The sequence below is a fragment of the Ovis aries genome, chromosome 10, assembly GCF_016772045.2.
Source record: "Ovis aries strain OAR_USU_Benz2616 breed Rambouillet chromosome 10, ARS-UI_Ramb_v3.0, whole genome shotgun sequence".
NCBI classification, from domain to species: Eukaryota; Metazoa; Chordata; class Mammalia; order Artiodactyla; family Bovidae; genus Ovis; species Ovis aries.
The window spans coordinates 54,422,454-54,999,169 of record NC_056063.1 but is presented as its reverse complement, the minus strand read 5'-3'; the positions used below and the strand labels follow the sequence as shown (position 1 = coordinate 54,999,169).

At 40.0% G+C, this 576,716-nt stretch overlaps 1 long non-coding RNA gene and 3 other non-coding genes across 4 annotated transcripts; all 4 read right to left on the bottom strand.

Annotated features, from left to right (window-relative positions):
* Nucleotides 1-56,197: 56,197 nt before the first annotated feature.
* On the bottom strand, nt 56,198-56,301 carry LOC114116742 (U6 spliceosomal RNA). Its single transcript, XR_003590569.1, has one exon. It is a non-coding gene; the product is annotated as a U6 spliceosomal RNA (small nuclear RNA).
* Nucleotides 56,302-218,249: 161,948 nt separating this feature from the next.
* Nucleotides 218,250-218,353, bottom strand: LOC114116747 (U6 spliceosomal RNA). The gene has a single exon (XR_003590573.1). It is a non-coding gene; the product is annotated as a U6 spliceosomal RNA (small nuclear RNA).
* Nucleotides 218,354-464,347: 245,994 nt separating this feature from the next.
* LOC132657262 (uncharacterized) lies at nt 464,348-476,003 on the bottom strand. Its single transcript, XR_009595143.1, has 2 exons — nt 473,646-476,003; nt 464,348-471,938 (listed from the first exon to the last, which is right to left on the bottom strand). It is a non-coding gene; the product is annotated as an uncharacterized LOC132657262 (long non-coding RNA).
* Nucleotides 476,004-540,502: 64,499 nt separating this feature from the next.
* On the bottom strand, nt 540,503-540,609 carry LOC114116744 (U6 spliceosomal RNA). The gene has a single exon (XR_003590571.1). It is a non-coding gene; the product is annotated as a U6 spliceosomal RNA (small nuclear RNA).
* Between the last annotated feature and the right edge of the window lie 36,107 nt (nt 540,610-576,716).

Here is a 576,716-nt window from a genome sequence, read left to right as displayed (position 1 = left end):
CTTCCCATCATGATTGATCATAGACATGCATGTTGATGTGAAGATTCTGTGAGACTCGAGCAGGTGATAATGAAGCCAGTATGAGGAGATGAGCTGCCCAGAGTACTGTCTGTTGTCTGGGAGAGTGAGAGAAAAACTGTTGTTGGACATTTTTTTTTTAAACCCAACTTAATGTAGTTTATTCTGGCAAATAAAATGACTAGATTGAAAACTTAAATATAAAAAAGGCAAGTCATAGAAGGCCTATAGGTCTCTCTTCACTTGCCTGAAATATTTTATAGTGGTTCAAAGTATCAACATAAATTCTTATAATTAGAATGTAAAATTTTACAACAATAACTAGGTATAAACCGGGTAGTAATAATAGCTAATGTTTAATAAGCTCTTTCTGTACGCTAAGACTTGTTCTAAACCTGTTTAAGCTCTGCGTATTCTCTCACTTAACCCTCATGACAGGGACTTCCCCTGGTGGTCCAGTGGTTAAGAATCTACCTCCTAACACAGGGTTCAATCCCTGGTCAGGGAACTTAGATCCCACATGCCGTGGAACAACTAAACCCATGTGTCACAATTAGAGAAAGCCTGGGCGCCACAATGAAGATGAAGTGCAGCCAAAAACGAAACCCAACATGGCAACCCTAAGAGGAGACATTTATTAATAGGGCCGCATTTCAAACAGTAAGAGAACTAATGGCAGAGAGTTCCGGGAACTTGTCCATGAGGAATTCAATGTTCAGACCCATGTATCTCTGATCTCAGGTTCTGAGTGCCTCCTGATGACTCTCTGAAAAGTGCACAGTGGCTCAGCTGGTACAGAATCTGCCTGCAATGCAGGAGACCCCCGGAGAAGGGATAGGCTTACTCACTCCAGTATTCTTTTTCAGAGGAGCCTGGTAGGCCACAGTCCATGGGGTCACAAAGCGTTGGACGCAACTGAGCAACTAAGCACAGCACAGCACAATTGTTACTTTGATGTTTGAATGTCCTGGATCCTGTGTTTTTTGAACGTAAAGCCCAGCCTTTTCCTCTACTGTGATTACATGCATCAGAATTTCAACCTTGAGATCCTTTCTGCTACTACTTAGTAACTTAATCTTTGAACTAAAAGACATGATACAGATTATTTTGAGGAATTATAACAGACAAAATGAGAACCCCTGATTAATCTATGAATGGAAATCAGGCAAAGCTTAGTCAAAATGTTTTGCTTGCAAACCTTGAGAAGTAATTTAAATGATTAGTTGATTCTACACATACAGGTATGAAAAACAAACACCTCAGATAAGATGAGAAGTCTTTGATGTGCAGATCACTTCATTTATTTAGTGGCTCTGATGTGCAAAAGACAGTACTAAGTGTGATGAAGATTCAGAGATGCATAAACATAGCTCAGGAAGCTCACAACTAAGGATTATGGGACATCAATAATAATAACAATAACAACATAGTATCTCTGAGCATTAAAAATGTGTCCATATACCAAAAAGCATTGAATCTGCACCTAAAAATATGTACTAGGTGCTATGAAATAGCACTATGAAATATGTACATTTCACATACATTTCTTATTTAATCTGCAAATTGTGTGTGTTTAGTCACTAAGTCCTGTCTGACTCTTTTGCAACCCCACGGACTGTAGCCTGCCAGGCTCCTCTGTCCCTGAAATTTCCCAGGCAAGAATACTGGAGGAGGTTGCCATTTCCTTCTTCAGGGATTCTTCCTGACCCAGGGATTGAACCTGTATCTCCTGCATTGGCAGGCAGATTCTTTACCACTAAGCCACAAGGAAGCCTTTTAATCTTCAAGTTAATCTTTTAAAATAGTTGTCCACATTATAAAATGTCTGTAGCTCAATGAGATCAGTTAACTTGTCTGAGGACACACAGTAGGTGGTAAAGCTGGAATTCACATGGAATTTTGTCACACATCAAGGTCTATGCATTTCTTGTCTAATATTTCCAAAAATGTGGCAGTGGTGAAGAATCCACCTACCAATTCAGGAGACACAGGAGATAAGGGTTCGATCCCTGGGTCGAGAAGATCCCTTGGAGTAGGAAATGGCAACCCACTCCAGTGTTCTTGCCTGGAAAATTCCATGGACAGAAAAGCCTGGTGGGCTACAGTCCATGTAGCCTGGGCTCACAGAGTCAGTCTGAGCACACGCGCACTCATGCAAGTTGGATCTACGCTGGTGGCGCAGCAGAGATTTTAATGTGATGTATAAACATCTTGTTTGAAGAGTTGAGGTGTTACAGCTATTTCCTACTTACTAACAATAAGAATATATAATTGTATTTCAAAGTAAATATTCTTAGGGAGATAAAGTTGAATTGATTTAAATGAAAAATACTATTTGAGTGTGTAAAAAATTGTGAAATTGTGAAGCACGTGAGTGTTTCAGTGTTAAAAGCATTGCTGTAGGCCAGTCTGTGATATGGCTACAAGAGGACTGAGAGTCAGGCGACACCATGCTGTCATAACAAACAACCCCTTGATTCAAGAGTGGAAGAAAACAGCTTATTTCTTTATAGTTCACATTGGACATCCAGTGTAGTCACCCAGGGACCTAGAGGTCCGCCAGGTTACATCACAATGGGAATCTGGAGGATTAAGCATGGACCCATCCATGAAAGGTTAAAGAGTTTGGACTTTATCCTGAGGGCAAGAGGGATTAGTGCTTTTAAAGCCTTTTGTTCTATGCATTGCAAGCACAGGCAGTATCATGGCACAAGACATAATACAATATGTTTCCTGGGGACCCATCACTGAGATTTTTGTGATTCAAACCTAATATATGAAAATCCAGGCTTATACTGCAAATAAATATGGGGATTGCTCAAACTCCAAAAGGATTCTTTGCTTAAATAAAGGATTAATTGCAGAGTACTCTTTAAGAGTAAATATTCCTTAGATGGGCTATTTGAAGTGAGTATTTAATTCTAGGCAAGCCTAGCTTTTTAGAAGCTCTTCTGTGATGTAGAGTATTACCTGTTTCACAGTGAAGGTAACAATGTATATATTTAAAATATGTAAATATTGTTTCTATTAACATTGACAGCAGAATGGAGTCCCCACCCCCCCACCCCCACCCCGGTGTGAACGCAACTAAAGCAAGTATAATTTAGAATCCAGGCATTGTAACAAATGCAATTTTGAGAGGCAGGAACTTTAGTGATTATTTGAGCTCCCAAACCGTCCGTTAATGTTTCTGTAATAGCCTTTATTCTGTAGAATCATGCATTTACAAGCCATCACTGTGGACAAATGTTAGTTAATGTCTTTCCAACAGCTGACACAGGCCCTGGCTCTTAGTAGGTACTCAATAAATATTTGCTGAGTGACTAAATAAATAACCTGAATTTTTCAACCCAAATCCTAAAGCAGAAGGCTCTTCCAGTCGATTTCCCCTTTACCGACCATGACTTTCTTTTTAATTCATCCCTCCTTACCTCTCTTTCATTTGCAGGTTTGCTAGAGATAACAGCTAAATCTTTCCTCTAAGTAATCCAAGATAAATAAGAAATAAACTTCAAGCGATCCAAGGCATTCTTAAATTGTTGATTCCTGCGACTAAGTGAGAAAAATGAACGTATCTGTGTAGTCAAGAAATAAATTCCAGGCAACCTTAGCATTGTCTAGTTTTGAAACATTAAGGCCAATTTATCAGCCATTATACTCTGGTTAAGTACTAATCAAGTTTATGTGTCCCCTCCAAGATAAGTAATAGAGAAGAGCTCTGATTGCAGGGGAACACTAAAACCATCTATTACACAGTCTTTAAATGCTTGTGACTTTAATTTCTATGAAGAGCATATGCTTATTGTGTTTAAATGTCAGTTTCACAAAACCCATACATCTCAAGTGGGACAGTCAAGTAATTAGAAAATAACTTGCCAAAAAATTGAGTTCTTCCTTTATTACCTCCCACTTTGCAATTATTTTTTTTGGCCCCGTTTAGAAAAATTTCTGTTACATCTCTTTATGTCCTAAAGTATATGTGTTGGTGCAGCTTCAGCTTCCAAATTTATACCACTTGTGCTGTTGAGAGCTCTGATTCCCAGGCGATCTCCATTCCTTCTATTCAAGCTTAAGCATCATTCGTTATCCTTGAAATTTATGTGACAAGCCAGAATTGTGGCCATGTATGCATTTGCTTCAGAGAGCACAAAACCTACAAAGCTGAGAGAAAGAAAGCAGATGTACTCAGGGCTCAGATTAGCACTTGAGCTTGGTAATAAAGGACCTGCCGGTAATTAAACCACTTCAGAATAATGAAATGATTGTACATATTGTAGAGGGAGGCCCACCATTAGATTGCTCATGATTGCTGCAGGAAAGGAGAACCTAGGCTTCCAAGGAAGGGATGTTGACTTCTAAATGTTTCCTTTTGACACTTTTGAAACAGGACATATTTCAGAGGCATAATCTGTGCATTTTTGTTTAGATGAAATATAATGCTGGGCTGTTAATGTATTGTTACTTTCTCTATGTTTTAGAGCATCCAGTTCTAGAGATCACATTTTTTGGAGTTCTTTGTTAATCAGAGAGGCACTGTGTAAATAAAACAAATTTCCTGGGAGTGGGGACCAGCCATTGTCTACCAGCAGGCAGAGTGTGTCTTCCTCCTCCTGTTATAGTTTCTGTTCAGAAAGCAACACTTAAAGCTATTTAGATGTAGGAAAGTGAATAGGGATGAAGAGACCAATTAACCAATTTTTCTTGGCCTTTCCACACACATAGACACATTCTGTACAACACCCCAGTTTTGATGTATTATTTTAATTAATCCCAGTCTTTTGATTCCTGCAGAAAGAAGGTTAGCAAATGTAACAATGCTCGGGAGTTTCTTTATCGTAAAAGACACATAATTTCAAGCATTTAATAAGGTAGATTTATTCTGGGTAGTTTAGCTTGCACATTCACTCAAACAGCCCTCCCCAAAGACAACATTAAAAATGTGATTAGTTAGCTGCCATCAATAACACAAAATAGGAAAATGCTCTCTGAAGGGACAGCTTTGTGGAGGGCACTGCACAGTGTGTAGTAAAAATATATGGCCTAATAAGTTTACATTTGCAGGCTCATTTGTTAAAACTCTTGAATTTCTAATTTGTGTCGGAAAGATAAATGGATGGAGCCACAGTAAAGTGTGAGATTAATACTGATGGATGGGGATTCAGTTTTTTGCTAGCATCTAAGTTCCACACAACCCAGTAGGCAGTTTATAGGAAAACCAAATGTAAATAAAAGGAAGGACATTATTTACTCCAGTTGAGACCAATTACCAGTTATTTTGTTCCTTTCAACCTTACAGTTAAGGAAATTTCTCTGTAATTTAATTATTATAATTCAGTAATCAAAAGGTCTACAATTTATAATTTGAGGTTTCTAAGATCGGCCTCCAGAAGAAGCTCTGTTTTGTAAGGACTGATTAAGGATTGTCCATCCTGTTGTTTTTTCACAAAATATTTCCCCAGTCAATTGTCCCTAAAAATTGTTCTGGACACAACATGGGAAGGAGATGTGGGTTCTGAGGAAAGCCTGAAAATGGTAGGCTTTTTCACAGCCAATGGTTTGGGAAAAGCAAAATACAATATCTGCAGCAGAAAATAAATGCAATGCCTCTTTTTGTTGTCTTGAACTGCTTCCCTTCCTCTCCCACTCAAGGCCTCAAACAGACTTCCCCCAAACAGGAACCCCCAGCATGGAGCTTCTTAATGCCCCAGGAACATCCTGTCTCGGATGGCCATGGCTATTGGCCATCAGATCAGTAACAGCAACAATGATCAGCGGCAGAGAGGAAGGGAAATCAGTACCCCAAACAGTTTGACAAAAATCACCTGAAGTGCATGCCCAACACATGTTCCTTTGACTGAAGCTAGGCCTTATTTCCATTTTGGAACCATGTTCTACATTCTGTGTCAACATATCACAGGATCTCCTTGGAAGGGTGAAAACCAGCAAGTAAAATTCCCCTGCCTTCCCCTCTTCCGGTCACCCCCTCCCGGTCCCCATCTGTCTCTCCCCCCTCCCTCCACCCTTCCTGTCTGTCTGGGCATCATCACATACCTGAAAGCGGACTCCAGGAGGGACTCTCCAGCCGTCTCTGAGTTCCTCATTGATTCCACTTGTCTCAGCAAGTCCCAAGAGGTGGTGGACACAGAGAAAAGTGCTCTGGCTGTGGAAACAGGACAGTCTGAGAGATGGCTCTGGTTCTACTGCCTGAGAGCTCCGTGATTCAGGCTTAGAGAACCAGCTTGTGGTTCCCAGGGGGAAGGAAGGGATAGCTCAGGAGTTCGGGATGGACATATACACTCTGCTATGTTTAGAATGGGTAGCCACCAAGGACCTACTGTATGTTATGTGCCAGCTTGGATGGGAGGGGAGTCTGGGGGAGAATGGATACATGTACACGTATGGCTGAGTCCCTTCTCCTGAAACTATCATGACACAGTTTAGTAACTGGCTATATCTCAATACAAAAGCTAAAATTAGAAAAAAAAAAAAAGAAAATAAAAATTACATTAAAAGAAAAACAAAAGCTGTGTGATGGGCAAGACCCCTACCTTCTTGTGTGATGGGCAAGACCCCTACCTTCTTGTGTGATGGGCAAGACCCCTACCTTCTTGTGTGATGGGCAAGATGCCAACCTTTTCAGAGTCTCACTTTCCTCATCTCTAGAATGTGGACTGTATTTATCACAAAGGCTATGTATGTTATATAAATCAAACATCTGGCAGTGCTTTAAAAAGTAGTTTAATTCCCTAGCCATCTTTAATTAGGTTGAAAAATAACTTTTAAGATGTCAACAACTATAAGGGGGAATTAAAAAAAGAATCACCACAGGTACCTGCGTGGCCGTGTCTCTAGGTGTTCACGTTCCTCGGGGAACACCTCCAATGACAGGATGCAGAGGGCAGGGCTCACAGGTGCTGGCTGACTCAGAGGGGCTGCACAGAGGGGATTTCAATGGGGTAGGAGCCGGGCCTCTGCTCCCTCCGCGTCTCTACAACAGGAGAAACCCAGGCTGTAACTGGTCTCCAGGCCTGGACTGACCTCTCCTGAGCCTCAGCAGCCATTTTTTAGCCCAGAGCTCTCTGGAGAGATGTCTGAATAAGCCACATCTGTCCATCTGGCACTATGCGGCTCAGCTCTTCAAAGGACCGCCTTTAAGCAGCGCTCCGCTAAGGCTTATTTCAGCGCTGATGGTTCTTGAGTGCTCTGGTGAGACCCGCCCTGGGAATTTGGCCTTGCCCCGTGATCTGCTGCTCCTCTAATCTGCTGAGATAGGAGGAGGAGATGCTCACAAGTCCAGCAGTTAGCATTTGTTGAGCACCTACTATGTTTTGTAAGAAAAGATCTCTTCTCTCAGGGATAGAAGTAAGTGGCTTTCAACTGTGTTTAGTAGGGGACCCAGAGTCAAACATTTGCAGCTGAGGTGGAGTGTGAAGGGATACATCACCAGAAGTTACGTTGTTGAAAGAGCAAAGAATCTGAATGTGCTGAAATATTTTTATTGGGAGACATCATTCCTGGAAAAGGCAGTAGTATGTGACCTGAAGAAGAGAGGCTCCTGAAAGTTTTCTTTGGTGAGTTATTTGTAGAAGACTGAAGCTGAGGAATACTTTAGGAAATTCTGGGGCTAGATTGAATCTGGACTTCAGGTGCCCTTACTTAGGACTAAGTGGAATTAGAGGAGGGAGGGGCTTCCCTAATGGCTCATGGGGTAAACACTCCGCCTGCAATGCAGGAGACGCACAAGGCGGGATCCGATCCCAGGTCCAGGAAGATCCCCTGGAGAAGGAAATGGCAACCCACTCCAGTATTCCTGCCTGGGAAATCCCATGGACAGAGGAGCCTGGTGGGCTATAGCCCAAAAGGTCCCAAAGAGTCGGACACGACTGAGTGACTAAGCACACAAGATGTCTCTAAATATCTCACTGTATCGGCTATATGGCCTTTCTCTCCCTATTGGAGTGAAAAACTCATAAAAGAGATTCATTCTCTCTGTTTATGAGTTCTGGATCTAAGGTCATGAGAGGAATTTGTGCTGGTGAGTGAATCTTCTGATTAACTCTACAATAGATGGAAGAGCCTTTCCAGAGTTTCCTTAGGTGAATTTGTGGTAAAACATGAAGAAGCAGACTGACCTTGAAACTTCTAGCACTATATTCTCTTACTTAAAAATTCTGAGTGGTTCTCTGTGGCCTACAAGACAGAAATCCAAGTTCCTTAGCTCTGAGTATAAGACCCTTTGTCATTTCTTCCTGCAGCTTTGCAGCCTCATCACTTCCATTTTCTAGCAGTGCATCCTGGCCTCAGTTCTCAGGTTCCTGAGAACACTGTTCAGATGCCATTGCCCAGACTGGAATTTTGCTCTCGGCCTCTGCTGGCGCCCTTGTCTGCCCCAACCTCCAAGGCTGCTCTCAAATGCTGTCTCTACTGAAGCCTGAATGAGCACCATCTTTCCCTTAGCTCTTCTCTCACGCTGTGTCTTCTGGTCCTCAGACGTTATCTGGAAATTGTCTGGCTGTTGTTTCTGCACATAAACCAGGAACCCTTTAAAAAGAGGAACACTTGTCCCCAGCATAGTGTAAGAGCAAAGACACAAGGAGTCTGGAGGAGGGCTGTGTTCCCAATTAGTCCTTGGGTTTTGTGACAAGACAGGTAGAGGAAGGTGGTGGCTGGGAGAAGTCACTTGTGTGTTGTGGTTAAAAACGTATACAGATACTCTTTAAAGTGTCTGTTTTTGGGGTAGGCTGGGGAGGTGGAGTGTTGGCTAAGCCAGAAAGTGAAGGCAAATTTAAGTGCTTAGGTTGACTGATGGGCACAGAGGTCTGGGATAATGTTTCCCATCATTGCTCTAAAAGATTTATATGTTTGCAAGGGACTTTCAGATTCATTAATGAGCATCTCTGTGGCCTTTTGCTCTTTAATGTGGTAAAAAAAAAAATACAGCTCTTCAGGTCATAGCTCTCCATCTGTTATAGGAAGGCAGAGACTGTGAATGTTAGTTTGAATAAAGCATACCTCAAATGAATGTCCTTTATCTTGAGGCCACAAACTTTCAAATCTGAAGTTCCATTTGATCAGACCATAAGGAGCTCCAATTCCTATGTCAGTAATCAATAACTCAAATCTCCCCACATCCAGCAACCTGTCAGTCCCATGTTTAATCAGAATTTTAATCAGAATTTTCAGAAGGATTAGTTCTGTAATGAGTTCTTGTGACTTTGCTTTCAATCTTCTTTGCGCAGATGACATCCTTGCCTATGTATATCCACATTTGCCTCTCACTGGGAGGACATATTTGACATTTCAAAGACTACAAAATATGATCTAGAAAATAAACACTGCTGTAGTAATTTTGATGGTTGATCATCTGTTTAATGTAGTGTCGGTTAACGCTGATACTGAAAATTAGGCTGACTTGATTTGTTATCAATTTTCAGTGCTGTTTAGCATCCTGAACAACAACAACAAAAAACAAACCAATATGTCAATATACACATTCCCTAGATCTAATGGCGGGTTTTTTGTTTGTTTGTTTGTTTGTTTGATAGCTAAGAACCTGCTGTATAGAACAGGGAGCTTCACTCAGTACTCATTAATGACTTATATAGGAATAGAATCTAAAAAAGACCTGAATATTCTTTGGAAGGACTGATGCTGAAGCTGAAGCACCAATACTTTGGCCACCTGCTGTGAAGAACTGACTCATTGGAAAAGACCCTGATGCTGGAAACATTGATGGCAGGAGGAGAAGGGGATGACAGAGGATGAAATGGTTGGATGGCATCACGGACTCAGTGGACATGAGTCTGAGCAAGCTCTGGGAGTTGGTGATGGACAGGGAAGTCTGGTGTGCTGCAGTCCATGGGGTCACAAAGAGTTAGACACGACTGAGTGACTGAACGGATATGTATATGTATAACTGGTTCACTTTGTTGTACAGCAGAAACTAACACGTCATTGTAAATCAACAACTCCAATAAAAATTAATTAAAAAAAGAAAAAAATCTAGGGAAGATGAAGGATAAAGATGGAGTTCACTCTTTATGGGAAGAAGTGTCAGGTAGTTGCCAGCATATAAATATAGGTTACTTAGCTTAATTCTAGACCAAAAAGGTATTTTATGTTTTCAGACTTAAGGACATGATATTCCAGAAAATGGACCTATTGTTTCATTCTCTACTTTATTTCGTTGTATTGGTGAGATTCCCTGCATAGAGAAAACCAAGGTCTCTCTTTTAGGCTGTGCTGCTGCTAAGTCGCTTCAGTCGTGTCCGACTCTGTGCGACCCCATAGACGGTAGCCCACTAGGCTCCCCCGTCCCTGGGATTCTCCAGGCAAGAACACTGGAGTGGGTTGCCATTTCCTTCTCCAATGCATGAAAGTGAGAAGTGAAAGTGAAGTCGCTCAGTCATGTCCAACTCTTAGTGACCCCATGGACTGCAGCCCACCATGTTCCTCCGTCCATGGGATTTTCCAGGCAAGAGTACTGGGGTGGGGTGCCATTGCTTTCTCCGCTTTTAGGCTGTACTGATATATAAAAATAACCTCCTATGGAATACTGTAAATAAGGTTTTGGTAAGTTTTGCGCTTTCATCAAAATGTTTAGTTATTTTTTTTAACTGAATGATTTAACGTCCTACAGACTTGGTTTTATAATTGAAGTTGTTATTCTATTTAAGATCCTGATCATGTGGAAAACTGACTCAGAACATAGAAGCTTTAATGATTACCAAACTACCTATTTTGAAAATAAGCATACGAATCTAAGAATCTCAGATGTGATAAGACAACAGCATTAACTGAGCTAGAAAGATTCCTATATTGGAGTAGGTGAATGCAGGGTTTCAGGAGAGATGATGGGGGTAAGGCAAGAATAAGAATTTGTTGGGGGATCAGATGTATCTGATCACTTTAAAAATTGCATTGAGAGGATATTGGTAGGATTTATAAGAGTGAATGAAAATAAGAAAAATTAGCAGGAGAAAAAACAAGCAATCATTAATAACAGGAAAATAACTGTTATTGGAAAAGACATCTAATTAGAGTATGCTGGTGGCACAGTGGTAAAAATCTGCCTGTCAATGCAGGAGACACAAGAGATGAGGGTTCAGTCCCTGGATTGGGAAGATGCCCTGGAGAAGGAAATGGCAACCCACTCCAGTGTTCTTGCCTGGGAAATTTTATGGACAGAGGAGCCAGGTGGGCTCCAGTCCAAGGGGTCCCAACGAGCTGGATGTGACTGACCACAGCACAGCATGTTGCTCAGTAGTAAAAAAAAAATTACGCTGTCAGAATAAAGTAAGCACTAAAGTTTTTAATAAACAATTATGAGATGACTATACTGAAGGAAGATGATATAACTACACTGATGGGAACAGGTGGAAAGAGGGGAGTGAAGAAAACTATATCCTCATTTACTGCAGTAATAGGTCAGCAGATGTTTCTGAAAGAGATGAATCAATTTAAAGTTGATTAAGCCAGTTAAGAAAATAGCACTGTGAGCACATTATCTGGAAATACAGGGGCAAGGATCGTAAGAAACAACACAATGGCCTGAAGGTAGTTGTCTCTGGGGAGCAGCACAGGGGTTGGGAAGAATAGGGTACAGGGCTGTGGTTTTCATCACAAACTTTGATATTTCAGTTTATGTGTATTATTTTGATAAACATAGAAATTAATTTTATTTTCCAACTATTCCACTCCTTTCTTCTCTCCTTTCCTTAAATTCTAAATACCCATAAATTCCTCTTTATTGACACAGGACAGGAAGGCAGTTATCGTATTAGCTACTGAGCGGCATGCAACACACGATTGTTGAGCTGGATTTGGGATCGTCTGCCCTTCCTAGATTTCTGTCACATATGAGACTCTTTAAATTCATCTTTATTTTCTAAAGATGGGATTTGGTAGACACGAAAGTCTCTGTGTGCCAAGTAAGTTTTCCACATGATCAGGATCTGAAATAGAATAATAATTTCAATTCTAAAACTAAGTCTGTATGACATTATTAATAAAACATTCAGTTTTAAAAAGTGGAATTTTAACAAAAGCAATAATGTCATAGAAGCACAGAATTCACCAACCACCTATTTGCAGAGGAGTAACTTGATTATCACGGATCTAGATACCAAAGGGTTGAACAGTTGTCACATGGCTGGGATCTTTCCATTTTTAATCTGATGTCTCTCCTCTATGTATCCTTGGTGACTGTAGCTTCTCTGATTCAATTTACCCAGATCTCAAATGCTTTAATAAACTGTCTCAAGACAGTTAGTTAGTTAGGGTTAGAGAGGACTATTTACTTGGTGCCATGTAGTAGAGATGGGTTATCTGGACATTTCATCCATTGCACCTTTTTTCAGCCCCATGTCTAACATTCACTTGATATGTACTTAATATCACCAATTAGTGAGACTTTCTGGGGCTCTGTGACAGGAAACTGTTTCTTGTTGGAAGATATGCAGGTTACAACTCGTATGAGCCAGATAGAACACCTTCAGAAGTGTTTTATTTTCTATTTTCTTTGTCCCTATGGGTTTATGATTTTCTTTTTATTCTCTATTGTTGGTTTTGTGATTTTCTAAGAGAGTAAAAACGTGATACATATGTTTAAACTGACATATTTAAAAAGAATTTCAAACATTCAGCTTATTTAACTTATCTAGAAGCCCCACTTGTATTCTGTAAGACAATCTATAGGTATCTTCCATATCATCGCAACAATCTTCAAAAGGAGATATGACATTTTTTCTCTGTAAACGAGGAATCCGAAGTTCAGAAGAGATGAGTGCTAGGTTGAACGTCATATTTTGGCTAAGTTGCTCAGATCATGTTTGAACGGCATCATTTTCTGTGGTGCCATGGTGCCACTGCTTTCACGTAAAACAGGTATTAAGCCTTTGTTTCAGCACACCTGTGTCTGCCTACTCACTAGGCTGTGTCCAGCTCCTCGTGACCCTATGGATCATAGCCCTCCAGGCTCCTCTGTCCATGAGATTTTCCAGGCAAGAATCCTAGAGTGGGTTGCCAGTTCCTTCTCCAAGTATATCCATAGGGCCCAACAATTCTCTGATGTTTTAAACTGCTTTTCTGGAGCCCTCATCCAGCTATCCTTCCACCTCTCTCTCCGCTTTCAGAGAAAAGCTGTTTGACTGGTGTCTCTTTGCTTTCTTCACTTTTCTCCTCACATGATCTCTTGAATTTTGTCAAATCACGCTTTTGCACTAAGCACTCCATTGAAACTAATTTCAAGAACTTCGAGACTGCTGGGCGAGTTCATCTAGTTTGCTGGGCGAGTTCAGTGCTCATTTCCTCAGTTTCTCAGAGGAATTTTATGCTTAGGCTTTCTTCCTTCTTCTAGAAACACTGAATCCTCCTGGACTTTTTCTGCTTTCATAAAGTGAAAAAAGTGTAAGTCGCACAATCGTATCTGACTCCTTGTGGCCCCATGGGCTATACAGCTCATGGAATTCTCCAGGCCAGAATACTGGAGTGGGTAACCTTTCCCTTCTCCAGGGAATCTTCCCAACCCAGGGCTCAAACCCAGGTCTCCCGCATCACAGGTGTATTCTTTACCAGCTGAGCTACAAGGAAAGAAGGCTCTCCTTTATAGACTCCCTTCCCAGATCTTTCTCGTCTTCCTGGCCTCTTCATACTGGAATGCTCTAGAACTCAGCCCTTGGACTTCTTTTCTTTTTTGAAATTTTATTTCTTAGATGATACAGCCGTTTCTGAGGCTTTAATACATCTGTATTCTGATAATGCCAATATTTGTTCTCCACTCAAACTCAGACTTGCATATTCAAGAACCTGCTCCATGTTTTTATACAACTGTTTAACAGGCTTCTGAAATTTAATGTGCCCAGGAGAACTCTTTAAAAAAAAATATTAATGTATTTATTTGGCTGTGTTGGGTCTTAGTTGTGGCATGTGGGTTTTGTTGCCCTGCAGCATGTGGGATCTTAGTTTCCTGACTGGGGATGGAACTCGCATCCCCTGCATTGCAAGGTGGATTCTTAACCACTGATCACCAGGCATGTCACCCCCACCAAGAGAATTCTGGATTTTTCCCTTTCACATTCATTCTTTCCCAAGTGTCTGTGATTTCTATAAATGGCTCCTCTTTGTTGTTGTTCAGTTGCTCAGTCATGTCTGATTCTGCGACCCCATGGACTGCAGCACACCAGGCTTCCCTGTCCTTCACTACGTCCTGGAGCTTGCTCAAACTCGTGTCCATCGAGTCAGTGATGCCGTCAAAATATTGTATGGTTCCTCTTACATACAATATTTTTCCATCTACAAACCTTGAAATCATCCTTGGCACCTCTCTTTTTCTTGCACTCCACATCCAATCCATTTTCAAATCCTGTTGCCTCTTTCTTTAAAACGACTTCCACAGATGACAAAAATGGCATGCCCTCCCTCTCATCGCTTTCATCATGAAAACTCTAATTCACATTGTTTTTTTCTCTTGCTTCCTCTAAGACAATAGCATTCTCATGAGTCCTCCCGCTTTCACAGCTACCTTAGTGTAGTTTGCTCTTTTTTCTTTTAACTGGAGTAGTTGCTTTACAATGCTATGTTGGTTTCTGCTGTACAATGAAGTGAATCAGCCATAAGTATACCTATATCCCCTCTCCCTTGGACTTCCCACCCCTATCCAGCTAGATCACCAAGAGCACTGAGCTGAGCGCCCTGTGCTACACAGCAGGTTTCCACTAGCTATCTCTTTTACACATAGCTTCATACAGTAGACAAAATGATATTTTAAGAATGTTAATGAGATAATGCTGTACTTTGCTTAAAAGCATTATGTTTCTATGTTCTATTTTCTTCACAGCAATCACCATCTCACCGCAAGGGGACATTATATAACTACTAATATTTGCTACTTTGATTATTTTCTCTCTTTACCCCCAGAACGTAAGCTCCATGAGGCCACGGATATTGTTGCTCTTGTTTGCCTCTACTATTCAGACTACTGAAATAAATATACCCTAGACTGGGTGGCTTAAATAACAGAAATTGCGTTCTCACTGTTCTGGAGGCTGGGAAGTCCAAGGTCAAGGTGCAGGCAGATTTGGGGTCTGGTGAGACACCTCACTTCCTGGTTTATAGATGGCTGTCTTCTCATTGTGCCCTCACATAGTGGAAGGGGTGAGGGAACTTTGTTGGATCTCTTTTGTAAGAACACTAATCCCATTCAGGAGAGCTCCACTTCCATGATCTAATTACCAACCCCGCCTCCTTATACCACCACACTAGGGATGAGGAGGTTGGAGGGACATAAACATTCAGTCTGTAGTAACCGCCACATCACCAGTGTTTAGAGGAGGGCCTGATACTTAGAAGGTGCTAGGAAACATTTAATAAATGAATGAATCAGTGCGTGATCTTGAAAGCAGCCCACTTCTGGGATCCTGTAACTGTTTTTTCCAGTACCATTGCTTACTTCATCCTCCTGTCTTATCCTAAATAACCACTCTCCCATGGATCTCTAATATATAAAAATTTAATGTTAAGCAATTTGTTCTATTTCCCTATTCAATTTATACAAATATAGTTTAGAATGCTGGATAATGGAAAAGTATATAAGAAACAGATGACTGAATTACTTACAATATAGCTATGGTAGATTTTTCTAGAAAATAACCTTTGTTTATGAGCAGAACTCTGTCGTAGCATTTTTAGGGGGGAATAAATTTGAGTTACTTCATCTTAGATAAAACTTGCTTTGAACGTGAGCTATGGTAAGGATCTAGGTACCTTCCTTGCCTTGCACTGTGTGTGCATTGTGTGACTGTGCGTGTGTACATGTGTTTGAGAAGCTGAGGCAGTTAGCCAGGGGAAGGCACTGTCTTTTCCTGACCTGCATAGCATGTGCTTAATCTAAAATTTCTGATAATTTTCTTATAAAGAAAAATGCTTGGCTACCTAATGCCCTTCATTTAAACCAGAGAACATGATGATTGTTAGAACATTATCAGAGGCAAACACAAAATATTATTCATGACCCAGCTGACTTAGGCACAAAGTGGGCTTGCTACTCCTGTGTGATGCTTTTTCCTCGTTTTCTTGGAAGTGTTTGTGCAGTGAGTTTTTTTTCCCCACATATTTATAACACAACGATGAGTCCTCCACAGACAGGAGTCTATCAGTTTAACTTAAGAGCATATGGCAATTTACATACAAACTGCTTTATGTTTGGAATAATAAAAATGTCAGTACAAACAGGAAATGTTAAACATGGTGATATTTTTATACCAGGTGAATTTATTGTCCCATTTAAAATTAAAGTTATAAAGGAGTGTGATTGATGCTGCAGAGTGTAGTTGCCAAAGAGACTAGGCAACGCTGCTGGAACCATACCTTCTCTCTTAGGCTGAGTGCTGTTTTATTGGTAAATCTTTCGACTGCCGCAATGCTCTCTTTCATCTTATAATCCCATACTAAGCTTACCCAGAAAGCATAAAGAATGTTCTGGTTGTATTGACTTGTGTGTAAACAAGTTTCCTTCGCTGCCTTCCTCATAGGAATGGGAGTGAAATATATGGGTCAGTTCCCCCATTCCGGTTGCTTCCCTCTGTGGAGTTGATTATGGTTTGGTGCTCCTGAGGTCCTGAGAGAGAGAGAAGGAGCTGGTTTTCAGATAATTTTCCCAGGTTATACAAGAGTACAAGGTCCTTAGTGAGCGAAAACGGAAGAGACTTATGCTGGCCTCTTCAAATGGAATAAAATAGACGAAGCCAGAAAGGCTACTCAGAAAGGAGATAGTTCTGAACAGAGGACGTGCCAGACAGACAGTAAATCTTGTATGATTTACTCAAGGCTCGTGTTTTTATTCCCTCTAAATTTTGAAGGAGGTGAAAGATGTGTGTGAACACCTAGGAGTATATATAAAAACAAATGTGTGCATAAAATTTTGTATCTAAACCATCTGAAATAACTCAAGCCTGTCAGTTGGATTCCCTTGAAGAAAGAATTGGTGGAGAGAAATTCTTTAAAGTAGTTACAGGCTCTTTGGGGATCAGAGAATGAATTTTGACTTGAGTTTAGAGACTACATTAATATGAGTGGTACCAAGATCTAGGAAACATATCACAGCCATAAAAAAAAAAAAAAAAGATAAAACCAGGAAAATGGAAATTTTGCATCAACTCAAAACTTGAACAGGGATCAACAGGGAGTCATTCTGCTGAGCTTTTCAAGCACAGAGGTGTCTGCAGCTCTTTCTTGATGAAATGCTGGGGTGGGAGGTAAATCGTGGGCATTTCATGCCTTGGGAGCTGACAGATAGGTGTCTAGTCCTACGGGCACTCATTATAAATAATGTTCTCCGGGACCGGCTTAGTACTTAAGTCTTGGCAATTACTCACATGTATTCCATCCTTCACAGCCCAGCTGTGGGGATTTCAGAGTCTGGACCTCATTGCCAGGAGATTCTTTAGGTTGCATTCGAGGGGTGAATTTCTTCCAGCAGCCTTTACTCTTGTTTATAGCCTTTTTGCCAATGTAAGGCAGAAGAGGTAGGGACAGGCCAACTCAAACCAAAGGTCCTTCCTGGTTATGATGTTTTCTAAAACTGTCTTCCAGAACCTTCTTTAAGGAAGCACAGGAGCATCTCTTGCCTCAGTAGAGTCAAGACAGCTAGTTTTCATCTCCCCAGTTATTATACAAGGTAATGTTGTTATTGTTACCATTTGAAAGAGGAGAAAAGAAAACTAAGAGATGTTGAGTAATTTATCATTGTCGCATACTGTAGTGTGGAGCCAGGAGTTAAGTTGTCCCCAAATGGAAGCATTCATGTCAACATTATGCTCGATAAGTACTTGTGAAATACATTGATAAATAAGTAGGATAATTTCAAGTCTACTATTGGTAACGTGTAAGTAACCTTTTGCTTTTGCTCAGTATTAGAAGCATCTTCAGAACTTATGGAATCATTCATTATCCCCAAGCATATTGCTGATAATAAATCACACTCATTCACATTAAGCCAGCACTTTAAAATTAGAAAGACACTTTACAAATAGAGAAAGTTTTTCCATATCACATATTTAGTTCTTACAAGAATCGTGTGAGGTAAGTAAACATTGTTGTCTCTATTTTATAAAGCGATGGAGGCTCATGACTTGCCAACATCTGTCCACTACCAATGGTTTTTTTTTTTTTAACCAATTAAAAGTGAAGATCTTTTTCTTTAAATTTAATTTTTTAAAAAACTTTTTATTTTATATTGGAGTATAGCCAATTAACAGTGTTAATTAACAATGTAATAGTTAACAATTAACAATGTTATTGTTTTAGGTGGACAGCAAAGGAACTCAACCCTATATTTACAAGTATCCATCCTCCGACGCAGCAGCAGCAGCAGCAGCATCCTCCCCCAAACTCCTCTCCCATCCAGGCTGTCATGTAACAATGAGTGGAGTTCCATGTCCTATGCAAGTAGGACCTTGTTGCTTATCCATTTTAAATGTAGCAGTGTGTACATGTCGATCTTAAACTCCCTAACTATCCCATTCCCCCATCATTCCCCACTTGAAGTCAGGATCTTTTCATTTAAACCTCCTCTTCCTCCTCCTCTCCTTTTGGTCTCCTTGTTTTCCACAGTTCAGTCTAGTCACTCAGTCCTGTCTGAATTTTTCAACCCGTGGACTGCAGCACACCTGGCCTCCCTGTCCATCACCAACTCCTGAAGCTTACTCAAACTCATGTCCATTGAGTCGGTGATGTCATCCAACCATCTCATCCTCTGTTGTCCCCTTCTCCTCCTGCCTTCAATCTTTCCCAGCATCAGGGTCTTTTCAAATGAGTCAATTCTTTGCATAAGGCGGCCAAAGTATTGGAGTTTCAGCTTCAGCATCAGTCTTTCCAATGAATATTCAGGACTGATTTCCTTTAGTATTGACTAGTTGGATCTCCTTGCAGTCCAAGGGACTCTCAAGAGTCTTCTCCAAAACCACAATTCAAAAGCATCAATTCTTCAGTGCTCAGCTTTCTTTGTAGTTCAGCTCTCACATCCATGCATGACTACTGGAAAGACCATAGCTTTGACTAGACGGACCTTTGTTGGCAAAGTAATGTCTCTGCTTTTTAATATGCTGTCTAGATTGATCATAGTTTTTCTTCCAAGGAACAAGCATCTTTTAATTACTGATTTGGAACCAGCCTGTTGTTTCATGTTCAGTTCTAACTGTTGCTTCTTGACCTGCATACAGGTTTCTCAAGAGGCAGGTCAGGTGGTCTGGTATTCCCAACCCTTTCAGAATTTTCCACAGTTTATTGTGATCCACACAGTCAAAGGCTTTGGCATAGTCAATAAAGCAGAAATAGATGTTTTTCTGGAACTCTCTTGCTTTTTACATGATCCAATAGATGTTGGCAATTTGACCTCTGGTTCCTCTGCCTTTTCTAAAACCAGCTTGAACATCTGGAAGTTCATGGTTCACGTACTCTTGAAGCCTGGCTTGGAGAATTTTGGGCATTACTTTACTAATGTGTGAGATGAGTGCAATTGTGTGGTAGTTTGAACATTCTTTGGCATTGCCTTTCTTTGGGATTGGAATGAAAACTGACCTTTTCCAGTCCTGTGGCCACTGCTGAGTTTTCCAAATTTGCTGGGATATTGAGTGCAGTACTTTCACAGCATCATCTTTTAGGATTTGAAATAGCTCCACTGGAATTCCATGACCTGGAATCCACTAGCTTTGTTCATAGTGATACTTTCTAAGGCCTACTGGACTTTGCATTCCAGGATATCTGGCTCTACATGAATGATCACACCATCTTGGTTATCTGAGTTATGAACATCTTTTTTGTATAGTTCTTCTGTGTATTCTTGCCACGTCTTCTTAATACCTTCTGCTTCTGTTAGGTCCATACCATTTCTGTCCTTTACTGAGCCCATCTTTCCATGAAATGTTCCCTTGGTATCTCTAATTTTCTTGAAGAGATTTCTAGTCTTTCCCATTCTATTGTTTTCCTCTATTTCTTTGCACTGATCACTGAGGAAGGCTTTCTTATCTCTCCTTGCTATTTTTTAGAACTCTGCATTCAAATGGGTATACCTTTCCTTTTCTCCTTTGCCTTTCACATCTTTTCTTTTCTCAGCTATTTGTAAGGCGTCCTCAGACAGCCATTTTGCCTTTTTGCATTTCTTTTTCTTGGAGATGGTCTTGATTACTATCTCCTGTATAATGTCATGAACTTCCATCCGCTAGTTCTTCACGCACTCTACCTATCAGATATAATCCCTTGAATCTATTTGTCACTTCCACTGTATAATCATAAGGGATTTGATTTAGGTCATACCTGAATGGTCTAGTAAAATTAAATTTTGGGGGGGGGCTCCAAAATTACTGCAGATGGTGACTGCAGCCATGAAATTCCCACTGTTACAGGTTGCTTAATTCCACATTAGGGATATAGTTGAGAGGCTGTATAAAATGTATTTCATGACTATCCTTTAATACAACATAGCACAACAGGAAAGAATTTTTCCATTGGTGCCTCTTCCCTATTCTTCGTAAAATGACCAGATTATGCCTGCATGTGTGACATCCCCAGGAACTGCAGGGCAGGAAGTGAGCAGCATAAGCTGTGGGGCTGAGGCAAGTTTATTTGTGAAGCTGGTTGGGGAGCACAATGGAATGGTCAGTGCAGCAGTACCTGAAATAAGAGACAGGAAGGGCAGGAGACTCTGAAGTTAAATATAAGCTAGGTTAAAAGCAGACAAAGTGACTAAGAATCAAACAAAAGTAAATGAATTAAATATCCAAAAAAAGGCATTAAAAATGGAACAAATAGAAATAAAAAGATTGTAGCAGTAAGTCCAGCTACACCAATAATACAATAAAGAAAAATAGGTTAAACAGAATAGTTAAAGATGGGGATGATCAGGTTAGGTTAAAATATTTTAGTTTCCATCTAATATATAAAGGCATAGAAAGGGTTAAAGGATAGAAGATAACATACCAAGAAAATGTCAAGTGAAACATGGATAAATTATCAGGCAAAAGAGACTTGAAGACAAAAAGCATTATTAGAAATGTACAGGATCCCTAAATGATGGTAAAATACTGAAATTACGAGGAGGATATAGCAACTCTCAACTTGTATGCCTCTAATAGCATATTTTAAACATATAAGAGAAAAACTGATAGAACCAGAGAAAGGTAAATCCACCAGTAATGGTGAAAAACTTATGACACCTGTCTCACTGTCATATTCAAGATAAAAATATTTAGTGAAAACACAGAAATTTGCACAACACAGTAAATGAATTTAGTCTAACAGAACTCTGCATCACACTCTTAAGGTATCCACACTCTTGTTAAGCACACATAGAACATTTATAAAAACTGATCATGAACTGGATTAAAAACTGTCTCAATAAATTTAAAAAAAAATCAGTATAATACATACTGACCTATAACCTACCTTTCCCAGATCCTCAGAAGTTCTGGAGTTTTCTGGTGAATGCTGGAGCAGCAATAACTTTGTGGGTTAACTCCATGTGGAAAGATTGCTAAGTCCACAAGCAGGTCAACAACCTTGGGATGGTGTGTTGGAAAGGAGGATGAATAGGCTTTGTTGCAAGCTGAATTATGAGGTGACAAACTACTTCCAATGATGTCTTGATAAAAAGACATTTATTTTGCAGAAGATGCAAAGAAACCAGAAGCTGGGCAAGAGCTGGAAACACTTCAGCTTGTCAGCAGCTTCTAGTAAGCATAGTCACAGGAAATTTAGCTGAACCAAGGTGGAAAGATGTTTAGTTTCTTAGAGAGGAATGAAAAATTTTTTGGTGTTGAACTATGTCAGAGGAGGTCAGATTATATGAGTTAATGTGGAACTAACCAACTCTGCAATGGCTGTTTCATGCTGTGTCCACAGTTTAAGGCCATTTCTTCCAGGTGGTATATGCTACAGGTACGGTCACATACAATTTTCATTTTCTGGATAATATCCTCATTTTGGATCGTTCCCTACCTTTCCTTGTTGCCCAATCTATATAGTTGATGGCAGTCCTTTAATTCCAATTTCTTCGCCTTTGAGTTATTAATCTAGGTGAGATGAAATTGGATGGACACATGTGCATGTTACAGACCTCCCTTGATTTTTCTTCCTTTAAGGATGGTTGATCATTCTGGAGGCAGGGAATATATTAAGTGCTAGTTGGGCACTAAACTTTACTACGGACATTACCTATTAAGTATCTCTAAAGGAAATAATAAAATAGCAGCTTTTAGAGCCCATTTGTGACTCATAAAATATGGGTTAAAACCTCCCTTTTTATTACACTTTTACTTCTGTAATTATTACTGTAAATGATGGAACAGTGCAGGGCAATCAAGAAATCAACTCTCTCAACTCCTGCACTTGAAGATAATCTATGAAAGTCTAAAGAACCACCTGATGAATAAGAAATAAACAGATCAAATGGAAAGGAGACGCAAACAAAAATCAAACTCCCAATACAGGAAAGCAATTAAAATAATGCTGAAATAATAGATCTATAGAACCCCTGAGCCCATACAAACCTGTTCATTCCCTGCTTCAACAATCAAGGGAGACCCCATGAGATTTGTCTCCACACCTTAATTTGCCCATTCAGTCAATGGGGCATAATAATTGTACATGATGAATTTAGTGTTTTGGAAGAGGAGCTCATTGAGCTGATGTATATAGATATATTAGCATCAGTTCTGACAGTAAATGGTTAATAAATGTTGATTATTATTAATTAATACCATTAGTATAATTAATAATGATAATTGTCTTCTTATACATGGCCCATTAGATTGTATATGGTATGTGTGATGTGATATTTATGAAGCTATTTCACCAGTAGCTTATTTTTTTCCCACGCTGATATGCTTGAACTAGCACTCACCATTGACTTATAGTCAAAGCCTTTTCTCACTTTCATTAGGTGAGGATAGGAAGGTTATAAATCTAGCTGTTAGTGTTTACAAATGCTACAAATGCTATCTTCAAAGCACTGCTCTTTTGGTAGTAGGAATGGTGGCTCAGAGGTTAAAACCTTTGCCCGCAATGCGGAAGACCTGGGTTTGATCCCTGGGTCTGATCCCTGGGTCAGGAAGATCCCCTGGAGAAGGAAATGGCAACCCACTCCAGTATTCTTGCCTGGAGAATCCCATGGATGGAGGAGCCTGGTGGGCTACAGTCCACGGGGTCGCAAAGAGTCAGACACGACTGAGCAACTTCACTTCACTTCACTTGGTTTGAAGGGTTTATCGTATAATAGAGGACTGAAGCAACTTAGCAGCAGCAGCAGAGGACATAGATACAAACACTGACATACAAGAGAGAGCACCAGGAAAGGGTTGCAAGCATGAGGGAAAATGTTGTACATGGATTAAGATTCAGACTTAAATTAAACCAATGTTCAACTTAATAAGCTACTGGATTTCAGGCACTTTCTCAGAATTCACCATGGTTTGAATCAATCACCCACCCAGTCAGCTCTAAATTGCAACATTGAAAAGAAGTGTCAGATGTTCAGTTGTGTCCGACTCTTTGACTTCATGAACTGTGGCCCGCCAGGCTCCTCTGCTCATGAGCTTTTCCAGACAAGAATACTGGCGTGGGTTGCCATTCCCTTCTCCAGGGGATCTTCCTTACCCAGGGAGTGAACCTGGTCTCCTGCACTGAAGGCAGATTCTCTACTGTCTGAGCCACCAGGGAGGCCAGATTGGAACATTAGTTATTGTGATATGCAGTAATCATTTTAAAACCCCTGTGCAACAGTGTTATTTAAGGTACTACTGTCTGTGTTTGAAACCAGGAGAAAAGATAAAAGGTGTTTTTTTTTTTTTTTTTAATCACGCCCCTATTTCCCAGAGTCAAGAGATCCATGGTCTAGTGAAAAATGACCACAGTGTGTTAGTGGATATACTACTATGTCATGTGATAAATTCTATAATTGAGGAATGAAGCAGTGTTGTGTGTATGGTTTTCCTTGAATTAGCTCTAGTTTGTCACAAAATGAAGTTTGTGAAATATGTGTTTATGCCCCTCAGTGCCCTGGGTGCTTCTGTATCCTTGATTTTCTGTTCTACACATTCCAGGCTCCTACCCAAAATATCATGCCCATGGCACAGGCTGTCTTTTTGTCATCTAATGCACCCCCAAAGAAGAATTTTAATAGTGACATATTGCAGAAACAACTATTTATGTACAGAATGAAGATTGAGTATTCATGATAGAAGTCTCGGATGCCTGCCTGGGGGCTCTGCTCACCCACCATAAAGAGCTGGTATCAGATGGTGAAAAAGAATGGACCTTGTATCCACTGGACAGACCTGAGTTGTAATTCTTGCTCCAGCATATACTGGCAGTCTTGGCAAGTTACTCAGCCTCCTGGAGTCTGTTTCTTTAATATTAAAAGAGGATAGAAATCTATTTCAGAGAGCCATTGTGCAAATCAAATGAGATCATTTGGGTCCTTATTGATCCTTCCAAGGGTTGGCTTTTACTCTGAAGGAGACTGGAAGTGTTGAGACGTTCTCATGGAAAAGAGCACATAATCTGACTTGTATTTAAAACAAATCTCTCAAAAAGGATGGGTAAGGTGGTAAAGCAAATATAATCAAATATTAATGGTGAGCTGAGGTTGTGAATGTAAGTGTTCACTGTAAATTTTTTTTCCTTGCTGTATCTTTGAAATTTTCTATAATAAAATGTTGAGGAGAAAATATTCATTCTGGCTGATGGTCTGAGAAGAGACTGAAGGTGTCAAAGGCAGAGAAGGGGACCAGTTGGAGGCTCCTACAATCACAAGAGACATCATTTTGCCAACAGAGGTCCATATGGTCAAAGTATGGTTTTTCCAGTAATCATATATAGATGTGACAGTTGGACCATAAAGAAGGCTGAGCACTGAAGAATTGATCTTTTTGAATTGTGATGCAGGAGAAGACTCTGAAGAGTCCCTTGGACTTGCAAGGGGATCAGTCCTAAAGGAAGTCAACCCTGAATATTCACTGGAAGGACTGATGTTGAAACTGAAGCTCCAGTACTCTGGCTACCTGATTAGAAGAGTCGACTCATTGGAAAAGACCCTGATGCTGGGCAAGATTGAAGACAAAAGGAGAAGGGATGGTTAGATGGCATCACTGACTCAGTGGACGTGAGTTTGAGCAAGCTCCAGGAGATGGTGAAGGACAGGGAAGCCTGGTATGCTGCAGTCCATGGGGTCACAAAGAGTTGGACATGACTTAGTGACTAAACAGTAACAATCACCAGGGGCAAAGGTGGTAGCTTGGAGAAAATATGGTGGCACCGGGAGTGAAAACAAGGTTTGGAGTCTTGATACAGTTTGAAGGCAAAGAGGTGAGAGATAAGCAGCAGATTGGCTGTAGGGAGTGAGAAAAAGGGGAATCAAAACTGAAGCCAAGTTCTCTGGCCTGAGTGAATAGTCAGGTTTAGTTACCTGGACCAGACAACTGCCAGGCTGCAGGATTCCATGTCTTAATTTCAGATGGGCCCTTACCACTGAACGGATGCATGCGTGTGTGCTAAATCACTTTGGCCATGGACTTCTCTGTTCCACCAGGCTCCCCTGTTCATGGGATCCTCCAGGCAAGAACACTGGAGTGGGTTGCTGTGCCCTCCTCCAGGGGATCTTCCCGATCCAGGAATGGAACCCCAGGTATTTTGTGCCTCCTGCATTGGCAAGAGGATTCTTTACTACTAGCACCACCAGGCAAGCCCTCACAGTACAGCAGGTGATTTTTCCTTTTTGTCCTTCTTTCCCAAGGATGTTTTTGTCTTTCCCAGGCCCAGTCACCCTATGTGCTCTTTTCCAGCCTAAAATACTCATGGTGCTCATTGGTTGCTACCAGGCCCTGGTATTACTGTGGATCAGAAACAGCACTGAACTTGAGGTCAGAAGACCATGAGTGGTACTGTGAGGACTGCGCTAACAAGTGAGAGAGCAGATAACATGAAAAGCTTGTCACACAGTGACTCTTGCTCGAAAGAGCTTTCTTTTCCTCACACACCCCATTGAAACTTGTTGATTTTGTATCTCCTTACAAGGAAGGTCTTTGATTTACCCTTCCTGGATTCCTGGGATTCCTGGAGATCTATCGCAACATTCTCAAGTGTCCAATGCTGACATGGGAGCTGGGGTATATGAATTCCAACCTGCTTCTTCTCATCATGAGCTAAATGACTTTCACAAGTTTCTCCAAATTTCAGTGATTAACTGATATTCTCTAAGGTTCTTCCCTTCTGATATTGTTATTAGAGGTATTATCCACAGAAATCTCCTTTAATTTTCACAGTGACCCTTAGTGTAGATATTCTCTGATTCTGGAGACAATAGTCTCGTCTCTAGGGTCTAATCCATTTTGGATTCTAACTGGAAGATTTTCAGTGCAGTTTTTTGGTCTGAGATCTACTGATGCATTTATTTGGCAGAAATTTAGCCAACTCAGGCCCTGGGCAAGCAGGGAGGGTGGGACTTTTTGGAGCCCCTCAAAACCATGCTCATCCAGCTGTTCTCTGGGACTTCCCAAGAAGAGTCACTCATGGCCAGACTGTGAAGACGCAGCAAAGCATCCTTGGGTAGGACTTAGAAAGCGCTGGCAATGGACTCTGACACAAGAGAAACTGAGATAAAACCAAAAACAGTAAGGTCATTGATCCTTAAGGAATTTTCCTTGGAGCTGGCTGGAACTTCAGTCATGGGAGCCCTGGCTGGAAATGGTACCTCTGAAACAGATGAAGGGTATCTCTTCTGAAAATCTGAAGACATTTTAAAATTATTACAACCTTTTGAAACTGCAGAACTTTCTTGTTGGGATGAAGGGAAAGGGTCCAGATGAGTGCTCATGGCTTATAAGGTATCTAACCAGCCATGTTTTAAGGTATCTTTGCCATGTTTTTCCATGCCACTTTTATACTCTCCTTTTTTAAAAAAAGTTATTTATTTATTTTGGGCTTCCCTGGTGGCTCAGATGGTAAAGAATCTGCCTCCAATGTGGGAGACCCAGGTTCACTCCCTGGGTCGGGAAGATACCCTGGAGAAGGGAATGGCAAATATACCATTTTACAGTATTATATTAGTATTACATTACTGATATAATACTACTATGCTAATAATGTCATTGGTAATTAAGACACCAGAAGCACCAAAGCAAAAGTAAATTCCTCTAAGCAGAGAACAATAAAACATTTAAAAATTAATATTTTTATCTAACTGACTTTTTTCCACAACTGAGTGACATTATTTTTATAGCTTTACTGAGATATAATTGATATACAATAAACCACATGTATTTAAAATGTAGACTTTAACGAGTTTTGATATATGTGTACACCCACAAAGCAATCACCATAGCAAAGATGAATGAGTGTATCTACAGCCCTATAAGTTTCCTTGTGTCTTTTTGTAATCATTCCCTTCTCTCTTCTCCAACCTCCTTCCAATCCCTGGGAAACTCTTGGTCTGCTTTGTGGCACTATAGTTTCATTTGTGTGTTATAGGATATTATGTAAATGGAATAATATGATGTATACTCTTTTTTTGTCTGGCTTCTTTCACCATAAATATTTTGAATTCATCCATATTGTTCTATGTAGCAATAGCTTATTCTTTCTAACTTCTGAGAAAATTCATTTCTTTTTATTGCTGAGTAGTAATCTCTTGTATGGATATAATGGAACTTATTTATCCATTCTTCAGTTGGATGGACATTTTGTTTGTTTCCAGTTTTGGCTAATACAGATGAAGTTGCTGTGAATACTTCTTTATCAGCTATTATGTAGATATAGGCTTTCATTTCTCTTAGATAAATGCCTAAGAAGAGAATTGCTGGATTGTATGGTAGGTTATGTTTAACTTTTAAAACTGTCAAACTATTTTCCAAATTGATTGTACAATTTTATATCCACTCCAAGGGTAGACAGAAGTTCCAGTAACTCATCCTCACCAACACTTGGTATGAAGAGTCTTTTTCAGCCATTTTAATAGCAATGCATTGAGATTTCATTGTGGTTTTAATGTGTATTTCACTAATGGTTAATATTGGTCATCTTTTGATGTGCTTATTTGTCATCTGTATATCTCTTTTGATCATATACCTGTTCAAACTTTTTACCCATTTAAAAAAGTGAGTTGTCTTCTGATTGAATTGCAAGAATTCTTCATATAATCTAGATTCATTTTTTTTCCATATATACACTTGCAAAAGTTTACTCCCAGTCTGAAGTATACCCTTCATTTTTTATAATAATATCTTTTGAAGAACAACATTTTAATTTTGATCACATTCAATTTATTATTTTATCTCATAGCTTGTGATTTCTTTGTGTCCTATTTAGGATCACTAAAATTTTTTCTATGTTTTCTAGAATTTTTGTAATTTTAATTACATTTAGGTCTATGGTTCATTTTGAATTAAGTTTTGTACTGCAAATCATTGCTTAGAAATTTTTAAAAAAACTTAAATAAATGAATCAGAAGACTTAGTATTATTAAGGTGTCAATTCTCCTCCAACAGATCCCAAGAAGTATCCCAGCAGCCTTTTGTGGGTGTTTTGGGTAAAAATCAATAAGCTGATTTCAAGATCTAGATGGAAAGGACCTAGTGTAGTCAAAACAACTTAAAAAAGAACAAATTTGAATGACTTACACTACCTTATATTAAGACATATTGTAAAGCTATAGTAAGTAATCAAGAAAATGGGCAACTTATGTATAGATGAGCAAATACATTAATGGAACAGACTACAGAGTACAGAAATTAACCCCCACACACATGGTCAGTTGATTTTCAACAAATGTGCTAAGGCGATTTAATGGGGGAAAAGATAACATTTTCAACAAATGATGCTGGAACAATTGGACACTTGTATACAGTGAAATGGGCTTCCCTGGTGGCTCAGACGGTAAAGCATCTGCCTGCAGTGCAGGAGACCTGGGTTCGATCCCTGGGTTGGGAAGATCCCCTGGAGAAGGAAATGGCAACCCACTCCAGTTTCTTGCCTGGAAAATTCCATGGACTGAGGATCCTGGTAGCCTACAGTCCATGGGATCACAAAGAATCAGACGCGACTGAGTGACTTCACGTTTACGCTCATGCAGTGAAATGAACTTTGACCTGACAGATGTATTAATGAATCATTATAGGGAAGCTAATAAATTGTCATGGGTTGATAGGCTGTTTCAGATAAAAAATAAGTGATTAGAAATAAATGGTTTAATTTAAAATGTGTAAAAATTTGAATTCTCACCAGCCAACTGAAGAAAAGTCATATAGATGATCATGTAAATTGTAATTGATATTGACAAATACAATTAATCAGCCTCTTGTTTGCCTTCTATACAAATATGGATAAACATTTAATACAATTCCAATATACAGAAAATTAAAACAGCCAAATAAGAGTCATGTTCTCTATCATTCTGTCTACATAGGCAAACCAATTTATCATTAAATAAATTGGTTGTTTATTAAAAGTTTTAAAAGGTTGGATAAAAGGCAAGATGAGGTTGTTTTGAAAATCGCTTGCTGGACCAGTAAAGTAAATTCTTTTGTGTCACTAGGTTTGCCTCTTTTGGGTGCAGATGGAGCTTGTAGTAGCAAACACAAAAGTGAGAAATGAAGGTGAGAGATTTATCAGTTGAGAAAAATTTTATTTGTGATGAATTCTTCCAATACTATTTATATAACTCTCCCGTCTCTGACTGTTATCAGGTGTCTCATAGCAAAATAATAATTTAAAAAAACACTTGTTTTCTTTCTGTAAGTTTTTTCCCATTTAAACCACATGCAGATTTAGAGTCCTTGCTACTTTCCATGCCAGTAGATGGCATTCTTATTCTTGTTTTTATTTTAATAGGGTTAGCTTCATGATACATGTAATGCTCTGGGCTGGGCTTAATTTGGTTCTGGTTCTACAGTCCATGCTCAGGATGAACAATTTCTAATGTACCTGGAAAGGAGAGGAACACACACAAGAGATGAATAAAACCGTGGTGCTTGGAAAACTGAGATGTGCCCCAAACCTTGTGGCTTCTTTATTTTTCACGTTGCTGAGTGGTGTCAGGTCTAGTGATGTGAAGAGTTTTTGGTGAAGGGAAGACTGAACCTTGGCCCTCCAAACTATCCACATCGCTGCAGGGTAACAGATTCTTGTAGGTTAACTCTGCCACTTCTGGGTGGTGGCTCAGGCTCTCAGGCTGTCTCTGTTCCTTGTTCCCCTATGCGCAGCAGCTTCTGGGCATCAGGGAACATTGACCTGTGGTAACAGGATAGGGGCTTGGGTCTGCACGCTGACTGCTTTCCCTGTCCACCTGGTGGCTTGGTCTTGATGACTCTGCTGCTGTGATGAATTTCCTTGGTGCAGTCAGAGTCGCGCCCTGCCCCCAGCTCTGCAGGTGCTGCCATCTGCTGATGTCAGCCATAGCCTCCCTCTGGCCTCAGCTTCAGCCATCTGACCCCAGCTTCAGCCATCTGACCCACAGCCTCTACTTCAGGGTCACTGTACCCTGGGTAGGGGAACCTGTGGTTCACCTTCTGACTTGCTGCTCCAGGCTGTGATACAGTTCCCTCGCTGAAAGCATCTGTGAATACCTGCATCCCTTCTATACCCTCCACATGGAGCAACCGGAATCTCAGGGCTACTCTTTCTGGCCTATGTGCCCCACTGTCATTTCTATTCACTTCTATTCTTCTGTGATTATCATGTTCAGTTGTTGTTCAGTCGCTCAGTTGTGTCTGACTCTTTGAGACCCCATGGACTGCAGCACAGCATCTTTCCCTGTCCTTCACTACCTCCTGGAGTTTGCGCAAACTCATGTCCATTGAGCTGATGATGCCATCCAAACGTCTCATCCTCTGTCACCCCATTCTCCTCCTGCCTGCAATCTTTCCCAGCATCAGGGGCTTGGTTAAGGGCATAGTACAAAGCGGCATCTCCCCAGGGTTCCAGAGGGAAAATAGGTCCAGAGGCCCCTGCCTTTAGCTTAATTTTTCCATCTCTCTAGGATATATTCACCAGGTCTTCAGGAGCCAGTCCATGCTTCTCCTCCCACTTTCTCCCTTCAAAGTTTTGTTTCCAGAAAGCAGACCAAATTTTGCCTATCCCCAGAAAGTGTGATTCTTTCTATTCATGTTTGTTAAAAACTACCCTTAATACTTTTTTCTTACCGTACAGATTATCTTTGCCTTAGATCACTGATCTAGACTCAACACTGTCATATCCAATGCTTCCTTTTTATATAACACATAAATATCTTCTTGACTATAAGTATTAAAACAATGACTTAACTTTATTATAAGGAAAAAATAAGAGGAAAGTAATTTGTTTTAAAAAGATGTTCACCTGTATATATAGAATCATCATGAATTCCATAGCCATGAATACAGACTGTAACAACTGTCCTACTGCAGACTCAAATATTAAGCAGTAAAAATGTTCAAAACCCTTGATAAACTCTGATCATAACAAACCAAGATTTTTCTTGTATTTACTTTGTAGTTACCATCCTAGAAAGTCTCGTGCATTTTAAGCCACAGTACCCCCGCCTCCTGCTAACTAAACGTCAGTAGTGCACCAGTCGCTGGAACCACTAACCACCTCCCCAGTCTCTAAATTTTCCCCTAGTGGGCACTAGCATTCTCAATAAAAGCATTTGGTTTAGGCAGTACCTTTCCTTGTTGGGCTTCCCTTGTGGCTCAGCTGGGAAAGAATCAGCCTGCAATGCAGGAGACTAGGGTTTGATCCTGGGTTGGGAAAGCTTACCCACTCCAGTATGCTGGCCTGGAGAATTTAGGGTCACAAAGAGTTGGACACGACTGAGTGACTTTCACTTTTCTTTCCATGTAATGCTTGTGATCTATCCTGAGTCTGGTCACAGATTTAGCAGTACTCTGCAAGGCGGGCCTTTTGTTCATACACTTTCAGATAATCCTAGCATGTATGCCATGGGACTTCTTGGTACAAGGGCTAGGGGTTTGTGTGTGTATGCGTAAATGCTCGGTCATATCTGATTCTTCGTGACTCCATGGACTGTAGCCCTCCAGGCTCATCTGTTCATGGAATTTTCCAGGCAAGAACACTGAAGCAGGTTGTCATTCCTTCTCCAGGGGATCTTCCCAACCCAGGGATCAAACCCTTGTTTCCTGCATTGGCAGGTGGATTCTTTACCACTGTGCCACCTGGGAAGCCTGTCTTGGTAGGAGCGTCCCCATTATTTTCAGATCTGGAGACTCTCAAGTTTTCCAGACATTTTTTAAGAAGAGCACTGGACTATACTGTCTTCCATTCCTGTCTTTTGCCCATTTATCTATTGAACTGTTTTCTCATGGGTTTGAATCAACTCTTAATACCTTTCCATTATGATTAGAAAGATCAACATCTAAAACACCAAGTGATTCACAAAGAATCTCAGTGTTGGAAACATTAATAGATAGGTCAAGACCAGAGCTCTAATCTTCTGTCTAGAACTTTTCTGTGTCATAAAATTATTGCCTCGCAAATTAATCCATTGGCATTTTATTTGGAAATTAGTGTCCAAATCATTATTAATTTTTATTGTTGTTGATGTAAATCACTTCAGGAGGGCCTGATTGTGCCTGGGTAAAGTGACACATTGAAATTCCAAACCTGCAGACCTATTAGGTGGGGGCCTCACAAAGCTATATTCACCTAATGAGGCTCAGCCTAAGGAAGACTTTCAACTCTTCTCATGGTTGCCCTTTGGGCCCAAGGGGACTTCCTTTGGTTTCTTATTCAATATTTATCCATTCTTGTAGTCAGGCTTTGTTTAATGTAATTATCTGGATTTTTTAAAAATGCAAACTTTTCCATTGCTTATATCTCAAAATGCATCTTAGAATAATTCATCTCACTTGATTACAAAGTGAATCAAACATATAAAGCAAAAAAGGGAAACCGTTTTATCTTCTTTTCTTGATGCAGCAAGTCTTGTCTAAGGGGGAGGAAATTAGCATTTTCTACACAACATTAGGAAAAAATTTCTATGTCAAGTACAAATTTTATGATCCAATTCCCCCAATTTGAGTCCTTCTTATCTACCTAACTGTTATCCTTGCTAAATCAAGAAAAGAGCATTAGAGGTAATGGTTGACTTGTGAATGATACACTCTGTGTGTGTATTAGGGAGAGAATGCATATGGAGCAATTGACTTAACTAGGTGTGCAGCCCTGTGAGCATTTGTGTCTGAGGTCCAAATCAAGCCCTTAACAGGCAAGATTCCTTAATATAAATGAGAAATAGGCTTTATCCTGCCATAATGACCTGCAGCCTCTCAGACATGGCTCTCCACAGACCGATCAGTCCACAAAAAGGTTGGCCAGCTCACTGAAGCCATTATCTTTTATTTATGCAGATCAGATTGTGACAATCCTTGGAATATTTTGTTTTCTCTCTCTCTTTTTTAACCTTCTTGTTATGGTCCTTTCTTTTTGCTTCTATATAGGCAACTTCCCAAACAAGCATTTTCATGACTTTTCAAGTCACTGAATGAAAATATTAGAGTATAATTTCTTTAGCTTGTATTATTCCACAAAGAAAAGAAAACTGTTTTAATTTTGGAGATTACTAGAAAAAGGAAGAGAAAAAAAATTCCTTAATTTTTTAAACTATCCGGGGAAGTATGTGCTATGCCAACATACTCACCAGCACCGAATCCCAATAGTTTGCACTTTCATTATTTAATATGCCCTCTGGAGGTTTGGACGTGGCTCAGAAAAAATTTTAAACAAATTTCTTACATATGACCCTAATTTCAATGGATATGCTTTGAAAAAAAAAAAAAAGCCTTAACTTTCTTCCTTTTACGTTTCCCATTAGTCAATATTAGCCACATATTCATGAATGGGAATTTCAATAGCATACAGATTGTAAAGAAACGTATCAGCGTGACTCTTTTTAATGTCTGTGCTTCCAGTGATCTTTCCCTCTTGGGGAGTGTGTTCAACAGAAGAAGCTGAAAGAAAATGAGAAGTGAATGTTATTATTTTGGGGCCATGCTGCAAGGCTTGTGGGAAATTTCCCAGCTAGGGCTTGAACCTGTACCCTTGGCAGTGAAAACTGCGGAGTCTTAATCACTGGGCCGCCAGGGAATTCCCAAGAATGTTACTTCTGACTGTGTCACTTTGGTCTCTGCTGTGTATTGCTGTTCTTTCTAGCTTTTATCTGAGCCAAGAAATAAGGCAAGAAACCCACTGAGAGATCAGGCAACAACCATTGTAGGGCGGCTTTTCCCATTTGATTTGGGTTGGGGGAGTGGTGGTGCAGAATTCAGCTGATCCTCAGGGTTCTTATTCCTGCATCAAATGCATGAGCATTTTATTAAATGTTAATTATTATATTTCAGTTATATTCTAGATGTTATGGCAGGTACAAGAAAGAATCAAACATGATCCTTGCCTTTATTCAGTCGTTTGATAACGGTGCTAGCCACTGGGAAAACAACAATGAAACAGACCCTGTGATCTTTGGAAGACAGTCTGAATCAGTGATGGTGTTGTTACAGAAGCTGGATCAGTTGTACTGGCTGCCTTCCAAGTAGTACTGGATGTTACGAGAGTATAACACACAGGATGTTAACTTAGAGTGTATGTGTAAAGGTTAGCAAAGCTCTCCCTAACATCATAGAGTTTATGATGAAACCTGAAGCATGGGACCAAGTTACATGTTGAACTTGGTAGGGATGGAGCACGGTCCCAGGGAAATGGGAAGCAGCTTCGTGCAGTTGAGTTGAGTGGTGCATTGGAGGAACTGAAAGAAAGTTCAGAGCTAAGTAAGACTCATTTCCTTTTTCTCATTCAGATCAGCAGTTTTGAGGACTGCTCTTAAGTGGCCAGGAGTGGCTGTCTTCAGTGACTGGAAGCGATGAGGAGCGTTAGGAGCAACTTGTTATGTGCCATTCACATCTCACTGGGAGGAGTGGGCAAGCCCCTTGGAAGTAGAGGACAGCAGAGGGGAAATAGTTCAAAAAGTATGTTGTTTGGCATGGAAGTAATATAAAGAACCAGCAACCCATAAAACATTAATTGATGATAAAAGGAAAACATATCTTTACAACCAAAGAATACCTGAGCTCCTGAGAGGGCGGACCTAGATTGCATTTCAGGCTTCTTGTCAGTCATTATTAACAGCTTGCTGGGAATGCAATTTTAGCTGTTGGTTGAAGTCCGAGTTAAGAAAATGAGATTTGGGGCAGGAATATTTCTTTCAATAATGGGGAAGAGATGGGACTAAATTGTTGAGTCAGGAAGGGAGAATGTGTCAGAAGGCCTGGGCGGTCAGCACCTCTGTGAGGATAAGGGGATAGGAAGATTTAACCATAGCATTTTCTTATCTCGTGAGCATCTGATATGCACCTAAGGGAAGAGGCATCATAATTTCCTAAGTCTGACATTTGTTGTAGTCTGTGGTCATTAGGAAGCTGCTTCCTACTATGAGGATGGAAACGGCAGTATAAATAGAAAGAGGTATGTATGGAATCAGAAGCGAAATGTCACAGGATACTTCTTGAAGGCTATTATCCAAGTGTCCTCGGGAAAAAAAGGACAATATTTTTCTTACAATGGTCATGGAATATTGCCCTAAATTGCATTGCATTCATGAGAAGTTCCTTTTCATTGTATTTAGGTATTTATTTTTCTATTCCTTTTTAAAAATAAACATGAAAAATCAAGAGTGTCTCCTGAAAAACAGTTCCTAAAAAATACCTTTGGTCCCTTTCATTTATGATGGATCAGGGGTTTTATTTAATTTTTGAGATGAAAAAACAATCAGAGAGACCACATTTGCCTGCCTTCACAACAAAAACAACAACAAAAAAAACAGTGGTAAAGTCTACGACGCAAAGTAGAGATCTTGGGACTCAGAAATAAAACTAGACAATAGCAGAAAGAGAGGGGGAAATCTACATTAAAATAACAATAATGAAAAAACTTCCCAAACTCATCTAAGCACTAGTACTTGGATCTCCTTAAACAGAGCTTGTCATTCCAGACTGACATCATCCTTGCCTATTGACATGGACGAACTGATGTCAATTTAAGGTGGATACTTTTCATAGGTATACTAATCACTGAAAATGACCCTCAGGTCTGATATTTCTAAGTTCCAGCTTAAGCCTCCCTTTACAGGGCACACCTTTTGAGAATGCAGCCCTTATTTATTGCCTTCTGGGTAAGGCGAGTTATCTTGTTTACTTGTAAGGAACTATAATGCATCTTTCACATTTAAAGTGCCCTCTGAAGCTTTCTGCTTCGCAACCTCTCTCCTTTCTCTGTTACCTCTAAATTTTTCATACCATCCTGAGCATCTCTCAAAGAATTGCAAATTCTAGCTGGAACATGATTAATTTAGCGTGTGGCCTCCTCCGATGGAGTGCTCTGCCGTCCATCCTCCTTACACAGCCTCCTTCTCCTCATGGCTCTTAGCAGAAAAAGTGAATTAAGGCAGAGGCTGGAGTTGTTCAGATGGGCTGCTTGAAAATGAATTTTTACTGGTGATGCCACAAAGTCAAGAGTCTGGTGTTGCAAAAGCGAAATTACAATATATGGTTGACATTCTTTCAGGTGCAAAGCTCAGTCACCCCTTCTCACTCCCTCAGTTTGCCAAGGGAGTATCTATTATTTTTTATTTAGAGGTGAAAGGGAAAATGCAGGTGTTGTTTCTCCTCCTTAAAAGACTTCCTACCCTTATTTTGTTCATGTTTGTAATGCCATCTTCATTTATTTCATCAGCTAACTCTGCAAGGTCACCTCCCTTTCCTATGGAAAGCAGAAGCACGCTATTTCCATTGTTGCAATTCTTTTAATAGCACTCAACCCAGATGAACCCTGAAGGTCAATGCTGCTGTAATCACAGGTGACTTTGAGCAGTATTCACCAAGGAATTCTTCTCCAGAGCATCTTCTAGACTTGAACCCATTTGGCTCCCTTTTTTTTTTTTTATGAAGAAAGACAGTGGACAATATAAATCTCCTTTCTGGATGGTGAAATCCCATTTGCGTATATTGCTTACAATTTACTTATTTGTTTAAAAATACTCTTGTATCTCTGTGTATATGTGTATTAAGAGATATGATTATCAGGTATCTAATATATTTAGCAAGTGCCTGATGTGTATAGTTAGGGCTCAATCCATTCTCATAATAATGATGATGAGGACAAGGAGGGAGAGGAGAAGTATGGAATGTTGGGTCTTGGACAATATCACCCAAACAACCTGTTGAGAAGACAAAGCTGAGTTTATCTGCATAGCAGTGAGGGAGGCCACTACCTTTTGAGAGTCCTTATAATGAATGGAAATCCGGTTTTAGGCAGCTCTTTGAACCTTGAGGGATCGTGGAGGTTGATGGAGTTGGGGGATAAGTGTATGGGGAATGCGGGAGGGAAATGTACATGGAATTTACATAGAGATCATGATATAATAGTTTAATAGGATTGTAGAAGTCAAGAACTTTGAAGGGTCTTGGAGAGTAAGCTGTCATTGGACTGAAGAGCTTAACATTTTGATTTCACAAAAGTGAGATTTTCATAAAGTTTCTGGCACTAACAATTAAGTTATTTGGAACTTTCTTCTCCTTGGACAAGCTTGTTTAAAACAAAAAGTTATTTATTTTTGGCTGCAATGGGCCTCTGTTGCTGTGACTGGGCTTTCTCTAGCTGCAGGGAGCAGGGGCTTCTCTTTGTCGTGGTGCTCATGCTTCCCTTGTTGTGGACCACAGCTCTGGAGGATGCAGGCTTGGCAGGTGTGGTGCCTGGGTTTAGGTTGCCCCAAGACATGTGGAATCTTCCTAGACCAGGGATTGAACCTGTGAAAAATGCCTCCTGCTATATCAATAAATAAGAAATGTCACAGCCCTCAGTGATTTCTGGCCTCCAAATATGAATGAGGGCTCCCCAAACTGTGATCCAGAGGATGCTTCCAGCCTCGGTGGAAGCTGAGGGGCTGGGAGAATTCAAGAAGCAAGGTAAAACAAGGAAACCGGAGTGGCCCCAGATAGCTGAGGTGCAAAGGAAAGGAATAAATTGAGTGAGCCCAGAGGCGTGAGTCTTCCCTTCCATAGAATGCTGTTCCTTAACTTGACACCTGATCTTTGATGTTCAGACTCCTTTTGTGGCAAACTTGTATAGAGCCTGTATATAGCCTGACTTCCCCTCCTGCCTCCTTGGAGCATTTTTTTCTCAGAGCTACTGAGATGCTGTCTCCCAGGCTTGGAGTCCTAAGCATTCCCACCAAATAAAAGAACTCTGCTTTCAGGCGTATGTTTTTAGTCTGCAAACCTGTGTCCCGTGCATTGGCTGGCAGATTCTTAACCCCCGGACCATGAGGGAAGTCCCTGGGCAAGTAGTAGTGCCCATGAAAACAGTGAAATAGTGAAGTTCTGTTAGTGACTCGTTAAGATGGCCAGTTGTAAAGCCACGTTAGCATCATGATAAGTTTTGCGGCTGCAGGTAGCTTTGATTTTTCATCTTCCTTATCACTTATTCTTCTCTTCTTCCTTATTCTGACATTTTGAAGCTGAAGCCTTTTACCCTCAGGGAGATAGTTGTTTGAGATGTGTGTGTATGCTAAGTGTGTGTGTGTGTGTGTGTGTGTGTGTGTGTGTGTGTGTGTGTGTTGTAGTATAGTGAATATTCTGTGCTGACCTAAAAAGAAAGAAATGGTGCCAGGGTAAGCTTTTGTTCAAGGCCATTTCAAATATTGACTCTTTAGCCTGACCAAAGTGCCAGAGAACCACACGCCCTCCAAAATCTGGCTCCTCTGAGAACATTTCCAGATCTCCTTGTGAGGCGTTAGGGTTCCCTGCTTTCCAGCCTCCTCTCCACTCTCTAAGATCTTCAGCCATTTTTCTGTTTTCGAATACTTTCCTGTTTAATGCCAAGGACTGTACGATGTGTTGAGGTATAATGAGGAATAAAAAGCAGTGCCTACCATCTTTAAGTTCTCATTCCAGTACAAAAAGTAAATGAAATAATTGTCATTTATTTATGTTTTGAGTGTTTCTATGTGCCTAACAGAGCATTGCACCTAGTAGTGTTCCAATAATTCCGTGAGAAAATGATTGAATGAGTACACATTCATGAGTTAAGCGTGAAATGGTGTTTTATCACAGTTTTATTTTCCTGAGAAATTTTGCATATATCCCACTTCTAAGTAAATTGCTTTTTGGTATCATTTACCCATTTTTTGTTACTAGGTTGTTGTCTTTTAAAAAATGTAAAGTAAGGTTTTATTGTATAGTCTGAGCAAAATTTCTTACTGGTTTTATGGATTGTGAATGTCTTTACTCTGTGTCTGGTTTGCATCAGGGTCACATTTTATATACTGTATTGTCTTTTGTGGTCCAGAAGGTTTAATTTAAATGTACGCAAATTTATTAATTTTTTTCCTTCATGATGAGTGCTTTTAAGAGCCTTGCTTAGGAAAATACCCTACTTTAATGTGATAGATACGTTCTCTATTTTCTAACAGTTTTAAAGTTTTGCTTCTTGAATTTTTTTCTTTAATTTACCGGGATTGATTTTTGTGTATGGCACAAGGTAAACATTTGACTTTATTTTAGCTGCCTTGTTCATTCACTGATCAGCTGAATACTTCAGGGAGACCCTCTGCAACTCTCCGAAGATTCTTTCTTTGGACTGCTCACTCCTGTCTTTTCTTTGTCCTCTAATTCTAGCTCTTTGGTGTCTCCGGATTCTCAATTCCATCTCTTTAACTCAGGTTGGTTGCTGGGTTATGCCTGAGTTCCTCCTCTCTGTGCACTCTCAAGCCAGTAAGCTGGGTAGTCATAGGACTCATCTTATTTCTCAGGAATAACTAACTATTCTTTGTTGTCTGACATTGAAAACCTTTTGTTTGATGTATTTTGTCCACTTTTTGTTTGTTTTAGATGGCAGGGTAAATCTGGTCCCTGTTATTCCATCTTGACTGGAAGCAGAAGTCTGGAGAAGGCAGTGAGAATTGAGCTAGTTAAGATCTGAAGCTGGAGACCGTCAACTTGGAAGGGCTAACTTTATGGGTCCACAATCTGGAAGAGAGTTCACAGTGATTCCATACAATTAACAGGGGAAACAGAGGCTTGGAGAAGGGAAGTGACTTTCTAGTGTGATTTGTGTACCAAAGCATGATTACTGTCTGGGAGACCAGGTGATGGTTTGGTTGCATTTTCCCTGAGCTCTGGTATTACATTTGGAAAGACAAGGTGAAAAGGACTTTTCCACCCCCCAGCGGCCCTCAGTGTTCATAGGACCTAGGAGATAAGGCTGTGGTTTGGGCTAGGATAAAATTGGGTGAAGTAAGTAGGAGGAGAAATATTGTATGACCTCCCTTGTATGTGGAATCTAAAAAGAATAAAAAGAAAGATACAAATGAAGTTACAGAACAAATGAACTCACAGACTTAGAGAATGAGCTTATGGTTGCCTGTACACACTGAGATATTTAAAATGGATCACCAACAAGGTCCTACTGTATAGCGCATGGAACTCTGGTTAATATTATGTGGCAGCGCGGATGGGAGGGGAGTTTGGGGGAGAATAGATACGCATATAGGTATGGCTGAGTCCCTTCGCTGTTCATGAGCAACTATCACAACATTGTCAATCGGCTATTTGCTGCTCTGTCCTTAGTTGCTCAGGCATGTCTGACTCTTTGAGATCCCATGAACTATAGCCCACCAGCCTCCTCTGTTCATGGGGATTCTCAGGCAAGAATACCGGAGAGGGTTTCCACGCCCTCCTCTAGGGGATCTTCCTGACCCAGGGATTGAACCCACGTCTCCCACATCACAGACAGATTCTTTACCATCTGAGCCACCAGGGAAGCCCAAGAATACTGGAATGGGTAGCCTATCCCTCCTCCAGGGGATTTTCCCAGCCCAGGAGTCGAACTGAGGTCTCCTGCATGGCAGGTGGATTCTTTATCAGTTGACCTACCAGGGAAGCCCATTAATCAGCTATCAGATCAGTTCAGTTCAGTCGCTCAGTCGTGTCCAACTCTTTGCGACCCCATGAATCACCGCACACCAGGCCTCCCTGTCCATCACCAACTCCTGGAGTTCACTCAGACTCACGTCCATCGAGTCAGTGATGCCATGCAGCCATCTCATCCTCTGTTGTCCCCTTCTCCTCCTGCCCTCAATCCCTCCCTCCATCAGAGTCTTTTCCAATGAGTCAACTCTTTGCATGAGGTGGCCAGAGTACTGGAGTTTCAGCTTTAGCATCATTCCTTCCAAAGAAATTCCAGGGCTGATCTTCAGAATGGACTGGTTGGATCTCCTTGCAGTCCAAGGACCTCTCAAGAGTCTTCTCTAACACCACAGTTCAAAAGCATCAATTCTTTGGTGCTCAGCTTTCTTCACAGTCCAACTGTCACATCCATACATGACTACTGGAAAAATCATAGCCTTGACTAGACGGACCTTATTTGGCAAAGTAATGTCTCTGCTTTTGAATATGCTCTCTAGGTTGGTCATAACTTTTCTTCCAAGGAGTAAGCGTCTTTTAATTTCATGACTGCAATCACCATCTGCAGTGATTTTGGAGCCCCCAAAAATAAAGTCAACCACTGTTTCCACTGTTTCCCCATCTATTTCCCATGAAGTGATGGGACCAGATGCCATGATCTTCGTTTTCTGAATGTTGAGCTTTAAGCCAACTTTTTCACTCTCCTCTTTCACTTTCATCAAGAGGCTTTTGAGTTCCTCTTCACTTTCTGCCATAAGGGTGGTGTCGTCTGCTTATCTGAGGTTATTAATATTTCTCTGGGCAATCTTGATTCCAGCTTGTGTTTCTTCCAGTCCAGCGTTTCTCATGATGTACTCTGCATAGAAGTGAGATAAACAGGGTGACAATATACAGCCTTGACGTACTCCTTTTCCTATTTGGAACCAGTCTGTTGTTCCATGTCCAGTTCTAACTGTTGCTTCCTGACCTGCATACAGATTTCTCAAGAGGCAGGTCAGGTGGTCTGGTATTCCCATCTCTTGAAGAATTTTCCACAGTTTATTGTGATCCACACAGTCAAAGGCTTTGTCATAGTCAATAAAGCAGAAACAGATGTTTTTCTGGAACTCTCTTGCTTTTTCCATGATCCAGCAGATGTTGGCAATTTGATCTCTGGTTCCTCTGCCTTTTCTAAAACCAACTTGAACATCAGGGAGTTCATGGTTCATGTATTGTTGAAGCCTGGCTTGGAGAATTTTGAGCATTACTTTACTAATGTGTGAGATGAGTGCAATTGTGCGGTAGTTTGAGCATTCTTTGGCATTGCTTTTCTTTGGGATTGGAATAAAAACTGACCTTTTGTAGTCCTGTGGCCACTGCTGAGTTTTCCACATTTGCTGGCATATTGAGTGCAGCACTTTCACAGCATCATCTTTCAGGATTTGAAATAGCTCCACTGGAATTCCATCACCTCCACTAGCTTTGTTCATAGTGATGCTTTCTAAGGCCCACTTGACTTCACATTCCAGGATGTCTGGCTCTAGATGAGTGATCACACCATCGTGATTATCTGGGTCGTGAAGATCTTTTTTGTACAGTTCTTCTGTGTATTCTTGCCACCTCTTCTTAATATCTTCTGCTTCTGTTAGGTCCATACCATTTCTGTCCTTTATCGAGCCCATCTTTGCATGAAATGTTCCCTTGGTATCTCTAATTTTCTTGAAGAGATCTCTAGTCTTTCCCATTCTGTTGTTTTCCTCTATTTCTTTGCATTCATCGCTGAAGAAGGCTTTCTTATCTCTTCTTGCTATTCTTTGGAACTCTGCATTCAGATGCTTATATCTTTCCTTTTCTCCTTGGCTTTTCGCTTCTCTTCTTTTCACAGTTATTTGTAATGCCTCCCCAGACAGCCATTTTTCATTTTTGCATTTCTTTTCCATGGGGATGGTCTTGATCCCTGTCTCCTGTACAATGTCACTAACCTCATTCCAGAGTTCATCAGGCACTCTATCTATCAGATCTAGGCCCTTAAATCTATTTCTCACTTCCACTGTACAATCATAAGGGATTTGATTTAGGTCATACCTGAATGGTCTAGCGGTTTTCCCTACTTTCTTCAACTTAAGTCTGAATTTGGTAATAAGGAGTTCATGATCTGAGCCACAGTCTTTTATTTAGGATAATGCTAATATATATTCTTCTTAAAAAAAGTTTTTAGTTCACAAACTATTGCCACATCTGTTACTTGGTTCATTGTACCTCTAAAAGCTAGGTAGGCATTTTCCCTCCCATTTTTCAGACTAGAAAACTGAGACTCAAAAACATTTAGTGCTTTGCTTAAGACTGCTGCTGCTGCTAAGTCGCTTCAGTCATATCCGACTCTGTGTGACCCCATAGATGCTAGCCCACCGGGCTTCCCCATCCCTAGGACTCAAGACTCGGTAGATCATAAGTGGAAGAGGCACCATCTGAACTAAGAACTTGACTTCAAGTGCTTCATCTTGCTAGAACACTACAGCTTCTTCCTACAATTTTCTGTAATTAAAGATGTCAACACCTAGTGATTCTGATTTAATGTTGAATCTTTATTTATCAGCACAATCATACGTAATTTTAAAAGTGAGAACACTGAAGCACATTATGAAGTACAAACACACTAATAACTTCACTAAAAATTTGGCACTTTTGAAGATGTGTACTGTGTATATCTCTGCTGTGGACGTTACTCTGCTGATAAAGAATAGTTTCTTTTTACTTATTTACTTGGTTGTGGTGATGAAGTTGGCCTTGACCCAACAAGGCCTCATATACTTCACCCCACCAACATTGCTGGCACATGGTTCCTGCCCTGCAGCAGCTTATGATCTAACAGGAAGGTCTGGAGAGGCTAATCATCTGCCCCTGCAGCAGCTTATGATCTAACGGGAAGCTCTGGAGAGGCTAATCATCTGCCCCTGCAGCAGCTTATGATCTAACGGGAAGGTCTGGAGAGGTTAATATCATCTGCATCACAGAGCAGAAAGTGGGAAGTGTTGACTGGGAGGTACAGAATGTATGGAGGTATAGGAAAGGGAAACATTTATTTCAATCAGGGAAATCATGAAAGGATTATAGAGAGGAGGTCTCTTGGAGCTGAGTTTTACCTTATGGATAAGATTTCAAGAAGTTTCCATCTGGGGCTGGAGATAGGTGGAGTATTCTAGAAGAGAAATACTTAAAAAAATTATTTATTTGCTTTTAGTTGCACTGGGCCTTCGTTGCTGTGTGCAGGTTTTCTCTAATTGAGGCGAGTGGGAGCCACTCCAGTTGCAGTGTGTGTGTTTCTCATCGTGGTGATTTTTCTTGTTGTGGAGCACAGACATTAGGTACGTGGGCTTCAGTACTTGCAACACACAGGCTAAGTAGTTTTGGCGTTCAGGCTTCAGGGTGCGAAGGCTCCAGTAGTTCTGGCACTTTAGTTACTCCATGGCACATGGAATCTTCCGGGACCTGGGATCGAACCCATGTCCCCTGTGCTGGCAGGCAGATTCTTATCCACTGTACCCCCAGGAAAGTCTGAGGGAAATGCTTTGCAAACACCAGGAAGTGAGTAGGTGGCGGAATAACTGCTAATGATCCGATATCCCTCTGGCAGAGGAGGAGGCTACAGGTGTAAGGCAGGAAACGAACAGCACAGAGAACTGGTGGCAGGTCATGGCCTTTGTGGTGTTGATCGTGCAGACCCAGGAAGATGTATGTCAGGATTCAGAGCAAGCAGAGACACAGCTGAGCTAGGTGTGAGGCAGGCTGCCAGAGAGGTGGTTTACAGAAAGGATGAGAGAGGAAAGATGGTCCTGGGGAAAGGCTAAGGAATGAGGGGGAGGACGGCTCCAGACAGGCAGACAGCTGGGTGAGGTCTATTTCAGATCCCCACTCTGGAAGAAATATGAACAGAAGCAAGACTGGCAGGGACTGCATGTCCAGAAGTGGCAGGAGCAACAGACAGTGGTGGGATTTCTAGATTTGATGATATGAGGATGACGATTTGAGGATGTGAGGATGGTGAGGATGGGGCTGAGTTCGGTGGGATGTGGAACAAAGGGTGAACTGGAGAAAAGATACTTGTTTTGGCTCGAGTTCTCATAGTATTTTAGTTTAGTGGAGAAAGCACAATGGCACTTTTTTTTAATGAAAAAAAAAATTGACAGGTGGGAGCTGTGTGTTTTGTAGACTAGGATTTACAGTGCTCAGTGGTTGCCCACATTTTACTCTGTTTGGCCGAAGCACTCAAAAGAGAACTCTTGCTGGGACATGCGTTCCGATTTTGTGTTTCTGTATTTTACAAGGGAATTGAAATGCACCTCTTCAGAGTGAATTAGGAGTGAGTTTGTACATTTTTCTGCTTAGTGGAACTCAAATAGTTTCCCAGGGAATTCGCTCTCTGTTTTTCCAACACTTTTGCCTTATTCCCCAAATAGATTACCACGTGTCTCTCAGATTTCCCACAGTGTCGTCAGAGCGAGAAAGCGAGGGAGAGAGCAGGCAGAGGGCAAGATAATTTTACACTCGAGACAGAGGAATGTAGGCTCTGAAGTTCCTAAACTCCTAAAGACTCTTGGGTGCGAGATATCTTTTGTGTTCCAACACAAAACCAGCACAGCACACGGAGTAATCCCTGAAGGTATCAGACCATAGACTGCACCTGTAAATTCGCATTGTTCAGCATCTGGGAATGTTTCATATTGTTTCCTCAATGCCCAGTCTCATGTTTGTAACATATTGAAATTAAAGAGAAAGACTTTGTTAATATTCAACAGGACTAACACTGCAGAAATGTAGCTGCAGTTTCTCCTACCTCTTCTTTTAATATTTTTCTCCCATATTTAATCTCCTGGGAGTCCCTCCCTTCTCTTTTCTACCCTTTATTGTAATTGTATTATCCACAACCTTCTCTAAGCAATGACTGGGGAGTTTTCTGACCTAAAGTTAGTATCACCCAGAAGAACTAGGATTAATTTCACTTGGAAGAAGAAGCAGCTTCAGAAATCATATATATTTGAAAGAGGCCTCTTGTGTGTTCTCAGTCATGTCCGACATTTTACGACCCCATGGACTGTAGCCCGCTGGGCTTCTCCGTCCATGGGATTTCCCAGGCAAGAATACTGGAGTGGGTTGCCATTTCCTGCTCCAGGGGATCTTCCCGACCCAGGGATTGAACCTGCGTCTCCTGCATTGGCAGGTGGATTCTTTATCACTGAGCCACAGAGGAAGGCCTCATACTACACTTGGTCTTAGCCAAATGGTCTCCTGTGTAATAGGCTGCAAATTTACACACATTACACCCAGATGTGCCCAGAAAAATGGGGGCTTGGCCAAAAGTTTGTTCAAGTTTTCCCATAACATCTTACTGAATGAAAGCTTAGCAATGAAAGCTAAAAGGCACTCAAGGCTGGTCCTCCCGGGAGCTGGGTCATTTGAGGAGGGTCCCCAAGTCCTGGCCACATGAGGACACATCAGGTCACACAGACTGCAACCTTAAGGGTCGGTGGGACAGCAGCCGTTTGCTGGGCATGGAGCATCACTGTAGAGGCAAGGGCACCTGTGAGTTTAGTGTTATTCTCTGGCTGGCTCTGGACTCTGTGTTTCACTGAGCAAGCTGGAGATGCTTGGGCTTTGAGTCTTTTACTGTTTTTGTAGGAAATATCGGAGCTAGAAACCACAGTTTGGAGAGAAAACTTTTAAAATGCTGGGAGAGGGCAGTGGAAAGGAAGAGGGCTCCCACAGCAATCTTTTTCTGCTAAAGGTCTTATGACCTAGCAAGTTGACAAGCTCTACTCAAAGTGCCTGGGGGATAAGTTCCTTTAAGGATAGTGAAATACAGAGTCATCATGATGGTCATGATCCAGGAAATGCTGAATCATAGGAATCAAAGAAAACAGACCAGATACCTTGGCATTAAGCCAACAGATACAAAACTAAAGTTTATCAGGAGAAGGAAGTGAAATAAAGAATGCAGTTTAAATTGTTTTAATGAGTTGAAATGGCCTTCTGACTACCATTGTTAGTGATTGGGCTTCAGCTTATTTTTTTTTTTTTTTAATTGGAGGAGAACTGCTTTGCAATGCTGTGTTGGTTTCTGCTGTGCATCAATTCGAATGAGTCATAATTATATGTATATCTCCTCCTTATTGAGCTTTCCCTGCCCCTGTCCCATCCCACCCCTCCAGGTCACAAAACACCAGGCTGGGCTCCCTATGTTATATAGCAGCTTTCCGCTAGCTATCTGTTTGACTCATGATGGTGTGTATACCTCAGTGTTACCCTCTTAATCCATCCTACCTGCTCCTCCCCTCACTGCGTCTACTCATCCATTCTCTACATCTGTGTCTGCATTTCTTCCCTGCAAAGAAGTTCATTTTAACTAGTTTTCAAATAACACACATGCTAGAAATAGCGTGTGATTCCTATTTTTCTAAACAAAAGATAACCTTGTTCGCACCAGAGGGAATCTAGCATTTCTGAGAGTGGAAACTTAAATCACAAAACCTGGTGCACTTCCATGTGACAGGGGTCTTTCTGGAAACGAATCCTTCATTGGTTAGTGATGAGATGTGCGAGCTTTTCTACTGGACTGCCTCCCAATTTGCTCGTTGGGAAATGGAAATTGGCACACCTAAATTATGAAGATCCTTTCGCCCTTTCTGAGGACATGGAGCATTTTAACCGGGAGTGGATAAGGAATGACCGCAGGGGTGTAAGCAGCAGAAACATGATGAAATCTGGGTTTCAGAAGATCACTCTGGTGTGACCTTGGACAAGGTTACTCCATTCTCTGGGCTTCACATTGTCATCTGCACCAATAAAGTAAGCCTGGCATGTTTCTTTTGTTATTAAACAAAAAAAAAAAAAAAAAAAAGAAGAAGATCACTCTGGCGCCATTCTGAGGGGGAACGGGCAATGGCACCACCCTGATCAATACTTCTGGGATGATGGCCAGAGGAGGAGACAAATCTCCAGAAAACAGCTTGCATCTGAAACCAAAGGACATCAATCATGACAGGAGAGGCTCCATGAGGTCAAGTCAAACCAAGGTGAGTCTTGAAGACATCAAAGAATAGGAGATGGAAGGAGATGCCAGTTAATTCTTTGCTCATGTAGTTTCTCCAGCGAAAAGGATTTCTTTTTTCTGTCCAGATACGTTCTATATTATGCTGAACTTCTGACTCATTCTAAGATTTGTTTCAAACTGAGTCAGTTTTCTTTGAAATTTAGATGCAACATTGCTATCCTGAGCCTCTCAAGCAAACATCAAGTTGGAAACCTTGGACTGAATTATTAAAAAAGGAGGTAAGTTATTGTTTTTTAGAACTAAAATTGAAAATCTACCAGAAGCCATAAGAGGTAATGGATCCAACTGTGAAACAAACGGCAACAGGATGACAAAAATGTAAACATTTACATACATGTTTCAGTAAATGATGTTTTATCTCCTGGGAAAGTCATCTTGGGTGGAGTGGGGGTAGTGCTCCTGTATCTTGAGAAGTACCAGTCCCTCCCATGGTCTCTCCTGGGTGTGTGTGTGTGCGCGCGTATGCGTGCTGTCACTTCAGTCATGTCCAAGTCTTTACGACCCTACAGATTGTAGCCCTCCAGGCTCCTCTGTCCATGGGAATCTGCAGGCAAGAATACTGGAGTCACTTGTCATGCCCTCCTCCAGGTGGTCTTCCCAGATCAGGAATCAAACCTGTGTCTCTCAAATCTTCTGCGTTGCAGGAGGATTCTTTACCACTGAGCTACAAGGGAAGCCCCCATGGTCTCCTAGTCACATCCATTTTCCTGGTAAACCAAAATCTCATATAGCTGGGGTCACACTTGGTAATCAGCCTGTTAATGTTTTAAGAAACAAGATAAAAAATATTCTTTTTGTGTGTGTGTGGATTTATTTAAAAACTTGTGCAGTCCACACAGTTGAACTCATTAGTGGAGATTTTGCTGTGAGGAGGGTTTATTTAAGCAGCTGTATTCTGTTTTGGGGAACTTCTGGGGTAGGTGCTAGTGGTAAAGAACTCACCTGCCAATGCAGGAGACATAAGAGATATTGGTTCGATCCCTGGGTTAGGATGATCCTCTGGAGGAGGGCATGGCAATCCACTCCAGTATTCTTGCATGGAGAATTCCATGGACAGAGGAGCCTTGCAGGCTGCAGTCCAAGGGTTTGCAAAGAGTTGGACATGACTGAAGTGACTTAGCACGCTTGCATTGTTATATTTTGTGACTTGCCACTAGGAATACATCTGCACCCCCAGACTGCCGGCAGGTTTTGCTCTGGACTCTGGGGCTTGCTGTGTCCCTGTGCTATCTGGTGTCAGCTGCAGCAGGCAGTGGAGGAGGTGTCTTCTCTGCAGCCTGCTGAGGTCAGGGTCTCGGCGAGCTCAGGTTCCCGTCTTACCTGCCCAGTCAGGAGGACTTTATTGGTATTGTTCGTGTCTGTTTCCCACATCAGAATTTAGAGTCAGGATAACAGCTACAAAGCAGTCACGTCTTTCAGCATTCGTCCTAGCGCATTTGGAGGGACTTACAACCCCCAGCAGATTTCCTTCCCACCACCCTGCGAGTCCTCAGGCAGTGTCTCGTGTTCTGTAGTGTTCCTCACAAACGTGTCCAGCATCTTCCTTCTCTCCTGATCCTTCTTGCTCTGATAGTGTTTGTGTTTCTGAGGAAATGATGCACGGCTACTCTACCCCCTGGCCTCCAGCCATGCTGCCTCTGAGCCTGGCGCCCACCGAGAGAGGCCTGCACATAAGACGCCTTCCGTGTGTGTTAGTTGCTCAGTCATGTCTGACTCTTGCGACCCCATGGACTGGAGCCCATCAGGCTCTTCTGTCCTAGGAATTCTCCAGGCAAGAATACTGAAATTGGTAGCCATTCCCTTCTCCATGGGATCTTCCAGACCCAGGGATCGAACCGGGTCTACTACATTGCAGGCAGATTCTTTATCACTAAGCCACCAGGGAAGCCCAAGATGCCTCCTGAGTCCCCGTCATTCTGGCAGCTACTGAGGAGATGGTCTCGACAGAGGACCCCTCCCCTGCTGCAAGTGTTGGTCTCCACACTGTAACTGCTTTTCTCTGAGTGAGGTCCTGCCTTTGGACAGGACATTCACATTTTTGTCTTTTATTTTTTTTTTAAATGTTATTTATGTGCTTTATTTTTATTTATTTATCTGGAGTATAGTTGATTTTGAATGCTGTGTGTTTCAGGTATACAGCATAGTGACTCTCTTATACATACACATATATTCATCCTTTTTTCAGATTCTTTTCCCACATAGGTTATTATAGAATATTGAGTAGAGTCCTCTGTGCTATACAGTAGATCCTTGTTGGTTATCCAGTTTATGTATAGCAGTGTGTGTGTGTTTATCCCAAGCTTCTGATTTGTCCCTCACCCCACCAAGTTTCCCCTTTGATAACCATAGGTTTGTTTTCAAAATCTGAGATTCACACTTTTATAGCCACCTGCTTGCTGAGGATTTAGGCTGCAGTCATTGAGGCGTCCATGACAGTATTTGCTCCCTGCCTCTGGGTGCTGCTGGACTCTGGTCTCCAGTCTATTACCTGAGGTGAATGTGATGTGTGAGAGTGTGTGTGTGTGTGTGTGTGTGTGTGTGTGTGTGTGTGTGTGTGTGTGTGTGTGTGGTGTGTGGTGTGGGTATCCTTGTTTTTATAAGAAGCTCAGAGGGACAGGTGCTAGGGACCTGTCACTTAGCCCTGGGCAGTGAGAGGGTCAGTCAGTTCAGTTCAGTCCCTCAGTCGTGTCCGACTCTTTGCGACCCCATGAATTGCAGCATGCCAGGCCTCCCTGTCCATCACCAACTCCCGGAGTTCACTCAAACTCATGTTCATCGAGTCGGTGATGCCATCCAGCCATCTCATCCTCGGTCGTCCCCTTCTCCTCCTGCCCCCAATCCCTCCCAGCATCACCGTCTTTTCCAATGAGTCAACTCTTCGCATGAGGTGGCCAAAGTACTGGAGTTTCAGCTTTAGCATCATTCCTTCCAAAGAAATCCCAAGGTTGATCTCCGTCAGAATGGACTGATTGGATCTCCTTGCAGTCCAAGGGACTCTCAAGAGTCTTCTCCAACACCACAGTTCAAAAGCATCAATCCTTCGGTGCTCAGCCTTCTTCACAGTCCAACTCTCACATCCACACATGACCACTGGAAAAACCATAGCCTTGACTAGACTGACCTTTGTTGGCAAAGTAATGTCTCTGCTTTTGAATATGCTCTCTAGGTTGGTCATAACTTTTCTTCCAAGGAGTAAGCATCTTTTAATTTCATGACTGCAGTCACCATCTGCAGTGATTTTGGAACCCCCCAAAATAAAGTCTGACACTGTTTCACTGTTTCCCATCTATTTCCCATGAGGTGATGGGACCGGATGCCATGATCTTCGTTTTCTGAATGTTGAGCTTTAAGCCAACTTTTTCACTCTCCTCTTTCACTTTCATCAAGAGACTTTTTAGTTCCTCTTTACTTTCTGCCATAAGGGTGGTGTCATCCGCATATCTAAGGTTATTGATATTTCTCCCGGCAATCTTGATTCCAGCTTGTGTTTCATCCAGTCCAGCGTTTCTCATGATGTACTCTGCATATAAGTTAAATAAGCAGGGTGACAATATACAGCCTTGAAGTACTCCTTTTCCTATTTGGAACCAGTCTGTTGTTCCATGTCCAGTTCTAACTGTTGCTTCCTGACCTGCATACAGATTTCTCAAGAGGCAGGTCAGGTGGTCTGGTATTCCCATCTCTTGAAGAATTTTCCACAGTTTATTGTGATCCACACAGTCAAAGGCTTTGTCATAGTCAATAAAGCAGAAATAGATGTTTTCTGGAACTCTCTTGCCTTTTCGATGATCCAGCGGATGTTGGCAATTTGATCTCTGGTTCTTCTGCCTTTTCTAAAACCAGCTTGAACATCAGGAAGTTCACAGTTCACATATTGTTGAAGCCTGGCTTGGAGAATTTTGAGCATTACTTTACTAATGTGTGAGATGAGTGCAATTGTGTGGTAGTTTGAGCATTCTTTGGCATTGCCTTTCTTTGGGATTGGAATGAAAATTGACATTTTCCAGTCCTGTGGCCACTGCTGAGTTTTCCAAATTTGCTGGCATATTGAGTGCAGCACTTTCACAGCATCATCTTTCAGGATTTGAAATAGCTCCACTGGAATTCCATCACCTCCACTAGCTTTGTTCATAGTGATGCTTTCTAAGGCCCACTTGACTTCACATTCCAAGATGTCTGGCTCTAGATGAGTGATCACACCATCATGATTATCTGGGTCGTGAAGATCTTTTTTGTACAGTTCTTCTGTGTATTCTTTCCACCTCTTCTTAATATCTTCTGCTTCTGTTAGGTCCATACCATTTCTGTCCTTTATTGATCCCATCTTTGCATGAAATGTTCCCTTGGTATCTGTAATTTTCTTGAAGAGATCTCTAGTCTTTCCCATTCTGTTGTTTTCCTCTATTTCTTTGCATTCATTGCTGAAGAAGGCTTTCTTATCTCTTCTTGCTGTTTTTTGGAACTCTGCATTCAGATGCTTATATCTTTCCTTTAGAAAACAACAAAATCTATATTTTCCTTCCTGTCCTTTTGGATGTTTGTTATAAGCAGTGGTTACTTTTACAATAAGAGAAAGACCCACTCAAGAAAAAGAGACTGAATGTTTAGGTCCTCCCCAAATTCATATGCTGAAACCGATTTCCTAATGTAATGATATTTGGAGATGGGGCCTTTGGGAGGTGATTAAGTGAGGGTGAGGTGCCCTCATGAATGGGACTGGTGACTTAGCATGCATGCACGCTCTTATAAAAGAGACCCCAGGGAGGTCTCTCATCTCTTCAAGTATGTAAGGGCACAGTGAGATGACGTGATCTGTAAACCAGGAAGAGGGTCTCAAGAGACAGCAAACGTGTTGGCACCTTGATCTTGCACTTCCCAGCCATCACAACTGCGAGAAGTAAGTTCCTGTTGTTGATGAGCTACCCTGTCTGTGCCATTATGTGACAAAAGCCTGAACAGAATGAGGCGTATTATGGTCCCACAGGAAGGAGCTTATTTCTGTGGGTGGGTTAGTGTGGGTGATCTGATGGGGTGGGGCCACAGAGGGCAGACCTCTGGGGCGAATGAGGGATGTAGGGGAGAGACTGAGGGTCAGCACAGCACATCTGTGGAGGAAGGCCAGAATCTCTGCAATCTCCATCAGCCATCTTTCTGGAAGAGATTCAAGCTGGGCCCTGTAACCTATTCTGTTCTCTTGACAAAGACTCTTGAGTGGTGCTCTATATACTCCAACTTTTTTGGAACCAAGTACTGGTTTCATGGAAGGTAGTTTTTCCATGAACCAGGGACGGAGATGAGTTTGGGATGATTCTCATAAGGAGCACACAACTTAGACCCCTCACACGTGCAATTCACAGTAGGGTTTGAGCTCCTATAAGAATCTAATACCACTGCTGATCTGACAGGAGGCAGAGCTCAGGCATTAATGAGACTGATGGGGAGCAGCTGTAAATACAGATGAAGCTTTGCTTGCTTGCCCACTGTTCTTGTCCTGCTGTGTGGCCTAGTTCCTAATCAGCCCCTGATCAATACTGGTCTGTGGCCCAGGGGATGTGGGCCCTTGCTATACACCATTAACCCTATTAATGGAGAGGGAATTGAGGGTTCCCAGCACCCAGTCCCCTGTAATCACTGTGTTCCCATGTGGAAACTTCATTCTTGGTCTGTACCCAGGACTCTTCCCACCACTGCCTCTGCCGACTTAATTAAATGTCTTATGTTATTTCTGCCCATGGCTTTATGTTCCATTAGATTTTAAATTCCTTTGAGGGTACAGTCTATATCTTATACAGTTTCTCTCCCTTCTCCAGAATTTAGGGCTGTAATGTAGACATAGTAGATGCTCAGTAAATGTTTAATTAAAACAAGTATATAAGAGTGAGGAAGCATTGCATTAGGTCATTATTGTGTGAGAAATTCTTGGTTACTTCCTGCTACATTTGTCATCTGTCAAATCATAATCTCTCATTATGTTGTCAGCATTGCTATGAGGCTTGAGGAAAATCATCCATGCTAAGGTCATACCACATTGTTAGTGCTTAATAAGTGGTAGCTAATTTGATTTAGACAAATCTAACAATTGTTGTTGTTTTTGAAGCCAAAATGCGTGAAAAAGTTTGGGATTTTGCTTCTTTCATCAATTTGAGCAAAATAACTGCAAAGGGAACTTAATATGAATAAATGGGCTTTTCAGTCTGCTCTGTTTCCATGAAAGTCTCATAACACAACAGTTAGCTTATATATAGTTGAACTTACCTGAGTTTGGTGAACCTGAATGTAACCTGAAGATCATTTGTCCTGTTGGCTGAGAGGGATGTGTCTTGGGCAGAAGAGACTGATAATTTTACTAAACTACAAGTCTTAGGAGGGATGGGTCAACTCAGCTTTTATTCCTCTCTGAATCCTTAGCCTATAGGAAATTGCCTGCCCTGGAAAGAGTCTGAAAATAATTGATTAAAAAACTAATGAATGGTTCAGGGTCAAAATCCCTTGATAGTGCTAAATTATAAAAAATATATTATATATATCACTTATGTTAGAAAGAAAAAAGTATGTGACTGTGATTCTGAGATTTGGATATCCATATCAAGGTGTTTATTTTCCTTTTTTTGGAAATTTTTTCTTTATTGAGAAACTTAAGACTTGGGTACATCAAGTAAAACCAATTTCTGGGAGAAAAAAACCACAACCCCACAGCAGAAAAAAAAAATTGAAGACTGTCTGGGCCATATCAGAACCATATCAGAATTTTAACTGAAAAATTCTAGGTGCTTCATAATTGACCTTTTGATATAAAATGACTTATTAAATTTGCAATTTGTGATTCTTGGTGTTGAGGTCTGCAGGAAAAATAGGAAGTCTTCAAACTCTGAGCTAATTTCCAGAAAGGTTTATTTGGCCTTTGTATCAGTTAGTCCTTGTCTAAGAGGTTACAATCTACTTCTGTTTTATTGACTACGCCAAAGTATGGCTCATAAGAAACTGTGCAAAATTCTTAAAGAGATGGGAATACCAGTCCACTTGACCTGCCTCTAGAGAAATCTGTATGCAGATCAGGAAGCAACAGTTAGGATTGTACATGGAACAACAGACTAGTTCCAAACAAGGAAAGGAATACATCAGGGCTGTATATTGTCACCTGGCTTATTTAACTTATATACCAAGTACATCATGAGAACGCTGGGTTGGATGAAGCACAAGCTGGAATCAAGATTGCCGGGAGAAATATCAATAACCTCAGATATGCAGATGACACCACACTTATGGCAGAAAGTGAAGAGGAACTAAAGAGCTTCTTGATGAAAGTGAAAGAGGAGAGTGAAAAAGTTGGCTTAAAGCTCAACATTCAGAAAACGAAGATCATGGCATCCGGTCCCATCACTTCCTGGGAAATAGATGGGGAAATAGTGGAAACAGTGGCTGACTTTATTTTGGGGGGCTCCAAAATCACTGCAGATGGTGACTGCAGCCATGAAATTAAAAGACGCTTATTCCTTGGAAGGAAATTTATGACCAACCTAGACAGCGTATTAAAGAGCAGACATTACTTTACCAACAAAGGTCCATCTAGTCAAAGATATGGTTTTTCCAGTAGTCATGTGTGGATGTGAGAGTTGGACAATAAAGAAAGCTGAGCACTGAAGAACTAATGCTTTTGAACGGTGGTGTTGGAGAAGACTCTTGAGAGTCCCTTGGACTACAAGGAGATCCAACCAGGCCATCCTAAAGAAAATCAGTCCTGAATATTCATTGGAAGGACTGATGTCGAACCTGAAACTCCAATACTTTGGTCACCTGATGTGAAAAGCTGACTCACTGGAAAAGACCTTAATGCTGGGAAAGACTGAAGGCAGGAGGAGAAGGGGACGACAGAGGATGAGACGGTTGGATGACATCAGTTACTCTTGAGTAAACTCTGGGAGTTGGTGATGGACAGGGAAACCTGGCATGCTGCAGTCCATGGGGTCTCAAAGAGTCAGACACAACTGAACAACTGAACTGAACTGAAGAGGTAGCAGCAGCAACAGTATCCACCTTCTGGGCAGCTTCTTTCTTGGCATGATGAGCCTGTAGGACCACCACAACTTCATCCACCTTGAAAAATATGGAATGCTTCACGTATTTGCATGTCATCCTTGCACAGGGGCCATGCTAATCTTCTCTGTATGGTTCCAATTCTAGTATATTTCCTACCAAAGTGAGCACTCATGGTGCTTATTCTCTTTTTTTAATTTTAAAAGTATTTATTTATTTATTTGGCTGTGTTAGGTCCTTGTTGAAGCACACAGCATTCGCACTGCTGCTGACGTTACTCTCATCAGGCTGGGTCCTCCATTGTGGCAAATGGACTCTCCAGTTGTGGCCTGCAGACTGAGTTGCTGCACAGAGGCTTGGTTGCTCTTGGTGGGATCTTAGTTCCCTGTGCAAGAATTGAACCATGTGACCTCCAACACAAGGTGGATTCTTAAACACTGGACCCCCAGGGAAGTCTTAAAATGTTTATTTCTGACCAAAAATGGTAAAATCAAAGTAATTCAGCTATATGTTATGGGATATCCAACTAAATTGGGTTAAGTAGAAGCAATCTAAGATAATCTCAGTTAAGGGGCAGTGATTTGAATGTCTGGGTCAAGATGCTTTTTGTGAATCCCAGATGGTAGGAAAGCCAAGACGCTGAACAAGTAGGTTGCTAATTTACGAAAGTATACTTACATGGGGCTTTCCTGGTGGCTCAGACTGTAAAGAATCTGCCTGCAGTGCAGGAGACCCAGGTTTGATCCCTGGGTCCGGAAGATCCCCTGAAGAAGGGAATGGATGTATCCTTACATAGGTCCTTTGAATAGATGTGTGCAAAAAGGCTGATTTGGAGTTTCTGTGTTTTGGGAATGTGAGAGGAGCAGCCCAGGGCTCCTTAAAATAAATGTAATGGTTTTGCTGCCTTGCACCTTGTTTCATTTGCTCTGTCACGCAGCACAGCCTTGTTATAGACCAGCTTATCGGAGGACATGTTCCATAAGGTTTCTATTTCAAATGTAAACTAACCAAGAGTACTCCCCACTGCAACCCCCAAACTACCAGGATTCATTAGCTCCTGAAGAGGCAATCTACTTGAAAATGTTTTCTCCAATTCAAGCATTCACTAACCTCTTTACAAGTCATAAAGTCACTTTACAACATGATCTCATTTAATTTTCACAATAAGTCTGAATGGCGGTGGGGACTACTGTCCGTCTGTTTTATGAATAAGATAAGGTATAGAGTTCAAATACTTGGGTCATTTAGTCCTGTCCTACCAGACAGTGAAATGCGGTGCTTTGAGCGTCTTGCTGGCTGTTGAATAGTCGTTGAGATGGAGGCGGAAAAGGGAGGGGTGGGCAGATGGCTGATAAACAGATGAAGTTGTGAAGCATGAGTGACATGAAGGCTGGGAGCCGGGCTTTCCACTTTGATTAACCTCTGTGCGCAGTCGCACTCGCCCCGCGATTGAGGACTCCATCAATACCATCTTGAAAGTGGAAGTAGCGTAGACTCCAGGACACTGCCTCAAAAGAAAGATCTAGAGGGGGAGGATTAAACTGCTATTTAATTGTTGGGGACACGTCCACAATGTAACGAATGCCCTTAGAGAAGCAATTTGGAGAAGAGTGAGTTGGAAACCTTGGGGGAAAGTCAAAATCTTTAGCCATAAAACACCTGAACAAGACATAATTATTAGCCCCGAGCTTTATTTTAATGATGTACTATGTCTTAAATATAATACCGACAACTTGCTGAAAGATGCCAGCTGCTCAGAAGGAAAAGGAACGAGACAAAAGGAAAAGGAGGGTCATTTGTAATGAGTCTGGATCTTCATACAACCTGTCAGTTTGGTCGTGTGAAGCTCCTGCGCCCTCAAGGGACTGACAGAATGTGCCTGCATAGGCCACGGGACATCTGTCGACAATCCTCTGGGCTGTGAATGGTCCCCACTTTGATTCTTTTCCCTGTGTGTGTCCAAGCATTTTCAGCAGGTTGTGTGAGAGAGTCTCAGGGAGAGTCAGAGGTTTATCCCTGGAGTTGGGTGGTTGATCAAGCATTTTCCTTGGCATTTGGAGACCTGGGTTCAAATTCTGACACCAAGTTTGACAAATAACTTTGCTTTTTGACGTTGTAGTTCCCTATTTGCAAAATGGGATTGAATTTAGACACTTTAGAGAATTAAGATAAGGACTGAGGAAATTGCTGTGTGTGATAATGCTTCGAAAGTAAGTAGCAGAAGTTTTTGTAAACAAAAGGTGATTATCTCAGTTCCTCCTAAGGAGATGAAATCTCTTTTATTATCAACTTCATGTTTGTTTGAACAACCAGTCTTTTTCATTTTATTAATAATCTTATTCTTTACATTACAAAAATGTATTCTCCAGCCTAAATTCCTCCAGGTAATCACTTTTGTGACCTGGCTGAATGGACAGATAATTTCATTTAGAGAAGGGAATAGCTTAGTGATCTTCTTTGGTACTTTTCACTTAAAATTAATATAAAAATTTCAGTCTTTTGGAAGAGGACCAAGTGAGCAATACCCCCAAGGCATTTAAATGTTAACTCAGTATTAGTACCTCCAGGAAGCTATTTACAAACCCTCAAGTTGGGTTCACATATCCATTCATTTGCTCCATAGCCAGGTTCTCACTCACTCTTCTCTTCTCCCACGATGACCACACACATCTCCATCGTAGTTCTTGCTGTTTCATAATACAATTAAGTTTTTATAGGTTTTATCTCCTCCACTAGGATAAGAACACCTTAAAGATAAAACTTTGGGGACTTTGTTGGTGGTCTAGTGGTTAAGGATCTGCTCATTAATGCAGGGGACTTGGGTTTGAACCCTGCTTGGGGAACTAAGATCCCATGTGCCTCTGGGCAACTTAAGCCTGTGTGCCACAGCAAGAGAAACTCCTTGTGCCACAACAAAGACCCAGCACAGCCCAAAAAAGAGATAAAACTTTGACCTATTTGTCTTTATACCTGTAGGGCTTGACATAGTGCCTGCTTATTATTATATTCACATCAGTGAGGGTGCTGTTGGAAGCAAATAACAAATGACCTAACTAAAAATGACTTAAACACTGAGGATTTTCTGTATGTATTCATGTTGTAAGAAGATCAAAAGGAGGGTATTTCCAGGGCTGGCTGATTCATTAGTTTCATGGTATTAATATATCCAAGATTCAAGTTCTTTGCATATTTCTGCTCTTTCACACCAGATACACAACACCCTGCAGAAGAAAAGCGTTTCATTCTTTTATTCTTTTCTGTGTATTTTTTTTTTGTTTGTTAAAAATTGTGACTCCCACAATATATCCTTCTTACCTATTATATACAGAGCAGTTTGTATCTTTAAAATCTCATCCCTAATTTGTCCCAAGCTCTTCCCCCTCCCTTTGGATAACTACTCGTTTATTTTCTATATCTGCGAGTGTGCTTCTGTCTTGCATATATATTCATTTGTATTACTTTTTAGATTATACATACGTGGACAGAGGAGCCTGGTGGGCTACAGTGCATTAGGTCACAAAGAGTCGGACATGACTGAGCACACACACACACATCACATTATATCGTATTTGTCTTTCTCTGTCTTATTTCAGAAAACATAACATTCTCTAGGTCTATCCATGTTGCTGCCATTGGCTCTATTTCATTCTTTTTAATGTCTAAGTAATATTCCATTGTGTGTGAAATATACACACCATATCTTATTTATCTGTTTTGTTTTTTTGTCAACATTTGGATTGGTTTCATGTCTTGGCTGTTGTAAATAGTGCTGTTATGAACTTTGGAGTGCATTTAATTTCTTGAATTAATTTTTTCCCAGATATATATACCTAGGAGTGAAATTACTGGATCATATGGTAGGTCAATTTTCAGTTTTTTGAGAAACTTCCATACTGTTTTCCACAGTGGCTATACCAATTTACAGTCCCATCAACAGTGTACAGATCTTTTTTATTCAGTAAATAAACATTATACAGCATTGAAGCCCTCATCTCTCTTTAGACTATGGCTTAAAGATCTAAATGTAAGACCAGAAACTATAAAATGCCTAGAGGAAAACACAGGCAAAACACTTTCTGACATAAATCACAGCAGGATCCTCTATGACTCACCTCCCAGAGTAATGGAAATAAAAGCAAAAATAAACAAATGGGACTTAATTAAACTTAAAAGCTTTTGCACAATGAAGGAAACTATAAGCAAGATGAAAAGACAGCCTTCAGAATGGGAGGAAATAATAGCAAACGAAGCAACTGACAAAGAATTAATCTCAAAAATATACAAGCAGCTCATGCAGCTCAATTCCAGAAAAATAAATGACCCAATCAAAAACTGGACCAAAGGACTAAACAGACATTTCTCCAAAGAAGACATACAGATGGCTAACAAACACATGAAAAGATGCTCAACATCACTCATTATCAGAGAAATGCAAATCCAAACCACAGTGAGGTACCATCTCATGCTGGTCAGAATGGCTGCTATCAAAAAGTCTACAAAGAATAAATGCTGGAGAGGGTGTGGAGAAAAGGGAATCCTCTTACACTGCTGGTGGAAATGCAAACTAGTACAGCCACTATGAGAACAGTGTGGAGATTCCTTAAAAAACTGGAAATAGAACTGCCATATGACCCAGCAGTCCCCCTGCTGGGCATACACACCGAGGAAACCAGAATTGAAAGAGACACGTGTACCCCAATGTTCATCGCAGCACTGTTTATAATAGCCAGGACATGGAAGCAACCTAGATGTCCATCAGCAGATGAATGGATAAGAAAGCTGTGGTACATATACACAATGGAATATTACTCAGCTATTAAAAAGAATGCATTTGAATCAGTTCTAATGAGGTGGATGAAACTGGAGCCTATTATACAGAGTGAAGTAAGTCAGAAAGAAAAACACCAATACAGTATATTAATGTATATATATGGAATTTAGAAAGATGGTAGTAATGACCCTATATGCGAGATAGCGAAAGAGACACAGATATAAAGAACAGGCTTTTGGACTCTATGGGAAAAGGTGAGGGTGGGAGGATTTGAGAGAATAGCATTGAAACATGTATATTACCATATGTGAAATCGCCAGTCCAGGTTCGATGCATGAGACAAGGCGCTTAGGGCCGGTGCCCTGGGACGACCCTGAGGGATGGGGAGGGAGGTGGGAGGGAGGTTCAGGATGGGGAACACACGTACACCCATGGCTGACTCATGTGACTGTATGGCAAAAACCACTACAGTATTGTAAAGTAATTAGCTTCCAATTAAAATAAATTAATTAATTTAAAAAAATGAAAAAAAAGAATAATCACTTTCCTGAAGTTGAAATGTTTGAATGTGTGTGCAAGGCTGTTGCAGCACTGTTTTTCTTTATCTAAAATATTTATTTATAATTGGAGGGTGATTACAGTTGTGTTGATTTCTGCCATACATCAACATGAATCAGCCTTAGGTACCTATATGTCCCTTCTCTCATGAATCTCCCTCCCACCTGCTACCCTGCAGCACTGTTTTTAACAGCCATAATTTTGCAAATTATTTACATATCTAGAAACAAATATATGGATAAATAAGTTATTATGTGATGGAATGTTATTGAAATAAATGATATACATTAATACTTACATGTATATTAACAGGGATTAATCTTAAAAATATAATATTGAATAAAGTAAGTAAGTAAAGTCACTCAGTCATATCCGATTCTTTGCGAGCCCATCGACTGTAGCCTATCAGGCTCCTCCATCCATGGGATTTTCCAGGCAAGAGTGCTGGAGGGATTGCCATTTCCTTCTCCAATATTGAATAAAAGCAACACAAAATGATTAAGTACAGCATGGCATCATGAATGCAAAGTTCAAAACACATAAAATAATACTATCTATAAGACTTTGATGCTGGGAAGGATTGGGGGCAGGAGGAGAAGGGGACGACAGAGGATGAGATGGCTGGATGGCATCACTGACTCAATGGACGTGAGTCTGAGTGAACTCCGGGAGTTGGTGATGGACAGGGAGGCCTGGCGTGCTGCAATTCATGGGGTCGCAAAGAGTCGGACAGGACTGAGCGACTGAACTGAACTGAACTGAACTGATAGTGCTATCTGGGCTACTCTGGTGGGTCAGATGGTAAAGAATCTGCCTACAGTGTGGATCCCCCACAGGAGGGCATGGCAATCCACCCCAGTATTCTTGCCTGGAGAATCCCCATGGACAGAGGAGCCTGGAGTGCTACAGCCCATGGGGTTGCAAAGAATTGGACACGACTGAGTGACTGCGCACAGCACAGCACACATATGTAAAAAATGGAGGAGAGTGATACATTTCAACTTCAGCAAAGTGGTTACTCTAGAGAGAGAAGGGGGTTTTGACTCTGTATAATATTTATTGTAATTTTTTTTTCATTTAGGTATGGTTGGTGTACAATATTATATAAGTTTCAGATATAAAACATAGTCACAATTTTTAAAGTTTGTATTCCATTTATAATTATTATAAAATATTGGCTGTGTTCTCTGTGCTATACCATGTATCCTTGCAGCTCATTTACTTTATATACAGTAGTTTGTACTTCTTAATCCTCTCTCGCCTTCCCTTTCCCCACTGGCGACCACTTGTTCATCACAATTGACTCTTGTGATGGATTTTACTACCCATCTAGAGGAGAAGAAACAGACAGGCATAGCAGAGAGAAGACAAACATTTTGAGAGTGTTCTGCATGCTCCAAGCATCAGAGTCTTTTCCTGGGATAAAAGCAACACAAAATGATTAAGTACAGCATGGCATCATGAATGCAAAGTTCAAAACACATAAAATAATACTATCTATAAGACTCTGATGCTGGGAGGGATTGGGAGCAGGAGGAGAAGGGGACGACCGAGGATGAGATGGCTGGATGGCATCACGGACTCGATGGACGTGAATCTGAGTGAACTCCGGGAGATGGTGATGGACAGGGAGGCCTGGAGTGCTGCGATTCATGGGGTTGCAGAGTCGGACACGACTGAGCGACTGAACTGAACTGAACTGCATGCTCCCAGAAACCACTGGCATATTTTACAGAGAGAATGGAAAGTGTGGTGAATCTGATAGATTAGTTAATTAGAGGTTGGTTAAAACAGCTTCTATATTTTCTGAGTATAACTATAAATAAAGGCTGTGAGCTTTTAACAACTGAAGCAATCCAACACATACTTTCTCTGAAGTACAAGGAGGCTTGTGTGACTTTCCAGACATAAATGATTTTAAACAACTCTCCACTTAATACCGTTCAACAGAGTAGAAATGTTCATAATCGCTTAGAGAAAGAGATAATGTTTTATGTGTCACTGGAGGAAAGTATAAAACAAATATTTTACAATTTTTCTCTAGCCATTTATTGTTTTGATTTGACTCAAATCACCTTTTCTTGTTATTGTAATCGACTTCCTAATGCGTCTTCTCATACATAGAACTTTATATGCATGAATAATACAAGTTGATGTAGCAGTATATTTTCTTTGTTTTCACATTACACATACAGCACAAATCCTAATAAAACTAGACTGGAACATATTACAGATTCATTTGGTTAGTATCCAGGTACCAAGTGAGTGAATAAATACATACATTTTAAATTACAAATGTGCCACCCATTACTTAAAATGCCACCTCTTCTACTTTATTTCGAATTTTGCGCTTATCATGTTTTATTAACACTTTGAAGCTGTAAACATGACTAGAGTGACAGCGATATCACAAAGTTGAGGTTAGAGGTTTGTTATATGTTGAAACAGGAGAGTCCTGAGAGTCACTGTAGAGAAAGTTATTCTCAGGGGCAGTGATTGAAAATACTGCTATGTCAGACACGCTCCTAGCTATCCTTTGTGGAGGGTGTGTGATGATGGTCTAGCCCTGTGCATCTCAAAGAGTGGTTAGCAGGCAATGGCACTGAGTTCAAATTCAGTCCTTGCAAAAATACCAAGCCCTGAGGTCATCAAACACCTACTAAATCTACTTCTCTGGAGGTAGAGCCAAAGAACGTGTGTTTACTCTTATTGACTCTTTTTTTTTTTAATTTTAAAATCTTTAATTCTTACATGCGTTCCCAAACATGAACCCCCCTCCCACCTCCCTCCCCATAACATCTCTCTGGGTCATCCCCATGCACCAGCCCCAAGCATGCTGTATCCTGAGTCTTATTGACTCTTTTTTAAAAAAATATTTATTTATTTTTGGATGCATTGGATCTTAGTTAACACACATGGGTTGCATCACTCAGGCTCAGCAGTTGTCTCCAGGCGTGTGGGATCTTAGTACCCTGACCAGGGATCAAACTTGCGTCCCCTGCATTGGAAGGAAGATTCTTAACCGCTGGACCACCAGGGGCGTCCCATCTCCTATTGACTCTTATAAACAATAACTTCGAGATTTTCTTAGTTCTGCTTCCTTAAAAGCAGAGCCTTCAATAGGGTGGTTGTAGTCATGGCACCTGATTTACTGAGACAGGGTTTTTCAGAAAAATCTGTGAGGTTGAGAGCGAAGCAGGATGGGCAAAGAGAAAAGGGCTGAGCAGGGGTGTGGTCTCGGGTAAAATCTAGCCTTGGTTTGATCCATGGAGGTAGACTATGAAGTTGCCCACTTGAGCCAAGCGAGGCAGAATTTAGTACTCTGCTTTCAAGTGGTTGTAAGTTATGGGCTGTATCAGGGTGGAGAGTGGTGGAGGTGGGGCAGGCCTTCGCTGATGACTGAGCTCCTAGGAGCAGAGGGCACTTTTCCTGCCAAGAGCATAGCTGTGAACCCTTCGGCAGCTGACACAGCCACCTGGACATGAGTGCCCGGGTCTGAGTAAGAGAATTTGGGGGGGCATCAAATAGCATTCTTCACAGTCTACCCCTTGCATTGCTCATGTCCACTGTCTTCTCACATTAAATTCTTTCTTATAATATGAACCCGATAATCATAGTTCTTGGGGAAACTTAAGAGGAGGATTGGTGGGATAAACCATAGCTCCTGCTACCGTAGTTGGTACCATGGTCCTAACTGGTGCTCATCATCCCCCTCCTCTATCACCCATTTCTGAGCCTCCTGACCCCCAGCTCTGACTAGTCTAGGTGTCTTGCCTTTGGAGGCAGTGCAGCTGTTATCTCTGAGGAGTTGAAGTCTCTGGTTACTGTGTCTTTCTGAAACTGGGGTTGCTGTATTTGCCACAAATGGCATGAATGTACCAGGAGACATCCTAGCAGAGGTACCAGACATATTCAGGTATGTCATTACTAGGTGTGAGCTGCTGTGTGCTCAGTCGCTTCAGTCATATCTGATTGTTTGTGACCCCATGGACTGTAGCCTGCCAGACTCCTCTATCCATGAGATTCTCTAGGCAAGGATACTAGAGTGGGTTGCCATGCCCTTCTCCACGGGATCTTCCGGACCCTGGGATCGAATCCCAGGCCTCCTGTGTCTTCTGCATCTCAGGCAAATTCTTTACCACTGAGCCACCTGGTAAGACCCTTATTATTAGGCGGTAGTTCTAATTCCTCATAAGGATCAGGGCTGATTTTCCTGGATGTTAGATTAGGATAGCTCCTTTTTGTACCTGTTGGACTAATGGCATAAGTAACCCAATGTGACTTGTAGGATCTACTACTTTCAATTTAGATGGAGTTAGTTTTACTGTGTCTCGGTAGGAATGTTTGCTATATTGCAATCAGGATACCTAGATTCAGAGATGGATGGGAATGGGAAGTTCGTTCCTTAAGTGAGTCACTGGAAATGTTGGTGGGCGAGGGTACTCCTGTGTTTCTACTGCTAGATACCTGAACCTACATTTTCTATTTACTGGGGACCCAACACCACACGATGGACCTTGCTTTAAGAAATTTGTCAAACTGTCCAGGTTAGCACCTATCAGTACAAGGATGCTTGCAACTTAAGTGAAAAGTGAAAGTGAAGTCGCTCAGTCGTGTCTGACTCCTAGCGACCCCATGGAGTGCAGCCTACCAAGCTCCTCCGTCCTTGGGATTTTCCAGGCAAGAGTACTGAAGTGGGTTGCCATTGCCTTCTCTGTCAGAATGCTAATTAAGCTTATTCAAGATGGTGTCTTGGCTACATCTTTAAGAGGCTGTTTCATCTCTCTCTCTGGATCGGAGCTTTTTGATAGTACAGAAAATGATAGGACTCTGTGCTCCTTATATATATGCCTGCTGCCACACTTTATTGGCCATAAAGTGGGTCCCTTTGATCTGGAGTGATTTTATGCAGAATTCTGAGTGTAAATCACACATTCTATGAACTCTTGGTTAATGGAACAGGCAGAAAACCTGTGGAAAAAAGGCAAACCCATACTGTGTGTGTGTGGTCAGGAGACATCTTTCTCCTTGCCAGGATGGGAGAGGTCTGATGCAAGCAATTTGCTATTAACTAACTGGTTGGTCTCTTGGAGACAGTGTGTGTTGTTCCAGTAAAGGGATCTAGGCTACTATAAAGACCCACTGGCCTTCCTTTCAGGCTACAGTTTAAGCCAGATTTGACATAAAGGATCAAATCTGATCATACTTACAGATTTATTGATGACATACAGGCTGTTTAATTAAAGCTAAAATATGTTCAAACTAGTTAAATTCATACACTTACATTCAGTTTAGTTTGCTTGAGTAAACCCATATCAGATTTATTATTAGGTTACGTTAGTTTAATCAACACAGATACTTGTTAGATGATAGACAGTTAATGGAGAGAGAAACTGGTCAAACCAGTTGGGATGTGTAGAATTGATGTTTGAAAAATGTAGCTGCGATTGACAATGAAAGAACTCAGAAACAGGAATTACAAACAAATAAAGCTCAATGAGGTTTCCTTTTTGAGTTTGAAAATTGTGCTTTATAAAATATGTTTCTTTAGAAAGTTTTGGACCTATAATCTTGAATAGAAAGAAACACTAACTTAATTTTTTAAATTAGCAGATTACTTATAAATTCTGAAAAATAAAATCATAGACTTACAAAATCACAGAGTTGGGAAGGTTAGGTTCCCATAAAGGTTGTTCTTTTCAGTAAAGGAGTTTCTTTATTGCAGGCTGATGGTCAAATAGCTTCAACTAATTATGTGATAGGACATCTAGTACTTCCCAAGAGAGTCTACTTAATTTTTTTTAAACATTATGTTTTTACAGTTATAAGGATAATACATTTTTATAATAGGAAAAAACAAACTCAAAAATAGTAAGTAAAAAGTCACTTTAAATTCCCTATTAAAAAAATGCTGCTGTTAGCATTTTGCTGTTTTTTTCCTTTCAGTATTTTTGTATAATTTAATCATCCCTCAAAGTAGTTGTAACTGTTATGTATACAACTATATGTCTTGCTATTTTTTAAAAAGTTTATTGAAGTATAGTTGCTTTACAATGTTGTGTTAGTTTTTGATCTAGAGCAAAGTGAATCAGCTATATGTATACATATATTCCCTCTTTTTTATTTTTGAAAGAGCCACTATGGAGAACAGTACAGAGGTTCCTTACCCTGTATGCGAGACAGCAAGAGAGACACAGATGTATAGAACGGACTTTTGGACTCAGAGGGAGAGGGAGAGGGTGGGATGATTTGGGAGAATGGCACTGAAACATGTATACTATCATGTAAGGAACGAATCGCCAGTCTATGTTCGATGCAGGATACTGGATGCTTGGGGCTGGTGCACGGGGATGATCCAGAGAGATGATATGGGGTGGGAGGTGGGAAGGGGGTTCAGGATTGGGAACTCATGTACACCTGTGGCGGATTCATGTCAATGTATGGCAAAACCAATACAGTATTGTAAAGTAAAATAAAGTAAAAACAAAAATTAAAAAAAAATAAAACTAATGACTATTAGGTTCTCCAAGATATAAGTTCACCATGAATTCCTAAACTTAATGGCATTGAAACATGTATAATATCATATATGAAATGAGTCACCAGTCCAGGTTTGATGCATGATACTGGATGCTTGGGGCTGGTGCACTGATAGGACCCAGAGGGATGGTACGGGGAGGGAGGAGGGAGCGGGGTTCAGAATGGGGAACACGTGTATACCTGTGGTGGATTCATGTTGATGTATGGCAAAACCAATACAATATTGTAAAGTAATTAACCTCCAATTAAAATAAATAAACCAGTCCATCCTAAAGGAGATCAGCCCTGGGTGTTCATTGGTTTACCATAGGTGCAATTTAAATAAGAATTCTAAAGGTTACTTGTTTGTGTTACAGTAAACAATGTAGAATCTTAGCACCTCAGACTGTTTGGGGGTACTGTAAACTCCAGTTATTAGCTTTTAGTACATTAAACTAAATTTGACTGAAGAGATGCATGTGATATTTAAAGAAGGCAGTCTTAGGAAACATGCTTTTCTTAATCTTAAGCCAAGTTAGGCTACCAGAAAGCTAATATATAGGTTATACTGTTGTTCCTACTAAATTTCTTTAATACATTTTACTTTTATTTAATACATGAACTTTGAGATTTATTACAAATAAAAGCAATCTGAAAAAGAACACTTCTGCAATTCTAAACAGACAACAACTGAACTCTTTCTGTTTTGTAGTTATTGAGGACTTTTGCCTATTACTTTACTCAGAGTATTCTGTGGAAGTCTACTTGTAAACATTATTTCAAGATTTAGTGCCCAGAGATACATTATGACTTTGAAGAAATTGATGTTTCATCTTTAAGATAATGAACATGAAATGTCTTATCATATCTCTTTTCTGTCATATTTTAGTGGATACTCAGAGCCAAATTTGTACATTGATTTGTAATAATGATATTATTTTCATGGCTCTCTCTAATCCTGACTATAGTGAAGAGATGTCCTTTTCATTATAGGGTACTGGAATGCAAAAGTAGGAAGTTAAGAAACATCTGGAGTAACAGGCAAATTTGGCCTTGGAGTGCGGAATGAAGCAGGGCAAAGGCTAATAGAGTTTTGCCAAGAGAACGCACTTGTTATAGGAAACACTATCTTCCAACAACACAAGAGAAGACTCTACACATGGACATCACCAGATGGTCAACACTGAAATCAAATTGATTATATTCTTTGCAGCCAAAGATGGAGAAGCTCTATACAGTCAACAAAAACAAGACCAGGAGCTGACTGTGGCTCAGATCATGAACTCCTGATTGCCAAATTCAGACTTAAATTGAAGAAAGTAGGGAAAACCACTAGACCATTCAGGTATGACCTAAATCATATCCCTTACAATTGTACAGTAGAAATGAAAAATAGATTTAAGGGACTGGATCTGATAGACAGTGCCTGATGAACTATGGATGGAGGTTCATGACATTGTACAGGAAACAGGGATCAAGATCATCCCCAAGAAAAAGAAATTCAAAAAAGCAAAATGCTGTTTGAGGAGGTCTTATGATTAGCTGTGAAAAGAAGAGAAGTGAAAAGCAAAGGAGAAGAGGAAAGATATACCATTTGAATGCAGAGTTCCAAAGAATAACAAGGAGAGATAAGAAAGCCTTCCTCAGTGATCAATGCAAAGAAATAGAGGAAAAAAATAGAATGAGAAAGACTAGAGATCTCTTGAAGAAAATTAGAGATACCAAGGGAAGATTTCATGCAAAGATGGGCTCAATAAAGGACAGAAATGGTATGTACCTAACAGAAACAGAAGGTATTAAGAAGAGGTGGAAAGAATACACAGAAGAACTGTACAAAAAAGATCTTCATGACCCAGATAATCATGATGGTGTGATCACTCACCTAAAGCCAGACATCCTGGAAAGTGAAGTCAAGTGGGCCTTAGGAAGCATCACTATGAACAAAGCTGGTGTTGGTGATGTAATCCCAGTTGAGCTATTTCAAACCCTGAAAGATGATGCTGTGAAAGTGCTGCACTCAATATGCCAGCAAATTTGGAAAACTCAGCAGTGGCCACAGGACTGGAAAAGGTCAGTTTTCATTCCAATCCCAAAGAAAAGCAATGCTGAAGAATACTCAAACTACTGCACAATTGCACTCATCTCACACACTAGCAAAGTAATGCTCAAAATTTTCCAAGCCAGGCTTCAGCAATACATGAACTGTGAACTTCCAGATGTTCAAGCTGGTTTTAGAAAAGGCAGAGGAACTGGAGATCAAATTGCAAACATCTGTTGGATCATGGAAAAGCAAGAGAGTTCCAGAAAACATCTATTTCTGCTTTATTGACTATGCCAAAACCTTTGACTGTGTGGATCACAACAAACTGTGGAAAATTCTGAGAGAGATGGGAATACCAGACAACTTGACCTGCCCTAGAGAAATCTGTATGCAGATCAGGAAGCAACAGTTATGACTGGACATGGAATAGACTGGTTCCAAATAGGAAAAGGAGTACGTCAAGGCTGTATATTGTCACCCTGCTTATTTAACTTCTATGCAGAGTACATCATGAGAAATACTGGGCTGGATGAAGCACAAGCTGGAATCAAGATTGCCAGGAGAAATATCAATCACCTCAGATATGCAGATGACATCGCCCTTATGGCAGAAAGTGAAGAAGAACTAAAGAGCCTCTTGATGAAAGTGAAAGAGGAGAGTGAAAAAGTTGGCTTAAAGCTCAACATTCAGAAAATGAAGATCATGGCATCTGGTCCCATCACTTCATGGGAAATAGATGGGGAAACAGGGTCAGACTTTATTTTTTTGTCTCCAAAATCACTGCAGATGGTGACTGCAGCCATGAAATTAAAAGACGCTTACTCCTTGGAAGGAAAGTTATGACCAACCTAGACAGCTTATTAAAAAGCAGAGATATTACTTTGCCAACAAAGGTCCATCTAGTCAAGGCTATGGTTTTTCCAGTAGTCATGTATGGATGTGAGAGTTGGACTGTGAAGAAGGCTGAGTGATGAAGAATTGATGTTTTTGAACTGTGGTGTTGGAGAAGACTCTTGAGAGTCCCTTGGACTGCAAGGAGATCCAACCAGTCCATCCTAAAGGAAATCAGTCCTGAATATTCATTGGAAGGACTGACGTTGAAGCTGAAACTCCAATACTTTGGCCACCTGATGTGAAGAACTGACTCATTTGAAAAGACCCTGATGGTGGGAAAGGTTGAAGGCAGGAGGAGAAGGGGACAACAGAGGATGAGATGGTTGGATGGCATCACCTACTCAATGAACATGAGTTTGGGTAAACTCCAGGAGTTGATGATGGACAGGGTTGGAGAAGGAAATGGCAACCCACACCAGTGTTCTTGCCTGGAGAATCCCAGGGACGGGGGAGCCTGGTGGGCTGCCGTCAATGGGGTCGCACAAAGTCGGACACGACTGAAGCAACTTAGCAGCAGCAGCAGCAGCAGCAGCAGGGATGGATGGAGTCGCAGAGTCGGACATGACTGAGCAACTGAACTGAACAGAACTGCTGACTGCTTATTTTCTTCCATTTTATTACATTTGTCTAAATAACTTCTGTTGTGCTTCTGCTGCTGCTTCTCAGTCACTTCAGTCATGTCTGACTCTTTGAGACCTCATTGTAAACCACCACAAATCATGGTTATTATTATAATCCATTCTTGTTTCAGGATAAACTAATTCTATTGATGATCTGTAGATTATCATAGTATAGGTCTCACCCTAATAGCTTAATTTTTACCCACTTCACATGAAGAATAATTTAGTTATTTTGGTATCCTATTTTCAATCTGTTTCTTAAATTCTGTTTGAATACAGAACTAAAATCAATGACATAAATAGAAAACATGGAAAACATTTACATTCTCTGCCCATATAAATAATTTTATTCCATTCCTTCTTTTCTATTTCTTCATTTCTTTTCTTTCTAATGATTTTTAGGTAAACTTCGAAATTACATTTTCTACTGTTCCTTTTTCTTTGTATTTTTTGTCCAAAATTAATGTGTCTGGTCTCTTATACTTAGTTCAAGAGTAATTATTTTTCAGTTTGATGTGATGATTCATTTTATTGGGAACTGAGTCAAATTTCTCAGGCAGTGTATTTTGGGGTGATTTAGTGAAAATCATGAACTTCCAATGTAAAATTCAATAGTTCATTTATTTCTCTTGTGGAATAGCATGAACATAGCCTTTGGGTTTTGCAGTTAAATGTTCCTTTAGGAAGGGATTCTAGAGTTGGGGTTTCATTGTAACGTCAATTAGATTGAGAAGTATTATACAAGCTAAGATTGTTTGCACAACTCCCTGCGACAAAAGCAAGCATTATTTTGAAACTCTCTTCTTTTGGTTTGTTCAGCAGACTTTCCACAGGAAGGTGGAACTCACATTCCTTTTCCTATTCCCTGAGTGAGGATGTGAGACTGGATTTAGGGTAGGAATTCCTGAATGAGAGGTAGAGATTTTCCTGAAAAAAGATGGTAAAATCTGGATTACTTGCAAAAAATGCCTGGAAAAGTAATTTTCCATGTTGAAGACTCTTCCAACTCTTTAGTGACCCCATGAGCTATAGCCTGCCAGGCTCCTGTGTCCATGGGATTTCCCAGGCAAGAATACCGGAGAGGATTGCTGTTTCCTTCTTCAGGGGATCTTCCCGACCCAGGGATTGAACCCACATCTCCTGCATTGGCAGTTGAATTCTTTACCATCTGAGTCATCTGGGAAGTCCATGGGAACTCCAAATTTAAACTAAGGCTCCAGTAACCTTGAATTTTAAAGTTGTATTAATGTAGCTGCATATGATACATATATCCACACCAAACTATAGACTCTTAAGAAAGCTTCACAAAGAAGACAATGGAGCCCATTTGGTTTCTCAACCTGACGGTTGCTTGATTTCCCTTCATCCTGCTGATCCCATAGGCAGCTAAGGGAGAGAGAAACACTTAGGAACTAAAGTAGGAGACTTGAGCCAGTTTGAAGCCAGCTCTGAAACTCCTTATTCTTCTGACTTTGGGTTATCATTCAAACTTTCAGAAGCTCACTTTCCTGACCTGTCACATGGAGACAAAAACTCTCCTAGCATAGGTTAGCTGGGAAGATTAAATGATGAAAAGATTAAATGTTAATATGTGCACAAGTTTTTGTAAACTATAGTGTGTGCTAGTCATGCAAAGAATATTAATAATTATTATATATTGGCATTAATTTATATAATATCAAGGCTTTTGATATAATTTAGGAGATATTCTGATAAAAGTATATTCTGATAAAATTTGGGAGAGCAACCCACCAGATTTATGCCTTTCAAAGGTATCCTGTATGCCTAGAGTGGTAAATAAGTAATGAGGATAATATATAAATCCAGGAATTAAGTATTTATGTATAATACTTTACAACTTTATTTGGTGAAGCATCTTTCATGCCAACTATATCCCCAAACAGATTACATTCAATAAAGACTTACAGTGATATGCAATAAATACTAGCAGTGAGCGACAGACATTGAGATAAACAGGCAGGGGAAAAGTGCTTTTCAGCTAAATTCTTAAATGAAATGAAGAATTTAGGGGTGAAGAGACCCAGGAGAGATGTCACAATAGGGAGAAACTATTGGAAGTAGTTTTCACACTCAATTTTCTTACTGAGAGGCCTGAGGCCCAAAGTATCAAGGCCTGGAACCTCTGCCAGTGAGGACTGGCAGCACGTCCTCACTGCAGGAAAAGACAAGGACATGAAGTCCAAGGCAGGTGAGTTCCAACTTTGTGGGAATTATGAGGCAGGGAAAGCTTTGTTTTGATTTATGAGGCACAGGGAAGGAGTTTGTATTGGTGTTCTGTTCCCTGTATTCCACCCAAGAAGTGCATCTATGAAGTTCATCACTGAAAATCAGCTGGAAATCTGATCTGCAGTCTAGAGTGAGCATTTTCAAGTTAGCTCAGAACATACCCTTTTCTGAATCCTTCCATAAGTTTTGCCTTTGGTTTGCAGTTTTGACACAGAAAAATGATTTTTTAATATGTTAATCTGCCTTTTTGGTAGGCTGTGGATAACATGAGCTCTTTAACACTGCTGTGGGGTGTGTGTGTGTGTGTGTGTGTGTGAACGTGTTTTAAGGAAGCAATGGTGACATATAGAAAAAAGAAAGAAAAGAGGAAAATGTTACTGATAAGGTCTAATTTAAGACTAATTTTATTCTACTCTCACTTTTTTTACTCTCAGTTTTTTCACCTACAAAAGGAGGATATTGATATCTATTTACTAGGGTTGTGTGAAGATAAATAAGATGATGGCAAACCTTTGGTACTGCAATTTTTAAAGCTCTCAGTAAACATTAGTCCCCATCTTCATTAGCTTGAATGTGCTATTAACATCTTTCTCATTTTAGAGAGCTATTATTTAGAAATTTTGACATTTGTAAAATACTTGCTATTAGAAACAGAACCACACTACAGAAAATTCTTAGGATATGCAATTAAAACTCTTATATTTTGCATATAATGCATTTTAAAACACCCTCAATCTCTAAGTTAGTACTCAAATGAATATAATTGTGTACAGACTATGAAGAGGGGGAAGGTAAGAGTTGGGGAAGATAAGAGTGGGGAAACGTAAGAAGGTTTAAAGTTTAAGAAAACATTGCTTGTATGTGAAATTTGATTTCAGAAATGGCAACCCACTCCAGTACTCTTGCCTGGAGAATCCCATGGAGGGAGGAGCCTGGTAGGCTACAGTCCATGAGGTCGCGAAGAGTTGGACATGACTTCACTTTCACTTTCTTTCACTTTCAAAGAGTGTGTAAGTAAGAGTTACTGTATTTTTTATTCACAAAGTGTTTATGGTGTTGGAAGACAGGGGATTTCAGGGGATTTCAGGTAAGGTTGTGATTGTTTGGTTTGGTTTAATTTGGTTTAAAGACCAGCTAATGCCTTCCAATGAAAGACAGGTTTGCACTTTGCAAACCTATCTCAAACTCTACTACGTCACTTTATATAAAGAGAAGTAGATATAGTTCAATATCTACAGGATACCTTTGACTTGCTGGGTAGATACTGACGGCTTTAAGGAGGGTCATGAAAGTGTCTTTTGTGATGCTAAAATGGCCTCAGAATGAGCCATTTATTTTGGAAGGGCATATATAGAGCTAAAAAAAAAAAAAAAAGCTTAACCTGGAAGTATTGATAGGAATAGAGAGACAGTACATAGTGAATGAAGAGATTAGTGGCTGAGTAGCTACAATCACAAATTGGTTTCACAGCAGCTCCTGATATGACCAATGAAAAGATAAAGAATGAAAGTTCAGTTCAGTCATTCAGTTGTGTCCTACTCTTTGCGACCCCATGAATCGCAGCACGCCAGGCCTCCCTGTCCATCACCAACTCCCGGAGTTCACTCAGACTCACGTCCATCAAGCCAGTGATGCCATCCAGCCATCTCATCCTCTGTCATCCCCTTCTTCTCCTGCCCCCAATCCCTCCCAGCATCAGGGTCTTTTCCAATGAGTCAACTCTTCACATGAGGTGGCCAAAGTACTGGAGTTTCAGCTTTAGCATCATTCCTTCCAAAGAAATCCCAGGGTTGATCTCCTTCAGAATAGACTGGTTGGATCTCCTTGCAGTCCAAGGGACTCTCAAGAGTCTTCTCCAACACCACAGTTAAAAAGCATCAATTCTTCAGTGCTTAGCCTTCTTCACAGTCCAGCTCTCACATCCATACATGACTACTGGTAAAACCATAGCCTTGACTAGACGGACCTTAGTCGGCAAAGTAATGTCTGTCTCTGCTTTTTAATATGCTCTCTAGGTTGGTCATAACTTTTCTTCCAAGGAGTAAGCGTCTTTTAATTTCATGGCTGTAGTCACCATCTGCAGTGATTTTGGAGCCAAAAAAAATAAAGTCTGACACTGTTTCCACTGTTTCCCCATCTATTTCCCATGAAGTGATGGGACCAGATGCCATGATCTTCGTTTTCTGAATGTTGAGCTTTAAGCCAACTTTTTCACTCTCCTCTTTCACTTTCATCAAGAGGCTTTTTAGCTCCTCTTCACTTTCTGCCATAAGGGTGGTGTCATCTGCATATCTGAGGTTATTGATATTTCTCCCGGGAATCTTGATTCCCGCTTGTGTTTCTTCCAGTCCAGTGTTTCTCATGATGTACTCTGTATATAAGTTAAATAAGCAGGGTGACAATATACAGCCTTGACGTACCCCTTTTCCTATTTGGAACTAGTCTGTTGTTCCATGTCCAGTTCTAACTGTTGCTTCCTGGCCTGCATACAGATTTCTCAAGAGGCAGGTCAGGTGGTCTGGTATTCCCATCTCTCTCAGAATTTTCCACAGTTTATTGTGATCCACACAGTCAAAGGCTTTGTCATAGTCAATAAAGCAGAAATAGATGTTTTTCCAGAACTCTCTTGCTTTTTCGATGATCCAGCGGATATTGGCAATTTGATCTCTGGTTCCTCTGCCTTTTCTAAAACCAGCTTGAACAACAGGAAGTTCACGGTTCACGTATTGCTGAAGCCTGGCTTGGAGAATTCAAGTCAGCCAAACAGCCATGAAGGGTCCACTCCTTGAGGGCATGGCTGCTGTCTAGTTGCACAGCATGTATTCTCGGTGCCTAGAATGTGGTAGGTACATGCTGCTGCTGCTGCTGCTTCTGCTAAGTCGCTTCAGTTGTGTCCCTGTGCGACCCCACAGACGGCAGCCCACCAGGCTCCCCTATCCCTGGGATTCTCCAGGCAAGAACACTGGAGTGGGGTGCCATTTCCTCCTCCAATGCATGAAAGTGAAAAGTGAAAGTGAAGTCTCTCAGTCGTGCCCGACTCTTAGTGACCCCATGGACTGCAGCCCACCAGGCTCCTCCGCCCATGGGATTTTCCAGGGAAGAGTACTGGAGTGGGTTGCCTTTGCCTTCTAGGTTCTCACTATTCCATAGTGAAAAAAATGAATATATATATAAATAAATAACATATATTCAGGAGGGAGTGACTTGACTTTTTTTTTTTTTTTTAAGGAAGATTCTAGATTATTTGGCTCCCATGGCAGAGGTTATCTTCTATAAAATTTCTTCTATTTTCCAGTTGTCTTCTAAGTAGGTACTTCTATCCCTGGTGTTCTTTATGGGCTAGCAAGTGTAGGAGAAATGCCTCTAGGGACAGAAAGATCTGAAGCTGTTACATTAAAAAGGTTTCCCAGGCAGACAAGATATGCCTGGAGTCTGCTCCTGGTTACAACTTTAATCATTTCACACCAGCTGACTGTGGAAATTTATCTGAACGATGAAGGAAATACTTTAATCAGGACTTCATCATGTTACTTTCACAACTTTGGAGTTCCGAATTAAAACTAAGAGCATGGAAGATTATCTGTGACTTCGGTCTCCCCAGTTCTGATAATCCCATGAGAAGGTGCCTTGCTCCATGGAATGGAAGACAGGGGATTTCAGGCAAGGAGTCAGGAATGGGAGAGATTTGGGTGTGTGTGTGTGGGGAGTTCAGGTTCCAGAAAATTCAGTTCTAATAGCTGTTGAGAGTTTGAACTAGCAGGGGTCATGAGATTGATGGCAATTAGTGAATAGAATGGCACCATATGTTGGGAGCCCAGGAAATCAAACTGACTTCAGAAGTCTGTGGTCTCAGAAACAGAAGGAAACTAAAGCTACAATAGTCATGAAGTCAATCAAGGTGAGGAGGAAAGGTGATGAAGAGAGATAAGGGATTGGATTGGATTAGAATGACTGAAAGAATGAGAGCTCCTCTAAGAAAATAAGCCTTGTCTAATTCCTCTTATACAGGAATTATTAGAGGTAAAGACCCTGCTCCTCTTGCCAGGTGTGGGAACTTGTTCCCCAGCACTGCAAGTGCACACAAGTTGGAGAGGGATGCTCCCTGCAGGACCATGTGTTCAGCCGGGTTGTGCAGAGGAGAGTGAGAAGTCCAGGAATGTTCTTTTGTTTTCTTGTGAGCAGATCATCGCATTTCTCAGCTTAGAGGGGCCACTGAGAGAGGGTGACTTGGATAGGTATTTCTCTGAAAGGGAGGACAACTCCGGAATATGCTCTAGGAGAATTTTATTTCTTGAAAATAAACACAAAGACCCTTCAATGGGAGTCTTCTACTTTATTGATACTATGTGTTAAACTGTACTCAGTGCTCTGTTAAGGAAGGAATTCCACAAAAGAGGGGATATATGTATATATGTAGAGCTGATTCACTTTGCTATACGGCAGAAACTAATACCACACTGTAAAGAAACTATACCCCAGTAAAAATAAAAAAATAAATAATTAAAAGAAGAGAAACTCACATGATTCTTCCAGTCAATAGGCATCAAATATACGCAGGACAGGTATTCTGAGTGAGATGACCAAAAGGGAAAATATTAGTCACTCAGTCATGTCCGACTCTCTGTGACCCCATGGACTGTAGCCCACCAGGTTCTTCTGTATGTGGAATTTTCCAGGCAAGAATGCTGGAGTGGGTAGCCATTCCCTTCTCCACGGGATCTTCCCAACCCAGGGATCAAACCTGGGTTTGACCCTGCCTACACTGCAGGCAGATTCTTTTCCATCTGAGCCTCCAGGGAAGCCCATCCTAAATAAGATACTTGTGAGGAGTTGACAAAAGTCATCAGCAGATTTAATGATCTGGTCCCAGGAGCCTAAATGAGGGTAGTGGCTCTCAGCTCCCTGGAGGAGCACTGCCGATGTTCTTCTGTGGTTACACTGGCCACCCCAAAGAACCTAATGGGGAAGCTGCTTCTCTGGTGATGTCTGTCGTGCCTGATCTATAACCTCCATCATTGCTTTTTTTTAAAAAAGCTCTTATGATAGCACAGCACATTTGAGTATGCTTAAAGTATTCAAGTGGTGCTACTGGCTATAATTAAGTTCTTTCAGCCTTTCCATTACAAATTCTTTCCAGGGTTTACTATCTCAGAGACTTCTAATCCCATTGGACCAAACTCAGTACAGAAGTTGTCAGCAAGAATGCAAATTTTTCTGCTCACCCCTAAATATTTCCTATTAAACAAATGTGTTTTTTTTCTTTCTTATTGCAACATAGGTATAAGGTTTCAGGCACTTTTGAAGGGCCACAGGAAAAAAGTAACCTAAGCATAAAATCAGAAAGAAATACATAAGAATGCAGAATTTGTCTAGTTTGAGGGTGGGTGGGGAAATATCAAACATTTCCAGTATCAAAGAACTTTTTGCCTTGTGATTTTAAAATCAAACTCAAGATTTAGCTGTGAAATAAACTAAAAGCATACTGGCTGTGATTTTGGACTTTTGATTTTTTTGTAAAGAGAAATGTTTCTTTAGTCTGTGAAAGTTTAAAATGATTGGTTGATTCCAATATGTTCATCTGATGTGGTCCATAATTGAAGTGCTTCTTTTCCTTTCTTCTCTGTCTTGAAGCCAATTGAATAAAAATCATATGTGACATTTTTGGCATATAGCAAAGTTATTAATGTAAAATAATTATAATATTTTATTGTGATAAAAAGTATATGAAATTTACCATCTTAAGCATTTATAAATGTACAGTTCAGTAGTGTTAAGTATATTTACACTCTTGTACAACTAATCTCCAGAACTTTTCATCTTGTAAAACCAGAGTTTTATACGCATTAAGCACCTTTCCATCTCCCCTTCTCCTCACCCTCTGGCAACCACCATTCTACTTTCTGTTTCTATGAATTTGACTATTCACAGATACCTCATATAAATGGACTCATACAATGTTTGTCTTGTGGCAGACTGTGACTGGCATATTTCAATTAGCATAATGACCTCAAGATCATGCATGTTCTAGCATGGGTCAGAATTTTTTTTGTAAGGTTGCGTGATATAAAAGTTATAAAAAGTTGACTTTTGAATGTTGATTCAGTTTTGTATTTATTCTTTTTTCTAAAATCAATCCAAAGATCTGATTTCTTAAATAAAAGACTTTGCTATGTCTTCAAAGTCTTTCATGTGGTAATTTAGTTGCTAAGTCATGTCTGACTCTTTTGTGACCCCATGGACTGTAGCCCTCCAGGCTCCTCTGTCGATGGGATGTCCCAGGAAAGAATACTGGAGTGGGTTGCCATTTCCTCCTCCAGGGGATCTTCCTGACCCAGGAATTGAACCTGTGTCTCCTGCGTTGCAGGTGGATTCTTTACCAACTGAGCCACCAGGGAAGCCTACAATTTTTTCATACTTATTAAAATTCCTCTTTGGGGATTTTTAACTCATTAGCTTGAAGCTACAGGTATTATTATTATTATTTTTTTTTGGCTGAGCTGTGTCTTGGTTGCTGCAGGGGCTTTCTCCAGTTGCAGTGAGCAGGGACTACTCTCTAATTGTGGTGTGCGGGCTTTTCATTGCAGTGGCTTCTCTTGTTGTGGAACATGGGCTCTAGGATGCATGAGCTCAGTAGCTGCGCATGCATGCATGCTTGCATGTTCAGTTGCTCAGTCATGTCTAACTCTTTGCGACCCTCTGTGGACCATAACCCACCAGGCTCCTCTGTCTATGGGATTCTCCAGCCAAGAATACTGGAGTGGGTAGCCATTCCCTTCTCTAGGGGTTCTTGCTGATTCAGGGACTGCATCCACGTCTCCTGTGTCCCCTGCATTGGCAGGCAAATTCTTTATCATTGAGCCACTTTGAGGAACTGCTTAGGTGGCGCTATTGGTAAAGAACTCACCTGCCAATCCTGCAGACATAAGAGACACAAGTTCAGGCCCTTGGTCAGCAAGATTCCCTGGAGAAGGGAATAGATACCCACTCCACTATTCTTGCCTGGAGAATCCAGTTGCTAGAGGAGCCATGGCGGACTACGGTCCATAGGGTCAAAAAGAGTCGGACATGACTGGTGACTTAATGCACGCACACATACACCTCGGGAGAGTCAGTAGTTTTTCAGTCACGTTTCCCAGGGAGTGAAAGATGGACCTTTTTAGGTCCCAGGCTGCATCTGTCTGCTCCCGGGTCTGGGTGGTCCTAAACATCTGCCATGTTGTCCTTGTGCAGCTACCAGCGCAGCTGCATGTTCTGCGTTCCGTCTCCACGGGGAATTGTTCTCTCTGTTAGAGTATTCTAACCCCTCTAACACTTCTAAATGTGGCTGTCATGCTCTCATCTGCCTCTGAAGTTATTTCTATTGAGTTCTTCAACTTTTCTATCTTTTTGCTTTCTTCTGCCTCCTAGAGTTTCTCAGATACTTGGTTTCTCAAGAACAGGTTAGTTTTACAAGACATGTGAGTCACCTTCTTTTACTCATTGAGTTTTGAATATCTGGTACAATTCTATTCAACTCCTTTTTGTTGTTGTTCAGTCACTAAGTCGTGTCTGGCTCTTTGTGACTCCATGGACTGCAGCATGCCAGGCTTCCCTGTCCTTCACTATCTCCTGGAGTTTGCTCAAACTCATGTCCACGGAGTTGGTGATGCCATCCAACAATCTCATCCTCCTTTGCCCCATTCAATTTCTTAAATATTTATTAGAAAATTTTGAGCAACAGATTGAGAATGCAAAAATGACCAGACATGCCTGTATCCTTGAGGAGATCTTAAGCTAAGGGGGAAGACAAATATGTAGACAATCCAAGACAGTGTAGACGATAGGGGGGAAAGAGCACAGTGGCTACTGTGAGGGACATGGATGAGGAAGAAACTTGCCATACATGTGGAAATTGGATCAGATCTTAACAACAGGGCAACATTTAAAAATCAGTCCTGAGAGGGAGGGAAAGATGGCGGAGGAATAGGACGGGAAGATCACGTTCTCCCTCACAAATTCCTCAAAAGAACATTTCAATGCCGAGCAAACTCCACAAAACAACTTCTGTAGGCTGGCAGAGGACATCAGGCAACCAGAAAAGCAGACCATTGTCTTCAAAAACAGGTAGGAAAAAATATAAAAGACGAAAAAGGAGACAAAGGAGGTGGGGAGGGAGCTCCGTCCCGGGAAGGGAAGCCCGTCCCGGGAAGGGAATTTTAAGAAGAGAGGTTTCCAAACACCAGGAAACACTCTCCCTGCCGAGTCTGTGGCGAGCCTTGGAAACACAGAGGGCAACATAACAGGAAGGAAAAATGGATAAATAATTAAAACCAAGAGATTACAAGCCCACCAGTAACTCCCCCAGCGGAAAAGCAGCACAGACGCCTGCATCCGCCATTGGGAAGTGGGGGCAGGGCAGGGACGCGCGGGAGGCGCGGGCTGCAGAGCTTTGTAAGAATCTGGCAGGAACGCCCCACGCGCAACCAGAACGATCTAACTTGGGCTAGCAAACCAGACTGTGGGATAGCTACCACGCGAAAAGCTCGAACATAAGACACCGCCAGGACTGAGCACAGAACAAAGGACGGAGCGGAAAAAGCCGGCTGCAGACCATTCCCCTCCGGGGACAGGCAGCCAGAGCCGTAAGGACTGGAAAGGGGCAATTGCAGACCCGGAGAGACTTTACTTACCTAACTGCAAGCAGGCTCCTTTGCTAAGACTTCTGGGGGTGCTGGACAGTCACAGTCTGCCTCACGGGGTGCACCAGCGGTCCACCCAGAGAGCTGAGCGGCAGCGGCGGAAAAGGTGACAAGCCCCGGCGATCGCGTTCGCCAAACTCCTGAGCTACTCGGACCTGGGAAGGGCACAAAGCGCAGTCCCAGCCGCATTTGTGCCTCTGAGGGCTGCCTGAGGGCCGAACCTGAGCGGCTTGGACCAGGGAAGTGCACGCAGCCTAGGGCCGGCCCCAGACGGTTCCTGGCTGAGCATCGTAGAGCCGGAGCGGTTTGTGCGCCACGAGAAAGGACAGGTCAAGCGGGGCAGAAATACTGTGTGCACACAACAGTGCTATTTGTTTGCAGCATCCCCCCTCCCCACAGCGCGACTGAACTAGTGAGCCTAAAAACCAGCAAACAGAAGAAGTTAAACAGAGGGAACCACCTTGGAAGTGAGCCCACACGGCCCATAACATCAGAGAAGAGCCAGATATATTTTTAATTTTTAAATATTTTTAAAATCATTCTTTTTGTTTGTTTGTTTGTTTTTTTTTTTTGCTTTTTGCTTTTTTTTTCATTTTTTCCGAGCTTTTTTTAAATTGTTAAGTCTTCTATTTCTCCTCTAATTTTTATTTCTATAACCTAGTATTACTATTAAGGCAAACACCATATATACTCTTTGGATGGTTGTTGGTGTTTTGTTTTGTTTTGTTTTTTTGTTTGTTTGTTTTTTAATAATTCTTTTTTTCTCTCTCTCTTTCTTCCTTTTTCCCTCTGCTTTTCTTTAATATTGTATCTTTGAAAATCCAACCTCTACTCCAGATTTTTAATCTTTGCTCTTAGGTTTTTGTTGTCAATTTTGTACATTTAAAAACCCAAACTTCACTACCCAAGTTTACCTGAGAGCGAGATTACTGGCTTGACCACTCTCTCCTCCTCTGGACTCTCCTTTTTCTCCACCAGGTGGCCTCTGTCTCTTTTCTCCCCCATCTCTTCTCTATCCAACTCTGTGAATCTCTGTGTGTTCCAGACGGTAGAGAACACCTAAGGAACTGGTTACTGGCAGGATTTGTCTCTCTCCTACTCATTCCTCTCTCTTATCCTCCTGGTCACCTCTGTCTACTTCCTCCCTCTCCTCTTCCCCGTATAACTCTGTAAATACCTCTGAGCGGTCCAGACTATAGAGCGCACATAAGGAAGTGACTACTGGCTAGCTTGCTCTCTCCTCTCTTGATCTCACCGCATCTCATTCCAGTTACCTCTAACTACCCCCTCCATCTTCTCTTCTCCTTGTAACTCAGTGAACCTCTCTGAGTGTCCCTCAATGTGGAGAAACTTTTCATCTTTAACCTAGATGTTTTATCATCAGTGCTGTATAGATGGAGAAGTCTAGAGGCTACTGTAAAAATAAAACTGAAAACCAGAAGCAGGAAGCTTAAACCCAAAGCCTGAAAACATTAGAGAACTCTTGAATTCAGGGAACATTAAGCAATAGGAGCTCATCAAATGCCTTCATACCTACACCGAAACCAAGCTCCACCCAAGGGCCAACAAGTTCCAAAACAAGACATACCACCCAAATTCTCCAGCAACACAGGAACACTCCCCTGAGCCTCAATATACAGGCAGCTCAAAATTATCCCAAAACCTTTGATGTCTCATAACCCATTACGGGTCACTCCACTGCACTCCAGAGAGAAGAAACCCAGCTCCACCCACCAAAACTCCAACACAAGCCTCCCTAACCAGGAAACCTTGACAAGCCACTGATAGAACCCCACCCAAAGTGAGGAAGCTCCATAATAAAGAGAACTCCACAAATTATCAGAATATAAAAAGGCCACCCCAAACGCAGCAATATAACCAAGATGAAGAGACAGAGGAATACTCAGCAGGTAAAGGAACAGGAGAGTTGCTCACCAAACCAAACAAAAGAGGAAGAAGTAGGGAATCTACCGGAGAAGGAATTCCGAATATTGATAGTGAAAATGATCCAAAATCTTGAAATCAAAATGGAAACACAGATAAATAGCCTAGAGACAAGGATTGAGAAGATGCAAGAAAGGTTTAACAAGGACCTAGAAGAAATAAAAAGAGTCAAAATAAAATGAATAACACAATAAATGAGATCAGAAACACTCTGGAGGCAACAAATAGTAGAATAACGGAGGCAGAAGATAGGATTAGTGAAATAGAAGATAGAATGGTAGAAATAAATGAATCAGAGAGGAAACAAGAAAAACGAATTAAAAGAAACGAGGACAATCTCAGAGACCTCCAGGACAATATGAAACGCTCCAACATTCGAATTATAGGAGTCCCAGAAGAAGAAGACAGAAAGAAAGATCATGAGAAAATCCTTGAGGAGATAATAGTTGAAAACTTCCCCAAAATGAGGAAGGAAATAATCACCCAAGTCCAAGAAACACAGAGAGTCCCAAATAGGATAAACCCAAGGCGAAACACCCCAAGACACATATTAATCAAATTAACAAAGATCAAACACAAAGAACAAATATTAAAAGCAGCAAGGGAAAAACAACAACTAACTCACAAGGGGATTCCCATAAGGATAACAGCTGATCTGTCAATAGAAACTCTTCAGGCCAGGAGGGAATGGCAAGACATACTTAAAGTGATGAAAGACAATAACCTACAGCCCAGATTACTGTACCCAGCAAGGATCTCATTCAAATACGAAGGAGAAATCAAAAGCTTTACAGACAAGCAAAAGCTGAGAGAATTCAGCACCACCAAACCAGCTCTCCAACAAATTCTAAAGGATATCCTCTAGACAGGAAACACGAAATGGGTGTATAAACCCGAACCCAAAACAATAAAGTAAATGGCAACGGGATCATACTTATCAATAATTACCTTAAACGTAAAGGGGTTGAATGCCCCAACCAAAAGACAAAGACTGGCAGAATGGATACAAAAACAAGACCCGTCTATATGCTGCTTTACAAGAGACCCACCTCAAAACAAGGGACACATACAGACTGAAAGTGAAGGGCTGGAAAAAGATATACCACGCGAATAGAGACCAAAAGAAAGCAGGAGTGGCAATACTCATATCCGATAAAATAGACTTTAAAACAAAGGCTGTGAAAAGAGACAAAGAAGGCCACTACATAATGATCAAAGGAACAATCCAAGAAGAAGATATAACAATTATAAATATATATGCACCCAATATAGGAGCACCACAATATGTAAGACAAATGCTAACAAGTATGAAAGGGGAAATCAACAATAACACAATAATAGTGGGAGACTTTAATACCCCACTCACACCTATGGACAGATCAACTAAACAGAAAATTAACAAAGAAACGCAAACTTTAAATGATACATTAGATCAGTTAGACCTAATTGATATCTATAGGACATTTCACCCCAAAACAACGAATTTCACCTTTTTTTCAAGTGCTCATGGAACCTTCTCCAGGATAGATCACATCCTGGGCCATAAATCTAAACTTGATAAATTCAAAAAATCGAAATCATTCCAAGCATCTTTTCTGACCACAATGCATTAAGATTAGATCTCAATTACAGGAGAAAAACTATTAAAAATTCCAGCATATGGAGGTTGAACAACACACTTCTGAATAACCAACAAATCACAGAAGAAATCAAAAAAGAAATCAAAATATGCATAGAAACTAATGAAAATGAAAACACAACAACCCAAAACCTGTGGGACACTATAAAAGCAGTGCTAAGAGGAAAGTTCATAGCAATACAGGCATACCTCAAGAAACAAGAAAAAGTCAAATAAATAACCTAACTCTACAACTAAAGCAACTAGAAAAGGAAGAGTTGGAGAACCCCAGAGTGAGTAGAAGGAAAGAAATCTTAAAAATTAGGGCAGAAATAAATGCAAAAGAAACAAAAGAGACCATAGCAAAAATCAACAAAGCCAAAAGCTGGTTCTTTGAAAGGATAAATAAAATTGACAAACCATTAGCCAGACTCATCAAGAAGCAAAGAGAGAAAAATCAAATCAATAAAATTAGAAATGAAAATGGAGAGATCACAACAGACAACACAGAAATACAAAGGATCATAAGAGACTACTATCAGCAGTTGTATGCCAATAAAATGGACAACGTGGAAGAAATGGACAAATTCTTAGAAAAGTACAATTTTCCAAAACTGAACCAGGAAGAAATCGAAAATCTTAACAGACCCATCACAAGCACGGAAATTGATACTGTAATCAGAAATCTTCCAGCAAACAAAAGCCCAGGTCCAGATGGCTTCACAGCTGAATTCTACCAAAAATTTCGAGAAGAGCTAACACCTATCCTAGTCAAACTCTTCCAGAAAATTGCAGAGGAAGGTAAACTTCCAAACTCATTCTATGAGGCCACCATCACCCTAATACCAAAACCTGACAAAGATGTCACAAAAAAAGAAAACTACAGGCCAATATCTCTGATGAACATAGATGCAAAAATCCTCAACAAAATTCTAGCAATCAGAATCCAACAACACATTAAAAAGATCATACACCATGACCAAGTGGGCTTTATCCCAGGGATGCAAGGATTCTTCAATATCCGCAAATCAATCAATGTAATTCACCACATTAACAAATTGAAAAATAAAAACCATATGATTATCTCAATAGATGCAGAGAAGGCCTCTGACAAAATTCAACATCCGTTTATGATAAAAACTCTCCAGAAAGCAGGAATAGAAGGAACATACCTCAACATAATAAAAGCTATCTATGACAAACCCACAGCAAACATTATCCTCAATGGTGAAAAATTGAAAGCATTTCCCCTAAAATCAGGAACAAGACAAGGGTGTCCACTTTCACCGCTACTATTCAACATAGTTCTGGAAGTTTTGGCCACAGCAATCAGAGCAGAAAAAGAAATAAAAGGAATCCAAAATGGAAAAGAAGAAGTAAAACTCTCACTGTTTGCAGATGACATGATCCTCTACATGGAAAACCCTAAAGACTCCACCAGAAAATTACTAGACCTCATCAATGAATATAGTAAAGTTGCAGGATATAAAATCAACACACAGAAATCCCTTGCATTCCTATACACGAATAATGAGAAAGTAGAAAAAGAAATTAAGGAAACAATTCCATTCACCATTGCAACGAAAAGAATAAAATACTTAGGAATATATCTACCTAAAGAAACTAAAGACCTATATATGGAAAACTATAAAACACTGATGAAAGAAATCAAGGAGGACACTAATAGATGGAGAAATATACCATGTTCATGGATTGGAAGAATCAATATAGTGAAAATGAGTATACTACCCAAAGCAATTTACAAATTCAATGCAATCCCTATCAAGCTACCAGCCACATTTTTCACAGAACTAGAACAAATAATTTCAAGATTTGTATGGAAATACAAAAACCTCGAATAGCCAAAGCAATCTTGAGAAAGAAGAATGGAACTGGAGGAATCAACTTGCCTGACTTCAGGCTCTACTACAAAGCCACAGTCATCAAGACAGTATGGTACTGGCACAAAGACAGACATATAGATCAATGGAACAAAATAGAAAGCCCAGAGATAAATCCACACACATACGGACACCTTATCTTTGACAAAGGAGGCAAGAATATACAATGGAGTAAAGACAATCTCTTTAACAAGTGGTGCTGGGAAAACTGGTCAACCACTTGTAAAAGAATGAAACTAGATCACTTTCTAACACCGCACACAAAAATAAACTCAAAATGGATTAAAGATCTAAATGTAAGATCAGAAACTATAAAACTCCTAGAGGAGAACATAGGCAAAACACTCTCAGACATAAATCACAGCAGGATCCTCTATGACCCACCTCCCAGAATTCTGGAAATAAAAGCAAAAATAAACAAATGGGATCTAATTAAAATTAAAAGCTTCTGCACAACAAAGGAAAATATAAGCAAGGTGAAAAGACAGCCTTCTGAATGGGAGAAAATAATAGCAAATGAAGCAACTGACAAACAACTAATCTCAAAAATATACAAGCAACTTCATGCAGCTCAACTCCAGAAAAATAAACGACCCAATCAAAAAATGGGCCAAAGAACTAAATAGACATTTCTCCAAAGAAGACATACGGATGGCTAACAAACACATGAAAAGATGCTCAACATCACTCATTATTAGAGAAATGCAAATCAAAACCACAATGAGGTACCACTTCACACCAGTCAGAATGGCTGCGATCCAAAAATCTGCAAGCAATAAATGCTGGAGAGGGTGTGGAGAAAAGGGAACCCTCCTACACTGTTGGTGGGAATGCAAACTAGTACAGCCACTATGGAGAACAGTGTGGAGATTCCTTAAAAATTGCAAATAGAACTACCTTATGACCCAGCAATCCCACTGCTGGGCATACACACCGAGGAAACCAGAATGGAAAGAGACACATGTATCCCAATGTTCATCGCAGCACTGTTTATAATAGCCAGGACATGGAACAACCTAGATGTCCATCAGCAGATGAATGGATAAGAAAGCTGTGGTACATATACACAATGGAGTATTACTCAGCCGTTAAAAAGAATTCATTTGAATCAGTTCTGTTGAGATGGATGAAACTGGAGCCGATTATACAGAGTGAAGTAAGCCAGAAAGAAAAACACCAATACAGTATACTAACACATATATATGGAATTTAGGAAGATGGCAATGACGACCCTGTATGCAAGACAGGGAAAGAGACACAGATGTGTATAACGGACTTTTGGACTCAGAGGGAGAGGGAGAGGGTGGGATGATTTGGGAGAATGACATTCTAACATGTATACTATCATGTGAATTGAATCGCCAGTCTATGTCTGACGCAGGATGCAGCATGCTTGGGGCTGGTGCATGGGGATGACCCAGAAAGATGTCATGGGGAGGGAGGTGGGAGGGGGGTTCATGTTTGAGAATGCATGTAAGAATTAAAGATTTTAAAATTAAAAAAAAAATTTAAGCAAAAAAAAAAAAATAAAATCAGTCCTACAAAATGACTACAAATTGGCTAGAAATTGGCTAGTGTCTCTCCTTCCCAATTATTTGCTTTATACAGTAAAAATACTTCTGGAAGTGACTAGTCCCCAGATTTTTTCCCACCACGAAGACAATATTGGATAAAATCAGTAACACTTCTCAAGTGCATTTGTTATTTCCCATTGTCCTGTTGTCACTGCATATTCTATAAGGATATCAGGTTTATTTGGAGGGGGGGTCTGCTGGGTCTGTTACGTTAAAGAATCCCAAAGGATACAAAGGGATGGATTCTGACTAGTCACGGAATATACTGTAAATTGTTATCAGTTATTTACATGTAGGTGTGAACGTGGCAAATGGAAGCAGGTTTGAGAAGAACAGGAAGAGAGAGGCAAGAGGGTAGGAGGAGCTTGGGAAAGATATGCTGGTGATTCATCGGTGAAAAAGGAGGGGGGAAACTCAAGGGTGGGGACCTTGAACAAACTACAGATATTATTCTTTCTAGAAGTAGCCCTGTGTATGCAAGAACGGCTTCTGAATTACATTTTATTTGAACATCGGAAGTATAAATGATCTCCAAGGTGGCATCAATAAGTAGCAGCTCTTCCTCACTTGAGTTCCAAGCAAATTGAGACATAAAACAGAGAGTAAACATGGGATAAGCAAGAAACGCCCTCTGCTACTGGTAGAGTTCAGAGCTTCGAGCTTGTTACTCTAGTGAATTTTTTGGTCTTGAAACCAGAACTAGGCAGACTTGCTGTCCACACCCAATCTGGGCAGCACTAGACTGGTGTAGGCTATTCCATAAGGATTAGTCTCCACACTCTTCCCCTCATTCACCAAGCACAATGACACTCTTCCTCTTCCAGGCTGGAATGAGGAAGAGGGCAGGAAAAAGCTAGAAAGAGGTTTGCAGTAGGGAAACCTAAGAAATAAGCAAGAGAAAAGGTTCCCCCTGCTTCCAAAAAGTTGCTCTGTATGGAGGGCATTACTGACTCAATGGACGTGAGTTTGAGCAAACTCCGGGAGATGGTGAAAGACGGAAGCCTGGCATGCTGCAGTCCACGGGGTCACAAAGAGTCTGACACGACTTAACGACTGAACAACAATGGATAGTGTTGCCTTTCAGTTTTTTTTAATCTTCAACTTCTGTTTTGTCCTTTGTTTTGGGGCATTGAGGCTTTCTCATATTTTCGGCAGAGATATTCAGTGTGACTAGCCTCCATCTCTGTTTGATTATTCTCGTCTTTGTTCTTCCAGTTTACAAGTTTTTGATTCTGCTTTGTTTTTGCTTACAGATGGACCCAACTTCCTGAAGCAGAATGCAGAAGAGAGTAGGAGCCAGGTGCTCTGAGTCCTTAATGCTATTGCCATCCTCTGGTTTGGCCCCTTCTGGCCTCTTTGATATTCAGAGTAGGTAGATTCTGTCAGGTACAATGTTGACGGGCTTGCATCTCAGTATAATGAATGTGGAAGCCTTGGCCTGTTTGCCTGGTCTCCCCACTGCAGTGTGGTGAATTACTATGAGCTATTTGAATTAGCCTTTATATGTATTTTAGGGAGCTACTTCTCTATAGCATTGCCTCTGTGAGGCTTATGGGAGCTGCAGGGACTTAAAAATGAAGCAAATGGCTCTCCAAGGAAATCTCTCTAAGAGTGAGAACTATTCGAGTCTGTGAATGCTTGGAGTTTCTCACTGTGTAATGAGATCAGTGTAGGATGGAAACATATGAAACAACACTTTGTTCCCATGTGTAAAATCAACTTGGTGACAGCTAGGTATGCTGAGAGTCAAGTTCCATAACCTGGATTGATTCTAAAGAATCAATCAGTTTAGAAATCATCAATTGTCACAATGCTATGAATATGTAAAAGTAGCAAGAGAGGGGATTCTAATATCAATGAGAACCAGCACCATCAATGCTAATTTGCTTCCAGTTTTGTTCTTGACACGGCAAAGTGGCTGAAGAGAGCTTTTACTGTTGTAACTGTCTTTCAAATAAAAGGTAGTTTCAACATCATGTAAAAAAGTGGTTTTGGCATAGATAGGATATATTTGCAAAGCACACGGAGTAGTGCCTGACATGTCGCAAGCATGGCATGAGGATTTTGTTCAACAAAAAGTATCAGAGTAAACTCACCACATTTGCCAAAATTCAAAAATGAGGATAAAAACTCTGGGCTTTGTTGATCATTTTACAGTTCAGGTCATCTTCCCTGTGTTTCACATCTTTTGGGATTGGCAGGGTGACTTCTGGAACTACTAGGTTAAAGGTTCTTCTACAATAGCAATTAAACATAATTCACAAATAGCCTCTTCAGAGTCTCCTAAACTCAGAAATCATTGTAAATGTAAAGATACTATAGAGAAGACTAATGAGAGCTTATATATTAATTAATGAAAGCTTACGGTAGAGTAACTGAAGGTATAAAGTGATTTAATTATGGACACAAAAAAATGACATGGCTATTTTGAAGGAGCATCAGCCTTTACAGTGCTCAAGGTATTTGCCAAATTCAGGAATGCAAGAAAACATTATGTATTAACACCCTATGATATATGTCTTCATAGAGATTGCTTGCACCTCTTTAGTTTCTTGGACTAGTTGAACACCAAAGGCCTTAGAACCCAGAGACTTGGCTAATTTTCCCATGTTTATACTATAAATAGTTTCTACTTTGTGAGGGGCTCCATGTTAGTATTCTCATAAACACAGAGCGGTATGAGAAGAGTGGAGATAGTTTCTAATCTATTGCATTTCATGGAGATTTTGAATTTAGTTGATTCGTACAATGATGAAAATTTCCTTGGAAAACATTTTCACTTAGCATGTCTAATCAGTTTTTTATCTCTTCCTGAGCATCCTGAAACTTAAGGAGAGTGTTTTTGTTTTCCATAAACTTCTATGATACTAGGAACCATTTATTTTTTATTTAAACTAAATTTTACAGTTTATTTCATCTTCATGAACACAGGCATTACAGGAAGGGTAAACGAGGCACAATCTTTTCTCCCTCATTTAATCAGATGAAGTTTTTGGCATTTTTGTGATATACAGGTTTACTTACTACATTGACTTGGGTTGAGAGTTAGCAATGGCAAATTTTTGCAATTTAGTATCTTCCTCCATTCCAAAGATCTTAATTCCTGAACTACATCATGAGTTCTGAAATGCTACTCTTGAAGTGTTCACATCTTAAACCGAGATCTGACACTGCTTGTTAAGACAGGGAACTGTTAATAGCTGCCTTCCTCTTGGCTAACCCACTCCGCTAGCAACCTTAACAGTTACTCTATATAAAAATAAAACTGTATTCCCAAGCATTGACTGACATTGTTGCGCTGGGAACTCTTTCCAGAGCTTTAGCTCCCTGAGAGAAAAGAGAGGTCCTAACCATTGATTTCCATGAACAGTAACAGTTTTGTAATATTCTTCGCAGCACAACTCAAGCGGTCAGGCAACCTTGATCAGCTCGACAAATTCATAAGTATTTACATACAAGGTATATTTGAAATTGATCCCGGGCCATAATTCCCAATAATCCCATTATTTAGCACACTAAATTTCTGTGAGAAGCCAAAGCCAGAAACCGTCTCAAAGCAGAGTTGATCATCTTTTACAAGTAAGAGAAAAACATCGAGGGCGGAAACTTTCTCCCCCTAAACTCAGCAAATTTCTATCTTCACAGCTGTAACTGACATACTCCAGAGTGTCAAACTTCCTGATGTCCATTTTCAGGGTGACTGTCCATGTCAAGAAGAGCTTCCAGGCTTCCGCTGGCCACGGCACTTGGACTTCAGTCCATCAGTGGGAACTCCCTTCCTCTTTACTGCTTTCCGAGCACGCTGCGGGTAGCGCTTGAAGAAGTTGGTGTGTTGCGTAGGAGACGTCCCTGTCGAGGAACTCCGCGGGAAACTAGCGATCAAACCTGCGGCTGTAGACGCTTTGTGTGAATGTGACTTCCAGCACGCAGTTTCTGGCGGCGGCGCCACCGGATGGCGACATTCTTAGGCACGTGGCTTCATGGGCGGACACACTACGCATTACGGAAGCAAGAAGCAGTGGGAAGCATTTAAAGATGCATATACGTGAAAAGAGAAAAGATGGAAGAACGGAGAAGCACTGCCCGTTGAGTTCGAAAGTGTTCTGCCGACTAAGGACAGGTTTGATGTAAGAGCACATTTTAGAAGCTCAAATTGATTTCGGGAATGCCTAGGGGAATATAAATGTTTAGAGCACTTACTCAGAATGACCTAGAAAGTCTTCTTTTTGTATGCTTTATCAAAATTCATTTTTTTTAAAAAAAATCTAAGATAGGTTGTGTCCTTGTCCTAGGCAAGTCTGAAGTTGGTTTTCAGGCCCTCGAGATGATAGAACTTAGTCCTCCTCACCTCCATAGCACCTAGTGTCTTCTGGTAGTTCTATGCTTGACACTTGTGTCCACCCAAAGAAAGGAGGGGAAGGCAGCTCCAGAATTTGGATTGTTTTGTTTGTGCTGTGTTGTTCTACATGTATTGGCTCATTAATTCTCACATGAGGCCTTTGAAAAATGTTTTATTATTTTCTTTTTGCCTGTGGAGGAACAGAAATTCAGCAAAAGGAAACGCATTGCTCATTGTGGTTCAGTCAGTGATGGTGATGATCAGAGTCAACACACATGCTTGATGCTGGACACCACTCCTTCCATACCACTCATCAAGTGGTTCACCGTTAGTTTGGATTTTGCCTGGTGCTCTGTCATGCTTCTTCTTTTTTTTTTTTAGTTTATTGAAGCATAGCTGACCTATAATATTATGTTAATTGCAGGTGTATAGAATAGTGATTTGTTCATATATTTACATATTTTCATTTGAGATTCCTCTCCATTAAGGTCATCACAGGATACTGAATAGAGTTCCCAGTGCTATACAGTAAATGCTGTTTGTTTATATGTTTTATGCATGATAGTGTGCATCTGTCAACCCCATATTCCTGATTTATCCCTCCCCTCATTTCTTCTTGATAACTATGAGTCTGTATTCTATGTCTGTAAATCTGATTCTGTCTTATAAATAAGTTCATTTGTATTATTTTTTAAATTCCACATATAAGTGAAATCATATGATATTTGTCTTTCTCTGTCTGACTTATTTCATTTAGTATGATAATCTCTAGGTCTATCTGTGTTGCTGCAAATGGCATTATTCTATTTTTATGGCCGAGTATATTCCATCGTATATATGTAGCACATCTTCTTTATTCATGTTGATGGATACCTAGGTTGTTCACATCTTGGCTATTGTAAATGGTTCTGCTATGAACATTAGGGTGTATGTATTGAATTTTTGAAATAGAGCCTTCTTATTTGGGGGACATATGCCCAGGAGTGGGACTGCTGAATCATATGGTAACTCTATTTTTAATTTCTTAAGGAACCTCTGTACTGTTCTCCACCTGTTCACATTGCCAGCAACAGGTTATGAAGATTCCTTTTCTCCACACCCTCTCCAGCATTTATTATTTGTAGACTTTTTGATGATGGCCATTCTGACTCGCTGTCCTGCTTCTGATAGTTATAAGTCCTGACTCATCTTCCTCAGTGCATCTGTTTCTGTTGGTTCTTCTGATAAATAAAATCATGCTATGATATTGGTGGCCACAAGTGTCTTTTAACAAAGGCCTATGTCTTCATTCTAAAGAGAACCAGTGGTAGAAATATGAAGCTTGTCATCACTCTTAACATTGCCAGTACAGTGCTTTGAAATTCAAGTTATATTTTCTTTATAAAATCTAAGGTTTATAGCACACTGTGGAGTTCTATGTATGTAGCAGACTTGCAAATTGTGCTGTGCTGATGAATAAATGAGTTGAAGGGCAGCATTCAGTCTCAACAGAAGGGCAGTTTTAGTGAATTTCCACTTGTGACATCCTTATTTTTACTCTTCTTGGGTAGCAATGCTATCTGTACAAATCTAAGTTCTAAGTCAAATAGAATATGGTAGTTTTAAGAAATCCAATATGATGAGTGTGTTCAGAGTTTTTCAAACTTTGAACAGTTTATAAAGTCAGATGTTCCAATTGTGAATAAATTTTTTTTTGTCCCTTAGAATTCATTTTGAGATTTGAATGAAGATTGAAGTGTAAGGTGGTGGCTGAATTCAAACTGTGTTAAATTGCCTGCCTGTTTATTGTTTGTGACTAGAGGTAAAGCTAGGTGCTAGTGAAATAAGATATTGATGAAAATGGCACTAAAAATGTGTTAAAGCAACATATTTTGAAATGTATGTAGAGCTCTTTGAAATGAAATAATGTTTTTAAGAGAATTCTTAAAGATGTTAGTACATCTTTTTAGTGACAGAAAATTACTGTGACAATGAAAATTCCTAACCTCACCCAAAAACATAGATCAACTATAGAGTTTGTTAATTTTTCAATTTAAGAATAATTTAATAATAATAGTATAGGAGATACATGCTAGAAGAACTGAATTTTTTAGGTAAATCTCTTTAACATTGGCATGACCTAATAAAGATGCATGAGGCTATTATAAGATTTACACAATGCTAAATATTTTTAGATTGATTTCAGTGTCAGAGACTGGAGAACATTCCTTTAGAAGTCTCAGGAGAACCATTTTAGCATATTTTTTATAAAGACCCCCTATGCACACAATATACAGCCTCACATGTAATATCATTTGAACATTTAATCTAGTTACCTTTTAACCTTCATGAAATGTTAGAAATAGATTTCAAACTTAATAAAGGAAGCAAAGTGGATATATTTGTGTGTGTGTATATTTTAATATAATGTTGATCGTAAGAGTCTTTCCTTAGAATAACCAGCGCTATAAAGACAAAAAGAAGAGAAATATGATAGACATAAATGGATACATATCTACTTATTTTAAAGTATTTAAGGGTCTATTTCAGAAGAAAATACTATTTTAATGATAGCTTGTATACAGTGTTTTATATTTATGAAATGTGGATGGAGGAGTGATACAGAATGGACAGCTAGATGGAGCTGGCTTTCCGTAAGTCACAAGCTTTTCCATTGATAGAAAAGCAAACTTTGATAGTTCAGCACAGATTCTATTCTGAAGAAAAAAATAGAGAACACTAAAGTGTTCTCTTTGGTGTATTAGTAACGACAATAAATGAAGAGTCCTGTTAAAAGCAAAAACAACAAATTATCACTTAATTGAGTATAACCATGCAAAGATCGCCAAGAACCTTGCTCTCCTTCAAGAACTATCTTGTTATAAACATCCAAAAGCACAACCGACCCTAAATATACACCAACCCTAAATCTTAATTGTATATATGCCTTACTTCTAGGTAACCATATTAAGCTGGTGAAATAGTTTGATTAGAACATCTAAAGATATGTACAGCATACAATCTCCTTTACTAAAGACATTTATTTCCAATTGCTTTCTATTTCATTATAGCAGCTCCAAATTTCTTTTAATACATAATAATGGAGATTTTTTTTTTTTCTGAGTTAAGTTAGAACTCAAACTGTGTCATTTAGATTTGGAGAGCAAATGTGTGGCACTACTTTGCTTTGCTAAAGACCAAATGCTGGTAAATTCCCTACCTTCTCTCCCTTGCCCTGAAAAATTTCAGTTACATTGGGTTTTAGATTCTTGGAATTTTTGTAGCACAAATGACAGCGTTTTTCATGATTTTCTACGGAGACCACACGTCACTTAACATCATCTTGTATTCTTTAGAAGAGGATCTCAAAGCCATCTTAGCATTTTCTAGGGAAAAACTCCCAACGGCATCCTCCCCTTGAGAGAGGGAAAAATGTATTATCCTGGATTTATTCGCATAGTTTTCACACATTTTTTTAGGGGTAGTGTAGCGAAAAAAATCCAGAATCAAGACAAGAGAAGTTCACTGGATTTACACGTCCAGTTAAACATAGTGACTTTTTTGAGCCTTCTTGTTTCCGGGTTTTGGATACTGTCTCTCAGTTCTGGTCAGTGGATGGTCTGTGAATGGCTGGGAGTTCACCTAGATCCTCTCAGGAATGCACATAGTCACTATTAGTGACATAATAATACTAACACAATGCTTGCCTTTCTCATTGGGCTGCCATTTGCACTGACAGTGCAAAAGCAATGATGGGTAAAAGTGACAGTGCTTTTGCAGGGCTAAAGGCAGGGCAACCAGTTATAACAGAGTCTTTGTGTTCTTTACTGTCACGCACTCACAGGGTGTATTTGATGGAGCAGTACCAATTCCTAATGTTATTAAATCTCAGCCCAAGTATGTCTCTTTAATGTTCTGTTGTTACTTCATGGGAAGTACCTATAAGCTCACTGCTGCTGCAAACCAACATACTATGCATATCTCAAGAAGAAGAACTGGTGTGATGCCATGCCTTGAGGGCTCAACTATCACCTTTTTTCATGAAACACAGTTTATACTTGAATAAATGACAGATAAACCATGGTTATTCAAACTTGATTATTTGGTAGATATTTCTTAAAAATAAGCAAAACGAACCTGTCCCTTTAAAGAAAAGACTTGAGAGTTTTTGTCTCCAGTGAGCAAGTTAAAGCTTCCAACCAAACTTAAAATTTTGGAAAAATTAAATATCCCACCATGGACTTACCTCTTTAGTACATAAAGACTTATCTGATAAGATTGGTGGAATATTAACAAATGTAAATTTTTGATACTGTAAAATGGAATGCATGAGGTATGATTCATGAGTTTACAAAAACATACAAGAGTAAAAGATTCATTGAAAAGGGCATGGCAACCCACTCCAGTATTCTTGCTTGGAGAATCCTGTGGACAGAGAAGCCTGGTGGGCTATATGGTCACAAAAAGTCCAGACATAACTGAAGCGACTTAGGATACATGCCAAAGAATCATTGAAAGATGACATAGATTAGTGTATTTCAGTGTAACAGAATAACAATCAGAGTTATAAAGTCATTCATATGATATTGGTTTCTACGTTACAGCTAGCTTTTAAGAAAATAATACTTGTTGAGTTTTGGTGTAGGGTTGAAGAAGGATATCCTCAACTACCTGAAAAAGGCTTTTAAAATACTTTTCTTTTTTCTAACTACTTAACTGTCTGAGGCCAGATTTTCTTCATATCTTTCAACTAAAAAATCTATTGAAACAAATTAAACGTAGAAGTAAGGTCATCCATTAAATTAGACAAAAGAGTTAAGTAAAAATGTAGAACAATGGTATTACGATTACTGTTTTTTGCTTTTGAAAGTATAGGATTTATTTTTCAGCAGGTAATAGATGTAATCTGTTATGTTAAGATAGGTGAATAAATACTTTTTTCCCCCTCAGTTTTAATTTCTTTAAAGGTAAATATAATCCATGTAAAGATTCTTGGAGGTATCAGTAGTTTCTAAGAGTGGAGAGGAGTCCTGAGATGAAAAAGTCTGAGTATTGCTGTCCCATCTTCTAAATGGAGAGATCCTAATCTCCAGCCCAGGGCACCCACATATGACACTGTGATGTGCTGTCCCAATCTCCCTCCCCTTCATGGGAAGACTTACCGACCCAGTTGCTTGGGAGTGCTGCCACCAACAGCCTTGAGTCATCGTCAGCTTAGATCATCTCAGTTGCAGAGAGCTGCCTCAGCCAAGGCCATGTCCCTTCCCAGGGTGGTCCACATCTACTGACTGATGGATGCATGTGTATAGGGCCATGGCCGTCTTGGTCCAACTCAGAACAACTCTGATGGTCATTCTAGTACCAGGGCTCCCTATGGGATCAGATGAGATGTCAAATGGCCTGCATCAGTGCTTAATGTCTCCCTTCTCTGCTGTTTCCTTCCCTACTGTGTTAATTCCAAGGTCCTTCCTTAATATTGATACATATCCTGTTCAACACACCGTGTCTCAGAACCTGCTTCTCCGAAAAACCACCTGAAACAGCGTGGGAGCTTGGTAATAGGTTAAAAGTTAATTCTCCTTCCAGCTTTGAATAATCAGGGTGCTTGAAGAACCACTGCACACAGAGTCTAAGCTCCTTATTGACAAGCCACATAAATCCATAGGCCTGTAAAAGGCTCTATGTGGTCTGGAAGGTCCCATAATGCATATTATGAGGTCTCAGACAGGCTAGTTCTAGATTCTGTGGGGCTAGTTCAGCAGTGAGAAAAGGAAAGCAAGTTTTTGCTTCTGGAAAGCAAAGGTAGAAACTACTGATAATCCTTCTACTTGTATGCATCTTCCAAATTTTAAGTGCATGATAAGAACACAAGAGAAGAATAGGAACGGGTTGGGTCAAGAGGCTAAGTGTGAGAAAACCAGACCTATCTATTCATTTAACCCGTTTTCACATTTAATATATACTGGCAGCCAAAGCTGAGTCAGCTTATTGGTGATCTGGATCAACCATTAATATTGTCTGAAGTGACTAGATGGCCCCCAATCTTTCTCTCAGGACTCACTATCTGGCCTAGAAAACAGAGTTTGAGAGTCTTTCTTTATTGGATCAGAAGAATTTCAAGCTTTAAAATTCTCAATAATGAAGAAGCTTAGTTGTCTTTTCTGCAGCCCCATCTGCATGATGCCATTGATCACAACAGAATATTTATTTTCAATTTGATAAGGTTAGCTTTTGTGCTCTGGTTATCAAAATTTGATTCATAGGTCCTGGATATATAAAGGATACCTGAATTGAAAATGAAGTCAAGCTTTACACTATGACGTTTGAAAATGGCCCATCTATATACTGGTGGGCTAAATATCAATATTTATTGATTTATTCCACACTCATTCAGCACCTACTTTTGTGCCAAGAAGCACTCTGAGTTCTGGAGAATACATAGATGAATAGGACAATATTTCTAACTTATAAGCCTCTTAAGACATGCTGAAAAATAAACTGACAGTGTGTTAAAATTGTTAAGGGTTTATTTGGACAAAACCCCAAATTGAGGGCTTCCCTTGTGGCTCAGCTGGTAAAGAATCTGCCTGCAATGCAGGAGAACTGGGTTCAATCCTTGGGTTTGGAAGATTCCCTGAAGAAGGGAAAGGCTACTCACTCCAGGATTCTGGCCTGGAGAATTCCATGATCTATACAGTCCATGGGGTCACAAAGAGCAGGACACGACTGAGCGACTTTCACTTTCACTTTTCAACCCAGAAGTAGTTAGGTGAACCCTAGCAATAGGAGCAGGAAGCAAGACTTTTTGTGGAAGCAAAACAAGGAAATTATTTGATTGGCTAAAGGATTACTTTGTTTGAGAAAGTCTAGTTGACTGTTTATGATTGGTTGTCCTTAGATTTTGATTTCTTAACCTTGAGACATTACAGGCCTACGTTTTGGTTTGCTTACACAGATAGCTAAGACATTAGAACCACCTCAGTCTAAGGACCTCATTATTTAATTAACAGACAGATGATACTGTCTGGATCTTACTCAGTCCATTTGCCTGTGCAGTCATAACCCATATGAAGTAGAACAGGAAATAGTGAAATAATTTGAAAGTGTTGAAAGAAGCTTTTCAACTAAGGTAGCAAAGCAGTGAATGTTAAATTGTGTGTTTTGCGAACTGAAGACACTATTCTAGGTGCTGGGGAGTCAATGGTGAGCAAACTATTTTGTCTTTCTTTGCATATTTTATGAGAGAAAGGGAAAAGCTAGAACAAGGGAAAATATACATGTCTCTAAAAATCAGTAGATAAAAATTAAGAAAATAGAATAGTTGAATAACAATCACCTTGCTTGATTTGTTATATATCCAAAACATGAGAGCATATACATTCTTTTCAAAATATAAAGCATTACAAAAATTGATATATTAAGTAACAGATAAAAACACAAAAAACCCCAAAGCTGAAATGCTACTCATCACAATACTTGTTCATAATGCAAATAATACTAGAAATAAACAAGAAAAAGATAGTTTTAAGAAGCCCTAAACATTCCTAAATAGGGAAGCAAAACTTCCTGTTGGTGTTGGTTATAAATGATCTAGAAATAAACAGTAGCAAGTGAACTATGTATTGAATCTGCAGAATACAGCCAAAACTGTACTTGGGAAGTTTTATAGACATGAATGCATTTACTAGAGTTTGAAATAGATTGATTAAAAGTTTGAAAATAAATAAGTAAGACTTTCAACTCAAGATGTTGGAAAAAAGAAATCAAAGTGTAGGAGAAAAAAATTTAAAAAGTAATGCATTTATTATATAAAATTAAGCCAAACGTAATAAAAAGGGTAAGTAATCACTAAGCTATAAAGGGTAAATAATCACTAAGCTATTAAAACATTTGGGGAATTTTATCAATAAATAAAAGGAGAGAGTATATAATATCAGAGATTAAAATTTTTAACATAATCTGGAGATTTTAAAGTTTTGAGAGAATTCAGTGTGCAATGTTATATCAATAAATATAAAAAACTTACAAAATTAATGGGTATTATTATTCCATATTAAGAATGGCTTAGAGAGAGAGAAGAAATTATAAGTAGACTAACAAAGATAGAAGAAAATATCCAGGGCAGTTTAATGGGTGAGGTCTATCAGTCCTTTAAGAAAAAGAAAACTCCAGCATTAAAGAAACTGTTTCATAAAAAATTAAAGATAAAACATTTCCACTTTATTCTACAAAAATTCTTTATTCTTTATTCTACAAGAATTTTGGTGTCAAAATTAAATATGCATAGCTCCTGAAAGAAAAGTGTACAAGTTAACTTACAAACATAGATACCAAAATTTTAAATTAAAAAATGCCAAATTAAATTCAGAATGTATATCACCAAATAGGATTTATTCTAGGAATGCAAGTATTAGTCACTGTCAGAACTCTGTTACTGTGATCAATCACAATAATACTTTTATTTATTAACACATGTGTTTGTGCAAGAAATATTTCCAAAGTGCCTACAATGAGGAAGGCACCATCCTAGGTAGTGGGGTAAAAGTGTGAACAAGTCAGACAAGATCTCATAGATTTTGTATGAGATGAAAGATTTTAAAAATCCACATAATCATCTTAATAGATGACCAAATAAACCTCAAAGATGTGATACAATTCAATATTCATTCATGAGAAATGCTTTTAGCAAGGGAAGAACAGTGTTGGTGCATAGACAGGAATGGAGAGAGCAAGCATCATTCTTACCTGGGAAACATTCACAGCATTCACTTTAAAATGAGGAAAGAATGTCTATTCCCACAGTTTTTTTTTTTTTTTTTTGTAAATTAAAGTTTAATTAACTTACTATATTGTGTGGTAGTTTGAGCAGTCTTTGCCATTGCCTTTCTTTGGGATTGGAATGAAAACTGACCTTTTCCAGTCCTGTGGCCACTGCTGATTTTCCAAATTTCTTGGCATAAAGAGTGCAGCAATTTCACAGCATCATCTTTTAGGATTTGAAATAGCTCAATTGGAATTCCATCACCTCCAGTAGCTTTGTTCGTAGTGATGCTTCCTAAAGCCCACTTGACTTCACATTCCAGGATGTCTGACTCCAGGTGAGTGATCACACCATTGTGACCTGCCTTTTGAGAAATCTGTATATAGCTCAGGAAGCAACAGTTAGAACTGGACATGGAACAACAGACTGGTTCCAAATAGGAAAAGGAGTACGTCAAGGCTGTATATTGTCACCCTGTTTATTTAACTTATATGCAGAGTACATCATAAGAAACACTGGGCTGGATGAAGCACAAGCTGGAATCAAGATTGCTGGGAGAAATATCCATAACCTCAGATATGAAGATGATACCACCCTTATGGCAGAAAGTGAAGAGGAACTAAAAAGCCTCTTGATGAAAGTGAAAGAGAAGAGTGAAAAAGTTGGCTTAAAGCTCAACATTCAGAAAACAGATCATGGCATCTGGTCCCATCACTTCATGGCCAATAGGTGGGAAAACAGTGGAAACAGTGGTTGACTTTATTATTTTGGGCTCCAATATCACTGCAGATGGTGACTGCAGCCATGAAATTAAAAGACATTTACTCCTCGGAAGGAAAGTTATGACCAAACTAGACAGCATATTAAAAAGCAGAGACATTACTTTGCCAACAAAGGTCCATCTAGTCAAGGCTATGGTTTTTCCAGTAGTCATGTATGAATGTAAGAATTGGACTATAAAGAAAGCTGAGCACTGAAGAATTGATGCTTTTGAACTGTGGTGTTGGAGAAGACTCTTGAAAGTCCCTTGGACTACAAGGAGATTCAACCAGTCCATCCTAAAGGAGATCAGTCCTGGGTGTTTATTGGAAGGACTGATGTTGAAGCTGAAACTCCAATACTTTGGCCACCTGATGCCAAGAGCTGACTCTTTGGAGAAGACCCTGATGCTGGGAAAGATTGAAGGTGGGATGAGAAAGGGAAGACAGAGGATGAGGTGATTGGATGGCATCACCGATTCAATGGACATGAGTTTGAGTAAACTCCAGGAGTTGGTGATGGACAGGAAGGCCTGGTGTGCTGCAGTCCATGAGGTCTCAGAGAGTTGGACACGACTGAGTGACTGAACTGAACTTACTGTATTAGTTTCAGGTATACAGCATGTTGTTGAGTCACTCTGTTGTGTCTGACTTTTTGCAACCCCATGGACTGCAGCATGCCAGGCTTCCCTGTCCTTTACCATCTCCTGGAGCTTGCCCAAACTCATGTCCATTGAGTTGGTGATGCCATTCAACCATCTCATCCTCTGTCGTCCCCTTCTCCTCCTGCCTTCTGTCTTTCCCAGTATCAGGGTCTTTTTTAGCTCTTTGCATCAGGTGGCCAAAGTACTGGAGTTTCAGCTTCAGCATCAGTCCTTCCAGTGAATATTCAGGACTGATTTCCTAGGCTTGACTGATTTGTTTTCCTTGCAGTCTGAGGGACTCTCAAGAGTCTTCTCCAACACCACAGTTTGAAAGCATCAATTCTTGGGTGCTCAGCCTTCTTTATGGTCCATCTCTCACATCTATACATGACTGCTGGAAAAAACATAATGACTCAATATTTTTGTACAGTACTATACAAAGTTGTTATAATATTATTGACTATATTCCTTGTACTGTACATTATATCCCAGTGACATTTTTTAAATAATTGGTAGTATGTACCTCTTAGTCCCCTTCACCTATATTGTTCATGCCCCCCAACTCCTTGCCTCTGACAACTACTAATTTTCCGTATACATGGATCTATTCCTGTTTTGTTCTGTTTGTTCATTGTTTTTGATTTTTAGGTTCTACATGTAAGTTAAATATATGGTATTTGTCCTTCTCTGAATGACTTATTTTATAGCATAATACCCTCTAGATCCATGCATGTTGCTGCAAATGGCGAGGTTTCACTCTTTTTTTATGGCTGAGTAATATTCCATTGTGTGTGTGTGTGTGTGTCTATGTGTGTGTGTGTGTGTGTGTGTGTGTGTGTGTGTGTGTATGAATACACCACATCTTCCTTTTCCATTCATCTATCAATGGACACTTAGGCAGGTTCTGTATCTTGGCTACTGTAAATAATGCTACAGCAGCATATTGGGGCACATATATCTTTTCGAATTAGTGTTTTCATTTTCTTTGGATAAATACCCAGAAGTGAAATTGCTGGATAGTATGGTAGTTTTATTTTTAATTTTTTGAGGCACTTCCATACTGTTTTCCATGGTGGCTGTACCACCATTTGCATTCCCACCAAAAGTGCACGAGGGTTCCCTTTTCTCCATATCCTTGCCAACGCTTACTTCTTGATGATAGCTGACCAGTGTGAAATGGTATCTCATTGTGGTTTTGGTTTACATTTTCCTAAAAATTAATGATGTTGGGCACCTTTTTTCACATGCCTATTGAGTGTCTGTATATACTCTTTAGGTCTATTAATATGTCCTATTAATGTCCATTCAGGTCCACTGCCCATTTTTTTTAACAGGTTTGTTTTTTTGACAGTGAGTTGTATGATTTCTTTATATATTTTGGATATCAATCCTTAATTGGATATGTCATTTGCAAACCTTCTCCCATTTAGTAAATTTCCTTATTGTTATGTTTATGGTTCTCTTGGTTGTGCAAAAGCTTTTTAGTTTGAAATATTCCCATTCGTTTCTTTTTGCTTTTGTTGCCCTCACTTGAGGAGACAGATTCAAAAACGATTGCTTAAAAACAGTGTCAAAAAGTGTACTGCCTGTGTTTCTTTTTAGGTGTTTTATGGTTTCAGGTTTTATATTTAGCTCTGAAGTGACTCTCTCATAGATGATATATGAGCTCAATAGCTCAGTTGTGTCTGACTCTTTGGGACCCTATGAACTGTAGCCTGTCAGACTCCTCTGTCCATGGAATTCTTCAGGCAAGAATGCTGGAGTGGATTGTCATTTCCTTCTTCAGGGGATCTTCCTGACACAGGGATTGAAGCCAGGTCTCCTGCATTGCAGGCAGATTCTTTACCATCTGAGCCACCAGTGAAGCTCAGAACCTGGCCCTAGTAATTAAATCCAACAGCAGTCATCTTGTAGACTATTTATAAGTCGTGTCTTTTTCTAGTTTCCTCTAAAAACCAAAACAAACCAGATTATCCCCCTCTTTTGTGTACTTGCTTGGTTTTGATCAAGCCTCCTATCCTCAGTTGCTTACATTTCTTTCCCATGGGAGAAAGTCTTATTCTCAGAGGTCATTCCCTTGGCAGTCTGGCTTTTTCAGTGCTTCCAGTTGAGCTTGAGGAAGTACTATTCAGAAATACCCTCAAAATGTAAAATGTTGGCTTTAAGAGCTGAGTCAGGGAAATCTGAAGATTAGAGCTGTACAAGACACACCTTATAGGGAGTTGGCACCTGGAAATTCTTGACGGTATATGTCCATGTTGAAAATTTACATGTGTGAACCAAGGCAACATGTCACATCTAGACATGCTAAATTTTAAGTCTGTGTCCTTTACTTGTGGTTTTGACTTTGGAGTTATTTCTTCTTTTGAGTGCATAGGTTTTGTATTCATTGGGGAGAGAAAAATCATGCTTGTAGGGAACTCTGTTGATTAACTAATGATTTTAAAAGTTCCATTGAAAGTTTAAAACACTGTTGAGAAATAAGAAATTGTCAGGAATCAACAAAAATAGAATATTTTAGAGTCATGTATATTTTCAAATGCATTCATTAAGATGGAAGAAATGAAGACAAGTGGCATGGTTGCAATATGACAGGTATATTCACAATGCTTTATTTTGTCATTTGTTGATAAAATATTAATAACTGTATTGAGCACAGTTCCATCAAAAATCTTTAAAATGTGACTTCTCTAACTATGTGAAAAGCTATTTACATCTTAGCCAGTAAAAGAACCAGAGGCTTGCTTAGTGTGGAGTTTTTGAAACTGTTATTTTGTTGATTGATATCTGAAGACAGACTTTGTGTGTGTTATGAAACTGGCTCAGCAGTCTGCAGAACTGGAATTTCCCAATTAGTTACCAAATTAAATTTCCTAATTAAATACCAAATACCAGCATTCTTGCTTGGAGAATCCCTTGGACATGTCACATGGCTAGACATACTGTATAATCCAAAGTTACTGTACTGCACACTTTGTAAGAGTCTTGCATGGTAATTAATTTAAAGGACTTAGTAGGAGCATTTATGAAACTAGGCTTATTCTTTTAAGTTGAAATTTGCCCAAAGTAAATGCGAAAGTTTTTGGCAAGTTGACGTTCAAGAAGAGACACAAAGATAAAACTAAAAGATGATATTCATGTATTACAAAATTCAGTTTATATTTTAAAATCATATTTGAGACAGAGAAGAAATACATAATAAAAAATTGACTTTTATTGGGAGAAAAAAACCCAGGCAATCATTTGAAATCATAAAAGTCTTTTTGATTCAGATAGCACATAATTTAGAAATGACTTAGTGGTGAAAAAGGAGCTTCTTGCTTGTTTGGCTTGCCCCTAGGTGGTGATAAAAGCGTTGCAAAGTAAAAAAGACAAGGCTGAAAGACAGATGTAAGCAGGATACTCAGATCTTTCAGGAGATTCTGGTTTAGATTCTTAGGGATAAATTGACTCAAGTTATCTGCTCCTCTTCATACTGTTGCTTATATGAACAAAGATAGTGCTTTTTAAGAGCCTTCTGTCTCGGTGTTTTCCTGCCTGCTCCTCTCCTGCCTTCTGTCGCCCCTGAAATTTAGCACAATTACAGACTGGGGCACCTGTTTCCGGAACTATCATCACTCACTCACCAAACTTCAGTTTTGATAGAAGTCTGTAGGAATATTAAAGACTGCTTAGACTAGGCTATATTCAAATTTGTTAAATGAGCGATGTGCATATTCACTCCTGTGCTTACAGACATAGAAAGGAGCCTGCTGAATAATTACATATCTTGGTTATCACATTACAAGTTACACCAGAGCTTCATATTCCTTTCAAGACATTTCATTCAGCTAGAAATCCTATGAGAACTGAGGAAACTGATATTTGATACAAATTTTCCCCAAATTTTCAAAACAAATTTTCCCCAAATGGAATACTATTTCCTTTTTTAACAAATAAAAATCTCTCAGGGAAAACAACTATATTATTTATTCTTGTTGTTTTAAAATTCCAGATGAATTTCCATCTTGTATTTTCAACATAGCATGTTGGTCAAGATTTTTCTCTGTTAGTGATAAGCCTGACATATCATTTATGAGATTAACAAAATTTAGGTGCTTGATCCCCTGAAATCTAACCTAAAGAAATTTAATATCCATTTTGGATAAAGAGACAAAATTGCAAGTCCTTTTCAATCTGAAAAGAAATAATCCAACACTTTAAAGAACTACTTCACCAACATTCTGAAAATGAAAATATTTGTTTGATGTCTGGGCTTCCCAGGTGGCTCAGTGAAGAATCCGCTTGCCAATGCAGGAGATGTAACAGACACAGGTTCGATCCCTGGGTCAGGAGGATCCCCTGGAGAAGGAAACGGCAACCCACTCTAGTATTCTTGCCTGGGAAATCCCATGGACAGGGGAGCCTGGTGGGCTACAGTCCATGGGGTCACAAAGAATCAGACATGACTTACTGACTAAACAATAACAAAATTTGATGTCTATTTTTAAAAAGAAAACACAGGCAACAAAACATTGAATCTATATTTGCTATTCTGATATTGTTCTAAGATAAAGGGATTATTGAAGGGTAAAGGAGTTGTAGTGTTTATTTGTTAAAATGAAAAGCTAAAGCAGAGCTGCTATCCATAGGCATGTAGGCTGTACACTGTACAATGCCAGGGAGTACCGTTTCTATGGACTACAATGTAAATGGAACTCTCTGGGTTTGGATGGCACCTTGAGCTGATATTCTAGACAGAATGACCAATAAAATGCTTTGTTTGCCCTAGAAAAGGTTGTAGAGATATTTTCTATTAAGCAGATACAAATTTGTTAGGTGAGTAGCCCAGTATCTTGAAATTAGCAATTCTGTTTCACAAGGAGAAAATTTACCATTATCATTTTCACTTCCACAAATACTAATTGAGCATGTAGTGTGTGCCTGGCATTGTGAGAAGAAGTAATTTACATTTTAAATATTTAATCCTCAATAATATTATGAGGAAATTGAGGTTAGAGAGGTAAGTAACTCATTCAAGGTAGTACAGCTGGTAAGCTGCAGAAATTGGAACTTACCTAGGTTTCCCTGACTTAGAAGCAGGAGCTTGTAATATATAAATATCGTGATACCATCATGGTATGTAAAATGGTTCCCACTGACTGGCCTGTGCTGAAGTTTGTACTGTGGCCAGTAAACCCCTGAACTTGTTACTTTGTCTGAAACTTGAATAGTTTTATTTGGGAATGTTATAAAGATATCCCACTTTAAAAACTTCCTGATAAATACAAAAAAAATTCTTGTCCCTTGATGTCAGAACATGATTTTCAGGCAGTAGATGACTTTTCAGTGGTACATTTTTGAGAATTCTTCCTCCTTTTCCTTATTTATTTATTCCTCTCAGTTTCAAACTATGGGAAGGATTTCTGAATGTTGATTAAAATAGGAATTTTTGAAAGGTAATTGGGATCTCATGGAATTGCTATGAAGAACGAAGAGCCAGACTCAGAGAATGCTCAAGAAAAAAAAGAGATGTCAAGGAGCCAGAATCATAACCAAAATTAAGCCCTGCAAACAATCGAGGGCAGACCCCACAGAAAATAGTAATTTTTATCAAGTGACATTTAGATGGTGATGCCTGTGATGTGACTAGAATGAAGCATGTGCGGCACTTGTCTTGGGCTCAAAATTTAAGAGGATCGTCAACTCAGTAATCAAGGCAAATAATATTTAAATGAAATATGTAAAAAATCAAAATCAATGCAGGGTTTCCTTGGAGGCTCAGTGGTAAAGAATCTGCCTGCCAGTGCAGGAGACACAAGTCTGATCACACAAGACACACGGAGCACACGTGTGCTCTGATTCACATGCCTCCGAGCAACTAAGCCTGTGCGCCACAACTTTTGAGGCTGTGCTCCAGAGCCCAGGAGCCACGACTACTGAGACCACACGCTGCAACTAATGAAGCCCACCTGCCCTAGAGCCCATGCGCTGCAGCAGAGAAGCCACAGCAATGAGAAGCCTGCGCAACACAGCTAGAGAGTAGCCCCGGCTCGGTGCAACTGGAGGAAAGCCTGTGCAGCAATGGAGACCCAGAACAGCCAAAAATAAATAAATGAACTAATAAAATCAGTGCAATAATTCATGATGAGCAAAATATTAAAATTTTAAATGAAGGGATGTTGATAAAAAAGTGACTTTGTACTTTCAGTAAGAGATGTCATATTCTTTGTAGTAGAGGTGCCATTCAGTTCAGTGTCAGAAAAAGCAGTATCACAATGAACATATTATTTTCAACCCCTAGAACTGCAAAACATGACCTCTAGCAAATCATTTTATATCAGCACTTCAGTGTGAAATAATACATGGCACATTCCATTCCCTTTATAGTTTAGTCATTTGAGTTAAAATCATTTACTGCAAATCACTGTTTTACTCATAAAGGAGAGTATCTACTTCCTTAAAGAAGTAAATAAGAGCAAAAAAATGATTTTGAAATAAATTTGGTTTTTAGCTTGCTATCAAAATATAGTCCCTGCTTAATGTGGTGACATTTGGTCCTGATTGGTGCAGTTCAAGAAATGGCTTATATTTAGATTGCTTTAATGACATGCTGCTCATTTCATTTGATATTGAACACTTTCTTGTACAAAGTAGATGCTCAATATTGTAAAATGTTTGTTGAATGACTATAAAGCAGAGAAAAATGCAAATAATATGGTTTTTATTTATGTGACATTTATACAATACTGAAAGAAATTTTATTTCTGACAATTATGCTTACAAAAGTACAGAGACAAAATACAAACTAATATATAGCATCATAGTGATATTTTACACTTTCAGAAAAATGCCAGAGACTTTAAGTGATTTGTATTTTCCCTATACATATTATAGATCCCTGCTGCTGCTGCTGCTAAGTCACTTCAGTCGTGTCTGACTCTGTGAGACCCCATAGACGGCAGCCCACCAGGCTCCCCCGTCCCTGGGATTCTCTAGGCAAGAACACTGGGGTGGGTTTCCATAACTTAATTTAACTTGTATTGTAGCATAAGATTATAAGTTATTTATATCGATATTGCCTGTGCATGCCAACAAAACAACATCTTAACAATAGGATTACAAATACAAACTACATGTACTGACTTTTTTGATGAAATTTATCATTACCTTTGGGATTGTTTATTAAACTGTAACACTTGGAATTTGTATGTATCTTTTATGGAAGGAATTGAAAACCCTTTGCAAATGTTGAATATCTTTTTGGATACAAGTGACCAATGACACTTTAGTGATTGATCTCCATAGTAGTAGGTTTAGTTGGGTGTTATTCTGGCATTTGTTATAGTTCCTTGTAGATGGTTCTTCAGTATCATTATCAGTTATATGTCACCAAACCTAATAGCTAGCAGCTAGTCAGTTTTTTAAAAGAAAACCCCCAGATATTCTACACGATGGCTACCATCTAAATTAACTATATGATTTCCCTATAAAATATATTCAGTAGAGAAGATTAAAAAAGATTGATACTTATGAACAGTTTGAATTCCACTGATAGTATTTTATTCTTCAATGACCTATGTTAAAGGAAGAGAGCATCACTCAAATACATTTGAAAGAAAGCTGAATTTATTATAATTATTAGTTTCTATGCAAGAGGGAGCAATTTTTTGTAGAATATAGTCTCTCTGAACAGAGTCAGAGCAAAGAGTGATCTTGTACTGAGTTTTGAGCAAGTGTGGAGTTTAGGTATTGCTGACATTCAGGAGTCCTGACAGGAATCTATAACTGAAAGATTTGGGTGAGTTTAAAACTGTTCTGTGGTTGTGAAAGTCATGTCTGACTCTTTGCAACCCCATGGACTGTAGCCTGCCAGGCTCCTCCGTCCATGGGATTCGCCAGGCAGAAATACTGGAATGGGTTGCTATTTCTTCCTCCAGGGGATCTTCCTGACTCAGGGATCGAACTCAGGTATCCTGCAGTGCAAGTGGATTCTTTACTGTCGGAACCACCAGGGGAACCCAGTAATTCAAGAAGGATATACTAATTCAAGGTTCTAGCTATGTGTAAAATAGATCATTAGGGAGGACTTGTTGTGTAGCACAGAGAGCTCAGCTTGGTGCTCTGTGATGACCTCGAGGGGTGGAATATGAGGCGTGGAGGGAGGTCCAGGATGGTGGAGATAAATGTATACATGTAGCTGAATGACTTTGTTGTATGACAGAAACTAACACAACACTGTAAAGCAGCTATGTGAAAATGTCAGTTGCTCAGTCATGTCTGACTCTCTTGCAACTCCATGGACTGTAACCTGCCAGGCTCCTCTGTCCATGGGATTTCCCAGGCAAGAATACTGGAGTGCATAGCCTATCCCTTCTCCAGGGGATCTTCCCAACTCAGGGATCAAAGCTGGGCCTCCTGCATTGCAGGTGGATTCTTTACCTTCTGAGCTACCGTGGCAGCCCAGTTCTGTGGTTAGTAATTTATTCCTTGAAGAAGGCCAAAGAACAGCTAGTCGTGTGTACCTTCTTTGAATTTGGAAAAGAGTAACTTTTAATTCTCACTCCATGCTCAATTTAAGATAAAAACACTCTACTGTCATATTTATCTAATTATTTGAGAGAGAGTTGAGAGTGTTTTGGTAAAAGAGTGTTGTGCAACAAAAGTTAAGGCATGCAGTGACCGATGGCACAGAGCATTAGTGTGCCTGTTAAGATCTTTGGGCGCAGGTAACCGAAACCAACGCTAGGTATTTTCGGAGGAAATGGGGAGAATTGATCAGAAGGATATCAGGGAAAACAGAATCAATGGGAGATTAGAAGACTGTGCTTAAAAACTGGGCAGAAACCAAGGCCGTTTCGGTCATGTCAGGAGGCTGAATGTGAAAGGCACAGGAATTTTGGCTAGCAGACTCAATCTGTCTAGGATGAGATCACTTCCAAGGCCACCGCTGCTGTGGGAGAATGAGGACGTTCATGTTTTCATCTGTTTAATCAGCAGGTGTTCATTGAGAACCTACTACATGCCAGCTTCTGTTTCTAGGTTCTAGAAATGCAGGTGCCACTGCTCCCTCGAAGTTTACACTCTGAGGAGGGAGACACTGAGGAGGAAGATGCACTCAATAAAGAAGGAAATGTATGTCACAGGACAATAGGTGCAGTGGGGAAAATGCATTCGATCACTAAGTGAAAAAGGGTTATGAAATATCAGGAGTTGGAGACACTGAGTTGCCATCTGATGTAGGATAGTCCAGGTGCCTCCTACAGTCTGTGTGACAATTTTTTTTTTGTTGTTGTTTTTGCAGAGAACTGAAGAAAAAAAGTAGAATGTCATGTGGATGTATGGAGGAAGAATGTTCCATATTGAAAAATAACAGATGTATGACACAAATGTGAGGAATTGGAAGAGTGTGGGGAGACAAGCTCAGCGATCATTAAGAGTGGGGTAGAGGTTAGAAGGACTGGGTTAGAGGGACTTTGAAATGCATTCTCAAGACCCTAGTGCTTATTTGTTTTTCTCTAGCTTTACTAAGATATAATTGACATATAACATTATATAAGTTTAAAGTGTATAACATTTTGATTTGAGATAGTAAAGCATCTCAGACAGTAAAGCGTCTGTCTACAATGTGGGAGACCCGGGTTCAATCCCTGGGTTGGGAAGATCCCCTGGAGAAGGAAATGGCAATCCACTCCAGCACTATTACCTGGAAAATCCCATGGACAGAGGAGCCTGGTAGGCTACAGTCCATGGGGTCGCAAAGAGTCAGACACGACTGAGCGACAGGGCTATATAAATACACATATATATAGTGAAGTAATTACCACAATAAGGTTAGTTATTAGCCATCACCTCACATAGTTACTTTTTTTCTTGTGATGAGGATTTTTAAGATCTATTCTCTTAGCAGCTTTAAAACATACAAGAGAGTACTGTTAAATATGGTCACTATGCTATGTGTTACGTCCCCAGAATTTATTTGTCTTATAACTGGAAGTTTGTTCATCTTCTATCGCAGATTGGGGAATGATATTCCACCACGCCTGTGTAATTGGAATGATAGGGAATTCTCTAAATCTAGAAAGAGGAGTTAGATACTGTGTGGACAGAAACACTAACACATGTCTACTAGAGTCAGCAACTACAAAGGTGTTTGAGCTTGCCATGGGTCCTAGAAATATATGTTTTGTGTAGCCACAGATTCTTCTCATCCTTGTATATAAGCCTCTTTCCAGGGTGGCTTTGCGTTTTTCTTATCAAAAGGAGGTTTTTTATTCTCTGCTCCTTGAATCTGAGCATATAAGATTTCTTTATTAGGTGCTGTTGTTCAGTTGCTCAGTCATATCCGACTCTGCAGCCCCATGGACTGCAGCACATCAGGCTTCCCTGTCCTGCACTGTCTCCCAGAGTTTGCTCAGACTCATATCCATTGAGTCAGTGATGCAATCCAACTATCTCATCCTCTGTTGCCCCCTTCTTTTCCTGCCCTCAGTCTTTCCCAGCATCATGGTCTTTTCCAGTGAGTTGGCTCTTCGCATCAGGTGGCCCAAGTATTGGAGCTTCAGCTTCAGCATCAGTCCTTCCCATGAATATTCAGGGTTGATTTACTTTAGGATTGACTGGTTTGATCTCCTTGCAGTCCAAAGACTCTCAAGAGTTCAAAAGCATCAGTTCTTCAGGGCTCAGCCTTCTTTATGGTTCAACTCTCATATTCATATATGATTACTGGAAAAACCATAGGTTTGACTGTATGGACCTTTGTTGGCCAAGTGACATCTCTGCTTTTGAATATGCTGTCTAGGTTTGTCATATCTTTTCTTCCAAGGAGCAAGCATCTTTTAATTTCATGGCTACAGTCACTGTCTGTGTATTAGATGGGACATTAATAAATCACAACAAGTGGGTTGGAAAGTTCTTGTACATTGGGCTTCCATTGTTGCTGCTTTGGGGATCCTGGAAGCAACAGTTATGGGAATAAGCTCAAACTAGCCTGCTGGAAAGTAAGAGACACATAGCCCAGTTAACCAACCCATCACTCCAGTGACAGCAAGTCAAGTGACAGACATGGGGAAAGGCCCTTCTAAGTCATTTAACCCCCAATCACTTGCCAGATGAATCCAGATACATGAGAGAGCTCAGTTAGAGATCAGTGGAACTGACTGAACCAACCCACAAAATTACACACTAAATAAAATGATTGTTGTTTTACGCCACAATGTTTGGGCATGGCTTTTTATATAGGAAAAGCTAACTGATTATCTGTAGATTTCATGAAATTTCAATCAAGATTCCAACAAGTTATTTTATGGACATTGGCGAACTGTTCTAAAGTTTATACGATGGGGCAAAAGATCTAGAACAGCCAACACAATATTGAAGGAGGAAATCAAAGCCAGAGGATTGATAACATCCAAATTCTAAGCTTGGAGAAATGGTTGTGTAAATTATTAATGGAAACAAGATTCTCTTTTTCCAGAGTAAAGAATGTGATAACAGGTCTTGGTTGAGAAAATGGAGGAAAAGCATGTTACTTGATTTGCAAACATATCTGTGTCTGATCCAAAAATGGAAGACCCATAGACTTGATTGGAGGGAGGCTGCAGTCCATGGGATCATGAAGAGTCGGACATGACTGAGTGGCTTCACTTTCACTTTTCACTTTCATGCATTGGAGCAGGAAATGGCAGCCCACTCCAGTGTTCTTGCCTGGAGAATCCCAGGGACAGGGGAGCCTGGTGGGCTGCTGTCTATGGGGTTGCACAGAGTCGGACATGACTGAAGTGACTTAGCAGCAGCAATGCCTCATCTTTAAGGAAGAAGAGAATAAAATATGCAAGGCTTTGGGATAGCAAAATAAACCAAACTTTGGATTTTTACCCATCAACAGTGTTGGACAGGCCATTAGGCGGAGGTTCTGTGGCCAGAGTTTCAATTCCCTTCTTTCCTCCTCTCTCCTTTCTTAGGAAAAATTCCCAGAATAAATAGATCACATGCTCCCAGAAGTGACTGATAATATCCCTGGGCTGTTTTCCTTCTGAGAAATTCACCAATCTGATGGTTGAACACATTGACAATCATATTATAACAGCTTCCCTGGTGGCTTAGATGGTAAAGAATCTGCCTGCAATGCGAGAGACCTGGGTTTATTCCCTGGATTGGGAAGATCCCCTGGATAAGGGAATGGCTATGCACTCCAGTATTCTTGCCTGGCGAATTCCATAGAGAGTGGAATACTACATTATAAACTATAGTATAATAGAGTTAGAAAACAATTTAATGTAACTTTATAATAAAAAATAGATCCTACATGATTTTTAAAAAATTAAATAATTTATTTGTGGGAATTCTTTTTGAAGACTAGGAAAAATGGTATTGTAAGAGATTGCTTCCAGAAATTCTGGAGTGCTTACTCTCAAAGAGTCAAAAGATCAAAGGGCACAGGACTGTTCAAATAACTCAAAGATTATTCCAGAGCTTGTCTTGGAAAATTGAAGCATAAGTTCCTTTGCTGGTGAGTTTGATAGAGGAAAGACATTATCTTATGATGTCACCTTCAAAAGAGTGTTCAAATTTTTTTCATATTTGAGTGAAATTTTTTCATATTTATGAAATTAAAGTGGTCAGTATTTTATATTCCTTTTTCCAGCTTTATTGAAGTATAATTGGCAAATAAAATCATAGCTTGATTGTGGGACTCCTTTCATAATGTTTGAGTATTTTAAATCATGATTTAATTATGACAAATCAATTAGGTCATGTGACTACAAAATATTGTTATTATGTGTATACATTATATGTGTATATTTTATGTAACATGTAATATATCATATGAATGTGCTTTCCAGTCCAAATTTTTCTCTGTTATCCATTTACTGTGTACATTAACTTCTCTATGGGAGATAATTCTTCTTTATGGAGTCTAGATATGGACTGCCACCTACTCAAGCTATTTAAGATTTATCCAAAGACAGTTTCCACTTGTTTTCGAGAAGCAAAGACAGAAGCTGTGTATAATGCTCTAGCAACAGAGATGGCTACACAGCTCAGAGGTGTTTTGGGCTAATATTCTGCCTAATGCAATCTTCCTGTTATCAGCCCATCATCAGCTCATCATCCTTTCAATAATGTAATATAAGTGGCTAAACCCCTTAGAGCTGATTGTATCACAAAGGGATTACCCCAGTCCCATTCTGGGAATTAAGCCTACAGACAAAGGGCAGACAGCTGGGCCGCCTGCATCAATTTGACATCAGTTATTTGCTACGTACATTAGTATAATCTGCTGCCACAGGACAGAAGCATTAACATTCTACCTGTAGTCTCAAGACTCTGTTTTTAAAACATTAAACCCTTCAGTGGGTTTAAAAACTCAATAATATAGTTAAATTCACAGCAACTGAGGATGTAGAAGGGAAACCCAATGAAGCTGGAAAGGCTCTGGATCCTGTAAGGCAAGTGTTTGTGAGTTGGAAAATTACAGACACTGAATTGAACCTTGGCACAGAAAGAAAATGTCATCTATAATCACTCAACAGTGATGCCTTTTCCCCACTCAGCTTCATAAGAACTTTTTCCTTCCTGTTAATTACCTTGCCATTTAGAAAACTTGATTCCTATGTGAAATTGGAATTGCTGTAAGCAATGTCACTTTTTACCGGTTGTCTTATTTATAACCAATTGAGCAAAAATGTATGTATTAAAGGGTTCCTGCTTTGGAAACATAATACCCAAGATTTTCAGATATAATCCAACCTTATTATCTTGTTAGAATTTACTAGTTGTAAGTAATTTACACACTTCATGCTAATGTCAGAGCAGAGTTTTAAGATATTTTTGTTACCGCCCCGGGTGAGAATTTGAACTCCTGAAACGCTGTCATTTCTGTGCCTTTCTGAGATGCTGCATATTCACCCTTTCATCATTGTCACTAAGGGAGTCTTAGTGCTCACTGTAAAACTCCTTTGTCAAATGAGATTACATATTAAAAGGGACTACATTTGAAATAGCTTTCCCAAATAACACAATTTGATGAAGCCTCTGATGTGCCTGGCAGCTAAACAGGAATCTTATTTCAATTGAACTCTACTTAAGACCTCGAATCAGGATGTTACACAGCTTGCTTTTAACACAATCAGTCAAATTACCCTATCCCTAAAGGCCCAGGATCTAAGAGATATTGGATGAGGGTTAAACTAAATCATGTTAAGAGTAACGGTCTTTAATGAAAACAGAAAATTGGACTTACAGTTCTAGAATGAATTTAGATAATCTAGAGGAAACGTTTCTTTAGATATGTTAGGCAGTTCACATTCTTTATGTCATTTGATTAACAAAGCAATAAATATTGAGGAATAAATAAAGTGCATCAAACTTGTTCTTACACTGAGGATCTTTAGAGAACGAGGTACCCCTAAGGTTAATTTAAGCCCCACGTTGAAAAAAGGGCACTGAACATTCATTCAGACTTTTTTCACAATTTTATCAGCACGGGTAATGACTGTGAAAATGAATCTTTTCTTAAACTGGTTAAAAATACTGAATTTGATTCAGAATTACGGTTTAAAAGACATTCTAGGAAAGAGATACATATGTGTGTCTCAGTGACAACACACTGATACCAGTAATACCAAGCGTGATGTGTACCTTATTTCCCAGAATTCCTTCACTGTGTCTGGTTTATAAGGGATAGTTCTCAATTAGTTGTGCCGTTTTCTCCTGCTTGGTAAGCATTTTTGGTCAAACAAGGAATGGCAGAGTTCCACAATTAGATCAAAAGATCAATCCTAATGTACCATTTTCTCCTCACCCTCCTGCTGTAATAAAGTGGCTGCAGCTCTCCAGGGGACAACTCAAAATCCTAGGACTGATATTTCTAAATTAGCTGACTCTCTGACCTTGCTGGTAATTGCGTTAGTTTATCAATGTTCAACACAATTTATTACTCTCCAATATGTACCAAAGTGTTTATCTCTCAACACTAACAATATTAAAAAACCTAAACTATCTATTGCAGCACAAAGAGGCATCCTTTCATTTGGGAAAAACATAAATAAGTAGGAAACATCACATGATCCGCCTTAGCCCAGAAGAGTTGTGTCTCTTGCAAGGGACAGGGCAGCTGTCACCTCTGACATGACAACATCATGTTTATAATAGCCGGAAGAAGAGAAATCAAGCTTTATTTCCATTTGTGTGTGTGTGTGTGTGTGTATGGGTGTGTGTGAGAGAGATATAGGAATGAAATGGTGCTTTCCGCATTACTAAAGCAATGTCTTCATTCTAAGAAAAATAACATTGATAAAGCCTTATCAAAGCATTTAAAGGCAATGGGAGTACAGATGACATCTCACTTTGACTTTAAGTCTGGTACATTTTGGTGGGGAAAAGCATTAAGTTTACGGGTCTTATTTGGGAATGAGGGAAATGAACAGCATACTTTCATTTGCATCATCTTAATCATTTTATTTTACATTATTTAAATCTTGTGTTTGATTAGGATAGTGAGCAAGCTATGACAAAGCTCAGTGTATATTACATTAACAAAAAGTAATGTTTCATTGAAGTTTTGTAAAAGAAATGCTATCTGGTTTTAACATATACCATCACCAGGGAAATGTGGCATGACCTGGCTGTGAGTGATGTTAATAACCTGCTGAAGAAGGAGGTGGTGAAGATCTTGCTGCTCAACTTTAAATAATGAGCTGCCTTTTATCTATTCTACTTCTAGGGAGAACAAGACTTTTCTCTACTGTTTCTTCACAGAAGGGACAGAAGTTGGGAAGTATTCAGTCACATCCATCCACTTACCCACCAACTATTTCCATTAAGTTGAATCCCTATGTTCTTTCCTCACTCATAAGAAATAAGTTTCAAAGGCAGCTTGTACTGGAAGAAACTGATCTGAAGGTTTGCAAAGCACTTGGTATCTTCTCTAGATCTTGGAGGCTTTAAATTATAGCTCATATTATTATTAGTATTACTATTATCACTATTATTGTTTTTAGTCAATAAAGAATCTGCCTGCAATGCAGGAGACACAAGAGATGCAGGTTCTATCCCTGGGTCAGGAAGATCCCCTGGAGAGGGAAATGGCTACCCACTCCAGTATTCTTGCCTGGGAAATGCCATGCACAAAGGAACCTGGAGGCCTACAGTCCATGGGATCACAAAGAGTTTTATACAACTTAGTGACTAAACTACCATCATTATTGTTATTATTATTATTACTATTATAGTTACTTTACTTTATTAATAACTGTTAATTATTATAGGGATGTATATTGTCACCCTGTTATTTAACTTATATGCAGAATACATCATGTGAAACGTGAGGCTGGATGATTCACAAACTGGAATTAAGACAACTGGGATTAATACCAACAACCTCAGATATTCGGAAGATACCCATTCTAATGGCCAAAAGCGAAGAGGAACTAAAGAGCCTTTTGATGGAGGTGAAAGAGGAGAGTGAGAAAGCTGGCTTGAAACTCAACATTCAGAAAACGAAGATCATGGCATCCCATTGTGTGTGCGTAGTTCAGTCAGTTCAGTCATGTCCAACTCTTTGCCCCCAGTGGACTGCAACCCAGCAGGCCTCTCAGTCCATGGGATTCTCCAGGCAAGAATACAGGAGTGGGTTGCCATGGCTTCTTTCAGGGGATCTGCCTGACTCGGGGACTGAACCCATGTCTCCTGCACCTCCATTGCAGGTAGACTCCTTTCTGGTGAGCCACTGGGGAAGACCCCAGTCCCATTACTTCATGGCAAATAGAAGGGAAAAATTGGAGGCACTGGCAGATTTTATTTTCTTGGGCTCCAGAATCATTGTGGATGGGGACTGCAACTGTGAATGAGACCAAAGAGGTGACCTCGATGTCATGAAAAATTATGGATTTTGAAACTAAATAAACTCAAACTTCTAAAAATAAAATAAAATAAAACATGCTTGCTCCTTGGGAGAAAAGTTATGACAAACCTAAACAGCATATTCAAAAGCAGAGACATCACTTTGCCTACAAAGGTCTAAAGCTATGGTTTTTCCAATAGTCATGTATGGATTTGAGAGCTGGACCATAAAGAAGGCTGAGCACTGAAGAACTGATGCTTTTGAATTGTGGTGCTGGAGAAGACTCTTGGGACTCCCTTGGATTTTCAGGCAAGGAGATCAAACCAGTCAATCCCAAAGGAAATCAACCCTGAATATTCATTGAAAGGACTGATGCTGAAGCTGAAGCTCCAAGCACCAATACTTTGGCCACATGATGCAAAGAGCCAACTCACTGGAAAAGATCTTGATGCTGGGAAAGACTGAGGGCAGGAGGAGAAGGGTATGACAGAGGATGAGATGATTGGATGGCATCATCGACTCAATGCATTGACCTGAGTTTGAGCAAACTCTGAGAGATAGTGAAGGACAGGGATGTCTGGCATGTTACACAGTCCATGAGGTTACAAAGAGTCAGACCCCACTTAGCGACTAAACAACAGCAACAATAACTGTTAGGCCAATGTTCTTTCAAAAGTAGGTTTGTGTATATGTACCAGAGCTTTCTTATCCATTCATCTGCTGATGGACATCTAGGTTGTTTCCATGTCCTGGCTATTATAAACAGTGCTGCGATGAACATATACACAATGGAGTATTACTCAGCAGTTAAAAAGAATTCATTTGAATCAGTTCTGATGAGATGGATGAAACTGGAGCCGATTATACAGAGTGAAGTAAGCCAGAAAGAAAAACACCAATACAGTATACTAACACATATATATGGAATTTAGGAAGATAGCAATGACGACCCTGTATGCAAGACAGGGAAAGAGACACAGATGTGTATAACGGACTTTTGGACTCAGAGGGAGAGGGAGAGGGTGGGATGATTTGAGAGAATGACATTCTAACATGTATACTATCATGTGAATTGAATCGCCAGTCTATGTCTGACGCAGGATGCAGCATGCTTGGGGGCTGGTGCATGGGGATGACCCAGAAAGATGTTATGGGGAGGGAGGTGGGAGGGGGGTTCATGTTTGGGAATGCATGTAAGAATTAAAGATTTTAAAATTTAAAAAATAAAAAACTAAAATTAAAAAAAAAAACAGAAAAAAAAATAAACTAGTTCAGTATATTCTTTAAAAAAAAAAAACAACAAAAAAACAAAAGTAGGTTTGTTTTAATGTCTTTTGTTCACCAACTCATTTCTGTGTGGAGAATACAATTTCTTTGGTAAGGGAATTGTTTGCTCTGCCTCCTCTCTGCAATTTACTCTAGAGTTTTCCATAGCACTTTAAAATCCATATTTGGAAATTTTATTGTTTTAATTACATGCCAAAGCCATAGAAACTTTTTTAGTTTTTAAAATTCTTCCATTTCTCCGACATCCCTTTAGTGTTTGAGTGCTATTTATGCTATATTAACACTGCCAACCTGAATCAATGAAGCCCCAAAGTGGGTCTGATGTGTGCATTACTCAAACCAAACTACACACACAGTCTACTATATTTTAGATTTGAACTAAACACTCACTGAACTTCTGTATGAAGCCAGATCCTGTTCTGTCCATTTCATGTGTATATTGCATCCTTTCTAATCACTTGAAAAATGTAATAACAATTTGAGTCCACTTTAATATAATTTTACTCATATGCTTTGACTAGCCTCATACATGTTATTTTCATTCAGGTCAAAATAAAAAGTTATCATTTTGAGCAATAAAATCTCTGTATTTTATCAAAATAGCAGTATTTAAAATGTAAAAGAACTCTTCGGGGAAAAAGGTGATGAACACTTTTTGTCTGTGTGCCATTTGCTCCCAGTACTTTAAATGTTACCCACTTTCCCCGAAATACTAACCGAACATTTATTTTGTGTCAGGCACTGCGCTTAGAGGACGTGAATGTGAATAATATAATACTCCATGCATTTGAGGGGATATGGTGACGTGAGCCAGCCTGACTTACACAAGGCTCTATTTGGCACGGAGGTGACAAGGACAGCGTCATAGGAAGACACAGGAGACTTGCCCATCCATCTTTGTTTGGGAAGGCTGTGCAGACAAAGGACGTAACGTTAACCTGCAAGTTCTACAGATCCTTAGACTCTGTCCCCTCTCCGTCTCTTTCCTTCTCCACCTCTCTCCCTTTCTTCCTTTCCATTTCACTTTGCTAGATTTTTTAGTTGCAAAAGCATTACCTGATTTTTGTAACACACCGAATAATGCAGATATAGAAATATACATTATGGAATATAGAAAGCAAAGATTAATAAAATCTTCATTACATATTCCAAATAACAATTCTCTGAGATAATTATGAGAGTGAAAGTCGTGTCAGACTCTTTGCAACGCCATGGATTATAGTCCATGAGGCTCCTCTGTCTGTGGGATTCTCCAGTCAAGAATACTAGAGTGGGTTGCCATTCCCTTCTTCAGGGGATCTTCCCCACTCAGAGATCGAACCTGGGTCTCCCGCATTGCAGGCGGATTCTTAACCATCTGAGCCTTATCATCTGTATTTTTGTTTTCAAAAAATGGGGTCATACTGTACAGATTATTTGGTAACTTGCTATTTAAAACATTTTATTATCAATTGTATTTTTTACTCTTTATTAAGCAATTTTTTTACTTTGTCCTTTTATCATTTTTTTTTTTACTTACGATATTGGTCTTGCGTGTACAGCATAGTGATTCAGTATTTTTACAAATTATACCCCATTAAAAGTTACCACAAAATAATGGCTACATTTCCCTATGATATACAATATATCCTTTTTGCTGATCTATTTTATATATAGTAGGGTGTATTTCTTAATTCCATACCCCTCTCTTGCCCCTTCCTACTTCCCTCTCCCCACTGGTACCCACTAGTTTGTTTTCTGTTAATACATGTGAGTTTTTTGTTTTGATGTAAACATTCATTGCTATTGTTTTTTAATTCCACATATAAGTGATATACAGTATTTGTCTTTCTCTGACTTATTTCACTAAGCATACTGTTGTCTAGGTCCATACTCAGTGTCCAGTGGCAGAATTTCATCCTTTTTCTGGCCGAGGAGTATTCCATTATATATGGGCTTCCCTGCTGGCTCAGTCAGTAAGAATCTGCCCACAGTGCAGGAGACCTGAGTTCAATCCCTGGGTTGGGAAGATGCCCTGGAGGAGGGCATGGCAGCCTACTCCAGTATTCTTGCCTGGAGAATCCCCATGGACAGGAGAGCCTGGCAGGCTGCACTCTTAGGGGTCACCAAGAGTCGGACATGACTGAGCGACTAACACACACACAAGTATGTGTGTGTATATATAGCATGCTTGATGGGCATTTGGGTTGCTTTCATGTCTTGGCAATAGTGCTGCCATGAGCATTGGGGTGCATGTATCATTTTGCATTAGCGTCTTCATCTTTTCTGGATATACGGCCAGGAGTGGAATTGCTGGGTCATATAGTAGTTCTAGTTTCAGTGTTTTAAGGGAACTCCATACTATTTTTCATAGTGCCTGTATAAATCTATATGGGCTTCCCTGGTGCGGAATATACCAATTTACATTCCCACCAGCAGTGTACAAGGGTTCTGTTTCCTCCACATCCTTGCCAACATTTGTTATTTGTGGTGTTTTTGATGATAGCCATTCTGGCAGGTGTGAGGCAGTATCCCGTGGTTTTGGTTTGCATTTCTCTAATAATTAGTGGTGCTGAGCATCTTTTCATTGGCCTATTGGCTGTTTATATGTCTTCTTTGGAAAAATGTCTGTTCACATCTTCTGCCCATTTTGTGATTGGGGTATTTGTTGCTTTGATATCAATTTGTATGAGCTGTTTATGTATTTTAGATACCAAGCCCTTGCCAGTCATGTCATTTGCAAAAATTTTCTGCCTTTCCATAGGTTGTCTTTTCACTTTGTTGATGGTTTCCTTTGCTATATAAAAGCCTTTAGTTTTAATTAGGTCCCACTTTCTGTTAATACATGTGAGTTTTTTTGTTTTGATGTAAACATTCATTGCTATTGTTTTTATTCATTGCTATTCATTTTTGTTTTTATTTTTTTCTGCCTTAGGAGAAAGATCCAAAAATGTGTTGTTATGATTTATATCGAAGCGTGTTCTACCTATGTTCTCTTGTGGGAATTTTATGGTTTCAAGCCGGATATTTAGATTTTTTAATCCATTTGGAGTTTATTTTTGTATATGGTGTGAGGAAATGTTATTTCACTTACTGAAGAGACTGTCTTTTCCCCATTGTATATTCTTGCCTCCTTTGTTGTAAATTAGTTGACCGTAGGTGTATGGATTCATTCCTGGGCTCTCTGTTCTGTTCTGTTGATCATTGTGTCTGTTTTTATGCCAGTTTAATGCTGTTTTGATTACTGTTGCTCTGTAGTATAGTCTGAAGTCTGTGAAGGTGGTACCTCCAGCCTTATTCTTTTTCCTTTAGATTGTTTTGGCAATTCAGGGTCTTTTATAGTGCCATGTGAATTTAAGGGTTATTCTAGTTCTGTGAAAAATGCCACAATTGTTTTGTTAGGGATTGTATTTAATCTCTAGATTGCTTTGGGTAGTATTAATATTACCATGTTAACAACATCAATTCTTCCAATGAAAGAACTTGGGATATCATCCATTTCTTTGTATCATTTTCAGTTTCCTTCATCAATATTTTATAGTTTTCAGAGTATAGGTCTTTCACTTCCTTGGTTAAGTTTATTCCCAGGTCTTTTATTCTTTTGGATGCAATTTTCAATAGGATTTTAAAAATTTTCTTAGAAAAATTTGTGGTAGTTCATTATTAGTGTATAGAAAGCAACAGGTTTCTGCAAACTAATTTTGTTTTCTGCAACTTTGCTTGTGGAGACTTTAGAGTTTTCTATATGAAGTATTATGTATCTGAAAATAGTGACAGTTTTACTTCTTTCCTTCCAATTTGGATGTCATTAATTTCTTTTTCTTGTCTGACTACTGTGACTAGGACCTTCAATACTATATCAAATAAAAGTGGTGAGAGTGGGCATCCTTGTTTTATTCCTGAATCTGGAGGAAAGACTTTCAGCTTTTTACCCTCAAGTATGATGTGGACATGGGTTTGGGTGGACTCTGGGAGTTGATGGTGGACAGGGAGGCCTGGCGTCCTGCGGTTCATGGGGTCGCAAAGAGTCGGGCACGACTGAGTGACTAAATTGAACCGAATTGAATTGATGTTAGTTATGGTTTGTCATAAATGGCCTTTATTATGTTGAGATATATTCCTCCTATACCCGCTTTGATGAGGCTTTTTATCATGAATGTGTATTGAATTTTGTCAGATGCTTGTTCTCTATCTATTGAGATGATCATCTGAATTTTGTCCTTCCTTTTGTTTGTGTGCTGTATCACATTGACTGATTTGAGAATACTGAAGTATCCTTGTGTCCCTGGAATAAATCCAACTTTATCTTGGGTTTTCTGTTGGTAACAATGGAAGCTGACTGGTTTAGGTAGTCAGGAATTTGCTGACCTATATGTGGGCAGCTCACAGAATTAGTAGACAGTCTTGAGAAACAAGATTTGGGACTAATTTTTCAGGAGCAGCACAAAACAATGTTGAAGAACTAACCTGAGGAGAACATTCACTACTGTGGTGTGGCCTCTGATGCCCTCTCAGCCACTCTTGGTGCCAGCAAAATCAGTTAAGGCTTGTAGAGCCTGTTCCCTCATGCAGTTTAGTTCCAAAATCCCTAAGATTCATGGATGTAATTGGCTGAGTACAGGTAAGATGGCTATAGTCCATCTGCAAGGAATGCTGGGAAAGTGGATTTTCTGAATTTCAGTGTATGAAAGTGGGTTAAAATTGCTAACATGATAATCTATTAAAATATTAAGGAAGAATATTCAAGAGTTTATATTTATCACAAATGATAGATGTCCACTGCACCTTTTATCTAAGTTTCAGATATTTTTCTCTAGTGTACATTTTGGCTTTGCTTATATCTCTTGTCATGTAATCACAAAAAGATACGTATAAGCAAATTATGTTTCCCTTTGTGGCTTCTAGGTTTTGTTTTTTTTTTTTCGCTTCATAAGTTTTTTACTGAGACTTCCCTGGTGGTAAACTTGTTAAGACTCTGTGCTTCCAAAGCATAGACTTCAGGTTTGACTCCTTGGCAGGGAACTAAGATCCCACATGCCACACAGTGTGACCAAATTAATAAAATATTCTCTGCCATGCCAAGTTTACACGAATATTTAAAAATTGTTTTTTTAGTATTGTTTTTATATTTAGATCTTTAATTCATATGAAATTTGTGCATGAAATAAATTAGACTCTAAGTTTGTGGGGGTTTTTTTCAGATTAGTATCAACACCAAAAAACCTTTTTTCCTCCCATTGAATGGAAATTCCAATGTATTTTGTAATACATCACATTCTTATACAAATGGATATATTTCTTGGCTTTTCTTCTTTCTTCTACTTTTCTGTTTTCTTCTTATACAAGTCTCAACTGTTTTGATTATAAAAGTTTTAAATACTTTTAATAGTTTTAATAGTATGCTTTATTTTAATGGTTTTATGGTAAAGATTTTATTGCTATCTCAAAATTGTATTTTTTATATGAAATTTAAAATAATTTTGCCCAGTACTAAGAAAAAAATGGAATTTTGATTGCATTGCATTTGGTAAGGGTTGGCCACATTATGAGACCAAGTCTTCCTAAAACATGGTCTGTCTCTCTATTTTATTCTTTTCTTCATCCTTTTAAATGTTTATTTATTATTTAATTGGCTGTGTTGGGTCTCAGATGTGGCAACAAAGATCCTTGATCCATGTTGCAGCCTGTGAACTCTTAAGTTATGGCATGAGGGATCTAGTTCCCTGGTCAGGGATCAAACCCAGGCCCCCTGCATTGAAAGTACCAAGTCCTAGCCACTGGATCACCTGGGATGTCCCTTTTCTTCATCTTTTAATGAGGCTTTTTGTCTTTATTCATATAGGTCATGTGTCTTTCTTGTTAAATTAATTCCTAGGTGAGTTATAAGTTTTATGATTCTTATGAATGGAACACTCTACCATTTCAAATAATAAGTGGTTACTAGTAATATAGACAAAAGCAATTGTTTTTTGTGTATTTATTCTGCACCAAGACATCTTCCCAAATTTTCTTATTGCAGCTTGATACTAGAATTTCATGGGTCAAGTAAAGAAATCTTTGTTGTTCTTTTTCTAATATTTAGACCAATTATTTAATATTTTTATTTTACTGAGTAAGTAGATACCTGAAAGCTTACTGAACTAGTACAAAATGGAAAATACAATAAAAGTTTGACATGACACAGATACATATTCTAAATAAAATGCTACTATATGGGTCCATAAGAAATAGGAGAAGTGGGGTTTCATCCAGGAATGCATGAATGATTCAACACAAAAGCAACATTAAAAAATTAAATGAGATAACTTATTATATTTATAGATGTTAGTCACTTTAAAAAAATCAGCAATTATTTCATAAAGAATATTAACTATAAAAGAAGTAGAAGGAAATTACTCATGTTATGCAAACTATTATCAAAAATAGCTACAGACATTATAATAGCTATATGCTTAAATAATTTTTACTAAAATAACAATAAGACAGAGATGATACTCTTCATTTAATTTTAGGATGTGGTTTGTCTAGGAAAGAAAATTGCTCTTCAGTAACATGGTATTTTAGAAAGTATCTTCCTTCACATAATTCTTAGTCTTAAAAAAAACTTACCTATTTCTTACATGTGGTTATTTTTCATCGTCTATTTTGGACCCTTTCCTGCTCTTCACATATTCTCTGGGTAGCTTCAAACCCTCTCTTGGGTTTAATTATCATCTTCTTTGCTGATGACCTTCAAACAGCTCTTTCTCCTATGTTTCAGATTCTTATATGTGCCTGCCTACTAGATGTTCTACCTGGAGATCCCAAAGAGAACTTCACTGAAATACGACCAGAATGAATCCACCATTCCTAAGATGTACCCTAGGGTTCTCTTCGTTCAGTATTACCTGTCTCAAGGAACGATGCTAATCTCCTTGCTCAAACCAGAAATAGGGATTTATCCTTGCCTCCTCTACTCTCTGTCCCCACCCCACCTCTAACCCCCAAGTTCTAAAATATTCCTCAAAGCACTCGATCACTCCCCATCTCCACTGACCCTGTTCTAGTTTTGGAGAACATTAACAAGCAAGAACTCCCTATTAGTAATGAGCCACAGTTTTGAAAATGCAGATCCAGTGACTTCAAAATCATTTTTATTCTGAACCCGCAACCCTCAAAATCATTTTATCCTCAACAGAGAACTCTGTTCTCTGGCCATAATGAATTTCTTTTGGTTACTTGAACACACCGTGCTTTCTTGATTTTGTGTCTTTGCATACTGAACTGCCTAAATAGAACACTCTGGTTTGTTAACTAGCTTACTGCTCTTTGTCCTTCAGGTCTCTGCTTAACAAAAGCAACACCAGCAATAAAGTCAAGGAAAACAGTGATAATGACAGCTGACAGTGTCTGCTTACCATGCGCCAGGCACTATGATAAATGCTTCAAAATCATCTTCCCATTTTGTCTTCTCTGCAACCCTATGAAGTGAGAGTTTTTATCCCGTTTTCATACATGAAGAATCTGAGGCTTAGAGACTTTTAAGTATTTGTCCCACATCATGGAGCCTGTATGTGGAGGAGTTGGGGTTTTAACCTAGATCTCTCGCTCTCCCTCTGGAGTTTCTTCTTTAGGTATCCTCTGCACCAGGAAGCATTCCTCCGCAAGTGTCCTTTCTTGTTTATATTCACCTGCACATCACACTCTCTCTGTCCTTGTCCATTTAGGCTGCTTACAGTACAGTGATATAGGCTGTATGTTCATCAGCGGCACACATTTATTCCTCATAGTTTTGGAGGCTGGAATGTCCAAAATTGCATTTTGTTGTCTGTGAGGGCCTCCTTCCTGGTTCACAGATGGTTATCTTTTCACTGTGTTACATGGTGGAGGGTGCACTGGACCTCTGGTCTCTTTGACATGTATGCTCAGACTTATCTGACTCTTTGTGACCCATGGACTATAGTCCACCAGGTTCCTTTGTCCCTGGAATTTTCCAGGCAAGAAAACTGGGGTGGGTTGCCATTTCTTTCTCCAGGGGATCTTCCCAACCCAGGGGTAAAACCCATGTCTCTTGTGTCTCCTGCATTGGCAGGCATGTTCCTTACCGCTGTGCCACCTATAAGGGCACTAATCCTGTTCATGAAGGCTCCTTCTTCCTGACCTAACCACCCCCACCCCCAAAGCCCCATATCTTAATACTGGTGCTTTAGAGGTTGGGATTTGAAAATATGAATTTTGGGAGGCAGGAACATTCAAGCCATACACACTCTTCTAACACACTCGCTGCTGTGCTGTGCTTAGTGCTTAGTCATGTCTGACTCTTTGGGACCACATGGACTGCAGCCCGCCAGGCACCTCTGTCCATGAGATTCTCCAGGCAAGAATACTGGAGTGGGTTGCCATGCCCTCCTCCAGGGGATCTTCTCAACCCAGGGATAAAACTGACATCTCCTGTATTGCAGGCTCATTCTTTACTGACTGAGCCAGTAGGGACTCTGCAGTATAGCCACTTATGCCATTCTTTCCATTCCATTCTCTCACTGCATTCTTTCCATTTTCTCACTAGTCTCAACTAGTTTGTAACCACTGTAAAATCAGGGATGGTTTGTCCTTGTATTCCTTGCACCGTGCGTGGTTCCCAGCACATAATAGGTACTTAATACCTATTTACTATATAACCCAGATGTCACTGGGGCTTCATAGTCCTTTTGCCATCCGTGGCCTTTGGTGGTCTGGCATTCTTCCTGCATGTATGTGTGCATGCGTGCATGCATGCATGTTGAGTTGCTTCAGTCATGTCCAACTCTTTGGGACCCCATGGACTGTAGCCAGCCAGCCCCCTCTGTCCATGGGGATTCTTCAGGGGAAAATCCTGGAGTGGGTTGCCATTCCCTTCTCCAGGGATATTCCAGACTGAGGATGGGACCCAAGTCTCTTGTGCCTCCTGCATTGGCAGGCAGGTTCTTTACCACTAGCGCCACCTGGGAAGCCCATTCTTCCTGCAGTCCCTTCTAATTCTCACCATTATTTACTCATTGGTCCCTTCTCTTTCTGCTTCTGCATACTATCCTCTCATCTTGGTTAACCCTGTGTCCCAACTTTTCCTATTTTCTCTCAAAAATCCTACTCAGTTATGATTTCATGAGTTTGCTAAAGTCTTAAGGACCTTAGGGAAGGATCATGTTACTCACAGCCTCCCATCTTCCTTCTTCCTGGTTTTCTTCTTACTCTCTGCTGCCTTGGATCCTTAACCCATGACTCTCCCAGCTATGTTAACATCCAGGGAGGTATGACTTCCTGAAATTGTGGTAATAATGTGTTGCCAACCCATTACAGTTGAATGAATGAATGAAGGTGTAAATGAGTGAATAAATGTAGGCTGAAGTTTTGGGCCTAGACCTACCTACCCCGGATGATTTTTAAACCATCCCAAAAAAGTTTCTTAAAGGCTGAATCATTGAATATAGTGATAATACCACATCTGGCAAAAATATTTATGTTTTCAAGGGAAGTTCTATTTAGTTATCCTTTAGATATAGTATTATGAGAAATAATTGTCTTTTTAAAGTGTGTGTTCATCTGTTTTGGGCTCTGAGACTCTGGGGGATGTGTCCTATACTTCTTTGTGTCTGCCACATAATGTAGCAAATTGCCTTGTTGCAGACTAGCACTCACTTAATGTTGAGTTGATTGATTAAATAATTATTCCACCTATAAACACTTCTGTAGTGCATTACCTGAGGAGTGTCTATTTCAATATGACGATGGCTATGACCTTCGTGTAGTTCATTAGCAAATGAAAAGTATGCTCATTTCCATGGAAGGAAATGAGAATCGAAAAAATGTGGTTCTATTTGTAGTGCCATTACTGTCTTAATGTTTGATTAAGAACAAATTCTTAACCTTTTAATGCTACCAGTTACCTATGACTCTGATCTCAAGGGCTACTGCAGTACCAAAGTCCTGGGGACGATAGGATAATAGCTCTGACCTATTTGAAGGGATAAAAATAGGCCACAAATGAGGGAACTCACTGACCAGAATTAGTCAGCAGTGGAGGAGAGGTGGTGTCTTTAGAAACAAACAAACAGGCAAATGAGCAAACAAGCAGTTTCACAATCCCATTTTGTAATCATAACAATCCCTTGTGCGAGTCTCACCATTTTGCTGATAAGATGTTGAGGCTGAGAAATTTTAAGTAGTTTGAGCCGAGCCATATGACTAGTAAGAGACAGCTATTGCCAGTCCTCTGCCACTCTCTCCCTCCACTGTTCTCTCTCTGCCCCCACCCTCCTCCTCAACCCATGATAGTCACTGTCTCTCTCTCAATTTTAATATGTTTGTGGTTGGATGCCTAAAGTCATGACATCTCAGTTCATCAGGAAAAGCCAAACAGATTTACCCTGAACTGAAGTGGCTGCTGAAAACGAATAAGCTATTAATAAAATCTTTGAGGATTACTTGTCAATGTGCATTTACTGAGCTCCTTTCCTTTCTTTTAAATTTATTTTTTATTGAAGGATAATTGCTTTACAGAATTTTGTTGTTTTCTGTCAAACCTCAACATGAATTAGCCATAGGTATACATATATCCCCTCCTTTTTGAACCTCCCTCCCATTTCCCTTCCCATCCCACCCTTCTAGGTTGATATAGAGCCCCTGTTTGAGTTTCCTAAGCCAGACATCATATTCCCATTGGCTATCTATTTTACATATGGTAATGTAAGTTTCCATGTTACTCTTTCCATACATCTCACCCTCTCCTCCCCTCTCCCCATGTCTGTAAGTCTATTCTCTATGTCTGTTTCTCCATTCCTATAAATTCTTCAGAACCATTTTCTAGATTCCATATATGTGCATTAGAATATGGTATTTATCTTTCTCTTTCTGACTCACTTCACTCTGTATAATAGGCTCTAGGTTCATCCACCTCGTTAGAACTGACTCAAATGTGTTCCTTTTTATGGCTGAGCATATACCATTGTGTATATGCGCCACAACTTCCTTATCCATTCATCTGTCGATGGGCATCTGGGTTGCTTCCATGTTCTAGCTATTGTAAATAGTGCTGCAATGAACAATGAGATACATGTGTCCTTTTCAACCTTGGTTTCCTCAGGGTATATGCCTAAGAGTGGGATTGCTGGGTCATATGATGGTTTTATTCCTCGATTTTTAAGGAATCTCCATACCGTCTTCCACAGTGGCTGTATCAATTTACATTCCCACCAGTGGTGCAAGAGCGTTCCCTTTTCTCCACACCTTCTCCAGCATTTATTGTTTGTAGACTTTTTGATGATGGCCATTGCGATATCTCATTATTTTGATTTGCATTTCTCTAATAATGAGCGATGTTGAGCATCTTTTCATATGTTTATTAGCCATCTGTATGTCTTCTTTGGAGAAATGTATGTTTAGGTCTTTTTCTCAGTTTTTTTTAAAATTTAAATTTATTTATTTTAATTGGAGGCTAATTACTTTATACTGTTGTATTGGTTTTGCTATACATCCACATGAATCCCCCATGGGTGTACACGTGTTCCCAATCCTGAACCTCCCTCCCACCTCCCTCCCCATACCATCCCTCTGGGTCATCCCAGTGCACCAGCTCCAAGCATCTTGTATCCTGCATTGAATCTAGACTGGCGATTTGTTTCTTATACGATATTATACATGTTTCAATGCCATTCTCCCAAATCATCCCACCCTCTCCCGCTCCCACAGAGTCTGAAAGACTGTTCTATACATCTGTGTCTCTTTTACTGTCTCGCATACAGGGTTATTGTTACCATCTTTCTAAATTCCATATATATGTGTTAGTATACTGTATTGGTGTTTTTCTTTCTGGCTTACTTCACTCTGTATAAGACGGCTCCAGTTTCATCCACCTCATTAGAACTGATTCAAATGTATTCTTTTTAATGACTGAGTAATACTCCATTGTGCATATGTACCACAGCTTTCTTATCCATTCATCTGCTGATGGACATCTAGGTTGCTTCCATGTCCTGGCTATTATAAACAATGCTGCGATGAACATTGGGGTACACGTGTCTCTTTCAATTCTGGTTTCCTCAGTGTGTATGCTCAGCAGTGGGATTGCTGGGTCATAAGGTAGTTCTATTTCCAGTTTTTAAAGGAGTCTCCGCACTGTACTCCATAGTGGCTGTACTAGTTTGCATTCCCACCAACAGTGTAAGAGGATTCCCTTTTCTCCACACCCTCTCCAGCATTTATTGCTTGTAGACTTTTGGATTGCAGCCATTCTGACTGGCGTTAAATGGTACCTCATTGTGACTTTGATTTGCATTTCTCTGATAATGAGTGATGTTGAGCATCTTTTCATGTGTTTGTTAGCCATCTTGTTCTCCTGTGTTGAGTTGTATGAGCTGCTTGTATATTTTGGAAATTAATCCTTTGTCAGTTTTGTTTGTTTGTGTGTTTTTTTTTTTACTGCTTAGAAAAATAGAAAATTGAAATTATTTTCTCCCATTCTGAGGGTTGTCTTTTCACCTTGCTTATAGTTTCCTTTGCTGTCCAAAAGCTTTTAAGTTTAATCAGGTCCCACTTGTTTACTTTTGTTTTTATTTCCGTTACTCTAGGAGGTGGGTTATAGAGGATCTTGCTTTGATTTATGTCACTGAGTTCCTTTTCTGTGGCAGGCACCTTGCTATGTCCTGCTGCTGCTGCTGCTGCTAAGTCACTTCAGTCATGTCCGACTCTGTGCGATCCCATAGACGGCAGCCCACCAGGCTCCCCCATCCCTGGGATTCTCCAGGCAAGAATACTAGAGTGGGTTGCCATTTTCTTCTCCAATGCATGAAAGTGAAAAGTCAAAGTGAAGTCACTCAGTTGTGTCTGACTGTTAGTGACCTCATGAACTGCAGCCTACCAGGCTCCTCCATCCATGGGATTTTCCAGGCAAGAGTACTGGAGTAGGGTGCCATTGCCTTCTCTGTGCTATGTCCTAGGGTTGTGCAAAGAGAGAATTCTGAGTCTTGAAGGGTGAGAACTTTCCCAGATGGACATGGGCAGGTAAGATGTTCCAGGTGGAGGGAAATTCAGGCACAATTGCAGAGAAGCAGGCAGCTCTGCATTTAGCAACTCTGAGTGTTTCAGCCTCGCTGGAGGGCCACACACCAGTGCAGAAGTGAAAGCAAAAGGGAGTGGAAATATGAGCCAAAAAAGAACCAAGGACAAGCTTGAGCTGGGGAACTGGGCTTTGCCTGTAGGCAATGGGGAGCCAGCAAAGAACTTTTAAGTGGGAGACTCTTAGGACCAAATTTACATTTTAGAAACAATGGATTGACTTTGAGGAGGAAACTATTAGGTAGTGGAAATGGCAGAAAAATTGGGGTGTAGGAAGCTATTGCTGGGAATGGAAGCTGAAAGCCACTTTTCCTTGGGCAGGTAAGTGGGAATGTTATTGTATTAGTCTTACTCAGTGATTGATTTGGGTAGTAGACACAGGAAAGGTGGTATATTTTGATATCTTAAAAACTGCTACTGAGCAGTAATTCCAGTTGTTCTTTCTTTGAAATTAAAGCTTACCCAAGTGATTTTTATGGCCTTCTTTGTACTAAAGGCTGTGATGTTTCTTTTTGCTAATGTCTTTTCCTTTTTTGCTACCATTGACTGTTTAAATCCTTTTCTGCCCATTTACCATTTGTATCATAACCCTCCTGTGTTTGCTCCTAATGTGTTATAATTCTTCATAATCTGGTCTTTGCCTGATCCCGATTCTCTCTAATATTTCTTCCCTCTCCCTTGAGGAAAGTATATCCATTTTTGGTTTCAAATGCTCATCACCTTTTGTAAATATTGAAGCAGCGATTCAATTTAATTTAAAAAATAATGTTTTTCTATTTCTTCTTCTGTCAATAAATTACCTTTGTCATCTTTTAAAGCTGTATTGTCTCATAATTTTCTTCTGTGCTCTTGTTGTTCCATTTTGTTGTTCCCCAGAGGATGTAAGAATATATATTGATATAATGAACAATGCAGAAATGAAAAAAAAAACCAAGAAGAATTTAGGGTCATATTCATACTCTATAGTGTTTACTAGTGATCTATTTCAAAATAAAACATATATTTCAGTCCTGATGAATCAAATATTTAAGAAACATTCTTTAAGTGGAGAAATATACATGGAAAAAATCACTAGTGACCCTGAGAGGCCTCTTTGGAAGAGTCTAGCCATGGATGATTTAACTTTGATTTCAGTCCTGCTGCTTCTACCAAGGGTTATCATAGTGCTCATTGCTCATGAGGGTTCTGGGAGTATCAGCGGGGGTCAGAGAGCAAAAAACATAAGATATAATATTAGATAAAATATTAGTAGTCCTGGAAATATTCACAAAGTCATATATTATGTTAGTGCTACTGTATTCCATGTAGGAATATAAAAATGGGAATTGCAAAAGCCACTTTCTTTTTTATTATAGAAATTAAAGGTCTAATTTACAATTATAAATTAATGTAAATAGCCATTCATTCCATTTTATTAGTTCAGGTGCTTGGTGTATGAACATATACATATCACAGGATTTTTACTGAGTCTGCGTTAGTGATTATATATACCATATACATATATATGTGTATGTATTATATATAGCGTGAGATTTCAAAAATTTACAGAATTGCAAAGATGCTCTGAGCAACCCTCCCTTAAAGTTTATATTAAACTATGTTTGTAAAAGTTAATTAATAGATACTTCTGCTTCCTTCTTCCTCTCTACTAATCACATGATGGTGTGTGATGATTCTGGTGCTTATGATAATGATGGCAACAGTTACCAGTTCTTTATACCTAAAAAGCATGTTGGCACTTTCTGTCATGTATACAGTGGGCCAGTTAACCTTCCATCCCTGCAATTCAGGCATTATTTTCATTTTACAGACGAAGGAAAAGAGGCGCAGGAAACTAGAGGAATTTGCCCAAAGTCACCTAAGTGTATCAAGTGTGTTGTCCACACAACACTGACCATTCAAGGACACTGAGTATAAAGAGAGGTAGAGGATGACCCCATTTAACTCTTTGTAAGCTTGTTTTCCAATGCTTTGGCCACCTGATACAAACAGCCAACTCTTCAGAAAAGACCCTGATGCTGGGAAAGATTGAAGGCAGAAGAGGGTGACAGAGGATGAGATGGATGGCATCACCAATGCTATGGACATGAACTTGGGCAAACTCCAGGAGATACTGAGGGACAGGGAAGCCTGACATGCTGCAGTCCATGAGGTCACAAAGAGTCAGACATGACTTAGCGACTGAACAACAACGGCAAGCTTGTTTTCACTGGGCGTGTTTACAAAGAATCCTGATGACAACTCTCCATAATTTCTTTTTGTCTTAAATGATATGTTATATAGGTTTGTGTGTTATGTGACCCAAAGGGTCACACTTCATATATTTCTGTCTTGGCAAAATGTGGCAGTTCTTTATCATCTCCCTTGAGCGAACTTGAGAATTTGTGCCTATACTGGCGAAGGTAAAGAATTAAGTCTCTATTGATTTGGAAAACTTGATCAACCTGAATTGTTGCTTAGATTATTTTCTTTCCTTGTTTTACTCTTTTCTGACCTCTAAAAAATTGACAAATGTAATATATATGCAAAAAAGTACAAATAGTATGTACATGTAATTTAGAATAATTAGAAGAGAAATATCCATATACTCACAAACTCAGCTTACCAAATAGAACAATACCAGTATCTTGATCTTCACATCTTTCTCCCTCCCTCTCATTGTGAACCATTATCCTGAATTGTATCCTTAATACTCCTTTGCTTTTTTTCATGATTTTATCACACTTGTAGGTATTTCTATACATTTAGTGTACTGTTTTACTTTGAACTCAGGCTTTTGAAATTTATTCATTTTAACGCTCGTAGTTGTGCGTGCATGCTAAGTCCCTTCAGTCGTGTCTGACTCTGCGACCCCATGGACTGTAGCCCACCAGCCACCTCCGTCCATGAGATTCTCCAGGCAGTTTTTCATTTTCACTGATTAGTATTTTATTAATACTATGTGAGGTATCAGTATTCCACAATCAACCCATTCTATTATCAATGGATATTGGATTTTTCACACATTTTTGCTGCTCCATATGTGGTTGCTATGAATATTTTTTGTACATGTCTTCTGATGCACATATTTAAGGATTTCTTCTGAATATTGTCGAAGAATGAAATTGATAGGTCATACTATACATATATTTTCTTATTTAGTAGGTCAGGCTGAAATATTTTCTGAAGTTGTTGTACTAATTTTCATTCTATTTTTTATATGACTATTGTCTGTGTTTTCTCTTCTGGTAAAATGCTTATTCTTGTCTTCCTCATTTTTCTAATATGTGAAAGTCCTTTCTTTATTATTCCTTTTGCATGAATTAAAAAGATGTATCTGGATGTTAATCCTTTGTCAATTGTATGGTTGTCTCTCAGTTTTTGGCTCGATAAGTAAGAAATTCCTATTCCAAGTCCCTCTCCTTCCTTCCTGCTTCTTTTCTCCAGAATAATCAGGAACCTTGGGTAATGAAATGAGAAAGAAGAAGCAGGGAGAGACAGAAAAAGATGACCATACTCCTTATTTGCCAGAACGTTCTTTTTGAATAGGCCCCAAAATGAAGAAGATATAACTTGAAATAAAGATGGAAGTTTCAGCAATGACATGGAACCAAATTTAAATTGCAGAGCTGAGAGTACCCTTGGTGACTTAGGGTCAGAGTGGAACTTTGAATTACCCAAGAGTGACAAGCCTGGTTATGAAAAACTGCCCAAGGTTTTACCCAGAAGAGGGGGAAGTCTTTCTCTATAGCATACATTTTAAAGGACTAGTGGGAGACAACATTAGGTTGCATTATGATTGCATTTCACAAGTCCTGACTGTTTAGTATACACATATTTGCCGAGAACCTGTCTAGTATTGGACCAGGCCATAGGTATAGAAGGGAGCAAGGTAAGCACTGCTTCCACTTTGGGGGAGCCTGCCATCCCGCATAGATCAGAAAACCTCTGGGAAGGAGAGGGCTTTCCTGGTGGCTCAGTGGTAAAGAATCTGCCTGCCAATGCAGGAGACATGGGTTCAACCCTGACCCTGGAAGACTCCCACATGCCTTGGAGCAACTAAGCCCGTGCGCCCCAGCTACCAAAGCCCATGTTCTCTAGAGCCCATGCTCTAGGGAAGCCACACAATGAGAAACCCGTGCACTGCAGCTAGAGAGTAGCCTCCGGTCCCTGCAACCAGAGAAAAGCCTGAGCAGCAACGAAGACCCAGCACAACCAATAATGAATGAATTAATAAAATTATTTTAAAAAAGAAAATTTTAGGGAAGGAGAAAGTGACTTTTGAATGTCTCCTTGAGTCCGCAGAACTTTGGCAATGCTACTTATGGGAAATAAAGCTTCAGTGTCTAGCCACCTTAGTCTAAATTTGTATTAGGGTAAAACTTAGAAAGAAGGCTAAGGTGGGAAGAAGGCTAAAGGGTCTTCTCTCCCTCCCATATCTGCATGTTATGCATCTCCACGTGAGAAGGAAATTAGCCAATGGAATGTGAATGTACTCATTGTCACATAATGATTCAGTTAGTTTTAGCTGTTTATCACAAGTTAATAAGTTGAAAATCTCAGTGGAACTGTGGCAATAGAACATAATTGTACCTAATCACTTTCTCAGAAACTAATCATGTTAAATGTCAATGAGCATAGCCCTTTCTACAAATAGTCATGTTTTAATTTCAAAAGTAACAGTACTAATAGAATTAAATGAGAAACCAATAATAGTCTGCTGCTGATAGATTACTATCAAGGTAAACTGACTTGGTAGTGGCTATAGGGGAAAAAACATTTACAAATATCCTAAGATAATAAAAATACTAAAAGGTAAAATAAAAATTTTGTAGCTTCAATGTCATTGAAACAGGTATAACTAAGCATGTACACTTGAAACTCCTTGGAAGTAAGTTAAATCAGAATATTATACTGATGTTTTGGACAGGATACTAAGTTACATTAATTGCTACATTCTGAAGTACTTTGGCCAGCTCATGTGAAGAGTTGACTCATTGGAAAAGACTTTGATGCTGGGAGGGATTGGGGGCAGGAGGAGAAGGGGACAACAGAGGATGAGATGGCTGGATGGCATCACTGACTCAATGGACGTGAGTCTGAGTGAACTCCGGGAGTTGGTGATGGACAGGGAGGCCTGGCGTGCTGCAGTTCATGGGGTCACAAAGAGTTGGACACGACTGAGTGACTGAAATGAACTGAACTGAACTGAACTGAAGGATATGTTGGGCCATATGTAGTGTTTACCAGGGAGTTATGAAAAAATTGGTTAGAAGACTTTGAACTACTTCATCCACTGAGTGTATAAAATTATTGAGAGTACAGATGGAGAGAGCTATTTGTAAATTTTTTTGTTTTTTTCTGGAGAGCGTTTTCTGTGACTCCTATCTTCTACAGGGGGAATGTGGATACCAGGTGTTTCCTGCACCCAAGCTTGAGGAGAGTGGCCTCATCAGTATGCTTACTGTGTAACTCATGTTATTAAGTATGTATGTATTCTGACTTGAAAAGTGAAAGTTAGTCACTCAGTCATATTCGACTCTTTGTAACCCTATGGACTGTATGTAACCCACCAAACTCCTCTGTCCATGGGATTCTCCGGCAAGAATACTGAGTGGGTTGCCATTCCCTTCTCCAGGGGATCTTCCCAACCCAGGGACTGAACCCAGTCTCTTGCACTGAAGGCAGATTCTTCACTGTCTGAGCCACCAGCGAAGTTCATTCTGACATACTGCCTTGGAAATCCAGATGGCAAGAGTGGTGGACTGTTGAATTATTTTGGCAGCAAAGTGAATGAGTATGGCTGCTAGGTAGGGACTGACCTGCATCCCAGAATTAATCAGAATATAGGGTATATGAATGTTTCCTTTGGGCCAAATGAGAGGGTCATGCAGGATTGGCCTAGCATCATTTTAAATTTTACTCAGTAAAATACAGAATGAAAAACAACTTGGGAATTGCTTTAAAATGTTCTCAGGTAAAAAAGGGAGATTGAAAAATGCTGAAAATTATAGGAGCTGCATGTTTGGTACATGAGCTTCCATTGTATCGTTCTCTCTATTATGGGGATGCTTGCAAGCATCCATAATAGACAGCTCAGAAAATTCTGTTTCAAGGAGCCCCCTAGGGAAAGACAATGGGATTCCAACAGAAAGTCCGGTTTGTACCCCCAGAAAAATTGAGGGTTTAGAGAGCTCTGTGGCTAGAGGAGTCAAATGCATTGTCTTTGTCAAGAGAACGTCAAGAGTGGTACCCAATGCCTGGGGACCTCAGTAGAATATGTGAAGGAGGAACATTTCTCTGGCCTGGATATTGAGAAGCCATCATTGACAGTACCAATAAAAAAACTATCCGGTCCCCACTCATTTGCCCTTTTTGTCTTTCAAAAACAGGTCTGGCAAGTGGAGGAGAAGATAAACGTGAGGAAGAGAGAGGAAACATGGAAGAAAGGAAAGGAGAGAGAGAAGATAAGGAAGTGAGTTGGGGGTTGGGGAGAGAAGTTTCACACCCCATTTGTAGGTGGGGCAGGCAGCTTGTGTGCAATCAATTCACCCAAAAAGCAATGCAAACACCAGATGGGGAAAGAGAATAGGAAGACCTTGCTTCTTCTACCATGTCAAGGGCCTGCATGCTACAAGGCTTTCTTGGGAAGGGGAAAAGATTTTTAATTCTTAAATCAAGAGCATAGTTTTTGATTAATACATGAAACTGAACAATTTAAATCACTAAATTTAAATTTGGTTTGTGAATTAGAGTATCTACAGGACTTTGTAACACCTCGGGGTGGCTTACAAAGTCATGGCTCTTTCCTGAGTTTTCCTCCAAAGGCAGGAGAAGAGTTACCTGTATTGAGTCCACTGAGAAATTTTGAAGAGATAGATTGAAGAAAAAGAGAAACCAAGAGACTTTTGGTTTGCATCGCAAGCATTCTGCTTATTCAGTCTGTTTTACACATTACTATCTCATTTTGACCCCATATCAACCATCTGGGTTATCAGGGGAAGTATTATTCACTGCATTTTACCAGTAAAAAAATTAACTTGCAAAGAAGATGACTGATATTCCTGGGATCATCGTGTTAATAATTGTTTGAAACAAAGCTAGAACTTGAGTCTTTAACTACTTTTCTGGTCCAGGGTTTTTGCACAGTGTTTCCTAATGTCCTGGAGACTCAGAGAAACCAAGAGATATGCTAAAAGGGTTAAGGAGTCTTCTGGGGGTAATGCAAACACTGGGGCCAACTTGTGGGTTCACCCTCTCCCTAGAACCTGGCCCCTCTGGGTCCCAGGGCTTCGTCATTTCCTCGGTGATCTTGGAGACTGAGAGTTGACTCACGTCTAAAGAAGGCTGCTGGTGCCAACCGGTCCAGGCCTTTGTTTACTGGAATTAAACATCGGAGAAGGTTCTTGGAGGTTGTGATTTTCTCCTGACAGCCCAGCGTTGATCAACCAACCAATCAACCCCAGTCAATTATTCAGTTGCTCATCGAGCATTAATTGAACACCTACTCTGCCGAGCTTTAAAATATGCTTGTTCCTTGACATCCATACTTCTGGAGAGTGTACCTGTACAGTTAATTGCCCATCTAGTGCATCCATTAGATCCTTAAGGTGGAGATGCGGGCATTAGCCAGTTCATAGATAGATAATAATTGGATAAATTAATGAGCATCGAAATGTACCAGCACTGTGCTTGGCACTGGATATGATCTGGGGGAAAAAAGAAAAGAAATAAGAAAGAGAAAAAAATGCAGAGAAAATGGGATATACAGTCTAGGAGGAGAAACAGACATTAATAAAAGACTTACACAAGAAGAGCTGAATGTTAGCTGTGATAAGTGTGAAGAAGAGGTGCATCGTGTTATGAGAATCTAGCATGTGCAAGGACTTGATCTCTGGTTGGCAGAGGCAGGGCAAGCTGAAGGAGTTTAACGTTTCATCAGCACAGATTAGCTCAGTGCCTTCAGTTGGGGTCAGGGAAGAGGAAAGGGAGATAATTTTTAAAGACTTCCCCTCCTGAAGTGTTGTCTTTCTTCCCTGAGAAAAATAGACTATGAATACAAATAAAATTAAAATTGAATTAATTTCCATGGGGAGAGCATCTTACTTTCATTGATCTAGGACACATGAAAATCTGAACTTAGTACTTTTGTAACTTCCGTGCTTTTAATTTCTGTGAAATAAGCTCTTTGTTATGCTCTAGGCTTTGAGAGAGGAGGAATTAAGTCTTGGACTTAATTTCTTTTTAATGAACATGGTGACAAAAAATAAGTTGACAGAACTCAGCAGTAATCTCTCCTTCCTGAGGCAGAGGACAGGTGGCAAAGAGGGCAGCAGGTATGAGTCACCCACAACAACTTTGGGGTTGGCAGACTGTTGCGAAGAAGATGAAGCACAAAAGACCCAGGGTCTCAACAGGGCTATTGGTGACCCAGGGGAAATCTTCCTGGTCTCTGGGATGTTCACCCTCTCTCTCTTTATTATTTATTCCCATGCTTAGCACAGTGCATGGCACAAAAGCGGTGGTTTATTCGCTAAGTCGTGTCTGATTCCTGCGATCCCATAGACTGTAGCCTGCCAGGCTCTATCCATGGGATTCTCCAGGCAAGAATACTGGAATGGGTTGCCATTTCCTTCTCCAGGGGATCTTCCTGACCCAGGGACTGAACCCAGATCTCCTGCATTGCAGGCAGTCTTCTTCATTGCGGGCAGATTCTTTACTGACTGAACCACCTGGGAACTTGTTCTCAAAACCTGTTAACTGAATAGAAAATGGCACCCCAAACTATTTTTAAACATCTTGAAACCAAGAACTTATATGAAGTAAAGGTTATCAAAAGAAAGCAAGGACCTTGGAAAGAATGGAGGAAAACCAAGCTTGCCAAACAGGAGCGCTGGCACAGTGCTTGTAATTCACTTGACATCCACATCAACCCTCAGCTTCCTATTTGCTGCCTATTGTCAAACACTGATTCTTGGGTTAATGTGCAGGTGAATCAGTGAGTCTCTACCCTTCTTTCTCAGGAGTATTCATGAAGGACAGTTTTCAGAGAGCTGGGAAACCTGGTTCAATCATTGGAGTGGGGAGAGCAGGCTGATTAATCAGGATGGACACTGCCAGGTTATTGATCTTGGAAGGGGTTCTCGAGGGCTGCTGCCCAGGAGACACAACAATAGCCAACTACCCCTGCACTCCACATGGTGAAATAGAGTGGGGAGGCAGAGGGGAGGGCCTGGGTGCAGTCTGTCTACCTTTCGGTCCTAGAAGAAGGAGTGATGTCTCAGCTCCACCGTTTTCTTTAAGACTTCTACACATATTCACTGTAACTCTAATTACTAGTTACTATCTCACGGCGGCAACAGTCAATGAAGAGTCCTGTGTGCACTGAGCCATCATCCTGACATCAGATCAATGACTTGCTACACTCTTGGGAATATTAGTAACTACACTGCAACCTCATATAAAGTGCTTTAATCAAATCAGAAAAATACACTCCAATAAATCAAAAGATGAATTTCAGGAATAATAATGTAACAATCTGAAAGGAAAGGAAAAGAACTGTTGCTTACTGAGAAGTTTGCAATAAATTTCAGAATCTATCAATTTTCTTGCTCTCAAGATAATTTTGATGCCTAGAACAGTGCCTGGCAAACTTTGGTGTTCAATAGCTATTTGTTGAATGAATGAATGAATCTTCAGGCTCTGCTAATATTCACTTTGTGACTTTGTACAAATTAATAATTATACTTACTTCCCTGAAGTAATAATGGCCTCAGAAATGAATCCCTCGGTTTTGAACCTGACTTTGGGCTCTATGTGGCTTGCTCTTGAGGGTTGAATGGGATAGGTGTTGTTCTTCAGGGTACTTGTTTTTTGTGTTCATTTGTTCTTATTTTTGTTTGGTGTGTATGTGTGTTAGTCACTCAATCATGTCTGACTCTTTGCAACCCCATGGACTATAGCCCAGCTGTCCATGGGATTCTCCAGGCAAGAATACTGGAGTGGGTTGCTATTTCCTTCTCCAGGGGATCTTTGTAACCCAGGGATAGAACCCAGGTCTCCTGCATTTGCAGGCAGATTCTTTACCACCTGAGCCACCAGGGAAGCCCTCTGTGCTCCATATCCATTGCTAATTGCAGGTAAGTCTCTGGTTCTTGAATGATCCAGGTGGAATGAATTGCTGCTAAAGCAAAATTATATTATTCTGAATTGTGATAGGACCCAGAGTCAACAAAATATGCATTCATAAGGTCAGACATACAATCCAAAATTAAACACAAAAAAGCCTGTTGCTTAGTCCCTCAGTCCTGTCCAACTCTTTGCGACCCCCTGGACTATAGCCTGCCGGCCTCCTGTGGCCATGGTATTTTTCAGACCAGCATACTGGAGTGGGCTGCCATTTCTTTCTATAAGTTGACTTTAATTCTTGTTAAATACAACTCTATTCAGACTGCACATTTTACACCGAAGCAGCTCCATATCACAATTAGAGAAAGGAGAATGCCATCTGCAAATTTTTCATTTTTCTAGCCCATAAAACACAGCAGATGCTGGCCTCCAGGGTCAGAACAAAACCAGCTGCACAATTCTGTAAACACCTAGGAAAATGTAGTCAATTCTCAAGAAAAAGGACACTCAACAGAGTGGACAATCAAGAAAAAGCCAATCCCAAGGTGATTCAGATGTTGACGATACACAAAGACTTCAAAGTAGTTATTATATCTGTGACCCATGAAGTAAAGAAAACATAGATTTCAAAAAGAAAGTATAAAAAAGAACCAAGTCAGAGTTTTAGAACTGAAAATTTAATATCTGAAATAAATATCTCTCGGAGTGGGTTCTATAAAAGAATGCTGAAGACAAAGGCAAGACTGAAGATTGATCAGTAGAAATTACCCAATTTGAAAAAAAGAGGGCAAAGTAGATTGAAAAACAACGAGAACTGAAATTCAGGTGCCTGGGGGACGATATAAAGAGGTCTGACATGTGAAAAGGAGTCCTTGAAGGAGAGGACAAAAATTGAGACCAAAAAAAAAAAAAAAAAAGTGAAGAAATAATAGCCAAATCCAAATTGGGTGAAAGGCAAAGATGTACAAAATCAAGCTGAGTGGAGTTTAAACAGAATGAACTCAAAGAAAAGCATGCTTAGACATGTTATAAGAGAACTGTTGAAAATCAAAGTTTTAATAGTGGTGAGAGAAAATGGCATCCTGCATGCACTGGACCATGATTTGAATTTTCATGGATTCCTCATCAGAATCTGTGAAGGCCAGAAGACAATGGAATAACTTCTTTAGATTGCTAAAAGAAAAAAAAATGCTGTTAATCCAAAATTCTAAATTCTGTAAAATATCTTGAAGAATTTTAAAGTGAAATAAAACATTTTTGGAAGAAAAAATCTTGAAAAAAGATTACCTGCTCTATAAGAAATGCTAAATAATATTGTTCAGACTGAAGGAAAGTGAGGGTAGCTAGATTTTTAAGATTTTTAGGAGTGATAGAAGATCAACAGGGAGGCACCTAGCTGCATAATTATAAAGGACTATTCTTTTTCCTCATAAATTCTTTAAAATATAATGGCTGTATTATTAAATAAAGTAAAGATTATAATGTGTTGCATAGGTGTATGTATGTGTAATACATATGACAAATATTAACATACACTTCAGTTGGGGGGTGAAAAAAGACTATTATTTTAAGTTAATTTTTTTCTATTTTACAGGAACTTGTAAATGATAGGTTAGATACATATATTATAATCCCTAAAGTAACCCCTAAATATAATACAAAGGTGTATTGCAAGAAGGCTAATGGATAAATTAAAATGGAATAATAAAAAAAGTTTTCAAATAACCAAAAAGAAGGCATCAAAGAGAAACACAGATATAAAACACAAAGGGATAAAGAGAAAACAAATAAGATGTTAGACCTAAATCCAAGCATATCAATTGAAAGAAAGTTTGAAAGTGAAAGTCACTCAGTTGTGTCTGACTCTTTGTGACCCCATGGACTGTAGCCTGCCAGACTCCTCTATCCATGGAATTCTCCAGGCCAGAATACTGGAGTGGGTAGCTGTTCCCTCCTCCAGAGGATCTTCCCAACCCAGGGATCAAACCCAGGTCTCCTGCATTGCTGGCAGATTCTTTACTGTCTGAGCCACCCGGGTATTAAATGTTAATGTCTGAGACACTAAAATTAATAGGCAGAGATAAAAGTAGCTAAAAGCAAGACCCTACTTCATACTACCTAGGAGATATATATATTAAATATGAAGACAGGTTGAAAATAAGTTTGGGGACAATGAAGTGAAGTATTAGTCGTTCAGTCATGTCTGATTCTTTGTGACCCCATAGACTGTAGCTCATCAGTAGCTCCTCTGTCCATGGAATTCTCCAGGCAAGAAAACTGGAGTCGGTTGCCCTTTTCTTCTCCAAGGGATCTTCCTGACCCAGACATTGAACCCAGGTCTCCTCCATTATAGGCAGATTCTTTACCGTCTGAGCCACCAGGGAAGAAATATATACCATGAAAACAGTAAGCATATTAAGACTAAAGTGGCTTTTTAAAACTTCAGATTAAATAGACTTTAAGACTCAGAGTGGGGCCTCCCTGGTGGTCCAGTGGTTAAGAATCCACCTTGCAATTCAGGAGATACTGTTTCGACCCCTGGTCCAGGAGGACCCCACTTGGCACAGGGAAGCTAAGCCCGTGTGCTGTAACTATTGAGCCAGTCCTCCAGAGTCTGTGAGCTGCAAATACTGAGCATGCCTGCAAGTGCCCACGCTCCACAACAAGAAAAGCCATGGCAATGAGAAGCCTGTACACCATAACCAGAGAATAGTCCCTATTCGCAGCAACTAGAGAAAGCTCACACATAGTGAGGAAGACCCACCAGAGCCAAAACATAACTAAACATATATATATATGTATAAAGTATTAAAGAAAAGACTCAGTGTTGCTAGAGAGATATAATGATAAGCAAGTCATCATAACAATTATACGTGTGTGTGAAAGTGTTAGTTGCTCAGTTGTGTCTGACTCTTTGTAATACCATGGACTGTAGCCCACCAGGGTCCTCTCTCCATGGGATTCTCAAGGCAAAAATACTGGAGTGGGTTGCCATTCCCTTCTCCAGGGGATATTCCCGACCCAGGGAGCAAACTCGGTGTATGCATCTAATAATAGGGCTTCAGATAAACTCTCCAGATCACTGGGGTACCTTGAGGATGGCAATGCCAAGCGATGAGGACACATGTGGCCCCTAAGTCACAGTGGGTCAGGCATAAAGTTAGGAGGACTAAGATTCTCTCACCCTTGGCTAAGTAGCCTTTGAAGGAATTTTATCCATGACATTGTTAGTGTCTGGGCAGTAATCTCTTCTAGGAGATCATCTTTTCTTCCCAGTAGGAGAACAAATGAAAACAAGTTAAAAATAGTCAACTTTACATTTTAAAATTTTCAGGTATTTCCCTGTGATGACTACAGAAGCAATGAAGACTTTTCTTTAGGGAAATTCAAATCAAAGATAAATAAATGAAAACCTTAGCTTTTATTTGACCTCCTCTGCCTTGCTTTATAAATTAACCAGCCTCCTCTTTAGGACAACATCCAATACGTAGTGGCATAGAAATAGGTAACATAACCTTTTGCAAATGGAAAACAATTTCCAGGTTTTAGGGACTGAATTGTGTTCCCTGAGATTCCTATGTTGATATCCAATCCATCTCAGAGTGTGAGTCTTAGGGACAGGGTCTTTCAAGAGGTAATCAAGTTAAAGGTGAAGTTCCAGGGTGGGCTTTTATCTAGTATGCATCCCATTTTTATAAGAAGGGGAAATTGAGATGCAGATACACGCAGAGAAGACCATGGGAAGACACAGGGAGAAGACAGCCATCGATCTTTGAAACAAGGAGAGACCTCAGAAGAGACCGGCCATCCTGACATTTTGATCTTGGACTTGTAGGCTTCAGAACTGTGAGCAAACACGTTTCTGTTGTTTAGGCCATCCAGTCTGTGGTACTTTATGATGCGCCATGGCAAACATAGCTTACGTGACTGTCAGGCAAGCAGCAGGAGTAAAGTGGAATCCTTCTGGAACTAAGGAACACCGAAACCGCCTTTAATAGAAAACATTCCTGTTCTGTGAAGGTGGTCACTCATACCCCAGGATTTTATTGTTAGTATTTGTGAAATTTTTCAATATTGCATAAGCATATATACAGGCGTTTCTTGTGTAATGAGAATAATGGAAGTAATAATAAATGTCAGAGTGGATGTAATTATGGCTGAAAGGATGACTTTATTACCCAGGAAAGGATACTGTTGGCCAGAACCAATTCATTAGACTGCTCTGGCGGTCTGTTATTATTATCATTTCTAGTCTTTCCTAGATTTCATTCTTTCAGATAAAAACATGCATATCAGCATTGGAGTTTGATTGCCTTATGGGCATAAAGCTTTGCATATTTACTGCCCATGAATCATATCAGTATGTGAAATCCAGAGAAGATTCAATTTTTCCTGCTAGATGCACCTCTAGCCGTTTAATTAAAATATGTATTATTAATAAAACTATATTTAAGTCATATTTTTTACAGATATGACTGAAACATTAAGTGCAAATTGTTTCATACTTCCACAGTAATTTGCTTTTAACGTTATGTGCCTTAATCAAGGTAGCTCGCGAGCTGAAGGTTTGTGGCATTGAGGACTTCTGAAGAGCGAAGTTGCAGAAAGCAAGTGGAACCTGGTGATTAATGAAAGGACATATTTACTTTTCAGAAAGACTTTGTGGTTTTATTGCAGAAGGGATCTGTACTGCACAGTAAAAGGTCTTAAAAGAAATAGCAGAAAAGAATATTCGTCCCTATTTCAGTGCGTAGCCATGGCATTTGACATTTGCATGCTGGCTTTTTTCGTGTGTCTGAACCAGCGCTGTATCTCAGCCTGGCCGTCTACCTTTAGATGTCACAGTTGTTCTTCCACTTAACCGCTCCAGCTTCAGCTCTGCACTTTCACAGTTCTTCCACTTTCCAGAAACCTTGTATAATCAGTAAGACTGATTAGAAGCACTGTAGCTCACTTAGAGAATTCTTAGCAAGAGATTGATTCAAAAACATTTTATTTAAAATAGGTGATGAGGGTGATGGCTGGCTGACTCTATTAGATGCTGTGTAGCTTTTCTGTAAAATGTACCCGCGGTTTATGGAATTGGTTCTTCCAGATGACAGATTTTCCAGACTCTCACTTTTGATCCAAGTGGTGATGGTAGGCAGTAGGGCGGAGAAAACAGAAAGGAAGAAAATGAATATGTAATGATTGCTCTGTGCCAGACTCCACGCTAACCCATTCGCCAGTTATGTCATTCAGTCCTCATGTAAAGCTTCAAGAAAGAAATGCTTGTCTCGTGGGTTTCACATGAGGAATAAGGCTTTGAGAAGTGACTGGCTCAGCTTCACCGCTGGAAAATGACTGAGTGCAAACCTTTGACTCTTTCACTCCAAAGCTCAGGGGAGACCACTGTATGCTCTTTTGCTTGTTGGGCCTCTGCGAACATGCCTTTGTTATGTCCACCGGCCGCTGGTTATATAAACATTCCCCACCCCTCCCCCACCCACAGATCCTTCAAAAACTCAGCTTAGTTTCTTTCCTTATGATTTGCTCCTGTAATTCTTCTGTAATCCTTCCCTTTACCTCATTGGTTTCTCTCTCCACCATGCGTCAACATTCTAAGCTACATCTAGGTAGAGTGATGATTAACTATCTTGACGTCTTCTATAAATGTAGAATCTTACATCCATTGTGCTATCATCTTTACCATTTTCAACTGCATTTCATTATAATAGTACTTTTCTAAGTGGACGGATTGCTAAAATTGAATATATAAGAGTAACTTGTCTGTGGCTCCAGAGCCTGTAATTACAGAGTTCACATTAATGAAGCCCTCTCCTTTACTTGAAAACTAGTTTGTGTGTGTGTGCATGGTCAGTCGTGTCTAACTCTTTGTGAACCCATGGACTGTAGCCCACTAGGTTCTTCTGTCCATGGTATTCTTCAGGCAAAAATACTGGAGTGGGTAGCTATTTTTTCCTCCAGAGGATCATCCCAATGCAGGGATCAAACCCTTGTCTCCTGTGTCTCCTGCACTGCAGAAGTTATTAGCTCAGATAAAAAAGAAACATTTTTATGTTTCCTTTCCTTGAGATATAAGTGTATATGAACATATGTGGTATGATTCTGACTCCACAATATCTGCTTAGATTCCACTGGATCAGAAAGTCCTCCTTGGTAAAGACAATCTCTTTAACAAGTGGTGCTGGGAAAACTGGTCAACCACTTGTAAAAGAATGAAACTAGAACACTTTCTAACACCATACACAAAAATAAACTCAAAATGGATTAAAGATCTAAATGTAAGACCAGAAACTATAAAACTCCTAGAGGAGAACATAGGCAAAACACTCTCAGACATAAATCACAGCAGGATCCTCTATGATCCACCTCCCAGAATACTGGAAATAAAAGCAAAAATAAACAAATGGGATCTAATTAAAATTAAAAGCTTCTGCACAACAAAGGAAAATATAAGCAAAGTGAAAAGACAGCCTTCTGAATGGGAGAAAATAATAGCAAATGAAGCAACTGACAAACAACTAATCTCAAAAATATACAAGCAACTTATGCAGCTCAATTCCAGAAAAATAAACGACCCAATCAAAAAATGGGCCACAGAACTAAATAGACATTTCTCCAAAGAAGACATATGGATGGCTAAAAAACACATGAAAAGATGCTCAACATCACTCATTATTAGAGAAATGCAAATCAAAACCACAATGAGGTACCACTTCACACCAGTCAGAATGTCTGCGATCCAAAAATCTGCAAGCAATAAATGCTGGAGAGGGTGTGGAGAAAAGGGAACCCTCTTACACTGTTGGTGGGAATGCAAACTAGTACAGCCACTTTGGAGAACAGTGTGGAGATTCCTTAAAAAGTTGCAAATAGAACTACCTTATGACCCAGCAATCCCACTGCTGGGCATACACACCGAGGAAACCAGAATTGAATGAGACACATGTACCCCAATGTTCATCGCAGCACTGTTTATAATAGCCAGGACATGGAACAACCTAGATGTCCATCAGCAGATGAATGGATAAGAAAGCTGTGGTACATATACACGATGGAGTATTACTCAGCCGTTAGAAAGAATACATTTGAATCAGTTCTGATGAGATGGATGAAACTGGAGCCGATTATACAGAGTGAAGTAAGCCAGAAAGAAAAACACCAATACAGTATACTAACACATATATATGGAATTTAGAAAGATGGCAATGACGACCCTGTATGCAAGACAGCAAAAAAGACACAGATGTGTATAATGGACTTTTGGACTCAGAGGGAGAGGGAGAGGGTGGGATGATTTGGGAGAATGGCATTGTAACATGTATACTATCATGTAAGAATCGAATCGCCAGTCTATGTCCGACGCAGGATATAGCATGCTTGGGGCTGGTGCATGGTGATGACCCAGAGAGATGTTATGGGGAGGGAGGTGGGAGGGGGGTTCATGTTTGGGAATGCATGTACACCCGTGGTGGATTCATGTCAATGTACGGCAAAACCAATACAGTATTGTAAAGTAAAATAAAGTAAAAATAAAAATTGAAAAAAAAAAAAAAAAGAAAGTCCTCCTTGAAGAAGAAATAAGAGCTTGAAGCTGACTTAAACCATAGATAAACACTAAAACACTAAAATGTGTTTAGTATGGCATGTTATTGTTGTTTAGTCACTAAGTCATGTCCAGCTCTTTTGTGACCCCATGGACTGTAGCCCAACAGGCTCCTCTGTCCATGGGATTTCCCAGGCAAGAATACTGGAGTGAATTGCCATTTCCTTCTCCAGGGGATCTTCCTGACACTGGGATTGAACACACATCTCCTGCACTGGCAGGCCGTTTCTTTATCACTGAGCCATCTGGGAAGGCCTTAGTATGGTATAGAAACCTTTACTAACATAATGTTCATGTTATAAGGATATGTAAATACACCTTTTTGCCTTCAGTTTTCCCCATTCCTTCACACTAACTATAGAGGCTCAACTGAACATTCTGTTGCCACTAGAAAAATAGATACTTCTTTCCTTCCCTTAACTAGTAGGAGTGTAGACCTTTGTTTAAAATAATAATGGTCACCATGCTTGGAAACCAAGGGAAGCCAAGCAAAATCAGGTCTACATTTTCAATAACTGCAAAAGAAATTGCAGGCAAACAGAAAGTCTCCCATGCCCATCAAAAACCTAAATCCCAAGAAGTAAGTGGTGAATTCCTGGGTCTGGTTTGGCAGAGTGCTGGTGAGTTTCTGTACACTGTATAATTTTTTATTTTGCTTTTCACCAAGCATCCCTTGGAGAGTACTCCACTGGCTTCCCAGAGGAGCTGCTGCTTCCTGACTTCTCAGGGCTCTTGGCGTGGAAATTAACCGAACTCCAAAAGCCCTTGCGTGCTCTGGAAAACAAACAAAACACACTCCAAGGGACTTATTATTTGCAACACTCAAATTCCAACACATGCTCATGCATACACTCATGCTCACGCACATGCAAGACGCACAGATGTACATACTTCAAAGTAGGAAAACTTATTTTAAAAATTTTGCTAGCTGGACACCCAAAGCAGCGTATTCTCTCTCAAATCAACCTAACACATAAATAGTATAAAATACCTAAAATAAATACAATTAACTGAACACCCAATTTGCACAAATACCAGTCTTGAGAAAAGAAAAGTCTGAGAAGAAATAGGCTAGGGAAAGCCAGCGTCTCTGGCAGGAATGGGTAATGGAAAGCCCTTTGTGAAGAAGCAGCTGTTAAAACACACGCTATACCATATGGGCCATTTGAGTGAAAACATTGCTGGGTTAGGTGATATTTTTTCCCACTGGGCCCCATTCATTTTCAGAATTGGGAAGTCGCAGGAGCACCTCAGACTTCCCTGGTGGCCCCGAGGAGCCTGGCCGGCTACAGTTCATGGAGTCAAAAAGAAAAGAGTTGGACACAACTTAGCAACTAAACAGCAACAACAGAGGCATGTGCAAACTAGATAGCTTGTGAGAAGCTGCTGTATATCACAGGGAGCCCAGCCTGGCACTCTGTGATGACCTAGAGAGGTGGCATGAGGGGAGGAGAGCGAGGCTCAAGAGGGAGGTGGTATATGTCTTCTTATGGCTGATTTGTGTTGCTGTACAGCAGAAACCAACACAATACCATTAAGCAATTTCCCTCCAATTAAGAAATAAAGTGTATGGCCAAACCAATACAGTATTGTAAAGTAAAATAAAAATAAATAAATAAATAAAAACTCAATATTCAAAAAAACAACAAAAAAAGAAGAAATAAAGAAACAAATAATGAAGAAAAAGTTCAAACTAACAGACACATATATAAAGCTCATTAGTGGACACATATTTGTTAAGGCATACATGGAGCATTTTTCATGATTGACTATATTCTACTCAATAATATGTGGTGACCTAAATGGGAAGGAAATTAAAAAAAGAGGGGATATATATATATGCTTGTGTGCATGCTAAGTCACTTCAGTCAGTCTAACTCTAGAACACTATGACTATAGCCCACCAGGCTTCTCTGTCCATGGGATTCCCCAGGCAAGAATACTGGAGTGGGTTGCTGTGCCCTCCGCCAGGCGATCTTCCTGACCAAGGGACTGAACCCGTGTCTCTTGCATCTCCTGCTTTGGCAGGTGGGTTCTTTACCACTGAGTCACCTGAGAAGCTCATGGTAGTGTATATACATTGATGCTACTTTCTCCGTTCAGCTCACTCTTAGTTAATTCACTTTGCTGGGCAGTAGAAACTAACACAACATCGGAAAGCAACTATACTCCAAAAAAAGTTTTTTAAACAGAGTGAATTCAATACCCCCCAAACACATAAATATATTTTAAAATGAATCCTCAGTAAGCTATAGACTTGGGTGAAAATGATATGCCAGTACGTTTGTCAGTTGTAAGGAATGGACCTCTCTGGTGGGGGATGTTGATAGTGGGAGAGGCTATGTTTATGTCGGCACAAGGGCTATGCGAGAAATCTCTGTACCTGCCACTCAATTTTGCTGCAAACCTAAAACTCTTCTGAAAAGGAATCCATATCACATAGATGATATTCTATGACAGCAATGTCAATAGTGGTATCAATAACAAAACATAGTTTAAATAAAAATAATCTGTAGAGTAAAAAAGGCATTTAAAGAATTCATTGCTTACATGAAAAAATGTAAATTGGAAGCTGCTTAGAACTGAATATTCCAGGTAAGTATATTTGGCTTCCACAAGTGGTAGAAACCACCAAGAAGGCCCAGCACGTGCATGTGCGTGCTCAGTCACTCAGTCGTGCCCGACTCTTAGCAACCCTATGGCCTGTATCCTGCCAGCCTCCTCTATCCATGGGATTCTCCAAGCGAGAATACTGGAATGGGTTGCCATTCCCCTCTCCAGGGGAAGAAGGTGCACTAGAGGTGCTTATAAGTAAAATCTTTTGCAAATTTATGTTGCAGAGTCTGAAACGTACTTTCCATGACAAGAATTGTAAAATAAATTGTCTAGCTAGGAATTTTTTTGAATCAGCATAATGTCCAAGGAAAGGAGAACAGTCAAATCAAGACAAAAATTCTGGCAAAACCTCTCAGGTATTTGTAGTCAAATGTAATCTTACCTTTTAAATAAAGCCTGCTTCAAATGAATGGTGGTTCTTCAAAGAAAATGTGGTTACATTCATCCCCTACTCCCATTTCACTTCTGTTCAGTTCCGTTCAGTTCAGTCGCTCAGTCGTGTCCGACTCTTTGCGACCCCATGAATCGCAGCACGCCAGGCCTCCCTGTCCATCACCAACTCCCGGAGTTCACTCAGACTCACATCCATCGAGTCAGTGATGCTATCCAGCCATCTCATCCTCTGTTGTCCCCTTCTCCTCCTGTCTCCAATCCCTCCCAGCATCAGAGTCTTTTCCAATGAGTCAACTCTTCGCATGAGGTGGCCAAAGTATTGGAGTTGCAGCTTTAGCATCATTCCTTCCAAAGAAATCCAGGGCTGATCTCCTCCAGAATGGACTGGTTGGATCTCCTTACAGTCCAAGGGACTCTCAGGAGTCTTCTCCAACACCACATTTCAAAAGCATCAATTCTTCGTTAAACAAGTATTTAATAAGGGTTTTTGATGCACAAGATAACAAAATAGGTAATTGGGGAATACAAGTAAGTCAGGGCGGTGTCCCCAAAGCGCCTTTAGAATACTGAGAGACAAGCTCAAAAAAATTATCCACTGAATAAAATGTGATGAGTGCACAGAGGTTTTCCTTGTGTATTAAGAGACCACAGAGGATGGACTCTTGTCCCAATCTGGAGTTCAAGAATTACTTTTGAAAGAAAGGGTCATCCATGTTTTCCAAGGCATCAAATTACTTTTTCCCCTGGACTGCAAGGAGATCAAACCAGTCAATACTAAAGGAAATCAACCCTGAATATTCATTGGAAGGACTGATGTTGAAGCTGAAGCTCCAATACTTCCACCACCTGATGAAAAGAGCTGACTAATTGGGAAAGACCCTGATGATGAGAAAGATTGAGGGCAAAGGAGAAGCGGGTAGCAGAGGACAAGATGTTTAGATCACGTCACCAACCCAACAGACTTGAATTTAAGCAAATTCTGGGAGATAGTGAAGGAGAAGGGAGCCTGGCATGGTGTACAGTCCATGAGGTTGTAAAGTTGGACATGACTTAGCGATTAAACAAAGACATGCACGAACTAACCTTCACAATTTAAGCAAAATGTGCTAAAGAATTTAAATGTCTCTGTATTTCTCTGAAATATCCAAAACAGGCTCCCAGGTCATTCATCAGCTTCTCAATTGCACTGCCCAAGGCAATTCAGAAAAGAAAAAGGGAAAAAACAACAACAAACAACAGTTACTTATTAGTAGCCCTAAGCAGATGTTGGGACTGAACTGGGGCCGCTCTTCCAAGACCCTTGTAAGTCGAGCTTTTGGAAACAGCCGCCCAGGGCAAGTAAGTACCAGCATATGACAGCACAATATAAAACTTTTTTTTTTTTTTCAAATCTAAAAATGAACACCCCAACCATCAGACTAGAAAGTATTCGGATGCAGGTTACCATTGTAATGTGTTTGCTGCTTGCTCTCTCAGTTGATAGCACTATACTGGTAACTGAGGGAGAAAACAGAGGTTGATCAGGAAGAACATAGTCCAGCCTCTTAGAATTGATTGTCACCTGGCAAATAGAACATGACTAGGTCATTTGAAATATTTTATTCAGTCCAACAGAGGATGAGATAGTTGGATGGCATCACCGACTCGATGGACATGAGTTTGAGCAAACTCCAGGAGTTGGTGATGGACAGGGAAGCCTGGCGTGCTGCAGTCCATGGGGTCACAAAGAGTTGGACATGACCGAGTAACTGATCATGGCATCTGGTCCCATCACTTCATGGCAGAGAGATGGAGAAACAGAGGAAACAGTGTTGGACTTTATTTTTTTGGTCTCCAAAAACACTGCAGATGGTGATTGCAGCCATGAAATTAAAAGATGCTTACTCCTTGGAAGGAAAGTTATGACTAACCTGGACAGCATATTAAAATGCAGAGACATTACTTTGTCAACAAAGGTCCGTCTAGTCAAGGCTATGGTTTATCCAGTGGTCATGTATGGATGTGAGAATTGGACTATAAAGAAAGGTGAGAGCAGAAGAATTGATGCTTTTGAACTGCGGTGTTGGAGAAGACTTCCTGGGTTGGGAAGATCCGCTGGAAAAGGGATAGGCTACCTACTCCAATATTCTTGGGCTTCCCTTGTGGTTCAGCTGGTAAAGAATTTGGCTTCAATGCAGGAGACCTGGGTTCGATCCCTGGGTTGGGAAGATCCCCTGGAAAAGGCGAAGGCTATCAACTTCAGTATTCTGGCCTGGAGAATTCCATGGACTGTATAGTTCATGGGGTCACAAACAGTTGGACACAACTGAGTGACTTTCATTTTCACTTTTACTTGAATATTCACCACGTGCCAGGCATGGAATTACCATTGTGAACAAATGGTCACAATCTTGAGTCTTGGCATGTATTAGGATCACTGGCTTAAAAAAGCTGGAAAACAATTTTGTATGATTTGTGTAGGTAAACAGTGCCAAGAATGATAGATATCAATTATAAAACAAAACAAATATTAAAATATAATGTATTCCTTCCTTCTGCCTGGACAGAATATAATGTAACAGCAAATTTCTCTCAATTAAGCCTTTTGTACCTCCTAAAATAGTATAATACTCTTTGTCTCCAAGTTAATTTCAGGAGGTTAGTTATTCTAAGTGAACAAAAGCAAGTAATCTAAGCAAATATTCACAGCAAGGTAAACTGTTGATTAAAAAACAAAACAAAAAATTGGATCATAAATAAATCACTGGAAACTTATTTCTTTCCTTAATATATTTTAAAGAAAATATGTTTGCATAATCTATTTCATTTTCTTTAAAAAAAAAAAAAAACAAAACTGTTTAATTCCAGTGCTGGCATCAAGGCAGATTGAGATAACAGGCTTTTTTCCCTTTAGCTAAAACAACACATAGCTGAAATAATTTTGACAGGCTAGATTAAAGATACTAAAAATTAAGTCTGAAAACATAGCCAAGCTGAAACAAAAAGGAAAAAAAGCTAAGTCTTCCAGATACAGGAATGAAGAGCTCAAAGTCAAGGAGGCATTTACATTAAAAGCTCAGCTACCCAAGGTACATTTTTAAGACAGGTATGATCCTAGTAGTTGGAAACTGGTTTTATGCCAGTGTGGGGACAAGCAAAGTGATCTTAGCTGAGTTGAAGAACTTTCATGAAGCCAGGAGCCTTGAAAACCTACCCAGTTGTGAAGAAGACTAGAAAAACTCTACCTACTTATTGGTAGATAGTAGGGAAGATTGTTATATGCCCTAATTTCTAAGAAGGAAAAAGAAATGTTCATAAAAATGGACATTGACAGTAAAAATGACAATTTCTACCTTTGGACCTGCAGAGATGTGGAGGGTTAAATTTTTGTTACCCCTATGCTGTGAGAATCCCAAGCTGAAAACTTAAAACCCCTAGGATTCTGATAAAAATTGTTCAATTATCACATTAAAAAATATATTTTACCCAAAGCACATGGAACTTCCCATGGAAACAAACAAAGTTCTTTCTCAAATATGGGGTCAAGATAAAAAAACCAAAGAAGCCATCACGAAGGATCATTAGCAGATGTAGCAAGAGAGAACCTGTACCACACACACAAAAAAACCAACTCGAAGAAAAAAAACTAAAAGTACTTCTAAAATAATAAAAAACAAAGAGAAACCATGATGAAATAAGATTAAAAAATTAACTAAAAACAGACAGACTTGAGTAATAACAAAACAGAATTTCTAGAAACAAATCTTAAAAGCTATCAGAGGACCAGAAAAAAAAAAAAGTACTCATTAAAAAAAGAGGCAAGAACAAATTATACTGATAGGAGCCAAAAGGCATTGAAATAATATCTTCTTATGGTTGGTGAAAATGACTATCAAACTAGAATTCAGTGAACAAGAAAATTATAATTTCAAGTGAACAAAAATAAAATATGCTAAGACAAAGCAATAGGGAAAATCTTAATATCTGTAGATAATCCATTACTAGACATAAACCAAAAAAACAGAAGATATATTTCCAGTGAAGAGAAATTAAACTCGGAAGAAAGGAATGATAAGCAAGGAAAATTATGTGCAAAAGAATCATAAAAATGTAGATAAAAAATACTCTTTTAAAATTCAATAATCTTATTAATAATAACAATCAAGTATGTTGAATTATAAACAAGGTGAAAGTAAAATATTGAACAGCAATAACAAAATATATCAGTTTATTCTAAGAAACTTTGTGTTCTAGGAGGAGAGAGATATTGTTTCTTAATATTATTAAATCAACTATGAATGGTAAAAATATAAGAGTAATTACCAAAAAAGATAGTCATTGCATACATAACTTCCAAATTAAGAAAGGGAGATAAGTGAAAATTTTTAAAAACTTAATAAATTAAAAATAGGAGAAAAAGGAAACAATGAAAGACATGATAAATATAAAATAATGCATTATAAATTAGTCCTATGCCAAAATCAGTATTCACACTAAGTCTAAATGGATTAAGCTTCTTTGTTACAAAAGAGTGATACTCAGACTAGAATTAAATCAAAATTCATGTCTATTTATCAAAAATTCATAATTTAAAAACAAATTCAAAATCCATGTCTGTTTACCAAAAAATGCTATAATGCAGTGAAACAAATGTAATTGAATATAAATAAAATATGTATACATATAAAATAAAACTAACCAAAATAAAGCTGGTCAGGTATTATTACTGTAAAACAAAGTAAATATTAAGGAAAAGCCTATTTTATGGTTAAAGGGGTACATTTTTGAAAGATAAAAGAAAAATTCCTCAGACAGACATAGCAATCCTGGATATTTATGCATTCAACAGTTAAGTCTTCAAAATACATAAAGCCAAAATTTTCTGATTATGGGGAGAAATGAATAAATCTACAATCAAATTGGGCTTTCTTAAAAACACATTTCTCCCCAAAATATGTACATCTGGCATTCAAGAAACAAACAACCTATTTGCTGGGAAGGAACGGAGATGCATGGGACAAATGGAGAAAGTAGCATCAACATATACGCACTGCCATGGATTTCCCAGGTGACGGTGGTAAAGAATCCGCCTGCCAGTGCAGGAGATGCAAGAGGCATGGGTTCAAGATCTCCGGGAGGAGGAAATGGTATCCCAGTCCAGTATTCTTGCCTGGGAAAATGCCTAACACTTTCACTGCTTTTCAATTCAGGAGAGCACACCAGCCGCTCAGGAGCATTTTATGCCTCTGTTTGCCTCATGTCTGCTGACGTCCCACTGCCCAAAACAAGAAACATGGTCAGGCCTAAGATCAACAAAAGGAGGCATGGACACCTCCTATGAAAATGACTGGGAGGGAGAGAATTTTTTAAACAATAATCCAGTTTACCTTGTGAGGTAAAAAACTCAAACTGTACCAAAGCCTGATTCTCTAAAGTACTGTTTCTGTTTAATGGGTCCCTACTACTGTAGACATCCATTCACAATAAGAGGAAGTGTGAAACTCTCTTTACATGTACACCCATGGTGGATTCATGTCAATGTATGGCAAAATCTCTACCATATTGTAAAATAATTAGCCTCCAATTAAAATAAATAATCAGTGTAGGATGTTTTAAAAAAAAATAAAATAAAAATATTGGAGAAAAGAAAAAAAATCTATGCCATCTTCTTTTATTAAGTATGGCTACTTTGTTTTGAGAGCCTACCTTGTGCAAATGACTTTTATGTACTGTCCAATTCAGTCATTATAACATCTCCTCAAAGTGACTATTTTATTCATCTTCACTTTTCAAATGCCAAAACTGTCTCCAAATACTCAAGTACCTGTGTGTGTGCTAAGTCGCTTCAGTCATGTCCGACTCTTTGCGACCCTATTGAATGTAGCCTCCCAGGTTCCTTTGTCCACAGGGATTCTCCAGGCAAGCATATGGAGTGGGTTGCTGTGCCCTCCTCCAGGAGATCTTTCCACCCCAGGGATTGAATCCCTGTCTCTTATATCTGCATTGGCAGGCGGTTCTTTACCACTAGGGCCACCTGGGAAGCCCCCACTTAAATCCCTACCTGGCTTTAAGTTAAACAGCTAGCAGCTGGTAGAGTTGGCATTCAAATCCACTTCTTCCTGAACCCAAAATCCTCACTTCTGTATGCCCCCAGCTGTATATCTGATCCACTCTTAAAGTCTGTACCATGTTTTCACCAATAATATTCTGAGGCTGCTTCTGAGGCATGAGTTTTGAACTCTGAATAAAATAACTGAGATGAAGATAAGATTTATTTTTTAGGAGGCTGTGTGTTCTTAACTACCAAAAGAGGAATTTTTAAAACATAAGTATCTCTGAGTCATTGTTGGCTAGTATTGGGTCAACTACTAACCTTTTCTATAGCTTTTCCAAAGTAATGATAGCTTATGTGAATGGTGTTGGATTCTTGATCTCGGAAGAAGATTTAGCTTCGGGACCAGGGACCAGGCTTGATCCCTCAAGAGCTTTTGTGTAGCATAGTTTTATTTTATTATTTTTTTAAATTTATTTTTTAATTGAAGGATAATTGCTTTACAGAACTTCATTGTTTTCTGTCAAACCTCAACATGAATCAGCCATAGGTATTCTGACATAGACATCAGAAGGGAGATGGAGAGTGCCCCCCTCACTAGTCTAAGCAAGGGAGTTATATATTTTTTTAATTGGCTATTACAATAAATCAAAAGAATGTCTCAAGGTTGTAAAGATCTTACTAGCCCCACTCCCATAATTTACATTTTAAGATAACAGGATTAGCCAGAAAGTCTTCAGGAAGGAGAAACTGTTCTCAAGCAGGATACATTATTGTTATATAATCCTTACTCAGTTCAGTTCAGTTCTGTCGATTTCTTGTGAACCCATGAACCACAGTACACTAGGCTTCCCTGTCCATGACCAACTTCCAGAGTTCACCCAAAGCCCTATCCATTGAGTGGGTGATGCCATCCTACTATCTCATCCTCTGTCATCCCCTTCTCCTCCTGCCCTCAATCTTTCCCAGCATCAGGGTCTTTTCAAATGAATCAGCTCCTTGCATCAGGTGGCCAACATACTAGAGTTTCAGCTTCAACATCAGTCCTTCCAATGAACACCTAGGACTGATCTCCTTTAGAATGAACTGGTTGGACCTCCTTGCAGTCCAAGGGACTCTCAAGAGTCTTCTCCAATACCACAGTTCAAAAGCATCAATTCTTCAGCGCTCAGCTTTCTTTACAGTCCAACTCTCACATCCATACATGACCACTGGAAAACCATAGCCTTAACGAGACAGACCTTTGTTGGCAAAGTAATGTCTCTGCTTTTGAATATGCTGTCTAGGTTGGTCATAACTTTTCTTCTCAGGAGTAAGTGTCTTTTAATTTCATGGCTGCAATCACCATCTGCAGTGATTTTGGAGCCCCCCAAAATAAAGTCTGACACTGTTTCCCCATCTATTTGCCATGGAGTGATGGGACTGGATGCCATGATCTTCGTTTTCTGAATGTTGAGTTTTAAGCAACTTTTTCACTCTCCTCTTTCACTTTCATCAAGAGGCTCTTAAGTTCTTCACTTTCTGCATAAGGGTGGTGTCATCTGCATATCTGAGGTTATTGATATTTCTCCCGGCAATCTTGATTCCAGCTTGTGCTTCCTCCAGCCCAGAGTTTCTCGTGATGTACTCTGCAAATAAGTTAAATAAGCAGGGTGACAATATACAGCCTTGAAGTACTCCTTTTCCTATTTGGAACCAGTCTGTTGTTCCATGTCCAGTTCTAACTGTTGCTTCCTGACCTGCATACAGGTTTCTCAAGAGGCAGGTCAGGTGGTCTGGTATTCCCATCTCTTTCAGAATTTTCCACAGTTTATTGTGATCCACATAGTCAAAGGCTTTGGCATAGTAAGGAATGTCCTTTCTTCCTCCTTGAGAATTCCAGACCCCTATCTCCTCCTTGAGAGCCCCAGACCCCTTTCTCCTCCTTGGAGACCTCGGACTTTTTATCAACCTGCCTAGGAATTGACTCTCTCAGTAATGTCACTTTGTTGCTGCTGTTACTTTTACTTTCTTTTAACAATAGTGTCATTAAATACTTGCAAGTGTTGGATATGACTTAGTGACAAAACCACCACCACCACTGAGTATTTGTACTTCTGATTATACTTTTTCCTAGAAAACTGGCTTACATTTTTCAAATATAATATGTTTTTGTTCCAGATGTTCCAGAACCTCAGGCCTTTGTGTATTTTCAAGTCTCAAAAATACATGTACAGTGTTTAAAAAGTAATTTTCTCAGCATGAAGTATAACCTATATAATCTATGTTTTCAATATTTTTTGTTGTTGTTGAAAAATGTCCTCCGTAAACAAATGTTGTCTAACAGTCTTACAACTCCAGGAAAAAAATAAATAAGTGAAAATATTGCCAGTTTACCATTGGGGAGATATATATATATACACACATATATATGTATGTATATAGTTTTTTCAAGATGGTGGAGGTATTAACAAGTTAATTGTTGATGGTTGCCTTGATGATGAAATGTGAGCAGAGAGATGTGAATTGGTGACTGATAGAAGCGTGAGTATAGAGTGGTAATTCTAGCTGTTTTGCCTCTGCTGTCAATTTTGCCTCCAATTGTCCTTAAAATCTTCATAAGTCTTGTCACCCTCCCAGCCGCAGCAGTAAACTATAAATTCACAGCCTTTCCCATGATGTTGTAACCTATCTTGTTGCTTATTTTGAACTTGCCACTCCTTCCTAGCATTAAATTTGATAAAGCAGTACTTCACTTTGATAGTTTATCTCTTCTTTTTCTTCCAGAAAAAAGGAACTAGACTGCTGGACAGAGAGATTCTACTGTGGTTTTTTAAAGAGCTGTGTGAAATGGGATGTTGTAGTGTCAGACTTGAGGGGTTTATTGGTTTCAAGGAGGCCTGTGAGAACATTCTCAGCAAGACGATGTCTCTGTAGGGCCACCGAGTCTCACTGAAAGATAGCCATCCTTCTTCTTACTTGCTAACAGAATTCCAGTGGCATTTGTGTAGCAGTGTTGATAACCTCAGGCTTTTGTCCTGCTCACCTCCCTGCTCTGTGAGCTTGAGATGCTTGGAACAGAAGTAACTCTCTTTCTATGACAAGTGCCAAATCCATGACTTCATTGAGCTCCTGAGCCAGTTTTGTGGTCACTTACCTCCAGACTAATTGTTATAATTAAGCGTCTTTTATTACTTTAGCCTGTATTAATTGGGCTTTCTGATATTTGTGTCTATTTCTGACAAATGCGTCTTTAAATACATTATACATGGAGAGTCTTAATTCCATCCTTGAAGTCCACGTGTACTTTTGGGCATCCTGAATGCATCACTTCTCCTTTGATGTAAATTCACTTTCTCATTTGTCTGTGAATTGGTGTAGGCTTTACAAAAAAACTGACAAGCAATTCTGACTCCTCTATTTACCTGGTACTGGGTAGAATGAAATGTACTCTCTTTGGACCATAGTTTTGTGATCATATTAAGAGTGCATTGAGGACCTTATTTGGCTCAGAATAAACTGAAAAAAAAAATTAAATCTCAGTTGAAGATGAATATTCCCCTCAAATCCCTCTACTATTAATTTATATTTTAAGTATAAAAATTGCTGAGATAGAGAACATGCCAGAGTCACAATATCCAGTCATGTTGTGGTGTGGGGAGGATGCAGTCAATACTAGTTTGTCTTTGAGGCAGTCAGCCCGGTCATTTCAATCTATATGGACCAAATTTCTCCCCCTAAGCAACCTGATTTATGCAGATGAGCAATTGCGTTTGTCTGGCAACTATCTCCTTCAATTGGCTCAAATTGCCAGTGACCAGGTCAGGTTGTGCTGCACATGACTGGACTTGAGAACAATGGGAACCAGAGTGATCTTTGTATAACCTGAGCTAGACTTAGAACCGGCGTGTTCCCTGTGCCTGTATCACTAATATTGAAAACTTTCATGGGGTTCAGTGTTATGTCTTAGCTTATTTGTGTCACTCTATGCCTCACGTTCTATGACATGTCATGTTGCATGACAGTTACCAAGTGGTGACTTAGTCCTCCCTTCTCCAGGCAAGTTATCATACTTATGCTCTCCTTACCTGCATCTAGCAAAGGGTATTCAGGTAGAAGTTATAGCATCTTCCTTAAAAATCTCATCACATTTTCCACATCTTGCATAATTGAATGAACCTGAAATTTGAAATAGTATTTGTTTTCAAGTTGCTCCAGTCAATCAGGTTTAAAAACTGTGCAACTTCGCATGGGTGCTGTTATTTGAAGGCTTGTAAAATTGATTATCAAATCTCTAAGTGATTGCCTACCCTACCAATATAGTCATGAAATGACTCTACAACCAAAGCTTTTAGCAGCTGCTTGTTTATGAAAGAACAAATATCAGAGGTTTAGTGCCAAAGTGATTTTGCTCAGATCCCAAACAGGAAACTATTCTTTTCATCAAATGAGGTGTTAAATCCCTTCCTGTTTCTGTATGAAGAAATCTTGCCAGTGACTGGGAAAACACAGGCTGGGCTGCATGCTCGGCTAATCAACTTTGGGTTAGCGAGATAGGCAGCTAACTATGGTATTATAGAGCTGTAAACTGGGTAAAGCTGATGCCAGCATTTTGTAAAGTGTATTGTAGAAACTTGAAACCTATTGAAGAGACAAAATCCTTTCTTGAAATCTAATTGATATGTATTAAGTATTTAGTGACAGTCCTTTAATAAGCACATTAACAAAGCCTAAGAACTTTCTGTAGTTAGTAATATGAAGGCCAAAAACAGACAGCTCAGTGTTGACCCATGAAAGGCAAGAAGCAGTTGGTACCCATAGAAGAGCGTCCACATGAGACTAACACTGGCCAAGAGTCATCAGCTATTCTTTGTGAGGAGGAGCAGGAAACTGGCATCAGACCCCATCCTTTGTGCTTCATATTTTGTATATATACATCAGAAGTGAGGAGGATTGTTGTCAGAGAGGATGGGTTCACTTTGTAGGAATGAAATTATCATAACAGAGGGTATGTTCCATCATCTCATCATCTTCATGGAATACCAAGTAAAAAGACCCCCGAGGTATGGTTCAGAGGGTTACTTGGGTTGTCTAGTACTGACTTAGTGGAGAATGGAATACTAAGTTTTCAATGGCACCCCACTCCAGTACTCTTGCCTGGAAAATCCCATGGATGGAGGAGCCTGGTAGGCTGCAGTCCATGGGGTCGCTAAGAGGCAGACACGACTGAGCAACTTCACTTTCACTTTTCACTTTCTGGCATTGGAGAAGGAAGTGGCAACCCACTCCAGTGTTCCTGCCTGGAGAATCCCAGGGACAGGGGAGCCGGGTGGGCTGCCATCTATGGGGTTGCACAGAGTCGGACACGACTGAAGCGACTTAGCAGCAGCAGAGAAATCTTAAGACTTTAAGTCTATTTCTATTAGCCTAACTACATCTCTAGCTGTCAGCAACAATGTAATTGCATACAGCAGCATATTCCCTGTCTTGTATCTCTCTCTTAAACCTTATCTGTTGATTAGTGTGCCCAGAGTCGGACACATGTGCAAAGGGTCTTACATGACTGAGCGACTGAACTGAACTGAATGTGCCATTCCTTTTATCATTAATTCTTTCAACCAACACTTTTTGAGGACCTATGAAGGGTCTGGTATTTAGTTATATGTTGTATGTCTAAAGGACCCCATGGTCCAGTGTAGAAGAGAAAAATCCACAAATATGCCATAGGATCGCATATGCTGATCAGTGTGTGAGCAGAGTCAGAGAAGCTACTCAAGGTAACAGCATTTCAACTTTGCACTGAGGGACAGGGAGTTCTTAGGGAGAGCAAGGAGGAGAAAGGGCATTGAGGAAGGGGAAACGGTATTGATGACATAGCCTGGGCGCTGGCTGAGCTGTGGCTGCCTGTGGAGGGTGTATGGTTGGAAAGGTAGGTTAGAGCAGTCTTATGATATTTGCCTTGTAGGTGACATTATGGGGTTTGGACTTTTATCTTACAGGTTATGTAGAGTCCCCGAAGACATCTGAACCGGGAAGAGGGATATATTTATTTGCGTTTAAGAAAACTACCTCTGATGGCCGTGTGCAGAATCGGAGCTGTAGCAAGCAGACAAGTTAGGATGGTTTTAGACTCACCCAGCAAGACAGAGGCTTAAAGTAAAACAATGGGAGTAAAACTCTCCTAGCTTCCATTATCCACCATATGATACATCCTGAGCATGGCTCAGCATGAACAGTAGACATACGGCGCATTGGCAGCAGGTAATACATACTGAGCATTGCTCTCTCCTCCACTGGACCAGGATTGCTTTACATGCCAGAATTGTATTTTATCCATCTTTTTATGGTCAGTAACATATGATCCATTTTTTTGAATTAGGCTCAAGTTCAAATTTTACCTATAGAGATGTTATAGAACTTAAAACACATAGTTACAAAACTTAGTAAATATGTGGTCTCAACTAAGTCGTTTTACTTTCTCATTTGTGAAATGGGGATAATACTTTTGTAGAATGCAGATAGGAATGTAAAACACAGGGGATATAACTGGATTTTATCACAGAAGATGATGATTGTTCCCAGAGACTCCATTTGTTTAGGAAAATGCAATATGCATAGACACAATTCTAATATGGTTCTAAATCTGGAAACTCCATGAGCAACATGGTGCTTAGAGGAAAGCCGCAGGCCTTTACATGTACTTTGCTATTCACTAGAGCATGCTTATAACTCAGCTGGTAAAGAATCCGCCTGCAATGCAGGTGACCCTGATTCGATTCCTGGGTTGGGAAGATCTGCTGGAGAAGGGATAGGCTACCCATTCCAGTATTCTTGGGCATCCCTGGTGGCTCAGCTGGTAAAGAATCTGCCTGCAATGCGGGAGACCTGGATTTGATCCCTGGCTTGGGAAGATCCCCTGGAGAAGGGAAAGGCTACATACCCCCAGTGTTCTGGCCTGGAGAATTCCATGGGCTACAGTCCATGGGCTCGCAAAGAGTCGCTCAGGGGAGTTGGACACAACTGAGCGACTTTGACTTTCAGAGCACCCTTGTGTTCAGTGTTTTCTCCACAGAAAAGGACTTTTCCCTGTCTCCTCCTGCCCAAATGCGGCCTGTCTCTCATTTCCAAATGCGAATGTCACCACCACTTCATCCAGCTAAAGGGATCTGTTCCTCCTCGGAGCCTCTTGGCACTTAGCAGCTCTTTCCTGTGGTGCTTCTGTCTTTCAATCTTATACTAAAGAGACACTTAAGTGCCAGTCTTGTCTATCCCACAGCTCTGTGACCTTAAGTAGTTTTCCGAGTCCTGTTTCCTCTTTTCTTGGTGCCTAAAGTCATATCATTTCAATTGTAGACACGGATTAAACAAGTATGAATGGATGCAAGAATAAATCATCTTTTTTTTTTTTTTTGAGTTGAAAGGTGCAAGAGGGGAAGACCAGGCAGTGCAGGCAGTGGGCCCTGGAATGGATAAGATTTGGGTAAGGAGAGATAGAGAGGCCATTTCAGAACCAGATGGTAAAGCAGTCTCCATCATGTGGGGCCATGCATGGAGGAGGGAACTTGCTAGGTGTGTCTATGGAGCGATGCATGATGAGGAGCAAGGATCTTGTAGCTAAAAGAAGGAGGACAGCATGTTATATTAGTTGGGAAAGATAGGGGTCAGATTACAGGATTATGGAATGGAGACTGAAAGGCTGGATTCTGTAGCTGGGATCAAATCTCACACATGTGTACAGGATAAACAAGGGGTGGAGTGGAGAAAAAAAATGGAAGCCAGTCTCTTGGGACGTTGTTTCTTTATTAAGTAAAGAGGGCTGAATCACAGTGGTGTGGTGGAAATAAAAACAAAAGAAAACATGCCAATGATCGTGCGACATTTAGTAGGAACCGGCATTATATGATTGCTGTGGTGGTGATAAAACAATGGAGAAATAGAAGTCAGGATGGTAGTACCGCCAAAAGAAATAGGAAATTAACCAGTAGACACCTATTTGGTGGAAGGTGATCTCTGATTCCAAGATTGATTTTAAAGTCATTTAGGTAGAAATTTTAAAAATGTGATGGTAATCTTGGGAGAGAAGTCAATGCTTGAGTTGTAGCTTTGAAAATCTTTTATATTGGCATCATGGTTAGATTGCAGACAACCAGATAATTCTCAATATTCATGCACTGAGTTCTCATGGCGACTGTGTCTGGGAGTGGGTCATGTAAGGTGGTAAAGCTAAGTAGCAACTAAAGCGTTTGTATTGATCCCTGGATCTCGTGCGACTCTTTTGTGTGTCTTTAGGCCCTCTATGCTGGGAGTGCCAAACTGGACTTACCCATTTTTCAAAATACAACTGGAATAAGAAGATGAATTGAGCTGCATAAATTGCTTGTATATTTTCACACCAAGGAAACCAGAATTGAAAGAGACACATGTACCCCAATGTTCATTGTAGCACTGTTTATAATAGCCAGGACATGGAAACAACCTAGATGTCCATCAGCAGATGAATGGATAAGAAAGCGGTGGTACATATACACAATGGAGTATTACTCAGCCATTAAAAAGAATACATTTGAACCAGTTCTAATGAGGTGGATGAAACTGGAGCTGATTATACAGAGTGAAGTAAGCCAGAAAGAAAAACACCAATACAGTATACTAACACACATATATGGAATTTAGAAAGATGGTAACAATAACCCTGTATGCGAGACAACAAAAGAGACACAGATGTATAGAACGGACTTTTGGACTCTGAGGGAGAGGGAGAGGGTGGGATGATTTGGGAGAATGGCATGAAACATGTATACTATCATGTAAGAAACGAATCGCCAGTCTATGTTTGATGCAGGATACAGGATGCTTGGGGCTGGTGCACGGGGATGATCCAGAGAGATGATATGGGGTGGGAGGTGGGAGGGGGGTTCAGGATTGGGAACTCATGTACACCCTTGGCAGATTCATGTTAATGTATGGCAAAACCAATACAGTATTGTAAAGTAAAATAAAGTAAAAATAAAAATAAATAAATAAATAAAAATGGAAAAAAAAAGAAGATGAGAAAATAAATTTTACCACTTTATAGATGGAACTAACAAGGCTGCTCAGCGTCAGAAATTATCCTGATCTCCCTCGAGCCTCAGCTTCCAGAATTCAATTTTACCAAAATTGAGGAAGTTGTATTACTTTGGGTGTATTAAGCATTTATAATGCAGCTTTCATTTTAAGCACAAATTCCCTTTTGCTGTTTTGGTTAAGAAAATACTCCTTAGGCACAAGCTTAAAGTGAAGTTCTCTTAACAAGCAGTTGCTTCACTAGAAATTTGCCCAAGTGATCCCCTACTCTTGTATTTAATAGATATTTCCCACTGTTATAAATTGTGCCTTTGGTGCATACAACTATTGATGGTGATTTTAATATTGTAGTTATAAACTAAATACATGAAATAATGTCTGTTAGCAAAAATGTGGGAACAAATGCTTGAATTTTGAACAAAACTTCTTTTATTAGCAATTGAGGGGAGACAGTGATTTTAGCTTCTTAATACTGGGAAAATCCATTAAGAAGAAAAATAAAATATCAAATCCATGCTTTGCCAATTAAATTATATCATTATGTCATATTCTTGTTTCTATATTTTAAACAAAATTCAGAAATTTCCACCTGATCCTATGCAAATCCTTTTTGTATTATGTAGTCCCATATATTTATTTTTGCTTTTGTTGCTCTTACCTAAGAAGACACCCCCAAAAATATTGCAAAGGCTGATGTCAATGAGCATACCAAGTTTTCTTTTAGGAGTTTTAAGGTTTCAGGTCTTACATTTAAGGAAACCATCAACAAAATGAAAAGCCAGCTTACTGAATGAGAGAAGATATTTGCAAATGGTATATCTGATGAGGGATTAAGATCCAAAACATATAAAAACTAACATAATTCAATATGAAAAACAAAACAAAATCTGGGACTTCCCTGGTGGTCCAGTGGTTAGGCGTTCACTCTGCAGTGCAGGGGACATGGGTTCAATCCCTGGTCGGGGATCTAAGATCCTATGTGCCATGGATCCACCAAGACTGTGAGCCGAAATGAAAACTAGAGAGTTTGCAAACTAGAGAGTTTGCATGCCGAAATGAAATATCTGCATGATACAATGAAGATCTCACGTGCTGCAACTAAGATCTGAATGAAAATAAAAGACAAAACACAAAATCTGATTGAAAAATGGGCAGAGCACCCGAGTAGACAGTTTTCCAAGATGGCCAACAAACATATGAAAAGATTCTCAACATCATTAGTCATCAGGGAAGTCCAAATCAAAACCACAATGAGATATCCCTGCATACCTTGTCAGAACGGCCAGCACCAAAAAGATAACAAGTATTGGCTAGGATGTGCCCCACTGGTGGGAATATGAATTGGTGCAGCCACTATGGAAAAGAGTATGGATGCTCTTCAGAAAGTTGAAAATAGAACTACCATATGGTCCAGCAATTCCACTTCTGGGTTTTTTATCTGAAGATGAGAGCACTAGCTGGAAAAGATATACAAACCCCTATGTTCATTGCAGCATTATTTACAATGGCCAAGACAATGGAAGCAACCAAGGGTTCATGCATGGATGAGTGGATAAAGATGTGATATATATAAAGCATCTACCTACAATGCAGGAGACCTGGGTTCAATCCCTGGGTCGGGAAGATCCCCTGGAGAAGGGAATGGCAACCCACTCCAGTACTCTTGCCTGGAAAATCCCATGGACTGAGAAGCCTGGTAGGCTACAGTTCATGGGGTCGCAAAGAGTCGGACACGACTGAGCAACTTCACTTCATATACACACACACACAATGGAATATTACTCAGCCATAAGAAGAATGAAATATTGTCATTAGCAACAACATGGATGTAACTAGAGAGTATTATGGGGCTATCCATGTGGTGCTAGTCTCCTGCCAATTTAGGAGACATAAGAGATGTGGGTTCAGTTCCTGAGGTGGGAAAATCCCCTGGATGAGGGGATGGGAACCCATTCCAGTATTCTTGCTTGGAGAATCCCATGGACAGAGGAGCCTGGTGGGCTACAGTCTGTTGGATGGCAAAGGGTCGGATACAACTGAAGCGACTTAGCAGCAGCATTATGCCAAGTGAAATAAGTCAGACAGAACAAGACAGATGCTGCACAATCTCACTTATGTGTGAGAAATAAATAAATGAATAAACAAAACAGGCACAAATTTGTAGATACAGAGAACAAACTGGTGGCCACCAGAAGAGAGGCGGGAGGGCAACATTGCTGAAGAGGATGAAGGGGTATGCACTTCCAGTTATAAATACATCATGAGGATATAACACAGAGCAAAGGGAATGTAGTCAATAATACTGTAATAACTTTATATGGTGACAGGTATTTACTAGTCTTATCACGATGATCAATTCATAACGTGTATAAATGTCAGATCACTATTTGGTACACCCGAAGCTAATATGATAGTGAGCGTCAACTATACTGCAATTAAAGAAAAGGAAAAAAATCCATCTAAAGTTTTTCTGTAAGGAATGTCCCAAAAGATAAGAATAAATAATTTTCTGGTATTACAAAAACATAAAACTCACACTTATCTTCTTTTCTTGTGGGGAGGTTTTTGTTTGCTTGCTTATTTTCTGCTTTTTTAAAATTTGCATATTTATTTGAGATAGCCAGGCTAATTTCAGAGACTAAATTTAATTGATGTTTTCTTTCTCCCTTCCTTCTTCCTTCTCTCCCTCTTTCCCTTTCTTGCTTCTTTCTCTTCTTTATTCTCTTTTATCTCTCTGTCTCTCTCTTTGTATTTCTTTCTCTTTTAAAGACTTGGGACTGTTTGGGGGTGTCCATGTGAGAAAAGACAAGGAGAGGAGAGAAGGAGAGGAAAAGATTTTAATTTGAGAAACTTGGTTCTTGCTCTTTTAACCAATGAAGAAGGTAACTATGGGCACATTTATGAACACCAGATTGCATATTTTGGTAAAATAGACGTGTATGAGAAGCAGACAGTATTTTCTTCGCCGTTTTAGCGTTTTAATAAAAATCTTGGTAAAAAAAACCATCTCCCTGGGAATCAACTGACCTGGGGCTAGTTCTCTTTCTCTGATTTTGTGTTGCTTTCTCTGAAAAATGAAAGGATTTGATTCGGTGATCTACAGCCTTTTTCTTTTTCAGAGATTCTACGAAGCTGCGGTTTCAGGAGAGTCGGATCTCTTCAAAATGTTTCCTTTTCCATTAAAGCAACGGCTGAGAGCCACTTGTAATACAGAGGGAAGATCCTGGACATTTTCAGGTAAGGCAAATTTTGGGGTCTATTTTGAGAAATCTGTACAGACAAAGCAGTTTGACCCATGCCATTGTTAAGCTTTACTAACTTTTGCAGGTGGGAGTGGGCAATTACTTGCTAACAAGATCCTTCTAGGTTTATTTGGTTATGTCTCATGGTGTTTGCAAACATAGATTTTAAACAACATATGAATGTTTAGAACCTAGGTTTACATCTGGTAAGGAACTCTCAGAATTAACAAGCTTCTCTCCTTATCAGAGAATTGGTAAGCTGTCTTTCCTCTGTGTTTGCTGTTCTCAAAGATGCAGTTACTGGAATTCTGAAATGGGTCAAGCTGCTTTTAACCTAGCTGCTGTTATTCAATTTTATCAATTCTTCATTTTCTATTAGCAGAAATCTGTTTCATGACTTCAATATATAAAAGGTAGAAAGATCACAAAGCAGCCTTGAAGCAGATAAATATTGACTGACTCCAACATGCATGCTTGCTGAGACTCAGAATAACTTGGATTTTTGCTCTGGGACCAGGCCAGTAAAATGTTGAGGTTCTTCATGCCTAAATTGCTCAGTTTATCTTACTTGTTTCCATTTTTGTTTGTTTGTTTAGAAAACATCTGCTTTCTATTAGATTGTTTTATCCCCTTAACCTTTATAAATGACAATGAAGTCCATCTAGCCTGTCAATAGCATGTCATTTGTTTGTTGCTACAGCTGAGCCTGACCTTTATTGATTTTATTGGAGTAATTTGCTGGAAATGATTTTTTAATGTTAGATTTATTACCGAGGCACTTCATTGTCAGATAATTGAAGTAAATTGTAATTTTTTCCAAACCAAATGAAAGAAGTACGGGAAAGGGATATAGTATTTTCAAGGGTTATTTCCTTTTAGGATAGAGACATACCTTATATACGATGTCATACAACTTTGCAAATTTGCACACATAGATTGTTTCTGAGTGGTGCATATTTTCTCTCCTTTTTTTGGACTTTTCCATAAGGATAGCTGAGGTAGCAATAGGAGTTGGTAATGAATTAGCATTCAAAAATGCCAATTAGAATAGATATCTACATAAATCTATGTAGTGACTATAACCCACCCCTTACATAAAGGGCCTTGCTATTTTAATTGCAGGTCCAGTTATGAATACACTGATGCTATGCAGTTAATCTTACACAAATACTGTTCTATCTCCCAGTGTTGATGTTAACAAGGTTTTTTCTTTTTTTTCTTTTTTTAAAAAATCATACTGTGCTTTCATCTCTCCAAAAACTTTGTTCAGATAATCATGAACACTTCAATTCCTAAAAGGAGGTATTTTCCCTGGTATTTAGTTTTTTAATCCCATTGCTGTTAGAGATGGCTGTGTAATTGCTGTTATCAATGAATGCATGAAAGAGATCCTAAGTTTTGTATTTTGAAAGTGTTTGTGGATATATGACTCTTCCTTTAAATGCTATTGTGTCCCAAAATTAGCAAGGCCAGGCCAGCAAATTCTTGCCAGCAAAGTTGATATTCCTGTTTTCCTGGCAGTGAATTCTGGCTTGAAATAAAGGAAATAGACTTTCAAACTTGACTTTAAATATAAGCAAATGAACCTGCTGTGTTCACGCTCTAAATAACGATGCCTTGTTACCTAGGAGGACTTCCAGTATATTGGAACTAGTTAAGGTAAAGTGGAAGAGAACTTGAGCTTTACTCTTCCGTGAACATATGCCTTTATTTTTTTTTTCCCCTCATGGGAGCAGAATCAAAGCAAGTCATCTCGTAACCAAAGGCAAAGAAAAAACTAGAATGAAATTCTCTGGAAATCTGTTCTAGTGGCAGTAGTTTCTCCACTTCTTCAAGACTGTCCTGAAGCAAAAGAAAAGAAATAGAATTTTAAGGCTGTTAACATGTTTTGTATAGATAAAAGATTTCTGGAAATGATACCCCTCTTGTCTGTTGATAAACTGAAATCATGACAATATGAGTGCACGAGTGGATATTGATGATGTAATAGTTTCCACTTATGTTACCAATGACTTCCTGTCCGGGCACATATTTTATTAAAGTTTAGCATCACGTTTAGGCATCAAGTTAAGCAGATAGATGATTACCTCACCAAGTTTTAAAAATTCAGACTTGCTGTGTCTTGAAAAGCTGTTCCACACAGGGTTGGGAATAATTGTTCCAAAGAATGTTTGCAAAATGAAGTTCAACAGAGGTAGAATCTGGTTTCAAAAAGGAAGTCTGTTGTGATCATCTCAGAGTAAGAGTAAGCAGGCGACAAATGGTGTCCTTCTCAACAGACTGGACTCTAAGGTCCAATTTTCAGTAAAAATTACCGGGAAAAAGCTGCAGGGACTTGAGGGAGAAACTTCTTGCTTTTAGATTGTCATGCTTCTCTCCTGTCTCTGTTCCTGTCACTATTATTGATATAAAGGATCCATCAACATATTTTTATGGGTGATTAAGAAAGGCTGACCTTTCCTTTGCAGGTACAAATAGGTACTTCTTCAGAGGCTGTAACTGAATGACAAGATAATTCTACCCATTTAATATTGAAGTGATGTTGATAGTATCATTCTTCTAGTGTTGGAAACAGGACAGTGAAGGGGCCCTTTATGCCTCCGCCTGTTCTGCCCTGGATGATGGATTTTCATTCTGACTAATCGCTGTCACATTAACCTGCACTATTTCATCCTTCAGAGCTGTCAAGATAATGACGATAATCCAAGTGGCTCATTGTAGGTAAAGGAAATTATATGAGCAAAGTAATATCATAAAACAGTGTTTAAATATTTTAATTTCATTTGTCAGGGCTGCCCCAACACTTCATTACACATATAACCATCTCTCATCAGTGGAATTAGTGCATTATTCATTACTGTTAATTATTTTCACATAATGGCTGCCCTGATATATTTAACCTCCACATTATATCTCAGATAATGGGTCTGTAAAATTGAATTGTGTGAAGAGTGGAGTTCTAAAGCTCATTTGCAGAACATCAAAGAACAAAGAAGAGGAAAAGAATTCTAAATGGGACATTTTGCCCAGCTGGGGCCAAACATTTGTTTCTGTCTGATTTGCATACAGAAAATAGGTGCTGTAGAAGTGGCTTAATACTGTACTGTCTGCTCTTATTATACAACCAATTAGGATTTGTTAATATCAAACCCATCGGAAACAATTTGAGAATTATAGCATGGAAAAATGAAACGGTTAAGAGAGTACTCTTATACAATATAGAGAGAATGAAATTTCCATTTGGGAACAATATGTAAGGGGCAGAGAGAAAGAGACAGAGGAGGGATGCTGGTGAGGTTCCGATTAATTATATACTTTAATGAATTACTTTAATAGTAGACACTAAGCTTTTTAAAGCAGTAAAAGCAAAGAATAACCATAAAAATCAATTTAGATTTTCGTCATTCATTTCTGTTATAGCCAATACAAAATTTTCCACTTATATTTATGATAATAGTTTCTCAGTAACTCTAAGTTTCAATGTTAGAACAAACAAGGCATTAATCTAGAGTCACCAGCACCCTATGAAGGGAAGCTGAATTTCATAACAACTTAATTCTTCATGATTGTGCTTTGCTATTGTTTGATTGAACATTTGACAAGAGTAATGATCTGAGTAGCAATGTCAAACACATCTGGACGCAAGTGTATTATGTTTATACCTTTTCTTTAAAAAAATATTTTTTAATTTAAATTTTATTTTTTTATTTTACAATACTGTATTGGTTTTGCCATACATTAACATGAATCCACCACAGGTGTACATGAGTTCCCAACCCTGAACCCCCCTCCCACCACCCTCCGCATATCATCTGTCTGGGTCATCCCAGTGCACCAGCCCCAAGTATCCTGTTCAATATGGTTGTTGCTATTCAGTTGCTCAGTCGTGTCCGACTCTTTGCAACCCCATGGACTGCAGCACTTCAGGCTTCCCTGTCCTTCAGTATAGTAAACTGGACAAAAAAAAAAAAAAAACAAAAAACTGAAATCAGTAGATTCTGAATTAGAATCTCCTGATGATGGAGCTTAGACACATGCGTGTTTTAAAAGTGTTGCAGGCAATTCCAACGGATTTCTTGTGATCAGATCCTGAGCTCTAAGAGGTGAGAGGACATGTGGCTCATGGCAGGCTCAAAGCCTCTTTTTTTTATTTTTTATTTTTAAATGGCTCACTTTTTTTTTTTAATTGGAGGATGATTGCTTTACAATGTTGTGTTGGTTTCTGCTGCACAACAACTTGGACCAGCTGTAAGTACACATGTATCCCCTCCCTATTGAGCCTCCCTCCCCTCCACCATCTCACCTGTCTATAGGTCATCACAGAGCATGAGCTGAGCTTCCGGTGCTATACAGCAGCTTCCCACTAGCTATCTATTTTACATATGGTAGTGTATATGTGTCAAAGTGACTCTGTCATGTCTGAATTTGGACAGTAGCCTCTGCCTTGGGTGAGCTCAAGATGACAGCAACTAAATCTTCTCGGCTTTCTTCACTGTTATCACAGGGCACAATGGAGAGAGTCACTTAGTAACTGCTTGTTAAATTTACTTTGCCTTGCTCAGATTTTCATTGTTATAATTATACTGAAATTAATTTCTTCAAACCCATCAATCTTTCTTCCTTTGAATTTTTCTTAAGTCAAGTCCCATGAGTGGGATTCATGGTTTTGATAGCATCTGGTATATTGTGACAAGTAGATTTCTAAGATTTGCACCAATTAATAATGTCATAACAATGTATAAATGTAACAATTTGATTGCAATGTTGGCAGAACTGGTTATTAATATTAAAACACTGTGTTTGTTAACCTAGAAAATAGCATCTCACGTTTTAACATCTTTTATTTTCCCCCTACTGTCCAGGTTGAAAACTTGCCATTTTGATTTACATTTCTTTTTCTTTGTGAGTCATTTCTTAGTTATCTAAGTCCTTTGATCACTTATTTATTGATTTCTTAGTATTTTTCTTATCAAGTTGAATGATCTTTTTATATAATAAATGTATTATATATTTGTCTGTCTTATTGACTGCTCTTTTTTTTTTTTTACTGTCTGTTGTTTGCATTTTTCTTTTAGGTTTTTAAAAAAACTTGTATCAAAGTTTTTTTTTCTTATGGAGTCAAATGAGTTGATATTTTTCTAGCATTTTTTCCCCTTGTGCGTTAAAGGCTTCAAACATTATCTCAATTACAACTTTTTCAAAAATCAAGTTCTGAAAAGTTTGAAAATATAGTGGAGACACTCTAACCACAGAGTTGGGAATAAAATCATGATACTTTACAAATCAGTCTTGTTTTTTTAATGTATCAGACAAACACCCTTCCTGAATACCCATCATGAGAATACACCCTGTTGGTGGGAAATAAACAGACAAGTTTTCCCTGCCATTGTCTTTCCTCTTATTCTCATTCCATATGTTTCTTGTGGCTGAGTTGTCCTGGGGCATCAATCCATCATGTCTTTACATGCAAAATGAGGTCTGGAGTTTTGCATTGGACTTTCAAGACCTTTTCTCCCCTCTGTCAGTTTCATTCTACATCCATAACCCCATGTCTGATTATTTACTTAACATTTATTGAGCTTCTACTTTGTGCCAGCAAGGTGTTGCAAATAAGCAAAAGCATTCTTTGATTCTAAGAACCTCACAGTGTGATCAGCTTTCTCTTCCTGGAGTATTCTCTATATTCTCCTGCTTCTAGAGCCTGTTTAATGTGCTCATTCTATTTGGATATTCTTAGACCTTGGATATTCCTTCAAAGCACTAACTATTCTTTAAGGTTCCCTTTGAAATTTTGCTTTTTAAAATAAGCTTTCTCTATTTACTACATCCCTGTTGGAATGAATCACTCTGTTCCAAACATCCCCAGAGAATGATGTTTTTTAAAAATCTCTACTCTGGTATTTGATCTTTATGTGTTTCATGATAGAGTTATTATTGTATGCCTCTGTTTGCTAGATTATGACATTTATAACAATAGTGTTTGGATATTACTCAACTTTGTATATTTCACTACACATGGCAAGGCCTGTGCCCATGTGGATATTAAGTAAATATTTGCAGTTTTTTTCCTGTTTGTTCATAGAAAGCTCAAAGTCCCAGATTACAGTCAGCTTCTCCAGTGTAGAATCACAATTTAGCATGACTTTGGAATTCTCAAATTTGTATATTCGTTGCAAGACTGTAGAAAGTATAGCTTCCAGACAGCTCAGATTTAGTATCCAATAGGTGTTCAATAGGAGAGGGCAATGGCAACCCACTCCAGTGCTCTTGCTTGGAGAATCCCATGGATGGAGGAGCCTGGTGGGCTGCAGTCCATGGGGTCGCTAAGAGTCAGGCACGACCAAGCGACTTCACTTTCACTTTTCACTTTCATGCATTGGAGAAGGAAATGGCAACCCACTCCAGTGTTCCTGCCTGGAGAATCCCAGGGATGGGGGAGCCCAGTGGGCTGCCATCTATGGGGTCACACAGAGTCGGACACGACTGAAACAACTTAGCAGCAGCAGCAGGTGCTCAATAAGTGTTCCTGATTAGCAAGCTGAAAGAGCATTAAATCCATGCAGAGGAACTGCAAAAATATTATTAACTTTGTCTTTCATATAATTCTGTATTTTTGCTTTAAATTAAATTAAATTTTTTAAATTAAAAAATGGCATAAAGCATCATTTGACTTGTCAACTGAAGCATCATGTCAGTTCTGGGACTGAAAATTTTACATTAGTTCCCCGCAAAGTGTTAATTTACATTATCTCCTGTTTTCATCATTTGCTAAAAAGGTTCATTTCACAGCTGCCAAGTGGCAAAGTGTTTCTGGCTCTTTCTGTTAAGTATTAATAAAGCATCCCATAATACAGGTCCCCTTCACCTGGCTCATCTGGGACTTGTTTGGAAGAGATCCATTTATTTCTCTTAAAGTTTGTTACATCCTTCCATTTCCGTAGCAAATCCCAGGGCACCACCATGGCCCAGAAAGGTTGGTGTTCCGTTGTTTAGAGACTTAAGAAAGATTACTCTCTGCTGTCAGTGTCAGGATGTGTCAAAAGCAGGGTCCCTCTTTTATTTTTACTTGGCGGCTCTAAGAATGAAGACAATCTGATGTTTCTAATGAAAGTGACTTTTTTAAACAAGTCATCTCCCACAGCTTGCTTGACAAAATACCAAGGCCAATTCTAGGGAAAATCGGGAAGCTGAAAAAGCTTGTTTTTCCTTCTTGCCCACATTGCTTTCTGAACTGTTTTGCCTTCTTGGGATGCATCACTGATTGTGTAACTGGCCTCTTCCTCCCCTCTGTGTCCTTCCTCCCAGGTCTGCCCTCTCTGACTTTTACCCTAGCATCACCTTTTCTTTGACCTCCACTTTCCTCAGCTCCTGCTATCTTCACAGGAAGGAAGGAAAATAACTAATGTTTCCTCTTCTCTTCCCTGGTACTGCTGAACACCTAAGGTGTATTATGTCATCAGTCTGTCGTCAAAGTAACTCCTTAAAGTGGCTGTTATTATTACCATCCTTTTACAGGTGAAGTAAGCGAGTCTTGGTGAATTTAAAATATTTGCCCACGGTCACACGACAAGCATAGTAGATGGTAATTTCCACAGGTGGCTGCAACAAGAGCTCTTAACCTGCATATTCTTTGACGATGTGACCTTATGACTCTTCCCATTAAGGGGTCAAGTCCTGTGTCTCTTGCCTTTGAATCTGGGTGGATTTATGACTACATTACTAAATAGAGTGTGGCTGATGTGACATGACTTGGCTTCGGCACCTAGAACATGAAAGGCAGTGTAACTTTGGCCTTGATCTTTGGACCACTTGTACTGGGAGCCCTGAGCTGCCATGTGTGAAGTCTGATTACCCTGAGGCTGCCATATTGTCAAGAAGCCAAGTTACACAGAGAGGTCACATGCAGCTGCTCTGCCTGGCAACCCTAGCTTTCAGTCATTTTATCTCTAGTACCAAACTTGTGAATGAAACCATCTAAGACTCCCCCTGCCCCCACCTCCGACCCTGCCCGCTGCAGACCAACTAGCTCATCAGCCAGCTGAGCATCTCTGAGAGATCTTAGGCAGTGCTACAAGGAACAACAACAGAAAAAAATCACCAAGACGAGCACTTTCCCAAATCCCTAACCCACAGAACCTGAATAAAATGAAATAGTTGTTGTTCATTGAGTTTGGAGGTGATTTGCTATATAACAAAAGTAACTGAAACAGCTAGATAGTGGTGGAACCAGAATGTGAACTGCCTAGTTTGTCTCCAGAACTCCTGCACCTTAAGCCCCGCCCTCTAATGGTGAACAAACCCCCAATAATTTCTGACTTATTTTCTACTAGTATTTGCATGTAATAGGATCTTTTACAGAAAAAGCTGAACTTCTTATGATGAAATTTCTGGCACCACTGGAAGTGTTGACTGGGTTCCTCAAATCAAATCAAAGTAATCATTACTGTTTTACACAGGAGAAACATTAGCTTTTGTTGCTGAATACATAATATAATTTACCTTTTACTTGTTTATTAGAAAATAAGTTTCTTGACTTTCAAGGGGAGTGTAACACATCTATAGAAAAAATGCAGAAAAAATTGCACAATCATATGGTTCAATGTATTGTCATCAAGTGAGCTCTCCACACAGCCATCACCCAGAGCAAGAAATACAATTCCGTCACCCTTGAATCACCTCATAATCCCTTTTCTCTTTTTCCTCCTCAGAGGTAACTACTACCCTGACTTCTTAAATGTTTTAGCTTTAGTTTTGGGTGCTTTTGAACTATACGTAAATAGAATCGTACAAAAGATATTGCTTTGAGTTTAGCCTCTTTCATTCAACATTATATTTGTGAAACTGATTCTTGTTGGGGAAGGCAGTGTAGCTCACTTATTGTTAATGTATCTGTTAATAGTACTCCATGCAATGACTATTTCATAATCCAGCCTTTGTGTATCCAGCCTTTATGACACTTAGGTTACAGAAGAGATCATATTTTTTTTAAAGTATTTTTTTCTTTTTTTTCTCTTTCTCATTGTATTTTACTTTTTATTTTAAAATTAAGATATAATTGACATATAACATTATATTAGTTTCAGGTATATAACATAGTGATTCAATACATACGCGTATTACAAAATGGTCATCACAATAAGTCTAGCTAACATCATCACCACAAGTATTAATAGCAACAATTTTTGTTTCTTGTGATGAGAAATTTTAAGACCTTCTCTCTTAACAATTTTCAAATATACAATACAGTATTGTTAACTGAACATATTCAAAAGCAGAGATATTACTTTGCCAACAAAGGTCCATCTAGTCAAGGCTATGGTTTTTCCAGTGGTCATGTATGGATGTGAGAGTTGGACTGTGAAGAAAGCTGAGTGCCAAAGAATTGATGCTTTTGAACTGTGGTGTTGGAGACGACTCTTGAGAGTCCCTTGGACTGCAAGGAGATCCAATCAGTCCATTCTAAAGGAGATCAGTCCTGGGTGTTCTTTGGAAGGAATGATGATAAAGCTGAAACGCCAGTACTTTGGCCACCTCATGTGAAGAGTTGACTCATTGGAAAAGACCCTGATGCTGGGAGGGATTGGGGGCAGGAGGAGAAGGGATGACAGAGGATGAGATGGCTGGATGGCATCACCGACTCGATGGATGTGAGTCTGAGTGAACTCTGGGAGTTGGTGATGGACAAGGAGGCCTGGTGTGCTGCAATTTATGGGGTCGCAAAGAGTCAGACACGACTGAGTGACTGAACTGAACTGAAACTGATTGTTAACTGTTGGAGAAGGAAATGGCAACCCACTCCAGTATCTTTGCCTGGAAAATCTCATGGACAGAGAAGCCTGGTGGGCTGCAGTCCGTGGAGTCGCAAAGAGTCTGGCACGACTGAGTGACTAACACTATTGTTAACTGTAGGTCTTCCCTGAGAAGTTACAAATACTGAAGGGAACATAACATATGGGGAATGACCACCAAATGAAGTATAATGCCATCCACTTAGAAATGGTAACCCACTGTAGTATCCTTGCCTGGAAAATCCCATGGATGGAGGAGCCTGACAGGCTACATACCATGGGGTCGCAAAGAGTCTGATACAACTGAGCAACTTTACTTTTGCCTCCATAGGCAAATGAGAATAAAGGTATAGGAGCATAGGCAAAGTCTTCACACACTGAGGGGACCTGTTAGAACTCGGGTGGACTTAGACTGGAAGAGGTTGAGATTTCATCTGATAGGTGTGTGGGGGTAGGAAGCGTGGAGAGTGGGAAGGATGGGGGCTTGCATCCCTAGGGCCAACTGGGTAGTCCTAGTCCGGCATCCAAGGGTGGATGTGCAGCCTTGGGGAAAGTAGAAGATGGAGTTGGGTGGGCCAGAGGGAGATAGTCTTCAGTGAAGTCCTCGTGATGGTTGGTACTGTGGTCAGGCAGTGCTGTGGTTCTGCGTGATGAGCAGTCCAGTGTAAGACCCAGACTAGGAACTCTGGGCCAAGACAACGACCGCCAACTCCCAAACCAGGGGCAGGAGGGCCTGGGAATGGGGCAAAGGATTCCAGAGTCCTCATCAAAGTGGCTGCCTGGAACTCTAGGCTAGGAGTATAAAGCCAACATGGCAAGAGAAGAGGAACTAGGAGGCCCGGAGAGGAAGCTGATGGCCAAACTTTCCCCCAGCTCTGTCAACGTCCTTCTTGATTGGTTGGTGCTCAGGTTTTGTAGCCTGCTAATAGTTTGATCATCACTTTTTTGGCTTCAAGCAGGGAAGATGTGTAGGTACAATGACAACTTTTGCTGACCCAAAATGTTATCAATGAGATCTCAAATTGGAGAAAATTAAAAAGAGAGAGAGATTCTTTTTTTTAAAAAATGGATTTTTAAAAGTCTTTCTATTGAATCTGTTACAATGTTGCCTCTGGTTTATGTTTTGGGTTTGCAGTCGCAGGAATGTAGGCTCTTAGCTCCCTGAACAGGGATCGAGCCTGCAGCTCCTGCACTGGAAGGCAAATTTTAAACCACTGGACCACCAGGCAAGTGCCTAAAAAATGATTCTTGCTTTTCCTTGCTTTTGACTTTTACCTTTTTTGTAAATTGCATTTGAATGAGAAATGGCAGAGGAACAAAACCTACCTGGGAATCAGGACGCATGGGTGTGTTTTTTAATTCTGCTGTATGTGTGAGACGATTTTCAGACAAACAAGGAATAGCTCTGGATCATATTGGCTCTTTCTCAATGAGTTATCAGGATGCGAATGTTCGATTGAACTGCTGATGCTGAGTCACCCCTTCAGTCTCGCAGCCTGAGGACGACCTGGGGCCCCATCTCCTGGGGATTACAATTGATCACTCCAGCTACTGGTCTCTTCACAAACATCAGAATTCACATTAGCCAAATAATGTGGATTTAAAGATATCTCATGGGAGATTTGATTCCATTAAGAGTTGTTAAGGCATTGCAGTTCAATAGGATGAGCCGAAGAGCTGGATAAGACTATGAATGTAATTGCCTCGTTGCCATTAACTCGCTGTGCCCACACTGTTTACTGTCCAGTCTTTCCCCACTCTTCAAATGCAGAAGGAAACACTTTGACTTCCTCACCAGGATATTCTAGAACATAAAATATGTATTAGATATTTTGTCCAAGAGAAATACAATGCAATACACATCTCAAGTTGAATGCTACATTTTCATAAGAAATACTTGATCTGTATTTCGAGTTCCAAAAATTAGATTGAAAAAGTTCATCCAAATTGTAATAAATACATTTTAAAGTTTTCCACTCACTGAAATGAGTATCCATTTTTAATAAATTTAAATGTAATGCAGAAATAAACAAAGCCCCAAATTCAGTTCTTTAGGAATATTTACCACATTTCAGGTGCTTGGTGGTCACATGTGGCTGGGGATTCAGGTCTAGACCACTGGTATCAATACTGTGTATATGCTGGTACAGAAATCCACAGGAGCGAAAAACTTCAGCCATGCAAATATATAAAACATGCTATGTTTTTAGATTATTTTCTCCCATATAGCTTAGTATTTATCTCCTAACTAACAAAATCTTTTCTAATACTAGGTAGACTCTTTCTAATACACTTTACACATTCTCTTGACTTCTTTTTCTAAATTAATTGTTTATTAATATTTATTTGGCTGTGCCAGGTGTTAGTTGCAGCACTCGGGATCTTTAGTTGTGGCATGCAAACTCTTAGCTGTGGCGTGTGGGATCTAGTTCCCTGACAAGGGATCAAACCTGGGCCCCCTGCACTTGGAGCTCAGAATCTCAGCCACTGGACCACCAGGGAAGTCCCTTCTTAACTGAAGAACACTGAACATGATCAAAATGTTACTTGCTGAGCTAAGGCCACAGTTACAAACGTCAGTTATGGTGCTGTGCTGTGATTAGTTGCTCAGTCATGTCCAACTCTTTGTGACCCCATGGACTATAGCCCGCCAGGCTCCTCTGTCTATGGGGATTCTCCAGGCAAGAATACTGGAGTGGGTTGCCATGCCCTCCTCCAGGGGTTCTTCCTAATCCAGGGATCAAACCCAGGTCTCCCACACTGCAGGCAGATTCTTTACCATCTGAGCCAGGGAAGTCCAATAATACTGGAGTGAGTATCCTATCCCTTCTCCAGGGGATCTTCCCAACCCAGGAATCAACGGGGGTCTCCTGCATTGCAGGTGGCTTCTTTACCAGCTGAGCTACCAGTTATGGTATTGTGTTTTGATTCAGCACTGCCAGGGTTGGTAATCTACTGTTGGAGGCCAAATGTGGCCCTCTATCTCCTCTTTAAATAATACCTCACTGGAACGTGGCCATGACCATTCATCTGTGTGTCGTCTCTGCCTCCTTTTGTGCCACCGTGGCAGTGTGGAGCAGCTGTGATAGACTCTGGACAACCTGCCAACCCTCATACATTTACTCTCTGGTGTTTATGGAAAAAGTTTGTCAATCCATGCAGGAGACTATACCAACTCACCCAGACTAGAAACTGAGTGGTTTCTCATGTCTGCTTCTTATCACTCTCCTTACTCCACTGTTAGTGAGAAGCTTTCTCTTCATTGCCCTCAGGGTTACTACATATAGCGATTGACTTATTGATTGAAACTACTATGGGTTTGGAAATGAGTCATAACAAAATGTGTTAGGTGGTTTTTATACCAGAAGCAAACTGACCATGATAGATTCAGCTTTGAGTTTTGTGGCATCTACAAAACTATGGCTATGAAGGAATTTAATCTTTATTTCTAAGCTCTAGACATGTCGGCCTCTGCTCAGTCCTTTTACCTTGTCATCCACGGGCCCTCTACCCCAGTGTGTTCTAAAAAAGTCAGTCGCTGATTGTGGACACACTCACTTGCATATTCATGACCTCTGGCATCTATTATGATTTTCCATCTTAGAACACTCTACTCCTGCTGTGTGGTCTCGATGATGCTACTCTATCGTTTTCACCTCTGAAGACCTTCCCAACCTTTCACTCCCTGCAACTGTCAGAGCCCAGTGATACCAGGACCCTGTAGTGCTACCCTGCTCAGGACTGCCCAAACATTCATGGTTATTTCAGAAGTGATTGTTTTTATGCTGTCTTGTCATTATCTTTACACACATCGACCTGCCAAAAAAAGTATGAGGTCCTAAAAGGCAGGACTTCCTCAACATGTTTCCTGACACACAGCAGAGAATCAATATCCTTACTGAACTGGCTGAGTAACTACACATAAGAGTCTATCCTTTTTTTATATGTACAAATAAATCACAAATTATGGAATAATTGTTCAGTTCAGTTCAGTTCATTCGCTCAGTCGTGTCCAACTCTTTGCAACCCCATGAATCGCAGCACGCCAGGCCTGCCTGTCCATCACAAACTCCTGCAGTTCGCTCAGACTCATGTCCATCGAGTCAGTGATGCCATCCAGCCATCTCATCCTCTGTTGTCCCCTTCCCCTTCTGCCCTCAATCCCTCCCAGCATTAGATTATTTTCCAATGAGTCAGGTCTTCGCATGAGGTGGCCACAGTACTGGAGTTTCAACTTTAGCATCATTCCCTCCAAAGAAATCCCAGGGCTGATCTCCTTCAGAATGGACTGGTTGGATCTCCTTGCAGTCCAAGGGACTCTCAAGAGTCTTCTCCAACACCACAGTTCAAACACATCAATTCTTTGGCGCTCAGCCTTCTTCACAGTCCAACTCTCACATCCATACATGACCACAGGAAAAACCATAGCCTTGACTACATGGACCTTAGTCGGCAAAGTAATGTCTCTGCTTTTAGAATATGCTATCTAGGTTGATCATAGCTTTCCTTCCAAGGAGTAAGCGTCTTTTAATTTCATGGCTGCAGTGATTTTGGAGCCCCCCAAAATAAAGTCTGACACTGTTTCCACTGTTTCCCCATCTATTTCCCGTGAAGTGATGGCACCAGATGCCATGATCTTCGTTTTCTAAATGTTGAGCTTTAAGCCAACTTTTTCACTCTCCTCTTTCAGTTTCATCAAGAGGCTTTTTAGTTCCTCTTCACTTTCTGCCATAAGGGTGGTGTCATCTCCATATCTGAGGTGATTGATATTTCTCCCAGCAATCTTGATTCCAGCTTGTGTTCCTTCCAGTCCAGCATTTCTCATGATGTACTCTGCATATAAGTTAAATAAGCAGGGTGACAATATACAGCCTTGACGTACTCCTTTTCCTATTTGGAACCAGTCTGTTGTTCCATGTCCAGTTCTAACTGCTGCTTCCTGACCTGCATACAGGTTTCTCAAGAGACAGGTCAGGTGGTCTGGTATTCCCATCTCTCTCAGAATTTTCCACAGTTTATTGTGATCCACACAGCCAAAGGCTTTGGCATAGTCAATAAAGCAGAAATAGATATTTTTCTGGAACTCTCTTGCTTTTTCCATGATCCAGCGGATGTTGGCAATTTGATCCCTGGTTCCTCTGCCTTTTCTAAAACCAGCTTGAACTTCAGGGAGTTCACAGTTCACGTATTGCTGAAGCCTGGCTTGGAGAATTTTGAACATTACTTTACTAGCATGTGAGATGAGCGCAATTGTGCGATAGTTTGAGCATTCTTTGCCATTGCCTTTCTTTGGGATTGGAATGAAAACTGACCTTTTCCAGTCCTGTGGCCACTGCTGAGTTTTCCACATTTGCTGGTATATTGAGTGTAGCACTTTCACAGCATCATCTTTCAGGATTTGAAATAGCTCAACTGGAATTCCATCACCTCCACTAGCTTTGTTCATAGTGATGCTTTCTAAGGCCCACGTGACTTCACGTTCCAGGATGTCTGGCTCTAGGTGAGTGATCACACCATCATGATTATCCGGGTTGTGAAGATCTTTTTTGTACAGTTCTTCCATGTATTCTTGCCTCCGCTTCTTAATATCTTCTGCTTCTGTTAAGTCCATACCATTTCTGTCCTTTATTGAGCCCATCTTTGAATGAAATGTTCCCTTGGTATCGCTAATTTTCTTGAAGAGATCTCTAGTCTTTCCCATTCTGTTCTTTTCCTCTATTTCTTTGCACTGATCGCTGAAGAAGGCTTTCTTATCTCTTCTTGCTGTTCTTTGGAATTTTGCATTCAGATGCTTATATCTTTCCTTTTCTCCTTTGCTTTTCACCTCTCTTCTTTTCACAGCTATTTGTAAGGCCTCCTGAGACAGCCATTTTGCTTTTTTGCATTTCTTTTCCATGGGATGGTCTTGATCCCTGTCTCCTGTACAATGTTACAAACCTCATTCCATAGTTCATCAGGCACTCTATCTATCAGATCTAGGCCCTTAAATCTATTTCTCACTTCCACTGTATAATCATAAGGGATTTGATTTAGGTCCTACGTGAATGGGCTAGTGGTTTTCCTTATTTTCTTCAATTTAAGTCTGAATTTGGTAATAAGGAGTTCATGATCTGAGCCACAGTCAGCTCCTGGTCGTGTTTCTGTTGACTGTATAGAGCTTCTCCATCTTTTGCTGCAGAGAATATAATCAATCTGATTTCGGTGTTGACCATCTGGTGATGTCCATGTGTAGAGTCTTCTCTTGTGTTATTGGAAGAGGGTGTTTGCTATGACCAGTGCATTTTCTTGGCAAAACTCTGTTAGTCTTTGCCCTGCTTCATTCCGCATTCCAAGGTCAAATTTTCCTGTTATTCCAGGTGTTTCTTGACTTCTTACTTTTGCATTCCAGTCCCCTATAATGAAAAGGATATCTTTTTTAGGTGTTAGTTCTAACAGGTTTTGTAGGTCTTCATAGCACTGTTCAACTTCATCTTCTTCAGCATTGCTGGCTGGGGCATAGACTTGGATTACCGTGATATTGAATGGTTTGCCTTGGAGACGAACAGAGATCATTCTCTCATTTTTGAGATTGCATCCAAGTACTGTGTTTTGGACTCTGTTGTTGACCATGATGGCTACTCCATTAAGATATCTTCCAATTTATGGACCTGTTTAATATAATCCAGTAAGCTATCAGATTAAGCATAACCTATAACAACTTGGTGGAGAAGCAGGACGTGCGCTCATCTTCTCCTGCAAGAACTCCAAAATTACAACTTGCTGCTGAACAACCATTGACAGGGGAATGTTGGATCCCACCAAAAAAGATACCTCATGTCCAGGAGCAAAGGAGAATCCCCAGAAAGATGGTAGGAGGGGTGAAATCGCATTTAGAATCAAACCCCATACCCACCAGAGATACTTGGAAGGCTCAACCAAACCCTGTGCACACCAGAAACCAGAGGCTCCACAGAGACTGAGCCAGAACTATGCATGAATGTCCTCTGCAGAGGTACAGGTCAGCAGTGGCCTGCTGCAGGGGCAGGGGCTCTGGGTGCAGCAAACCGGGGTATGGCATAAGCCCTCTTGGAGGAGGTTGCCATTAACCCCACCATAGAGCTGCCAGAACTTACACAGGACTGGGGAAACATATTCTTCGAGGGCACAAACAAAACCTTGTGCACCCCAGGACCCAGGAGAAAGGAGAAGTAAGACCACAAGAGACGGACCCAGACTTGCTTGTGAGTGTCCAGTAGTTTCTGGTGGAAGTGTGGTTGGTGGTGGCTTGCTGCAGGGTCAGGGCCTCAAAGGACCTTTAGAAGGAGGTCACCATTATCTTCATTACTACTACTAAGTCACTTCAGTCGTGTCCGACTCTGTGCGACCCCAGAGACAGCAACCCACCAGGCTCCCCCGTCCCTGGGATTCTCCAGGCAAGAACACTGGAGTGGGTTGCCATTTCCTTCTCCAGTTTTCCTTTAAAATTGGAGGAAGTTACAGTTCAGTACACACAGGCAAAGTCGTATCCAACTCTTTGTGACCCCATGGACCGAAGCCCACCAGGCTCCTCTGTCCATGGAATTCTCTAGGCAAGAATACTGGAGTAGGTTGCCATTCCCTTCATTATCTTCATTACCTCCACCATAGTTTGGCCTCAGGTCAAACAACAGGGAGGGAATACAGCTCTGCCCATCAACAGAAAATTGGATTAAAGATTTACTGAGCATGGCCCCATCCATCAGAACAAGATCCAGTTTTCCCCTCAGTCAGTCTCTTCTCCATCAGAGGGCAGACAGCCTGAAAACCACAATCACAGAAAACTAACCAAACTGATCACATGGACCACAGCCTTATCTAAATCAGTGAAACTACGAGTCATGCTATGTAGGGCCACCCAAGACAGATGGGTCATGGTGGAGAGTTCTGACAAAATGTGATCCACTGGAGAAGGGAATAGCAAGCCACTTCAGTGTTCTTGCCTTGAGAACCCCATGAGCAGTATGAAAAGGCAAAAGATAGGACACTGAAAGATGAACTCCTCAGGTCAGTAGGTGCTCCAATACGCTACTGGAGATCAGTGGAGAAATAATTCCAAAAAGAAGGAAGAGACGGAGCCAAAGCAAAAACAACACCCAGCTGTGGATGTGACTGGTGATGGAAGTTAAGTCTGATGCTGTAAAGAGCAATATTGCAAAGGTACCTGGAATGTTAGGTCCACGAATCAAGATAAATTAGAAATGGTCAAACAGGAGATGGCAAGAGTGAACATCAACATTTTAGGAATCAGTGAACTAAAATGGACTGGAATGGGTGAATTTAACTCAGTTGACCATTATATCAACTACTGTGGGCAAGAATCCATTAGAAGAAATGGAGTAGCCATCATAGTCAACAAGAGTCCACAAAACAATACTTGGATGCAGTCTCAAAAAAGACAAAATGACCTCTGTTCATTTCCAAGGCAAACCATTCAGTATCACAGTAATCCAAGTCTATGCCCTGACCAGTATGCTGAAGAAGCTGAAGTTGAATGGTTCTATGAAGACCTCCAGGACCTTCTAGAACTAACACCCCCCAAAATATGTCCTTTTCATTATAGGAGACTGGAATGCAAAAGTAGAAAGTCAAGAGATACCTGGAGTAACAGGAAAATTTGGCCTTGGATTACAAAAAGAAGCAGGGCAAAGCTAACAGAGTTTTGCCAAGAGAACGCACTGGTCATAGCCAACACCCTCTTCCAACAACACAAGAGAAGACTCTACACATGGACATCACCATATGGCCAACACCAAAATCAGATTGATTATATTTTTTGCAGCCAAAGATGGAGAAACTCTATACAGTCAGCAAAAACAAGACCAGGAGCTGACTGTGGCTCAGATCATGAACTTCTTACTGCTAAATTCAGACTTAAATTGAAGAAAGTAGGGAAAACTACTAGACCATTCAAGTAGGACCTAAATCAAATCCCTTACAATAATACAGTGGAAGTGACAAATAGATTTAAGGGATTAGATCTGATAGAGTGCCTGAAGAACTATGGATGGAGGTTCCTGACATTGTACAGGAGATACTGATCAAGAGCATCCCCAGGAAAAAGAAATGCAAAGAGGCAAAATGGTTGTCCGAAGAGGCCTTACAAATAGCTGAGAAAAGAAAAGAAGCTAAAAAGGCAAAGGAGAAAAGGAAAGATATACCCATCTGAATGCAGAGTTCCAAAGAATAGCAAGGAGAGATAAGAAAGGTTTCCTCAGTGATCAATGCAAAGAAATAGAGGAAAACAAGAGAATGGAAAAGACTAGAGATCTCTTCAAGAAAATTAGAGATACTAAGGGAACATTTCATGCAAAGATGGGCTCAACTAAGGACAGAAATTGTATGGACCTAAGAGAAGCAGAAGATATTAAGAAGAGGTGGCAAGAATATACAGAACTATACAAAAAAGATGTGTGATTGCGCACCTAGAGCCAGACACCATGGAATGTGAAGTCAAGTGGACCTTAGGAAACATCACTACAAACAAAGCTAGTGGAGGTGATGGAATTCCAGTTGAGCTGTTTCAAACCCTAAAAGATGATGCTATGAGAGTGCTACATTCAATATACCAGCAAATGTGGACAACTCAGCAGTGGCCACAGGACTGGAAAAGGTCAGTTTTCATTCCAATCCCAAAGAAAGGCAATGCCAAAAAATGTTCAAACTAATGCACAATTGCACTCATCTCACATGCTAGTAAAGTAATGCTGAAAATTCTCCAAGCCAGGCTTCAACAGTTTGTGAACTGTGAACTTCCAGATGTTGAAGCTGGATTTAGAAAAGGCAGTGGAACCAGAGATCAAATTTCCAACATCTGTTGGATCACCAAAAAAGCACAAGAGTTACAGAAAAAATCTACTTCTGCTTTATTGACTACACTAAAGCCTTTGATTGTGTGGATCACAACAAATTGCGGAAAATTCTTCAAGAGATGGGAATATCAGACCACCTGACCTGCCTCCTGAGAAATCTGTATGCAGGTCAAGAAGCAACAGTTAGAACTGAACATAGAACAACAGACTGATTCCAAATTGGGAAAGGAGTACATCAAGGCTGTATATTGTCACCCTGCTTATTTAACTTATATGCCCAGTACATCATGAGAAACTCTGGGCTGGAGGAAGCACAAGCTGGAATCCAAATTGCTGGGAGAAATATCAATAACCTCAGATATGCAGATGACACCACCCTCATGACAGAAAGCGAAGAAGAACTAAAGAGCCTCTTGATGAAAGTGAAAGAGGAGAATGAAAAATTTGCTTAAAACTCAACATTCAGAAAACTAAGATCATGGTATCTGGTCCCATCACTTCATGGGAAATGGATGGGGAAACAATGGAAATAGTGAGAGACTTTATTTTCTCGGGCTCCAAAGTCACTGCAGATGATGACTGCAGCCATGAAATTAAAAGATACTTGCTCCTTGGAAGAAAAGCTATGATGAGCCTAGACAGCATATTAAAAATCAGAGACATTACTTTTCCAACAAATGTCCATCTAGTCAAAGCTATGATTTTTCCAGTATGATGTATGGATGTGAGAGTTGGGCTATAAAGAAAGCTGAGTGCTGAAGAATTGATGCTTTTGAACTGTGGTGTTGGAGAAGACTCTTGGACTGCAAGTAGGTCCAACCAGTCCATCCTAAAGGAGATCAGTCCTGAATATTCATTGGAAGGACTGATGCTGAAGCTGAAACTCCAATACTTTGGCAACCTGATGCGAAGAATTGACTCACTCGAAGACTCTGATGCTGGGAAAGATTGAACGTGGGAGGAGAAGTGGACTTCAGAGGTTGGATGGCATCATGGATGTGATGGACACGTGTTTGAGCAAGCTCTGGGAGTTGGTGATGGGCAGGGAGGCCTGGCGTGCTGCAGCCAATGGTGTCACAAAGAGCTGGACATGACTGAGCGACTGAACTGAATAGCATGTTAGTGCAAAACTATCACACTTTCTCCTCCACTGTGAAAAGTGAAAGTGAAGTGAAAGTTGCTCAGTTGCTTCCTGTCTTGGAATTCTCCAAGCAAGAATATTGGGGTGGGTAGCCATTCCCTTCCTGAAGGGATCATCCCAACCCAGTGATCAAATCTGGGTTTCCCACATTGCAGGCAGTTTCTTCATCATCTGAGCCACGAGGGAAGCCCCTCTCCTTCACTATAACAGGTCAGATAGTAATTTGGTAAAGAGATCTGTAACTTAGGAATGTTTTATTCTTTTGGTTGTGTAATGTGTATTAACTTGCATCAACTTTTGAGAATGAAGTATGGCATAGTTAAATGAGGTCCCATTTCCATCACTACTGAAATTAAATGGTTTGGGGTCCCCACTTCCCAGTGCAGACACTCAGAACATTTCCACATTTCCCGTGTCTCCCAGTTTCCTCCTTCAGCCTTGGGCCCGCATGTGCAGATTTCTGACAACCACTGACCCTCTCCCATCATCTCTCTCCCCCTTTCCTTCCTCTTCCCCTTCCCCCATCATCTTACCTCTGCCCCTCCCAGACTCTCAGAACAAGCACAAAGACACTCAGTTTTCACTAAGGAAGAGAACATTTCTCTGAAGGAAACATAACTTGCAGAGCTTCAAAGCTGTCTACATTGGAGACAACTTTATATTACCAGCCAGACCAGTTTAGCTCTTTAAAATTTTTGCTTATTGATTGTTTTGGCTGCATTGGGTCTTGGTTGAGGCACGCCTGGATTGAGAAGTCTTTTGCTGCTCTTCATTGCTCAGACATCTCTCTAGTTGTGGTGCACGAGCTCCAGAGCATGTGGGCTTCACTAGTTGTGGTGCTTGGGCTTAGTTGCCCCGCAGCACGTGGGATCTTAGTTCCCCGACCAGGGATCGAACCCATGTCTCCTGCACTGGACAGCAGATTCTTAACCACTGGACCACCAGGGAAATCCCCAGTTTAGCTTTGTAGTCACTAGTCTCCAACACCTCTATTTCAGAAGAGTGTCTTTGCTTTGCTTTACTTTGAAAGCTGAAAGGACTATTTGGATGATTTTTTTTCCCCAGAATTCAAGGAATAGTCTGTCCCCATGGCACCCCAATACTCTTGCCTGGAAAGAGTACCTCCAGTACTCTTGCCTGGAAAATCCCATGGATGGAGGAGCCTGGTAGGCTGCAGTCCATGCTAAGGGTCGGACACGACTAAGCGACTTCACTTTCACTGTTCACTTTCATGCATTGGAGAAGGAAATGGCAACCCACTCCAGTGTTCTTGCCTAGAGAATCCCAGGGATGGGGGAGCCTGGTGGGCTGCTGTCTATGGGGTTGCACAGAGTCAGACACGAATGAAGTGAGTTAGCAAAACAGTATGTAAAGAGTATTAAATATTGCTTTTAAATGACAATTTCCCAGCTACCTTAAAGTTGTAAACATCTTTAGGGCTCAGTTTTTACAATGGCAGCTCAATTCTGCATGGGAAAGAGCCAAATACTGTGTAACATGTACATTCCCAGGAGTCTGCCTTCTGGTGGATTGTGAAATTCCCTAGACTATTAGCAGGAGGCATTAGTGGAGGGATATAAACTAATCTCTCCATAAATTTGTCAAAAAATTCACATTGAATTAAGCTTCTAATAAATACATTTATTTCTTGCAATGGAGAAGAAATTCTATCCTCATAGGACAATGAAACTTCAAGGTCCTGAGAAGACGTGTGTTACAATAACCAGTTGAAATCAAGGAGTTGGCAGAGAGGTTCATTCTCAAGGACCAGAGAACCCAGTGTCTTCTCTTTGGAAAAGCAGCCTCTGAGTGGCCCTTAGGATACGCTCCAAAGATGTAGTTTTCTCCTCCCTCTATCTCTACATATGGTTGAGGATCAAAGTCAGTGCTTTGAGGAAGTTTGTGATCTGAATACCACCATTTTCTGGTGATAAATAATTCCTTATTTAGATCAAAAACATAATAGAACAAAAAGGTTAGGACTGCTGAGCTCTAATCTGACACAAAGGAAAACCTCATTCTTCAAATTGTAGCTCACCAGTCTTTTAGAGGAAGCTTGAAAGATTTTGTTTGCAAAAAGCTGTTGAGGGGTATAAGGTCATCTCTAGCTACAAAGCTCCTTAGGGTTTTCAAAGTACTTAACCATTCCCTGAAAGCGCCCTTTCCCTGGGAGTGTTCAAAGCCTCCCTAGAAGATTTTTCAATATTTCCTCTTCTCCAGTCAAACTAGGCTCATTGTTTAGAAGAAATGGATTAGGTGAGTGTCTTTGAACTGCATTTTGAAAGGACTGTGAAGTCAAGTGGCCTTAAACAGACACAGACAAGTAATTCATAGTGAAAGGAGGGTTTAAAATGTTGGTTGTCATGATGGGGGGAAATATGGTTGAAGTGGAGGTGTATCATGTCAGTTAAAAAGCAAACACGTCTTCTTAACAGAGCTGGATTTCAAGGGTTTTATTCTTCATTTTCCACATACAGCTTAACTCCTGGCCACAGGCCACCCCTGCCTTTTTGAAGTGTTGCTATTTAATTCACGGTTGCTCTAACATTCTAACAGCTACATGGACAGAGTAGAAATTTAAAGCAATATCAGGATTCGGTGGGCTTCCCAAGTGGCGCAGTGGTAAAGAACCTGTCTGCCAATGCAGGAGACGCAAGAGACAGCAGGCTTGATCTCTGGGTTGGGAAGATCCCCTAGAGTGGGAAATGGCAACCCGCTCCAGTATTCTTGCCTGGAGAATCCCATGGACAGAGGAGCCTGGTCTGCTACAGTCCATGGGGTTGCAGAAAGTCGAACATGACTGATATGCACATACCACACAAATTTAGGCAGGCCAAAAGATCAACAACTATCAAATATCTAACTAGTAAATTTTTATCAAGCACAAACTATGTACAAAGAAATAGTGTATTTTGTGGCCTCATCTTGCTAGCTCAAAGTCTAATTCTATACTTTCCAAAGTTTGGTAAAAGAAAGATGAGTCTTTCTATAATTAGAGGCAAATTGGACAAATTTTTCACAAACTAGTTTTCACTGGGTTGTCAGACCAGGGATCAATTGTTTATCCTGTACCTCTAGAAGGCCAGAGTAATGCCTTTTCTATGAAATGAGATAATTCAGGAAAATTTTGTCCTCTAGTGGACAAAGACTGTCATTTGACATTTCAGTAAGCAGTGAATGTTGTTCACCTTTGAGCCATCAACTACTGAGGGAGTTCAGGATGGAGAAGAATAGGATGCTGGCCTTACGTAGTTAAGACGCACATCAAAGGAATGGTTTCAAGCCTCAAATCCTGTATCTTCCCATATACAGAAAAGCCCTAAAAGCATTTACTTGCGATGTCTGATTTCAAGATTAGCAGTAATCTTTTGATGTTCAACTACATTTCTTTGTGTTTTTTGTTTGTTTGTTTTATTTTTCCAGCAGAAATTACTGTGTATCCGGCTCCTCCCTTAACTCTTTGGATCAGTTCCTCAGAGCTGTCCGAGAGGATGTTTCCCAGGTTATTGTCCTCAGTAATGTCCCTAATAAAAAATGATTCTCAACTTTCAGCTTGTGCATTTTTTTTCCAGTGAACATTTTTTTTTCCAGTTTATTGTTGCTCAAATTAGTGCTGTCGTATAAAATTTAAAGCCCTAAGTATTAGAAGTTAAAGGAAAATATAAAATTGACAAAGCTAGACTTTCAGTGAATCTCTATCTGTAATTTTAGCATTTGCAGAAAAGAAAAAACCTCTTTTACGTTTTCAAGAAGCTCATAGTTTAATAAATACCCACCTATTCTCAACTTTTGCTGTCCTATTGAGGAGATCTTACTCCATGTATATAAATCATGAATGAGGCATATACTCATACTCATATATATACACACACATATATACACTTATTTGTTCTTAGCAGCTGATGTGGAGATGAACAGAGCAGGGGAGATCATGGTTTATTTGTAGACTTATCAAGCAAGAGATCATTTATTCTATCATTTTGTTGAGAAACCTAAAGTCTGAATTGCGTAAGAGCAGTTAGTTATCTGGAGGCCGAACTAAAAGCAGACCCAAATATCCTGACCCTCAGGTAAGTTTTAGTTTTCTCTGCCACTTCTCATTCAAACCCAATTCACACCAAAGATGAAGGTCAGATGCAAAAAAAAAGCAAACATAATGGGTGTATACAAAAAGCTGAAAGCTGCCTCTTAATCTGTTTGTCCATTTTTTACTCAAATATCCTTGACAGCTGTACTTTCACATGTTGGACTCAAATGCTTTCTCTGAAGTCTTTACTGTGTTGGAACCAAGTGGGTGTGAACTGGAGCTCAGGGTGGGCATTAACCTGGGTGCCAAGTTTTAACTAAAATGGAAATACCTTACTTGATCAAGCAGACTTTTTAGGGTACTAAGTACTCTACTCTGCAATGAATATCTGTTTGGTCAGTCCCAACGTGCGACCTAATTACTTTTGATTGATGTTGGTTGAGATTATTGAATATATTTACTGAACTCCCAGAATGAGCACATCATAACATACTATGCCAGAACTGCTAGCAAGAAGGGATTGGGAGATTGGTTTTAAGATACAATCATTATCCTTAGGAGTTTACAAGATATAAACATATGATTTATCTGGGAGACTCAGTGAATGAAAAATATCCCTGGTATACAGAGAACTCCTAAATAGTAAATGCAAAAACTGGATTAAGACTCTGAGTTTCCACTGCAAAGGGTATTGGTTTGATTCCTGGTCAAGGCAGTTCCACATGCCTTGCTGTGCAGCCAAAAAAAAGAAAAGAGTAGAAACTATGAAAATCAATTCTCACAAGGAGAAATGCAAATAGACAATGAGGAGACTTAACTCCACTAGCTATGGAGTTAAGAGAAATGTACAACCAAACTGTGAGAAAACATTTTTTCTCTAATCCTATTCTTAACCCTTGGTAGATATGACAAAAGTTGATAATATCCAGTGCTGTCAAGAGTGTGAGGGAACACAAAAATATATTAATGGTGGGACAATGACTAAATATTTTGAAAATGTAAACTGGAAGTATCTTTAACAATTTAATTTTGCAAAGTAATCTTTAATTCTGTGGTCCTACTCTGGGAATCTATGAAGAAATAAAATAAACGACCCAATCAAAAAATGGGCCAAAGAACTAAATAGACATTTCTCCAAAGAAGACATACGGATGGCTAACAAACACATGAAAAGATGCTCAACTTCACTCATTATTAGAGAAATGCAAATCAAAACCACAGTGAGGTACCACTTCACACCAGTCAGAATGGCTGCGATCCAAAAATCTGCAAGCAATAATTGCTGGAGAGGGTGTGGAGAAAAGGGAACCCTCCTACACTGTTGGTGGGAATGCAAACTAGTACAGCCACTTTGGAGAACAGTGTGGAGATTCCTTAAAAAGTTGCAAATAGAACTACCTTATGACCCAGCAATCCCACTGCTGGGCATACACACCGAGGAAACCAGAATTGAAAGAGACACATGTACCCCAATGTTCATCGCAGCACTGTTTATAATAGCCAGGACATGGAAGCAACCTAGATGTCCATCAGCAGATGAATGGATAAGAAAGCTGTGGCACATATACACAATGGAGTATTACTCAGCCGTTAAAAAGAATTCATTTGAATCAGTTCTGATGAGATGGATGAAACTGGAGCCGATTATACAGAGTGAAGTAAGCCAGAAAGAAAAACACCAATACAGTATACTAACACATATATATGGAATTTAGGAAGAGGGCAATGACGACCCTGTATGCAAGACAGGCAAAGAGACACAGATGTGTATAACGGACTTTTAGACTCAGAGGGAGAGGGAGAGGGTGGGATGATTTGGGAGAATGACATTCTAACATGTATACTATCATGTGAATTGAATCGCCAGTCTATGTCTGACGCAGGATGCAGCATGCTTGGGGCTGGTGCATGGGGATGACCCAGAAAGATGTTATGGGGAGGGGGGTGGGAGGGGGGTTCATGTTTGGGAATGCATGTAAGAATTAAAGATTTTAAAATTTAAAAAATAAAAACTAAAAAAAAGAAAAAAAAAGCATATGTACATGATACTACGGATACATTTATTTATTGTAATATTAGTTATCATGTTAGAATAAAGGGCAGCAGGGGACATGACTGACTAAATGGTGGTACAACCACACAATAAAATTTTATGCAACTATTAGAAAGAATGAATTGAATCTATATGTGGTTGTGTAAAAAAATATTACAGAATGAAGTATATAATAAATAGAAAAATACCCTCATATTTTAGAGTATGTGTTTATATGTTTTGTAGGAACATTGGAACAGGTGTGGACATGACATGATGGAGGAAGAAAGAATGACACTTGCTGTCAGTCTTTGCTAGAGGGCAAAAATGACTTGATATTGACTCATTGAGCAACCGCTGAAGCTTTTAAATGTGAATAAGGCTGAGGGAGGCCCTGGGGAAAATACAGATATATGAGATGTAGTTACTGACCTCCAAATACATTTGAATCTAGTTAGGATGAAAATGGACACATATAAAACAACATGAAAGCAGAAGAGTTCGTAATTATGTGCTAGGTTATATAGTATGGGCTCCAGATGCAGTGGTAATTCAGAGGAAAGGTTGATCCAGGAGAATGGAGGTGGGGGGAGCGGCGGAGGGGAGCTTATGGTGAAAAGGGATTCAGGTTGCGTCTAGAGACAGACCACTGCTTGCATTCTTTTTGTTTCTCTACTTTTCCTCTGCCTTTATTCATCTTGGTAAAGAACTTGCTGGCCAGTGCAGGAAACATAAGAAACACAGGTTTGATCCTTGGATCAGGAAAATCCCCTGGAGGAGGGTATGGCAACCCACTCCAGTATTCTTGCCTGGAGAATCTCCACAGACAGAGGAGCCTGGCAGGCTACAGTCCATAGGATCACAAAGGGTTGGACATGACTGATATGACTTAGCATGCAAAATTATCATTATTCATCTTAGACTTTCACTGGTATCTATCTGAGCTCCTTATTTGCCCTTGACTTCATCATTGTTAATAATACTAGCTTCGGATTTTGAGCTCTGAGTAAATTGAATGCCAGGTTATTTTCAAGGCTGCCTTCGAATATTTTTTCCAGTCTCAGTCCCTTGGAATAAACATTAGATGGACTTTATTCAAACTACCCAAATTCATCCAGTCTCCATCTTTACTGATATAAGTTAACATGACAAGTACAATAACATTCAGTTATCAAGGCTCATCTCCAATTGGAAATCCAGGTTAGGACCCCAAAGACTTGTTTAATTCCTGCCTCCTACACTGCTAAAATCAGGGAGGGTGAACCATACTAGTTGAGTTTCGCCATTCTACACTGAATTCATTATGATTATACAGACCCAGCCTCAATTAAGTAATTTTTTCTGCAGTGGGAGGGGGTCATTTTGTGAGTGAATTTGAATGTCTGCATAGACCAGCATTATTGTTAATCACATCCGCACTTACATGTATTTATATGCATACTCACAAGTACAAAGATGCAGTTTCAAACTTAATTAAAAATAGAAAGCAACCCAAAGTGCGCAAGTATTTCCCCTGACTTCAGCATGATCTACCACTTTGACAAAATTTCATAAATCTCCCGCAATTGAAAATTCCACCGCACAGAACCATTTTATGCAGCAATATAGGTACTTAAAATATTCAACAACTTTCATCATGTTTTGCCTCTTGGTACATGGGATTTTTATGTATTTAATAGTTACATATGCTATATATTTTAAACAGTATTTTTTACTAATGTTCCCCCACAGTACATTTTTCTGAAACTCCAACATCTGTGTTTTGTTCTTGCCACACATGATGATAATCTTAAATCGAGTGCATCCAACCACAGAGGGTAGATTAGTTGATGATTGTTTTTTTCTTTTTTTTTAAGGTGACTGGAACCAGTGAGGTCGGCGTCAAAAGTTACTCAGTCCTGATGGCAGAAATGCCTCCCCGCCCTCTCTCTGCAGAGCAATTCTGATCTGGCATCTGAGAGGCTCCTGCTGCTGCCAGGCCTGTAGCGGGTACACAGAAATCTAGAGAGGAACCATGGGGAATGTTCGTTTGTTATTTATTTATAAACTCACAGGGCCGCATCATGTAAAATTAAGACCTTTAATGCGCTCCTGCCTCAGTTGCTTGAAGGACGGGCTTTCACCAGCCAAGACCACCCACCGGCTTCCAGGCAGGGAGGCTGTGCGCATTGGCTTTGGGCTACGAGCTTTGCAGAGTCTACCTGCTAAAGTCTTCCCTGTGCTCTGACGGTCAGCAAAGGTCTGTCCCATCAGAGAGAATGTTCTGGAAGAGGAGTCTGAGGCTTTTGTGGCTGAAGAGACAGACTGACTACTTTGGAGCATAAATTCCTTTCTGTATCTAGTTAATGAAGAGATTTACTCCAACATTCATTTATTATAAATTGAGGAAGGGGGTGGCTTCTCCCACGAGCCAGCATCCAGAGGGTCCCTTTCCTGTAAGAGTTCATAAATAATCAATGGTGATGATGAAAAGGTTTTGTAAGCATTATCTTTTCCTGTCACAAAAATTCCCTCATGCTTCTGAGAGAAGACCAATAAAGTTTGCAGACAAAGATTCGGGAACCAAAATGGCCTTATGAATACAGAGTGGATAGAACTGTTTGGGGACTTTGGAGAAAGAGCTCACCTACCATCTGCCTACCTCACTGTTCCCACTTCAGCTACAATTTCAGTCTAATGCAAATGATGTCTGGTGGGGGGCACACCTTAAGTCATTCAACATGCAGTAACACAAGTGGTAGGTACACAGTCTCCTAAGAGGTCATGGTCTAATGGAAGAGGGAAGCAAGTGACAGAAAATGAAAAGCCAACTTAAAGTATTACAATAAGTTGAGGTGGGCGCTGAGTGCTAGGGAAATTCAGCGGAAGGAGGAATTAATACTGCCTGAAGAAACTGGGAAAGCATTCATACAAGATATGACATTTGAGCTTGAAGAATGGATAGGCATTTTCCAAGATGAGAAGAGAAAACAATTCGAGGTAATTTTTTAGGGACTAGCATGGACCCAGGTATAATAGCGACTTGCATTTGAAGGCCTGCCAGATGCCATTGCTGTGTGTAGTGCTTTGCACACCAGGCGGCTCGTGTTAGACATGCTGTCCAGCCCCCTTCCTATAAAAGAGACGCATGATCACTGTTGTTTATGTGGGAAAACAGAGGAGGCCCTGAGAGGTTAAACAACTCTCGAGGTTAAACACCTTTCCAAATTTGTGATTCAAACAGGTTTATTTGCTCCCAAACCCATGCCCTTTCTTTGACCTTGCAGTGTTCTCTGCTGCCGTTTTACACAGCTGCGAGGGAATATGATTTGGTGAGGGGGAAGAGTGAAATCTAAGATGACTGTCAGGTGAGAGGGAGGGGGCTAAGAGAGGTCAGGTTGTGGCTGGGTTGTGATGACCCTTAATGCTGCAGAAAATTTGAGCTTAATCCTGTAGGCTGGTGAAAAGCCGGTTATTGAAGGTTTGTGTGTGTGTGTGTGTGTGTGTGTGTGTGTGTGTGTGTGTGTATTGACCATGTGGCCAGTGAACTGCAGAGGAAGGTGGTGGTGGTGGGTTGAGGGGGAAGGGAGTCCAGTCCATCTCTGACATATGCATCCTCAGTCGCTTCAGTTGTGTCCGATTCTTGGCGACCCTATGGACTGTAGCCCACCAGGCTTCTCTGTCCATGGGATTTTCCAGGCAAGAATATTGGAGTGGGGTGCCATGCCTTTCTCCAGGGAAGCTTCCCCACCCAGGGAGCAAACCCATGTCTCCTTTGTCTCCTGCATTGCAGATGGATTCTTTACCACTGAGCCACCAGGGAAACCCATCTATGACATATAACATAGGCCTAAATGTAGGCATTCCATTAAGAGCGGTGGAAAGAGTTGACTGACTCAGTACATAAGTATATTTAGACTTTGGAGGTACACAGACTTGTAGCTTATCAGCTACAAGGCCTTTTAGGCAAATTATTTGACTTTCCTTCATGTCACAATGCAGGCTTCAGTCTCCTCATATAGAAAAAGGGGATAATTAAATCTTCTGCATCCAAATGTTGTGAAGATTAAATAAAGTAATAATCCAGGTGATGCATTTGCCCAGAGCCTGGCTCATTGCACATTCCTAATTACAGATGAGTGTTACTCTATGAATGCACTGAAGAGCTACTTTATCAGACTATGCATGAGTTACCTGTGAAAGCCCTGAATCAGTGGGGCTTCGAACACTCTGATGTGTGCAGTGGGGTGGCAGGTAGAATGGAGAAGTCTATAGAGTGTTTTCCCAGAGTGAGAACTGGGCCTGGGATCTGTGCAGTGATGCCCAGAGTGGGATGGGAAAGAGGAAATCAAAAGAAACCCGAGGGCAAGTAGTCCTTCCCTAAGGGCACTTGAGATGAACTCAGTGCCCAGGTGAATATTTATGTTGCAATACTGTTACATTTATTTTAATGGTAATAATAAAATCTACCTTTTTTTCCTCCATTCACTATGATGGTGACTCCATCTATATATGTATGAATCCTGCAGCCACAAAATTAAAAGATGCTTGCTCCTGGGAAGAAAAGCTATGAGCATCCTAGACAGAGAATTAAAAAGCAGAGACGTCACTTTGCTGACAAAGGTCCATATAGTCAAAGCTGTGGTTTTTCCAGTAGTCATGTACACAGATGTGAGAGACAAACCATAAAGAAGGCTGAACACCGAATAATTGATGCTTTCGAACTGGTGCTGGAAAAGACTCTTGAGAGTCCCTTGGGCAGCAAGGATATGAAATCAGTCAATCCTAAAGGAAATCAACCCTGAATATTCATTAGAAGGAGTGATGCCAAAGTTGAAGCTCCAGTACTTTGGCCACCTGATGCAGAGTCAAGTCATTGGAAAAGACCCTGATGCTGGGAAAGATTGAAAGCAAGAAGAGAAGGGGGTGACAGAGGATGAGGTGATTGGATGCCATCACTGACTCAATGGACATGAGTTTGAGCAAACTCAGGGAGATAGTGAAGGACAGGAAGGCTGGCAGGTTGCAGTTCATGAGGTCACAAACAGTTGGACACGACTTAGTGACTGGACAACAACTATAAAGTGGATCTATTTAAAGATAAATACTAAGTGAATAAGAATGCAAGTACTATGTGGACACAGAAGAAATTGCGGCTATGGACTGAAGTTGGGGACACGTGGCTTGTAATGGACATGGCCTTCTCCAGGGCAGGGACCTGTTTGTTTCACCAAACCATATGCCCTGCTGGTGCCTTGGGAGAACTCGTATTGAGTTTTAGCATCAAGCCTGGTGTACTCTTGTCATCTCTGAGATCATCTCTTGCTCTTTGTATCCTGAAATAGGGGAATTTCTGCTAACAGTGTGAATTCTAAACTCTTGGAGTGCTTAGTATGTACTTGCTGACTTTACATTGAATTCATGAAGGAGGCAGGTGAAGCTCTGAATGATATTCAGCAAGGAGTATGAGAAATGATTAGTAGCACAGGTTTCTTTTTATTTTATCTTATTTATGTGTGTGTGTGTGTGTTCACCTAATTTTTTTAATTGGAACATAATTACAAAATTGTGTTAGTTTCGGCTATACAACAAAGTGAATCAGTTATATGTATACATATACGTATCCCCTCCATCTTCAGCCTCCCTCCCACTAATTTCCACCCTTCTTGGTTATCACAGAGCACTGAGCTGAGCTCCCTGTGCTCTACAGCAGCTTCCTACCAGCTATCTATTGGCTGGTGTATACAAGCTAATCCTAATCTTCCAATTCCTCCCACCCTCCCCTTCCCCACTGGGGAGCACAGGTTTAGAGTCGCACCAACCTGAGTTCAAGTCCCTGGCCCACCTGTGAATAGTCACCTAACTAGGATGATTCACTTAACCACTCTGAGTCTCAGGTTCCTCCTGCATAAAGTAGCGATCTGATAATAATAGTACTGAAGTCATAGGGCTGTTTTAAACACTATACAAAACAAATGATGCAAAGTGCTTTAGAAAGGGCTTGTCAGAAATATTTAATACATATTCATTAGCATATGAATATCATGCTAGTTATGATCACTGGTAGGTAGTGGGTGTTGTAGATCCAGTGCAGAGTTTCATGTCTGTTCTGGGGAGAGGGCATGGTTTACGCTGGCACTAAACACTTGCTGAATAAACGGATGAATGAATAAGCCTTGGAAGAAGTGGAGTGAGCTAAATTTGCACAATTTGAAGACATTTTGGCATATATGCTTTAAAAAGCGTTACAGTCAAGATGGGCTTCCCTTGTGACTCACACGGTAAAGAATCTGCCTGCAATGCAGGAGACCCAGGTTCAGTACCTGGATCAGGAAGATTGGAGGAGGAAATGGCAACCAACTCCAGCATTTTTGCCTGGGAAATCCCACGGACAGAGGAGCCGGATGGGCTACTCTTGCAAAGAGTCGGACACCACTGAATGGCTACACTTTCATTGTCATGTTCAAGATGGCTTGTGTTCATCAAGGCAAAATTCAATGGGCACTCTCCTTTTAAAGGGTGATAGGTTTTCCACACACACATCAGCCAACATCACTTTTGCCTTTTACATCGCTGGAGATATCTCAGGTGAAATCAGGACAGGTGAGTATGCTCATAAGAAAAAAATCACTTGGGGCACTACAGGACTTGATAATTAAAGCTCACATGATACTATAATTCCAGAGTCTGAGAGGCTGAATTATTGGACTCACTGAAGAAATGCAATAATGTCCTCTAAATATCTTGCCTCAAGAATCACACTGCTCATAGAATTTGAAGTGCTTTTTGACCAAGACGACCTGAGGTTCTGCTCAGCTTGACTAACCTTTAGACAGGCTTCTTGGCACTAGGTCCCTGACCTCCCTTTTCTTGTAGCATTTACTTTAGAAAACTTGTAAATTCTCTTTTCCTTGGAGACATACATCTTCTACAACCCAGAAAAGCCTTTATCAAGGACTTAAGATCTATCCCTTGGAAATGTAATCACTGAGGGAGCTAGCCACCCCTATCTTCAGTCTCTGTGAGAAGGTGGATGCCTAACTTCAGTAAGGGCCAATTAGCAAATGCAGATGGCTTAATCATTGACCAGCCTTCCTCCTAAAGGTCCTCCAGTACTTTTCTTTTAAATAGTTATGTGTTTATTTATTTGTCTGTGCCGGGCCCTGGTTGCAGCATGTGGAATCTAGCTCCCTGACCGGGGTTCAAGCCCAAGCACCCTGCGCTGGGAGTGCAGTCTTATCCACTGGACCACTAGGGAAGTTGCTCCTCCAGGACCTTTCTATTAGTCCAGTTCAGGGTTCAAAACCTCTTCCCATGTTTTATTTCAGTGGAGTTGAGTTCAGTTTTTCTCCTATTGTAAGAGTCTTGAATAAAGTCATCCTTGCCATTTATAACAAGGGTGGTACAACTTTTTATTATAATTTCATGAATTAAACAGGGGAGGTGAAGACTCACCCTGTGAATTTACTGGCTGGCATTCAAGTTGGCATGATACCGACCACAATCAATCAGGTAGATCTAATAATGCCCTAAGTTTTCTAATGCTGGAGTTCATGGTGTATTATGAACAGAGTGTGGATTGCTTGGTCTTACGCCACCCTGAATATAATGGGGACAGACTTTGGGGTGAAGCCCTGGCACTGGGAGTGCAGCTGACACAGAATTAATGCTGCTCAACTTGTCCAATGAGGGCTCAACTAATGCGCTGATTTTTAAAAAGCACACTGCTCTGAAAGAGTTAAATTGAAATCTGGATCGTCTGACGTGAAACTAAAGGCAGGAAGTTTTGGGTGTCTTTGCCCAGTTGAGATCAGGGAATTTTGGAAAGCAGTTAGATAATGAATTTTACTAATTTGTTTTATCATATTATTCAGTTCCAACTGCCTGCTGAAATAAGTTTCTTACTGAGTTACAGTTGGCATAAAACCTTATATTAGTTTTGGGAGAATATCATATTATTCTGGATCCAGGCCGGAGGCAAGAAGGGGGAGGGATGGATTCTTTGTTGACCATAGGCACCCTGAGAGCACATAGAAAGTGTACTTAGAGGGCATAGCCTGGGACCAGGCAGTATGGCATGTACCTGATAAAGAGAACCATCCCACCAGGATAGTGCGATCTACCTTCCGGCCTAGATGTTTACTTGGCTGGCCTCTGAGCCAGTGCTGATCAGCACACCCCACGTGGGCCATGCCCATTGACCTGAATTCTGTTGGTAGAATGGAATTCAGCGGCCAGGCACAGTCTTTCCTTTGCTCTTTTTGTTCCTTTCTTGTCATCCTCAGCAGTCCCACTTCTGTAACACATACCTCTGTCTTCTTTTCCCTTAGACTCTGGTGATCTTTAGTTGTCACATTGAAAAACAGCTGCTCTGTGCGGTATCGGTTGGCCATCCCTGCAGAGAAAGAATGCACCAGTTTTAGGCCCCATGGTCAGTTCTCTCCTTTTATGGACGGGCAGGCTTGGTTGCAGTTCTGCAGGTCTAGTTGAAATGCTTCACGCCCTGGGCATGGTGAGAAGGGGAATTCTTTCTGACAGCTGGAAAGCAGGGCTTGAGCTGGCGCTTACAGTGTTTCAACATTTTGTGGCGCTTTCTCAGTTCAGATCAAATGATGGTTGTTAGGTGTCTTCAACTTGATGGCTAGATGGTTAAAAGAAAAAGGAATGAGTCAGCACTTTCATAAAATAAAATTTCACCAGTGAATGCTGATTTTTTTTTTTTTTTTTAAACTATGATGGTTACTCTTAGTTCAAAGTGCTATTTTGGAGCAAACTCTGCCTATACTGATGAAGCTGCAATTGAGGAATGCATAACTGTGCATGTTTCTATTAGAGGTAGATGGTAATTCCATGAGTAGAGCTGTTGAGAATTAGAAGTCTGATGGGCTGTCAGCTGTCTCAGTCAGCAACCTATGCTCAAGTGGAAAAAAGTTACAGTCTTTGGTTATAATGTGATCAGTGCCCACTTCTTCAGCCTAATTGGTCAGTGCTCCCCTCTTTGAATCCACCTTCTTCTCTGTTTAATCTAAGCAAACACCATCTGCCCTGGGGTCCCTCCTATATGGTCCCAGAGGACCCTGTGAATGAGTCTATATTAGCATTGAGAACACCATATTGCAATTATACATGTACTCCCCTGTCTTTAAGGTGAGGTAAAGATTGTGGACTTTTAACTCTCTTGAGAGCAGGGGTTTGCATCTTATTTATCTTTACATCCTCAGAAACTAGCACCATCCCTGTTTCAAGCTTAGCCCTGGGTGAATCCATTTTTTAAGGATTAATGGATATGATTATTTTTAGTTCAACAACAGATTTGCATAAAGGCTTTAATAATATTTTGGACATCTAATGAACAAGTATTCAAAATTAAAATATTTTATCATAACTTTTTAAAAGCACAATATTTTTGTAAAATAGAGAAAAGAAAAATAATCACCCATGTTCCCAGTTTTCTTCTTTGAACGTTATTCTAAACTCTTTACCAGAAGTGTTTTAGGATAGTTGATCAAATTTGCTTTCCCACTGGGACTGGAAATGCTTTAAATATAGAATAGATTTGGAAAGTAGTGTTATGTTTGCCATTCTTAGTCTTCCCATTAGACACATGATTGCTCCCACCAGTTATGTCAAGTCTTTATTTTTCTTCTAAGATGTTTGGGAGTTTTCTTCACTGAGTTTACTCTAAGGTTATTATATTGTTTTTCAGAGTTTTGAGTTCTGATTAAAAATATCATAGCAATGGCAAGAATGTGGGGGAAAAGGAAACCCTTGCACACTGCTGGTAGGAATGTAAAAGGGTGGAAAACAGCACAGAGGTTCCTCAAAGAATTAAAAGTGAACCACCGTGTAATCCAGAAATCTTATTTCTGGGTATTTACTCAAAAGAATTGAAATCTGGGTCTTGAAGAGACATCTGCACTTGCATGTTCATCACAGCATTAGTCATTAACAGACAAGCTGTGGAAGCAACTTAAATGTCCATTGACAGAAGAATGAGTAAAGAAAATATGGTAGACACCTATAATAGGATGTTATTCAACCTTAAAGAAGAATGAAATCCTGCCAGGCACAAAAACATGAGTGAGCCGAAAGGACGTTGTGCCAAGTGAAATAAGCCAGTCACAGAAGGACAAATACTGTGTGATTCTGCTTATATGTGAAATCTAAAATGGTCAAACCCATAGAAACAGAGAGTGGAATAGTGGTTGCCAGGGTTTGGGGGGAGAGGGAGACAGGGAGCTGCAGTTCGAGGGGTACGCACCTTCAGGTACGAAAAATGAATGAGTTCTAGGGGTCTATTATACAACAGTCGTGTCTGTAGTTAACGATGGAATATTGTAAACTTATTAATTTGTAGAGGGGATAGATCTCACGGTAGGTGTTCTTACCACAAAACAAATCAGAAAGTCAAGTTCAGGAGGATTCCTAGAATATATTCAGTACTTGTCTTATCCTGAATAGCTCTACATAGCTTCCTAGCATACAAGTGAGGCAATGACATAGCAGAATTTCTAAGTTCAGTGTCCTTATCTGTAAAACAAACATACAAATGAACAAGCAGGATACTAGGACAATACTAAAAAAAGAAAAAAGAAACAAAATCATGGCCTTAAATGTTCAGCGCTTTGGTCCTGCCAATCTAGCTATTAAAGTACAAAGCCTTTCACTGTTCCCTCACCTCCTCAGTCTCGTCTCCTTATGGAAGTGACAGGACTCCAGAGGAGAGTGGGAAAGCTGTTAGAATTCACATAGTTGAACTCCTGTTCTTTCATCCCTGTAGGAGGAAATGCAACCCACTCAAGTATTCTTACCTGGACAATCCCACAGACAGAGGAGCCTGGCAGGCTACAGTCCATGGGGTCGCAAAGAGTTGGATACAACTGAGCAACTAACTCTTTCATTACCGCTCTGTTCAATATAGGTTGGAGACCAGTAGCAGCACATGAGACTCTTTTATCCTTCTCCTGGCTTGTCCTAAAGAGGAAGAGAAGGGTCGACAAGTTGGAGGGTCTCACTGTAGAAGGAAGCACTGACCTCTCTTATTTACATCACTGGAAAACAATAATGGATGGAGAAGGAGCAGAAAATTTGTGTCTCCATTTTGATAGTTACTCTATTTTTATTTCCTCTAAAACTTTCTACTGTGTATAGATCTGATTTTTTTAAAGGAAGGATTCACTCCACTAAACAGATTCCATTTCTCAGGTAGGTGCAGGCATTGCTGTTAAATCTTAATTTTCTGAAAAGATCTTAAGGAGTTATAATTTAATTTAGGCATGCTTTTCTGATGAAACTGCTTAACCTAGCCTAAATGTCCAATCTCAGAACCATGAGCAAATAAATAGCTATAGTTTTAAGTCACTTGGATTTGTGGTAGTTTCTTATCCAGCAATAGCTAACCGATACACTGTATTTTCAGTAAATTCCATAATCAATGAAAAGAAGAAAAAGACAGGACATGGAAACGTAGTCATTTAATAAATGTTTGTTGAATAAATAATTGCCTGAGTGAACAAATGAGTGAATAAATGCAAGAAACAGAGTCATATTTTTTTCTTAGTCAATTTCAGGTTTAACAAAGCTCATTTTGGTACCTGGAATGTTGATTTTCTTCTCCACTGCTGTGTCACCCAATACATATCTCTCTAATAACAGCAGTTACACTGAGTTGTAGACATTCATGTGTGCGTTTCATTAGATTATGTGCAATTTGAGACCCTGGACAGTTTACTCATTAACTCCGTATCCTTAATTCACATATGCTCAATGCACCCAAAATGTTGATTCTTTAGGATTTTAAAATTGTATATGAAGTTCTGACTTCTGAAAACTTCACGACAGCCCTATCAGTATCAGTGGTTCTAAACCATGGCTGAAAATTAAAATAATTTGAAAGGTTTAAAAAAAACTTTAGTGTCCAGCTTTAGGCCAACTCAGCCTCTCTAGGAGGTAGGACTAGGCAATGCTGATGTGCAGCCCATGTGAGAACCTGAGTTCAAATGTCCTCAAATCTTATCAGTATTAGCACTGGGAAATGACCCTCTCCAGCAATGAGAATCTATTAAGAAACAATTTGAAATCACTAAGTATTCTAATTTTCAGAGTTAAAATATGAGTAATAACTGAAGTGCTAAATATTATGTTATGATGTGAAGGCATGAATTTGTGTAAAGGATACAGGGCAACTCATAAAATCTTATTATTGGTTATTTGGCATGGAATTATCCATCTTTTAATTTTTCCTTTATTTTTTAAGATTAAAACTATAAAATACTTATTGCAATTTAAAATTTTTCAGACAAACACCAATTTAAGTTTTCCATTTTATTTTCAGTCAAGTGTTTTAAGATATTTTAATGTTTACTCTTTAGTGTTGATTTTGAACATTTAAAATTGGCTCATTTTGAAAAGTTTTCGTTCAACAATAGCTCATTTAGAACAGATCCCTCAAGATTGCCTCTCACATGAATATTTATACCCTAAGATCTCAATTTGACAACATTAAGCTTTGTATTCTTATTTCTTAAACAACCAAAACATACTTATAGATTGATTTTAATGCCCTTTCTTTTCTCCATTTGAATACACTATGATTAAAAGTTCACAGCCTTGGTTACATTACATAATTTGAGAAATAATCAACAATGTCCCTGGTGATTAAATATTCAAGTTTGCAATTATTTTGTAACTTTTGTTCTGCTCTTCACTCACTCTAAAAATTATCATAAAATTTTGAAAGATGTCCTCAGTGTAGAATATGTCCATAAAATATTAAATATTCAATTTTCCTCTATCATGGCTTGAAAAATTCATAATTACATGATGATCCACATAATAACTCATTCTGAAAAGTCATATATGGCACTCCCTCTGTGACTGAGTTAATAATTTACTGCTGTGTGGGATTTTCACTCTGCACTGTTAGTCTTGGGAACATTTATTAAGCAAATGTTCATTTGCAAAGATCAGGATGTGAATGAAGAGGGTAAGAATTTAATGAGGAGTGACAGACAGGTGAACTGATTCCATATAGAACTTTAGTACAAGGGAAAGCAAAGAGCTTTATCTTTCATTGCCTCGATAGACACCTGAAATGAAATATAGGAGACAGAGGGCAGGAGAAAAAAAATGATGCTCTCCTGCAGGGGCCAACAGGGGGATAAATCAAGGGGAGCGAGGAATACAATTCAGGCCATTTGCAAAGATGCCATGGGATGTGATGTTCTGAGCTTCTATAGAAGAGGGGATGCTGACTTTTTATTTTAAAAGCACCAAATGCTGCCAAAGAGAATATTTTACATCTTCTCTCTCTCTCTCTCTCTCTCTCTTTTTTTTTTGGTATTCCAAATTTTTATTGACAATAGCTTGAGTGACCAAAGTATGCAACTGAATGATAAGTAGACAGAAAGAAGCTTCCCCCAGACTGGTTATTTTAGGGCTTAGGATTGCTTGCAGAGACTTTTTGGGGAAACCATGTTACTTAAATAAAGGTCTAAAATTTTTATATGACACCTAGGAATACACCTTAGAAATGAATAATCCATATTTTTTATGTGGGCCAGTTCTGTAGAGATATAAGCAATGTGAATAATTTGATTCATTAAATAATTGTATCTCTTGGAACTGCGACTTCACGTTTCCATGTTGTCTCGGGCAGATTTTGGGTTATTCACAACAGTGATGCGTTACCAGGAAGAGTCACCAGATGGAACCAAGAAGAAAAATGGCCTGGCTACCTTATTATTACTTTTATTTCTGATGATACACACCATGGTTTGAGAGAAAGGGTGAAGAATGCATACAGAGATAAATTTTCTGCCATCTTAAATTCTATTTTGGGCTTCCCTTGTGGTTCAGTTGGTAAAGAATCCACCTGCAATGCAGGAGACCTGGGTTTGGTCCCTGGGTTGGGAAGATCCCCTGGAGGAGGGAAAGGCTACCCACTCTAGTATTCTGGCCTAGAGAATTCCATGGACTGTATAGGTCTGTTTGGGATATGGTGAGGGCTAAGTAAATACATAAATGGAAAAGTTAAAATGAACTGACAACAAAAAATAAGAGCACACATGGATTTGAAATTTGTTGAAGATTTATCTGAAGTCATGCTTTGGTTTCTCGTATTGTCATGCTTTGGTTTTTTCATCTATAATGATAAGTTATGAAAACTTGAGGCAACCACCGAGGAGGATGTAAAGAGAGAATCAAGTTTTGTAGATTGGAGGAGATAGATTTAATTTGGTTTGTCTCCCCTTCAAAGTAGAGGTTACATTTGCCATCTTTGACAGTGTTGTACTTTGCCTCAGTCCTGTGTTCCTAAAAAATAATGGAGGTGAAGGTATATACCGGTATATAAAGACCCTGGTTCAAATCCTGGTTTGCCTTTGGTTGACTATGTGGCCTTAGACATTTCATAACAACTCTGATGGTTTCCTCACATGGGAAAATGTGTATCGTAGATTAGGGAATCTTTTCAGAGCTCCTACAACTTTAAAATTCCATGGATAGAGAATGATGCTAGTGTTTCCTTATAGATTGATAGAGACAATTCTAAAATCCTTTTTTTCCCACCTCATTTATTTTGGGGGGAACATGTATTGATAGCCCTTTAGGTTTAATGTTTTGCCTTAAATTTTTTATCCAGATGAAGAGGCTATGGATTCTTGAATTTCAGCATTTATTCTGAGAGCAAGCCAGATATAGTTGTGCTGAAAAGCATTCTTTGAACTTCAGTTTTATTACCTGGAGATGTTTGGCACTTTGACCAATAATAAATACCAGAGAATTCCTTCATGTGCAATTCCCGAGGGCTGTATTAAAAAAAAACAAAACTGTTTTCTATTGAAGAATAGCCAATTAACAATGTGTGATAATCTCTGGTGGACAACAAAGGGACTTGGCTGTATAGATACATGTATCCATTTTCCCCTAAACTCTCCTCCCATCTAGGCTGCCACATAGCATCGAGCAGAGTTCCTTGTGTTATACAATAAGACCTTGCTGATTATCTATTTGAAATATAGCCATGTTAGGGAGTTTGGGATTGTAGGGCTTTAGATTTAGATAAGGGCCTGGGTGAAATGCCAAGATGTCTTGCTTTCAAATTTCCAGCCACTTGGAAGAAATGTGTCTTCAGTGTTCTCTTCATGGAGATGCAAGTAGAAGCTGTTGTTAACTTGTGTTCAGTGAGGAATCACTAGAATTTTTTTTAAGATATAAAGAAATGCTTGGGTTCTGGTTTTAACATAGGCCTAGCTGTTAAAACCAGGTTCCTCCCATTTTATAAATAGAGAATAAGAACTTTTGCAGTAGCATATTTTACAGGTATTTTGAATGAGACAGAGAGTCTGGGTTCCGTTTTGCATGCCCTAGTAGAATGATATATATGACTGCTACAGTCTATGTATACTTACGTAAGAGAAAAGTATTTAATAATATTTATTTAAGAATCAAAATGCATCTAGTCTTTTCTCTCTAATCTCCTGGATTTATCCTCATTTTTGTTCTCAGCCCTCACTTTCAAAACGTAAATTTTAGCTTGTCCTTGCTGAAGCTCACGCTGCATTTCTTGGTCAATTTACTCTTGTTTGCTACAACAAAGTCACCATCCCAAGAAAAGCTTAATTTTCATGTCAGATAGGGACCAGAAAAGGATTTATAACCAAGTTATTTAAATCCTAATAAGTCAATTTCCTCATCAAAAATATTAGCTACCAAGGTCTAAATGAGGTCACTTTCAAATGCCAGGCAAAAATACAGTACTCAATGATCTATCGTAAGTAATTCCTCTAACTATAAATTTTAAGATCAACTAATGCAGAATTTTAATCAGAGCACTGAAGAACCTCAAGCTGATTGTATCTCCACTTAACAATAATGATTAAAACGTTAACAACAAAAACAGTGAGTGTTGGAGAAAATTCTTTCTAGACATCAAATGCAATGGGTTCCTGATTAATATGCATTCTTGTATGGTAACACCCAAAGCATGCATATGTGAATACAGATACCCCTACATTTATATCATTAAAAGTTGCCAACAAAGTATAAGATTTTTGTAACTGCAATGAAAATATTTTGTAGGATATGTAAACTGGAGGCTCCACTGAGTTGCTCTAAAATTATTTGGTTAAAGGGTAAATACACCTTGTACATCATAATGAAAGTCTTATAGGTAGGGGTAGAGATTAACACTTCGGGCTGTCTACAGAATATTAATAAAATTCAATATATTTTCTAAAAGGTATAATTTATATTTTGTGGAAATGAGACCCTTTTCTAATAAAATTCTTCTGTCCTTCATTCTGTTCATATAATTCTGCTATAAATCATCCTGTAGGAATATTTTCCCCCTAAATATTCATCTCAGGGAGAACCTATTTAAATAAGCCCTCTTAGCAAGATCTTTCAGAATTAAAATTACACCATGAGCGATACTTCATCCAATATGTTTCCTCCTATAAAATTTTCTTATGCCTCAAATAATATTTTTGTTGAATTACATTATGTTCACATGGTCGATCTGAGGTGACTTTGATAGGAAAGAAACACTGTGGTAAAAAAACAACAAATTATTTCCGCCTTTTTAATTGCACCTTCTCTGAGTCCGTGCCTTGGCAGCTCCTTTCTGCTCCCCCATCTACATATATAGTGAGAAAAACCTAAGGGCACTATTCTCAGCTTCACCACAAAGAAAGAGTAAGAAGGAAGAAAAATGGCTGCTGGATATACTAGGTTTCCTTCGTCTCTGGTAAACTAGAACATTACGCACTTTCATAGTCATTCAAAGCTAATTTTACCCCTACTGTCTGCTAGTCATTACACTAAAATATTTTATTTAGTTCTGATAGGAGTACAGTAAGTAACTGGATTTCTTAGGATGTGAGGTAAAATATGGAGAGGAGATAGACGTGTCAGGCATACCCACATACACACACACACAGAGGCATGTGCACACACACATACATTAATGTCAGAACCTACGCAAGGTCTCATACTGGGGGTTGCCCCTTGAAAATATTACAGGAAGTTTCTGTGAATCAGACAGACTGACTCCTCTGGGCTTTGAGGAGCTTTTGATGGGGGTAATTAGCAAATCTCCTGCTTTTGTACATCATTAAGTGCTTGACAAATGAATATTCACGTTTTATTTCATCTAATTTCCATAAGGAAACTGAGGTTTAGTCAGGTGAAGTGACTCCGTAAGATTACACAAGTCTTGGAGATGTTTTCTTTTTCATTTGTTTGCTTATTTATTTAACTATCGTTGATTTACCAAAAAATACCCAATGCTTCATGAATTTGCATGTCTTCCTTGAGCAGGGGCCATGATAATCTCTGTATTGTTTCAATTTTAGTATACAGGCTGCTGAAGCAAGCACCTTAGTATTGTTTTCTGATGCAGAGGCCAGGACTCCACCAGTGTGTTGCTATCAACTCACCTGTTCATCCTCCTGGGCCTTCTGGGAGCCCTCAGCATCAAGCGAGAGTTGAATCAGGGGCTCAGATTAAACGTGTACCTTTGTTGTGAGATCCACGTGAGAAGCAGTGGTGCATACAGGCTCCACAGTCCTTGCAAACACTGGAGATTTGATAAGCCCTCTGTGTGTGACATGGAGCATCACAGCCTGTAGAATAATTGTGTCTGGGAGCAGAAATCACTACCCTTATCCTCTGTGACTTCCAAAACCATCTGGTTTCCTGCTGCTGCTAAGTCACTTCAGTTGTGTCTGACTCTGTGCGACCCCATAGACGGCAGCCCACCAGGCTCCCCCGTCCCTGGGATTCTCCAGGCAAGAACACTGGAGTGGGTTGCCATTTCCTTCTCTAGTGCAGAGCAAACTAGAGAGCAGCTGCTGGCCTTCAGTACAGTTCACAGACATTTACAACATGCACATGTTAATTAGAAAATACAGTATTTGTGTGTGTGTGTGTTAGTTGCTCAGTCATGTCCAACTCTTTGCAACCCCATGGACTGTAGCCTGCTAGGCTCCTTGGTCCATGGGATTCTCCATGCAAGAATACTGGAGTGAGTTGCCATTCCCTTCTCCAGGGCATCTTCATGACCCAAGGATCAAACCCGTGTCTCCTGCATCTCCTGCACTGGCAGGCAGATTCGTTACCACTTTGCCACCTGGACATCTCTATTACTGTTCAGTAATCGTAATTACAGCTATTATTATCCTCCCCACTTAATAGGTAAGCAGATTTAAGCACAGAGAGGTTAATTACTTGCTCAAAATCACATAAATCCAGTAGAACCAAAATCTGAACCCAGCCAGAACTTAGGCTAGGCTCTGCTGCCCCTTTGGATATTAGGAGCTGTACTAAGTGATGAAGAGACCAAAATCAACAAGGGTCCTTCCTGAAAAAATCCAGAGCCTGTATGGGAGATAGGGCTTCCCCAGTGGGTCAGATGGAAAGAATCTGCCTGCAATGAAGGAGACTCAGCTTCCATCCCTGGGTTGGGAAGATCCCCTGGAGAAGGGAATGGTAACCCACTTCAGTATTTTTGCCTGGAGAATCTCATGGACAGAGGAACCTGATGGGCTACAGTCCATCGGGTCACAAACAGTCAGACCCAACTGAGCACAGCATGGCACAGGCAGGTTTAGCAGGTCCAATCATAGTGTCAGGTAAAGGAGTATAGACTAGGAAAGGATGTAGCGGAAGACAGTGACCTCAGGAGACAGTGGGAAGAAGGAGAGAGAAGGTGGGTGAGAGAGATGGGAGGTGTCGACCTGTTTTCCCTTCCTGGGTTGGTTTGGGTGGCAGTGGTGTGCAGTGAGGAGGTGGCGGGCACTGGGCTTACCCAGCTGTCAGTGATAGGGGAGGCAGTCAGGGGGGAGGCCCACACTCCACTCCCCTGTTTGGAATTCTGATTGGAGTCTGCTCCACCCAGAGCCTCGTGAGGAGAAGGAAGGTGAGGTGTGATCGGACAGAACAAGGTCTTCCTGGTGCTCTTGAGGTTTTCTCAGTTCCACGCTGTAAAAGCTGAGCTGATGCACAGTCGACCAGTCCTGGGGTCAGCGCTGCAGGTGACTCATGAGCCAGGGAACTGGATAGTGGACATGATGGAGATTCAGGATTTTCCCAGGAGCCAGAAGAATAAAGCACATGTGCAGGACGCCCAGCTGCCTGATGGAGTCAGCATACAGCAGAAATATGAAGTGCCAGCCAGGGCACACCCAGGACTCACGTGTCTGCTAGTGTCAGCCTCTGCCCCCCACACCCCTCAAGTTGAAGGCACAGACCCCTTGCTCTTTATAGAGGAGAGAAGCTGGGTAAGCACTAGTGTATCTGAGCATCTGAACAGACCGAGACACAGTGTGAGTTAACCTTGCCACCCTCCCACACCATCTGCAGCATGGAGAGAGCTTTGGGCAGTCAGGGTCTTCATAAACATGCTTTCTTCTTCTCTGAGGTCTTGGTTCCTCTAGCATGACATGTGAGATAAAAGCACATTTACAACAATCTGCTAGCAAAAGAAGGAGAAAAAAGTTTAATAAACCTGTATCATGAATACTCTCTTCAATAAGAATATTTTGTTTGTTCGTATCTGTAAGGAAAGAAGACTTACTACTAATGCAGCATTTTAACTTAGCTAAAAGAAGTGATTGGGCCAAGGAAGTGCTTACTAGGAAGTATTTTCTGAGATAAGGTCTAATTCTTTAATTGCCATTAATTTGTACCCAATTAAAAGGAGGCACTAAAAACTATAGTGAGTATAAATGAAGGAAATCAAGCTGGTGAAGAATCTGGAAACCCTGGGGAGTTTCCCCTACTGAAGATAAGGCAGTGGTGAAAAAACGACTGGCTGCAGATATATAAAGGGTTCTGTTGATAAAATCAGGTAATCAACATAAATTTGCTTTATATGCTCTATACTGCTTTGGAGATGTTAGCTTTTTCTACCTTATTTTATTTGCTGTAGTTCCAGGTGACAGAAGCAGACCCGATGGGTCAGATGGTTAAAGAAGCAGATTGTACCTCTGTATATAAAATCGTAAAGCGTCTGATAGTGGAATGTGCTGCCTTAAACATGGAAACTGACAGTGTTTTGGGACAGGATGAATTTGTCTTTAAGGTCACTTTCAGGCTCTAAGTCTCTGCTATTCTATGAAATGATTTCTTAACCCATAGACTTCATCTCTGGGTCTTTCTTCCTTAAAATTGAAGTGGAGAAATAACTTTCTCCAGGACAAGTGTCTGGAGCTCCACTAAGTCAGTTCAGTCATGTCCAACTCTTTGTGATCCCATGGACTGTAGCCTTCCAGGCCCCTCTGTCCATGGGATTCTCCAGGGAAGAATACTGGAGTAGGTTGCCATTTCCTTCTCCAAAGGATCTTACCAACCCGGGAATGGAACTGGGTCTCCTGCAGGCAGGTTCGTTACCATCTGAGCCATGGGGAAAGCCCCAGGTGTCTGGTAAGTGGTGGATTTTTGCACCTATGAGGATAAGTGAACACAGTAGCTTGTTGTTCAGAATGTGGGCCTTGAGTCAGAAGCTGTAGCACTGTCTGGGAGCAGGTTAGAGAAGAAGAACCCTGGCCCACCCCAGAGAGTCCGAGACTGAGTCTGCAAGAAGGGGGGAGGAGCTCAGAGTTAGACACTGGGGGGCCTCCTGGAAGCAAAGTCCCAGAGTGTGGGAGTGCTCAGACCTGGGAGAGACTCCAGAGCTCTGGGAACCACAGCAGCTTCAGCTCAGAATCCTGCCTGCCCTTCCATCAGGGCAAGTAACCCAAACCTCAGAGTGAACCCAGGGGGCTTATTTTGGGTTAAAATCAGTGGTGCCCATTGTCAGGACAAATACAAATCAAATATAAGAGGCTTAATTCCTCCTGATGAAAGTAAGGGAAGAGATTTCCCTCCCCTCCTTTTTCTCAGAGCATTTACTTTGCATGCCCAGTCTGCTGCTGGTCACTACTGCGGCTCAGGCTCTAAGTCGTGTCTGACTCTTTGCAACTCCACGGACTGTAGCCCATCGGGTTCTTCTATCTGTGAGATTTTCTCAGCAAAAATACTGGAGTGGATTGCCGTTTCCTTCTCCAGCATTTGTTTTAGAAAACATATAATTACAAGTACTTCCTCATCTCTTTGAAATATATAAGAATCTTTTAGAAAATGAGATAGGCCTTTTTTCAGCTTTCTGACCTGGGAATGTCTTTCTCAAGGACCTGGGAGGCATCTCTTTAAACATCAAGACAGACAGGGCCCCCATCTCCCAGTCTCTGTAGGTGGACAAGAACCTGATTTTGGTAGGTGTCTTGTTCCAAATTGCAAAGCTACTCCCTGTCACAAAGAGATGAGTAGTGTGTTTTCACTCTGGAAAAAGCGAAATTAGCCAACATGAACGGTAACCCCAACTATCAGGTGAAGTCAGGATAGACTGCTGATGACAAATGGTGCCGTTGAGTGCTCTGACTTGAGGACTAGCTCCTGTTGACCTTGAGAATACGTATTCAGTGGCTTGAGTCTTCTGAAGATTCTTTTCTGTCTTTACATCTCTTAGTGGATTGCCTCTGATTCACTTTGATTTCTGGTTTAATGCTTATTCAATGATAAACCTGTTTTCTTTCTCTACTATTTTTGTGGAGAGGTTTTCTGTATCAGAAGACTTTGTTTTTAAAACATATTTCCCCAACACCATATTGTTATGCTGATAGATTAAGTACCTTACCTATCCATCCTGTCCTTCCACAGGGCCCTCCCTTCCCTTCTCCCTCCCTCCCTCCATCACTCCTCAGCTGTCATTTATCTTTTCTTTACCTTTCTATTTTTTTTCCCCAAATTGGTATGTAAACCCATTCTCCAGTGAAATTATTCTGCGTAGATGGATTGGAATGTTTATGAAAGGACATATGTCATAGATATTCTGACAAAAGGTGACAGTATGTAACCAACAATTAAAACACTGATTTAATCCAAAGAGTGTTTTCTTTGCAGTGAGGAAATTTAGAACTGGGGCCTCTGGTGTTGAGAATTTGGAACAAAGGAAGTTTCCTTCTTAAAGGAAGATGTTTATTTGAGGATATTGGTAAATATAAAAAAAAAATGAACTTCTCATTCTGAGAGGTATAAGGTTGGAAATTATAAAATGCCTATAGTTAGTATAGTATAGTATGTGTTTGTGTGTGTGTGTGTGTGTGTGTGTATTAGTTACTCAATTGTGTCCAACTCTTTGCCAACCTATGAACTCTTCTGTTCATGAGATTTTCCAGGCAAGAATACTGGAGTGGGTTGCCATTCCCTTCTCCAATAGCATAGTATAGTATGATGTTATATTTATTATATTGCAATCAGTTCATCTGTATTTGTGTGTATCTATATCTGTCTATCTATCTATCTATCTATCTATCATCAGAAGCCATTTCATTTGTTCTTTGGGAATGAGAAAAATATTTATTTGAATATGGTGATGAAGTCCATGTACTGGCAGACAGAGGTGATGCAGATTATTGCCATTGTTCATTTCCAAGGCACCATTCTTTGGTTATAAAAGCTACCCAAAGAGCATATTAGTGAAACAGTTTATTTAAAAGTACTCATTAAACAAAAATATAGAACCTCTGAAATGATTTAAGCGAGTGATATGATTATGTTTCTATTGATATGGAGGAGTTGATGAGTGCCCGAACTCTTCAGTGGCGAGCAAGTTCCTGGGAGGCCCCACTCGGCTTGACTAGGGAAGCATCCTCATGTCCCTGACCTTCCTAATAAACTATAGCAGCAGCGTTCCTGGTGAAGTCTCCTTTGTCAATAACAGCAAATACTTAACCTTTTGAAGCCAAAATGCACATCTGAAGTAAACATTAAAATATCTCTTAATTCTCTCAGAAAGCTTAGACTCTGAAATTATTTGCACAAGACTGACTTAATTTCTGAACCTTACCTTTTTCTCCCCAGAGGTTTTGACCTTATCCATGCCAGAGAGCCACAAAGCAATGTCTGTCATATGAATGAATACAAATAAAATCTCACATTTTACATAACCACAACTATCATTCCATACAGCATAGGACTATCTTAGGTCTACTGAAGAATTCTATTTTTACCACAAATTCAAAGCTATCTCGTGTTACTTTTCTTAATTAAGCTGGGCTGAGCTCACAATTCAAAAGGCTTCTTTTTTTTTTTCCCTGCGTAAATTAAACTCCCTGTGCAATGCAGTGACCAAAACAAATAATCTATGACCTACAAACAAGACACTTGCGTTCCCTGAAGAATTACGCTCTTGTTTCCTCTAGGTTATACATCTTTGAACCTCTCTTTGCTGTAACGACCTTCTGGTGCTCATTAGCAAGCTGATTACCATTAACACAGCTATAATGCAGCAATTTTCTTGGTGTATGTCTAGGAGAAATGCTCATCTGAATGCAGTCAGGGGACAAAATTAACTGCATAAATCTACAGCACAAACTGGATCTCGTCCAACTTTACACGCATCGTCTTTCCTCTCCTAGTTGTGACATCATGGTCCAGATTCCCACTGACGGCTTAATAAGTATCTCAGGGTTTCATATTTAATTTCCTTTCATCTCTGTATATTACATTTCCAAGCTCAATTTCAAGAGTGCCTGACCACCTTATTACCATGTCTGGTAATATATATTTACCTTTAATCTTTTAGCTATGTCCCCTAATGGCTCTTTTATGAGATTCTTATCTACTTTATTTTTATCTTTTCTTTCACATTTATATCTTTTAAAAAATGTTGGATGATAGAGTAGGATTTCAGGACACATACACATAGACACATCTATGGAGCTAGGAACAAGACTGAGATACATCAGTATTTTAGGAGGGAGGCATAAATATTACTGTCTTGCAAGACAGAATTATATGAATAGTCATGAAAGGAAGTGAAGTTTTAATGAAGAGAATAAGGGATGTGTAAGACCTGGATTTGCAGCCATCCGGTGCTTCCTTGACAACGCTGGTCTCCAAGCATGTACTGGTGAAGAGGAAAAGTTAAAATTTTCATAACCTCCTGCTCTTCTGCCTCTGTAACTCTGTAACTTTGATTCTTGCAAAGTCTGGATCACGTAGGTCATGTAGTCTCAGAAAGTGGGGACTTACAATACTAGGAACTGGAGCTTATCTCACTCATCTTTGTACTGCTCTTTGCAATTGTCCAGCCCCTGCAAAGCTGCTTCATCATGCCTGTCCGTGTAAAGATCAGGCATCCCCCTCCCCATCTTGACCACTGTTCCCGTGCAGGCAAAACCCCTTAGTTTAAACCAGCCTATTAGCAGCTAGTGTTGCCCACTATAGTAGGTCTATAAAAACTCTGTAACCCCTTTGTTCGGGGCGCAGAGCTTAGGTGTTAACTCCTCTAGGCCCGCCGGCGTAATAAACCTGAGTTCTCCAAGTCTCTGAGCGTGGTGCTTGGCTTCTTGATTACTGGTTTCGCAATACTGATGATTGCTGACTCTCAGCTTGTAGGTTATGAGCTGACAGGAAAGTTCCTGGGACTCTCTGAAATTCTTATTCTGGATTGTTCTTTGAGGGTGGTACTTAATATTATGGCCAATGAACAAACGACGTTGGGGAGATTATGAAATTTGGTTTTCATAATGCTTACATACCAGAATAATAAGAAATGTGTTGGCATCAAAATCACTGTTAAAATAAAACAAGATTTGATGTGATTACAGAGTAAACCACAGTATGAATAATTACTCTAAAAACAGAAGAAAAAGTTATGTATTTTATAATCAAGAATGGACTAAAATTCAAATTTATATTCTTTAAAAACAAGCTGTGTCCAGTTTTATTTTCAAAGCATGAAATAAATTCTCTGTGCTTTCTCAATTTAAGAAAGCAGACCAAGATGCAATAATCTCAAAAGGTTAATATAGCTTCCCAGATTTCCTGACTGATTCCCAAGGAGAAACTTACCTCCTTAAGCAAAACAGCTCAACAAACACCAGTGGTAGTCTTTACACTGCCCAGAACACACTGGTACTTTCTCTGCAACCAAGAGAGTGGTACATATTTGCTGTGTGGCAATCAGAAATGGTTTGCCCTGAACAAAAAATTTGTAAACTGGTGTGTGTCTAGATTGCGAAAGTTCAGCTGTAAATGCGTATCTTTTTATCTATAATCATTTAACTCTACATTCATTCATTCCACGCCCAGCATCCATCTATGAAATTTTACTTTGCTATATTCCAGTTACTCTGCTAAATACTGGCTTTCCTGGTGGCTCAGTTGGTAAAGAATCCGCCTGTAATGCAAAAGATGCAAGTGATGCAGGTTTGATCCCTGAGTTGGGAAGATTCCCTGGAGGAGGGCATGACAACCCACTCCAGTATTCTTGCCTGGAAAATTCCCATGGACAGAGGAGTCTGGTGGGCTGCAGTCCATGGGGTTGCAAAGAGTCAGACAAGACTGAGTGACTAAGCACAGCACAGATGCTAAATTCTGGAGTTATGACGGCATATAGCAGTCCATGTTGAGAGGCAGCATAGTATTACACAAGCTTCCTTGGTGGCTCAGATGGTAAAGAATCTGCCTGCAGTGCAGGAGACCCGGGTTTGATCCTTGGCTCAGGAATATCCCCTGGAGAAGGGAACGACTGTCCACTTCAATTTTCTTGCCTGGAGAATTCCATGGACCGGGGAACCTAGCGGTCTATAGTCCATGGGTCACAAAGAGTCAAACACAACTGAGTGACTAACACACTGTCATAATATCATAGAGAAAAATATAAGGCAGGATTTAAATGCTGGCTCTGGTATTCAACAGCAGCCTTAGTCTGCGTGGACTGCAGTGATAAAATACTATAGATTGGGTGGCTTAAACAGAAAGGTATTTTCTCACAGCTTTGGAGGCTAGAAGTCTGAGTTCAGAGACTAGAGCCCTAGCATGGTCAGGGTCTGGTGAGAACTCTCTTACTGGCTTGCAGACAGCCACCTTCTTACTGTGCACACAAAGAGGAGAGAGAAAGTACTCTTTCTGGTGTCTCTCCTTACAAGGGCACCAATTCCATCATGAGGACCCCACCCACATGGCCTCATCTAAAACGAATTATCTCCCAAAGTCCACATCTTCAAATACTATACCACACAGTGTGGTGGTTGGGGTAAGGCTTCAACATATGAATTTGGGTGGGGAAGACACAATCCAGCCGTAGCAGCAGCTGTGCTATTTTGAGAGTCTACTTCCTCCATTGTGAAGTGTAATACTCCATGCCTTTTGAATGATTTGATAATACCATTAGATAGTATAGGTGCTTCCCTAGTAGCTCAGAAGGTAAAGCGTCTGCCTGCAATGCAGGAGACCTGGGTTCGATCCCTGGGTTGGGAAGATCCCCTGGAGAAGGAAATGGCAACCCACTCCAGTACTCTTGCCTGGAGAATCCCATGGGTGGAGGAGCCTGGTGAGCTACAGTCCACGGGGTCACTGCTCCTTTCCTGGTAAAATTTCCCAGTATGGGAATAGATGAGTGAGTGGGGCAAGGAGACAATGGCAAGCTACTGTCAGATCACCTTCTGACTCACTCTGTAACAGCAGGTGAAAAAAGTGCTGTAGCCACTCATAGAAAGGAGTTTCTGTCCTCTGGAAATAATGAGGGACACAGTAGAGGGACATGGAGCAAGCAGTGCCTAAAAGAGAGATTGTTTGGATAAGGTTTTCGAGATGGAGTAAAATATTCTAGGCTAAGAAGTTAGGAAAGACCTTTCAGACTGAACAAAGATGATGGATCCATGGCCAGGCATGGCTTTGGTGGGGAATCTGGTGTGACATGACTATGAACACACATCTCAGGAGCTGAACACTCATTAAGGTAGCTTTCTTTTTCCTTTGAAAGGTCTTCTATCCTTTCATTCTCTCATCTTATTAGCATATCATCTATGGGTAAGGAAAATTTATGCCCTAGTTCACAGAGCACAAATTGGGAAGATTTCAGAACTCTGGGTTTTGGAGTTTCGGATATAAATGGCTTCACAGGGACTTCCAAATACAAGGAGATACCTGGAGAAAATCTCAGCCTCCTGTGGAGTCTGATAAACCCTCTGAGCAGCTGCTAGTTTATGTCCTTGAAAGGATGTCTGTTAAGGAGACAGTCCCAAACGCTGAAGGTTTCCTTTTCCAGATTGAAAAAAAAAACCTTTTATATCACAGATAGAGATCAAAGTAAGACAGCCTCTCACATTTGCACTTAGAGTATCAGATTTTCCTTCTTAAAATAAAACAAAACAGAAACTTTTTTTATTATAACGGTAGCACAAGTTCACTTTAAAAACTACAAGTTACAGACAAACAAAGGAGAAAATAAGCCCTCTGTATGCTTATTACCTGAAGAAAATGTTTAAATTCTCAGAGATCGTACATTCTTTTATACTTGTTGTATGCAGATAATATTTTACCTCTTTATACAATTTATAATTTGCTTTTTCAAGTCAAGTTTTATTAGAAATAAGATGCTTCTCCAATCTAATGGTTACTTAGTATTTAACTGCAAGGTTGTGCTGTAATTTGTGTTAATAAATTTCATATTTTTATTTACTTAGCTTATTTTTGGAACTTCTGTTATGCTGTTATAGTTTCAAATTTTGCAAAAGTTAATATTTGTTAAGATAAAGTTCTAGAAGTGAAATATTTCAAGTTAAGGGTACATAGACTTTCAAGGCAGTTGATAAGTATTATAAGTTGCTGGCCACAAAGAATGTACGGATATAAAATTTTACCAGACTTTTATGAAACTATGTCCTCTATGTTTTTGCTAAAGCTTGACACTATCATTTCTTAATTGCCTATTTGATATCTCTTTTCAAAAATTTAAATTTATTTATTTTTATTGAAGGCTAATTAGTTTACAATATTGTATTGATTTTGCCATACATCAACATGAATCCGCTACGGGTGTATATGTGTTCCCCATCCCGAACCCCCCTCCCACCTTCCTCACCATACCATCCCTCTGAGTCATCCCAGTTCACCAGCCCCAAACATCCTGTATCCTGCATCAAACCTGGACTGGCAATTAGTTTCTTATATGATATTATACATGTTTCAATGCCATTCTCCCAAATCATCTCACCTCTCCCTCTCCCACAGAGTCCAAAAGACTGTTCTATACATCTGTGTCTCTTCTGCTGTCTTGCATACAGGGTTATCATTACTATCTTTCTAAATTCCATATATATGCGTTAGTATACTGTATTGGTGTTTTTCTTTCTGGCTTACTTCACTCTGTATAATAGGCTCCAGTTTCATCCACCTCATTAGAACTGATTCAAATGTGTTCTTTTAAATGGCTGAGGAATGTGTTCAAGCTGGTTTTAGAAAAGGCAGAGGAACCAGGGATCAAATTGCCAACATCCGCTGGATCATCTAAAAAGCAAGAGAGTTCCAGAAAAATATCTATTTCTGCTTTATTGACTATGCCAAAGCCTTTGATTGTGTGGATCACAATAAATTGTGGAAAATTCTGGAAGAGATGGGAATACCAGACCACCTGACCTGCCTTTTGAGAAACCTGTACGCAGGCCAGGAAGCAACAGTTAGAACTGGACATGGAACAACAGACTGGTTCCAAATAGGAAAAGGAGTACGTCAAGACTGTATATTGTCACCCTGCTTATTTCACTTATATGCAGAGTACATCATGAGAAATGCTGGACTGGAAGAAACACAAGCTGGAATCAAGACTGCCAGGAGAAATATCAATAACCTCAGATATGCAGATGACACCACCCTTATGGCAGAAAGTGAAGAGGAACTCAAAAGCCTCTTGATGAAAGAGAAAGAGGAGAGTGAAAAAGTTGGCTTAAAGCTCAACATTCAGAAAACGAAGATCATGGCATCTGGTCCCATCACTTCATGGGAAATAGATGGGGAAACAGTGGAAACAGTGTCAGACTTTATTTTTTGGGGCTCCAAAATCACTGCAGATGGTGATTGCAGCCATGAAATTAAAAGACAATTACTCCTTGGAAGAAAAGTATGACCAGCCTAGATAGCATATTCAAAAGCAGAGACATTACTTTGCTGACTAAGGTCCGTCTAGTCAAGGCTATGTTTTTTCCAGTAGTCATGTATGGATGTGAGAGTTGGACTGTGAAGAAGGCTGAGCACCAAAGAACTGATGCTTTTGAACTGTGGTGTTGGAGAAGACTCTTGAGAGTCCCTTGGTCTGCAAGGAGATCCAACCAGTCCATTCTGAAGGAGATCAGCCCTGGGATTTCTTTGGAGGGAATGATGCTGAAGCTTAAACTCCAGTACTTTGGCCACCTCATGCAAAGAGTTGACTCATTGGAAAAGACTCCTGATGCTGGGAGGGATTGAGGGCAGGAGGGGAAGGGGACAACAGAGGATGAGATGGCTGGATGGCATCACTGACTCAATGGACATGAGTCTGAGTGAACTCCAGGAGTTGGTGATGGACAGGGAGGCTGTGCTGTGATTCATGGGGTCACAAAGAGCCGGACACGACTGAGTGACTGAACTAAACTGAACTGAATACTCCATTGTGTATATGTACCACAGCTTTCTTATCCATTCATCTGCTGATGGACATCTAGGTTGCTTCCATGTCCTGGCTATTATAAACAGTGCTGCGATGAACATTGGGGTACACGTGTCTCTTTCAATTCTGGTTTGCTCGGTGTGTATGCCCAGCAGTGAGATTGCTGGGTCATAAGGCAGTTCTATTTCCAGTTGTTTAAGGAATCTCCACACTGTTCCCCATAGTGGCTGTACTAGTTTGCATTCCCACCAACAGTGTAAGAGGGTTCCCTTATCTCCACACCCTCTCCAGCATTTATTGCTTGTAGACTTTTGGATCACAGCCATTCTGACTGGCGTGAAATGGTACCTCATTGTGGTTTTGATTTGCATTTCTGTGATAATGAGTGAGGTTGAGCATCTTTTCATGTGTTTGTGAGCCATCTGTGTGTCTTCTTTGGAGAAATGTCTATTTAGTTCTTTGGCCCATGTTTTTGATTGGGTGATATCTTTTTTAAGAGTAAGCTTTAATAAGGTGGAAATATGTGAGCTTTAGAAGAGGGAGAATTGGGAAGAATGGAAGTCCAGATACAAAGGCCTGCTTGAGAGTCCATGGATGCACCTGATCTGTAATATGTTTGCCCTGGGGTAACTCTGAGTTGCAAGGTGTGTATTCCGCACTTTTTTCCAAGAAGCCATGACATCATGCTTATTAGAGATCTCTCTCTCGCACACAAACACACACACAAACTTTGAAAACTTTCTCTGTTTTTCTACAAATATGCCCTTTCTGTCTCACTGGAGTTGCCTCCTCCCTTGCAACAATTAAGGGCAAGTCCCAGAGGTCAGGCTTCGGCAACTTTATGGGGGTGTCCATATCCTCTCCAAGACCCCAATAATATGGAGTCACAGAGATACCGCCTTTGCAAGCACAATTTTCTCTCGGATTTTAGAGATATTAGGTTACTATTTATATGATGACACACAGATATTGAAATTTTCACAAGGTAAATTATTGAAGTGATCATGGAAATAAAACCAGCAAAAGGGCTATTTTTTAAAAAGTAATGTTTTCAGGGAATGTCACTTATTCACTTGTAGTTCACCAAATCATAAACCTGAAGCTGAAAATAAAGAAAGGGATCCTGCCTTAAGGGTGCCTTAAGTTGTAAACAATAGATGTGTATGGATATGAGGAATGTATGTGGGGAAAGGATGGGTTACAGTGTAGCATAAGATAGTTAGAGGGCTGGTTGTGAGTCAGAGTTGTTTTCCTTGTTTAGTTGCTAAGTCTTGTCTGACTCTTTTGTGACCCCATGGACTGTAGCCCACCAGGCTCCTCTGTCCACGGGATTTCCCGGGCAAGAATCCTGGAGTGGGCTGCCATTTCCTTCTCCAGGGGATCTTCCTAACCCTGAAACTGAACCCAAATCTCATGCATTGGCAGATGGATTCTTTATCACTGAGCCACCTGGGAAGCCCTGTGAGTCAGACAGCTGAGCTCAAATCCACTTCTATTACTTCCTAGCTGTGTAACTTTGGCAACAGACTTCTTATAGCTCTTAACTTATCTATAAGATAGAGATAGCAAAAGTCTTCTCAATGGGTGTGTGATTAAATGACCTATCTGTGAAGTACTTAACAAAGTGTCTAGCTCACTATAAGTGGTCAAAAATAGTAGATATAATTGTAAGCTACATTCTATTAACTATTCCTTTATAGTTTAACATTTATAAAATGTTCACAAAGGATACAAACAAGATACAGAGTAGATACACAAAACTGCTACATTCTTCTACAGAAGAAAAGATGTAAGTAGTAGTGAAAGATGACAGTGTAGTAGGTCATTATCCTGCTACTTTACTTGGTTAGGGCAGAATGCAATAGAGAACAGACATTTTTTTTTTTTTTAAGAACAAGTCTTAGTTTCTGTAAGATTTTTTGGACTGAAATAAAAGATAGCTGATTTTTTTCCCCCAGTGAACAGGTAATTCAGTGATATCAGGTAAACAGTAAATTTACAAATAGGTTCTTGATACCAAGATCCATTGGTATCTTGGGAAAGTGAGAATTCTGGCCAAATGACAAATCAGATCTTAGAAAAGAAATCTAGATACAGAGATTATTTAACAGACTGGAAACAATTGCTGAACAATTCAGTGATAGCTGTCTCTGAGTCAAGGTTACTGAAGATGGTATAATGAATGGAGGATGCAAAAGTGTCTTCAGATACATAGGCACTCAAGAGATATCATTTCTAATTAATATAAGTACATTAGGTTTCATTTTATTATTATGTCTTTAATATAATATTCTAATACTTTGGTATAAAAAGAGTAGAGTATTATGTATGTACCAATTAGCTTGGGCTTACCTGGTGGTTCAGACAGTAAAGAATCAGCCTGCAATGCAGAAGACCTGAGTTCAATCCCTGGGTTGGGAAGATAACCTTGAGAAGGAAATGGCAACCCACTCCAGTATTCTTGCCTGGAAAATCCCATGGACAGAGGAGCCTGGCAGGCTACAGTCCATGGGGTCACAAAGAGTTGGACATGAAAGAACGACTAACACACACAGACACACACTAATTAGTTTAGTGTTTAATTTTAGGAAGATTCAGCAGTTTTCACCAAGAATCCATTGTCAATAGATGGTATGCTAACATTTTATCAGATGAGCCACACTCCATAAATGGCTACCCCAGACTGTGCATAAAACTATCCGTACACCCACTGACACTTTGGGTGATGTTAATCAACCTAGAGACACTACTTTGCCAACAAAGGTCTTTCCAGTCAAGGCTATGGTTTTTCCAGTAGTCATGTATGGATGTGAGAGTTGGACTATAAAGAAAGCTGAGAGCTGAAGAATTGATGCTTTTGAACTATGGTGTTGGAGAAGACTCTTGAGAGTCCCTTGGACTGCAAGGAGATCCAACCAGTCCATCCTAAAGATCAGTCCTGGGTGTTCATTGGAGGGACTGATGTTGAAGCTGAAACTCCAATACTTTGGCCACTGATGTGAAGAGCTGACTCATTTGAAAAAACCCTGACGCTGGGAAAGATTGAGGGCAGGAGGAGAAGGGGTCGACAGAGGATGAGATGGTTGGATGGCATCACTGACTCAATGGACATGAGTTTGAGTAAACTCTGGGAGTTGGCAATGGACAGGGAGGCCTGGTGTGCTGCAGTTCATGGGGTCGCAAAGAGTTTGACATAACTGAGTAACTGAACTGAACTGAATCGACCTAGACAATGTCAAAAATAAGCTGCTGCTGGTTAAATTCATGGCTTGTTCTTGACTATGTTTAATGCACTCTCAGTATAAAGTATGAAAAACATGTGAGAAGACTGAAATATTCCCAGGATATCCCTTCCACACTTTTGTTCCTCTTTCATGAATGTGGATTAAGAAGCCAGTTTGGGATTGATATGTACACTCTGCTGTATTTAAAATGGATAACCATCAAGGACCTACTGTGCAGAACAGGGAACTCTGCTCAATGTTGGGTAGCAGCTTGAATGAGAGTGGAGTTGCTGGGAGAATGGATATAGGTATATGAATGGCTGAGTCTCGTTGCTGTCCACCTGAAACTATCACAACTTTGTCAATCAGCTATACTCCAATACAAAATAAAGGGTTTTTAATAATAATAATAAAATAATCCACCAATGTCTGTAGCCAGGGCCGTTAGGCCCAGAGCATGGAACCCCAAATGGCCCCAAGCTCAGCCACTGATTCAGGAGGACGACTGCTTACGTGATACCAACTGTAAGAATAATAGAAATTTGCTTCTAGTATTCCATCACATCTCATAATTGTCCAAAGGTACACTGAGTTCACAGAACAGAGTGTATGAAGTACATTGGGGCTTACTTGCTAACAAATACTTACTTAGTAAATGTCTAGCTGGGTGTCAAAACTGGGCTTGGAGTGGTCTTCACGGACAAAGTTTTGCTTGCAGGATTGACAGTGGAATCTTCTCACTTGGGGTTTCTTCAGGGGCGGCTGACTACCAGAGAGTGCCTGAGAGCTAGGCATGACCCAACCCGCTTGCGTGAAATTCACAATGCTCTTGTCTGCTATATACTATGGCCTGTTTATTATTATCATTCCTACTAGTGACTTTTGGAAGAAACCCTCTTTGTTCAAGGGCTTCCCTGGTGGCTCATATGGTAAACAGTCTGCCTGTATTGTCCAGGTTCAATCCCTGGGCTGGGAAGATCACCTGGAGAAGAAAATGGCAACCCACTCCAGAATTCTTGTCTGGAAAATCCCCTGAACAGAGGAGCCTGGCAGGCTACAGTCCACGGGGTCGCAAAGAGTTGAACACAGCTGAGTGACACTTCATTTCACTTCACTCCTTGTTCAGGAATGTTGGGAGCAGATTCTGCAGATCATTCTCCGGTTCCCAATTGTTGTTTAATCGCTAAGTCATGTCCAACTCCTTTGTGATCCCATGGAGTCCGCCAGGCTCCTCCATCCATGGGATTTCCCAAGTAAGAGTACTGGAGTGGGTTGCAATTTCCTTTTCCAGGGGATCTTCCTGACCCAGGGATCAAACCCCCATCTCCTGTACTGATCCATCCCCAGGGGGATTCTCTACCACTGAGCCACCTGGGAAGAAGTGGTATTATATTTACATATACTTTTTACTGTAGATACTGCATTTGCTGTCTTTCCTCAGAGTGTACTAGACTGCGATGTTTGGTTATGGAGTCTGGCATGTGTGCTCAGCCATGTCCAACTCATGCAACTCTATGAACTGTGTAGCCTGACAGCCTCCTCTGTCTTTGGAATTTCCCAGGCAAAAATACCAGAGTGGGTTGCTCTTTCCTCCTCTAGGGGATCTTGCCGATTCAAAATCCATGTCTCCTACATCTCTGCATTGGCAGGCAGATTCTTTACCACTGAGCCACCTGGAAAGTCCTGTTTGGTTATGATGGAGGTGGAATAACTTGCCTTTAATTTTCCCTAAAGGAAGTATCAGTAGAGGAGGAGAAATGGCTTGCCCTCTATGGCCAAAGGACAGAGACGTGAGCAGAGTGTTGGACACAGTGAGAATTTGCGGGAAACAAGAGGAAAGCTTTTCTCAATTAATAGTAATTTTATGGCAACTGTTTATTGAGGGCTTACCATGTATAAGGCAATGTGAAACTTTCAGCACAGATTCTGAAATAGTTATTTTAAATCTCTACGAGATGGTTATTATTTTCCTCAGTTTACAGAAGAGAAAACTGATGCTCAGAGATGTTAATCTGCTCATTAGTGGTGGTGACAGAAACCAAACCTAGGTCTCTCAGAGTTTGGAACCTGTAGCCTTGTCAGAAACAGTCCTTCAAGGTCTCCAGACTTTCTTTTTTTATCTATTCAAGAACAGAGGTTTCGACTTACTTTTGAGACAATGCTATACTTTCACACATACATTATTATTTATTTTATTTTATTTTATTTTATTTTTTTTAGTTTTTATTTTTTAAATTTTAAAATCTTTAATTCTTACATGCATTCCCAAACATGAACCCCCCTCCCACCTCCCTCCCCATAACATCTTTCTGGGTCATCCCCATGCACCAGCCCCAAGCATGCTGCATCCTGCGTCAGACATAGACTGGTGATTCAATTCACATGATAGTATACATGTTAGAATGTCATTCTCCCAAATCATCCCACCCTCTCCCTCTGAGTCTAAAAGTCCGTTATACACATCTGTGTCTCTTTCCCTGTCTTGCATACAGGGTCGTCATTGCCATCTTCCTAAATTCCATATATATGTGTTAGTATACTGTATTGGTGTTTTTCTTTCTGGCTTACTTCACTCTGTATAATCGGCTCCAGTTTCATCCATCTCATCAGAACTGATTCAAATGAATTCTTTTTAACCGCTGAGTAATACTCCATTGTGTATATGTACCACAGCTTTCTTATCCATTCATCTGCTGATGGACATCTAGGTTGTTTCCATGTCCTGGCTATTATAAACAGTGCTGCGATGAACATTGGGGTACATGTGTCTCTTTCAATTCTGGTTTCCTCGGTGTGTATGCCCAGCAGTGGGATTGCTGGGTCATAAGGTAGTTCTATTTGCAATTTTTTAAGGAATCTCCACACTGTTCTCCATAGTGGCTGTACTAGTTTGCATTCCCACCAACAGTGTAGGAGGGTTCCCTTTTCTCCACACCCTCTCCAGCAATTATTGCTTGCAGATTTTTGGATCGCAGCCATTCTGACTGGTGTGAAGTGGTACCTCATTGTGGTTTTGATTTGCATTTCTCTAATAATGAGTGAAGTTGAGCATCTTTTCATGTGTTTGTTAGCCATCCGTATTATTTATTTTATATTCTTTCAGTTATTGGATTACTTCTTGTGCTAATAGTCGTAAAGATTCTCTGCCTGGGAAAGGAAGGGAAGCAAATGTCTCATCTTCCCTGTGACCCTCATTGTCACACCTCAGCACAATTTTGAGTATTTTGGATGAGCTCCTGCTTGCAGACATGTCGAAGGCAAATTATTTACTGATAGATCATTGTATCCTCTCAGAAGCAGATGAAAATATTTCCTCCTCTTCCATTTTTTAAAAAACAAAAATAGAAAATCATGCTTATGAGGGGAATATTAGAAAACAACAAGCAAAAGGAAAAGTATCAATCACCACTGTTAAAGGTGGTTAGAGGACACCACTGTTAAATTTTGGGGATGTATCTCTTTCAGATTTTTTTCCCCAGTGCATATACAGTAGCAAAACTGAATTGCATTATGGATGAAATTTTATAACCTGTCTCTTATTAACAGCATATTATAAACATCTTTCTGTGACTAAATGGAAACATGTGAAACATACAGTCTTTATTTTTTATTTCACTTTGCTGAACTTTGTTTAAAGTTTAAAAAGCAATGAGTAAGTTGCACAAGTGCTGACTGATTGTAACATCATGGACTCTGGCACATGTACAGATGAACAAGGGCTGGGTTCAGGTAGATTGTTCATTATTTAATTTTATTGGAGTATAGTTAATTTACAACGTTGTGTGGGTTTCATGTTTACAGCAAAGTGATTCACTTATACATATACATTGAAATGTATCATCCTAATTTAAGAATTGTAATTGATTTCAGCATTATATTTGCCCCGTTCCCCCAGGAACTCTTAAAATCTTTTCACTATAACTGTGTTGGGGAGAATATGTGTGACATTGTCACTAGAGAGAGGAAAAAAGTTGTTTATCAAATGTTTCTTACTATTCTCTCCTAGTACTGTTTTGACGGGAACTATAGTGTTTTCAACAAAAGTACTGACAAACTTGAAAATCAGCTTCTCCTTGATCATCACAGATGGCATCGATGAAGACATTTGATGCTGCTGTTGTGTAAATTTTGTTACATTTTGTTCTGGGAATGGGGTCAATATGGTCATAGATCGAAACCCGGGCACTTGGGCAGCAGTGAGATCAATGCTGTTCTACATTTCTTTCATCAATAGGCTCTGGAGAACCACACTCAGACCCCCCTCGGAATTCATATTTCGGTAGACATTTCTCCAAAAAGTGGATATTAACTCTTTCCTATCTGATAGAAAAAACCAGCAGCACATTCCTACTTTAAGAATCAGAGATTTATAAACTACCAACCAAAGTTTTTCACGATTTATTTTGCTAGATCTCTAGGATATTCTACACCTTGTCCCCTCTTGGTGCACTTAAAGGTTATAACTGTTAATCTTAAGAAATTAATATACAAACATAGGTATCTCTACAGTATAGTTTTTTTTTTTAAGTCTCAGTTCTTTATGGATGATGCTTCAATTTGGAGATAGCAAATCTTGCAAGTGAAAAAATAAAACTAGAAACGATTCTCAAATCAAGCAAGAATACCAAAAAGAATTCAAAGTTTTTATCCCCTGACTTAAGAGGAGAGATAAGGCATTTTGTTGATCCTGCCTTTGCTGGTGTTCAGTCTCTCAGGCCCTCCTTGGTTTTCTGCACCAAGAGCCACTAGAGGGGAAAAAGAAGTTGAAATATACTAATATGTCAAAGTGTTGTGGGAAGGGGAATCTCAGTATTTCCCACATGGGTGTGTTTTGATTTCATTTCGATTTGCTTATTTTCTCTTACCAGGAAATTCAGAGGCTGAACCTGCAAGTGCAGAAGATCTTGACTGAAATGAAAAATAACTGTGTCCATGGCTGTGGTTTAAAGTCATCTAGTACCGAGCATACAGGCCATCAGGGTCAAGGACAGTTTCCTTTTTTTAAATTAATTTTATTGGAGTACAGTTGGTTTACAATGCTGTGTTAGTTTCTGCTGAATTGCAAAGTGAATCTGCTACATGTGTACATATATCCCCTCTTTTATGAATTTCCTTCCCATTTAGGTCACCACAGAGCAGTGAGCAGAGTTCCCTGAGTTACACAGTAGGTTCTCATTAGTTATCTATTTTATACATAGTATCAATAGTGTGTATATGTCAATCCCTATCTCCAAATTCACCCCACCCCCTTTTTCCCATCTTGGTATCTATACTTTGTTCTCGTCTGTGTCTTTATTTCTGTTTTGCAAATAAGATCATCAGACTTTATTTTGGGGGGGCTCCAAAATCACTGCAGATGGTGACTACAGCCATGAAATTAAAAGATGCTTACTCCTTGGAAGGAAAGTTATAACAAAACTAGAGAGCATATTGAAAAGCAGAGACGTTACTTTGCAAACAAAGGTCTGTCTAGTCAAGGTTATGGTTTTTCCAGTGGTCATGTATGGATGTGAGAGTTAGACTGTGAAGAAAGCTGAGTGCCGAAGAATTGATGCTTTTGGACTGTGGTGTTGGAGAAGACTCTTGAGAAGCCCTTGGACTGCAAGGAGATCCAACCAGTCCATTCTGAAGGAGATTAACCCTGGGATTTCTTTGGAAGGAATGATGCTAAAGCTGAAACTCCAGTACTTTGGCCACCTCATGCGAAGACCTGACTCATTGGAAAAGACTCTGATGCTGGAAGGGATTGGGGGCAGAAGGAAAAGGGACGACAGAGGATGAGATGGCTGGATGGCATCACTGACTCAATGGATGTGAGTCTGAGTGAACTCCGGGAGTTGGTGATGGACAGGGAGGCCTGGCGTGCTGCAATTCGTCGGGTCGCAAAGAGTCGGACACGACTGAGTGACTGAACTGGACTGACTGATACCATTTTTTCCCTAGATTCCACGTGTGTGTATTAATATATGATATTTGCTTTTCTCTTTCTAATTTACTTCATTTTGAATGACAGTTTCTTTATCTGTTTCTTTTTAATCCCCAGTTTATTACAGACTGGTAATTTGGTAGAATCTAAAATCATGTTCTTAGTCATCACACATGCATGTTAAGTCACTTCAGTCAGGTCTGATTCTTTGCAACCCAATGGACTGTAGCCCACCAGGCCCCTCTGTCCATGGGATTCTCCAGGCAAGAATACTGGAGTAGGTTGCCATTCCCTTCTCCAGAGGATCTTCCTGACCCAGGAATCGAACCAGGTCTCCTGCATTGTGGGCAGATTCTTTACCATCTGACTTATCAGGGCATGCCAATGGTTGTCATAGAAATGCCAAATTGCTATAAAAACTTTATACACTTACTCTCAGTTTCTGTATCAGTAAGTGGCACCCCACTCCAGTACTCTTGCCTGGAAAGTCCCATGGACGGAGGAGCCTGGTGGGCTGCAGTCCATGAGGTTGTGAAGAGTTGGACATGACTGAGCAACTTCACTTTCACTTTTCACTTTCATGCATTGGAGAAGGAAATGTCAACCCACTCCAGTGTTCTTGTTTGGAGAATCCCAGGGACGGGGGAGCCTGGTCGGCTGCCGTCTCTGGGATCACACAGAGTCGGACACGACTGAAGCGACTTAGCAGCAGCAGCAGCAACAATTAGAGGAGTGAGCTAACGGTCTAGTGAACTAAAAGTTGAGGTACTAATCTCTATTTGGATGCTCAAAATTTCAAATGACCCAGTGAGATCATCTAACTTTTTTAGGAATCTGTGTTTTCAAGTTTTAAGTTTCTCAGGATTGTTTTAGGATTATATGAGATATTACATTCTAAACAGCTTTAATTAAAAATGCTTTGAACTCTGTGCATAACCTGATGGGAGAATTTGCTACAGCTCCTTTGATAATCAAGAACAACTTCAGTGTATCTGCTCTCAACAGTTTCTGTGGAAATTTATTTCCTGACTGAGCTGCTGGAGAGAAACTTAAATAACACAAAACTAGGAATACACACACGCCACACACATACACACTTGTATGAGCAAGTAGTACAGCCTTCATGGATATGTGTAACCTTCGGAGACAATTGTGCAGGAAACCTGAATGGATCTAAAATATATGAGATTGTGTCTTCTTTTATATTCTTATAGTTTCTTTTTTAGTTTATTTTTAGTGTAAGTGAAAGTGTTAGTCTCTCAGTCATGTCTGACTCTTGCAACCCTATGGACAGTAGACTTCCAGGCTCCTCTGCCCATGGAATTCTCCAGGCAAGGATACTGGAGTGGATAGCCATTCCCTTCTCTAGGGGATCTTCCCAACCCAGGGATCAAACTCGGGTCTCCCACATTGCAGGCGGATTCTTTACCATCTGAGATACCAGTTGGAGGATAATTGCTTTACAATGTTGTATTGGTTTTTGCCTTACAACAACATGGATTGGCCATAAGTATACATACGTCCCCTACTTCTTGAAACTCCTTGCCCCCCACCCTCCATCTTGTAAGCTTTTTAAAGCAAGGTGAATTTCTACAGAGCAAGTGCCTTGAGGGATCCCAATTATGCTTACTTTAGGTAGGTATCTATTTTTTTCCCACTTACTCTGAGGTAAGGACCAATGAAAAGGAGAGCTATGGCTCAGATGAAACGGGTTTATTACAGTTTGCAGTGAAAAACATTTTATCAAAGTTGGAAGAAGCTCTAAAGCATCTGAAAACTTTTTGAACCCGTCTCCAAGATAGGATTATAAATGCCTGAAACGTTTATAGATATGTTGCTCCTGGGATGTTCAACGTCTGTATGCCATCCCATATCCTCTTCCCAACTTTCATGGCCCTCCATAAACAGGCAGGAAGTTTGCCTAAGCTGAGTCAGAAGAAAATAGGTGAGCAGAACCCATCCAAAGGCATCAGCAGCCAAACAGATGTGGTAAGAATGATGTTTCTGAAGTTACAAGGCACCTGGCTACTGCCTCCCAGATTCAGCAAAATGGTACCTAGAGAGTTCCTCTGGAAATGAGTCAAATGATCCATGATGGGAGAAGCTGATTTACTCATCTAAATTTAGGCAGGAAGCATTGAAACTCCCCCCACTCATCAAGGTTTATGCAAGGCCATTATAATATTTCTACATTATCTCTCCCTTTATTAATTCATCCAAGCAGTCTATTTGCTTTTTGGCCCAGTATAGCCTACTGAGCAGACATCTTAATTGAGCTGTTCATAACGATGCCTAGATCTTTCTCGTGAAAAGTGCCAGCTCATTCAGAGCCCATCAGACCCATTAGTGTGCAGGAACTTTGAATGGCCTTTTCCAATATGCATTACTTTGCAGTGAACTACTTGGGAATGGGTTGGCCATGCATAACCCAATCAATTTCTCTTTTTAGTTTCTTCGGGAATACCACAGAATCATCCAGGGTTTCAGTGAACCATAAAACTAATGCTATGATCTCAGTGTTAAAATGATTGGCCAAATTTAATTTCTTCTTTCTTTCAAGACTCACATTTTCAAAGTTCCTTTGACTACGAAAATCCTAAAGGCTTTTATTTCAAGCCAAAGCCTCTTTCCTTTCAAAAATACTTACCTGAAAAAAGTCTCAGGAGACGTCTATCAAGCCCTCAAAGCAGTCAAATTAAAATATATGACTAACTTACTAATACCTTGTAGAGGAAATATATTTTAATATTCAACCAAGATAATGGGTTCTACATGGAAATCACATATAATTTTGCCTGCATTTGAATCTAGCATTGTTCTGATTTTGTTTATAGTCTATGACTTGAAAATTATTGAATGAGTTGTTTAAAGAACTTGAGGTTAATACTCTCTCAATAAGAGAATTGAAGACTGGAAGCAACTTTTAGTGTCCCGTCTGCCAAGAGATAGCCTTAATTTAAGTTTTTCTAAGGAGATGGACACCTAACATTGAAGAAGGAGAATTATATTCTGTGTTGACTCTTTGTACTTTACCTGTACCTTTACAAATATGAAGTAAAAATCAATCATAATATTTGGTTCTCTGGAGTATGAAGTGTTTAGATTAGGTATAAGGCTAACTTACTAATTAAATCTGTTACTATTTCAACTTTGACTTGAGGATATTTCAATGATACATTGAAAATACTTCAGAAGTCTTCAGAATCACAGTGTGGTTATCACAGGGAAAAATGCTTGCTCCATGTGGAAACATGAGATTTGGCTGCAGCCCTGTGGACTATTACTTCCCTGACTCACCCATCCTATATCCCAGTGCTATCCATACTTGGGCTCGTATGCTTTGCCTCATTTTCATCAAGTTATATTTAATAAAGAAACTAAATATGATCATGTGATGCCATTGATATATTCATTATGATTGACTTAGGACCTCAGTATAGTGTCAGTAGTGAGTAGTAATAATATTCATCATTATCCCTAATGATACAAAACAACAAATATATTTCTAGTTTGAGAGTAACATTTTCCTGGTAGTAGATCGAAGTCACTGGACATTGTCTGATTCTTCATCTCCGGAGACTTAAAAATAATTTAGACTTGAAAGTGCCAAAAGGAAACAATTGATATTGCATGAACCAATGCATATATCTGCCAGGAGTCCAAATGTAACTTTACAAAATTCAGAGAGCCCTTTGTAATCACTGGAGGATTGCGATTGCCAAGGATGATCCAGTGAGAAGCTATTTATTGGCAGCAGTTTCTCTTGGAAGATAGAAGCTGAACATCATGCTCAATTGGCTGTTTAATAAATGATTTTGATGATAATGATGTCGGTTTTACATGCTGCATGTCATCATTTTCAAAGTCCACTTTCTTACACAATTTGCCTACTCACATCCTTCTGATGTTATCAATTAGTTCCAGAACCCTGGATCCTCTCAAACTCCCTGGAGAAAGATTGGCACCCACTGGTGACCCATGTTGTTCCCAGAGAACTAGCAACAAAAAAGATTTGCAGTGACCTTTCAATGATTTGATTATTTAAATAAACATCTATGCTATGATTTACATAATATTGATGCACTGAGAACTCGAACTTGAACAACTACAGGTGAAAAGAAAATGTGATATTTTCCTGTGATGACATTTTGTTATACTCTTTCCCAACTTAAAATCCTGGAATTGAAAAATGGAGTAGGACCTCAGAATCCATCATTTCAACCATGAATGCAGATAGATACTCAATACTTCTTCTATGACAAACCAGAAATACGGACTCTTTTTATGTTTCATGTTCTTAGCCGTCAAGTCATCTGAGAACAACAATGATTATTTAATGTAGTTTGTTGGTGAAACTTGTAAAATGCAGGTTATTCATACATTTTTTTCATACATTCTTTTCATTGGAAAAAAGGCATCAACACAGAGAAACAGCCATTGCAATAGAAAACTAAACTTCTGATGCCTGTGAAAGAGACATAGTTGTCTAATCCCTTTCTTTTTCACTCCAAGGATCTTAGTTACTATGTTTAGAATATCTGAGTAGCCTCTGGAGTGTGCCATCATTTTTTCTAGCTCAGTAAAGATGTCTATGAAACAAACCACAGCAACTTGTATTTTGTACTCAGAGCAGAAATAAAGTAGTGAGCATACACCAATAAAATCAGAATTGTGAAAAGTAAAAATAGGGAATAAACAGAGTATATTTGATGTAGTTCTAAAATAAAAAGAAATCAGCAATTAAGAGAATGTCATAAGGAAAAGAATCAAGTTGGAGAAGTCATATTTTAATGTTACAATATAGTTAGGATTTGTTTATTAAGAAAGAAGACAAAACTGATCAGATAAGTGTAAGAGGGTAATATTTAAATACCTTCCAATGTGTGTGTATACACATTTATTTGAATATTTTCTTTTTTTTAAACAAGTTTTACTGATTTGTGTGTTTTTTTTTTAAATTTTTGCTGCACCCTGAGGTGTGTGGGATCTTAGTTCCCCGACTGAAGATTGGACTTGTACCCCTGTGTTGGAAGGTGGAGTCTTAACCTTTCAGATAGGAGAAGTCCCTATCTGAATATTTTCAATCAACTTGATTGAGGTATAATTTACCTGTAAGAAACACATGTTGTGCACAAAACTGAAAGAATTCTAAAAATTCATGTCCCTAAGTCAGCTCCACACAATTCAGATACAAGACTTTTTTTTTTTTTTTTTTTTACCTTAGGACCCTTTCTTTGGTTTGAGAAAAGGAGCAGTAAACTCTTCAAAGCAAGTTTTGTAAGTTTTATCAGGGCTCCTAGTTGAGCAAGGAACATTAGGCTCAAGTGCTTGGGTGTTAGAGTTTGAGGCCAAAGTTTTGACTTTCCAAACAAAAGACTTGGTGCTTGATGAACTTTTTGTAGGACTCTCTCCTTCTCTTTGTCTTGCTAAGAATTTCCCTTAGACTGTGGAGATAGAGATGAGTTGGAAAAGGCCCCAAAGATTAAGCCTGGGCGTTCCCCTATTGTAGAGTGCTGCTGCTGCTAAGCTGCTTCAGTCGTGTCCGACTCTGTGCGACCCCATAGATGGCAGCCCACCAGGCTCCTCTGTCCCTGGGATTCTCCAGGCAAGAATACTGGAGTGGGTTGCCATTTCCTTCTCCAATGCAGGAAACACAACAGTGAAAGTGAAGTCACTCAGTTGTGCAGGACCCTTAGCGACCCCATGGATTGCAGCCCACCAGGCTCCTCCATCCATGGGATTTTCCAGGCAAGAGTACTGGAGTAGATTGCCATTACCTTCTCCGATCATAGATTACTAGGGTACTAGAAATAACCAGGGGTGTTTTTCAGCACATGGGGCCAGTTTCTCAAATCTCCAGCAGCCACCCCCTCAGCTTCTCATGTCCAGAAGGAGTGCCAGGGAGTGGACCCGAGGGCCTGGGAGAGCAGACACGGTGCACTGGCCATGAATTGAAGGCTGATAGGACCTCAGGCATCAGCATTGGCCACTGGAACAAGGGTGACATCAGCCTAAAATGGAGAGCTCTCTCCTACCTTCTCTCTTTGCAGCCTAGAGGTGAGATAAGATCCCCACTACTCAAGGGAACCCTGGGGAGAATGCAGATGGGGAAATCATGAAAAGTCCAGAAACACCAATATGACTGAAAGCCTGACAGAAATTGAGCTCTCTGTCACCTGGTGGAATAGGGTTCAAAGCAGAGATTAGAGTGAGTTTTTGAAAAAGAAAGTTACATTCTCTTTTTGTGTCTTTCTAAATGCTGATTATTTTGTACCTACTTATAAGCTGAATAAATAAGTGCTATATCATATTAGGAACTAAAATTAGTAATGAGTGGGTATTCCTCAAGGATATTGAATAAGAGCATTCATATGGCACTTGAGAGCTAACAAGCGATTTTCTGTACTTACTCTCATTTCATCCAGTCAGTAATCTGCAAGGTAAGCCAGCCAAAGATCCTTCCTCCACCTGAAAATATAGACAGCTATGAAACACCATTTGTGAGTAGTCAGTGATTATATTCATTGAAGAAATCAGTGGAACACAGCTATTTTTCCTACTTGACATCCCATTTTTCCCTGGAGTGCATTTTCCAGAGGCTGTGGGATATGGGGCAGGGTATGAAAGGATCATCAAGGGTAGGAATGACCCTTGGCATGACCAAGGAGTGGCCACGCCCATACAGAAGTAGGCACAGAAGGTGAAAGGATAAGTTCTTGCAAATCTATGTTAGCGTTGCATAAAGGAAGGAGAGCTTGTTAGCAACATCCTAACACTGTGGAGGATAATTTAGTCGGTGGGGAGAAGGTGAAAAGTTCCATGTGATCCACTCAGTGGCTTGCAGAGGTTATCGGTAGCCCAGGCTGGTGGTGACAAGGCCTTGGAGACATGAAACAGTTCAGAGACTGACCTTTGCAAAGGATCAGGTGAGGCATCCTTGAGCCTGGTCCACAGCTGGGTAAGCCCAGTCATATAGACCTGGCCAAGGCACCTGTCCTCCCAGGAGCACGTGCTTGCATAGCCTGCCTGGTTGCTACTGAGACCACTCACAGCATATGCTCAGGCCTGGGTTGGGATGTACAGATTCATTCTAGCAGTTTGGGGAGGAGAATATAACTTCATCTCTATTGCGATTGGAGGCCTGGAGGGAAATCAAGGCAGAAATCCAGTCTGTGCTCCAGGCCCCAGGAGATGAGGGGAGGGGGGAGAGCTAACAGAGACAAGGTTTAGTGGCTTCCCTGCCAGTGGGCTGAGGTTGACCTTCTGACCCCATCAGGATGGCTGTGGAACTCAAGGAACCCTAGAGCACAGTCAGAGGCCATTGGCAGTGCCAGTGAAAGAGTCTAGAGAAGATAAGGATTGAAAATGAAGACACCGACACAGCTAGGATTTGATCTAGACTATCAAGAGACCCAGTCTATGGAGTATGCTAGGCATCCATTTGACGCGCTGCTGACATATGAGACCTGGTTAGAAAATAAGGCCTTGATCAGTAAGTCATTCATCAAAAAAAAAAAAAAAAGAAAAAGCTGAAATAATTTTAACCAGACAGCCAAACGATTTGTTTTATTGAAGTACAGTTGATTTGCAATACAGACAGCTAAAGGATTTTGATAGTAATTTGTAATTTTAATGTGGTTTAGGCAAAGGAAACTTTTTCTAGATAAACGGAAATGTCAAAGCTAGACTCAAGAATTTCATGAGCAGAAATATTATTTCTGATTACTTCTATCATATATAGAAGAGCATGGTCTGTTTGACTATTCATCTGACCAGCCTGGTCTTTAGAGAACTAGCCAGACTGGTTTCGTGATTTTGGTATCTCCTCTAAGTCCTTAGATCCTGCAGCCGGTTTTAACGGGACTCTAACAGGGGCATTTAGGAGCAACTGTTTTTGCTTTTGTTTTCTTTTTTATTTGGGGAGCTTTCATTCTCCATGTGCTCAGGACAAAAGAGCATCAATTTTGAAAGAACAGGAATAAGCTCCTATCACATATAACACCTGCAGCCTCTAGTAATGTCGCTATACGATTTTAGTAGCGCCCAACATGCCAGATGATGAATCTTTCATTTTATTTATTCCACTTTTTAGAGCATTTTGAACCAACGTTTCTTTACAAGTGCCTTGTTTTTTCCCATGCAGAAGAAATAATACAGACAATAAGAATGAGCACGTCTGGGATGTGTTTGAGGTGCTTTGCGGAGATTATCTTATTTTGTCTTCACAGCAAGCCTAGGGGCAGGTACTGTTATTACCCCCATTTTCCTGGAACCTAGAGAAGCATGTATCCATGGAATCTTAGATCTGAAAGACAAAGATGTTAATAAACATGGAGCCCTGTTTTCCAAAAGCTCTCGTGGAACACCAGTATCTCACAGGTGTAAGAAAGAATGAGACACCCGTGTCTTATGTGAATAGACACTGAAGCCCAGATCAGTTAAGGCAGCTACACGAGGACACAGTCTGTTATATGACAGACCTGGAATAAATGTAAGTCGTTTCACATTCATTTATCTTTTTGCTGTACCATACCACCTCTTATAATTAAGAAAGAAAAGTAGTCCTCCTTAGAAATACAAATATAAAAAATAAATGAGGTCTAGTACAACCACCAGGATTTAGTAAATGAAATTCTATAGAAGCTGCAATATATGTGCATGTACATATGTATGTGTGTGTAGCTATATATGTGCATATATTTGCATACATGCACATATATATTTTTCACATATGCTGGCTTTAACAAAACATAAGCAACAGAAGTAATAAGTACATTGAGATCTCAAATCCTTGGAAGCTTGCCAGACTTTCTGATGACCAAATGTGTGTCAATGGTTTGCAGCCACTTTGATCTTAGCTCCTACACAGGATCCGAAGAAGGTACCTATTAAAATTTCATAGGTCATAATTAATGATCCTGCTCATAAAATTGCTTCTAATATCTCTGGCTCAAGATAGACAGCTTACCTGCAGGGAGAATTTTCTTTGCAGCAACACATGGAAGATCATAAATTGGCCTGGTTCAGTAATTTAGTGAGTCTTGGAGAGTGAAAACCTCCCTCTTTCTAAGTCGGTGATTTCGCAATAAGTTTATGGCTTCAAGAAATTGAGAGCTTGTTATATACCTATTTTCTACATCTGCTACCATAGCTGGAGGTTTTGAAAATGCAAGGAAACTTGCTTTCCACCTTCTGTGGCTGTCTTCCAATGTCCCCATCTTCTTGTGTACCATCTTCTTGTACTTCCGCAGCTTTAGAGGGGGACGTGAACCCGGGGAAAATCTGCTTCTTCAGCGCTTCCACTGCATGTCCCTCCAGGGTGAGCAACCAGGACCAACTGCATATTTGTTGCACCATTCAGGCTCTTCCTTTCACCTACTATGTCCTCTTCCTGCTCTATTTCTCCCTCTCTTTCCCTTCCCCTACATCTATTTTTTTTTCTATTTTAAATGTATTTATTATTAATTGGAGAACAATTGCTTGACAATATTCTGCTGGCTTCTGCTATACACAACATGAATCAGCCATAGGAATATATGTCCCCTCCCTCTTGAAACTTACTCTCACCTCCCATCCCATGCCACCCCTCTAGGCTGTCAGAGAGGAATGGTTTGAGCTCCCTGAGTCACACAGCAAATTCCCACTGGCTCTCTATCTTACATATGGCAGTGTATACGTTTCCATGCTACTCTCTCCGTTCGTCCCACCTTTCCTTCCCGCACTGTGCCCACAAGTCTGTTCTATATGTCTGCATCTCCACTGCTGCCCTACAAATAGTTTCATCAGTACTGTCTTTCTAGATTTCATATATGTGCATTAATATATGATATTCATTTTTCTCTTTCTGACTTACTTCACTCAGTGTAATAGGCTCATTAGAAATGGCTCAAATGCATTCCTTTTTTATGGCTGAGCAGTACTCCATTGTATATATGTACCACAGCTTCTTTACCCATTCATCTGTTGATGGACATCTATGTTATTTTCGTGTCCTAGATATTGTGATTAGTGCTGCAATGAACATGGGGGTGCTGTGTCTTTTTCAGTTGTGGTTTTCTTAGGGCATATGCCTAGTAGTGGGGTTGCTGAATCCTATGGTAGTTTTATTCTTAGTTTTTAAGGAATCTCCATACTGTTTTCCATAGTGGCTGTATCAGTTTATGTTCCCACCAACAGGGCAAGAGGGTTCTCGTTTCTCTGCACCCCCCTCCAGCATTTATTGTTTGTAGATTTTTCTGATGATGGTCATTCTGACCAGTGTGAGGTGATAGTTCATGGTAGTTTTGATTTGCATTTCTCTAATAATGAGTGATGATGAACATCTTTTCTTGTGTTTACTAGCCATCTGAATGTCTTCCTTGGAGAATGGTCTGTTTAGGTCTTCTTCCCACTTTTTGATTGGGTTGCTTGTTTTTGTAGTATTGAGCTGCATGAGCAGCTCTTGGAGATTAATTCTTTGTCAGTTGTTTCATTTGCTATTATTTTCTCCCGTTCTGAGGGTTGTCTCAAAAAACCCCTACCATCTTCCAATAATAGTTTCTTATTGCCAGTGTACAATTGAGCCAGGAAAAGCATTTCATCCCCACTCTGGCTTCCTTCAACCTCTTAAAGTGTTCTTTTTGGTCTCCCTGCCTCTGCCACAGGAGATGACGTACATGGATGAGACATTGGTTTGACTGCACTTCTCAAATGCCTGTCAACTTAATATCTGCTCTTGGAATGTATAAAGGTAAATCTATTGGGGTATTAAAGAGTTGGACATGACTGAGTGACTAAGCATAACACAGTCACATCTTAAATTTAAAAATAAGATCCATAAGCCCATTCAGCATTTCTGATTATTTGCACTGATTCTCTTCCATTCAGTTCAGTTCAGTCGCTCAGTCGTGTCCAACTCTTTGCGACCCCATGAATCGCAGCATGCCAGGCCTCCCTGTCCATCACCAACTCCCGAAGTTCACTCAGACTCACGTCCATTGAGTCAGTGATGCCATCCAGCCATCACATCCTCTGTCGTCCCCTTCTCCTCCTGCCCCCAATCCCTCCCAGCATCAGAGTCTTTTCCAATGAGTCAACTCTTCGCATGAGGAGGCCAAAGTACTGGAGTTTCAGCTTTAGCATCATTCCCTCCAAAGAAATCCCAGGGCTGATCTTCAGAATGGACTGGTTGGATCTCCTTGCAGTCCAAGGGACTCTCAAGAGTCTTCTCCAACACCACAGTTCAAAAGTATCAATTCTTCAGTGCTCAGCCTTCTTCACAGTCCAACTCTCACATCCATACATGACCACTGGAAAAACCATAGCCTTGACTAGATGGACCTTAGTCGGCAAAGTAATATCTCTGCTTTTGAATATGATTGTTAATTAAACTTAACATTTTATCTGAAATAGTTTTACATCCTCCATAGACTTTTTGATGGTGAAGCAGTGAGTCATTAGTTGGTGGAGAAGGGACCCATTTAATTTACTATAAAAATAGATCCAAGGGACACACCATACCCAAAATGTTGACTTAGTTTCCCAGATCTTGTGGAAATAGGCTAAGGGGGGGAAAGGGAAATGTGTTAAAAGCAAGGGTGAAGATATAATTTGCTCTTGGTTATTAACTAGTGTTGTCAATAGCGTATTTTTCCTTTGCCCTGGGCTAGCTAGAAATGGTAAACTTATCTCCAATCCAATCAACTGGCACCTGCCATTCATGGAGTGAATAATATGGTGCTTAAAACTTGATAGGACAACCCATCTTGTATAGGCCTGAACCATCACCACTTGGAAATTACATCTCAAGAAACCAGAATCAAATATGACACATCGACCTAAAGTAGAGAAGGGTCAATAGCCCATTAACGGTTCCCCAGAGGATCTGTGTTGTAAGTGACCTTCCCTTGCTGCTGCCACTCTTCCCCAACTACATCAAAGCTGCTTGGGGAAGAGGCAAACTAATCACTTGCATATGCTAAATTTGCTGCAGGCCATTGTGTGATAAATTGCCCAATTTCACTAAGCAAGGTAGCTTGGAAAAAGAAAGAAAATTCAGTCTCACTGAATATAAAGTCTTTGTGTGATTGGATCTTCAGCTGTAACACAGGACTAAAAATATCTATATTTTCTAGCAACCTCTCCAACTTGATGGTGCGTGGAAGATGTGACCGTTCTGATTTCTTCATATTTTCAGGAAATAGCAGTCAGATGAGTCTCCCTGGTTAGGAGGACTTGATTTATTATTATTTTTTTTAATGATATGGCATCTCATTGATTTGAAGTGGCATTTTAATAAATTGTTTCTTTGGAGAAACTGAAGCATAGATGAGAACTCTAAGTCTAAAGTCAATTTGAAGTCCTGTGACCACGTACTATGACTTGGTCAACTGGTCAACCTGACAACCTCTGGAACATATTTCGTTGGCTTTAAAAATATGAGCAATAATCTGGGTTACTGTAGTTTGGGTATTGGAAGTTGTGATATAATAAATTTTACTTCTTGATATACAGGTTAAGGGTACTGCTTGATCTAAGGGTAGTCAAGGAAAATTCTAGTGGTATTTTGGCTTATAAAACATATTAATGCTGAACTTTGCTTGCTCACTTTGCCCCACAATTTCTAGGCAGTAGCGTTTGGGATTTCAATCTTTCTATTGGCCAATTTAGAATATACACGGGATGTTAGGTGGGGTTAGAATATGGAATAAACATATCTCTTGTCTCCTCTGATCTTGGCCATTGTTTATTATATTGTGTGTGTGTGTGTGTGTGTGTGTGTGTGTGTGTGTGTGCAGTCGCTCAGTTGTGTTGAACTCTTTGCAAGCCCCTGGACTGTAGCCTGCCAAGCTTCTCTATCCATGGGATTTTTCAGGCAAGAATGTGCTTGCATGCTAAGTCACTTCAGTTGTGTCCAACCTGGGACCCTATGGAGTGTAGTCTGCCAGTCTCCTCTGTCCACAGGGTTCTCCAGGCCAGAATACTGGAATGAGTTGCCATTCCCTTCTATGGAGTGGATTGCCATGTCCTACCCCAGGGAATCTTCCTAATCTAGGGATCAAGCCTGCCTCTCTTGGTCTACTGCACTGGCAAGTGGATTCTTTACTATTGTGCCATCTGGGAAGCCTGTTGTTATATATATGTATTCCATCTCATATATTAATTTCTTTCATTTCTGGAGTACCTAGGCCAGCCTTCATTAAAGATCATGCCTCCCCAAAACAGCATGCAAATAAGGTCTACTACAGAAAGGAGTCTGAAGTGACTGAGAAACTCTGGATTAAATACAGTGAAATGGGTACTTTCATAAAGTATTTCTCAGAGCTTCAATTTACTAATGTGCATTCTGGCTAACCAGGAGTGACAGTGTGCAGCATTTACCGATTATTTGTCCAAATATTTCGTTTGGTAGATGGAGATTTTATGAAAGTGTTATTTTGTGGGGGGGCATACTTGGCCAAACAGTTATTTTGTTTGATTCCAAATGAATGGAGTCCTTTAAACTGATCTACAGTGCCTCACCTATTGAACTTGCTCTTCAAATATAAATATAATTGGGATGGCTGCTGCTGCTGCTGCTAAGTCGCTTCAGTCGTGTCCGACTCTGTGCAACCCCATAGACGGCAGCCCACCAGGCTCCCCTGTCCCTGGGATTCTCCAGACAAGAATACTGGAGTGGGTTGCCATGTCCTTCTCCAATGCATGAAAGTGAAAAGTGAAAGCAAAGATGCTCAGTCGTGTCCGACTCTTAGTGACCCCATGGACTGCAGCCCACCAGGCTCCTCCATCCATGGGATATTGCAGGCAAGAGTACTGGAGTGGGGTGCCATTGCCTTCTCCAACTGGGATGGCAGTGATATGCAAAATAGAAACTTCAATGTAAACTACCATCAAGAAAGATTCGTTTAAAAATCCCAGACAGGTGCACTGAATGATGTGTAATTAAGAGACATCCCACAGCTGTGAAACTAGGAGAATCATGAAAGTCTTGAAATGTCATTTTTTTTTTTGGTAACAAAGCAGCTCCCGGGAATTGTGAGTGAACACGGAGGGGAAACTCACCGGGTAAGAAGTGCAATCATGGAGGCATCCTGTTGAGATGGCAATTGACCTTGCAGGAGAGCATATGTAACCCTACAAAGACCCCTTCTTCCTGCACATGCTCAACAAGACTACCGTTTCCTCCAGGACCAGATATATCCATGGCCAATCAGAATTCTCAATATTGTTTATTTGGGAGTAGGAAAAATGCATGTGTGTGTTAGTATTAGTCTCTCAGTCGTGTCTGACTCTTTGCAACTCCTTGGACTGTAGCCAGTCAGGCTCCTCTGTCCATGGAAATCCCCAGGCAAGAATACTGAAGTGGGTAGCCATTCCCTTCTCCAGGGGATCTTCTCAACCCAGGATTTGAACCTGGGTCTCCCTCATTGCAAGCAGATTCTTTACTGTCTGGGCCAGCAGGGAAGCCCCAGGAAAAGTGCATAAAAACTGTGGCTCCTTATTATTTGTAGGTTAACATGAATAATTTGGAAAGCAGCATAGTTAAAATTCTCAATCAAGAAATAGAACCTCTTTTGTCATTTATTTATTATTTTACTTTTGAATCTCTTTTAACAATTGTAAGCTGTCTCATATTTTTGTCTTGTATATTTATCTTTTCTCTTCTGTATTTTCTGTTTTTCACCTTCCCTTGATCTCCCTATCCCTGTTTCTAACCCCCAACGTGAGCATTGATGGATTTGCCACTAAATCCCCAATCTCTTCACATTAACAGGAACGCAAATAAATCTCAACCAGAAAAAAAAAAAAAGTATAAAGTTTTGAAATGCAAGCTGACTCAAAGAAGAAGAGACAAATTTGTAACATTTTCTGCTTTTTCAGGGAATAAAGACCCTATATTCTAGGACTCACATGCATTTACCTGAAGAAAAAGTCTCAATGATTAGTTATCTGAAAATCAAGCTAATACATATTTGCAACTGAAAACGTAGATAAAACAATATCTGCAAACTTCTTTTCTTTCTCAAGAAGAAATTTCATTTCTTTCTCAAATTAAGTAAAATTCCATTAAAAACATTATCATATCAAGGAGTAAGTCATACTTCAAATTTGTGTTTACTTGCATTTAAGCAGATCTGTCTATATTTCTGAATTTTATAACTAAATAAAATTGTTGTGTTGTTTTATTGTTGCTTATCTAGTTGAATATAAACATGTATTCTCCAAACTTTTTGTTTGCTATTTAACACAATGATGAATAAGTCCTTAAGTAGCAATGAGTCTTGTGAGAATGAGTAAATACTATTTTCTCTGTTTTACAGGTCAAGGAATAGAACTTTTAGATCTTTTTTGCTCAAAATTCAGGATTATATCTATCAATATATACAGCCACTTCAAAATATCTAATGCTTTTAAAGCCAGAAGCATTTTGTGTGTTCATCATTTCTCACCAAATATAAGAACTGCCATAGAAATGCCTAGCTTTTATAATTTCATAACAGAATTAAATAAGCTCAAGACTAAGCAGAAAATAAGAATACTGAAGCTAGAAAAAGAAAAATGAATATAGCTTAGCTGGTTTCTGCTGACAAGCCAATTTGTAGTCTTCTCTTTCGGCTGGAGTGAGCCTACAAAGCTCTGTGTTTGCAGCCAGTGCACTGGAATCTTTAGCTTTGATCACTGGGCTGTTGTAGGGCTGACCACATCCACTCAGTCTCTCCTTTCCTCTGAAATCCTCAGGGGGCTCACGGGCTGTCATGACAAATGCACTGTAAGCCAGAGCTTCTTCACCACCTTGTCATTCCAGGGCAGAGCGGATAAAGCCAAGTTGTGAGGACGCTTGCTCAAGGTTACAGAAACGGAATTAGCCTCCAGGTTCTTGACATCTAGACTTACCATCTTGTTCTGGGCTCTCCCATACTATTGCCTCTTAAAACTCTGCAAAATTCAACAATGTTTGCTGTCCCTATTCAAAATAACTCACCAAACATTCATTTTTTTTAATTAAAAAGTTTTTACATTAATTTTTACTGGAGGATAGTTGCTTCACAATGTTGCGGTAGTTTCTACTGTGCAGCAAAATGAATCAGCCATACATATACATTGGAGAAGGAAGTGGCAACCCACTCCTGTATTCTTGCCTGGAGAATTCCATGGACAGATGAGACTGGGAGGCTACAGTCCATGGGGTCACAAAGAGTCAGATACAACTGAATAACTAACACAATACATATGCATACTCCTCCCCCCACCAATTTTGGACTTCCTCCTATTCAAGTCACCACAGAGCATTAAGTAGATTTCCCTGTGCTACACAGTAGGTTTTCATTGGTTACCTATTTTACCTACTGTCCTTAAACAGTTAGTAAAGATTCCAACATCCTAGTCTTTCTGGGGAAACCACCTTAGATTTCCGTAATTACCAAGTAAATTCTAGATGCCTGGATTAAGCTTGTGAAATCATTAAAAAAAAAAAAAAGCTAGTCAAGAATAAAGAACTCTTACTGAAAGAAAGAACCTTTTAGGTAAAATTGGAATATTCATTAATAAGTTGGCAATTTTATTAGATGTCTTTTTTGATGTCATTCTGCTAATTCTCTGGGTCTAGAGCTCCTTTGGAAAGAAACAGGCAAGTTTTTTTTTTTTTTTTTAGTTAGGGTATAGTTACTTCACAGTGTTGAACATGGAAGTGAATCAGCTTTGTATACATACATATATGCCCTCCCTCTTGGATCTCCCACCTACCCCCATCCTGTCCCTCTAGGTCATCGCGGAGCACTGAGCTAAGCTCCCTGAGCTACACAGCAGGTTGCCACCAGCTATCTGTTGTACATAGGGCAGTGCACATACTGATCCCAACCTCCCAATTCTTTCCACCACCCCTCCACCACCACCATGTCCACACATCCATTCTTTACATCTGCATCTCTATTCCTAAAAATAGGTTCATCTGTACTATTTTTCCAGATTCTGCATATATGTGTTAATATACAACATTTGTTTTTCTCTTTCTGACTTACTTCACTCTGTATGACAGACTCTAGGGCCCTCCACGTCTCTACAAATGACCCAATTAGATCCAATATCTGAGTAGTTTCTAGTGTCTTTGCACTTAGACAGTTTTGTTATTATTATTATTATTATCATCACTGTTATAAAGGATGACAACTTATTTTAATACAATTGCTTCCTATCATTCAGTGAAGAAATTTTAGAGTCATGATATTTTTGAGCAGACAAGGAAGGTGAGGCCTGATGAACTCAAGTGATTTATCTTCAGAGTCAAAACTGAGTCCTCGACGGGGCTGGGATGAGCCCTAGGTCCTTACTCACATGAAGTATTTATACTTTTTAAAGATTTTAAATAAAATTTTTTTATTCTCTCCACAATATTCATTAGTTCTAATCATATTATGGTCCCAATGTAGCTATTTTAAACTGAAATTAAAAGGCAGCCTAGCTTTGGAGGGTAAGAGTTATTGAAAGAGGTGTCTAGAGAGCCATTTAAAATTTTCAAGTAAGAAAAAAGTGATAGTATGTGTGAGAAAGAGCTGTTTTCCTTTTAAAAATTAAGAAATCAAATATAGAAATAGTCTAATCTGCATTAACGATCTGCAATCTATGAAACAATTTTTAACCATTTTAAAGTGAAAGGCTGGTGATTATGTGGGAGAATAGATGGTGATAATAACCAAAAATTTTTAAAAACTGTAGGTGTTCAAGGTAACAGTATGCAAAAATGAGATTGGCTAGGTTTCTGGCCTGAGAACTGTCATAGGAGAACCTAAGCCATCATTCTGAGCTCTTGGAAGAACGGACATTACTATTTCCATTTATCCATACACTTGAAGGGCTGGCCTTTGTCTTCCTGAATCCCAATGCCTTGTGCCCATTGTGTAGGATGTAGTTAGAGCCCCAGAGATGAGCACCGGTCCTTCTTAACCTCCCTCCCAGGTTGAGTAGGGCCAAGGATGGCTCAGGAAATGGGAAAGCTGGATGTACACAGTGAAGCATCTGCTGAACCACCACTCTGCTAGGTGAGTTCAAAAGGAGAATCCATCTTTTGTGTTACAAAGGACTGGGAGTTCTTTTCTCCTAAGTTGTGCCACAAAAGTATGGTGGGCATTGGCTGCTGAACTTTCATTTGCCTTCCATGCTATACCCAGTCTCTCGTACAGAAACAATATTGCTCCTGGAGTAGGAGGGGCTGAAATGGAGGGTGGAAGGATGGAAGATGGAGATGGGAAGGTGAGATGTGCCTGAACACTCCTGTGAGTAGAACAAATCCCAGATCATATACACAGGGAAGGCAGTGTCCATCAAATGATGCTGCTGAAAAGACAGAAAAACAGATAGGAAGTGTGTAATTGAAGATCCAGTACTTTGGCCACCTCATGCGAAGAGTTGACTCATTGGAAAAGACTCTGATGCTGGGAAGGATTGGGGGCAGGAGGAGAAGGGGATGACAGAGGATGAGATGGCTGGATGGCATCACAGACTCGATGAACATGAGTCTGAGTGAACTCTGGGAGATGGTGATGGACAGGGAGGCCTGAATCGGACACGACTGTTCGACTGAACTGAACTGAACTGAAATTGCCCTGGAAAAAATGCTTAGAATTACAGACTTGGTTGGAAAAAGAATCTACATTCTCTCTTTCCCAGTTCTAGATCCCATGTCATCATTGGGGAATAAACACCTTGTGGCAATCCACATGTAAAGCCCAGCCAGAAACTAGTTGATTTAAACATGCTCAGTGCTACTTTCAAATAAGCCGTGAATAAGGAATTCCCTTCCTCTTGCTGGAATCAGGACACATAAGTGCAATGGAAAGTATGCTCGATTGTGCTATGATAAATACTATGTTTCTTAATCATTTTGATATCCCAACTGTAACCCCAAGTCTCTTAAGATAAATAGTTAATGGCCATTATGTGTGAATGTCATACTTTAAGGGAGCTCTGAGGCATGGGTTTGGCTTAATCTGACAGGTCAATACTATGGAAAGAATTTCAACTTTCAACCTTATTTTTAAAGATAAAAATGGATTTTGGGGAAAGTCTGCAGAGAATTGGTTCTAGCAATGCCATTATGTGTTATACATATTAGAGAAGGGGGCATGGCATGTACTCAGAGAGTTTTAGAGGAAATCAGAATGCTACAAATGATGCCTTTTCTTGAATCCTGAAAAATTCCACTTTGATTTAGTACCAGTGGAACTGTTAGTAGAAACTTCTTTGCGTGTTGTGTATAAACAGCACAGCCCGGCCTGTATCAACTTTATACTCCAATAAACAAGACAATAATGACAAATTATCAAAGCAGGCCTCAGATGTGACCCTCAATTGGGAGAGCAGCAATTTAATGAAGACAAAAGCTAGGTGAAAGCTGCTAATATCATTTACTGATAAACAGATTTTCTCGAGAGGCTCCTAGCTGAATCCCCTAAGGTCCCATAAACCTGCATAATTCCATTTAAAATATTGCGCAATTCACTAAATTAGTCTTTGAACATCCTTACTATCCAATTACGAAGCCCCAGCATGGACAGAATAATGAAATTTTTCAAACTGTGGAATGCATGTGGTCTTAACAAACTTATGACAAACACCAAAATTAGCTTTCAATTTTGAGGCCAATGTAGCTCCCTTTAATACCTCAAGTCAGAGAGGCAACAATAAAACACTATTGCAGGGCTAAGCAGAACAGAAGAAAAATAAATCTTGACTTACTCAGAATTCTGAACACGGTCTACCTTCAGGAGAAAAAAAATCATAAGAAGTTGAATGATGTTTTGCATTTGCAAGCTATTTGGTCGCTTAAAATCTAGTAAAAGCTTTACTGAATAAAGGGTACAAAATACCTCCTGGACAGTTGTATCTTCTAGGCAGGCAGAAAAAAAGCGAGAGTTTGAGGAAGTGAAATTTATTTCTGTTCAAGCATTGCAAGCTGCATTATTAAAGTCATTTGTCATGGTTTGAATATTTCTGCCTGATTCACCATTAAATTGGCCTTCTAATTACCAACTTTGTCATGAAAAGTGGTCTGGCTGTTTCATTCACCAGAAAACTTCAATTCTTTAATCATCACTTGCCTTCATAGGAGAATAAAGAAAAGAAAAAGGAAAACAACAAGCCATATATTTTTATCCCCAGATCTTAAAATACATCTCAACACAGTAATACTTAAATGATCTCAAAGCCCTACATTTTTAAAATGCTGATAAGTACTTAGAAAATGAGTTATCATTTCACCTTTATAAAGAAACTTGCCAACATTCACCTATTATTTGGTTACATACCTCAGTCTTGCAGTGGACCATACAACCTCACGTCATAGTTTCCGAATCAACAAGCACTAACCATAATCAAAACATGCCAGGTGAGTTATTTCTCTTTCCCATATATTCTAGCTTCTTGGCTGGTGTATGTAACTCTATCTACAGAAAAAGATGTGAAAATCCATAGCTTCTCCAAGCAGCCTAGTGAAGACATTGCCAAATTGCCTACAGCTTGCTTGCTCATACTTTCAGATGGACAAGGATGGGCAGTTGTGGCTAACAATGACACAGATTCGGTAGCTTTCTTTCTATATTCATTTCTGTTGGATGATGGAACAGCAGGCACTCATATATATATATATATATATATTTGGTGACACTGTGAGGCATGTGGTATCTTAGCTCCCCAATCAGGGATTGAACCCACCCCCCAACACACACACATTCCCCCACATTAGAAGTGCACAGTCTTAACCACTGGACTGACAGTTAAGTCCAAGCACTCATATTTTAAACTACAGAGTATAGCTATCTCAGCGTTTGAGAGAAACAAGACTAACCTATTGACTTTGTTATAAGAAAACCAACAAAGGCTTAGTTAAACAACCATATTTGGGAAGCTTCCATATAACAAAATAGTGACTGGCAAACATGTTTTGATCCAAAGCATGCCAAACTGTGAGCTGTTTTACCTTTTACAGATGAGGAAACTAAAGCATAGAGGGGTTTTGTCAGTTTCCAGAAGGTCACATAGCCAAGAAAAGCCAGTCAGACCTTCTGGAGCCCATGAATGTAACCATCTCTCCGAGTGAGAGAGATGCCTAATATGGGTGTGTGCATCAAAACCATCTTTAAAATGTGTACACAGTTTTCCAAATGACATTTTCATTCTTTAAGCTCCAAATAAAGAATTCCATGTTTCAATGGCTACAAAGACAATTGACACTAAATCTGAAGAACTTGAAATTACATCTTTAGGGTTCATATTATGAGATTTGTGATTTCATGATTAATAGATGTCTTCTTTTATGAAAGCAATCTTTGGGCACACTTTCATCTTATTATTTTATTTTTTAAAAATACATTTTCTTTAATGGCAGAAATTAGCCTGCTTTGAGACATTTATTTTAAAAAAAAGAGAGAGAGAGAGATAATGCACTCCCATCAGAATTAAAGTATCCTTCAGTTCAGTTCAGTTCAGTCTGTTAGTTGTGTCCGCCTAAGAGACCCCAGGGACTGTAGTATATCCATCACCAACTCCCAGAGCTTGCTCAGACTTGTGTCTGTCAAGTCAGTGATGTCATCCAACCATCTTATCCTCTGTCGTCCCCTTCTCCCACCTCAATCTTTCCCAGCATCAGGGTGTTTTCAAATGAGTCGGTTCTTCGCATCAGGTGGCCAAAGCATTGGAGTTTCAGCTTCAGCATCTGTCCTTCCAATGAATCTTCACAGTTGATTTCCTTAAGACTGACTGGTTTGATCTCCTTGCAGTTCAAGGGACTCTCAAGAGCCTTCTCCACCACCACAGTTCAAAAGCATCAATTCCTTGGTGCTAGGCTTTCTTTACAGTCCAACTCTGACATCCATACATGACCACTGGAAAAACCATAGCCTTGACTAGAAGGACCTTTGTTGTCTCTGCTTTTGAATATGCTGTCTAGGTTGCTCATAACTTTCCTTTCAAGGAGCAGGTGTCTTGGCTGCAGTCACCGTCTGCAGTGATTTTGGAGCCCCCCAAAATAACGTCAGCCACTGTTTCCACCGTTTCCCCATCTATTTGCCATGAAGTGATGGGACCAGATGCCATGATCTTCATTTTCTGATTGTTGAGCTTTAAGCCAACTTTTTCACTCTTTGCCCCCGCTCATTGCAACTGGAGAAAAACTGGAGAGCAGTAATGAAGACCCAGCGCAGCCAAAAAATAAACTAAAAGATAACTAGAACATCTTTGAGAATAAAAGGAGTGTTCCTAATAAGTATTGAAACAATAATAGCTAAAACAGTAGGTTCCTAAAAAATAGATGATGGTAGGTAACATTTTTAGAATCCTGGTATGTCTAGATATGTATTTATTCTACTCCCAAACCCAACTGAGAATAGTGAGAATATAAAAATTTTTGGTTTAAAGTCATTTCATCTTAAGAGTTTGAAAGAAATTTTTCCACTTCTTCTAGTATCCTCTGTTGTTTTTGAGAAAATCTGTTGCCATTGTGATTTTACTCTTTATATATGTGATCTGTTGCTTGTCTTTTGAGTTTTTCTAAATCTCTTTCTTGGTTTTCTTTCCTTCCTTTCTTTCTTGAAAGAGTAAAGATTTTGTGTTTATCCTTGGTGTTGTAAAAATTCGTGATGATGTGTCTTGGTTTGGTCTTTTTATTTTTTTTTCATTTACTGGTATTGGACTGACTACTTAGAGTATGCTTACAACCAGGAGACAAATGTCTTCAGTTCTGAATGCTTTTCTTGTATTACTTTATGGATTCTTTCTTTTTTTTTTTCCCTCCCTTCTTCCTGTTCTTTCTGGACTTTTTATTAAGAAAATATTTTATCTTCTCAACTTCATTTTTATTCATCTACTTTCCATTTCTTTATCTTTTTGACATATTTTCTGGGAAATTTCCTTGTCTTTATCTGTCACTTTCTACTAAATTGTCATTTTGGCAATCTTATTCTTACTTTATAGTAGCTCTTTCTTGTTTTGGTTTTTCTTTTTCACAGCATTCTGCTCCTGTTTTATGAACACAGAATCTTTTCTTGACTCTTAAAGGATGTAATTATCTTTATTATTGTTATTTAAGTAAGTCCTTGTTGTGTATCTGCTTTATATATAATGGTTTGTATCTGTTAATACCATACTCCTAATTTATCCCTCCTCCCCTATCATTTGGGGAATCATTTTGTGTTCTATGTCTATGAGTCTGCCTCTGTTTGAAAAATAGGTTCATTTGTATTTTTTCAGATTCCATATATAATTGATATAATATTTGTTTTTCTGTGGTGATATTTGTATTTTTAAAGGTTTCTTCTGTACTCTGCCTTGTGTGCCTGCTCTGAATTTGTTTGTGTGATTATTTTTCCATTCTTTTTCTGATTGCTGGCTTCTTCAAATACCTGGTGATCCCTTGCTGCTGTTAATGCTTGTGAATGAGGCACTAAAAAGAAAACCAGAGGCACCATATGTGTAGATGGAACTTTTCCACCGAGGGACTTTATCGCAGGCTCATCAGAAAGCAAGGTGACCTTTTCATTAGAAGCTTTCTAAAAGTTGGTTCATTGGAAAAGACTTTGGTGCTGGGAGGGATTGGGGGCAGGAGGAGAAGGGGACGACAGAGGATGAGATGGCTGGATGGCATCACTGACTCGATGGACATGAGTCTGAGTGAACCCCGGGAGTTGGTGATGGATAGGGAGGCCTGGTGTGCTGTGATTCATGGGGTTGCAAAGAGCTGGACACACCTGAGCGACTGAACTGAACTGAACTGAAAAGTTGGTTCAGTTTCCCCAGAGAGGTTGCTTTCAAATTTCCTGCTTTCTAATTGGTGGTGAGATCTCTTTAACAAAGCTGTTTTCTTTTAATCAAATCAGTGTTATCAGCTCCAGGTCATGACCCCGATGAGATTCAGTTTGTACCTGAATCTGGGAAGTTTCTGCTCAGTGTGTTCCGTAAAATAAAACTCGTGTCTTCCTGGGAGCTTCAGTGACTGTCTTTTTGGCTTTGCACTGTCACATATGTGATGTCTCCAAGAGAAGAAAATCTCAGGTTTTATGGGACAAACCAGCTCACCTGTGTTGCTGCTCCCTCTCTGCCAGCATTTATGTTCTAACTTCCCCTACTTTGTTAAATCCATTACTACCCTTCCATCTGCTTTCTATATTTCAAAAATGTGATGAAAACTCTCCACATTTTTACAACTTCAGTCTCTGTGGAACCCACATAGCTCTAAAAATCAGCTCCTGGTCTGATGACTACATTCAAGTGATAATGAGATGGATGGATATCTGCCAATGTCCAAATTTAGCAATTGTTTCAGAGGCTACTGAAAATCTAGAGATCAGGCAAAAATCCAGATCAGAGATCTGAAGCCAAAGAATATTCTAACTTCACAAGATTCCCTGCTGAAGTATCAAAGCAGGCAGCCTCCAGCCAATAAGGGGTGAATCAGAAAAGGAATTGGAAAAGAAGTGGTGAGTTTGCAGAGAGAAAAAAAAAAAAATTTCTTTAAGTAAAACAGACCTGCAGTGTTAGCAGTTGACATTAAAAAAAATTTAAATGATGAGCCTGTGGCTTTAATATTACTGCTCTATCCAGCCCTCTGAATCTTTTTATCATACCTAAAGAATTGTTCATTCATCTTTCAGGAATACATTAGAGCAAGAGAGTTTTCCCATAGGCAAAAGCATTATACATATTTGCAAATGTCTTACATAATGATGTGAATGCTATGCATAGGGATGTTTTGAAGAAAGGTAGAAACAATGCAGCAATTTCCATTCTGTTTCATTAGCTATCATACGCTCAAGTAAAGGGAGCTTCCCTTGTTGTTTATGCTGTTTTCTAATGTTAAGAGGCTAGCATTTTGAATTCATGGTACTGCCTGTAAATAGGAAAGCTGATTGTTATGTGATGGAAAAGCTTTATTTCTTCATACAGATGTTTCATCTTACAGTTCCAGTCATTATTTCTAATAACTTATATTTAAATGGTTCATTATTCAGGAGATAAGACCAATTTTTTATTGGGATCCAAAAGTATTTTCAATATATCACAGGGAAGAAAACTATAAATCTCAGTTGTAGGTACAAAATAAATTGTCTTTTAATTTAGCTTGTTATGGTCAACTCAGGTTAAAAATTTTATTTTTGTAGTAGAGCCTTCATGACTTATGTTAGGACTCAGTTGTCAATGTAAAAAAATAAAAATAGAAGTCCCAACAGTTTGGTGTCTGCTTTACATCCACATAAGAATTTCCCTTTCATTATACCCCAGATTCTGGCAGCTTATTATAGCCATTGTTAAATTTGTGCTCTGCTTTTACAAATGACACTTGTACGGGTCTCTTGGGCCTGCTGAGAGAAGCCAGGCCCCTCTCTTTTCCTCGTGTCAATTCTTTTGTGAACCTTTGTAATTAGCCACTTAACAAATTGAGGGAAATGAACCTTCAGCTGCAAAGTATATCCTGGAGTCAAGTCAACCATATGACAGGCAAAACCGATACATGAAAATCTCCTTAACTCAATTGTTGAGTTGCCTCAAGGGTTAAGAGGCATTCTACCAGCAACAGCCTAAAAGAAAAGCCTTAGAAGTGATGTTTTTGATGGTTCGTTATCCAAATGCCTGTTAGCTTTTCCAAGAAACATCTTGCATTAGAAGAAGCACACATTTTGTTATGGGTACTTATTTTTACAAATCTTTTGTTTTGCAGAAGAAAAATGTCAAAAATTGACTTTTTTGGACAGAAACAAGATCCTCAGGCTTCAAACTTACCCATTAAATGTTTAAGAAAGAAAAAATAAATAAATAAAGAGAGGATGGAAGGGGAAAAGGAAGGAAGATGAAAGAGAAAGGAAAAAGCTTTTGGGCTGCAGTATTTAGGTACAGAAAAATGACATCGTATATATTAAGATATTCATGAATTTGTTTTCAGAATCTATAATAGGGACCCTAAGAGCAGGGTGCTATCATTACAAACTCTTCCCTTTTTATTACTAATTAGACTTCTAAATGTGAGGGTAAATGTACCTCAGAGAGTATGTATTAAAAAGTTGCATATGCATAAGCGATCATTTCAAATTCATCTTCCAACAAAAACTTCAACTTTGATATTTTCTCATGTTCCCACTTATACCACATTAACATAGTCTTTTATATTTAATTTCTAAATTCCATTGTGATCTTTCTATCAAGGTATTTACTTTGGGGAACTGTCTAATATCTTAATCCCCGGTTCAATAGCCAACAGTCAAATATTATCAATTTAATGTATCTTATTAACCTCAGCAATTCTTTTTCAAGTTTAATGTATATTGCCTCTCATGTATACCATGAAATTGATATAGTTCAGTGACATATCCAAATCAAAAATGTAGATGATACCTTTTACACAGAACTGGGGAGATATAAATGAAGTTTATATTCTATGAGAGTATAGAGTATTTTAATATTAGAAGATAAAAAATTTTAAGATGCTGTAACATAGTAAGATACCAAAATCCTTTATGTCTTGAAGGTAATAAAATGAAGCACAGTAGCATCTCTATAGTTGTCAGTGAGATAAAATGAGACAGGTTTCACTTTATACAAGCTTAAAGTTTTATTGTAATTAAAAATTTTACTTTTGTTATAATACAGATCCCCAATATCTTAAAGGCTTACAGCAGCAAGCCATTGGTTTCACTGACTATTAAATCTGCTGCATAGAATACCAAACTGGATAGGTGACATTGCTTTGTTAAGGCTGCATCTCTGCAAGATCTGTGAATTCATCCATACTTACCTACCTTTTTTTTAGCTTCTATTGAGGTTTGGGGCTTCTGTTTAGACTTCCCTGGTGGCTCAGATGGTAGAGAATCTGCCTGCAATGCAGGAGACCTGGGGTCAGTCCTTGGGTTGGGAAGATCCCCTGGAGAAGGGAATGGCAACCCACTCCAGTATCCTGGCCTAGAGAATTCCATGGAAGAGTCGGACATGACTGAGCGATTTTCACTTTCACTTTTCAACACATAACAACAATATTCCCGTATATATGCATATATATATATATATATATATATATATATATATACACTACATTTTTTCTTTTCATCTGTTGATGGCATTTAGGTGTTTATTGTAAATGATGCAGCAATGAACATGCAAGTCAGTAGCAAAAATCAAATAACCTGATTTAAAAAAGGGAGAAAGGACCTGAAGAGGCATTTCTCAAAAGAGGACATAAATGTCTAACAGGCATGGAAAAGGTGCTCAATATCACAAATCAAAGAAATGCAAAAACATCACAATGAAATGTCAATTAGCACCTGCTAACATGCTTGTTATCAAGATGAGATAACAAATATTGGTGAGAGTGTGAAGAAAAGGGACCCCTTGTGGACTGTTGGTGGGAATGTAAATTGGTACAGCTTTGTGGCAAACAGTATAGAGATTCCTCAAAAAGTTAAAAATAGAACCACCATATTTTATTATCCATCGAGCCCACTTCTGGGCATGTACCTGAAGAAAATAAAATTGGGATCCCAAAGAGATTCCTGACTCCGATGCAAATCCTTATTGTATGACTGACAGTGTGCCAGGCACTGTTCTAGGCAGTTAACATAAATGAATTGGAACTTGCCTGGTGGACCAGTGGTTAAGTGGACAGTTACATGGACTTCTCTAGGGGTTCAATGGCCATGGGACTGAGAAGCTCACAGCTGCTACTAGAGAGAATAGACCCCGCTTGTCACACTAGAGAAAGCCCACATGCAGCAGCAAAGACCTAACACAGCCTCAACCCACAAAAAGATACTTAATATAATCATCATTGCAACCCTATGGGAGAGATACTCTTTCATCTTCATTCTACAGATGAGAAAACTGAGACCAGTGAGGATAAGTTCACATGGGCAGAAAGTGGGCAAAACTGAGCTGTGAAACTAGCTGCCTAGCCTAAGTCTGTGAGTTTGATCCCCAGCCATGGTGATTTGTTTCCCTGGCCTGTTGCCCAAATTGACTTGTTTTTCAGTATCACATAACTAGTTCAAGAAATCTCTCCAGCAGTTCTCCTTGGTTGTTGTTGTTCAGTAACTAAATCATGTCTGACTCTACAGTCCCACAGACTGTAGAACACCAGGTTCCCCTGTCCCTTATTATATCATGGAGTTTGCTCAAACTTATGTGCATTGAGTCAATGATACCACTGAACCATCTCATCCTTTGTCACTCCCTTCTCCTCCTTCCCTGAATCTTTTCCAGCATCAGTGTCTTTTCCAGTGAGTCAGCTCTTGGTATCAGGTAGCCAAAGTAATGAAGCTTCAGCTTCAGCATCTGTCCTTCCAACGAATATTCACGGTTGATTTCCTTTAGGATTGACTGATTTGATCTCCTTGTAGTCCAAGGGGCTCTCAAGAGTCTTCTCCAATACCACAATTCGAAAACATCAATTCTTCGGCACTCAGCCATCTTTATGGGCCAACTTTCTCATCCACACATGACTACTGGAAAAGCTATAGTTTTGACTATATACACCTTTGTTGGCAAAGTGATGTCTGCTTTTTAAAACACTGTCTAGGTTAAAGATATGTTAACTTGTCAGTAGCCTTCTTTCCTAAATCGCTGCTTAATTTAGAGACCTGTTAACTAAAAGCTGGTCAGGTAGCGTTAAAGGGACCATATAATTTATTGCATTGGGTGGGACACTTTAAGGAAAGGAACTAGGTGGTATTAGCAATCACACACTCGACAACGGGCAAAACTGGGACTGTGTCAAGCAAATCTGGGCATTTAGTCTTCCTAGCAAAATATCTCAAAGCCTGGAAGTTCAGCATTCTTATGGTGTGGACAGAAGAACAGCTGACAATTCGAGCCAGTTCTCCGGATGCCCTTGCAAAATGGCAGCCAATAATATATCCAGATGGAGACACTCTAGCTACCCTTGAGAATAGTCTTAGCTTTTATCCAGATTGCTGATTGAATGAATGAATGAATAGGTGATGGTGGGGGCTGCTGTGGGATCACAGATTGTGTCTTCCCAGCCCTTCCTGATTTACAGAATAGGTTGTAAAATGTTGTAACTGAAAGTCAAGTTGCCTATAAAATATAGAAAATCTACACTCTTTATTCCTGTTTGGCCTATTAGGGTAGATTAATTCTGGTGGTATGGCTGCTAAGACACCTATAATTTGATGATAATGTTCCTCATTTTCAAAATGTTGTTCCAACTTTGATGGCTGGAGTTAGAAATAGTGCAATTCCATAAACATGTGTCTGCCTATGTACTGAGGTGTTTCCACTTCAGAACTTTTTTGTTTGTTCTTTCCTGCACCGGATGCCCTGGCCCTGCTCCATCCATCTAAGACCAGCCTTTTCTTGGCAGTCAGACTCAAGGTTAGCTTCTTTTGTGATGGTTTTCTTCACTACCACCCTCCGGGGTGAACTCTCACCCACCAAAAGCCTATGTGTATCATCGTAAAAGATACAGTGAGTTCTCGAAGTGGTGGACGCACATTTATTCACATAATAAATTAAATAAGAAAGATTTTTACAAAGCAGATGATCTTTTGTGTCCCTGTTACTGAAAAAAATATGTATGTGATGACATGTGTATGTGTTACAGAATTAATTCTCAGGCTTGTTTTTACTGTAACATGCTTTCCTGGTGTCTCAGATGGTTAAGGATCCCCGTGCAATGTAGGAGACCCAGGTTTAATCCCTGAGCTGTGAAGATTCCCCTGGAGAAGGGCATGGCAACCCACTCCAGTATTCTTGCCTGGAAAATCCCAGGGACAGAGGAGCCTGGCGGACTATAGTCCACAGGGTTGCAAAGAGTTGGATATGACTAAGTGACTAAGCACCATTAAGTAGCAAAATTTAGGGGGAGAAAAATTTTAGTTTTCATCTATTTCTAACTATTAAAAGCTATGTGTATCTACCCCAAAGAACCCAGCACATGTGAATGCCCAAATAGACTGAGATCAATAATAAGACTTATAATAAAAGGTGTAGGACTTAAGTGTTATAATTTTCTTATTAATATAACATGCAATTGCTTGGTTTATATATAAAAACTGGATTTATAGAGTTTATTTCAAAGAGTGACTGGATATGTGGATACATAATACATATTTACAACATTTATTTTATAAAAAATAATTATAATTGTGCACAGTATTCAAGGTAGCTAATCAAAACGAGGGACGAGCGACAATAGGTGATATAAGGGTTCGGGAAAATGACCACTATGAATTTTGAAGTTCTTTCACAGTATTAACTCAATTCCTAATGACAAAACATTTTCTAAATACTCACTTTAATGTTACCAGGATGTTATTTTATATAGGGGATAGTGCACTAAGGGCCTTCCCAGATGGTGCCAGTGGTAAAGAACCTGCCTGCCAATGCAGAAGAGGTTCAATCCATGGGTTGGGAAGATTCCCTGGAGGAGGGCATGGCAACCCACTTTAGTATTTTTGCCTGGAGAATCCCATGGACAGAGAAGCCTGGCAGCTACAGTCCATGGGATCGTAAAGAGTCCGACATGACTGAGCGACTTAGCATGCATGCATAGTTCTCTAAATACAGCCCAAATGCTCTAAAAGTTACAGCATCCCATGTGAGTACAACATGTTCCAGAATTCAAGTGAAGATGGCCTGTTGGGTTTCTTCTTCAGTTTTCCAGCTCTACCAAGGAAGAAAGAATAAAGAGTAAACTCAGGCACAAAGATCCTTGTTATTTTCACAAAGGCCACTCAAGGACGTTTCCTGAGTCCTTGCTCTGTTTTCTTCTTCAGTATGCTACATGATGAATTTATATTTTTTCAATGTGGGTGAAGTACACCGACCTAATTATGACCAACTTAGCATATTGAAAAGCAGAGATTACTTTGCCAACAAAGGTCCGTCTAGTCAAGGCTATGGTTTTTCCAGTAGTCATGTATGGATGTGAGAGTTGGACTATACAGGAAGCTGAGTGCTGAAGAACTGATGCTTTTGAACTGTGGTGTTGGCAAAGACTCCTGTGAGTCCCTTAGACTACAAGGACATCCAACCAGTCCATCCTAAAGGAGATCAGTCCTGAGTGTTCATTGGAAGGACTGATGTTGAAGCTAAAACTCCAATACTTTGGCCACCTGATGCGAAGAGCTGACTCATTGGAAAAGACCCTGATGTTGGGAAAGATTGAAGGTGGGAGGAGAAGGGGATGACAGAGAATGAGATGGTTGGATGGCATCACTGACTTGATAGACATGAGTTTGAGCAAGCTCTGGGAGTTGGTGATGGACAGGAAAGCCTGGTGTGTTGCAGTCTATGGGGCCACAAAAGAGTCGGACACAACTGAGCAACTGAACTGAACTGAACTGAACTGAAGTACACCAAGGACACTAGCAGAAGAATGAAGGTGAAAGTGAACGTCACTCAGTCGTGTCTGACTCTTTGTGACCCTATGGATTATACAGTCCATGAGAATTCTCCGGGCCAGAATACTGGAGTGGGTAGCCATTCCCTTCTTCAGGGGATCTTTCCAACCCAGGGATCAAATCCAGTTCTCCTGCATCTCAGGCAGATTCTCTACCAGCTGAACTACCAGGGAAGCAGAAGAATGAACCTCCACATTTTTTCTTCTTCTTATTCATGTCTGGTAACGTCCCTGATTGGCAAAAGCAGAACTTAAAACAGTATGATGATGGTAGATGTTGTTACAGGCCTTCTGGTTTCATCTCCACACTTTTCACATAGTTCAGTTCAGTTCAGTTGCTCAGTCTTGTCCAACTCTTTGTGACCCCATGGACTATAGCACGCCAGGCCTCCCTGTCCATCACCAACTCCCAGAGTTTACTCAGACTTATGCCCATTGAGTTGGTGATGTCATCCATCCAACCATCTCATCCTCTGTCATTCCCTTCTCCTCCTGCCTTCAATCTTTCCAGCATCAGGGTCTTTTCCAGCGAATTAGCTCTTCTCATCAGGTGGCCAAAGTATTGGAGTTTCAGCTTCAGCATCAATCCTTCCAGTGAATATTCAGGACTGATTGACTGGTTGGATCTTCTTGCTGTCCAAGGAACTCTCAGGAGTCTTCTCCAACATGACAGTTCAAAAGCATCAATTCTTTGGCGCTCAGCTTTCTTTATAGTCCAACTCTCACATCCATACATGACTACTAGAAAAACCATAGCCTTGACTAGACAGACCTTTATTGGCAAAGTAATGTCTTTGCTTTTTAATATGCTGTCTAGTTTGGTCATAACTTATATTCGTGGGTGCTGTTAACAGAGAATTCATACTCAAAATGAAGATAATTTGGTAGGGCAAGAGTGAAAAGAATTCTCTAATTTCTGAATAATGCTGCAAGGGGCAGCAAGAAATTTTGTGGCGTCTGGACACAAAGTAATGTTTCCCTTATTGAGTTGGTTAATTGAAAATGTGGGTGTACAGGAAAATGGAGTTAATGCAAATGAGCCGTATATCCGAAGTATCACAGGTTCATGGGAAAACAGGATGCAGGGACGTATTATATATTTTAAAAACATGCTGCCTTTATAGCAATTTTATCAATTCTTTTGTCAATTTCACATATCTTGCTTCCCAGTGACAACTTGAAATTTTAAACATATTGTTCTTACTTACATGATCATGATGAAGAGAAACAAATTAGTCATATGACGCTATGTAGCAGGTGGTATTGACCTATTCTAAAATGCATTATCGGACCAATTTTAAAACAGAAGAATCAAAGTAATTGATTGGTGGCTGTGGGAATGCTGCTTCCATCAATATTTAAGTATATTTTGAACTCTGTATGCAGTTAAGCGAACCTAGTTGAAGTTCAGATAAGCACAATTTTTGATGCAGCAAAAACAAAGAAAATATTCCAAAGGGCAAATTTTTAAGCTGCATCACTCCAAAACTGCATTCAAATAAAGAATGTTAGCATAAAATAGCATTTCTTCATCATTTGTAAAGTACGTTATTCTCACTTTGAGGAAAATGTATTTTAGAAAACTCTCCAACATGAGTTTTGAGGAATAATAAAATATCTAAGATTAATTGCCAAAATGCTAAGCATGTAAAATTTGGAGTTATAATTTGGCAGTCTCTACTAGAATAACTCTTGTATTGTAGGTTTTATCTAAAATACGTTGAATAGATGCATTGTTTCTACTGCTTTTTCAATTACCATATTCCTGACATATTGTTGTTTGCTTAGTTGCTAAACTGTGTCTCTTTTTTGACCTCATGGACTGTAGGCCCCCAGGCTCCTTTGTCCATGGGATTTCCCATGCAAGAATATTGGAATGGGTTGCCATTTCCTTCTCCAGACATATTATGGTATCTATAACTTAATTTCTTTATGATCCTTAAATTACCTTTGTTTAAAGATGATTAAGCAAATTCCTCTTGATTTTGTTTCATTATTTCATTCGGGAAAACCAAGACACACCTGCTTGCATGTGTCAAGCTTTTCATCTACTCAGACACAAAACAGTCATGAGGCAGATGGACAAATGAAATCAAGTTTCAAATGAATTGCATTTAACATGTAAGAAAGTTCTCCTTTCCCTGAAAATTCACCGATTACTGTCATGGAGGCCTTGCTTCTCAGTTGTCCCCTATCTTGTTTTCACGGTTGAGAGAAGCACATCTTTCTTAAGCAGATTTGGGAGCCCACTGAGCACTCAGCCATACAATTGACACATGAGTCGATCTGCTGATATCTTGAAGCTCAGCCCATACTAATGGAAGGCATTCAAACAATTCTTCTCCACCCTTCACTTAACAAGCATAATAATAAATGAGTATTTAAAGTATCAGCAAATATATTAACTGGAAATGAGTAGGTTTCATTTGTAACCAGTGCCTACAGGTTAATTAATAAGAAGGAGCTTTGGTGTTGAGACCAGGCTCCCTGATGCTGCCTGGGCAGGTGCCATGAAGAGCCAGTGAGTTCTGCAGGGTAATTACCAGGTACCAGCGTGCTCTTTGGTTGCTTAAAAAAGTGCTGCCTACCATTTGCCTAAACCTGTAAACCATCATCTGTGATCCACAGCAGCCATTAAGTGAGAAATATCTCCTCATCGGATACTTGGGCAAACAAAAGAGACCTCATGGTATTTAAGGAGCCAGATGGATATATTTGAATGTCAACTTTAAAGATCACTTTTTCAATAATGGAGCATTAGACAGGAACATTTGGTACTAAGTGAAAGAGGAAACACAGAGGTATTTAAATAAAAATGAAATTAGGCATATGTAATAGTTGAAGCAGCATATCCTTCAACAACTTTTGGTTCTAAAACCTTCGAGTGGTTAGCAGCCTTAATAGAATATAGAAACTTAACTTGTCCCCTTGGATACGATTGAGTCACCTTTGTCCTGTTAATTCTAACCATCCATATGCATTGGCGAAGGGGGGATGAAGAAGATAGTGGAAATTCCCTCACAGTGGGAGGGTGAGATTCTAGCAAATAGGCAACATTTTCTTTAGGGCATGAGTTACTAATTAGTTCTACAAAAAAAATAGCTAATTACTGAAAATGATATATCAGCACACAAAAAAAGTAATCTTAGACCTAGAGATAACCTTCTATCACAAACTAATTGATCTAGAAGTTTTAAAAATGTACCACTTAAAATGCCTCTGTAAGCATAGTAATAGTTCCAGGAGCAATAAACCTTCTAAAGGCACCACTGAGTTAGTTCAATTAATTGTCTGATTGGAAGAATCTCCAAAACTTTGAGGAAGCTCTTGTTTTTATAGTTAAGGATCTTCTGGGCATTTAGTTGCCTACATTCAACAATGTTGTCTAACTGCTTTGCATAATTGGTAGAGCTAAAAGGCTATTCTACTACATTAAAAAACAGAATTATAAATGTATGAGTTTCCCCCAGTCAGAAGGTACTGATTTTTTTTTCCTGATGCCAAAATAACAGCATTTACAAATGTTTTCATGAACTGTGAGAAGCTAGTGCTGACTGTGTTCTAATGTGGGATTAGGTCAACAGCTCTCTTGAAAGAACGAAAACCAACCCAGGGCCAAACAGGCAGACAGGCCTAATTAAGCACCCCAGAGGAAAGAAGCGCTCAGAGAACTTCGAGGGACTTGACCCCTGCTTTGTACTTCACCAGGTTTCTCTATACCTTTGCCACTTTCCCCTGGATTTATTATTTTTTAATGAATTATTTAAACCTGGCCATTTCACATCTACGATTAGTTTTCAAAGAGAAGACAACAGGAGAAAATAATCACAAGTTACCCAGCTTGAGAACGGCTCCAATTTTGGGGCAGGACGTCAAAGGCCTGGCCTTGCATCAGAGCCTGCCTTTGGTGGTGGCTTCCCAAACCGCCTTTTGTTTTAAGTCCCTTAGATTCAGTCCACATGTCAATCGAAACCTCTATTTCCAACAGGGAGGACATGCAAATATCAGAGAGTCAATTTTCTAGGTTATCTGCCCTGTGTTCCTTTTATGCACACAGATGGGAATTAATGATCATAATTTTAATTGTAGGAAAAAATAACCTGTGAAAAATGGGATATATTATTTATTATCATTAAGGAGTAAGGATCTATTGAAAAATGGACCTACTAGTACCACTGTGCTGTGCTAAGTCACTTCAGTTGTGTCCAACTTTTTTCGACACTATGGACCATAACCCGCCAGACTCCTCTGTCCATGGGATTCTCCAAGCAAGGATACTGGAGTGGGTTGCCATCCCCTCCTCCAGGGCATCTTCCTGACTCAGGGATCAGACCTGCGTCTCTTATGTTTCCAGCTTTGGCAGGCAAGTTCTTCACCACTAACCCCACCTGGGAAGCCCACTAACCACTTGCAAAAAGTGATGTGCTTAATCGTTTTATCCTAATCATGCTTCCCCCTTCAGCACACAGAACCCCTTTAGGAGGGCAAGCCCTCCAAAAATCTCAGTATCCTGACTGCTTATTTCTTATTACAGAACTATTCAGCTCGAATAGCCATCAAGAGACCATCAGATTCATCTTTCTACCCTCAGGTAGGACCACACTCTGCTAGAACTCATAATGTGTGTGTGCTAAATTGGTTCAGTCGTGTCCGACTCTTTGCGACTCTATGGACCGTAGCCTGCCAGGCTCCTCTGTCCATGGGATTCTCCAGGCAAGAATACTGGAGTGGGTTGCCATGCCCTCCCCAGGGAATCTTCCTGACCCAAGGATGAACATGAGTCTCTTTTCCTCCTGCATTGGCAGGCAGGTTCTTTACCAATAGGAATATCTGGGAAGCCCGGGAACTCATGATACTGTAATATAATACCCTAGAAAGTGTTTTATCCACCACACTGAAAACTTTTCCAGGGTACAAGCTGAAGCCCAACCATTAATTTTTCTCAGAGCTTGGCATGTAAAGATCTCTAAAAATATCTGTATATGAAATAACTAAAACCCCAACCATGCGAAATATATCTTTTTTAAGGAAATATTTGAGGGAGAAGGACTTTAAAATTCACTCACAAGTCCTTTCTGCCCATTTTGATATTTCACAAGACTCCCTCTGGAATATTCGTTCCAGTGAATCAAACAGCAATTTTCACTTCATTGTTATCAGCCCAGTGGAAGAAATATCTTGAAAACTTTCTAAAATGCATGTGGACTCAATAGTTCTACTTATATTGAAAATTGGGAAAAATTCATTGATCTCTTGTGTGGGTTAAGACATGACTAGAAAGAGATGTATTTGTATAACATTGGAACTATAAAAGATTATAAATTGGCATTTATTAAAGAGCTTCCCTGGTAGCTCAGCTGGTAAAGAATCCATCTGCAATGCAGAAGACCCCGGTTCCATTCTTGGGTTGGGAAGGTCCCCTGGAGGAGGACACAGCAATCCATCCTAGTATTCTTGCCTGAAGAATCCCCATGGACAGAGAGAGGAGCCTGGTGGGCTGCAGTCCATAGGGTCACAAAGTCGGGCATGAGTGAGTGACTAAGCACGCACACACACAAAGAGCTACCATTTGCCAGGTACTCAATAAAAGACCGTTACTGTTATTGTCAGACTGTTACTTTGACAATATTACAAAATAAATTTTGCCATCTCCAACTGACAGGCATGGAGGTTGAAACTCAGGGAGGCTAGATGACTTTCCCAAGGTCACACAACAAGGAGGGGGAGGAGCAGAGGAGCCAGGTACCAAGGCTGCACCGGATGCCGATTATCTGACTATGCCCCGGCCGCCACTTGCAGCCAGTTTCTTCTCTGTGATTAAATAAAGTCTGAATTAAGGTTAGACTTTTCTTTTCTAATATAGAGGCTAGAATCTACAAGTGGTTATGACAACAGCTACTTTAACTACAGTGAGAAGCAGGGCAGCGGGCCCAAATCAACTGTCCCTCTTTCATCCATAATTTAGTTGTTCGGTTGCTAAGTCATGTCTGACTCTTTTCGACCTCATGGGCTGCAGCATGCCACGTTTCCTTGTTTTTCACCATCTCCCATGATTCAGTGGAGTCCCCATAATACTATACTGGGGCCACATAAGCATAGAATTGAGATGATCGAAATGCCAGGATATTTTGAGTTCTTCATAAGGAGGATGAAACAGGACTCTTTCCTCAGTGCCTCCAGAGTGAACCTGTGACCCTTGGCAAGAGACAGGGTCCTACCACCAGCATCTGCCACCCAAGAGCCAGTGTGTGAGGCCCTGTCACTACTGACCAACTTTTTCCTGGTGATGACAAGTCTGTAGTCACTTCTCTGCTCATTAGTCCTTACACATGAGGATGTGACAGAAAAAGGAGAAAAATCCAGTTGGCTCAGTTTAAATTTTTCCCTATTTGCTAGTGAAGCAAAATGAAAATGGTGTTTCTAAACCTGGACTTGAAAACCAATGGTTTATCTGACAAGTTCATGGAATAGTAATAGTAACCATTACTGTTATTTAAGGCTTTGACAATCTCAGGTTGAAATCTGATGTGTTCGCAAAAGCTCTGTGAAAGCCATCACTAGAATACCTGAACTTTTTGAAGTGAAATTTCAGGAAGACCAGGGGTTTCTGGTTAGTGTACGTGGACTAAAGAGAAAGGAACAGTCCATGAACTGTGAGAGTAGCAAGAAGTCAGGCTGCGGTGGGGTCAGTGGGCTCCTGTCTCGGCAGCCTGTCGCCTCAGTGGCCTCTGAAGCAGCCAGCTGGAGGATGAACTGCTCTTTCCTACTCTGGGGTCCATGACTGCACAAGCTTTTAGTAGTTGAGGGCTTCCCAGGTGGTGCTAGTGGTAACCCTCCTGCCTGCCAGTGCAGGAGATGAAAGAGACTTGGGTTCAATCCCTGGGTCGGGAAGATCCCCTGGAGGAGGGCAGGCAGCTCACTCCAGTATTCTTGCCTGGAGAATCCCATGGACAGAGGAGCCTAGCGGGCTACAATCCATAGGGTCGCAAAGAGTCAGACACGACTGAAGGGACTTAGCACAAACTTGCATAGGAGTTGGACTCTGTCAGACCCAAATCTCTTAGGTCACCATCTTTATGGACAAAAAGGGAAAAAGAGATGAGAATAAAATATGATAAGGGCAGGACTGGATGGCACTCCAAATCCTCCAGTGGCTTCATATTCATCTCAGAGGGAAAGTCGAGGTTTTATGCAACCTCCCTTCCCTGCTCATGTTCCTCTCTAAGCCCAGACCCTGCTCCTCTCCCCAGTCATGTGCTCTTCCAGAGGCTTTGTCCCATTGTTGTGCCCAAAACGTGCCCCATACATTCACATCGTAGGGTTTAACACTGGTTGTTTCTGCTGCTGGGATGTTTTTTCCATTAATATCTGAATGACCCACGCTCTCCTCTCCTTCCAGTCTTTGTTCAACTTTGCTTCACACCTAGTAGGCACTGAATGAACATTTATTGAATAAGTAAATGAATAAATGGTTGGATTGATAAACGTCATTTATTCACTGAATGAAGGTTAGTATGAGCTACTATGCTAAGCACATTAGAAATACAAAGTTGATTTAGACCTGCAGGGAGCACTTATATAATAGTGACTTCAAGCTGCATAAACATACCATTTTGAGGAAGAAGTGACAGCTTCCCAAGAGATGTGCAGCATGATGGGGTTTTTATAAGGTCTTATTCAAGAACAGATTCTTCAAAATGAAGTTATGAGAATTAAAAGGGTTAAGATTATGCACAATGAGGGGAAATTAGCAAAGATCTCAGGGAGCAGGCGGTATTTGAGTTGAGGCATGGGGAAGACTGGATTTGTCCATGTTGAGCTGGAGCCAATGTGAAAATGAGGGGGATTTTATCAGGTGGAGAAAGTAGCAAGAATGAAATCATTCAAGGATCTAATGACTAGTGAGCAAGCTATTTGTTTTTGCTGAAGCATAAAGACTATAAATGGTAAATTGATTTATAATTAGAGAAAGCTTTAAATGGTAAAGGCAGGTATAGTCTTAAGCTGAATAGTCTGGGCTGTCGTGCATAGGGTGGTCCTGAGTCGGGGAGTTCAGACACAAATGAGGAAACTTTTGCCAGTGGTCCAGAAAGGAAGGCAGGTAATGGGGCTGAAAGGTAGTGAAAAGTAGTAACAGTGGAAATGCAAAGAATCAGTGAACAAAGATTATGGAAATCAATTTTAAAAGGAAACTAATTATGGAATGTATGGGAGGTAAGATAAGAAAAGAGAAGATACTAACTTACATGTTCTACTTACTAACTCCTTCCCATCATAATTTAGGAACTAACCTGGTGGCTCAGCAGTAAAGAATCTGCTTACAATGCAGGAGACCCAGGAGACATTGTAAATTCATTCCCTGAATCAGGAAGATCCCCCGGAGAAGGGAATGGCAACCCACTCCAGTATTCTTACCTGGAGAATCCCATGGACCGAGGAGCCTGGTGGGCTACAGTCCATAGCATCACAGAGTCTGACACGACTGAAATGACTGAGCAGGCACACATGTAGGGGTATTTTTAGATGTTGAAATGAACTAAGTAAATTAAATTATAATGGCATGTGTGCTAAGTTGTGTCTGACCCTTCATGACCCTATGGACTGTAGCCCGCCAGGCTCCTCTGTCACTGGGATTTTTCAGGCAAGAATACTGAAGTGGCTTGCTATACCCTCCTCCAAGGGATCTCCCTAACCCAGGGATCAAACCTGCAACTCCTGCATTGCAGGCAGATTCTTTACTGCTGAGTCACCAGGGAAGCCCAAATACCACCACACCTCAAAGCAAGTCACTTGTTCATTCTGCCACTCCGTAAAGCAAATAAGTGAGACAAACACTTGTGGAATGAATTTGGCTTGATTCTGAGCTGTGATTTCAAGGAACAGCAATCTGAGCAGGAGGTAAGAGGGGCCAGAAGGTGTCTCCATCTAGGCTGATTCATGTATGGAGGAAGATCCCATAAGGAGGGGCAACTGTGAGAGCCTAAGAGCGAACAGAAGAAGGTAAAGTGGCCCTGATGTGGCATTTTTAAATCTGCATTTTACACACAAGGAAATTGAGCCTTAACATCCTTAAGTTGCATGAACTTGTGTAGCTGGAAAGTAGCTGCTTAAGGATCTAATTCAAATTTTGATTCCAAATCCTATGGGTGTATCTACTAGAGAAATCTGTCATTTTTCTAATTCAGTTCAGTTCAATTCAGTCGCCCAGTCGTGTGAGTCATGCGGCCCCATGGACTGCAGCACACCAGGTCTCCCTGTCCATCACCAACTCTCAGAGCTTGCTCAAACTCATGTCCATCAAGTCAGTGATGCCATCCAACCACCTCATCCTCTGTCATCCGCTTCTCCTGCCTTCAGTCTTTCCTAGTATCAGGGAAATTCTAATTACCAACTGAATGTAAAAGGACATACTATGTTCTTTGGGAAAATCTAAACAACCATGATTCATTTTTTAATTTACTTTAATTATTTAATTATTATTATTTTTTTTTTACTGTGCCACACAACTCATCGGATCTTAGTACCTCAACCAGGGATCAAACCCATGCCCCCTTCAGGGGAAGTGCAGAGTCTTAACCACTGGACCACCAGGGAAATCAAGTATTTCCCCCTTGCTGACCTTTACAGTAAAAATATACTTTAAAAAAGAATGGTAATATGTGAATTTATACAGTGAAAATTATATTCTGTATGAGATAGCTTTCAAACACCATTAAATAAAATACTACATTACTTAGAACTAGAGGCTATTAACCTAATTAGTGTATTAAGCATGAAATATAAATGATTATACTATATGGCAAAAAAATTGAAAATAATGGCTAGCTACATTTCAGAATTACACAAATGATACAATTATTTTATCTTATATATGTTAAGATGACAGGAATATTGCTTAATAAATGGATTAAAAAGATGAGTTTTAGGGAATCCTATCATTTCAATATTACCTTGCTAGAACTGGGCATTAAGCTTTGAGTATAGTTTAAGCTGGCTACTTTGGGGCTGGCTATGGAGAGATGAAGTTTGCCTGACATTTCTCCGTGGTTTATTTCAAGTATTTCCTCTGTCTGCTAACTTAGCATAGACAATAGGCTCAGGAATTCCAGGGAGAGGTTAAGAGGAGTGTGGATAAATATAAAGCATACCAATGATTGCTTACAGTTGTCTTTAGTGAAAAAAAGTGAACATGTTTGTCACTCAGTCATGTCCGACTCCTTGCGACCCCATGGAATATAGTCCATCAGGCTCCTCGGTCCATGAAATTCTTCAGGCGAGAATATTGAAGAGGACAGCCCTTCCCTTCTCCAGGGAAGCTTCCTGACCCAGGGATCTAACTCATGAATAGGTGTTATGAATAGGTCTCCTGCATTGCAGGTAGATTCTTTATCGTCTGAACCACTAGTGAAGAAATGAGGCTCAAATTTAAGTATCAAAAACAAAAAGAAAAAAGCCATGGAGCCCACAAAAAGGAGAGCAGAAACCATACTTTTTTTCTGGGGGTGGAGGAATCATGTGCAACTGTCCTAAGACAGTCATGGAATGAGGAAATGGTCACTAAACAAAAGAATAAATTACACAGGGGATTCTTCTAAGAGACAAATCTAAACACGACCCCAGGGACTCCCCACCACCAAGTGGTAGAATTCAAATTCTATAGCAGAGTAGTGGGGTCCACCCCAGCCCGGCCCATGTGCAGTTCAGTTCAGTTCAGTTCAGTTGCTCAGTCATGTCCAACTCTTTGAGACCCCATGAATCGCAGCAATCCAGGCCTCCCTGTCCATCACCAACTCCTGGAGTTCACTCAGATTCACATCCATTGAGTCAGTGATGCCATCCAGCCATCTCATCCTCTGTCATCCCCTTCTCCTCCTGCCCCCAATCCCTCCCAGCATCAGAGTCTTTTCAAATGAGTCAGCTCTTCGCATCAGGTGGCCGAAGTATTGGAGTTTCAGCTTTAACATCAGTCCTACCAAAGAGCACCTAGGACTGATCTCCTTTAGGATGGACTGGTTGGATCTCCTTGCAGTCCAAGGGACTCTCAAGAGTCTTCTGTAACACCACAGTTCAAAAGCATCAATTCTTCAGCTCTCAGCTTTCTCTATAGTCCAACTCTCACATTCATACATGACCACTGGAAAAACCACAGCCTTGGGTAGATGGACCTTTGTTGGCAAAGTAATGTCTCTGCTTTTGAATATGCTGTCTAGGTTGATCATAACTTTCCTTCCAAGGAGTAAGTGTCTTTTAATTTCATGGCTGCAGTAACCATCTGCTGTGATTTTGGAGCCCCCCAAAATAAAGTCAGCCACTGTTTCCACTGTTTCCCCATCTATTTCCCATGAAGTGATGGGACCAGATGCCATAATTTTAGTTTTCTGAATGTTGAGCTTTAAGCCAACTTTTTCACTCTCCTCTTTCACCTTCATCAAGAGGTTATTCTTCACTTTTCTGCCATAAGAGTGGTGTCATCTGCATATCTGAGGTGATTGATATTTCTCCCAGCAATCTTGGTTCCAGCTTGTGCTTCATCCAGCCCAATGTTTCTCATGATGTACTCTGCATAGAAGTTAAATAAGCGGTGTGACAATATACAGCCTTGACATACTCCTTTTCCTATTTGGAACCAGTCTGTTGTTCCATGTCCAGTTCTAACTGTTGCTTTCTGACCTGCATACAGGTTTCTCAAGAGGCAGGCCAGGTGGTCTGTTATGCGCATCTCTTTCAGAATTTTCCACAGTTTATTGTGATCCACACAGTCAAAGGCTTTGGCATAGTCAATAAAGCAGAAATAGATGTTTTTTCTGGAACTCTCTTGCTTTTCCCATGATCCAGTGGATGTTGGCAATTTGATCTGTGGTTCCTCTGCCTTTTCTAAAACCAGCTTGAACATCAGGAAGTTCACGGTTCACGTATTGCTGAAGCCTGGCTTGGATAATTTTGAGCATTACTTTACCAGCGTGTAAGATGAGTGCAATTGTGCGGTAGTTTGAGCATTCTTTGGCATTGCCTTTCTTTGGGATTGGAATGAAAACTGACCTTTTGCAGTCTTGTGGCCACTGCTGAGTTTTCCAAATTTGCTGGCATATTGAGTGCAGCACTTTCACAGCATCATCTTCAGGATTTGAATTAGGTCAACTGGAATTCCATCACCTCCACTAGCTTTGTTCATAGTAATGCTTCCTAAGGCCCACTTAACTTCACATTCCAGGATGTGAAGGATGTCACATTCCAGGTCCAATTGCATGCTTTACCATTAACCCTGTGTCCCATGGTAACAGGTCCTTGGAGACCCCTTAGCTGCACCTGCTTTGCCTCAAGCTCTTCAGTCCCTCATCAATACCCCGTCTTGAAATCATCCATGTTATCTTTTTCCCCCTGTTTCCCCTGCTACTATTGCTGTACTTATGAATAGACTCAACTAGAAGTCTCTGTGTATCTTAGACTGGGAGCTGAGTCTAACTCTGAATATCCATCACTCACATGGTCTGGCTGCAGATGAAGCCCTGTAAAAGTTCTCTGAATGAAAGAAGGAGTGTGAGGAGAAGGGATACATGTATATGTATGGCTGAGTCCCTTTGCTATTCACCTGAAATCACCACATTGTTAATTGGCTATACTCCAGTAAAATACAAAGTTTAAAGAAAGGAAAAAAGGAACAAGGAACAAAGTAAGGAAAGAAGTGGAGAGAAACTGTGAAGCTCAACTAGAAAAGGGAACTGTATTGCAGCTGAGTGTGCACAGTAGCTACTCTGGAAAGATACGGCTTCTAAAGTCCCTCTTCAACATCTGGAACTGAGTTTACATGAGACTAAACAACTTGGGTTTTGATGAAAAAAATTACCTGTTATTTGGCACTATGTGAAAGAAATGACCATTTTATTAATTTTGTACTAATTTGTAATTTTTCTTTTGAAAATGTCAGACCTGCAGAAAGGTTGCAGAAATAGTACAGCAAATTCACATTCACACAATCCTCTAAATATCAGCATTTACCACTTTATTTTTCTGAGTAATTTAAAAGCAAACTACAGGGATTAAACCTACTTTATCTCTAAATACTTAGTTGTGTTTCCTAAAAAGAAGAAATTATTTTATGTAACTCTATACATGGGCTTCCCTGGTTGCTCAGTGGTAAAGAATCTGCCGGCTTATGCCAGAGATGCGGGTTCAGTTCTTGGGTCAGGAAGATCCCCTGGAGAAGGAAATCGCAACCCACTTGAGTATTCTTGCCTAGGAAATCCCATGGACAGAGGAAACTGGTGGGCCACAGTCCATGGGGTCATAAAAGAGTCTGACACGACTGAGCAACTAAACAACAACCTCAACAAACTTCTGTACAATAAACAAAATCAAGAGTCTAACGCTGAGACAGTGCTATTATCTAATCTATAGACCTTCATTTAGATTTTGCCGATTGACTTAGCATCTTTTACAAGAAAGAAAATCCGGAGTCACGTGTTTCTTTCAAGTCATTGTGTCTCTAGTCGTCTTTAATCTGGAACAGTCTTTGAGTCTTTTGGAGTCTTTTTTTTTTTTTTTTTGTATTTCAGGACTTTTAAGAGCACAAGCCAATTTTATTATAGGATGTCTCTCATTGTGGGTTGGCCTGATGCTTCACACAAATTTAGAATTAGGTTTTACACTTTTGGCAGGAATGTTAGAGAAGGGAGGCTGAAGTTTTCTCAGCACTTCACATCAGACAGCACAGATTAGATTCATGCATTTGCTGATGATGTTAACTTTAATCATTTTGCTATGGGAAGCTTCACATATTTCTCCACTATCAGGTTCCCATTTTAGCCTCTTTAATGAGTAACTATTCTGTAGAGAAATACTAGGAAATTCTATAAATAATCCTCCTCAAACTTCCACCCCCAACTTCCAGTGTCCATTAAGGATGCTTCTCTGAATTGATTTTGATGATGATGATGATGATGGTTGCCAAAAGGTGATTTTCTAACTTCATGCTTTTTTCACCTTCATAAGCTGCCTTTCTATTGTAAGGGAAAGCTTTTCCTTCTCATCAACTTATTTATGTATTCATATTAACATAAACTCAATGTTTGTGTTAGTTTGAACTCATGGAGTTTTACCCTACTCAGCAGGACACAAACTTTTATTCTTATTATTTATTTTGATTCCCAAATGGTCCCAGATTTGGCTGGTAGAAAACCCTCGAGCTGGCTCCTGAGTCTCCCTGGTTTTTTAATGTTTTTCAGTGGCTCTATTTGCCTTTGTATTTGATCTCACTGTTTGCGTATGTGTATGTGTGTGTGTAGTACTCTTTCACCACTTATCACTGAAGGTTTTATTCTTCATAATTAAATTTTATATAGAACAAATCCCAATACCAATTTATGACCATAATTTAACACAGTAACAGCAGTGAATGTAGTTTTTCAAAGTAAACCTGCATTTCCTTTTTTTCCTAACTGCTCCTTTCTTGATCATTTAATTTGTAGATGCAGAAATGTCTCAACTGATAAAAAATATATATAATATGTATGTATATATCAGTTCAGTTGCTCAGTCATGTCCGACTCTTTGCGACCCCATTGGCTGCAGCACGCCAGGCTTCCCTGTCCATCACCAACTCCTGGAGCTTACTCAAACTCATGTCCATCACATGGGTGAGATATATATATATGGGTTCTGTCAACATAGGCAAGGTGAAATAGCAAGTTGAAGAAATCACCTGGGTCATTATAGCAAAATGCCACTTCTTTCCGTTAATGAAAGAGTTATTAACTTTCTGCTTTGTTCTTGGGGCTTAGAGTGTATGTGTGGGTGCAGGGCGGTGAGCCCAAGACAGAAAGGGGTGAGAGGTAGTGTGGCATAGGGCTGCCTACCCCCGAAATCTTCACAGTCTACAATGATAACATGTAAAAAACAGTTACTCAATAGGGCTTACTCTGCCTATAACAATATATTTGTCTCTATGAAAATACAGAGGCCAATATATTTATTTGCATTTATGAATGACATAGGATTTCAAGGTTTCTACAGCTGATTTTTTTTTTTTTTTTTGATGTTTGATGTCTGTAGTTTCTTTCGGAGACAAAGCATTGCAAGAGACTGCCATGCTTTCCTGCTTTCCCCAGACTTAGGCTGGGAAAGGCGACGCACAGACATTAAAATCTGGGTTCAACACTCAAGTTGTGTAAACACAGCGGCTGGTGGGCCTGTGGTTTCTAGGACAACTGGCTTGTTCTGACAGTAGTACCCCTCACTCCAGCCCTTCCTTTCCTAAAGATGGGTGACCCCCATGTCTCTACTGACCAGGCCTGTAAGGCTAATTTTAAGACAAGCAACACCTCAAGCAACGTATATGGAAGAAATAATACTTATCTTTTATGAATACCTTTTCAAACACTAGAACTTCTTGTGTAAACTCTAGCAGATACAGGTGTAAAAATGGGTGGTCATGGGTCCTCAGAGGGCCATGGATCCTCCAGCAAGGGTGTCCTGTCTTTGCTGAGCTAACCTCTCCAGCCAAGACTGCCAAGGACACATCCCACAATTGACCCAAGCGAGTCTACAGAGGAAATTCAACAGAGTGCAATTCCCCAAATTATTATCTGGACATAATTGTGTGTTAACAGTTGTCCTATAGTTAGCTTCCATGATGATGTGGGCTGGATTTTTTTTTTTCCCATTGGAGTATAGCTGCTTTTCACTGCCATGGCGGTTCCTGCTGTACAGCAAAGTGAGTCAGACATATATATGTATACACATATATCCCCTCTTTTGTTTTTTTTTTTTTAAATTTTCTTCCCCTTTAAGGTCGCCATAGAACATTGAGTAGAGCTCCTTGTGCTTTATAAACAGTTCACGTTAGTTGTCTATTTTATACATAGTAATGTATATATATTGGGCCTTCCCTTGTAGCTCAGTTGGTAAAGAATCTGCCTGCAATGCAGGAGACCCGGGTTTGATCCCTGGGTTGGGAAGATCCCCTGGAGAAGGAAATGGCAACCCACTCCAGTATTCTTGCCGGGAAAATCTCATGGACAGAGGAGCCTGGTGTGTATATGGGCTTGCCTGGTAGCTCAGACAGTAAAGAATCTGCCTGCAATACAGGGGACCCAGGTCCCATCTCTGGGTCAGGAGGATCCCCTGGAGAAGGAAATAGCAACCCACTCCAACATTCTTGCCTGAAGAAGCTCATGGAGAGGAGCCTGGCAGTCTACAGGGTTTCAAAGAGTCAGACACGACTGAGTGGCTAGGCGTACAGCACAGCCTATATGTCAAGCCCAGGCTGGCAGTTCGTCCCTTCCACCTTCCCCCTTGGTATCCATGCGTTTGTCCTCTACCTCCATGTCACTATTGCTGCTTTGTAAATAAGATCATCCTTAACATTTTTTCTAGAATGCACATATTTGTGTTAGCAAACCATATTTGTTTTTCTCCTTCTGCCTTAATCACTCTGTGAAATGTCGTTTTGCAGTTTTGCAGCCATGATCGTATATCCCTCCATCCTCTTTCCCTGACTAGCTTGGATTGCTGGAGCTCTATTTCTGCGACTCTAAGAAGTTCAGAAAGTGGCAACCCGAGAAAAGCCGGGCAACTGAATCCACCTGCTCTCTCAATTGCAGTGTTTGCCTGCGCGCCCGCCTGGCAGACCTGCCTGGCAGATCATATACGATTACAGTTGATCAAGCTTGAAAGCACACTCAGATTTTCAAGCGGAGCAGTCACTGGATTACTTTTCTGTATCGTGTTCTCACCCCAATTCCGTCCCCAGGGGAGGTAGTGCACAGCAACAGTAACCTATCTGCCGTTTCCCTTCAATATTAAGTTTTGCTTAAAACAGAAACGCTCCTGTCTGTACAGTAGGAATGCCTGTCATACACATGGCAACCAGAAGGTGGCGCGATCTTAACATTGACAGAGGGCTGTCAGCTCCACGGTTGAATTCAAGCAGATTTATTCGTGAAGATAATTGTTTCTTGCGCTCTGGACATTCATTTATAGGCTTATGTCTGCCCGCAGTGCATACCCATAAACCCCGTCTTATGCCTGGAAACACAACTCTTTGTTTCCATTTTCTTTTTATCCCCCTCCCCTTTTAAAATTAATATTGTTTTGCTTTATGCTTTAGAGGACTTGAATATTGCTCTGTGCTAATCTTCCTGTTAGAAGAATTTAGGTATTGAAAGCTAAATGGAGCCTCATGCTTTGAATCTTGCTTTTGTCTTATTTGTAACCAATTTGCTACATATGAAGAAAATCTAAATTTTATCTTCATTCATTAAAAGAGTTTCTTTTGAACGGTAATTAACTCTTTGGTGAAAATTAGCAAAATGAATTACTCACCTGGAATGGGGTGCATGTATAGAATTTTAAAAAGCATTCTAAATTTCAGATGCATCAAACATTGCATTGCATAGAATCTGCAACCTCAGATTCTATTTTAAGGAAGGGACATACCAGTGAAATTGATTAGTATTTCTGTTTCATTAAGAGAAAAGAGACAAGCCTTAGTTTTTTTATGAAACTGGTTTCATTACAATGCATCAGAGGCCTTAAGAGTAAAAACAAACAACATTTAGACAAGTTTTATAGCAATAATGAATGCTGGCAAGTGGGCACCATTTCAGTACTCAAAGAAGTACCCTTCTCGAGTTACTCTTCATTTGGGAATAAAACAAGTGTGATTTTCTTGGTGAGCATTGCTGTGTTTATGACTTCTTTCTTTGTTATTTAAAGCGAGAGTCCAGATTGAAAGTGACCTCTTGATCTTCAATATTCTTCTGGACAGCTCTCTTTACTTATGACCCCCCTGTGCTCCCCACAGTCAGGAATTTCTGCCTAAGCTCTTCCTTTAACTTGGCCTTCGAGGCATTCCCCCCTTCTGCCCCCACCATCTGGCAGGCTCCGTGTCCCTGCCCCTTTTCCCCCCTTTCTTCCCAACACGCCTGTCAGAGCACTTCTGGGGGGAGTGGCTGTCTCTGGCTGGTACGTTTAGTCAACCCTTACATGCTGGGCAGTAACTAAAATTAATTGAGCTGAACTGCCATTTGGTTTTGTAGAGTCCAGATAGCAACAGAGAAAGGAGATATATATATATATATATATATATATATATATATATATATGTATTTTTATATGTATAATATTATATTAGTGTGTAGGTATACACTGACACTCTTCCCTGGTGGCTCCGTGGTAAAGTATCTGCCTGTTTATGTAGGAGATGTAGGTTCTATCCCTGAGTCAGGAAGATTCCCTAGAGAAGCAAATGGCAACCCATTCCAGTATTCTTGCCTGGGAAATCCCATGGACAGAGGAACCTGTGAACTACTACATGCTATTATGTAATAACAGCATGAATCCTGGAGCAATGGCTAATTCTGGTAGGCATCTCATCCAACCAAGACCACCTCAAAAAAAAAAAAAGACAATAAACCAGATTCTTCCTTTTAAATTCATTTGTATTGGAGTATAATTGATTACAATGTCATGTCAGTTTCTTTTTACAGGAAAGTGGATCAGTTGTACATATACATACATCCATTCTTTTTTAGATTCGAATCTCATACAGATCATTGTGTGCTTAGCCAGTCGTGTCTGATTCTTTGCAGCCCCATAGACTGCAGCCCACCAGGCTCCTCTGTCCATGGAGATTCTCCAGGCAAGAATACTGGAGTGGGTTGCCATGCTCTCTTCCAAGGGATCTTCCCAACCCAGGGATCAAACCCAGGTCTCCCACATTGCAGGCAGACTCTTTACCGTCTGAGCCAGCAGGGAAGCCCATATAGCTCATTACAGAGTATTAAGTAGAGTTCCCTGTATTATACAGTAGAGTCTTATTAGTTATCTATTTTATATATATAGCAGTGTGTTTTTGTCAGTGCCAGTCTCCCAGTGTATTCCTCCCCTTCTTTCTCCTCTGCATTTGTTTTCTACCTCTGTGACTCTATTTCTGCTTTGTATATAAGTTCACTGATACTCGTTTCCTAAGAAAATGGAGAAAATAAGCATCACTGAAGTCAAGCGGGTGAAGTCTATAACTATAGCAGATTCTTCCTTGTTAGATATTTTTAAAGCCTATTTTATAAGTATAAACAGGTCACACCTCAGAAAGCCCCAAAGCTTTGTCTCATAAGTCCTGACCTCCACCTGCCATGCATTAGCAGCAATAATAGCATTTGCTGTTTCTCCCAGTTCTATTTCTACTCCTGCCATAAAGAGAAATAGAAGCTTAACCTCATACTGGCTCCCTGACATTTTCATCGTCGCCTCAAGGCTCTGGAATACCCCAGCATATGCCCACTCTGGCAGAGATTGGAGACTGGCAATCTCAGGGAGGCCATATGGCCAGGAGCCGGGCTGCTGCTCTGGGTTGTGATGGGCCTCGGGTGCCCCCAGGCTTAGATCAGGTCTTCCTCTCGAGGGTCACCCTAAGAAGCCCTCTGAGGGTGAAAGTCCAGCCCATGGAGGGCTGAGAATAGTTACTTCAACCTGGACACATTTCAAGAATCTATGTTAATCGAGCTGAATTGTCATTCCGTTCCTGTGGCTCATGAATTATAGCCCTTTTCTGCTCTAGGATAACTGGTGATGACTATTTACATCTCTCTTTTTAAAAAAATTGGAATATAATTGCTTTACAATGTTGTGTTAGCTTTGTACAACGAAGTGAATCAGCTAAATGAATATATGTATATATATATATATATATACACACACATATATATATTCCCTTCGTCTTGGACCTCCCTCCCTCCCATCCTTCATCCCATCCCTCTAGGTCATCACAGAGCACCTAGCTGAGCTCCCTGCGCTATGCAGAGCTTCCCACTGGCTATCTATTTTAGTAGATGATGCAGGTGGTGCTAGTGGTAAGAACCTGCCTGCCAATGCAGGAGATATAAGAGTTGCAGGTTCGATCCCTGGGTTGGGAAGTTCCCCTGGAGAAGGAAATGGCAACCCACTCCAGTATGCTTGCCTAGAGAATCCCATGGACGGAGGAGCCTGGAGGGCTACAGCTCATAGAGTCACAAAGAGTCGGACACGATTGAAGCAATCGAGCACGCACGCATTCATGCACTTATATGTGTCACACAGTAGTGAATACACGTCAATCCCGATCTCCCAGTTTGTCCCACCCTCTCTTTCCCTCCCATGTCTACATGTCCACTCTGTATATCTGTGTCTCTATTCCTGCCCTGGTGATGGACAGGGAGGCCTGGCGTGCTGCGATTCATGGGGTCGCAAAGAGTCAGATACGACTGAGCAACTGAACTGAACTGAACTGATTCCTGCCCTGCAAATAGGTTTATCTGTACCATTTTTTAAGATTCCACGTATGCGTGCTAACATAAGATACCTATACAATGGAATATTATTCAGTTATGAAAAGGAATGAAATTGGGTCATTTGGAAAGATGTGGATGGACCTAGAGTCTGCCACACAGAATGAAGTAAGTCAGAAAGATTATTTTCTTCCATAGGAGGAAAGGCAGAGACAGCTGCCACTCTTCCCTGACATAGCCTGGGGATCTTGAGGACTCGAGTTTTCCTCCTCCTCCCCAACTGTATAATCCCAACAGATGCATACCCTCTCCCAGATGAAGGATCAAGTTTCAGGTTTCTTTTCTGGGCATACAGCAGGTGCGCAATAATTTTAAAGGGATCAAATAATAAATTCTCAGGTTTTTGAAGTTAAATATGGAGGTGGAATTTCATCCTGAAACTTCCCTTCTGGTCCCTCTCCTCTCTTCTCCACATCATACAGGTCCTGCCTTTCCATTTATCTCCAGTGTCTACATCAGAAGTGACTTGTCTCCAGTTTGGGAGGTTGCGGTGGAAAATTGTACCATAGGTCACACAAAGGTCACCTAAGTCCTCATATTGTTTCCTTAATAAACATGATGATTCAAGTCAACTCATTTTAAACTTCAAAATTACAGAATATGGCTAATTATGTAGATGTAAAATGAAGATGGCAAACCAGATCTAGATAGAAAAATTCAGAGTGAAATGAAAACTAGAAAAAACGTGACACTCAGAAGACAAGAAAGAGGTAGAGAGCATGAATGGTGATAACTCTGTGCTAAAGAACAATGTGATTTCTAGGCCAGTGAGTTTTTTAATACTTACAGTTTACTCATTTGATTTTTCTGCCTTTTTTTATTTTTATTTTTTACCAATTTTATCGACATATGGCTTCCCTGGTGGCTAAGTCAGTAAAGAGTCTGCCTGCAATGTGGGAGACCTGGGTTCAATCCCTGCATCAAGAAGATCCCCTGGAGAAGGAAATGGAAATCCACTTCAGCATTCTTGCCTGGAGAATCCTATGAGCAGAGGAGCCTGATGGCTACAGCCCACAAAGAGTGGGACACGACTGAGTGACTAACACTTTCACTTTCATTGACATATTGCCCTGGATTCATTTTAGGCATGCAACATGATAATTTGATATATTGAAAAATGATCATAACAACAAAATATTTGTTTATCCCCATCACCACCAGTGATTTTTTCTCACTTTAAAAAAAAATTGAAGTATAGCTGATTTACAATATTATTTGTTTCAGATGTAGAGAATAGTGATTCTGTATTTTTATAGATTAAACAGCTTAGTGATTCAGCATTTTTATAGATTTGCTGTTCAGTCACTCTGTTATGTCCGACTCTTTGCAACCCCTTAGACTGCAGCACACCAGGCTTCCCTGTCCTTTACTATCTCCTGGAGTTTGCTCAAACTCATGTCCATTGAGTTGGTGATTCCATCCAGCCATCTCATCCTCTGTCACCCTCTTCTCCTCCTGCCTTCAATCTTTCCAAGCGTCAGGGTCTTTTCTAATGAGTCAGCTCTTCGCATCATGTGGCCAAAGTAGATTACACTCCATTAAAAATGTTACAAGATAATGGCCATAATTCCCTGTGCTATAGAAGACAAGGAAGTTCCACCCTATATACAAACAAGTTCCATTCCAATAATATGTTCATAAGCCCAACAAAGTTAGCCTAGGTACCCTAACACAATTGTCTGTACAGTACTGTACTGTAATAGGATTATAATACTTTGTACACAAATAATATGTAAAAGACAAATATAAAAAATAAAGAAAATATTTTTAATCTTACAGTACTATACCTTGGAAAGTAGAGCAGTACAGTGTAAGAGCTGGCACACAGAGGCTGCCATTGCATGAACAGGCAAGAAGAGTTACTAACTGGAGGAAAGCGAGGATGTGGGAGATGGCAGAGCTGAAGGATGGTCAGCAATAGGAGATGGAGGGCAATCTCAAATTTCACTCATGGCTGGTGCTGATGGAACTCATCTGCACATCTTTGAAAATTCACAACTTGATGGCTTGTATGTAGGGGAATTACTATATATCCTTGTTGCTTATATGCATACTAGTTTGTATCTCTTAGTCGCTTGCCTCTAACTTGCCCCTAGCCCACTCTTTTTCCACTGGTAACCAGTAGTTTGTTTGTTTTTTTTTTTAAACGTTGGCTGCACTTTATTTTTTGCTTATTTTTTTAAATTGAAGTATTGTTGATTTACAATGTGTTAATTTCAAGTGTATAGAAATTTTTTTTGAAAGGGCTACTTTTCAGTCTGTGCTGCTGCTGCTGCTGCTGCTAAGTCACTTCAGTTGTGTCCAACTCTGTGCGACCCCATGGACAGCAGCCCACCACGCTCCTCTGTCCGTGGAATTCTCTAGGCAAGAGTGCTGGAGTGGGTTGCCATTTCCTTCTCCATCTGAAAACTGATAGGGAGATTATAAGAAATGATAGGTGAAAATATTTTGGATCTGAAAGTAGCATACTGTAAACTCTTATAAATATTTGGTACATAGAATTATCTAGGCAAGAATACTGAAATGGTTTGCCATTTCCTTCTGCAGGGGATCTGCCTAACCCAGGGATGGAACCTGGGTCTCCTCGTTGCAGGCAGATTCTTTACCATCTGAGCTACTAGGGAAGCCTCTCATAAAGGTTAGCTGTTTTTTGTTTTTTTCCCTTGTGGACAAATCAAGATTTAAAGATGTCATAGTGTCACAAATTAATTTTTAATACCAAATTTAATTTTTACATTTAACACAATCACAACAGAGATCCCAGTAGTACTTGGAGTAGAAATAAATTCATAAAACTATTGAATGAACCTAAAAGAATTTTAAAAAATGAGAAACATTTCCAAAAAGATGAATGATTCAACTAATGTATTTGTTCTAAAGCAAGACTTCATGACAGCAATAAAGATGAATGACAGAGAAATCAACTAGTCGCATTCGCCATCATTCAACAGACCTAGATAGCTTCTTTCACAATAAAGAAGCTTCAAGTACCAAATCTCATTTAAAAATAACTGTTTGGAAATGTCTTGGTGGCCTTTCCGGCCACCATATACCAGGCACTACATGAAATGTCATTTCCCCCTGCAACACTGTCAGAGAGTAAAGCAGTGGGAGCTCAGCTTGGTGCTCTATGGTGACCTGGATGGGTAGAATGGAAGGGACGTCCAAGAAGGAGGCACTATATGTATACACAGAGCTGATTCGCTTCATTGTACAGCAGAAACTAACACAACATTGTGAAGCAATTATACTCCAATAAAAAATATTACGAGGAAAAGAGAAATGCGGCCTCTGGCTTTGCAGGGGAGCAGACATCTTCCCTGCCTTGATAGCTCTCCCTCCAGTGGGAGAGCCTGACTCCCCAGCAGGTGTTCCTTTCGATGGTGAAATCATTTTAGTCAACTCTCACCTGGCACTGCGAACCATAATAAATATGAAGTGGATTGGAAAATTAAATGTAAAACTTGTAATCAAAATATGCTTGAATAAAGTACAGGTGACTCTTTATCTCTTGGGCTTCCCAAGGGGTGCTGGTGGTAGAGAATCTGCTTGCCAGTGCAGGAGACTTAAGACATGCGGGTTTGATCCCTGGGTTGGGAAGATCGCCTGGAGAAGGGAACGTCCACCCACTCCATCATTCCAGCCTGGAGGATCCCCATGGACAGAGGAGCCTTGTGGGCTACAGTCTATAGAGTCATAAAGAGTTGGACACTACTGAAAGGACTTAGCACACATTTAACTTGGGTTTATAAAGAGCTTTTAAAAAAAAGTTCACTTCCTGCCCCCACCATTTTTATTGAACTATTATTGTTATATAACTTGTGTAGATTTAAGGTGCATAAGGTGATGATTTGATATCTATATATATTGCAGAATGATTACTACACTAAGGTTTATTAACACCTCTATCCTCTCATATAATTACCATTTTTATAAAGGACTTTTAAGTATAAAAGGAAAGGAAAATTGATGGGCTATGATAAATTAAAAAATTAACTTATGTATGTGAAAATATCATAAAAAATAAAAAGGCCACTGTCAAATTGGGAGAAATATTCACAGCAAACAGGCATAGGCTCAATATCTTAAGTATCTCAAATGTAGAAAGAATATTTGAGATTAGAAAAAACCCTCAATGTGCCAATAGAAAAGTGAGCAATGGATATTAACAATGAAGGATCCTTAAAAATTAAAATTAATACATTGGGCAATATATATAGGCAAATGTTCAGCTGCACCAATAATCAAATAAGTACAAACTAAAACAACGTTTCAACTACCTAGTTATTAAAGAGTTTTAAATTTCATGAAGTAGGTGAGATAGCCATATGTTCTGATAACCAGCAGGCAAAGATGCAACAGAAAAGGACTTTCTTAATGTGACTTGGCAACATACATCATCATTTTTTTAAACAAGTGGATTTTTGAGCAAGTGGATCATCTTGAGAAATCTATTCCAAGCAGTGAGTTAAATTTTAAGGCAAAAGTGAGTGCAAATTGCTGTCCAGTCCAACTCTTTGTGACCCCATGGACTGCAGCCTGCCAGTCTCCTGTCCATGGAATTCTCCAAGCAAGAATACTGAAGCGAGTAGCCATTCCCTTCTGCAGGAGATCTCCCCAATCCAGGGATTGAATCTGGTTCTTCTGCACTGCAGGCAGATTCTTGACCATCTGAGCCAACAGGGAAGCCCCAAATTTTAAGGTGAAGATTTTCTTATAAAGTGAAAAATAAGATATGACTTCAACGTACATAGGGAAAAAGCTGCATATTTTTTTATACCTCCATAGGAGGAGAACTATATTTCCACTGAAAGTATTCTTAAATAATTTGGGGAAATGATCAGAAGATGAAGTAAAGTGACTATAGCAGGACAAAGTTATCTGACAAGACTCCAATTGTGAAATATAATTATAGAAAAAAGAAGATTGGATGATTTTGATTTTTTATACTTTCTTTTCTGAAAAGTTTACAAAAAACATATCTTCATACCCTAAAGAGGCATTAACGTTTTTTATGCACTTACTTTTTCTACTTCTAACAACTCTCCAATATGAAAGATGTGTAGAGATAAAAAGTAAAGATGAATACAATTAAAATATAGGTATGATCAAGAAATTTCTAGAGGTCATTAGCATGAAGACAGAAATACATTTAGTTATGAAGTGTGGGAGGGAAGTGAGAAGAGCTAGGAAAGGAAAAAAATCAAGGTGAAGAAACAAACTAAGATACCAATACTTTGACATGAGTAATACTCTTGGGTCACACCCCCAAATTCGCTGAGCCCCTAGGCTTCAGAAAGCATCTGGATTGAAAAGCGACTTGTCATTTAAATCCGCACACCTTAAAACTGGAAGCTGAACTCTGAGTAGATTTTTCCTGAGCCAGCAGAATGAACCGGATGCTCTGGTTTGAAGCAGTCATTACCAAAGCAATACTACCCTGGGGGCGAGATAGAGTCAGTCCTCTTCCTGGGCCAGAGGTCCCCACCTGTGTCGACATTAATTCCTCATCGCTGGTCTGACAATCAGAGGACTGCTCTGTCCTGAAACCTGAAAACTGTCCCTGCGGAGCCCGTCATTCCGGTGCTGTTCTGATGGTTTATGGGCTGCCTATGCCAGTCTTGACACTCTGTGGTCAGCTGGAGACCAGGAACGTGGTGGTCACTCCAGAGATGGAGGCCGCTGTCTGCTAGAGCGGTTGCTTTAATGTTGCAATATGGGCTCTTTGTCACCAATCTGACGTGTCACTTTTTTTTTAAAGATAGAGTTAGAAACCTGGATTTTAAAAATGATAAATCTCTCTCCTCTTAAAATTGAGAATTAATTGAAAATATTTAAGATTTGTGCTGGGCAACTCTTTGTGGGCCAAGCAGACCATGTTTGCTGGTGTCATCCAGCCCCACGGCTGCAATTTGAGGCTTCTGTTCTACGGCATCAGTTCAGGTCAGTTCAGTTCAGTTCAGTCGCTCACTCGTGTCCGACTCTTTGCGACCCCATGAATCGCAGCACGCCAGGCCTCCCTGTCCATCACCAACTCCCGGAGTTCATTCAAACTCAGCATCAGGTAGGACTAAATAGTCTTCATCCTAAAAAACAATGTGCCAGACTCTGAGAGGGAGCATCTTTACAACTCTGTAGAGATGAATAAAACAATTTCTCTGCCTTAAGGAAGTTTCATGTCTAGCATAGGAGACAGATCCTTAAGAAGGGAAGTCATAAGACGATCCTGTGGTGCTGATACAGAGAAGAGAAGCAAGTGCTGCCTGACGCAGAGGTGATTTTGTCCCAGAGAAATCAAAAAGGGCTCAGTGGAGGAGGTGGCACTAGATCTGGGTCTGCGCTGTGGTCCCCAAACCGAAGGGACCACACTAGGAGAGTGTGGTTTACTCCTGGAGGGAAAGAAGTCATCCAAGCTGAAACAAAATGAAGCCTTTTGTGATCAATGACAGATTTCTTAGAGAAGGAAAATATTTCCTTCCTGGATAAGTGAAAGCAGGAAAATGGTGGACAAAAGAAGTCGATGATGTTTAGGAGAGAGAAAATAATAATAGAAGAACCTGAAAAGAAAATGTGAAAGGATGAGAAGCCGCATGAAACAGAATGGTGACCTGAGAGAAATTCAGTAGTAGACGGGAGCTCGTATTGATTTCCAGTGACGCCTGAAAATTCTGGCATTGTCTGGACACTTGATTCCTTGTGGAAGAAGGGTGGGCAGTTTGGGAAATGATGGGTGACTCAGGCTCAACTGTTTATTTCTTCTCATGGGGAGGAATCGGAGATCAAAATATTAATACCGAGAGCTTTCCCCCAGGATGTTGACAATAATTAGTGGTGCACTGCAGACTATAAATGCTTCATAAGTTGGTTGTAACATTATCCTGTTTTCCATGTTGAGCTATTTGGGGGACAAACTTTTCACTTAATGTCCTAATTAAGTAACCCCAATCAGATATTTGTGGCATTTATCCTTTGGTTGCTCTAGCAGTGCTCCAGAAGGCATATTACCCTTGACTGGCTCACCCTGTGCATTGCACACTCAGTACACAGAAAAGAAGACGTATATGGATAGATGTGGTTACTCTGTTCTTACATACAATTAGCTCATAATTATCCTTCAAGGCAAATACGATTACCCTTTTCATTCCACGCATAATTCTTAGGTTGAATATTGCCAAGTTGGGACTTGAGTTCCATTTCAAGGCTTCCCTTGGTGCTAATTTTAACCTGAATTCATCTGGATAAAAACATCTATGAGACAAGATAGGGGCATGCAGTATGATTTTCCCTGAACACTAACTCCTCCAGAAGAGAAAAATGCTAGTCCCCAGGTATGCTATCCTGGTCAAGATGGGCTAGGTTATGTCGCAGTAACAAATTATCCTAAAACCCCAGATGCTTAATGTAACAAAAGTTTATTTCTTATTCATATTTCATGTGCCAAAGGCTCCATTCACTCAGATTTCCCTGATCACAGCAGCAAGAGGAAGGGGATGTGGTGACTTCGAGTCTGTCTCTTAAAGCTTCTGTCCAGAGGTCACCCAATCACTGCTATTGCATGAGCTAAAGCAAGTCATGCTGCCCTAACTTCAAAATTGGCAGGGAATTGCAACCCTACCATACACCTAGAAGGAGAGAAACAAAGGAATATTTATGAACTGCTCTAATGATTGTCCTTGGCGTAAACTCTGGCGGGAGAAGTTTCCTCTTTAAGTTATTGTAAAGTGTAAGCTAGTAGATACTAGGAAATGAGATGGGTCATTTCATCCATGCCCCAAGTCATCATCACTCAAGAGATGGGACTTAGGGGTACAAAAATGAGCAGTTTATCCTTTTTTTCTTGAGAAGTTTACAAACCAGTGGCAGGGAGAGAGAGAATGATAAGCATAAGTAACCACAGTATTTTCTCATAATTACTGGGATGGAGAGAAGCACAGTGGGATCATGGGAAAGGGAAAGGATTTACAAGATGCATAGAGGATACAGGACTTCCCTGGTAGCTCAACTGGTAAAGAATCTGCCTGCAATGCAGAAGACCCCGGTTTGATTCCTGGATTGGGAAGTTCCCCCTGGAGAAGGGATAGGCTACCTACTCCATTACTCTTGGGCTTCCCTGATGGCTCAGACAGTAAAAAATCCTCCTGCAATGCAGGAGACCTGGGTTTGATCCCTGGGTTGGGAAGATCCCCTGGAGGAGGGCATGGCAACCAACTCCAGTATTCTTGCCTGGAGAATCCTATGGACAGAGGAGTCTGGCAGGCTACAGTCCATGGAGTCTCAAAGAGTCAGACACAACTGAGCGACTAAGCAAAGCACACAGCATAGAGGATACAAATGAGAGCAGTTGCTGATCAGTGAGTTATTGAGCATGAAGGAGACAAACTTTGGATGATTTCCAGGTTTCTGATTTGTTAACTGGATATACATTGATCAAGAAAAGAATCACGGGGATAAGAATGACTTAGGGCAGTAGTAAGGAGAATGCATGAATTTTGCTTGATCCAAGTTGTTCTTAAGTACTGAAGAGATTCAAGCAGAGATGTTCAGCAATTATTTAAACTTAGAGTTCTGAGCCAGAGAGAGCTGTTTGCATTTAGTGATTATTGTTGTTTACTTGCTAAATCGTGTCCAACTCTTTGTGACCTTATGGACTTTAGCCTGCCAAGCTCCTCTTTCCATGGGATTTCCCAGGCAAGAGTACTTGAGTAGGTTGCCATTTCCTTCTCCAGGAGATCTTCCTGACCCAGGGGTCGAACCCATGTCTCCTGTATTGGCAGGCAGGTTTTTTTTTTTTTTTTTTAACCACTGAACCACCTGGGAAGCCCGCTAAGCAGCTGCTTATTGAGCAATTGCTTATTGAGCAACTATTCTCTGATGTACTTTGCAGGAAGTTATGGATACAAAAGTCTGTAAAACATAATCCCTGCCACTGAAGAGTTGCAGCTAGAGCAAGCAAAAGACACGTGAACAGCTAATTGCCTTGCAAATGGCCCCTGTTAAAAGAGATGTGCGAAGTGCTCTGGGAGAACAACAGACCATCTAACTCAAGTTTAGAAGGGTGATGGTGTTATTCAAGGAAGTCTTCTTGGAAGTGATGCTTAAACTGAGTGTCCAGAGTTGGATAGACACTCTTTGGGTATAGTGAAGTGCAGCACTCTAGAGTTTAGGAGCTTGGTGGGCACAGTCTATGGGGTTGCAAAGAATCGGATATGATATGACTGAGTGACTGAGCATGTATACAGTTTATGTGGTCATAATTTCTGGATTCAGATCCTGGATCTCTTCTTTCTTGTGCAAGTCACTGAAACCTCTCTATTCCTTGGTTTTCCATCTCTAAAATGAAGATAGTAATAGTTCTACAATACCTATATGAAAGTATTTCTGAGGATTAAATGCAATAATGGTATGTATCAAGAGCAAGGTATAGCCCCAGACATATAGCAAGTGCTCAGTAAAAATGATTATTATGTTTATTATTTGCAGAGATAGGATGGCAGAAGGATATTAAGACAACAGATATATCAAAACAGATGTTTATGAAATCATAACAGCTGGGTTATTTTGATAGCTCTAAGCAGTTTACTATTGCTAGAGCTTAAAGTGTGAAGCAGGAAATAGCAAGAAAGAAACCTGGGGAGGCCTTCATAGCGGAGATAACACAGCCTTGGGAATTATTAGACAGAGAGTCATGGCTATTTAGGGATATTAAGAAAAGGAGATCATGATATTTCTGTGGTTAAGAACTTTTCCTAGCAGCTGTTTGGAACTGTAGGAAAAAAGAATAGAAGTTGAAACACTCAAGGGGTAGATTGTAATTTTGGTCCATCAGGAAAGGATTAAGCCTGAATTAGTCAGTAACTGTGGGGAGAGAGCAGAGAGAAGAGACTAGAAAATACTTAGGTGGTAAAACCAGCAAATTCTGTGATTAGATATGGCCAGGATGAAGGAGAAGGATGTTTCTCTCAGATTTCTTCCTTGGGTACCAGGAAGATGTTAGTGCCACCAACTGTGCTACAACACAGGAGAAATACCTGATTTGGCAGAGGATGCTGTAATTATGAAGCTTGAATGTGAAATCTCTCAATTTGAGCTTGGGAGACATTTAGAACTGCAGATAAATAATGTGTGTGTCGACAGTATGTATCCTCCCAGTAAAATTAGGAGAGCAGGTGGTCTTTAGGAGCATGTGTCAACAGGAAAGGCCAGTGGACTGAAGATAAAACTGGTGAATCCTGACAATTAAAAGATGGGAAAAGGAAGAGGAATTCATACAGGAAAACTAAAGCAATGGTAAGAAATGGCAAAGAGATTTTTTTTAAAAAGTAGGAAAGTCTGTTTATACAGGAACTGAGGGAATAGCTCCTTATTTAATCAACCAATAAATACATTAAGCATCCATTCTGCCCAGCACTAGAGCTAATAGAGGCATATTCAGAAAAAAAAAAGTATGAATAAAATGAACTGACAATTGTCCATTACATTTAGTCATGAACAGTTTTATTGATGACCTAGATAGGAGCAACTTCTGTGAAGTGTGGAAAGCAAAAGGGCTGAACTATAGTGCAAAGAATGAAGGACAGGTGAAGAGGAAGAAATGATCAAGCAGATAAGGTGTATATAAACGTTCAGATGAAAATACGTAGTGAACAGAGAAGAATGCCAAGAGCAGAAGCATGGGACAAGTGAACAAAGAGAAGACGATGCAGAGGACAGAGAGGGATTTAACAGATTTAGATTAAAAATGTGAAAGGGGTTGCATAGTGGAAGGCAGAGGGAGAGAATTCTTAAAATTAAGGAATAATAATTCATTTCAGATAGTATAACTTTTCTTTCTTTCTTTTTTTATTTTTTTTTTACAATTTCTGTTTCTCTTCCAAGAACTTTTATCTTTCCGTTAATTTCAAGTGTGTTTTTCCTTATCTCACGGAACTTACGTATAATAGCTGCTTTAAAATCTTTATCTGATAGTTGTTTACACCTGGGTCATCCCGGTTGTCAATCATTCATTCCCTTTGGAATTAGTCATATTTTCCTAGTTCTTGGTAATTTGAATAATTTTTGACTGTATCCTAGAAATTTTTAGTTTTATGCTGTTTAGGGTCTAGATTCTGGTTAAATCCTCGAGAGAATGTTGATTTTTGTCTGTTACTTTTACCAGGCACACAACCCATAGTTTTCAGATGGGAATTTCTGCCTTGTATTCCAGGGATGAAGGTTCCAATGCCAGCTCAATTGTCAAAACTTTGATATTCTACTTTGGGTCTGTTGTGAGCATGTGCTACTCAGCGGTAAGCCTGAGACCTGAGTGATAGTGTAAAATAAAGGTCAGTGCTCAAAGATTTTGTGAGATGTTGTGCTCCTTTGGGTCTAACTTAACTACAGCTCATGAGTAATCCTGAAAGCTATATTCATTCAGTCAGAAAATTAGGGAACCCCTTCTCCAAATTGCTCCTCCCCAGGACTCCTCTCACATTCTCTTGTTGCAAGCGATTCCTTTCAGAAGCCTCTTGCCAAAAGGATGGAGTGTATCTTGGAGTTTCGCCTGCACCTGCTGCCTCTGCATAATTCGCATGACTGTGGCCACCAGACAAACTGAAGAGAAAAGAATTAATAATAATAATTAAATACATTTTTAAAATAGAGAAAGAAAATAGGACTTCCATAGTCTCCTGATTGCAGGGCCTGTGTATGCATGTGTGTGTGCTCACAAAGTGTCTGACTCTTTGCGACCCCACGGACTGTGGCCCGCCAGGCTCCTCTGTCCATGGGATTCTCCAGGCAAGAATACTGGAGTGGGTTGCCAGTTCCTCCTGCAGGGGATCTTCTCAAACCAGGGATGGAACCTGCATCTCCTGCATTGGCAGGCAAGTTCCTTATCACTGGGTCACTGGGAAGCCTTGAGTACAGGGGCTCCTTTGCCCAGTTCCTAAAGCCAAAGGACACAGCCCATTAGTTTAAGCCTACAGTGCCACCCACACCATGGACTCCACTGGGAACCCATCCTTGACAAGCCATGAGAGGAAAAACGACAAAAGGCAATTTCCCCCATATTTCTCAGTTCACAGAAGTTTATATTCCAGTCTTCTGGCCAGAAAGACAGAATTCATCTCAGAGTATTAAATGTCCATGGCATTGCCATATCAGTATGTTTGACTCCCCTCAGCAATCTACCTGCTTTTCGTTTATTTTTCAGAGTCCTCAGACATCTATTCTATATTTTGAACAGTGACTGTAGCTCATAGTCACTATGGAGAAAGAACTGTAGTGGGCTTACTGCCTCCCAGCTGCACCAGAAGTTCCCAGAAGTAAATGAAATACCAAGAGAAAACTGGGCAAAATTTAAAGTCTGAACATTGTTTTGTCTAGTTCTTTGAAAGTTATTGGAAGCTTACATAAATGCAATGGAGTGGGGGCCAGAAACAGGATTGCGGTGCAGTGAGGAGTGAATGGGAGTGGAGAAGAAGGGACTGACATAAATGACCAAGACTGGCTGTGAAGGGACTCCCTGGTGGTCCAGGGGGTAAGACTCTGTGCTCCCAGTGGAGGGGGCCTGGCTTTCATCCTTGGTCAGGGAACTAGATCTCACATGCTGCAACTAAGGATCTCAGGTACAGTAACTAAGACCTGGTGTGGCCAAATTAATTAATTTTTTAAAAAGAGATTGTTTGTGGAAGATGAGAACAAGAGCAATAAGGGAGGTGGATAAAGACAGCAACACCATTCAAGAAGAGAGGATAGAGTAAATGTCCAAAGAAAAAGTCAGCTGATAGGTTTGGTGGTAGTAAAATGAGGTAGTTCTGTTTGATTTTCTATTTCCTCCTGAGATACAATATGTGAAGTTATCAGCTGAGAATCAGAAGAGGGAGGAGTTGTTGAAGGTCCAAGAGGAGAGACATGCAATAATCATTTTAGTAACAAAGAGGCTTAACTTTTCAGTGAAATTGTAGGCTTGAGGGGTAGCAAAGAGGGCCCTCTATCTTTTGTGGTGTTAACCTGAAAAATCAAATTCATCCGTTCTACCAACTTCACACTTTCTTGCCTTCTGGTTCTATAGTGGCTTTGACCTCCAACCCACATCTATTTGGCCCCAGTCTATACCCTCTGGTTATCCATGTCTGAGTCCTACCTGAGAGAATGAGGCAGGCTTTTTGGAGACAATCTGAGGATGAGAGGCAGTAGGGATCAGATCAAGCCACAGAAAGGTTACCTTCAAGGTTATTCAGAGAATCACAGCATCATAGAAGAGAGAAGAAAGCAGTAGGTAATGAGAAGATTTCAGTTTCCAGACTAGAAGGAAATTAATCAGCCACCAAACTGAAGGTGCTTAAATGATGACGTAAATGGATGAAAAGTTAAAAGACTCTAATATATCAATCCAGGAGTTTAAAGTGAGGAGTGAAGCAGGATGAATCAGGAGGTACAAAATCTAAACCAATGGAACATAATGACTGTAATTAACACAGATGGAAAAAGAAAAAAGAAAAATGATGGGGATCTAGATGGTCTTTATTTAGTGAGGATGAAAACTTCCAAATAACAGATAGACCCACCAACTCAGAACTGCTTTGCCTCTAAAATAAAGTCATAATGTTCTACTCTCTGGCTATAATTTTTTACTGTTATTGTTAGGGGAAGCACACTGATTGAAACCGCCCACCCTGGCCAGGCACCATAGTAACCATTTGCATGAGTAGTTTTATGACAGGAGATCCTGATAAGGGATACGGAACTAATAAGCCACCCAACTGGAAGAGTTCGGGAAATGTCTAAAGGAGACACCGCGTGTCCATCCACTTCCCAGAATCCCTCTCACTCGCATCCATCTTGGCTGAATGATGCGTGCGCCACCAGGAAAGACTCTGAATTAGAATGATTGGCCAAAGACCACCCGGAAACTAATCCCATCACCATAAAACCCGAGACTGTGAGCCACATGGCAGAGCAGTTCTCCTGGGTTCCCTTACCCTACTGCTCTCCACCCGGGTGCCCTTTCCCAATAAAATCTCTTGCTTTGTCAACACATGTGTCTCCTCAGATAATTTATTTCTGAGTGTTAGACAAGAGCCCAGTTTTGGGCCCTGGAAGGGGTCCCCCTTCCTGCAACATTATCATACCTGCCATTCATCTTCATCAGTTGTTTCAATTCCACTGTTTAATCCCACATGGTTCTCAATGGATAGGCCCATTCTCACAGCTCTCATTTAGTCCTCATCTGTAAACACTAGCCTTTCATTTCAGCCTCTCTTCCTTGGCACTCACAAATCTCAGACACCATTTCCTTCTTTCCATCTGTCTTGACAGCCAACCTCCTTCCACATTTAGATCAGGCCAGTGCTTTGACCTCTCCCCTCTGACTCAAGCTAATGAGAGTGGTTGAAATGCCTTCACAATAAACCTCTGATTGGGCTGTTCTTGTGTCTTCCACCCTCACACTTGGTTCAGAGCATCATCTCTTCTGTCCACTGCACCAGCTTTCAGACCAGCCCCTTCCTTATACTTCGTTTTGTTTTTTTTTTTGGGGGGGGGGGGTGGTGGAGCTTCCCTGGTGGCTCAGAGGGTAAAGCGTCTGCCTCCAATGCGGGAGACCTGGGTTCGATCCCTGGGTCAGGAAGATCCCCTGGAGAAGGAAATGGCACCCCACTCCAGTATTCTTGCCTGGAGAATCCCATGGATGGAGAAGCCTGGTAGGCTACAGTCCATGGGGTCGCAAAGAGTCGGGCATGACTGAGTGACTTAAAGATTTTTTATTTTTGATATAGACCATTTTTAAAGTCTTTACTGAATTGGTTACAATAATTGCTTCTGTTTTACGTTTTGCTTTTCAGGCCATGAGGCATATGGGATCTTAGTTCCTGGACCAGGGATCAAACTCACACCCCCTGCACTGGAAGATGAAGTCTTAACACTGGACTCTGACGCAAGTCCCTGACTTGGACTCTTGACCATCACTAACATCTCATGCAGTCAACACAGCAGTCAGAGTGACCCATATAAAACAAAGCAGTCTACCTGCCTTTCCTGCTATACCCCTTCCAAGCCTTGCCATTTCCATTAGAACTCTGACCTACTTAATTTTACCCCCATGATCTGACCTTCCCCAACCTTTCCGCAGTCAATTCCCTCCTCCCCTACTCCTCATCCACACTGGCCCTCATGCCATTTCTTGCAAATGATAGGCTCATTCCTACCCCAGGCCTCCTGCATTTGCTGTTTCATCTGCTCAAGTCTCCATGCATTGTCTTCATCTTACACAGGTCAAGTTCAAAGTCTCTCTCTTTGACCCTCTGTGTAAAATCGCCCTCCCTCCTTCATTACCATCATTGCCTTCACCCAGCTTTGTTTTATCATAGTAATTATCCCACTAGGGAAACACATGCTGGACCACAGCTCCTCAAAGGCAAGACCTTAACCCTATTTTGTTTGGCTACTAGATCTATAATACAAAACAGCTTCTACCATCAATAGATATTTGGCAAGTGCTGATCTGATTTGCTGAATTATAGGCATGAACATTAGAATCCTGTGGGACAGTGCTGAGAGTCAACGAGGGAATGAGGCCAGTATCACATGATGAGCTGAATGGAGGGGAACTTCACCATGAGTGGAGGAAGACCGAACTGTGATGCGCTCAGAGTTGTTGCCGCATTAAATTTTTTATAAGAAATCTGTATTCAAACACGCTGTATATATAATTGTGGAGTTGGAGGACAGTGTGGTCCACTGACAGGGTTTGAAGGTATCATCCATGTCACCCTCAGTTTCACCAGGAGAATGTTGTTCTATGAAAAGACAAGCAGGTAGCTTAAGCAGAAGTAGTTAGGTATATTTTTCACTTTCTGAGGTCCACGTATGGAATGGTTCCTGGGCATGTGGAATCAGTGATCAGGGAAACCTGTAAATATATAGCTAAGGCAACAAACTTCCCAAAGTGTTTGCTCTGTGCAGCAGTCATCCTTTTAACCAACTCCACATATCCCAAGAAGACATCTCCAAAGTTTATCATGCTTTTTCTGTCTTTCAGAGGGGAAACCAGGAATTTAATTGATATAAGACAGATGTTGGAAATTGGAGGGTAACTAGAAAATGTAGAAGAATCAATTAAGACAAGTGGCCTTGGAGTCTACATTTACAAAATGTCCAGGTTTAACTAGATGATTTTAAAGGACACTTCAAGCTCTCTAGTGACTGTCACTAATGTTATTAATAAAAAGATTATTGACAGTGTTAGATCTGGAGACCCGCAGATAAACTATACACAGCCTTGAGTATGAGCCTGGGGTTCTGAGTGTGACTCCCAACTAGCAGCATCAGGGCAAATTCTCAGGCCCCCTGCAGATCAAATGCAGAAACTCTAAGGATGCAGCCTAGCCTTCCAGGTGTCTGCCCATTTGGATATATGCCGATATGTAAGAGTATTGATATGAGTAAGCCTTAACAAAGTATAATACTAAAAAGATACAGAGGAGAGGACTTCTGTGATGGTCCAGTGGTTAAGAATCTGGCTGCCAGTTCAGTGGATACAGTTCGATTCCTGGTCTGGGAAGATGCCGCATGGCATGAGGCAACTAGACCAGTGCACCACAACTATTGAGCCCACCTGCCTACTGCCTGTGCTCTGCAGTAAGAGAAGCCACAGCAGTGAAAAGCTCAAGCACTGCAATTAGAGAGTCGTCCCTGCTTTCCGTGCAGCAACGGAAATCCAGCTCAGCCAAAAATAAATATTAAATAAATGGAAGTTAGATCAAAATAATAAAGAGGAGGAAGGATTGTCTGTGACATTTGGACCTTGTCTCATGAACAAGAATTCAGACGAAGTTGGGACGATCTTCCCAGGTGGGGAAACAGGTCAGGGAGGTGGGAAAGACCAGACTGAACCCGAGACTCACATGCTGGGTGGACTTGAGTAGCAGCTGGCATCCTTAGTCATCCTTCGTTCTACTGACTCCAAGATGCTGGTGGCGAAGGGGACTGAGTCATGGGGGAGATGGAGGAATGAAAAATAGGACGTGTAATTTGGCAGACTCTGGAGCAAACCATGCTTAGAGATGAATTGTATTTGGCAGGTGCAGTATCACAAAAATAAGCTTGCCGCTAAGTCACTTCAGTCGTGTCCGACTCTGTGCGACCCCATAGACGGCAGCCCACCAGGCTCCCCCATCCCTGGGATTCTCCAGGCAAGAACACTGGAGTGGGTTGCCATTTCCTTCTCCAGTGCAGGAAAGTGAAGTCGTTGAATTGTGTCCAACTCTTCGTGACTCCATGGACTGCAGCCCAGCAGGCTCCTCCGTCCATGGGATTTTCCAAGCAAGAGTACTAGAGTGGGGTGCCATTGCCTTCTCGGAAAATAAGCTTGAGCCAACATTTAATGATGAGTGATTTGAACTTTAAAGAAAAATCCTTATTTGGGGCATTTCTTAAAGAAAGGGACACTTTCATCACATGGCATCCACGTTTCTACAACAGCAACAGTTTGCTGCTGCTGGCAGCTGCTGCTGCTTTCCATCTGGTCACATCTTCCCCAGTTTTTCATAGGCCTCACCACTCCCTTTCACATCCCCAGTAATCATTACCCTTGGACTGTTCTTCATAAAGAAACTGTTTTTATGTTTCAATCGAAGATGGAACAATGCAAGAAAGGCCAGGAAGGCTGCCTCTTTCAAAAACAAGTTGAGAAGAACATATGTTATGGGGGAGAAAGAGAGTATTTGTAGAGATCTGGTAATTACTACAAAGAAGCTTATACACAAAATTTAAGGGAGAGGAATAAATTAGGAGTTTGGGATTAACAGAGACACTACTATGTATAAAATAGATAAATAAGAAATGACTATATAGCACAGGGAACTGTATTCAATACCTGGTAGTAACCTAAAATGAAAAAGGTTCCAAAAAAGAATAGATATGTGTATATATGTAACTGCACCATTTTGCTATACATTTGAAACTAATATGACATTGTAAATCTACTATACTCCAAGAAAAAATAAAATGTAATAGGAGTAAAAAGGAAAAAGGGATAAACTTTGTCTTGGTAAGACAACAATAAGACCTGTTTCTTCAGGAACAGAGAAGGGTGTTAAAGAGTGAGTAGGAGTTTTCCAGGTGATAATTAACCCCTTTGACAATCAGTGTTCAATCAAATGTGGGGTCTGAGGCAATTTATGACTTTGGAAGTATGTGCCTTTTTTGTAATTAAAATAAATTGATAATCTCTCATCACAGGGCCACACATCCTATGGCCTGGTTGTTCAAGGCTATGTTTTAATTACCTTAGCCTGAGGCCCTCCCTGAGCCCAGGGGTACCTGGAAGTCCTTTTTAATAAGGAGTTAATGCTCAAGGCTCCATGCAGAGCCATAGCCACGCTCATCTGAAAATGAGGAGTGGAGATACATTCCATAAATCAAAAGCCTGAGGAAAAAATAGTTAACCCAATGTGTTCTGAGCTTCTCCATGCTTCCTTGAGGGGGTTCATTATGAGTGAATACTCTGCTAGGTCACTGAAATATTTAAAGGCGGGAAGGAAAAAGCATCAGAATCCAACCTTGTGTGCGTGTGTCTGTGCGTTTTTCAAACCAGTGCATTCCTGACAAAGGCTAAGGCAAGGCAGCTTTCCTTTAGCATCCTTGCTGGTCACCTACACCGAGGCAGAGGTAGTGGATGCTCATGCTGTTAGCAAATGCAGTGTGTTTGCTTAGTCACGCAGGCGTGTCCAACTCTTGTGACCCCAGGGACTGTAGTCCACCAGGCTCCTCTGTCCATGGGATTTTCCAGGCAAGAATCACTGGAGAAGGTTGCCATTTCCTACTCCAGGAGATCTCCCTGACCCAGGGATCCAAGCCGTCTCTCTTGCTTCGGCAAGGGAATTCTTTACCACTGTGCATGGAGCATGGTGAGACCCCTTCCCCTTTCTAGCAATGGTTTGTTGTCCTGGGATGGGGGTGGCCAGTTCAGATCCAGGTGGAGACCAATTTCTCATGGAAGTGCCCAGTGATGGGTCCTGATACCCAGTGCTGAGAGCGCAGCACAGGTGAGTTCGTGTACAGCTGCTGGAGAAGCCCCCATGCCAGGGACACATGCCCAGTGCCACTCAGCCTGGTCTGATTGTATGTTTGACATCGAGTGCTTTGCAGCCAGACAGGGAGTGTGTAACGGCATCCCCTCCTAGCTGGAGGCCTGGAAAGAGGATGCAAGTGTGATTACTGCTGACAGCTAATGGAGCATCACCGTGAGAGCCAGGAGTGGAGACGCTGCTTTTGGATGTCAGCTCCTTTGGTTCCCATCCCAGAAAATTTCTCACAGGGCACTGATTGATCTTTCAAACAAAATGACTACATCCGCCAAGTTGTTTTTGCTTCTTTCATTTTAGTTCCTCATCCCTAAACCACAAAGAGAGATGGCAATTTGGAGGTGAAATATTTGTAGGACCACAAAAAAGAGTAGAGTGAGCAGCCAGAGGTCTTTGCCATCACCCTGTAATCTGTAGAGAATGGTAATTGGCTGGGGCAGGAGTAGGAAAAAAAATGAAACCTTTCCCTTGCCATTTGCATGGATATGAATACACATTGGGGCTTCCCTGGTGGTTCAGGGGTAAAGAATTCACTTGCAATGCAGGAGACATGGTTCAATCCCTGGGTCAAGAAGATCTCCTGGAGGAGGAAATGGCAACCCACTCCAGTATTCTTGCCTGGGATATTCCACAGAGAGAGGGGCCTCGCAGGCTACAGTCCATGGGGTCGCAAAAGAACCGGACTCAACTCAGCAACTAAATAACAATAAGAATCATAAGAATAGTAGCTAACATTTATTGAATGCTTGATGTTTGGTAGATATTGTGCTAAATAATATATAGATGAATTTGTTGAATTTTCAGATCACTCTTATTGAGTAAGTGATATTCGTATTCTCATTCTACAGATGAGAAAACCAAGGCTTGGAGAAAATTTAAATGTGCCAGAGGTCAAACAGATTTAAATCCATATATGACTTGAGATCTTTTTCCACTGTGCCCTGCTGCCTTTAGGTGCCACTTTGAGATACAACTTTTAATGATGTGGGTGGGGGAAATCGTCTTTGAAGTCCTCTTCAAACTGTAATCAACTTTGGTTTCGTTGTCTAAAAATCTCAATTTCAGCGACAGTGAAAGAGCTACCAGTTCTTGTGGCCTTTGTGAATCCAACACACTGTGCTGGGCACTTATATCTCTTAGAATCCTTGAAGGATAGATAGCCTATCCCCACCTCAGAGGAGAAAAGTGAGGCTCTGGGACATTGTATACATTACCTGATCTCACAGAGGTAATTAGAAGTGAAGAGGGCATTTTCCTCGAGGTCTCTCAGACCCTCAAATCCAAGGTGTTTGCTCTTGTCACATTATTTTCCCTGACTTTCAAATATACAGTACCACAAGTACCAAAACCCAACAGAAACAAGGCAAAACTCAACACCTTCTTAACTTTTGTAAAAAATAAAAATAAAAATAGCACCAAACATGGGAATGATGGAGGGTCCTTAAAAGTTACTATATGAATCAGCAATCCCACTCGTAGGCACATATCCAGAGAAAACTCTAATTTGAAAAGATACACGCATCCCAATGTTCATAGCAGCACTATTAACAATAGCCAGACCTGTAAACAACTTAAATGTCCAGCAACAGGTAAATGGATTAAGGAGACATGGTACATATATACAATGGAATATTCGCCATGAAAAAGAAACACACTGCTACCATTTGGGGCAACATGAATGGATCTAGAGGATATTATACTTTGTGAAATAAGTCAGACAGAGAAAGACAAATATCATATGATACCACTTATATGCAGAATCTAAAAAATATTACAAATAACCTCTATACAAAATACAAACAGACTCACAGACATAGAAAACAAACTTATGGTACCAAAAGGGAGAAGAGGGGTAGAGATAAATTAGGAGTATGTGTTTAACAGATACAAAAGATTTTACATAAAATAGATAAACAACAAAGATTTACTGTGCAGCTTGGGGAACTACATTCAATATCCTATAATAACCTACAATGGAAAAGAATTTGAAAAGATTATAGCATATATAATATACATATAATATATACATTTTATCATATATGTGTATATAATTCATACACATATAATATATGAGGTGGCGCTAGTGGTAAAGAACCTCCCAATGCAGGAGATGCAAGAGATTCAGATTTGATCCCTGGGTGGGGAGTTTCTCCTGGAGAAGGAAGTGGCAACCCACTCCAATATTCTTGCCTGGAAAATTCCGTAGGCAGAGGAGCCTGGTGGGCTACAGTTCATGGGGTCGCAAAGAGTCCACAGGACTGAGGACTGAGCACAGCACAGTACATTATATGTGTATATATATATATATATATATATATATATATATATATAACTAAAAAAAACACCAAATAAAACTAAGGGCCCGCCCATTAAAGAGATCCAGCAACTATTTTTAAGCAATTAGTCTTGCAAAGTTACTCGGAGTACCTGAGAAGTCGTAAAATCCAAAAACAATCCAAGAAAGTAATTTTGTGTATATAAGGTACCCCCCTCCCTCTCCCTCCCTCTCTCTCTGACAGCCAGCTTGGTTTGTTTATTTATTGTCCGCTCCCTAGACACCTTCCACGGCCGCCCCGCACTGACTCAGCGGAGCTGGCCCTTCACTTGGGCCCTGTTCCGGCAGCTGCTGCAGCTCTGCGCTGCCTCCCGTGCGCTGCCAGCTGTCTCTGCCTGCATCGCCCCACAGTAATGTGAACAACTGGAGGCGATAATGTGTCTCCCCATTTGCCTAACAATACCAACATGGACAATAACTCAGAAGACTGAAGATTTGTGCTGTAATTTAATAAACCCCATGCACATTTCTACAATTGAGTATCACATCTGTGCAATGGATCCTAGTAGTGTAATATTCTTTTATAAGGGACCATTAACCAATCTTAAGTTTATAGGTTTCCTTAAATCTTTTTCATCAGCTGTTAAACTACAGTAAAGAGAAAATTGCCTCTTATGAGACAAGGGATAGTAAAATACAAAGACTGTGATTAAACGTCAATCAATTAAGGATTATAATACAATAAAATGCTGACTGATGATTAAAATGAGCACATTCTCAGAGAATTGTTTAAACAATGTTAAGAATTATTTTTAAAAGTCAGTCAAATAAACTTCAATTGGATCATATTACAGATGAGTTCTTACTCCAAAAGGAAATTAAAAAAAAAACTCCATAAAAATTATTCCTCAGGTACAAAGATCCCAAAATTGGCAGTGAATTTCTATGCTAAAGGGTATTTTTTTTTTTTTTTTTTAGCTTCTCGTTTTACTATTCCCCAGTCTCCGGAATTTTAAATTCTTTTCTGAACAGAATAAGTAATGACATTTTTGTTTCAGCTAGTTTTCCACCAGTGTGTGCAGCTGGGCAACAGTTTATGGAAATTGGTTGTGTAGTAAAACCACCGAACAAACAAACAACATTGCAATTGAGGTAACAAAACACTGACTGGAACCGGGGGCTCCAGAAAGGAGCTCTGGGACTGTTTGTGAAATTTCGCAATCTAAGCCTTCCGGAAATGACCCCTTACGGAATTCCTTCCTCTGAAGGTCAGAGCACACTTCCGTCCCGGAAGAGCTTGCCTGCTGCAGAAGGCTTACAAGTAATCCAAAGTGATCTACTTTATTCCTGTCTACCATCCACCACACATTTTAGCCATCAGCTTTTCCACTTGGGTTGGAGTTATGCTGGAAGACCCAGGCTAATGACATCATGTTTGGCAGCCTCACATACCAAAGAAGACTAACAGGTTTCTTCCTCTTTGCTCTGGCTGCCATATTTCTTGTCCTCCAAGAATATGACTGGCAAGGAGCCATGTTTTCTGTGTTGAACTGCTCCTTCCGCAGACCCACTCTTCCACATCGCCCTCCCAAAGCAATTTTCCTGCTACATTGCTTGTACCTGGTCCCATGGAGCTCTGAGGGCATTCGGACTTCTGCCAGTTTGCAGGGAGCATTTTGAAGCTTGTTGCAACATCTGGCTTATATGAGCCTTGAAGGAAAAGCCTGCATACGTGTGGCAGTGCATTTGAGGCACCAAAGCAGCTGGCAAAGTAAGCAGAGACCAAAAGATGTGGAGTAACTCACAGCTTTGCTAGAAACTGTGAAGGAGAAGTCTTGTGCGGCAGACGGAAGCATAATTAATGGATAAACCCCAGTGCAGCCTGGCTTCTGCCCTTAACAGTCTATGGAAACTACTCTAGTGAAGGTCACCAATGACCTTCTAATTACCCAATTCGATGACTGCATTTTGGTCAATGCTTTCCAGGCGATTCTGTTGGGCTTGGCAGGAGACTTGAGTGATGGGCAGAAAAGCACATGCTCACTAAGTAACAAAGCTGGAGTTTGAAATAGGTGGGTTTAACCCCAAACTCAAGATCTTCCCATGGAATCCTGGTTGCCTCTCAACATTTCACACATCTTATAAAGAAAGGGTGAATGGGAAAAAATGATGGATTGACTATAACCTCTTGTTTTTTCTGCTTTGTAGAAGAGACCTGACATGACAGCAAGGGTATTTTGCAAAGGTAGAGAGCCACAGAGACAGAGAATGAGAGAGATGGCAGAAGAGGATAAGAGATTTCAAGACACTTTTGAGAGATGGGAAGAGGCAAATAAAGTGCATGCATAGATTAGAATAAAAAAATTTTTAAAAACCCATGTTAGTAGCTAAGAGAGATAAAAACGCTTATATACTGCAAGAATAGAAAAGAAGCAAATTAAGTTGCCTAGCAGAACAGGCCTTGAGGACACCAAGTCATGAAGGAATTGGAGGTGAGACTTGGGTGAAAAACTCAATATTGGCTGATAGCCCATAGACAGAGGCTTTCCTTTCAAGGAATAAGCATCTTTTAATGGAGGAAAGGAGAAAGCTATGGCATCCCACTCCAGTACTCTTGCCTGGAAAATACCATGGATGGAAAAGCCTGGTAGGCTACAGTCCATGGGGTCGCAAAGTGTCAGACACGAGCTATAACAAACCTAAACAGCATATTAAGAAGCAGGGACATTACTTTACTGGCAAAGGTCCATATTATAGTTAAAGCTATGGTTTTTCCAGTAGTCAGTATGGCTGTGAGAGTTGGACCATAAGAAAGGCTGGGTGCTGAAGAATTGTTGTTTTTGAATTGTGGTGCTGGAGAAGCCTCTTGAGAATCCCTTGGACAGTATGGAGATCAAATCAGTCAATCCTAAAGGAAGTCAACCCTGACTATTAATCAGAAAAATTGATGCTGATGCTGAAGCTCCAGTACTTTGGCTACCTGATGTGAAGAGCCAATTCATCGGAAAAGACCCTGAATCTGGGAAAGACTGAGAGCAAGAGAAGAAGGAGGTGACAGAGGATGAGCTGACTGGATGGCATCACAGACTTAGTGAACATGTAGCAAACTCAGGGAGATGGTGGAGGACAGGGAGCCTGGCAGGCTGAAGTCCTTGTGGCCCCAAAGAGCTTGACGTGACTTAGTGACTGAATAGATAAGAGTTACTGCCTTGGATGCCCACCTCTTCCCTCCACTATCCACCCCCCCCCCCAAAAAAAAAAGAAAAACAAAACAGAAAATTGAATTACTGAAAAAATCTAACCAGAAAAACTTTAGACTTGGGGCAGAGAGATGGGTAGATTGAAGCTGCTGCTGCTGCTGCTAAGTCGCTTCAGCCATGTCCGACTCTATGCGACCCCATAGACAGCAGCCTACCAGGCTCCCCCATCCCTGGGATTCTCCAGGCAAGAACACTGGAGTGGGTTGCCATTTCCTTCTCCAATGCATGAAAGTGAAAGGTGAAAGTGAAGTCACTCAGTCGTGTCCGACTCTTAGCGACCCCATGGACTGCAACCCACCAGGCTCCTCCGTCCATGGGATTTTCCAGGCAAGAGTGCTAGAGTGGGTTGCCATTGCCTTCTCCAGATTGAAGCTGGGAGCCATTAAAAAAAAGAAAAAGCAGAGTGAGTAGAAATCTGCACAATCAATAGTGGAATTCCCAGCCTCTTCTCCCTGTTCTCTAGTCTTGTTCCAGAACCCCTGTAGCCAGTCAAATCTTTCCCCATTGCCTCCTGTTCCAAAATTTTTCAGACTCCTGGAGAGCCTGAAATGCCACAAAGACAGTGCTCCCAGATACTGACGTATGGGAATGCTCTACATGGAGAAGTTCAGGCACAGCGTAGTCACTACACAGTGATGTGAATAAGACTCACCCAGGGCAGCAGAGCTTCTGGTGAACTCTGTAGTGCTGCTTATGGATTATGACCCTAGTTACTGGGCAAAAAAGTACAAACACAAAATAATACATAAATAGGGCAAGGAAGTCTTGACAATGCACATCAAAATAAGGAGAAGAGTTCAGTTAAAGTTCTCACAGAGGTAAGAACATATTGTACTTATGAAATAAAACTCTCAGATAACAAGAAAGAGCTCTTGGAAATTAAAAATCAAATAGCCATAAAAAATGCCCCAGATGAATTAGAAGATAAATGCAAGAAGTTCACTTAGAGTGTATAAAAAAGGCAATATATGGAAAACACGAGAAAATAGTTAAGAAAATTACAAGGTTAATAATGAACAAGTTACATGTAGGAGGTCCAGAATAAGCAAAAGCAAAAACATGAAGAGAAATTATCAAACAAATAATAAAGGAAAATTTTCATCAGAACTGTTCAACAGTTCCTAAATTTAAAGAATCCACTAATTGTTCTTGCATTATTTTTGTTGTACAGTCGCAAACAATTGTGTCTGATTCTTTGCAGCCCCGTGGATTATAGACTGCCAGGCTCCTCATTCAGTGGGATTCTCTGGGCAAGTATACTGGAGTGGGTTGCCATTTCTTTCTCCAGGAGGAAAATTTTTTCTTTAACTTTTAAAGGAAAATTTTCCATCACCAAAATTTAAAAAGAAAACTATATACATTATTTTTATAAAACTAATGAAAAATTTTATATAACTAATGACCGGGGTTCATGACCTTGTACAGGAGGCGGTGATCAGGACCATTCCCCAAAAAAAGAAATGCAAAAAGGCCTTACAAATAGCTGAGAAAAGAAGAGATGCTAAAGGCAAAGGAGGAAAGGAAAAATATACCCATTTGAATGCAGAGTTCCAAAGAATAGCAAGGAGAGATAAGAAAGCCGTCTTCAGTGATCAATGCAAAGAAATAGAAGAAAACAATAGAATGGGAAAGACTAGAAATCTCCTCAAGAAAATTAGAGATACCAAGGGAGTATTTCATGCAGAGATGGGCTCAATAAAGAACAGAAATGGTATGGACCTGACAGAAGCAGAGGGTATTAAGAAGAGGTGACAAAAAAACACAGAAGAACTGTACAGAAGGGATCTTCATGACCCAGATACCCACGATGGTATGATCAGTCACCTAGAGCCAGACATCTTGGATTGTTAAATTAAGTGGGCCTTAGGAAGCACCACTATGAACAAAGCTAGTGGAGGTGATGGAATCTCACTTGAGCTATTTCAAATCCTAAAAGATGATGCTGTGAAAGTGCTGCACTCAGTATGACAGCAAATTTGGAAAAGTCAGCAGTGGCCACAGGACTGGAAAAGGTCAGTTTTCATTCCAATCCCAAAGAAAGGCAATGCCAAAGAATGTTCAAACTACCACACAATTGCACTCATCTCACTTGATAGCAAAGTAATGCTCAAAATTCTCCAAGCCAGGCTTCAACAATAGGTGAACTGTGAACCTCCAGATGCTCAAGCTGGATTTAAAAAGGGCAGAAGAACCAGAGATCAAATTGCCAACATCCGTTGGATCATCGAAAAAGCAAGAGAGTTCCAGAAAACCATCTACTTCTGCTTTATTGAATACACTAAAGCCTTTGACTGTGTGGATCACAATAAACTGTGTAAAATTCTTAAATAGATGCAAATACCAGACCACCTTATCTGCCTCCTGAGAAATCAGTATGCAAGTCAAGAAGCAACAGTTAGAACCAAACATGGAACAACAGACTGGTTCTAAATTGGGAAATTAATACTTCAAGGCTGTATATTGTCACCCTGCTTATTTAACTTATATGCAGAGTACATCATGCAAAATGCTGGGCTGGATGAAACATAAGCTGGAATCAAGATTGCTGGGAGAAATATCAATAACCTCAGATATGGAGATGACACCACCCTTATGGAAGAAAGTGAAGAAGAGCTAAAGAGCCTCTTGATGAAAGTGAAAGAGGAGAGTGAAAAATCTGGGTTAAAACTCAACATTCAGAAAACTAAGATCACGGCATCAGGTTCCATCACTTCATGGCAAAAGATGGGGAAACAATGGAAACAGTGACAGACTTTCTTTCTTGGGATCCAGAATCACTGCAGGTGGTGACTGCAGCCATGAAATTATAAGACGCTTGCTTCTTGGAAGAAAAGCTATGACCAACCTAGGCAGCATATTAAGAAGCAGAGACATTACTTGGCCAACGAAGGTCCATCTAGTCAAAGCTATGGTTTTTCCAGTAATCATGTATGGAAGTGAGAGTTGGACTATGAAGAAAGCTGAGTGCTGAAGAATTGACGCTTCTGAACTGTGGTGTTGGCAAAGACTCCTGTGAGTCCTGTGGACAACAAGGAGATCCAACCAGTCCATCCTAAAGGAGATCAGTCCTGAGTGTTCATTGGAAGGACTGATGTTGAAGCTGAAACGCCAATGCTTTGGCCACCTGACTCATTGGAAAAGACCCTGATGCTGAGAAGGATTGAAGTTTGGAGAAGGGGATGACAGAGAATGAGATAGTTGGATGGCATCACTGACTTGACAGACATGAGTTTGAGCAAGCTCTGGGAGTTGGTGATGGACAGGGCAGCCTGCTGTGTTGCAGTCCATGGGGTCACAAAAGCATTGGACACAACAGTCAATCCTAAAGGAAATCAGTCCTTTAAATATTCAATGGATATTGGATATTCCAAATATTCATTGAAAGGACTGAAGCTGAACCTGAACCTCCAATACTTTGGTCAACTGATGCAAAGAACTGACTCATTGGTAAAGACCCTGATGTTGGGCAAAATTGAAGGCAGGAGAAGAAGCAGATGACAGAAGATGAGATGGTTGGATGGCATCACTGACTCAATGGACATGAATTTGAGCCAGCTCTGGGAGTTGATGATGGACGAGGAAGCCTGGCGTGCTGCAGTCCATGCAGTCTCAATGAGTCAGACACGACTGAGCAACTGAAATGAACTGAACTAAATGAAAAAGTGAAGTTTTAAAATTTGGAAAAATCCCAGTGATCCTAAGGTGATTTTGTTCTGTCCTTGCCCGCTGGGCATGCCCTTGCCTTCTCTGGTTGGCAATGTCTAAGCTTTGGGAGTAAATGCATCAGTTATCAGCCACTGGAAATTTGGCCCCTTTGATAGTTATTTTGCAATATTCAGTGATCAGCTGTATGTGTGTGCACCCCAGTGTACATATATAGAGTTTAGTGACCCATCAGTTTTAAGGACCAAGGAGAAAAAGGAGGTTTAGGTGATACCAGGATTTCTAGTTTAAGGACTGGGCTTTGACTATTTTTCAATTGGTGTGTTATTCAGTATGAATACAGGTGGTGCTAATGGTAAAGAATTCACCTGTCAATGCAGGAAACATGATGAGATGCAGGTTCGATCCCTGAGTAGGGAAGATACCCTAGAGGAGCGCATGGCAACCTGCTCCAGTATTCTTGCCTGGAAAATTCCACGGACAGAGGAGCCTGGTGGGTTACAGTCCAAGGGGGTTGCAAAAAGTCAGACAGAACTGAGCACACACACACACAGTAGGATCACTCACATCAGTAGTATTTCTTTAGTTTAATTATTTCAGAACAGAGGCAAATGAGTGAGGCGTGTTGTCTTTAAACCTTTCATTTTGAAATGCAACACACAGAGAAAAGAGCATTGATGTAAAGTGTGTCTTAATGAGTTATTACAAAGTGAATCTCGGAGTAATCATAATCAAAGTCAGGAAATACAACACTGCCAGCCATGCTATGAGTCCTCTGCATTCACCCTACTAATCACAACTCCTGCCTTCTTTCTATTTGTGACCACTAGCCTGATTTTATGGGAAGTTTCTTCTTGCTTTTCTTTAGTTTTAGTACTGAGGTATGAATTAAATTTCACTAAATTCAGGCTTAATTTGGAGTTGACTCCAACTGGAGTCTCTAGTTAGCTAAACGAGTCAGGGTGAGGTCTGGAAGGTATGAGGAGGGAATTGAAGGACGTCTGCATCTCAACAGACCTTAAGGTCTGTCCATCAGCATTTCCCAACCTCAAAACCATTGATATTCTGAGCTGGATAATTCTTCATTGTAGGGAGCCATCCTATGCATTGTAGGTTAGTTAGCAACTCCCCTGGTCTCCACCCACTAGACACAATATAGTACCCCTCTTCCAGTTGGAACAACCAAAAATGTCTGGATATTTTTGGATATTGCCAAATGACTCCTAGGAGGTGGGCAAAATCATCCTTAGCTGACAACCACTGCTTTGGACGAATTTAAGGACTATCTTTGTTCAAAGGGGCACTTGATCCAAAAAAGTCAACTTTGGCTCTTTTAGGCTTTCTACTAGTCAGTTTTAATCAAATGGTGGAGAAGTCAGGCTGAAAGTTCTAAACTCCACAGTTCAACCAGAATCTGTAACTCTGTCCAGGGTGAGTCAGGTTCAGTGGCCTAAAGGTCAGCTCCTAGGGACCCGGGTGGCAAGCCTCTCAGGAAGGGACATTTCCACTCAAGTCACAGAGGACCTGGCAGCTTTCTCAAGGAGTCAGTGAATGAGACACGGTCGACTGACTTCTTTCCCCACCTCCCCCTTTTCGTATTTTGAACCTTTAAAAACTGCCAGCCAATGAAAGTGTCATATTGGTAGCAAAGCACCTCAATGTCAAATGTAATACACATACATATACATATTTATAAGCACATACTATGTAAACTATGATAAAACACATGTTATTTAAAGTGACATGTAAATATTAGAGGTTAGAATCTAAAACCAGATTGATCAAGAGTTCCAAATCTGGTGTTTACCTATTGCTCCACTTTTTGCAAATTCCTTAATCTCTATGGGCTTCACTTTCCTCATTCACACCATGAAACTCACCAAGCACACCTCTAGGTATGGTTTTTGGATCTAGTGAGATGAGAAATGCAAAAATGTATCACAAACATAAAGCACAATGAAATTTAGTATACACTATTATTTCCTAAAGCTTCACAGAGGAAGGGAGCCTCAAGGCTTGCAGATAATTATTAATACCACACTGTAGAGTCTCTCTCAGTTATTTGTTTTTGTTGGACATATTAGTCGACACAGAATAAGAACTGATTTCTGTGCTTTCAGTTCAATTCAGTTCAGTTCAGTTTAGTCGCTCATTCGTGTCTGACTCTTTGGACCCCATGGACTGTAGCATGCCAGGCTTCCCTGTCCATCACCAACTGCTGGAGCTTGCTCAAACTCATGTCCATTGATTCAGTGATGCCATCCAACCATCTCACCCTCCGTCATCCCCTTCTCCCACCATCAATCTTTCCCAGCATCAGGCTCTTTTCAAATGAGTCAGTGCTTTGCATCAGGTGGCCAAAGTACTGGAGCTACAGCTTAAGCATCAGTCCTTCCAATGAATATTCAGAACTGATTTCCTTTAGGATGGACTGGTTGGATTTCCTTGCAGTCCAAGGGACTCTCAAGAGTCTCCTCCAACACCACAGTTCAAGAGCATCAATTCTTTGGTGCTCAGCTTTCTTTATAGTCCAGCTCTCACATCGATACATGATTACTGGAAAAACCATAGCTTTGATGAGATAGACAACTGTTGGCAAAGTAATGTCTCTGGTTTTTAATATGCTGTTTAGGTTGGTCGTAACTTTTCTTTCAAGGAGCTAGCGTCTTTTAATTTCATGGCTGCAGTCACCATGTGCAGTGATTTTGGAGCCCAAGAAAGAAAGTCTGTCACTGTTTCCATTGTTTTCCCATCTATTTGCCGTGAAGTGGTGAGACCAGATGCCATGATCTTAGTTTTCTGAATGTTGAGTTCTAAGCCAACTTTTTCACTCTCCTCTTTCACTTTTATCAAAAGGCTCTTTAGTTCTTCGCTTTCTTCCATAAGGGTAGTGTCATCTGCGTGTCTGAGGTTATTGATATTTTCTCCTAGCAATCTTAATTCCAGCTTGTGTTTCATTCAGCCCAGCATTTCTCATGATGTACTTTGCATATACACTAAATAAGCAGGGTGACAATATATAGCCTTGACGTACTAATTTCCCAATTTGGGACCAGTCTGTTCCATGTTTGGTTCTAACTGTTGCTTCTTAACCTGCATACAGATTTCTCAGGAGGCAGATGAGGTAGTCTGATATTCCCATCTATTTAAGAATTTTCCACAGTTTGTTGTGATCCACACAGTCAAAGGCTTTAGTGTAGTCAATAAAGCAGATGTTTTTTTGGAACTCTCTTTTTTGATGATCCAACAGATGTTGGCAATTTGATCTTTGGTTCCTCTGCCCTTTCTAAATCCAGCTTGAACATCTGGAAGTTCACGGTTCATGTACTGTTGAAGCCTGGCTTGGAGAATTTTGAGCATTACTTTGCTAGCGTGTGAGATGAGTGCAATTGTGCAGTAGTTTGAACATTCTTTAGGGATCCTGAGCTTGAGATCTGAGACAGAATTGAAGGAACAAGAATTTAATGTAGGAGTAAATAGTTCACATCTGATGCTGTTGGTGCCACTACACTCAGCTAAGGTGTCAGAGGTTCTTCCTGATTTGGGGAATCTTGTTACAGCCACTGATTTTACCTTTTATGTAAAAGTGGAATTTTAACAACTGTATATATTGCATATTCTAAATGTCTTGGTGAGACAGTGCTGTTCATCCCTTGTTGCAAACTCACATTTGCTTTGCCCCTGTAATGGAGCATCACACACAAAGGATTACCTGATGATGTTACAGGTTTAGAGAAAGAAGTTCTGAAGGAATGTGAGGGTTCCTGGTGTAGAGATGAGCACCAGAGTGTCTCTTTCTTCATTTTTAGCATTTGGCCCTATATGCTGACAACCTAACATTTTTTTTTTTTTGGAAAGCCAGAAATTGTGTATACAACATACAGCAGCTCTTTATTATGGTAGGAGCCAGTCTATTTCTGGTTTGCCTGTATTTCTAGGGAATAGCATTTTAGGGATTTCAGCTGAAAGCCTGGGGTGTTTAACAGGGATCCTCCACCTTGACAGGCCTAGAAACCGAATTTATATCTCCCCCGCATTGTGAAACTGTCAAAGGTCTGCTCAGATTTTGACTGTCTTACTGGAACTTGATTCTTGAGTTCCAAGCCTTTCAACCACTGCAACGTAAGAACTGGCAAATACGTTGAGGTAAAAAGGAGCACGGGATGTTTGAGCTCAATTCTTTGAAGTTCCTTTGTTCCAAGACCCAAACCCCTTGATTCTGACTGCCTTCGCAGCCCTGAACTACAGTGTTTGTCTAGTTCCCATAAGGCTGCCGAATGCTCGAAGGCACTGCTTTTCACTCTGCCTTCTGAACTCATGCTGCAAATCAGCAAATGTCTCAAGGTAAAAAAATCAGAAAATACTGTCCTGTTATGGACTGTATGGGCTTCCCAGGTGACTCAGTGGTAAAGAAGCTGCCTGCCAAGCATGGAGACTTGGGTTCGATCCCTGGGTCGGGAAGTTCCCCTGGAGAAGAAAATGGCAACCCACTTCAGTATTCTTGCCTGGGAAATACCATGGACAGTGGAGCATGACTAGCTACAGTCCAATGGGTCACAAGGAGTCAGACAGGACTTAGTGACTAAACAACATCAACATGGACTGTACCTTCTCTAAATTCATTTGTTGAAGCTCTGACTTCCAATGTGACTGTATTTAGAGATAGGACTTTTAGGAAGTAATTAACATTAAATGAGGTCATAAAGATGGTCTCCGAATCTGAAAGGATTTGTGGCTTTATAAAATCTCCCTGCCTCTCTCCCCACCACCGTGTGAAGACTCAGGGAGAAAGGGGTCATCTGCAAGCCAAGAGGTGAGTCTTACTTGGAACAAGTCAGCCAACAGATTGGTTTTGGTCTCCCCAGCCTCCGGAACTGTGAGAACTGAATTTCTGTGGTTGAAGACACTCAATCTCTGGTACTTTGTCACAGCAGCCAGAGCAGACTAAGAGATGCTCTTTCATTTCATTTTCCTTCTCTCTGAGGTCTTGATCCCTAAAGTCCTGGCTGCCTTGGTTGTCCTCTGATGCCTTCAATTGTTTTGTTTTTTACCTGGTTTTAAAATACTTGTTATAGTAGGAATTTTGAATTCATAACTATTCTATTAAAGGAAGAAGCAAAAATCTCAGAAAGTCTCATTAAAATATCTCATTCCAAGAAAAAGGAAGAGTAAATATAAAGACTCTGGAGCAAAAACCTGCTCAGGAAATAGAATATAGTTGTAATTATATGAGATATTTAGGGCACAACTTAATTCAGATGCTGTCACCTCAAGGTCTTTATGTTATTTACATCTGCAAAGATTCCTATTCCAAATATGATCACATTCTGAGATTCTATGTAGACATCATTTGGGGGGACTCTATTCAGCCCAATATTGAATATTCTAAGAAATACGTACTATTGACACTACTTCTTCTATTAATAAATGATACAAGGCACTACAAGATCTTGTTTGCTTAATACTATCACCTCCAGATAGAATTACACTCTTCATAGAGTTACATTCTTGAGATAAGCCATTGTCTACAAGGGTACTCTTTTACAAATCGTATAAACTACCGGGGATTTTGTTACTCACATTTGCACTGAAAGTTTATTTTGAAAGCAAAATTCTATGAAGGCTGTATGTTCCAGAGAGTAAGGGCTGGGTTTACTTTCATTGACTTTGCTGTGGGCACAGTGGAAGCTTTATTCAATAATACTGTTCCAATCTATAAAATAGACTCAAGCATCCGATGGATTGGTGTGGATAGAGTTTGCCTCAGTTTAAGTTCCCATCTTTCAGAATGTGAGGAAAGTTAGATAATCCATATTCTGACCTACAGGCTCTGCTTAACTTTCATGGCTGCCTATCCCTAGAGACATGCCATTTTCTTTGGGCTGAAAGATCTGCAAAATGTCTGGGCCAAAGTGACCAGAATTGCCCTCATTTACAAACGGCCTCAGAGAGCAGATTAAGGACCAGCTCCCAATCCCATGGACAGAGGAGCCTGGTAGGCTGCAGTCCATGGGGTCGCTAGGAGTCGGACACGACTGAGTGACTTCACTTTCACTTTTCACTTTCATGCACTGGAGAAGGAAATGGCAACCCATTCCAGTGTTCTTGCCTGGAGAATCCCAAGGACGGGGGAGGCCGCTGGGCTGCCGTCGCTGGGTTTGCACAGAGTTGGACATGACTGAAGCGACTTAGCAGCAGCAGCAGCAGCCCCTCCCTTGCTGCCTTTTCATCTGACTCTTGTGGTCATTTCTGCTGATGTCAGCTCCACTCTCCCCAGCGATCACCGTCGTTTTCCAACAGAGATGGATGGCTGAGCAGACTGCCGGAGCGGCTATCCATCACATATGCCTATGGATGATCAAGGCCATGTCTGTGACTCTAAATTCGGCATCAATTAAGTGTGGGTTGCATCCAGCCACATAGCCCTCTTGTGCCACCCACAGAGCATCAGGGAATCTGAAAGGTTTTTCTACTTATTTCAGAAAGCTTCTAACTGCTCACCCACTGAGACTGAAATACGGGAGTGAAGATGAAATGAAAAGCTAAAAGGAGATGAAAAAAAACTGAGTAAAAATTTTCAGGAACCTAAGCGCTGAAATCTGGTGGGTCTTCAAGCTTGCCAATTTTGTGAAAAGCAGTTTAGTGCATGTGCCAAGGCTTAGTACACAAACAGTAATGCCTTCATGGGTCAAAGCGTCTAGGTGTGCTAAAGTGGTCATATATCTAAGAGTGAAAGAGATGGACCTCTGCTCACAGAGATATAGAAACGTGTGTTTTGATGACTCTCCCAGGCTGAAAATCAAATTGAGCTGATAGCTTAATAAACATGACAAGAGTCTGGATCCTCTTCTAGAGCTTTTATTGTTATTATTATCTTTTGCTACAGTCATTGCTTCAGCACTTGTTAAGCAGGCTCCATTACTGGATTTACTGGTGAACTACAAAAAGATACTATAAATACAATGTACAACCCTGGGGTTAAGAACTATTTCAGGACAATGGTTCAGATTTCTAGCCTGAGGTGCTTTAGACCTATTTAACTACAGAAAAAGAAACAGTGGTAAGCAAACAGATTAAACTTCACTTGTGAAAAATGTGACTATCTTCTAGGTGGGTCAGAAAATTCTTGAAGACATACACAAATCATCTTGCTTTCCAGAGCTTTCCTTCTCTTCTTTCAAGATGGTCATTCAACAAATATTAATTAAGCACCTAGTGTTTGCTAACAGGTAAAAGACACTGCATCCAAGGAGTGTACAGTCCATCTAAAGACACCAAACTCATAATCCTTCTTTTCTTTTCCTTTTGAAATATATATACTGATTTATGCTTTCTTCCCATTCTCTAAGCTGAGAATTTTCTTTTAGAGTAGCAAATAGACAAAACAATCTGAACTAGGGTTACAGATAACACCCCTAAAGGCTTCTTACATCATTTGCTGTTGTAGAAGCAGTGTATGGGTGACTTCTAGAGACAATGTCATGGTTTGTATTAAAGGACTATCTTGGCAGAGATTTTGAACTACCAAAAAGAGACGGGAGGACCAAGCAAGTCAGGGAGACACTTTTAAGAGGCTCATACCCTTGCTATATTGTTGCAATCTGGTGCTGGTTTGCAAGGTAACTATTTTTTATCTGATTGTATATATGTATATAAATATTATATGTCATATATTCAATATATTGTATATATTGAACTAGTCAAAGTTATGTCTGCTTTAGAGTTCTTTGTATTTCCTGAGACTTATTACAGAAGTTGAAATGCTATGAAGAAAACCAACAGGATTATGTTATGAGCATGGCTAGAATCATTTTTCATTCAATAATGCTGTTCTGATTGGAAATCCATAGTCTGCTGTTAGCCCTGAAATTTTCCTTCCAAACAGTGGACAAACCAAATGATTTTTTTTTTTTTCATTTAGAATTACTTTTCTCTGGAGCCTCTTATCCTAAAAACGTTCTGAATTTAGCACTTTATCTCTATCACAGTGTATCGTGCCTACAAGAATGTTGCAAAGTATAAAGGCTTAGAGTAGACAAGTGACTTCTTCCATTCCACAGCAATTCCTGAAGTTGAAGTCGCTGCCACGGCTCATGCTTTGCACACTTGCTTTACCTTCCATGAGGGCGAAGGTTTGGGGAGCTCCTCAAGATTTTTACCATCTCAATATCAGCTCAACACTGATCAGCTCAATGCATCCTAAAATGAGGTAAAATAAAATTATTTGTATTGTCTCTGTTGCACTTATAGGACTGAGAATTAGAAGGAACCCAGCTGAAAGGTGAGTTGGGGCTGAAATTCAGCTCACATTTTGCTCACCAAGCTGCCATCACACTGAATTCACTCAGAGGAAGAGGTACTCATTTTAATTTGCACAAACACACTAGTTAGGTTGCTAGCTACCCTGTGCATGGCAGGGTCCACGCAAACTGGGATCAAGGGCCCAAGCCAGTTGTTATCTGTTTTTTCTTGACATTCTCCTGCTTTCCCAAGTACACAACTTTTCCTTGCCATTTGTAGGAACATGTGTGCGTGTGCACTAAGTCGCTTCAGTCATGTCTGATTCTTTGTGACACCGTGGACTATAGCCCTCCAGGCTCCTTTGTCCATGGGATTCTCATGGCAAGAATACTAGAGTGGATTTCTATGCCCTCCTCCAGGAAATCTTCCTGACCCAGGGATCGAACCCACATCTGTTATGTCTTCTGCATTAGCAGGCAGCTTCTCTACCACTGTCACCACCTGAGAAGCCCCATTTGTAGGAACAGGCCTCAAAAATGCATGACATCTCAATATAAGTAGCTTGGAGGAATATTAGAAGAATCTTTAATGTTGCCCTTACAATCAAAAATATTTGGATGACCTATACTTGTTATTTGTCACATGGCATGACTTTTCCATATACATTCACCTTCTAAGTTTGGGGAAATAGTGCAGTCTGGTTAACACTAGGTTAGATACTATTAGGAATGAAAGAAAAAAAAAGCATCATGGGCATGAGAGTTTATTTGCACTGCATAGATGTGTCTGTATGTGCGTGTTTGTACAAATTTAGCAGTTTTTGTTCTTGCTTTTGGGCTTCCCTTTTAGCTCAGACTGTAAAGCATCTGCCTGCAATGCAGGAGACACAGGTTCTTTCATTTGGATCATTAGAGTATCTCATATCACTTTCATTTGTTGCATAATAAATTGTTTGTTCTTCAAGACCCAACTCAAATGTCGCCTCCTCTGGGTAGCCTTGCACCCCACCAGGTGGTGTCCTACATGCTCCCATAGAGCCGCGTACATTTATTGCATTCCTTACCACCAGCAGTTTGTATTGGCCTGTCCTGTGGGACCAGCCTGACCACGAATGAGTTCTTTAAAGAAAAGAATTGCATCTAATGCATTTCTGTAGCTCCAGAGTCAGTGTAGAATCTTGTCCATTTTAATTATTCAGAAAATCCTGACATAATTTCTGCAGTGTGATCATTCATCTTTGATGGTTATGACTTCTTTGAAAATTCTATAGATGCTCTCCCCAGGAAAAAAAGTGCCCATCTGCTTCACATGTAAATTTTGCATACATTTTTAGTTGTTCTTGGGCCCTGTGATCCTGTTCTTGGCCCTTCCATGATCCTGAGTCATATCTGACTCTCTGTGACCCAATGCACTTGTAGCCCTCCAGGGATCTCTGTCCATGGGATTCTCCAGGCAAGAACACTGGGGTGGCTTGCCATGCCTTTCTCCAGGTGATCTTCCCAATTCAGGGATCAAATCCATATCTGTTATGCCTCCTCCATTGGCAGAGGTATTCTTTATCACTAGTGCCACCTGGGAAGTCCAAATATTACTGCAGCAGTGTACAAAAGATGCCAGCTTCAGGAAAGTGGTTTCAGATTCCTCACTTAAGGACCAAAAATTTCCCCTCAAATATCCAGCAATCAATATGAGTGGTAACATTTTTCTTATCCCCAAACAGTACATTTGAAAAAAGTTTTCTATTATCACTATCATTTCATAGCATCTTACTGCTCCCAAAGACTATAATTCTGGAATAAAGAAAAATCCTTTTATAACATATAATTTTGTGAGAATAAATTTCTTCTCACTTCTTTATGAATGTCTAAAACTTCTCATACTCTGGCACCCAGCATTTAGTATTTGAATCACTTGTTTTAGGGAGTCATTGAAGGCTTCCTAGAAGCACTGTGCAAAGTGAGTCTTTAGGTATAAATGGGGGACTAGAAGGTGGGGAGAATCAGAGGGAGAGACTTACTCCAGGTAGATGAAATAATAGTTGAATGCCTCAGAGGTTAAATATATAAAATGTGTGTATATAAGGTAGTAATGGAGGTGAGATCAAGTTAGCAGGAAAATCCTCAAGGAAAAGGTGAAGTGGGCAAGAGTTGAAAATTCTTAGCACAGGGACCTTGCAGAGGAGAGGCATTACAAGTGGGTAGGATACAGAAGCAGCAACTGCTGCAGGCTGGTGCAGAGAGGCAAGCTGTAAGATGTTTGGGGTCCCCACTGACTTCCCCTGAAGTCGTGTGTTAAGAGCAAATTAGCCAGCAAGAGGCCCCTACTGCCAGCTTAGGAGAAGACTATGTAGGGGTGAAAGGCAATGAAAAATGGGTGAGGCTCTGTGCAGGAAGAAGGTCAACTGGAAGGCTGGCTGGGGAGTGGCATTTATACCAGAAACTGATGCAAGGATAGGCCAGAGTTAAGGCAAGAGCACAGAAAGCTGTCCAGTCATAAAAGAAGTTGTAAAAGTCATAATAAAAACTATGAAGAGGGCTTTGTGTGCTGAGTGGAAATGGAAACAAGAGTGTCAAGATGAATGCAGGATACAAGGAAGAAACAGAAGAAGTTGAGCTAGATCCACATACATAAAATCTACAGTTAATATTATCTTACTGAAAAAAAAATATGGAGATAGTCTCTCCTATTATCTATATGCCATTATTTTCTTTAATCAGTATATTAAGCTAATCAAACCTTAGTAAATTCACATTTCACTTTCAAAATATTTCTTGAAATTATATTAATGCTATTGGATAGTATTTACTGACTGATTTTTAAGTTTCAGCTTTGAAAGAGTTTATAAGTAGGTAGATCAACTACTCAGATACTCTAGCTAATTTAAAGTAGCTTAAAATATTATGTAATTCAAATTACTTCTTTAAGATACACTGCTGGTATATGTTCCTCATCCAACCCAAAGCTGTTGCTACCAAATAATGCTCTAGCGAAAAAAAAAAAAACAAAAAAAAAAAACTTTAAATGAAAGCCACTGTTAGTATTTCTGGGGATGTTTCCATTGAGAGAATATTGTACGTCATGAACAGCCCACTATCAAATGCTTTCTACTTAAGGCATGTGAATATTTAAAAGCTGTCTTCACCTGGAACCACCATTTCCTACCTGCCTTTTCTTCCACACAAGATCATCCTTTTAAATCTGTAGCAAATACTTTTTAGATGCATTTCTTATTATAGCATTACCACAGCCAGCACAAACATCTTCTTTCTTCTTTTTCCAGCCATGTGTATACATAATGGAGTTTCTTATTAAATATACATGCAACCCTTCGTTGCATATAAATGTACCTCATCAAAGAATAAGGGAGACCCTGCCACTCTGCTATTGATTGGTCATGAAGCCAGGGCAATATCTGAATGGTGTTCTTGGGCTTTCTCTTGAAAAAACAACAAACCCAAACTGAATGAGGCCTGTAACTTTAGCCACCATCACAAGGAAATCTAATGTGGTTCCCTTCTTACATATTTATTAGGCTGCTTTATTACCTACTTTTGAGACCACAAAATGCAGAAACTGCTTTCCTACTTCCTAAAGAGAATTTACAAAGTCACAGCTTTTGTCTTTATGGGACAATATTCTTGTCTTTGAGAAATAGGCCAGGCTGAAGAAAACCACAAGACTGGGTGACGGAGGGGGTGTGTGTTAAAACACATCAGTAGTGACATGCTTTCTGGTGATTCAAGTACATATGAGAGGCAACACCAGGTGCTGCCATAGATGGTAGCCTTGGAAAAAGCAAAGCACTGGTTTGGTAGTCCAGTGGTTAAGACTCTGTGCTCCCAATGCAAAGGGTCCAGGTTCGATCCCTGGTCAAGGAACTAGATCCCACATGCCACAACTAAAGATCCTTCATGTCTCAAGAAGACCAAAGAGCTCTAGTATGCAACACAGATTCAGGGAAGCCAAACAGATAAAATAAATATTTTTTAAAAAGCAAAGCAGAACAATATTTCTCATAGCCAACAATTTCACTTTAACTTTAGACTCAAATAACTTGAAATTCACAAGAATGCTATGCAGAGGAGAAGGGGGAAAAATCAGAAGGAAGTCCTTAATTCATACTAAGAAACAATAAAATAAGGACTTAGACCAATAGCAGGTTGTTTGGCTGAGGGTGCTGTCTTCCTCAGAAAGTGCTTCTCCTGGCTGGCTTGGGAGAGCTAAATTACCTTGTTGGAAAACACACTTGGATGGGTGACTTGCCCCAGGTCCACACACACTAGGTGAAACGTATCTATTGACTTACAAGCTGGATGCATGTGTCAAAACGCAATCTGGTATTTTCGTAATAATAGCTAGCAGTCTTGGCCATAAATTATTTATGGAGAGTATTCAGTGCAAACAGGTTAGAGCACACATCGGCTTCAGCTTGACTGCCCTGGTTTTAGATCACGCAGACACTGAACTCCTCGGAGATCTGCTCTTATCATGGCAAACCCTTAAAAGGGGGCCCACTCTGCTGTCGGTTCAGCAACTTACAGCCAACAGGCCACTTGCTAAGGCTCTACCTCAAGGTTCAGTGAGTAAACGTGGTCCTTCTGCCCCCTCGCTCACACCCGCCTGGCCCCAGCGATGTAAGGTAATATCAGACATGAAGGCAGATCGATCGCCAGAGCGGAGGCATGGCCGTGCTCTACTATCTTTGTGCAGAAACATGGAAGAATGTGCACAGAAAAGGCCACTGGTGATCTTAACGCGAGCTGACATTTCACTAATGCTGTGCTTCTGCGGCTGGAAAGAGCTGGCTGTCCTGGCAAGCCCTCAGTTTAAATTTAAATAAGCGTGGTGTCCTATTGCAATAGGGGACATGGATTTCCCCTTCCGCCCCGGACTAGGACTATTTCAGCCACTAGGACTATTTCAGCCGTGGCCATTTCCATTTCTTCTCCGTGATCAATGTAGGCAGGCAGACTTCTCTGCAGTATCACATAGATGGCCAGAAAGAGTACAGCATCTTTCACTTTTTAAGAATGAAAACCACAAGGAAAAGCAAACTCTCTGTTAATAGTTCAGGAAGGCTATGGAGAAGGGAATGGCAACCCACTCCAGTATGCTTGCCTGCAGAATCCCATGGACAGAGGAGTCTGTTGGGCTGTGGTTCATAGGGTGGCAAAGAGTCAGACACGATCCAGCGACTAACACACACGCTCTGCATCCCCATCAATCGGGCAGTTAATGAGATGTGGACCTCAGATATTTAAGGCCAGGTATCCGTACATTTCACTTTATCTTCTTTATCCTTTAAGATGAAGAGATGTTACAGACGTTCCACTGCTTCATATGGAAGAACTACTTTGTCATAAGAGATTCCAGCTTTTATTTGTTAGCTTAGAACAGAAAGAGGGTAAGCTATCTATTCATCACTTTACAGGTGAAAGAAAAGAAATGCTAGCACAACTGTTGGAGTAAAACTTGGAAACATAATAGGCACTTCAAAGTGGGAAATGTAGAAAATAAGACCTGTGGGTGCTACAGTCAGCTTTCCTTACGACTGGATAGCAAGTTTATCTCCTAAATGTTTTTACAGAGTGTTAGAGAGCAGATGATAACATCTCCATAGCTCAAAAGGCACAGTACCAGGAAACAGGAGCCCTGCTTCAACTACATAAAAGCCATTCATTGACCATTCATTCAACTCTGAGTGCCAGTCTTTTTTTTGTTTGTTTTGCTTTTTTAAAGGGGGAAACCAAAATCTTCTTTGGGCATCATTTTGTTGTAGGGACAAAATGTCATGATATAAGGAAAGATTACGGTAGTAGGTTGAATGGTGGCCTCCAAAAGATTGCAACTTGTGAATACAAGCTTAGTTTGAAAAAAAACTGAAGTGTATATTTCAACTTTGTACCTAAGGGACGTGAAATGAAGAGATGATCCTGGATTATCTGAGGGGTCTCTAAATCCAATGATAATTTTCCTAAGAGAGACAAAGACCCAGATACAGAAGAGAAGGCCATGTGAAGAGGGAGACAGACAGTGAAGTCATGAGGCCACAAGGCAAGGAAGCCAACCAGAAGCTGGAAGAAGTCAAGAAGATTCTTCCCTGGGGCATTAGGGGGAGTGTGGCCCTCCCAGCACTTTGATCTTGGACTCTGCAAGAGAATATGTTTTTTGTTATTTTGTTCAGGCCCACTACTAATTTTGTGGTAGTTTGTCACAGCAGTCAGAGGAAAATTTGTTTAGAGTGGGAACTAGGAGAGTGAGGTGAGAGGGGCTTTCATTTATGGCACAAAAGTTCCAGTGGCACCCCCGAACTCAGTATTCAATATAAATACTACTTTAAGGCACCCTTAAAACAAAAGCAAAGTCAATGGCAAAAAAATCCATGATGAGGAAAATACTGAAATTTCTAGATGCTAAAAGATTTGTCTTTGATACTGAAGAAGTATCTCATTAATATAATAATAATAATTTTTTATAAAAGATGAGGTGAGGCATCAGTTTTCTGTTAGAGCATCTCACTAAGTGTCAGTCAGAGACTTCCCTGGTGGTCCAGTTGTTAAAAGTCTGCACTTCCTTTGCAGGGGATGCAGGTTCGATTCCTGGTCAAGGATCTAAGATCCCACATTCCCTGCAGCCTGGCCACAAAAACAAACAGACAAAAAGAAGTGTCAGTGATTAAGCCAGCTTTCAGTTGAATTATGTTTTAGAAGCTGATAGTTTCAAAGCCCTAAGAAATGAAAAAAACAGGATGCTCAGGATGAAATACAGGGTTAATCTCAAAAAAAATCATCATGTATCAAACTCGTGTCTAGTCTTGGCTGCACAGTAGAATCACCTGGGAAGATTTACAAAATGCAAGTGCCCTGCTGCACCCTGGACAAATGATATCAGAACTTCAGGTGATGAGACCCAGACATCAGATCTGTGGTCCCCTAGGAGATTTCCATGGCGACCAAGGCTGAGAACCAATGCTATGAAGAAGGTGGGTAGAGGTGGAGATCTCTGAGGTCTGGAAAGCTGCTCTGTGAGCCTCATCCTGGCAGGGTGTTTCAGTGACAAATGGTAAAGAGTGATTCTGAACCATGTCTGAAGTTATACACCAATCAGGGCTTAATTTTCTTTTCCCAGGTTTAGGTTCCTCAGAGAGTGTTTGTATGAGCTCAGCTGAGTCCAGCTCACGTGATCCCATGGACTGTAGCCTTCCAAGCTCCTCCATTCATAGGATTCTCCAGGTAAGAATACTGGAGTGGGTTGCCATTTCCTTCTCCAGACGATCTTCCTGACTCAGGGATCGAACCCATGTCTTTGCATCTCCTGCACTGGCAGGATTATTTACCACTTGGGCCCCTGGGAAGCCCCTCTGGAGAGTAGTTGATGGTAATTCACAGGGGATGATGACAATGACTCTGATGAGGCTTGTAGTGTTTTGTAGAGTTTGTAAAGTGCAAAACTATCTCCCTGTCGATCCCCAGTGTCGTCTGTCAACATAGCTCTGTGTTTCTAGAATGCATTTCTCCAATGCTTCCTCACTGAAATAGGATGAATGGTTACCCCCCCACCATCAACCCCAATCAATAAAAGAAGATATATTCACTTGGAGGCCTATTTGAAAAAGCAGTCTTTGCAGATGTAATTAAGTGAAGGATCTCGAGATGAGGAAATCATTCTAGGTTATCCAGATGATATTTCAATCCAATGACAAGTGACACAGACATAGAAGAAAAGGCCATGCAGGCCCTGCAAAGAGGGAGGGAGAAACTGGAGTTTTGTGACCACAAGGCAAGGAAGCCAACAGCCCCCAGAAGCTACCAAAAACAAGAAAGAGTTCTCCCCTAGAGATTGTGGAACAAGCATGGTCCAGTCAGCAGCTCGATTTTGGACTTCTGGCCTCCAGATTTGTCAGAGAACACATTTCTGGGGTTTAAAAACCATTTTTATTGAAATATAGTTTATTTACAATGTATGTTAGTTTCAGGTGTACAATAAAGTGAAATATAGTCTTCCCAGGTGGCTCTCATGGTAAAGAATTCACCTGCTATTGCAGGAGATGTAAGAGACATAAGTCCGATCCCTGAGTTGGGAAGATCCCCCGGAGGAGGCCATGGCAATGCACTTCAGTATTCTTGCCTAGAGAATCCCATGGACAGAGGAGCCTGGTGGGTTACAACCCATAGGATCGCAAAGAGTTGGACAGGAATGAGGTGACTTAGCGCACACACATATCTATATATCTGTATATCTGTGTATATATATTGTTTTTTTTAGATTCTTTTCCATTATCAGCTCAGTTCAGTCACTCAGTCGTGTCCGACTCTTTGCGACTCCATGAATCGCAGCATGCCAGGCCTCCCTGTCCATCACCAACACCCGGAGTTCACTCAGACTCACGTCCATCGAGTCAGTGATGCCATCCAGCCATCTCATCCTCTGTCACCCCCTTCTCCTCCTGCCCCCAATTCCTCCCAGCATCAGAGTCGTTTCCGATGAGTCAACACTTTGCATAAGGTGGCTTTAGCATCATTCCTTCCAAAGAAATCCCAGGGCTGATCTCCTTCAGAATGGACTGGTTGGATCTCCTTGCAGTCCAAGGGACTCTCAAGAGTCTTCTCCAACACCACAGTTCAAAAGCATCCATTCTTCGGTGCTCAGCCTTCTTCACAGTCCAACTCTCACATCCATACATGACCACAGGAAAAACCATAGCCTTGACCATTCAGACCTTAGTCAGCAAAGTAATGTCTCTGCTTTTGAATATACTGTCTAGGTTGGTCATAAATCTTCTTCCAAGGAGTAAGCGTCTTTTAATTTCATGGCTGCAGTCACCATCTGCAGTGATTTTGGAGCCCCCAAAAATAAAGTCTGACACTGTTTCCACTGTTTCCCCATCTATTTCCCATGAAGTGATGGGACCAGATGCCATGATCTTCGTTTTCTGAATGTTGAGCTTTAGGCCAACTTTTTCACTCTCGACTTTCACTTTCATCAAGGGGCTTTTTAGTTCCTGTTCACTTTCTGCCATAAGGGTGGTGTCATCTGCATATCTGAGGTGATGTTTCTTCCAATCCAGTGTTTTCCATTATAGGTATCTATAATACTTTATATATATCTATTTTCCCTTTATAGATTATTATGAAATGTTGAGTATACTTCCATGTGCTATACAGTAGGTCCTTGGTGATTATCTGTTTTATACAGCAGTGTGTATATTTTAATCCCAAATTCCTAATTTATTCCTCCCACCCTTTCCCCTCGGTAACTATAATTTTTATTTTATGTCTGTGAGTTTATTTCTGATTTGTAAATAAGTTTATTTGTATCAATTTTTAGATTCCACTTATAAGTGATATCCTATATTTGTCTTTCTCTGTCTGACTTATTTCGCTTAATATGATAATCTCTGAATACCTCCATGTTGCTATAACATGAAATTATTCCATTCTTTTTTTTGACCAGCTACTATTCCATTGTGTATATGTACCACATCTGCTGTTTTAAGCCACCAAGTTTGAGCCACTTGCTATCCTTAGGATAGAATTCAAACTTTCTATTACTAAGAAGTGCCTGTGACCTGGCCCCCAGCTGTCTTTACACTTGGAGCATTGGCCAGGGCCTTCCATAGCGGTTCTGAGCCATCTTGCTTCTCACCCCTCCTGGCTTTGTGCTTACACCAGTGTGGCCACCCACCCCAGGCTGCAGCTCTTTGGAATGGATCTTTTCTACTGCCATTTGTCTGGTAGGCTCCTCATGGCCCCCAGTGTCCCTCCCCATGCCCTGCCAAGGCCTCAAAGCCTTCAGATGCTTTTATCCTCTCCCATCAGTTCTCAAGTTGCCTTTGTTTATTGTACCTTTTTATTATAGAACATGCCATATATTACTGGAATCATCTGTCATCCAAATACTTTCTGCATGCAACTCTAAATTCTTTGAGAGAAGGGAGAGTCCCATACGGCTGGATTTTCCTAGTGCCTAACACAGCATCTGACTTCTCATAGAGGCTTACCACTGGCTAAACTAACTAGCTTATCAATAATGTCTTTTGAACATGCATTCTTTCATCTAATATTTTAAACATTAAGTAAAATCCAGGCTACTATTATCATATTTTAACAAAAGAAAAAAATGAGGTATAAAGAGGTGAATAGAAGTGTTAGAATTCAATTCTAGAAACTTGATTTCAAGTTTATCTCTCTATTTAAACATATTTATTTAACCAAATATATATTTGACCATATATAGACAGGTAGATTTAACAAGATATATTTCACCATGAGGCATGAGGTGTGCATGCTCAATCGTGTCCGACATTGTGACCCCATGGACTATAGCCTATCAGGCTCCTCTGTCCGTGGGATTTCCCAGGCAGGAATACTGAAGTGTGTTGCTATTTTCTCCTCCAGGGCTTCTTCCTGACTCAGACATTGAACCCAAGTCTCTGGCGTTTCCTGCATTGGCAGGCAGGTTCTTTACCTCTGAGTCACCTGGGAAGCTCATATTTAGCAATATATGTATATTATATGCTATATAAGTCTCTTTGTAATACCAATTGCCTCATTGCTTTCTGCTCGGCATTATGATTATTTATGTGTAAGTCATAACTCTGGTAAGTTCATTGAGGATAGGACTCAGGTTTTGTGTAAGTCATAACTCTGGTAAATTCATTGAGGATAGGACTCAGGTTTATTTAATGTTTTTGCCATACAGTATCTTCTAAATAGCAATCATTCAAATATTTGTTGAATGGATTAATGATCATTGTAATGACTATATTTTAAAAATTTCTACCATATTTCTATAAAATTATCCTATGAGGCTACATAGTGTCACCATACTAAAAGCTATAAATATGGAGCTCCCAGTCTCTTTTGTGTCTCTATTCTGCCCTGTTTCTGGAGACTGGGGGCTTGTTAATTGAACTGCTGTTTCACACCGACTGTTTCTCTGTTGGTCTGGTGATTTAGCGGGGCTTATTCTTTTCACTGATTTTTCAGAGAGTGAATAACAAATAGAATCTCACTTTGGGGCAAGCTTAGAGAAAGCCGGTAGAGAGGCTGCCATGGACATTCTCGTGGAGAGGGTTCATTTTGACCCTTTATTTCTGATACCCCCTGAGGTAAGGAACACGCCAATGAATAGTTGAAACTTGCAGTTACTCTCAATTACAAAAGAAAGTATTATCCAAATTCTAATTATAGTCACTAACGGAAGGATGGAGGTGGAGTCCAGAGTCCAGGAAGTGAAAATCAGATGGGAATTGTAGGGAGGTGAAGCCAGGTCAGGAGAAAGCAGGCAGTGGTTCTGAGTCAAAAGGAGATAGGAGTAAAAGGAAGGGTAGAGTGGGAGGGACTGGCGGGAGTCAGGAAAGAGAGAGAAAGAGGAGTCAGGGAAAGGTGGAGGGGGGATTACCCAGGAGACTTTTGTGCGTAGGAGAGCTTTGCACCTACCCCATCTCATACCAGCTTAGTCAGGAACAGTAAATATTTATCAAAGGTGCGATAATTTGATAATCTTCTGTTCGTAGTTCATAGACAAGTTGTAAGGATTAATTCCCCTGTGAAAATCTTAAGACAAAACAACTCTGAAGAGTAGCAAACAAATCACATTTTAAATGCTTTGAAAATAGATCGTAAATAATGGTGGTTCAGTGAGTGACGCAGCTTTGTTTATCGGCTAGTAGTCCTTGGTGGTCCAAGTCCAAGTCTATCTAGTGCCACATGGGCAATAGGCTAGTGATGTGTTCTAGGTGACACACTGAAGTAAGTCAAACTGTGACTTGCTAAATGAACTTTTTCATTTTCGACCAACTAGGCTTATTTTTCATGCAAGTGTCATTTCCTTAAATAAGTCTACCCATCCATAAAAAGGGTTGTATCCTAAGTAATAGGCTGAAATTTGTTGAAAGTGTATAAAACATTTCCTCATGGTTACAATACTATGGTGGGTCCATAAGTCCCCAAGTCATTTCCTCCCAAACTCCTTTTAAACCTGGACATACTAGAATATAGGACGATAGTACTAGGCTTGTAGCAATGTAACCACTTGTGCATGTAGTCACCCCTCACCCCAACATTTATTGTATTTTATGAACCCAGCATTGGCTAGTTTCTGGAGTTCCCCACGCCCAGGGTTCCTATCCTACCATGTACCAGTGGCAGGTTTAGGCATCCATCTGGGCTCAGACTACATCTCCCCCATAGGACTTGGGGACAAATGAAAAGGACACAAGCATGGTGCTTGTGTTGCTTGCTATACCATAAGAAACAGAGCCCTTTGACTCTGACCTAGAACTCTTGTGATCTGCCATCATCCTTGAAAGAGTAATAGGCTAAGTTGTTAGCTTTTAATTAGGATAAAATCAAACCCTATGCTCAACAGTTGGCACAGAGCAAACAATAAGTAAATATAAATTGTAGGTGGGAGACACTGTCAGTGGGAGGTGTGGAGACCTGTGAAGACAGAGTGGGTAACCGAGGGATGGGCTTGAAAAATGTGTCGGGGGTTATTCTTGAAGTGACTGCTGGTTCTTCTCCTCTCTTTTCCCCCACTTGCTTTCCTCATTATCCATCATCAATACCAGTCATTTTTGCGCCAGAATGTCCTAAAATTGCCCACTGATGATCAGATCAGCAGTCAATTGAATTGCTTTTCCTCAGCTCACTTCCCTCTGAAAGGAAAGCACAACCATTTGGAGAGTGGGAATAATGAAAGGATTTTTGCCACATCTAACCAAGGAATAGGATAGTAAAATTTTACCTAGGCTATAGTATCTTTTTTGCATTGGTTTTAAAAACTTTACCAATAAAGACAAAGTTCCGCCCAAAGGCTAATGAAGGATCTTGGGGAATGTAGAGTAGTGAAACAATATTAATCTACATTTTAAAAAGTCCACCAAGGCTCATGGCATCCTGGACATTACCCAAGTGAGATTTCTGGAGTAAAGAGCTGTACTGAAAGGAAGAAGGGTCCTGAGAAAGTGAAATGAGGGCTGAGGCCAGTGCAGGCTTATAATGCTGCCTCCCCCAGGCAACAGGAGGAAGAAAGCACAGGCTCTCTCATCTTCCCCCTCCTGTGTGCACCCCCTTTCTTTATTCCCTGCCACTGCATTTTCATAAGGCCCATGAGGATAAAATTGGTACCAAAGCACAGCAGACTGGGGAGAAGGTCAACAGAGGCGGCCAGGGTACGTGGTAATCAGACAGCAAGCAGCAAGGAGGTCACCATCGCATCAATGACCTCTGAAATCTACAGGTATCCAGGTAACCTGCATCTTAAATAAATGTCCAAAGAGATAAAGTTTGAGGAGTGGGTGCCAATGAATCAAGCATTCTTGTCGTCAGACACTTGGAATGGATGCCCATATCTTTTCCAATGTCTATTCTCAGAGAATAACCTAGGTTTAAATGTTTAGACTTGTTACTGAGACCATCACTTAACTGAACAGAAAGAGCAGTGCTCTGGGGTCAGAGAACCTGAGGGGTTTTGTTGCCTCTGTCACCTCTTCATCCAATGACCCTAGGCAAAATGCTTAGCCCAAGCTGGAGTTTCGTCTTCTCTAAAAGGAAAGCAAACACAGTCTAAGTCACACGGTCCCAAGAGCATGAGTCAAGAGAATAGATGCAAAGTTCTCGGATGCTATAAATTGTCAAGCACTATATCATGACAAAAAAACCAATATGAAAAAAAATTCATTTTCAGAGTTAAATTTTATAGTTCTCATAACTGTAAGAACATGATCCTATGCTAATCATCCTAAAATCAAGCCATTTGAAATTTTAATATATTAGTAGTCTGAATGACAGAAGCCAGACCACATGATTACATGTACTTACACACACATGTTTAACTACCATCAACATGAATATGTTGAGATTATACTAGTGTTTATAATAGAACACAGAGCATGAGTTGACACCACAGTTTGTCTCACAAAAATGATCTTGAAACAAAAAGCATCAGTGTTTCCCAGAACTGACTTCCCTGAACTACCACCCCTTTGAAACTACCTTATCAGGGACTGACTATCAATACTTGGCATACATGAATAGTTACAGATGCAAGCCAAAGAAATGCCTTTCCTCTAGCAAACCACTCTGCCAGAGGTAAGGTGAGTGTGCTTCTGTGCACCTGTGCCTGTCTGTGCATCCCATGTACGGTCATATTTTAATGGCATATACTCTGGCAACCTGAAATATTTCACATAGTAATTTACATCAGACTAAAAGAAGTCTACTGTGGCTAATAACTTGGTAGGAACTATATTTACTTCTTGAAACAGGATTGCCAGAAAAAAAAAACGTAGGATGTTTTGGTTAAACTAGAATTTTAGATCAGCAAAAAATTAATAAAAGGCAATATTTGGGACATACTTATACTAAAATACTCTTTATTGATGCTCTGTCTGAAGTTTGAATTTAGCCAGCATCCTGTGTTTTGATTTACTAAGTCTGACAGCTCTACTTGAAGTGGCAAAATGCTCCCTGACCTTTTATCCCCATGATGTCACCATACTCAGTTGACTTCACGAGGTAAACAGCTCTGTCCCTTTGGCCCCTGTGGGACGCTGTGAAGGGGGAGATTATATATCTTGTCATCAGATCAATTGTGCCTGCAGTGATATTAAAAATCACGTCTGCCTTAAATTGCTTAGAATTCGTCAACTCCATTCCTCTCTTCTGTTGAAAAGGCTTGGAAGTAAACATATAGGTGCTTTGGAACAAACAAAACACAGCTTTCTTTCTGCAAGAGAGTAAACAGAAACTCTTAGAAGCTCCAGGTTCTAATTCTATCCTGATGAGTAATTGTAGTAATGATTACTTTTTACATGCTCTCGTTTTGACATTTCCTTGATTATTTTTCAAAACCAAAAGCTACAGAAGCAATTGGAATCTAATTATTTCCATGTAGATTAATGTTCTCAAGCCTCTGTCTCAGACAGGTCATGAGATGGTGGTCTCAGAATAGCATCTTATCATTTATATCATTTTTTTAAAAATAGGGAATGGGTACTATTTTGCATAATTAACAATCCTAATTAAAAACTGGACAAAGATTATCTGTTGAGATAGTGCCTTGACAAATCCCTTAGGGCAGGCTCAGATTCTATGGTCTTCCGATTAGAATACAAATCTGGGAATATCCACTTTGATTAACTCTATTACAGTGTGTTGATTTCAGGCCTGGTAGTCATTTTCATGAAGGTCTAGTGGAGAGGAGGAGGAGTATTTGATAGTCTGGTAAACATGCGCCGCGATTTATGATTCCATATAATAAGTTCATATTCCAAATCACTGTTATAAATCTGAAGGATCCCCAGGTTCCTTACCATGTATGTCAGTCTAACATCCATGAGGATCACATGGAAATCTGCAACTCACACAGCCATCACGTCTGAGAATTTTCATGAGAGACGCATTATCAGTTTTTTTTTTAAATAAAAAGCAAATTAAAGTAATGGATTCAGCTTTTACTTAGTCACCATCCTAAAGCGGTGCGACAAGACAGACCCTCTAGTACACCACTGGGAGAAAAATCAACTTTCTCTTTTTGACAGTTCTTTCCATGAAAATGGTCCAAGTCTTTGGCAATGGTAATGTAATTACACCAACTGAAATGTGAGTAGATGAAAGAAGTGCATATTCTCCCCATGGCTATAATCTTTCACCTATTTTACTGCAAATCATCCTTAATGATAAGATATTTTAATTTTTTTATATAGGGTTATTTTCATGGCTTGCCGAATAGCTGACAAATTGAAGGTAAAGAGGATGCTCCATCTCATAAGTTTTTTTTTTTTTTTTTAAGAAATATTAACCTCCAGAAAGGATTTCTGGAGAAGGAAATGACAACCCACTCCAGTATTCTTGCCTGGAGAATCCCAGGGACAGAGGAGCCTGGGGGGCTGCTGTCTATGGGGTCGCACAGAGTGGGACACGACTGAAGTGACTTAGCAGCAGCAGCAGCAGAAAGGGTTTCAGGAGCTTATGATGGCAAAAAATCTGCGTGCAGTGCAGGAGATGCAGGAGACTTGGGTTTGATCCCTGGGTGAGAAAGAGAAGCGATCTTTCGGAGAAGAGAATGGCAACCCTCTCAAGTAGTCTTCCCTGGTGAAGCCTATGGACAGAAGAACGTGGAGGGCTAAAGTTCGTGGGGTTGCAAAGAGTTGGACACGGCTGAGAGACTAAATTTTTTTTTTTTTAATAATACAATTATAGGCCTAAAAACTAAGTGAAGACACAACAACCAGGGATTAAGTAAAGTGGTGTGTTTGGAGGAAAGAAAAGCTGTGAGAGTCATCAGGGCAATGAAAAGGAAGCTGATGGTTGTGGAAAACGAAAAGTGTGCTGAGCTAAAGTCTCACCTGCTAGCAACTACAAGAGAGAAGAAAGCAAACAATTGTAGGTTCTCATTGCCAAGCAGTCAAAAGTACTCTGGTTTTTCAGGAGAGTCAGTTTGCTTTGCTTGTATGCCCGCTTTTGTACTGTGCTGTGATGCTGTGAAGGTTGACCCCCTGATGAAAGTGAGAAAGTGCTGTAATGTTATGGATGGTGTCCTTGTATGCAGACTTGACAGGGGCCTGGTATTTATGAACAGCTTTCAACCCTGGGTCGGAACTAGGAGACCTCAGAGGCCAGGTCTCTAAGTCTCATCTCTCCCTGAATCTCTCCAAGGCAGTGTTCTCCAAGGCACATTGACCACATCCCACATTTGTAACTAATTAATTAGTATTTGGTTGCATGCGGTCTTCAATTCCTGTTTTCTCTAGTTGCGACGAGCAGGGGCTACTCTCTTGTTGTGGCACATGGGCTTCTCATTGTGGAGGCTTCTCTTGTTGGGGAGCACAGGCTTTAGGATGGACAGGCTTCAGTAGTTGCTGCATATAGGCTCAGCAGTTGTGGAGCACGGGCTTAATTGCCCTGGGGCATGCGGAGTTTTCCTGCACCTTCTGCATTAACAGGCAGATCTTAACCACGGGATCACCAGGGAAGTCCCACGATCCATATTTATGAAGACATTACTTCCCTTAAACATGTGTCACTTGAATATTTTCTATTCTATTCTATATTAATGTATTTTTTTTTTTTACAATTTTAGCCCAAACTCACTAAGCTGACTTTTTGAGCTACCAGTGAATGGATGGAGACCCATAGTTTAAGCAACATTGCACTCGTAGGCAAAACATGTTCCTAAAATACAGAAAAATGAAAAATGTTATGTGTTTTGTATTCATATAAATATATGTAAGAGTGGATATGTTTTAAATCTGTATACATCCACAAATATATGTATCATAGCAAAATGTATACCTGAAATTTTATAGACGTGATAATAACTTGTTTAAACTCATAAGAAACATTGAAGAAGGTTTAAACATACCGTTTTAATCATACAGCTGAGTGTAATCCATATTCAGTATTAAAATGATAGTATGTGTTTTTACTCATTTCATAGATTTCAGTTTGTTTTTTACTGCAAAAAGATTTTAACTAATCGAAATAATTGAGCTAGCCAACACTTTCAAATTCTTATTTTGGATGTGAGAGTTGGACTATAAAGAAAGCTGAGCACCAAAGAATTGATGCTTTTGAACTGTGATGTTGGAGAAGACTCTTGAGATTTCCTTGGACGGCAAGGAGATCCAACCAGTCCATCCTAAAGGAAATCAGTCCTGAATATTCATTGGGAGGACTGATGTTGAAGCTGAAACTCCAATACTTTGGCCACCTGATGAGAAGAGCTGACTCACTGGAAAAGACCCTGATGCTGGGAAGATTGAAGGCAGGAGATGAAGGGGACAAGAGAGGATGAGATGGTTAGATGGTATCACCGACTCAATGGACATGAGTTTGAGTAAACTCCAGGAGTTGGTGATGGAGAGGGAGGCCTAGCCTGCTGCAGTCCATGGGATCCCAAAGGGTTGGACACAACTGAACTGAACTGAACTAAAAATTTCTCTTACAGCTTACTCTGATAAGCTTTCCTCAGTTCCAGGGCAAACTTGAGACGCTGTGAAGCATCAAAGTGAGTTACTTATAAGGGTCTACATCTAAAGTTAATACATCATTTTATTCAGATATGATTAGACACAGCATGTGAACATTAGCTTGAAAATTTTACTCTTCCTGTATTTTTCCAAATAACAAGTGTATAGCACAGGGTGTTCAGCTTGGAGCTCTGTGATTATCTAGAGGGGTGGGATGGGGGAGGAATCTTAAGAGGGAGGAGATATATGTATACATATAGCTGATTCACTTCATTATACAGCAAAAGCTAGCACAACAGTATAAAGCAATTGTACTCCAATGAAAAAAATTTTTAAATAAAATCATTTAGTTAGATTTCCCTTCTTGTGCCAAGACGTACTGAGTTGTTTCAGTTGCGTTCAACCCTTCACGATTCCATGGGCTGTAGCCTGCCAGGCTCCTCTGTCCATGGGATTCTCTCAGCAAGAATACCAGAGTGGGTTGCCATGCCCTCCTCCAGGGGATCTTCCTGACCTGGGGATCAAACTCGGGTCTCTTACATTTCCTGCACTGGCAGCTGTGTTCTTTACTACTAGAGAATTACCTGGGAATTCCCTTCTTACTTGCATACTATTCACTGATTTCACTTTTCTTGCTCTCTCTCACCATGAAAGAATAGTACTTCTCATAGGTAAGGTTGTTAGCCTTATTTTCCCTTCAAATCATGTTAGCTTGTTAGCTTTGCCCTCTGTTTCCAAATCTACCACAACTACTCACTAGGCATGCTCAAAGGGAGATCAGGAGGGCACACTAGGAAAGGTGTCCAAAAGCACTACTGCTTGAACTGAGATCGTAAGAGATCAGCTTGCTAGAGAGACAGGGAAGGGCATCCTTGAAAGACTGAAGCTTATTACAAGGAGGTCAAAGTCCTTGGAAACAGCTAGAGCAAAGAGTTCAGGGTGAAGAGCAATGGAAAGTCATGCTTCAAATGAAGGCAAAACTTGGATCAGAAATTCATTATTTATTACTTAGGCAGGAGAGAGACTCCAAATGTTTCCAAGCAGAGGAGTGACATGATTAAACTTTCATTTTAGAAAGATTGTTTTGACAAAATGAACAGATTGAAGAAGGCCAAGATGTGAAGCTGAGGCTTCACTTACGAGGCCATGGGAATAACCCAAAAGAGAAATGGTAACATGTGGATGAAGACATGGGTGGAACTGAAGGAAAGGATATTGGCTCAATAAGACAAAGTGAAAAGTGAAAGTCACTTAGTGGTGTTTGACTCTTTGCGACCCCATGGACTATACAGTCCATGGAATTCTCCAGGCCAGAATACTGGAGTGGGTAGCCGTTCCCTTCTCCAGGGGAGCTTCCCAACCCAGGGATCCCGCCCAGGTCTCCCGCATTGCAGGTGGTTCTTTACCAGCTGAGCCACGAGGGAAGCCCAATAGGACAAAATAGAGACCAAATGTCTGGGCCTCCTGGAGACTGTAGAGTGTATCGGTGGATAGTGTTTGGGAGTAGGGTGAAGGCAGAGAAGGAGTCCGATTTCTGGCTTCTGGTCTGAGCCCCTGTAAAAAAGGTGGTGCTTGTAACACAAGGATCAAGCTGTGAAGGAAAGATGATGACTTCAGCTGAACAGTGTTAACGCTGGGATGTCTTTTGCCCTTTCCCATTGAGATGTTCAACCAAAGGGCTAACTTTCACAAAACACTTGCTATGTGCCAGATACCATACCTAACATTTTACTCACATCATTTTAATGCAAAGACTCTTATAGGGACTTCCCTGGTAGTCCAGTGGCTAAGGACTTTCCTGGTGGCTCAGATGGTAAAGATTCCACCTGCAATTCGAGAGAACTGGGTTTGATCCTTGGGTTGGGACGATCCCCTGGAGGAGGGCATGGCAACCCACTCCAATATTCTTGCCTGGAGCATCTCCATGCACAAAGGAGCCTGGGAGGCTATCGTCTATAGGGTCACAAAGAGTTGGACAGGATTGAGTGACTAAGCACACACTCCAAGGGTTAAGAATCTGCCTTGAAATGCAGGGGATGCAGGTTCCATCCCTGATCAGGTGATTAAGATCCCACTTGCTACAGAGAAACTAAGCCCGAGCGCCCAAATACTGAACCCATGTGTCACAACTAAAGATCCCAAGTGTCACAGCTAAGACCTGATGCAGTCAAATAAATAAGTAAATAAATGAATAAATATTTTCATAAAAAGACTCATAAGAGTGTCTGAGTAGCATGGAGACATATATACCACCATAGGTAAAATAGATAGCTGGTGGGAATTTGCTGTATAACTCAGGGAACTCAAACCAAGGCTCCGTAACAACTAGAGGGGTGGGATAGGGAGGGAGGTGGGAGGGAGATTCAAGAGGAAAGGGACATAGGTCCACCTATGGCTGATTCATGCTGATGTGTGGCAGAAACCAACACGATTATCCTTTGATTAAAAACAAATACATTTTAGAAAAGAAATATAAATAGAAAAAAAAACACATTTTAGAAAAGAAATATAAATAGAAAAAGAAAAGGCTCATAAGAATGACTATTATTATCAGCCTCATTTTACATATAAGAAGACTGAGGCTCAGAGAGTGAACTGTTTTGCCTGAGGTCAGACAACTGACAGATGACTGAGCAGGGACTCAACTTCAAATCTGTCTGACTCTGTACCAGGATCTTAATCTCTGTGCTATACAGGACTGGTGAAATAGAAACTCAGAATCAGGGAAACACCCATGGTAGTTAGCACTGTAGATGCGAGTGATGCTACCTAATTAGAGTATGTGCAGTAGAAAGCAGAGGCCCAGGGAAAACCCCCCCAGGAGGCACTAAGTGGAAAAGAACCTGCCTGCCAACACAGGAGATTCAAGAGATGCAAGTTCTATCCCTGGATCAAGAAGATCCCCTGGAGGAGGGCATGGCAACCCACTCCAGTATTCTTGCCTGGAGAATCCTTTGGACAGAGGAGCCTGGTGGGCTACAATCCATAGCATCACAAAGAGTCAGACATGACTGAAATGACTGAGCCTGCACACAGGGAAAAGCCCCAAGAAACAGCAGCACTTGATGTGCAGACTACAAATAAGTGCTCTCCATTTGTCCACAGATAGAGTTTGTTGGGCTAGTACAGCATTTAAAAAATCTTGGATTTGAGTGTCTTCTGCAAGGGACAGGAAGCACTCTCCACTCCCTAGAGTTTACTCTACCCCCTCCCCATTAATTACCTGTACATCCTTCACATCTGAGCACTTTCTGATGGGCCCCTGGAAGACTAGAGCTGCAAGCGCTAAGGAGTATGAAGGAAGAGAAACCACATAGGAAAAGTGTGCTCAGTCGTGTCTGACTCTCTGTGACCCCATGGACTGCAGCCTTCCAGGCTCCTCTGTCCATGGAATTCTCCAGGCAAGAATACTAGAGTGGGTAGTCATTCCCTTCCTCAGAGGATCTTCCTATCCCAGGGATCGAACTCAGGTCTCCCACATTGTAGGTAGACTCATTACCATCTGAGCTACCAGGGAAGCCCCTATGAAGGAGAGGACAAATCAATAAATGGAAGGTGAAAAAGGAAGTTCTAGGAAAATGTGGCTTCATGAAAATCAAAGGAGAGAATTTCAGGAAAAAGGGGACAGCCAACTGCATGAAGATCATAGCTGGTCAAGTAAGATGAGAGAATAGTGTCTGCTGAATTCGACAGTCTGGTTGTCACTTATCATCTCAGGAAAAGGCAGTGGAGTGGGTGGATGGGCCACAAAGTTAAATTACCGTAGAGGGAAGAGGGAAAGGGAGGGGAGAGGTGGGACTAGGAGGTTTAACTTCCTCATTAGGAAAGCATGTGCAGCTTTAAAGGAAAGGAAATAGACAGGTAAGTAGCCAATGGGAGATGCACCGTCACGGTGGCAGCTACTGCTCTTAGGATGGAAAATAGTTAAGTATGGTTTAATGCTGAGGAAAACTAGCTACAGAGATGATCTCCTGGGATTATGGGAAAGAGGAGATGATGAGTTCAACAGTGATGTTTTGAACTGATACTACACATCATGCATTGTCTGAAGACCTTAAGGGACACAGAAATGAAATACAAAGCAAGGTCCCTGTTCTCATGGCGATTACATCGTGTAGAGAAAAGAGACCCTATGGACAAGGAGAATAGACATCATAAACAGCGTAATGTTAACTAATGATATGTTAGAGACTGGAGGGTCTCCTTTCTGTAATTTTTCTTGTTGTAGAATGGCTTTATATTGGGCATTCAGAAAAATCCTTTCTAAGAACTGACATTTGAGCTGAAATTTGAATGAGAACAGGAGCTAGCCAAGGATGCTTTGGGGAAAAGCATTCTAAATCTTCCTTTCTTTCTTTTTAACATGTTATTTATTTATTTGGCCATGCCAGGTCTTAATTGCAGCCTGTGGAACCTTTTAGTTGCAGAGTGTGAGATTTGTTCCCTGATCAGGGATCGAACCCAGGATATGAGCTTTGTGTGATTGGGAAATAGAAAGAAGTCACAATGATTCAGAAACTACACAGTGGTTGAAGATGAGGTCAGAGAGATGAACATGGGGTTAGATGAATGGAACCTCGAAGTCTGCAGTAAGGAGTTTAGGTTTTATTTAAGGTGTGGCCTTTATACCAGAGCCCTAAGGCAGGGAGATGCTATCACCTCCTAGGATGCAAGAGGGGTGGATCCCAGCATGGAGTAAAGGAAAAAACCTTGAGCAGACATCCTGTCAGCAAGTCCACTGAGACGGGAGAAGCAGGAAAGAATAGGAAGAGATGGAGATGTTTGTAGGTAGTACAGGAAGAAGCTGAAAGCATTAATACTTAAGGACTTCAATTTTCTCAGTGATGCTGGAAGCAAAATGATCTGCTAAGGGTGAATGGAGAGATTCTGGAATACAAGGTTGTATTCATCTAATATAGCTGTCATAATAAAATACCATCAACTGGGTGGTTTAAACAACTGAAATTTATTTTCTCACAGATCTGGGGACTGGGAGTTCATGATCAAGGTGCCAGCCAGTTTGATTTCTGGCAAGAGTCCTCAACTTGCAGATGGCCAGCCACCTGCTTGCTGTGTCCCCCTGAGATTGAGGGGTGGGGGTGGGGGACTCTTGTGTCTCTTCCTCTTCTTATCATGGTGCCAGCTCTATGGGATTAGACCCAGCCTTATGACCTCATTTAACCTTTGTCACTCTTTACAGTCCCAAATACTGTCTTACTGGGGATTAGGGCTTTGAGGTATGAATTTTGAGGAGAACACAAATATTCATTCCATAATGGGATCTGGGAAGAAGAGGAAGACTTTGGGGGTGTTGAAGAAATGGGAAAGGGAATTGCTTGAGAATATATAAACTACTTTTCATTCTTTTTTTTTTTTTTTCTGTATTAAGGCTAAATTACTGCACTCCCTCCAAGATTCTAAACTTTAGGTGACAAGAGAATATTTGGGCAACATTATCTTTAATGTATGATCTCCTGTGGACTCAGAAAGTAGAAGTTCTCTACTCAGCAGTACATAAGGCAGGTTGGCATGACAGCCTAGAGCTGAATTGGAACTAAGGCTCCGCCTTGTATAAAAAGAGGACAGAAAGCAGAGAGAACCTGGGAGAAGACCCATGCGCCGGAACTACGGCAGCTTGGACATTGTACTAGTGAAAAGGAGGGAGAAAGGAGACCCCCTCTGTGAGTGGTAGCCAAGAAAGGACTTAGCAATGTACAGAAAAGCCTCAGGAATTGTATTAGTTTCTTTTGATGTAAACAACCAAACCTATAATGCTCATTAATGCTACATGGAGCAATTTGCTTTTGTGGAAAGTAGAGAGAGCCGTGAGTCTTGTTTCAAAATCAGTGCCTGGAAGAAACCAGAGCTCTATGTTGAAGACCTTCAAAGGTGAATGACCAAAAACACCAGATAACACAGAAACTAACAAGGGGGCAAATTTTAAACATTATTTTTGTAGTGCCCAACATATTTCATTTTGACCTACCCTCTTTTGAAGATGCCCTCTTGTTTGTAGTAACAGATACAGATAATTTTAAAGCACTTACATTTCACATACATCTTCCTGCCTCCACCTTTCCCTGTGGCTTGAGTTGCAGCCTTACTGGGTCTGACTCTGTCTGGTAACACTCGTTGTTCACATGCCAACCACTCCTTATTGCCAACAGACTTGACACCTAAGCATGCTTTTTCTGAAGTCAAAGTCAGAACAACTCTGGACTCTTCTAGTTTGCTCCTTGACTCCTTCAGAGTAATATTAGTTCACACAGATTCTTTACAGTTCCCTGGCACTTATAAAAGCTGTCCTGATTGCTTATTCTTTATTTTTTAAAAATTTTGAAATTAATTTATCTTAATTGGATGTTAATTACTTTACAATATTGTGATGGTTTTTGCCATAATCAGCATTAATCAGCCACAGGTATACATGTGCCGCCCCAAGCCTGAACCCCCTTCCCAACTCCCTCCACACCCTATATCCCTCTGGGTTGTCCCAGAGCACTGGCTTTGGTTGCCCTGCTTAATGCATCGAACTTGCACTAGTCATCTATTTTACATATGATAATGTACATGTTTCAATGCTATTCTCTCAAATCATCCCACCCTCACCATCTCCCACTGAGTCCAAAAGCCTGTTCTTTACGTCTGTGTCTCATTTGCTGCCCTGCATGTAGGATCATCGGTACCGTCTTTCTAAATTCCATATATATGTGTTAATATACAGTATTTGTCTTTCTCTTTCTGACTTACTTCACTCTGTATAATAGGTGCCAGGTTCATCCACCTCATTAGAGCTGACTCAGATGCATTCCTTTTTAGAGCTGAGTAATATTCCATTGTGTATATGTACCACAACTTCCTTATCCATTTGTCTACCGATGGACAGGTTGTTTCCATGTCCTAGCTATTGTGAATAGTGCTGCAATGAATATTGGGCTATATGTGTCTCTTTCAGTTCTGGTTTCCTTGGGGTATATGTCCAGCTGTGGGATTGCTGGGTCATAAGGCAGTTCTATTCCAAGTTTTTAAGGAATCTCCACACTGTTATCCATAGTGGCTGTACCAGTTTGCATTCCTACCAATGGTGTAAGAGGATTCCCTTTTCTCCACACCCTCTCCAGCATTTATTGTCTGTAGACTTTTTGATGATGGCAATTCTGACAGTTGTGAGCTGATACCTCCTTGTGGTTTTGATTTGCATTTCTCTAATAATGAGTGATGTTGAGCATCTTTTCATGTGTTTATTAGCCATCTGTATGTCTTCTTTGAAGAAATGCCTGTCTGGTCTTTTGCCCACTTTTTGATTGGGTTGTTCGTTTTTCTGATATTGAGCTGCATTAGCTGCTTGTATATTCTGGAGATGAATTCTTTTGTCAGTTGTTTCATTTTTATTTTCTCCATTCTGAGTGCTGTCTTTTCACCTTGCTTATAGTTTCCTTCATTGTGCAAAAGCTTTTAAGTTTGATTAGGTTCCATTTATTTATTTTTGTTTTTATTTTCATTATTCTGGGAGGTGGGTCATAGAGGATCTTGCTGTGTGATTTTTTTGTCCCTAGGTGGTCCTTATATGTAGGATTTCTCAACAACTAGACTGAGAAAGGGCTGCCCTGCACTTCCTATTTATTTCTTGCATCTCTATTTTGGTGTCATGGTATCAGAGTGGCCCATTAATCAAGGCTACTGGAGTTGATGAGCATATGAATAAATAATAATTAATGACCATTTTGACTCACCCAGGTGTTTATCTGTCAGCAGCATTATTGAGATGTCTAAGCTATCTTCATTTTATAGACATATTTACTGATGGAGGAAGTTATTGGTAGAGGTGAGCAACGTGGCTGCTCTGTTTTCAAGGTTCTCCTGAAGTGCTGGTGCAGCTCGAGGCTCTGTGTGGGTTTCCACTGCAAATGATTACAGACGTGGCATGTGGAGAGTGAACTGGGAGGCAAAATATATGCAGGAAAAGTGGAAATCACCAAGGAAAACGACTGAAGGGGAAATCAATATGAGGTGAGAGGTCAACAAGCCTCCTGCTGTTAGTCTGTCAAAATGTATTTAATGGGTTCATTGGATATTTTTCACATTTAAGAAACTGACATGAGAAAGGGTTAGCCTGTAATAACTTTTTATCTCTCACTTACAAAATCGCTATTTTTTTTTCTTTTGAGAATTTTACCTCTGATTTCAGTATTACACTCATGCCCAGGGGGTTGAGGCTTCAACAGAACTATAATGACAAGCCTTCAAAACAGATAATTATTTTCTAAGTAGTTAATGCTATAATTATAGCCACTTTAATTTATCAAAGTGTAATTTTAAATGTAGTCATTAAAATTAAGTAAGGATCAAATATGGAACTTGTTATATCCAAGGGTCTAGTTTCTGGGCTTGATTTCAAAGTCTTTATTAAAAGGATGCTTTATTTATTCTCTTTTCCATTATCTGTACAATTAGATTAATCTTCAGTTCTCCCCTCTTCAAGTAAGAGAAACAGATACAAAAAATTTAACCCATATTGAACATTAATTTTGAAGAACTTAAAAAGTCTCTCCACGTAAAATCACATTTGTAGTATCTTTTTAAAATTTCTGTACTCATTTGATGACTGTTCTTACTTATATAACACTCTTCATTTTTTAGAAACTTCAGCAATCATCTTATTAGAGGCTCAGATTTTTGCATTTTTCTAACGTCTTTAACTAAATTACCTTTAATTCATTCGATGGTCCCTGAGCTATACAGAGAAATTAAGCATTAAACATTAACATCTGAAAAATTCAGCATGGCAGACGTATATCTGTTAACTGTTTTTTCCCTTTTCTAAGATGATGAAATTGACTTTCAAGATTTACATTTCCTTCAGCTTTCCATTTGAGCATCTGATACCAAATTGGCAAGCTCAGCCCGATTCATGGCTTTCAGTGAAGATCTCTCCATAATTTTGGTGAAGAATGCTGTAAAAGCAAAGTATAGCCTAGGGATTTTTTTTTAATTGTCAAGGTTTGCAAAGATCTGGAACCTTTATTTGCCATGGGAAATATGAGTGAAGCTCAAAGATATGTATAGAAGAGAATTTTTTTTTTTAAAAAACTGAAAGCATTTTGCCATGACACACTGAGGTTTAAAATTTCCAAGAGTTTATATAAATCAGTATTTCAGAGGTCAAAAGTATATTTTTAAACTTTTAATTTTCTGAATATTAAAATTGCTTGGAGAAATATTAACAACCACAGATATGCAGATGATACCATTCTAATGGCAGACAGAAAGTGAAGAACTAAAGAGCTTCATGAAGAGGGTGAAAGATGAGAGCGAAAGAAAAATCTAGCTTAAAACTCAGCATTCAAAAAACTAAGATAATGACATCTGGTCCCATCACTTCATGGCAAATAGATGGGGAGAAAATGGAAACAGTGACATATTTTATTTTCTTAGGCTCCAAAATCACTACAGATGGTGACTGCAGCCACAAAATTAAAAGACACTTCCTCCTTAGAAGAAGAGCTATGACAAACCTAGACAGTGTATTAAAAGCAGAAACATCACTTTGCTGACAAAGGTCTGTATGTTCAAAGCTATGGTCTTTCCTGTAGTCATGTATGGATGTGAGAGTTGGACCACAAAGAACACTGAGTACTGAAGAATTGAATTATGGTTTTTGAATTATGTTTTTGAATTATGGTGCTGGAAAAGACTCTTGAGAGTCCCTTGGACTGCAAGGAGATCAAATCAGTCAATCCTAAAGGAAATGAGTATTCATTGGAAGGACTGATGCTGAAGCTGAAGTTCCAATAGTTGGGCCACCTGTAGTGAAGAGCCAACTCATTGGAAAAGACCCTGATTCTGGGAAAGATTGAGGGCAGAAGGAGAAGTGGGCAACAGAGGATGAGATGGTTGGAGAATATCACTGACTTAATGCACTGGAGCTTGAGCAAGCTCTGGGAGATGGTGAGGGTCCGGACACATTGCTGTGCTGCTGTCCATGGGGTCTCAGAGTCCGACACAACTTAGTGACTGAGCAACAAGAAACCGTTAGTTAATTTTATTAAATATTTACTCTACACAAGGCATTTTGCTAGACATTGGTGAACCAAGATGGAAAGAACATAGTCACTCCCATTTAGGTAGCAAGGAAGCATTGAAGTGAAGTTAAAGTCGCTCAGTCATGACTGACTCTTTGCGACCCCATGGGCTATACAGTCCATGGAATTCTCCAGGCCAGAATACTGGGGTGGGTAGCCTTTCCCTTCTCCAGGGGCTCTTCCCAACCCAGGTCTCCCACATTGCAGGCAGATTCTTTACCAGCCACAAGGGAGGCCAAGGAAGCATTGGTGTAAACTAAAGTTATGTGACGAGTGCTATGTGCTAGTTTTTAGCTGTGTAATGGATTGCCTTGAGCTTAACGACTTAAAACAACATACATTTACTTTTTCACAGTTTCTGTGGGTCAGAGTCCGGACACAGCCTAATGGGATCCTTTACTCAGAGACTCACCAGGCTGCAATGAAACTGTCAGCTGGGGCTGCAGGTTCGTCTGAGGTGCAAGTCCTCTTGCAAACTCACATGGTTCTTGGCAGAATTCATTTCCTTGCAGCTACAGAGCTCATGGCAACTTGCTTCTTTGAGAGCAGTATATGGAAATCTCTGAGCTCAGGAGAGCCCTAAACCCTCTTTTAAAGAGTTTACCTGATTAAGTCAGGCTCACCTAAAGTTGTCCCTTTGATTAACTCGAAGTCGCTTGGTTAGGGATCTCTCTTTACATCAGCAAAGTCCCTTCACCTCACTACCTAATATCAGAGCAAGGTTATCCCATCATATTCACAGGTCCTGCTGAAACTCACAGGGAGAGCTTCATGCAAGGGTGTGGGTCACTAGATCTCATCTTACAATCTTAGCCACCGCATGCTGAAGCAGACATATTTAAGAAAGCATGTAGACTTTCCTGGTGGTCCAGTGGTTAAGATTTTGCCTTCCAGTGCAGGGATATGAGTTTGACCACTGGTCAGGGAGTTAAGATCCTTGATGTCTCGCAGCCAAAAACCCAAAATAGGAGCAACATTGTAACAGATGCAATAAAGATTTTTAAAAATAGTATAGAAAAAAGAAAGCAGTGACAAGTGGCTAGAGTCTAGTAATAGAGAAGCAGGGCAAAGAAAGTGTCCTGGGCACTGGTTAACTGGAACATGCCAGACTCCCTGATGCATGACAGTGCTACTTGGAGAGAAAATTCATTTCAGACTTTACATAAACAAAGAGCCCCACAGCTGTGTGAGAAATGGGATGCACCTAGAAGATCACAAGGGTACCCTATGCATGTAAATTCAAACACTGTGGTCATCAGCCTCAGCAAAGGGAAGATTTGGACAATGGAGCTCTCAAGTGGGAAACAATCCATACGTGAAGAATAGATCTTATTCTTTTTAAGTCACTGGCAGTCCTAGCTTGGATTTGTGTGGCAACAGATTATTTTGGAAAGTAAGGAAGCAACTGAAGCAGGGAAAGAGAGAACAGTGAATCCAAAATCTGTTTTGAGTCAGTTTCCTGTTTGAGGTCTTAGAAAACCTATGAAATAGAAATCAGATTTTTTTTTTCCTTTGGGGAATGAAGGAGGGAAGCATTGCTGTATTGGTTTTTAGCACTTGTTGGTCAGTGATGACCTGGGGGTCTGAATGCCAAATGGGTGGTATTTGAGAAGGCTCAGGGTAGACTAAAAGGAGTGAAGGCTGTGACCTGAGGTGAAGTATTTTCAAGTTGTACAAGTAAAAGACTAGTCAAAATTTGTGCAAGGTTGATGTCTGAAGGGCTGGGGATACAATGTGGGGAGGAGGTGATTTAAAAGAGTATGCAGTGGGGGAGTGATACATTGATCCCTTGAAAATATCATCTAAACTATGGACTTACTGTCCAGAAATTTGCAAGCATGGGGGCATACACACTCAAACTGTACACACTTTGGATCATTCTTCTACCCCTAAAGCCCAAATGTGTACCCCAGAATAAAGACTTCTGGGTAATATGCTAATTATAAAGAAAATACTTTTGACAATATTGTGTTCTTGTGGGAAACAAAAGATATACCTTCTTTAAATAATTGTTCCTTTCCCTGCTCTCTTTTAAAATATACTTCTATTCTTAAAAAATTCAGTTTAACACCGATTAATCCCCTCTTTAGCAGGAAGAATAGGTATATTCTGAGTCCCTTCTGGGTCTCTAGTGATAGAATAAGGGGATAGGGAAGGTCCAGTTCAGTTCAGTTCAGTAGCTCAGTCATGCCTGACTCTTTGCGAGGCCATGAACTTCAGCACGCCAGGCCTCCCTGTCCATCACCAACTCCTGGAGCCTACCCAAACTCATGTTCACTGAGTCGGTGATGCCATCCAACCATCTCATCCTCTGTCATCCCCTTGTCCTCCTGCCCTCAGTCTTTCTCAGCATCAGGGTCTTTTCAAATGAGTCAGCTCTTCACATCAGGTGGCCAAAGTATTGGAGTTTCAGCTTCAGCATCAGTCCTTCCAATGAATATTCAGGACTGATCTCCTTTAGGATGAACTGGCTGGATCTCCTTGCAGTCCAAGGGACTCTCAAGAGTCTTCTCCAACACCACAGTTCAAAAGCATCAATTCTTCAGTGCTCAGCTTTCTTTATAGTCCAACTCTCACATCCATACCTGACTACTGGAAAAAGCATAGCCTTGACTAGATGGACCTTTGTTGGCAAAGTAATGTCTCTGCTTTTTCATATGCTATCTAAGTTGGTCATAACTTTCCTTCCAAGGAGTAAGCATCTTTTAATTTCATGGCTGCAGTCACCATCTGCAGTGATTTTGGAGCCTGAGAAAATAAAGTCAGCCACTGTTTCCACTGTTTCCCCATCTATTTGTCATGAAGTGATGGGACATGATGCCATAATCTTAGTTTTCTGAATGTTGAGCTTTAAGCCAACTTTTTCACTCTCCTCTTTCACCTTCATCAAGAGGCTCTTTAGTTCTTCACTTTCTGCCATAAGGGTGTTGTCATCTGCATATCTGAGGTTATTGATATTTCTCCCGGCAATCTTGATTCCAGCTTGTGCTTCATCCAGCCCAACGTTTCTCATGATGTACTCTGCATAGAAGTTAAATAAGCATGGTGACAATATACAGCCTTGACATACTCCTTTTCCTATTTGGAACCAGTCTGTTGTTCCATGTCCAGTTCTAACTGTTGCTTCCTGACCTGCATACAGGTTTCTCAAGAGGTAGGTCAAGCGGTCTGGTATTCCCATCTCTTTCACAATTTTCCAGTTTCTTGTGATCCACACAGTCAAAGGCTTTGTCATAGTCAATAAAGCAGAAATAGATATTTTTCTGGAACTCTCTTCCTTTTTCAATGATCCAGCGGATATTGGCAATTTGATCTCTGGTTCCTCTGCCTTTTCTAAAACCAGCTTGAACATCTGAAGTTCATGGTTAACGTATTGCTAAAACCTGGTTTGAATTTTGAGCATTGCTTTGCTAGTGTGTGAGATGAGTGCAATTGTGTGGGTAGTTTGAGCATTCTTTGGCATGGCCTTTCTTTGGGATTGGAATGAAAAATGACCTTTTCCAGTCCTGTGGCCACAGCTGAGTTTTCCAAATTTGCTGACATATTTGAATTGCATAAATTAACAAAGACCTAATATCTGAGACTGAATATTATGTTTTGAGGAAGTTTTCTATGATATAAGCCTTTTATCTCTTTGCACCAAGGCATAACAAGGACAAAGATAATTTAGTTTCCAACTCTGATTTTGCTAATAATAATTTCTATAGACACAGGGACCTGTAAGATGATATTTACATGTTTAATCATTGTACATCAGTTTTATTCTATAATAGAGCCATCATCTGTGCTTTTATACAAACCAGCCCCCTCTGTCAGACTAGGAGGGAAAATGTGAAAATCTATCAGTGCAACCTCACAAAATTAAAAAGTCAAACAAAGCATTTTCCTTCTTAAAAACCATGTTACTTTCTAGGTATTATACAGGATGAATTGACATCCTTAGGTGAAACAAAGATATTGTAGATGTTGGACATGATGAGAGAAAGACACTCAACTGTCTCACAAGGCAAATGAAACTTGACCAACTGCTATGAACTAAATGCTTGTATCTCTCCAGCAAATTCACAGTTGAAGCCTAATAGCCAGTGTGATTGTTTTTGATGGTGGGCTTTAGGTAAAACTTAGGTTTAGATGAAGTCGCAAGAGTGGAGCCCCCATGATGGGTTCCACCATATGACAACAAGCTGACCATCTGCAAACCAGGAAGAGGACTCCTACTAGACATCAAATCTGCTGACACCCTGATTTCCACTTCTCAGTCTTCAGAACTGTGGGAAATAAGTATCTGCTATTTAAGCCACTCAGTCCACAGTATTTTGTTATATCAACCTAAACTGACTAAGGTACCAACTTTAGTTTATAGCAGGAAACATATTAAGGACTATTTTTATCAAGTACTTACTGAATATTGAACACCCTACTAAGTACTATGCATATTTTAATTCCAAACCTCCTTATAGTCATTAGTATTTTTACTTTAAACCTATTGTGTCAGTTTTTAAGATGTGTTTCTTGTAGACATGTATATATTAAACGTTATTTATATTTGCATACTTCCCTCATTTCATGCAAAGACGGGCTCAATAAAGGACAGAAATGGTATGGACCTAACAGAAGCAGAAGATATTAGGAAAAGGTGGCAAGAATACACAGAAGAACTGTACAGAAAGATCTTCACAACCCAGATAATCATGATGGTGTGATCACTCACCTAGAGCCAGACATCCTGGAATGTGAAGTTAAGTGGGCCTTAGAAAGCATCACTATGAACAAAGCTAATGGAGGTGATGGAATTCCAGTTGAGCTATTTCAAATCCTAAAAGATGATGCTGTGAAAGTGCTGCACTCAATATGCCAGCAAATTTGGAAAACTGAGCAGTGGCCACAGGACTGGAAAAGGTCAGTTTTCATTCCAATTCCAAAGAAAGGTAATGCCAAATAATGCTCAAACTACCACACAATTGCACTCATCTCACGCACTAGTAAAGTAATGCTCAAAATTCTCCACGCCAGGCTTTAGCAGTACGTGAACCGTGAACTTCCAGATGTTCAAGCTGGTTTTAGAAAAGGCAGAGGAACCAGAGATCAAATTGCCAACATCCACTGGATCATCGAAAAAGCAAGAGAGTTCCAGAAAAACATCTATTTCTGCTTTATTGACTATGCCAAAGCCTTTGACAGTGTGGATCACAATAAACTGTGGAAAATTGTGAAAGAGATGGGAATACCAGACCACTTGACCTGCCTCTTGAGGAACCTGTATGCAGGTCAGGAAGCAACAGTTAGAACTGGACATGGAACAACAGACTGGTTCCAAATAGGAAAAGGAGTATGTCAAGGCTGTATATTGTCACCCAGCTTATTTGACGTCTATGCAGAGTACATCATGAGAAACGTTGGGCTGGAAGAAGCACAAGCTGAAATCAAGATTGCCAGGAGAAATATCAGTGACCTCAAATACGTAGATGACACCACCCTTATGGCAGAAAGTGAAGAAGAACTAAAGAGCCTCTTGATGAAGGTGAAAGAGGAGAGTGAAAAAGTTGGCTTAAAGCTCAACATTCAGAAAACTAAGATCATGGCATCATGTCCCATCACTTCATGGCAAATGGATGGGGAAACAGTGGAAACAGTGTCAGCCTTTATTTTTTGGGCTCCAAAATCACTGCAGATGGTGATTGTAGCCATGAAATTAAAAGATGCTTACTCCTTGGAAGGAAAGTTATGACCAACCTAGATAGCATATTAAAAAGCAGAAACATTACTTTGCCAACAAAAGTCCATCTAGTCAAGACTATGGTTTTTGCAGTGGTCATGTATGGATGTGAAAGTTGGACTGTGAAGAAAGCTGAGCACTGAAGAATTGATGCCTTTGAACTGTAGTGTTGGAGAAGACTCTTGAGAGTCCCTTGGACTGCAAGGAGATCCAACCAGTCCATTCTAAAAGAGATCAGTCCTGGGTGTTCTTTGGAAGGAATGATGTTAAAGCTGAAACTCCAGTACTTTGGCCACCTCATGCGAAGAGTTGACTCGTTGGAAAATACTCTGATGCTGGGAGGGATTGGGGGCAGGAGGAGAAGGGGACGACAGAGGATGAGATGGCTGTATGGCATCACTTACTCGATGGATGTGAGTTGAGTGAACTCCAGGAGCTGGTGATGGACAGGGAGGCCTGGCATGTTGCACTTCATGGGGTCACAAAGAGTCGGACACGACTGAGCGACTGAAGTGAACTGAACTTCCCTCATAGCTTAGTTGGTAAAGAGTCTGTCTGCAATGTAGGAAACCCAGGTTTGATTCCTGGGTTGGGAAGATCCCCTGGAGAAGGAAATGGCAACCCACTCCAGTATTCTTGCCTGGAGAACCCCATGGACAGAGGAGCCTAGCGGGCTACAGTCTATGGGGTCACAAGAGTAGGACACAACTTTGTGACTAAACCACGACTAGGCTTGATAAAGGCTTGAAAAGATTTTACTTTTAATGTAATGATTGATGTGATTACGCTTAAATTATCATTTTGCTGTCCATTGTCTTATTTGGTCCCTCTGTTCTTTTCTTCTTTCTATTTTTCAACCTTTTTCTGATTAAGAGAATTTTTATGATTCCACTTTATTAATTTTCTTGGCTTATTACCTGTAACTGTTTTATTATTTTAGTGGTTATATTATGGTTCACTGTATACAACTTTAACAAATCACAGTATACATTCAGGTGGTTTTATATAATTTCATGTATGATGTAATAAGCTTACAAGAGTACACTTTAATTTCTCCTCCCCAAACCTCAGTACTCTTGTCACACATTTTACATATATTTACATTATAAACTCCATACTAACCTGTTATTTTTTTGTTTGTGTAATCAATTACCTTTTAGACTGATTTAAATGATATTGAAAAGGTACATTTTTACACATGTGAAAATCATTTCCAGTGTTTTTCTTTGCTTTGTATACGTTCATCTTTCTCTCTCATATCATTTTTCTTCTATCTGAAGCACTTTAATATTTCTCATAGGTTTATTGGTAATTAATTCTTACAGCCTTTTTATATACAAAAGATCTTCACTTCACCTTTATTTTTGAAAGATATTTTTACTGAGCATTGCATTGTTGGCAAGCTCAGGGTCATAGTGGTAGCCACAGTTTGCAGTATAAAAGACATACATGGAACAGATTTTTCTACAATAAACCTTTGTGCTTCATTTTTTCTACTATTCTCTTCCTCATTTTATTGTGTTTTATTCTAATGTTTCTTATAGTATGAATGAAAAGGAAGACTATTTTTAAAGGCAGAGTATATTTCAGTTCAGTTCAGCTCAGTCGCTCAGTCGTGTCCGACCTTTTGCAACCACATGAACTGCAGCACGCCAGGCCTCCCTGTCCATCACCAACTCCTGGAGCCTACCCAAACTCACGTCCATTGAGTTGGTGATGCCATCCAACCATCTCATCCTCTGTCGTCCCCTTCTCCTCCCGCCCTCAATCTTTCCCAGCATCAGGGTCTTTTCCAATGAGTCAGCTCTTCGCATGATATGGCCAAAGTATTGGAGTTTCAGCTTCAACATCAGTCCTTCCAATTAACACTCAGGACTGATCTCCTTTAGGATGGACTGGTTGGATCTCCTTGCAGTCCAAGGGACTCTCAAGAGTCTTCTCCAACAACACAGTTCAAAAGCATCAGTTCTTCGGTGCTCAGCCTTCTTCACAGTCCAACTCTCACATCCATACATGACTACTGGAAAAACCATAGCCTTGGCTAGATGGAGAGTATATTTAGTCTTTTCCAAATAATTTCTTAGATTAAAAGTTTCCATCAACTTTCAAAATGTATATATGAAGATAGTATAGTATTGACATAATGATAGACATATAAATCAATGAAACAGAATTGAGAGTTGAGAAATAAGCTCATATGGTCAATTGATATTAAACAGAGGTACTTAGACAACTCAGTGGGGATAAAAACAGTTTTTTCAATAAATAGTACTGAGACAACAGCATGTCCAAATTTAAAAAGATGACCTTTGCCCTTATCTCCATATAGAAAAATATTCTGTATACACCAGATAGAAAAATTAACTAAAAATCGATCTGAAATTGAAATGCAAGAACTGAAATTATACATATTTTATAATAAAACATAATAAAAATGAGACTTCGGATTAGACAAAAACTTCTTAGATATGATACCAAAAGCATGATAAATTAAGGAAAAAATTGCTAAATTAGACATTATCAAAATCATCATCAAAATAAAAAGCTGGTACTTCAAAAGTAAGGAAGTTTTGCTGTTTTTTATCTGAGCTTTTAAGAAAAACCTCAGATAAAATTTTTTTCAAATCACATAACTGATAAAGGACTTGTATAAAGAATATATAATTAATGTTTATAATTCAATAATTATACAAATAACCCAAGAAATAAATGGACAAAAGACTTCAGTAGACATTTCATTGAAGAAGACACAAGAATGACTAATAAATGCATGAAAAGAAGTTCAATGACATCGTTAGTCATTAGAGAGTTGCTAGGCAAAAACATGATGATACATCATTACACCCATTAAAAAGCCTACAGTCAATAAGAAAGATGATAATTATTGGCAAGGGTGTGAAAAAATGGAAACCTTCTTAAATTACTGATGAAAATATAAAATAGTGCAGCTAATTTGAAAGCAGTTGGGCCATTTCTCAAAGTGTTAAACCTATAGTTACAATATGACCCAGTAATTCCATTCCTAGGCATATGTCCACCCAAAGAGAAGTCAAAATAGGTGACCAAAAGGAATCATACACAAATATTCATAGCAGCGTTATTCATAATAGCCCCAAAGTGGGAAGAACCCAAATAGCCACAAAAATAGAGAAACAAAATGTGGCACATCCATACAATGAATATTATCAAGCAATAAAATGGAATAAGCTTTTGGTATACGCTATTACATGCTGCTGCTGCTGCTGCTGCTAAGTCGCTTCAGTCGTGTCCGACTCTGTGCGACCCCATAGACGGCAGCCCACCAGGCTCGTTCATCCCTGGGATTCTCTAGGCAAGAATACTGGAGTGGGCTGCCATTTCCTTCTCCAATGCATGCATGCGTGCTCAGTCGCTTCAGTCATGTCCAACTCTGTATGACCCTATGGACAGCAGCCCACCAGGCTCCTCTGTCCACAGGATTCTCTAGGCAAGAATACTGGAATGGGTTGCCATTTCCTTCTCCACTATCACATGAAAGAACCTCAAAAACATTAGACTAATTGCCAGAAGCCAGACATAAAAAGCCATATATTGTATGATTCCATTTTTATGACATGTACAGAAAAATTAAATATCTGGAGACAGAAAGTGAGTTAGTGGTTATCCAGGGCTGAAGACAGCCATAGGGATGAACCATCAATGGATAGAGGGGACCTTATTGGGGTGATAAAAAGTTTCAAAAATGGGTTATAGTGATGGCTTCACAGTTCAGTAAATTTACTAGAAATCATTGAATTATAAACAAAGTAAGTGGATTTTATGTGTAAATGATAAATTCAGAAGAGTTAATTAGACTTCAACATGTATCATTAAGGAGAGACACTTCAGTTGGGAACACTTGGCACCTGCAGATCCACAACAGACAAACCAGGAGGATGGCACCCTCCCAGAGTAGACCTGAGTGCCAGGTCTATTCCTGATACAGGAGCAGTTTGGACAGTCCAGCAATGTTGGTTTAGTGGGGTTCTGTTATTTTTGAACCACCATGTTTCTGAAGCATCATATGACATCTGTATAAACAAACTCCTCTAAACCAGTCAGATGAATATACGAGTCAGGGTCCCCCCATGGCCAAGAATGGATAATCAATACGTCAGACCACATTTATCTCAAGTGAGTAAAATCAGAGTGACTTGAAAGTAATGAATGATTATACTTGAGTACTAGAGCTTGTCTGCTTGAGGTTATTTTGATGATGCTTCAAATATTTATGGAAACAGGGAATCTTTCTTTTCTTAGCTTAAATTTGAGTAACAACATTTTTGGTAGCATCCCAAGGAATTCCGTGCCATCAGGCTGTTCTTGATTCTTTGTAAGGACAATGGGCAAGTACAGACTTTTGGTGAGGTCAAAAATAAAATGTATGAGACAGTCTAGGAACATATCAAAATAAAACATTCTATAATTTTCCTTCAAAAAATAAAACACCTTATTCATGTGATAATTTGTTCTCTGCACTATATTCACCCAGCATCTGATTGTTATTGCTGTTGTAAAAAACAAAAAACAAAAAACAAAAAACAGGACTTAAAATATTATAATGGGGCTTCCCAGGTGGTGCATCTCCAATACAGGAGAAATAGGAGACACAGGTTCAATCCCTGAGTAGGAAAGATACCCTGGAGAAGGAAACGGCAACCTTGAATTTATGCCTTGCTTATAGTCTTAGAGGACTATATTATGAGCTCTAAGAAAAGGAACTGGGTCATATTCATCTTTGTATCCCAAGTACTTGACTAAAGATTTGAACATAGTAAATGCTCAGCATATATTTGGTAAGTGGTAACTAAATACTTTGCCAGCACAGGTCCGTCTAGTCAAGGCTATGGTTTTTCCAGTGGTCATGTATAGATGTGAGAGTTGGACTATAAAGAAAGCTGAGCACCAAAGAATTGATGCTTTCGAACTGTGGTGTTGGAGAAGACTCTTGAGAGTCCCTTGGACTGCAAGGAGATCCAACCAGTCCATCCTAAAAGTGTTCATTGGAAGGACTGATGTTGAAGCTGAAACTCCAATACTTTGGCCACCTGATGAGAAAAGCTGACTCATTTGAAAAGACCCTGATGCTGGGAAAGATTGAGGGCAGGAGGAGAAGGGGACGACAGAAGATGAGATGGTTGGATGGCATCACCGACTAGATGGACATGGGTTTGTGTGGACTCCAGGAGTTGGTGATGGACAGGGAGGCCTGGCATGCTGTGTTTCATGGGGTCACAAAGTGTTGGACACGACTGAGCGACTGAACTGAACTAAGTGACTTAGTCCTCTTCCTTGATCAATTCTCTGCCATAATAATGAACAGCATTTATTTCTTCATTCACTCATTCATTTAACAATATTTGCCAAGCACCTACTCTCAGTTCCCCAATCCTTCCTTCTCCCCACCACCTACTCTCAGCCCTCAACAGCCCCTAATCTGTTTCCTGGCTCTACAGACTGGCCTAGTCTGAACTTTCATGTTAATGGAATCACATAAAATATCTTTTGTGTCTGATTCTTCTCATCTAGCACAGTGTTTTTGAGGGTCATTCATGTTGTAGCATGTATAAGCACGCCATTTCTTATCATTGCCAAATAGTATTTGATGGATAGATTTACTAATTTTGATTTATTTATTCATCAGCTGATGGACATTTGGGTTGTTTACACTTTGTGGCTGTAATGAATAAGGCTGCTATGAATATTTGTGTGCAAATTCTGTGTAAACATACCCTTTCACTTTCCTTGAATAGGTACCTAAAATGGAGTTGCTGGGCCATATGGTTACTCTAGGTTTAACATTTTGAGAAATCATCCAATTGTTTTCCAAATAAATGTTCTATTTAACATTCTCAGGAGTAATGTATGAGGGTTCTAATTTCTCTATCCCTGTGCCAACACTTGTTATTGTCTATTTTTTTTTAATTTAAACACTTTTTAAAGGAAGATTAATTTAATGATGAAAACAATGCATTTCAAGTACATACATTTTGAATATATATAGAATTAGATACAAACAGATCTTAATTTTGCCAAATAAATATATCACCTTTTAATGTTGTGGGGCATATTTTTGTAATTTTTTCTTAAAAAGCGTTTCAAAAATCCTGATTGTGATAACACTGAATCTCCAGCTTTTATCAAAGGTAAATTTAAAGAAGGAACTGTATGATCAAAAAAAGAGATATAGCAAACATTACTTACTACTTATGCAAGAAGATGTTAATTGTTTCATTATATTATCTCATTTGGGCTTCCCTGGTGGCTCAGACAGTAAAGAATCTGCCTGCAGTGCAGAAGACCTGGGATCAATCTCTGGGTAGGGAAGATCTCCTGGAGAAGGGAATGGCTACCCACTATAGTATTCTTGCCTGGAAATCACATGGACAGAGGAGCCTGATGGGCTACAGTCCATGGTGTTGGAAAGAGTTGGACACAATTAAATGACTATCAACAACAACAAAAACTGATTGTATAAATGAGACTTAGAGTAAAGAAAACCATAGAATATTTGATGGTCTCTACAGAGACCACCCTGATTGGAACTGAGGAATGAAGATAGAACTATAACTTATTGTGATTGACTTTTGTAACTGCAATGTTTAACACAAATTGAATTGTCAACTGAACTGATAAGTTTTAAAAGGTCATCATATTCATCAGTGATCATGTTTTATTTTATCTTTGTTCTGTTTATTCTTTAATATATCTCTCAAGTAGTTTCCTTGGACACTATTCTAGATCATTTCAATTTTTGAACAAGATCCCCATCAAGTGATTGATCACTCTAAAATAGTGAAAACAAGCAAAGAAACAGAAAAACAGATTGTTCCTGCCTTATTTGTAAGGCTGGGTCTCCAGTGTGGATCACATTGATAATATCCTGATTCACATTGCAAAATCATATCTACTTTTTCGGTTTAATTGGGATCATATTTAAATCTCTTTAAGTACCTCTCCCTTCCAAATGCTTCTTCCCAGATGTACTGCATTATTAATGGAATGGAATTAAATATAGAGGTTTTAAAATGAACCTGCTTCCAAATATATTGGACTTCATCTTCCCACTTGGACAGTCTTTCTTTCAGGATATTGCTGTTTTTCACAAGTCCTTTTGCCCCTCTTCTTTATCTTCTCTTTTGTTCATGTTATCTACCCAATTACTACCTCTTACAACTTAATTGGTACTCTTGTTTATGTTGCTTCTAGTATTTCCAGTTAAGACCTAAGATGTGTCTAATACTAATCTTTCTAGTGTTCCTGGACGACTCCTTCTAAATGGATAAACTGCTATATATTATGATCACAGATTCTCTCTGTCCTTTTTCTTTTCTTTTTTCTGAGCAAGGCACAGAAAAGTCACATTCCAAACCACTGTCATTATTCATTTCCCAGCTATTCTGAATTAATTTCCCCACCAATACAATCTATCAAATTGTTTACTCTAATTAGGAGCTTTTCCTTTGTGTGTTGATGAACCTCAGAGGGAAGGGGACCCTGGTACCATAGGCACTCCAGGTGTTTGTGCATGGGAATGGAACATAGTAAAGGAGAAAGAAGAAATAAAATCTGATGGCAGATGAAAAACTCTAATACACAAATCAGCATGAGCTTACTCATTAGCTAAAATGATTTGTTCTAGGAACAAACTTAGCAGGTCAGCCAAGTAGTTTGTTCAACAAGAGTCTCTGGAATGAATTTTAAGGAAAACAAAATCACGGGGTATTGTCTTTAAACTACCATGTTCTGGGATTTGTCATCGTCATTATAAAAAAAAAAAAACTGTCAAAGACACAGAATTCCTTACAGACTCTGTCTTTTGCCCTCTAGGATTTAAAATCTAAGAATCCTTTTAGAACAATCATCACTTTTTCTTTCTTCACTCAGATGTCTATCCCTTCTTCTTTTAATCTTGAGCACAGTACTGCACATTGAAATACAGTAAGCCTCACTGTGACAGTAATCTGTGTTACCTGGGTCATTTTTCCTGATTTATCTTCTCACGGGTCAAAAATATTGAGTAGCAAAAACTGCATAGCTCCCAAAGGATTCATGTTTCACTTTCAACAATATCTGAAAGGGGTCTCTAACTTGAGAAACTGACCAAGGAAGATGTTGAGAAGACACTGAATCCCCATTCTGTAAGTGCAAACTATATGGAAACCAGTGAAAAATAGCTAAGGTGTATCTTGGGCTTGCTACATGTAGGCACCCTGCTAATTGAGCTTTATATGATATCTTTAATCCTCACAACAGTCCTATAGGTTAAGTATTATTATCCCTGTCTAACAGTGGGTAAGGAAAACTGAGTCTTAGAAAACAAGTAATGAACCCAAGGTTGGAAGGCTGGTGCTGCTGGACCTAGTGGGTAAAGATGGGGGGGGGGGCGTGCCAAACGCCCTACAGTGCATAAGACAGGCTCCACAACAAAGAATTTTTCATCCCAAACTGGCAATAATGCTGAAGTTGAGACCTGTTCTTAGACCCCGAATTTTAGTTAACCTTAGAAAGGATGAGGAACGTGATAATAGCAGTGTCGCTAGTAAACTTTTAGTCATTACACAGAAACAGGATAATTCAGATTCAGCTTGCCCCGATGTTTTCTTCAGACTGCTCCAGTGTGTTCTGTGAGGTCTGTTTCTTGTTTCTGGATGCATATTACTGGATTTTGGTTTCTCTCAGGCAGTTGCTCAATGTGCAAGCTTTGAAAGTAAAGCCTTTTATCACGGATTCCTGTGACAGGCTTGACTTTCTTGCAGCGTGTTCTGCAAAATACTGCAGAGCTCTCTCTACCCTGAGTTTATCAAGCCTAGGATCTTTCTAGTGGCTATTTTCTTTCTTTTTTTTTTTTTTTAACTGGAGGATAATTGCTTTACAATATTGTTTTGGTTTCTGCCATACATCAACGTGAATTAGCCACAAGTATACATATATCCCCTCCCTCCTGAAACCCTCTGCTATCTCTCCCTGTCCCATCCCTCTAGGTAGTCAAAGAGCACTGGGTTGAGCTCCCTGTGTCACATAACAAATCCCCACTTGCTATCTCTTTCACATATCTTGATATATACGTTTCCATGCTGTTCTCTCAATTCACCCCACCTCTCCTTCCCCCCACTGTGTCCACAGTTCTGTTCTCTATGTCTGCATCTCCATTGCTGCTCTGCAAATAGGTTCAACAGTACCATCTTTCTAGATTCCACATGCATGTGTTAATACACAATATTTGTCTTTCTCTTTCTGACTTACTTCAGTCTGTATAATAGGCTCTAGGTTCATCTACCTTATTAGGACTGACTCAAATGCATTCTTCTTTATAGCTAAGTAATATTCCATAATATGGAAATTACTTTAAAGGCTAGGAATAGAACTATCACATGACCCAACAATCCGACTACTGGGCATATACCCTGAGCCAACCACAGTTGAAAGAGGCTCAAATACCCCAACTTTCGTTGCAACACTTTCTACAATAGCTAGGATACAGTGGCTATTTTCTGTTTGCTTGTTCTGAGCCATTGGGTGGTGGGTAGCTGTAAAATCACTTGGAGAGAATATTTTCCCAGCATAGTATCTATACTTAAAACCTATCTTGCATTTGGGCAATGCTGTCTTACAAACAGCCTCCAGATGAACAACCCGGGACAACACTGTGAAATCTTATGTCAGTTTCATTTGGGCCAGCCTTATATGCCATCAGTAATATGATCCTTCCCCCATGACATACCTCTTAATAGAGCTGTTCATAGATAACAAATCAGTGTTGCAGACTTGGAAGATTATTTCAATATGACTTAGAAAAGGCATGACAGTGTGATCTGAGTCACTATACATCTTTCTATACTTTGTCTACTGGAGTGGAAACTCCTTGAGAGTCGGAACTGAAGTTTTTGGAGGTCATGTGCAGACTTGAATGTAGTAGAGCTCTAGGAGCATTTAATAATAATACTATTTCCATCAGACAATTATCAGATATTCCTTTCCGATTATTTTTATAACAGTCTGGGGCATTTAGATAAAAGAAATATGATGACAGCTTGGAGGGGATTCAGAATGAAGCAATAAAAATGAGTGAATGGTTAGGGGCAAGAGGGAATCAGTTACGTGCTGGCTAAACAAGAATGGAAGAAAGAAAGGCTAATGAAAAATGAAAGACAAGTGTGTCTAGCAGCAAACTGCTTAGCTGTTGATAGGTTATTGAATAGACAGCTACTACCCCTGGAGCCATATATATTGGGATTAACTGAGCTTTCTTTTGCCCTCTCTACAGTTGAATTCCCTTGCCCCAATTCTAACTTAATTGCTCCGCAAAGAATCGTTCACTGAACTTGGTAAGAGTCAAGGCATTACCCAAGATTTTGTGAGGATACACTTCCTTACTGTTTTTGAAAGACTTGACATCACTCCAAAGCTAGTGAAAATAATTTTTTCCTAATAAGAATTTCAGTTCTCTCACTCATTCCCATGGAATCTTGAAGGGATTGTGGACCATGTGATATAAACATGGAGAATGTGGTCAAGAAGAGAAGAGATACCGTGTCAGTAACTATCTTGGAGAATAGATAGGTAAGACTTGGAGATATGAATTCTGCCCTATTGGCCAAGGATCTGCATCTCTGTGTTGATCTGAGCACATCAAAAATACTGCGGAATTCTGAGCTCCATATTATAAGAGGGGTATTGACATCAAAGAAGGAGAACTCGAGTAAAAAGAATTTGGAGATGCAAATAAAGGAAATGTGGATGATTAGCCAAAGAAAAACTGATGGAAAAATTATAACCACCTTGAATGTCTTTGTCAGAAGAACAGTCAGACAAAATGGAACTTTGGTCTTTCATAGAATAAAGAACAGTGGTCAATAGGCAGGAGTTTCAACAAGATGAATTTCTGATTAACATAAGAGAGAAACGACCAATAACAGGCAGTACCATAATGGGAAGACAGATTGTAGAGAGTGATGGTCATTTGAAGGATCAAGCTGAAACTGAATGATTATCTGTTAGATTCATAAATGAGATATATGTATAGGTAGAGAGGGACTAAAATATCGTTAATTTTTTATTTTTAATTGGAGTAAAATTGCTTTACAATGTTATGTTAGTTTCTGCTATACAACAACATGAATCAGCCATAAGTATAAATATATCCCCTCTCTCTTGAGCTTTCCCCCTGCCCCAAACCCCTCTAGGTCAACACAGAGCTCTGAGCTGAGCTCCCTATACTAACAGCAATTTCCCACTAGCTATCTATTTTTATACATGGTATATATGTCAATGCTACTTTCTCAGTTCATCCCATCTCTCCTTAACCTGCTGTGTCCACAATTCTATTCTCTACATCTGCATCAATATTCCTGTCTTGCAAATAGGATCATTTGTACCATTTTTCTAGTCCATAAATATACGTTAATATATGATAGTTAATTCTTTTCTAATGATAAGGTCTTTTAATTGCATTGAGCAGATTTATTTTGCAATTAAACCAAAATAAATGATTGATAGACATTCATTTGTTGCCTACACACATTTATCCATGTTTTGCTCCTACGGAAATGCATTAGGATTAGTTATATATGGGGAGCCATAAGGGGACATAAATCCTCAATTTTTATTCTAAAATACATATTAAATCTCACCACCACACCCATATATACAACTTTTATCTCCACTGTCTCTCTTTTAATTCTGCTTTCATCAATTCTCCCCTGGATTCTTGCAATAGCATCTGAATTACTGTTTTCTCCATATTCTCTCCCTTTCAACCCATCTTCCCCAATAATACCAAACAAATTCAGGGATATAGTGAAGGACAGAGAAGCCTGGCATGCTGCAGTTCATGGGGTTGCAGAGAGTTGGACATGACTTGGTGACTGAACAACAGCAACAACAACTGGTATGACAGATTTGGCCCAGTGGACCCCTCCATTAATACATGCTGATGGCTTCTATCTGCCTATAGAACACAGCTTCTGAACACTGGAGGTCCCTGCTCCGGAACCCTGCCCCTCACACCTGCTTATCTATTGCTGTCCTTCCACTGGAAATGTTTCCTCCAGCAGTCACCTGGATCAACTGTAATCTCTGCAGAGGAAATGCTACCCTACATTTTTCAGACTTTGTAAATAATGTTTCAACAGTTTTGAATGCCCTTCTCCAACTCTGTCCACTTTGCCCAACTTTATTTTGTAGTCATCAAACAACGATCTTTTAAAAAACAGGCTCCCTATATAATTACTCTGTTTCATCTCTCCAACCATTTATTCTCAAGACTACCAAACTAAGATGGAAAAGAAGAAATAAACACAGTTATTTAGTTGAACTGTCTTCTATACAACCTATTTCTTGATAAGTTCTCTTTAATTTCCTGCATTCTTGAGTATAAAGTCTAGCACCTATTTTTATCATTGTGTTTTGAACATTTTATTAAAATGTGCTGTTCTTCATGGTAATTATCAGATTTTTTTCATACTTAAGAACTGTGGTAATATAGTATTCTTTCTTATGAAAAACAATTACCAACTCATAAATATTAATCTTATTTTCCTTTTGCCATGTATTATACTTCCAAAAGCCCTGATCAAATGCAGAGTATGCCTTCTGATGTCAGCCTAGTGAAAATGCCTCTGCCTCTAAAATACTAAAAACAGGCTATTTTGCATATACAAAATGGACAGCACACAATTTTATTTACAGTGTGTCCAGTTACACAGCATTCATCATCCTTGATACGTAATTTGTATAATATATTTCACTGGTGGTATGTGCATGCTCAGTTGTGTCCGATTCTTTGCAAGCCCATGGACTGTAACCCACCAGGTACCTTTGTTAATGGAATTTTCCAAGCAAGAAGATCAGAGTAGGTTGCAATTTCTTATTCCAGGGAATCTTCCTGATGCAGAGATTGAACCCGTGTCTCCTGCGTTGACAGGCAGATTCTTTACCACTGTGCCACCTGGAAAGCCCTTGTACATTTCAGTTCAGTTCAGTTCAGTCACTCAGTCGTGTCCGACTCTTTGCGACTTCATGAATCACAGCACACCAGGCCTCCCTGTTCATCACCATCTCCCGGAGTTCACTCAGACTCATGTCCATCGAGTCCGTGATGCCATCCAGCCATCTCACCCTGGGTCGTCCCCTTCTCCTCCTGCCCCCAATCCCTCCCAGCATCAGAGTCTTTTCCAATGAGTCAACTCTTCTCATGAGGTGGCCAAAGTACTGGAGTTTCATCTAGCATCATTCCTTCCAAAGAAGTCCCAGGGTACATTTCAAGTATATTTTAAATACAAACCTTTGCATAGTGCACATTTAAAAATGGATCTGGCATCCTTTATGTAAAACCACATACAGGTGTCATACTTTTTGGTAACCTACCATAAAAGAAATTCCATAAAGATGAATTTAGTCTGATAACTGGAACCCCCAATAGTACATAATCATAATCCAAGCTTTAATGCAATACTATTTAGGAATTGAGTTGGCACCAGGGAGACTAAGTCCTCAGTCAATATTTGAAAATTAGAGCTGCTGTGTGAAATGAAGTGCTAACCTGGAGAGCTGCCAGATGCTGAAAGCCCACATGCAGGAGCCATAGCTGAGAAAATAAAAGTTTCCAAACGAAGCCAATCAGAGCATCCGGAGGAAAGCTTGTCTCGTTATCATATCATAGAAAGGCTTCGTGTCTGAACGCAGTCCTTTTCTTGCTGTCTTTCCCTGTCTGTCCATATATTCTTTAGCCCAGAGTTCCTGTTTCCCTGAGTGAATTTATGATTTATGTGAGCAGCTCTTTGGAGCCAAGGAAAAAAAGAAAGACAGGATTAATTTTTAGACAGTAGTGGCCGGGGACTTGGTTTTTCTCTGTTAAGTGTCACATCATTGTACAAGATGCAGAAACAAAACAAACTCAAAGTGTAAAAACCAAGTCTGTTTTAGAATCGGTAGAGCCTGAGGCTAACGATGTGACCAAAGCTAAAGATTCAGATGAAAATATTGAACACACTTTCCAGAGGAAGCATATGGGTGTCGCGCATGTGCGCTTTCTCTCCCCTCCAGTACAAAGCCTTCATCTCCTTTTCCTCTTAAGTACCTTTGTACTTAAACACTGAAGTACCACAGATCGTACGTCTTCTTGGGGAAGAGATCAGAGATGAGACACTGATATTGCCTCAGTCTCAGTTCAGCAAGGAAAACAGAGCCCGTGCGTGGTAATTCAGTAGTGAAAGTGAAGTCGCTCAGTTGCGTCCAACTCTTCACAACCCCATGGACTGTACCTGCCAGTTTCCTCCATCCATGGGATTTTCCAGGCAAAATTACAGGAGTGGGTTGCCACTTCCTTCTCCTGGGATTAGAGACAGAAATGAGGAACCAAACAGCGAAACAGGGAACTTTAAGACAACTCAGAGATCAACAGCAGCAAAATGCAGCTACAACCCCAAAGGCTGAAAGATATGGGGACGAGATTTTAGACAGTGACCTTTGCAGTGGAAATTTAAAATGAGACTTCTCTGAAGCAGGGACCACGGAAGGAGATGCTTTTTGGCAGGAAATGACTACCTGGGGAGACAGTCCCTGTCAGGTGCTAGACAGGGCTTAGGAAGGGCTGAAATGGGGCAGGAAAGAAGTTTCGCTTCTCTTACCCTCCATTCTCCTTCCAGTGCCTCCCACCGGCCAAACTTGGCTGGAAGCCAAGGGCAAGGAATCCTGGGAAAGGTATTTCTGGGGTTCAGTCCCCTAAAATGCAGAACAGAACTGCAAAGGTAGGGAAACAGAGCTGAGAACAAACTGGCAAATCACTGCCAAAGTTGAAAACCCAATCAGAATAAATTCTTATAAATGGGTAGGATGGCAATAATTTGATTTATAGTTTTCTTTCCCTAACACTGTCTTTTGATGTAGAAATTTTAATCTCATAGAGAAAGACTAAGACACAGGGATAAGCAATACAGAGTTAATCTGCCTCCTGTGACAATCTTCTGGCCACGATGAGTTCCTGAACTTCTAAATCAGCCTACCAGGCAAGTTTTGAATAAAATTCACAATGCGCTATATGAGATGGAGGGGATGGTGAGGAGGGAATGGGAGATTCTGTGGGGGAGTCAGTCAACATAAGCTCAAAAATGAAATGTCAAATTATGCAAGACTTCACAAAATGAAGTGTTCCATTCTACTGTCTAGACCAAGGGCTTAAAGAACAAACAAACAAAAAAAAGAAATACCCAGAAAAGAAGAAAGCAAGACCTCATACAGGAGAAGGTTTCTGAGCTGTGTTAAAGAAGCACATTCAATTAATATAAGAGGAGAATAAAATGCTAGATATTCTAGGTAAACTTTAAAAAGTAAAGGCAGGAATGAAGCTGGTCTTTTTTTGAGTCAATGTGGTAGTCATCCTGAATAGAAAAGAGTATACGAACTTGGAAGCCTGGCAGGTAAAGGTAACTGATTATTTGCATGGAGTTAGAAGGCAATGGCAATCCACTCCAGTACTCTTGCTTGGAAAATCCCAAGGCAGAGGAGCCTGGCAGGCTGCAGTCCATGGGGTCGCTAAGAGTAGGACATGACTGAGCGACTTCACTTTCACTCTTCACTTTCAACATTGGAGAAGGTAATGGCAACCCACTCCAGTGCTCTTGCCTGGAGAATCCCAGGGACAGGGGAGCCTGGTGGGCAGCCATCTATAGGGTCACACAGAGTCGGACACGACTGAAGCGGCTTAACAGCAACAGCAGTAGAGGATTAGTAGAAAGACTAAAACATCATATAAGTTAGCAGCTTCTTTTTTTATGGTTTTGCTTCCCCTAAACACAAACATCAGTAACCATGGCTATGATTCAGAGATGGGGAGGCAAGTGGTATTACTACCACATTTCCCCCCACCCTTCTCCCCCGCATAGAGAATCATGGATCTAAGACATCTTCCTGTACAATCAACTTCATTTTTTTCCAAGTATGTGTCATACTGACCTTAAGAAGCTTTAAAATAGATAACCAACTACAACCTACTGTATAGCATAGGGAACTCTGTTCAATATTCTGTAATAACATAACTGGGGAAATAATTTGAAAAAGAATAAATACATGTATATATAAAACTGAATCACTCTGTTGTACACCTGAAACCAAAACAACATTGTTAATCAATTATGGTCCAATATAAAATAAAAATTAAGAACAAGAGATGCTTTGCAGAATTGATGGATGAGTAGATAAAGCGTTTATAGTAAAGTAATCATTTTTTTAACTTTATGTTTGAAATTTTTCATGATAAAATTTGGGCTAACACAAGCACAGGAGAGAAATAATCTGTTCCTTCCTTGGAAGAATATCAGTTAGGAAATTCTTCCTATAGTCTCCATCAGTTCAGTTGAGTTCAGTTCAGTCTCTCAGTCGTGTCCAACTCTTTGCGACCCCATGAATCGCAGCACACCAGGCCTCCCTGTCCATCACCAACTCCCAGAGTTCACTCAGACTCACGTCCATTGAGTCAATGATGCCATCCAGCCATCTCATCCTCTGATGTCCCCTTCTCCTCCTGCCCCCAATCCCTCCCAGCATCAGAGTCTTTTCCAATGAGTCAACTCTTCCCATGAGGTGGCCAAAGGCTGGAGTTTCAGCTTTAGTGTCATTCCCTCCAAAGAAATCCCAGGGCTTATCTCCTTCAGAATGGACTGGTTGGATCTCCTTGCAGTCCAGGGGACTTTCAAGAGTCTTCTCTAACACCACAGTTCAAACGCATCAATTCTTTGATGCTCAGCTTTCTTCACAATCCAATTCTCACATCCATACATGACCACAGGAAAAACCATAGCCTTGACTAGACAGACCTTTGTTGGAAAGTAATGTCTCTGCTCTTGAATATGCTCTCTAGGTTGGTCATAACTTTCCTTCCAAGGAGTAAGCATCTTTTTAATTTCATGGCTGCAGTCACCATCTGCAGTGATTTTGGATCCCAGAAAAATAGTCGGACACTGTTTCCACTGGTTCCCCATCTATTTCCCATGAAGTGATGGGACCAGATGCCATGATCTTCGTTTTCTGAATGTTGAGTTTTAAGCCAACTTTTTCACTCTCCTCTTTCACTTTCATCAAGAGGCTTTTTAGTTCCTCTTCACTATGTGTCATCTGCATATCTGAGGTTATTGATATTTCTCCCAGCAATCTTGATTCCAGCTTGTGCTTCTTCCAGCCCAGCATTTCTCATGATGTACTCTGCATATAAGTTAAATAAGCAGGGTGACAATATACAGCCTTGACGTACTCCTTTTCCTATTTGGAACCAGTCTGTTGTTCCATGTCCAGTTCTTACTATTGCTTCCTGACCTGCATACAGATTTCTCAAGAGGCAGCCTCCTTCAGTCAGTCAGTTCAGTCACCTCCTTATGGCACTTTAAATGTGTTCCTCTTTCCCTTCGCCATTCATGAACCCTACGGTGACTTCTCCTATCTTATTCGACTATATCTGTACATATCTGTGTGGGTCTTGCCTCCGTAGTTAGTGAACAGTTTTTGTAATTTGAAGAACAGGGGTGGCTTTACTTATATTTCCTTTCTCAGTGGTTAGCAATACTCTCTACTTTTTCTTTAATGTCTTAGGAGACCCCAAATTATTAAATTGCTGCTATAGACAAAGAATGTGTAACTCATCAGATATGTACATTAAAATTTTTTTCCTTACTAATCAATATATTTGATAATAATTAAAATGAAATTTTAGCTTCTGTGGAGTACATTTTTTCACTATTTTTTATTCCTGTATATATTTACTATATGGTAATAGCAGTAGACAGAGTTTGCCTGTTTCCATTAAATATTTCAACTTATCCTGTGAACATGTGTTTCATTTTTAGGATGGAATGCATTCTTTTTACTATAGTACAAGAACAGGTGCAGTAAGTCTGGAGTGAAAATGGTATCTTTTATGAATAGGTAATAATATCCAAGGGCTTCCCAGGTGGCTCAGTGGTAAAGAATCCGCCTGCCAATGTAGGAGCGGGAAGAGACTTGGGTTTGATCCCTGGTCTTAGGAAGATCCCCTGGAGGAGGAAATAGCTAACCCCCTCCAGTATACTTGCCTGAAAAATTCCACAGACAGAGGAGCCTGAAATACTACAGTCCATAGGATCACAAAGAATCAGACATGACCAAGCAATTGAGCACAATAATACCAAAGACAGATTTATTACCAAACAACATCCAGATTTAAAAGTTATATAAACAAAATATCCAGTTTCTACCAATGTGAAGAAGGCTGAGCGCCGAAGAATTGATGCTTTTGAACTGTGGTGTTGGAGAAGACTCTTGAGAGTCCCTTGGACTGCAAGGAGATCCAACCAGTCCATTCTGAAGGAGATAAGCCCTGGGATTTCTTTGGAAGGAATGATGCTAAAGCTGAAACTCCAGCACTTTGGCCTCCTCATGAGAAGAGTTGACTCACTGGAAAAGACTCTGATGCTGGGAGGGATTGGGGGAAGGAGGAAAAGGGGACGACAGAGGATGAGATGGCTGGGTGGCATCACTGACCCGATGGATGCGAGTCTGAGTGAACTCCGGGAGTTGGTGATGGACAGGGAGGCCTGGCGTGCTGCGATTCATGGGGTCGCAAAGAGTCGGACACGACTGAGCGACTGAACTGAACTGAACTGAATCAATGTCCTACTATCTAGAATCATGCAGATTTAACTCTACATCAAATTTGGCAATTCCATGGACTGATTTAAAATAGATTCTAATTACCTAAGCAAAACATTCAAAGTCAGTTATTCAGCTAGACAGAAAGGAAGGCAAATACTCATTTGAGAAGTCTGACCTCACAATCAACCACCAAACAGAAGTACACATTTTCACACTTATAATTTAGAATATATTGAAAAGGGTGAGGAAAGTTAGACATCATTTAGCTCCATTCAAATTTCTAGGTTTCTTACAAATGCTCTGAGTTGATCAACAGGAGAGACTGAACAGGTTATCTGTGTATCCACAGTGCCTGTTATATGATAAAATGGGCAAATTCAGTCAGTTTGCAAAATAATTTTCCTGAACTCCAAGCTCTGAGATATTATTCTTTTTCTTCCCACTCAAGCCAACTATGATAGGCAGAATAAAGATCTCCCAAGGTCTACAATTCCCTGGTGGCTCAGCCATAAAGAATCCACCTGTAATGCAGTAGATGTGGGTATGATCCCTGGAACAGGAAGATCTCCTGGAGAAAGAAATGGCAACCTTCTCCAGTATTCTTGCCTGGGAATCCCATGGACAGAGGAGCCTGACTGGCTACAGTCAATGGGGTCACAAAAAGTTGGACATGACTGAGTGACTAAACAGAAAACAAAGATGTCTACAGCCTAATTTCCAGAAACTGGAAATTTGCTGTCTTACATGGCAAAAGGGACTTTGCAGTGTGATTAAGTTAAGGAATTTGAGATGGAGAGATTATTCTGGATGATCCAGGTGAACTCAATCTATCACAATGGCTTTATAAAAGCAAAAAGTTTAGAGTCAGAGGAGGAGATGTGATGAGGGAAGTAGAGATCAGAGATAAACACATTTGAAGGTGCAACACTGTTGGCCTTGAAGATGGAGGAAGGGGCTGTGAGCCAAGGAATGTGGGCAACCTCTAGAATATGGAGCAGACAAGGAAACACACTGTACCTTAGAACATCTAGGAAGATGCACCCTACCAACAACTAACCTTTAGGATCTCTGACTTCTAGAACTGAAGATAAGATGTGTGTCTTAAGTTTGTGGTGGCTTTTACAGCATCAACAGGAAATTAACACACCAACCATCTTGAATGTAAATGACACTTTCTGCATCTGCCCTATCATCACAGTCACTCTCATTCCATCTCCACCTGCGTTCCTGGCTCTTGTGTTCTTAGCACTGTCTTTACTGGTAACCGATAATGTTGATGTTGCCAAACCCAGTGATCACTTTTTGGCCCTTTTCTTACTTGACTTTTGAGAAGCATTTGGCAAGAAACTTCTCCTCACCTGGGTTTTCTACTAATTGGACTCTGGTTTGCAGTGAGATTACTTCCCTCATTTTCCTTCTATTAATAGCAATGAGATACATTAGGCAGCTTCTCACATGGCTCCCAGTGATCCCCACCTCTTTGTATTAACATCACGTGATATACCCTCTCCTTGAGTGTGTGCTGAACCTAGTGACTTGTTTTTGATGAGCAGACATGTCCAAAGTGATGGGATGTTAGTTCAAAAAGCAGTTAAAGAAGACAGTAACTTCCATCTTGCTATAATCTCTTGTCTTCTTGCTCAGTTGCTCTTATGCAGCCAGCTGCCATGAGAGGCACTCTATAGAGAGGCCCATTTGCCAAGGAGTTGATGGAGCCCTTTGGTCAACAGAGAGGAACTGAGGATCACAGTGCAACACTGTGGAGGAACTGAATCCTGCCGGCAAGCAGAAGTGACTTTGGAATTAGATCCTCCATCACTTGAGCCTTCAAATGAAATCACAGCCCTGAATATACCCGAGTTGCTGCCTTGTGAGAAAACTTAAGACAGGTGCACCCAGCTAAGCTGCAATCAGATTCTTAACCCACACAAACTGTGAGATAGTAAATGTTTGCCGTTTTAAGTCATTCATTTTGGGGGTGATTTGTTATACAGCAGTAGATGACTAATACAGGTAGGTCATAAAGAGGATATACCTAGACATGAAGAAGGCAAGACTCTTGATTGTGTAACCAGACCTCAGAGTTAAAAACTAAACTATGACGCCCCTTAACATGAAAAGTGGTGTATCTTAAGAGTCTCAGATCAGAGTACAGTTTAGGGGTCAGAACGTGACTCAGGGCTTAATCCACCACTAATTTACTAAGTCTTCTCATTGCCCCCTTCAGTGGCCAAAATCTGTGGACTTCTACCATCATGCTCAGCTGGTTGAGATTCAGTTCTGCTTTTACAGCTCCTTTGGTTTCCAGGTAACCACCTCACCACCTCTTCTTTTTCACAGCTTCTGCTCGCACATGATGTTGGGTGCCTGACAGAACCTGCAGCGTGCTCTCTCTCTATGTTTATCAACTCCAACACCTCTTACTAGTCCTCTAGGGTGACCATATGAAGACTGGTTTAAACAGCAGGTTTATTGTCTCACTGATCTAAAGGCTAAAAGTCTGAGATCAAGGTATCCACAGAGTTAGTTCCTTGTGAGCGCTGTGAGACAGAATCCATTCCACACCTCTCCCCTAACCTTCTGGTTGTTTTCTTGCAATCTTTCATGTTCCTGGCCTTCTAGAAGCATAATCTTGATGTCTGCCTTCATCTTAACATAGGGTCTGCATCTAAATTTCCCTATCTTATAAGGCCACCCATCATATGGGATGGGGGCCTCCTCTAGGATGACCTCATCATAACTAATTATATTGGCAATAACTCGATTTCCAAGTACGGTCACATTCTGAGGGAGTTAGAACTTCAATGTATGAATTTGTGGGGAAGCACAAAATTCAACCCATAACAACGCCCGTGGCCACCTCTCTCGATATAACCCCTGATTCCTGGAAAAGGGAGTCCTACCAGTCATTCAGTCATTTCTGACCCATTTGAGTAAGGTTCTCACAGCAGGACTTTCTTTCAGAATCTAGGCTGGTCGGGGGGAAAATACGTGGCCCAGAACATGCCCTTCTATGTATCTGGTGTTAACCACCTTGGGTATTTCCTTGGCAGTGAGCTGTGAGAGACAGTCACTTTGAAAGGACCTTCAGGATAAACAGTTGGGAAGTCCTAAGTCTCAGTCTCCCATTAAAGTGTCTGGCATTATTATTTCCCAGTTTACTCCCACCCCTCTGGTACTCAGTATTAAGTGATTTAAACTTTAGTTGCCTAGGCCTTTGTTCTCAGGTCTAAACTCTTTTTTTTTTTCTGAATATTTTGCCTTTGGTGACTTTATCCAAACCCATGGCTTCAGCTGTCACTGTAGACTTCCCAATCTATTCCCACAACCTAAGCAGGAAGCCAGTGGGTTGAGGACATTATTCAACTTCTTGTCTGGCTTCTCTGTCTGGGTGTCGCACAAGTACACTCAACAGGCCTAAGCCTGAATTTGCCAGCTCATGTCCCAAAAAATATGCCTCTCTGGCACTCACCTTATTTTGGTATTCTTAGCCCCTCAAGAGAGAATACTGGCAGTGCCTTCTTTTCATCAGGCACCCTGACATATTTAACCAGCTACCGAAGTCTGTGACTGCTTCTCCCTAAATACTTCTCATATTTTTTCCCTCATCACCATTCCCACTGTTGACACCTAAGTTCTGGGCGTCCTCACTTCCTTTTTGTTGATATTAAGTCTCAGTGCAGCTCTTAGAACATTATTTTTTAAAGTACAAAAGTTATCTCATTATTTCCCTGTATAAAATCATTTCATAATACTTGACAGATTAGGGTTAAATTTGAAGCATTAAAAAGTACCCAATTTCTAGGACTCTGCCTACTTCTCGAGCCCTTCATCTCCTGACTGCACGCTAGGAATATTCCCTGCAAGACATTAATAAATAGACCATATCAAAAGAATTTTGTGATCAAACGTGATCTAGTCTTGTCCATCCTCAACACCCCAACCATGAATTTGATTCAGACTTATATTTGCACTTACATTAGCATTTTTTTACATCCCTACCAAATCTTGTAGGTCATATTGTCAGAGTCCTTCTACATTGCACTATAATAATCAATTTACTTGATTGTCTATGTATTAGAAAATAAATACCTTGAAGGTAGAATTTATTTTGCTTTATGACCTCAGAGCCTAGTGATGTGCTCAATAATTTATTGTTAAGTGAATGTATAAATATGTTAGATGCTGTAGTGAACACACTTTCCCAAGAATCACATTGAAGTAAACATTATTTTATAAATAACAGTGGAAACAGTGGCTGACTTTATTTTGGGAGGCTCCAAAATCACTGCAGATGGTGACTGCAGCTATGAAATTAAAAGACGCCTACTCCTTGGAAGAAAGTTATGACCAACCTAGATAGCATATTGAAAAGCAGAGACATTACTTTGCCAACAAAGGTCAGTCTAGTCAAGGCTATGGTTTTTCCAGTGGTCATGTATGGATGTGAGAGTTGGACTATAAAGAAAGCTGAGCACCAAAGAATTGATGCTTTTGAACTGTGGTGTTGGAGAAGACTCTTGAGAGTCCCTTGGACTGCAAGGAGATCCAACCAGTCCATCCTAAAGGAGATCAGTCCTGAGTATTCATTGGAAGGACTGATGTTGAAGCTGAAACTCCAGTATTTTGGCCACCTGATGTGAAGAGCTGACTCATTTGAAAAGACCCTGATGCTGGGAAGGATTGAAGGCTAGAGGAGAAGGGGACGACAGAGGATGAGATGGCTGGATGGCATCACTGACTCGATGGACATGAGTTTGAGTAAATTCCGGGAGTTGGTGATGGACAGGGAGGCCTGGCATGCTGCAGTCCATGGGGTCACAAAGAGTCGGACACGACTGAGCAACTGAACTGAGCAGATCTGTTACTCATAAATTGCAAGGGTCTGAGGTAGGGAGAGATATATCTTGATGGAGCTGAGGTCTGCAGATGAATTGAAGACACTAGTCAATATGCAAACCTGGTAAGAAATGATGGTTCCCAAGTCTATCCCTATGAAAGTCATTTTTTTCTTCCTCCTACCATATGAGACTTTGCTTTCATTTTAAAAAAGTAGCTTTTACAATTTCACACAATAATTTTTTCAAGTCTAGTCATTTGGTGAGAAAACCCTACAGCTTGAGAAAGACTTGGTGGAAGAGCTTGTAAAGCTTGTTAACAATGGGAAAGACTGCTTTGTAAGACAATGAATTCCTCATCACTCAAGAGGCTCAGACAGAAGCTGATGACCCACTTAAGGGGTATGTTTTAGAAGGTGTTTCCACACTGGATGGAAGGAGAACTAATATTGCATAATGTCAATTCCAAACATGAATTCTACTATTCGATCATTTTTTGTCTAATAGTTATCAATGAGAGAAAACAGCTTGGATATAATCATTTTACTCTTTAAAGGCTATATTTGTCAGGCTTCATATCACATGGTACAGCATATACCTATAATTTCCTTTTATCTGTATATTAAATTTCTCAAAATTTTTTGACTTTTTTCTTCCACCTTTGACCCTCTTTACTGATTAATTTTAGTTCTTTTTACAATGTGTTTATGTAAGTGCATGCACTGGAGAGAGGGAGAGAGACAGAATCGTTCTTGTCTCTATGGAGTTGAATAGCAAGAGAGATTTATTTTTATTCCTCTCAAACACTTGGTCAAAAGGGTTATATTTGCAGCAGATTAGGAGGGTTAACAAGGGACTTGAATTTTGAAGTGCCATTCATCTTGAAGTAGCAAACGCCCCATCTCCTATAAATGGAATGTCATGCTATTTTTAGATGAGGCTTTTGCCAAGAGGATCCAGGACACGTGAACAATGTTCCATCTGATTAGCGACCTTACTTAAATATGTGAATGGCTGTGGTTCCTTAACATTATTTGCAATAAGTCTGTGGAAAGCCTATTTCCTTAGTGAGGGTACATTATTTAGATCATAAATTTAAAAGACAGAAGGGGAAAGCCATTTGAATAATGCAGTTTTTTGTTTACTAATAACAGAACACAGAAGTTTGAGATGAGAGTTCTACTGGACTTGAGTTAGGTAGGGCATCAAGGTATATTTTCAACCCAAGATCTCTTAAAGGATTCTCACTGACGTCTGTGTTGCAACATCTCCTAAATCCAGATCTGCTCATCCTGAAGTCAGTGAGTCCAAAGGCCAGCCATTTAAGCAGATCACCCCCAACACCAAAAAACCTAGGATTAAAAAGGAGACACAGAATATTATGTAAGAACAAAATAAGCATTTGCTATTTTGTTAGACCACTTGACTCAAGAAACCCATGTTATGGAAAACCACCCCTAAGCAGTCGGTGATTGGGATGCATATGGGAATGAACGAGGGGAATCCATGAGCAAATAGCCTTGTATGCCTATAACTCTCTGTCATCATGGAAGAAGGTTCTGGAAGGTTTGTCTGCTAAACTATAAAAGTTGCACTTGGGGCTAAAAAAAAAAATGTGCCATTGGGTTTTCTTATCTAGATTCTCGTTTTCTAAAAAGCTTTTTTGTGAGGGGACCATACAATAAACAGTATCATTTTAATGATAAGTTTTAAAAACTAGAAAAATTTCAAATCAAATTCCATTTCTTCCTTGGATTCCTACTTTTATTCTCCCAAACTCTCTGATGCTAGGGCTTAAATACAGCTCCTAAATTTAAGCAGAGGACTAATTCATACAAATTACTACAGTAAGGCATGTACTAGAGGGTTTTTCTTTGAATGGACAATGCTCTCCTCTCCAGAGTGAAGTCCCATGATATCCTTCAGGAAGAAGGAAAATAACCTATTCTTTATCCTACACAAAACTTACAGTCAGCTGGGGCTTATTAAATTTAAATGGCAAGCAAAGTGATCTCATGGAGAACAGCCACATATCTAGGTCCACCAGTTCTATCAGAGGATACAAAAGGAATTAGAGAACCCTGAAGTCACCCACTATTGGCTAGTCCTCCTAACAGCCAACTGCAGGATTGCTAAAAGGATGCTCAGTGACTATCTGCATCAGTATCATCTGCGGTATCACAGATTTCTTAGGCTACCCCAATCATGCTGAGTCGTTTTTCTAGGTGTGAGGGCCAAGAATCTGCGTAGGTAGCAAATTACTTGCATAGTCCTTATTCTAAAAAATTTTGGAAAGCACTACCATGGTGGCCAGTCTTCAACTAGATCCCTCTTCCGTTATAGGGACTGAAACACAAATAAATGAGTGGTTGAATAGGAGTCCAAGTTCCCTAAAACTTTTAAATTTTCTTGAAATTTAGATGTGTGTGTGTGTGTGTGTGCTTAGCCATGTCCAACTCTTTGCAGCTCCATGTAGCCTGCCAGGCTCCTCTCTCCATGGAATTTTCCAGGCAAGAATACTGGAGTGGGTTGCCATTTCCTCCTCCAGGGGATCTTTCTGACCCAGGGATCGAGCCCACATCAAAATAGTACTCTGCTTTTAATAGACTCTCCTAACTGGCCTCTGTACAGATCACCTGGTGATCTTCCAGTTCCAGCACCCATCTTCTCACATTGGAAACCATAGGGCTACTATGGACAATTACAACTCCTCAGACCCAACCAGCTACTTAGAATCTAAATATTTCTTTGTGGCTACTTCCTTTTCCACACAGCAATGGACTTTGTTACACGTTTTATGAGCATGATATAGAGGCAGGGTTTAGCCCTTTTGTTCAATGAGTGCACCCTCTGCAATTTAGGACCCCAGATCTACTGAAATCAGGAAATAGCCAGACAGGTTATTCCCAAGAGGAATGTTCATATCTGTTTTCAAATATTAGGCATTAACCTAAGCTTCCTCCCTTGGGAATCATTTCAAAGAGAAAGTGTATTTGAAATCCTTTGAGGTTCCCTTATATCTAATCAACATATCATACAAAAGCAAATTCCATTTCATAGGCTGCAATCACAAGAAAAGGGTGGCTAGAACTCAATTAATTAACTCATGAGACGTGTCTCTTTAAAAAAAGAAATGAAGCCAATTGCTATCGCGGAAATCCCAGAAACCATGATAAACAGTGTTACAAAATATTTCCTGTGCTGCTTTGCTTTGGAATTTCAGCACTCTCCCTTGCTTTCATTCAAGTGAATCAAACACAAAGAAAGGATAATGCAGATCATTAACCTCAGGAGAACACTGGCCTGGGATATGATGTCATCTCTGTCATGAAGATCTCTGATTGAGAAAAGTAACTGGACAGGGCAGCATGGTACCATGTGCAACCCGTCCAAAGTGGTTGTTCTCCTGATGTCCCTTCTCTTGGTCACGCTGGAGGCTTTTGTGACACAAGCAGCAGCTACTGTGGGGTAATTATGCTGTCGTTATATAAAATGGACTAATGCCAGCCCAGCACATTGCCTGAAAGGACTGGTTGTGTTCCTTGTTAAATGTTTTTGTCAAGCTGACCATGCCCTTTATTTATCTCTAACACAACATGCTTATTCTGCCCCACGCTACTGTATTCACCCTGCAAATTTATGAGGCTCTATTAATCTTCTGCCCTGCTGACTATCTATGTTGCAAAGTGTCAGCAGACTTTTGTACCTTGCTAATGTACAAAGGGCTTCCTATGAGTAATATCAGCATTTTGCCTTTTAATTGCACATATAATTTTTAGGTCTTACAGCTAATAAGGGAATTGAGACCACAGTTCATCACTGTCTAGAATGGTACTCCAGGGGTGTGGGGACTGTGGAAGCTGAGGGAAGAATATAGCTGTTCTGATTCCAAGCAAAGAGTTTCTCTCATTATAATGGTACCATCCCCACTATGCTGTTAAGAGTCTGACACTTTTGCCATTATGCACCCTACTTTTCTGGGGCTTTATAACTCCTCAATACAAATGTATTCTTCTTTGAACATTTTTTGCGTTAGATCTTAGTTCATGAGGTTTTTTGTTTTTTTTTGTTGTTGTTGTTTTGTTTTGTTTTTTTGAGGGGGCTTCCCTGTGTTTCAGATGGTAAAGAATCTACCTGCAATGAAGGAGACATAGGTTTGATCCCTAGGTCAGGAAGATCCCCTGAAGAAGGAAATGGCTACTCACTCCAGGATTCTTGCCTGGAGAATTCTATGGACAGAGGAGCCTGACAAGCTACACAGTTCATGGGGTTACAAAGGGTCAAACACGACTGAGTGTCTTTAACAGTTTCACATTTTGACGCATGAGTATTTTTATCATCCTGCATATCAATTCCCATAGAAATTAGTTGTGTGATATTTAAAACTGAAGAAACCAACATGATCACTTGGGCAAACTCCTGAATTTCTAAGAGTTTCAAACGGGTGCACTTTTGCTAGTCCTTCAGCTGACCTTTTCTGATGGGATTTTTTTTTTTTAATGCAGACTTAGTTTTAAGTACTTTCAAGGAAAAAAAATGTTAAAATAAATGGGGGATTAGTGTTTGCAATGTGGGCATTTTGCTTTTGCATTAATAGCCTTTCACAAACATTTTTACTATGCCTGAAAAATGTGCATTATTGATGAGTGTACTTCTTACTGTGCAAAAGCCATTAGGAAAGAAATGAAAGGTCTGTGGCAGGAAGTGGAGGCACAGAGAGGGCCTGGGTGGATGGCGTTTTCATTTAGCAGTTAGGGAGCACCCATAGCTGTCTTCCTTAAACCGGACCATTTCATTTTCACTGCACACATCTTTGGGCACGTGGGAAAGAGAGGCTTGTGAAAGTGTAATAAAACAGTATTGGAAAGGAAATTGGTGAATGTATCAGATACAGGAAATCAGATCCTAAAATTAGAGGAAGAGGCAATTTGGGGAGATCAGAGGTCCAGGTTCCTGTCTTGATTGTTTATGATTAGGGACATTTCCCTGGGCTCCAGCTGCTATAAATGTGACTCAGAAAGTTGCAATGTGGGTTAGAAGCAGAAAGAAGTCCTCTGCTGGTCCCAGGGGTACCATGTAAGGAGCCAAAGTATGGAGATTAACAGAAGGTCTCCACGATTTATGGGGAAATCTGAAGCTCTTTTACTAGAATGGAATCCAGAGGGAAAAAACTAACTTGAATGATGACCAGGTGTCATCCACCTCTCATTTAATTCTTTGATTACCTTTGATTATAGACATTATCTTAAGGTTACAGATGAGAATGTTGGGATTGAAAAAAACTTAGAGAACTTTTCCTAGGTATGGCGTTCAAATCTAGACTTTCTGAACCTATGTATAATCATCTTGTATCATGGAGCCAAAGAGCCCCAAAGAAGAGACTGGTATACAATTTAGGATTTATCTCTCAAGTCATGCTTTAAAACATGTTGTTCCAGGGACTTCCCTGGCAGTCCAGTGGTTAAGACTTCACCTTCCAGTGCAAGGAGTGCAGATTCAATCCCTGGTTGGGGAGTGAAGATCCTACAGGCATCAGGGTTAAGAAACGGAAACATAAAATGGAAGCTCAGTTGTCACAAATTAATAAAAACTCTAAAAATGGTCTACATCAAAAAAAAAGAACATATTGCTTCTATAGTCACTCTCCATCTTCACTTTTGCCTTGTTATTTATTCATCTAGTCATTCATTAAAAAATATTAATGAAGTATTAACTGTACACCAGATGTCAATATGTGATGTTTCTGTATCATTTATATACAAGATGCTCCTGCTGTGGTTGCTTCCCACATGTACAATGGGGCCCAGGAGGCTGATGGGCGGGCAGCAGTGCCGCCCCCATGAAAGGGCAGAGCCGAGATGTTAGGCTGCCCCGTGAGCAATAAGACCTTCTAAGTGGTTTTTGTCTCCCTGCGTCACATGCTGTTTTTCTAAAGCGTTTTTCTTAAATAAAGATCTGTGACTGTTTTGCCTAACTTTCAATAAAACAAACAACAGCAAGTAAAAAAACCCCAAACTACTGCTAACCCTATCCAGCAACTTTGTAACTAACAGAGCTTTGTTATTCAGGTTAGTAGAAATTTACATAGATTGTTATCTTAAATGAAAATCAGTTTGATCCAAAGAATAAGATCTTTGTAGCCAAAAAGTTCCCTTGAGGTTACAGTAAAAATGAAGGATAGCTTCAGAGTTTTGTTTTGTTTTTTTTTAATAGTTTAAAATCTGTGCTTATCCTAGAACAACTCTTTCAGCTGTCAGTTTCATAAAATAATACCATCCGTTCATATTGATTAAGAAGACACATAACAACAAAGGTCCACAAACTGTTTACAAGCACTGGAAATAAAACTGGGCATTTTTGGAGCACATCAGCTACTAGAAGCCTTCTTGCTTTATACAGGGAGAATTCTCTTGGGACTAAGACAAAAAGTTGGATCTATAGAAGGGTCATAGATTCGAAATCATAGACAAAGTGGGTTTCGTGGGAAAGCACCTTTGAGGAAGGCGACATAAACTTGCATTGATTTAGTTATTCCATAACATTTATTAGAAAACTAATAATATTCAAGTTGTGAATTTTTTTCCCCTGTCACTGAGATCAGTGTCCACCTTAAAATACTTTCAGAAAAGACTGTGATGTTCTAATTGCTGAGTGCACTGACTTATTAAAGAGCTATTTCCAATCTTCAAGTTAAATTAAGATTGTGTGACTGTGTTCATGTATCAGACAAAGCAAGGGCTCTGGCCTATATTCTGATACCATGACCTATTAGCTGTATGAAGGCTAAGTTACTTAACCTATGTCTGCCTTAATTTCCCCATCAAAAAATGGGGATCAATTTGAATGACCTCAGCCAGTTGTCATGAAGATTAAATTATATTATATAAAGAAAATACATAAAGCCATTTTAGGCACCAAGTGCTAAATAATGATTTTAAAACTATTCCAAATTCTCATTTTTCAGTTTTGTTGCTATTTCCATGAACATCTCTTAAGCCCACTGAATTGAGAAGTCATTTTTCATTTTTCTATTCAGAAAACATTTTTACAAAATAATTGACAGCCCAACAATAAAAATTCTTAATATATTTTCAAATGTGTTTATGTGTGTGTGTGTGTGTGAGTGTGTGCACTCAGTTATGTCTGACTCTTTACGGCCCCATGGACCATAAAGGACCAGAGCAGACCACCAGTTTCCTCTGCCCAGGGAATTTTCTAGGCAAGAATACTGGCATGGGGTGCCATTTCCTACTCTAGAGGTTCTTCCTGACCCAGGGATCGAACCTATGTCTCTTGTGTCTCATGATCGGCAGGTGGATTCTTTACCACTAGTGCCACCTGGAAAGCCCCCTTTACATTATGTCATAGGGTTAATTGAGTCATACAAGAAGGTGGATGACCCAATTAGCTTTCTTCAATTTAAGTTTGAATTTTACAATAAGGACTTCATGATCTGAGCCGCAGTCATCACCCAGTCTTATTTTTGCTGACTGTATAGAGCTTCTCCATCTTTGGTTGCAAAGAATATAATCAATCTGATTTCGGTATTGACTATCTGGTGATGTCCATGTGTAGAGTCTTTTCTTGTGTTGTTGGAAGAAGGTGTTTGCTATGACCAGTACCAAAGAATATTCAACTACCACACAATTGCACTCATCTCACACGCCAACAAAGTAATGCTCAAAATTCTCCAAGCCAGGCTCCAACAGTATATGAACCATGAACTTCCATATGTTAAAGCTGGATTTAGAAAAGGCAGAGGAACCAGAGATCAAAATGCCAATATCCACTGAATTATTGAAAAAGCAAGAGAGCTCCAGAAAAACATCTACTTCTGCTTTACTGACTATACCAAAGCCCTTGAGAGTGTGGATCACAACAAACTGTGGAAAATTATTCAAGAGATGGGAATACCAGACCACCTTACCTGCCTCCTGAGAAATCTGTATGCAGGTCAAGAAGCAACAGTTAGAACTGGACATGGAACTACAGACTGGTTCCAAATCAGGAAAGGAGTACATCAAGGCTGTATATTATCACCTTGCTTATTTAATGTATATGCATTTCACATCGTGTAAAATGCTGAGCTGGGTGAAGAACAAGCTGGAATCAAGATTGCTGGGAGAAATATCAATCACCTCAGATATGCAGATGACACCACCCTTATGGCAGAAAGTGAAAAAGAACTAAAGAGCCTCTTGATGAAAGTGAAAGAGGAGAGTGAAAAAGTTGGCTTAAAGCTCAACATTCAGAAAACTAATATCATGGCATCTGGTCCCATCACTTCATGGCAAATAGATGAGGAAACAATGGACACAGTAACAGACTTTATTTTGCGGAGAAGGCGATGGCACCCCCACTCCAGTACTCTTGCCTGGAAAATCCCATGGACAGAGGAGCCTGGTAGGCTGCGGTCCATGGGGTCGCGAAGAGTCGGATACGACTGAGCGACTTCCCTTTCACTTTTCACTTTCATGCACTGGAGAAGGAAATGGCAATCCACTCCAGTGTTCCTGCCTAGAGAATCCCAGGGACGGGGGAACCTGGTGGGCTGCTATCTATGGGGTCACACAGAGTCGGACACGACTGAAGTGAGTTAGCAGTAGCAAAAGCACATAGATGGTGATTGCAGCCATGAAATTAAAAGATGCTTACTCCTTGGAAGAAAGCTATGACCAACCTAGATAGCGTATTAAAAAGCAGAGACATTATTTGCCAACAAAGGTCCATCTAATCGAAGCTATGTTTTTCCCAGTAGTCATGTCTGGGTGTGAGAGTTGGACCGTACAGAAAGCTGAGCACCAAAGAATTGATCCTTTTGAACTGTGGTGTTGCAGAAGACTCCTGAGAGTCCCCTGGACAGCAAGGAGATCCATTCAGTCCATCCTAAAGGAGATCAATCCTGAATATTCATTGGAAGGACTGATGCTGAAGCTGAAACTCCAATACTTTGGTGAAGAATTGACTCATTTGAAAAGACCCTGATGCTGGGAAAGATTGAGGGCAGGAGGAGAAGGGGATGAGAGAGGATGAGATGGTTGGATGGCATCACCAACTCAATGGACATGGGTTTGGGTGGACTCTGGGAGTTGGTGATGGACAGGGAGGCCTGGCATGCTGTGGTTCACAGGGTTGTAAAGAGTTGGACACGACTGAGCGACTGAACTGAACTGAACTGATAGAGCTAATCTCACTAATTGCCCAGTAAGTCTATGGGAGAAGCTAGAGAGTATTTTTTTATTTAATTGTAACTGAGGATGTGTATCCTGTTGGAAATGATGAGAAGAGATTTGGCTACTGGGGTAGACAGTCTCTAAGATGATCCCCAATGATCACTGCCTTCTGCTCCTCAAGCTCTCATGTAATCCCTTCCTCTGAGTATGAGCTGGGCTGACCGACTCCCTTCTACAATAGAAGTGATGGGAACTCATTTCTGAAGTTAGGGAATAGACCATGGCTTGTCTTCCTCAATTTCTGTCAGTCTCTCAGATCACTCATTCAAGAGGAGGCCAGCTTCTGCATCATGCGGCAGCTTCATGAAAGGTTCAGAGTGAGAGACCAAGGCTTGCTGAGGACTACAGGAGTGAGTTTGGAAGAGGATCTTCCTGCCCAGTGAAACCTTCAGAGGGGACAGCAGACCCTGCTCTGAGCTTGACTGGACCTCCTGAGACATTGAAACCGGAGGCAGCCAGCTGATGGCATTTGGAATTATGACTCATGGAACAGTGACATAAATGTTTCAAGCTGCTGAGTTTGGGGATAATTTGTTACATAACAATAGATAACTCATGCCAATATCATTGACTCAAAAGCCAGAAATTTCCGGTCTCAGCAGGGAGTTTGGAAGACTATGGCTTGTGAGCTAAATTCATTACATATCCTTCTTTTTCTCCCCCTCTTATTGAGATACAATTAACATTCTTTTTTGTGCAGGCCCCAAGCTAAGAATTTTTTGTCACAGTTTTTTTTTCATCTGAACACAATAGGTTTTAAAGGAAAATCTACCCACTATGATAGGGCACCTAGGGCATGGTGACCATTCTCTGGGAAGCCACAATCATTACACTTAACAGTGTCCAGGAAAGACTGAATGTGGCAGTCCAGACCAAGGCTAACAGTGTCATTTTCCATATCTGCATCTTCAAACAGACTGACTCTCATGCCATGAAATATCTTCCTCTTTGTTCCCATAGGTAACTCTTTCTCATGTTCTTAAACTATGCATCACAGCACTTTCTACAGTTAGGCCTGCTGCCCTTCCAGATCTGATGGAAATGTCATTATTGTGTTCTGGACATGGACCACGATGTTGAAAAAACAGCACTCACTGCACTGATTAATTCTCCTTTTGTGGTTTTGCAAATTTAAAAGGTTATAAGAAAAAAGAAAACCAAATAAAAGCTAGTATGTTCTGGATGCTTATATTTGGAAAGCAAGTCCTAACATATTAACTCTCTGTCCCTTTACAGAAAGTTTGGTTACCCTGAAGATAAACCATTGCACTTCCCACAGCATGATCAGCCCTTCTAAAGTCACCTGGAAAAAACTGCAGACTGTAGAGCAGAGTTGCTCAACACTCCAGATGGCCGACCCTTAAATGAGCTGTCTTCTTTAGTCTATGCCAACTGTTCTGTGTATTCCTCTACACAGGGGTAAAATAACAATTATCAGCCATCTCTAATTACAGAAAGTTATCCAGATAGAGAATACTTGAAGAAAGAACAAAAGCACCTTATATGACTATGCACATATTTAATTTTATCTTTAAGAGTATATTTAAATTAATGTACTTAAAAGTCTAGGATTTGAATAGGTTGTATGTGTCAAAGAACCCATGTAACTGATGCATATTAATTCAGTGTTCTAGATGCCAGGAATCCCTCAGGATTTAGAGCATGAGGACAGTCAGACAGTCACTCCGTCCATGGCGGCCGCAGAAGCAAAGCAAGCTCTGGACAAGTGCTACTCAAAGGGTGGTTCACGAACCAGTGCTGGTCGTTTCTAATCTGTTTATGGTAGGAAAGAACAAAAATGGGAGAGAAAGCATTTACAAACTTGTATAGCAACTGACTGTCTTGAATATAAGCACTAAAAAGATTAAATGTTCTCTATTTTATATCTTTGGGTTTTTTCCTTTCTAATTTTTCTTATAATATTTGTTACCATATTTTAGCCAAGTATCTACAAGGGGTTGGGATTTTTAAAACAACAATCCTTCAACAAAGGGAGATTGAGAATGGTTTACATGGTCATTAAAAACCTTCAAATTCTGGAATTAAGTCAAGATTTTGATGATAAGACCTATTTCTATCAATACTACCAAAATTTTGGTCAACCATAGCAATGAGCCAGAGCCCACAAACTGAAAGAAATACCTGTATACTATAGGTATATACTGACCAAAGATTTGTCATAGGTACTCTGGATGATCATGTACCAGTCCCACAAACAGTTGGAATGCCTGCCTCTTCTTTCTAAATGCCCTCCCCTCTCAATATCTGGTTTAATAGGTAAGCAAGATATGCTAAAGACAAGCACTTCTATCCTCTACTCCATTAAACAGAAGAGTTCTAAGGAAAGGGATCATAATTAGTCGATGGAGATTTTGAACATTTGCAGCACTCATTACAAGGATGACACACCCTGGACACCATCACTGGGTCTGACTTCCATGACAGACATGGCTACCAATCCACACGTTCTTTCCTGCTGAGCCAAATGCAGCTTTAGGAACCTTCTTACCAGAGCATTCCAGGAAGCCACTACGAATCAGTCAGGGTCATCCCATGAGTCAAACCCTCTGTGCCATGTGCAGAAAAATGTGAAGAGCAAGGGTATCACAAGCAAGAGTATCCAAGCCTGGTTCTGACAGCCAGCCCATTTATCTCTAGAGCTACATGCATGTGTCATCTACAACACATGAGGTTGGACTAAATCAGGGATTCTCACACTGGAATTCAGTATAATCTTTAAAAAATTCTGATGCCTATCCTCAAACTATTGGTTGGGTTATTTTTTAGGTTTCCTATACCACCTTAGGCACTGGTAATTTTAAAAGCTGCTTCAGTGATTCTAATTCACAGGCAGGCTTGCAAACCATTGGATGAGAGGATCTCTTTGGTCCTTCCAACTCTAATATCCAAGACTCTTATGATCATTTGAAGTAATAATACAGTCAGTCACACAGACTTAGAGTCTACCAGTTAAATTGGATTGGTTAGCACTTGGTTTCATTTCACTGGTTTCATTCTAATCCCAAAGAAAGGCAATGCCAAAGAATGCTCAAATTGCCGCACAATTGCACTCATCTCACATGCTAGTAAAGTAATGCTCAAAATTCTCCAAGCCAGGCTTCAACAATATGTGAACCGTGAACTTCCTGATGTTCAAGCTGGTTTTAGAAAAGGCAGAGGAACCAGAGATCAAATTGCCAACATCCACTGGATCATGGAAAAAGCAAGAGAGTTCCAGAAAAACATCTATTTCTGCTTTATTGCCTATGCCAAAGTCTTTGACTGTGTGGATCACAATAAACTGTGGAAAATTCTGAGAGAGATGGGAATACCAGACCACCTGACCTGCCTCTTGAGAAATCTGTATGCAGGTCAGGAAGCAACAGTTAGAACTGGACATGGAACAACAGACTGGTTCCAAATAGGAAAAGGAGTATGTCAAGGCTGTATATTGTCACCCTGCTTATTTGACATCTACGCAGAGTACATCATGAGAAACGCTGGACTGGAAGAAACACAACCTGGAATCAAGATTGCCGGGAGAAATATAAATAACCTCAGATATGCAGATGACACCACCCTTATGGCAGAAACTGAAGAGGAACTAAAAAGCCTCTTGATGAAAGTGAAAGTTGAGAGTGAAAAAGTTGGCTTAAAGCACAACATTCAGAAAACAAAGATCATGGCATCCAGTCCCATCACTTCATCGGAAACAGATGGGGAAACAGTGGAAACAGTGTCAGACTTTATTTTGGGGGGCTCCAAAATCACTGCAGATGGTGACTGCAGCCATGAAATTAAAAGACGCCTACTCCTTGGAAGAATTCAAAAGCAGAGACATTAGTTTGCCGACTAAGGTCTGTCTAGTCAAGGCTATGGTTTTTCCTGTGGTCATGTATGGATGTGAGAGTTAGTCTGTGAAGAAGGCTGAGCACTGAAGAATTGATGGTTTTGAACTGTGGTGTTGGAGAAGACTCTTGAGAGTCCCTTGGACTGCAAGGAGATCCAACCAGTCCATTCTGAAGGAGATCAGCCCTGGGATTTCTTTGGAAGGAATGATGCTAAAGCTGAAGCTCCAATACTTTGGCCGCCTCATGAGAAGAGTTGACTCATTGGAAAAGACTCTGATGCTGGGAGGGATTGGGGGCAGGAGGAGAAGGGGACGACAGAGGATGAGATGGCTGGATGGCATCACTGACTCGATGGACATGAGTCTGAGTGAACTCCGGGAGCTGGTGATGGACAGGGAGGCCTGGCGTGCTGCGATTCATGGGGTTGCAAAGAGTCGGACACGACTGAGCGACTGAACTGACTAACTGAACTGAGGACTTGAAAAGCTGATGTAATCCCTTGGGTGGTTTATAACTAGAGAGCATAAAAGGCATAGGGATTTTGAATTATGAGGTAATAATTCTATCTTAGGCACGTGTGATCATAAGCACTCAAGCGTCACTCTTGTGGGTTTTATGACTCCTTAGGATACCTCGTAGGAATTATTACAGCCCCATAAATCACTATTGCCTATTATTCCAGGTAGTCATAATTTAAAATAATAGTAACTGTTAATAATAATATGCATTGTAATGATCCAACTTCTTTTTTTGAGGAGCTGGATGCATTTTATAAATCTTAACTCATTAATTTTAATATTTCTGTGAAAAGGGCAAAAGTCCATAATCATCATCCCATTTCATAGGTGAAAAAACTAAGTCAGCTAGTAAACTTGTATCACACAGGTTTCAATTCAATCCAGAATCTATAGATTGTACTCTCATAATGCTAAGCACCTACAGGTTTAAACATCCTCTCAAAATTTCCATAAAGTGTCACCCTATTTTACTTATTCATCTATACCTATTATTTCTCAGATGCTGAAGATACAGAGATGAGTTAATGTTCTAGTATGAGGATGAGAGACACAGTAATAAATACTCACTGTAAAAGTGATAGTTGCTTTAATAGAACCATGACTGCACTGAGATGAAGTGGACTGACTTTAACACTGGGAAAGGGGCAGTGCAGATTTTCCAGAGAAAGTGTCTAGAGTCTGGCTTTTGAAGAACACCTTTGAGTTCAGCTGCTGTGAGATGATAGGGAAATGTGTTGCAAGCAGAGGCATTTTCTTGAAATATGAGGCATGATGCTGATGTCTGCTGTGTGTGAGTGGAGATGGGAGAAGATAAAGCTGGAAAATTAAGCTAGAAACAAATCTTGAGGTTCTTTAGACATCCTAAGGATTGTGATCTTTTTCCTGCAATTTGTATTCATGGTTTGCATTTATATATATACATCCTCCTTTTAGTATGAATTTTTTTTTTTTGTCAGCTAATGCTTACAGGAAAAGCATTTTTTTTTTAATGTTCTCTTTGGGGTATATCTTAAAATCATGGGAAAATAATAGAAGTTTGCCATGGATTTCTTTATTTTTGCAAGCAAGTCTCTCAAGGTATTTCACACATCACTTGCCAACTTCCTGAACTGGGAGATGAAGGAGTCAGTGTAGAATTTTAGAACTGAAAGAGATCCTACAGGTCAACTTCAGAAGCTTTCCAACCACCCTCCACTAAACAAAACCTCTGCTTTCGACACCCCGTCTGATGGTACCGTGTAGCTTCTACACAGTGTGTTTCGTGGGATGCTCAGCTGTCAGAGGCTCCATTAAAAAGAAGAGATTCATTAATGTCAGTTCTGTCATTATAGAGCTTTTAAGCTTTGAGCAAATAGGTACCTTGATTTTTGTTGTCTCTATATGTCAAGTCCAATAGCTTAAACATGTAAAATTATGCCCATACTTTAAATAACCTAATAATTTTGCTTTCACAATTAATGATATAGATATAAAAATCAAAGTGAGGTCTTTTCCCATTGTGGAACTAACTAGTTCCACAAAGTGACTTATCTAAAAATATACGGCAAGAAAAGGCAGAATCAGATCTAGAATTTAGGCCTATTCATTCCCCTATTGATTTCCCCCAGGTAAACTACTGCACAACAATAACAATAGTAGATAAATACTCAAATGGGCTTTGGAAAGCCTAATATAGAACCTGACAAGAAATAAAGTGATTCATCCACCTCTCCAGGTATCTATTTCAATGGTTCCATTAGTAACAGAATTTATCTTCTGGATGCATAATTGATAAAAAAAATAAAAATAGATCTTTAATCTAAGTCTCTAAAATACATACTGCAGTAGAGCAATCATTTCTGCAAAACTCAGGGGTGTGATTTCATTATGCCACGTTTTTAAATCCCCTTAAAGCTCATCGACAAGGCTTTCAGCTAAGTTCAGCCTGAGATGTTGGTCTCTGCGTGGGATGACGAATTCCCTCTTCTGTAAGTAAGGGTCTCCTTCATTTCTAAAAATGATCCTATCAGGGTAAATATTTCTTTTCCTTTTAAAGCAAATGACTTAAAACTCCAAATCTAAGAATGATTGTGAGGCAAGACTTGGGCTGATGAAAAAGTCATCCAAGAGTTTAGATGGGGAAATGGAGGAAAGGACTTCAGGGTGACACGATTTGCTTTCTTCTGAAGATAGAAGCTTACCTTTGGGGTGCCATGCTTCATGCTCTGGTTCCCCCAGAGCTCCTTCTTCCTTACTAAAGCAGTCACCTCTAGGAGGTCTAGGGAACATTGAAGAATGCAACTTTCTGGGTATCCCACCAGGACTATGCTATTCGGTATGGTAGCCACTACATTGGACAACTGAATTGTGGCTAATCTGAAGTGAAAGGTGCTGTCAATGCAACCTGTGAAAGATTTCAAAGCACTCGCTGTGAAAAAAAGATTGTTAAATACTCATAGTTTTTATATTGCCTACATGTTGAAATGATATTTTGGATATATTAAGTGATTATTAAAGTAAAAAAAAGATAGGTGTTTAATCAGTATAGAGTTGCAGATAGTTTACAATTGGTGAAAGCCTGCATGGATAGCAATAATTTTTTTTACAGGCCAGCAAAAGAAATGCAACTCTGTTTAATTCAGTTCAGTGAGTATTAAGTAAGTGTCCACAGTGCACTTGGCAATATTTTAGTTGCTGGGAATGCAAACATGAGAAATGCACTGTCTCCATCTTCAAGGGATTGAAAAAGTCACACAGCAATGATTCAAAATGAAATGGTTTCTGTTTCGCGCTTGACTTACATTGCCAGTATTCAGCATGGATCACATCAGATGAACGCAAATATAATATAGGTCTGTTGGACTCAAGTCAACAAGCATGTTTTGGGTCTTGGGCACTTTGTACAAGGTCAAGGAGCATGTGATCAATAAGACATTGTACCTGCCCTGAGACTGTGATCCAGCTCCTCATACAAGTGGCAGGACATTTGCAGCAACATGGATGGGCTTGGAAGGCATTATGCTAAGTGGAATGAGTCAGATGGATAAAGACAAACACCGTATGATATCACTTATATGTGGAATCTAAAAAAATACAACAAACCAGTGAATACAACAACAAAAAAGGAAATTCACAGATATAGAGAACAAACTAATGGATAAGGAAGCAGGGGAGGACAAGTTAGGGGTAAGGGATTAAGAGCTACAAACTATTATGTATAAAATAAGCTACAAAGATATATTGTGCAACACAGGGAGCATAGCTAATATTTTATAATAACTATAAATGGATATCATCTTTAAAATTGTGAGTCACTATATTATATATCTATAATTTCAATATTGTAATATCAGCTATACTTCAATAAAAAGGAATGTTTATAGGAATATAGAAATATCTAGTATTCAATAAGGTAACATTAGATTTGGCATCCAATCAAGGATTATCAAGCATGCAAAAAGATAGGAAAACATGACATCCTCAAAAAAAAATGTGTTAGAAGGAAAAAGAAGGAAAGAGTGTGTGACATTCTGTCAAAGGAAGAATCATGTGTAAGTCCTACTAAGTCCATTTTATTAATAAGAAGCATCTATATGTTTCCAGCATCTAAGTTTGTGACCTCAGTTCATCAAAATCGCATGGGCTTGAGCGTAGGGGAGCTGTATATTATGTCCTGTGATCATTTCACCTTCAGAAATAGGCCCAGCATTTCTTTTTTACTTTTTGGAGTGTATTTTATTTGAAGATTTTGTTGTTCAGTTGCTAAGTCATGTCCAACTCTTTCAGGAACTGCAGCATGCCAGGCATCTCTGCCCTTCACATGTTCAAACTCATGTCCATTGGGTTGGTGACGTCAGTTTGAAGATAACTGCCATCTAATAATTCAAACTGCTCTCTTCATGGACTTTGTCTCTTAAATTTTAGAAAAGGACAATAGCCCTACAGTAAAACAAAATTATGTGCCAGAGATAAATGCCTGAGGTTCTAGGTCCTCCGTATTTTAACGAAGATCATTTCCTGTAACCTGTTTCCCTCAGGTGGGAAACAAATATTGGCAAAAGAGCTTTGACATTAGGAAGAGGTGACTGCTCAGATCACATGAGACCAAAAGGTGACCCAGAATTAAGAGTATCTGACCCTTTCTTCTTCTGCGTCCTTATTCTACCATATCCTGACCTTCTATAGGTCAGGATGTGCCCACTATAGCATTTGATTTTTGACCATTCTTAGAGACTCCTGAATGCAGGGACATTGTTTTATCACTGAAGATCTAGAAAAGGGCACTGGATCTCGCACATATACTGATCTGAGCAGACGTCTGTTGAACAAAAGTCTGGAGAACATCAGCATGTCTGAGGAGGTGGGAGAGAAAGACCAACGGATCATATTGTGTGGTTTTTTTTAACATCAATTTCCAGAATGCCCATATCTCTTGCTATTCTACACAATACACTACCAATAATACTGGAGGAAGTTAAAGACAGTAGAAGGGAGACAAAAGTCATCATGCAATTCTTAAAAATGCATAGAAAAAGGACTGGAAGGAATTGTGCCAACATTCAAATCTTTATATATATACATATGCAGTAAGATTATGGGTGATGGTTTGTCTACATTTAAATATTTTTTTCTACAGTCCCACTTTTCTAATTTCAGCATGTCTTAGCTTTGTAATAACTTTGTGAGCTGCAAAATTCACTGTGTATGTCTCTTTTTCTTTTGGCCACTGAAGAGATTAAAGGCAATTTGTGGAAACTATAGTAATTACATAGGTGATTGTTTTGTGGAGTTGCTTGCAATGGCATGTCAGTAAGTTAAATGAAATGGAAACATGTTGAATATACAGTAAGTCTTTCTGCAAAAAAAATAGTGCCAATTCACTGTATTTGTATTTACAATTATTATAGTATTGATGAAACTAGTAAGAAACAATAATTTTATATTTCTTTCCTAGAGTCTAGATTAACCTTTTCCCCTTCTGCAAAGGATTACATAAAAGGAAACTCTAATTTAAATACAAAATGAATCACATTTGCAAGTAAAACCACAAAAACTCCTGGGGCTTGTATTTCTTTAATGTTGAAAATATTTGTTAAAAGTTATACTTCCTGTTGTTTTATATTTAATGAATATGACTTTGCCTTCAGACTCTGTTTTCTTACACACTCTCCAGAAACAGTTCATGGAGTATCATAAGCAAATCTATTTTTAAATGCTTTGAACATATTAATAATAATTAGTGTTTTGCATACGCTTTTTGTATATCATGTTCAACCTCTGAAATTAACTGTGAAATGCTATGTTCCTCAGTATCTGATCAGGCTTTTCTTTCACTAAACAAGTAAGCTAAAATATAATAAAATCACCAAGGTTTTCAAAATTATTCAAGGGAAGTGGTTTTATTTAAAGGATTTGCTGTCTCAGTTTGCAGTTGCACAAACTTAGGAATTATTTTTGTCAGGAGATTCCCTGAGTGCTAGAGAAAAGGGCACATTAGGAACTGTGGAGGAAACACAACTTAACGTGGAATGGATATTGCTTGCAAGCTTAAATTCTAATTGAGAAAAACAAGACATGAAAACACATACATTGAAAGTATGAGAGAAGGTGATAAAGACCACAAGCAAAACACACAGTGCTTTGGAAATAAGAGAAGAGGAGAAGAGATTAAGTGTCATATGAGCTAGAACTGGAGGAGCTGAATGAAGATATGTAGAGATGAGTACGACAAGCATTATCGCTTTGAGCTCTTATCTTCCATATTCAGCTGTAACTATTGGTTTACATGACTATCTCTATTTCACTAGACAATGAACTCTAAAGCCAGAACCACATCTCAGCCCCTTCACATATCCTCAGTTCCTAAGTCAGTGACCAGAATATAGCACTGACATGCATTTTTGAACATTGACTAGAATGAGAAAAAGAACAGTGGTAAATCCTGGGAGCTTTGGGGATGAGTAAAGGCAGTATGCCAAGGGTGACGAGTTCAGTTTGCTGGACAATAGCAGTATGAAGAGGAGGGAGAGACCAGCTGGGTAATTTGAGTTGGAGACAGCTCCTGGCAGGTCTGCAGTGCCAGGTTTGCACATCTTCCTATATGTCCCTGGGGACCTGTGGATATAGGGAAGGACATTGTCAATGCTATATGTAAGAGTTGGCAGAAAGCGAGGAAGCCATTATCAACTGTCATCTTAGTCAATTTGGGCTTTCATAACAAAATACCAGAGAATGGGTGGCTTAAACAGCAAACAGTTATTTCTCGTGGTTCTGGAGTTTGAGGAGCTCAAGGATCAGTTTGGTCAGCAAACCTTGGTGTCTGGTGGGGGCTCACTTCCCAGTTCATAGAAGACTTTGACAGAAAGGGCAAGAGAATTTGGGGGGGGGGGCCTCTTTTATAAGGGCACTAATCCATTTCTTAAGGTCTCTGCCCGCTATCTAGTCGCCTGCCTAAAGCACAATGTGGGGTCAACAGCTTCAATTGCATCTGACTCTTTGTGAGCCCATGGACTGTATAGCCTGCCAGCCTCCTCTGTCCATGGGATTATCCTGGCAAGAATACTGCAGTGGGTTGCCAGTTCCTCCTCCAGGGGATCTTCCTGACTCAGGGATTGAACCTGCATCTCCTGCAGCTCCTGCATTGGCTGGATTCTTTACCACTGAGTCACCTGGGAAGCCTCCACCTCCAAATATCATCACCTTGGTGGTTAGGATTTCAACCTAAGTTGTTCAGGGACACAAACATTCAGAATATAATCCCTGACCAGAGATAATACTGATCTGTGATAAAGTAGAGGTAGTATTACAGAAAGGGAAAGCGAGGGTGGGGATGGAAGAGATCTCATGTGTAGAACCAATAGGACATGGCAACTGAGTGAGTGTAGGGTTCACAAAAGGAAGTGGAGTGAATGTAACTGAGGTTTTCTACCACAGCAGCTGAGATAATGTTCCCACTTTCAAGAAGAAACAGACGTGTGTGAGAGGACTGATGTCTCTATTTTAACTGTGTTGGGTTTTAACTCTATTTCAACTGATGCCCAGCTTCACAAAGCCAGTGAATGGTTCAACATGAGCTCATATTCAGATCTTCCACCTTCAACTGAGTGCCACTCTGGGACATAATGGTCTCCTTATTCTGAAATCCATGAACGATTGGCTTCAGCTTGAGACTCTGCAACTGAAATAAATTACACCTACACTGTGAAATAAGTAATTCATTGATATGGACTGAATTCTATCTCCCTAAAACCCATTTGCTGAAGCCCTTTCCCCTAATGTGACTGTATTTAAAGAAAGTGCTTTTCAGTTCAGTTCAGTTCAGTCGCTCAGTCGTGTCCGACTCTTTGCAACCCCATGAATCGCAGCACGCCAGGCCTCCCTGTCCATCAGCTCCCGGAGTTCACCCAAACTCACGTCCATTGAGTCGGTGATTCCATCCAGCCATCTCATCCTCTGTTGTCCCCTTCTCCTCCGGCCCCCAGTCCCTTCCAGCATCAGTCTTTTCCAATGAGTCAACACTTTGCATGAGGTGGCCAAAGTATTGAAGTTTCAGCTTTAGCATCAGTCCTTCCAATGAACACCCAGGACTGATCTCTTTTAGAAAGGGCTTTTAGGGGGTGATAAAGTTCAGTGGGGCTTCCCAGGTGGTGCTTGTGGTAAAGAACCCGCCTACCAATCCAGACAGACATAAGAGATATGGGTACAATGCCTGGGTTGGGAAGATCCCCTGGAGGAGAGTACAGCAACCCACTCCAGTATTCTTGCTGGGAGAATCCCATGGACAGAGGAGCCTGGCAGGCTATGGCCCACAAGGTCACAAAGTGTCGGACATGACTCAAGCAGCTTTACACACACACATGCAAGGTTGAATGAGGTTTTAAACATGGATTCCTAATCCGATAGAACTGGTGGTCTTACAAGAAGAGAAAGAGAGTGTCTCATTTTTATTCCACATACATGCACTGGGGAAAGGCCATGTGAAGACACAATGAGAAGGCTGCCATCTGCAAATAAGGAAGAGAGCCCTCACCAGACTGACCATGCTGCCACCCTGACCTTAACCTATACCATCCAGAACTCTGAGAAAGTAAATTTCTGGTATGTAAGCCACCCAGTCTATGGTATTTTATTATAGCATCCTTAAACGACTAAGATGTACATGTTTATAAATCAGGCAATAAAAAGTTCAACAATCTTTGAGATGAATGATCACTCCAACACAAACTCTACTTTTTCTTTTCAATAGCAAGTTTACTTTTCATGTGAGTTTGTGTTTTTAATCTAAATAATCTAAATGCTCTCAACTCTTCCCTAGTCAATAGACTGTATGATCCTTTGGGAAGAGCCTGCATTTTGTCCACCATGGTGACTGGCATAGGAAAGGCACTCAGCTATTTCTTTCTGAGTGAATAAGTATTATTCTTTTCCCTGCCTGAGTGGTAGAACACCACTAAATCTTAACCTGAGCAGAGGTTTGCCTTCCTCAGAAATCCAAATGACACCAACCTAGGGATATATAATGTGTGGTTTTTTTCCCAAACACATTATATCCATTCTCACTTTCTACATTCAACAGACAACACTAAATAAGCAGTACAGGAATGGTTTTATACCACTAACAAATGGAATAGTAGCTTCGTTTTACAGAATCCTTTTGACCCATTCAGAGAAAAAAAAAAAATTGAGAACATGTAGATTTCCCAAATGGAGAAAATTATTAAGGTATTTAGCAGAGCAAATGAAAATATTTACCTTTTATTTCTATGTATCAAAGGATAAGTGAGGTAAGCTGTAAATGATTTTATATGATGCTAGAACACAAAACTAACACTTCTTTAGTGTTTAACAGCACAATTTTACTCTATTTGGTTTTAATTTATAAGAGGATATGGTAGAGCCTGGGCTTCCCTGGTGGCTCAGCAGTAAAGAATCTGTCTGCTATGCAGGAGATGTGGGTTCGATCCCTGTGTTAGAAAGATCCTCTAGAGGAGGAAATTGTAACCCACTTCAATATTCTTGCCAGAAAACCCCATGGACAGAGGAGCCTCATGGGGTGCAGTCCTTGGGGTCTCAAAGAGTTAGACAGGACTGAGTGACTGAACACTCCCTCACTCATGACTCACCCCACAATCCTGGCATGTTACAATCATTATCCACTGTATGTCACCTAATTACTTCAGTCTCACTGTTGCAACCCAGTGGTTAATCTCCATCTTATTGGCTTGACTTCTGCTCATCTCACCTTTCTCTTCAGACCTGCCCTGGTGAACAAAACAAGGCAATTTCAGCTTTCTTCATATCGGTTAGAGGCAATTAGCATGGTCAGGAAACTTCCAAAATAATCTTGAAATGTAAGACAGTGTGTAAAAGTGCATGACAACTGAAATGTACTAAGACTAAAACGGCTCAAATTTTGAAGCTGATTTTTGCAAGGAAAGATGAGGGAGAAAGCAGTTTACCTTGACTCCTCAGAATATCCAACCTGATTGTCACCATAAAGCCTGTCTGCTCTGCCATTTGTGAGTGTTTATCTAGGATCTGTCTCTGGGAGGGGTACTCATATGGCAGATCAGTGGCACGACTGTGTTGGGAACTAACGGGCCATTACTGACTCGTTGTCTATTCATTTCAGATTGTTTCTATGGAGGATTTATAGAAACAATACCAAGGTAGCACCAAGGTGGCCATCAATGCTGTTTACAGACAATTTAGAGGAATAAACCTGCAGTTAAGCCCAGGCCGGCTCCCCCTGTGGTCCTGGGGCCTAGTGTTCTAATCCTATTGTGACGTGATTGTTTCCCCATAAACTGCTCCACAGAGGCTTATAATTGGCGTACAGGTTCAAATTAGATTGCTGTGTGTTTACGAAAGCAGGGGTCACTTCCCATCAGCACCTCTCATTAAGAAGCAGGCAATGAAGTTCTCCATTACAGGAAATCTAACCTATACATTTTCTTTTATTATAAAGAAAATACCCAGAGTCTATACTCACAGACCCATGCACACATATATTCTCCATCTTGCCTTTCATCACCATGAGGAGGTGGAGGAGGGTAATGTGAAAATGCAAAACACTTTTCTGAGAACAGCAATTAAATATTCACCAGCAATGTATCATGGAACAGCGGCTTCAGGAGCTAAAAAGGGGAGACAGGAGAGGAATGGATGAAAAGTCCAACAATTAGTCCTGCTGTCTTCTAATAATATCGTGAGATGATGGTGACCACGAAGCCAAGAAGGCCTACTGTCCCTGTGTTTTCAACTCTAGGTATGGGTGATCTCAAGTAAGGTCTCAGGAGAAAATACCTTCCTCGTAAATTCCTTAGCTTCTTTTAAAAATAACCAAAGAAGTCTTCAAACCACTGACAGCAAAATATATTTATTAAAGGATAGTATACACACAAGGCTTCCCTGATAGCTCAGTTGGTAAAGAATCTGCCTGCAGTGCAGGAGACCCTGGTTCAATTCCTAGGTGGGGAAGATCCACTGGAGAAGAGATAGGCTACCTACTGAGCTTTCCTTGTGGCTCAGCTGGTAAAGAATCCTCTCACAATGCAGGAGACCTGGGTTCGATTTCTGGGTTGGGAAGATCTCCAGAGAAGTGAAAGGCTACCCGCTCCAGTGTTCTGGTCTGGGGAATATCATGGACTGTACAGTCCATGGTGTTTCAAAGAGTTGGAAATGACTGAGTAACTTTCACCTTCACTTTCAATCTGCACATGGAGCAAGTTTGCTGTTTGCATAGTTGAAACCTGGGGTAAGGTTGCTGTCTGTATAGTTCAAATCTGGGCTACACAACACTCTAGTAAAAAGAATAATAAACATTGCTGATGCTATAAGTGAATAAATACTTCTCAAGTCTTTGCTTCAGTCTTTCTATGACCCATGGAGGGAAGAAAAAAATATATTTAAAGGAGGCCAATAGGAGGAGGAAATTATGTAAACCAAAAAGTTGTAATGTTAGAAAATGAAGAAGCAAAACAGCAAAAAATAAATTATGACTGTGAATGGAAAAGGAATGTCAGCGACCGCAGGAGAACTGATAAGTAAAAAAAACACAATTTAGGTCCATTAAAAACTAAGAGGGACTCCCCTGATGGTCCAGTGGTTAAGAATCTGCCTTGCAATGCAAGGGGATGTGGGTTCAATCCCTGATCGGAGTAGTAAGACCCCCCACATGTCATGGAGTGACTAAGCCCACCCACTGCAACTAAACTGATAGATACTTCAACATCCCTCTCCCAACCTTCCAAATTCCTCAGTTGGGCCTTCAGGAGATGCCTTAGGATGACCTTCAGGGCTGTTCTAGAAGCCTTTTTCTCTGCATAGCAGCCTGTGAATTCTCTGCCCCTTCTGTGCTTGTGTATATCAAGCAGGCATAATTTCCATTGGTGAAAGCTTGCCATCTTTGGGATCTATAATGTAAAGTCTACTGGGATATGAAAACTTCCTACAGGTTCAGAAGTACAACCTAACACCATCATCCAGGGACACATTACAAGGTCTTGCCCTCAAAGGCTGCAGCCACCAACCAAAAAGCTATCTTTATGCAATTTCTTTTCCCATCATTTCAGTAAGTCTTCTAGTGACATTGTATTCTTTCCAAAACACACCATCACACTAGGTGAACCATCTGTGATGTCATCTAACATGAAGCAGGACACACTAGCTGGTGTATTCTTGATGGGGCCAATCTAGCGTCCTCGTATGCTATTGCTATAGGCTCTGAATTTCTGGGAAGCATTCTCCCCTACCCCACTCAAGTACCAGCTGCTTCCTTGCTAGTATTTTTTCCACTATAATTTCAGAGACAGACCTAAAAGACATGCTTCTTTGCTTGACAGTGAGCTTAGGGCAGTTGCCAACAAGAAGACTGTACCCTAGAAATCCCAAAGATGATGATCATAAGACATGTCCTTCCCATCCTTTGTTCCTAAGACAAAAGTGGGAAAAGGCGTAAATAAGATGTGTGACCTTGAGACTATTAACCTCATCATCCAGCAACTTGAGGGGAGGGTGTTCTAGGAAATCTCTAGATCCCTTCTCTGATAATTCTATCTCTGGTGCTCTGAGGGGTTCCTCTCCCCCAGTTCCTTCCTCCATGTTTCATTGGCTTGGTTGTTGTTCAGTGGCTCAGTCATGTCCAGCTGTTTGTAACCCCATGGACTGCAGCATGCCAGGCTTCCCTGTCCTTCACTATCTCCCGGAATTTGCTCAAAATCATGTCCATTGAGTCAGTGATGCCATCATTGGCTTGGAACCATCCCCAAGTAAAACTTGACTTGTCCTGCCTGGCTTCTGCCACAGTTTTTTCCAAGGTGAAGCCTTAAGAGTAAGTGCTTTAAGAGCCCCCTCTGAGTCTCTTTTACAAGCAAAAGAGAATGAACACTCTATATGCTGTCTGAAACCCTAGCACATCAGTGGTTTGAGCGGATTCCTTTCACCACCAGAAAGCTCTGTTACGTAATGTAACTATTAGGCCAGGCAGAACTTCATCGGATGATAAATGACAGGTCACGGCAAGTTCACTGCCAAGAACAGAAGTTGCACATCAGTTCTATCAAGAGCACACACATAGCAAAGGACACAGGAGCCATCAATAACCATGTCTGAGCCCGATAATTACTATTATGTGAGTAACAGTTATCAGCACCCTCTCTCTTTCTGCTGATTTAGTAAAGGACAACTAATAACTATGAGGGGTCAAATTTACAAACCCAATGACACTCTTTCCCAGATAATACTGTTTCTAATGAGCTAATAAATGCTTTGTGTGTGTGTGGTTGCAGATGTGCGCTTAATCCAAGAATATTAACCTTTCCAGGTGGCAGGCGCATCTCCAACCACCAGAGTTTCTTTCCTTTCTACTAAATCACTGCCCTACCATAAACTTTCTTTGAAACCTTGCGAGACAGCAGAAAAGAGTTAAAGAATTCCCCTTCTGGCTGCACTTTGAATCGTCTTAAAACCTAATTCAAAGTATTGTCCTTCTTTTATAGACACAAGTCTATAAATTCATTCTCCGGATAGAAGTTTTGAAACAAAACATGGGGACTTCTGAGACATGAAGGGCTCCTTAGTAATTAAGATAAAATAAGGATTCCCACATTGGTGTGCTGAAACAGATCTGTGCAACAGCTCGATACTTCACTAGGCTAAAGCCCATCTGGGCCATCGAGTTGAAAACTGCTGTATTATTATTCTTTGATGTCTACAGCTTAGTAGCACAAAGCTGGTCTCTGAGCACTTATTCCCTATAAAGAAACTCCAAATGTTTGGCCTTTGGGCTGTAAATATTGTGTCACCATTGATTTTTAACATATAAAGTGTATTTTCCTGAATGTCAAGTATTTTCAAAGTGCAGGGCCTCCCAAGAGCACAAAGTAGAAGGAATTAAAGACGGTTTAAGAGCTAAAGCTACAAGCGAGTGGGGAAGAAAGGCAAAGGGAGGAAGAAATAAAAGGGAGAAATGAATGAGACCCATATGCCAAGAACTGTGTTCTCTCTCATGGGGGAGTTTCAAATGTTACATGAAAATTTATCTCGTTGTCAGTGAAGGCATGTTAATATAAACGTTATCAGGTCCATTTCTTCATAAGCATGATTGTGCAAACACTACCAGCAGCATAGACAGAAATCTCCGTAAGGACTTTATCTCCTTCTTTTCAATCTCTTTACTCTTCATAGTAAAGAAATGCAAACAGTATTTGTTCAATGAAGAAATTCTACCAAATCGTCTATTTCCTGAAAAGTGAGCTTATATTTCAAATACCGTTAGAACTTCAAATTATTAATAGAAAATAAAACTATTAGAAAATAATTCTGAGCAGTTATGAGGACATTGAAAGGTCTGTCAAGTACACACTACTATATTTTAAATGGGTAACCAACAAGGACCTCCTGTATAGCGCAGGGAACACTGCTCAATGTTATGTGGCAGCCTGGATGGGAGGGGAGTTTGGGGGTTAGAAGGGATACATATGCGTGGATGACTGAGTCCATTTGCTGTCCACCTGAAACTATCACGCTAACATTGTTAATCAGCTAGACTCCAATATAAATGAACAAGTTTAATACAAAAATAAGAGAGAGGAAATGTAAAAAAAAAAAAAGTCTGTCAAATTTCATGGGGTTTTTTTTTTTTTGGCATGATGTTGAAGACAGTCTGATTTAAAGCAAATAGGGTGACATTTTGTTTAAGTGAAGGGAAATGTCCTGAGCTGTATTCCAGACCCACAGCAGATCACCTTGCTCTTTCTTTATCAGCCTCCTGAGCCAAGTAATAATAGGTCCATCAAGTTCAGACTCTGACCTCCTAGATGCAAGCTGAGAAGACCCTTGGGATTCAGAGGAGCTGGGGGAGATATTCTCTTTCCCTCAGTCAATCAGACAGATGCAACCAAAGTTAGGACAAATCTCTTTATACAAAGCCTTCCCGATTTGCAATTTCCATGTGCAAAGCTAAAAGAAATAAAGGTTTTGTCACTTATCTTAAAAATAAATATCACTGGACAAATCTTCAGATCCCTCATTGCTTTATAAAACTTGATATAATATACATCAATATATAATGCAAGTAATGGCTCAATTTCAAAAGAGCTTAAATACAGACTTGTAGGTTAAAAGCCCAAAGAAATAAAATTGCAAAACTATAGCACTGCCAGAACAGTCTGGAAGAGAATCTAAGAAAACAGATTTTTAGCAAGCAAATATGTCAACTCACTGATATTAAAAGAGTACCTGCTAAAACTGTTCTCAACAACTTCATTCAAATTACTCATCTTTTTGTTATAAAGCTGCGATGGCTTTCTTGGGAATTCTAGGGTGACTGTTTGTGATTCTGATAATCCGTTTCTCTCATGGCCCCCTCTGACCCCATCTTCTATCTCCTGTAACTGCTCTGGACCATCACTAATTAGCTGGGAAAATGCCTTGATATCTATCCTATAGCTATTATCTAGCAAGAAATATTTGTGCCACTTGAGCACGCTCTATCTATACTTAATACACCAATCATGCATGTTCTCTAAGGATGTTTCTACAACTGCTCATAAAAAGTAAGTTGACTATTTTAAATTCCATATAAAATGTCAAGAAATTCATTCTGACTATGTTCAGTGCAAATCAGGCAGTACTAATTGAGCTCCCCTCATACGCTCGGCTAAATGCCTAGGCAAGTCACAAAAGGAAAAGCGAAATGAAATTAACCTTTGCCAAGGAATAGGGAACCTCAGTTCCATCTCTAATACAAAGTTACTGCATAGTCTTTGACCCATCATCTCTTGGCCCTGTTTTTAAAATTAAAATGACTAGCCTCCTTGAACTACAAGTTCTCTCTGGTATTTCAAATAATCCCTGTGCCTTTCTGAGCCTTTGAGTCTGTGTGTTTCTTATATGCTCTAAGTGTGTAAGGTGGTGTATGAGGTAGGGACTGAAAGAAATGAAGGCTAAAGCTGAGGGATTAAAATTGTATATGTCTGTTGTTTGAAAACAAAAGAAATCTGAGGTCAAACAAAGGACATTGTTTATGTTTATGGGACTATAAGTATAATACTTGTAAGAAAGTGGGGCTATTTGCTTTTAGATCTATTTTATTCAAGAAACTATTTGAATAAGTAGTCTAAAATTCTGATAACAACAGATTAAATCCAAAATTATGTTAAAATATTGATAATGCAAGGGCCATTTTTAAAAAACTAGGACATTTAAGGTATTTATTCTTACTTGCAATAAGAAATTTTTTTCTCCTTAATTGGGGATAAAACAAAGTCATAAACCAAAATTCTATGTGAAGTGCATCTGTAAAGAATGATAGACCATTGAACAATTCCCAAAGAATTTTAATTGGAGTTACTGTGAGCACACCAGCTTCCAACTATTGCTCAAAATCATTAAGTGTTATAGATGGCAGTGTTAATTGTGAAAATAATCACAGGCTGAGGTTAGCAATGAAATCATAAGTGATATCATGTTGTTATAATTTTATTTCTTCATTAATTATTCGTCCAAAGCAATCATCACTAAAATCCACACATACTCCAGGGTGGGCATCTTAAAATTCAATTCTCTTTGAGGAATCTATAGTTATTCAGATCAACCATTTTGAGACATAGCATATTGCCTTTTTCATTCCACTTTTTTTGATCACATTTGATTATCTGGTAATATACTCAGTGCTCAGTTTGGGAATAACATATTCCTCTCACTTCATTACACGAGATAAAAGTAAACACATTTTGTTTGCCTATACCATCTTAATTCCATGGCTAAATTAAAAGCTAATATTCACTGAATTGTTCACTCAATCCCTAACTTTGTGCCAGGCATTGTTTGGGGAACCATGGCTATATCCCTAACCAAAACAAAACAAAACAAAATGTCTTGCCTTCTGGCAACTTACATTCTGGTGTTGAGAAGGCAGATAATAAACATAATAAACACACACAAAAAATGACAAGTGCTATTCAGAAAGTGGCAGTATGTATGTTGGTCTCTTTTCTCTTATATGATGGTTCGGTTGAGGTCATGAATAATACATCTTGTTTCCACAAAGCATTCAGATACTGACATAATTAGACTCATTTCTGAGGTCTTCCTATAGTTCATGCATCAAACGCAGGCCCTTCAGGCAGCTGCTCTAGGGTCTATAGGCATGGGATGTTAAAGAGAGGAGCGTAGTCATGCTAACACTGCCCTCCCTCCCTTACAGATGGAGGGTGACAGCGATTGCCCAAGGCATTCTAATTACAAAGTATTTAGTAGTCGGGATCTAGCACACACCTGCCAGAAACTTGAGAGGAGGGAGGCCGCCTCAGGATTTTTATCCTACACAGGAACCCAGCTGGAAGCCAAGTTCTAAAGATGCTGGTAGCGGCATTAAAACCACATGCCTTCGGAGTTCAGGTGGGAGTCCAGGCATTCTCCCCTTACAAGGGCAGGTACAAACACATCAGTCACAGTCTCTCATTCCACAAGAACCAGCCTTGGTCTTTGAAGCCAAGACTGTGCTTCTGCCACTACTTGGAATTAGAAACATGATTTTACAAAGCCCAGTGACTACGCTTCCTACCTGGACATATATCCGAAGGGTTTCCAAACAAGGCATGTGAGTGTTTTCCAGAAAAGATAACATTTGACTGAGGCTAATGCACCAGGCTTCCCTGGTGAATCAGACAGTAAAGAATCTGCTTGCAGGGCTGGATATCCAGATTCAATCCCTGGGTCAGGAAGATCCCCTGGAGAAGGGTTAGGCTACCCACTGCAGTATTCTTGGGCTTCCCTGGTGGCTCAGATGGTAAAGAATCTGCCTGCAATGCAAGAGACCTGGGTTGGATCCCTGACTTGGGAAGATCCCCTGGAGGAGGGCATGGCAACCAACTCCAGTATTCTTGCCTGGAGAATTCCATGGACAGAGAAGACTGGTGGGGTACAGTCCATGGGGTTGCAGAGAGTTGGACGCAACTGGGTGACTAAGAGTGCTTCCACACACACACCCATGCATACCTATACACCACTATCAAATTACTGCCAATAGATGGTGTTGAAAGTTAAGCAGCAGGCAGATGTTCAAACGGCTCAACAAATATAGAAGTGAACACATTAAATCATAAGTCTTAGAGTGCAACTTCAAATTTTGTAGACTTGGAGGAACTCATTATTGAAGCGAAAATTTAATAAACATTTTTCTGAGAAGATAAAAAATAAATCAACTGTCTAGTGTTGCTTTTTTTTTTTTTTGCCGATCAATGTATCTGCTCACTTCCTTTTTCTCACTATTGTCTTATATAAAAGTCTTAGAAAACAGAAAGAAATCCATAAAATGAGGCTGTTTCCCAGACAGTCAGAAGTAAACTTAGGGAGAAAAAAGCCAAATCCACTTGCTTATTGTATATACCTGCTGTGACAATCTGATAATAATAGGAGGTATAAATAATTAACTGCTACCTCAATGCCACTTTGTAGGTAGAAATCAGGAATCTCATTTTGCCCATAATTGAGTTAACGAAGCAGAACCAAACAAAACCTAAAATTCATTTTGTTTCCCTACAATTTAGGGAATGCAAACACCCAAATGGCTCCCACTGAAATCTTACTTTATTCACTGAACTTACACCCATTGTCTTTATACATGTGCTGTGCTTAGTTGCTCAGTCGTGTCTGACTCTTGCGACCCCATGGACTGAAGCCCGCCAGGATCCTCTCTCCATGGGCATTCTCTAGGCAAAAATACTGAAGTGGGTTGCCATGCCCTTCTCCAGGGGATCTTCCCAACCCAGGGATCGAACCCAGGTCTCCCACATTGCAGGCAGATTCTTTCCCAACTGAGCCACCAGGGAAGCCCTTGTTTGTCATAGTCACCTGTAAAATATCACTTTGGAACTATTTTGGATTAAAAAGTGAGGGACCAAGGAGGACCTGAAATATTCTCAAGCCTGAGTCTCTACCTGCAGAAATGGCTCCTCAAGCACCCTAGACAAGTTTGTATTTATCCCATTTTAAAGATGTTCACTGAAGGAGATTCTAAACTTTCCTCTCTATGAAACTCAATTCAGCATTAAACAGTTTCTTGATGTGGAAAATACATATTTCATTGTACTCAATACCTGTTGCTGTACTTTTCAATCCGTTTCCTCTGTCAGCCTTTCCCAGAGACAGCATAGGAGCTACCATCACATTCCTATGTACATCAATTCCTATGTAAAACCTACTATCAGGCTGTGGCCAGGCCCCTCTTTTCTTTCCCATCACAAATGTTCTAGTTCCCTTATGGCCTCCAGGAGGGAAAGGATGGGAGGAAGAGGGAGTTTGGGATTGACATGTACACACTACTATATTTTAAATAGATAATCAACAGGGATACATATGTGCTAAGTCACTTCAGTTGTGTCCAACTCTTTTCAACCCCATGGATTGTAGCCCACCAGGCTCCTCTGTCCATGGGACTTTTCAAGCAAGAATATTGGAGTAGGTTGCCATTTCCTTCTCCAGGGGATCTTCCTCACCAAGGGATGAAACCCACATCTCTTAGGTCTCCTATTTGGCAGGTGAGTTTTTTACCACTAGCTCCACCTCTCTCTCTCTTTATATATATGCTGCTAAGTCACATCAGTCGTGTCCGACTCTGTGTGACCCCATAGATGGCACCCAACAGGCTCCTCTGTCCCTGGGATTTTCCAGGCAAGAACACTAGAGTAGGTTGCCATTTCCTTCTCCAATGCATGAAAGTGAAAAGTGAAAGTGAAGTCGCTCAGTCATGTCCGACTCTTAGTGACCCCATGAACTGCAGCCCACCAGGCTCCTCCATCCATGGGATTCTCCAGGCAAGAGTACTGGAGTGGGTTGCCATCGCCTTCTCATATATATATATATATATACATATATAACAAAGATCTTTGGACAGCAAGGAGATCCAACCAGTCAATCCTAAAGGAAATCAAGCCTGAATATTCATTGGAAGGACTGATGCTGCAGCTGAAGCTCCAATACTTTGGCCACCTGATGAGAAGAGCTGACTCACTGGAAAAGACCCTGATACTGGGGAAGATTGAGGGCAGAAGGAGAAGGGGGTGACAGAGGATGAGACGGTTGGATGGCATCATCATCCCAATGGACATAAGTTTGAGCAAACTTCAGGAGATAATGAAGGACAAGGAAGCCTGGTGTGCTGCAGTCCATGAGGTTGCAAGGAATCAGACATGACTGAGCGACTGAATAACAAATAACAAATATATGTGTATGTGTACGGTGGTGGTGGTGGTTTAGTTACTAAGTCATGTCTGACTCTTTGCGACCCTATGGGCCATCACCCACCAGGCTCCTCTGTCCATGGGATTCTCCAGGCAAGAATACTGGAGTGGGTTACCATTTCCTTCTTCAGGGGATCTTCCTGACCCAGGGATCAAACTCTCAAACTCAGGTCTCCTGCATTGGAGGCAGATTCTTTACTGACTGAGCCACCAGGGAAGCCCATATATATATATATACAATGTATATGTGTGTGTGTGTCTGTGTGTCTGTGTGTGTGTGTGTGTGTGTGTGTGTGTGCACAGCACAGGGAACTCTGTTCAGTGTCATGTGACAGCTTGACTGAGAGGGGAATTTGGAGAAGAATGGATACATGTATAGCTGAATCCCTTTGTTGTCCACCTGAAACTATCAAAACATTCTTCAGTTCAGTTCAGTTCAGTCGCTCAGTCGTGTCCAACTCTTTGTGACCCCATGAATCACAGCATGCCAGGCCTCCCTGTCCACCACCAACTCCTGGAGTTCACTCAGACTCACGTCCATCGAGTCCGTGATGCCATCCAGCCATCTCATCCTCTGTCGTCCCCTTCTCCTCCTGCCCCCAATCCCTCCCAGCATCAGAGTCTTTTCCAATGAGTCAACTCTTCGCATGAGGTGGCCAAAGTACTGGTGTTTCAGTGTTAGTATCATTCCTTCCAAAGAAATCCCAGGGCTGATCTCCTTCAGAATGGACTGGTTGGATCTCCTTGCAGTCCAAGGGACTCTCAAGAGTCTTCTCCAACACCACAGTTCAAAAGCATCAATTCTTTCGTGTTCAGCCTTCTTCATAAAACATTGTTAAATGGCTATATTCCAATATAAAATAAGCCATCAAAAAATTACCAACACTCCCCCCAAATATTCTAGTTCTATTAACCTCACAGCCCTATTTTCTAGTCCTAAAAATCCTTATCAGTCATAAACCACTCTAGACTCAGAGCAGTAGTGTCTCCATCCCTTCAAGCTTGTTTCACCCAGAAATCTTGCTTCTAATTTCCTAGATGTTAAGAATTATAATGTTTACAATTCAGTTCAGAAGCAGATAACTCCCAGTAAAAAGGATCCCTTTTGGTAATTTTTGGATTTTTCTGCACATGACCTATAAAACCATCTCTGGTACCATGGACAGTGCCCTAGATTGGCTGGACTCATTAAAGAGAAGGTCAAATCTCACATTTTTGTCAGAGAACATACTGACTTCAGATTTTAGTGTGAGGATCAGTAGGGAAGCTCGTTGAGAGTTCAGATTCACCTCACTATGGCATCCCCCATCCCTCAAATTCTGAAATAGGAAATCTGAGCCATAACCCAGAAATCTGCTTTTTACCAAGCCGCTCCCCATAGTATCCAATCCCCTTCTGATGATTCTAAAGCACATCCACTGGAAATTACACTTGAGAAAGAGTTTCCTCTCTCTGCCCATTATCCTTTTTGTCTAGACTGACCAGAAGCAGGAATCAATCTGAATTCATAAAGTATAGACAAGGAAACTTCCATGGATAAACTGAGGAAATATGAATGAAACCGAGTCAGCATGCATAGCCTCCTCATTTTCTTCACATTTCTTTGTGTGCTCATTCATTCATTCATGTATTCACTGTGTCAGTTAAGAGGTTTAGTGGTCAACGAGCCAGAGTTCCAGGGTGGACATGGGTTCTGACCCCCATTGTGTGAGGACCTTTGATAACAAATGAGTGGTACAATAGTAAATAGCACTGTATGGGAATTCTCGAGGAGAGGACAGAGTGCTAGAAAGTGCTGGAAGGGGCTAGTTTATGCCATGACCTTGCACAAATGAATGACCTCCAGGTTACAATACTGTACAAATATGGGATATGGATACTGAATTTGCAGTAAGAAAAGGTCAGCCTGGGAAAAAGTCACAGAACCAGCAGAGGAAAGGAGCCCACTCTGCTGGTGGCTGGGCTCCCCTGGTGGCTCAAATGGTAAAAAATCCACCTGTCAATGCAGGAGACGCAGGTTCCATCCCTGGGTCAAGAAGATCCCCTGGAAGAGGAAATGGTCTGGATAATCCAATTTTCTTGCCTGGATAATCCTGTGGACAGAGAAGCCTGAGGGGCTGCAGTCCACAGGGTCGCAAAGAGTCAGACACGGTCGAACAACTGAGCATGCAGGTATGCTGCTGGTAGCTGGAATCACTGCCGGAGGGGCAAGGTTCACGCACACGGGCACTCATGTGCGTGCGCTTCTGTTCTGTATGGCTATGGGCCAGGTGCTGCCTTCTCATCTTTGGGCTAAAGCAGTTCGTCCAGCCTGGTGCATAGCTACAGGCCTCACTTTTTTTCCTCCTGAATCAACATGATCTATGCTAGACTTTGGTTAAAAAGCAAAAGCTAAGTAGAATGGTTGAAGGATTGTTTTTTTCAGATTTGGGGGATCTTATCAGCCATAAGCTGAAGTCCAGATTTTCTATTTATATCAAGTACATGATACATAAAAAAATTCTTTTTATGTGTTAGAATTGAAAGAATGCGGCTTCCCATTAGATTAAAAACAATATATGACTATACAACATCATATTGTACTGTAACTTTGATTTAAAATAACAAAACAAAAAATCCATCAAAAAACAAGGAACTTCCCTGGTGGCCCAGGGGTTAGGATTCTGTGCTTCCACTGTAGGGGGCGTGGGTTTGATCCCTGGTCAGGAACTAAGATCCCTCAAGCCTGCGTGGTGTGGCCAAAAGTAAATAAGCAAATAAAATAAAATGGAAAAAAACACCAAAGAATTTATAGAGATTGCCTGTTATTTAACTGTGCATCTTTGTGAAAGAAGTAGGATTAAGCCCATTTTGTTGCTGAGAAAAATGAAAATGTAAGGTAATTAAAATAAATTACAACTAATCTGGGTGGTGGAGTAAACTCAGATGCTACAAAGTATAGATACTGAACCTTCTTCAATGGACAGTGAACTTGGTAAACCAGTCAGCTATCAGAGAGGTCACATGATATGAGAATCATACTTGCATCAAATAAAAATGCTATATAAAATCTAGTACATAATTGCCTCCAATGATAATCTCTTCCTTATAGGGTGAGATAGAAGTTAGGGCCCGAACAGAAAATCCCATTTGGAAGAAAGAGGAACAGCTTCTGGGCAGGCAGTCAGCAGCATCCATTAAGGATGACCAAAAATAATCTAGATTTTAGTCGTAATGCAAAAACGTGCCCAGAGAAGAATTTTTAATGACATGAATTTTGTTATTTATGGTACCTAACTGGAATGTTTAATTACTAAAAATAATCCTTTCTTCATCATTTCTGTTGTATTTTCAGTTACTTCCACTTTCAATGGTCCTTTTTCCTCATTAAATTTTGAACCCTTTGTTGTGTGAAGCAGAGGACCCCCCATGGCACCCATTCCATTACTTTACATCCAGCAGGGACCAAACCATTTGACTGGTTGCTAAATTCCAGCCAACTGGTTGCCTTACTTCTTGACCTTTTGGCAAAGAGCACAGCATCAGTTTAGTCGTTGTGACATCTTCTATCCAGGGACTCGTCCCTCTCCTGGCAGGAAGACAAACCCTACAGACTCATTACTAAGCATGTGGTTTTTAATTAATAATGCTTATGGTTAACATGGAGCAATTTTTATCTAATATAAGGTATTATGTAGACTGAAAAAATATTAGTTCAGAAATCATCTGAAGACACACTTGTCTTTATTGTATAAAAGAAACAAGTCTACCTTCGATGGTTAAAAAACACTCAGAGTCATGAAATTAAGGTTTCCTCTGGTGCTCTGAGCAAATTTTCTCCCCATGATATAAGACAATCTTATCCTGAAGTATTGAAAAAACCAATGAAGCTTGTTGTTAAATAAGATAAATACGCAAATGAGCCAGGTCACCACTGACAATGTTATTTTATAATAACTGTAGTTTCAGAACTCTAAATAAGTGTAATACAAGTATGCAATTGCACTTTTTTTTTTCCCCTGATGGATAGAGTTATAGGAAAGTGACAGTTGCTTAATTGTCTGTTATTGACCTCATGTTCTTAGACTGATTCAGAGAACAAAGGCCCATGTATATTTTTTGCTGACTCAAATGAAATTTCCATTAAAATTAAGGATTTGTGTATGCTCTAATGAGTGAAGCAGTTTTTATTCTCCACCTGGTTTGTCTATTTTATTATTAATCTTTAAGAATCTCATGAAGTAGCCTGGCTCCATCATGCAACTCAATTCTTAAAAAATAAAAATGAATAAGGTAGAAACTGTAATGTCATCTGTGTTAGAACATATCTTTTGCAAAATCGTAATGCAAAGAATAAGTAAGAATCAATAATCCCCTAATTATCCCTGTGCTGTGCTGTGCTTAGTCGCTCAGTCATGTTTGACTCTTGCAACCCCGTGGACTGTAGCCTGCCAGGCTCCTCTGTGCATGGGATTCTCCAGGCAAGAATACTGGAGTGGGTTGCCATTCCCTTCTCCAGGGGATCTTCCCCATCCAGGGATCAAAACCAGGTCTTCTGCATTGCAGGTGGATTCTTTACCAGCTGAACTACCAGGGAAGCCCTAAGTATTCCTAGAGGATGTTTTCAAATTTCCAGATCATTTCCTAAGTATTATTCCACAGTGTTTAGAATAAATATTGAGTAGCTGTACCCTTAAAAGTATATTTTAAAAGTTTAATTTTTTAATCATGCCATACTTATATAGTTACTGTAAAGGCATCCACATTTCAATGGGTTAAAGAATAGCCTTTGTGGTCTATATTAATCCTCCAATAGGTGCAGAGATAGTACAAATAATTGAAATTGGAAAGTAAATCCCAATTTAACAGATATTGAAAACTTGGCAAATGGGAATTTTTAATCAGACTTGAAGAACTATTTTTAACACTGATAAAACTAACAGTCATTCTAAGAGCACTTACTTGCTTTACATGAATTATTTCATTTATTTTCTCATATCAACCCTGCAAGTATTATAGTTATCGCCTCTTTATAGATGAGCAGATAGGCTCAGAGAGGCTCTGCTGCTCACTTGTAATTTCCCCTGATCTTTGTATTCCACATGGTCTGGTGTTCTGAACTAAAGGATGTCACAATCCAAGAACAGTTATTATGTGATGGGTAAGAACTTCTGAAGTAGAGGCAAGCACAATATTCTACAGTTCAATACTGTTGAAACTGAGACAAGGAGGAGGAGAGCAACTGGGCAGCATATGGGTTTTAGCTCATATTACTTGACATGGGCTGAATAACCTGAGATTCAGTGGGACTCTGCGGCAACTCCCCTGATCTGGCATGCCATAGTTGCTGCTTTCCATAAGGAGAAGAGGTATTTGATGAAAATAAAAACTTGAAGCATGGGCTGCAAATCTTCACATGCATGAGAGATGAAAATGTAAAATATAATTGTGAGGATGAAACTCATGAGAACACTAGGAAAATAATAATATTGAGGTATGAAATAACTTTTGAACTCTAAGGTAAACTATTACCTTAGAAATAGAACTGTAAAGAAAGAAAGCAATAACTTTACTAATGTAAGAATTTAAAGGGGGAGTGGGAGTTAAAAGAAAAAAAATATGAACAAAGTTTAAAAGAAATAAATGAGCAGGGAAACATATTAAGCAACAAGTATGTCAGACAAATGGTTAATATCCTTAATACAGAAAGAGCTCTTGTAAACCATCAGAAAAAAAAAAAAAAGCCCAATCCCCAAATACACACAAAGAGCAAAAGACATAAATAGGCTAAAAAAAAAGTCAGTGCAAATTGTCAAAAAATATAGTTTTTGGAATGCTTACTCCACTAATACTAGTCAAATAAATGCAAAATCTAATTAGAATATTTTATTGTCTCTATCAATTTTATAATAAAAAAATAATAAAAGAAATTTTAAAAGCTCATTCTCCCTTTTTCACTTGGAGATAGAATTAAGCTCTGTTTTTATAAAGTATTTAAAGCTTCAGCAGGCATAATGTTGAGTCAGAAACTTTACACTAAAGCACTTTGAAAATAAAATACATGTATTATTATAAATAAAGTACCCACATCTAAAATTATCTCCATGAGACTTCTCCAAAGTGATGTATCTAGTTATCAGCTATTTCAGCTATTTCAATCTCTTAGAAAATTTCATTGATCTTCCATATGAATGTCTTTTAACAGACATCATTCTTAAAACATATGGTGCCTTTGGAACAACCAAAGTGAACATTGGCTGGAAACTTCTTATTCCATCTGATACTTGTTATCTTTCAGGGTGCCCGAGGTCTGGGTATACTCAAAGGTATGGCATCTGTTTGTGGTTTTGACTTAATGTCATTTTCTCCTCTTCAATCTGAATATTTGCAAACATATTTAACACATCTCTATGCAAAGACTGAATCTACTACAAAACCAAGTATAAGTACATTGTGTTTTATTTAATTCCTGAAGACCCCATAGGGAAAAGTGTCATAGGAAAGACCTCAATTTAAATACTGGCTCTACCACTCACAAAGCTTTGTGATCTGGATTAAGGTATCTAAAGTTTGTTTTTTTAATGTGCAAATTGGAATTACAGTTCTTTCTTGTATAGGTCGGAAAAAGCTTATAGTGTGTTTGGCACATGCCAGGCACTCACAAAAGAGTAGCCATTATTAGTGAAGCAGGTGGAATATGAAAATTATTATTTATATGACTGCAGTGGATTGAATCATGAACCCTAAAAGAAAGGACCAAGTCCTAATTTCTGAAAATTGTGAATGTGAACTTATTGGGAGGTAGAGTTTTTTCAGAGTTTTTGTAGATGTAATCAAGTTAGGGTGAGGTTATACTGGAATATTTATAACCTCATCCTAACTTGATTACATCTGGAATGGGGCTTCCCTGGAGACTCAGACAGTAAAAAATCTGCCTGTAATGCAGGAGACCTGGATTTGATCCCTGGGTAGGGAAGATCTCCTGGAAAAGGGAGTGGCAACCCACTCCAGTAGTCTTGCCTGGAGAATTCCATGAACAGAGGAGCCTGGTGGGCTACAGTCCATGGGGTCGCAAAAAGTTGAACATGACTGAGCAGCTAATATTTTCATTTTCAATATATTGGAATAGGGTGGACCCTGAATCCGATGCCTGGTGTTCACATAAGTACAGGTGAGGACATAAAGACACAGAAACACACAGAGGTCATGTGAAGGCACGTGTAGAGACTGCAGTGATGCAGCTATAAGACAAGAAATGCCAAGGATTCACAGAAGCTACTAGAAGCTAGCAGGTAGTAGTAGAAGCTGCAAAGAATTCTTGGTTAGAACCGTCAGAAGGAACATAGCTCTGCTGACACTTTGATTTTGGATGTGTAACCTCCAAACTGTGAAAAGATACATTTCTATTGTGTTAATCACTTTGTTATAGCAGCACCAAGAAACCAATACAATAATTTAGCCCACATTCTCACTCAAGCATCTGTAATAGCTCTTAGGAATATAGAATATGATATCAATTAATGGATTAGCCCTCTTAGAAATTCCCTTTGAAGATTATCCAGTACACTGGCATGGATGGGCTGGTACACTGGGATGAGGCTAGTGGCAATAAAATTTTTTTTTTTTTTTAAGAAATCAAAAGAACTTTTACCCTTGACATCAAAATAATTCAAATAGCTTTTAAAGATTTGGGTATTGAATTTATGCCTTCATTGAGCTCTACTGTATACCTTTGTGTATATAACTGTATACACTATTGCTACTTCTTGAAAATCACAGAAAGAATGATCACTTCTGACAAAAGCCATATTCTAAGAAGTGATCCTCTTTTTAAAATGAAGACAACTGAAAGAGAAAAAATTATAATTAAGGAAAGTCAGCCCCATAAATGACGAATGATTCTGACTGACTGAAGGATATTAGCAAAAGGAAAGGAAATAGGAAATCTACAACACAGATATCACTTTAATTGACCTCAAAGGTTTTGTTTTTTATTTAATAGAGCAAAAATGGAATATTTCATCCTTTTACTCAAGCAATTAAGTTTATGCAGCTCCATCTTATTCTGGCATGGTTTTTTCTCCCCTACTAAAAGCCAAAATGGAAGCACTTCAAATATTTTATAATGGATTTTGGCAACTGGTCTCTTGGTTTTTTAAAAGAATCCTTTAAGGATAAATCTCCCCAAAGAAGATAATCTTTGAGTCCCAGACCTATTAAGTGTTCTGCTGAGTTTAAGTAGCAACAGTTTTGGACTTTAGGAAAATGTTAATACCAGCACTAAAATTTATTCTGTTAATTGCTCTAATAATCAATAAGTAATTTTCATTCTAAACTAGGTTCTTTATGTGACTTAAATAAACCAACTGAAGATCATTTACATCTGAATAACAATTCCTAATAATGTCACATCATTAAATTCCACCCGGGTTCTCAATAATGTTGGTTAGTGACCAATAAAAGGACTTATTACCTTGGTCAGGTCCTCAGGGCTTAGAGTGAACCAGTGGGTGAAGGATTTTCTCATTGCACCGTGATTCGGTAAACCTTTCCTCTCCTGGGACATTTACCACGATTTAGTTGCAGGATGGCTTTTTTCCCCTCCTCTCTCTCTTCCTCTCTCTCATATCTTCTTGCCCTCTCTCCCTCTCTTCCTTCCTTCTGTATTTGCTTTTAAACAGAATTGTTTTCAACCTAATTCAGGCAAAAGATTTATAAAGGGAAGAATTTTTCACAACCTACTTCTCCTTGCATGTGATTAATAGAATGAGCAAAATATTTTAAGAAAATCTCTGCACATTGAATTTATACTTTAAGAAAAATAAAGAGAGTAGATATTTGGGTATTTTCTATGCATACATTAATATACATATCCCATTTGGACATTATTTTTAAGACAAATATTTTGTGCCTATGTTTCTAGGTTAGTTATTTAATTTGACCAAATTAATAGTCTCTAGCTTTTTTTATGCTGTTCTATATATAGCTGCAATGCTGTAGAATCAACCATGTATCAGTAAAAAGTGTTTTCAAGACTAAAATGTGTATAATTAAAATGGTGAAAATCATTACTATTTTCAAATACATTATAACAATGCTTTTGTGATATTAACACACTTGTTACCAATACTGAAATTTTCATGTTAATTAAATAACCCCTAACCACTGGGTACATTTCAGATATGTACACTTTGTAATTACCTCCATTATTGAAATAGCTGGCTTGATTCATCCTTGCCACAGTAACATAGTAGCTTCTGTTATTTTTGTCTTCAGAAAAACATAGGTCCCAGAGAGGGAATATAAAACTATTACAGTAAATTAAATATTAAAGCTAACTTATTTTTGCATAAGAGTGCTGTCAAATAATGGTGATAACTGTTGCTAAAACAGAAACTATTTTTTGGCTTTTTTTTTTTTTTGAAGCACAAATTAAAATCCAATTTTCAGTTCTTTTGGTAAATTGCATGTATTTAGTGTGTATAGTTTTACCAATGGTAGTAGCTTAAAGGGAGCTATTACAGTCTTAGTTTAGCGATTAAGAAATACAACGTTTGTTGAAGGACTAGGCCTTTTAGTCTAGGATGGATTAGCACTTGATCCTTCCTTAAGCATTTTTATACAGGAGTGCATTATCCTTGGAGCCACCCTGGGCTCCATGCCTCATTAGCTTGGGTGTTAGATAAATCAAAGGCAGCCTCAGAGACAAAGATAAGCAAACTGCAGGCCAGCAAGATGATGATGTATGGATCCAGGAGGCTAATAGGAAAGTATTGACAGGAAAATGGTGTGCTTATCCTGCAATCACCGCATATTGCAATGAGAGCTCCCCAAAGCAGATGGGATACACTTCAGGGAATGCGCAGCTACAAGATTGTTAGGCAGAAATGGATCCTTGTGTTTTAAATTCTAACAAGAACTTAGTTTCTTTTTAGTAGCAATTCAAATACATTAGAACGTGTTAAGGCACAGACCACAGCAAACTCTAAAAAAAGAGAACTCCATTTCAGAAGAGCGGGTGTTGGAATTATTTTCATTTCAGATTTTTTCTTACCAGTTATCCTTTATGCAGCAAAGAATAAACACTTACTCATGTTTTCCATGATTATATCTGCTATGCGTCTGCATGTTCAGTTGCTCAGTCGTGTCTGACTGTTTCCCATCCCATGGATTATAACCCACCAGGCTCCTCTGTCCATGGGATTTTCCAGGCAAGAATACTGGAGTCTGTTGCCATTTCCTCCTCCAGGGGCTCTTCCTGGCCGGGGATTGAACCCACGTCTCCTAAGTATCCTGCATTACAGGTGGATTCTTTATCACTGAACCATCGAGGAAGCCTGTATCTGCTGTTATCAGTTGTTAATACACTATGAAGCTTACTTCTTGATATTTCTGCAGGATTCAAAATGCACACTGTCTAAGCAAATCTTAACATGGGGAAATATGTATATTTATTTGATGAGTTCTGCAGACTGAGCAACTTCACTTTCACTTTTCACTTTCATCCATTGGAGTAGGAAATGGCAACCCATTCCAGTATTCTTGCCTGGAGAATCCCAGGGACAGGGGAGCCTGGCGGGCTGCCATCTATGGGGTCACACAGAGTTGGACACAACTGAAGCGACTTAGCAGCAGCAGCAGTAGCAGTAGTTAAATAACATTTCCAGATTCTCTATAGCTAATATCTTTAAATTAGACTTTCAAGATTATGCACAAAGTTTTATGCTTAGGGTTTTCTACTTATGGGATCCCCCTTTTGAAATTCATGCATGTTGTATATTTTTAATTCAGCCATTTGTAAAATTTAAGAATTTAGTGCAATAAGTACTAATATGATGATGACTGAATCCAAGAGACTCATGCATTCACAAAAGCAATTCATGGACACTCATCTGACCTGAGCCCATCCGGGTATTGCTGTGGGTTGAAGATTAACTAAGACTGACTTTCCAAATCATGATGTACACATTCAGTCTCCTTCTTTCCTGGCTCAAAACAGAACTCCCTGATTTACTCTAAATGATGGAACACTTAACAGTCCTGAAATAGGAGCAGCTGAGTTCTTTGCTAAGACTCTTCCATTTTTTAGGACCATGGAAACCAAATGTATTTATCCAGATGATGACCAACCATTAGGAGAGTCCTGTAACCCCACAAAAACCTAGGTTATTTTTGCATGGACTTCACACTAATTCACTGAACCACAGTTCTAACAGGAACAGTCTGCTCTCTACTCAGGTCACTACATTACAGCGATGGGTGAGGATTCAATTGCTGTCAGGAAGTGAGGCAGAAACACCCAGATAGGCTGAGAAAAGAAATCCCAGGAAAGTCCTGCAAACTAGAGTCCATAACTTATGGTAATTGATGTGTTAATCTTGAAGTTATTAAAATGCCCTACATCATTATCTAAAAACCTCAGATTTTCCCATATTTAAGGTACTATATACCATACACCATATAGCATACACTGTTATTATTGGCATAGGTAGCATATCTTAATTCATGATAGAAACTTTCATTGAAATTTTTGAATCCTTTGTTCAAAGACAGGTAGAAGCAAGTGAAGATTTTGTAGTCTAATTGCATTTAAGGAAAATGAGCAAAGAATCAATGAAACTCCATTACCAAATCCAAGTTTTACAGATGAAAAGAAAAAAAATGAGGCTTCTGCTACTCCCCCAAATAAAACCACTTGCTAAAGGTCAAACAATTTGCAACTGGCAAAGCAGACTGTCTGACAACTATTAATAGTTAGATGTCCTTAACATGCTGCATCTCTCATCAGTATAGAGTTTGGGGGTGCAGAGGTGGAGATTACTACAGTTACTAAAAACAGCAAAAGAAGTTAACAGAGAGAACTGAATTACCCCTGGCTTTCCCAGGTCACTAGATATCTCAAACACAATCTAATAATCTCAAAGAAAAGGGAATGCAGGCAACTGTTTGGTCCAAGTGATGGGTTGGTCAGAAGTTCACTGCCCCTGTCCCTCAAGCTGGACACCCTTAGAGCTCTTGGTGTGAAGGCGAGAAACTTTGTCTTTCCTATTTTTCCCAACTTGAACTAGAGCTCTACTTATGATGCCCCTTATTACTTCATTCCATCTTCTCTCTCCTTTTCCTCCAAGAATTTCTGACTTGCTCCCTTTTAAAAAATAAGCATTAGAACAATTATTTTGCCTTGTGGGAAGACTATAAAAATCTTTCTAAATAAAAATAATTATAAATAAATCACCTTATCTGGTAATTCAGTGCAATACAATTGCTGTAAAACTACCAAAGAAAACATCAATTGGTTTGACTTCCTCTAAATCATCATTCCTGAAAGTTGTGAATATCTTAAGCTCAGAGTAATAGGTCACATATTTTCAATGTGTGCTCTTAACATTTTGCTGTTCTGGGCTAGAAGTATTCTTTCCTTCTCTTTCCTATGGAACTTCAGAAGAGAAAACGGTCTATCAGACCATCAGAACTCACTGCAGACATCTGGTCAGGTTCTTCTTGCTTTTTAATGGAGATCTCTTTGATAAATCAATTCAATAGTAATTTTAAGAATGATATCTAAAGGCATTGCACAGAAGGATTTTAAAATCATAGCTAATGATGCCATCTGTTATACCTCTGAAGTTACCCAAATGTCATTTTTAAAATTATAACCAGAAAGGAATGAAGAGTTCACATCAAGCCAGCAGTGCTGTTTCTCAGAAAGAAGTCCCTTGCCCACTGACATCAGCTCCTTTGAAGGCTGCAAGGAAATCAGACATCCAAATAGATTCAGCTTCACCAAGTAACACTGGAAGGAATGAAAACAGACAACACGGGACGGGCTGTCTCATCAGGCCTCACGCCTCCAGTTGCCAGTGATGGAAACTGCTGTTTATTTCACTCTCTGAAGCCCAGTGCTGCAAACTGGCGGAGGTACCTTCTTCATGACTTTCTGCCTTTGTTCTAGAGTCAGAGCTGCTTTTGCTGCATCTCCCTGTAGCCCGAGGACCTCCGTGATTAATGCCCACGCTCCCTGCCCCTGGCCCGAGGCTACTCCCTCGCAGGTCCAGGGCATCATCGCTGTCTCTGTGCCTTTAACTGCCTCCCCTGCAGCCCCCCACTCCGCTGCCAGCAGCTGGGCCACCCCGTGGCCAGCTGGCCTGCTTCCTGTACCCTGGGACTGAGCTGGGTGCGTTCATTACTCATCGGTGACAATAGCCCATCGAGTAAGATGTAGAACTCAATTCCAGCAGAAAGTCCTATAATGTCAGAGTCAGGAGGTTATCGCTGAGGGACCTGCACCTTGCTCCTCACCTCTCTTATCGAGAGCTTTACAGCCTCTGCTGGGGCCAGCATCTTGTAAAGCTGAGGGCGGCAGATTTGGCCTCAGATTAGCATACATCTTCCTAAGTGGTACTACATTTAATTAAAAAGTAAACCCTGGTTAATTTCTTTTTCTTCATTACTGTAGTATAGGAAAAAGAAAGGGAGATGCAAGATGTACCTTCTAAAATGTGAGTTGACCCTAGAGAGGAAATAAAGCCGATCAGAACACTGGGACCCTGCTGCTTCTAGCCCTCTCCCCTCCTGGAGAGGTAAATGACTCATTAGTGCTGGAGAATTCTCACCTTGCAACCCAGAAAACTTGTCCCAAACCAAAGGACACCAGACAGCCCCTGATCGTTGTCAAACCCCATCTCCCTCTGCTGGGGCCTTTCAGATTTTTCTGACGGGCAGCATGTTTGAACTACTGTCCAAAGTGTTAAAATGTGACTCAAAACTGGAGTGTTTGCCACCTCTGGGAAATTCTGATTTTATGAAAATTAGAAAACTCCCTGGTGGCTCAAGTGGTAAAGAATCTGACTGTAATAGAGGAGACCCACTTCAATTCCTGGGTCAGGAAGATTCCCTGGAAAAGGGAAGGCCAACCCACTCCAGCATTCTTGCCTGGAGAATTCTATGAACAGAAGAGCCTGGAGGGCTACATGTAGTCCATGGGGTCAGAAAGAGTCTGACATGACCGAGCGACTTAACACTTTACTTTCACTTTCAGAAAACTTAAAAGCCCTTATGCAAAAGAGGTGAGATCAGGCTAGAAAGGGATGTCCCTGAAATATGTCTTTTTATCATTTAATCATCTTCCAGAACCACTGGCATCATATTACTAGGGGAAAGCACAAGTGTTAGACTCACTTCAATTTCATTACATTAAACAGATATTCATCAAATTGTAATAATTAACCAGATATGAGAAAAGATTCATTATACTTGATAAGAAAATTCAGGTCATGACCACAATATCACTGAAAACCAATCATGCAATTAAATACTGTAAACTGTTTAAAGCACTTTGCCACTGATTTCAGAAGGCTTACCCATGGAAAGGTCATACTGCAAAACCAAATCTAAAATATTGGGAGAATAGGGGAAAAAAAGATAACTGAGGAGATTTTCATTTGGAATGGTTAAGATAAAGTAAAATCAAACAAAAGAATATAAACTAAGGATATTATTTCATGTGAGGATAATGATAATTATGCTTAACATTTCTAAACATTTTGTCATCATATCATCAGCCTGAAATTTTACCAGAGCTTTTCACCTTAATTTTTTATCAAGTTGCCTTTCTTCTGCACAACAGTCTTCCACAGCTTTGCCATTTTCTAGTCCTCACTTCATACTGCTTCACAATTTTCCAACTTCTACTACCATCTCCACCTATGTCAAGGCTGGGCCATTTTCCTTCAGAAATAGCTTAAAATAGAATGGAAGTCGCTGACCATCCTTCCTTACAGGGCTCTCTCTACTACAAGAGCATTTCAGAAAACACAGACATTTGCTCAGAACGCAAACCATTGCCTAAATGAGCATTCCCACAATTCCACAGAACTCAATTCCTTAATTTATTTATAATTGTTACTTTTTTATAAAGTGGCGTTGCTATTTCAGTAAAATATTTGGGCATCTGAGTTTAAAAATCTCGAAGTCTTCTCAGAATCTGTAAAATATCACTCTGCATTGCAATAGTTCAAGACGCAAAACATAATTTATTCTTTAAATATATTGGACTGTGGGATCTTTTTCAGGTAGCATCTGTGAGGGACAGTTTCCCATAGAAACACCTGGAGAAGACCCCTGGGCCTTCCCTTGTTCTGAGTGGCACAGGAGGGGACTTGCTGTATCATAACATCTCATTGAGGGTCTTGATGTAGTGCAAATGAATAAAAAATGAAAAAATTCAGTACAGTTCTTGGACCCTAACAGATGTTATTTGCTTTTTATTACTATAAACTCACCTTCTTGGGCCTTCCCCAGCAGCCCAGTGGTTAGGACTCCATACTTCCACTGCTGGGGATCCCTGGTTGCAGAACTAAGATCCCACATGCCTTGCAAAGCAGCCAGAAATAAATAAATAAAACAATTCTTTATATACATCTATATTAGATACAGATACATGTCACCTTCTCGCCAATGCCTTTTTGCAATAGCCCCAGGCAGTGTTACCTCCCACAGGCTTTCTTAGTGCTCAGCTCATATGTCTATCAGGCAGTTATTAATTGGTTTATCATATTCACTGTACATAAATGTCTTCCCACTTGCTTCTGAGAAGAGGGCCCATGTCCCAGCCATTCTTCCATCTCTACTTCCTAGCACCGTACTGGGCACCTACCTGACTGGCATTACCAGATGTTTGCTAAGGGAATGAATTAGCCAGAGACTAAAATTTTATTTGTCTTTGCATACTAAAATACATAGGATCTTTGCTGGTGGCTCAGTGGTAAAGAATCCGCCTGCAAAGCAGGAGGAGACACAGGTCCAATCCGTTGGTCGGGAAGATCCCCCAGAGGAGGGCATGGCAACTCACTCCAGCATCATTGCCTAGAGAATCCCATGCACACAGGAGCCTGGCAGGATACAGCCCACAGATTCACAAAGAGTTGGACACGACTGAAGTGACTGAGCACACAGTTCAGTTCAGTTCAGTTCAGTCGCTCAGTCGTGTCCGACTCTTTGCGACCCCATGAATCGCAGCACACCAGGCCTCCCTGTCCATCACCAACTCCCGGAGTTCACTCAGACTCCTGTCCATCGAGTCAGTGATGCCATCCAGCCATCTCATCCTCGGTCATCCCCTTCTTCTCCTGCCCTCAATCCCTCCCAGCATCAGAGTCTTTTCCAATGAGTCAGCTCTTTGCTGACTCATTGAGATGGCCAAAGTACTGGAGTTTCAGCTTTAGCATCATTCCTTCCAAAGAAATCCCAGGGTTGATCTCCTTCAGAATGGACTGGTTGGATCTCCTTGCAGTCCAAGGGACTCTCAAGAGTCTCCTCCAACACCACAGTTCAAAAGCATCACTTCTTCGGCACTCAGCCTTCTTCACAGTCCAATGCTCACATCCATACATGACTACTGGAAAAACCATAGCCTTGACTAGATGGACCTTAGTCGGCAAAGTAATATCTCTGCTTTTGAATATGCTATCTAGGTTGCTCATAACTTTTCTTCCAAGGAGTAAGCATCTTTTAATTTCATGGCTGCAGTCACCATCTGCAGTGATTTTGGAGCCCAGAAAAATAAAGTCTGACACTGTTTCCAATGTTTCCCCATCTATTTCCCATGAAGTGATGGGACTGGATGCCACAAGTAAGCCCTAAATACAGAATGCTTCTAAATATAGCACAGGGTCAAGACCCATTCTCTACCACCTCAGAGAAATCAAGGGCAACTCAATCATGTTATAACAAAGAGAATTTCAACAGCTACACCAACCAGGTGTGAAGGTTAATCTGGGCCAGAGGCTGTGGTTTTACCTATATTATCTTTTTATATTATCTTTCTGATCTTCATAACAACCCCCAGGTAGATGTTGTTAATCTCCACTAGATAAAGGAGAAAACCGAGGCTGGAGGTGCTCAATTCTGTGCCCAGTCCTTCAGGGAGTATACGGTGGAGCAGGAATTTGATTCAAGCTGGCTTGAGTCCAAAGTCATGTTAGCCGCCCTGCTTTACTGTCGAGGAAACTAAATACTTAGGAGAGCACAGGCCTCTGTGATTCTTTCCTCCTTGTTCAGATGGGTTTTCACTAGCTGAAAAAAAAAATAAAAATATACATTTCCTTGATCTTACATATCATCCTGCAAGAGACAGTGGACCATGGCGGAAAGTCCCCAGATCTTAGTAGCAGTTGCCTTTTCTCCAAGTCTCAGTTTTCTTGTCCTGTCTGTGCTCAGTTCCTCAGCAGTCTTGTTCCACTCTTTGCAACCTCATTGACTGTAGGCCATCAGGCTCCTCTGTCCATGGGATTCTCCAGGCAAGAATACTGCAGCAGGTTGCCATTCCAGGGAATCTTCCCAGCCCAGGAATTGAACGCTAGTCTCCTGCATCTCCTGCATTACAAGTGGACTCTTTACCATTGAACCACCAGGGCAGCCTGCATGGATATTACAATGTTTAATTGTTTTATTAGCATAATGTGAAAATCAAATGCGATACCTAGTAGACTCTCAAAAGATGATGTGATTATGATGCATTTTTCTCCTTCCATACATTGAAGGCAAGGCAGAAGAAGCTGCTGCTTTCTGATTTCTACTCCCACTCAAGCTCTGATCCCTTCAACATCTTCTGACATGTCTACCTTAATTCATTCTATCCAATTCAATTCTATCACTGACCTTCTAGTTGTCAAATCCAATGCTCTTTTCTCAATTCTTGTTTCCCATGCTTTCTGTCATATTTACAACTCTTTTCAAGATGTTCTCACTCAAGAAGTCATCCCTACTTGTTTTATAAAATTTAAAATTTATAAGGAAAATATAAACAAGCAACTAAATCATCCATGTGCTCATTATTAAAAAAAAAGCCATTAATATTTTGGTGTATTTTTCAATTTTTCTAATTATACACATAATACATATTTTTAAATTTGGGATAATACTATATAAAAAGGTTGAATCCATGTATATTTGCTTAGCACCATAAGGTACATATCAACTCACATGTTTAAATTTTATTTTAAACCAAGATTTTTAACATCCAAGGCATGTACCTTAATTTATTTGACTTCTGATATTTTTCAGAGTATAAGTATTGTGATAAAGACACCTATGAATCTTACTGACTATTTTGCCATGGAATATAGTTCTTAAAGAAATATTAAGTAGAGGCTAGGAGTATATGGGACATCTCTGTACCTTCTTCTCAATTTTACAGTCAACCTAAAGCTGAAATCAATCAATAAACAAAATATCTTTTAAAATACATACCTTAACATTGGAGAAGGAGGAGAGGGCCAAGCATAGCTTTGAAGCTTGAAATGTCTACATAAGGTGTCCTCCTAGAGCAAGGTCTCAGGGTGCATATATTTCAGAAAAGTACCAGGAAGGAGACCAGGAAAAGCATCACTGTAAAAAATATTGTTCCAGTGGATAGGTCCTATTGCGGACCAGAAATCCAGCTCTAGCTCTAATACTCTAGACAACTCACAGAGGATGCTGCATTGCTAAATGTCACCTGCCAATCAGCCGGATGAGTGAGAAAACAACTATGGGGAGGAAAATGATCATTACACCGGTGACGCCTTGAATCTTTGCAAAAATCATTTACCTCCCCCTTGAAGACACTTCTCTGCTCTTTCCTGGAACACTCATAAGCCCCAAGGGATACCTAGGCCATCCACGTGGTCAGGAGAGAGCCGAACTCTCAGGTATACCCATGGAGACCAAACGGCACGCTAGAGCTTCAGATAATAGTAATATCTTATTACATGGAGAGCTTACCAGGCCTTCATGACACTGTCAGCAAGGAATTGGAGTACTGCTGAAGGCCCAAGCTGTCAGGCAGAGAAATTCATGTGAAGACAGTACAACAGCCAGCCCTTCCTTGTTGAGTCTGTATCCAGGTTAATGACTTTACTCAGGTCTATTAATAGTTCATCTTTTCACACTCTGAGGAGGGGTTTTCCTTCCTCTCCCACCTCAGAATCAGAATCATGTGGGGCAGTATTCAGGGAGCTAAATCAGGATGAGCATCTCTATATAGGTGTTTTAACTCAATTCTACATCAGAAGTTAGATAGTGTAAAATGTGGACAAAGGTGATAATTTATATCCTCATTTAAGAATAAACATCAGAGGCCAAAGTTCTAAAAGTTGCTACAACTTATAGTGGCATAGAGACCCATCCAGGAGGTTTCAAAATTAAATAGATCTGAGCAAAATCCGGAGATTGATTCTTGAGCTCTGATAAAAATGTTACACTATTAATAGAAACATAATTTACTATTCCACTGGAGTTGTTAAGCTGCTAGGAGGTAACCAGTGGAGGCCATGTGGCCCACCCCATGAAGAAAATGTTTCTCAGGGATGTAGAAAGAGATCAACCTAATAGGATGTGTGTCGCCTGGATCCAGCTGTGCCTGAAGTCAGAACTATTCCTAGATTTCTCAATCAAGAGAATTAATATATCCCCTTTGAGGAGTTATATCATTAAATTAGGTTATATGAAGTTAATGAAGTTAATTAATTTCTTCAAATTAATAAAGAAATATAAAGATTACTTAAACAGGACATACATAAAAATTATTTTCTTTCTGTATTCTTCCCAAAATGTCTACAAAATTCCAACAGATGAAAAGTAGAACTTGTTTAAAGAGAGATTAAAGCATTTGCTTATTTTTGTTTCTTCTCTAATTGGAAGTCAGTATAGCAGAGTAGGGGCCTCCCCACTCTGGTGGCCCAGTGGTAAAGAATCTGCCTACAATGCAGGAGACATAGGTTCAATCTCTGGGTCAGGAAGATCCCCTGGAGGAGGGCGCAGCAACCCACTCCAGTATTCCTGCCTGGAGAATCCCATGGACAGAGGAGCCTGACAGGCCACAGTCCATAAAGTTGCAAAGAATCGGACATGACTAAGTGACTTAGCATGCGCCACGTGGCATAGCAGAGTAGATATGGGAAACTTCTAAATTCATCTCAACTGGGTCGAAGTCTTGGTGGCACCAGCTAGGTGACCACACTGTACACATTATGGAAGTTCTCTATGCTTCAGGTACCTCATGGATAAAGTAGAGAAAAGTACCTGCCATGTGAGGTTATTGTGGTAAAGATTTGATGCCTGTGACGCATTAGCAGCTGGCACACTAAAGCACTGTATTAACCTTACTTACCATTATTATTAAGGACTAACAAGGTGGAGTACTATCAGATTGTGGAATTTTTATTCTGCATAAGAGTATTTCAAGTAAGTCTGGGAGTGGTGATCATTATGTCTGTGTGCCAAGTTGTATCAGACTTTCGTGACTCCATGGACTGTGGCCTCCTGGCTCCTCTGTCCATGGGATTTTCCAGGCAAGAATGCTGGACTGGATTGCCATTTCCTCCTCCAGCAGATTTCCTGACCCAGGGATCAAACTTGCATCACCTGCTTTAGCAGGCGGGTTCCTGGGAAGTCAGTGATCACTATGCCAGGCTCTTAAACATGTAATTGTTAAATGACACTAACATTGGTCTCCAGAAACACTGGGTAGGCCACTTATATAAACAACTGGATGAATAATATAAAAATAAGTCATTTGAGTTATACTGTTTCCAATTACCTTGGTATGCCATTTGCAAATATGACAATGTACATACTCATTGCTCAAGACAAGTCAAATATAAATATAGTAATTTAAGTCTTAATCATGTCCTATCAAACACTCATGATCCTTCTTATTAGAGCTATACCTTTAAACTTTATGGGTCACTTATCCTCTCCACTGTGTGAACCATTTTTCAAAATTCTAACCAACAAATAAGTAAAAATATAAATCATTCTAATCTTCTAATCTTAATATTGTGCTATAAATTGGGTTTGTCTTTGCAGTTTGTTCCTCAGCCACATTTACTTAAGCTTTTGATAAATTTGAAAGAAAAAATCTGTCTCAGAACCATGATCTTCAGTTCAGTTCAGTTCAGTCACTCAGTCATGTCCAACTCTTTGCGACCCCATGAATTGCAGCACGCCAGGCCTCCCTGTCCATCACCAACTCCCAGAGTTCACTCAGACTCGCGTCCATCGAGTCAGTGATGCCATCCAGCCATCTCATCCTCAGTCGTCCCCAACTTCTCCTGCCCTCAATGCCTCGCAGCATCAGAGTCTTTTCCAATGAGTCAACTTTTTGCATGAGGTGGCCAAAGTACTGGAGTTTCAGCTTTAGCATCATTCCTTCCAAAAGAAATCCCAGGGCTGATCTCCTTCAGAATGGACTGGTTGGATCTCCTTGCAGTCCAAGAGTCTTCTCCAACACCACAGTTAAAAAGCATCAATTCTTCGGTGCTCAGCCTTCTTCACAGTCCAACTCTCACATCCATACATGACTGCTGGAAAAACCATAGCCTTGACTAGACGGACCTTAGTCGGCAAAGTAATATCTCTGCTTTTGAATATGCTATCTAGTTTGGTCATAACTTTTCTTACAAGGAGTAGTTCAGTTCAGTTCAGTTCAGTCGCTCAGTCATGTCTGACTCTTTGTGACCCCATGAACCGCAGCACACCAGGCCTCCCTGTCCATCACCATCTCCTGGAGTTCACTCAGACTCACGTTCATTGAGTCCGTGATGCCATCACGTTCATCGAGTCCGTGATGCCATCTCATCCTCGGTCGTCCCCTTCTCCTCCTGCCCCCAATCCCTCCCAGCATCAGAGTCTTTTCCAATGAGTCAACTCTTCGCGTGAGGTGGCCAAAGTACTGGAGTTTCAGCTTTAGCATCATTCCTTCCAAAGAAATCCCAGGGCTGATCTCCTTCAGAATGGACTGGTTGGATCTCCTTGCAGTCCAAGGGACTCTCAAGAGTCTTCTCCAACACCACAGTTCAAAAGCATCAATTCTTCAGCGCTCAGCCTTCCTCACAGTCCAACTCTCACATCCATACATGACTGCTGGAAAAACCATAGCCTTCACTAGATGGACCTTAGTCGGCAGAGTACTGGCTCTGCTTTTAAATATACTATCAAGGTTGGTCATAACTTTTCTTCCAAGGAGTAAGTGTCTTTTAATTTCATGGTTTCAATCACCATCTGCAGTGATTTTGGAGCCCCCCAAAATAAAGTCTGACACTGTTTCCACTGTTTCTCCATCTATTTCTCATGGAGTGATAGGACCGGATGCCATGATCTTCATTTTCTGAATGTTGAGCTTTAAGCCAACTTTTTCACTCTCCTTTACTTTTTTTTTAGTTCCTCTTCACTTTCTGCCATAAGGGTGATGTCATCTGCATATATGAGGTTATTGATATTTCTCCTGGCAATCTTGATTCCAGCTTGTGTTTCTTCCAGTCCAGCGTTTCTCATGATGTACTCTGCATATAAGTTAAATAAGCAGGGTGACAATATACAGCCTTGGCGGACTCCTTTTCCTATTTGGACCCAGTCTGTTGTTCCACGTCCAGTTCTAACTGTTGCTTCCTGGCCTGCATACAGATTTCTCAAGAGGCAGGTTAGGTGGTCTGGTATTCCCATCTCTTTCAGAATTTTCCACAGTTTATTGTGATCCACACAGTCAAAGGCTTTGGCATAGTTAGGCAGAAGTAAAATAGAAAGCTATTTTCAGAGACCTTACAGTATCTATCATTAATATAGACACAAAAGTCCTCAAGAAAATGCAGTCAAATCAAGTTCAAAAATGTATGAAAAAAACAGTATTTACCGTGTTCAATTGGAATTTATTCCAGTCATATAAAGCTAGTTTAACCCTCAAAAATCAATTAATTTAATCCACTCCCATCAACAGGTTAAATAAGAAAAAAACATATAATCATTTCAAAGGATGCAGAAAAAGCAAAGGGATGCAAAAAAAAAAAAAAACCACACCTCAGCAAACTGTACATAAAGGACAACTTCCTCAACTTGACAAAGAATATTTACAGAAAACTTACAGGTAATGTCTTATTAAAAGGTAGGAAATGAAATGCTTTCCTTCTAAGATCAGGAACAAGCAAAGTTATCCCCACTCATCACTGCTTTTTAACATCATACTGGAAGTTCTAGCAAATGTTGTTAATAGAAGGAACTTTTTCCTTATAAAAATAAGAAAAGATGTTAGATGTATAGGTTGGGAAGGAAGAAATAAAACCACTTTTGTTCACAGATAGCTTGATTATCTATGTAGAAAATCCCCAAAACTTTAAAAGAACAACTCCTGAAACTAACTCTTAGAGCGAGATTGCAAGATATAAGGCTAATATACAAATTCAATTGCTTCCCTAGCAGCAGTGAACAATGGAATTTTGAAATTAACAACAACACTATTTACATCAGCACAAAGCAAATTAAACAACTGGTTATAAATCTAACAAAGTATCCGTAAGAGCTATATAAAGAAAACTACAAATTCTGATGAACAAAATCAAAGAAGTTCATGATAAATGGAAATACAGTTTATGTTCATGGATGGGAAAACAATATTGTTAAGATGTCAGTTCTTCTAAACTTGACCTATATATTCAATGCAATCAAAACCCAAATTCCAGAAAGTTACATTGTGGATATTCACAAACTGATTCTAAAGTGCATACAAAGAGGTGAAAGATCCAGAGAGACAATAGAGCATTAAAACCGAAGAACAAAGTCAAGGACTGATACTGCCCTACCATAATACTATTAGGAATTAACAAAGGGTGATATTGGTGAGAGGGGCTTCACAAGGTGGCTCAGTGGTAAAGAATCCTCCTGCCAATGCAGGAGACGCAAGAGACATGGCTTTGATCCCTGAATGGGGAAGATCCTCTGGAGCAGGAAATGGCAACCCACTCCAGGATTCTTGCCTGGAAAATCCCATGGCCAGAGGAGTCTGGCAGGCTACAGTCAATAAGGGTTACAAAGACTCAGACATCACTGAGCAACTGAGCACACACAATATCGGTGAGAGGACAGACAAGTCAATGAAACAGAAGACAGAACTAAGAAATAGATTCACACAGATTTATTCGGACAACTGATCCTTAATAAAAGAGAAAAGCAAATTAAAGGAGAAATGGTGGTATTTTCAACAAATGATGCTGAACATCCAAATGCAAAAAAAATGAAAAACTGACCTTATACCTTTCACAAAAATTAACTCAAAATTGATCACAGACCTAAATATAAGATGCAAAATAATAAAACTTCCAGAAGATAGTATAGGAGAAAATTTAGTTGACCTTGAATTTGGTAAGAAGTTTTTAGATACAATGCCAAAACAATCCATGAAAGAGAAGTATTACTGTTAGACTTCATTAAAATTAAAAACTCCTGCTCTGCAAAAGACACTGCTAAGAGAATGAAAGAAAAAGATACAGACTGGGAAGCAATGCTTGCAAAAAACCTATCTGATAAAAGGCTTGTATCCAAAACACACAGAGTTCTAAAGAAAGCAATCCAATGTAAAAGTGGGTACAAGATCTGAATCGACATTTCCTCAAAGAAAATACATAGATAACAGGTAAGCATATGAAAAGATGATTAGCATCATTCCATCATTACAAAGCTGCAAATTAAAACAAGATACCTCTACATACTTATTAGAATGACTAAAATCCAAAACAGGAACAAAACCAAATGCTAGAGAAAACCTGGAGCATGAGGAACTCTTATTCACTGCTGGTGGGAATATGACATGATACAGCCACTTTGAAAAACAGTTTGGGTTTCTCTTTTTGTGTTTGCAAAGCTAAACATATTCTTATCTATGATTCAGCAATTGCACATCTAGTTATTAAGCGAAGTGAGATGAAACCTTTGTCCACACAAAATTTGCACAAGAAAGTTTAATAGCATCTCTATTTACAGCTATAAAAATTGGAAGCAAACAATATGGTCTTCAAGAGACAAATGGATAAACAATTGCAGTACATCTCTACAGTGGAATAGTACTCTGAAAAAGAAATAAGAAATACCGTATCAAGCCCCCCAAAAGAAGGAAACAATGCATATTTCTAAGTGAAAGAAACCAATCAGAAAAGGCTGCATACTGTATGATTCCTATTATATGAACAAGGGCAAAACTATGAAGACAGTAAAAAGATAGCGGTGCCAGGAGGTGAGGGGAGGCAAGGAAGAGAAAGGGATGCAGGCATAGGTGGAGCTCATTAGGGCCCTGAAGCATGCTATCTGATACTGTAATGGTGGTTACATAATATTATGCATTTGGCAAAACTTATAGAATGATACTAAACTAAGAATAACTCTAATGTAAACTCTAATGTAAACTATGGACTTTAGTTGATATTGCTGTACCTATATCAGCTCATCAATTGTAACAAATGTACCATACCAGTGCATATGTGTGTGCTCAATCAGTCATGTCCCAATCTTTGCGTCCCCATGGACCATAGCCTGCCAGGCTCCTCTGTCCATGGGATTTCCCAGGCAAGAATACTGGAGTGGGTTGGCATTTCCTCTTTCAGGGGAACTCCCCAACCCAAGGACTGAACCTGCATCTCCTGCATCTCCTGAATTAGCAGGTAGATACTTTACTGCTGAGCCTCCTGGGAAGCCCAATCATACCAAAGCAAGATGTTAACAGGAGAAAAAGTGAGGGTAGGCTGCAGACCATGTATAGCAACTCTCTGTACCTTCTGTTTGATTTTTCTATAAATCTAAATCTTCTAGAAAAATAAAGTTTATTAACAAAAACATCTATTTAACTCCTAAAAATCTTTTATCACATTTCAATTAAACAAATGAATAAAGCAGAAAGTCTACTGACTGAATTTATTTTATAAGAGTATAAAATTGGTAGATATTCCACAGAGAGAACATCAAGCAAAATCCAATGCTAATTGGGCAGATTAACCCCTCTGCCTGCTCCCTCGCATGCGCGTGCACACACACACACACACACACACACACACACACACGAGTCCATATGGTCAAACTAAGGCTCAGGGAAGTCAATTTGGAAAAGCAGCTTCCACAAAAGGAGATTAGAGATTCTTTTAGTAACCTATTCTAGTAAAATGCAAAGTGAAAAGTCATTGTGTTTTTATTAATATGTTTGCTAGACAATTGATGTCCCTAATGCAACTGAGCCTATGCTCTTTATAAATCATTTGCAGTTGCCTTTAAATTTTAGCTATACTGTTCAATCCAAAAACTAACGAAAACAAATAGGGCCAGCTCTAAAGAGAAGCAGAGATTCTGGGAATGCGGGACTGGAAGAACACTATTGATTGATGTTCTATTGGTCAGAGGGCTCTACTCAGCAGTCATCAATGGTTAAATGTCAGCCTTGGGGGCATATTGAATGGTGGTCCTCAAGGGGTCAGTCCTGCACCTGGTGCTGTTTAACGTGACTCTAATGATGTGTTGCTTAAGCCAGTTGCTTAGATTGTGTTGCTTAAGCAGGTCCAAATTTTAGTAACAATAATTCATGATCTATCAGACAGATCATGGAGAAATAGATAGATGTGAAAACTGTGGAAGTGCAGGGAATTTATTTTAGAAAACAAATACCCTGTATGTACCTTAGAATAGCCCTGCATTGAAATTTCCATTCAGGTCTTGCCTTCATTACTCTGGCTGCCAGACTGTGCCTAAGAGAGCCTGAGCAGGGTTTTGACTTCCTTCAGTGAAACCACCTGAGACACTCCTCCCTGAATTGGGCCCCAGTGAAGAGGTTGGAATGGTCTGGGCCTGCAAAAGATCTTGACATGTAAACTGGCAAAATTCTTAGCTTCCATATTACTGTTAGCTGTCAGTACTGAAGTATTACTTGCTCAGTCACATCTGACTCTTTGCAACCCCATGGACTGTAGCCCATGAAACTCCTCTGTCTGTGGGATTCTCCAGGCAAGAATACTGGAGTGGATAGCCTATCCCTTCTCCAGGGAATCTTCCCGACCCAGAGATTAAACCCAGGTCTCCTGCATTGCAGGCAGATTCCTTACTGTCTGAGCCACTAAGGAAGCCCAGCACAGGGAAGTTGGGAAGTTAGTACTGGAGGCTGCAAGTATCTCAAGCAGATCAGCTGGGATAAAAATTTTCATTACTTTCAGAATTATTTGATGATCAAAAGCAAACATCTTATAGATTATAATACATTAATTAGCTTCATAAATATATACTTATTGCTTAAAATATAAATTGTCTACAATTATAATTTTATTTTTTGTTTTACTATACTTACTAGTGACATAATAATAAGTAGCACAGGAATTCTGAAAATAAGAAAAAATAATCATTATGAATTAAAATGACCAAAGAAGGTTCCATTCTGGACCTGAGCTTTAGAAAAAAGGATGCGTTCATATACAAAAAGAGAGGGGAATTTTCTATTAAAGAAACTAACAAAACAGATACGCTAAACAGGACTTCTCAAACTTGGCACTCCTGCTATTTGGACTGGGTGATTCTTTGTCGTAGTAGCGGGGATGTGCATCATAGAATGTTTAACAGCATCAGTGCTTCGGCTCAAGAAATGCAGTAATGCTCCCCTCAGTTTTTGTAACCACAGATGTCTTGCAAATGCTTCTGGGCAATTTCTTCCCCCTACTGAGAACCACTGCTATAAAAAAAAAAAAAAAGAAGAAGAAGAAGAAGAAGCATTAGATATCCAAAAGCTCACTTTCTAAATAAAGAAGTTAAACTATAGCAAGTTCAAGTAACTTGGCTGGGTAGATTCAGGACTAGAACCTGGGTCTTTTGGCTCCTAGTTCCAGCTCTTTCGTAACTTCATTCTGCCACTCAGAATTCTGGGCTTCCCTGGTGGCTCAGTAGTTAAGAATCTGCCTGCCAATGCAGGAGATGCTAGTTCAATCCCTGGGTCAGGAAAATGTCCTGGAGGAGGGCATGGCAACCCAACCCAGTATTCTTGCCTGGGAAATCCCATGGATAAAGGAGGTGGTGGGCTGTAGTCTATGGGATCACAAAGTGTCAAACACGACTGAGCATGCATGCGTGAGTTCTGGACACCTGGACAGACTCCAGAGAGCACGCTTGGATAATCCATTTCCAACAACACATGGGTCATCTCCAAATATCCTGTGGGTGCTTGCTGTGTCCCCAGAACTCTTCAGGAGCTGGAAACTGATGTTCTGAAGCTCTTTGGACAGAGATTCCTTACCGCTTGAAGGGTAAGGACAGGATGGTGGAAAGGAAAATAGAAAGTTTGTGTAGGCAGTGAATCCCCAAAGTGGAAGGTAAATTTAATTCACTGATGTAATTTCAGGAAATCCACAGTAGATCAATGAATGCTGCATGGAGAAGCAGGCATGATCACCTCACAAATAAGGTAATAAAAGCCTCAGTTTGTTATGTCATCATAAACATAACAAATAGAGTTTTCATAAATTAATCTGACCCAAGCCTCCAAAAAGGCTGAGTGATCACTGAAAGCCCAGAGATGAAAATAAAAATTGATAAACTGAATTCTGTAAACAATTTTTAAGAGATTTGTGCTTCAGAAAGTAAAAAGACACAAAAAGAAGAAAGAAGGAAAAAATAACCCATGGAATGGGAAAAGATGTTGCAAATCATACATCTGATAGAGGACTTGTATTGGGTTATGTATAAAAACATTTCTATGTGCCCAATCGATCACTTGTTTCTGACTCTTTACAACCCTATGGACTGGAGCCCGCCAGGCTACTCTGTCCATTGAATTCTTCAGGCAAATATACTGGAGTGGGTTGTCATTTCCTCCTTCAGAGAATCTTTCCAACCCAGGGATCAAACTTGCATCTCTGGCATCTCCTACATTGACAGGTGGATTCTTTACCACTGAGTCACCTGGGAAGCCTCATAAAACACTGAGAACTCAATAAGAAAAAGATAAATAATTTAAAAATAAGCAAAGGATGTGAATAAACATTTATCTATAGAAAATGTACAAATGGTTAATAATACAACAAAAAGATTTTCAACATCATTATTCATTAGGGAAATGCAAGTCAAAACCATAATAATGCCACCTCACCACTAAAATGACTAAATCAAAAAAGAGAGACAATAACAAGTGTTGATGAGGATGCAGAGAATCTTGGGCCTTATACGTTCCTGGAGGCTATGTAAGCTGAAGCTGAAGCTCCATTACTTTTGGCCACATGATACAAAGAGCCAACTCATTGGAAAAGAACCTGATGCTGGGAAAGATGGAAGGCAGAAGGAGAAGGGGATGACAGAGGATGAGATGGTGGGATGGCATCACTAACTCAATGGACACAAGTTTGAGAAAGCTCCAGGAGATGGTGAAGGTCAGAGAAGCCTGGCGTGCTGGAGTCCATGGGGTCGCAAAGAGATGGACATGCCTGAGTCACTGAACAGCTACGACAATGTAAACTGGAGCATGTTGGTACTTTCTTATAAGGCTAAACACAAATATATCAGGCCACCCAGCAATCCTACTACTAGGAATCTACCAAAAATATATGAAAACATATCCACACAAAAACTTGTACACTAATGTTCACAGCAGTATTATTCACATGAGCCAAAAAGTGGAAGTAACTCAAATGTCCATCAGCTGGTGAAAGGATAACCAAAATGAAGTTCATACGTGCAATGGAAGACTTCTGACAATAAAAAAGAAGTACCGACACATGTTACTATGTGGATGAACTTCAAAACCGTTCTAAGCAAAGGGCCAGATAAGAAAAAACACACATTGTATAACCCATCTATATAAAATGTCCAAATTCGGAAATATAAAAAGAGTAGTTTAGTCATTGTCTAGACCTGAGACTGGAAATGGGGAACAGCTGTAATTAGATAGAAGATTTCTCTGGACTTTCCAGGAGGTCCAGTGGTTAAGGCTCCACCTTTCCAATGCAGGGAGAATGAGTATGGGAACCAAGATTCCACATGCAGGGTGGTGCAGCCAGAAAAAGAAAGAAAGAAAAAAAAAAAAAAGATTTCTTTTTAGGTTAATAGAAATACTCTAAAATTATGGTGTGGTGATTGTGGTACAACTCTAAACAAAAATTCATTGAACTGGACCCTTGAACTGGTGAGTTTATGGTATACAAATTATGTCTGAATAAAACTGTTTAAAAAATTTATGATGAAGGAAGAAGCAAGTCACAACTGGAAGAAGAGAATTGCAACATATGTCTCACACGATGTGCACCCCATACCCTCAAAAGTGGGTAAAATCTCAATCTTTGAGTTTAAAAGGAATAATGAGTAAAAGAAGTAGCATGACGTTCCCAAGAGAACATCTCTCTGTGTGTATAATTAATGTGACCAACAGATATTAGGTGCGTTTATAGTACCTAAATCTCATGACAGGTAGAAAGCTAGAAGGTTTTGCTATGCAGCCTTTATTACAGTAAGTATAATTACAGAACAATTTATACTCCATATCAGTTAGTTTCTAATAGCAGTGCCTCCCAGAGAAACAACAACAACAACAAAAAGAGTGGCTAAAGTTCCAATAGCAGAACATTGAGCCAAAAGACTGAGTAAGGGGGGAAAAAAAAGCATGATTTCAAAGTGGCTAGAGAAGGTCGGCAAACAGAAGTGATATCATGGCAATTTCTTTGCAAATGTAGAGTATAAAAGATAAGGGGAACCTAATACGCTGCTGTGGGTAGATAATGGCAGACGGAAAGAAGGTCATCAATTTGTTCAGTCTCATGTGAGCCTTGATTGTTGGTGACGCATTCAAGAGCTTCTTAACTAGGACTATAACTTATCTTTCCAGTTTTCAACATCCTCTAGAAGTATCAACCCACCCTGCGTGTGCCCTGGAAACTGCCTGCTTCACTTTTGTTTTCTCCATGCATCCTGTACTTTCACGCCTCAGCTCGTCACCACTTTCCTTCCCCAGTCCTTACCTATTGAAATCGTACTTCATTTTCAAAGTCAAGTTTAAAAGCTCCCTTCTACCAAGCAGCTTTCTTTAGGTCCTCTTTTTGGAAATAAGTTTCTCTTCTATATTCCCACAGCACTTTGTGTATTTCCCCTATCTTTTACGTTACAGCTCTCTGTACAACAATCTGATCTTCCTTCGACATTGTAATTTCCTTCAGGTAAGCAGCTGTGCTTGCTCTCTTTATATTCCTACCTAGGATATGTATGCCTGGAAAAGGCTAAACTCTCAACACAGTCTGAATGAAATTTCCAAAGTAGGGAGTGAAGAAGATTTTGCTTGGAAACAACTAGTGAAATACGCCAAATCCTCACCCCATATGAGTCAGTTTCTAATAACAGTATCCAAGTATATCAAATTATCAAATTAGAAGTGTTAAAAGGTTAACTATCTCTACATATTTACTATAATTAGCAAGAGGCAATGGTGCCTGAAGGCTTCCCTGGTGGCTCAGTGGTAAAGAATCTGCCTACAAAGCAGGAGACACAGGTTTGATCTCTGGGTTGGGAATATCCCCCGGGGAAGGGAATGGCAACCCACTCCAGAATGTCTGCCTGGAAAATCCCATGGACAGAGAAGCCTGGTGGGCAATAATCCATGGGGTTGCAAAAGAGTCGGACACAATTTAGTGACTAAACAACAACAACAGTAGTGCCCAAATAAAGTAAAAGATGAGATTTTAAACACAATAATAGCAAAAACCATAAGTATCTCTTTTAAAGTCATTATATAAATCTGTTTAAATTCTAACATTAAGAAGGTTTTAACTACGTAACAAAATAAATAAGTGGGGGGCTTAGGCTGTATATTGTCACCCTGCTTATTTAACTTCTATACAGAGTACATCATGAGAAATGCTGGACTGGAAGAAACACAAGCTGGAATCAAGACTGCTGGGAGAAATATCAATAACCTCAGATATGCAGATGACACCACCCTTATGGCAGAAAGTGAAGAGGAACTAAAAAGCCTCCTGATGAAAGTGAAAGAGGAGAGTGAAAAAGTTGGCTTAAAGCTCAACATTCAGAAAACGAAGATCATGGCATCTGGTCCCATCACTTCATGGGAAATAGATGGGCAAACAGTGGAAACAGTGTCAGACTTTATTTTGGGGGGCTCCAAAATCACTGCAGATGGTGACTGCAGCCATGAAATTAAAAGACACTTACTCCTTGGAAAAAAATTATGACCAACCTAGAGAGCATATTTAAAAGCAGAGACATTACTTTGCTGACTAAGGTCCGTCTAGTCAAGGCTATGGTTTTTCCAGTAGTCATGTATGGATGTGAGAGTTGGACTTTGAGGAAGGCTGAGCACTGAAGAATTGATGGTTTTGAACTGTGGTGTTGGAGAAGACTCTTGAGAGTCCCTTGGACTGCAAGGAGATCCAACCAGTCCATTCTGAAGGAGATCAGCCCTGGGATTTCTTTGGAAGGAATGATGCTAAAGCTGAAGCTCCAGTACTCTGGCCGCCTCATGGGAAGAGTTGACTCATTGGAAAAGACTCTGAGGCTAGGAGGGATTGGGGGCAGGAGGAGAAGGGGACGACAGAGGATGAGATGGCTGGATGGCATCACGGACTTGATGGACATGAGTCTGAGTGAACTCCGGGAGTTGGTGAAGGACAGGGAGGCCTGGTGTGCTGCGATTTATGGGGTCACAAAGAGTCGGATGTGACTGAGCGACTGAAATGAACTGAACTGAAAGAAGTATTGAGGATAGAAAACAATATAAAACTATATAATTATTCCATAGCAGCACTTAGCAGTACAGATAGAAGAAAGTTTTATAATAACAGAAAGGAAACAAAATAGAAGATCTTACCCACTGTAATAAGATTCTTCAGGGATACACATTTACTTATTCTATCAGTCTCTTAAGCAAGCAAGCAAATAAAATATATTTAGTATACTATATGCCAGAAACTGATGCTATGGGTTGAGGAAGCAAAAAAACAAAAACAAAAACAAAAAAAACCTATTCATAAAAAAAGACAGATATATTAAAATGTGAGTGAATTAAAACTTAGGTATCTTTTACATTCTAATGGGTACAGTAGAAGCGCAAATGAGTTCCTATAGTCAGTTCTACCCTTGCAGTTAGAGAATGGTTCAGATCATACTTTGTAGAGGAGGGAACTCTTGAGTTGAGTCTGGAAAATGTTGAAGGTGAAGTAGGTTGCCATGGTAAGTGTATGAGAAAGAGAAAAAGGTAAAGGCTTTCTTCTAGAAAAATTTCAGAGCAAAAGCACAAAATTGGGGAACCATCAGTATATCCTGGTAACTACCAATATCTGAATCCAGGGTACAAAGAGAAATGCAGAAAGAAGGTAGCTGGAGAGTTTTGCTAAATTAAATTGTTTGTACTTTGTGCAATGGACCCTTTGAAGAGTTTTAAACTGGCCATAACACAGTTATATTTGCATTTCAGAGGAAGCACGTTCACGAGAAGGAGGAAGATGAATTAAAGGGAAACAAGACTAGAAGAAGGGATATAATTAGGAGTCTAACAGTTCTCTAGTCTAGAGATGAAGGAGGCATGGCATGCATAGTGAGGGTGAAGAGAGGTGACAAATTAGAGATATATTTAGGAAGCTGATCCAACAGGACATTGTGATTAATGGGAAATGGAGAAGAGACAATGAGGAGTGAGGGTTTGGGTTATGCAACTGGGGCAGGTCATTTTGCGTTGTAGGAAAAATGGAAGAAGCAGTAGTTAATGGAAAGATGATGAATTTTATTTCAGACATCTTGGGTTCAAAGAAAAAGTGAGACATCTAAATGTCAGTTTCCAGTAGGCAGTTGGATAAATGCGTCTGGAAACGAGAGAGACTTAGGGCTCAAATTAGATATTTAAGACTCAATTCCTTATATTTGTTCATTTTGTCCATGGTAGAGGGTGAGATTGTTAAGGCCAGTGTATAGAGTCTAAAGAGAACTAACATTTGGAAGGAACTTCACGAAACACTAAGCCTCAGACAGCATTCAACCACGAAGGGGAAGAGACTACTACTTCAAAGGAAAGGCTTTTGCAAGGCTATGCCTGCTGTGATATTTTACTCACCTTGGCCTCTGCCAGAATTCTACTCCTCACTAATCTAAGTCAAGTAGAATACTTCCTAACCCTTCTTTATCAACATTTTAACAAGAGCTGCCATGAAAAAGTCTCTTCTTGGGAGTCTTTAGGAGCAGATTATGAGAGCTTTATTTCTCCTTAAAGTAAGAAAAATTCTTTGAAAAATGCCCTGGCACAAGAGGAAAAAAAAAAAAAAAAAGTGCAAACTCTTCTACTTCCATCAGAAAAATTAAAAGAATACTCATGCCTTCCCTCCTCCCAGTCACAATTCTTAAAATATTGCATGCTGCTTAATTTAGCTAAATTATTAAACAACGTTAATGAAGAGTCTACTTTTTTCAATTAACATACTGATATATGGGTATGTGTCACTACAGAGTTAAGCAGATAAGAAACCCTAGAAACTGGTAATCCATCCCATTTAAGCCCTAGAATCACATTATTGATAATTAAGAGTTTGGAGGTGGTTAAAGTATGGAAAATTTCCCAGCCCATCACTCCTGTTCAACAAAATACTGAAAGATCTAGCCAGAGTAATTAGGCAAGGAAAAGAAATAACATGCACCCATTACAGAAAGAAGGAAGGAAAATTGTCTCTGTTTGTAGATAATATTATCTTACATGCAGAAAACCCTAAAGATTCCACCAAAACCTCCTAGAACTAATAGATGAATTTAGTAAAGTTGAAGGATACAAAATTAACATACAAAAATCAGTTTCATTTCTATATCCAACAACAAACTTCCTTAAAAAAGAAATAAAATAATCCCATTTACAGTAGCATCAAAAACAATTAAAAAAGAAAACTTAGGAATGAATTTAACCAAGTAGGTGAAAGATCTGAACACTGAAATTTATGACATTGATAAAAGAAACTGAATAAAGCAAAATAAGTGGAAAGATATCCATGTTCCTAGATTGGAAGAATTGTGATTGTTATAATGTCCATACTATTCAAAGTCATCTATAGATTTCATGAAATTCACACCAAAATTTCAATGGCATTTTTTATAGAAAAAGTAAAAATAAGTCTAAAATTCATATGAAACTACCAAAGACCCCAAACATCCAAAGCAGTCCTAAGAAAAAAGAACAGAGTTGAAGGCATCACACATCCTAATTTCAAACTATACTACAAACCTATGATCAATGCAAAGAAATAGAGGAAAACAACAGAATGGGAAAGACTAGAGATCTCTTCAAGAAAATTAGAGATACCAAGGGAACATTTCATGCAAAGATGGGCTCGATAAAGGACATAAATGGTATGGACCTAACAGAAGCAGAAGATATTAAGAAGAGGTGGCAAGAATACATGGAAGAACTGTACAAAAAGATCTTCATGACCCAGATAGTCATGATGATGTGATCACTAATCTAGAGCCAGACATCTTGGAATGTGAAGTCAAGTGGGCCTTAGAAAGCATCACTACGAACAAAGCTAGTGGAGGTGATGGAATTCCAGTTGAGCTGTTTCAAATCCTAAAAGATGATGCTGTGAAAGTGCTGCACTCAATATGCCAACAAATTTGGAAAACTCAGCAGTGGCCACAGGACTGGAAAAGGTCAGTTTTCATTCCAATCCCAAAGAAAGGCAATGCCAAAGAATGCTCAAACTACTGCACAATTGCACTCATCTCACATGCTAGTAAAGTAATGCTCAAAATTCTCCAAGCCAGGCTTCAGCAATACGTGAACCGTGAACTCCCTGAAGTTCAAGCTGGTTTTAGAAAAGGCAGAGGAACCAGAGATCAAATTGCCAACATCCAATGGATCATGGAAAAAGCAAGAGAGCTTCAGAAAAACATCTATTTCTGCTTTATTAACTATGCCTAAGCCTTTGACTGTGTGGATCACAATAAACTGTGGAAAATGCTGAAAGAGATGGGAATACCAGACCACCTGACCTGCCTCTTGAGAAATCTGTATGCAGGTCAAGAAGCAATAGTTAGAACTGGACATGGAACAACAGACTGGTTCCAAATAGGAAAAGGAGTGTGTCAAGGCTGTATATTGCCACCCTGCTTATTTGACATCTATGCAGAGTACATCATGAGAAACGCTGGACTGGAAGGAACACAAGCTGGAATCAAGATTGCCTGGAGAAATATCAATCACCTCAGATATGCAGATGACACCACCCTTATGGCAGAAAGTGAAGAGGAACTAAAAAGCCTCTTGATGAAAGTGAAAGAGGAAGGCGAAAATGTTGGCTTAAAGCTCAACATTCAGAAAATGAAGATCATGGCATCCGGTCCCATCACTTCATGGGAAATAGATGGGCAAACAGTGGAAACAGTGTCAGACTTTATTTTGGGGGGCTCCAAAATCACTGCAGATGGTGATTGCAGCCATGAAATTAAAAGACGCTAACTCCTTGGAAGAAAAGTTATGACCAACCTAGATAGTATATTCAAAAGCAGAGACATTACTTTGCCGACTAAGGTCCGTCTAGTCAAAGCTATGGTTTTTCCTGTGGTCATGTATGGATGTGAGAGTCGGACTGTGAAGAAAGCTGAGTGCCGAAGAATTGATGCTTTTGAACTGTAGTGTTGGAGCAGACTCTTGAGAGTCCCCTGGACTGCAAGGAGATCCAACCAGTCCATTCTGAAGGAGATCAGCCCTGGGATTTCTTTGGAGGGAATGATGCTAAAGCTGAAACTCCAGTACTTTGGCCACCTCATGCAAAGAGTTGATTCACTGGAAAAGACTCTGATACTGGGAGGGATTGGGGGCAGAAGGAGAAGGGGACGACAGAGGATGAGATGGCTGGATGGCATCACAGACTCGATGAACATGAGTCTGAGTGAACTCCAGGAGTTGGTGATGGACAGGGAGGCCTGGCGTGCTGCGATTCACGGGGTCGCAAAGAGTCGGACACGACCGTGCAACTGAACTGAACTGAACTGATAGTAATCAAACATAAAATTGACATAAAAACAGACATAGACCGTTGGAACATAATCATACATATACCCAGACATATATAGTCAATAAATATGTGACAAGGGACTCAATATTTGTCAATATTTGACAAGAATATCCAATGGGAAAAGAATAATCTCTTCAACAAGTGATGTTGGGAAAATCATATTTACATGCAAGAGAGTGAAACTGTGGACCTCTATCTTAAACCACTTAGAAAAATGAACTCAAAATGGATTAAAGAATAAAATTCATGGCCTGAACCTGTAAAATACTAGAAGAAAATATATGGAAAAATTTCCTTGACATTGTTCTGGGCAATAATTTTTGGATATAACATGAAAATCACAAGCAGTAAAACAAAAAGTAACCAAGAAGGGCTACATTGAACTACAAAGCTTCTTCACAGCAAAGGAAACCACCAACAAAATGAAATGCAACCTATAAAATGGTAAAAAAAATTCGCAAACAACATATCTGATAAGCTATTAATATCCAAAATACACAAGAAATTCATATAACTCAATAGCTAAAAACAAATAATCTAGTTAAAACTGGACAGAGGGCCTGAATAGACTTCTCTTTCAAAGAAGACATACAAATGGTCAACAGGTACATGCAAAGATGCTTACCATCACTAATCATGGAAATACAAATAAAAATCACCATGAGATATCATCTTCCATCTGTTGGAATGGCTATCATCAAAAAGATAAAAGATAGCAATTATTGGCAAGGATGTAGAGAAAAAAGGAACCCTTGTACACCATTGGTGGGAATGTAAATTCCTACAGCCATTATGAAAAACAATAGGAAGGAACCTCAAAAATTTAAAAATAGAATTACCATATCATCCAGCAATCCCACTTCTGAACATTATATCTGAAAGAAATGAAATCACTATCCTGGAGGAATATGAGCACGCCATGTTCATTGCAAGCATTACTCACAATTGCCAAAATAGACATGGAAACCACCCAACTGTCAACAAATTTGTAACAACACCGATGGACCTTAAAGGGCATTATGCTAAATGAAATGTCAGACAAAGACCAATAACTATATATTTTCACTCATATAGGAATCTTGAAAGGATAATTCATAGAAACAGAAAGTGTAATGATGGTTGCCAGGGCTGGTAGGCAGGGGAAAAAGAGAGGCAATGGTCAAAGATCATTGAAGTGGGAACTAAATGAAGATAAATTTAGCACAATATCTGCCACATAATAAAACACTATTAAATATTAACCATTATTTACCAATAATAGCTACTAAGTAGCTTATTTTATAATAATGTATTATAAGATATAATAATATACTATGAAAGTGAAAGTGAAGTCATTCAGTTGTGTCCAGCTCTTTGCGACCCCATGGACTGTAGCTTACAAGGCTTCTCCGTCCATGGGATCTACCCAGGCAAGAGTACTGGAGTGGGTTGCCATTTCCTTCTCCATGGGATCTTCCTGACCCTGGCATCAAACCCAGATCTCCCACATTGCAGGCAGACACTTTACCCTCTGAGCCACCAGGGAAGCCATAATTAGCTAAGACAAGTTCTAGGGATCTAATGTACAGCATGTGACTAAAGTTAACAACACTTTATTACACACTTGCAAGTTGCTAAGAGAATAGATAAAATATTCTCATTACAAAAAAATATGAGAGATGCTTTAACTAACATCATGGGGTAGTCATTTCATGATATATATGTGCATCAAGTCATTGCATTGTACACCTGACACTTAATAAGTCAAGTATATCTCAATAAATCTGGGAGGGGGAAGGAGATTCCTTGGGTCATTCCTTCTGAACTACCATGGCCATTGGAATACAGTAAAACATAAAGACTGCCACAATCAAATCATCAAATCAGTGGGGGAAAAGGGAACCCTCTTAACACTGTTGGTGGAAATGCAAACTAGTACAGCCACTATGGAGAACAGTGTGGAGATCCCCTAAAAAACTGGAAATAGAACTCCCATATGACCCAGCAATCCCACTCCTGGGCATACACACCGAGGAAACGAGGATTAAAAGAGACACGTGTATCCCAATGTTCATCGCAGCACTGTTTACAATAGCTAGGACATGGAAGCAACCTAGATGTCCATTGGCAGATGAATGGATAAGCAAGCTGTGGTACATATACACAATGGAATATTACTCAGCCATTAAAAAGAACGCATTTGAAACAGTTCTAATGAGGTGGGTGAAACTGGAGCCTATCATACAGAGTGAAGTAAGTCAGAAAGAAAAATACCAATACAGTATATTAATGCGTATATATGGAATTTAGAAAGATCGTAATGATGACCCTATATGTGAGACAGCAAAAGAGACACAAATGTAAAGAACAGACTTTTGGACTCTGTGGGGGAAGGCAAGGGTGGGATGATTTGAGAGAACAGCATTGAAACATGAATATTACCATATGTGAAAGAGATCACCAGTCCAGGTTTGACACATGAGACAAGGTGCTCAGGGCTGGTGCACTGGGATGACCTTGAGGGATGGGATGGGGAGGGAGGCGGGAGGAGGGGGTCAGGATGGGGGACACATGTACACCCATGGCTGATTCATGTCAATGTATGACAAAAACCACTACAATATTGTAAAGTAATTAGCCTCTAATTAAAATAAATAAATTTTTTAAAAATCAGTGGGAGAAATAGAAATTTAAAGTTTATCTGCAGGACTGAATAAACCAGATCAAGATCTGAGGTCAAAGCAAAGACAATCCAAGATTGATGCATACATAGGGTTTGGTATACTGTTCTTTCCACTTTTGTTTGCTTAGAATTTTCTTAAAGAAAATGTTAAAGATAGAGAAAAGTCCAGGTCAAAAACACAAGAGATGAAGATCAACTTGCCTAGTCAATCTGGTCAAGGAAAGAGAGGCAAAATGATTGACGGAGGCAGAATCGAGAGATAAGAATGTCAGTTCTGGAGACAAGCTCCTGGGTTTGAACGCTAGCTGCACATGCTCTTGGAAGGTTTACTTGACCTCTCTGCCCCTCAGTTTTCTTACCTGCAAAATGGTAATAATAATTTCCATCGCCCTGAAGTGAGAATTAAATGAGGTGAATTTAGCACAGTATCTGGCACATAACAAAACATTATGAAGCAGCTATTATTGTATTACATAATATTAGTTATTAATAATAGCTAACAAATAGCTGAATTTATAATAATCACATAGTATAATTAAAGTAATAATATTTGTTAATTATACAGAATTAATATTCTAGTCCAACTGAAATAAGGTGAAACCAGAAAGGAAGACCATAGAGGAGAGTGTGATCAAGAATGTATGTCCATATCATGTTTCATCTGTCCATCAATCTGCTATTAACTTACTTCATCTTCATTATTTACTATTTGGACACAACTTTGATATCTTTTACTCCCATCTGACCTTAGATCTCAGATTAACCCCAATAGGTCTAATCCAACTACTTCCTCTCAGGATCTACCTAAATTCAGCTAATGTCTTAATGACAAGCCCTGGTGACTTTACTGTACCTCCACCTTGTTAAAAGGCAGCTGGGTGCATTTTGATCAACAGGGAATCCCTAGGACCCCAAAGCCACAGGAGATCAGTAGAAATGTATCACATCTCCCAGTATCAGTAGAGATGCTGATAGGATTGGGTGAGACCATCTCAAATAATTATAGCTCTTAGAAGCCAGACACCAGCCAGGTCTCTGTAATTCAGCTTCATTCCCAGAGCTTAGCACAGTGCCTCCTTTCAGTAGACGCGTAACAAGTCAGTTGAACAAGTGACTAAATGAATGAATGAATGAATTTGCACTGAGACTCCACAGTAAAGGAGTAGGAATCTGGCTTCCCCAGCATTTTCATCCTGAATGGCTTTGAAATTCCAAGTGTGATTTTATTGCAGAAGAGTTCAGTGAAAATCCATTGGTGGACTAGTGACTGCACAGGTGGGAGGAAGGTGTGGAGGAGGGTGGGCCTTACCTGAAAGGTCCTCTCTGGAGATCCTGGAGGGGTGCTGTCACTGCTTCTGGGTGGCCAAGTAGCGTGGCCAGGGTTTGATCAACATTTCAGCTTCTGTTCTCGCCGACTTTTGTGCCTCAAACTTCCTCACCCCTGCATCAGGAGGTTGTTCTTGTTCAGTTGCTAAGTCATGTCCGACTCTTCGTGACCCCACGAACTGCAGCACACCAGGCTTCCCTGTTCCCTATCTCCTGGAGTTTGTGCAAAGTCAGGTCCATTGAGTCACTGATGCTATCTAACCATCTCATCTTCTGTCACCCCCTTTGGAGGTGCCTCCCCCTCCTCCTGTCTTCAATATTTCCCAGCATCAGGGTCTTTTCCAAGGAGTTGGGTCTTCACATCAGGTGGCCAAAGTATTGGAGCTTCAGCTTCAGCACCAGTCCTTCCAGTGAATATTCAGCCTTGATTTCCTTTAGGATTGACTGGTTGGATCTCCTTGCAGTCCAAGGGACTCTCAAGAGTCTTCTCCAGCACCACAATTCAAAAGCATCAATTCTTCGGCACTAAGCCCTTCTTTCTGGTTCAACTCTCATATCCATACATGGGGGATAGTTTTTCTATTCCATTTTAGTATCTACTCTCTGTAATGAACTATTTTTAAAGCAACAAATTCCACTTACTTTTAACCAGTGACATAATAATATATAATTTTTATTTTAATTCCTGATTTTTTACGGTCCTAACTTAATTCTCATAATTTTATATTTTAGAGATTCACTGAATTTTCTTTTCATCTGCTAGGGCTTTCTAAATTTTCTTTCCTTTTCTTGTTTTGGTTGGGAGGTGGGGGGGGTTATCATTTATTTTTTGTTCTCGAATTATTCCTTGGTCTAGAAAGGTTTTGGTACAGATATGTGCCAGGTACTATAGGAAATTACATTTTAAATGATCTGATTTTAGTCCATAATTCAACACCCATGTCGTAGATACTATTATTCCCATTCTACAGATGAGAAAAATAGACTAAGAAAACTAAGTGGTTTGTCCAAAAATATATAACAGAGTCAGGAATTTTAGTCCACTTTCTGCTAAAAACACAGGCAGGTTCCTTCAAAATATCTGACATCACTCCAAACCAGAAATAGACTTGGAAGAAAAAAATCCATCCTTCATATGAGATAATTCCTCACAGAGATACATTTAGAAAAAGAAACCGAAATGTTTTTTTCGGTTTTATGGTTCTTCAAAGCAGGAACTAGGGGCTCAGAAGAGACAAAGAAAGGAATATTCAAAAGCCCCAAGCCAGAGCTGCTTGAAATTAGGAATCCTATGCCAGAATTTGAATCTTCAGTTCGCTTAGCAGTGACAGCTTTTATTTGAACCTGGTTGCTCTGTGTGTTTTAGCATCCTTTTTTTTTTTTTTTCCCCGAGAGCTCTCTGTCTCTCCTTATCCACAATGGTTCACTTTTTTCTCATTTGCGACAGAGAAGTAGCTGTCAGAGAAATGGGAGAACTGCAACAGGGAGGCTGCAGGTCCGACAACAAGAGAGCAGTGAGGACCAGCGCAGAAGATGCTACAGACAGGAAGTGTGTCCCAAGCTTTCTGGAGCTCCAGGGCACCTGGGGCCTGCAGCCAGGCATTTGTGTCTTAAGTTCTGATTGTCAAAGACTACTGTCAATGGTATGACAATCTATAGAAAACCAAACATTCACACTCCTTGGCCTGTTCCCTCAATTTTTCATATTTTTTACTTTATAATAAAGTCATGTAATCCATAGTCTAACTGTGAACCCTGATAACCAATACACATTTATTGTATCTTCACATTTATTAATAAATGTGTAACCAATACACATTTATTACATCTTCAGCCCTTAATTATTCACATTATAAATGATCTTTATCTAATGACCATTTAGTACCAAAGCCAGACTGAAATTTTCTCAACTATGATCATCACTGAGTGTTTGGTCAGTCTTCTTAGCTGCTGACTACCTAGAAATTGTTTCGCTGAGGCCATTTTTTACAAAGGACATGGATTTGGCCCCTCAAAACAGGCAGATAAAAAACAGATGGATTTTTATCTATTCATTCAAAGTGGGAAGGAGGGGCCAAGTGATTTGTGTGTTTTGTATCTCTCTATTGGAGGACAATAAACTGATTGAGAGGGGGTTTTTTTAGGAAAAGAAACACAGACTCCAAACTAATTCAGCAACCATCCCTCTGTATGCCAGCTGACCTCGATGGAGATTTAGTGCTAGATTTAAAAGGCTTTGTTTACAGACAATTAAAAACCACATAAATTTCAATTGTCAAAGAAGAAATGGTTTCCAAAGCCTCTGACAGCCCAGCCGCCCCTCCCCAGCCCTGCCTGTTCAGGAAAGACCCAGAGGCAAATACAAAGCCACTAAACCAAATGCCTGTGGAGTTTGCCAGGGAGCCAGCCCCTGCTGCTTCTGCTGCTTGCTACTGCTGTGGAAAAAACACAGTCTTACACAGCTTCTAATGTAGGTTCTTTGAGGGCTCATCAAACAGTGAGAACGAACCTGACCACCAAGGAGGAAGCGCCTGCACAAAAGTCTTCCACCAAGGATGGAATTACTGCAATTAGGCCTTTAGGCAATCAATATGTTTAAATCTTTTGTGTGCACCCTATTTTTCCCATCAAAGGAATTCAATTTAAAGATTAAAAAGTGACACTGATACAGATGATTGGAGGATTTAAAGCCTGAAATATTCATTCCCATTTTTTTCTTTTCTGTGTATTGCACTCGTTCTTATCGGCTGTCGGGCAAACGGACATGAGCTTCAGAAAAGAGCAGCTCCGGAGGAAAACAAACAAACAACCCAACAGTCTTGCATGTTTGCATCAATATTTGGTGCTGATGTTGATAAATAAGTAATGATGTGTAGGTGTTGATAACATTTATACACGTCTCTGATTGGTTCTGACACAGGTGCTCCATGGAGGATGAGGTTTACAAGCCGAAAACGGTCAGGAGAAAGCCATGGTTTCGGGCTGTCCCTCACAGATGTGGGGATTCGCACCTGTGTTTGAAGTTGCTCTTTCATTTTGTATCTCTGCAGAAAAGCCAGACGTGATGTTCAAACTGGGAGCACCTGTGTTTGGGGCCAACTTGGACCATTTTGTGGCCTGAAAGTGGTCTCTGAGATTCTTTACTTAAATATAACACGAAACTTCTTTTCCCTGGGGTTTTGTAAGTGGGGATTAAAATTGTGAAAGCACATATTAATGTCACTGTAGGACCAAGCACATAGGCATGGTACAGCTTGTTTACGTTCCTCAAGGACTTGGGTGATAAAACACAAATGCTATTAAAAATTGGATGAGAGCTGAAATCCTGCCCATTGATGGAATCTTTGTTTAAATCACAAGGCATTTTTTTTTAATGTTAGTGATGTGACATTTAGGTACCAGGGTCAACTACTAATTTAATACATTCTTCTATTCTAAGTTAAAGGCAGAAATTGAACAGCATCTCTAACTAATTTAAAATTTGGAAGATATTCTTGTCTCATAAACTGACAACAATATTGATAGATTCTTCACTCTCTGCTTAATTGGGTTAAGGACATTAAAAATTCTCCAGTTTAAAATAATAAGTCTTTTGCAACCGTAACTAATCTCTCATTCCCTAAGGTTTGGCCAGTGACAACTGGAGGCAAATCAAGAAGAATTTATCACTTAGAATCATGGCTACAAGTCTCATTAAAAACATTGCAGGGAGGACAATTAAATGGCGTGTTCAAATTCTTTGCATTTGGCATTGGTAAACCTGAAGGCTAAGATTTTGTAAATCTATGGTTTGTTTAATTTTTTAGTCAAATTTATGATATATACATTGTATTTCTAAATAGATTGTTTTAATTTTTATTAAAGAACAAATGCAGAAGGTAATGATACATTTAGCTATCTTCAGAGAAATAACATACAGCTGTCTGACCAAAATCCCATCAATGAATTATGCTGGCAACATGAAATAAATCTGAAGAAACAGATTCATTATTTAGAGTTTAGATTTAAGAGCAGAGGGTGTCAATCAAGTAATAATGTGTTAAATAAATATTAGAGAATTAGCAGAATAGAGAGGTTATGCACATACAAATGGGATATTAGTAATAACTTCTAATCGATCACAACTCCCCATGAATATTTTTCTAAATTAACACTTTTTTTATTTTTAATCAATTAGCTCAGGCTTTGATTTGAATTCTCCAGTCTCTGGCGTCAAGGAGATGCCTTTTCTTTTCTTTAAACAAAGGATTATTCTTCCTCAAAAGGGGTTTGTCTAGTTCTTTTATTGTTTTATATCACACAAGGGAAAAATGCTTTTGAGGCATCACTACTGAATTTAGCAGGGACGAGAGTTTACTGCTATATAATCATTAGTCAATGCAGTAGCTGAAATCTTAAACAAAAGAAAACAAACTACAAACAGGCAAGCATCCCCTAAAGGCACATCAGAACACCAGAGAGGGGCCGCATGGATTTCAAACAAGGTTGCCCAAGCATGTGCTAAATATTGCTGCTCTTGACTTTAAACTGCACACCAAGGAATACAGTTTCACCTTCTATTCTGAAATAATACTGAGAAGCAGGTGGGAAAGGAGATAAAGTGTTTAGCCAATGCACTTTACTCTGAATCCGTGGCTACTTTGTGAAAATTATATTTCAAACCTAATAAAATCTCTCAGTAAAAGGGGTCTGATCATAGAGCCTTAGAAAACAATGCTTCAGTTGCTGGTGTCTTTCTGTCTTAGCCAGGCTTTGTTGCTTCATGCCAACTACCACTGTATACAGTTACAGGTCTAAAACATAGCTGTAAGCTGCTAGACATCTTGGGAAGGCATTTAAGCAAGAAGCCTTGCTTTCAAACAGATGATCATTTTCATATCAGGTTCTTAATGATGAGGGTAGGTACTAAAATTTGTCTTCCATAAACTCCTAAAGCAGGCTAATAAAAAATACTGCTCTACGAAAACACACAAAAAAAGCAAGAGCAAGAAAGAACACCAAGTAAGTTGTAACGCTGTTTTTTAAAGAAAGGCAAAATGTATATGGAATACATTTCACAGATCAGGACCCATGTTTGGGGGCAAAAACCTGTGTGTGCTGCAACAAAAGTACTTTTGAGAACATATGTTTTCATCTAAAATATTTCTTTAAATCATTATTCCACTCTCTGGTTTGTGTATATGTGTGTGTGTGTGGTTTTTCTTTTGAATTATTAGTCATTTTGTAGTTTCACTGTTATTCAAACTTGCTGATTAATATAAAGCTAAAGTTAACTTTATAATTAACAGTCAGACTAAATTGGTTTCTAGTCAGCTTTTAACAGACTCTGTCAGGGCAGAGTATATTAATCAACAACAATAAGTGTTTTTGCTATATCGATTCCCAAATCCTATACACGCTTCCTAATTCTGGAATTGTTTCCCTGCTGGAAACAATTCTTACTTTTCAAAAATAGTTACAAGGAACTACAAGTCAGTGAGGTATCTTACAGCTAATATGATATAAAATTCTAGATGACATTGATTTTTGTGGGTTCTGGTGCTAATGGGCCAGAGAATAGAAGGAACTCAGTATTATTTAACTGCACTCTGAAAACACCCAATCTAAAATTATTGACAAGATAAAATATCACTGAATATAACACTGAAAACTCAGAGATTTGATTTCCACTGTGACATATCTTGTCTTGTTTGGACTTAAGATTTTCTTCCTATTTTCACTTTCATAAAAATTATATTGAGTATCCTAGAATACCACCAAAGGCTTATTTCCTTCTAGTTATGTCTTGTTGGAAACACTGCATGAAGTTCACGGCTAGGAGTGAGATTAAACAAATTGAGATGTGGGAAAATAATTTTACTTAATTTATACTTTTGTTCCCCCCAAATTAAAAGTTAACTGGTTAATTTCATAAGTTGATGAAAGAATTGCCCATTTCAGGTTTTATCAAGACCTGTGTTACCTCCATTAAATAGCTATTTCTCGAAAGGAAGGGCTCAGATTCTCATCTCATCCCCAACCACGTCCCCTTTTTCCCTGCCCCTGATGTCTTGCTGGGCTCAATAAAAATTTCTTAAATGAGTGAATCAATCAGAAGATTAACAAATGTCTTGCCCAAGAAGAGATGGAAACCAAGAAACATAGATAAAATAATTGAAACTTCCAAAGACTCAGTTAGATTGGGGGAGAAGTATTTAAAACTTTATAGTCTATATTTTCCTGAAATAAATGATACATGGAGGTTTTCACACTTTAGAAAACATTCTGGTATAAAATTATCTCACAAAATTTATTTTGAATAGAATCTCATAGGGTTTCATAAGTACATATGTTAGCTGAAAATGGTAGCGATTATAGCAAACTAGAAAATAAAAATAATTATCAGAATCATGGCTTGCCAATTCTGTTTGGTTTTTCTTAGAGATCTCGGTGTGACACTGTATCTAAACATGCCCAGAATGTTGCTTGAAAAGTGGTCAAATATCACCTGGTACTTACCTATACCAGATAAATATTTCAATTCCCTTCCTGCCCCAAATTAGCCTTTCAATTCACAGAAAGAATTTTCACCTAAGTGATGTGGATGGCCAAACCTCTGTTTTACCTATGTATACCATGGTGATAAAAATGCTTCATGTTCTCATAAAAGAATTTCCATATATTTGATTCCATCTGAAAGCTACTCTTCATTACCAATTCAAATAGAACTTTTACAGATAAAATTAGAAATCAACTTTTTGGTCAACAATATTTTTCTTATATATGCCAAATGTCTTAGTTTTCAAAGTGTCCTTAGAAGACCATAAAAGTATTATTACAATGCTTGCAAATCTGGTTCTTTTTTTTAATAAGTTAATGATGTGGGATGAGAGATATTTCATCTTTTATACAGTTATTTGACAGTGATGAATTTAATTCATTCTATCACATTGAATGATACATTTATATTCAGTATGTAGTTTAAAATTTCATAAATGATTAAAGTCCCTGTCGTTTTAATTATAATATGCAGAGAGCAGCCAGAACTTATTTGCAAAGAATAATGTACAAGTCAATAAATTTGGTGAGTACTCCTGACAACATATAAATAATGACTTTAGAAGTATAACTACCTGTATTTGAAAACTAAATAACGAAGGTCTGTGTTTGAGTTTTTATAAACTAGCTGGTCTAGCTTTCTACAAAAGCTCTTTAGGGTTTTAATGCGCAGTATTAAATTGAAAACACACTAGTGCAATGACATTACATTAGTAATGAACCAATTTCAACCTAGAATCCAGCTTGAAATAAATTAACCCTGGGCATGTCCCTACCCTGGACCTTGGTCACTAAGGATCTGGGGCCTCCAGACTTTCCTTAGAATCCTTAAAGCCAAGAATTGTCTCGAAAAGATCCAATCGTCTCATCCAACTGGACGGCCCAGCACTCAGGACCACATTGACTCCACTTCCCTGACTCATCCATTGTGTGTGTGTGGGTGGGTTGGTGTGTGCTCAGACTCTCAGCTGTGTCCGACTGTGCAACCCCATAAACTGTACCTTACCAGTCTCCTCTGTCCATAGAATTTTCCAGGTAAGAGCCATTTCCTACTCCAGGGGATCTTTCTGACCCAGGAGTCGAACCTGCATCTCTTGTGTCTCCTGCATTGGCAGGCGGGTTCTTTAGCACTAGCACCACCTGGAAAGTTATATACTGCCACTTAGAGTTGGAGTTATTTCCATAAAGAGAAGCACCTACTTCACTCCATTTATTCATTCACTTAGCCAATATTTACTTGCCAGACAGCCCTCTATCTTGGGACGTTACAATAATGAACATGAGAGATACAAAAGGTCTGGCAAGAACCAGATTAGCGTATATGGAGTAAGGAAGGAAAGAAGCATGATGATCAGAGTATTACAGGGGCTATGGAGTTATATAGCATTATAAGGTAGGACCCCGTCTCTCCTGGACCTTGTATTGCACTTATTTTTGTGCATTCCTCTTCTTCAGCACAAGAAATTAAAAGTATACTGACAAAGCAGACAGCCCTTGCTTCGAGCCTTCTTTAGGTTCAAGAATAATTGTGAGACAGTCTAATTATTTTATGCCACCTAGTGATTCCAATGGGTAGAACGCCATCCTCTCTTTGGGAGCTGTCTGAAGCCATTCTGTACCCAAGCTCTATTAGAGACTCAACCATTCATTTTACCCCCACAGGCTTAGCACAGGGAAAGCTGCTCTTGGCCAAAAGACCTAGTGGCTCAATGTTCTTGCTAAGATTATGAGCCTAGTATCATCTTATGAAAAGACCAAAAGTAAGGTTGAAACTCATTTGTGATATAATAGCATGTCATGACAAGCACAGTTATCACTCAAAGTCTATGCTAAGAACAGAAGACAGAAAAGAAGCTGAAATGCTAATGGCATATCACACTTGCTTAACTTCAAACATCTGCGGCTGAATTCTGATTGCACACCAGGCAACACTTTTCAAGGTCACGGCTGCTATGCATGGGAAGTTTTCTCTCTACTACCACTGCGGGTTTGTATTAATTAATTGTTTTATTGCAGCTGGCTCTTTGGCTATGTGTGTTTCTCAGAAGAAAAGAAAGAAGAGAGGATGAAAGGGGGTAAAGGAATAAGAAGAAAAAGAGAGAGAAAAGGGAAGAAGGAAGGAGGGAGGGAGGGAGAGAAGAAACCAACCACTCACAAATATGGACTCCAAACTTCTAACATGTGAATTTTATACACAGAGAGAAATTATTAACATGCTAGAGAAAAGAGGGACATATAAAGAGAGGGAAGTCTTGCTTGCGATGGTCCAACTAACAATGCCTATACCCGTTTGAATCCAGCTATTTTTCACCTCTTCTGTCCTACCATGCCTCATCCCAACACTTCCACTCCCAGCACCACCACTGAAATTCAGTGGTGTATTTCAGTCCCTTGTGCCTATCTTAGAACTGAAACGAAAAAATTAAACTCTTAGCCTCTGACCAAAATAGACGAGTGAGTCATCCTCCCTTAGCTGAGGATCTGGTAGAAACAATGACAGGCCTTTAACTAGAGTATTGCTGGGGGTGACAACCTAATGAACCGCCACCTAGAATCTCTCAGGGTTAATAAGCCACCTGTCTTGAAAGTAGCAGTCATATTGGTCTTTGAAGCCTACCCCAATACTTAAACTCTTGATGAAGTTCTTACTGTGCCAAAGGAACTTACTAACAAAGCCACTGAGTCAATTTAACCCAGAGAAACTGGACCCAGCAGACTAGGCTATCAGAGTTTTGTGTTGAGATAATTACTGCACTAAAGAGAGCATATGGGCTGTCAAAGCTGGCACATGGCCTGCACCAGCTGTTACCTGGGTGCTTTCGAAAACCTACTGAACAGCATTTTGGACACAGCACAGCTCTGTGTAAGTTTTCCAAGGCTTCTACTGGGAGTTCTTCATAATAAATTTATTTCCTGTATAAGGAGAATTGCACCCAGTAAGATAACTGGAACAAGCATGTTACATTTTTTCTGGCGGATAGAATATCACTGGATAAAAGGGGGAAACAAACCAGGGCACAAACAGGCATGAAACCGGAAAATCCAGGAAGAAGCAAAAATATTAACAAGAATAGGTCCTCCTGTCTTAAAAATGAAAAAAAAAAAAATGGTCCATTGAACACATTGAGATTTTCCTGAAAAAACAATTGATACCTAAGGTAATGCCTTTAAAACCTCTATCACAGGGTCTGGCACACAATAAAGGATAGCTGCTATTTATATTATTATTATACCATTAATCCTTACCTAGCAGATGTATTCAGGATTCCCAAGCTGCCATAAAGTAGACCATTCTTCTAGCATCGCTGCTAGAACTATTTTACCTTAGGAAAAGGTTTTTCCAAGAACAGCCATCAGGATGTCAGCCGATGAATGCCTCCCAAAGACCATAACTTTCATTTGCGTGTAGCACATTTTCTTCTAAAGGACTCCAAAACTTGACAATAGGCTTTGTGACTGACACTACTGAAAAATTCAGCCACCTCTGAAAGCACCACACAGCCTCAAACCACATGTGATGAAAAATCTGAAGCTAAATCCAAGGAAAACAAAGGGCTAAAATAAGGTTTTTCACAATAGATTTGTCATACAAAAAGACTAATTTTAATAAATATAACCTCCAGATAAGACATTAATCATTGAGCTTTAACTCCAATAACAATGTTATCACACTTGTGACTTACATTAAATGTTCTTTTTCAAAAATCTTTTTTTTTTTTTCCTTCAAGAATGTTAGGAAGACTAATTTGGGGAAACTACAGGCTCACATTACTGAAAAGTCACTGAAATACTGATTTAATGTTAATATCCAAGCAGACGGTAAGCCTAAATTTTTGCTTTTCAACCCAAACTTTGTCATCTCTTTGAAAACAGAAATAGAATGAACATGCCAGTCACAGCTTTCTTCCACCTGTTTGGGAAGGTAAGCCAGCTTCACTATAAGGAATGAATTTAAAGCCAAGTTTACTACAAAACAGGTCTTTTCTTTAGAATCAGTCTCTCGATTAAGTGAATTTACTTTGAGAAAATACAAGACAGTTAAAGACGAGTTACCCCACAGTCTCCCGTCCCATCTCTGGTATTCTATTTCCTGAGGGACAGCAGATTTGGGTTTTCAGACAAAGAAAGGCATGTTTCCATGGAATGGGTGAACATCCAACTTGGAAAAATACAGTCATCAGATTTAAATTTTTAAAATGTGTGCCTTCAGAATGCTTAGGACATTTAGAAAATCTACTGCCTGACATGACAGTAAGTGCATCACCGCATTCTATTTTGCAAGCTTTAGCAAAAAAAAAAAAAAAAATCCCCCAGAAGAATCTTAATTCTTATCTATGGAAAACATTAAACTGCTAAGCACTAACAACTGGAATTAGTCCTTAAATCTCTAATGAGAATAATAAAACATGAGTGCAGTTTGTGCTGTAACTTGATAAGGCCTGAATTTACTTGCTGTTAGGAAAAGTCACTGATCCAGCACTATGGCTTTTTACTCCCTAAGGTACAGGAAACTGTATCTGTCCTCTCAGAACCTCCTCTGCGGTAAGCACTTCTTATCTGTGCTATCAAAGGACTGAGATAGCGGGGTAGTATCTAGTAACAGCAGTTTTATGAGATGATCCATTACTGATTTCAGTCAATCTCCAGCAGGTAGTCCTCCTTAACCCATTCAGAGCAGACCTGACCCCACCACAGAGAACTTCAAACACTCCCCAGATACAGAAACTCGCTAGCGAGACACCAACAGCAAAACACTGCGTCCTCTAAACCAAGCATCTTTTAAAACACCTCACCGCTCTGAAAGACTGCAGAATGGAGGCTCCTGACCAAAATCGGAAACCCAGTTTTAGTTATCATGATCAATTCTGTGTTTGCTCTGTAGATATTCGTAGCAGGAGCTTAATGAGCCTATTAGCAATTTGCTAAGACCCAACAACTTGCTGTGAGGAACTTGAAGATGTAATAACTTCCTCTTTCTACACATAGGGGATTTTGTTAAAGACGCATTTGCTAGGAAACAAGCCCCCACTGTTGGTAGGCACAATTCAGCATAAATGTGAGGAATGTTTAAGAGCAAATTAAGCCCTGCATTTCAGGAATTAAGTTATTGAGGTTATCAGATGGGCATATGGTTTAGAGGTTCTAAACAAAAAAATGTTCTTGAATAGCTTAACAGCTGGATAAATAAGTGCTAAAGATAGATTTCAGTGTTACTTGTTTGGTCAAATATTTTTCCCTATACCTGTAGTTATAAAATAATAGATTTCAGTGTGTGAAGTGCCCTTAAATATTACCAATTTACCTCACTAGTTTTACAGAGAGAAAAAGGAGGCTCTGAGACATTCAATAACTTATCCAAGGTCACCACTAGATATTGACAGAATTGAAATCTCCTAACACTTGCTAATGCTTTTTCTTGTATACTTGCTGCTTTTAAACAGAAGTCTTTGTGAATATACATAACTCCACATACATATGAGATTTTAGCACTTTCTGGGGTTCACAACTAATTCAAGCTATGAACAAAAACAGTAGTCATGTATTAAATATTTAAGATTAGTTATGTTGACTTTTGGTTGATGTTTTATTTCCATATCAATTAGATTTGAATACATTCACCTTTTCACTCAGTATCAGGACTGTAAAGTGTCAATGTCAGATACATATAGAAAAATAAAATCCAGCAACAACTCGGCCCAGTTTTGAACAGCATCCCTACCCCCCTGCACCATATAATGTTGCCGTCAAAAAATGGGGTAAATATTCAAACTTCTCCAATTATTATTCAACTGTTATTCAGTTGTTCATTTTCAGACTCTGTGAACGCAAAGTTAGTGATGACACACTAGGTTGTCATTTCATTTTACAGCAATAGAAATTAATGAAACCTGTAAGCCACAATGCTTCTCACAATTGCCTTGTCAAACAGAAGCCTGCTTTTTGATTTTCTGAGACCAGCATTGAAACACATCTCATTAATGCAACTTTTCTAAAGTTTATTAAAGGTTCCACTAACTCATTGCATCTGGCCCACTACAGCACTAATACTGATATTTTTGTATTTTATTGTTTAGAAATGTACTGATACTAGATGCCAATGAACTGAAAAGAAAAATGCTCTTTACCAACTTTTTTGCTAGTTCCTTCTTCTCCACCTTCTCTTCCATCTCAGCTTCTGCTATTTGTGTCTCTTTCAGCTCCCAGACTCCTTCACCTGATGGTGTCCAATTGCTGAAGTGCAGACGACCACCTAGAAAACCACAATAATGGGTTTTCCCTCGAGAGAGCCACATGGGATTTTTGTTCCTTCCTTTCATGTCAAAACGGCATGCAGGATATTTTATGATTCATTTTTCTCTTTTTGATAAGATATGAAAGAAATATCAAAAGAAATTCAGAGATATTTCCATTTTCTCCGAATGAGATGGAAGTACAAGGAGCTTCTATTTAAGAAACATGCTTTTATTTTTCCCCTGGCATTCTGGGTCCACAAAAAAAGAAAATTATTTTTACTGCTATTTTTGTTTGATGTCTGAAAACAAGATACGGCATCTTCTGCATTTTTACCCTTTCAAATGTAATCAGCTATCTTGGTAGATCTGATTAACATGAGAACTAATAGCAGCAGACTAGCAACTGCAGTTTCAGTAAACACCACTAACTATCTGCTTACCAAATAAATAAAACTCAAAAATGCAGCAGGAAGCATACAAAGACTAAAAGCTTTTATGTGCCCCCAAATTAAAAGATATGATGCTCATGAACCATATAATACCCCACAATAACATTTTAATATCTTAGATATTTAGTTAATACGAAGCAAACATTTCCTCATGTAACATACGTAATTATCTAACTATTGTATGCAGAGACTGCAGGTTTGTAGAAACAGTCAAATAGCCTTTTTCCTTTGTGTTCCTTCACCCCATTTTCTAGCAAATCTTCAAACGTCAAGGTTGTTCCTAAGATTTAAGAGATGGGCATTTTTATATTTTGTGTGCCATAATCAAATCACTTTGTCACTTATCGCTTTGACATGCTTGGGTTTTTCAATGATTTTATGCATTGAGATTCCTGGATGTTTTAGCCATCTTATCAGACCTCGATGTTAAAGGAAACCAGGATCAATGGATTTAGTATCACATACACCATATTTATTCAGTGGCCTAAAGCTATCATTCTTCTCTCCTGTCTTATCTTTGCAAGACTTAATTCTCTCAAACAAGGAGTCCTGTACTAATATTTTTAAACCAAAGTCACATCCAACTGTATGATTTTTCCATCACTCTGGATGTGACTGTAAGCACATGCTGACGTGACCTTGTTAGGAAATGACCTATGGTCACATTTCAGAAAAGTTTGCTGTCAAACTACCTTTGGCCAATTTTACCAAAAAAAAAAAAAAAAAATTCAGTCAGGGGTTATGAGGACAATTTCAAGACATTTATATCAGACACCAATTCAATATTCCTCTGCATTTTACATTACAATCCCAGGAATTCAGAGGGCCTTTCAAAAGGCAACACTTGGAAATCTTTAAATAAATCTAAATAGAATACACATTTTGGTTGTCTTTCTCAGTTCAGTTATAATAGCACAGAGGAGAGGGCAGGCATTCCAGTGCAATGAGGATATCTGTACAGCAAATATAAATTTTAAATAGATTTGCTTTTGCTTCCTGTTTATACTACTTGTGGAAATTTGATTTGAATAAAAAATGTACTCCCCTCTTAGGTTTGAACCACTTCCCCCACCCTAAACAAGTATTATTCGTACATTCACACAGAAAGGAAGATAAGTAATAATACAGTGCAGGCGCCAAGTAAAATCTAGCCCAGTACAGACAGCGTAATAATGATGTCATTAAGACTCCTGGCTGAATGGGATTCAGACAGAACTGTTGTATAGCTGCAGACATAAATCTGAAAGAACTTTTTGGCTACATTCTCAGACTTACCTTGAGAGATATTTAGGAGCTCCAACAAAATGAGGTGAGAGAAATGCACTCAAAAGAAGGTGAGCAGCTGCAGACAGATGTAGGCCCTGTCGCTGTAGCCTTCTGAGATACAGGAGGAAACAGTTTGTTAAATGGATAAAGACAGAGGAAACGGTCTGAAGGAGAAGAAAACAGAAAACAAATAAAGCTTAATTCTAGCACAAATAAATGAGAGAAAGGCAATTGTGGGGCTGCTTGAAGCCTTTTTGCCTAGCTGAATGAAAGCAATCCCTAAGACTGAATGGGTAATGAGATCCTGGCTCCTGAGATTTTAGCTTTCTTAATCATGTTCATAATTAATTCAAGAACATTGATAATTTCATTACATTCTTTTTGTCTTATCAATAAATGATGTGCCTGCACTTTTGGTCCTGTGTACAGGGAGAAGAGAGATGCTTTGGGTAATACTGCAGTAGGAATAGTGGATATATATGATCCAAAAAGGTGAAGTGGTAATTATTATCCTTGACCAGCCTTCTATTATCAGAACACGATGACAAGCAGCCACAAATAATTAATAAGCTTTTTATGCAGAAATGCAAAGCCTTTGAAGAAAAATATGCTGCAAGTAGAATTCCTTACCGAAGATTATGTACATAGCACAACACGCCTCTCCCGAGAAACAGTTTGAAATGGTACTCGTTAAGAAAGCCTGCCTCACAAATACCAAAAGAAAATCAATAACTTGGTTTTAAAATATGATTTTTAGCAAACTTTTGTCTTAATGTTTTATTTAAAAAAAAAATCTGTGTCCTTCAGTCATCTTCCTGAAGTCCTTTCCAGGATCGACCTACAAAGATGTTAAACTGAACTACCCACTCAGAAAAACCTTTTTCAAACCAAGACAGAAAGACTCTGTCATTAACTGTCAGTCATCATCAAAGGGACCCTTTTTTCCTCTACGGTTTTCTATCCACCCCCATGTAAATTTTCACAAAGCCATCACTCATTAGTTTCACAGTCCATGTTCAAGGCTTGGGAGGGAATGTTTAATGCCACTTAATCGCACAAAATGGAAAGGCAGTTTTGTCTCCCAAACAGTTTTAGATAATTAACACCAAATTAAAAACTGGTCAGTTAGGGAGAGCTGCAAATAGGAGCATTCTCCAATTGTTAACAAGAATAACATCTCAGCTTTAAGTATATAGTGTGCTGCTGCAAAGAAAGCATGCCCAATGTGCACAAAAGTGATGTACTGGCTAACATTATTTTTAAGTAGACCAATACGGCTGGATAATATTGCAGCAATGGAAACCATTCCATAAAAATGTCTCTGAACTGATTGTGCTATTAAAGATAAAAACAATTCAAAGGATGCTAAAATATATGCATGTTGGCACTTCAATCTGATTGCTAAACAAAACAGTCTTTGAGAAGATACTGCAGAATCACTTAGTAAAGCAAGCTGTTGCCTGTGACATTGATATATGGGACAGAGATGATGTATATACTGGGTGGCTTTATCAGTAAATCACTGACTCTATTTACTTCCCCAAGGAAAAAGACCTGTCCCTGAAAGAGAACTCTTTGTTAGAACCACCGGTAGGGGATTAATATTGGCAAAACATTCAATTTGGATAGAGTCCTACAGAAGATTCATAAAACAATAATTTAATAAGTTAACGGACAAAGATTTAGCATGTTGGCAGCCTACAACTGCCTGGAGAACATTAACTTTATTAATTTCATCGAATTATTTCTCTGTGAACTCAATTATATAGGTTCTCGCCACCAGCAATCTATTTCTCAACTAAAGGCAACAAATTTGAGATATCCTAAGTCTCTAAATATGACTTCTCAATAACATGCAAATTTTCAGCACTGTATAGACCAATTGCTACATAAAAGGCTATGAGATGACAGTTAAATGGAAGCTTAGATGTCAATTTCCATATGTTCCACATATTTAAACACATTTCAGCTCTGCTTTTAAAGTTCCAGATAGGCATTCGATGTTGCAGACCAAACATGCCTATCAATATTCCAAGTTAATGCAGATTCAACTGCATTTCAAAAACAGAAGTTTGGATTGTAAGTACTTTCTGTGCAGCTTCAGAAAAGTAGTAAAATTAGAAAGACAGGTAAGTATATACACTGGCTCCTAGTTTGCAATAAAATGTTTCAAATCCTATAGCTTTTGCATGTATATTGCCATCCTAAAGAGAAACAACAAAACACCTTTCTTAATGTGTTTTTCAAATTCTCACCCTACTTCCAATCAATTACCAAGTTTTAATGCTTCAATTTCCCCAATGTTTTTGCAAACTGTCCATTTCTCTCTACTTCCAAAACCAGCACATCATTCAAGCCATCAGCCCCTGTTGCCTGAGTTTTGTCATTTTTCAGTATCTTGGCTGCCTCGAGGCTCACCTTCTTTTTCCTCTCATCCTATTGCCAATCATCTTTTCAAAACACAAATCTGATCATGCCATTCCTGAGCTTCAACCTTCAATGGTTTCCTAACTTCCCTCCTGCAAGATTGCTTACTACACCCTTTTGATCTAACTCCTCTTTATCATTCTTAGCCTCATCTTTTAAATTTAATTATTGTTTTTGGCAGCCCTGAGTCTTCATTGCTGTACACAGGCTTTCTCTAATTGCAGTGTATGGCTATGCATTGCAGTGGCTCTCCTTGTTGCAGAGTAAGGGCTCTAGGGTATGTAGGCTCCAGTAGCATGTGGGATCTTTCCAGACCAGAGATTGAACCTGGGTCCCCTGAATTGGTAGGTGGATTCCTAACGACTGGAGCACCAGGAAAGTCCATCTTATCCTCATCTTTTAACCATATTGTTCCCCTCATCGTGGGAATTACTTCCTGTTACCCAGCTTGCTCTTTTCACTCAACTTTTGTAGCACCCTTGCCATACCTAGTATTGTGGTTCATGCTCAGTTGTGTCCAACTCTTTGCAGCCCCATGGACTGTAGCCTGCCAGGCTCCTCTGTCCATGGAATTTCCCAGGCAAGAATACTGGAGTGGGTTGCCATTTCCTATCCCAGGGCATCTTCCCAACCCAGAGATCGAACCTGCATCTTCTGTGTCTCCTGCATTGGCAGGCAGATTCTTCACCACTGAGCCACCAGGGAAGCTAGGAGAAATATACAACCCTTAATAAAATATAACAGTGGAATAAATGTATAGTAAAAGTGCTGCACGCACACACACAGAAGAAGGGAGAATTCCGACTTCACTTGGAAGATAACATTTGAGCTGAAATCTTACTCAGAGAGTGAGCATGATTCCATACATGGAACAGAAGAGGAGCAAAGGAAGAAAAGAACAGGGTGGAAGTGCAGAGTTCTAACCACTGGTGTGTGCATGCATGCTAAGTCGCTTCAGTCATGTCTGACTCTTTGCAACCCTATGAACTGTAGCCCACCAGGATCCTCTGTCTGTCACATTCTCCAGGCAAGAATCCTCGAGTGGATTGCCACGCCCTCTTCCAGGGGATCTTCCCGACCCAGGGATGGAATCTGAGTCTCTTTCCATCTCCTGCATTGGCAGATGCGTTCTTTACCACTAGCTCCACCCAGGAAGCCCCCCTAACCACTTGAACACCAGGGAATTCCTAAGAACATGGTATTTCAGCAAGATCAAAAGCAAAGAAGCATTAAATGGCTTGGTACTCCCTGGTGGCTCAGATGGTGTCTGCCTACAATGTGGGAGACCTGGGTTCGATTCTTGGGTTGGGAAGATCCTCTGGAGAGGGAAATGGCAACCCACTCCAGTACTATTGCATGGAAAATCCCATGGAAGGAGGAGCCTAGTAGGCTACAATCCATGGGGTTGCAAAGAGTCAGACACAACTGAGCGACTAAACTTTCACTTTCACTCCTGGGATGACATGCGGTTCATTCGCTATAGATGTATGAAGAAATGCAGGGATTCATCAGGCTGGAAATGGTCATCTGTGGCCAGATAATGGAGCCCCACTGAGGAACGAAGACCTGACTTTATGGAGGCAAAAAGAAAGGCACCCAAACCATAGCAGCTGAGGGAAAGAGACAGGGTGATCAGCAAGCAGCCAATCAGGGAGATGAGATGAGGGGTGCTGAGCAGGTGGCAGGAAGGGAATGAACAAGAAGGGATACCTGTGTGCTATGCAGTTGGCTTCTATAGGGCTCACATACAAGGGCCTTCCCTTTTATGGAGGCTACAGTTTAACCTGTGATCTTGAAAAGAATACTCACTCAAGAACCCTTAAATGTGGAGACAGAAATAGGTCTATTTCCTGCCTCTATGGCTTCGAGTGTAGTCAATCACCAATCACAATATAAAATTACCCTAGAAGTAGAGATAATTCCTAGAAACTCAGATTGATTTTCGGAAGTATTCTGTCTACACTGAGCAGCTACCATCAACTATCATCTATTAATCACCTCTGTGTAAGGCACTGGGATATGTGAGAGATGAGGAACGGAAAAAACTGTAAGTACAGGGGAAAATACCCTCCGCTTGGGGAGACAGAACATATTTATAAAGAATATATTATCCTGCAAGTGGGTTCATCAGCACTCTTTCTAGATTCCATTTATATATTCCATTAATACAGAACAGACTTGTGGACACAGTGGGGGAAGGAGAGGGTAGTATGAATTGAGACAGAAGCACTGACACATATACATTTCCATATGTAAAACAGAGAGTCAGTGGAAATTTGCTGTATGACGCAGGGAGCTCAGACCCACTGCTCTGTGACCACCTAGAGGGATGGGATGATGCAGTAGGTGGGAGGGAGGCTCAACAGGGAGGGGACCTATGTATACCTATGGCTGATTCATTTTGATGTATTGCAGAAACCAACACTGTAAAGCAATTATACTTCAATTGAAAATAAATTAAATTTTAAAAAAAGAATATTTTAAGTCCTCCTCTGAAATAGGTCAGGAAACAAACAGTTGAATGAGAACAGACACTGTCACAGGGGTTCAAAGAAGGAAGGGATTCCTGGACAAAGTGGTTCACAACAGGGCTGACACGGAAGTTGAGCCTTGGAGCCGGGCAAGACGTGGGCAGGATAAGAAGAGAGATGATCCCACAGATATCCTGCCTCCAAAACCACCCAGCCTCTACAGTGCAGCCATGCAACAGCATAAGGTCACAGAACAGTGCACAATATAATAAACAAAAGGAAGACAAAGCATAATCCCATTTTTATAGAAAATAAAAAAGTGTGTGTGTACTCACAGAAAACCATTATATCAAAAATATTACCGAAGATATTTCTGAATATTTTCTGATTGGCTTGTATAAGTCGCTTGAAGATTTTTTTCAGTTGCTCTTTGCAATTTCTCAAGTTCATGCTAAAATCCAGTCTTTATCAGCAGAATCGGTGGTTATACTTTGGTTGGTTCTTGCTACCATGTACCAGTGGGCTTTAGTGCCACTTACCCTCCCAGCCATCACACTAGCCACTTTTAAAATCATCATAATTGTCTGTAGTCTCTGCTGTTTGCTTCCCCGCAGGACTGAAGGTTGTCAAGTATAAGCAGAGAGTCTCATCTGTGTTTACATTTGATCAAATATAGTCTCTTGAAAAAGCAGGGTATTGCTCCTTTCATCTCATTAGAGTGATATCCTTGGTCTCTACTATAATTATTTTATCAGATTCAGATACATTTTCACTTTCTTCTGTTTTGCGTCTGTGTTTGAGTCTGCATAGGAAGGTGAGGGTGGCTGAGACTGAGAAAAGCAGATAAAATGGCTTGAATAGATATCATGTAAATATGTCAAATTCTAGTATGTTTTGACTGATTTTTTCCTTGTTTTCTCTCTTGCTTCCTTAAAACAAACAAACAAAAACCTTAATGTAAGGGAAATTATGTAGTCCCGGTTGCTTCAGTAGCCTCATGGCAATCAGGAGAAATTAAATATGAAGACACAAATGGGTATGTAGAATATAATGTGTGCTTAATAAATCTTAGTTGAAATAATAAATAAAAGTAAACTGAGCCTATAAAACTCAGTTTCTAAGACACTGTTTTACATTTTCACCTAACTGTTTTGTAAGAAAAATTCAAACTTTGGTCAGTTTCATAGGCATGGAAATGTGTGATATATTGTGAAAAACTTTCATCAATAGCACATTTTTAAAAAGTCTTGACACTTTAATGTTCTTGAAATTCCCTAGTCAATAAGAATTTACTCCTTGGTGATATAAAATAAACATAGTATAATTGCAAAACACAGTGTCTCACCAGGATAAAAAGAGAAAGGGGAGAGGGCAAAGGCTTAGCCATTTGTAAGGAGTTTGACGTGGCTTTAGATTAACAGGAGCCTGGTGGACTACAGTCCTTGGGGTGGCAAAGCGGCGGGCACAACTTTAGCGACTAACCAACAGAAGTTATGGAGAAGGCAATGGCACCCCACTCCAGTACTCTTGCCTGGAAAATCCCATGGACGGAGGAGCCTGGTGGGCTGCAGTCCATGGGGTCGCTAAGAGGCGGACACGACTGAGCGTCTTCACTTTTACTTTTCACTTTCATGCACTGGAGAAGGAAATGGCACCCCACTCCAGTGTTCTTGCCTAGAGAATCCCAGGGACGGGGGAGCCTCGTGGGCTGCCCTCTATGGGGTCTCACAGTCGGACACGACTAAAGCGACTTAGCAGCAGCAGCAGCAGCAGCAGCAGCAGCAGCAGAAGTTATGCCAGGCATGAGTGAGCAATAGCCAGGGGGCGCTAAAGAGCTGGAGCCACGTGGTGGACATAGGGAAGAACTGCTTGCTCTTTGGCAAACAGGTTAGCGAATTTCACTGGTATCTAGTCTATTACTAGATATTGGAAGCAATTTCAAAGTTTAAACTTTGTTTTACCAGGGCATTAGCACAAAAAATGATTTGAGAACCTGATAATAGTTATCTTACTAATTAGACATAAGGAGAAAAGGACATATATTTGTACCCTTTCTCTTTTTTCTGTTTTAGAAAGTCACTTTCTTCTGTTCACATTGAAGTATGAGAGCCCTTTCCTTCTTATAGTTGGAGATTCAGAGGTCCAAATAAGAACTAAAACAAAGTTCTCAAAATACAAACAAAAATAATACTTTTTATACAACAAATTTCCTTATATAATACCCATACTTACAACTTTATCATCTTTTAAAACTTGAAAAGTTCAGTTAACTAAATATAACCTACATTAAGTTAGTAAATATTTAACAGAAAAGCATTTTGTTCTGAAGCATATTGAAATGTTTTCATCTTTTTCTCTTATTTTGGTGGACATTTTTAGAAGCTGCTTTTCATCAGTTCTAAACTCTCCCTTAATCTGAAATGACATATATTAAGTACTTAGTTTTTTCTTGATGATACAAGAAAATGGTGATATCACCAGGCTTGGGATGATCCCCTGGAGAAGGGATAGAAGCCCCACTCCAGTATTCTTGGGCTTCTCTGGTGGCTCAGACGGTAGAGAATCCACTTGCAATGTGGGAGACTTGCGTTCAGTCCCTGGGTTGGGAAGATCCCCTGGAGAAGAGAATGGCTACCCACTCCAGTATTCTGGCTTGGAGAATACCATGGACAGAGGAGCCTGGCAGGCTACAGTCCATGGGTCGCAAGAAGTCAGACACGACTGAGTGACTTTCACTTTCACTTTGATGAGGCAAAGTCAGATTTGTGATAACTCAGCACTATTGTCCTGCAAAATCATGGCCTTGGAGTAAAACTAGAAGAATGAAGGGGAAAAGGAGGTGACATGTGAAGGGAAAATCCAAAGGCCAAGGACACAGGAGTTACTAGAGAGAATGGAAGGTCATGGGCAACTGGCAATTAAATGGTTAATAGAACCTTTAAGCCTGAAGGCTGGTGAGGAAGGAGGTGTTCAGAGCAAAGCCTTGTGGGGAAGGGAAGTGTAGAAATGGTTTTTGCCCATTCTGAGTTGGTCATGGGCCAAGGAGGTGCAGCAGTCAATAGGATGCCTGAGCAAACTCTATAGCAGCCAATGAATGAGAAAAGGATGCGCCATCTACATGGTGCAAGGAAAAGAATGCAACTCAATTGCTCCCCCTCTGGACAACTGTGACATAGCAACAAGAAGATCCACAGCCAAGCTTCAGCTCCACCACTTTCCGGGATGGAAAATTTCAAATTACTTAATTCTCTGAGTTAGATCCCTATTCCTCAGGCTGGTTATGAGTTCTAAATGAGTTAGCATTTGTGCAGGTGCCCAGTGTAGTAGATGTTCAAATTCTTCTGAGAAAGAGGCAGAACATAAGGAAGTAACCAAGCTGACTGTAAATGTTTATTAAGCATTTAAATGTACCAGACACCATAAAAGGGGCCAGAGAGGCAAAAATATGTAAGACAATCCTTTCTCTCAGAGCACAGTTTAGTGGGAAGCACAGACAGGTAAATATCTTCATGAAAACACACTTTAATAACTGCTACAATTGAAAGAGAACAAACTGGAATCCAGAGAAGACAGACATACATTGTAAATTTATCTGCAAAGAAAGGTGTAAATAACTCGGGCTCAGGAGTTGAAGAGTGCTTCAAAGAAAATGGGGCTTTCAGATGGAGAGTAAGAGAATCAATGGGAATTTTCCAGAAAATTTTAAGTTAAAAAGAAGAAGTTATTTGCAAGAATGAGAAAATTTCTAAAATCTGTTTCAAATAAAAAACATGATGGTTCTGATATTCAGATGGCAAATGAGCACAGGTAGAAAAATACAAATTGAAACCACAACCATCAGAATAACCAAAATTAAAAATAAGGACAACACTAAATCCTGGCAAAGGTATGGAGAAATTGGATCTCTCATATACTTCTGAAGAAAATGTAAAACTGTAAGACATTCTGGGAAACATTTTAACAATTTCTTATAAAATATAATATGCAACTTCTATGTGACCTAGCAAATGGCACTCTTGAGCATTTATCCAACAAAAATGGAGACTTTCCCTCTTGCCTCCTCTCAAAAAACAAAACAAAACAAAACAAAAAAACACGAAAACTATACAGAAGTGTTCTTAGCAGCTTTACTTGTAATAGTCATAACACTGGAATTAGTCTAGATGTTTTTCAGCTAGCCACTGGTTAAACAAACTGTGGTACATCCAAACCATGGAATAGTACTCAACAATAAAAAGAAGGAATTATTGATAAACACAGTTTTGATGATTGCAGAGAGTTATGTTAAGTGGGAAAAGAAGCTAGTAACCAAAGGTTATACCTGTTTGCTTCTGTATGTAAAACATTTTTTTTAAGTAATAAAATTTTAGAAATGAAGTTAAAGAATAATGGTTGCTACATGTCCAGACAAAACTATAATTTGAAAAGCTACAGGCACCCCAATATTCATAGCAGCAAAAAAGATCTTCATGACCAAGATAATCACGATGGTATGATCACTCATCTAGAGCCAGACATCCTGGAATGTGAAGTCAGGTGGGCCTTAGAAAGCATCACTGTGAACAAAGCTAGTGGAGGTGATGGAATTCCAGTTGAGCTATTTCAAATCCTGAAAGATGATGCTGTGAAAGTGCTGCACTCAATATGCCAGCAAAATTGGAAAACTCAGCAGTGGCCACAGGACTGGAAAAGGTCAGTTTTCATTCCAATCCCAAAGAAAGGTAATGCCAAAGAATGCTCAAACTACCACACAATTGTACTCATCTCACACGCTAGTAGAGTAATGCTCAAAATTCTCCAAACCAAGATTCAGCAATACGTGAACTGTGCACTTCCAGATGTTCAAGCTCATTTTAGAAAAGGCAGAGGAACCAGAGATCAAATTGCCAACATCCGTTGGATCATCAAAAAAGCAAGAGAGTTCCAAAACATCTATTTCTACCTTATTGACTATGCCAAAGCATCTGACTGTGTGTATCACAATAAACTGTGGAAAAAAAAGAGATGGGAATACCAGACCACCTGACCTGCCTCTTGAGAAATCTGTATGCAGGTCAGGAAGCAACAGTTAGAACTGAACATGGAACAATAGACTAGTTCCAAATAGGAAAATGAGTACGTCAAGGCTGTATATTTTCACCCTACTTATGTAACCTATATGCAGAGTACATCATGAGAAATGCTGGGCTGGAAGAAGCACAAGCTGGAATCAAGATTGTCAGGAGAAATATCAATCACCTCAGATATGCAGATGACACCACCCTTATGGCAGAAAGTGAAGAGGAGCTAAAAGCCTCTTGATGAAAGTAAAAGAGGAGAGCGAAAAGTTGGCTTAAAGCTCAACATTCAGAAAACTAAGATCATGGCATCCAGTCCCATCACTTCATGGGAAATAGATGGGGAAACAGTGGAAACAGTGTCAGACTAATTTTGGGGGCTCCAAAATCACTGCGATGGTGACTGCAGCCATGAAATTAAAAGATGCTTACTCCTTGGAAGGAAAGTTATGACCAACCTATATAGCATATTGAAAAGCAGAGACATTACTTTGCCGACTAAGGTCCATCTAGTCAAGGCTATGGTTTTTTCCTGTGGTCATGTATGGTTGTGAGAGTTGGACTGTGAAGAAAGCTGAGGGCCAAAGAATTGATGCTTTTGAACTGCGGTGTTGGAGAAGACTCTTGAGAGTCCCTTGGACTGCAAAGAGATCCAACCAGTCCATTCTGAAGGAGATCAGCCCTGGGATTTCTTTGGAAGGAATGATGCTAAAGCTGAAACTCCAGTACTTTGGCCACCTCATGCAAAGAGTTGACTCATTGGAAAAGACTCTGATGCTGGGAGGGATTGGGGGCAGGAGGAGAAGGGGATTACAGAGGATGAGATGGCTGGATGGCATCACCGACTCGATGGACGTGAGTTTGAATGAACTCCGGGAGTTGGTGATAGACAGGGAGGCCTGGCGCACTGCGATTCATGTGGTCGCAAAGAGTCGGACATGACTGAGTGACTGAACTGAACTGAACTGAAACATGGAAGTGACCTAAATGTCCATTGACTGGTGAATGGATTTTTTTAAATGTGGTATACATGTTTACACAATGGAATATTACTCAGACATAAAAAAGGACAAAATAATGTCATTTATAGCAACATGGAGGGACCTAGAGATTATCACACAAAGTGAAGTAAGTCAGAAAGAGAAAGACAAATACCATATATCACTTACATGTGGAATCTAAAATGCAGAACAAATCAACGTATCTATGAAACAGAAACAGACTCGTAGAGGACAGACTTGCAGTTGACAAAGGGGAGGGGGTGGGGAAGGGAAGGATTGGGAGTTTGGGATTAGCAGATGCAAACTATTCTATATAGTTGGAGTTAACAACAAGGTCCCACTGTATAGCACAGGGAACTATATTCAATATCTGATGATAAACCATAACAGAAAAGAATATGTAAAAGAATATATATGTATAACTGAATCACATTGCTGTACAGCCGAAATTAACACAACATTGTAAATCAACTATACTTTAATAAAATTGAAAAAAAGTAGAATGCTATCAGAGGTCAGAAATAGAGGAGGGAGGTGGAAGGGTCTTTGTGGTGATGGATCTGTCCTGTATCTTGATTGTGGTGGTGGGTACATGAATCCATACATGTGATAAACACTGACAGAAATAAATAGACCAATAAAATTGGGGAAACCTGAATATATTTGGTAGATGGTGTGGATTACATCAATGTCAATTTCCTGGTCATGATACTCTACTAGAGTTATTTCAAAATATGACCATTAGATGAAACCAGTTAAAGTTTCACAAGAGATCACTCTTTTGTTTCTTGAAACAGAATATGAATCAAGTATCTCAGTAAAGATTTCAATGTTTAAAATGCTATGGTTCTGTTTTATAAAGTAACTGAGGTTTCATTGAACATAATACAAAGAGTCAGACAGGACTTAGCGACTGAACGACAGGAGTATTTTTTGTTCTTTTTATTCTATAAGGATGTATTGAGTCTGTAATTTCAATAGAAGTTTGACATTTGCCATTTACGGAATTCCTATCATGTGTCAGCTTACCCAGCTGGGATCATCCTCTCCTTCCTTTGGCCCTCACAACGCACTGTAATAGTAGCTATACACTGATTGGGGGCCCTTTTCTTCCTGTGTTATGGCAGACACAAAACGTGTTTTTGATAATGCATTTCTGTTACCTCCTAGGTACAGCCTGGTACACGTTCCCCAGCCTTCTTGCCAGTTAAGCATGACATTGTGACCAAGTTCTGGGCCATAGAATGTAGGCAAAATTGATGTATATCAATCCCTGTCTGCTTGTGTGATCTTCCACACTCTCCTTTCTGTCTGGATACCAGGATTCAGCAGAGGACCCCACTGTCCTAGGACAAAGCAAACTCACAATAGAGGAAGCCTGAGACTCTGAAGGACTGTCCTAAAGACCACTTGCCAATAAGAACTAAATTTATATTGTGCTAGTGGCTTAACACAATATAAATTTAGTTCTTATTGGCAAGTGGTCTTCAGGACAGTCCTTCAGACTGGTTCCAAATAGGAAAAGGAGTCCGCCAAGGCTGTATATTGTCACCCTGCTTATTTAACTTATATGCAGAGTACATCATGAGAAACGCTGGATTGAAAGAAACACAAGCTGGAATCAAGATTGCTGGGAGAAATATCAATAACCTCAGATATGCACATGACACCACCCTTATGGCAGAAAGTGAAGAGGAACTAAAAAGCCTCTTGATGAAAGTGAAAGAGGAAAGCGAAAAAGTTGGCTTAAAGCTCAACATTCAGAAAACGAAGGTCATGGCATCTGGTCCCATCACTTCATGGGAAATAGATGGGCAAACAGTGGAAACAGTGTCAGACTTTATTTTTTGGGCTCCAAAATCACTGCAGATGGTGACTGCAGCCATGAAATTAAAAGACAGTTACTCCTTGGAAGAAAAGTTATGACCAACCTAGATAGCATATTCAAAAGCAGAGACATTACTTTGCCGACTAAGGTCCATCTAGTCAAGGCTATGGTTTTTCCAGTAGTCATGTATGGATGTGAGAGTTGGACTGTGAAGAAAGCTGAGCACCAAAGAATTGATGCTTTGGAACTGTGGTGTTGGAGAAGACTCTTGAGAGTTCCTTGGACTGCAAGGAGATCCAACCAGTCCATTCTGAAGGAGATCAGCCCTGGGATTTCTTTGGAAGGAATGACGCTAAAGCTGAAATTCCAGTACTTTGGCCACCTCATGCAAAGAGTTGACTCATTGGAAAAGACTCTGATGCTGGGAGGGATTGGGGGCAGGAGGAGAAGGGGATGACAGAGGATGAGATGGCTGGATGGCATCACTGACTCGATGAACATGAATCTGAGTGAACTCCGGGAATTGGTGATGGACAGGGAGGCCTGGCGTGCTGCAATTCATGGGGTCGCAAAGAGTCAGACACGACTGAGCAACTGAACTGAACTGAAAGCCACTAAACTTTGGGTGTCTGTATTACAGAACATAATGTTATTTACCCTTATATATATATATATTTATATACATATTATATATATATTTTATATATAGTGTATTATATATTATATAATATAATGTATGTGTATATACATGTTATACATATATACACATACATATGTATATATTATACATTATATATTTATATATTTATATGTTTATATTATTTTATATATAAATATATACTCATCTCCACAGTAGACTCTGGGGTCACTGAGAGTAAGAACTGTTCTGTGTTCACCTTTATGCTCCTGGAGCCCAAATGGTACTTGACACAGAGAAGCTGCCTCATAACTGCTTCCCAGGTGGCTCAAATGGTGGAGAACCTGCTTACCAGTGTAGGAGATGTGATTTCGATCCCTGGGTTGGGAAGATCCCCTGGAGAAGGGAATGGTAACCCATTCCAGTATTCTTGGCTGGGAAATCCCATGGACAGAGGAGCCAGATGGGCTACAGTCCATGGGGTTGCAAAGAGTCAAACATGACTCAGCAACTGAGTGGATACACACACAACTGCTTGCTGACAATCATTCTTCCATCAGTGATAGACTTCTCATCCTTAAATGTGGTAGGAAAAGCTAGGATTTCATTCCCAAGTCCAAAGTCTCACAAAAGGTCTTGAGAAGAAGCAGGGCTCAAATGAGTAAAGGTATGAATTATTGTTGGGTAACTTCATTTCCTCCTCTTCAGCATTCCTCATTCTGTAAGTGAAAAACACATCTTGTTTATCAGAACCCAACTGATGAAACTGGAGCCAATTATACAGAGTGAAGTAAGCCAGAAAGAAAAACCCCAATACAGTATACTAATGCATATATATGGAATTTAGAAAGACGGTAACGATAACCTTGTATGCAAGACAGCAAAAGAAACACACATGTATAGAACAGGCTTTTTGACTCTGTGGGAGAGGGAGAGGGTGGGATGATTTGGGAGAATGGCATTGAAACATGTATAATATCATATAAGAAATGAATCGCCAGTACTAGGTTCGATGCAGGATACAGGATGCTTGAGGCTGGTGCGCTGGGATGACCCAGAGGGATGGTATGGGGAGGGCAGTGGGAGGGAAGTTCAGGATTAGGAACACGTGTACACCCGTGGTGGATTCATGTTGATGTATGGCAAAACCAATACAATATTGTAAAGTTAAATAAATAAATATAATTTATTTTCAGATTCAGTAAGTTTCACTAAATAAATGTTTTTGTGAAAATTTAACACAAAAACTAGTGAGAGCTCATGTTTAGACATCTTCATTACTTTTTTAGAAAAATACCACATGATACTTACTACTGCACTATGAAATTGTATAAATAATTAAAATCAAACCTCACATATCCAAAAAAATGGCCTAACTTTCTATGAATGGCCTAAGTTTCATAGAAACTTTCCTACTTTCTATGATATATTATCCTTTTACTTTATGGGTTGGCTTGCTTACTGGATAATCTGCAAAAAAATCACCCAGCAAAAATAGGTCATCATGTTACTGGGGTGAATTTATGACTAAAATTCTGGAGTTTTGCTTCAATAAAGAAATAATGTATTTTCTTTGTACCTTATCTAAGTATACACACATATTATATATTCAAATCCTAAGAGAAAAATACAACTATACTTTTATAAATGTTTTCCCTTTAACCAGCTTGTTTTGCTTACTACTTAATGTCCCCTTATTACAACATTTTCTTAATACTTTGTTTGCTGCGGATAGCTTCACTAGTCACAGTGACAACTACTTTGTCACAGTATTTAACAATTAGGAAAGACCTTAAATTCATCTGGTCCAGTACACTTACTTACAGTAAAAGGAACTATCTCCTAGAGGTTAAATGACTGTAGGAGTTCATGGCGCTAATTAGTATATAGAAAAGTCAAGTCAGGAAACTATACTCTTAACTCTTACCAGTGATGCCCTGGAATTCTAGGAGACGAATTCAATGTGAATTCAATGTTGATTATAAGTTCTTATAAGCTAAAATATGAGTTTTGCTGAGCATAAATTATTTATTTGACTTTATTCTTCTGATTTAAACTCATATATAATTACATTTGAGTGGCAATTGAATAGATTTTGGTTTCTTAATATTTAATTCAGCATTTATTAATTTGACTTTTATGGGGCTTTCTTTGGCATAACTTTTGTCAGTTCCAAAGTCTTTTTAAGCCCCTCAAAAACATACAGCCCTATTCAGACTTTTAGTAATCACTTTCATTGTTCTTTTTACATTTAAGTCTTGAATTTTTACGTTTAACTCTTTAATCCACATGAACTTTGTTCTACGGTGTGAAGTGCGAATTAAAATTTCTCTTTGTCTAAATAACTAATCTTTGTTCTTTCCCCACTTATCTGTGATACCTCTATACCACATACAGTATTCTTTTTGGATGATGAGCCTAAGTTTTTTTCTACGCTGTTGATTATATTTTTATATTAGTGTGTTGTCAGTCAAGTTAGAATAGATAGTTACAAAGAACCTCAGCTATCAATGGTATAAAAAAAGTTTGTTTCTCACTCAGGTTACATGTACTCTGGGGTCAGTAGGGCTCTGTTTATCATAGTCAACAGGAACCCAGGCTGATCCATCTTCACACCTGCTTCTGGAGTCACTGAAGTCATGTTACTGTCTGCCCAAATATGTATCCCTTTTTCTCTGTATATTTGTCCTCAGTGAATTTTGCAGCCTTTCTTATTATGAGTTGAACAATTGTCTTGGTGATTGATTTCCTAATTTTTTATGATTTTAAAATTATTTTGCATGCTTTCTATTAAGTCACCTTTGTGTGCATATCTTTTTCCTCAAAGAATCATATATTTCATTTAGACAAATTATTCATATAAAATTGTCCACAGTATGCTCATGTAAGACATTATAATAACTTTTTTCTTATTTCTAGTTTCATGTACTTGTATTTTCTTTTTAATTATTCATTAGCTTTGTCAAGTGTTTATCTAGTTTGCTGAATTTCTTTAAAAAAAACAGTTTTTATATTCATTTTCTGATCGTGCATGGTGTTCTCCATATCACTAATTTCTACCATTAGTTTTCTTATTTTCATCTTTTTACTTTCCTTGTGGGGTTTTCTTTGCTTTCTTCTAACTGTTAAACTCAATCATTCAATGATTCACTTTCTCTCTTTTAATAACTAATGTTTCTGAGCATACCTTTAAATTTATTCATGTTTTGATACACAATATTCTCATATATGTGTGTTTGAAGTGACCCACAACTTCATTGTTTTCTACATTGACAAAGTTATTAGGAAAGCAATTTTTTTAATTTTTAAGGGCCTGGAAATTTCTATTTAAATAGCTTAAAATTTCTTATTGAGAGGATGTGGCCTAATAATCTTACAAATGACAACTGCCAAATTCTCTAAAATTTCCCTAAGGGCACATATGCACATGTACACTCATGTGTGAGTGTGTATACTTGTCATTTCGTCACTAGGTCGTGTCTGACTCTTATGACCCCATGGACTGTAGGCCACCAGACTTCTCCATCCATGGGATTTTCCAGGCAAGAACCATTTCCTTCTCCAGGAAATCTTTCTGACTTAAGAATCTAATCCACTTTACCTGCATCAGATTCTCTACCGTGAAGCCATCCAGGAAGCCTGTGTGTGTACTTAACCTTTGTCTATAACAGCATTTGCTCCACAATTGTAGAATGCTCCAGTCCACTCTTCCACTCCAGGTATACTGATGCTAGAAGTAATAGCAGGTACAGAAAGAAAGGCTGCTTCTGTTTTGGCCAAACAAGGAGACATTTCCAAGTAGCAGGCGACAGCTGCTCGGTCATTCACCCTACTCCTTTACCCAAGAGGCAGGCTGAAGCAAAGACTCGCATGACCCCCATCCTACTTACAAGCCAGCCGGGCTGTTCACATTCAGAGTGCATATATGGGCTATAACTAGGTTCTTCAAACTAGTGTCTCCAAACCACAGATGGCAAACACCCCTCCTGGATTCTGCCATATGGTTGAGTGTTGGCTTTAATTTTCAAGAGTGTTCAAGTCTTTCAAATTTTCCATTTAAATTTCCTTTAATATACTTTTAATTTTGATTAAAATACATACATCTTAACCCATCTTTCCCTTGTTTTTTGAAGTATCAATCAATAGTTATTTTCTTCTGTAGTTCTTTCTGTTTCTGTACATTTCACTTCCCCACAACACAATTTGGAAGTTTAAAAGAACCTGTGTTCTCTAAAAGACATAAAGCTCATTGTGTGTTTTTTTTTCCCATGGGAAGTTGGGAAAGGACATTTTAGGGACCATTTTTAGCTTATCATCATCTTACTACAGAATATGTGGGGTTTTTTTTAATCCACATATGGAACAAATACAATAAGGTGAGCAGACTTTGTTCTTGAATCTGCACTTCTGCACTTTCAGATTCTCACAGCTAAGAGGAGTAATCACACAAATAAACAAAATGTGTCCAGGGCTTATCATCAGAAACACTCTTCAGCCTTGAAATAATGCTTGACACGTTCCTTTAGTAAAAGTCAGGAAGAAAAAAAGTGTTAGTCGCTCAGTTGTGTCCGAATCTTTGCGACCCCATAGACTGTAGCCCACCAGGCTCCTCTGTCCATGGACTCCTTCAGGCAAGAATACTGGAGTGGGTAGCCATTCCCTTCTCTAGGAGATCTTCCAAATCCAAGGATTGAGCCTGGAATTCCTGCATTACAGACATTCTTTACCACCTGAGCCACCAGAGAACTTGGTAATTAAAAGGTCCAGTGCCATCCTCAGATGGAAACCAGGTGTTGAAGGAAATTCAAGTTTTTGTTCCATAGAATGACTGGAAGATTTCTAGCATTTCATTACAGGCTACACAGAAACTTAAAAGGTAACTGCACAATGCTATGCCTGCTTATTTAAAGTCTTTATTTTGAGTGTTCAATCAATCATAACTCTAGTGCAAATTATTAAATTGTCATCTGTAGTATTATTTCCACCAGTTATGATCTTCTTCAAGTGATAGCATCTGGAATATTCTGAACACATAAGCATGTCTAAGGAACTACATAACTCCCTAAGAAAAGCAGCAATGTTTCATAAAATGTATGCCTACAATTTTTAAAACTTAGTTAAGGAGTGGAAATTTTTACAAATTTAAAATTTAAAACATCTGCTCAGAGACCTACAGGATTGCAGCATTTGATTTAACCTTGGCTCCTCGATGGCCCTGAACTTCCACATCTACAAGGGATGATAGAAAATGTAAAAGTGAATTATACCACAGAAGTTTACCCCTGGACTACAGTTTACAAAATATAAAAGTTTCAAACAGATATTGATGAAAAACAGTATGTTAGAATTTTTCTTTGTTTGGTAATATCGGGTTGACCAAAGAGTTCATTCAGATTTTCCAGTAATGTCTCGTGGAAAAACCCAATGAACTTTATGGTCAATCCAATACCTTGTATCATGTTCTATTGTCAGGGGCACAAAGCCCCCATCCAGGGGCTGGGACCAATATATACATGGGTAGAATTTCATGTCAGCTCTTACAGGCTAGAAATAGACACAAACATAACCAATGCCAGAACAAAGTCATTTAAAATAAATGGTATAATAGGGAAACCTTAACATTTCTAGGAAACTCTCCAAGAGAGAGAGGCTTCCCAGGTGGGGCTAGTCATAAAGAATCTGCCCGCCAGTGCAGGAGACACAAGAGGTGCAGGTTCAATCTCTAGGTTAGGAAAATTCCCCTGGAGTAGGAAATGGCAACCCGTTCCAATATTCTTACCTGGAAAGTCCCATGGACAGAGGAGCCTGGCTGGCTACAGTCTATGGGTTCGCAAAGAGTCAGACACTACTGAGGGACTGAACACACAACACACGCTTAGAGACAGGGAGAGAAATCCCACCGCAAGGGACCTGAGAAAGAAATTCTGATTCAAATTAGGGCTTGAAGGACAGGGAGGGCTGTGGAGGGCACATGATATTGTCAAGTATTATAGGCCTCCATCAAGACCAGAAGGCAGGCCTGCAAAGGACACTGATGTAACAATCAACAGTCCTGAATCTGGGGCCAGTGAGTCTCCACCACAAGGTTCCATCCACGGGTTCTGCCCTTTCCTGGACATCGTGCAGTTACTGTTGACTCTGCTTCACTCAGCAGTGCCCAGAAGACCAAAGGCACAGTTGTGGGTGCACGCTCAGTTGCTTCAGTCATGTCTGACTCTTTGCGACCCTATGGACTGTAGCCCACCAGACTCCTCCGCCCATGGAATTCTCCAGGCAAAAATACTGCAGTGGGTTGCCATTCCCTTCTCCAGGGAATCATGAGAAATAATAAATCATTGCTCATTTAAACACTAAGTTTGGGGTTGGTTTCGAGGGCAAGCTGAACGATTCATTGGCAGCTCTTCTCACCTTAACAGGCAGACCTATCACTAAGAGATGTTGTCAAAGGACGGATTTGCATTCCAAAGGTCTGAGTGAGTCTTGAGAGTCTGCAGCGTTCACCAGGCAAAGGTGACATGAATGCTGTTGGCCTATGACCTGCAGTTTAAGCAGAAACTTTTGGTAAGAATGTAATCTTTTTCTTTAATTACTTTTTGGCTATTAGCCTGCTAGAGCTGCCATAACAAAGTACCACAGGCTGGGTGTCTTCGAAAACAAAAATTTACTTTCTTATAATTCTAGAGACTAGAAGTCCAAGATCAAGGGGTCAGCAGGGTTGCTTTCTTCTAATGTCTTTCTCCTCAGCTTGCAGATGGCTCTCTCCCTCCTGTGTCTTCACATGGCCCTCCCTCTGTGACTGTCTGTGTCCTAATCTACTCTTCCTATAGGGACCCCAATAATATTGGACTAGGGCCTATCCCCAAAGATCTCATTTAACTTTAATTACCTCTTTAAAGACCCTATGTCCTAATACAGTCATGTTCAAAGACAGGAAATTTCAACTTCAGTATGTAAATACTGTGAGGGACACCATTCCCCCAAAACAGCTATTTAGAAAAGCTTAAGGAGAAATCAGGGCTTCCCTGGTGGCTCAGATGGTAAAGAATCTGCTTGCAATGTAGGAAACCCTGGTTCTGTCCCTGGGTCGGGAAGATCCATTGGAGAAGGGAAGAGCAATCCACTCCACTATTCTTGCCTGGAGAATTCCTTGGACAGAGGAGCCTGGTGGGCCACAGTCCATGGGGTTCGCAAAGAGTTGGACAGGACTGACTGACTAACACACACAAGGAGTAAATCATGACATGTAAGCTGGGACTTAAAAGATAACTTGAATTTTAGAGCAGCCAAGAAGGATGAGGTTCATCTGGGGACACTGAGGGACCACTTGAGCTCAATCTGGTTAACTTGGGATGTGCATGCATTTCACAAACAGAATTGAACAGGGTGTGACAGACTCCAGGTCAGATGTTACTGCATCTCTGATTCTTTTTTTTAAGAGTGCTTCATTACTGCCAGATACACAAAATCCATCCCCTCTCCCCTGCAAACTTCAATTCCCCCGGTATGGTTAGCATAGCTCCCAGTCGTTGTTAAGAGAGAGTACGCTGGGCATGCACAACCACAGACTCTGTCCCTCCTCATCTGTGTCACTACACTGATCCTCTGTTCCTGGAATGTTCCTGAAGCAGCCGGCATCCTTTCCATCCAAGCCTGCAGGTGCCAGAACATTCCTCCAGCTGAAATCTACCTAAAGCCACTGCACTATTGTGCCCAGGGGAGGAGACAGAAGCATCTCCTGCCTACCTTTCCTCTCACGCTGAAAATGCAGAATCATACATGATATTGACATGATATTGACCTTTCTCAATGGAGCTCAAAGTGCTCCCAGACATTACCTCACAACACCCCTAACCCCAAGGGCCCTTGAGTCCTACCTAACCCAAGAAGTGGTTTCTACAAGTACACGACCCTGTTCAATCAGCACAAAAAAACCCTAATAACCAGCAGGTAATATATATTCTTTGAAAGATAAAAGTGGGACTGCTTCAATACCACGAGGGTTTTTTCTTTTTTTTCACAGTACTTTGGTAGCACAGGCAATAAGCATTGCAGATTGAATGATTACAATGTTCTCTGAGCATCACCTGTGCCTGCCTGCGGGACAGGGAGGATAAACAGCCTCTACAAGACTGACTCCTAGAACTGTGGACTTCGGAAAGCTAGCTGAGTGACTCCACTCTTCCTATTTAGCCTTTCAGGTATTCTGAAAGAGATCACACAGAAATCACACACGCACAAAAGCCAGTACCAGTGATGAAAATGGAAGGACACGTTAGCCACAAACGGAATCACTGCTGTTGAGTAGCCTTTGTGTCTAATTTTTTCCTTACCCCTGGGCTCCAGGAAATACATACTTTCCCATTCAGGTTAGAGGATGGTGACCTTTCTCCTCCTGTTTTCTTTTCAACTCTTTCTAGAGGTGAAGCTTTAAGGTTGTTTGAAGACAGAGTAATAACTCTCTCAAACAGACCAGCACCACCGCCTTAGGTCAGTCTCAGGAAAAAAGCACCAGTCCCCAGGTGCCACAGACCCATTGTCATTCACCAGCTGTGTGGCTTCAGACAAGTAGTTTTAGTCCTGTGTCACTGTTTCTCATCTGCAGGTAAAGATGATGTCTACACCGCAGGGCTGGTAAGAATATTAACTAAAACCATGTGCAAAGAACTTAACATCATTCCTGGCACGTCTTCATTCTTTGATAAACATACAATAATTATAAGCAAGAGTAATCACACTAATTGCTATTTCTCATTTTATTCATGAAATTAGAAAAGATTGGAAGAAGAAAGCAAATCAAGATTGTGAGAGAACTTGGGAATCTGTGCACTTGGAATTCCATATCCCCATATCCAAAATAAGAAATATCTTTGGGGCCTTCATCCGTCACAATGTCAAAGTGAATTTCATTTTGTTTTGCCTGCTTTGTTTTGTTTCACCGTTAATACACATGGCAAAAATCTCAGTCCTCTCATTGGCGTTTAATACAAGGTACTGTTCTTTGACATAGTTTAGAGAATTAAAGACAGTAAGTGCAATTTTGGGTTAAATTTTTTATATAAAATAGAGAACAGTTAAACTTCCTGTGTCTAAAATGAGAAGCCTTTCTTAGCTGCTGATTCTGATCCATAGAGAGCTTGAACTCCCATTTACTCTAACAGACTGAGTGAGATATTTTGCTATTCCAAGGTTACACTTGTTCTAAATAATGGAAAGTGTCCTGTGTAATGATACATACATATCCGAATTAGAAACTATTATTTCCTCTGTCTTGAAAACCCTTGATGGTATTTACATTCTAAATTAAACTGAGCACTGTATATTGATTTTAATATGTTAAGATGAAATTCAATTTCATGACTACTACGAACATCACCGAGCGTGAGGGATCAATGTGTTTGCTGATTTCCTGCTTACTACCAATACCCTAAGGGTTTGATACAAGATTTACAAGAACATTGTTTCTGAAGATGTGTGCATAAACACGCTATCAAATAAGCTACAACGCAATGCACATTAGACCATGAATGATTCGTTTGCTGCATTTTAATCAGCCTGGCATAAATGCTGACACATCTATTAATGAGTTCCCTGTAGTCGGGCCACCAAGTGAAGCTCAGTTTCTTTCTCAAGAAAGCAGAGCTGGCAGGAGAGGTCTCCCCATGACTGCTCTTGGAATCCTCCCTGCCTGAAAAAGAGGAAGTGCATATCAGCTAAGATAGAGCTATGGTTGTACAAGATGCAACTGCTGAGATGGCAGCAAGCCCAATGGCCAATTAAGTACCAGTAAGAGAGTGTGTGTGTGTGTGTATGTGTGTGTGTGTGTGTGTGTGTGTGTGTGTGTGCGTGCATTGATTTAGCTCCATAAAGGCTTCCTTTGCCAAAACGAGAGGCACTCTAATGTGATAGAGATGAGTATGGGCATGGAGTTGACCAACACTGGGGTCAAGTCCAGATTACATCAATTACCAGCCGGGTGACTTAGGACAAATCATTGAACCTATTTGTGACTCAATGTCTTCCTCTAAAAAAATGGGAAGAAGAAAAAGAATAAGTCCCTCATAGAGTCATGAAGATTTAATGAGACAAAACACATTAAACCCTCCTCCCAGTACTTGGCATGGAGGAAGAGCTCAATAGATGGTAAGGATTATTATTAGATAAAACTCACATCCCAGTCATTCAAACACAATTTTTATTGAATTCTCATTATGAGGAAGACACTGTATAGACACTTCGGCAAATGCAGAGATTAACACAACACAGTCTCTGCTTTGGAGGGGATTACATCCTGGTTGGGTAGATGAATACATAAATAACTATAATTGATGGGAAAACATGGTTAAGTGCTGAAAGAGAGGTATAATAAATTGCTATGGGAGTCTACAAGGTAAATAGATTACTTCCCACTGGGAGGGTCAGGGAAGCCCTCCTGAAAAGGATGCCACTGGGTTTTGAGTCTTGAAGAATAAATAGAATATGAATGTGTGGGAAGGTGAATATGCAGAGGAATAAAGATATGCAAGTGAGCGAACGAGACACAGAGCCTGTCTATCAGCTCTTGCCAGCTGGGGGTGTATGTTGCAATCTAATGGAAAAGAAGTTTGTAAAATAGGTTGGAAGAAAACAACAGAGCACCAAAGGCCAAGTTCAAGAGTTGGGTCTTTATCTGGTATAAAGGGGGCTTCCCAGGTGGCTCAGTGGTAAAGAAGCTGCCTGCAATGCAGAAAACCCAAGTTCAATCCCTGGGCCACAAAAATCCCCTAGAGAAGGAAATGGCTACCCAATCCAATACTCCTGCCTGGAGGAGCCCATGGGCAGAGAAGCCTGGCGGACTACAGACCATGGGGTCACAGGGACTAAAACATTTTTACTTTTTTCACTTGGTGTGAGGGGAGTGTCTTTGAAGTTTGTTCCACTGAGAAAGAAGCTGGTCTGAGTGCTGCAGTAGGAAAAATAAGCCAACAGCTCGCGCCTATTCAGCACATGCCTGGAACCTTCTCAGCTGCTTTATGTGCATCCGTTCCTTTAGTCTCCACACAATCCTGTTAGGTGAGTACTAGTATTTGCATCATTTCACACTGAAGAAATCCAAGACACAGAGAAACTAAATCGACTGCCCAAGATTACATGGTCAGGAATGGATGGAGGCAGGTTTGAATCCAGGGACTTGGGCTGTGGCCCCCCACACCCTTGACCACTAATCCCACAATCTGCTGCTCCAAAAGAAGGTGAGCATATCGTGAGGAGGGCCAGGGAGGAAACAGGGACAGCAGCAGAGCTGAGTCAGAAAAGACTGGGATAACACAGCTGAAGTAGGGTCACAGTGCTGGGAGAGGATAGTGAGGATTATGACAAGGGTGGAGCCGACATAATTTAGGAACGAGTTTCATTTCATGTGGGGCTTCCCTGGTGTCTCAGACGGTAAAGAATCTGCCTGCAATGTGGGAGACCCAGGTTTGATCCCTGAGTCGGGAAGATCCCCTGGAGAAGGGAATGGCAACCCACTCCAGTATTCTTGCCTGGAGAATTCCATGGACAGAGGAGCCTGGTGGGCTACAGTCCACGAGGTCACAAAGAGTCAGACATGACTGAGAAACTGACACTTTCACTTCATTTCATATGATGAGAAAATGAGAAAGAGAAAGAGGATTCAAAGGCTACCAACTTTGCTTCTAGAAAGAAGACAGCTGGGGCATTCCTGGGCTGAGGCAGCACTGCACAGGGCGTGCAAAAGCATGAATGTCAGAGTCTGAAAGACCCTTGGTGACCTTGTGTAACATTCGTTTTACCTACCAAAGTAAAGATTTGTATGGTTGTGTAGGATCAAACGGGATACATAATGTTTACAGAAGAGCCTGGAACATAGGAGGCATTCAATAAACATTCATTTTCTCTCCTGCTGAAAAGAACCGTGATCCTGGAAGAGAACAGGACACAGGATGGAAGAGTAAGATAGTTCCGCTACCCTAGAGGCTTAACCCACTGTCTTTTGAGATTTGACAGGGGACTCTCAGGGCAAGGCAACAGGAAGAGGCAGACACTGAGGTGGGAGTTGGCCCCAGGCAATCCTGGATCTCCATCTGCATGGGGAGAGGGGAAAATGGCAGAGAGAGGGGAAGCTTCCGTGTCTCCACCTGGGGCTGACAGGATGACAGCAAAGCTCAAGGCAAAGGCACATTGGTTGAACGAGAGGGTTAAAGCCTGTGTGCACGCTTCCTTTACCACCAGCCAGCCCCCCAGGGGGATGTCTTTGGCCTCACACCACAATGGTGACCTTGTCACTCACCTGGAATATGAACCTAAAATCTCCAAAAGGGCCAATAGATTTTAAACCCATCTGAGGGAAGCTTTGGCACCTGAGGCCGAAGGGACTCTTTCCTTAATAGACTTTGCACCTGAACCAGTTGGCTGCCTTAATTCCTGGATTCAGGGATTTACGCAGGAACCAGGGAGAAGGGCCACAGCATTGATGAGACCAGGTCAGTTCTCCATCAGATTCCCACAGTGAGGAGACAACCTGTGAAAGAATCGAACCTACATCCTATTCCTTGGACTGCTGAGTGGGCTGATCTATGGAGAAGAGGCAACCAGGGAAATCATTGCTCAATCTCAAGACAAGATTGTGAACTTTCTGAAAAAGACAAAAGGGGAGAAATTCTCTCAGAGAGAAGATCAATAAGGCTTATGGGCAATCTTCTACTTAACTGAACAAAAGGCTCCAACCTCAGAACACCCCAGAAAGACCCCAGAAACACCTCAGAAGCAACGAGCAAGGCTTATTGAGTTATTTGAATGCCCCAGAAAGACTAAATAGAGTTTCAATGCCTAAAGCAGTGGCCTGAGCTGCCCTCAGATAATAAAGCAGCGGAAACGTCGTGCAGCAGCTTTCTTAGACGCCTGCTCTGGAGACTCCTCACTTCATCTCTACCCCAGAGAGATGGAGGTCTGGCCCTTCGCTTCCAGAGGAGGCGTCACTCCTGCCCTTTGGCCCACAGATTTCTTGTCCTGCCTTCCAGACGCCTCAGCTACAACCCAGGGGAGCTGTGGCTTCTGACTTATATATACCAACCTGTTTGGGTTCCAACATAAAGGTAGTGGTGTGTTTGTGCACTGATGGGCTTGCCAGTGGCAGAGCTGCTAAGAAGCATCATTTTAACAGATAAAAGTGAAGCCAAATCAAAAAAAAACAAAAGTTTCCAAAGTTTCCCATCACACCTCACTCTGGGGCTTACCACCACTTCATTTCTGATATTTTTCTCCCAGCCAACCTGGACTCCATAGACATAATTTGTCCTTAGCTCTGAAATCTCTGTGATCTGGTCCAGCACCATAGACCTTGAGGTTGACTGCCTTCAGCTGACATCACCAGCTCACCATCACAGAGAGAGTGTTGCGATCATTCAAGAGGAGTAGTTCTCAAAGTATGGTCTGAGGAGCCCAGGTTGCCAACACACTTCCTGGAACTCACAAGGACCTCCCTTTTCCAGTTACATATCTGTGTAAAGCTGTTTTTCTCTTTATAGGCTTTAAGCCAAAGGACATAATGCCACCCATTCAATGCAGAAGCAGATATAAAAATTCAGCTACCATTTATAAAGCCACACATTTTTTTAAAAATTGCAAAAACATAAAATACTACTTTTCACAGATATTTTTTCATTTGGGAAAATATAATTATTTTTTAAAATATTATTTAAGCTAACATATTATGGGTTTACAATGCTAGTTTTTATTATTTTTAAATAAACTAATATATTATAAAGTTCTCAGCTTTAATTGCTAATATGTTTAATATCAATCAACATAACCCATCCAGAAAAACAGTCCTTGAGAGTCCTCAGTAATTTTTGAGACTGTAAAGGGATCCTTTAAAACTTTGAGAAATGCTTTTCTATAAGGAGGTTGTCTGTTTTGCTTTCCCTGTTGGCTGTGATTTTATCTTGGGTAAGAAGATAAGATTCTTCAGACACATATATTGTAGGAAATGGCCGTCAGAGAGTTGTGGGGAGACCCTCATTCTGATAACAGAACTATCATATCAACTGTCTTTTGGTAAATAAATACAATGCCATTCTTTATACACTTTAGAACTTCTAATAAAGAAATAAAAATATAACAATTCACAAAAACTGCCATAAAGCTTAACCACTACTGGAATTACTTTCAGACATCTGATAACTACAGACTCTAGTCCTGTTCAGTCTAGCTTATTTCAGGATGAGTAGCTAAAATACACATATTCATTACTAAACATTTTATTGCTTCCTGAGCGATTCCCAAGGCTCTATTCTTGAACCCCACCTTAGATTTTCTGATATAGAATCTCCCAGTGTGAATCCAGCAAACCTTTCTATTTTCCCACACTATGTGGCATGCGGGATCTTAGTGCCCTGACCAGGCATCAAACCTGCACCCCCTGCATTGCAAAGCAGAGTCTTAACCACTGGAATATCAGAGAATTCATACGGCCCCAAGTGATATGATCTGTAGCCAGGTTTGGGAACTAATTTAGAGTATTCTGCCATTACCAAAGCTCTCACACTACCTACCCTAATTCTGTTTTTCTTTCTTGCAGGGCAGTAGTCTTCACAAAGATTTCATGACTCAGATACACTCTTACTTGCAGTTTTCCATTCTCACCTTCCCACTTAAGCTTCCGAAATATTTTACCATAGTAGAGGTAGTTGTTTTGCCCTTGGTTTTTCTGCTGGACTCCATCTCTCCCAGTGTAAGACTAGTCTTAAAATAAAAGAATATTTTATTTATAAAGACGTCAGATCCTTGTTCCACAAAAATAAACGTGAGTTAAGCACGTAAGGGAAGCCTGGCATGCTGCAGTTCATGGGGTCGCAAAGAATTGGACACAACTCAGCAACTGAACTGACTGATGATCAAGGATAGGATAGATAAGGTTATGTCATCAGGCCTTGATCATTATTTTTTAAAAAGAGGAAAGAAAAGGAAGTAGATGAGGTTGTAGCTTTAGCTGGAAGCAGTAACCAACAGGATGGGAAGAGCTGGGTCAATGAATAATGGGCCTTTCTATGCTTCCCAGAACATCCCTATGAATCCCCCCAGTGGCTCAGACGGTAAAGAGTCTGCCTGCAATGCATGAGACCCGAGTTGGATCCCTGGGTCAGGAAGATCCCCTGAAGAAAGGAATGGCTCCCCATTCCAATATTCTTCCCTGGGGAATTCTGTGGACAGAGGAGCCTGGCAGGATACAGTCCTTGACTCACAATGATTCAGATGCTACTGAGCACAGCACGCATGAAGGACATCCCTGGCGCCTGTTTTCTGTGCGTTCCACTCTGGTTTTAGAGTGCTCGGTTCCTCTGATGAAGAGGAAGACAGACTCACGTTAGACCTCAGGAATGGATTGTTTGGGGAAAGAACTCTGGTTCCCCTGCAGTGGGGGATGTGCACTTGACCTTAGACTGGATACTATACTGAGTTTCTCCCCCAACCCCCCGCCGCCGCTCCCACCCCGTTTCTCTTAGTATCACTTCACAGTGGAAGAAATAGTGGACCGCAAGGCAGAGCGAGCATCCGTAAATGCATCGGGGAGACTGAGTTATCTTCAAAATCTTGGGTGCGAGGGTGGTAATAAGGGCCTTTGGTTTGTTTTGAATTATTTATACTTTGGTCATTTTTAAAGTAGGCATCTAATTTATAATAGAAACAGAGACTTGAGAAGGAGACCATCCATTCCTCTCTCGCTGACAGTGCCGGGCTGTTTCCTGCGGAACATTTTGGAGCGTGGCGTCGCACAGACACTCTGTCTTAGTCGGCTCCACGAGGAGCTAATGCACCAGCGGTGCCCCATACCCTTGCAGAGCGCGAGAGCAGCCGGGGTATTAATAGCGCAAGTGGGCAGAGTCCCAGTGACTGGGCTTTACCTCGCTTTGGAAGGCAGCATCCCATTCACATTGATTCGCTCTGGGAAAGTGTATCCTGAAACCCTTTCTCATGTCCCCCGTTACCCCTATGATGCCATTACCAGTATTTAGGTCTTTCTGTTGTTGATGGAGAGGTGAGGGATGCCGTTCTTGCTAAGTGCTCCTGGGAAGTGCTGACTTGGCAACCCTGGAGACAAGAGGGTTTTATATATCCCCAGAAGAGGCAGAGCCTCAGCGACGGGAGCAGGAGCTTTCCACGCTGGATTGCCAACAGATTGCAGACTTGCTTTGTAAAGCCTAACTCTGGGCTTTCCGTCTGAGAACCTGGAGGAGTGATACTGAAGCGGAGGGTGTGATGGACCAGCTAGGCAAGGCCATGTTAATTTCTCAGCCCCAAAGAGCAGCCAGCAATGATTATCTTGACTGCTTAATGCCTCCTTTGACTCTTCTAGAAACACTCTGACTGCTCTCAAAGACTTATTTGATTTTTGAACACACCATCAGGTTGAGGTTTGATGTTTTCACTTAAACTACAGCTAAAATGTATGCATATAAATTGTGGAGATGTCTCTAGCAATAAACCCCAAAAAAATTATAAAAAAAATTCTCCAAGACTTAGTCCTCCTCTCTTTTCACCTCCCACATCCAGGGAGCATGGGGAAGAGCTATTAAAGTCTATCCAGAATTTATTTACAAGAAAATCTTTGAGACAAAGAAGTGAACATGCTAGAATTGTCTCTAACCATGTTGAATTCCCTTGGAAACTGCCTTTTTAGAGAATTCTGATTCTTTGGTTTTATTCCAGTCTCTCCACAACTTGAAACAAGCTTCCTGCTAAGAATAATAGTATTAAATTAAAAGTATAAACAATTATTAGAAATATATATAGGCTTAGAAACCATTAAATTTGTTCCGTAAGCAGGTTTATTACTTTTCTGCATCCTTGTATGAAAATTTGTCTTCTACCAATTTGACATATAATAGCAAGATCAGATTTATTCATCTTATCAATACCATTATTTTGTACTGTCAAGTATTAGGAATATTATCTGGGTAGCAGGTATAGTGCCTCAAAAATAGACTCTCCCCTCCCCCTTCCACCAACTCACCAATGTTAAGCAATTATTTTGTTTGTTGAAAAATAAGCTTAGTCTTATATCAAAGGTTGTGCTGCACCTATAGTGATTTAGAATTCAAATGTGGCTAATTTATAAAACAACCATATATCACTGTTCACAGCGGGAATCAGGTACTTAAACTCCACTCAGAACACAGTTAGTTTCTTTTCTTGGGCCTTTTGCTTTCAGAAAAGGCTGTGACTAATTCTAAGGAATCTTTCCTTTCTTCCAGCCTTCACATATTTTGATTTTATATCCAACTAACCAGACCTGGCCAGAACACAGCCACCTGCATTTTGGTTGGCTAAGAGGGCTTTTAGCACCTGACAAGGGGTGCAGTTTATGAGAGCTACAGGGTTTTAAAAACACCCAGTAAATCTACTCAAATAACAAATCAGGCCCACAAGACACTGACCAGAAAGCAAGAGTGAAAGAGAGTGTGTTCATATAATCTAGTTTAGGGCTTTTGTCTCCAACATGAGTCAAAGATGAGTTTTGCAATTGGTTCTAAACAAAATGGAAGGCACAGTACATGCTCAAAGGAGAGAAAGGAAACTAGGAGTTTTCCAAAAAGAATTTTATTTTAAAAGATGTTCATAGCCAGAGGAACTGATGGAGAAGAGAAAGATGGGGAAGGAGGTTGGAAGGAAGTGATGGTGGGAGGATTAGAGGATTTATCTCTGGGACTTTAAACAAGTCACATTTTCCAGATCTCTGGGTGATCGATCACCTAGAAACCAGGGGTCCTGATCTCAAATATTAGTGATATTCAGGTATTTTAGTTGGTAGTGGTATCAGTAAGGAAATAAATGGTAATGATATTCACCAGAATACTAAGTCATAAATAAACAATTAACTAAGTAATAACTTCAACAGTCAATTCACACCATGGCAGTGGTATAACTGAGATTCCACTCTTACCTGACTTAAAGAATTCACAAGGAGCAAGAAGGAAAATCTTCCAAAATGTTCAGTAAATTTAAAAACACATTAAATAATCATTACCATCAGCCTCTTTTCTTTCTTCTTGAAACTAAGTAGAATACTGTGGGATCTTTCCTGGGGCAGATATCCTCATCTCTTGCCCACAGAAAAGCTTTAGTTTCCTAAGCCTTCCCCCAAGTTCCAAAGAGCAAATTTTATCAGAGAAGTGAGAAAATGCAAAAACAAATGAAAATAGTAAAGCAGACAAAATAGTAAGTTTAGCCATTAAAGGACCTTTAATTCCTCTTCAAGGGTTACGGATATTATCCTGAGCCTTATCCTTCAGTTGTTTTGCAGATACTGAAACCTCCACCAGATGGAGGAAGTTAACTTCATGCTATCCACACACATAGACTCCAGAAAGGTTGGAACCAAGTTTGATGACTGAGATTCCCAAAACAGCACCCAGTTACCTCATTATCAACCAATCAGAGAATTGTGCACAAGGTGATCACATACTCCCAACCCCCTCTCTCACACTGTCTTTAAAAAACATTCCCTAAAAGCCACTGGGGACTTCTGGTCTTTTGAGCATGAGCCGCCTGTTCTCCTTGCTCGACAGCCTGTGAAAAATGCTGTACCTTCCTTCATCATAACCTGGGGTCAGTAGATTAGCTTTGCTGCAGGTTGAGTGAGTGGACCCAAATTCAGTTCGGTAACATTCTTCTTGTAATTTTACTCTTTTTCTTGTTTTTATTAGTTTTTTCAGATTCTTTTCCACTATAGATTATTATAAGATTTTGAATATAGTTACCTGTGTTATACATAGGACCTTGTTGTTTATTTTAGAGATATATATTAATCCCAACCTCCTAATTTATCCCTCCTCCAGGTTCCTCTTTGGTAACCTTAAATTTGTTTTCTATGTCTGTAAGTCTGGTTCCATTTTGTAAATAAATTCATTTGTATCACTTTGTATCATATGGTATTTGTCTTTCTCTATGATTTGCTTCACCTAGTATGATAACCTCGAAGTCCATCCATGTTGCTACAAATGACTTTATTTCATTCTTTTTATGGTGAGTAATATTCCATTGCATATTCATGTGTGCTAAGTCATTTCAGTTGTGTCTGATCCTTTGCGACCCTATAGACTTGTAGCCCACAAAAGGCTCCTCTGTCCATGGGATTCTCCAGGCGAGAATACTGGAGTGTGTTGCCATGCCCTCCTCCAGAGGATCTTCCCAGTGCAGGGACTGAACCCAAGTCCCCTGTGGCTCCTGAATTGCAGGCAGATTCTTTACCACTCAACCACCAAGGAAACCACCAAGGATATCTTCTTTATCCATTCATCTGTTGATGTGCCCCATGCCATTTTTAATGGGATGCTAGTCTATGTATTCACTTCCTTTGCATCCAGCACAGACCCTCCCAAGACTGCTTACAGAGACTGTTAGAAGTCTCTGCTTCCAATCCGCCCCCTTCAACTCTTAGCTGAGTGACTATAGGCCAGCCCTTTAACCGCTCTGTATCTCATTTGCCTCATTAAACAAAAATGGAGTTGTTGGATCAGATTTTATTTTCTTTAAAGTCCACATTACGTTTAAAAATCTTAAAAGAGACTTAAGTCCAAGTCTAGCCCACATTACTCAAAAATTCCTGTGGCTGCATATCCTTGGGCAATACCATCCTGCCTGGGTTTCTGTGGGGTTTGCCACATCCATGTCACTTTTGTAGGCCGCTGGGTCTCATCTGGCCATTGTGACTGAGTGATTTTCAGCAAGAAATTTATACTGTCCCACAGCACTTACAACAATGATGTTAAGAAACAAGCAGTATGTATGAGCCCCTCAGATGGGAGTCAGGTTCATAAACCCTGCTCCAGATTTGCTGAATCATGGGACCCAGAAATTGATAATTTAATAAGCTCCCCAGTAATTCTTATGTGCTCACATTTTGAGTATTACTGACTAACACCAGACTACATACCACACAGGGAATTTGCAAATGCTAGCTGGATGAATTCATCCTCAGCCTGTGAGGAAGAAGCCTGCCAGATATGTTCCTGGGAATTGAACTCGGTCACTCGCCTTGTGTCTGCTTGCTCAGAGCTGCACAAAGTGGATAACCCATGAGTATCCACTCTCTCCATCAAATGCTACATCTGTGATATCTTCAGCAGAGGCACTCAAACCGCAGAAACTCCTCTTAGAAATCAGCACTGGAAAACACTTTCCAAAACAGTCAAGAGGTGAACTTGCCCATCAGGGATTTCCTAAGTCACTCTTGCTTTAGAAAATAGATCCTCTTTTACCCTCTGGCTCCTGATAATCCATTAGAGACCCCACAGCTAAAGCAAGGCCATTCTTTCAAAACCTCAGCCAAAGCACTCTCAGGGCACCTTGTGAGTGAGTCACCAACATGCTGTATAGAAAAGCAATCACCCAGGGAATAATAAAGGGAGTCAGGGATGAGATCCCTCCCAAAGAAAGCTGGTCCAGTTGGAGAAGCAGAGGTGGCCTGCCAACCGATTCAGAACTCGCCAAGAGAACTCAGAAGAAAGCTTTGCGTTCTAAAACTCATACTGTTATACAAGCCCACAGTTCCGCTGCTTTGATCATCTGTATCCTCCTTTTAAAGTCAACGCTGGAACATCACAAAAAGAAGCTAAGCATGATAATTAATTGCTTTCAAGTGCTACAAATGCTAAGTGCTACTGTACTTTTGAGCCAGTTCTGCAGAAAGATGTCATATTTTCAGGGCTATCAAAGGGACATTTCCATTCACACTGGATTCCATTTAAAAAATTAGCAAAAATTTTGTGAGCTTCTCCAAGGGGAAAGAGCAGAAAGAATATTTATTATTAATTCCTTCTTAATTCAGTCTTCTCCCTGCCTAAGGTTAATAAATCTGAGCAGGGAGCAATGAAAGAAGCCTAAACTCTGGATACTGTCCTTTCATTAAAAAGAAAAATCCTGCTGCTTAATCTATATCAACCCCCTCAAGTTCTTGAGCTTCTTTTCTCAAGGCAAACTGTACTCTTACCTATTCAAATTCTATTTCTTAGCTGGCTTGTAGTCATGCTGCCATAGGATTTTTTTTAAAAAGAGAGAGATTTTGTTAAAATATTTGCCTAATGAAACTTTGACTCAATTTTTTTTGATTGGTGTAGAGAGTTGAACTACTTGGTGGAATTGCCTGGTCTTAATTATTAATTATGTTTTTAGAAAAATATTTTGTTTTATTGCTTTCTGCTACTGCTACTGCTATGTCACTTCAGTCGTGTCCAACTCTGTGCCACCCCATAGATGGCAGCCCACCAGGCTCCCCCGTCCCTGGGATTCTCCAGGCAAGAACACTGGAGTGGGTTTCCGTTTCCTTCTCCAATGCATGAAAGTGAAAAGTGAAAGTGAAATTGCTCAGTCGTGTCCGACTCTTCGAGACCCCATGGACTGCAGCCTACCAAGCTCCTCCGCCCATGGGATTTTCCAGGCAAGAGTACTGCAGTGGGGTGCCATTGCCTTCTCCGTTTATTGCTTTCAAATAGATACAATAGCTATATTTAACACTTTGATGTCTTTGAATTAATAGATGTTAGATTTTCATCATGACTTCCTCTCTTCTAAAAAACTGTTTGTATTCTTAAATGGTTTTAAGTGGTCCTCTCTGATCCTGTTTTGTTTTTTTTTTTAATTGAGAGAAAAGTGGTTTACAATATTGTGCTGGTTTCTGCCATACATAAATCCCCTCCCTCCTGAGTCTCCAATCCTGTTTGTGCTATCAAGTTTCCATATATTGTTAATATACAGATAAATTGATTTCAGGTATAACTACCATATGTTTCAAATAATTGGAGGGAAATTTTTGGAGATTTCTAAGAATCTCTCACCTATCTAGAAAATTTATGTTGTCACAACAAAGTATTAAAGAATATGTGTCGAAAGATTTAGACTTAGAGGAAGGGCTGGCTTCCCAGAAAGCTCAACAGTAAAAAATCTGCCTGCCAATGAAGGAGACACAAGTTTGATCCCGGGGTCGGAAGATCCCTTGGAGAAAGGAATGGCAATACTACAGTAATTCCTACAGTACTGTAGGAATACTACAGTATTCTTGCCTGGAAAAGTCCACAAAGAGAGGAGCCTGGCAGGCTATAGTCCAAGAGATCACAAATGTGTCAGACACGACTTAGCGACAGAACAACAAGAAAAGTCGGACAGAGAAAGACAAGTTTCCTACGATATCACTTTTACAAGAGATCTAAATAAATGATACAAATGAACTCACAGATAAAATACAAACAGACTCACCGGTGTCAAAAACAAATTTATTGTTACCAGAGGGGAAAATAAGGGAGGGAGAGGGATAAATTGGGAGATTGGGATTAACAGTATATATAAAATAGATACACAGTAAGGTCCTGCTGTGTAACACGGGGAACTATATTCAATATCTTGTAATAAACCATAATGGAAAAGAATATGAAAAAGAACATATATACAACTGAATCCCTTTGCTGTACACTTGAAACTAACACAACATTGTAAATCAACTATGAAAGTAGTGACTGTGAGCCGCTCAGCCGTGTCCAACTCTTTGTGACCCCACGGACTGTAGCCCACCAGGTTCCTCTGTCCATGGAATTCTCCAGGCAAGAATACTGGAGTGGGTAGCCATTTCTTTTCAATCAACTATACTTAAATTATTCAAAAAAAGAAAAGAGAGAGAGAGATTTAGACTTAAAACTTAAAAATGCTCAGAGGTGGAAAGAAACTTAGAAATCTACTAAACTGTTGATTTTCCTTCACAAATGAGAAAGGGAGGCTCAGAGAGGTGAATCCAAATATACAAATGTAATAATCAGGTTCCAAGTTGTTAAGTCACATCTGAAACTAAAGGGATGTTTTTATGAGTTTAAAAGGGGATTCCCAGAGTGACCAACTGCAGGGGTTCAAATATGTACCAGCCAGCTCTGCATCACCCTGGAGTTTCTTAAGTCTGCTTTCTCTGGGTTGCCTTTCTATGACAAAGACAGAGACCAGTAGCTATTGGCTTGGATTATCTTTGTGATTCATAATTCTTGATGCATCTAGCAAATTCCCAGGGGAAGCCCCTAAGTGGCCTGGCTTGGCTGTGTATTCATCCTCAAGTCCATGAGTGTGTCCAGGGAGGTAAGAGACAGACTTGTGTACCATAGGTTTACAACCCTACAGTTGTGGGGTGAGAATGAGGACAATGTCCAGAGGAAAACTGTGCCAGGCAGGCAAAAAATAACAAACATCTGCCCCTCTTAGCTAATGACCACGCCAAGAACACAGCCAGAGTTCCTGACTTCTGGTCCAGTGCTTCCTTTCTCAAAGCTAGTTTTGATTTTACTTTGCTATAGTTTTAGAGGGCTTCCCTGGAGGCTCAGATGATAAAGAATTCACCTGCAATGCAGGAGACCTGGGTTCGATCCCTGGGTTGGAGAGATCCCCTGCAAGAGAGCATGGCAACCCATTCCAGTATTCTGGCCTGAAGAATCCCCATGGACAGAGGAGCCTGGGGGGTTACAGTTCATGGGGTCACAAAGAGTCAGCCATGACTGAGTAACTAAGCCCAGCACAGCATATTTTTAGAACCCATTTGATTTGTGTTTCTTCTGGCAGATTTTAGGGATTGGGAAAGGGTTAATTCTTAAATAATATCATTTTGTGCTTGCCAATGTTTCTTATGTTTATTTCAAAAGAGTCAACCTGCCTGTTTCTCTGAGTCCTGCAGAAATATATGCTCCTTGAGGAATGTCATATGACATTCCTCATGGGAGAAATGTTCAAGAGAAGAGTCTTAATGTCTATTTTTCCAGTTTCCAACATATGGTCTGACATGTGGCCAAAGAAAAGCTGTGGGTGTCTGGTTGCCCAACTGGAGTCTGCTGCGAAAAAGTGGGGGAAATGCTGATCTATGTCCCCAGTGGCCCAAACCTTTAGAACCTTTTAACTCTTATTCGAAGAGGCTCTGACACAAGCATCCACGCTTGCCCTAAATGGGGTGGGTTTGAAAAGGGCCACCTCCATAATCTCTCTGGCTTTCCCTGAGGCAGGCATGTGGTCTGTTCACCAAGAGTCAGGGGGCTAAGTGCACTCTGCCAGCATTCTTCCTTCTTCTATCAAGTGGAAGTGGTGTTATAATATTGATATGATCAAGACTAATGAGCCATTAATTCTAACTCAAAAAATGAGGTAACTGAACATGATCTTTTATGGTGCATTGATCTGATGTGCCAGATGAAGACAAGGTTACATTTCCTCTTGGAAGGAAGCCGCCTCTTCACAAGCAGTTTGAAAATGGTCCCCCTATGGATAAGCTCGTCTGTGTGCCAAAAATAAATCTCATGGAAGGAGACAAATAGAATGTCTGAGGAGAAAGCACATCCACATTTTAGCCTTTCTTCATCCTTCTCCTCCTCCCTCCAAGGGTCAGACATGGTGCCAAGTCACTCTGCAGGTCACCAAGATGTGCCTGGGAGAAAGTGCTGATTTCTTAATGAATGCCAGTATATGCCAAGGTCAAAAATGTGTCCACCTGTTATCTCTTCCCACATCCACTCAGTAGTGAACTTCTAAAGAACTGAGTTCCGAGTAGGGGCCATAAATACTATCCAGGGGGCTACCTTCCCAGGCATGTGATTTAGGGTAGAGCTGACGACAAAGACCTTTGAGTCTGTCCCTTTTCAGAGGTAACTGACTATGCCAACTTGAGGCTGCAAAAAAAAGCTTGGGGTATGTTTTCAGAAAACTTGGGGTATATTTTTTCATAAAACATATTTTCCCTCCTTTGAAGGAACTAAGAGTTATTCAAAACCAATCCTGGTTTCTTACATAAACAATGAAATATGAGGTCTAAATTTGGAAATGTTGGTTTTGGTGACTAAGACAAGTAGAATGCTGAATGCTAATCTCATAAACTTTATTTCAAGTGACAGTCGCCTTCTGGTCTCCCAGGTGCTTTGATCAAATTACCTTTGCACATATTTGAATAGCAACTTGAATGTATACACTGTTTTGAACTGACTTATGTCTGCCCCAGTTCTTAGGTTGAAGTCCCAACCTGCAGTACCTCAGAATATGACCATAATTGGCAATAAAGTCTTTAAAGACGTAATTAGCTTCCCTGGTGGCTCAGATGGTAAAGGGTCTCCCTGCAATGCAGAAGGCCTGAGTTCAACCCCGGGCTGGAGGAGATCCCAAGGAGAAAGACATGGCAGCCCACTCTACTATTCTTGCCTGGAGAGTTCCATGAAGGAAGGAGCCTGGCAGGCTACAGTCCATGGGGTTGAAAAGAGTTGGATACAACTGAGTGAGAGAACAACAAACAACAACAAAGAGGTAATAATAAGTTAAAATTAAGTCATTAATGTGGGACCTAATCCAATTTGACTCGTGTCCTCGTAAAAACAGGATATTAGGACACAGGCAGAGAGGAAAGGCCTGAGAGGACACAGAGGAAACACAGCCATCTGCAAGCCAAGAAGAGAGGCCTTGGAAGAAACCAACTCTGCAGACATCTGTATGTTGGACTTCTAGCCTGAAGAACTGTGAGAAAATAAAATTCTGCTTTTTAAACCATTCAGTACTTTGTTATGGCAGCCTTAGCAAATTCATACCTATAGTTCAGTTCAGTTCAGTCACTCAGTCGTGTCCAACTCTTTGCGACCCCATGGAGTGCAGCATGCCAGGCCTCCCTGTCCATCACCAACTCCTGGAGTTCACCCAAACCCATGTCCATTGAGTTGGTGATGCCACCCAACCATCACATCCTCTGTCATCCCCTTCTTCCACCTTTCAGTCTTTCCCAGCATCAGGGTCTTTTCCAGTGTGTCAGCTCTTCACATCAGGTGGCCAAACTATTGGAGCTTCAGCTTCAGCATCAGTCCTTCCAATGAATATTCAGGACTGATTTCCTTTAGGATGGACTGGTTGGGTCTCCTTGCAGTCCAAGGAACTCTCAAGAGTCTTCTCCGACATCACAGTTCAAAAGCATCAATTCTTCAGCCCTCAGCTTTCTTTATAGTCCAATACTCACATGAATACACGACCACTGGAAAAACCACAGCCTCGACTAGACAGACCTTTGTTGGCAAAGTAATGTCTCTGCTTTTCAATGTGCTGTCTAGGTTGGTCATAACTTCCCTTCCAAGGAGTAAGCATCTTTTAATTTCATGGCTGTGGTCACCATCTGATTTTGGAGCCCCCCAAAATAAAGTCTGAGTGAAGGAAGTGATGGGACCAGATGCCATGATCTTCGTTTTCTGAACGTTGAGCTTTAAGCCAACTTTTTCACTCTCCTCTTTCACTTTCATCAAGAGGCTTTTTAGTTCCTCTTCACTTTCTGCCATAAGGGTGGTGTCATCTGCATATCTGAGGTTATTGATATTTCTCCCGGCAATCTTGATTCCAGCTTGTGCTTCTTCCAGCCCAGCATTTCTCATGATGTACTCTGCATATAAGTTAAATAAGCAGGGTGACAATATACAGCCTTGATGCACTCCTTTTCCTATTTGGAACCAGTCTGTTGTTCCATGTCCAGTTCTAACTGTTGCTTCCTGACCTGCATACAGGTTTCTTAAGAGGCAGGTCAGGTGGTCTCATATTCCCATCTCTTAGAATTTTCTACAGTTGATTGTGATCCACACAGTCAAAGGCTTTGACATAGTCAATAAAGCAGAAATAGATGTTTTTCTAGAACTCTCTTGCCTTTTCAATGATCCAGCAGATGTTGGCAATTTGATCTCTGGTTCCTCTGCCCTTTCTAAAACCAGCTTGAACATCTGGTAGTTCACGGTTCACGTTATTATTGAAGCCTGGCTTGGAGAATTTTGAGCATTACTTTACTAGCGTGTGAGATGAGTGTAATTGTGTGGTGGTTTGAGCATTCTTTGGCATTCTTTGTATGGCAGCCTTAGCAAACTAGCAAACTAATACCTACGTACACCAACAGAATTTTAATAACACCCTAAATCTTTCAGTGATTATCCTTAGTTCATTAGTATAACATTTTAAAATAACAAAATGTTATTACAAAGGTGCAGTGTTTAGAATTATCCCTAAGAGTGGGGATAATCTAGTCTTCAAATATTAACTCTACTTTTAAGAGTAAAAAGTCATTTAGAACAGTCAACAAAAGTGGATCACTCATGAATGTTTGAAAGGAGATTTTAGAAACCAAAATATGTCAGTAATTTGGTTATTTACTAGAAAATTAGGTTGGAGGAGTGAAAATAAAAACAAAATATTCTCCTGATTTCTAATCATCTCTATGAACACAGCAGAGGAAAAAAAAGAAAAACAAGCAAACATTTTTCTTATTGAGATAGCATTAAACCAGAATGTGCTATCCATCATAGGATATTTACTAAGATATGAAAAGATAGAAGGAAATTTTACCCTTTTGTGTAGCCAGACAGTTATAACCCATTGCACACGTATTGTCAAGTTAAGCCATAACTAGTTCTCAAGTCAGCGGACTTTACCTGATCCAAACCATCCAGACTTCATCTGGTAATTTGGGATGACAATCTGTGTTAACTAAGTAGTTTTATCGAGAGGAAAATAACTTCTCATCTTCTTTGAATGGAAGGTACTGATTTAAGTTCAAGTTCAAGCAAAGCACCCACTGGAAGCAAGGCTCTACCCTCCTACAGTAACTGGGAGACTGGGGCTGTAAGCTCTCTTAATGTTTACATTTCAAAGAGATGACTCTCCAGTCCTCAACAAAGACATTCCCAGGTCACAAAGCTGACAAAATGCCAATCTAGTCTTCAAAAGCATTTATATCCATTTCAAAGAGAGGAGGAAGTCCATACAACTACAAGTTTTCTCAAAGAGACGAGAAAGTCTATAGAATTACAAGTTTTCTCAAATAAAGGTTCAAAGAAGAAAAGAGGGGAGGGAAATCTTTTCCCTTATTATCAACAGGGAGAACTGAGCATCTTATTTTTAATTCATATTTGTCTTTACACTATCATTTGAGAGTTAAAAACAAAACTCCCAGAAAGCACAATTTTTATTGCAAGAAACACTCAAACCCTTATCATCTTCCAAGCCTAAATAAAGCTTGGGTTAAGGACTCCACAATTGAAAGGGCCAAGAGACCAACTTCAAAGCTGAAGAAGACATGCGAAGGCAGAATCATTGTTCCTCCAAGATTCTAATTCAAAATATGACATGAACAACATAGTACAAGAGACGCTCTGACTCCATTAAACACTATATATATGTTTTCTTCAGTAAGGTGATTCCTACAAGTTCAATTCTTCCATCACTTAAGATCATATTTTTTTTTATCCCAAAGTTAACTGTTCATGCAGTTTCAGAAATCAGTGAATACTGTCATCTGATAGTAGACCCAGAGATTGCTTCAAGAAAGACAGCTGAAATCCAACTAAATCAAGACAGAAACCCTGGGAGTCTTCCTTTCGACACAGTCTGGAAAGCAAGCTTCATCAGCACCAGGTCATTACTGAGTAACTAAATAAAGTTTTGCGTGTGAGTGTTCATTCATGTCCATCTCTTTGTGACTCCGTGATCCTGCTCCTCCAGGGATCTTCCTGACCCAGGAATCCAACCTGTGTCTTATGTCCACCTGCACTGGCAGGCAGGTTCTTTACCACTAGCGCCACCTAGGAAGCCCTGCATTAAGTGCTCAACACATATTGTTTCATGAAAGTTTCTCTCTCTCTCTCTCTCTCTCTCTCTCTCTCTCTCTCTCACACACACACACACACACACACACACTATGAAGTATAATCCCCACATCACAGATGAGGAAACACTTCTAAGAACAGTGGTTCACCATTCTGGCTGCAAATTACAATCACTGGAGCTTCTCACTAACAATTCCCTCTCTGGCTACACCTCAATCCACTGAAATCAAAAGCTCTGTGGGAGAGATCTACCACCTATATTTTTAAAAGCTCTGCAGGGGACTCCAAAGCACAAAGTTAATCACCACTGTTTTCATCACTCACTCACTCACCCGAGGCCATTCAAAAAAAGTGAAAGTGGCAGAGGAGGTCTTTCCAAAAGCCCATGATCTGTCTGTATGGCTGTACTGGAGGCTCTTGAAACCCTGGAAGGAAAGTTAGAATCTATTGGAGAGATTCGTGAAATTACTAGCACAGACCTCACCTGCAAAGATTCTGAGTTTCTATTGGTACAGACTGGGGCTCTGCCATGGGTATTTTTAATACACTGTTTTAATACTTAACCAGTTTTGAAAATCATCACTTTTAATAATATTCTTACTGGTTTAATTTTTCAAAACTCTAACAATTATTTTCCTGCATATCTTGAAGGCTTTCGCAAACCAATTTATATTTCTACATGATCTGCCATTGGTCTTTTCTTCCCCTAAGGGAATGTATTTAGAGTTCCTGACCTCCATCTGCTAATTAATATGATCAAATACTTTAATAATGAGTATATATTGAATGCACTCAATACAACACATATACCCAAACATCAGACAGTGCCTCAAAAAACAGAGGCTTATAATTAAATATTTCACTGGTGTTTATTTTGTTGATTATTATGATATACAAATCTAAAAAAAAAAAAAGAAGAGGAAGGAAATGTCCTCAATTCAGTTCAGTTCAGTTCAGTTACTCAGTCATGTTTGACTTTTTGCAACACCATGAATTGCAGCATGCCAGGCCTCCCTGTCCATCACTAACTCCCGGAGTTCACTCAGACTCACGTTCATCGAGTCGGTGATGCCATCCAGCCATCTCATCCTCTGTCGTCCCCTTCTCCTCCTGCCCCCAATCCCTCCCAGCATCAGAGTCTTTTCCAATGAGTCAACTCTTCGCATGAGGTGGCCAAAGTACTGAAGTTTCAGCTTTAGCATCATTCCTTCCAAAGAACACGCAGGACTGATCTCCTTTAGAATGGACTGGTTGGATCTCCTTGCAGTCCAAGGGACTCTCAAGAGTCTTCTCCAACACCACAGTTCAAAAGCACCAATTCTTTGGTGCTCAGCGTTCTTCACAGTCCAACTCTCACATCCATACATGACCACTAGAAAAACCATAGTCTTGACTAGACGGACCTTTGTTGGCAAAGTAGTGTCTCTGCTTTTGAATATGCTATCTAGGTTGGTCATAACTTTCCTTCAAGGAGTAAGTGTCTTTTAATTTCATGGCTGCAATCACCATCTGCAGTGATTTTGGAGCCCCCAAAAATAAAGTCTGACACTGTTTCCACTGTTTCCCCATCTATTTCCCATGAAGTGATGGGGCCAGATGCCATGATCTTAGTTTTCTGAATGTTGAGCTTTAAGCCAACTTTTTCACTCACCTCTTTCATTTTCATCAAGAGGTTTTTTAGTTCTTCTTCACTTTCTGCCATAAAGGTGGTATCATCTGCATATCTGAGGTTATTGATATTTCTCCCAGCAATCTTGATTCCAGCTTGTGTTTCTTCCAGCTCAGCGTTTCTCAAGATGTATTCTGCATATAAGTTAAATAAGCAGGGTGACAATATACAGCCTTGACGTATTCCTTTTCCTATTTGGAACCAGTCTACCTAGGCCAAGTCTAAATAATTTCTAGAAATGAGAGGGGTGATGACCACCATCAGTGAGAACTCCAAAAGCAGAAAACTTAAAAAAAGAAAAATGTCACATATCTGGAGGGTCTCACATTGTCATTAAGTCATCTTACAAATGGAAAACATAACAAAAGGTAATTCTAAGAAGGGACAAGATCCTCTTGTACAAAAGTGCACATGAGTTTATAAAATGCTTAACAGCTGAAAATACTGATTTTTTAAAAGATTATTTTATTATTATTTTCTTGTTTATACTTATTTGTTCTTGGAGTTTTTTAATGGCTTCCCTGAGGTATAATTGACATATAGTAAAGTGTATATAATTAAAATTTATAACTGATGTGTTAATATATCTATACACCCTTGAAAACATGACCATAATCCAGTTAGATATCCCCCAAATTTCCTCATGCCTGCTATAATCCTTCCCCACTGCTGTCCTATGTGCTTAGTCGCCAAGTCATATCCAACTCTTTCTGACCCCATGGACAATTCTCTGCCCATGGGGATTCTCCAGGCAAGAATATTATAGTAGGTTGCCAGGCCCTCCTCCAGGAGATCTTCCCAACCCAGGGTCTCCTGCATTGCAGGCAGATTCTTTACCATCTGAACCACCAAGGAAGCCCAAGAATACTGGAGTGGGTAGCCTATCCCTTGTCCAGAGGAACTTCCTGACCCAGGAATCGAACTGGGGTCTCCTGCATTGCAGGCAGATTCTTTACCAGCTGAGCTACCTGGGAAGCTCCCCCACTCCTAGGCAATCACTTACCTGACTTCTGTCATTATAGATCAGTTTTCAATTTCTAAGTTTTAAATAAATGAGATCATACCGCATGAGGTACTATATGAAGTCATACAATATATACTCATTTTTCGGCCTCTTTTACCCTGCACAATTATTTTGAGAGACATCCATTTTTGTTGCATATATCAATAGCTAATTCTTATTCTTTGCTGAGTAGTACTCCATTATATGGACATACCAAAAATTGTTTATCCATTCATCTGTTGATGGACATTTAGATTTTTTCCAGGGTTTTGCTCTTACAGATTAAGCTACTATTAACATTTGCATATAAATCTTTGCATAGACATAAGCTTGTTTTCTCTTGGGTAAATATATGGTAAATATATATGCTAGATTATAAGGAAAGTGCAGGTTTAACTTTTTAAGAAACTACCAAACTCTTCCAAAATGGTTATAACACATTATATTCTCACCAACAGTATATGAAATATCTTGTTCCTCTACATATATGACAAAAATTGATACAGCTAATTAACGACCTTTTAAACATGAAGTGCAGCCATAAAAATTTATTTTACTTTCCTGTCTATTTTTCTAACATTTATGTGAGTTCTGGGTAGGTTTTGAGTCACTGATTTTTCTCCTCATTAATGGTCGTATTTTCCTGATTCTTTGTATGCCTGGTGACCTCAAGATGCCAGACATTGTCACTTTTCCCTTGTGGGATGCTAGATATTTTGTGTTAATATAAATAGTAAATATTCTTGAGCTTTGTTCTGGGGCAAAGTTAAGTCATATGAAAATAATCTGATCTTTCCAGGTCTTGCTTTTGGTATTTGTTAGTTGAGATCAGAGTTCTATATAGTACAAGGCTAATTTTTCCACACCACTGAGGTAAATCTCATCTGAATAATCGACTGATACTCCATGAATTAGTATGTTTTCTGGTCTGGCTTGTGGAAACAGGCATATTCCTAGTCCTGTGGGTACTCCAGGTGTTTTTCTCTCCAATTCTTCCAGGTGGTCCTTTCCCCAATTGTGGGAAGTTTCTTCATGGGTATGAATCCTCAAGGAGGACTCTCCACAAGTCTCTGAAATTCTTTCTCAAATTCTCCCTCCTATGAATCCCAGCCTCCTTGGTCTCCCCAGACTCAAAGATCTGTCTTGTCAATTCAGGGAGTCTGCCGGTTAAAGCTTGGATTCCTCTCATTTTTTTTTAACCGCTTAAATTTTTATTCATTTTTTCCCAAATTTTAAACTTTTCATTTTGTATTGAGGCATAGACAATTAAAAATGTTGTGGTAGTTTCAGATGAATAGTGAAAGGAGTAAACCATACATCTACATGTATCTATTGCTGCTGAAGCTGAAACTCCAGTACTTTGGCCACCTCATGCGAAGAGTTGACTCACTGGAAAAGACTCTGGTGCTGGGAGGGACTGGGGGCAGGAGGAGAAGGGGACGACAGAGGATGAGATGGCTGGATGGCATCACTGACTCGATGGACATGAGTCTGAGTGAACTCTGGGAGTTGGTGATGGACAGGGAGGCCTCACGTGCTGCGATTCATGGGGCCGCAAAAAGTCAGACACAACTGAGCGACTGAACTCAACTGATTCTCCCCCAAACACCCCTCCCATCCAGGCTGGCATATATATAACACTGAGCAGAGTTCATTGAGCTATGTAATGAATTCTGTTCACTGAGCAGAGTTCCTTGTTGGTTATCTGTTTCATAGACAGCAGTGTGCACATGACCTGCCCAAAGTCCCTAACTATCCCTTCTCCCCAGGCAACCATAAGTTTCTTTTCTAAGTCTGTGACAGCTCCTCTCTTCTGGTTCAGAGTCTAGAGACTCTCTCCATGCAGTTAGCTGGAACAATTATAGAACCCATTTCATTTCTTTGCTGTCTCTTAGGGATTATTGTCCTTTGTTATTTTAAGTAGTTTGTCTGGTTTAGTTGGTTTGAGGTGGGAAGATATATCTGATCCTTATTATTCTATTTTGGCTGGAAGCAAAAATATTCCCTGATGATTTAAAATTCCCTAATTATAGATATTTAATACACTTATAGATCTAGGATTGGAGAAGGCAATGGCACTCCACTCCAGTACTCTTGCCTGGAAAATCCCATGGACAGAGCAGTCAGACACGACTGAGCGACTTCAATTTCCACTTTCATGCATTGGAGAAGGAAATGGCAACTCACTCCAGTGTTCTTGCCTGGAGAATCCCAGGGACAGGGAGCCTGGTGGGCTGCCATCTCTGGGGTCGCACAGAGTCGGACACAACTGAAGCAATTTAGCAGCAGCAGCAGAACTAGGATTGCATCAAAGCAATGGAAAATATAAAATGCCCCAATAAGAGCAGGACTCCTCTTGTGGTATACAACACACAGTGAAGCCACATGGAGATTCAATCTGCTCTGCTGTATTACAAGTGCTGTAATAATAAAGATTTTATCTCTCATTCTTAGTGTATGCTTCCATTGTCCCTCATCTGTGCCCTGCAGGAGCAGGATGAATGGTGGTCATTATTAGTTTACATCCTCCTTTCACAGCTGAAGTCTGTTTCTTTTGCTTTAACTGAGGCAATGCACTATCACAAATAATCACTAATATGTCTTACTACATAGATCTGAAAATAACTTCTTCTTTAGCATTTTTTAATAGGCAAAAAGAAACTGTAATAAAAGATTCCAAGTCTGGCTCCTTTTTAACCCACATGAAGGCACAAGGGCTAACTAACATGCCCTTAATAATTCCAACTGTAGGTCTGAGGAATGTTGGTATATAATGGCTGATTAGAAGAATTACACATGGATAATACGTGGAGAAGGAAATGGCAACCCACTCCAGTATTATTGCCTGGAGAATCCCAGGAACAGGGGGAGCCTGGTGGGCTGCCGTCTATGGGGTCGCACAGAGTCGGACACGACTGAAGTGACTTAGCAGGAGCAGCAGCAGCAATACGTGGTGAGGTTTCTCTTGGAAGCCAGTGGAAAGGACACAGAGGCAATATGGAGTTGTTGGGGTTATTTTTATTTTTACTTTATTTTACTTTACAATACTGTATTGGTTTTGCTTTAATGCAGCCTTAGGTGTGTCTCAGTTCTGATCCAGTATCAGGAAGTGTGCCGTGTTGGGCATGGCTCTTGACCTCACTAATCTTTGATCTGATCATCTTGAAATGAACACAATGACACCATCTTGGAGAACTGGTGTTGAGACAGGCTGGGACCTGGGACCCTTTGCTGCAGTGCTGCAATGCTTGTACCTGGACACACCTCTAAAGCAGCAAAATACAAATAAACTATACAGGACCAAAAACTAACTGCATGCTTGTGCAGTCGGGGCAAATTCTGGACCAAAGATACAAACAGACCAAAAAAAGAAGAAGGAAAGAAAACCACCAAATAGCTCAACTGCCACATTTGAAGTGTCTGGAGCAAAATCAGGGTATTGTACATGTCCCCTGCACATAGCACCACCTAAGGGGTGGGCAAACCACCCAAGACCCAATAAAGCCTGAATTTCATGTCTGGTCTCTAATCAATTTCTATTGATTGGAGAAGGTCGAGAACCCTGGTGTTTACCAGTGTAAGAATTGTATAGAAAATTCATAAAGCACTTAGCATAGGCCCTGCCACCTAGAGTCCCTTGGACTGCAAGGAGATCAAACCAGTCAATACTAAAGGAAATCAACCCTGAATATTCATTGGAAGGGCTGATGCTGAAGCTGAAGCTCCAATACTTTGGCCACCTGATGCAAAGAGCCAACTCATTGTAAAAGCCCCTGATGCTGGGAAAGATTGAAGGCAGGAGGAGAAGAGGGTGACAGAGGATGAGATGGTTGGATGGCATCGCCGACTCAGTGGACATGAGTTTGAGCAAACTATGGGAGATAGTGAAGGATAGGGAAGTCTGATGTGCTACAGTCCATGGGGTGGCAGAGAATCAGATAACGACTGAGCGAGTGAGCAACAGCTGCCAAATAGTAACAGCATACATCCCAGAATTTGCAGTCAGATACTGCTGTTAATTGGCTGTGGGGTTAATGGTTGGTCATTCCAAGAAGAGGTTTAGTTTCTGCTTCTCAGAGATGGTGTGAGGATGATGTTGGATAATGCAGGGGAAAAGCACTTGGGAAATGGTCTGTAATAAATATTGTTGAGTTATCTATAACAAGCACTTTGACAACCCATAAACTCTCCGTGGGATTCTTGTAGGAAATTAAAACACTTGGGGGTGAGAGGTGACAGTTGATATTTTAATCTCCCTCCAACCAAGTCTTCCTTTCTTCCAAGTCAACAGTGCATTCTCCCCAGAACCGAAACACAGTTATTCAGGGACTGTCAAGATAAACACCCCAGTGTTCATCAGACCTAATTAATTTTTGCATTATTATTTTTTAAATATTTTATGTATTTTCAATACAAATTGATACAATAAAAACCAAGCAAGCACACAACATTCCGCATTATTATTTTATCAGGTCTCACATTTTGGCATTAAATAATGACATAAATCAACTAGAAAACAGCATGAAAACACCAATAAGGACAAACATTATCTTAACTTTCTCATATTGTTCTCTCACAATGGTCTTGTGATAGAAGTGGGTAGGAGGAAAAGAAAAAATATCTCTTAAAATGATCCCTACCATAAATATTTAAATTTTGATGCTGTTCATGCTAGATAAAAAAATAAAATAAAATCTAGGCTAGGGAAAATGCAATACTGTCTTCAGTAGTGATGTAGAGATAAACAAGAATAATAGCAGTAATGCACCACATAATACATAGAGAAATAAAATTGATAAAGAATCAGAAAATAAAAGTCCCTCAAGAAACCTTTTCATAAAATACATATAAACAGAAATTCTGGAGCAGTTAGAAATCTTCTTTTATTTAATCCCATGCCGACTATACTCAGAACCGTTATGAATACAAAAGAACAAACACTTTTTTCTATTACAATCGCAGTCACAAAATAAAATAGTCCAAATATACTAAATATTGCAAATACAAATTTTGAAATATAACTTTAAGTTATTAAGAGAATCTGCTACGAGTTTTTGCAAAAAAAAAAAAAAATCCCCTCTGACACAACAAAACCTAGTTACACAAAGCTAAATTCATTCAGAGATTGTAGAGAAAAAAAATCATTTGATCATTTTCCAATACTTTGCAGAAAGAATTGAAGAGATTTATGTTAAAAGTACACAGGGCCACACACACCGTCAGTTCTACTTCTTTTCATTTTTATTTTTTTAATGCTTTTTATGTTGTTGTTTATTTGAGTGCAGTGGGTGGTTAGTTGTAGGATATGGATCTAGTTTCCTGACCAGGGATTGAACCTGGGGGTCCCTGCATCGGAAGTATGGAGTCTTAACCACTGGACCACCAGGGAAGTTCCCTAGTTCTACTTATTCTTAGTGTTGGTGCTCTGCAGGGAGTGGAGGGGAGGGAGTGGCAAGACTGTTGGGGGAAAGGGGTGGTCAAGTCACTGGGGTTTTGAACAAACTCCCTGTGTGGATTCTGAGAGTACACAAACACTCAACAACTTTGCTTGAGTTTCCACTTTTTCAAAGGGAAATGACAAAAGAATTTATTGGAAAGGTCCTAATTTCTACCTGTATAATTCTTGGCTGTATCTAAGTTACTTCTAATTTAATTGCTGTAGCCTAATTAATTATTTACACTGGGCTTTGAAAGGTTCCAAGGTAAAGTGTGACCAATTTCCTTTCCCCAAAAAAAGCAGAAGGCATGAGCTGGAGGTAGGAGAGGGGTGGTTGGATCAGGGTGACTTGAAATCCTGGGCAAGCACAACTCAAGAGAAGATGACATGCCAAGTGAAGAAAGTCAGAAAAAGAAAGACAAATATCATATGATCTCACTTATATGTGGAATCTAAAATATGACATAAAAGAACTTATCTATGAAACAGAAACAGACTCAGAGATATGGAGAACAGACATAATTACATAAAGGTAAAGGTGGTGGAGGATGGATAAATTAGAAGCTTGGGATTAGCATATGCAAACTACTATATAAAGTAGATAAACAACAAAGTCCTATTGTATAACACAAGGAACTATATTCAATGTCTTGTCATAAACCATAATGGAAAAGAATATGAAAAAGAATATCACTGAATCACTTTGCTGTAAACCAAAAACTAATACAACATTGTAAATCAACTATAATTTAGTTAAAAAAAAAAAAGATGATAGTGATCCCCAGCATCTATTTGCCTTGAAGCAGGAAGGGAATAACAGACTGAGGGCGGAAGTGAACGGGAAAGTGATGTGGACCAGTTCATGCTCAGATATGAGAACCATAACTAAAAGAATTCTCCCCTTCTTCCCTTTTCCCCACAACTTACTCTCCCATCTTTAAAGCCCAATATTTCCTAAGAATAGGACAGAACTCACCTAGGTTCTAAAAAGGAATCTCTATTTAGTATAAACAACAAATATCAAGTCAGTCTTTAAACAGAGAGAAAGAAAGGGGAACCATCAAAGGACGCTGTGACCCTGACTGTAGGGGAACAAGGATGATGATATAGCCTAATACTCAGCAGACATCATCAAGGGTCTACTATGTCCAGACCCTGAGCTTAATGCTTTTTTAACATGACTAACATTTATGAAATATGTTAGCATGCATCACATACTATCTTAAAAGTTCATCATGAACCATCTCATCTAATCTTTAGAAAACCCTATAAAGATGACTATGTTCCTACTTCACAGGTGGAGAAACTAAGGCTCAGGAAATAGAAGCAATCTCCCTTATGTCACACAGCTATTAGGAAGAGAAGACAGACTTATACCCAGATAATCTGACTCTAGAGCTCTATCTTCATTCAGTCTGCCATACTGCAAAATAAGGCTTTCCTGTAGAGTTTGATAGAGAAGACAATGGCAACCCACTCTAGTACTCTTGCCTGGAAAATCCCATGGGCGGAGGAGCCTGGTAGGCTGCAGTCCATGATGTCGCTAAGAGTCGGACACGACTGAGCGACTTCACTTCCGCTTTTCACTTTCATGCATTGGAGAAGGAAATGGCACCCCACTCCAGTGTTCTTGCCTGGAGAATCCCAGGGACGGGGGAGCCTGGTGGGCTGCCGTCCCTGGGGTCGTACAGAGTCGGACACGACGGAAGCGACTTAGCAGCAGCAGCAGCAGCAGCAGCAGTAGAGTTTGATAAGGTTTGGAAGGGTTGGCTGGGTAATGCTGATATTATCTATCATGCATATTCCTTATTGTGACCCTTACTCTGCCCTCCTGGTTTCTGCAGTCTCATTCACTAAATGTAGAGTAAGTTACAATTAGGTTAAGTTTTAAGTGTTAAATTTTCTCCCCATAGTCTGTTGGCTCATACCCACTCAACCTTCACACAGCTATGGTAATAAGGGCAGAAGTTCCAAAGAAGGGATCTGAGTATACTGTGTAATGTTAACATCAGCAGAGGTTTCCTCCTAATTAGGTATTCTTGACATTATTTGTAAAAACTTGATTTGCTAAGTTTAGCAAATTTAACTTGATCTGCTAAGTCTATAGCAGCTGATTAGCAAGAAAGCTCCATGAGGCTTTTTCTGGGAAAAAGAAAGAAACCAGTGCAGGGCACTGTGGAGGGGGTGGGAGGTGGTGGTTTGAATCCCAAGTCTGTCATTTAGTTCCTGGGTGATCTCCAGAGAGGCACAAACCTCTTTGAGCTAATTTAGTCATTTGAACAATGGAAAAATAAGACACTAGCCCCCATAACAGTATTGTGGGAACAGAAAGGGACAATGTACGTAAAAGATCTAGAATCCCAGCTGACATCAAATAATGCTGTGAGCATGTTACCTTGAACTTCATAGATACTAATCTGCTACTCCTATACTTCACTGCCTATTGGCCAGTCCAGTTTCCTCTTAAATTAATTTTAAGTGCTGTATAGATGGAGAAGCTCTATACAGTCAGCAAAAATAAGACTGGGAGCTGACTGTGGCTCAGATCATGAACTCCTTATTGCCAAAGTCAGACTTAAATTGATGAAAGTAGGGAAAACCACTAGACCATTCAGGTATGACTAAATCAAATCCCTAACGATTATACAGTGGAAGTGAGAAATAGATATAAGGGACTAGATCTGATAGACAGAGTGCCTGATGAACTATGGATGGAGGTTTGTGACATTGTACAGAAGACAGGGATCAAGACCACCCCCAAGAAAAAGAAATGCAAAAAAGCAAAATGGCTGTCTTAGGAGGCCTTACAAGTAGCTGTGAAAAGAAGAGAAGTGAAAAGCAAAGGAGAAAAGGAAATATATATCCATTTAAATGCTGAGTTCCAAAGAATAGCAAGGAGAGATAAGAAAGCCTTCCTCAGTGATCAATGCAAAGAAATAGAGGAAAACAATAGAATTGGAAAGACTAGAGGTTTCTTCAAGAAAATTAGAGATACCAAGGGAACATTTCATGCAAAGATGGGTTCGATAAAGGACAGAAATGGTCTGGACCTAACAGAAGCAGAAGATATTAAGAAGAGGTGGCAAGAATACACGGAAGAACTGTACAAAAAGGATCTTCACGACCCAGATAATCACGATGGTGTGATCACTCACCTAGAGCCAGACTTCCGGGAATGTGAAGTCAAGTGGGCCTTAGGAGGCATCACTACAAATAAAGCTGGTGGAGGTGATGGAATTCCAGTTGAGCTATTTCAAATCCTAAAAGATGATGCTGTGAAAGTGTTGCACTCAATATGCCAGCAAATTTGGAAAACTCAGCAGTGGCCGCAGGACTGGAAAAGGTCAGTTTTCATTCCAATTCCAAAGAAAGGAAATGCAAAAGAATGCTCAAACTACTGCACAACTGCACTCATCTCACACGCTAGTAAAGTAATGCTCAAAATTCTCCAAGCCAGGCTTCAGCAATACATGAACCGTGAACTTCCTGATATTCAAGCTGGTTTTAGAAAAGGCAGAGGAACCAGAGATCAAGTTGCCAACATCCTATGGATCATCAAAAAAGCAAGAGAGTTCCAAAAGAAAATTTATTTCTACCTTATTGACTATGCCAAAGCATCTGACTGTGTGGATCACCACAAACTGTGGAAAGTTCTGAAAGAGATGGAAATACCAGACCACCTGGTAATTGAGAAATTTGTATGCAGGTCAGGAATCAACAGTTAGAACTGGACATGGAACAACAGACTAGTTCCAAATAGGAAAAGGAGTATGTCAAGGCTGTATAATGTCACCTTGCTTATTTAACGTCTATGCAGAGTACATCATGAGAAATGCTTAGCTGGATGAAGCACAAGCTAGAATCAAGATTTCTGGGAGAAACATCAATAATTTCAGATATATAGATGACACCACCCTCATGGCAGAAAGTGAAGGAGAACTAAAGAGCCTCTCGATGAAAGTGAAAGAGGAGAGTGAAAAAGTTGGCTTAAAGCTCAACATTCAGAAAACTAAGATCATGGCATCCATTTCCATCACTTCATGGCAAGTAGATGGGGAAACAGTGGAAACAGTGGCTGACTTTATTTTTTTAGGCTCCAAAATCGCCAAGGCTATGGTTTTTCCAGTAGTCATGTATGGATGTGAGAGTTGGACTATAAAGAAGGCTGAGGGTGGAAGAATTGATGCTTTTGAACTGTGGTGTTGGAGAAGACTCTTGAGAGTCTCTTGGACTGCAGGGAGATCCAACCAGTCCATCCTAAAGGAGATCAGTCCTGGGTGTTCACTAGAAGGACTGATGTTGAAGCTGAAACTCCAATACTTTGGCCACCTGATTCAAAGAACTGACTCATTTAAAACTCATTTAAACTTTCTCAGACCCTGATGCTGAGAAAGATTGAAGGCAGAAGGAGAAGGGATGACAGAGGATGAGGTGGTTGGATGGCATCACCAACTTGATGGACATGAATTTGAGTAGGCTCTGGGAGTTGGTGATGGACAGGGAGGCCTGGCATGCTGTGGTCCATGGGGTCACGAAGAGTCAGACACAACTGAGTGACTAAACTGAACTGAACTGAAGTGCTGTTTGCATTGCAAACTTCTATACTAGTAGATCTCATATTTTATTATAAGTATCAAGGAGGGATATTGTGAAAAATGCAGAGCATTTAAACTACTCATAGAGATTCTGATTCAGAAAGTCTATGATGGGGCCCAGAAATCTGCATTTTTAGTAAGTCTGCTCAGAAAACCACACATTGAACATTTATACAAATATATTAATAAATGAATAAACATACAAATGGTATATAAATACATATACACATAATAAATATACATATATATACATTTGTCCCTTGCACAATGCAGGGTTGGGCCACCAATCCTCCATGTAGGTGACAATTCAATTATAATTTAGAGTAGACTCAGTTCCTGCATACCTGGGGTTCCATATCCTTGGATTCAACCAACTCATGAATTGTGTAGTACTGTAGTATTTATTACTGAAAAAAATGGAATGGTGGATCCACACAGTTCAAACCCAAGTTGTACAAAGGCCAACTATATAATGTCTTCCATGGAGTATAATTTACTCAGTGCATACTAGGCCAAATTAACTAATGCTGCCAAGGCCTCCTATGGCTAATGTTAAGACTACTCTGTAGGGTTTCCCTCATGGTCTAGTGGATGAGAATCTGCCTGCCAATGTAAGAGACATGGGTTCAATCCCTGGTCTGGAAAGATCCCACAAGTCTCAGAGTAACTAAGCCTGTGCATCACAACTATTGAGCCTAGTTGTCCTAGAGTCTGGGAGATGCAACTTCTAAGCCCGTGTACCACAGCTACTGAAGCCCAGGCACCCCTGAGTCTGTGCTCCAAACAAGAGAAGCCTCTTGAATGAGAGGCCCATGCTCTGCAGCTGGAGAGTAGCCCCTCATCACCACAACTAGACAAAGTCCCATGCAGCAATGAAGGGCCAGCACAGCCAAAGATCAATTAATCAATTAATGACTATTCTTTAATATCTTGATGACAGTTGAGAAGGCAGGTCAGGGGGCCCTTAAAAATGCACACTTATACTGACAAAGAATGCTTGAAACAATTTTGAAATGGTATGTGATGAAATGAGTACAGTATACTTGAGAGTCTCTCAGTCCTACACGCTGAATTACCTACATACTGAAGCTACCCAGATTATCACCATTTTTTTCCCTTGAGTGTGCTTTGGAAAAAAACGGATATAGGAGAAAAGTTAACTCTGAAGGAAGCTTAAACAAAAGGAAAGTTTTTACTCATTAAAGATATTTAAAAAGTATAAAAGCAATGCCAAGGAACCAGTCACCTGAAAGAAATTCTCAGACCTTAATTATGTCGGCAAGTCTTTAAAAATATGTAAATATAACTCTTTACTTCTAAGAAGTATCAGCAGAATTTTGTTGGCATTGCCTTTCATGTTTTTTCTGGATTGCTTTATCATTTTCCAGTTTTCCCTGGACTGTGAAAGGATATATCTATGTAGAAGCCACTGGTGTTCATTAGGAAAAAAATTTTACTTTGATCAAAAGATTTTATATTTAATAAATGATGGAGAAAATGTCAAGTTCTACTAACTGAATCTGCCTGTATGAAGCCAGGTGTATGCGCAATACTTAGAAAAGAATTTGGCCACTGACAGGAATTGTCCCAAGACTTTGAAATAACTTATAATTTAAATGGAGTCAATACAACTGAGATGTCAATTTCTAGACCTGGGAAGTCAGACTTCAACCCATGTACACCTATGTCAGTACTCCTACAGACTAATGTTCTGGTAGAATGTCCCCACTGAAATGCATCACTAAGCTGTCCCCTAAATGATAGAGTGATACTGAAACATTCTCCACTTTATTCCATCACATCCTCAATTCAGCCTTTTGACTCACTTCCTTTACCCTCTCCTGGAAGTTTATATTCTTATCCAGCCTGCCATCTGAAATCGATGTTGATATTCTAATCCATGGTGACCACTCTAGTGTCGTATAGCCCTTGAGGCCTGTCATTCAGAATCTGGGCATTTTTCATGCATGTGTGCATACTCAGGGGCTTCTCGGGTGGCTCAGTGGTAAAGAATCTACCTACCAATGCAGGAAATGGCAATCCACTCCAGTATTCTTGCCTGGAGAATCCCATGGACAGAGAAGCCTAGTAGGTTACAGTCCACGGGGTCGCAAAGAGTTGGACATGACTGAGCGACTTCACCTCACCTCACCAATGCAGAAAACATAGGAGACTCAGGTTGGATCCCTGGGTTGGGAAGATCCCCCGGAGGAGGAAATGGCAACTCACTCCAGTATTCTTGGCTGGGAAATTCCATGGATAGAGAAGCCTGGTGGGTTACAGTCCATGGGGTTGCAAAAGAGTTGGACTATGTTGATCTTCTACAATAATCCATGGTGATCACTCTGTCCTGAAGCCCTTAAGGTCTGTCATTCAGAACCTGGCCATTTTGATCTTACCCTTTATCTTTGTCTCTCTAGCAAAACAAAAGCTCCTTGAAAGTCGAAACTCTGTCTCCACTTTCTTATGAATCCCCCACAATGCCTAGCCCACACCTTTGCACACAGTAGACATTCAAAAAAGATTGATTGATTGATGAGAATTGAACACACTGAATATCATGAAAATCTTCAGTGGTGCCACAACTATTCCTGAAAGCTACCTACTCAATTGTTAGGACTGAGAGCCACCGTGATGCCCTCCATTGCTGCCTAGCTCTGTACATTGGCTTGACATTATTAGAATCTTGTCTTTTATATGATAGAAATCCAAACCTGGGTCTGGAACCCAATCTTCTCCATACATTTCTCTAGGTATTGTTTGAAAGAGAGAGAAATATTCCTGCATCCATTATTGCTTTCAAGCTGTGGTACTGAAGACTCTTGAGAGTCCCTTGGACTACAAGGAGATCAATCAGTCAATACTAAAGGAAATCAACCATGAATATTCATGAGGACTGATACTGAAGCTGAAGCTCCAATACTTTGGCCACCTGATGCGAAGAGCTGACCCACTGGAAAAATCCTGATGCTGGGAAAGATTGAGGGCAGGAGAAGAAGGGGATGACAGAGGATGAGATGGTTGGATGGCATCACCGACTCAATGGACATGAGTTTGAGCAAACTCTGGGAGATAGGGAAGGACAGGGAAGCCTGGCATGCTGCAGTCCATGGGGGTCTCAGAGTTGGACACAACTGAGTGACCGAACAGCAATTGTTGGGTTTTTAATATTTTCTTCAGCTTGGCTCCCAACAGGTAAAGGCTAGTCATACTGGTAAGCAGACAGACACCTGTATATTCAATACACAAAAAATGTCACCCCCAAAATCATGCTTCCATATAACCAAAACTTCAAAGTAAAAATGAGAATATATCTGATGTGAAATAACATTTCACCCACTCACTGTGAATGAAGCACACAGTATAAAAATTGTCAGGACCAAAAAAGTGGAGAAACACACCTCTGTTCCTTTTTCAGGGTTTTATGGCGCCCACGTTCTCTCTCCAGCAAGAACGCAAGACAGCCTTGTTACCACCATTCACGACAGCAGGATATCATGTGTAGAAAAATAACATGTGTGTGTATACATGTTTCAGGCTGCCATTCAAAAGAATTGGTTGCTTAACCCTTAAACAGACTTAATATAAAATTGTTTTGCCTACAAAGGCTCTCGTCTACCAAGAAAAAAATCACTGAAAAAAGAGCCTATTTTATAAAATCAAAAGTTACTTCTGGTTCGGTATCTGGGACTTTGAAAGTAATCAATATGCTCAAGTCCATATGACAAGAAGAATAAAAGAATGGTAAAACTGCAGTCTCCTGCATGAAGCTGTGAAGGCTTGCCACAGACAAATAAGCTCCCTGGTAGCATCAATCAAGTTTACTATTTGTGTTCTTTTTTTACTAAACCCTGAGACAGTGATTAGAAAAACGAGAAACAGCAGTAAAAAACAATAGAGAATTGCTGGCTTTTCCCTCCCTCAACTACCACTTCCAAATGATAGCTGTAATTCAGTAAAGATCATAGAGGCTGGCATTTATGTTGATCATCACTTCCTACCAGCCTTTGATTTACTCAATTCCTCCTAAATGAATTTCTAGCTGAGTGTAGTAAATTATATCCGAACACCCCTATCAATAGCAAACCAGAATATATTGGCATGATATCAAATAAAGAGGTTGGATAAACATATTAGCGTGGCCCAAGATTTCACATAGTGAGCTGTTTTACAGGTCTATGGCAAAGATATAGAAGACATATTACAAATAAAAATAGTGTGCTTAATATTATTGTCTTCTGTGAGAAGGCTCAGTCTTGCTCAATCAAATAAGAGTTTAACAGAAGGATCTGAGCCATACTCCTAAGTTTTTAAATCAGGGGATTTTTCTTATTTCAAAGGATGCAGAATTTGATGTCTGGATGAAGGAGTTGGGTTAAGACTTGCTGGAATAATGAAAGCTCGACCCAAAAGAATAAGTTGAGCATACTCTATCAAAAGAGATGTGAAAATGTTTGCTGATGAATAAATTTAAATTCATTAATGAAAACTGGATTAGCAGAGCACTTGTTAAAATTAGCCTACAACTTTAAATTGAGGGGTAAGTTTGTGCTCCAGAAGGGAAAAAGTGCTCATTTGTGAATTATTGACATTTTAACTCTCTCTTACATGGTATGTCTTCAAAATCTGCCATAGAGAGATGACTCTTGTTTTGTTATTAATGTTTCCAGAAAGGAAGGTCAGACAGAAGGAAAACATTTCTTCCTCAATTAAGAAGGCTTTTAAGCCCTTTTGCCTGAATTTCACTAATGCCTCATTTCGCCAAATCAATCATGTTTCTCTACTATTGTATTAAAATGTACTTTAATAACAAATGCTTAAAATCAGAAGTGACATTTTTTCTAAGATGCATTACTAATAAAGTAACACACATTTTCCTCCTGCGTGAAACAGCTGGACCATGACGAGATCACATTAGCACTAATTAAAATGATATTTTCTGTGCAGTTTTTGCTAGCCCAGCTTCATTGGACTCAAAAGGATTTCTGAAATCCATAATAAAGGCTATTATGTCATCTTACCATGTTTCTCTTGAATCAGGCTACTGTCTAATTTCTCCGCAACGATATTTTCTTAAAACGCTCACTCAATAAAATCAATATTAAGTTTCTCCTCTCAGAGCTCTGTTTTTTCCATATACGATCCTCATTTAATTAAAAAAAATTAAAGCTTTCATTTATTTTGCTTGATGAACAAGAAAAAATATAATATTAAAGGCAACATTTTGCAATGTTTCTCTTTTTCCTCACTTTACTGGGTCCCTGTTGTTCCCAACGTATAATTTGCAAAACATATTGCTTCAATACTTACAATGAGAGAGGCGGCCCAGCTGTGGGAAGAGAGGACAACAGCCTCCAATATTACCATAATAATCTGCCTAGAGTCCCAGGAGCCCCCTGGTATATACAATTCTCTGTACTGCAGGCCCCAGCTGGAGAACATTCTCTTGACATGTATGCCAACCTTTGCCTGCAGGCAAAATAAAAAAAAAAAAAAGCAGAGAAGTAATCATGAAAATAAAAAATCTTGTCAACTGCGTTGGGCTACAGTTCCCATGTTTTTGCTCACGTAGGCAGGCATTGTGCTAACAAAATGATACCAGACTTTAAAAGACTGCAGCTGGTAGGTTTTTGGATTTTTTTTTAATGTGCTATGTTAATTCTGTGATCCTAAAATTTGTGGGGAGGAGGGGCAGCAGACAGTGATACTTTAGTTATGACTGTCAATAAATAGGACAACTTTATTTACCAACTATTTCACCGAAGACTGCTTCTTATAGGAATTGAACTACAAGAAGTATCATTACAGTCTTGAGGTTAATCATGGATGAAATTTCAGACAAATATAATGTATATGCCTTAGTAAGTTAACTTAAGAGGAACTCGAGCAGTTTCTGATTAACATCCTTCTTAAATAATCCGCAAAAACCAGTGTTACTATATCTGCTCTTAAGACTTCTATCTCAAACCAAAGAAGTGATATTAACCTTTAAAATAACAAGCTAAAACTTCAAAAGGACTTCATAAACAAAACATGCATATTTTGAAACTGAAAGTTCAGATTGGGTTGTATTTTACTTTAACAGTCGATAAAACTCAATGGGTTAAGAATATTCCACTACTAGAGCTGCAAAATCTGATATCTTGGCTATAGCACTAAAAGTTTCCAAACTTCATTTGTTGAAACAAGAGGCTATTCTGAAAATGAATTAATCCAGAATATAACTGCAGTCACACACATTTAAAGCACTTTCATCTGAGTGATATCCCACTGGATAAATATTCTAAGCAGGTAAGAAAATGTCATTATATGTATAAGATATTAATTTCCTTTGTCAGATTAATTTTCCAAATACTAGATGGACTGGAAGAGGGCAGTATAGTGTTATATTAACTCTTAAACATGTCTATTTGCCAGGAAATGTTCCATTTTACTCTCTTTACCAATATGTTTATGATAAATCTACTTTACAGATAAAAATATTTAGAAAATTGAGGATTTATAGTGTAAAATTTGATGTTAGTATTTCTTGATCACATGAGGGTAGGATATATGGATTAGTTTTATAATTGCATATTTATGTGACTATTTAATTAATGTCAATCCTCTCACCAAATGTAAACTACATGAGGGCAGGATCATGGAAGTCTCATTTATCATTTCCTTCCAAGTGCATGGCACACACTAGGTATTTGTATTTGTTGAAAGAATATGTGCATGTACTTAATTATTCATTCAGTCATTCAACAAATATTTGCCAAGGCACTAGGGAGTCAGCAATGAATAAAGCTAGTGAAAATCCCTGTCTTCAAGGCATAGAAGACAGATAACACATAAGAAAAACAAGTAAAATATAGACAGTGCTAATGGACTTCCCAGGTGGCTCAGTGGTAAAGAATCCAATCCACCTGCCAATGCAGGAGACAAGGGAGACACATTCAGTCCCAGGGTTGGGAAGATCCCCTGGAGGAGGAAATGGCAACCCACTCCAGTATTCTTGCCTGGGAAATTCCATGGACAGGGGAGCCTGGTGGGCTATAGTCCATGTGGTCACACAGGGTCGGATAGGACTGAGCAGCTACACACACATACCATGTTAAATAATGATAAACACTAAAAAAAAGACCTTTAGCAGGGAAAGGAGACAGAGTGTGTCTGAGTTCAGTTCAGTTCAGTTCAGTCGCTCAGTCGTGTCCGACTCTTTGAGACCCCATGAATTGCAGCACGCCAGGCCTCCCTGTCCATCACCAACTCCCGGAGTTCACTCAAACTCAACGTCCATCGAGTTGGTGATTCCATCCAGCCATCTCATCCTCTGTCGTCCCCTTCTCCACCTGCCCCCAATCCCTCCCAGCATCAGAGTCTTTTCCAATGAGTCAACTCTTCCCATGAGGTGGCCAAAGTATTGGAGTTTCAGCTTTAGCATCATTCCTTCCAAAGAACACCCAGGAGTGATCTCCTTTAGAATGGACTGGTTGGATCTCCTTGCAGTCCAAGGGACTCTCAAGAGTCTTCTCCAACACCACAGTTCAAAAGCATCAATTCTTTGGTGCTCAGCTTTCTTCACAGTCCAACTCTCACATCCATACATGACTGCTGCTGCTGCTAAGTCACTTCAATCGTGTCCAACTCTGTGTGACCCCATAGATGGCAGCCCAGCAGGCTCCCCTGTCCCTGGGGTTCTCCAGGCAAGAACACTGGAGTGGTTTGCCATTTCCTTCTCCAATGCATGAAAGTGAAAAGTGAAAGGGAAGTCACTCAGTCATGTCTGACTCTTCGCAACCCCATGAACTACAGCCTACCAGGCTCCTCCATCCATGGGATTTTCCAGGCAAGAGTACTGGATTGGGGTGCCATCACCTTCTCCATGACTGGGAGGCTGCTATTTTAGAAAGGGTAACCAGGAAAGGTTTCCCGCTTCCCCCAACCCCCCACCGCCGCACCCAACAAAACTGTGAAATGAACTAGTTCTCTCTCGTAGGTGAAATTGAATAGGTAGGTCCTCAGTAAGGACTTCCCTGGTGGCTCAGATGGTAAAAGCTCTGCCTACAATGCGGGAGACCTGGGTTCGATCCCTGGGTTGGGAAGATCCCCCTGGAGGAAATGGCAACCCACTCCAGTACTCTTGCCTGAAAAATCCCATGGAAGGATGGAGGAGCCTATAGGTTTCAGTCCATGGGGTCGCAAAGAGCTGGACACAACTGAGTGACTTCATTTCACTTCAAGAATCCATCAAAAAGGCAAAGAAAGAAAAGACTTAAAATGCTGACTCGTTCATCATTTATGCAAATATCTATCTTTCATGAAATTATAAGCCCCTCTAAAACAGAGACAGCAACTCTTTCTGGATATTATCTCTGGCACTTAGCACACTGTCTTATATACAGCAGATGCTCTTCCAATTATGCTGAGTTGACTTGAAGTCCTTTTAGAATAAAAGGACAACATTAAGAAGTGGTAATGTAGCCAAGGATGGAAGAGAGCCACCCAGCATAAACTGGAGGGCCAAAAACCAGAGGGGTGAGGCTGAGCATACACTATCGTCTTGCTGCCTGAAGCTCCGTGCACTCAGCTGCTCAGCCCTGAGATGACCACCTTTGGTCCAAAGAGAAAACAAGGCAAGTTTACAGAGGACTGTGCATACACACCATTCAGTTCAGTTCAGTTCAGTCGCTCAGTCGTGTCCGACTCTTTGTGACCCCATGAATCGCAGCACGCCAGGCCTCCCTGTCCATCACCAACTCCCGGAGTTCACTCGGACTCCCGTCCATCGAGTCAGTGATGCCATCCAGCCATCTCATCCTCTGTTGTCCCCTTCTCCTTCTGCCCCATACACACCATTACAACTAGGCAAATTCATCAAAGCCCTTGTCTTCCTAATGGGGGTTCACATGGGGATCATTTTCATCTAAGAAAGAAAGCAGACCTATGTTCCTCTTGTGAAGGTGGTCTTGAAGGGGAAGTTCTTACCCCTTTGTATCCATATATTCAATCTGTAGGGCTGGGTACAAGTGAAGGGCTTCCCAGGTGGTGCTAGTTAAAGCATCTGCCTGCTAACGCAGATAGACATAAGGGATGCTAGTTGGATCCCTGGGTCAGGAAGATCCCCTAGAGGAGGGCATGACAGCCCACTCCAGTATTCTTGCCTGGAGAATCCCACAGACAGAGGAGCCTGGCAGGCTGCAGTCCTTGGGGTCACACAGAGTTGGACATGACTGAAGCGACCTAAGTCATGTAAGCCTACAAGTGAAACGCTCACATTTTAATTAGGGGTAGAAAAAAATACACATCAGATGATGGAAATAAAATGAGAAAAACAATAATCAAAAAAAAGTAAATTTTCAAAGTAAGTGTTGGTTAAGAATGAAGGGAAACTACCTAGTTAATCCAGTAATATGTGTACTGGATAATATAACCATATATATTAAATATATATAAGTATATATTATATATATTAAATATATAATTACATTTTATATATTAAATTTATACATTAAATATGTTATACATAATATAACTATATATATTCATATAATAATATAATCAGGAAAGTACAGATCAGCTGGTCACAACATTGCAAAGAATAACACAAAGCAGAGTAAAGGAACATAGGCATGGTAAACATGAAGAGAGTTAATTTAAATATCAGTTTGAAATTTCTTCGTTATTCTCAGGGACTAAAATATTCACACTAGCTACTGGGGCTCCATTCCTAGTCAGTTATCACATATGTTATGCTATTCTTAGTCGCTCAGTTGTATCTGACTCTTTGGGACCCCAAGGACTGTAGCCCGCCAAGCTCCTCTGTCCATGGCATTCTCCAGGGAAGAATCCTGGAGTGGGGGTTGCCATGCCCTGCTCCAGGGGAGTTTCCCAACCCAGGGATCGAACCCAGGTCTCCCACATTGCTGGCAGATTCTTTACTATCTGAGCCACCAGGGAAGCCACCAGGACATTATCACATAACAGGTAACATAATGTCCATATCCATGTTGTTACTAAGCTTGAGTTTCCTCTACTCTCTGAGTGCCTCAACCACACTCAGGGTTGTGCATAAGCTCCTCTCCGAGGAGGTTCCCATCTTTATCCATCTCACATGACTCTTCTGAGCTCCACATACATTGCCTCCTGGATATCTCCAGTTTTACTCCACAGACATTCAAATTCAACATATTCATCACTGTACCCCCAAATCCTCTTCTTCCTAAATCAGAAACCTAGAAATGATGCTTGACTTTAGCATCTCTCAGATTCTCTCCTCATGGTATCATCAGCTTCTAAGCATGAAAGAATATTTCTCTTGCATAACTCTTACATCTAATAAAATTGACAATGCATGGTTAATACCTGGGCTCAAAAACGGTTCCTATCTCAGCTGAGTTACTACACATCTCCTGACAGGTCTTCTCAAAGAAAGAGCTTCCTTTCACCCCAACCCAAACATACTCCTCTACCTTACCATAGTGACTTTCCAAAATGCAAGTACCTCTCTCCACTCACTCACTTTTAAATGCTTCAGTGTCCAATAGTTTGAGTTAAAGTCCCTCCAGCTTTTGGATTAAAGCCTTTACTCTTTTTTTTTTCATTCAAAAAATCAACCAATGTTTATTGCATCCTTTTATTTATTTAAATTAGAGGATAAATACAACACTGTGATGGTTTTTGCCATACATCCAGATGAATTGGCCATAGGTATATTTGTGTTCCATCCATCCTGAACCCTTTTCCCACCTCCCTCCCCACCCTATGCCTCCAGGTTGTCACAGAAGCACTGGCCTTGGGTGTCCTGCTTCATACATCAAACTGCCAATGGCTATCTGTTTTACATATGGTCATGCATATGTTTCAATGCTAGTCTCTCAAGTCATCCCACCCTCTCCTCCCACTGAGTCCAAAAGTCTATTCTTTATGTCTGTGTTTTCTTTGCCACCGTACACATAGGATCATCAGTACCATGTTTCTAGATTCCATGTATATGTATTAATATATGGTATTTGTCTCTCTCTTTCTTACTTGCTTCACTGTGTAATAGGCTCCAGGTTCATCCACCTCCTTAGAACTGACTCAGATGTGTTCCTTTCTATAGCTGAGTAATATTCCATTGTGTATATGCACCACAACTTCCTTATCCACTCATCTGTTGATGGCCATCTGAGTTGCTTCCATGTCCTCTCTGTGGTAAGGAGTGCTGCAATGAACATTTGACATGAAAAGCCAAGCTGATCGCTTCTTTCTGATCTTCCCCAATCCCCATGCTCTGCCAAAGCTTCAGCCTTAAAAGTGACCCTCTCCCATTGCCACCATTCGTTTGCTGACATTCTACTATTGATCTAAAACACCTTGTCCAGTTTTCTCCACCATAACTAAATCGCCCTCATCCTTTAAAAATTTAGCTGAATCCTGACCTCCTTCTTTTGTAATCCCTTCCCTCCTTCCACTAAGTTACAGGGCTCTTTCCTGTGTTCATAAAGCGCCCTGAGCAGGCATAGGCATATATTTACTATACTGAATTAGGATTTCCAATTTCCTGTCCATATCCTTCATTGACTATGAGTTCCATGAGTGCAGAGGATTGTTCGTGTCTGTCCCTCCTAGCTCTAGAACAATGCTTACTGCATTGTAGATATTCCATCAATGATTGTTTAGCATGTAAATGACAGAATGAGTTTCCAGGGATAGGATTAGTTTGCTGCTGCTGCTGCTAAGTTGCTTCAGTCGTGTCCGACTCTGTACAACCCCATGGACCGCAGCCTACCAGGCTCCTCCATCCATGGGATTTTCCAGGCAAGAGTACTGGAGTGGACTAGTTTAGTGGGAAGGAAATATACTGTCTACTTCTACATTAGAAATGACTTACTAGAAAAGATTAAAAAATGAATATTTCTTGTGTGACTACTTACACCCAGCATTGGATATATTATTTAGGAGCTAAGGTGAGAGAGAAAGAGAGATTGAAAAAGATAAGAGAGACATAGAAATCTGTTTGTACTTCATCATTTGTTTACATGTTCCAAAAGTCTCCTGTTCAAGACAAGATGGTTAGGAACAGAGCTGGCAGACAGAAGCCTCACAGGACTAGCGCTGCTCAGAACTCTAAAGCCAGCAGGATTTTTTTTTTTTTTAATATGGGATGGTTCATGGATTTGCATGTCATCTTTGCACAGGATCCATGCTAATCTTCTCTGTATCATTTCAATTTTAGTACATGTGCTGCCAAAGCAAGCACAATCAGCAAGTCTTAAAGTGGAGAATAAATGTTATGGGGAGGGAGGTGGGAGGGGGGTTCATGTTTGGGAATGCATGTAAGAATTAAAGATTTTAAAATTTAAAAAATAAAAAACTAAAATTAAAAGAAAAAATAAATAAATAAAATACCTGGGGGAAAAAAATAATAAATATGTGATTAAAAAAGAAATCAATCTCGGTACCAAAACAGTTTTATAAAGGTCAATATACATTTGCTAAAACCATCCGGATATATTTTCAAGATGCTATTTAGAATAAATTGGTTTTAGCCTATGATAAAATATGAAGCCATGACAACCTTTTGTTTTATGTTTGATTTTTAAAATAAATTTAATGTATTTAAGCTAAAAACAAAACTAAAAGTAATTTACCCATATCTCCCACCCACTATCCCCCACCTCAGGCAAACACCAATCTGTTGTCTGTGCCTGTGAGCATGGTTTCATATACATAAAGTTTTTACATGTGGAATATAATAATATATATTTATATAGAATATATATTTACATTTTTATCATGTATTAATGTATTTAGATTCCACATTCCACATATAAGACATCATACAGATAGTATTTGTCTTTCTCTGACTTATTTCACTTGGCATAATCCCCATGAGGTCCATTCATGTTATTGCAAATAGCAAGCAAATCTTTTTTAAGTATTATTGACTTACAATGTTTCAGATGTACAACAAGGTGATTCAGTTATATATATGTATATACGTATGTTTATCAGAGAAGGCAATGGCAACCCACTCCGGTACTCTTGCCTGGAAAATCCCATGGATGGAAGAGCCTGCTGGGCTGCAGTCTATGGAGTCGATAAGAGTCAGACACGACTGAAGCAACTTAGCAGCAGCAGCAGCATGTATGTATATGTGTATATATACATATATACACACATACGTATATGTATTTCAGATTCCTTCCCATTATTGTTTATTACAGATATTTAATATAGTTCCCTGTGCTAAACAGTAGGTCCTTGTTATTTATCTGTTTTATACATAGAAGTGTGTATCTATGGAGAAGGCAATGGCAGCCCACTCCATACTCTTGCCTGGAAAATCCCATGGACGGAGGAGCCTGGTGGGCTGCAGTCCATGGGGTCGCTAGGAGTCAGACACGACTGAGTGACTTCACTTTCACTTTTCACTTTGATGCATTGGAGAAGGAAATGGCAACCCACTCCAGTGTTCTTGCCTGGAGAATCCCAGGGACAGGGGAGCCTGGTGGGCTACCGTCTTTGGGGTCGCACAGAGTCAGACACTACCGAAGCAGCTTACCAGCAACAGCAGCAGTGTGTATCTACAATCCCAAATTCCTAGTTTATCCCCTACTCCCTTTCCTCTTTGGTAATCTCAAATTTGTTTTTCATGTCGATGAGTCTATTTCTGTTTTGTAAATAAGTTCATTTCTATTATGTTTTTAGAGTCCATATATAACTGCCATCACATGATATTTGTCTGGCAACCAATTTTTTAAAGGAAAATAGAAGACAAACTAAAATGTTGCTGTTTTGTCAAAATATGTGTTGAAACCAGTATGAGTTCTAAAGCATTTGCAGAGTCTACAATGTAGAATTAAAATTTCTTGTTCCAGTTAGAACTATTTAAATAAGGCAGTTCCCCCTATTGTCCCCAGAATCTCTTGCAGCGCCCCTGTTTGTTTGGAAGTCTATCTGATAGGCCTCTATGAGCGAGTGAGTGAGTGAAGTCGCTCAGTCGTGTCTGACTCTTTGCGACCCCATGGACACCAGGCTCCTCCGTCCATGGGATTTTCTAGGCAAGAGTACTGGAGTGGGTTGCCTTTTCCTTCTCCAGGGAACTTCCCGACCCAGGGATTGAACCCAGGTCTCCCGCATTGTAGACAGACGCTTTACCATCTGAGCCACCAGGGAAGTCTCCTATATATGCTGCCAATTGTCTTTGGCACAGAAATACTTTGTTCAGGCCTGCCTTGTCCAATGGCACCCTCTAATTCAGATCTCAGACACAACATTAAAACTTACCATTTCTGCATTCCAATGCCTTAGGCTGTTTCAGTAGTGTAATCTGAAAGAAGTTCCAGCTAATGGCCCTGAACAAAAATCCAGCAGACTTCAAATCACAATATATAAGTAGCAGCTCCCTCTACCCTTTAACTTAGATTAAGCAAGCATTGTTCTTTCATTTTTTTATTACAGCCATTCTCATCTAACCAAACTTGTTCTCAATTCAGCCACACAGGCATTACTGTATGAACACATTCATTTTATGCCCACTATGTTCCTAGACATTCTACCTAGCTTGGGCTAACCATGTATTCCCAAGACTATTTCTGTTTGATCAGATTTTGGTGAACCCAGCAATGATAGGCAAAGAATGAGATGGTCTTAAACCTCAACCGACTGAGTCTGACTAACTGTGTGTTCCCCAAATGTCATGATGGTTTTATGCATCTGTACAAAATTACTACTTCCCAACTTTTCAGCCTTTGGCTCTTTCATCTCTCAAATATATCAAATAACTGGAGATTACGAATGCCACATGATATTAACAAGCTCTCCTTGTTAATATCAAGAATGGTAACCTCCTTTTACTTTCTCAGAATAGTGAATGTTTGTTATTCTTGTTTTGTTTTTGTCCTTAAAGTGAACAAAAGTAAGTATTTCCTATCACTTTTCTTTCTGATCACTTAACTTGCCAAGAAATTATAAGGAAGCTACTATTCTAATACACTGGGCAAAATTGTTTTTGTTTTGTAAGTTGATTAAAAAAAAAAAAAAACTCTGAAGATTTCTTTCTCAAATTTTTCTAGACTCATCAGTGGAAACTGGAAACACAAGAAAAATCACTTGCCTAAGGAAATGGAAGATCCAAACTGTGAAATTTTATCATCCTAGGTATTTTCCAAGTATCTCAGGTCCACAGGGTTTGCAGCTCATGTATTTAGCTGGCAAACTTTGGAAGAAAAATAGAATTACAGGCACTAAATGAGAGAATTTTTTAAGTAAAAATAAAGTAAGATCCCATAAAGCTCTCAGTTTTCTACCTAGAATTTTTAAAAAACATTATCTACATATTTTTGTGTTCACTTTTTCTACATATGGTTTGAACAATTGGTCTCACTTTCGGTTTTACTTAAATGCTTAGTATATTTATATGGAACATGTTTCATTGCCCATAAAGAAACCCAACAAATATTTGTCAAATTGAATTAAATGGACTTATATTATAATATTCCTATTGAGGAATACACCTGACTTATTTTAGGCTACTGGAAGAGGAAATGGCAACCCACTCCAGTACTCTTGACTGGGAAATCCTATGGACAGAGGAGTTGGCTACTGTCCACAGGGTTGCAAAGAGTCCAACACTATTGAGCAACTCATCTATGTCAATCTTTTACTATAAGTAGATACTTCATATTATTTCAGAGAAAAAATTTTAAAAGTAACAAATTTTTCTATGTTTTCTGCATTCTGTTTTTTCTTTTCTATCAAAAAAAAAAGGAGAGAGAGAGACTTGAAATAAAGATGGAAATAGGTGAAAGGAAAGTTAAATAAAAACTGATGAAGATGGATTTCTAAGAATCTACATTATCTTCAGTATGCCCCGTATTTTTCTAATTTAAAAAAGAGTAGTAGGTTTATCCTTTGTATTGGTTGGCCCCTTCTCTTAAACTTGTGTCTTTCTAAAGTTGTGAGCAGCATCTAGATTACAATGCTAAAATCTACATAAATTCTAGCTGCACTGCAGCCAAAGTCAGCACTGCCCCTCAGTCTTCCATGGGCAACAACTTCTCAGCAAACTTAGCCACTGCACAATTTTGGATGCTTCCAGAGTCCCCACGGGCAAGCAGCTGCAGGGGGTAGTCCAAGTAGAAGAGTCAATCTCTCTGAAACCATAGGGGAAAAAGGGTGCTGATAACTGCATTCGTGAGAACACCTTTCCTGTCCAATTTCTTAGCTTATCTTAGTCTTTTTATATGTTCTTCACAAAATGTATTTACATATCAAATTATTGTATTGCAAGAAAAAGATACCACTATTCAAAATGATCTGGTTGAATACTGAGGGGAAAATATTAGTGATCCAGTTTAAAAAAAAGAAAAAAAGGAAGTTAATCACTCAGTTAACACAACAGTAAAGAATCTGCCTGCAATGCAGGAGACTCAGGTTCAATCCCTGGCTCAGGAAGATCCCCTGGAGAATTCTATGGACAGCAGAGACTAGCAGGCTATCCTCCATGCGGTAGCAAAAGAGTTGGACACAACTGAGCAACTAACACTTTAACTTTCAGCTGACAGATGTTGATGTGCAGCAGAAATCAACATAACATTGTAAAGCAATTATCCTCCAATTTAAAATAATTTTTAAAAATTAAATAAATAAATAAGCATGCACTAATTCTACAAATAGTTCATGAGTGTCCAGTGCTTGACTCTGTGCTGAGCATGCGGTTTTGAACAAGACAGAGAGAGCTTATGATCTAAGGGGGGCATGGGTGATCAAATAAACAATTTAACAATCAAGTGTGGCAAGATATTACAAAATAAGCTTTAAAAAAGTGGAAAGGAAAGGAAAGAGACAAACAATATTATCATGAAAGATGATGTAAAGAAAAAAACTTCTCTTGATATTTTCAAAATCGGTTTAAATGAGAAAGGGGACAAGAATTTTAGAAGAAAACCTTCTAACTTTGATCTAGGTTTCTGTCTATTATAAACAGCTCCTGTCATCGGGCAACCATAAACTTCCTACTGTACTTGAATATCTGTTCTCTGCAACACTAACAGGTGATACAGCAACAATATGTAAATTAACCAAGAGAAGTGGAGTACAAAGGCTATATTTGAAATTCTACGTGCAGAGCTAGTCTCCCAGTGACCTTACTGTAGAAAAGCAAACATTTCTGTCTCAGAGAGGAGCCAGGCACATACCAAAATCATCCATGCTACTCTATCTTATCTTTTTTGATCTGAAAGAAAACCCTCAAAGGGAGACAGACTCTACAGTAAATGTTGCCTCAGAAAGTCAAAATGGCACAGTGAACAGGAACATCAAAGGCTGTAATGTTGTGTAAAGATAACCTCCCTCACATATTTTGGATTGCGCAAAACGATGACTATGAAATGTGTTTATTCTTTCATCAACTGACTTCATGGGCTATTGTATGCAGCAGGCCAATGCTGTCTCTTTTCATTACTTTGCTTTTCGGGGCCCCAAACCTAGATTATATTTGTGTTTTATGTTTCATATCACTTCTACATTTGGAGGGACTTGTCTAGTAGTCCAGTGGTTAATACTCTGGGCTCAATGCAGGGGGCACGGTTTCCAGGGCTGGTTGGAGAACTAAGATCCCGCAGGCCTCTGGGCATAGCCAAAAAGTAAAACAACAACAAAAAAGGCCCACCATAATGGTCAACGAATCAAGTAGGCATAGAAGAATAAAACAGGCTTTGTGGTTAGAAAGACATGACTTTAAAGCTGAGTTCTACTACTTATTACTTGAGATCCTGAGCCACGAAGCTTTGGCTTCCTAAGTCATAACATTGAGTCAGAAAAAAAGGGCATTTGCCATCTGCCTCTCCATGCGTGCTGCTGCAGCTACTGACTTTCAACACTGCCTGGGGGGAATTCAGGTTGGAAAGTGAGGCACTCTGTGCTCCAGGGAAACTGGTGGAACAGGTCTTTAGATAGTTAAATATGTTCAGGAACTGATTTCATGATTCCAATCATTGCATCTCTTCAAATTTTAGAAAAGCATTAAATCCTTCACGGTGACCTCAGCTCCTTGTGACTAGTAGAAAATCTTTTGCAAAGTAAGCCCTGACTGCACTGAACTCCCCCTTAACCAAAATCTTATATATTGACCTTCCCCAACTGTCTCTTTGGAGCAGTCTCTCAGAGCCATCTGAGGAGCTGTCTCCAAGGGTGCAAATAAAATTTGCCCCAAATAAAACTTTAAAACTCGCAACTCTCACATTGTGCATCTCTTTAGTTCACAGTTATCACTGGATAACTGGATTTCATAATCCAAGAGCCCAGATTGCTTTTTGCTTTCAGCTGAGCTGAGTAAACCCTTTAATGTTTTCTTCAAATCACTTTAAAAGGTCTCTCTAAGTTCTTTATAGAAATCACCTAAGATAATAAATGTAAATTTGGGTTTTATCAAACTATGACAAAGCAAGAAATAAAATGGCTACAATTTTCCAGAAAAAGAAAACCACTCAAATGGCCAAAGTGAAAGTCGCTCAGTCATGTCCAACTCTTTGTGACCCCATGGACTATACAGTTTACGGAATTCTCCAGGCCAGAATATTAGAGTGGGTAGTCTTTCCCTTCTCCAGAGGATCTTCCCAACCAAGGGATTGAACCCAGGTCTCCTGCATTGGCATTACAGGCAGATTCTTTGCCAGCTGAGCCACTAGGGGAGCCCAAAATGGCCAAGGGGTTCAACAAGTAATCAATCAATCATTCTAATACTCAGAAATTGTCTCTTTCATCAGGGACTGAGTTAGACCATGATATGAATGGGTTTTATCAGGCCCCTGGACAGGAAACAAACTAAATGAGAAGCAGTCTGAATTTGGCAGCAGAGGGGGCTCTGGTTAATCCCACAATTTCCTGACAAGACATGAAAGAGGTATACAGATAATATGACTGGCATTTAACTAGGCAACCTAGAACGTATTCCTACAGATGAGTTTTGACCTTAAAAAGGAAAGCAACTTAAGGAATTATAACCTATAAATTTTTGTAAACCAATGAAGCTGCCATTATGGTTAACTCCACGGTCATTAAGACCAGTTCAAGATTCAAATAAAAAATTGTTTTGTCCAATCAGGGTCACATTTCAATCATCATCAAAAATCCAAGTATTTATTCTGTTATTCAAGAAAATTCAACCAGTCGGTCCTAAAGGAAATCAGCCCTGAATATTCATTGGAAGGACTGATACTGAAGCTGAAACTCCAATACTTTGGCCACCTGATGCAAAGAGTTGACTCATTGGAAAAGACCCTGATGCTGGAAAAGATTGAAGGCAGGAGGAGAGGGGGATGACAGAGGATGAGATGGTTGGATGGCATCACCAAGTCAATGGACATGAGTTTGAGTAAGCTCCAGGAGTTGGTGACAGGCAGGGTAGCCTGGCGTGCTGCAGTCCATGGGGTGGCAAAGAGTCAGACATGACTGAGTGACCGAACTGTATTCTATTTACCAATTTTGCCCAGTAGATTTAATTTCCAGTGAATTTTGGCCATTTTGAGAAATCAAAGTCACCGTAAAAAGGAAATCTCTTAAGAAAAGTTAGAAACTCATTCAATGCTAATGAGATTATTGAATATCTTTGAGAGAACTACTCTTGTTTTAATAAGCTCTAGGATATTTGCATTCTTTTTTCTTACTTCTACCTCTGTTTATTGCTACCAACCCATCTCCCTCCAGCCCTTCATGAGTGTGTGCTCAGTTGTGTGACCCCCATGGACTACATCCCACCAGGCTCTTCTGTCCATATAATTTTCCAGACAGGAGAATTGGAGTCTTGTATTTTTTTTCATTATAAAGCTGTCAGATGAACTTTGCTCCTGATGGTAACCTCCACCTCCTTCCTATACCTATAGATGAAAAGACATTTTAATCTGTCATAAATGATTCCCTTTCCACCCTGTTTCAAGCTGACTCTTCATCAGCATCCTGGTTATCCTGTAGTTTTCCATGGCTGTAGAGCCAAGGCAGCTTTCTGAGGGAGCAGCAGGCAGCTGAGGAGCAGAGGTAGCCATCTGCGAAAGCTTTTCTGTCTGGGGGAATGTCTATTTACTGTCAGTCGAGCTGGGAGTGAAGCGCAACATACATCAGTGCGGTGACAATGTTATTCATATAATATTCAATAAGTTTATGTAATTGGACCACGTTTCACTAGGACTTGTTGCAATAAAACCACAGACATTTCTCAAAAAGCAGTGCAACCAGCTGGAGGATACAGACAGTTCATTTAACATTGGTGAATACACAGCCACAGGCGCTAGAAACCAGAACAAAAATAAGCATAAGCAGTGAAAAGCGCAGCAGCCAAAACTGGGGCTGAGTGGGCAACAACAAAACAGGAAATCTAGTAAAAGCTCACGTTGCTTTTCAGGCATTCAATTCACAGAGGTCCACTGAGCCATCACTATTGCAAAACAAATGTGCTGCTCTCTTTCATTGCTTTTTAATTAATTGCATGTATCTTCCAGTACGTTTTTGTTTTTCAAAAAATGTGTCTTGAGTGAAAAGGCCCGTTCTCACAATCTTCTTTCTCCACCACAGTACTCGACACAACATTTTGTACTCTAGCTCTTATCAGTAGTTTTTAGGTCATCTTTGCCAAATGTCAAAATATGATAGAATGGAAAGAGAGTTGTACTTAAATAAAAAAGACATGGGTATGAATCTCGCTCTCCGACCCCACTGTATAATTTGGGTATGGTAACTAACAATTCCAAACTAAGTTCCTCAAATCCAATGTGAGGATATATAGGCAAAAGTACACCAGAAATAACCAATCTGAAGATACACAAGGGGGAAAAAGATATCAAAACTTTAAATAATCATTAATTACCAGAAATAATCCAGCTCAAAATATGTGAGATTCAAAAACTCTACTGAGAAATATGAAAGATGATATAAAATATAAGAGAATATGCTTTTCTTCTGGTTGAAAATGAAAAAGTGAAAGTGTTAGTGGCTCAGTTGTGTCTGACTCTTTGTGATCCCACGAACCGTATCCTACCAGGCTCCTCCATGCATGGAATTCTCCAGGCAAGAACACTGGAGTGGGTTGCCACTTCCTTCTCCAGGACATCTTCCCAACTCAGGAATCCAACCTGGGTCTCCCACATTGCAGGCAAGCTCTCTACCATATGAGCCACCAGGGAAGCCCTTCTGTTTTGGAATATCAATTCTTTGTAAATTATTTTATAATTCAGGAAAATTCTAAAAAAAACTCTCAATGAATTTTTAAGAGAATTTTTAAAAATGACTTTAAAGTTCATCTAAAGAATAAACCAGAAAAATAGGTAAAAAACTTCTGGGAAAAAAGAGTTGAAGTGAAATTTACCCTACCAGTTCTGATAAAATATTAAAAAGCCAAAAATTTTTTTTAAAAAGCTAAAATCACTAAAATAATACTGTATCAATACAAACATGAAAAATGTTAAGCAATAATGCTGGGTAGTGAGAATCTGAATGACTTTCATATTATTCTTTTGCTTTTTTACACTTAAAATTTTTTTTCAAATATAACTTAAGAGTCAATTGATGAGGTGGCTGAGTGGTTAAGACAATTGACTGCCAAAGGAACTAATAAAAATATTGTTACAACTTAAAGAAGAAATGGATAAATTAACATAAATAATTCATATAAACCTTTGTATATGTAAAAATTTACTATGTGATGGAGCAAGCTAGAATAATAGAAAGCGAAGGAAATATTCAAATTACATCACTGAGAAAACCATGTGTATAGAAACAACTATTTAGATTCCGCACACTATGCACTGAAATACATTTTCAGTTGCTTTCAGAAATCTACAAACCATAAAGGGATTTAAAAATACAAGAAAATGTAAAAGAATATCTTATTTCTGAAGGGAGAAATGTTTCCCATGAAACTAATGGGACTTGGAAACTAACGGGAGCTTAGGAAACATCAACAAATTTTAAATACAGGCAAACCTTGTTTTATTGCCCTTCATTTTTATTGCATTTCACAGATATTGCATCTTTTATAAAGTGAAGGTTTGAGGCAACCTTGCATCAGGCAAGTGTATAGGTGTCATTTTTCAAGCAACACTTGTTCACTTCAAGTTCCTGTGTCACAGTTTGGTAATTCTCCCAATATTTCAAACTTCTTCATCATTATTATATTTGTTATGATGACGTGATGATTTGGGGATGCCATACCCACATAAGACAGCAAACTTCATCTATAAATGTACGTGTTCTGACTGTTCCACTAACCAGCCATTCCCCAATCACCCTCCTTCTCCCAGGGCTTCCCTATTCCCTAAGACTCAATATTGAAACTAGGATAATTATAACCCTACAATGACTTCCAAGTGTTCAAGTGAAAGGAAGACTCACATCGCTCACTTCAAATCAAAAGCTAGAAAATATTTAAAGTTAATAAGGAAGGCATATCCAAAGCTGAAATAGGCCAAAGCTGGGTCTCACGTGCCAAAGAGTTAGCCATGTTGAAAATACAAAGGAAAAGTTCTCCAAGGAAATTAAAAGTGCTACTCCAATGAACACATGAATGAAAGTCTTATTGCTGATATGGAGAAAGTATTAGCGGTTTTGATAGAAGATCACACCAGCCACAGGAGATTGGAAGAAATTGACTCCAAATCTCATGGGTAACTTTAATGGGTTCAGGACTTCATTGGAGGAGGTAATTGCAGAGGTGGGAGAAATAGCAAGAGAACTAGAATTAGAAGTAGAGCCTGAAGATGTGACTGAACTGCTGCAATTCCCGTGATGATAATTCCCATGATAAAACTTTCACAGATGAGAAGTTGCTTCTTAGGAAGGAGTAAATAAAGCGGTTTCTTGAGATGAAACGTACTGGTAAAGATGCTGTGAAGACTGTTAAAATGACAGCAGAAAATTTAGAGTATCACAGAAAATTAGTCGATAAAGCAACAGCCCTGACTCCAATTTTGAATGAAGTCCTATCGTGGGTAAGTACTATCAAATGGCATTGCATGCTCGAGAAATCATTCATGAAAGGAAGAGTCAATCTACATGGCAAATGTCATTGTCATCTTATTTTAAGAAATTGCTACAACCATCCCAACCTTCAGCAACTACCACCCTGATCAGTCAGCAGCTGTCAACATCAAGGCAGACCCTTCACCAGCAAAAAAGTTACAACTTGCTGAAGTTTCAGATGACAGTTTGCATTTTTATTAATAAAGTACTTTTTATTTAAGGTTCAGTTCAGTTCAGTTGCTCAGTCATGTCCAACTCTTTGCAACCCTATGGACATTATTTAAGGTATATTCATTGCATTTTTAGACATGCTACTGTACATTTAATAAACTACAGTATAGTGTAAACATAACTTTTACTCGTACTGGGAAGCCAAAAAATTCATATGACTCACTTCATTGTGGTATTTGCTTCGTTGCCCTGGTCTGGAAATAAACCCACAATACCTCTGAGGTATATCTTTACTTTTTCGTTTGAAATTTTAATTTCTCAAAAGTAAGGTTAACAGACATAGAGCAAATTAGGAAAACATATGCCATACAGTTATACAGGAGAATTCTCAATGTGTGACGCATTCATGGAAACTGAATGATGAAAACATTATCTAAGAATCAACAGTAATATGAGAAATATTGTTGAAGTAATTAAACAAGTAAGCCATTAACTGAGGTAGCTCTAATACTGTGGCAGCCTAGTAAAACAAAGTGAAACCAATCTAAGCCAGAGCTGATTCCTGTAAATGCCTCAAGGTTAAGAAATTGAAAATCAAGCACAACCAATCACAAACAGCCAAGGAGGTTTTCCCAAAAAAGTAACTGCTTAAGCTATGGCCAATCAAACAATCCCTTTCTTGTCATCACATCCTTAGCTCCTGCTGGTGAAGCACTTCAAACCATATCCAGTTTGCCACTGTCCTATTCAAGTTGATGCTTGCTCAAATAAACTCTTTAAAAGTATACTGTGCCTCAGTTTATCCTTTAATAATACAAATAGCCAATTTATGGGAAAGAAATGAGAAAAATGATTTCATATCATGAGTCATTTTTTAAAGTCCAAGTTGAAATAAAAATAAGATTTATTTTCACATGTCTGAATAGCAAAACCATTTTTTAATGTTAATTATCTTGGTAAGGCAACAGGAAAACATACATTCTCCTACAAGTTTGTGGGCAAATACATTAGTACAACTTTCTGAAAGCAATTTATCAATTTTAAGAGGCTTATTCTCTTGCTCAAGTAAGAACTAGTTCTAATGATCCATTCAAGAGAAATGGGCAGAAATGTGGTCAAATACTTACATAAAATGTTACTTATTGTAGTGCTAGCTATCATAGCAAAAGTTGCCCAAAATTGAGAAAATGACTAATTAAATTATAGTAGGTGCATACTGGAATACTAGCCATTATTTAAAACTATAATCATAGATGTGCATCTTTAGACAAATAATGATAGTCACAACATATTATTTAGAAAAAGTAAGCAAGTACAAATAAAAATAGAGTATATAATCTCAGCCATATAATGATACTGACACAGAGAACTGACTACTCAGTGCCACCTTAAAATATTAACCGTGCTTATCTCTTGGTTGACAGACTGTAGGTTAGAATGCAAATTTCATTCCTGTATAAAGACCCCAAACTGACGATAAACAGTTTTGTCTGATACAGTAGCTTCACAATTCAGGGAAGTGAGCTCCTTCTATTTTCTTTGTTTAATATCCCTCCAATTGTTTACATCTTCTTAATGTGAATGAAGAGTGTTACCTTCATTCACATAAAAAAATGCTCAGCCATACATTCACAATCCAGATAGCAGGAAGGAAGGAAGACAAATCATAATAGCTACACTTCTCTTTAAGGGTACAGCTGAATAACTCCATAATAACATCCACTCATATCCCCTTGTTCAGAGCTTAAAGACATGACCACATGCAGGTATAAGTGAGGCTGAAAAATGAAATCATAAATTGGATGGTTTTATTATTAACCAAAAAGTCTTCTGCTGCTGCTGCTGCTGCTGCTGCTGCTAAGTCACTTCAGTTGTGTCCGACTCTGTGTGACCCCATAGACAGCAGCCTACCAGGCTGCCCTGTCCCTGGGATTCTCCAGGCAAGAACTCTGGAGTGGGTTGCCATTTCCTTCTCCAATGCATGAAAGTGAAAAGGGAAAGTGAAGTCGCTCAGTCATGTCCAACTCTTCGCGACTCCATGGACTACGGCCCACCAGGCTCCTCTGTCCATGGGATTTTCCAGGCAAGAGTGCTGGAGTGGGGTACCATTGCCTTCTCCAACCAAAAAGTCTATTACTGTGTAAAAAGAAATAACAGAATATTAGGAGACAATTTCTGCCACAGTCCACTTTTTGGCCACCTCAAGACCATGTGCTCTTTTCTTCACATACATAGAACACATTCACTCACTCCTCAAAAATAACAACCCCTGAATTTTATCTAGTTGTGAAATGTAGCATAGAGCCTAGGAATTCTGGGAGACTCAGTATTCTCCATCAGGTTGGGATTCCACAAAATAAAAGACAAGCTATCTTCCTCCTCCACTTAACACACATTTATATACAAAGGTCGGATAGAAACAGGGCAACTGCATTAAAAATCCCCATTCATATAGTTTCTCCAAATAAAATAAAACTTAATAAAACATGTATACAACCTGTATGCTGAAAATTAAAATGCTCAAATGACAAATATCAAAGGAGACATTTAAATGGACCGATGGACTATATTCATTGATTGAAAGATTCAACATAATAGATGTCCATTCACTTCAAACTGATTTGTAAGCTTGACGCGCCTATCAAAATCTCAGCATGAGAATTTTGTCTCTGTTTTTGTAGACAACAAGTAAGCAAACTTACTTGTACTAAAATTTGTATTAGACATGGAAAGCACAGGTGCTAGAAAAGCTAATACAGTCTTGAAAAATAAGAATAAAATAAGAGGAATCGCTCTATTCACATAGCTTATATTATAAGCTTATAATATAGCTATACAGTCAAGGAAGTTTGGTATTGGCAGAGAGATAGACACATAGACCAAAATAAAATAATAGAGAAATTGTAAATAGACCCATGCAGATATTCTCAACTTATTTTTGACAAAGATGCATAAGCAATTCAATGGAAGAAGGGTAGCCTTTTAACAAATGGTGCTAGGACAATTGGACATCCGTAGGTGAAGGACGGAGAAGGCAATGGCACCCCACTCCAGGACTCTTGCCTGGAAAATCCCATGGACGGAGGAGCCTGGTAGGCTGCAGTCAGACACGACTGAACGACTTCACTTTCACTTTTCACTTTCATGCATTGGAGAAGGAAATGGCAACCCACTCCAGAGTTCTTGCCTGGAGAATCCTAGGGACGGCGGAGCCTGGAGGGCTGCTGACTATGGGGTCGCACAGAGTTGGACACGACTGAAGTGACTTAGCAGCAGCAGCAAGGGAAGGAAAAGAAAGAAATCTTACACATTATGCAAAAATTAACTCAAAAGGGACACCAGATTAAATGTATAATATAAAATTATAAAACTTTAGAAAAAGAAAAAAAACACAGGCTAACCTCTTCAGGATCTAGGTCTAAGGCAAAATATTCTTAAACATAACACCAAGGCAAATTTATGTTAGACTTCATCAATATTGAAAACTTTTCTCTGGGGAAGTCCCTGTTAACAGGATAAAAAGACAAGCTGAAAACTGGGAAAAAAACATTTGCAAAACACAAACTCTGTGAATAACTGGTATCTAGAATATACAAGGAACTCTCAAAACTCAACAGTAAAAAAAAAAAAAAATCCAATCAAAAAATGAGCAGAAGATAAGAACAAACTGTTCATAGAGGAAATTTTTATGGGAAAGAAACACATGAAAAGAAGTTCAACATCATTAACTATTAAGGAAATGCAAATTAAAACCACAATGTGGTTTCATTACTATGATATTGTGATTTATAGGAAAAATGCATATTTAATCTTCATTCACAGTTCCTAGCTCACAACTTGGGAAACCTTTGAAATCTCCCCAGTGATCAGAACAATGGGATAATAGCTGGTCTCTTGTCCTTAGTTCCCCATCCAAAGGTGGAGGCCTGGTTGCAGGAGAATCAACCTTGTGATTAGAAAAATCATAAGATGGCACTTTCAGTCCTACCCATGATTCCCTGAAGGGCTGGAGGATGAATAAATTGCATTGACTCATGATTTGTTCAATCCTGACTACATAACAGAGCCTCCATAGAAACCCAAAAGGACAGTTTTTCTGCCCTTTTTGGAGAACTTCCATACTGGGGAACAGAACTCTTTTGAATACCATCTGCTCCATGAGGACAGACTCTCCAAAGTTTTTGAGACCTCAGCCTGTGAATCATTTTATCTGGCTACTGGTTCCTATCCTTTAATATCTTTTTTTAAAAACTCAGTTATCTAGAGAGTAAATAGGTTTTCCAGAGTTCTATGAGCCATTTTAGCAAATGAATTGAACCCAATAAGAAGGTTGTGGGAACCTCTGATTTATAGCAAGAAACAGAGGTAACAATCTGGACCTGCAGCTGATGTCTGAAGGGGAGGATGACCTTGTGGGTTTGTGTGTGTGTGTGTCTGTGCATGTGGGTGTGTGTGTGTACTCAGTCTTGTCTGACTCTTTGTGATCCCATGGACTGTGGCTTGCCAGGCTCCTCTGTCCATGGAATTTTCCAGGCAAGAATACTGGAATAGGTAGCCATTCCCTTCTCCAGTGGATCATCCTGACCCAGGGATCAAACCTGTGTCTCCTGCATTGGCAGGCAGATTCTTGATCACTGAGCTACTCGGAAGGAGGCCTTTTTCTGTGGAATCTGATTCTATGTCTGGTAGACAGCTTCAGAACTGAGCTGAATTCTTGGACACCAGCAGGGTATTGGTGTGGAGAAGCCTCCACATACTTTCAGATTGGGTTTGGGAACACTTTTCCAGTACTACATGCCTAAAATAAATAATAGTGACAACACCACATGCTGAAGAAGGGGTGGAGAAACTGAATTATTCATGTATTGCTAGCGGGAACAGAAAGTGATATGGCTGCTCTGAAAAATGGTCTGACAGTTTTTTACAAAACAACACTTGCAACACAACTACCATAGGACCCAGCAATCGCACTCTTGGGAATTTATTCCAGAGAAATGAAAACTTAAGCTCATACATATTTATAGAAGCTTTACTAACAAGAGCCAAAAACTGCAGTCAGCCTAGGTCCTTCAACTGCTGAATGGTTAAACAAACTGTGGCACATCTAACCATGGAATATTACGCAGCAATAAAAAAGAACATCACTGATACATTCATCGACCTGAATGAATCTTCAGAGCATTATGCTGAGTGGATAAAGCCAACCCCAAAGGGTTACATACTGTAGGATTTCACTCATGCTGCTGCTTAGTTGCTCAGTTATGTCTGACTCTTTGTGACCGCATGGACTGTAGCCCACCAGGCTCCTCTGTATGTGGAATTTTCCAGGCAAGAATACTGGAGTGGGTTGCCATTTCCTACTCCACGGGATCTTCCTGACCCAGGGATGGAACCTGCATCCCTGTGCATCTCCTGTACTGCAGGTGAATTTTTCATTACTAGCACCACCTGGGAAGCCTGGTTTTACTCATACAACATTCTTAATAAGACAAAAGAATCAAAATGAAGAACTGATTGGTGATTATCAGGGTTTAGGGATGGTGTTCTCAGTGTTTATGGCAAGTCTAATCACAATAGCCCAAATCTGAAAACAATCCAAATGTCTATCCACAGGAGAATGAATGAAAAAACTGAGGTATATCCATACAATAGACTACTGCTTCGCAATTTAAAAAAGACTACTCATCACAAAATGACATAGGTGGGCTTCAAAATCATTGTTAAGTTCCTGAAGTCACACATCTCTTTCTATAAAATGGAAACCAGATTCCATTTACACGAAATCCAGATAGAAAATTAATCTACAGAAGTGGATGCAGAGATGGGAGCAGAAAGGGGCATGTGGGAATTTTCTGGAATAATTACAATTATATATTTTTTTCAGTAGTGGTTACCAAATTCTATGCAATTGTCAGAACTTATTCAACCAGACATTTACAATCTATATCACGCTATTTATACCATATGAATCATAAAGCCATTGGCTTAAGTGTAACTGATGGTGAGGTTAGATCGAGAGCCAGTCTCTATAGGACTTCACTCTGGCATCTCCATGGTCTAGCACTGTGCCCTTTTCAGCCTCCAGCCAGATTCAGACAACTCCTTATTCATCTCACAGTCCTTGAGTTATTCATTCACTCAGTGGACATTTCTTAAATCCCTACCATGTGCCAGGCACACTCTGTAGGCACACTCTTCTCTCTTCCAACATCTCAAAATTGGTAGAATCTGGAGAGAGGTTGTTCCCTTTTATTGTAACTGGTAACTAACTAGACACAGGCCATTAAATATACGACCACCTTCTGTAGCATATGCAATGGCTGAGCACACTCATAAGCCCAGTGGGCTGCTTAAGAAAAATGGAATTTCCCCCACAGGACTCCAGAGAAGAAGAGTGTCAAAGATACCAGGTCTTGCCCTAGAAAGATAGAGGAAGTTTCCAAAGCTTCTTTGCGTCTTCTCACTCTCTCCTCCTTCTGTTTTCCTTTGTTTTCTCTTGCTTTTTCATCCTTTCCAAAACAGCTCTGCTTGAGCCTCTCATTTCCTGCCTTGTATTTAAAATAATTTGAATATCATAAAATAAAGTCATATTTAAAGTTGTAAGTGTCCTTTACAGGGTCTTACTCCTCTGAAATGAGGCACTGATAGATGAGCATTTTCATAATAAATAAAACCACATAGGGAGGACCCCAACATGAACAGAAAGCAAATGTATTAGTCACTCAGTCATGTCCAACTTTGTGATTCCCATGGACTGTATGTAGCCTGCCAGGCTCCTGTGTCCATTGGATTCTCCAGGCAAGAATACTGGAGTGGGTTGCCATTCCCTTCTCCAGGGGATCTTCTCGACCCAGGGATCAAACCCTCATCTCCAGCATTGCCAGCAGATTCTTTACCATCTGAACCACAGGGAAGCCCATAAAGCAAGCATAGAATACAAATTTTTTTCAAAAGAAGACAAAAAGCATTTTTTAAGAGAAGACAAATCAGGGTAAGTATTGATGAAGAGAAATGGTGAGCTTCTGTCAAAGCTTAAAATCATGAAGCAGAAAAGAGTAAAACTTTTAATATCATTGTAAACAATAAGTCATAGGTTGGAACTGTGGCAAGAGTGATCCATTCCCCACATATAGAATAATTATGCATTTTAAAAGCAGAGGTAATATTTAACAACAAAAACTGCCAATGAAAATTATGAGCCTATTACTATCGGTAATTTCAAAGGGCAGATTTGAAATCACATATAATTAAAGTTTCGGGAAACAACATGCCAAAAGATGATTATAAGCAGTAGTTTCTTTTTTCAAATTTAAGTGTATTTATTTTAATTGGAGGCTAATTACTTTATAACATTGTATTGGTTCTGCCACACATCAACATGAAGCAGCCATGGTCGTACTTGGCTTACTCACATATTGAAGAGGCAAGCATTCCCACAGGACATGGCATAGGTTCTTAATGACTTGCTTTGATAATTAGGCAGCAATGAATCATAAACAGAACCTAGATTTTCCAGCTCTTAGTGTCATGGCCTGGCTTCAAGCCAGAGAAATAGAGCTTGTCCCTTTAAGAGATAACTTTGCATCTGAAAGTTTTCTAAATGGTTTCATGATCACCTCTAGCCAACAGCAGCTTCAGTCGCAATTCCGGCTGTATCAAACTAGCAGTTTTCTAAGCAATAACTTTGCTACTCATTTCTCATTTGACTCAAAAGAGATCATTTAATGTCAAATTTTAAAAATAATTTTATGCTATTAGGATCCACACCATGAATTCAAAAATGATAGATCAACGTATTATTTTTTAAGAAAAAAATCAGGAGCTTATGTTTTAATATATAAAATACAATAAAATTATCCTCAGATCATAATGTCAGTATTGATTTATGGATTAGTTGTGGATAGTCATGCAAAGAGCTCTGAGACCCCCAAATCATTCTGTAGGCGGCAAACAATCAGTTTCTATAGAACCCTCTAGTTCATGCTCAGCTGGAGACCATGCCCTAAATAGGGACAGAAAGCTTGCCCTAATAAACTCAATATTTCATAGAAGCCAAAGACGGGATTATTTAATTTCATAGGAAACGAGCATTACAACAATATAGGGAACTAGCACAACCTGCTATTAATTGTGTTACCACTCATTTTACTAAATAGAATTCTGGTCCAATCCTGCCAGCCTGAAACAACAGTGGCATAATTTGAAACTGATTCCTTAGAAGACATCAGTGCCTAGGAAGTCTCACTCAGGAGTAATTTAACCTCTCCCCCTTGGACTGCAAGGAGATCCAACCAGTCCATTCTGAAGGAGATCAGCCCTGGGATTTCTTTGGAAGGAATGATGCTAAAGCTGAAGCTCCAGTAATTTGGCCACCTCATGTGAAGAGTTGACCCATTGAAAAGACTTTGATGCTGAGAGGGATTGGGGGCAGGAGGAGAAGGGGACGACAGAGGATGAGATGGCTGGATGGCATCACTGACTCGATGGACATGAGTCTGAGTGAACTGTGGGAATTGGTGATGGACAGGGAGGCCTGGCATGCTGCGATTCATGGGGTTGCAAAGAGTTGGACACGACTGAGCGACTGAACTGAACTGAACTAAGTTTTCTTATTTTTCTCTCTTATCTGTAAACACAGTAAGAAGTAAGATTATCATCCAGAAGTTGGTTTACTAGCATTTGTAAGAAATCACATAAGGTACACAACTTATATAAATCTATCAAAGTTGTTGATGTGGCTGATTTTGTGAGAAAGGAAGGCGCTATAATAATACCAAGGAAAGACTATATAGATGCAAATCAATCCAGCACTATTTCAGTCTGCTTTAAGAGAGACTATTGGGAGATAATTTGCTTTAAAGTCCACACTTTATAAAGTTGCAATATAAATTGAAAAATATGGTTACACAGAAACAGCCAGAGATAGGAAAGCTATTTCACATCAATAATTTCAGGAAGATGAGCATACTTCTTAATGCTAGTAAGTTATCACCAAGATTCTAGAAGGCAGAAGATAGCAACATATTAATAACATTACCAGGTAGAGGGGGGCCATGGCAATACTTATGTATAAGATGCTCTCTGAAAAGAACAATACCCTCTCCAGTAAGTCTTCCAGGATTAACTCTAGGTCTTGATTTTTCTAGCATCCCATCAATATTGATATATTGGTCTAGAAAAGCTGTTATGGCAAAATGTCTCCATGTATGCTTTATTTACTTCTAACAGAAAAGGCAAGGTTTTGATATAAGAGAGACCAGACTTTGAACCCTGGTTAAACACTAATAATCTGTATGATATTGAATGACTGACTTTTTCCATCTGTTAACAGGGATAATAACTGTTTCAGGAGCTTGCTGTGTGCTTTTTTTTTTTTTTAATATCATGAAGATAAGCCTGTGGTTGGTGGAGAGTGGGTGTGTGTATGTGCTCAGCTGTTCAGTCATGTCCTACTCTTCGTAATCCCATGGACTGTAGCCCACGAGGCTCCTCTGTCTAGGCAAGAATCCTGGAGTGGGTTGCCATGCCCTCCTCCAGGGGATTTTCCTGAACCAGGGATCAAAACTGTTATCTCCTATGTCTCCTGCCTTGGCAGAGAGATTCTTTACCACTGAGCCACCTGGAAAGCCCAAAGGGTGGATGCCTAAATATAAATAGTAGTTCCCTCTGTTTTCCTCTCATGCTAGGAATCAAGGTTTCTATAACATATGATTCCTCCAACTTAAAGAATTCTACATACAATGGATGCTCAATAATCGCTGAGTGATGACATCAAAATTTCTCAGCAAGACTGTGAATGTGCAGGTTTTAACCACGGCTAGCAGCCGGTAAACCAGAATTCTACACTGTGATTACAATTATAGATACCCCAAAAGGATTAATGATCAAATGAAAAAGCAATAGATATCTATGGCTTATATTGAAATTAATTGTAATAGCTCTATGAAAAAAATCTTTGAATTGGCTATATAAGATCAAGAACTCTCCCTCCTCACCTTATATCTAAGTTAAGCAGTGCCAAGTATACAAACATATAGTAGACTAACAGCAGAATTCAATATTGATTTGTTTAAAACACATAAAAAGTAAACCTTATAGAGAGCTTTGTTGTTCAGTTGCTAAGTCGTGTCTGACTCTTTGAGACCCCATGAACATGTCAGGCTTCCCTGTCCTTCAGTATCTCCCTGAGTTTGCTCAAACTCAGGCCCATTGAGCCAGTGATGCCATTCAACCATCTCATCCTCTGTCGTCCCCTTCTCTTGCCGTCAATCTTGCCCAGCACCAGGGTCTTTTCCAATGAGTTGGTTCTTCATATCAGGTGGTTTAAATGGAGAGCTTTACAATGATAATAGTTTGCGTAATCACATAATTTGACATACAACACTTTATTTTAAAATGAATGTTAAAAAATCAATATTCTCTCCTAGTCCTATCTGTGTGCTGCCCCTACAATGCACTCATAATATTCTAACAGTAATTTTAAATCTAAATTGCATCAAAGATTCACCTACACTGACATCATTCGGACTTGCCATGAGATTATTGTTATAATACAAACTATATTTGCATACATTAAAATACAGCAGAAAAGGAAGCCACTGTGCAGGCTAAATAGCTGTTTTTCCTAAACTTAAATATCTCAGGTGGTTCGTTTTTATTCCCCAAACCCCTAAGGGCATTTTTCTACATTAAAAATTGCCTGCATCCCAAGAAATTATTTGCAACAACTCGAATCAACAATACTTTAGCTAATTCATGATATTGTCTCTATTTTTCTATGTCTGTTTTCCAGCTACAAGACTACCAGGGAAGTTGAATCTTTGTAAGTTCATATTCTCCTGCTGTTTCCCTCTCACCTTAAGTCAGCCTCCTCTGTTGGGAAGGGCATGTGCTAATGATCCAAGTCACGAGTGAGTATATAAAAGAAAAAAATTAAAAAGCTATAATCATGTTAATGAAATGAACAAGAGAGGTTTTAGGTCGAAAGTCTCCAAGGTTTTGAGTGGTGCCCTGTTATCACTCACACTACCTCTTCCGTGAATACTTAGCCCTAACCAAAGGCAGTCTCCTACCTACTGCCTGATTGAGCCAGGGCCACAAGATGGTGCTCTCATGAGATAGCACCAAGAGCCCTCCCTGGAAATTGCTATTCATTAAATACACAGTTCTATTTTAAGCCACACCTCTGACTGCAGGCAGGTGCTTGCCTGAAGGTAGGTCATTGAGAGTCAATGCAAATGAAGGCAGTTCCCCAGCAGGAAAAAAATTAACTTAGGGAACTCTGTGGGCTTAGGTCTTTCTCAAAGCAGCACCAATGGTGCTCTTTAGGATGTATCCCCATCACCCAAGTGTTGAGCCAAAGACTCCAGATTGATTACTGAGAGTGAAGTTCCCCCTGGTAGACAGCTCCCATGGTGCCTTTCACTGACTCTGGGCTGCCATCACTATAAATGAAAATAACAAGAGTTACAGTGAGAGACACAGGATACCCTGTACAGTATGGTAATTACCTTGCTAGTCACTCTTCTACCCCAAGTAACAGTCATTAGAGACTGTCAAACACAAATCACATTAGAGAAGACACTACCCCTAACTAACAGCACCTATGAGCTCTTGAAAGTCGTGGAGGATATAGAGTTGAAGGCTTGAGTCTCTGGGGAACTGATAGAGAATGCAACCTCCTTTCTCTAGTTTCAGAGGCTTCTAGCTCAGATGAAGACATTACTCTTGCTCCCAAACTCCAATTTGAAATTGGAGGCTTATAAAAAGCCACAGGGGTGGGGAGGGGGTTCTCTCTGAAGATTTCTCCGTTGGCTCTGGACGACTGGATCTCAAATTTGGCTGCATATTTGGAACCGTATGGGGGGTTTTCAAAAATGCTGAGACCTTGGATATGACCTTCATAGATTCTGGTTCACTTGGTATGGATCCCCGGGCAGACTTGCTAGACAACTCAGTTCCATAGAAAAGTTTAAGCGCTATTATACTAGACCATTGGTTCTTAAACGGTAATGTGCTTCTGAGTCATCTAGGGGGTCTTGCTAATCCGATTTGATTCAGAAAGTCTTGGTTGGGGTCTGAGATAATCACTTTTCTGGCCAGTCCCCAATAACTGCCAAAGCTTCTGACCTGCAAACCAAGCTTTAAGTAGCAAGGCTTTAGAACAAATTGGTAATGCAGGCAATGAGACAATAAATCCCCTTTATCAACAATCCTTACCTTTAATCACACTAGTAACCCATTCTGGTGAATGTACCATGACATGTGCAACTGATACATATTTACAATTGCATGTAGTTGAAAAGGTCCTGGATCATAATGGCCAACCATTAAATATGGCACTGGGGTATTATCTGACCTTGACTGTCATTCTATTCTACATCCAATTTAACATAAAAATATTTATCTTGATATCAGGCAGGTGTTTTGGTCTACTATGCCACAAATTTTGTCCAATCCTGTAGATGGCGGCCTACCAGGCTCCTCCTTTCCTGGGATTCTCCAGGCAAGAACACTGGAGTGCCATTTCCTTCTCCAATGCATCAAAGTGAAAAGTGAAAGTGAAGTCGCTCAGTCGTGTCTAACTCGTCGCGACCCCATGGACTGCAGCCTACCAGATTCCTCCATCCATGGGATTTTCCAGGCAAGAGTACTGGAGTGGGTTGCCATTGCCTTCTCTGCAAAGGAATCCTACAAAATTTTTTAATCTCCATTTTATACCTGGAAAAATGAGATCTAGAGAAGCTAAGTAACTTAAACAAGACCAAAGGGCTTCCCTCATAGCTCGTTGGTAAAAGAATCCGCCTGCAATGCAGGAGACCCTGGTTCGATTCCTGGGTCGGGAAGATCAGCTGGAGAAGAGATAAGTTACCCACTCCAGTATTCTTGGGCTTCCCTGGTGGCTCAGCTGGAAAAGAATCTGCCTGCAATGCAGGAGACCTGGATTCAATCCCTGGGTTGAGAAAATCCCCTGGAGAAGGAAAAGGCTTACCTACTCCAGTATTCTGGCCTAGAGAATTCCATCGACTGTATAGTCCATGGGGTCACAAAGAGTCAGACAGACTGAGCGACTTTGACCACCACCACCACCACAAGACTAGAGTTAAAAGTGGGAGCCGGGATTCAGATACGTATTTTCAGGATCCAGATCTCTGCTTTTACCCACTCTTTTATAATACCTTTCAAGAAAGAGAGCAAACCTCTTCTGCAAAAAGGTTGGCAACTATGCTAACCACTACTCCATGCCCATCCCTTGCTCAGCAAAGAAATTTCTGTAATTTCCATAATTCTAAGGGGCTGTTCCCCCAGGCAAAAGACATGATTATTGAGATATCAAAAGGCTTACCTGACTCCCCACGTTCAGTTTTTCCCAATTCCTTTACAAAACTTCGATTCCAAGTGAATGAAAGTCAGAGATTGGGGTAGAATGAATACACGTGTGGTTAAGTCCCTTCTCTGTTCACCTGAAGCCGGCATGGCACTGTCCATTGGCTATACCTCAGTACAAAATTAAAGGTTTACAGCTAAAAAAAGAATCAGAATTTAGCTGGCCATGGGACTTCTAAAACAATTCATGTCAGCAGTTCCCAGGTAGACCAGGGATGAGGAGAAGGGTGGTACATGGGCCCTGAAAAGTAGAAAGGCTGGCCTGGGGGATTCCTAATCCTAGGATGGAGATAAAAAACAAGAGTACTTGGTTTTTCCAACTGATGGAAACAGTAGGAGCCTTTGATAACTGAGGGACTTGGCTTTCTCTGGAGCCTCTGGTCACCATAGAACTTTTAACAGTTAAAGTCTAGATTGATTTTTTTGGTCTGGATGCACTGCTGAGTAGAAAATTATCAGCGAGAGACACCAAGGTAACAGCTACTGTCAGGAAGAATTCTAAGATATGCTTAGAAAATTAAGCTTTACTGTTTGAGGTCCCATTCTAGTGTCTAGGTGCTGAAAGTTATCAGAATTGAAGATCAGTGCTATTCCCTCTGAAATCAGGAATCAGTTATTGCTGATAATAACTCACTGTAACCAAGAAATAGAAAAAACATTCTCGTGTTAAAAGTTTATTTTAGGAGCTAATGATAAAGATCATTCTAAATGGCAAACACTAGACCCTTGATAATTAAAGACAGAAATAGGAGATGATCACTGTCATTGCTGTTTTTAACAGTGTTCTGGAAAATTTGGCCAGTGCAAAAAGACTAGATTAAGAAACAAGATGTATACACATATTGCAAAGGAAAAGAATAGGAAAGAGAAAACTGTCCTTGTTTGAAGATGACAGGATGACCACAAGGAATCTTTACAAATCGACAGAAATACTATTGAAACTATTAAGAGATTTCAGTAAATTAATCTATTTAACAAAATAAAATTTTATTTATTTATAAGCCTTCATATACAAAAATCTTTTATAAATAAATAACATAAGGAAGCATGTTAATATCATGGGCAAAGTAAATAATCATAAACAAACACAATAGAGGACATAAGAATCACCTACATAAAAACTCAAATGTAAGTGAAAAAATATGAGATAGCAATAGCAGTTTGATATAAATATTTTTAAAGATATTTTTAATAAATATAAAAAACATAAGATAACATTTTAAAAGATAATCTGTCCACATTTACAGAATGTACAGCACTAACAGTGAGCCCTGGTAGAAACCACGGACTTTGAGTAATAATGATGTGTTAATATATTGTCATATATTTTAGCATATGTACTACTGTGGTGCAAGTGTCTATAGGAGAAGATGTGTGGGGACAAGTGGTATATGGGAAAACTCTGCTTTTGGTCACTTTTTAGAATTGAAATATAGTAGATGTTCAATACTATGTTAGTTATTACGGTATTATTGAACATCCGTTTATACTGTAATTGTAGCCTTCTGGTTTATTGATTTTGTAATTGGAGTTTTGCACCTGTTGTTCCCTTTCCTTATTTATCCCCTGTCCCTCTCCTGGCATCCATCTATTTGTTCTGTATATCTAGGAGTTTGTTTTCACTTTGTTTTATTTATTTATTGTTTATATCAATTCATGCACAAAAAAGTATTTGACAAAATTCAACATCTCTTCATGATAAAAACTCTCAGGAAACTATGAGCAGAAAAGAACTTTCTTAACTTGAAAAAGACATTTATAGAAACCTATAGCCAACGTGGTACTTCATGGTGAAAGACGGAATGAATACTTACCCCTAAACTCAAGAAGAACACAACTTAAGACTTCCGCCTATTTGTCAACAATGGGTATGTAATACCTTGCTACTCAAAGTGTGATCCAGGGACCAAGAGTAAGTGCAAAACCTGGCAGCATGTTAGAAGAGTAGAATTTCAGGCCAGGTCTAGGCCTACTGAACCAGAATCTGCAGTTTAACAAGGTCTCCAAGTAGCCCATATACACATTACAGCTGGAGAAGCCCTTCTGTAGGGTACTAGAACAAGGCCTTGGTTTTCAGTCTCAACTCCACTATGGTGCAGCTTTGGGTAAGTCAGCTAAGCTTTCTGGGTCCCTGATTCCTCATTTATGAAATATATAAAATGATATCTCCCTTGCCAGGTTGTCATAAAGATAAAGTGACTTCATAAAATCATGCTTCAAATTGTGCAAGAAGCCTGAGACATATCTGCCATTTCTTTTCTAATAACTGTAGCTTGCTAGGATAACAAGATAAGTGCAAAGGTATAAATAGGAAACTAACATTTCCAAAGCTGATAGGGAAAAAGCAAAAGTAAGAACTGAAGTCGCCTGAGTGCCAGACTTTCACACACTGTGTTTGATTTTGATGGACCCTTATCACAAAGCTCATCCTCCCCCTCCCCCTCCCCCACAAGTCATATCCTGAATCACTGAGTTATAAACTCCTGGGCAGAGTCATAGGTAACACCAGTCTATCTATACAAAGACATAGTATTGCTGTCATTTCCAAAGGCCAAATTGAGATCTAGGTAGGACATCTCCCAATTCAATTTACCTTGTTTTTGCCAGCTTTAAAAAAGAAAGTCCCTTATTTTAATCTGGAGAGCTGTTGGTTTGCAAATTGGCCCCTGTAAATAGAAGGCAAAGAGAGATTGGAGAAAGAGGGAACCCACTCCAAATGCGTGGGTGGCCATTAAAATAGGCAAGGAAACTTACTTACAAGGCTCCTCTTGGGGGCTACAAGATGACTAGCTCGCCATACCCACCTACCAGCATCTTAAAAGTTCATAAAGAGGCCTTAACAGGGTTCAGTCATGGGCACAGCCCAGGCAATCTCAACACCACCTTACTCCCTCAAGGCTGTGTCTCCACTATGGGAATGGTAGGCAGCGTGCACATTCCAAGGACACAGGAGGGGTGAGGAGTGTCTGACTGCCTGGGTTCAGCTCAAGGGTCAACTAGCAACTGTGCTATCTCAGTAGCCTTCTCCAACAATAGCTCTAAAAGAGAAAAAAGCACAATGGCAAATGGAAAAGACCCATCTTAGAACGCACTTCAGCTCTAAATAGAAATGAGAGGAACAAGAAAAGGAATCCCATCGTTCATATTGGTCAACAGCAAAGGATTAATGAGGCTAAGTGTTGGAACCGAGCTTCGTACACGTAATTCCAGTATTTTAGGAAACTTACAGCCATCATGTGCTTTTTCCATCTGATTTATTACCTTCCTGCTGCTGCTATTTTAACCAATGTCCCCTTTTTGTCCTTAATTAGGATGTAGGACATTTGGTCCCCTGGCATCTTTGCAAAAAGCTCCCGTGTTCTTAGTCAATCATCCACACATTTGTTCCCATCAGCCTTGCTAAATTTTGTCTTGAACACGATTTTTCCTGTTGTCTTCCACTTAAATAAGATACCAGATCCATCCCTTTCTCTTTGTAGTTGCCTTAAATCTCCTGCATGCCTCGTCTGAGCTTCTGAAAGTGGTGTTTCTAGAAAGAGCTGTGTGCTCTCATCTACCTCTCCACCCTCATGCCCCCTTCACCACACTGGGGGATGCCCTCCTGCAGGGCTTGACAGCAAATCTTGAGCAGTGCCAGGGGCTACCACAGCCCCTCATCACTACTCTGTACAGCTGCGTTGCCCCACACCAATTCCAGACCTGGCCCATCAGATACCATCCTTGGTAGCAGGAGAAAAATGAAGACACTACAATGAGTTTTCATAAAATTACACTTATTTCCATGGAAACACATTCCTTGTCTTCTGAGATTACATGTCTCTTCTGTTTTTTTCTTTTGTTGGAATAGTCTAATAACAATGCCTCATTTTTTTATGTGTATCTATCTATTTATTTATTTCTGTTGTTTTAAATTCATTTATTTTGAATTGGAGTATAATTGCTTTACAATACTGTGTTGGTTTCTGCCATATATCAGTATGGGCTTCCCTGTGGCTCAGATGGTAAAGAATCTGCTGGCAATGCAGGAGACCTGGGTTCAATCCCTGGGTCAAGAAGATCCCCAGGAGAAGGATATAGCAACCCACTCGAGTATTCTTGCCAGTATTCTTGCCTGCCACGCTCCTATGGACACAGGAGCGTGGCAGGCTACAGTCCATGGGATGGCAGTGAGTCGGACATGACTGAACGACTAACACTTTCTTTCTTTTCTATCATACAACAACATGAATCAGCCATAGGTGTACATATATCCCCTCCCTCTTGAATTTCCCTTCTACCTCCCACCCCATCTCACCCCTCTAGGTTGTCACAGAGCACTGGATTTGAGCTCCCTGCAGCATATAGCAAATTCCCACTGGCCATTGCCCCCATTTTTAAATGGTCTTGTTTTGCAAAGCTAAAATGCTGCCAAACCTCTGTCAGGCTCTTCATCTCTGTTGCCATTTCTTATTTACTGTCCTATGAAATCTCAGAGTCTGGGTGTATAGGTTAAGGATCCAAACCTTAACCTCTGTGGTCTGAGTTGGATAAGAAGCCCTGTTCTGCTTTCTATTGATGAAGTAACTGTAGAAAGTTTGCTAAGCCTCTCCAAACTTTTGGTTTATTCATATCACAATGGAGAAAACAGTACCTACATTGTCAAAAAAGAAATAAATAATAAACGCCAAGTGCATAACATAGTACCTGGGACAGAGTAACAGAACAATAGGTAGTAATTCTGATTATTATTATGCTTCCTTGAGAGTTATTTGGCCAAACATTTAAAATAAGCTCCCATCTGTTGTCATGGCTCCACTTTCCCTCTGGAGAGGAAGACCAATATCCCGTCAACCTCAAGATCTCACCTTTGATTGCAGGTTAGTCCTACAGGATGGGGCTTTAGGACTGAAGTAGAGTTAATAAATTATGCTTTTTTATACAGTTTATGATGTTTGGCATCTTGGGGACCCTGTGGACTAGAGGAGGGCCTGCTTCTCTCAAGGTCAGCTAATTCCTAGAGATAGCAAGCCATTTGCCTGAGAGTGAGCCTCTGATATGCAAACCGACAGATCCAAAACCCATAACCTCAAACACTTCTTTTAACTAACTTTCAAACACCAAATCAGTATCTCCTCTGTTCCAAATAAATCATGCCAGACAACTAGGGATCATACCTATAGCCTAGGGATAGCCCTAGGGCTATATATCCCTATAAATATATCCCTATAGCCCTATATCCCTAAAGCCCAGGGATAGCCCACTGAAATTATTCAAACTAGCCAATCTTAAGGCATTTACGCTGTCCTGCCTCGCCTTTCCCACAACCACCAAAATACAGGCTTGTGGTCATGCTTTCCCATCCCCCCTCTGCCTCCTGACTGACCCAGGTGCTTCCCCATGTGGCCGTGTGTGCCATGCCTCCTGTTTCTAGGGAACTGGAAGTAAGAGCTTCTTCCTTCATGGCAGTTGTCTCCTGATCCGTTGGCCTCATCACATCTGATTAAATCAAATCCAAGGGACATTTCACTGTAGTCAGCAAATCTGAACTGCCTCAGATTTTTTTTTTTTTTTTTTTGCTGAATACCCCCTTAAACTTAAATATGCCTAAATGTCACCATAATTGTAAATATATTTCTTAATGATAAACACCTCCCCCCACCCCCATTCCAAATCCACGTGGTACTAGATGTGAATATCCAGGATGACTAGAGAATACTTGGTTTCCTTAAAGGTAACTTTCAAGATGTAGTATCATCCAAGTGGAAAACGGGGGCAGGTGCAGACCCACCTCTGAATTGCAGTGACAATTGCAATGACAGGGTAGCTATCCACTTCAGAGAATCTTTTGATCTTTTGTTTGTTTTTTGGCTTCACCGTGTGGCTTGTGGAATCTTAGTTCCCTGACCAGGGATCAAACCCATGTGCCCTACAATGGAGGCAGAGTCCTAACCACTAAACCACCAGGGAATTCCCCGCTTCAGAGAATTTTTAAAGGCTGGGTTCCAATTATCTAACAACTGTTCTTCATTTTCCTGGTGTCAATAGCAATGCAGAACAAACCTACAAAGAATTAAGTGGCATAGCCACTGTTTTAAATAGAAGCTAAAGTGGGGCAAAAAGTGTATTTTGCTTGTTTCCTGGGAAGAAACTCGTTTCTAATTCATTGCTTTTTGTACTTTGATGATGTTAAAGGTCCCTTTCAGTTCTTCAGTTATATGATTTTATGACTGTCACCGTCATTTTATTTTCTCACCGTTTTGGATCCAGTTCACTAAGAGATCACCAAGAGGTATCAACTGTTTTTGTTAACAGATAAAACTGAATACAATATTTGTCCCATACTAGTAATACCTTAGTGAAAAGTTCAAAAACTTAGGGCTTCATTTCTTCCTGTTCCATAGACTCTCTTAGAAAAAGTCTTGGCCAAAATAAAAGTCCTTCCTGATCACTCAATAAATTGCTCACTTCCTGAGTTTCTAATCCCGCATCCTCCACAGTCATTGAGGGTGGTAAATGGAGCTCAGAATTTTAGTGGCTCTGAATACCTGCATTCTTGATCCATTCTGGACATTGACCAGAATCACCTGCTGTGAGACCCCACTAAAAAACTGCCTTGACAAACATTTTGCCTTTCCCTTCATTTATAACTGAGGTTGAACTTGTCAATAAAGCTTTTCCTAAGCCCTTCACCACAACATTCTCAGACAAGGATTTACATTCTTTCCTCCTCCCTTATCGAAAGCAAGATCATTTTTGTTACCTGAAAGAAATGAATAGCAGTAGAAGGCCATTGAAAGCAGACCTTAGCTTTTCTCTCCTGGTATGAGTTTGAAAGATGCCCGGTCTCATAGAAATACATCATGGACAATGCAGACATGCCCCACTTTTTCCTCCTGCTGTAGCGCTTGTGATGTGGGCTAAAGGAATTTCTAAAATGGGTCCTGAAATCCTTTTGCTCCTTGCTTCTCCTGCTGTGGCTATTCTGCTGGGCTTTCCATACCTTTTTTCTTTTTTCTTTTCTTTTTGGTAACAAATGAAATGAGAAACTATTGTACTTGGGCCCAATTTTTTTTTTTTTCCCCAAACATCCATTGTTCTTATTGGGTTCCTATGCTTATGTTGACATTTATGAAAATGAGCCTTTGTAGACTCCATTTTGAAAACTTATTTTTAAAAAGCAAAATAACTACACTAAGCAGTGCTTCTCTCATCTCATCAATGGCACTCACTGTTTCCCACTGCACACACAATCACCAAATACTCTAGTAGCTCTCTTTTGCTCCTTGTAATATTTACTTTATTTTACCTCAAAACATATGCAAATAAAGATTAATTGTACCCCGACTATGTAGATCATTTTTTAATTAGCAGAGTTCACTGTACTTAGAGAATATGGTGATTAAATAGGACAGCGAAATGACTAATCCATCATAAAATTTATGAGTTCCTCACCCCCCCAAAATTTCAACTTAAGATGCTTTCATTCATCTGAACAATTCAGCCTGGCAGTAAGAGACAAGAAGGCAAGTGATGTGAGCTAAAGCCCCATATTTGCATTAGCATCCATCAATAGAAGAAAACATAACCTATTTTTAATTATATTCAAGGTGTTCATCCTATTAATCTAAAAATTAAACATGCAACAATGAATTTCACTGGTGAAATATTGCTTTCTGGCACATTAGAAAAAGAAATAAAATCACCATGGATATAAAGCAATGTGTGGTGAACCCTTCTTACAAAGTCTTGCGTGGTGGTTTCCTGGGAAACAAAAACTCTGTAGATGTACAAACTAAAATGCAGATGTGTGCCTTTCAAAGAACTAATTCCAGTCTGTCTTCCTAAAGAAGCCAATTCATTTTCTGAGTTTTCCACAAAATACCATGTCCCTCGAAACTGGAATAAAAATCTGATCTCCTGCGCACGCGCAATAATGTTGGAAAATTAACATGTATTCAATCAAATTTGATTTTTAAACCCATATAATATATGATCTCCATAGACTGGCAGCTAGTAAACCACTAGGTAACCTTGTTCTTTGGTATCTCACCAGGGGCTCTGCTGAATCATTGCCTTCCAGGTTGTGTGCCAACTCTGGAACAAACACAAATGTATATTTCCTTTCCAAATGCCCCACTTCTGCCAGGAACCTAGCAGATGCACCAACAAATGGTGCAAGTCTGCCTATTAAACGGGGAGCTCATTGAATTTCTATTGCATTTCTCCAGCACAAGTGCATTTGGGGCAAAGAAAGAAATTAAAATGAAGTCAGGTGTCATTCAAGAAAATTACAGTCCCACGGAGGATAGTTCTGAGTTGCAGCTTTGAGTTGCCATGCTGTGCCTTTCACAGCTGCCTACGGTTCTTGTCATTAATAATCAGTAAATAAGGTCTGCAGGTGGGCCTGGAAGGCACCCTGAGCCAAGAAGATGGTAGTTAGGGCTTCTGTCTCGAAGATGGGTGGCCAGGCTCATTTGCACAACCCAGCTTATGTTTCTACACAAAAGTGCAACCCTACTTAGCATAGCTTCGGGGAAGCTGCCACAATATAGGGAATGCTAATTACTGTAACCAACTGGCAACGATGCATCCAAAATTAAATGGCCTGTGACTGAGCAGATGAACAATTTTTATGGCCCAAAGATCAGGGAACAGGGATAGTTTGTTAAATTAACTGACAGCCTCTTTGGTCTAAGTAGGTGAGTGGAAGTCATCTGAAAGCCGTGTGTGCATGCAGCTACATACCACAGTCTCTCCTGTGTAAGTACAGATCCCCCTGCAGTTTTATGTGGGAGTATGGCTACAGTTAGTACATAAAACTCAAAAAGTTCCCCAGTTCAGTTCATAAATGACCAGGAGAAGCTATTCTGAATCTCTATGGGATTGATTTTTCATGCATGAAGCTTTGATCATCTTGAAATTCACCTGAAACTAATTCAAATAGTTGCATAGAGAGGTTTTTAGGAAACCTCTAGAACCCTGCATGAACAAAAGCTTTTAACTTCTAATTTCCAGCATGGATCATACTTAGAAACCAAGCTGTTCCACTCTCATATCACAAGTTGCTGTGATTATAAATTCATTCCCAACTGTACATGAAAATCTAAAAGTCTTCCAGAAAAAAGAAATAATACAAAGATGAGGGCACAGCGTCTAGCATTGCTTTTAGCAAACACTTTTCACATCACAATTGAAGCCATTATTTCTGTCTCTCCTGCTACAGGATTTCTCAGCTTCATCACCACTGACATTTTGAACTAGGTAATCATTTGAGTACAGGTACAATTTAGATATGCTTTCAACTGCAGATTAAATTACAATTCTGTATTACTCCAGTCTCTAGAATCTCCTCTTTGTATATTGAATTTCTCCAGGAAGTACTAAAATTGCCAGATTTCTGAGAATGGGAGAATGTGAAGAAGGTGAGGGCAGACATACAGCCTAGAGGAAACTTACAATTTGGTTACGAAGATAAAACTCATGAAAAGATAGTGGCTCATATAAATTGTGAAAAATGCCAAAGAGGTACAGACTCTTAGAGTAGCAGAAGAGGCAGAAATAATGGTAGACTTCCACGGGCAGGTGAGAACTTGAGAAAGATGGAATTTATTCTGATCTTAAATTTTCAGTGGTATTAAAATTGTAGAAAGGGAAAAACATTTTAGGCAAAGGGAAAAAATTGCAAGTTCAATGAAACAGATGTTGATGCATGTCTGGCACTGTGATGATAGTGAGGAAACATACCTAGATGAGCAAAGCAATGAGTTCCTGCAGAGAGGAAGAACTGAAAGGAGACAGTAGCAAGAAGTGGAGAACCTTCAAGCTAAACAACGGGGGTAAAGGATAGGCATGAGTTTAGCAGTGCTTGGTATTTATGCCTATCATTAAAAGATGGATCGAATGACGATAATACTTAGGGGGAAATACATAGACAGGAGCAAGGAGGAGGTGGGGGTGGGCGGGAACAGTGTATATCCAATATGGGCAGTTCCATTGGCTTTGGATGGTCTCATGTAATGAAGGGATGTCTTATTTGCCCACAGTTTCTTTTGGTTTTTTGTATTTCACGGATACCATTTCTGTTTGAGCATTGTGTTAACATACCGATTACCATAAACAACTACAAGAAAGTTAGAGTTTTGTTGGGAAAAAAATTTTAAATCATGCTTTTTAATATGTATTATACCTCTGCAAACAAATGCCAAACCTCAAGGAAATGACTTCTGCCATTCTTCTCCACTCCTGACTTCAATAAAATGACATCCACTTTTCTCAGCCCCACAGAACAAGCAGCAAATAATGCCTCCCAACCACACAAGCCTCTGCCCCACACCCCTCAGGGACTCTGTTGCCTGCAGCCAATAGACTTAGTACATTCCTGCCTAGAGCAGGTAATAATCAGTTAGCATCCTGCAAGTTAACTCCTTTTCTCCCAGAGGCAGGTATGGGAATCTCTTTCTGTTTTCCTTACACTTTCTTTGGGAGCACATAATTCTGATCATAAAAGACAGGATTGGATAAAAATTCTGCCTTCCTAGGATCATTTTGCTCCAACACAAAGCCTGGTATTCATATGACATGACTGATCAAATATAAAAGAAAAGACATTTCTGCCCATGTTCTCAAACTGGGGTGTAAATGAAAATCACATGGAGACAAGCAGCCTAGAAACTGATTTAGTAAGCATAGGGATGGAAACAAATATCTGCTATGACTTAGCTGGTTCTGATATTTAGAAAGTTTTTAGAGGAACACAAAATATACTTTTTACAGGATATTCCAGATGTCTTTCTGGAAGTAAGGTCATTATTCTTAGTCTTGACTTTCTATCCTCTCCAAAAACACAAATGTATTAGACAAAAAAAGCAATCTTGTCACCTCTGAAATGTCTGGGTGATGATGAAAGTGTATCAGGAATAGTCAATACCGTAGTCACTCAAGGTGTCCTTCAAGGAAGTCTACCCGCACAAGTCACAGGCTCAGAATCAAACTTTTCCTTCTCACAGAAATCATATTTATCAAGGGATGCAAGGAGCTCTGAGAAGCAATGTGTCAAGGAATCTGCTTTCACTGAATAGAAGAGAAACTCCCTTGAAATCCTTGAGTATATTGAATGCCGGTTTTAGATGGACTTAAGATCTGTTGATAGTTCCCAGAAAACTATCCACCTCACCTGATCCCTTACTCTATGTCTCTACTATTTGCCATAAAAACCATGGGATAACAATCAAATAGAAAGAGGAATTTCTGGACTAAAGTTGGGAACTATTTGCTATAGCCTGGCTCAAACAGCAGCCAAGTTCTGCCTCTTTCCTAGACTTGAAAGAATCAAAGAGATGGGGGAAAGAAAGCAAGACTTTATCAAAATTTGTGCTATTAAAAGATACAATTAAGGAAATAAAAAGAGAAGCCACCAACTGGGAAAAAATTATTTGCAAAGCATATATCTGACCACAAACTTGTATCTAGAATATGTAGGGGACTCTTTCAACCAGAAAAGAAAAAAAGCATCCAGATTTAAGCAGACATTTTTACCAAAGAAGACACGGGATGGCAAATAAGCACATGGAAAGATCCTTTAGGAAAATGTAAGTTAATACAATAACAGGCAACACTGCACACCTATTAGAATAGCTAAATTTATAAAACCTAACTGTTGGAGAGGTTATGGAGCAACTGGACTTCCCAAGCACTGTTGGGAGGAGTGTACAGTGATGAATGACCTTGGACAACACTTTGCCAGTTTCTAAAACACACACGGTCTGAAGTCTGACAATTGCAGAAGGTTGCAATGTAGAGAGTAATGGCGTATAAGAC